Raw genomic sequence first — 527,292 nt, forward strand, 5'->3', positions numbered from 1 at the left:
AGCAGCCCCAGGGGATGCAGCCCAGCCCGGCCTCTGATAGCTGGAGCACTTGAGTAGCTGCCCAGCTGTTGATGTTGGCGGGCAAGTCCCAAGGGCTTTATCTAGTGTAGGACAAGCTTGGGCGGTTAGATGCCACAGGATGGGGACAGACAGACAAACAAACACAGGCCTGAGGGGGGCGAGCGGGCGAGCGGGCGAACGAGTCGACATCGGGGCATTGCGAGGGTCCGGCGCTGTGGTTGGAAAGGAAGGACCTAGGCACACAGGTACACAGGTACAGTACACAGGTACACGGTTACACGGTTACACGGTTACACGGTGACATGTTGTGCTCTGTGGCCTGTGTTGCAACTTGCAAGCACCTGGGCACTTGGGGGCCCGGGGAGGGGACGACGTCGTCACTCTCACGCCAGACTTGCAGGATGGCGCAGGGAGCGAGAATGCCGCGCATGGGAGGCCAGTCCACGGCAGCCAAGGTGCGCATGTCGTCTCGGCCGGGAAACGAGGTGATACCACAGTAGGTACCTGCCAGAGCTGCCAGACCTGCCAGAGCTCGGCCCAGCTCGGCCCAGCTCTGCGCAGCTCTTCAGGCCTACCCCTACACCACACAGCAGGCCTCGCTGGCGCTCTGTACTCTGAGCTGTGATGAGAGGGGGGGGGCTCGCAGGCTCGTTGTGCCTGGCCCCCAGCAACCCAGCAACCCAGCCGGCCATGCGCGATGGACACGGGCAAGACGGGCTCAGCTGGTGCGGGAGGGAGGGAGGGGGGCCTGGAAGTCAGAAAGTTTGTTTCCATGCACCCGCGGGCCTGGGCAGATGCTGATCCGCAGCTGCAGGGATGGGATCTGGACGGAAGGTGCCCCGGCCTTGGGGCCCAGCCTGCAATCAGCACCTGCCACAGGAGCGGGCAGGGGCAGAGATTCGTCATGTTGTTTCTGGTGGTCGGCAAACTGTGCGGCCGGGGATTGGACACGACCTCGGTCTGTTGAATGTTGCGAGTAGACAGACACACGTGGGTGTCGCATTGTTCTCTGGTCCTTTGCGAACCCGCCTCCCCTGCGCGCTTTGGTCTTTATTGTCTTCTAGACTGGCAAGCTGGCTGCTCGCGCGCCAGCCAGGCCGCGGGGCTGCTGGGCTGCTAGGGGCTGCTAGGGGCTGCTAGGGGGCTGCTAGGCCTGCACACCACCTGGGCACGTACTATGTAGTAGTAGGGCTTTGAGACCAGTCGACGCCTCGCTCAGTCTGGGCGGCCAGGCGCGAACAAGACATTGGCCAGACCATGGCGCTTGTCCCTGATTGGGAGTGGCTCTCTGCGCCAGGTACTTTTAATTGCCTGGTGGGCGGGAGTGCTCCGTCAGTCCGTACGGCCCAGCACCCAGCCAGCCCAGCCTGCCAGCCTGCCTGCCAGCCCAGCTTGACACCTGCTAGTACTACTAGTAATAACACCCTTCGTAACGTTACGGTTGCGGCACACCCAGCACTTCAGCCCTCCCAAGACTCGGACCATTGGCCATCTCGGCCAAACCAAGGTTTAACCGCCCGCGCCCGCCTGCTGTTGGGTTTGGGCCTGGCCCCAGACGCCCGGGTCGTGCATTGTATTGATGCGATGCGATGCCATGCCATGCCATGATGCATCGAATGGTGTTGGCACTGCCACCGTTTTCATCCAGAGGGTGCGGTACTAGAACGCGTGCTCGACAGCGGACCTGACGGGCTGCCAGCCTGCCAGCCTGCCACAACAGGCAATGTCTTCTTGTGGTGTACCAAGTAGGCCTGGTGTAGCCCGTGCCGTGGTGGTCTGCTCCAAGCGGCGGTTGGGTGGGGGGGGGTCTGGAACGCTCGGGAGAGTAACCACGCTGCCGGGTCTCGGGTATCCACCAGAGGCCAGCGACAACTTAAAATTCTCCGCAACGAACTCAATTGCCAATCGCATCACCATCATCATCACCATCACCACCACCGCCACCACCACCGCCCGCTGCTGCAGCAGTCAGTCAGTCAGTCAGTCCATCCCGACAACAACGGGATCTTCGGTTCCATAATGCAGTCCGAGGCGACACCACCCTTGAGGACTTGATTAGAGTTCCATCGCGTGGCCTTGTCACACGCCCCAGGCCTGCAACACGGGAGGGAAGCCCTCACCCTGCGTGTCTACGCAAGTGTATCCGTACCACAGTAGATACATTGCACACGGAGTACCGGGGCACGCTTCGTGACCCACCTGCCCGCCCCCCTCGAGATTAACCACCGGCCCTGGGCTTCCTGCTCACTCGACCTCAAGACTCTTGACTCATGCCGTCGACGAGTGTCCCGGCACACTGGCACCGACCACTGACTCGCGCGAGTCGAGATGGCGTGTCTTGGCGTAACCTTGGGACTGTGTTCCGTCCCATGCCCACACCGCCTACGCTGCGGCTCCGCGCTCTTCAGACGCATCGGGACAGGTGTCATAACCTACTGACGAGCTTGACTGACACACGGCGCGCGGCAGTCGGGTGCTGAGAGGTGGCGGCGGTTTTTGATTCTTCCTGATACCGGGGGACTGGGAGCACAGGACCCACAGTTGCAGACGCCGCCCCCCCTCCCCTTGGTGATCACCCCACTCGGACGGGCCAGCGCAGGACGGGGCTGTCCCACACCGTGAATGAGCTGTCAACGGAAACAGCCAGGTTTCAGGGCTGGTTGGCAGCTTGTCACCGCCATGCCGGTGGCAGAGTGTGCTGATTTCTGCCGTGGGCTGAGGAGCCTGGGAGCACAGGATGAGGTGGTCAAGTGGTGTGCTTCGGGCAAGAATACATCAGAGCTGTCGCGTCTCCACTGCCGGCCGGCCATCCCGCCCGCCTGGACAGGAGCCCACTGCCTCTGCGGCCCAGCGGCGGCACGTACCGCTGTGCTGGGCTCAGCCATACCCGACCACCCGGAAGCGACGATCCTTGGCTGTGAGACCCGACGCTCTGGTGACCGCCCGGTCATTGGCCGTCTCTGCGCCGTCAGCACCCAAAACCATAAGGGTGCTGATGAACGGCGGATCCCCCCCCCCCCCGGAGCTGATTTGCCCAGTTGGCAAGAGCAATTGTCCCTTGCCGCCAATCGGTTCCTCGTTGCTCCTGGCGGCCAGTCGCGGTCAAACATCCTGGGCCGCTGAGGAACCCGAATTATCATCTATCTACGGAGTACTACCATCCATGCACGTCCGCTTTCGTTGTCAATCGGCGCCTTGGCCGGCGGCCGACTCCCAAGCAGGCATCTCGCCCGGGCTCACGCTGCCATTGTCTCTGTGTATTTCCGCAAATGTTTCTAAACATTTTATTTCTACTGTGTACAAATGTAGCACATGTCATGACGACCCACAGCAGTCCGACAAATCCGGCGATAATCCGGTGATCAAATGGTTTTAGGCTGAATATGCTAAGCGCTCGGTTCGGCGCTTCTTCACGTTTGAGGTTCGCCTATAGCAGCCGGAGTGACGGACTGCGCGGCCGCAGAATGCGTGCAATTTATTACCGTTATATAAAGAACCACAGAAGCATGCGTCTGATAAGTTAGATGGCCAAACTCAACCTCTGCTCACGGCATTCCAAGATCCACCCTGGCACGAGTTCTGAGCCGCACGGTAAGAGCTGCAACACCTCATCGCTTCAGAGCCCCAAACAGCGATGCATGAGTGAGCAAGAGGCTCTGCAAGGTTCTGCCTTCTAGCAGAGTCCCTTGGTCCTACTCCTGGATTTTACGCCGTACCTACCAAACTGACCGCACTGCTCTGGCACACACGGGGCTTGTGTTGGGAAAAAACCAACTACAGCTGCTAGATAAATGCCACGAAGCTTTTTGCCAAGGCTGGATCAGAACATCCTCGATTGCCGTTTGATCTGCCCCAAGATTTGGAATAACCTCGGGCTGCAGAGAAAACCGCCGTGCTCTCACGCAGACATTTGTGATCTGTGATCGCCACGACGCATTCGATCTCGGCGTTGGATAGCAATCAAGATTTTTATGATCCAGGTGAAACGGGTGCACGAGTCCGTGCAAGCTTGCGACATTGCACAAGCAGACAAGGACTGCTGCTTGTCCGTTGTCCATCGCAGCAATCCGCTTCTGTGACCAGAAAGCCTGTGACCAGATTATTGGGGACGAGATTTGGAGCTCAGGCTGCGGCTTGGCGGTGCAGCATATGACTGCATGGCTCCGGGCCGGCCTACGGAGTACATACGTACCTAAGTAGGTAGATAGATGCTATGGCGCTTGGCATGCAACGGGGACCCTTCCCTTGACACTTTTATTACTGGCTTCTATTCTGACAAGGTGTCCTGCCTCGATGCTCACTGATACGGACCCTGGCATCGGGGATTTTCACATTCAAGCAAGGTACATGGCAGGTGGTCCAGTCCTTTATTGCCCCAGTCCGTCGGAGAGACCCTGAGCAAGCACCCGATGCGTGCCTGGCGTTTTGGTACACCATACGCAACGGCGGAGTATCATGGTCCGGGTATCCGCATTGAGTCTCTGTGCCTTTATGCTTGTTGCAATGGCTCTCGCATTTCACCTCTTTTAGCCCTGTATTATGTGAGTACATTGGCCAGTGATCGGGTTCCGAAGTCAACCAAGCTATGTTTCCAATCTCAACAGGACGGAGGGTCCGGCCACTGGCGTAGACGATGTGCTAGCCAGTCCGGCCGTATTGGTGGTCAGCGGCCAGGGAAAGAAACCAAGAGGCCTCTTTCATGTAGAGATTCAACAAAAACTTGTTCATAAATCTCTACAGGTGGACTTCAGAAAAATGGCGAGGTGGAAACACGACCATGTCGAGTCAGTCGGTCATCGGCTATAAAGTACGATAAGGATTAGCAGCCCGCCCCTTATCTAAGCGGCTACCAACTACAATCTTGGTTTGTGACACTGAGCAGGGGTGACCAGTTGAGCAATCCCGACTTCGACATCAACAACGTCACCGAAAGACTCTCGCGGCATCAAGTTCCTGCGTAGCACCCAAGACACTTATCACGCGTCGTTCCACGTCAAGTCCCCTTCTTCGGCTGTGCAAGACAAGTCTGCGCAGTCTGACCCACCACGACCGAGTCTCCCGAGTGTTCCATGCAAACAGAGTCCACCAAGAGTATAGACCAAGAGCCCTCGAACAGCGCCACCACTTCGCAGAAAACCACCACCCAAGATGGCTTCCGTTCTCCTGAACCAGGCTCTCTCGATGGGGGCTCTCGGTCTGGGCTCGATGGCGTCTCATCTGGCCGCGCGAGCCCAGTCCTGAGGGCGGCCCAGTCTGTCGAGGCTGGCGCAGAAGAAGAGCCTTCATCGGGTACATACGAAAGTCACTACACCCTTCCGGGGGAGCGTGTGGCTGCCTACGAGCATGCTACGGCACCGAGTATTCCAGCAGCATTCAAGGTCATCAAGCGGCCCGCTTCTGCAGCAGAAGGCCCATCTCTTGCAGACTGCCCTAATGGTGTGTGACCAATCTACGCCTGTGGTAATTGACAAGAACCAGCCAGGCTGACTTTCATTCTGCCAGAGATTCTGACTCAAATCCTCTCGCACCTCCACCCGGACTCGCATGGCTCTGTCGCACTCGTTTCGAAACGGTTCTACTCTCTAATTGCTGAGCCGCACGCATGGCGCATGGCGTTTCTCCGCTACTTCCCTGGCCCAGAGGCCATGGGCATCTCAGCTGCCCATCGAGACGCAGACACGGAGGAAGCCAACAGAGTGCGGTCGGAATTCCGGTACTTCACCCGTTTGACGTCTCTGGCTTCGTGGCGGAGTGAATATCTTCTGCGCACCCGGCTCCTGCGCAGTGTCGCCCGCGGCAAGCCCGGAGCCAGGATCGGTGGCGCTGGAGGATCCCTGAGACCCGCTCACTCATCCAAGAAGGCCGGCGCTGTTCTCACCTACAACACAAAGCTACCGTGGATGATCAGCAACATACACGCTGTGTTTGACGACAACAACAAGCGAGGTCCGAAGGTCATTGTTGGCACGAGGGACTTGTGTGTCTCTACCGTCAGTGACCCCTCGAGTGGAAAGGTTGAGAAATGGGGTCTCGATGATCCTTTTGCATTCGCCCAATTGGACGAGCTGTTTCCGAATCTGCAGCCATTCGGCGTCGGGGATGGTCCAGCTGCTGTGTACAATGTAATGGATGTCAGTCAGCCCTACGGAATGGTGGGAGGCGAGGGCTTTCCCGGTGGCCGTCCGTACTTCCGTGCAACCAATGAGCTGCGTGGACGGTATCTCGGCGAGCAGAACAACATCATCGACATGAGCCCCGAAGTCCCCAAGATACCGGAGTTGTTGGAATCCATATGCAGTGTATGGATCGCCAAGTCTTCGGCAGTTCCCTCGATCACTCAGAACATGATCGGGCTGATGACTGGGTCTACGCTAGGCGTGGTCACTGCGTATGCTCTGAATCACGATTTCGCGGGCCCTCAATACAAGGCTGGGGACATGACCGCACGCTGGGTCCTTAGCCCTGGTGTTCCGATTGTTTCCCTCAAGGTCGATGACAGCTTCAACCAAAAGCGTATGTCACTAGGCCGCGTGTGGGCATGCGCCCTCAACGCCCTTGGAGAGTGCTTTGTGTTGACGCAGCCCCCGGTCCCACCGACGGAGGCGAGGCGGAAAAGCTCGAGCACCACGAAATCTTCTTGGACTGCTGGTCGCACCGCCTACTGGGAACTTATCGAGTCTACGCGCCGTAGAGCACGACCAGACGATCTCGACAAGAATGCCGTGCGCGGAGCTTATTCCCCACGCTCTCCGTGTGATGCCATGGCTTTGAGCAAGGACCAGACCATCGCCGAGGCTCGTGAGATCGAGAAATACCTTCGCTACGAGCCGGCTCACTTCCGGAAAGTCTGCGAGGGCTGGGACATGCGGAGGCAACTTGAAGTTGACTTCGCCGAGGAGATCATCCTTACCATCCTCAGCGGACAAGATGAGGAACAGTCGCCCGAGATCATTCGTTGCAGCAGATCCACTTTTGGAACAGCTGACACCTCGAAGGTGAACACCCCGACTGTTCTCACCCCAAACGTCCTGTCTCCCACCCCAGTGAAGTCCATTTTCGGGTCTGGTGCCAACACCCCTGTTCTTGCTTGCTCTCCTGCGCCCGAAAAGCCAGAACCAACCGGTGTGCAAGACGCCAGGGAATGGCAAATAACGAGACTCTCGCTGAAAAAACTCGGCAAGGCCCAGATCACAGCCGTTGCCTTGGACAATTCTATTACTGCGCTATTGGCACCCTTTGAAGATCCTCTCAACACTGACTCTCCGCACTCGAAATCGGGAGCGACCACACCGATATCGAAGCAGACTACCGGGGAGATACCGGGCCGAAGAGCTCGCTTCTTTGGAATAGGCAGTGATTATGGCAAAGTACTCGTCTGGAACGTGCGTGACGGATCATCAGGCGTGGTGGAACCGGTATTCTCGGTCCAAACAGAATCTCCCGAGGTTACGAGCCTGGCTATGTCGGCGCTGTACCTTGTTCACGGAGGAAGCGATGGGCTCGTACAGGCATGGGACCCACTGGCGTCTTCGGTGGAACCCATCCGGACCTTGAATTCACGATCTTCAGGCCGGGCGCCACGGCATATCCTGAATGCCAATCCTGCCTTGCGACATGCCGACTACTCGACCTGTCCCGCCATTTTTCTGGACCCGGACCCGACGGTTCTACGAGGAATCCTGTGCTTTGGGACGTTCGTGCGATACTGGTCTTACAGCTCCACATTTCAGGGTCTAAGCCGCAGACGCCGTCCGCGCCATTCAGACATCCATGGGAAATTATCGAGTCGCCGTCAGGGCGATGCGGTCATGGGTTACATCGCTGCTGAAGAAGCCGAGCTTCGTCGCGAGGAAAGAGATAGCGCGCGAGAGGATGCAAGACTTCGAAAGCGCTTCGGTGTTGGCTTGGGCGATCTGACGGAGGAAGAGGCCATAGAGTATGCACAGATGGTATCTGAGGAGGCTTTCCTGCTCGATGAGCAGCGGCGCACGAGTGCCAGCGATACCGGGTCCGCAGTAGACACTGGTGAGAATGCGTCGTCGTTTGGGAGTCTCGACACGGTTACGCCAGATCCTAGCATGTCTGGGTGGAGTCCACCCAGCGGGATAACTCCAGCTGCCGGGGCGGCTAAAGGTGCATCTGACCTCGACGACGACGACGGCTATGAGCAGCAAATCCAACGAGCTCTTAGACTTTCCCTCATGGAGGATGTGAACGAAGTCGGCCAGTCACCTCGAGCAAGCAGCTCAACGGATTTCGAGTTCGCTGTCAGATTCAAACCCACCAAAGAGAAGCGGTCCACGACAGTTGCGGGCTCAGCAAGTCAGTCCCACAAACCGTCCCAATGGGGGCAACCTTGGAATCAAGCCGGGGGGGACACCTCGTCGCCGATCAATGTGGATGAGGTGGACGATGATCTAGCGCTCGCTATTCGCCTCAGCCTTGAGGAGGAGGAGCACAGGCAGCAGTATCAGAGTTCCGGCCTTGGCATAGAAGAGGATGGCTTTCCTCCACTGGAGACGAGCGGCAAGGGCAAAGGCGTCCTGCGGCATTGATAGAGTCTGGCAAGACACAGGGCGGTAGAGGTGGTGGTGTGTCGCAAATTTGGTTTATTTCACTTCCCCAGGTAGTCCTGGTGTCTAAAGGTTTGAGCAAGGACTCGACGCGCGTGTTATTCTAATTTTGATGTTACCTCTAGCCTTCCGTGCCCTGTGGTCGCGCCGCCCGCACTTGCCATCCGAGCTGCAGTTGTCTCGTGGGGTCCGCCTCAGATCGGACCGTGTGTTGTGCTAGGTTCTGCTGCTTGGCATGCACGTTCCATTGCCGGTCCTGACTTGCTGCCGTTGCATTGGCTCATGGAGACCCGCGAAGTCAATTACCTCGTACTCGTTGATTCCGTAGGCGCGGCTTTTCCGTCCAGTGAACAGGTCAAGACTGCCCCCATTTTCCAGAGTCTTCGCCACAACAAAAAGATATCAAGGACACGGGAGACTTTTCGCCTGAGGTGAGGATAGATGGCCACCAAGCTGCCGACGCCCAGGACTCGGAACGGAGTTGCTGGGAATCGGGATTGGTCCTGCGGTCCACCTTGCCAGATCGACGTCCCATTGCGGTGCGGACCGATCAGTGAACTGTGGAGGTGGCACGTGCTTTCACAGCAGAGATATCGAGATCTGACAGCCGTGGACATCAACCCCTAGACCGTCTTGCTCTACTGCCGGCCGGTATCACCCGTTTCAATTGGTGCTTGTCTGCTCCTCACTCTTCTGATTCTGGCACACCGAGCTATTTCGCCGTGCACCCAACTCTGTTGAAGCAACCACGTCCAACAGTAAACTATGACACCTGAGACGGTGTACGACGGCGAGGCTGTACAATCGAGATTGGTCGTCAATCGAGGCAAAGCTCCATCTCTCCACCGGGACCAGTGTCGCCGCGGCCGGGGAAATGGCTTATTCACTTTCAAAGAAGCCCATAGTGTCACAAGAGGAACTGGGCACGGCCATGTTGGCTCAAGCCAAGACATCACTGTGCATGTTGACCAAGGCCTCTGTCCCATCATTGGTGGATCCTGAGTTTCGCTTAAGACACACCCACGCTAACACCTAAACAAAAGTTGAATGTGCTCCATACCTGGTCGTTTCACTTCATTTCTCCGCGTCATGTTATTCATACCAGATATGCAAAACTATGTACAAGGGCCAGGCCCGGTTCTCGACATTCAGCATCTCGCCAGCCAGCCAGCCACGCCCCTCGTCATGTAGCCGTCCCTGATGCCGACCGACATGTCCAGGCTCGCCTGGCAGTGCATCTCGTTGGGGCAGACGATGAGCTGGGCGTCCGGGCCGGCGGGTCTTGGGGCCTTCCTCTTGGCACCGAGCGAGCCCACGCCGACCTCGCGGGCGCCCATCATCTTGGCCGTGTGGCAGACGTCGTCCCGGTAGACCTCGTCAGCACCGACGACCAGCAGCAGCTTCTGGGCCTTGAAGCCGTCCCAGAAGTCCCTGGGGGCCAGGACGGGGGCGGCCCAGACGTCGGCCTCGGGCTTCCAGCTGGCGGTGATGGCGACGAGGCTGTGCTCGCTCATGAAGTCCCTGCCAGAGTTGGTGCGGAAGCTCTCTGCGGTGGCGAGGTTGGCGGTGCGGGGCGAGATGGCGACGGCGCCCCTGAACTTGTTGCGCGGGGCGGGGGGCAAGGCCAGCGGGGTGATGCCGGGCCTGGGCTGCTGCAGGTGAGCCAGGACGGCGAGGGCCATGTTGCCGCCGGCCGACTCGCCGCCGATGATGATGTCGGCCGGGCTGCGGTACTTCAGGATCAGGCGGAGGGCGGCGACGGCCTGGGCCAGCTGGCCTGGGTACTCGCACTCGGGGACCAGCGTGTACTCGAGCAAGACTGGCGAGGCGCGGGCGATGCGGGCGGAGGAGACGGCGAAGGCGGGCGAGTGCAGCGGCACGATGAAGCCACCGCCGCTGGGAGCTGGTCAGCACTGGGCTTCGGGGCAGCAGGGGCAGCAAAATGACGACACATACTGGAAGTACAGCAGGATGGGGCCGTTCTGGGCCAGCTTGCAGTCGATGAAGTGCAGCATGGCCGGGGGGAAGCCGTCGGTGTCGTCGACCAGGACGGGCTGGTGGGTGAGGTCATTTGCGGCGCAGTAATCGGCGACGGTCTTGCCGGTGGTGTTGGAGACAAAGACCCTGAGCTGCCTGGGCTTGAGCAGGCTGATGGCGGTGCCGAAGCTGGCGGCGGCGTTGCGCCTCAGGGACCTGGCGCACAGGATGCCCTCCCTCCACTGGCGGTACGAGTTGGCGAGGAAGAAGGACAGGATGGTGCCGGCGACGGCGGGGAGGACGCTGAGCAGGCTGGACAGCTCGCCGGCGGTGAGCTTTGGGCGGGTGTGGCTCGACATGGCTTGCCTCGGGAACAAGGACAAGGAGAATATTCAGCCCATCTTTCGCTTGTCGGCTGGGAGGGGGGGGGGAAGGTTGGCAGGCGGGCCTGCTATATAATGCAGGCCCGTCCGATGATGATGCAGCCAGCAGCGAGCACCCACGAGGTTGCCCACGCGGTGGCCTGGCCTTCCTGTTTGGGTAATGCCACAGGTCAAGCTTCCCGGGCCGGACCTGATGAGCCAATCGTAACTGTCGACGGCGACAGTCACGCCCGCCCTATCGGTAGTGCGGGCAGGCGGGCGAGTGTGCTACCATGTACCACAGTAGTACGGGGACGGGCAGACGGGATGCCAAGGCCTGGAGGCACCCTGTGCCGGTGACGGGGGTGGGGCCGGGGGGCCAGGTCCAGAGGCTACCAGACTTGCCAGAGCCCACCCACTCGGCCTCAAGCTTTCCGCCTTGTGGGGCGGGTGCACTGTGGTCGATCCCGACCAGGCCTCACAAGCCTATCGGATCTCGACTCTGCCGGGTGCTACCCACGGTTACCCCCCAAGCCCTCGTCCGATCTGCCCCAGACCCTCTTCGAGAAGACGTGCCTCTGGCTTCTTGCACGCTGACACACGGTTTCACCCTCTCTGCTCTGGCAGGTGTTTTGTGAAACGGGGGTCCTCCCATCGTCTGTGCCCTCGTTTGGCCGCCGCACGCTAGAACTGTCAGCCTTGTCGTCGTCGCGTTTGCGTTTGTCCTGGCTCCGTTCCCTGCCATGGCACAATATCACCGCAGCATCACTCACGTTGCTCTCGCACATGTCTACACATCTGAACAGCCTATCGGCGGCCTTCAGGCGCCCAGGAGCCTCGGTGACAGCTGCCATCACCCGTCCATCCGCCCCCAAACAGAGGGACCGATAGGCTGCTCATCTCCGGGTGGGAAGAGACAAATGACTCTCTGACACTCCGACCGACGATTCAGTTGGCAGCCTGCGCCGCTACATCATGCCTTCCGCATGCTGCACGAGACATGCTGGGTGCACTCTGTCTCATCACACCTCGCCCTCTTTGCACACCCAGACACTTCATGCTGGAGCTTGTGAGCAGGCCAGGGGTCCCACGCCGTCTGAACTTGGCCGCGACTACTATGTAGTACATGTCAAAACGGCCAACGCAATGTCGGAACACCTCCGACCTCAGAGGACAGACACCCCTCCTGCGACAGACGCACAAGGCCACGCACGTTTTGCAGCTGACCCATGGAACCAAGCCAGAGGCGCCGTCGGGTCTCGCAATCATCGCCCGTATTTCGACGCGGTCACAAGTGACGGGTGCCACTTTATGCGTGCCGGCTTTGGGTCCGCGCCAGCCGCTGGCCCATGTTGAGGTCTGGTACACTAACGGATATTACAGTGGCACGATACCAAGTTGGCTGCTGTAGCATTTCGTGACGCTCAAGATCGCCCTCCATGCTGCTGATATGAACCCTTCATTTCCATCTGGTGGTGCGTGTGATCGGCCATACGAACGCATGCAAGTGCGATGTGTGCGATGTGAACATGCCATGCCGGGCACAACCCTCCAACCAGACACACTGCGGTGTAGGCTGCACAGTACTCGGAAACCTCAAAGGACACAGGCAACGGTTGGAAACGGTGGTGTAAGCAGAGGCTCCCTGGGCTCCGGGCTGCGATTGAAGTTGCGTGGTGCCACGGACAGTCGTGGTCACGTCCTGCAAGTGCTCACCAGGCTGTGTAGACGGCCCATGGTCACTCAGACCCTTTCTGCCCACCTTCCATTTAGCTCTGGGGAAGGGGGCCGCACAAAGAGGATCATGTTTTTGAAGTATCTGTGTCGCCCTTTCAGGCAGAAACTACACACTTCCCAAAACTATTGAAGAGGTTGCGACATCATCGCCCAGGCGTGACCAGTATTGGCGCCCTCTGCTTTCTACACTTCCCTGCCAAAGACCCAAGTGTCGGAATCATTGTAAAGGTGGAGAGACTCTCTATGCAGAACAGTGGGACAGGTCTTCGGATTCGCACCCATCAATGTGATAATGACTTGGCCAATTTTCTGAAGTCGTAGAAGAGGGGCAGAGGATAGTTTGTTGACCAGCGTGGGCCCTCGGCCATGTTTCCAACAACCCTATCGCCCACCAACAAGCCGAGCCTTTGGTGCACATCTGGTCGGCATCAGGTGAGCAAGGTGTCGTGGAAGACACGCCGGCAACAAGGCGGTGTTTACAATCCTCCGCCGACCTTTAGGAAGTAGGCTCGAGTCCCAAATCGTCACCCATACCCGCTTCGAGGTCGTCAACTCCTACTGCCCAGCCGCCAGAGGGCGAACGCATCAACCTCAACACCCTACTGCGTCCTGACAAGTACAAGTAGCCACGGGGTAAGCTTCCACGCGTTTGCCACGAAACTACGCCTACATCTGGGTTGCCATCGGGCCGAGTGCTCTAGGACTCCCAGAACGACGCTCTCTGTCACACCCCGCGCCCACTACTGGCGCGGGACATGGGCTTGCATGTCCTGGAGGTATGTGGTTTCGTTCCTAATCCCCATACACATAAAACGTATGTGGCGCCTTCATACAGTGGTAAACGCTCAAGACCCACCGTCCTGGAGGTATGGCAAAGTACTCTCGAGGGTTACCGGGCAGCCAACCCGCCGTCTACGAAAGACTTTTGCAGCCTTCCAGCAATCAGACCGAACTATGTCATGGTCAATAACTCAATTGGGAGAGCGGCAGAGGCGTGCTTCATCGACTACAAGATAATGTTTCCAGCCGCCATGCCCTTGTAAACCCTAGCTAGATACTCAGTCACAGTTTCTAGCCGCGCGAGATCTCTTCACCACTTGTCGCCCGACACTTGTTCACGAGAGACCTGGTGCGAGGTCCAGTGGTTCATGGCAAACCTGGCCCTTCGCATCTATTCGTCTATTCTCCATCTTCGCCACAATCTCACAAAGAGCTCTACTCTTTGCCTCTCAGCTACAAAGAAGTGGGCGAAGTGTCCGCACGGGGGATTCGACGGAAAGTCTGGGCCGGGAACCATCGCAAGAGGAGATGCGAGTTGTTGTCAGGTAGACTCAAGGGGGGCAAGGTTACAGGAGACTCACGGCAGGGCATCTCTTTTACGAAACTATCTGCGCGCGGATCCTAATTCAACTTAACAAATGACAGTTGTTCTGAAGATCAGGCATATTGTCTCGAAGCCGATTCCAAACTCTCAATACTCGAACATGTCCGCTTCCCGCTTCTGATCAGTCCTTCATGTATAACACATGTTCATACCCCAGCTTCCACCATGTGTACCCAGGTAGTCCATCTTCTGGCGTCCTGGGCCCAGACAAAACACGGGCCGAAGCGATAGTTCGTGATGCGTGCATGTTTGGCACGATACAAGCATGTAATGGTCTTCCCTTGAAGATCCTAGAAATCCGCCCCGCTGGAGCGGTTGGCTCAGTGTCCTGAGTTTCGCAGCCAGAGAGGGACCCAGGTGTTGCCATTGCCATTGGCCATCAGAACCCACGAGAGATCCTGACATTGCGCCAGACAGGCAACCGCATCATGATATTGGACAGACTCTCACTTATACTAACCTTGTTTGCCTCGCAGTGCGTATCAATGGAGCGCATACAAGGCGTTGTGTTGGCCGCCTCAATTGTGGACCAGGCCAGACACCCGAAGAGTAAAAATGCTCAGTTTTTCATGGGATCTACGAGATCATTGCCCGCGACATGAGCGCATTGGCCCAAGTCCAGTGACAATTCCAAACAAACTGCCAGCGCACGGGTTTCGCTGGTGTGGACTTGTGTGTATGATCCAGCGATTGTGTTTGGAAGATGAGTGATTCGAGGAGAAAGCTGGACAGGTTCCGCGGGCGAGCATCATGCCAGTGCAGGTTTCCTTATGCTGTAGCCACTCTCTGCGGCAGTGTGGCTTTCCATTACGTCTCTCGGCCCTGCATTGCTGGGCGTCTGGGCCAGTTCCCCACATTTCCGGATCGATATGTACTTAAGTATACATATATATACATTGTACAAAAGATGGTGCGGTGGTACAACCAGAGTGCGATTTGTGTGAGCTCTATGGCCCACGCGCAAACATGCACAGCTTATAGACCTTTTTTTGCAGCTTTGCCATCTAGATTCGGGTGCCTCGAGGTCACTGAAGCATCGGAACCAGCACTATCGGAGAGCAGCTGGGTGACGACGGACCGTCCACGGCAGCCGGAGACGAGGTTCAATCCACTATACAGCAAGGCTGGGCACTTGAGAGCCGTGGGCGAGAGACCCCTGATCCTTGCAAGATCCCACCGCGCACAGCCCTCGCGACGTCCAGGGCTCCACATGCCTCTTGGGCCAATCGCCAATAACCAATCTCCCCCCCCCCAAGAGACGCGCAATAGCCGCGCTCACATGGCCGGCAGAAGACAACAAGTGCCCAGCAAACAACCCTTGGTGGCCGAGGGCGAGGGCAAGATGCAAGAATGAGACGGCCTGCCGATGGATTGAGATGGATCAGGTGCTGACGCGGCTGGGTCGGGCTTGCAGAAGGATGTGTGCTTGAGGAGGCTGTGGGGCCAGCAATCTTGTCGATGATCTGGACTTGCTCCAAGCTTCAATGAAGATCAGATGCTCATTTGCCGAGCAGCGTGAATAATCAGCTTTCGGCACCAAAATGAGTCGCTTACGGCGCCTCATCAGGGCGAAGCAGGAGTGGGAAAGCGGTTGCGAGCGTGGGGACCATCTCCCCGAGGCCGGTCGCCATTACCATCACCATCGTCGTAAAGCATGGCTGATGGCCGCCTCCTTTTTGGTGCTGTGTAGACAATGGTGCGCGACGTGGTGGCCGCCGCGTGGCGGTCGATGGGAGCGAGGTGGCTGGCAAGGGCCCGCCCGGCTGGCCCACAGTCGGTCTCTGGAAGCTTTGACACACCCGTGGTTTGCCGTTGAGACGGGCGACCCGCAAACCGACTGCCGATTTGGGCGGGAGGAAAAGGCGTTGGCAGATGGCCCGTGGCCCCTGGGCCCGTGGGCCGTGGCCCGTGGCAATAGCGCCGAGTCCTGGGGCAGTTGGGGCGGCTGGGCGGTTGGGGTTGGCACTTTCTCAAGGTTCCAACAAGGCGTGACGAGGCAAAAACTTTGACGGCTTGGCCGTTGGCGGGTATCCCTGCGCATGACATGATCTGACCAGCAGCCAGGGGTACGGAGTAATAAACTAGTGCTGCCATCCCAGGCCTGCCAGGTTATCCGATGAACTCATGTGTGGCCGCCGGCGCTGCTTCTGTCATTGTTTCTGGTGGCCCTCAAGGCGTGGAGGAGAATGATGGAGCAGGGGCGGAGGGACGTGTTTCATGCCCTGGGGGTATGCGCGCGCCGTGGGGACTGTTGTATTTGCTGTCTGGGAGCTTGAGGTTTATTGTGATTACATACCTAGGTGGTATATGGCAGAATGCCTCCCGGGGATGCTGCTCCCACCGCCCCTGGCAGCCCTGGCAGCCCTGGCAGCCCATGCAGCCCAGCCCATGCAGCCCTGGTAGCTCTCACCTTATCTTCCTCCTCCTCCACGGCTCATCTCGTTAAGGCCCCGCAAAACCACATGGCTGCTGACGGCAAAGGGCATGCTCGAGTTGCAGCGTCGGTCACTTGGCCACTGCTGCAATCTCTGCTTCGAATCGCCAATTTCTCCCGCTGACACGTCTGCCTCCCTCGTGCCCTCCTGCAACTCCTGCACCACACTATCGACCACCCTAATTTACACGACACCACTGCCACCACACTACCCGTCGCCCCGCTGAGACAAACTCTAAGCTCGGCGCACACCAGGGCCCTGCGCGCGCATCTTGGTAGCGAGGCCCCGCCAGGGATCCCCTGCCCACCTGCCCACCAGACACCCGGCCGGTTGAGCCCAGGTCCAGCCCGCGGTCCGCTCTGTGGGACCAGCATCCCTCCCCCATGGCCCATTTGCTTTTCCGCCCTCCCACTTCGCGACATTTGTACCGTGCTGCGTCCACCGACCAGCGCCTCCCTCTGTCCTTGACACTCCCCGCCCTCGCCGAGGACGTCTCTGCCTGCCTGCCTGTCCGTGCTGCCGGTGGACAACCAAGACGGGGCCCAGCAACCAACCACCACCACAACCACCACAACAACGACGACGACGACGACGACGACGACGACGACGACAACGACGACGACAACGACACCATCATACTGACAAGAGCAACGGCTGGCGCACGACGACCTACCCGCCCGGGCCCCACACCAGCACGAGCACCCCACGGCTGCTGCTGCATGTCCGTCGATTTGTTGCGTTGTTCGAGCAACTCGCAGCCAGTCGTCCCCCAGAGTACCGTCATGATACCCTTGGCATGACCCCGTTTTCCTGACCCACAGCCCGACCAACCTGGAACTTCGGCCGCCCGGTCCTGGAAACCAGAAGAGAAATGATTGCACGCCAGACATTGCGAGTCGGGGTCATCGTTGGCATTTGCATCGGTGCCCTTGGAGTCCTCTGCGTCGCCGCCGTCGTCCTGCGGGCTTGCTGCTGCAGCACACGACCAAACTCGACACAGATGCCGCGCACAGCAACCTCTGAGGACCTGAAGGACGACGCCTTTGAGATGAGGGAGGAGGTTCCCAGGACTCGGATCGGGCGCGTCTTCTCCAGGATCATCTCCAGGCGCCGGAAACCTCGAGGCCAGGATTTCTACGAGCTCTCCAGGGACAGCTCCCACCCGGGGACGGGCTCCGTCAGTCAGCAGTATGCCTCCCACGCGTCGCACGCCGAATTGGACCGTAACGGGCTCACCTCGGCCGGGGGCGCGAGGAATTGGCGCAACCAGAGCACCGACGGGTTGACCGCCTACCAGAGAGCCATCCAGAAGTTGGACAGGGAGGCCATGGGACCGGCGCCACCTCATGCACCGCCAGCAAGGAACTCGTTGCATGGCATCACCCCCGAGGACAGTGGCCACCCGCCACAGGGTCCGTCACCACCCGCATCTGCCCCCTACAACCAGCTCCAGTACAGCTCGCTGCCGTCGATGCCCTCACCAGCAACTACTCGCCTTTCGACCAGGCCCGACCGCCGCTTCGATGTCCCCTCTCCCATTACAATTGCACCCCAACAACTGGCGTCGGCGCCGCTTGTGAACAACTCTTCCAACCCCGACTCAACCTTCATATCCTACTCGCCCTATCAGTATCACACACCTCACACCGTCTCGCCCCTGCCGACCGGTGACGTGGGCCCGGTTTCCAGGCACGGGCCCCCATCCTCACCCTCATCCGAATCCGTTCAGTCGAGCCGAGCCTCGCGGTCTCCGGCGTCACTGTCGTCACTCAGCAGGAACAACTCGGCTGCCAAGCCGATCGAGTCTCGTTCTTTGCCCCCGCCAACCCCGACATACCACCAGAGCCAGAGGGCACCGATCGACACCGAGAACATAGTGTGCCTCGGTCCCATGCCCGACAACATGCAGTTCCCGTCGTCCTCAAATAATCACTTCAGGTCTCAGACGCAGCAGAATCCCCGCTCACCGCCCATGCTGGTCATACCAAACGGACAGCAGCGCAGCCCCCCCGCCTCGCCAAGCAGCCCCCCGAGCCCCGTTACCCAGGACCTGTTCCTGCACGACCAGAGCCCGCTGGCGCCTTACCAGAGCCCCGTCAAGTCCGTCTTCACGCGCGAGCTTTCCCTGCACTCGGACCGCCCGGGGACCGAAAGCTCCTTCCGCGAGGCCGATCGCCGCGGGTCGACCGACAGCCTGGGCAGCAACTTCACCGTCGAGGAGGAGGCGCGCATCCAGGCCCAGATCGTCAAGAACCTGTCCATGCTCGGCCAGGAGCGGGTGGGTGGGGAGGGCGACATTGTGCACGTCCCTCAGCCCTCGCCCAGGAGGTACAGCTGGGAAGATGTGTGATTCTCGGCCTCACCAAGCGCCAGTGAAGCAACTTCCTTGCCCCAAGTTCGGGCACGGCCGGTATTCTCGGCCCGATAACCAGCTTCTTTCTATTATATCAACACACCCATACGACGTTATAATCCCGGTCCTTTTCTAGGCCTGTCAACTTCAACTAATTTCTTTATGTCAACTATATGTATCAATATCTCTCGGCCATTATACCTACTACTACCCCTGGCTGGTGGGAACCTGTTTTTTGATAACCATATTAACGCGTTGGAGTTCGGGATTTTGAGAAGTGGGGGACTCCTTGGGTCTCCCGGGGGCAGAACAGGACAACGAAGGACATCATGTACGGTTATAAGGCAGGAAAAGGCTTCGCGAGGCGTTATGGTTACGGAGATTGGCTTTGGTCTTGTGGGTGGCACGAACGGTGACCATGCAGTGCTGTTGGTTCTCAGGAGACAGACCGGCCCCACTACTGCGAAAGACTTGCAGATCGTCTCGCCCAATAATGCACGGGGCATGAACGAGGATGAAGGGAAACGGAGGAGGAGCCATTGGACAACGTCATTGTAGAGGTAGCCATCAGAGCCCAGTCAATGATATTCGCATCGAAAGAAGCTGCCTCGAACGACTTATTAAGCCCTATCGGACATCACTCCAATACATTCCAGCACCAGCGCTGGTGAGGACAGTTACGGAACTTGCCGACATCTTGCAACGACATGGCTCTTTGTCAACCCAAGAGACGCGGCATCTCACCAGTCTCAACTGCCGGCCGGCCTTTCCACTGCCATTGGCACACTTCAACGTCAATGTTCTAAAGCGAGGTCTGCAGGCATGATACCAAACAATGCCCACTGCCCACTCTACCAGGTCTCCATCCATATTCCGACGGAATAAAGAAATTTCTTCGCCTCCTCGTTGTTCTTCACCTTGCCTCCAATGACCAGAGCATCCTCCAGCGCGCGGCGCACAGAAATCGGCATCCTACCTGAATTTCCACAAACCACGATGATTGGTGACACACCGGACTGGTCGAGCATGGCACATATCTCTTCCGCATATCGCCGGATCTGGTGCTGAATATACATCTTTCCACGGTCGTAGTCGACGCTCTGGACCCACGGTGTATTCTCAGCAGTCATGGGCTCCGCAGCGGACAAACTGTCGGACTCGGGCTTGATTGCACTCCGCTCTGTCTGGGAATAAGGGTCGAGGAAGGCCCTGTCGGTTTCGGCAACAGGGTCGCGCGAAAATGCCGTAAAAACACGCAGGTTGCTGAGTGTTTCCCATTGCCTGCCGTAGTAGTAGTCGACTTCTCTGTTCCGCGCGCCGAAGAACAGCAGCGTTTGCCCTGCTTTCTCGTGAAGCTGACGCTCATGGATGAGACTACGGATCGGGGCAATGCCAGTTCCGGTGCCAATGGCTATGAGCGGTCGCTCAATGTGACGCTTCCCGTGTGGTGGAGGGTGTGGGTTTTTGGTCAACCCCACAGAGAGTTGAGTTCCCGGCTTCAAAGACTTCAGGTACCTGGAACAAAGGCCCTGAATAAGAGATGTCAGCGATGTTACATGGTCAACGATGCCGAAGCTGATCTAGGAATATCTTCACCGCGATGAAACATACCTGTCTAGGCTTGCGTATGATCGTCTTGTACTCAACCATCGCGGCGAGGATTTCAACGTCATGGAATTTGGCCTCCAGAGATTCGTGGGAACTTGGATGATTTGCGATGCTGAAAGCCCTCCCACGTATCAGAGGAAATGTCTCCAGGGCATAATTGATTGGTATCTTGACGCCCGGAAAGTCCCGGAGCACCTCTAGGATTGTGCGACGAGGGCGAGACGTGTAGTCGTAGAATTCCTGGCTGTTCGCCTCGGATGTGAGCTCCAGCAAGCGCTCCTTCTCGCGCTCATCTGTGGTGTGGCGCCGCAGATCTTTGAGGAAGGTACGGTTAGGAATTGCATTGAAATCGATATTGTGAACGAGCAGATCGCGCAATGTGGCGTTCTTCGGTGGATAAAGGTTCCGCGGGCAGCGCAACCCTTGCGGCCTGTGCTTCAAGTTCCTGTCGATCGCAATTGCGCTGTACTGCCAGATTATACGCTGGTCTGCATTGATCTTCCACCCCATCAAATCGATCAACTCTTCCACGTCAGCAGGGAAGTTTTTGGGATAGATGATAAGCGTGTCGCCAGGCATGAGAGCTGGAAGTGAACCATCACTCCAAGCCGTTCTATTGACGCGAATCTCGAGCGCCCGTACGTCCTGCCAGTGGCTTCCAGGTGTCACACGGTTGTTGTACCGCAGCTCGGCTTGGTAAGACTGGGGGAAGGCGACCATCTTTTGCGGGGGCAAGTCCTCGGCGCGACACAGCTTCTCTTCGTTCCCGGTCATCTCAAGACCATACTTCCTTGGGTAGTCTTTTAGGATGTTGTCTTTGTCCGGATTCCAACGCCCGTTGTCGGTGTTGGACTTGTTCCAGAGCAGTTCGCTACGGAAAGCTTCTCCAGAAGTATCGGATCGGCGAATAGCCTCGTCATCACGTTCCTCCCTCTGGCTCTTGGGTTTGTCGACATGGCTGAGGGCGGCATGATTTTCACGATTCGCGTCCCAGCGTTCTTGGTCCGACAAGGAATCCATCTCGGCCAGTTCGATGGGGAACTTTGGTGGAAGAAGTACGTCGTCTGGGATTGGGTTGATGCCCGGGGGGAGTGGGAATTCAGCGGCAAAGCGAGCCTTTAGGTTATCAAACCATGGCAAGTAAATGCTGTCGATCCTGTAATGAGATCAGCATCAAACGCCCAAAGGCAGCAAACAGTCAGTCTAACGCTGTCTGGGTTGAAGTGTTGGGCTTGTGCCTGGGACGACTGCCCCCGAAAGGCCAGATGATGGAAAAAGCAGCAAGAGATGCAGCAGGTATGATACTCACCCGTTGTCGTGCCTTTCGTCTCCTTCTCCAGGGGTGCAAAACTCAACAGCGCCTAGTTGCAGGAGCCGTTTGTGCAGCTTCCTCGCAGCCCAGTTGAACCTTTTGGCCCGTTTGTTAGCTAAGCAAGCCTGAGATACGAGGCAGTGTTGGGCCTCACTTTTGATAGGAACTGTCACCAAGGCCAAAACTGGTAAACCTGACGTGGCTTAGACAGTCCGGTGGTAGCTTCTTGCGCAAAATGCTCTTCCAAAACGTAGAGGCGTTGGCCGGTGTGTCACCCTGTCCAGTTGTCGAGGTGACAAAAATGGCAAGGGGATACTGGGCTAGTTCTTTCTAGATTTGATCTGTCAATGGCCCAGATTCACCCACTTCTATGCGACTCTGCCCTTTTTTTGGGGGGATGATGGAGCTTACCAACGGCACATCATTCATCTCCTCCACCTGAGTCTGAAAGCGCAGCCCCTCTGCTGCTCTACCTATCTCGTGGGCGATCTCCTGACTCTTTCCGGTTTCTGTGCCATACAGGACAAGCAGGGACCTGTTGGCGGTGATTTCCGTGGTTGTGCCATTCGCCCCCTCTCCTGCCTCCATGGCTAACAGCAACCTGAATTACGGATGGCCCCTTCCCAATGACTCTGCTGTGCCTCCTCTCCGGTCGATGGAATTGCTTCTTCTACAACCTGGTCCACGGCTGAAGTGTCCCTTGATCTATGTGTTTCTCCACTTGGGGGTTCAAGGCTTGATAGAGAAACAGGAAGGAGTCAAGTTGAGTGGGACAAGAAATGAGGGCCACTGTAAATGCGAGCGACTGAGATGAGACTTGTTGCAGGGTGCTCAAGCTGATGTCGATGCTCTAGAATTCTAGGAAGGCCCCAGATGAGTAAACCTGGGGACGAAGGACATGTGGCTTGACTCCTGATATATTTGACGACGTCCCTTACGAGGCTGAGTGGCACAAGTATCCCCGCATATGCCTCTCTAGGGAAAGATACATTCTGGGGTGCCAGGTAAAATCTTCAGGGATCCTAGCGAACATATGGTAGCCGATCGTAGACAGTAGCGGCAAAACCACCATGCACCAGACCAGCCGAGGTCGGACGCTGAGTCAACCAAGGTCACTACTCCTACCCCCAACCTTAGCCCTCTAGAACACCAGATTTTGAGAATGCAAAGACAGTGTCTTGAGAGATTTTTGGCTGCTGTAGGAGGGCACAAAGTCCTCGGATCTGAGAAATGCAACGGCCTGAATGCCATGTTCCATTGGTTTTGAAGACTTGAGCAAGGCTGCGACGTCACAGCCGTGACTACATGACCCGGAATCTGGGGGCTACTGGTCCTCGTGCAGGCCCGCAATATAGAACGATGGCTCATGGGACCAGCCTTGAAAATTCGCCCTAGTCTGATTCTAGAGACAAATGGCTGGCCACAAGCTCGACATCATGCTGCGGTTGTCAACGGGGATAATGCCCATTCTCCTGAACCTATCAATCGATATGTAGGAAGAAGTGTCTAGGCATGTATGGAGTATTGAGAGTGTTGTGGCGGTGCACGGCCACCAATGGAGCCAGGCGGGGTGTCGAGAGGGCATCATCAGATGGAGCTGGCAGCCAGCCAGCCGGTCCAGGTGCCCTTGACCGCTTCCCGCCCAGTGCCGGGTCAGGGGGCCTTCTAGAACAAGAGGCGAGGCTGGAAGGCTCCATTTGCCGCCAACGGCACGGAAGCTTTGTGGATGCAATGCCACATAGAGTGGATACCTGTGCATCACTCTGGTTCCATGTTACTGCAGTACAACAGTCATCCAAGAACCATTGTGATTGTTATTGTTGATGGACTTGGGACAATTAAACAAGTGCCAAGTTGATTTGTTGTTGACCAAATACTTGCATGTTCTAGTCATCTTTGCATGTGAATGTGGATGGAGCCTGCCAGCTACAAATGTTGGTGCTCAGTCTACTACAGCCTGAAGACACAGATGCAGATATAGATGCCGAGAAAGGGCATACCAGTTCCTGAGGGAAAGGCTCCTGGCATGGAAAGGACCATGGCAGTGTCATTTTTGGTAGCTGATGAAAGATGGACAATAATCCTAGGGTAGGTGTCTGGGAGGAGGAGCCTGTGACTGGGTTGGTCGAGGTGAATGGCATGGCATGAACTAAACATCAACTGAATGGGAGTTTGCATCTTTGTCTGAATCGTCCCAGCTCTAATCATAGTTGAAGTGGGGTATGGTGCGCTCAGAAAAGAGGTCTTGTACAATCAATCTCTGCGAGCAAACGGTGTAATGGCAAACTGGGTTGACAGCCTCCTGGTTTTATTGGCCTGCCCGTCTGGAACTCCGAAGGGGGCAGCCCTCTTTTCCAGGTGCCTACAATACTTGCCACAGTACGTATTGTAAACCAAACAGCCCACATTGTTGTCGCTGGTGTCACAGCATTTACTGAATAAGCAGCAACCATAAAGCTCTTCGTCCTGTCTGCCTCGGACATCATCTACCAGACACCGGCAATTCCACAATACAATACACCTGCCCGTAGGTAACCTCCTCCCTGGCCCCTGCCTGCCCTTTTCTTGATTCCTTGATAGCCTGGTCTCCAATCGATGGGCCCTCCCCTATAAATTGGCAGGCATCACAAAAGTTGAGCTTTCCATCACACGGGCCAATCAGCTCACAGCTCTGCACAGAAGCACAGCCAGGAGGCAAGCAGAGCAGATTCTTGAGCAGTCAAGCAGGTACGTCGTGCAGGCATTTGATGCGCCACACTTTCCCGCTTTAGTAGTAGACCTGGCTCCTCCCCTCCCTTCTCCCTCACCCCTGCCCGCAACCAGCGCCAGGGGCCGCTGGCACTGCAACTGCAGGCACCTAGGCTGGCAGGCGAGCCCCAAAAAAATTATTTGACCAGCGCGACAACAAAGGGCTCCAAGGCGCAATGTCGACCTCCCTCTTCTTCCCTCCTCCATCTTCACTCCCAACACCAAAGATCGATCACAGCAACGCTCACCCCACCGTCAAGCCTCCCCCCCCACAAGTCATCTAGGGCACTAAGCTACCCTTTTCCTCCCCCTCCTATTGAGAACAGAGTTCAATCCTTTGCACCTGTCAAGTACCCGCACGTCGTCGAGACCCTCGCAACTACTTCTATTTGCCGGTCCACCTCAAGCAACAGCTCAGCTCAGCTTGATCCAGCACATCTCTCCATCCTGACTAACACCACCCAGACCCAACAAAGATCACCCATCCGTCAATCACCCAGATCAACCAGCCAAAATGTCTGCCCCCCAGGAGAACAAGACCGCTGATGCCGCCGTCAACGACGTGACTGCCGCTCTGTCCAACACTGCCATTACTGAGAAGCCAGCCGATGCCAACGCCCCCAGCCCTGCTGAGGGTTGCCGCCTCTACATCGGAAACCTGGCCTACGCGACAACCGAGGAGGGGTTGAAGGAGTTCTTCAAGGGCTACCTTGTGTGAGTCACCAGCCTGTCGTGCCCTCCGAGCCTGGCTGCTGTCATACTGCCGTGGCTAGCTTCGCACAGTGCCACGCTCTTGCCGTCACCTCGACATACCGGGCCTCAAGATTTTTGCATGAGGGTAGCTAACCCGTTTTACCTCCCAGCGAGGGAGTCACCATCCCCAAGAACCCAAGAACCGAGCGCTCTGTCGGCTACGCCTTTGTCGACCTCTCGACTCCTACCGAGGCCGAGCGAGCTATTGCTGAGCTCTCTGGCAAAGAGATCCTGGAACGCAAGGTCTCTGTCCAGCTTGCTCGCAAGCCCGAGGCCAATGCCGAGAAGACGGATGCCAACGGAGAGGGCGAGGGTAACCGCCGCCGCCAGTCCACCCGCGGACGTGGTCGTGGTGCCCGCGCTCGTGGCGGACGGGCCGGCCGAGAGACCAAGGTATGTTTGCTTATCCGTCGGCCCAACGGTTTGCATACAAGGAGAAGCTTACATTCTGTCTTTGCAGGACAAGAAGGAGGAAGGCGCTGAGGGCGACGCTGCGGCCCCCGCCGATGCCGCAGCAGACACTGAGGTTCAACCTTTGCAAGACATCACCAACAAGACCAACAACACTGACCCTGATGGCAAGACTAAGACTCAGGCTGCTCGCCCCGCACGTGAGCGGCGCGAACGTGGCCCCCCGGCCGATGGCATCCCCTCCAAGACCAAGGTCATGGTGGCTAACCTGCCCTACGACCTGACCGAGGAGAAGGTATGAGAGAATCCCGGCTTGAGCTTGGTTTTTATGCGCTGACTCGGATCTTCCTCTGCAGCTCAAGGAGCTCTTCAGCGCCTACCAGCCTTCTTCTGCCAAGATTGCGCTGCGTCCCATCCCTCGCTTCATGATCAAGAAGCTCCAGGCACGCGGTGAGGCCCGCAAGGGTCGCGGCTTCGGTTTCGTGACCCTGGCGTCGGAGGAGCTGCAGCAGAAGGCCGTCAACGAGATGAACGGCAAGGAGATCGAGGGACGAGAGATCGCTGTCAAGGTCGCTATTGACAGCCCCGACAAGACCGACGAGGAGGCCAACGCTCCTACCAACGAGGGCGAGAACGGCACCGAACAGGCTGCTGCCCCAGCGGCTACCCCAGCGGCTGCCCCAGCGGCTGCCCCAGCGGCTGCCCCAGCTGCTGCTTAATCGCAGTACTTGGAACAATACCGGACAGAACCGCCCGACTGGACCATCAACTAAGCAGCAAACACGCACGCGGGCTGTGATTTTGGAACCATCATCTTAGTCTTATCCTGGCGCATCAGCAAGGCAGATGGATTATACTATGATTCAGCGTGCGGACGGATGAATATGGCTAGCTTGGACTTGTGTGAATGGGGCGGGATGGTCTTCGGCGTCCGAGTGGGGGTTGAGATTGTGATATGGGCAGCAGAAGAATCAAGATTGCCTCTTTCGCATGCTTGCGATGCGCAGCTTAATTTCCACGAAGCATCTCATCACCCGTTCACATCTCTGTATTGATACACCATTTCTCTCATATTCTTCACGGTCTGTACATTAGCGGCACCCGGAGAATGGGGTTTATGGGATGGGAAAAGTTCATGCCGGTGAAATTGAATGAATGACCGTTGATGATTCTCCAAAAAAAAAAAAAAAAAGGAAAGAAAGAAAAACATGCTCATGTACTTTCACACAGCATGCCCATTCACGAACATGCTTTGGCATGCAGTGTGGCTGCCAGCCTGGGCTGGTGGGCGAGCGCTGGTGAGATGGATGGCCACTTCTCTGTATTAGTACTGGCTTACAAGGACATGAACGAATAAATCTGAAGGGCAAGTTGATTTCCTCCACGCTATGTACTCGCTTAGGTTTCCGTACCTAGGCACGCAAAAGTGTACTGTGCTATCTACCGTCTGCCGTGTAGACAGACCACAGCCCTGGTTCCCTGTGGATTGTAGCGCTGGCGCTCTAATAAGTCAGCCATCGGTTTGGAGGAAGGCCATTGGCCGCCATCCTGAATTAACCCCACATTACCTGTATCCATCGTCCCCAAAAGGCCCCCATTCACCTCTAATAAATGCTCAGACGAAATCGAAACAGCCGCGACGGAAGTTCGAATGCAGGCGCAGAGGGGCAATCCCAACAGGCACATTTGATCGAATCGTTCCGAAGCCTACGAGCCCCTCCCTGGCTTTCTCCCCTGGGACTTACTTTATCGATCTTTGTTCCCTGTCGAGTCCACTGAAAAGAGCCGCGCGAGCCATACGAGCCACGGGTTTCGTCCACGAAAGTTACTTGGAAATCTAGCGAAGACAGGAGCACCGACAATCGGCCCAACATGGCTTCTAAAGCCATGTGGGAGGTGGACCCAGAAACCCGTTCAAAGGTACGCTGCAGCTGAGAAGGGGATGATAGCAACCTCGTGCCGGCCTGCCGGCCTCGTCGCCTCCGCCTCCTTTCGGGCGTCCTGTTCGCTGACGTGGCTTTGTTCAACAGCTCCTCGCCATCCAAAAAGAGTCCGGAAATTCCCTGTGTTGCGACTGCAATGCGCCCTCTCCGCAATGGGCCTCACCAAAGTTCGGCATCTTCATATGCCTGTCGTGCGCGGGTGTCCACCGCGGACTGGGGGTCCACATCAGCTTCGTCCGATCCATCTCGATGGACGCATTCAAGCAGACAGAGATCGAGCGCATGAGACTGGGTGGGAATGATAATTGGAAGAGCTTCTTTGACAAACACGAGACTACCAAGATGACGGGGATGAGCTGGGACGACGCCACTATTGCCGAGCGGTATAGCGGCGACGTAGGCGAGGAATGGAAAGAGAGGCTGAGCGCCAAGGTGGAGGGAAGGGAGTATGTTCCTGGCGAGCGCAAGCCAGCACCAGCGAAGACCAACACGGGCAGCGCTTCAAGGTCGGCGACACCCCTGAGCGGCACGGCAAACAACAATAGCAGCAGCAGCAGTGGCAGGCCGGAAAGCCCCAGCACGAGCGGTGGCAAGGTCAAGGTGGACGACAAGTACTTTGAAGGCCTCGGGGCTGCCAACGCGGCGAGGCCAGACAACCTGCCACCCAGCCAGGGTGGGAAATACGCCGGGTTTGGAAATACCCCAGCGCCTGCCAGCCAAGAGGAAGGCCTGCCGAGATTCGACGAGCTGCAGAAGGATCCATTGGCGGCGCTGGGTAAGGGCTTCGGCTGGTTCACGTCCACGGTGACAAAGACAGCAACTACAGTGAACAAGGACTTCATACAGCCAACGGCGAAGCAGGTATGCCATCCCTCCTCCAAGGCATGATCTTGTGGTTGCTCCGCACTCTGCCTGCCCATGCTGACGCATTGCACAGGTTGGATCATCAGACTTCGCGGCCCAGGCAAAGGTCTTTGGCGGCCGAATCGGCCAGTCCGTCCAGCAAGGGGCCAGGAGCGCATCTGAAAACTTCAACAGGTTCGTCGAAGGGCCAGAATCAGGCCAGGGAGCCTCGCGCAACGCACCCCTGGATGAGAGCAAGAAGTCGTTCTGGGACGATTTTGCCTCGCTGGCCGACCAGCGCAAGCCGCAGAGCAGCTCGATTGGAACATCTGCGATGGGCAAGGGCAACAGCAGCAGTGCGAGGGCACCTGCTGCTAAGAAGGACGAGTGGGATGACTGGTGATGAGGTCCAGTAATGAGACGAGTGCAAATCACCCAACACCCTTGAGGTATTATTGATTTGAGGCGTCTCCTACAGTTAGCAACCAATTTCCTGTACAATCGAGGGTGTCTTTTTTTTCTTCTTACATGTGGTTCCCCCAACAATTTGGCGAGGTGCTGGGCGACGAGATAAATAAATGTTATACTTCTAGACAATAAATGAACGATGAGAACAGAGACCGAGTGCTATAGTGGAAAGGAAGGACAAGCATGTGACATTGGATTTCGACTGGGTGCGGGTCCGCCGAGGGCCGCTACTAGCCGGGGCAGGTCCGATGCGGCTTTGAAGTTGTCGCTCGGATGCATGACGCTGCCCTCGGCTTCCCCCTCGAACCTTTGCTCTCACCAGGCTCAGCCCCCGTTACCGTCAGTCACAAGCATGTCTGCCCTACGTATACTTGTCCCGGTCAAGCGGGTGATTGACTATGCTGTGAGTCCTGACCTTCAATTGAGTGCGCAACTCGACCCAACCCCGCGCCTCGCGGTCGCAGCATGCCACCGGCACCAAAACCGATGCTGACCTGGCCGATGTCCTCTTCCAGGTCAAACCTCGCGTCAACAAGGCCCAGACGGGTGTCGAAACTGCTGGTGTCAAGCACAGCATGAACCCCTTCGATGAGCTCTCGGTCGAGGAGTCAGTGCGCATACGCGAGAAGAAGTCGGCGCCGGGCGGAGTCGAGGACATCTGCGTCATTAGCGCCGGCCCGCCCAAGGCACAGGACGTGCTGCGGACGGCGATGGCGATGGGCGCTGACCGGGCGATCCACGTGGATGTCAAGGAGGGCGAGGACCTGGAGCCGCTGACCGTGGCGAAGCTGCTCCAGAAGACCGTCGAGGCGGAGAAGAGCAACCTGGTGATCCTGGGCAAGCAGAGCATCGATGACGACGCCAACCAGACGGGCCAGATGCTTGCAGGCCTGCTGGGCTGGCCGCAGGCGACGCAGGCGAGCAACATCACGTTCGGCGAGGGCGACTCGGTCAGCGTGACCAAGGAGGTGGACGGCGGCGTGGAGACGGTCAAGGCGAAACTGCCCATGGTGGTGACGACGGACCTGCGGCTCAACGAGCCCCGGTACGCTAGCCTGCCAAACATCATGAAGGCGAAGAAGAAGAAGCTGGACAAGAAGACGCTGGCAGACTTTGGTATCACCAACGAGCGGAGGCTAAAGGTTCTGAAGGTCATGGGTATGTTGAACCTGCGCCATTGCATGATGCTCACTTGCACGGGACATGCGCTAACAGCAATACAGAGCCTGCTCCGAGGCAGGGCGGTGGAAAGGTCGAGGACGTGGACGGCCTCGTCTCGAAGCTCAAGGAGCTGGGCGCCATCTAATGGTAACATTGTCTACCGAGCAGGCTTTCTGCAAACACGACTTCCGCAGAGAAGACGGAGGACTAGTTGGAGAGCATACTAATATAGACAGACGGTGGCGGCGAATGGAGGCGTGATCGTTTACAATGAGGGTAAAAGTTCACATTTCAGATGCCCTTGTGTGATTTCTACGCACAGGGGTCAGAAGCACTCTCGACGCCCAGGTTTTGTTGGCCGTTTTAAGTGCAGCTTGTGAACTGCGCGCTTGACTTGTGTGTGTCCATTGGTCAGTGCCCGCGAGGTCTCCTCGAAGTAGAGACCCGAGCACGTAGAAATATCGGGCATACGCAGATCTGATAGACCACAGCACCGTGGTCTGAGATGAAGTTTGAAGTTTTGCTGGTCACGTAGGCAATCACCTGTGCGGCCGCCTGGGCCCACATCTTTGATTGATCTCGAGGAAGCACTTCTCGGCGACCACAGGGAACAGACAAACAAACCCACACAAGGCAGACGTTTTGAGCTAATTGGGAGGTATCAGATCTGAAGTGACAGATTCAATTGAAAGTTTCTCGAGGCGTTGGCGCGCCCAAAGGCATCGGCATCCTGGGAAAATACTCAAGATAAGGATAGGGAGAAGATAAGCGGCAGGGGCAAGGTTATGTCCCTTCCGCTAACATGCAGAAAAAAAGAGCTCCCCCCCGCGATCGATATCGGAGGCAGATGGGCCCTCTGTTTAGCCCCACCGTGCTCAGATCCAGGGGAATGACGTGCCCCCAAACTGGCTAGAGCCAGGACAAAAGGCTGAAGGGCCCGGCTCTGCCCAATGGCGTTGGGCAAATTCTGCTTATCCGGACGCGGAACGCCAAAATTATACAGACTTCTGATTCACAGATTATTCATTTGACTGACTCCGACGTCCCTTCTCACCCGTCCCCATCGTCCTCCCACAAAAACCAGACTCAGCGCTCTCGACAGCCAAAACAAAACGTCGCCCAACCGAAAAGCAGACATCCTGGACCCCTCGCACCCACAGCACCGCTGGAACTTTTCTCATATACCCCTCATTGCGTCCCAAACAACAGCCCTTATGAACGGGCGCCCATCGGAGTTCACCTCTCAGGTAAGCCACGCCCGACCTGCACACAGCCCAATCCTGTCCCGCCTGGCCCGCTGCCCATGCCATCACCGGCCTATCGTCTTGTCCTCAACCGCCGCGATGGCCGCCGCCGCCACCGCCGCCGCCGCCGATGCACTCGTCTGGAACCGACCCCAGGGCTTGCCCAAGGCTAACATGACTCTTCCCGCAGGACTATCTCTCAGGTTTGTTGCTCCGCGCTGCCCATGTGTTTGACTCACCGCCCTCTCATGCTGACGCCTCGCCCCCAGACCATCTCTGGAGGTCCCTCCAAGCTTAAGAGGCACCCTATCTAGCCGCTGTGACATTTGCCGTATAACCCCCCTACTACCATGTTCTCTCGCGTTTTCACTGCTGCCTCTAAGTCCTCGGCCACCGGTGCCGCAGGCATGGCGTCTCGCCTCCGGCCAATGGCCACTCAGGCCCGGTACTTGAGCAAGCAGGCCTTTGATGGCAGCAAGGGCAGGGCAATGCCCTCCTCCAGGCCTCGGGCTACTGCTCCTGTGGACAACCTCGATGCCACACTCACTATCCGGGTAGGCAGGCCTTTGCCCACTCGTGTCACCCAGCGCTGTGCTGACTCCCCGAGGTAGGACGGCCCAGTGTTCCACGGACAGGCTTTCGGTGCCAACTCGAACATCTCGGGCGAGGCCGTCTTCACCACCTCCCTGGTCGGCTACCCTGAGTCCATGACCGACCCCTCCTACCGTGGCCAGATCCTGGTCTTCACCCAGCCTCTGATCGGTAACTATGGCGTCCCATCCAACGTCCGGGACGAGTTCAACCTCTTGAAGTACTTCGAGTCCCCCCACATCCAGTGTGCCGGAATCGTCGTGTCCGACGTCGCAAAGAAGTACAGCCACTGGACCGCCGTGGAAAGCCTGGCCGACTGGTGTGCGCGTGAGGGCGTCCCTGCCATCTCTGGTGTTGATACCCGTGCCATCGTCACCTACCTCCGAGAGCAGGGTTCCTCGCTGGCCAGGATCTCCATTGGTGACGAGTACGATGCTGACGAGGACGAGAGTTTCATCGACCCGGCCCAGATCAACCTCGTCAAGAAAGTGAGCACCAAGGCCCCCTTCGTCGTGTCCGCGCCCAACGCCACCTTCCACGTCGCCCTGGTCGACTGCGGCGTCAAGGAGAACATCCTGCGCAGCCTGATCAGCCGGGGAGCAGCCGTGACTGTGCTGCCCTATGATTTCCCCGTCCACAAGGTCGCCGCCGACTTTGACGGCGTCTTCATCTCCAACGGCCCCGGTGACCCTACTCACTGCCAAGACACCATCTACAACCTGGCCCGCCTGATCGAGACCTCCGCCGTGCCTGTCATGGGCATCTGCCTTGGCCACCAGCTGCTGGCCCTGGCAACCGGCGCCCGCACCATCAAGATGAAGTACGGCAACCGCGCCCACAACATCCCCGCACTGGACTTGACCACTGGCCAGTGCCACATCACCAGCCAGAACCACGGTTATGCTGTTGATGCCAGCACCTTGCACCCTGACTTCAAGGAGTACTTTGTCAACCTCAACGACGGGAGCAACGAGGGTATGATGCACAAGACCAGGCCCATCTTCTCGACCCAGTTCCACCCGGAGGCCAAGGGCGGTCCCATGGACAGCTCCTACCTGTTCGACAGGTACCTCCAGGATGTGCACATGTTCAAAAACAGCCAGAATGTCTACAAGGACAACAGGCCTTCGCAGCTCATGCTGGACCTCCTCTCCAAGGAGCGTGTCGGGGTGTAAGTGGGATCCCTGCCCGCGTTGCTTTACATGAACCACCAGAAGTCCCGAGTCGCTAACATGGAGCGATCAAGTGAGCCTACGCCCCTGGCGACTGCCCAGGCCTAGATGTGATGATGGTTCCTGTTTCTTGTTTGAGCGGTTTTCATGACGGAATACGTCTATGGTGGTATTTCTGATTAATGGTATTTTGAGAAAAAAAAAGTGCTTCGGGCTCCCGGTGAAGGAAACCAAGATTGTGCCTTGACATTGGCTGAGTGACGTTTTGAGAGCCTGGGTTATGTCTCCTCGTTTTGCAGTGCGACACGCTATGCATGCTTCCATTGAACCTCCCGTTCCACGTGACAGAACCCTTGCGCACCATGATGGTCGTGTTATGTCGGCTCTCGACTTCCTGTTCGGGTGGGCTTTGTCGGTGTAGTGTAACAGAGATGCCCCCGGGGAGCAAGATGGCGGCGGAGATTCGCGGTTCAAGAACGAGACAATTGGGTTCGTCCTGCTATCACCGGCGGAATGCTGCGCTGAGCTGTTGCCATCTCGAAATGACGAGGCAGGCACAGTATGGAAAGAGAAGAGACCGGCCCATATATACAGAAAGTATGACTGCAACGAGGTAGTTCAACCGGATGAAAGTTGGCTGTTCTTTATATTTGTATCTTGGGTCTTTGTGAATTGGACTGTCAGTGTTAATCAGGTCCGAATATTCCCCACCGGGGTGGCTCTCGGCGGATGCACCATTTCGTTCAAGAGTGGTGGGCCAAGTGACCATGAATAAATACATAGATAGCTACGGACCCAACCAAGTTGGTATCTGTCTGTGGGTTGGTTCAGGTAGAGTCACACACCCTCGGCCGGCCCCGGCAAGGGTGCTCCGTCCGGCCCTATCCATGCATACTTGGGCGGTACAGACATGGACATTTGGACTGTCAGAACCCCCTTCCCCCCCCCCCCAACCAGCCCGAATGCAACGCTCACATCGCACTCAGCAACCCAGGAGAGCCGATGGACTCTACGATGGCAAGTCTGGCGGCGGCGGAGCCCAGGCCGTCTTGTAGACTGGAGCTGATGACGGCCTACGGGCCCGTCTACCGGGAGGTGCTGGGGACGGCGCCACGGGACTGTGAGCCGACCGAGGTGCCCGTCATCGACCTGGCTGGAATCTACGGGGACCTCGAGTCCCGCAAGGCGCTGGCGGCGGTCGTGGGCGAGGCAGCAGAGAAGACGGGCTTCTTCTACATCAAGAACGCGGGGATCCCAGAGGGGGTGATCAATGCGGCGTACGGGCAGGCGCAGAAGCTCTTTGCGGAGCCCGAGGAGGTGAAGCGGGCGGTGTCGACGGCGCACTCGAGGTGGTTCAACGGGTGGACCGAGAAGCACGGGAGCCACCTGTCGCCGTCGGAGACGCGTGACTTCCGGGAGGGGTTCGGGTGGCGGTACGATCCCAAGTACGACCCCGACCCCAAGGACCCGGATGCGGTGCCCGAGGACATCAAGGCGTGGATCAGGGGCGAGGACTTTGTGTGGGAGGGGACCAGCCACCTCCCGGGCTTCAAGAGGGACATGCTGGCGTACTGGCAGGAGTGCCTGAAGCTGGCGCGCAGGATGATCAGGATCTTTGCCCTCGCGCTGGACCTGCCCGAGGGGTACTTTGACGGCATTGTCACGTGACCGGGGGCCGACGGGGTGCTCAACTACTGTAGGTGCCGTCCCTGGATGGCCACCATGTGCCGGGCCCGCTGCTGACGACGGCAGACCCCAAGAACGAGGGCGCGGCCGATGCCCCCGTCGACGTCGGCCTGGGCGCGCACACGGACCTCCAGTCCTTCACCTTCCTCTGGCAGGACTCTGTGGAGGGTCTGCAGGTGCTGACCAAGGAGGGCCAGTGGATCAAGGTGCCGCCCATCCCCAACACCTTCGTCGTCAACATTGGCGACTTCCTGGCCCGGCTGTCCAACGACCGCTTCACGTCGACCGTGCACCGTGTCTACAACCGGGCCCCCGTCGACAGATACTCGATGCCTTTCTTCTTCGGTGAGCACCACTCCTCCGTGTTCCGTTCCGGGGCTTCCCTAGAGCACGTACTTACCACGCCAGCACCAGGCTTCAATTTCAATGAGAAATGCGGCGTGCTCCCGACGTGCACGAGCGAGAGCAACCCCCCGAGATATGAGCCCATCACCTGCGGAGAGGTAAGCCCATGACACAAGTATCTCGTCCACGCTGTCCTCGGCTGACCTTGCTGCCCACCAGTGGTGTCAGTTGAGGTTCGAGAAGGGGAGTAGGACGAAGCGGCCAGCCTGCCAAGGTGTTTAGTTGGCCGTGGCCTCTGGGACATTTTAATATTGTACACATAGGTAGCAGGTTCTATATACATATATTTCTCCCGCAAGGGTGGCTCCAGGGGCGCCGCTCAGCAAGTCGTGCGAGTTTCATATGCAAACAAGCTGGTTTTGGCAGCCAGGGGTGGCCTGGGCACTAGGGGTTGCACCCGGAAGGTACCTAGGTACATCGGTGCCCGGGTAGCTGTGGGCGCATACCTTGATACGCGCAACCCCCAACCGCACAAGCAACCAAGGCCACACACACACACACACACACCATCCATCCCCCCAGGCCCAGGACGATTCAGCCCCATGAGGTAGACCTGTCCACCACACTCAAAAAGACACAACCCAGGACGACATTCTACCTCAGCACACCTTCAACCTCAATCCCAGCCACCTCTGCCTTACCGCAATCGCTTGAAACCTCGCGACCGTCAAGATGGACTTCTCGGACAGCTTGTGAGTTGGACTCGACCCCGTCCGCGCGCCGCCGGCGAGGGAGCTCAGAGCTGCCCAGCTGTTCTGGGGCGAGCTCGACCGCCAGCTAACATGTCACCCTGTGTCACAGCCGCATCGTCAACCTGGTGGTTGCCGTCATCATGATCCTCGGCGGCATCTCCCAGTTCTTCCCGCTCGGCTTGTACGTATCTCTGCCTACCGTCGCGCCTGCTTGGGCCTGATCCCGGCTTCTGCCCGCCCGCCCATCCAGCCATCTAGCCATCCAGCCATCCAGCCATCCGGCCGGCCGGCCAGCTAGTCGTTGCCCTCGCTACGTGGTTTCCCTGGCACTTCCTCCCACGGGCCGGTCACGGTGCTGACCTGCTCACCCTAGCCAATCCATCATCATCGGGTGTTATGTCATGATCTTCGGCGTCGGTAAGCAATCCTCCTCCCCAACCAACTACCGACCTACCTTGCCCCTTTGCGTGCCTTGTCTAACGTCGCCTCCTCCGCACAAAAAGCCACCGGCCTCCTCGAGTTCCAGATCCCACCCCAGGTCTCGCGCTACGCCTCCTTCCTCTTCAGCTTCATCGGCCGCGGCGCCTTCTACATCTTCGTCGGCTCCATCCTGCTCGACGGCCATGTCCTGCGCATAATCGCCGGCTCCATCGTGGGCCTCATCGGCGTCTGCTACGCCGTCCTCGAGTTCATCCCCTCCATCGAGCCACCAGCCAACATGAGGGAGGCTGACGCCGGCTGGGGCGCCGAGCAGGTATAGAGGGCTCCGGTGTGGGGGGGGGGGCGGTCCGGGTATCATCTGCCCGCCCTGAAATGCCAGCTGGAGGGCTCCAGGTTCTTTGCACGCCACCCTCCACTTGCTAAACTATGGGTGGCTTGGTGTTGCCGAGCGCGACGACCTGGGGCAGCGCGGCGCGCCGTCTTCCCCTTGTCTCTTTTCCGGAGGGTCGCGGGTCAGGCTGGTTCGCGAACGCAACTATTGAATATGCGGCTTTCTCGGGCAAGAGCTCAATAACCGAAAGGAGGGCGTATTTTTGTATGATGGTGTGGGACGGGTTTGTCCTCTTTCTTTCCAAAGACGCAGCATTGGGGGGCATTTGGGGGATTGGGAGAATGGGGAGACGTCTCGCACGAGTGTGGTTGGCTTTTTGCTGGTGCTCTTTTCAAATGCATATCTGTACAAGTTTCCACGCGGGCGGTATCGCGCTCGGCGCGCCGCGGCATGAAAATGGTTTGGTGGCGGGAAGGGCGGGCGCACAAGGGCGAGGCATTTGAACATATGACTACGAACTGTAGACCGGGAAAGATATATACTTGGCATTCTAAGCTGTGCCCATCTGTTGCCTCCTAAAGGGCACTGGCAGTACTCCCGCTAGCAACCTCTAAGCTGCTCCAGCGAGTCTAGCGTCTGTCAAGATACCGGTACATGATGTAAGATGCGGTATATAGATTCCCTTGGTGACCTTGAGGTCTTGCCTTGCGTCTTTGCAATAACAATCGCACGCTTTGTCTGTCTTCCGACTCCGTCCAATGCAGAGCGGCCAGAGCCGGTCCGATGCAAAAACACAAAACGCCCGCCCATGACCTGTTGAGCCAACAAGGCCAGCGCAAACAGACCTGGAAAGCCCCGACCGTCCAATTGATACCCTTTTGTGTAGCTACCGTATGCTGTGATGCCGCCCAGGAACGCCGGAAAGGGCACTGATTCCCAGCGCCCGTGCTCGGAGGAAATAGTGCTGACACCCTGTAATAATTGCTCCTCCCCCCTCCCCCTCCGAAAAATGCGCTCCTGAATTCTAGGCGCCGATGACGATTGCTTGCCCTCCTAGTTCGAACGAGTAGTGCCGTACTCTTAGTCGCTGAAATCTCCCTGGATCGACCGCTTCCTGTAATCAATTACCAAACTCCGCAAGCTCTCTCTCCTTTGCTGCGAGGAGCTCTCGCATTCTCTCCGCCTCCCTCTGCAGGGCTGCCCGTTTCTCTGCCTTGGATGGGTCACTCTCGCCACTTCCGCTCCTCGAGTGCAGGTATTGCTGATCCGGCGGGGCTGCCAGGCTTGCGGTCGGGTACATGTTAGGACTCGGGGCTGACGCCGACGTGGCGGCTGGTGATCCCTGATACATTCGCTGTTGTGCCAGCTCCTCGGCGACCCTCATCCTTGGGGACATACTCGGCGCTCTCGGGACGTTGGTCGGGTTCAGTATCGACTTGATTGATGACAGCCGCTTGTTGCTTTCGGATTCGCCCGAGCTGGGATGTCCTGCCTCGCCGAAAGAGCGTTTCCTAGTCGGTGAGAGAAACGATGCGGGAGAAAGTGAGGACTGCCGGCCCGCGCTCCCTGCGAGGGAGGTGATCGGGGCCAACCGGTTGTCGTCGTTGAGGGAGTCCGGGGCCAACTCGCGATGGTGCCGTGGCTGAGAAGATTGGTATTGGGTCAGGTCCCCAGACGGCAAGGGCGGCGACGGTCGGTTCTGCCGGAGGACGCTTTCGGGGACCAGCTGGAGAGCTTCGTGTTCTTCCCGCCGTCGCATGCCGAGGTTGACCGACCCATCAGGGTTCATCGAGCCGCGCGCACTGGACATGTCGGGTGGCGGCGAGCTCGACTCGACCGACTCGACCGGGGCGCTACCCTCATGGCCACCGTCGTGAGGGGCCGGTATAACTCGTTTTCTCCTTTTGATCACCGACTTTTTCATCGTGACAGGCCGATGGACGCCGTGGAGTTTGTAATAGAGACCTTGCAGCACAATCAGCCAACCCATCTCCTTACCTAATGCAACCTCTCAAACTTACCGCATGCATTACAAATCGTGTGGCCTTGCTCATCTCTCCTCCATAGGGGTGTGATGGTGGTTCCACAATTCTGGCAGGCAATGACCACGGTCGTGTTTTGCGCCTGGCTCTGCAAAGCTGCAATATCAATGGCATTCGAGTCATCCGCGACACCGGGCTCTACTTTGCTCGGGGTAGATTGCCGGCCCTGGAGGACGTTCAGACTTGCGCTCTTGGCAACCCGGTTGTTGTATGCCGGGCAGCCGCTGCAGCCTTCCGCGCCTCCCGTGCCATTGCACCGGCCACCGCCAGGGCACGTCCCTTTGGACGTTTGGTCCGCGGCAACATACTTGGCCCCGGCAGCTTGTTGAGCAGCCTGCGGGCTGGCTTCTTTGGGAGATGTCGAGCCCGTCGCCGACTGTGACCCGCTTGGTACTATTGTCGGCGGCCGCTTCAGGTTGGTCGGGCGAGCAGCATTCCTAGCTTTCAGGTACAGACCACATGCATTACAGATGGTAGCCCCTTGAGGCGACCTCCGCCAGAGAGGAGTCCTGCTTGTTCCGCAATTGCTGATAGACAAGGTTAGGATAGCTCGCACGTACCGCAAAGGAAGGTCTTACCTGCAGACTTGACCAGCCTGGGTCTGAACCGGTCCGCAGCTCTGGTTTGGTGAATCCAACATGCCGTCTGGTTGCAGACGCTCATGGGCAGAAGAAGCGGGACTGATGGGATGAGAAGTCGGGGCGTGGGTGATGGATGGGCTCCTGTCAAGATGGCTTGGCTTCAAAGGACTGGGGGACCTGCCGCATTGAATCCCCTCTTCAGGCGGAGGCGATCGAGCCCTGAGATTTGAATTATCGTTCTTGGACGCCACGACGGACCTGTTCGGCAGAGCGGTGCGGAGGGGTGCCGATTCATCCTTGGGAATGCGCCGGGCGGCGGTAGCTGCGTCCTCGCTCAAGGCCATCTTGGTAACGGAGTCAAGAGCAGGCCGTGTTCGCCCTGGGTCGTCAGCTTATGCCGGAATATGACAGTGACGCGTGTGGCGAGATCCCCAGGGTCTGGTGACAATCGTCTGTTCCGGCGTCGCACAGGCACTCGTGCTGCTAAGTTGGTCAGGCTATCATGGGCTCGATCGCTCGTGTAGCATCAAGTTTCGAAGGGTCGAGGCGGCCGTACCAGCACCTGCACCCAAAGCGCCTGCCTGTTGGGTTTGGCGGCGGAGGCGGCTGTGGTTGATGAGGCGTGGTGATGGGCCTGCTGAAGTCGAGCAGGAAGGTGGCCTAGGAGAGTTGGGCGGCGAGCAGGGTGGCAAGACGGGTCACGAGACAGAGCCGAGACGCGGATTGGGCGTAGTCGCGACGGAAACAGAGGGTAAAGCGGCGGGGGATCGATGGCTGATGAGCCCGACCACGAAGGACAACTCTAGCCAGTTTGGATCAAGGCCAAATACGAGCGTCAAGCATCACCCGGTTGGCGAAGGACCGGGTGTGGAGGGAGGGCCTCAAATGACGACGACGAGAGCGAGACAAGACGAAGACAGCCAAGTGGATAGGGATGCTCGGTCGACTAGGTGGGCAATAGGACTGAGCAAGGAGGGGGTGATGTGGCCGGACCGCCCTGGCAGGGGGCAGGAGGGTATAGAAGCTCTCTGGGAGGTGTCTTGCGGTGTCCTGGGTTGACTTTTGGAGTCGGTGGTGGTGGTGATGGCTGTGGTTGCGGTTGCGGCTGCGGTGGTGGTGGTAGAAGTGGAGGAAGAAGTATGTAGGGATACGAGGCAGGCGATTGGTTGGGAGTTGCCGTCCTGGGTCCTCGGGTCCTTGGGCCTTGGGGCACCTGTGGGCGTGTTGCAGAGGATAAGAGGTGGGAAGAGGTATTGGACGATTGTGTGTCATATGGAATGTACGGGGCCACGAGGGAAGCGCATACAAATCATGCCTTAGGACGGACGAACGAGGAGGCTCCCTGGTGCTCCTAGGTTTGACTGGGTACTGTAGCATGCCGGGGATGACAGCCGTTGCAGTAGCCCCGAGGGAGTCAGCCCTCCCTCCGTGTGTGTGCGTGTGTGCCCCCCGGGTGGTGTGGATTGGTTTTCCGTATGGCTCTGCTGGTCTTGTTGGATCCTTGGGCTGAGAGGGGGATGGTGTGGAAAAGAAGGGGATCGAGAAGGGGGTAGGCGAGCAGTACTACAGTACAGTCACGTCACTGCTTGACGGGTTCAGCGTGCTTGTTGCTTTGGGGGGAGGGGGGTGTGTTGTGTTGGTGCTGTTTCCCCCCCTACACTTTCCTGGACGCCGAATCTCCCCAGAGTGAAAATATCCTCTCTGCCAGTGCGATCCTGGGACTTGGACCAAGATTCATCCATCAGTGGCCTGCTCGAACGCTGGCAACTGACTGACAAGCAGATTGACTGACTGGACGGCCGGCTTGGGCTGCATAGGACATTACTCTGCTAACTCCGTGCAGACAGATACTTTGACACATTCCGAACCAATCAGCGGTATTGGATTACTCAGGGAATCGACAACCCATGCGAAGTCTAACTCAGCCTAGCGACCCTGATCCTTACATGGGCGACACTAGCAAGACTACCTACGGAGTACCTAGTAGTGTACAGTACTGGGTTGTAGTACTAGTAGACTCTGGAGTGAAAACCGTACAGCCCGTACCGGCTATCAGCTAGCTATCTTTTCTTTCCCTGGTCTCTCTGTCCTCACCGCAAATTACGGAGTACTCGCATCCATGTACAACAACCACAAGGCAGATCATTGGGACAAGTCCGAGCACCGCCCCCGGGCCCCGGATATCAGATGCACACTGCTGCCCCTGGGCCATTTTTATTATCAGATCCCCCGGAGGATCCCGTGACCGCTGAGTGTCCTGCCAGCCTGCCTCAGGTGCTTGCCCAGGTGGCTTGACGCTGCGGGCAGGGCGAGGCGAGACACCAGCGGCAGTCCAGTATGTACAAAGCGCAGATAATATTAACAGATTGCGCCCCCCACCACAAGTGCCTAGATTGGTCTCGGCTTTTCTGGCAGGCTACCACCCTGATTTACAGAAGGCTGCAGCTGCAGCTGCACACCCCTTGTGCCGTGCTGTACCTCGGCCGCCCCCCATCAGTGTACTGCTGTGTACTCCGTAGGCCTACACGTCATGTGCTAGCGTCGCAGTCCTGTTTAGACTATCCGCCCGACACATTTGTTGATCCTGAACCGCGCTATTATGGATCCCGACCATTGCTGAGGGTGCGGGAACGGGAAGGTCAAGGTGAGAGGAGGGGATAAGAAAAAGCAAAAGCAAAAGTGACACTCCCTCGTTAGTGGGTTTTGTGTGCGCGTACGCCGTCCAGTACTGTGTATCCAATAATTATGCAATCACCGCGGAGTATCCGAACTGCCCGGCGGCCCCCAATGCAAGTCATTCAATCTCCGCCTCCTGAGGGGGGCCCAGGTCGCCAAGTGCCAAGCTTTTTTATCAACGCAGATGGATCCTGATAATCGAATTAGCTCCAAGATCAGTCGAGGCTCTACCCGCTCAGGGGTGCCTGACCGGTGGGGGCCGCGACTTCGGAGACGGTGCCCAGGTCTAAGAGCTGCAACAATGAGGCGACTCGCAATCCATCTTGCCCCTCGGTCTTCTGCAAACACTTCCCTTCCCTCGACCTGCGTGCCTGCTCAATGACACTAGAATCGTTCCACGGACGTCCCATCCAACAGGGCTACAAAATTTGCAGTTGAGTCACGTCGCACCGCCCTTCAACTTTTGGCGCATGGCAGCCTTCACACCGAGAACGTCTGAAAAGAGCAACGCCCTGTCGGATTGGTGATATGCGGCTACTCCTTCTGGAATTATTTTCTGTAGACAGGCCGCGGAACGTACGCTGTACGAATACCATCTCAAAGGCGTGCATATCCGCCAAAATGATGATAACCTGTCCTCGTCCACAGTCCAGCCTATCCGGCCGCCGATGTACCTCAAAACGCCAACCATTGTCAAATGGATATCTTGGCCTCCAAAAACTCCCTGCAGTGGATAACATGCGCGAATACCCCCCCCCCGGCGAAATCTTCGTTGCCCCAACCATAGACTGAGGTTTGATTCAAGGCCTCAGTTCAAAGATCCACGTCCGAATCCTCCACGTCGATGGGAGGGAAATTTGCGCGGTATGTAGAAAGCGCATCTTTGGCCAGGTGAATTGGAATAGCAATGGCCAGGGTGCAATTCAGCCAATCGTTCCTCCTCGACATATCAATGGTCCTCAGAGGGTACGGATTGTTCAATTCATGGGTCGGAATCTCCGTGTCAAGTGCCCATATTTGTACGGTATGCTGGATGATCACGAAAGCGAACACGACCCGCGGGAACTGCTCGATTCCTCGTTGCGCCCAACGATTGCGATATTTCTCCACGCCTTGTCGGCAGAACTGCATTGCCTGCGCGTGGACCGTCTCCGTGAGTTGGTCGTCCCCGACGTCGGCAAATTGAAGGGTCGGAAACTTGATGATCAGAATTGGACTGGAGTAGGCACAGTGTCCCAGTAGCTTCGCATCTCTCTCAATCGATGCGTTGTACCTCAGGATTTCCTTGCCGATCAGGTCGGCAATTTTGTCGCGGAGGTTATCCTTTCTATACGCACAGATGCGAATTTGTAGTTCGAAGAGGTTCCGCAGTGCTCGTGTAACTATCGCTAATGTGTTAGCTCCTTCCAACAGGAGATGGGCAAGTAGAATAACAAACCTCTGAATTGATTCGACTCGGCTCTGATGAGGGTTTTCTTGTCCTTCAGAGGAGAGAAAAGCCCGCTCAGGTAAGGATGGTCAACAAGGTCACACTTCCAGGAGTTGGGAAACAAGGAGTAAAAGCCGCAAAGCGACATGAGCTTGTGGGCGTGTGCGGCCTCCTCCGGCCAGTTCCTAATACCCGCCATCCTGGTCCTCTCCAGCCGATACCAGTCAAGGCTTTCTTTGTCGACATCGTACTCATCCCGTAAGTCCTCCTCAGAGTCGTAGTAGTCGTCGAGGTTGGTGGGAGGATAGACATAATCCGAATCCGAATCATCCTTGTCCCCATTGTCGGGGTCTTGCCCATCTTCCTCGCTGCTTTCACTGCGCCGGGCCCGACTGGTGCCACCACGAAGACTGGGTGAGGCGCTTTCATTGTGCGAACTCTCATCGTCAACCTCTATGCTCTGGATGGGTTCGTCCATGTCGCCAAAATCGCCCTTCGCAGCATGAACTTCCTGCGAGTTGGGTAGGTACTCCTCGAACTCGTCTTCTTCAGCGGACTCCTCCTCAGAATCGGGGGCTACGCCGTAGTCATAGTCGTCCTCGCGAACGCTGAACGAATAAGCAAATGGGTCTTCTTGGTCTTCTTGCTTAATCGCGCGCTCGACTTCAAGTCTAATCTGCTGCTCAGGGCCGTGGTCGTGGTCGTGGTCGTCGTCATCAGTTGAAGGGCTTTTGGGCACACGTGCTGTTGGGCCTGAAGGGACTGGTTCTGAGTTTTTGGTAGGTGATGAAGCGCCTTGACGTCGCACTGCGGGTGACTTGGAGACTCTTCCCGTCCACACCCGATGCAGTCTACTTCCAAAGCTCCTTGCAAGCCGGGCTGAGAAGTTGTATGTGAATGAAGGCATTGTGAGGTAGATGGGAGCAGTTGACAGAGGCCAATGAGAGAAAGAAAGAAGCTCTTTGAGTCTCGAGTGCTGGGGATGAAACGAAAGAAAAACCCCAGCTTGACTGAGGCGACGAGAGTGAAAACGTTGTGTTGTGTCAGACCAGATGAAATGTGGCACGTATTTTCGACAATGGAAACAGCGCTCATTGTACGTCTTCGCCCCCGATTCGTCTCTCCCCTCCCACTTTACACTGGCAGCGACGCTCCTGAAGGCAGCCCAGCAGCATGGCAATGAACGGAAGTGGGAGTGAGGCGTCAGAAGCAGCGGACCGCCCCGAAAGCAGCAGCAACAGTGCTGTGGCAGATAAAGGAGTCGCCGTTTGGGTGTGGTCCAGGAAGTGGGCCGCTTGCGGTAACTGATTTGATGCCGTTGGAGTCGTTCGCAGCGGAACGGCCAGAACGGGCAACTACGGTCCCTACTGTACCTGCGCGCCTGGCTGGCCTGGGAACCAACCCAGGGCAGGAGGTGGAGGACCCACCCTGCAGGGATCAGGGTGCTTGAGTCCCACCTTCCCAGGTAGGCGAGCAGGCACGCAGGCATGTTGGCATTGCGTGGAAGAAACCAGTGCCTGTGCCCTGCAACCTCTTTCCATCCAGGCCCAACTTTGCTGCCGCGGTTCTGACGCGCCAGACTAAACGACATCAGCCTCCTTTCCTTTTTTCACAGTCGCATTCACTCTCAACACCGCGTCTTTACCGCGCTACCCCTCTTGACCACAATCCCAGTCGGAGACTTCGTTGCCAATTGTAATCTCCTCTCCTCTCAGCCCTTTGTCGGGTTCTAACAATGAGCCTGCTTGATCCAATCTAACGCCAAACCTGATCACCATGTCTTCAACTGACTGGGCCACTCTAAAGGTCGTCGACCTGAAAGCAGAGTTGCAAAGCAGAAGTCTATCAACCAAGGGCGTCAAGGCCGAGCTCGTGAAACGATTGACGGAAGCTGACGCTGAGGCTGCCGCCGCCGCCGCCGCCGCCGACCACGAGGCAGTGCTACCTCCTGGGGGAGACATTGCGAAGCCGGCTGATGATGCGCCGCAAGGAGAAGATGCCGTCGTGCAGCACGCCAGCGAGGAGGATCCGCCCGCGATCGAAGACGTCGATGTAAACATGACTGACGACGCCCCCAACACCATTGCGACACGAGCTGGAACCATCACAGAGCCCAAGGTGCAGGAAACCACAACCACTGAACCTGCTCAAATCCAGCCTGATACCAACAATACACCCTTGCCGCCTCCTGAGGCACCTCAAGATACGTCTCTGGATTTGCAGAAACGTAAACGCCGGTCCTCCACACCGCCTCCTTCTACGAAGCGGGCCAAACAGGAGGAAGAACTGCATACTGAGGAACAAGAGGACGTTGTTGATTACGAGACTGGTGATTTATCTGGCAGCCCAGGGAAAAAGCCTCTCAATGGCAATGCAGAAACACATGAATCGCAACAGACGGGCACGGTCGAGGACGCGAGCCATTCCCTCGCAGAGCCCGTAGCCAGTCTCGCACACAACACGACTGGGGCTGGTGGGGAGAAGGCCGCTCCGACCGATGCGACTGCAACAGAGTCTTCCAAGGCACGCCCGGTACCGCAGTCTCCAGCGCAAAACTCAGGGTTGGACGTGAGTGGCGAGGATGCTTTCATGAGGAGAGTAGCCATAGGAAGGCACTCCGAAGCACCTTCGCAGGCGTCGCAACCATCGCACCAACCGCACGAGGACCGACCCGACACGACTCAACAACCAGCCACCGGCTCCGCTGTCACGGACCCTGAGCCTTCAACCCCGTCAGCCCATCCACCAACCTCCGCCCTGTACATTCGGGAGCTGATGAGACCCTTGAGGTCTGAGACCGTCGAGGAGTACATCGTCGACTTGGTAACACCACAAGGCAGCCACCGAGATCCCAGCCTGATCGAGGACTTTTACCTCGATCAAATCCGCACGCATGCGTTCGTCAAATTGGCCTCGGTCTCGGCCGCTCAACGTGTTCGTGCTGCAATGCATGCCCAAGTTTGGCCGAACGAGCGTAATAGGAAGCCTCTCTGGGTAGATTTCATCCCCCCCGACAGCATGAGGGATTGGATTGACCAGGAGGAGTCTGGGGCCAGAGGCAGCTCAAGCCGATGGGAAGTCGTTTACGAACAGGACGGCGACTACGTCGTGGCTGTCCATAGAACAGCTGGGTCAGACAACAAGTCGTTTTCAAAGCCGCCTCCCACTGGCCCAGCTGCCGGCTCCGGGCCTGTATACCCAGGCATCGAAGCCGCGCCTAGAGGTCCCCGCGGTCGTGGTGGCCCGCCCGCTCGGCTAAACAACCCGAACCTGCTTCAAACACAAGCGAACCCTCCACTTTCATACCAACCCCTCAGTGAAGACATTGCACAGCGTCGAGTTGAAAACATGCGTTCCTTCTACTCGTCGATACCATCACAGGACCTTGGCAAGGACTACCATCGCTACACCTTCGAAAACAGTGAATCCTTTGTCGACAGAGGCACAGAGGTTTTCATCGGTATCCGACCTCCTCATCGGGAGAAGGAGCACCAGGAGCGTCTTCGCCTTGAGCGGCTCGGGGTAGCTGGCGCCGGCGGTGGGGCCGACGCCCAGTCCCGCAGAGAGGACTTCCGGCCGGGGCCTCGGCCTCCCGTCTCTGATTTCGACCGGTACTCGAGCGACCGTCGCTTTGGAGGAGACCGCCGGCCTAGAAACCGTGGCTTCCGTGGCGATCGGGGACCTCAACGATATCGGGGAGAAGATCCTTACCGCTACAGACCAGGCTATTGAGACCTCTCACAGAGACTTGGGATGCAATGGTAGATCGCTATGGCCGAGGCGCAGCCTGTATTCATATCTCCCGCATCTAGCGGTCCGGCGTTCATTTGAGCACAACTTGGGGTTAGTGCTGGGAAATAGGTCACCCAGCTCTCCAAGTTCAGGCATCTGGCCAAGATCCACGATCTCGGGGCAATGAGTGGCGGGCAGATTCCCCAAAGATCTCCTTTGCGGAACTCAAATCACAATTTGTCGAGGCCCAAAGCCAGGTATATTAGTCTCGGTTCAAAAGAGCGAGACGACAGACGATTGGAATCACGCGGAGGCACTGTAAAGCAATAGAAACTGTAAAAAGTGACGAGGTAGATACCCTGAAAATGAGATTAAATCGACCGATCCGATGCGCTCTGAACCACTTTTCATTCATCCTTGCATTCCTTACATACCTCATTGCGCGTTGTAGACTATTCCTCGCCCTCGCCGGGGGGTTGCCCCTGCGAAAAGCCTTATCGGCCGCTTATCAGTCCTTCCCCAATGAGCCATTGGGAGGGGCCATTTCAAAAGTTTTGGGAACTGATTTCATGGCTAATGTACTTACCCTCCTGCTGCGGACTCAGTCTTGCAAGGCGACCAAATTAATTTGTTACACATCCTGACATCCAGAATGGCAAAAAAGCGTGCAAGAGATGCAGACGGTCAGTCTGAGACGGCAGCCACCTCAGTAGACAAGATGGACGAGGATGGCAGTTCAGACGACGAGGTAATATTTACACCCACCTGCTTGCTCAATTCATGTGCGCGTCCCACTAACCCAGGCCCTCAGGACTTCAACATCGTTAACGTTGACTTTGAGTGGTTCAACTTCGACCCCGAGATTGACTTCCACGGTGTCAAGCAGCTCCTCCGGCAATTGTTTGACGTCGACTCTCAGCTATTTGACATTTCCGGGCTCGCGGACCTCATACTACAGAACCAGACTATCGGCTCGACTGTCAAGGTCGACGGCAAGGGCAATGACGCATATGCCTTTCTCACAGCCCTCAACCTAAAGGAGCACAAGGACAAGAAGCCTGTGCAAGATCTGGTGGAGTATATATCCGCGAAAGCCAGCCAGTCTGGCAACGAGAACCTGGCCACGTTCGTTCCCAAGGTCCTGGCGGAGAATCACGTCGCGCTCGTGCTGGGAGAGCGTCTCATCAACATGCCCCCCGAGATCTCACCACCAATGTACTCCATGCTTGTCGACGAGGTGGAGGCAGCCGTGGAGGACAAGGAGCCGTACGACTTTACGCACTACCTCGTGGTCTCCAAGACCTACAACGAGGTGCAAAGTATCTTGGACAGCGAGACACAGAAGCGCAAAAAGGCCAAGGAGGAGACGCCGATGTTCCACTTCCACCCAGAGGATGAGGTGTTTGAGAGGCATGCCGTGGCGTATGGGAGTTACCCGCTCACAAAAGACGACGAGAACGTGGCGGACAGCAAGAGGGCCTTCCAGGAGATGGGGGTCAGGAGCATGGGCTACATGGCCTTGATCGAGGCGGCCAAGTTCCCCGAAGCTGTGAAGAAGGTCGCAGAGTACTTGAGTCCACAATGAACAAGATGGTCACGACCGGCTCTAAAACGGAGCATCGACTAGATTTCTTTTTGGATGTCGTGTGACAAATCATTGCTTTTCAAGATGGGATTGCCCCTTGTTGGGCTGCTGCTTTACGCCCCAGGCTCTAACCTCTGCATTAGATACTCCACCTCGACCTCCTTCGTCAACGGTATGACAAAATCCTTGTACATAGCCACGACGGCATCGACGTTGATCTTGCTCTGCTCCACGCCGACGCCCACGGAGGGGTCAGTCCCGTAGGTCTGGGCCTTGAGCTTGAGGCGCTCGAGGACCTGCTTCTCGACGGCGGCGTTGGTTATAGACGCGCCGATGCCCTCGCGGTCGCCCGCCTTGATCATGCGCGTGTAGCCTTCTGGGTCGGACTGGAACTTGGACTCGGCGACGAACTTGCCGAAGTGTATCCTCCGCGAAAGGGCCTGCAGGACGGCGATGTCGCAGGTCGCACTGCTACCATAATTCTCCTGCGACACGCCCCGGTCCCCGCGCCCGAAGTCTGGGCACACGCGCGGCAAGAATTGGTCAATGTAGAAGCGCTTGATCTTGTCGTTGACGTTGACGTCGTTGGGGTGGAGGATCCTGGGGTAGTCGATGGCGGGGAGGATGGGCTTGTTGAGCGACGAGGGGAAGAAAGGGTACTCGTCAGGCGACTCGTAGCGGCGGATGAGGGACTGCAGCTTCTCCTGCTCCACCAAGTACCAGTCCATCAGGGAGAGGTCAGTGTCTGGTATGGGGATGGCACCGGGGATGTAGATGTTGCTGTTTAGTGGGAATTGGACGCGCTCGATGAGGTGGAAAGTGATTGTATCTTCCAGGCGACTGCAGCTCGGCCGTCAGTTCTGGAACACCATTATTTTCAATGATTGCAGCGCTCAATGAAGGGTTTGGTTAGCCTCACATGAGCTGGAAACGTATGCGCGACAGGTCGAGCGCCTTGGAGGCGTCGGAGAGGTCGATGAGGGCATCCATCGCGAGGGTGCCGAGCCGGGCTCAGCAGCAAGAGAACAGTGCTAGTCGGTGGCGGAGGGAGACGAAGACGGGAGTGCTCAGCCTTCGGAAATGAGCCTTTTTGTCCTTCCTTTGGATATTCGAGAGGACGGGCGACTTCTGAGTCTCTGCGCGCCGGGACGGCTTAAATACTCATCGGGGACTCCTCGACGGGACTTTGTCAGGCTCGGTGCGGAAGGTGGACGAGGTTCTGATGAACAGGGGTGTCAGCGATGACTTTTGAGTTCCGTGCCGCATCCGCCGTCTGGACGGAGGGTTGGCGGGTTGGCGGGGTTGTCAGGCCGACTCGCTCCCGTCGAGTGACGCAAGGGTTGCCCGTGAGCCCGCGTCGCGTGCGGGTACTGCATAGTTGTAGTAGGTGCTAGTGTGGCAGCTGCCAGGCGACCTGGCCAATCTCTGCCCGATGCAGCGGCGGGTGGTGTCCCTCGAGCTCCAACACCCTCGCCTCTGGTCTCGCATCTACGCGACCCTATACTCGCGACTCGAACCGACATTTCCAGTTGCTCCCACCCACCGACACTGCCCCGGGCTCAACCGCCTCTTGTCAGACTCAAAAACACTTCTAGAACGCGGCGACTCACCCACCGGAGAGGCTGGCTGCACACAGAAACCTTAGCGGCCGAGCTCCATCCGAGCTCCACTTGTTCCCCATTGTTTGACGCATGGCCAGCACCGGCGACCACAATGCTTTTTATGACGACCATGGTGATTCGTCAATCATCTCGGTGCGCAACCTCTCCCACCTCTACAGGCACTCCATCTGAGGAGCCTCTGCCCGTCCTCTTTGTCCCTGCAGACCGGAGAGGCACGCCCTGCTAACGGCAGAGTTATGAACCCATGCAGACCCGTGGCTTTGAGGCTTTTGGCCGCAAAGTGACGACCACGGCCAGTCAACTGATGGGTCCCCTCTCCGACCCTACGAGCCACCAGCACTACCAGTCCGCCATGGGCGAGGTGACCAAGCAGCTGCGGAGGCCGACCCTGCAGCGGAGTATGTTTTCCAGGGCACGGACAACACCGACCGATCTTGTGCGGTCAAAGCTTTCTACGACAGAGATACAGCAGCGGGCACTCTCATACGTCCCAGACGCCTTGCTCAGGGACATCCCAGAGGATGATAACTCTTACTCGTTGTTCCAGGGTTTCAAGGCCAGCTTCCCGGATTTCACCGAGGATGGGAAGAAGCACAGGAGAAGGGTCTCGAGGGGGCGAAAACTGATCGAGGATACACGGGTCGACCCCAACAGCCCGCAGGCTGTACAAAAGCTGCAGAAGGAAAAGGCTGCCATGCTGCACGAATTCGAGATGCTGGGCGTGCGGAAAAACATGGCAAGCAGCGAGATCCGGGAAATCGACAACAAAATAGCGAATCTAATGGGAATGCGCAAAATTATCCTAGAGAGGCTGGCAGGCTTCGAACAGGACGAGGCGGTGCTGGAACACGACAGTAAGAGTGACAATCGACCCTGCTGCCGTGCGACTTGCTAACACCCGTAAGTTATGGATGTTGAGAACCGTTTAGAGGAGGCTGAAGAGCTGGCCGCAGAAGCCGAATCTGTGGCAGCCCTCACGCCCACCAAAGGCAGCGACGCTGGGGAAGACGATGCGGACTTGGGATTCATGTCACAATCGATATACGAGAAGCTTCCCTCCGCTCATAGCACGCCGACCAAGTCCAAGAAGCCGAGGAGTTTGCGGAGGAAGTCGATGCCGATCCTGCATGAGCATATCGAGCCCGGCACCTCTATCCGCGAGATCCGCGCACACCAGGACCCCGTCACAGCCATGGACTTCGACGCCCCCTTTGGCACAATGGTAACTTCTGCTCTGGACGACACTGTAAGGGTCTGGGACCTGAACGCCGGACGCTGTATTGGAGCCCTTGAGGGCCATACGGCCTCCGTCCGAGCCCTGCAGGTCGAGGACAATATCTGTGCTACGGCATCGATGGATGCTACGATCCGTCTGTGGGACCTCAGCAAAGCCCAATACGACCCTCTTGGCGGCCAGCTCGACCAGGGTGAAGACGAAGACGGCATGGCCTTTGAGAATCCGGAGGACCAGCCGGTAGACCCACCCGAGGGTAGCATGGACGGCTGCGCCCTAACGACATTGCAAGCACACATGGACGAGGTCACTGCTCTCCACTTCAGAGGCAATGTCCTGGTATCTGGCTCAGCTGACAAGACAATTCGACAATGGGACCTCGAGAAGGGGCGATGCGTGCAAACTCTCGACGTGATGTGGGCTGCTGCCCAGGCCTCGGTCACACTGGGCGAATCTTCCTGGAAATCAACAAGTCGCGCCCCTGTACCAAACGCCGACTTTGTTGGTGCACTGCAGGTCTTTGACGCTGCGCTCGCATGCGGAACAGCGGATGGTATGGTCAGGCTTTGGGATCTTCGTAGTGGTCAAGTTCACCGGAGCCTGGTTGGCCACACTGGACCCGTAACATGCCTCCAGTTTGACGATGTCCATCTGGTAACAGGAAGTCTGGACCGGAGTATTCGAGTAAGTCCTCCTTTCGCCCTATAATGTCGCAATGCGGTATCCTTTGGTCTTTTCCGTTGAGTTGGTTTAACACCAAGCTTCGCCACAGATATGGGATCTTCGAACTGGGTCAATTTATGATGCATATGCTTACGACCATCCCGTCACGGCCATGGCGTTTGACAGCCGGAGGATAGTCTCGGCCGCGGGTGAGGACGTGGTCAAGGTATACGACAAGCTGGAGTCCCGCCAGTGGGACTGCGGCGCGGGCGTGAAGGCTGCTGAAGAGGGCAAGGCACCGCCAGCCACGGTTGCACGCGTAGCCCTGCAGGACGGCTACCTGCTCGAGGGTCGCCAGGACGGTATCGTTGGCGTGTGGACTTGCTAGAGATGCGGAACTAGAGTTGTGGAAGAACAGGCGAGATGTAGAGAACGGATGTGCACATGCCCACACACATACCTGCACCTATACAATCGCATCATTGCATTACTAGTAAGCCAAGGGGAAAATGGATGCACCCACGCCCCAAAGGTGTAGGTATATGCTTATATTGACCGGTAGAAGACCAAGCTAGGGTTTCTAACTCTACTTGATGAGGCTACCGGCCAGGTACCTCTGGACGCGGAGCATTTTGCACTACCTACTAAGTAGGTACAGTGATTCAAACAGCGCATGCCAGGCTTCATAGCAATTGTACATTTACATTTCCAGTCTTCAACGCAGGTTGGCTTGTCTCCGTGTAGTTTCTAGGGGCTTGGCTGACGGGCAAAGAATCCAAGCCTGCACACATGACTGCAAGTGGTGCGAGGCAGGCCTGTGATGACCACCACCTGCTCAACAGCGCAAACTGGCTCTTGCTCTTCGGAGGACGGTGTGTCTCGTTGCTGCGACCGTATGGATGCAATCCAGAGAGAGCATAAACACGAGGCTCTCTGGCCAGGCGTCGGCTCAGTATCGAAGCGATTGACTGGAGATCCCGGTTTGGAGTTGAGGCTATCCCCAGTCTTCTCGGCCGCAACGGTCTTAAAGTTACGCCTAAAAAGAAAGTCCGACCAGACCTTGCTCGCTAACCCACCAACATCGAGCATTTGCCATTACAACCTCCTCGTCATCGTGTTCGTATATCTATCGTGCGATCGAGACTGCCGTGCACTTGTTAGCCCCATTCTCGATGGGAGCTCACCGCCCGCCATGCCATCACGATTACTGAGGTCTGCTCGGTCCGTGGCCGCGGTCTCTCACAATACAACGAGTTGACACTTACTACCTAAGTAGCTAAGTACCTAGGTAGGTAGTTGACAGTCGGCAACTTGTTGAGATGATGGGGTCAGAGCCATGGACCGGGAGTCCGCCCGTCCCCCGCGCCAATGCAACTTGAGCAGTGGCCTTTGATGGAGATCCTGACCTGTAGACGTCCTCGAGAGTTTCGGTCAGGGGCTGCCACCCACCTACCCCCGCCCGGGCGCCCGTCGTTCCGGCACGTAGCTTCCTGTCTATCAAATGAACCTAGAAATTCTCATGGCTTCTTCTGTCTAGTTTTCTTGCTGCTTCCTTCTGAGACAAATAAACACTTCTCCGTCCTCCCTCCTGGAACAACCACTCTCACCTCACGCCTACGACTGGTATCCTCACTTTGGTTACCCTAGACGAAACTGCCAATATGTCTGCGCTTCCAATGGCGCCGCCGGCCAAGGGCCCTCTCAGCCGGTATCGCTTGCTGTCGCCGTCGGCATCACTCAGAGTCTCCCCTCTGTGCCTGGGCGCAATGAATTTCGGAACAGCTTGGGAGTCGTATATGGGGGCGTGCGATCAAAAGACTACTGAGAGCATTCTCGATTACTTTTATGAACAGGGCGGGAACTTCATTGACACAGCAAACAACGTAAGCGTCACTCTTCAGCTGTCACGGATCCCCGTCTTTCATGAATGAATGCAAATCTTTGAGTTCCGCAGCAGAACTAACGTCTCCGTCAGTACCAATTTCAACAGTCGGAGCAGTGGATTGGCGAGTGGATGAGGAAGCGTGGAAACAGAGATGAGATGGGTGAGCACATATCCGGGGAGGCAGACGCAATGGGGCTGAGAGGCCTGTGATGATCGATGGCTTACCAACTATGAAATAATTCCAGTGGTCGCCACCAAGTACACGACAAATTCGATGGCTGGTGAACTGGGAGAAGGACGTATTGTGAGTGATGCTACAATCATCTAGTGCCATCACTAGTTGACTGACATGTCTCGAAGATGGCAAATTTCACGGGAAACGGGACCAAGAGCCTACACGTCTCTCTGAAGGCAAGCTTGAAGAACCTGGCCACCGATTATATTGACCTTCTTTACGTCCACTGGTGGGACTTCTCTGTCTCGGTAAGTCGCACTGCTATCATTGTTGTAGCCATCCGAAAAGGGCAACAGATGTATACTTAAGCTGACACTAGACTGCTTTAGATCCCCGAGCTGATGCAGAGCCTCAACCACTTGGTCGTCCAAGGCAAGGTTCTATATCTGGGCGTGTCTGACACACCTGCTTGGGTTGTCTCCAAAGCCAACCAATATGCACGGGACCACGGCCTGAGGCAATTCTGCGTGTACCAGGGCCGCTGGAGCGCAGGGAGCAGAGACTTCGAGAGAGAAATCATCCCAATGTGCAGAGACGAGGGTGTAAGCATTATTCTCAACCTGACTTGGGTTGGACCACAATTAACCGACCGACCACATTGCAGATGGGCTTGGCTCCTTGGGGTGCTCTGGGCGGCGGGGCATTCAAGACCGAGAAACAGAGAAACTCTCAAGAGGGCCGCAAAGTCCAGGCCACCGAGGAGCAGATCAAAGTTTCGGGTGTCCTTGAAAAGATCGCCAACCGCAAGAACACAGCCATCACGAGTGTCGCTCTGGCATATGTCATGCACAAGACGCCATATGTGTTCCCAATCGTCGGTGGCCGAACAATAGACCACCTCAAGGGAAATGTCGAGGCCTTGAAGCTGCACCTGTCTCGTGAGGACATGAAGGAGATCGAGGGTGCCGTGCCGTTTGACCACGGCTTCCCCACCACCTTCTTGTACCAGGGGAAGTCTGTCGACCACCCAGGTGAGGTTTGGCTTCTCGGAATGGGAGGGACCTTCGATTATGTTCCTCTACAGGAGCCCATCACACCGGCTGAGAACTAGATTGTACCAGCCGGTGGGCCCCGAGGTCATCTTCGCTACTTTCGCTAATGGCGTGGGGCGCTTATGACAAATGGCAGCTCAGGAATACTCATCAGTGCCAGAGATATTAAAACCACCAGTGCGCTTGGGGGCCGAGAGACATTCGCTGGGAATATCAGAGTTGCTGGGGGTTGGCACGGATGGCTTGCTGGTGTACTGTTACCGGGGCATTACCGGGGCGTGATGATGAAGTAACTGAGACCTGTAATGCCACGACCTATTACACATCCCACGTCAGTCTTAACATGCTTTTCGATGTTTGACTTTGGAATTAGTGTTTGTCTCTTTGAGGTTGGATATAGGGGGGCAGGAGGTGGCAGGAGGTGGCAGGATAGGAGGCCCGTTCGGTGTTTAACAGGTGAGTGCCTGCCACTGTCCGACTTTGCTGCTAAATGTACTTTCTTCGAGCCATAATCACAGAATTTCCATGGTAGAGTACTGAGCTACCTGCTTAGGTAGGTACAAATGCCTAGACCAGCGCTCTCAACGTCTACATTAGGTTATATTTGTGTATGTGTGTTAGGCAAGTACATTTACATTGGGGACAAGCAGGATATTGGAGGACTTGCCAGTTTAGCTGGAAGGAGCCAAGGCCTTGCCTCCTTCCTTCAAACTTAGGTATCCAGGAAACTGCTCGGGCTCGAGCACCAAATAGACGAGTGCTCTCGCCCATCGACCCGAGATCCCTCATGAACTCCCGTGCTTGATCTATTTCTTTGTCAGCCGGTACTCGCCTTTTGCGATCAGGATCGGCCGTGCCAACATCCCTTCTTTCCAGCTAACATGTGAGCCAATGGATGGCCGTCCCCAGAACAACACGATGTCAAATCGATCCAGACTCAAGGATCAGCCCAAAGCTGCAAAAGCCCCCGAAGTGAGGGTGGCCAGCACCCACAAGACGCACCCGCGTACCTATTCCCGCCATGCCCTCAAAAGACGGCACACCTCTATCCCGGCACAGGAGCGACTCCTCGCCCGTACTGGGAGTCTGAATGTGACAGAGGTAAAGATGGCAGAGCAACGCAGCCCGGCTGGAGCACAGCACCCTCCGCGACCTGGTTCGGACAAAGGTACTGAGAGCGCAAGCTTCTCGACGCCCGCGAATAAGACGGCAAATGACCTCGCTTGGGAGGCGCTCGCCTCATCCTCCCCCGTGTTGACACGACAGGATGATGGCTCCCAAGACAAAGATATTCTTGGCGAGGTCTACACCGTCAAGTGCTCCTCTGGCCAGAAAAGGCCAGGGCACGAGCAGCCCGTCGTCAAGTATGCGTTGAACAACTTAGAATCGAGCCGTCAAGGAAATAGCCGTAAAACTGCAAGCTCAGAAGGTGGTTCTCCGGGGTATGGGAGCCTGGAAGGATCAGACGGCGTCCAAGATGGTGAGAAGCGACGTTCATCGTGAGGCCAAGAGTGCTGCTGATGCCATAATTCGTTGCTAGGGTCTTCCGTTTTCGTTGAAGATACACAGCCTGATGAGATTGCCTTGACATCCTCATCCGAGGGCGAAGGGATCGCCATCCCCGGAATCTCAACTGGGCAGAAGCCAAAAAATAATGGCCGTTTCCTGGTCTTCGACCAATCGCCACCAGAGGGCTTCAAGGTGCTCCACAAGCCTCGGGTGAATCCAGAAGTGGATGAGCCTGGATCCAGGAGAAAGAGGCTGACGGGCGGCTTGGATGGTTTTACTCAACACGAAGCACGTTCCACTTTCATGAGAAAGAGGCGGCGGCTTCAGCACCTTGATGCCAACATTGGGAGCCTGGATATGACTCAAACCAGCATTGCCTCGCAACCACAACCTAAGAACAACTTGGTTCAACAGAATACCAGTCCTGGTGTAAGGATGCGGCCGCGAGCTCAAACAGCTACAGGCCTCTGGCGAAAACCACAGCTTTTCGGCACATCGCAATTCGAAATAGAGCCCGAGGATTCTGTTCCATCCCCTGAGACGAAGATAACGCCAACGAAACGCGACAAACCAGAGCTTGAGAGCTTCGACCCCATCATTATTCCACGGACTGATTCTCCCAGGCCAAAGAAAACTGTCAAGTTGGAATCACCAAGCGATTTCCCTGGCGAGCCGGTCCAGGACTCTAGTCCCTGCATGCGCCTTCACCCGAATCGAATTTTGGATGGGGACGGCAGGAAGGTAGGCTCACTGGCACTGCGTCCCGGCCCGTCTTCCCGAATCAAGTCGAATTTCGTGATCTCAAACACGGCCCTGATGGATGCTGAGGGACAGCCCTGATATGGGATCACATATGCACCCGGGAGAAATCATGCCGGGATCAACCTGTTGAACGACGTACAGCCACAGGCAAACGGAAGGGCTATCGCTGACACTTTTCTTTGTTTTAGCATTGTCAGTCATTTCCATCTGGCTTCATAGGTATCTAGTCTATCTCGGAACACATCAGTAATTTTGCTAGACCTGTCTGAGGAACCATGGAAGGGAGCATGCGGCCCTGAATCAGAGGGTCAGGTCTTACCTCGTTCTGTCTGTGGTATCAGTCTTGGCATCGCCTCCAGATCACTCTGTCGCAATCGTGATGTGATTTTGGACCCTGAAGCTATTGCAGGGCCAGCAGCTATTTCGCTCCCTTCCCCTTCGCCTCCGTCTCGCTCAATTCCCTGATGACCACCTTGGTCTGACCCTGCCCACTGTAGTCCTCCTGCCCCGTCTCGAAACCGGGGCAGACGCCCGCCGCCATGTACTTCCCATTGGAGGAGAAGGCAAGCGATGCCACACTGTTGCCAAAGTTCTGGTACTGCTTCATCCTTCGCTTGGCCTCGGCATCCCACAGCGCCACTGTCCCGTCGCCGCCACCGCTCGCGAAAGTCTTTCCATACACGGGGTGGAACGTGAGGGCATTGACAGGAAATACAACATCCCCTCCGCCTTCCTCCTCAGGAGCCGCCTGACGGTGGCATTTGAATGCATACTTGCGCGCCTGGGACTCTGCCGAGTCCTCGAACCACTCCACGGCCACGCGCCCCTCGATTGAGCTGGTGGCATAGCCGGCGTCGTTGGGCATACACGCCACGGCCCTGGTCAGAAACTTGAGGGACGACTCCCGCTGCTGCCAGGGCTTGATCTCGGGCGCTGACGAGGACGCGAGTTGTTTGGCGATAGTGGGGAGGTCGAAGATGTGCACCAGGCGCGCCGTCATGGCGACGACAACCTTGGTCGGGCTGGAAGACATGGCATGTGGTTTCCCCGGTAGCTGGACGACGGCCGGCGGGCTGTCGGGCGCGGCGGTGTTGTGAATGTGTAGCGTGCTGTCCCACGAGGCGGAGACGAGGAGTTGGTGCTCGGCGGAGAAGACGACGCAGCGCACGGGCTTGGTGTGTTCGCTCATCACGGTTTGGGAGCCAGTCTCAAGGTCAATCCTGAGTTTGACACGTCGTCAGTGCTCGTGGTCGGGTTGTTCAAGGGGTCGTTTCTTCCTACCTCGTTACCCTGTGGTCCACCCCAGCCGTGTAGGCCTCGTTGTCTGTAGCGCCAAAGCACACGTCCATTACGGGCGCGCGGTGCTCAAACTGGCGAACCAGTCTCGCTGTCGGCGCCTCGCCATCCTCGACTTCGTAGAGGTAGACATTCTTGTCCCATGAAGACACGAGCAGCCGAGTTGATGATTCCGGGGCGAAGACGACACGCGACACGGCGTCGTCTGGGGGCTGCGCGACCTCAAATTGTGTTGCTATGAATTGTGTGTCAGTATATGATGGGTTGACCTCGCATTTGGAAATAGTCCATACCTGGCGCCATGGTATGGGCTGTGAGAGTCCTGGGAGAATGACTGTGGGAGATGCTCACTGCAGAAGGAATGCGGTTGTTGTTGCCCTGTCACGACAAGGCGCACTGTAGACAGTGCTGTGGATTGGCAGGGGAGCTAAGCTCATCCCTGCAGCTTTTTTTTGGCGTGCTGCGTCCTGCGTGGGGCAGCTTGCGCTCACCAACGTCACACTCACCTATTGCTTCAGGACGCTTCTCGCACTACGGTAAGATAAGTCAACCGTGCAACATCCTGGGCCACCCGTGATTCAAGATGCCGTTCGCACAGCTTGTCTTGGGCAGCCCAGGCGCTGGGAAGAGTACCTATTGCGACGGCAGTAAGTTGGCCTATCAACAACCTGCAACCCCGTCCCGGCGTCCCGGCGTCCCGGCGTCCTGGCTCCAGACTGACAGACTGCTTCCTTTTCTCAGTGCACCAGTTCATGGGCGCAATAGGCAGACAGTGTTCAGTTGTTAATCTCGACCCTGCGAACGACAAGACAAGTTATCCATGCGCTCTAGACATCCGCGACCTCGTCACGTTGGAGGAGATCATGGGCAACGACAACCTGGGGCCGAACGGCGGGGTTCTCTACGCCCTCGAGGAGCTGGAACATAATTTTGAGTGGCTCGAGGAGGGGCTGAAAGAGTTGGGCGAGGATTATATTCTCTTCGACTGTCCCGGCCAGGTCGAGCTCTACACGCATCACAACTCCTTACGCAACATCTTCTTTAAGCTCCAGAAGATGGGGTTCCGGGTCCGTTGCCGCTGGTTCCCCCCTTATGGCCCTCCAAGGTATGCTGACGGAAGACTAGTTGGTCGTCCTACACCTCTCCGACAGTTTCTGCTTGACCCAGCCTTCACTCTACCTGTCCAACCTCTTGCTCGCGCTCCGAGCCATGCTGCAGATGGATCTGCCACACATCAACGTCCTCACCAAGATCGACAAAGTCTCATCATATGACCCGTTGCCTTTCAATCTCGATTTTTACACCGAAGTGCAAGATCTCTCGTATCTCCTGCCGAGCCTTGAGGAAGAGTCGCCTGCGCTGCGAAGCGAAAAGTTCAAGGCGCTAAACGAAGCGGTCGCAAATCTGGTGGAAAGCTTTGCCTTGGTTCAGTTCGAGGTTCTGGCTATCGAGAACAAGAAGAGTGTGATGCACTTACTGAAAGTAATCGACCGTGCAGGCGGATATGTTTTCGGGGGCGCGGAGGGAGCCAACGACACTGTCTGGCAGGTTGCGATGCGAAACGAACCGTCCATGCTTGATGTCGAGGACATACAAGAGCGATGGGTTGACCAGAAGGATGAGTATGATGCAGCTGAGGCTAAGGTGGAGGAAGAACAGGCCAGGCTCAGAGAAGAGAGCGCGGGCCCGATGGGACAGGCTGGTGTTGATGACCCTGATTTCGACGACATGCCCATGCCGCTTGCTTCAGAGTTAGGCGTCAAGGTTACTCGGAAGAAGAAATGAGGGGCTTCAATCATTCCCTTCAGATTCGCCGGAGTCAGGGTCGAAGTCGTCACCACGGTCGATCATGGCCACATCGGCAGCGGCGTCATTCGCCCCGAATAAGGTGTTGAGCGCGTCAGTTTCCTTCCCAGCCATCTCGTCTTTGGCCGCAAGGATCATCTGTTTCGCTCGCCGAATGGCCTCTTCCTCGACCTTCTTAATCGTGCCGCTGACGCGCACAACTCGAAAAATACAAGGAAGACCGGGGCCCTGCTTGGTCGGCACGTGCTTCATTATGGTAAGAGCCGCCCAGACCAGGCGGTAGTGCTCTCTTGAGCACTGGAGAATGCAGGTTGACGTCGCATTTGAGAGATACTTGACTGTGTGATCAGTCAGCTTGGCTGGTCAGCGCGGAAAGAGGGCGAGAACAGACCTCTAAGGCTGCGCTCAACTGCGCCGGCGCCAAAGTCACCGAAAAGATCTGTGACCTGTGCCTTGATAGCGTATTGGATGGACCGAGCATTGCAGGCGTTGGCGGTAGGCTGGTTGTAAACGAGAATGTCGGGTAAGCCCGTCTTTGCCTGGTTCTGGGCAGCCTCAGGATAGACGATGTCTACAAGAAGATAGCGCTCCTTGATACGAACCATTTTGGCCGTGTCGCACCCTCCCGAACGTGTTGTGGATGACCGGGAAGGGCAGGGGAGTTGTGGAAATAATGTAGTTGAATGCTTCGGTTTGATAGTGCAGGCTTAGGATGGGAATTTGCTGGCCAACCGAGCGACCAGGGCCAGACTGGAGTGGGGCTAATAATAAGCAGAGCTCAGTTGCTTCTACCCCTGTCACTTACAAACGCCACTCCACAGTCCATCTACTCATCATCTGTTGGAGTCTGTCGGATGAGTGCGTGTGTGACAACTCCGCGGGCTGTGTGATCCACGAAACCCCCCCCCCCCTTTCGAATGATTCCAAGTAAAGCATTTATACGAAATATTCAAATTTGTCCAAAAGCCAGCCTGCCGGGACACAAACGCGCTCCATACTAGGAACCGGGCCGTCATGAGCCAAACACTCAAAGCAGCTGTCCTGGTCGTATCGACGACAGCGGCCCAGGATCCCACAACCGATGCCGCCGGAAATGTGCTGCGCTCGGTCTTCGAACAGGATGGAGCCGGTCGTTGGAATATCACCGAGACCAAGATTGTCCCAGACTCCGTGGCCCTGATCCAACGACAGCTCATGCTGTGGGCTGATTCCGCGGATCCGGTCAATTTGATCGTAACTACTGGTGGCACGGGCTTCGCCGTCTCGGACCAAACACCAGAGGTATTTTCCTAGAAGGGGACTCTTTGTATACTCTCGGCCGTTCTATCTGACAATGTGGACAACCAGGCTGTGTCTGCACTCCTCCATAAACAAGCACCTGGCCTTGTACATGGCATGCTCGCTGCTTCGCTGAATGTCACACCTTGTATGGCTTCTCCCGTCTGAATAATATGCCGTAAGCTAACGCTTCGAAAGTTGCCATGATGTCGAGGCCTGTCGCTGGCGTCAGGAACAAAACTCTAGTCATCACTCTCCCTGGGTCACCAAAGGGTGCCAAGGAGAATCTCCAAGCCATCGTCAAACTTTTGCCTCACGCCTGTGTCCAGGCCGCCGGCGCCGACTCTCGGTCTATCCATTCTGGTGGAGTCGAGAAACTGGAAAAAGATGCTGGAGTCGTCTCTGCTTCCAACCGTTCTCACTCACACGCTCATGCTCACGGCCACGGCCATGGCCATGAGCATAACCATAGCCACGGACACGGACACGGCCATGGTGCTCTCGTCAGGCACACTGAGCCCAGTGATAACCCGTTATCAAATGATCCTCGGCTCGGTCCCACAAGAAGGCACAGGGAGTCGCCCTACCCTATGCTGCTGGTCGAGGACGCCTTGGCGCTCATTCAGGAGCACACTCCTGCTCCCGTGGTCACGTCTTGCAAGACTGATACAGCTCTGGTAGGCGCAGTCCTTGCCGAGGACGTCAAAGCCACAGAGAACGTTCCAGCATTCCGTGCCAGTATTGTTGACGGGTACGCTGTCGTGGTCCCCAAGAATGGTAACATGAAAGGTGTTTTCCCGGTGACGGCTGTGTCTCATGCCGCACCGGGCGAGGTGAAGGAACTCAAGGAAGGGCAGATAGCTAGGATCACCACGGGTGCTCCTCTACCGCCCGGCGCAAGTTCTGTCATTATGGTTGAAGACACCGTTTTGAAATCCAAAACGGAAGATGACAAGGAGGAGAAAGAGGTGGAGATTTTAGCAAGTGATGTGAAAGTTGGTGAGAACATCAGAGAGGTTGGGAGTGACGTTAAAGCAGGATCGGTTATCCTTCAAAAAGGTGAACAAGTATCTGCTGTCGGCGGTGAAATCGGCCTTATGGCAGCCGTCGGTGTCTCACAGGTACAGGTATACCGTCGGCCTGTTGTTGGTGTCTTGTCAACTGGAGACGAGATCGTCAACCACGATCGTCCTGGAGCCCTGCGTTTGGGCGAGGTGCGTGATACAAATCGACCTACACTCATATCAGCGGCCAGGGACTGGGGATACCAGGTGATCGACCTGGGAATAGCCAGCGACAAGCCCGGCACCCTAGAAGAGACTCTCCGAGATGGCATGCGACGGGCTGATCTGATCATCACCACCGGTGGGGTTTCCATGGGCGAGCTTGACCTATTGAAGCCAACAATCGAGAGGGCTCTTGGCGGCACCATCCACTTTGGCCGGGTGAATATGAAACCAGGAAAGCCAACAACGTTTGCGACTGTTCCGGTCAAGAGTGAAGGAGGGGAACGCGTGGCGAAGGTCATCTTCTCTCTCCCAGGCAATCCAGCATCCGCGCTGGTCACGTTCCATCTATTCGTTCTTCCGTCTCTCCACGCCATGTCGGGAATGTCACCACCAGGTCTTAGCAAGATCCCTGTGTCACTGGGCCATGATTTCAAACTTGACCCGGCAAGGCCGGAATACCACCGAGCAATAGTGGCTGTTGGAAGAGATGGCACATTGGTAGCGACCAGTACCGGAGGACAACGAAGCTCCAGAGTCGGCAGCCTAAAAGGAGCAAATGCCCTCTTGTGTATGCCAAAGGGTACAGAGCCCATGCAGAAAGGGACAAAGGTGGAGGCACTGCTTATGGGCACCGTTAGGACTGATGAATGAAGCAAAGGCGTTTGTGGGTGAATTGGGCCCAACTCGCTTTGGCGACTGGTGATTCAGAAAAAGATGGTTTGCATCACATCTACAATGACAGTGTCGCATTTTCCAAACACGCTCAATTCCTGGATCTTTGCAACCGTCCCTTGCATTACAACAACCCTCCACGTCTCCATACTGCAGCTCTTGCTGCTACTCCCTCTGCCACGCTCTCCTGCCAAAGCTTTGTCGCGAGCTATCTCGGCATTCTTTTACATCTTGAATCGTGGCAATCACCGTTCTCTGACCTTACTGCCAACCGAGCCAATGTGGTAACCTCATCCACTGCATCGCACGCACTTGTGTGGCTCAAGATGTGTCAATTTCACTATAGGAAATTTGATACTTGCGGTCATCACAGCATAGAGGTTGGTCGTATCTGCAACGAAGCTCTCTGGAGAGCAGGTTTGCGCGGCGTGCTCCAGGTTTGTGTGCCCAGAATTCTGGAGAGATCACTGGAGTGGTCTGGGAGGGACGACCACGAGCCACCGAAGCCAGCCCTGTTCAGAGCCTACGATGGTTTCTGTGATATGTGTGTCATCGAGTCCAAGGTAGGGTTGTCCCAGAAGCTCCGGGCCACTTGTATCGTTGTGATACTGATCGTGTCACCGCTTAGCTGCCATGCACTATATTACATCGAAGCTACTCAGATCACGAACTGGATTACACCCAGCCTTGGAACACGTTTTGCCCGGACGATCTCGCACCATACCTTTGCTTTGGCGGGATCATGACAAAGATTCCTGAGCTCTTGGGCCTCTCCGACCAGTTTAAAAATGCCCGAATCAAGCAAGGCCCGCACATAATCTTTCATAAGAGCTTGGAAAAGCGTACTTGGTCACAGCTTCGCAAGGCCTTGCCCTTCACATTCCCTGGACAGATTGAGAGCGATTGTACACTGGGATTCAGTGAAACCATGGAGAGGTTGAAGATTAATCTGGGAATTACTGAGTATGACAAATATCAGGTTATCCACGCCATACAGCATGGTCCTCACCCCCGTGTGGTTTACAAGTAGGTCCACCTCATACCCATCAGAAAAGGCCTCTGTGACTGAAATGTATTCCCAATCATAGCCGACTCTTCAGACACCGCGGGATGCCCCTCGGCCACTTCAATGCCAGCATCATCAACATTTGTCAACAGGCTGTGTCTGTCATTCGGGAACAAAAGGCCGCAGTTCTCAACGAGTTTCCGGACCAGTCTCCAGCTGCAGATTATTCCGATGAATCTGCCTTGACCACTCTTACGAACACTCCAGTGCTGTCGGATGTGGAACTTTCTGCACCAAAAACACCATCACCAGAGACAGAGGGTTCGGATACTCCAAAAGATGGTGGATCTAGTTCTACTACTCGCATCCCTAGGACGCGAGCGTCTAGACTGGCTGAAACGGCTACAGCTGTCAAGCATACTTTGGCGACTATCGCTCCGTCTCAGGATATCAGACCATCCCTGAAGCTTTCCACCAACGACGGTGCCTCGGCCTTGCAGAAACCCGCAAGAGAAACTTCCCCCTTGCAGCTGGGCAAAATCAAATTAGAGCCAGCAGAGGGAAAATCTGGCCTGGACGGACGAATAGACCCGAAATTGTGCGCTCATGGAGCTGAATACGAACAGCGAAGTATAGCGGAATGTGTGAACAAGGGAAGGCGCATGGCGATTGCTCAGCAGAGTGTTGATGAGTGGTGTATCAGGCCACTAGATCAGGGCTTCATAAGCGGCAACACAAAGGCCGCTGCCCGAGAGAAAGTCGGGCAGGAGGTCGGATTTCTCGAAGCCGATCCACAACAACAGTTGAGAACCTCACCTCAGAACTCCGGTCATGGGAAGCCAGTCGCGGTTCTTATTACCAACCTGGACGAGTGTTCAAGTGGAAACTCCTAGAGGGTCATGGGCCCTCTGAGGCCCAAGAGCGGACGACCTTGAGGCAACAAGGCTGCTTACCCCCCCAGATACTTGGTGCCGAGCCATCTCAAACGGCCCTGCAGCCTCCTATACAGCCGCAACCCACCAGAGCACCAAGATCACCGGCCCAAAACAAGGATGCTGTCGTCATATCCATCGATTGCGATAGTGATGTAACAATGGAGGAACCTGCCCAGAGTTCACCACAACCTGGGATGCGCCACGATCCAGCCACAATCCGTAGGCTACAGGCTTGGGCGCTTGGGTGAAATCTCTGCATTGGTGAAGGCTTTTCGAGGTATCTTCTTTCGCTGCGCAGATAAGGGAGAACTATCCTCGGAATGGCGGTGATCAGGATGCGCCGACGCGGCTGTCTTGGTTCGCCCCCAAGGCAGCTAGATTGAGGCTGTTGTATCTTCGCTTTGTTGATTAACCAAATCTCTCAAGGCTGAACGTCAGCTTGATAGCTAATATGACTTGTAATTCTCAAGTGCAGTCCATCCCTTCGACCAGACACGGGCATGTCATCATCTATCAAGGCTGAGAGGAAATGCATGGATTCTAAGGACCATTGACACCTATCATGGCCCGATTCGGCACTGACAGACACCAACTTGATACCACGATCATCAAGAAGCGATCAAGATGTAAAGACATATTTTCTTCTTCAAAGCTGTTCTCGTCATAGGAAATTGTCAGGGCTCTAGGGACTTGATTACAGCGCTAAGTCGATGCGACATCGCCTTCCGTCTCGAGAGTTTGTAATGTCAGGGGGGAAGAGGGCAAGGGCAGATTGCAAGGGCGAGGACGTCATCCTTGAGTCCCGGTAAAGGAAAAGTGATAGTTTAACATGTGGTTCTCGTTCAATAATACAGGCTTGCTCTAGATAAATAAATCCAATGCCTCCACCCCTTCCATGCTGGTCCCAAACGCCGTGGATGAAGATGATGTGGTTCAAGTCGTCGTCGTTGCGGTTCGAGGTAATCTCGAAGAGTTTTGGTACATAACTCCCTGCTGCAGTGTCCTGCTCTCCTCACACCTCGCCGAAGTCCGTTGCCTTGCTGGAGACAAGCAAGCCGATGATGAGACCGAAGAGGCCCAGAACCGAACTGAAAATCTCGATGACCAGGATTTTAACAAAGAGTGTAGGGTCTGCGGCGTCCGCCAGAGCGGCACCGCTGCCGTTAATGCCCACCGCAACACCACAGACCAGATTGCACACACCGACTGTCAAGCCCGACCAGAACAGAGCGAAGCCGGTGTAGTATGTCTTGGCGTCATACAGCTCCTCGCCCTGGATGCCATTCAGTTTGGCCGAGAAGACAATCGACATGATGACACCATAGATGGCGACGACCTCGCAGAAGATGATGGAGATGAGGTTCTTAGTTCGGATACGGGGAGCGCGGACACCGCCGCCGACAATCGAAGATCCGGTGATGAAGATGCCCCTGGAAAAGGTGAGTGTCTGGGACTACCTCGAGCTCTTGAAGAATATCCGTACCATGCTGCTCCAACTACCGACAGGCCGATACACAGCGAGATGCCCAAGCTTGCCCAGCCTGTTGGGGACACGGACTCGAGAAAGGCGCCGACCTAGATGCGCAGTAGTGTTAGATGATCCTGTTTGACTGGTCTTAATATATTGCCGCTGTGCTGGATTGACCTACGTTGAAGGCCTCGCCGCTGCCAGTAAAGAGCATGTCTGGGCCCCGGTTAGCTGGATCTCGACGAAGTCGAAGGCTGGGCTCGCCGTGAACGTACAAGCTCCCACAATGGCCAGGGCGCCGGTGGCGCCGCCGAGAGAATATGCCGTGCTCATCCTGGGCGATGATGGAGGGCTCCGTCAGAGGGTTGGTGTAAAAGGTTGTTTTGTCTGTAGGGAGCCACAAAGGTTACGCGGAACACAGCTCAAACCGATCAAAGCTCCAGAAGGTCGTCCGTCATCAACAAGGAGCTGGTACGGAGTTACCTATTGCTCATCACGTGGCTGGCCAATCGGCAGGCAAATGCCACCATAGACCCGACCCGCCTTTAGCCGGTTGCGGCTTTGTCATCCCTGCCCGTAGGCTCCCCTGGCCTTACTCCAGCTACTGCCTGGGTATTTATACTCAACCTGTCTCATTCACTGACAACCTCCACTTCCAATCGACCGGCACCACAAGACAAGATGGCGTCCAGCGGCCAGCAATACTACGAGCTTTACCGCCGTAGCAGGTACATTGCGCTGCACCGCACTTTGCTAAATCTACATCGCAAGGGCTAACAGGCATGCGCTCCGCGCTCTTTCTGAACAGCATCGGTGCCACTCTCACAGACACCCTCGATGACCTCATCACGGACACCCGCATCGACCCGCAGCTGGCGATGAAGATTCTGGCCAACTTCGATCGCGCCATCGCGGACGTTCTGCAGGACAAGGTGAAGGCGCGGTTGACATTTAAGGTAGGAACAACCTGCTGGGAAGCAAGTGTGCTCGGCGTCCCCTGGGACCCGAAGGGCAAAGGGAGAACAACTCGCTGTGGTAGGAGGAGACCAATACTGACTCGGGGGCACCTTGCCCATATATAGGGATCGCTTGACACCTACCGATTCTGCGACGAGGTCTGGACCTTTTTGATCAAGAATGTCCAGTTTAAGATGGAGAATGGCGGACAGGCCGTGGTGGCCGACAAGGTCAAGATCGTCAGCTGCAACGCTAAGCGCCCTGGAGAGGGGCAATAGATAAAGCGATGATCAGAGTCATCCCTCAGGTTGTTGTGCCGCCTGCAAGTCCCGATCCTCGCATGGCGTGATAGGCACCAGTGCTGGCGGAACGACACATCTGTGCGGGCTGTTGGGCACCTCGCCCAAGACTCTCTCTTTTTCCTTTCGGCGTTGAGGTTCACGGGTGGCTCCATCAGGCGTTTTGAGACAGGTTTACAAGGGACACAGGGCTGCGAGTCTGAGGACATTCTTTCCCATAGACGCATAACAGTCTGAAGAACGGGGTTTCTCGTCCAGGCTTTGAGCCTCCTGCAGAGTAATTTCGTCTTGACAAACCCATTGCCGGTGTGCTAGTTGTGATGTGTGACAAGAATATGCACTCAGGAAAAGGAGGCAATATGCGCTTGTCCTACATTGTGGCCCTGATGCATGTTTATGAGCCATTCCACGTTGCCCTCGGTTTCTAGGGTCTGGGAGGTCAGGGGGTTGTGCATTCCAGCACGGGCTTCTATTGAACCACCCAGGCAGGCGACCCAGTTACAATTCGACCATATGGCAACCTGAAATGTCGAGACAAGAGTAAAGCCAGATTACCCATCCCACCCCTCTATTCCCATCCTTTTGTCCCTGCGAATACGCAGAAATGATTCGTCAGCGTCGCCCAGCCGGGGAAGAACCAGACCCCTGTTCTGGCACCGGCAGCCCAAGTCATGCGGCCACATCCGGACCTGGCGTCATTGAACCGTCGCGAGAGCCGGGACATCGACCGGGCCGACAGCGTCCTTTGCTCAAGACGAAGACGGCACATGTCGCAGAAGTCGCAGAAGTCGACGCGATGACCTGGGCCCAAAGAAACCACTGGATCGTGCTGGCGGTTGCCAGCGGCGCCTGCGCCGCGTTCAACGGCGTCTTCGCGAAGCTGTACGTCCACGGGCTGGCCCCTAGAGGGGACTTGCTGGGGCACCACTTGTTCGGGGCTGGTTCGGCTGGCTGACTTTAGGCCAGTACAACGGGAGACGCGACCGTAAGCTTGACGCAGCGCGTTTCTGTATTCTTCCACCTCGATTCTATGGAGGGCTTTGTTGAGTACATTGTCCGCGCCGTAAGCTGAGTTGACCCTCACACCTGACCAATGCACCTTGATCCCATTGGACTGCGGAGACCATGGAGCATCTCAAGAGCGCCAGACTAACCATTCATCCTAGGTCTTCTTCGGCCTGAATTTAGTCTTCAACGGAGTAATGTGGGCACTCTTCACACAGGCGCTGTCCCGTGGCAACTCGACGACGCAGGTGTCCATCATGAACACCTCGTCCAACTTCTTTATCACGGCCCTCCTCGGCCTTGTGATCTTCTCAGAATCCTTGCCCCCTCTTTGGTGGATCGGAGCAGCCTTCCTGGTTGCGGGCAACGTCATCATTGGGAGCAAGGACGAGGGCGGGAAGGCGGCAGGAGCGGGAGGGGGCGAGGACATGGCCTCCTCTGTTCAGGATAGCTCTCTCGGGTACGAAGTGGTGCCAGACGCAGATGGGGGCGTGGGCCATTGCTTCAAAGACGAGGACGTCATTCAGCTAGGGGACCTGGATGACTGAATATGACTTTCCCCAAGTTGTAGGCTCGGGGGATGTGGATGAGATGCCCCGCCACTCTGTGACCCTGGCTGTACCTACCTCCCTCCTCAATAGGGCACAATTCAAACCGCTGCGTAGGGTTCGGCCAGTTCTACTTAATTATCCAGCAAAGTTTGAATAAGCCGCAGTATCCGACACATTCCAACTCACCCGCTCTTGATGTAGTGTGGTCCAATTGCTCATTGTTTTCTAGTTGCACCACTCACAACTCGACATATGTTCGTGTCCCGAGGTCTCAAAGGTCACATGTGCACGGTTCCGGACGGAGTGAACTTGAGAAGAGCCCGCCCGCGAGTATAAGGTGACATGTCCAGAGCATCCACAACTCACTTGGCCACAGTCCCGGGTAGGGACATGTTCTTGTCTGCCAGTGCCTTTCTCAAATCAGCGAGGGTGGCCTTGGAGATGGACGATTCCAGGAGGTGCCTTGATGTCCTTGATGTTGTCTCTTTGTTGACAAATGTACCATCCTCTTTGATGTGATCATGAGTAGATAGTATTTAGCCCCTTAGCCTTGTCTGTATATTGCAAGGCTGAGGCCATATATCAAAAACGTTTATCACAATAAGCTGGCACCAGTAGGGCTCCAATATAATACCAGCAAAAAACGCCAATACTAGCACCCTAATAGCGCAAATACCCCGCCGCGCAAGCACGGCACTAGCTATAAAAGAATAAAGGGAAACTAAAAGATCTAAAAGGAAAAAAAAAAAATAATAATTAATAGCCCACTACTACCTAATATACTACTTTTCCCCTACACCTACTTTATACCTATATTACATATACCTATTTACTTTACTTATAACCCTTTATCTTAACAATTTAATTATTTTACCCATTTTAAAAAGTAAACCATTTAAAATACTAGCATAATATTAGTATTACGCCTTATATACTCGTATACTAGTACTATTATGCCCAAGCTATAAAAAACCTATAATCCCTATAAGGGCGGCCAAATTCCTTACTCCTAAATAGCGCAACCCCTTTCTAATCTAACTTTACCCCAGCTTAGCATTAAAAATGCAATATATAATAGCCAACTTATAAGCATATAATTTAAACATAAAAAAAAAAAACTTAACTAATAATTTAAAAATAAAGCTATTTATTAACACCTTTATGCTAAGCAAGCCAAGCTTATACTACTCCTTTATAATAAAGGCAAACCCGCTTTAATCCTTGCCCTAGCGGCCCCTTTTATACTTAAAAACACTACCCCCCCCCATTTTAAAGTATAAGGCAAGCTTAACCTATATAGTATTACTATTACGCCTAAGCTAAGCTACCGCCCTAATAAACTCCCTACCCTTACTTATAGTAAAGAATTTTATATAGCCCTATAAACCTTTTTTTTTAACCTCTACTATTACTTTCACCTATATAAAATTATAAAGTTATAGAAATAAATAAACTATATAATATACTATTTAAAAGGCGCGCCTAAATAAAATTAAATTAGCTTTATTATAAGAAAATAAATATAAGATATAAACCTTCTTACTACCCTCTTTACAAACTTTAAAAAGTTTCTATATAACTAACTTTTTAATTTTACTATATATACTATTATTATATTTACTATATTTATAATAATCTAATAAAAAAATAATAAATCTATTATAAATTTCTTATATTACTACTAAAAAGCTAAAATAAAATTCTTTAATAATCTTATAAAATTATATTATATATATAATATAATTAATAAATTTAAGCTAAGCATTTATATAGCACTTTATATATAGGCGCAACCACCTACTATATAAAAATAAGTAGTTAGCTAAGCCTAGCATATAAAGGTTATAAAAAGAATAATACTAATTGGTAATAATATAATACTATTATAACTTTACCAAACTTTTTAACCCCCTTTTATATATTATATCTATTAATAAGTTGGGCATATCTCTTAATACTATAAAAATATATTTATAGCAATAATAAGCTAATTATATATTTAAAATACCCTTATAGCTGCTCCCATTTAAGCTATTAAAAAAAAAGTAATATTTTTATCCTTTTAACCAGCCCTCTTAATAACTTATTATAACTATTATTAGCAAGAATATTATGCTAATATATATTTTAAATTATGCCAAAATAACTATTATATTTATAAGTTAATAAACCATATTAGTAGTTAATGCCTAAATACCTTTTATTATAACTATAAATAAAAGGGCTATATTGCTGCTTAATGCCCTAAAATCCTTTTAGAAACCAACTAATAACCCTTAGAGTTATAAGTATGCTAAATAACTAATAGTATTATATTAAATAAATAATAATTTTATATTAATATATAGGTTAGAATCAATAATTATATAAAATTCTTCTAAAATATTATTAATTTAAAATTAAAAAAAAACTTTATTAGCTATAATACTATTAATATATATAAGTATTAATATTATTTTAAAAATAAATTGCAATTTATTAATATTAGTAACAATTTAATTCCTTTTATAATAATTATTTTTTTATTTAAATAATAAACTTTTATAGCATTATATATATATAGCACTACTACTTTATTATTATAAATCTATTTAATAAAAATATTATATTTAGCTTTTTTTAATTAAAGGTAGTAAATCTATTTATTTAGTAAAAGTAATAATAATAGCACTTTTCTTTATATAAAAACTAATTTAATATTTATACCTTAAATAAACCGTTTCCACCTAGCACCATTATTATAGCCATTTATTTTTATTTTATTTTTTTAAAAGGCGTAAATAGTAAAAATAAGAACCTCCTAGCTATACCCCTATTATATTTGCTAGTTAAGTATATTAAGTTTAAAAACATTTATTTAAAAAAAGTTATATATACTTTTATTAAATATATACTTATAAATTATAAAATAGAGCTAAAAGAGAATACTTAGCCTTTATAAGAACTATTATATCCCCTTTTAGGTATAAAACTAAAGGTACTTTAAAGCTATATAAATAATATATTTATATAAGGATTTATTAGGCTATTTATTAATTTAGTAAGTATATTTATTATATTTATGCCTAAAAAAGGAGAGAAGCTATACCTTTATATTAATTATTATATACTCAACCAGCTTATATATAAAAACTATATTTTACTACCTTTAATCTTTAAAATTCTAAATTAACTTAAAAATATAAAAATATATACTAAGCTAAATATTAAAAGTATATTATTAGGTTAAAATTTATACAAATAATAAATAAAAATAGCTTTTATATAAAATATAATTATTTTAAGTATATAATAATACTATTTAAACTAACTAATATTCCTATAACATTTTAAGATATATTAACTATACTTTTATAAGGCTTATAAATATATATTATATTATATATTTAAATAATATTTTTATTTTTAATAGTAATAATAAAATATATATAAAAATATATATAATATTTTAAAACACTTATATTAATAGAAATTATATTTAAATTTTAAAAAATATAAATTTAAAATTATTTGGGTTAAGTTTTTTAAATTTATAATTATATTTAATAGCATTATTATAAAGTAAAGTTATATTACTACTATTAAAAAATAGCTGCTATCCTATAATATTTATAAAATTTATATTTTCCTTAAATTTTTAGGCTTTTATTAATAGTTTATTTAGGTATATTTTAAGGTAATTATACTTTTAACTAACCTCCTAAAAGGTAGCGCTATAGGGCCAATTAAGCTTTTACTTTATATAAAAATAGCATTTAAATATTTAAAACTATTTTTTATAATAGCCCCTATTTTATAATACTTTATATTCTTGCTATATATATATTTTAAGATAAATATATTTATTAAAGCTATTAAATTAATTATTTTATAACTTTTTTTTAAAAAAGCCTAATATTTAATTATATTTAAGTTATAAAAGCTAACCTTTATAAAATAATATTATAATATTAGTAATTTAAAATTACTTGCTATTATTAATACTATTATAATTTAGTATTATTATTTATAATATTTATAATATATTATAACTATTTTAACTAATTATTTAAACTTAAAATATTAATATATAAAAAAAAACCTTTTTATAAAATAACTATAATAACTTAACATTTTAATAGCAATAAACTTAGTAATTAAATATAGGTTAGGGAATAAAAATTTAGCAAATAGTTTATTTTATAAGCCTAATTATATTTATAGAAACCAAATAGAAATTAAGCTATAAAAACCTAGTAATTTTATAATATTAAAAAAAATAATAAATTATAGCTATAGCTATTAGAGTATAAACTTATATTTAAAAGAAGGGGGCCTTAAATAATATAAAAAAGTAGTATTAAAGTATAAAGTGCACTTAATAGCTATAGCTACTTAGAATTAAAGTGTATATTTAAATGCCCTTTTATATAAAGTAAGGAAGTAAAGTGTAATAATAATAATAATATAATTTAAGCAACCTATAATAGTATACTTATAATACTTATAGTAAGAAAATATTTTTATATAAAGAGGGGTATAGTATAAAAGGTATAAGCAATATAATAAAGCTAGAAAAATATGGTAACTAAAAAATAAGCTGCTTTATTTTAATAATAAGGTTTATATATTAAACAATTTAAATATATAAATAAAACTATTATATACCTATTATAATAATTAGCTTATAGGACACCTTAATATTAGCAAGTTAATTAAGCTATTTATATATAGCTATTATTAAAACTTCTTTTAAAAAAATATAAAATAATATATTAATATATATATAATTTACTAATATATAAAAGTGCTTAAATATTAACTACTTAGCTTTTTAATGCTGCTATTACTATCCTAATAATTATAAAAGGAGATTTTAATAAACTTTATTATAAGCCTATCTTTATTAATTAACTTATATAATAATAAGCTTTATAATACTATTTTATAATAATAAATTGCTTTATAAAATATATAATTTATATTATAATAATTATATGGCTAATAAGTAGTAGCCTAGTAGATATTTTTATTTTATATATTTTTATTATATTTAAAATACTTTAAGGAATTATATTAAATTAAGGCAGCCTTTTTACTAATTATTTTTAGGCGGGACTTTATACAAACTTAAAGATAAAATAGCGTATAAATATTACCTTTTACTTGTAAATTAATAGTTAAATAAAATAATAAAACTAAAACCTTAAATACTATTTTTATATATATAGGAATATTAAATAAAATAATTGAGTATAATAATTACATTTTGTATAATTTATATATAATAACTTTAAATATTTAATAATTAAAGCTAGCCCTTTATTTATACTATTTGGCTATAATTTAATAGCATTTATTAATGCACCCCTACTATAAGAAACCAATATTCCAAATATAATTAGGGCTAGCAAGGATATTTAGGCCATATATATTTAAATTATATAATATTTATATTATGCTAATACTAAATATGCAAAATAGTATAACTACTAATACCTTAATATAAAATTTGCAAAAAGCAACCTAGTTATAATATTAATAAAGTACTTATAATAAAAGTATAAGAATAGGAAACTTGTAAATAAGTATTTAGGCCCATTTTATATCCTTAAAATAATTAAAAAATATAGCCTTGCTTATAAGCTAAACCTATTTATATAATATTATATTTATAATATTATTTTTATTATTACTTTAAAGCTATTTAAGCCTTATAAAGGTAAAGTACTTATATTATAATTTAATATTAAGGTTAAATAAAATAATATTTTTAAAATAGAAGCTATTTTAGGGCATTAAGGGTTATAATTAGTATAATAATACCTTATTTATTAAAAGGGCTATAGTTATAATAATAATTTATAAAAGCTATATTTTTATATATTAAACAATTTAGTATAAAAATATAAAATAAAAATTAAAAAATAGTTGGAAATATATTAATATGGCATTAAAATTATATATATAATATAATTTATATTTATTTTTTTTACTTATATAAATATTTTATATGCCTATTTACCTAGAGATTTAATATTATTTCTATAATAACTTTATATTATACTTGCAAGAATATAGCGCGCCTATTTACCCATATTTTTTATAAAATTATTGCTCCTTATATACCCCTAGGTTACTTCTTCTTATTATTTTTTTTATCTTCTATTTACTCTTTGCAAAGCACATATAATGCCCGCATTTTATATATAAGCTTTTTAAGCATAATAATATTATAACAAACTAGTAATATAAACTTATTTTTTACAACTACTAAGGCAATAGCAGGTATAATCTACATAGTTATAGCAACTATACTCTTAGCGAGTAAAAGGCAAATTACTTTTATAAGGCGCTTATACTTACTATTTTAAAAAAAGACTTAAAGCGGCTTATATATAATAAAGAAAATTTAATATAGCACGCATATAGCAGATTAGTAACATATAAAAAAAAAAAATTAAAATATACTTATAAGAATATAAATCTAGTTATTATAATTATAATAGGCATAATATTTACTAATATTTAAATAAAATTATATTAGCTACATATATATAATACAAGTATATAATAAAAGTATTATATAAAATATATATTTTATTAGTTTAATAATAATAGTAATAAGTACTATTTTTCTTAAAGTAGCACACATAGTATATATACTATATAAACGCTATATATATAAGGCTAAGCGCTTTTTTAACCTTCTTATAAGGTGGCTAAAAGCATAATATTAACACCTAGTATGCCCAAAAGGACTATAATAAGGGCGTAGTGCAAATAAAGCAAACTTAAATATATTTATTTAAGGGGCAAAACTACTAGAAAAAGTAAAAATAAAGAAAAACTAAGGTACCTATTAATAAAAGCCCAATATAAATATAATTTATATATTATATAAGTATAATATTATAAGGAAATGCAACTTATAATAAAAGTAAAAGTACTAAATATTTAAAAATCTATAAAAGCTATTAATATAAAGTATAAATATTATAAATATACTATATAGAAAATGCTAAAAAGACTAATATTAGTAGTAATTATAATAAATAATTAAAAAAATAAATTAATATAAATGCCCGGCTTAAATAGTATAAATATACTATAATAATAATAAAAGGAGGGACTTACTATTAGGGTTATTACTATTATTTCTACTACTATTACTCTATTATTACTACCATAATATATTAGTATAATTTTTGCAAACTATTATATATAAGGGGGTATTTACCGCTTAATTAGTTATATTAAGGGGGAAGAAAGGAGAAGAAGGAAAAAGGATAAGAGTATAAAAATTTAAATATAAAAGTAAAAAGGTATTTTACTTATATTATAATAATAAAGCTATTTAAAATAATAGGCACCCTTAATAATATAACTTGCTATTTAAAATAATAAAAAGAATAATAATAATAAAATAAAAAAAGAATTCCTTAAAGACTGCAACTACCCTACTTTTCTATAATACCACCACTATATTAGCCCAGCCTTGCCAAAAACCCCTATATTAATAATACCCCTTAATTACTATTATACTACTCTAGGGCATAGCGCGCTATAGCCCGGCCCCTTTACTTCTAACCTAGCCTTAACTATATTATAATAACGCCACAATAATACCACAATACTATACTATTATTACTCCTAAAAATAAAAGTATAAAAAAGAGGGCAGCTTATTAAAAACATTTATTATAATAAGCTGGTATTAATAGGGCTTTAATATAATACTGGTAAAGAATACTAATATTAGCACCCTAATAGCATAAATACCCTACTATATAGGTATAATGCTAACTATAAGAGAATAAAGGAAAACTAAAAGGTTTAAAAAAAAAAAAGAGAGATAATAATTAATAGCCCATTACTACCTAATATACTACTTCTCCTCTACACCTACTCTACGCCTACACTGCATGTACCTATTCACTCTACTTGTAACTCTTCGCCCTAACACTATAAGCACCTATCATATTATAACTATCATTATCAGCATTATATTCTTTCCAAGCGCTGGGTCTTAAGTGCTTACTACTATATGAAGGTGCTATATATGTCCTTAGATGTATACGGAATAGAAGCAAAACCACAGATAGCATTTAGTTGTGGTGAACATTCCATCTCTAAGATTCAGTGTGGTGGCCATAGCCTTTCAGATTAGCTGGTTTCACTTCTATTCCGTATACATCTAAGGACATGTATGGCGCTTTCATACAGTGGTAAATGCTCAAGACCCAGCGCTTAAAAAAACAATGTTAACAGCTATGAGGTTCAAAGCCTTGCCTGTCCCAGGCAAGTTTGTGAAAACACCAACTGCATTCTTCAAGGTGGAAGCAAAGTTGGATATCCTAGAGTCACACATGTGTGTTACTGGCAGCAAACTAGCCACTCACCCAGCCTCTTAGTACCAGTGCTTTACATCTTAGCGTTATGGGCTACCTAGGCTGCATTCAAATAGCTCTCTACCCTAGTTATCATAGTTCAGGTTCTGTATGGTTAAGAGGAGGGGAGGCTATTTCTGACGGTTCAGGGGGTGCATATCTGAATATAGTCTGCAATGCTGTCATAGTTTGTACAAAGACAGCAAGTCTGAGCTGGATCATGCTTGGAAGAGGCACTAGGATCATGAGATGATCTGGGTGATTGCCTGCAGACCTGAGTCCTTGGATATCATTAATCAGGTGCAGTCTGTGGGTGTTGGACACCACTGTGGAGCCATGATGGGTACTTACCTAGGTACTTAAGTAAGTACTTAATAAGTAGGGTAGCAAACTCAAATAACCTGCACCACTTAAGATACAACCCATTCATCAGCAATGGATCTGATCCATGCAGGACTTTAGCAATAAAGTGTGTGAGTGGCACAGATTGAGTGCATGGAAATGCACTCTTATCACAGCATGGAACAAGTCTGGCTTAGGTACCTACTTAAGTATAGGTAGATATCTTCTACCTAAAGCGACAGCATCTACACAGACACTCAAGACACTCACATAGAGTGACCACACATCTGGAAACCTCAACTGGGACAACAATCTCCTGCCTCTTAACCTCCTCAGTACCCACAACTTTGTAAATGACTTCATAAAAGAATTGTCTACAAAGCAGCCTGTTCACAATGACTGACTGCCAGTAAAATGCCATATTGGAGGGAGGTTAGCCATACTGGCTCAGTAATAAGGATGCAGCAGTATCACTGTTTGAAGGCCTGATCTTGCCACAGTGATGATCATGTACAAAGGCACCTAGATATATCACTTGTCATGGCTACCTACCTAGGTAGTGTTCCAATCTGGATCTGTAGGTCTTGGCAGGGCATCTAGACCTGCTAAGAAACCTTATTATTGACGAACCCCATTAGCGTGCAGAGAGCCGCCCACTTATTGATGTGATGGCCCGCTGCTTAGTGCGTACTACTGAGTACACTACTCTGTACACTATAACAAGAGGGTCCATATTGCATTGTCACTGTGGTGATGAGGTACTGTTTTGTCTCGTTCGGTAGTTTCGGTACCAGGTTGCACAAGCGCACCACCATGATGGCACCATTGTGGGCTGGCAGGCTGGGGTCTGTCAGAACGCGGGGCTGCTGATGCATGAGGCACCTGGCTGACTGGGTGATGATCTCGTGCATAAAGCCGTAAACAACACGAGGTGAGGCCATCAAATCATCCACTCTGCCTGCCACTTGCACCACCCCCACATGCGGACAAAGGCAGGGAGGGGGCAAGGGGGGTGGCACCGTGGCAAGTGGTGGCCCGGCAGCCCAGCCGGGCCAGCAGGCCTACTTGGGCTGGCTGGATAACAGGCTTGACAGGCAGACAGGGTGGCAGGCAGCCTGCAAAAGAAACCGCCGCTGGTTATGTACCAGAATCAGGATCCCAGAAGTTATCCACCTGCTTTTTGCTCACAACCACGAGTTCTTGATGATATTTTAACACTATTCGAATCAGAAGCTTACTCTCAAGATATTGATATAATTAAAATCAAGCACATATGATATGGTTGTGGAATAATTGTGGTGCTAACATGAAGGGTTTTGGTAGTACTTAGACTTAGCGGCGGTTTCTTTTGCAGGCTGCCTGGGTGGGCAGGGGCGCCCAGACAGCCAGATGGAGGATTACGCGGACTCTCGTCGCAAGTTTGGCTCGTCAGTTGCTGGTGCCGTGCAGGCCAAACAGCAGCACAGTGTGTCTGATGGTGGATCCCGGTGTGTTACAGCCCGGTGGCTCATGGACCACACTGTCCCCCAGATAGCTGGTTCGGCTGGTCTCGACATGGGAAAGCTTGAATGCTGTTGGACCCGCCGTAACGGGATGTCAGGGCGGCGGCCACTGGCCGGTTGGCTCAGTTTGCCACTAAAACACGCTGGGGGATTGGTCAATCGGCCACTATTCTTAGATGCCTCAGACAGGATCTTCCCAGCCAGCACTCCTCTCGGGACGCACCAAAAGCAGCTCGACAGTGTGACAGCCCAATTCCCGCATTCAGGGCAGCTACTGTGTGGGAGAACGTCCTGGACGTCCTCCCGTCTTCTTCCTCCCTGCTCAGTCTCCTCTCACCCAACCTTGGGATTCTGGCGGGAAACTCGACTCGGTTGTACCCCTCGCTCTTGATAGATCCACACATGTCCTCTTAACTCAAATCGTTTATTGCACTCTACTTCTGTTTCACTCGCTACCAGAAATAACATTTAACTTTGGCTTCCTTTGTTGTCCTGCATTGCATCACTTGATATCAATCAGCACAACCACCGCCCGTCCCCGCCGCCCGCCCCTTGATCTGCACTCCTCTGATCACCCGTTTCCTCATTTGGGACAGCGATCTTCCCTTCTCCGGTTTCGTGATTGCCCCGGCGACGTCAGTCACCCTTTTCCACACCCTTCCACGGATCGCTCTTCATTTCACCCCGGCGGAATTCGTGCGTGTCCTCGACCAAGATTCAGCTCGTTCCTATCCGACATCGTCAACAACAGCCTCCGATCGACCGATAGCGAATCTCCATCTGGTCGCAATATCGTTTGCGTAGCAACTCGGCGAGCTGCGACCGCGTCGCGTCGTCCCAATGGGCAAGAAATGTACTTTCGGCCCTCAGCGTCACCCCACCCCCCCTCCATGGCCCCTTCTTGCTAATCTGTCCTCTTTTGCAGGGCGATACGGGATTGTCCTGGACGCTGGATCCTCGGGCACGCGCCTGCACATCTACAAATGGAAAGATCCCGCAAAGGCTAGGAAAAAGGCCTCGAAACAGGAGCTGGGCAGCCTGCCAAAACTTCACACAGAGAAGAAATGGACCAAGAAGATACATCCCGGCGTGTCGACCTACGGTGAAAATCCCACTGCCGTCGGCCCGGACCACCTCCAGGGCCTTGTAGACCATGCTCTCGACATCATCCCAAAGGACCAGGTGGATGACACTCCGATATTCCTCATGGCAACGGCCGGCATGCGACTACTCCCAAAGGTCCAACAGTCAGCCCTCACACGCGAAGTTTGTTCCTACCTCCGCACCAACACCGACTTCTCGCTTCCCGATTGCGACCTGCACATCCAGGTCATTCCAGGCGAGACAGAGGGTTTATACGGCTGGATAGCAACCAATTACCTGCTGGGGGGCTTCGACCAGCCTGAGGACCACAACCACGGCAAGGGACACAACACGTATGGTTTTCTCGACATGGGTGGCGCCTCGGCACAGATCGCCTTTGCGCCCAACGCGACCGAGGCAGCGAAGCACGCCAGCGACCTGAAGCTCTTGCGCATGCGGACATTGGATGGGGACCGGTCCGAGTACAGGGTATTCACGGCCACTTGGCTTGGTTTCGGCGTGAACCAGGCTCGAGAGAACTACGTCAACAAGCTTGTTGATATGTACGATGCTGATACTTCGGAAGTTCCCGACCCATGCCTCCCCAAGGGACTGCGAACCACAGCCTCCGGGGAACCTGTCGATGACGCCCATTCGACCGGCTTGGTATTATTGGGAACCGGGGACTTCACCAGCTGTTTGAAACACACATTCCCTCTGCTGGGTAAAGACGCTCCATGTGTGGATGAGCCGTGCTTGCTGAATGGTCAACACGTCCCTGCCATTGACTTCGATGTGAATCACTTCGTCGGCGTCTCGGAGTATTGGCATACCACACACGGTGTCTTCGGAAAAGGTGACACTGCGTATGACCTGAAGACATACCAAAGCAAGGTGGAAGACTTCTGCACATTGGACTGGGACACCATCGTGAATACCAAGATTGATGCGCGGAAGAAGAAGGACGATTCCAAAAACGCCCAAGAGGCGTGCTTCAAGGCGTCGTGGCTGATCAACGTCCTGCACGACGGCATTGGCGTTCCTCGCCTGGGTCTTGACCACACGCCCACTGTCAACGCGTCACAGAGCGCACTGGAGCAAGCCAAGGACAAGGGTTTCTTGGATCCTTTCCAGCCCGTGGACAAGATCGATGGAATCGAGGTTAGCTGGACTCTGGGCCCCATGGTCCTGTATGCTGCTGGGCAGATCCCCCCGAGAAGCTCGGATTTCCTACCTGTCGGCTTCGGCAGCAACACGAACGCAGTACCCGACGACTTCAACTACGCCGGCTCGAGCTTTAAGACGGACCACGACGATGACGACGACGATTGGGACGATACCATTGAGGACCTGGTCGACCACGCCAGGCCGAATAAATCATCCAGTTTCCTTCTCTTCATCTTGATCTTGCTATTGATTGGCTACTTCTTCCGAAAGAGGGATCGCAGAATGCGCTTCCTCAACAAGTTCAGCGGGCTGACCGGCCGGTGGAGGAAGCCTGGCAGCCCCAAGAAAAACGCGCGGGGCTTGTCAATTTTGACCAACAAGCTCTTTGGCAGGACCTCTCCCCATTACGAACGTGTCATCGAGGAAGGCGAGGCGAGTCAGTTTGAATTGGGCGACATTGACTCGGACGAGAACGACCACTCCGATAGCAGCGAGGGCTCGAAACTAGGCAGGACCTCAGGGCTGGCCACTCCCAAGCTGACCATGGAGCGATTCGACTCGGGCTCAGCCCTAGATAGAGCCGGATTGGTGGTGCGGACCGAAAGCCGCGAGAGGCTCGTACCGCCTAGCATGTTCAACAACCCAGGCCGGCGGAGCAGGGCTGGCAGCCCTACAAGGCTCAAAAGTCCGTTGATGACGCCGCTGCAAGAAGATTAATGTTTACGAAGCTCAGGAGATACCACTGTTAAGAGACCTGATGTACGGCATAAAGGACCATTACTTTCAGACACTATATGATTTTAATATTTTTGGTGGCGAAGGAGCTGGAGGCATTCTCACCGGAGCAGGCGTTACAGTACCAAGTTCATATGGGATCCTCGTGTCAAGGGTCCGCGGCGGGCGGAAAGGCTTAGACTTACCCAATTATCGCAGGGGCTGGAGTCTCATGGCATAGTATTCCTTGCTCCCACAAATTATCACGGGCTGTGCTTGGTTTCTCTGCACGTCTCGCACCATATCTACATGGCAGTCTGTTCTATTGACTTGCGACCGCCGCCGCGATTGTCAATTCTGGCTATTTTCTACTGTGACTAGCTCCACACTTTGCTGAATGGCATTCTCGCGCCTTGGCTCAATGCGGCGGCAGATTCTGCAGCGGAAAGGATTTGGAAGACCGGAACCAACAAGTGATAGCAGCCAGCTGAGGGGATTTCGAGGGCACCGCATGCCTAGAAGCCTCATCCTGGTCGAGGTCAGGCGATGATGCCCAGCCTCGTACTGAGCGGATTTCTCCCTGATCTGACACCCCGCCTGCCCTAATTCTATCCCTCAGTCTAGACAACCCATGGTATTGCGACGACAGCTAACCACATCAAGCCTTGGCTTCCAGCTGACCACTTGGGGCCTCCTACAATCCCCAATCTAAATGCCCCGTCTGAAATCTGAAATCTGAAATCTGAAATCTGACATTTGACATCGTAGCAGACAGTAGAGGTCCGTCACGGGTCTGACGGGCTTGCTCAGTCTCGTCTTACTGCGTCGACGGATTCCGAGAGGCCTGGCTCTCTCTGACTCAGCCGGCACACAGATCAAGTCCCAGGACCACCTTCCTTCCCACTGGACAACAGACGGGGAAGCGATGTCTCACCGGGAAACGCAGTGTGGAGCAGGCAGGCAGGAAGGCAGGCAGGCAGGTGCAGGCAGCAACCATCGAGTTGCCGGCCGGGAGCGTGATGCATCTTCACATGTGAGGCAGGGGACGGTCTTTTCGTCCGTTCCTGATCGGTCGAGGTGCCAGAGATGGCCTGTCCAGACCACGTCGCCGTACGCCGTCGCTCGCTTCCGTTGACCGACGCGCGCACTCTATCTGCAACCCTGGAGGCGGCTCAGTCGTCCCTCTCGAGGAAGCCCGGGTCGCTCCGCACCCTGCTCTCGAACTTCTTCCACCAGTCCTCAAAGGCCTTCATCGGGACGACCTCGACCTGGCCGGCCTGGCCGGAGAAGCTGGAGAGGAAGTTGAAGGCGTTCTTGATGATACGCTGCGCGAGGACGAGGGTGCTGGGCTGCTGGGCCCTGGCCGCGGCGGCGACGCCGGCGGGGACCAGGGCGAGCGATGTCGACTTGGCGGCCTGCAGCTCTGTGATGCGGCTCGCCACGGAGCCGGCGTCCTCGATGCTGATCCCCAGGACGATCTGGCCGGCCGAGGGGGCGGACAGCGACGACTCGTTGAGCTTGAAGATGGCGGACTCCTTGCCGGGGCCCACGCCGCCCAGAAACTTTGAGTTGGGAACGTCCTGGCCCTGCGAGCGGTCGGGCGGGGTAACGAGGTAGATTGCCGCGGCGGTATTGCTGGGCAGGAGGACGCCGGGCAACAGGAAGATGACGACGTGGCTGAAGGACTTTGGGGTGGTTGATATGCTGTAGATGAAGGATGTCTGCGAAGGGGTCTCGGTTGGCTGAGTAATGACAGGCAGGCCCGCCGGGACGAGGCCGAACAGCGGTTGCGACATTGTTGCGCGTGAGACCGGGTTCTCTGACCGAGCCGGGGGTTATCCCAAGACGTCGTGTGCGTGTGCGTGTGCGTGTGCGTGTTGCTTCTTCTGAACGTGCAGTGTGATGGATCAGCTACAGGGCGGTCACCGAGTAGACGAGGCCAGCTGTGGCTGGGTGCCGTCCCGGAGGCGACTGAGTGTGGCACCCTAAAGGAGGTGATGCTTGACGTCGGTGAGGATGGCGTCAAAGTCTGATTGCAGGAGAGCGGGCGTATGCAGCAGCGGATGCAACCGTTGGAGATGGTCTTGGTGTGCCTGTGTGCCGGGTGGCTTGAACTATAGCCCCTGGGCATGTGCTTCTGCAGAGTCTGCGCCTGTGAATATGCGGCCTGAAGAGCAGCTCGACTCTGATCTCGAATGCGAACTGACTATTGCGACGCCCGTTGGCTGCACGTGGGGTTTATATCCCTTGAACGCAGCCGAGATGATATCACAATTGGATGTGCGACAACCTCGCCGCGTTATACAGTATGGGAATGTTGTGTGTGTGTGGTGGCCGGCGCGAGCTGCGAAGCTGCAGCACTGCTACTGCTACTGCTACCCACGGCCCATCTACACAGTACCACCACAGCTTGCACAGTAACAGCAGAGCTCATGATGGAGGGGTAGGTGGGTGGGCTAAGAAGCTTCACGAACGCTAGACCTTTTCTAGAAGACGCGAGAAGAGGCACGGGCCAATTCCCCAACGGGGGGAACCGAACTCTGGGTCCTGGGCGCCGCTGCTGATCACAACGGCCAGCATCAACGACCAGCCAGAGGCCGAACAACTGCTGCCAAAGCTGCTGCCCCGGCTTGCTGCCCCGGCTGAAGTCGTGACCGACGTGCCTATTTCCAGCCAGGGGTAGCAGCGAGTGGTACAAGCTCCGTCAGCCAGCCCATTGATGCTTTCGGTTTGCTTGGCTTGCACGGGACTTTGTTCATCACGGAACGGCAGCCTGCCCACAGGCCCTCGCCAGCAGAGCGGCCTGCAGTAGGTGGTAGCGAAGAAGCTGTGACACGCACATTTTGAACGACAACAGGTGCGGCGGCCAGGACTCGACGCTTGTTGGGGGCACCCACCGGCGCACAAGATAATGCAGGTTCGACCACCTTGGGCCAGGCCTGCGCACGCCATGCCAGCATGCCTGCCTCTGAGCGCTCGGCATAACACGGGCGGTCAAAGCCAGATGGGACCTCTGCCCTTCCCACCCTCACCACCACCCTCCTCCCTCTCACCGCGCCTGGGCTCTCATCATGTCCACTGAGCCGACACCCAGATGATGACAGGTGCACGGCACCCGTTGTGACCAGGCTCTAGGAAGGGGGGTGGGACGGGGTGGCGAGAGCTGATGGTGCTGCTGCCGTCGCCATTGCCGTCCTGTTGCCGCCGTCACACAGCAAACATCATCACACCCTGCAGGCAGCAAGGCTCGCTTACTCGCAGAGTCGTCCATCCCGCGTTGCCAGCCGCTCCAGCTCCATCCCAACCCCCGGGCATCCTCCCGTCAATGTTGATAGTACCCTCCAGCTGGGTCTGTGTAACCGACGGTGAGAGGGCCGACTCAGCAGCAAGCATCGGAGCCTCAGCGTTCCGGCCGATTCTCGCTTGCCAGAGCGACCCTTGCTCAAACCCACCCTCGGGACCGCCCAAGGACCAGGGCCCCAGGGCCCCGGGCTGCCCAGCTGGGCTGTGTGGGCTCTCACCTCGGATCCTGGCACCCACATGGCAGGACCACAGAGCAGACAGTCACTGACCAGGACCGCAAGCACCACACATCCCGGACAGCCTGATGAATCCCTAGTGTAGCGCCGTCTCCGTTGTGGGTTGGACCGGCAGCACCAGGAAACCACCTGATCTGCTAGCCCGGGCAAATCACCTGGCCGCACCGCAGGCTCGCTGGGCGGGAGAGGGTTGGCCGTTCTTTTGTCCCATGAACATGCGGCCCCTTAATCTGACAGGGACCTTCTCCCGTCCACGGGCAGCCTGGGAGGGAACTGGCGAGGCATATCTACTATGGTTGAGAGGGACCGCCCGTGCCGGGAGATTATGTGAGGCTCGTCTTCTTCTCTCATTCCCTCTGGCCGCCCGCCTTGGCTGCTATAAAGATTATGCCCCTTCCTGACTAGCCCGCTGGCACCTCCTTCTTCTCCAGTCCTTCCTCGTCTGACATTTATATGCAAGAACGCCTCGCTCACCACCAACGAATCTGAATGCAGCCCGGGCCCGATCCGGACCCAGTCGACTATACACCACCAGCCCAGCGGCAGACGGCGTGGCGGCAGTGGCGGCAGCCATGGCACCGAGGCTCACGAGCAAGGACCTGCTGGACAGATGTGACGGGTAAGCCACAATTTCTGGTTGGATGCTGATCGATCGGGATCCCGAGACATGTATGCATTCTTGCCTCGTCCCGTCCTCGGCTCGTCTTCGGGCGGGAGACGGCAGCACCGTGTTGCAGTCCGCCCCCTCCGATGTTGGTGCAACATCGGTAGCAAACAACCGCCGGGGTTCGCCTGACATCTCTCATGCCGCAAGAGTGCGAGAGATCTGTCCCTAGTAGATCGCATCCGTAGTGTTGTCCGCTAGGGATACTGACCGCTCTTGCAGCTTTCCATACATGAATAGCCACCCGGAGAGATATGCGAGGCAGATGGACAAGCTTTACACCCTTGTCTGGCAAGACAGCGAGGGCGTCTTCCCCATTGGCTACATGCTCAAAAGTGTTTTTGACGAGCTCAAACTGGTGCCCCCTGCAGTCCGGGGCGACATGATTTTCGACCCTTTCTCCAAGACGGTCAAAATGTTCCACAAACCCGCCACCGAGAGGAAGCGCACGGAGCTTGCCGCGGCCACGACGCGATACCTGCGCCTCAACAAGACATTCAAAATTTTGAAAGGCTGGAGGGGTGAGCTGTGGCCGGTGTACGGGCGCAGCGGGGAACTCCTCTTCAGCATGGAACGAGCTGCGGTTGCCCTCTTTGGGTACATGCGATACGGAGTGCATCTGATTGCGTACGTCCCTTGTCCGACTGCGCCCTACGGCATCAAGCTATGGGTGCCCAAACGCAGCCAGGCCAAGAGCCAATGGCCCGGCATGTTCGACACCACTGTCGCTGGTGGTCTCACAACAAACGAGGATCCTTTCGAGTGTGTCATTCGCGAGGCTGATGAAGAAGCAAGCCTGCCCGAGCGAATAGTGCGTGAGCGCGCAACGTTGGCAGGGCTCGTCAAGTATATATATGTGAACGACACACGAGTTGGAGGCAGCGAGGGGTACGTCTATCCCGAGTGCCAATGGGTATATGATCTTGAGCTACCTGATGCTATTATCCCTGAGCCGAACGACGGCGAGGTCGAGTCTTTCATGCTCTGCACTGTTGATCAAGTGCAAGAGCAGCTCGCAGCAGGCAGGTGGAAGCCAAACTGCGCTGTCATCATGTTGGATTTCTTCATTCGCATGGGCATCCTAACCCGTGAGAACGAGCCCCAATTCGACAGCATCGAAGCCCGACTGCGTAGACAGTTGCCATTTCCAGGGCCGCACGACTATGAAGAATAACGCCGTTCGACAGCGGGACGCTGGGGGTTAACCAAGGACAGCACCCGCGAGCAGATGAGGAGTGTGTGAACCGACCAAGGACAAGCCGAGCACAGACAAGTACTTGTCGCCTGACAGACCATGGCGGCCCTAAACATGGTGTTTCTCCTTCTCGGGGTATTGGGCCATCGGGCGTGGGGTTTCGTGATCCGGGATTTCAGGACGAGTGCCCTTTCAGATAGACTCTTTTGCGTCAACATTACTAGAATCAATACCCAATATTTGCATCGTCGGCATCCTCTAACGTGGCAAGACGCGGCACGCCGTTTACTTCCTAACGAGAAGGTAGACGTTGTCCACGCGGAGTGGTGTGAGCTTGCTGTCGGGACCCTCCAGGGCCATGAGCAGCCCGCCGAACGAGACGTATGCTTTCCTACAACCACAGCGAGTCAGTCGTGGACCATCGCTTTCTCAAGCGCTCGGGCACATACAGAGTCTTGTCGGCCTTGCCGTCCTCAAACTTGTAGACCTTTCCGTAGCAGACGTAGTTGTAGCCGTCGGCGAGCGTGTGCACCCCAGGCTTCGCAACGTCGCGCCATGTCTTCTCGTCGTCCCTCGAGCCGTCCAGATTCAACGTTGTGGCCAGTGCGACCTCGATGTTCTCAGTGGCAGTGAGGGGGAAAAGCTCGGTGTTGATATCGAGTTCCAGGCTGGTGGCGCGGTCGAGGGAGCTGGCAGTGATGCGTGCTGCTCGGTCGTACTTCTTGTGGTCGACGTTTGTGATCTCGAATTGCTCCTCAAAGAGCAGCGCGTCGCTGGTGGGCTCGGCCATCACGATGGTTGTGCAGAAATATGAACGGCGCGGACCGGAGCAGCAGGGGGATGGAGAAGACCCGAGGTTCAGGCGTCTTGTGTTGGGCGTCGAGAGCCGAGGAGGCAAGAAATGCAGGGCAACCAAAATTTTGGAGGCGCACTCCCAAGCCGCGCTGAAGTCCTGCGACCGCCGTGATAAAATGCGGTGATTTGCAGCAAGCCTGAAAGGCTTCTGCATAGGGCAGGCGGTGACCGCGGACGGTGTATACCTAGGTACCTAATCTAGCAGTACGGAGTACGGAGCACTGGGATGGGCGGCGGCGCCAATGGGAACCTGGGTACTTGGTGTCTACCTACTGCGGTACATAAGGTGCCCGCTTCAGTTGTCTAACTGAGTGCCTGGTATCGAGGTACCTAGGTACCTCTGCGTACGTCGATGCCCTGGATATTATGGAGGGGTACCTTGGTGCCTAGGTAGCTTGGTGCTCTATCAAAAAAAACTGGCGGGGAACGCAGAAGAAGGAACCAGGAAAGTAACCACCTGCCCCGGCGTGTCTTTGCTCGGCGATTCAAAAATGTCATTCCGCAAGAGGAATGCAGTAATATCTGCATCTTCCTCGTCGCCAGCTGTAGCCCAGAGTCGGTCTGGATCACAGCTTTCTCCTGGCTTGCGCCCGTCTCCCCTGGATGGTCGCATCACAACGTCCACGGGAACTGCTTCTCTGGACGGCATTCTCGCTGGCCATGCCGGTCTCCCTCTTGGCTCATCACTTCTCATAGAAGAGCAAGGTACAACTGACTTTTCTGGAAACTTGCTCAAGTATTATGCAGCGGAAGGTCTTGTCCAAGGCCACCAGGTGCATGTGCTGGGCCTTCCCGAAGCTTGGAAATATGAGTTGCCGGCCGTGTCCGCCAAACAGGGAGGCACTTCTGCGAAGCCAACCAGCTCGGCAGATGACAAGATGAAAATTGCCTGGAGGTACGAGAATCTCTCGAGTAGGCATGCTCCCAACACCACTTCGAATGGTAAGTGCAAAATAAAAACACTCATGCCCCTTGCGCTTCTAGAACATTGGAGCAGCTGTCTAACTTTGGTTGTAGATGGAGACGATTCCAAAGCTGTCTTCTGTCACGCCTTTGATCTGACCAAGAGACTGGCCTCAGCTTCCATCCAAGGCACCATATCAACAACACCGGCTTCTGTCCCCCAAAGTCCCTTTTCGGAGGCAAAGGAAAAGCAATCGCCATTCAAAGTCTTTATCCAAACCCTTCAAGGAGAGCTCCAGAATTCTCCGCCGTCGACGATCCACCGCGCTATTGTGCCCAGCCTCCTGTCGCCGACGCTTTACCCCCCTGGCGTCTGCCAGCCTGCTGAGGTACTTCAGTTTATGCACGCACTGAGGGCACTCCTGCGACAGCACGGCGCCAGACTGACTGCCCTCATTACCCTGCCCGTTACGCTGTTTCCCAGAAACAATGGAGTGACGCGTTGGGTGGAGTTGTTGTCTGACGGAGTGCTTGAAATGATACCGCTGCCACCAAAGCTGGGTGCCGCTCCGCCGTCATCCAACAGTGAATCGAAGGTCCAAGAGCAGAGTCAGGGCATACTCAGGGTGCATTGCTTGCCTGTTTTCCACGAAAAAGGCGGTGGTGGCGCTGAGAATCACCACTTTCGAGAGGATCTTTCATTCCATCTGAGTGGCACCAAAGGGCTGGTCATCCAGCCATATGTTCTTCCTCCAATGGAGGAGGAGGATCACAAGGAAAAGTCACCACCCAGTACCGTCAAGGACGGTATCGACTTTTGATCGAGTGACTTCAGTGCCTTGGGGCGTTAGCGTCACCTAACCCTATGATCTAGTCTGCGCACCCACCCCCGGCTTATTTTGAGACTGGGCAAGATTCACACCGCCCACGGGCTCCAGCTTTCTGCCAGCCTGAACATAAAATTGGCAGATTTTCGCAAAACTTCTCATCAAACCTCACCTCAACCCAACAGCACAGGTACGTATGCATTTTCGCCATTATCAAGTCAAACTTCACATGCAACTCGAATGATTAAATCAACATTTTAATCTGTCAATCCCCTGAGATTTTTCAATGCTGATACCACTTGTGTGTCAAAACCTATGACTCTTGTTGTCTCCCAGCACTTTCAGCCCTGCAGCCTACCGATAAGAGCTGAGCTAACATCTACCACATAGAAACACTGGCGCTGATCGTGCCCACTCAAGATGGTAGAGCTAATCCGCATAACCAAAGTGGGTGACCGGTACCACGTCTTCGAGGTCAAGGATGTCGCCTCCCTGCGACGTGACCACTGTATATGCGCTGTCCTGGTTGGCACCACACCGCAGAATCCAACCCAAAACCTCTTCTCGGGACTGCCGCTGGAGCTACTGCCTGAAGAGGCGAAACTGCTGGTGGACAAAGGTGTCGCCCATGTCGTGGACGAGGCCGCCTCTCACCTCGCCCACCTGACATCTATGGATCACACCGCCAAACATGCTTACCTCCAATCCTTGAGGACTCGGCGGCAAAACTTCTCACGGATTCTTGACGAAGAAGATGCTATCAGGAAGGCGGAGGGTGCGAAGATGAGAGGAAAACAGAAGTCTAAGCGGGCCCCCGCTCGGTCCGATAGCCCACCCATCATCGAGGAAGTTGAAATGCCACCGTCTACTCCGCTGGAGCAGAGTGAGAGGGCTTCTGTATCACCGACCCTAACTGCGAGCCATGAGGAGTCGTTTTTCTCGTCTCATCCTCAGCAAAGGAGAGCCAAGGCCACTTCCAGGCCCACTATGGTGGCAGCAGATCGTCACCTGACGGAAACTACAAGTGTTGACATGCTGTCAGACCCCAACGCTTACAGTGTGCCGGTTGAGGCCCCTCGTTCTTACCCCTTGTACAGGCACCTCAATTCGAGAGGCTACTATATTACCCCGGGCATCCGCTTTGGCGCTGATTACAGTGTCTACCCCGGTGATCCCTTCAGGTATCACGCACACTTCATGGCCACAAGCTTCGGATGGGACGAGGAAGTTACTCTGCTGGACCTAGTGAGTGGTGGCCGTTTGGGCACGGGTGTGAAGAAGGGGTTTTTGATAGGTGGCCAAGCCCCGCTGGAAGAGACCGCAGAAGATTCTCGGAACGCGAGTGCCGATCGGGTACGGACGTTCACACTAGAGTGGGCTGCCATGTAAGACTGCACACCGGGATAGAACGTTGCATAGCGAAGGGAAGACCTCTGGATAAACCCAGTTCTACTTATACTTGTCCTCCCTACGTCCGTCAGACATCTGATGTATGAACCTTGCACATGAAAGTGTTCAAGAAAGACGTCCATAATACACAATGTGAAAGCAGTAGTCAACGCCTGCTACGCCAAACGTGCCCTTTGCCCGTCCTCGCTTATTGTGCCCAGTGGGCGATTAGACTGTACCCTTCGTGCCGCGACCTTTCTGGTCAAGGTACATAGATCCGGCTGAAGCTGATGACCTCGCGTCGACAGCAGACGCACTTGTCGAAGTTGTTCATAGCGAGCGCGACCCTGCAGTCGTCACACAGGCTGAGGCATCGACACGGCCACACGATAATAGTCCGTGGCGAGCTATGGCACACCACGCACTGAGGGCCATCGGGCCCCATGCCTGACGCGCCCGTAGCCCACGATCCCGCCGCGGTGGCGGTGGTACCGGCCGGTCCATCGTCCGGAGCTGCCGCAGCTCGACGTTCGAGTAAGATCTGCTCCAGGACCTCCGCTTCCTCCTCTGCTGTCATCTTCTTGATAGTATGCGCGTGCTGGCCGGGGAAGATCACGCGTGAGCGTTGAGACTGCTCGAGCCGCCTGTAGGCCGAGCGCGTCAAGATGCGGTCCGAGCCGAGGTGCGCGGCTAGAGCGCGTGCTTGGTTTCGCTCCTCGGAACTGCGCGGATGAAGAAGGGCAGCGAGGTCGGATGGTTGTATGGGGTTATCAAAGACCGGCGTGCTCTCTCTGGAAGTATACGGCGACCGCTGGGTAGGCGTCCGTTGGCCATCGTCATCCTCCCATTCGTCTTCGTTGTCATCACTTGCTGAGGCTTCGGACTCGGCTGCTGTGATTACGCTAGTGGCATCCCAGTCTGAGTCCTCCTCCTCTGCTGCTGGCTTATAGTCGCCACTCCTGTCTTTGGTTCCCCACCACCCTCCGTACAGCCACCAGAGATACAGCCTATTGTCCATCCATCGCTCCCGCGCACTCTCGTCAGGCCAAGCTCCCTTGTCATTATAAGTCTGTCGAAGCTCTTGTTCCACGTCGACGGTGTCAGCACGATGAATCTCGGCGAGACCGATGGACCCTTCTCCTGCGATAATGGCCTCGTACGGCCGGCTGCTCCTCGAATGCTTCTCCTCTGGTCGGCCGGATTTTGGAAGTCTCGACCAGTTCTTCAGCCAATTTGGGGGGTTTCGGATGCCAACACAAGCGAGGACCTTGCATACTGCCATCGCCCAGGTGGTGAGAACCAGCTTGTTGATGTGCATAATGTAGTCCAGGGCTAGTAGCCAGCGGCCACTACGCTCCGCCGCCCCAACCCCATCGCGCATGCTGCGGCGCTCGCCAGCCCTAGATTTCGAAAGCTTTTGCGCGGCTCTCTCACGAGCATACCCACTGGTAGCCCTGAGCTGCCCATCCTTAACGGGGACCAAGCCTATGACCCCAGTTGAGTCATATCGTGACCCTGGAATACCAGAGCTGATCCAGTTCATTTTCAATTCCTCAATCTCTCGGTATCGCTCATCCTCGAGCCATGTCGTGCGCTTCAGGCCCACATGCCTGTCTTCGTTCAAGTAGACAGCTTCAGACGCCATGGTGATAGCACCAAACCCAGTTCGTAGCAGTGCGGTGTAGAAGTCCATTTCCATCGTGATCCGGAGGTCAGAGAACGAGAGGTTCGCCTGCATGTTGGCGTGCGCCAGTGCAACTCGCTGTTTGAACGTCAAGGGCTGCTCCGCATCCGCATTTGCTGGTGTTGCTAGGGCAGACAACACGAGGGCCACGGAATAGATTGTAAAGCAAATTATTATGCCGACCAAGACCAATACGTGTGGTATGAAACCGATGATACACACAGTGGGGTACCTGAGAAGTCCCTGGCGGGCGGGATCCTCCAAGGAGAACGTGATGGCGCTCCAAACGATGCTTCCCATGAAGCACGATGCCCACAGCCCCGTGCTGATGAGGCGGAATCTTGCCTGCTTGCCAAAGACTCCAAGGACGTGGCTTGTGACGTGGCTCATCGCCGAGAAAAAGGCAATAAGAAGGACCTCAGGAGGGGTGTTGACTCTTTTCATGATCATCGACCGACTTATGGCAATGTTCGCGCCAGCACTCGCCTTGGCAGTGGCATTTGCGGCCCCAGAACTGAATAGACCCCAGCCGAGCTGATTGCTAATTGCAGCGTCGGCCTCGGCAAATGCGAGGGAATGCTCGAAGAGTGTCATACCCGTCTCGGCGGAGACTGGACGTCCTTGGACGGCACACGATATGGTCTCGAGGACTTGACTGAGACAGAAGGTACCGAACAGAGGCCAGAGCCGAGATAAAGAGCCCTTGAGCTCTGGTGACTCCTCGTAACCTGATGGTATCATTTGCACAGCCAAGCACGACTCCTCGTCTGTGGCGCCAAACAGTAACGTGGAGCTCATCCCATGCAGCAACGCGTTCTGTTGTGAGAACATCAGGTCCGAACTCTTGCTTGCGTTCCCCCACCGCAGCTCAGAGAAGTCAGGAGATGTCTGACATTGTATGGACTGCAGTATGCTCCTTGCTTGTATGAGAAACAGAACGATAGGCGCGATTCGCAGAGCCAGGCGGGTGTGCCACTTGAGTCTCAGGCGGCGGCGGGTGGCGGCGAAAATGTGTGTCCTGTTAAGAACGACTGCCATGGCGATGCAGCAGAGGGCCCACTTGCTGGTGGCGTAGCTGAAGACGCTACCTAAGCCCTTTGCGCCCTCCATAGAGAACCGATATACGGAAGCGGTCGGGTCTAGGTCGGCTAGGTTCGAGGGGGCGGCGGAGGCGATGTTGGAGCCGGTGGATATGATGCTGGCGGGGCCGGAGGAGGTGGTGGAAAACATATCGGCGCCGGTGGCGTCGGGGACAACTCGCTGGCCGAAGTCGACGGCGTCAGGGAAGGAAATGTAAGAGCCGAGCTTTCCGAGCTTCATGACCATGCGAGGACCGGCCAGGATCAGATCCTCCAGGGAAGGGGCGTATCTGGAAACGTTGAACGAGGTCCAGGAGGTGAGGTTGTGCCAGATGCTCGCATTGTCGAACGTGGCGGCCGGCTGGTGGTTGGTGAGTGTCTCCACCGTGTGTTCCATCTTGGACTGGTCTGTCGAGATGCTCAACCGCCGAGGTGCTGGCTCTTGGTGGCAGCCCGTTCGGGCCGCGGCCGCTCGGGAGGCACGTGTGACGTGAGGTCAGGTCCGATGGTCGAGTTTGGGCTGGTATCGGGACTAGACAGTTGCGTCAGGAAGAAGAGGGAGGATCAAGTCATCTGAGAGTAGCCAGCCGACGGATACATGATGCGAGGCGGCCCACGGTATCGGTCTGGCAAGCGTGATGCTGATCGTAGCGGAGGGAGTGTGCAGTAGTTAGATAGCTGGACTACCTGTAACCCAGGTAGGTACACTAGAGGGCGGGATGATGGTGCAATGCGACCCGTGTGGGGCAGGCGGGCAGCCCCAAAGGCCGAGAACTCCACAGGGGTAGCTGGGATGCGTGATTGCCAACGTTGTGTCCAAGCCACCACAAGGCTTGCCCATTCTTGTCTACTAACAAATCACGTCCGGACCATGGCTCCGTTCCTGTATATAGACACACCTCCCTGATTTGCAGGATCATAGGTTGAGATTGGTTTACTCCGTACCGGCCCCTGAAGTGAGGGTTATGGCCATACCAGATCCTAAAATCCAACCGGCCAGGTTGAGCAAGTATACCTCCTCAACTACCTAGGTACTTGGGCACCTACAAAGTAGGTAGGTGACCAAGACTTGGAGACTTGACCACCTTCCGCCACATCTCCACAGCTACCACCACCCCTCCCTATTCTACCTTGTCTCTCGTGTCGGATTTCCTGCTTCAACGAAACCTGAGCACAAATCATTCGCTTTTGGGTGACGGCGTAAGGACGTGCGCAAAGACCCAACAAGACAAACCTGTACTTGAGATGCCAGGCCACAGGCTGGTGCGGGAGGCCGCCGAACTTTTTCCGTGGCTCAAGACGGCTATTGCAAGGTCTGCTGCCTGACCGTCAATGGACTGACGTCTCATTGAGCCACTCAAAGCTTCTGTACCGCGGTGAAGACTCTTCTTGTCCTCGGCCTGGTTAGGTATTTGCTGTTGCCCATGTCGTGTTCGGCAATCCCAGGGCCTCTTGTACGTCAGCTATTTTGAGCTGCAGCGTCTTTCAGACAACTGACCAGAACGCGGTTAGCGCTTTGAGAGGCGAGGATGCCCTTTTCAATCATCCCTGTGTAGAGGGTGGCATCTGCTGCAGGCAAATCTCCCTTGAACCACAGGTTTGTGATCTCGCCCCGTTCTGGTAGGTACGCGACACAACATGCTGCGAGCACTTTGTCGTGTTGCGAGGCTAGCGGGTCGACGACCACCTCGGGTTCCGTATCTTTGCCCTCACCGCCGCCCACCAGGGCTGCCACGCCCCCTGCGACGGTATCGACACAATCGATGCCTGCATCAGCCAGGGCTGCCGATGCGACCGTGATGCATCCTGCCAAGACATTCATCGTGTCCCAAGCCTCGTCGTGAGCACCAAGGCTGAGGCTGCGGTCCTGGTCGCCTTCTATGACAGAGATGATAATGTCGACGCCGCTCTTGGGCCAGCGATCTGCGATGATGGCCCCTCGTAGTGCTGTCTCGAGATGAATACTGAGATCCCGCTCGGTTGAGTCTCTCAGATAGCCCCTCCTCTGCTTCGTTGCAAAGGGCGCGTACTTGACATGAGTGGTGAGGATGATGTGTGGTGAGAAGGGCATTGATCTCGGCAGCGCCCTCGGTCCATGTACTGTACAGCTCAGCTTGAGGCCGGAGACTCCGGGCTTTGCTGATGTCTGCACTTCGAGGTATGCAGAGCCCGATGCTGAAGGGGTGACACCAGTCTTGAGGACTTTTAAAATGTCGTTAGCCTCGATCCAGGTAAACGCGGGCAGGAGCACTCACATATGGGCCGGGCCGTATTGACGGGCCTCGTCCTGCCTGCTGGCTTTTCAGACAAGACTGTGCTCTCGTCGCCAGCAAAGACCGGGGTCAAGGTGCTGCCAACGGGACCGTTGATCCGCCGCCTGTCTGCCATTTTGAGACGGATTTGAATCTGATGCGGAGTGAGGTTGAGCAGCAAAGCCTATCCAGTTCCAGGCCCAGACGGAGTTGATTGCAATAGGCTCTGAATGAATGCCTGGGTTTTGGACTACAATGGCCTTCCTGCCTGCCACAAGTTGATTTGCTTGCCCATGGCAGTTTTGCCCCGTCAACTGAGGCTAAAAAAGGGTGGGCCCGAGCTCTGGGTCTCCACACCCCAGTAGCTACAAAATTCTGCCGGAATTGGATCTCACTTTTTTCTGCAACCTTTCGTTCACACAACTTTCCACCAAAACAACCAACAACCACAGCACGGCCGTATGTCCACGGGACGCTACTGCATTGGAAAGGTGTGCGGGAGTCTTCTTGATCTCCTCAGAGCATCCAAACGAGGCCTTATGGTCTGTTAGCCAGCCACGGCGCTGCAGCCAGCAAGTGCTGCGCTGTCGTGACGCGACTGTGCTCTCCTCACTGTTGTTCAGCCCCGGCCTTGTGGTAAGTCTTCATCCTCAAAATTACCCCTCCCTTCAACCATCTGCGAGCTTGGACTTGGTTTGGCGCTGTTGATGAAATTTTAACCACTTGTTCCACGCGAACTCTATGAGCGAGAACAAACATGCATCACCATCTGAAGCACAGCCTCCAGCCTCTTGCTATGATTGATACACATGGCAGACGGGTTTGACTGACAACATCACAGGTCAATTGCTAGTCTTCTTGACACGGGCCTTTCCGCTGCGTGAAATGTAAGCAACCGGACCTTGTTCTTACCCTGCACCTGCTGCGATTTTATGATGAAACATCTTTATTCAGTTCTGCTTCTGAACATACTTGAAGACACAACCTATACCAAAAACAATTTCTGAGCATCACACTCGCAACCATCTCGTACCCGTTGGCTTTTCTGAGTGGCGGTGGGCTAATACGCGATCACAGATGTGCTATAGATCGCCTGAGTGCGCGCGGCAGTCCATGCTGCAAGGCTTGTTGCCTGTCTGAATGGGCCGGTGTCATCGCAGCATTTCCTATGCTGAAGAATGGTAAGTTCAGATCTCTCCTTTGCCTGCGCACATCATCTTTTATGATGACAACAGCTTATCCATTCAACGACTTGTACGAACCGAGCCATCCTCCCACACTAGAGCCGCCTCGTGTGGTGATGACCAGTAGTGGAGTCTTTTCCCTCGGGAATTGTCATTTGGCTTCAGTGCCTGTGATCTCCGTGCTCCGTCTTGGAGCGTGGCAGATTAGGGCCGGCTCGTACGGCTGAGTTTAACGGCTTTCTGAGACGTATGCTTGTGTGCAGGCTCTTTCTGAGCTCTCGCGGCTGGTCGTGCGTCACCGATCTGACATATTGCTAGGTAATCGGAGTGGCCTCCCTAACCTGTGTCGCCGGAATGCGGTTCGAGGTGCTGCTGCAAGGTAAGTGAGTAAGATCCTGCTACAATTCTTCGCGGCTCCCGTGGCAGGCCTTCGTGCCAAGACCGTTTGATCGCGGTCGTCACTCGTGCTGCAAGTTCTCAGCTACAGCGTTACTCCACATGGGCTTTGGCATCAGTCGTATATATGTGTACTGTGAAAAGGCCTCCTGCTGTAGGAAGTAAACGTGTGGGTCACACCTAGGCCTCGGGTGAATTTGTCAAATCTATAGCTGAAATCAAATATACCGTCTCAAGATAAAACTGCTGCAAGGGGTAGCTGGACAGGTGGGTCTCTACAGATTGAACCACAGACGTCCCTTTGCGATGCGCCCCCTAGCCGAGCAGATGGTGACACCTGAAACTGCAGCCTACTGTGTAAATGTACTGCCCCAGCTGCCACGCTACAGGCCTTCTACTTAAAGTACTTAGCCCATTGCGGGCACAAAGTACCTCGGTGTATGCGTACTAAGTACCCTAGGTAGGCACCGTGTAGGTGGCCTTAGCGCCATTACGGGCCGCAACCAACCAACTAAGCGTCGCAACACGCTGATTCATCTCGCATTCACGAGGTCGACGCAGAACACCTTCCTTCTACCCAGGCAGTCTGTGGCTTGTGGCACCCGAACACGAAGTAATCGCCCGTCATCTGTGTCCTTCGGCCATACGATAGACTATGAACCTTTCCACCTGACACCACTGCCCTGCGACTTCCGGGAGATCGCCACGACAGCCAGCCAGCTTGGACGGGCCAGCCTGTCCCTGGACGCCGGCAACGCATCCTCGCGACTGCGCTCGAATCCAACCGCCTTCTTCAACACAACCGCCCTCGAAACACCGACCCAATGCTGCCAACATACTCGTCCTCCGGCTCCAAGGTGGTGCCGAGGCATCATGCCGGTGGGTATGCTGCCAGTAACGGGTATCCAAGGAATAAGGACTTCTCCTTCGACATGTCACCACACCGGTGCGCACCTGTCCCCATCTCGCAGACCTACCGGCTCTATCCGACACCTCAGGCTGACTTTGGCTAACCTGTGCTCTCACGTATTCCAGGTTTCAACCACGAGGGACAACACCAGCAGCCCGGCGGCGGCGACGACTGTTGATACGACTCGGCATAATATTGGCGATTGCGTTCTTGATCGGCGTGTTCGTATGGCCTGGCGGAGGGGTATCATTTGCGTCGCTATTCTCGTTTGGTCTGCTTTCAGGCGGTGAGGATTTCCAACTCGAAACTGTGCGGTATTACGACTTGTCCAACGTTCAGGGGACCGCTCGCGGCTGGGAGCGCGAAGAACGCATCCTCCTGTGCGTGCCACTCCGCGAGGCCGAGAACCATTTGCCAATGTTCTTCTCCCACCTACACAACCTCACATACCCACATCACCTGATAGACCTCGCCTTCCTGGTCTCGGACTCACAAGATCGCACACTCGAAGTGTTGACGGAGAGCCTGGAAGCACTGCAGGCTGAGGAAGACCCTAAAATGCCATATGGCGAAATATCAGTCATTGAGAAGGACTTTGGGCAAAGCGTCAACCAGGACGCGGAAAGCCGGCACGGTTTCGCAGCGCAGGCGAGCAGGAGAAAGCTGATGGCCCAAGCAAGAAACTGGCTTTTGAGTGCGGCTCTACGACCCTACCATTCGTGGGTCTACTGGAGAGACGTCGATGTCGAAACTGCCCCATTTACCATCCTCGAAGATCTGATGCGTCACAACAAAGACGTTATTGTTCCTAGTGAGTTTTGCCCGACCGCAGCTGGTGGAGTCTTTGACACTGACGACCGCATAGATGTTTGGCGGCCGCTTCCAGAGTGGCTCGGCGGAGAGCAGCCGTACGACCTCAACTCATGGCAGGAGTCGGAGACTGCCTTGGCCTTGGCGGATACCCTAGACGAGGACGCCGTCATTGTCGAAGGCTACGCCGAGTATGCGACGTGGCGGCCCCATCTGGCCTACTTGCGAGACCCCTACGGAGATCCAGATATGGAGATGGAGATCGATGGGGTAGGCGGTGTCAGCATTCTGGCCAAGGCTCGTGTGTTCCGATCGGGTGTACACTTTCCGGCCTTCAGCTTTGAGAAGCATGCAGAGACCGAGGGCTTTGGAAAGATGTCCAGGCGAATGGACTACTCTGTCGTCGGTCTGCCGCATTATACTATCTGGCATCTGTATGAACCAAGTGTTGATGATGTTAAGCGCATGGAGGTACGTCTAGCCCAGCCAAAGCTTGGACGCGCAGCCCGAAACCTGACCGCTAACCCGTTTCCCAGGAGATGGAGGCAGAGAAGAAGGCAGCAGAGGAAGAAGAGAGGAAGAAGAAGGAAAAAGAGGCCAGGATCAAGGAGGAGTTCAGCTTCAGTGACGCAAAGGCGCAATGGGAAAAGGATAAGGAGACTATCGCCAAGAACCAGGAAAGACAGGCTGCGGACTCTGCCGAAAAGCCACGGAAGTCCTCGAAGCCTGCCAACAAGGTCGAGAAAGTCCCGCATGGCAGCGACAGATAAGAGACCGTTGCGGAGGGCAGGCTGCAGATAGATGTCTGTCGCACTCGTTCCAACCTGTATTGACTTTTTTCCCCCTCCGCGCCAAGGGGGGCAGGACTGGACGCTCCCTTCCCATGTCCAGGACAGCTTGCTACAAACATTGCGACCGTGGAGAGTGGGAAGCGGGCTGAGTGGAGATAGCCCTGGGCGTTATGACATTGCTTCGGAAGATAAAAGGGAACTTTGATTTTCAATGCTGTAAAGTACCTAGGTAGACGGGAGAGCGCCTAAGGGCACACATGACCAAGGCGTTTTGATGGTACGCGTTACGAAAGGGCTCAGCCTGGGCAACAAACAGGCTCCATGTCAAACAGGAATTCACGGGTATATCTTGACCGCACACTGGTGCTTGCTCAACAACATCTCTGGGCAGCGACGACGCCGTTCCGAGAGAGAAGCTCTTCTTCCATCTGCACGTGCACGTAAAAGAGAAACAGGCCCAACTTGTTACGGCATGGCGGTCAATCTTGAACGTAATTACATTCACTCATTTTATTCATCGCATTCAACTTATATGTGTAGGTACTTGTACACCGTATATGCCCATGGCAGCATGGGGGGGTCGTCAAGGCCAGCTGCCTGCCGGCCGCCAAGCCCCCGAACCTCACCCAGTTACGGAGTACAGTGGTGTCCAGCTAGGTACGGCACCGGTGTACGTACCTGTCCACGGCCGCCCTGCAGAGTAAGCTCCATGTGTCCTAAGAGGCGGCCGGCCAGCTAAAGATCTACCCGTGCCTCTCCCATCGAGCTCACGCGCCGGCTTGTCTGTCGCCTGCTTCCACTTGTCTCCCCCTCTTGCCACTTGTTTCCCGAGGGGAGATGCTTTTCGGTTTCTTTTGGTTTTGAGCGGATACAGCCCTCCTGCCTTTTAGCCCTGCGTCCTCGGCCGGAATCGACCAACGCGTGCAACCCCTCGAGGCGATTTCCCTGGTGCGGTCCACGCTCCACGGTCCACGGCCCGGCAACAAGCACATAGCTTTAATCTGTCCCATTGACTATTCGGCCTGCCTCCGAACCCATCCGTAATCATGAGCCACGATGCGCCCATCCCCCAGATCCTGGAGCCCTCGGTCTCACCCGCGCCGTCCAGACCAACCACCCCCTCGTTCCGTCGGGCGCAACACCACTCCCCTCGCATGCAGTACCGCAGTCGCCCAGTGTCGGTCGCGGTAGACCCAGTCTCCCTCGTCATAGCCGAGTGTATAGCGATTACCTCTGCGATCCAAAAACATGCCCGGTCTCCTCATTCCTCGGTGGCTGCCATCCTGGGTGGTGGCCCCAGTCCCGTGCAGCTGGGGCCTTCGAATTCCGTGTCCTTGGGCAAGTCCAGGGGCAAGAGCTCGGCCGCAAACATCATGGGTGACGGCACGGCCGATCTGGTGCGATGGGGCCTACGTGGGAAGAAGGGGAAGAGCATGCAAGACAATCCGTTGATATCGGGCTTCGGGAGGTTGCGGCATGAGTTGACCGGCGTCCGGGACATACACAACTTCGACGCCTTGACGATGCTGTACCCCTTCTTACAGATCATCCAGACAAAAGGAACTGCTGCTCCAGTCACGATCCTTGCATTGAGGGCGATACGGAAGTTCCTCGCGTACGGCTTCATCTCCCCCGAGTCGCCTCGCTTTGCCGTGGCAATGCAGTCTTTGTCGGCCGCCATCACGCACTGTCAGTTTGACATAAGTGACGCCCCGCAGGAGGAGGTGGTCTTGTTGATGATTCTGCATCTGATGGAGGACATGCTGTCGGGGCCAGGCGGCGATATACTCAGCGACGAAAGTGTATGCGACATGATGGGTCGTGGCCTCACAATCTGCTCGCGGCCGAGATTCTCCGAGGTTTTGAGACAGACGGCAGAGGCCTCCATGGTACGCATGTGCCAGATCATATTCGAAGATCTCAAACACCTCGAGGAAGAGGCTGGGGAGGAGGTAGACGCACTGGACAAGAAGACGAATGGCGATATGGACACGGTGAACATGGACCCTTCGGCAAACGGCACCGATATTCCAGCGATAGCTGCGCCTACTTCCTCACCAGAACCCAACCGTGCAGAGCCCCGGTCTTCTGAGTCTGGAAGTGCGCCGTCGACGGGCACCGGAGAAGCAGACCAGGCCACTCTGGCATCCGAGGCTGGAACAGCGGACTCGCTCGACTTGCGACCGTACTCTTTACCGTCAGTTCGCGAACTGTTCAGAGTTCTGGTCAACTTCCTGGACCCCCATGACCGCAGGCATCCCGATACCATGCGAGTAATGGCGTTGCGGATAATACATGTAGCCCTCGAGGTGGCCGGGCCCTCGATCGCCAAACACCCAGCCCTTGCCTCCATCGCCGAGGACCGCCTCTGCTGCTACTTATTCCAGTTGGTGCGGTCTGACAACATGCTCATCTTACAAGAGTCCCTGCTTGTCACCGGAACGCTGCTATCAACATGTAGGGGGGTCTTGAAGCTGCAGCAGGAAAAGTTTCTGTCCTACTTGGTGGCGTGCCTTCACCTATCTCTTGAGATACCTCGAGAGGTTGGAATCGACCCGTCGCTATATTCTGGCATACCCCAAGCCCCTAAGCTGGTGAAGCCCCCTCCTTCGCAAACGAGTAGTGGCCGTTCAACCCCAGTTCCGATCAAGGACAGGCAGAAGCTGGGATTGGAAGGTGGTGCGCGGAAGCCAGATGCGAGGCAGGCAATGGTGGAAAATATCTGCGTACTTGCCAGGATGCCTACCTTCATGGTAGAGCTGTTCATCAATTATGACTGCGATCCAAATTCGGCAGACTTGTGCGAGGACATGGTTGGGATGCTATCTCGCAACGCACTACCGGATTCCGCCACATGGAGCACAACCAGCGTGCCGCCACTGTGCCTGGATGCATTGTTGAGATTCATCTCGTTCATTGCAGACAGGCTCGACCAACCGGCTCGAACAGAAGGCTTTGTTGACGCAGCAGATCTCAGGGAATCTCGTCGGAAGAAGAAACTGATCATCAAAGGTACAAGCAAGTTCAACGAATCCCCCCGGGGAGGTCTGGCATTTCTAGCAGACAAGGGTATCATCAAATCTGCGACGGAACCGGAGGAGGTTGCTCGGTTTCTGAGGTCAACTACACTCGTGTCGAAGAAGGTTCTGGGAGAGTACCTTTCTAAGAGAGGGAATGAGGCGATCCTCGATGCCTTTATAAACTCTTTTGACTTCGAAAACAAGCGTGTGGATGAAGCACTGAGATCGATGCTCGAGTCGTTCCGACTACCAGGCGAAGCTCCTCTGATTGAGAGGATAGTGACCTCATTCGCAGAGAAGTATTGTGCCAACTCGATCCCCGAGGATGTAGCAGATAAGGATGCTGTCTATGTTCTCACCTACGCCATCATCATGCTCAACACTGACCAACACAATCCCAATCTCAAATCTGCGAATCGCATGACCGTGGAAGACTTTGCACGCAACTTACGTGGCGTGAATGGGGGAAAGAATTTCGCCATCGAGTACTTGCAAGCGATTTTCGACGCCATCAAAACGAATGAGATCGTTTTGCCTGACGAGCATGACAACAAGCATGCGTTTGACTATGCCTGGAGGGAGCTGCTTTTGAAGACGGAAGCAGCAGGCCCTCTGATAATCTGCGACACCAATATCTACGACGCCGATATGTTTGCCGCAACCTGGAAGCCAATCGTTTCTACGCTATCTTACGTCTTCATGTCTGCTACTGACGACACGGTCTTCGCAAGAGTTGTATCAGGCTTCGATGAGTGTGCCCGCATCGCCTCCAAGTACAACGTCACAGAAGCCCTCGATCAGATCATTTACTCGTTGAGTCTTATGACCACTCTGACACACGAGTCAAGCTCGAATACGAGCTTGAACACGGAAGTCCAAGTCGATGAGAAAAAGGTCATGGTCAGTGAACTCGCAGTCAAGATAGGACGCGACTTTAGGACTCAACTTGCATTGCTCGTCCTATTCCGCGTTGTCACGTCTAAGGAGCATATCATCCGGAAAGGCTGGAAAGACGTAAGTGGTGGTCTCGGTGGTGACGGCTTTGAGCTTTTCGCTGACACTATAACTAGATCATCCGAATCTGGCTGAATCTTTTCGCAAACTCACTTGTCGGCTTTCCTAGCGATCGAGAGCGGCTAGCGATAGCACCAATCCCACTGCGAAGTCCGTCGCAAGTAATCGACCGTGCCGCAAAGCAAAATGACACGGGCCTACTTCAAGCCTTCTCGAACTTCCTGCAGAGTTACGCTGCTGATGATCCGCCTGAGCCGTCTGAAGAGGAACTGGACAGCACGCTCAGCACAGTTGAGTGTATCAACCAGTGTCAGATTGGAGACATTTTCTCACATCTTTCGTAAGTCATGGTTCCTGTTTCTAGTCCAGCAGGGTGCTAATGAGGTCAGAAACCTTCCGGACGACAGCCTCGAGGCCTTGGTCGATGCGTTGCTGGACCAAATCCCAGAGGACAGCGGGTCTGGAGTGGTCATCACGGTCAAATCGGACAACGTCCCCCCTCATTCTCCTGCCCTGGCCCAAAAGCCCCGGAACAACGTTTCGTATGATCCTTCGCTTGTCTACATACTGGAACTGAGCACGACCCTCGCTCTTCGGGACGACCACACCGTTCAGTTACTGGGTAAGCGTGTGGTTGATGCATTGCAAGCTATATTACGTGACATCAGCAGTTACCACCCTATCACTGTCTCAAGGACCACTTTCTACTCCTTCAGACTACTTCAGGCCAGCTATGTAAGTTCCTCGAAGTATGAACGAAGTGGAGAGGAAGAGGCTCAACCCGACGTCCAGGAGTATGACTTCATCCGTGCCCCGGTACTCCTCCATACTGTATCGAGCTTCCCTCTGGACAGCCTCAAGAAGACTTCCAAACTGGTTCTTCAAGGACTCAAGCTCTGCGTTGATGAGCAGGGCCCACTGCGAAACGAAACCATGACCTCACCTGACTTTTGGGCCATCTTGCGCAATCTGGCATCCGAAAAGACGTCCGCACCCACAGTATTCGAGATATTGGAGACTGGCGTCAGTCCCTCGTCAACAGCTATCATGGCGGACAACTACGAAGCGGCCATCGGCCTGCTCAATGATTTCGCATCTGCTGCGAGTGTCACTGTGCCTAAAGAATCCAAGATGGACCCCCGGAGACAGCCCCGAAAACCAGCTCGTCCGAGCTCTGCAAAACCAGAGACTCCAAGGTATGTCTTGCAGAACAAGACGTGTCTACGTGTGCTAATAGTTCTCAAGTGAAAACCCTACGGTGCAGCGTGGCATCAAGGCTGTTACCATCATCTACAGCATGACTTCTCGTATTCCGCAGCTTATGAAGCAGTCCCACCTGGAGAATAACGAGGGTGGGTCAATTTTGGATCATTGTGCAGTATTATTTCACTGACAAGTTACCAGCGTGGTCTGCGTACTGGCTGCCTATATTCGAAGCGCTGACAACACAATGCACGAATCCTCGCCGAGAAATCCGCCAACTAGCCTTCAATTCTCTTCAAAGGGCGCTTTTCTCACCGGAATTGACGTCGAGTGACCACCGAGAATGGACAGCAATCTTCGGTGAGGTCTTGTTCCCGCTGATCTTGCGGCTGCTCAAGCCCGAGGTCTTCTCATCGGACCGTGATGGCATGAGCGAGACAAGGGTCCAAGCAGCTTCTTTGCTGTGCAAGGTTTTCTTGCAGTACCTGGTACTGCTCTCGGAGTGGGAAGGAATGTTGGATTTGTGGCTCAAGATCATTGACATAATGGACCGCCTCATGAACAGTGGTCAAGGAGACAGTCTCGTAAGGAGTACCGCTTTGCCCTACTCAGTTTGGTTACACGTACTCACATTTCATTCTTGCAGGAGGAAGCGGTCCCCGAGAACTTGAAGAACGTTCTCTTGTTCATGTCGAGCAACGGGTATCTTGTGCCGCCAAGCCAAGACCCAACGAAAGAGGAGCTGTGGTCTGAATCGTGGAAGCGAATAGACCGATTCTTGCCGGACTTGAGGAAGGACCTCGCTCTGGAGGAGCAGGAGCGACCACAAAGTAAAGGCTCAGCTGAGCCTCCTGCGGCAGACTCAAAGCCGGAGGACGAAAAGTCGGCTGTGGAACTTGAGAAGGTAGACAAGGAGGCATGAAGATACGAAAGGCAATCAGAGCATTAGACATGGGTGACTGGTGCGTACATATTTATAGACCAAGGGAATGATAATACAGACGGCCGGTAATCCAGCAAGGGCCACGCGCGAACATACACCCCCTTCTCAATACTTACTGGCGGCACCTCGTTTCCTTCAGAAAAGCCGTGTTTTGGTCTCTGGACCGTGACGGCTTTCGTATTTGTGGTCCTCTGTTTCCTCGAAATACGCACGGCTTGTAACGCGATCATTGTCGCTCGCGGGCTTGCGTCCCCTTCGTATATGATTCACGAGGTCGATAGAGACTTTGAGTGCCCCTGTTCCCAACGTTGTCTTCTCCCAAAAGAGCAGTCGCCCAAGGAAGTGGGAAGGTGACACGCATAATAGAGTCTGTATGATGCGAATGTGGCCAATTCGGGCACAAATCATGGGCCATCTGCCATATGGCTGAAAAGCTTCACTTGTTCTGGTGGATAAGAAATTCCTAGCCCTAAGTAGTCTATACACGTAGATAAAAGCCAGCATTCTCTCCATCTTCCTAGGGTTGATGCTGACGTTGTATTAATCTGAGGCTCGGTTCCTGAGAGGGGCGCAAGCTGTTACCCTACCCACAGCCATTCTTTGCAGCGGGCTTCTAACAATATTTGAGGTCGACGATGCTAGGTATGCAGACACGATTTGACCCGGTCGTTCTTGACCGATTTATTATATTTATATGATATTAGAAACCCTAGTGGGTGTAGCATTAAGGTGAAGAGATAAGAATAGAAGCACTGTCTCTACCACCCCGGGTTGAGTTTGCGATCGACCTGCAGTCTAGACTGCTCTCTTGGGGCCTGTAACTCGGCGGTATCCTGTTTCAGGGTCGCACGGCTTGAGGAAGATGTGGCTGTAGGGAATGAGGCTATCTGGTACTCTGTGATCGTGTTGGGTGGCGGCGATTCTGCTGCATATGTGGTTGTGAAGTCAAGAGGCATAGATGAGGTGAGAATCCAGTGAGGCTATGGTCATTTCACCATTTGGACAACTCGTGCTCGACGATCATCCAAGCGCGCTGTGAGAGCACCATCTGTGCGAACCAATTGCCCTTCAAATCAGACCCTTGGACCACAACCAAACAACTTGGCTTCATACCCGACCGCGGAGTGCTGCTCTGCCAGGTCGGCCTGCCCGCGTTTTCGTCTCGGTTTCCACTCTTCAGGATCGCCGGGGAAAAGTCCACGGCCTCCCAGTATTTTGCCTTGGCTAAGCTGCTGACCGAAACCATGAAGCTATCCTTGCCGGTGAAGAAGTCTGGCGTCCCCGTCCTCCCCACGGCATCATGGGTTAGATATGCCGCGATTTGTACCTGAGGTAATGTGAGCTGCCGCTTCAGACTTGTCCTCATGAGGTTGACTGCTGTGCCCAATGGCGAGCGTAACAGCGATTCTTCCGTTGTGTTGATCCAGGTATATGCGAGTAGGTTCTGCAGGTAGACAGTGCCAGGACGGAGACCGGGGAGAGGGAAGCCGCGAAGGTCTACGGCCGATGTGATACCGATGGGACGATTTGAGCCTTTCAGAGGTGAGCAGGCCAGTCTGGTTAACCAGGCTGTCAGAAGCTGATTATCGCTCAGGCGTGCCTTGTTCGTGACAGGGTGGTCAGCAGCTTCTTGTCGCAGCCGCTTCATTGTCGAGGCCGGGATGAACACGTTGCGCTGCCTATAATGATTCCGATTGCTGAAACGGTCTGCGATGAATCGCAAAACCCAATACCATTTGTGCCAGCCAGTGAGCCGATCCTCCGCGTGAACGTAGCGCTCTTCGTGTTCTGACGGAGAGCGGCACATTATACTCAATGGGTCCTCGTCCCAGTCTGCCAAGGGAGTCACATCGTCTGTCCGGCCAGCGAGCACCTTGCACCAATTGGTCATTATCTCACGTTTTCCCACACCATCTACCAGACAGTGAGAGTAACTGAGCGTGACGAAGGTGGCGTCAGTGAAGGTGATAACATGCACAGCCAGCGCGGGCCTGTCTGAATATAGCCAGTCGTCCAGAGATTTTGGGGCGTCGGGACCCGCAAGCAAGACGTCAAGTGCTTCGGGCGTGTCTAGCACGCAAGGCCTGTCCTCAGTACCGGGGAGAGTTCCATCTAGCACATGCTCGTGAACACTCGTCGCATGAACCTCGTCAGTGAATTGGACTGCTGGCCGCTTCAGACAGAATTCCTCGGGGATGTGAAGCTCAAGTTGCCCCTCGGTCTGGTTTCATGTGTTAGCCTTTTCTTCGAAGGCGACGTGGTATTACACTGACATTGACACGAAAACGCCCGCCGAGTTTTCTCCAGTTGTGGCCCTTGCTGATCAGATCTTCAAGAGATTTCTGTAGCATGGCCACGTCCAAAGCATGTTCAAAGCGAAACGTCCAGTTCATACACATACTTCGCATCATCAGCGAGTTCTCAAGGGTCGCTAACTTAACCACTGTGTCGGTGACTACCCTCCCCGGCTGCCGGCATTGCTGCCGCTTGCCACTGAAGAGCCACGAGAGGAATGATACCATTGTTTCTGCCGTCCAATGCTGATAAATGCCCAACAGGAGCTACCTAGGTAGCAAATGGAAGAACGCTTGAGGATCTTCGGCTGACTACTATCCCGATTGTCTGCTCTTCACTTTTACTATATATACTATAAGCTATCAAAGCCTCTGGCCTTGCCCATGCCTTGTTTGTTAGGGGATGCTTGAGTTCCTGACTCGCAGTTCCAAATGTACGATAAGCGTGGCAGCTACCTAGGTACCTTCCGACGGCATCTTCCTTGCCGCGGCATAAATTCAGTGCATCTTATGACTGTGTGATGCGGTAGTGAGGCCACGTGCCACACATATATTGTATTCTGTATACAGTATCATTGGTGTTGTGTCTTTTTTTTTTTTTTCTTCCGAACGCTGGGTCTTGACCGGTTACCACTAGATGAAGGCGCCACATACCTAGGTACCCTTTGTATGTATGGGGATTAGAAACAAAAACACCCTGGAGCGTTGCATAACTCGGCATCACCAGCTCAATGCTAAAGGAGACTTAGCTGAGACGTCAGTTGGCAATGGGAAGATTTTTACACCTAATTGGATCAACACCGCACAACCTTGGAACTTCGGCAGATAATCAGCAATGACTACCCTAGGGTAGGTTGCGGAGATTTAGGCATCTTTGGCAGCTTAGAGGATCTCAGTTTCACTGACCGAGACCTCCTTGGAATGAATGAGTGCAAAATCAAATTCTAATTGTGTGACACAGCCTTCTTCGAAGCGCTTCACAGGTTACATCTCTTTTCTACTCCCACATTTGCATAATCTTGAGGCCGAAGAGGAAGTAAAACACTCTCGGGGCTCTCATGTTGACGGTCATATTCAGACTACGATGTGTCCGCTTACCTTATTACGCTGTTCCAACCGTACGGGATGAAATCAGGAGCAAAGTGGGACCACATTCAAATGGAAATACTCTTCACTATTCTAACAGCTTGTAACATCTGCGTTCAAGGTATCCGAAACAATCTCAGCACGTCAGCACTAGAGAGTGGAGCTGGTACCTAGGTAACCCATACACAATGTACTAGCCGTCATGCCTGATAAATTAAATCAATAGCAGGCTTGACTTAATAGCCAGACAAGTACTAATAAATATATAATATAGATAGAATAAAGAGCCTTCCTTTATAAAATAAAAATAAAAAGAGAATAAATATTTATAAAGTAAAAAATAAATAATATAAAATAATAAATACCTTTAATATATTAATATTAATTTATATTATTAATTTATTATAATTAATAAAAATATATAATTATTTTTTATATATTTATTACTTTAAATTTATATTTATATTTATTTTTATTTCTTTTATTATTACTTTAACTTTATAATTAATTATTTTCTTTATTATTGCTTTAACTTTATAATTAATTATTATTTTTTATTATTTAAAATATTTAAATATTAATTTAAAAACTTTTAATTTTTTAAATTTTTTTATTATTAATAAAATCCTTAATATTTAAATTAACTTTTAGAAATTAATTAATAATTCTTTAAACTTATATATAAAGTTTTTAACTATTAATTTAATAATAAAAGTATTATTATTAATAAATTATTTTTATAAATTATTATTTTATAATTAATAATTTACTTATTTTATAAACTTTATAATTAATTATTAATTCTATTTAATAGTCTTTTATTAATTTTTTATTATAAATATTTTTAATTTAAAATTAAAAGTTTTATTATTTTATTTAAATATTAAATTAATTTATTATATAAAAGTTATTATAATTTTTATTTTATTATTTATTTTATTATTTAAATTATTTATTATTAAAACTATTTTTATTTATTATAATTTTATTATAAATTATAAAATTTTATTTTATTTATATTAAATATAATTTTATTATAAAGTCTTTTTTATTATAATAACTTTTAAAGTAAAAGAACTTTTAAAAAAGTTTTTAATTAAAAGGTTATAATTTAATTAATAAAACTTATAAATATTTTTAATAAAAACTTTTAATTTTTATAATTAATAATTTAATTTATATAAAATAAATTATATTAAATATAAATAAAATAAATATAATTTATAAATAAATAATTACTTTATAAAATTTATTCTTTAAGTATTTATATTATAAAAGTTTTATTATTAAAAAAGTTTAAAAATTATTTATAAAATTTAAAATAAAAATTTATTAAATTACTTTTATTTATTAAACTTTTAATAATAATATTTTTAATAAATATTTTTAATAAATATTTTTAATAAATATTTTTAATAAATATTTTTAATAAATATTTTTAAATATAAAATATAAAAATAATTTTTAATTATTTTATTAATAATTTTAATTAAATAAAAATATTTTTATTTTATAATTAAAATAAACTTTAAATTTATAATATATAACTTTTATTAATAAAGTTATATATAAATTAAAGTTATAGATTTTATAAATTTTATATATAATTTATTTAATAATAATTTTTCTTTTATTAATATATTAAATTTAAAATAATTAATAATTATTATTTAATTTAAATTTTTTAAAATATTATTAAGTTATATTATAAATTTTATAATTAATTAAATATTTTATAAATATAAAAATATCTTTTAAATTAAAAACTTTTATAAATAATATAACTTTATTTTTTAATATATTAAATAAATTTAAAATTAAATTCTTTTTTATTAATTTTTTATTTTCTTTTTTATTAATTTTTACTATTATTTATAACTTTTTTACTTTTTTAATATTTAAAGTAATATTTATATTAATATAAAAATATATAATTAATAATATATTTAAAAATTTATATTTAAATATTAATAAAAATAATATTATAATTAATTATATAAACTATTAAATTATTAATTTAATAATAATAAAGAAAATTATAAACTTATTTAAAAATTATTAAAAGTTAAATTTCTTTTATTATTAATAATATTTTAAAATAAAATAAATTCTTCTTAATATAAATTATATAAATACTTTAAAAATATAATATTTTATTATTATTAATTATATATATATAATCTATTAATAAATATTATATAAAATAATTCTCTTAAATTTATATTAATTATCTTTTATATATTAAAAATATTTATAATATTATTATTACTATTAGTTATTTAATAATATTAATATTCTTTTAAATAAGTTTAATATAATTTAAATTAAAGTATAAATACTTACTTTTTTATTAATTTATTAATTAATTTTTATTATATTAAATTTTAATTATATATTTAAATATTAATATTAAAATATTTATTTAAATTTTTAACTTTATTATTAAGGATTTATAATAATATAATTAAATTTTTTATTAAACTTTTATTAATTTTATTTAATTATATTAAGTATTATTAACTTTTAAAATTATAAAATTAATAATTTATATAATTAATTTAAAAACTTATTTATTAATAATCCTTTTATATAATAAATAAATATTAATTAATTATAATTTATTTTAATTATAAAAAATTTATTTATTATAATATTAAGGTATTAACTATTATAATAGTATTATAAATATATATAATTAGAATTAAAATCCTTTTATTATTATATAATTAACTTATTTTATAACTTTATTTAAATTAACTTTAAAATTTTATAAATATTATATTTATTATAAAAGTTTTAAATAATTAAAAATAAAAATATTAAAATTAATTATTTATAATAATAATATTAATATTTTAATGATAATAATCTATTTATTATTATATTATAAAATAAATATAATTAAAGATTAATATTATTATTATAATATTAAAAATTTAATTATAATTATTAATTATATATTTTAATAGTAAATTAATTAATTAAAATAAATTATTAATTAATATTATTAATTATAAATAATTAATAAAGGAATATTATTAAATAAATAAAAGAGTATTAATAAAGTTTATAAATAATAGTAATAAAAGTATTAATAAAGTAATATAAATAATTAAATAAAGTTAAATAAAGTACTTTAATTAGCTAATAGTATTTATTACCCTATATTATTTATTTTTTACCTTATAAATATCTATTCTTAATAAAAAAATAAAATATAAAATAAGGGTTTTTTTATACTATTATAAGCTATTTAATAATGCTACTAGCTACTACTGCCCGAGCCATGTCCTCATCTCGAAGATAAATGTCTGCAAGCCTTCGGAAATCCCGTTTGGTTTTCTCTCGCAGAAGCTTCAATGTTTAATTGGAGCCAATGGTGGGTCTCTGCCATTCGACAATATGTTATGGGGAAGATGCATGACTAGATACAAGATCCGGGGTTTTTCTGGGGCAGGAGATGCGTCCCTTTTCGGAAGGCAGAGATAAGTACTTTGCTGAATTTCCAATTGTCCGAGTCATTCGTCGATACCATTATATACTTATCAGCAACTATGCTTCCGTCCTCGTTCTCGAAGAGCATCCAAGCTGCCGTTCGAATTACCCACCGTCATGGCTTCGAGCCTCCAGATTAATAGACTGCACCCGACTTTCGGTGCCGAGGTTGAGGGCATCGACTTTTCGAAACCGATTAGCGATGAACAGATAATAGAGATCAAAGACACTGTCTCTCAGGTTGGTTCATCTCCCATGTCCAAGCGCGAAGATTGATCCGAGTAAGTGCTAACTGATCCAACTATGACAGTACGGTGTATGTGTGTTTCGGGGCACATCGCTGGATGACGCCAGGCAGGTTGAGCTGGGGCGTAAATTTGGTGAAACCGAACGTCTGAAAGGAATGCCAGCCGAGCAGTCCAGGCTTAAGTCACTTGAATTGACGGACCAGAGCAACCTCGAGGTTGATGGAACCTTGCTTGATCCCATGAGCATGAAGGCACTATCCAACAAGGGGAACGAGCTGTTTCACGTGGACGGTAGCTACAACGTGAGACGAACGAGGTTCTCCATTCTAAGGGCTTACGAGATACCGCCTTTGGAAGCTGGCGGAAATACGGGTAAGAGCTGGGACATGTTCTTGTGTGGCCAAAGCTGCGAGAGAGCGACTAGCATTCGCGCCAAGAGGCACCAATAGCCCTCTGATTGCTACTCCATTCAAAAGCAGACTGTCTGACGAAGGATCTTTAGACTTTGCGGACACGAGGACAGCCTTCTCAGAGCTTGATGCTTCCTGGAAGGATGAGCTGCTAAGTAAAGACTACGTGGTAAGCACCTCATGGATGACTTTGACCCTTTTAAAAACAAACATATCCTTCTTCCCGATTATGCCACAAAGGTTTGATGAGCTGCAGATTTTGAGATAGGGACTACCATACGGTCCTTAAGTCTCTCTTTGCTCTATTCCCATGAGACCTATTCTCTGAGTCTTTGATGGCTAACTCCTAATGCTACAGGCGAGGCACTCTTTCTGGCACAGTCGAAAGACCGCGTCGCCCGAAGCCCTTGCAAAGCTTGAGCCGGATCGGTACCCTTTCTCGAGGCACAAGCTGGTCCAGACACACCAGCCGAGTGGATGCATGAACCTTTATATCCCATCTCACATTCGCAGCATCGAAGGACTGTCTGATGAAGAGTCAGCAGACAAGCTGGCCTTCCTAAGACAGCATGTTACGCAGAGAAAATACATTCTGAGCATCGAATGGCTGAATGTAGGTGACTTAGTCATCTGGGACAATACTTGCACGTTGCACCGGGCCACCGAGCTCAAGGGCGCGTTCAGAAGGGACATGAGACGTTGTGGTGTAAGTGATTCAGTCAACCCACTGTTCAGGGGGCTTGCAGGCAACCACAAGAAGATTAACGATACTGATACTCCCCATACAGATCCTCGACGATGGCCCGGACGCTTTTGGGCTAAACGTACAGGATGATGACTTGAATTTTGCGTTCAACAAAGACGTGATGTTTGATATTGTCAGGTCTTTAACCTCGTGACAGTTTCGGGCTCAGTGTGGGACGTAAGCAGAGGGTGTCCGAAGTGTCGAGACAGAAGGACAGTATACGGGTTCTATAGTAATACAAAGTGGTTGAGATTGCCTTCTGTAGCAACCCTGTTGTCCGAAAGTGAATATCATGACCACTGATTCCCTTTGTACTCAGGGCTCCTTAGATGGGTGAGGGACAAAGTGGGTTGGTCGTTGAGGGGCCGTGCGTGAGTACAGTGTGATTCACAGCGCACACCGTCCTCTCATCACTCCGGCGGCCGAGCTGTCTGTCTGCCGCCTGGCAGAGCTCCGTCTAAACCAGGCCAAGTACCTGAACCCGAGCAGCACTTCTCAAAAAGACCACAGTCAACACCCGCGTGCTCCAGCGGCCAAGGTCTTTCCAAAAACCAAGGATGGCATCAACGGGACCACCGATAACCACGTTCGTGTCATTGCACCCCGACACTGCGTAGGTCGTTGGCACAGCTAACATGTCTCTCTTCTTTCAGCGTCTACGTGCGGAACCTCGAGGAGCGCGTCAAGGTTGAGCCCCTCAAAACCGCCCTCCGCGAGATCTTCTCTGAGTTTGGCAATGTCATTGATATCGTCGCCAAGACCAATCTGAAGGCCAAAGGCCAGGCCTTCATCGTCTTTGACAACCACGACTCGGCCAAACAAGCTGCAGAGGAGGCCGACGGCTTCGACCTGTTCGAGAAGCCCATGCAGGTGGCTCTGGCCAGGTCTAGGAGCGACGCGACAGTGCAAAAGTTCGGAACCGAGGAGGAGTTCGAGCAGCACAAGAGGCGGCGAGCAGCAGAGAAAGGTACGTTGAGCAGACGTTGGACCTCAGATCAGCCATCGCCTCGTTTTGGCAGCTAGGCTAACCCACGTCTACACCACAGACAAAAAGAAGGCACTCGAGGCCGAGCAGCAACGCCTCAAGCGCCCTGCCCCAGGCGGCGAGCAGTCTGGCCGCCCGTCAAAAGCAGCAAGAGGTGCTGGCCTCAAGCCCACCGGCCCCGCCGCCGCCGCGGTCGTTCCCGACGAGTACCTGCCACCAAACAAGATTCTTTTCGTCCAGAATCTTCCCGACGACAGCGATGCTGTCACACTCACAAACCTCTTTGGCCGTTTCGAGGGCTTCCGTGAGGTTCGTATGGTGCCTGGCCGTCGGGGGATAGCGTTCGTCGAGTACGAGAACGAGGCGGGTGCTATCGCTGCCAGGGAGAACTTGGCTGGCACCCAGCTTGGTGGCAAGAACATCAAGGTCACGTACCAGAGGCAGTAAGAAGCACCCGAAAGGCGTTGCACGGGATCGATACCACCGGGAGAAAACATGTGGCTTCATGGGCGTACGGGTGTAAAGCATCATATAACTAATTCGACAACAACTGACTGACGTTGGACCTTTCCCATACCCTGATGCATGATTGTTCGCTTTGCTCTAGAAAATGACGTCTTCATCCTCCTCAGCCCCAAGCACATCCGCTGGCCCAGTATCCTCGTCCCCACCAGCCTTCTCGTGCCCTGCCTGAGCCTCTCTCTTAGCAGCCATTTCGGCGTCCAAGGCGGCATTGTCCCTCTGCTTCTTGTTTGCAACCTTCTTCAGACGGTAGAACTCCTCTCTGTCCAGCTCGTCCAGCTCCGAGTTGATGTCTGCCATCACGATCAGCTGTCGTCCAACGCATTGCACGGTGATGAACTTACATTTGATGGTATTCTCTGTCCTGGGAATGATGACATGCTCGATGGCATTCACTGGAACGGAGTCAGCTCGGCTGTTTTGTGTCGGCCAACAAAGCAAGTACTGACCTCTCCGGTTGACCACCTTGATCACCTCGTCGAGTATCACAAATGCGGTCTGCAGGCTCGCGAGCTCTACCAGCGCCTCAACAGCTCTGGCATATGTCTCTCGGCATCTCTGTACTTGCTGACCACCTTTTCCGAGACCAGTCATGGCAAAGTCATTGATGCCTTCCTCGGTATAGCTCTCGAAGGCTGGTAGCAGCACACCGGAAACGTTCTCTTGCTTTGCCCGCACTCTGAACCGTGCCGACTTGACGGATTCTTGCACCTGGTAGCCGATGTCTCCACCAACGGCGTACGTGACCTCGGCCAGAGAGAAAGAGGCAATCTGCATCACTCGGCCCATCTTCCTCTTGGCCTCATCGATCCGCCTCGTGATTTCTGTTCAGTGTTAGACATTTGTTGGCATCGGGAAGATCGTCAGGTAGGATGGGCCGCAAAGCGCAAAGCGTACCTCGGAAACGCCTGAGAAGCAGAGAGTCAGTGTCAGGTTCCAACGGGCTGACCAGCGGCTATCCACGTACTTGGTGAGAGCTTCGCTCTTGCGCTTGAGCAAGCTGTGGCCCTGCTCAGCCCCCTTGAGCTTGGCCTTCATTAACCCGAGGGATTGGCGAGTCGGGAAGACTGCCTCCCTTTCCTATCACGGGGCGTGAGCAAATCCATGTCCGCTGCAGCACATGCCGCGTTGTTCGAGGCGTCTTACTCCTGCTCCAGACATATTGCCGGCTCGCTAGTGGGACCCTCGACTGACGTGACAGTTATCGGAGCTCGTCAGCTCGGTAGGGACAGCGTTCGTGGTGGTGACGAGAGGCCGCGGCGGAGTGGAATGAATTCGGCCGGCCAGTGCAAGCTGTCGCCGACGTTGGGAGCTGGGGTCTGACCTATTCCTGATGTCGTCAGTCGAGATAGATAGGCCGCAGCAGGAGCGCCCAGGTAGCTAGAGGTGGAGCACGGGCCCGTCTTGTCAGCGGCAGCGGTCGGCTCGGCAGCGCCCGCGTCCCAGCGCATGAACCAAGCTAGCAGCCGCGCGACTGAAAAGAAAAAGCAACACTGTAATCTACGCTCACAACGTCGCTCCCAAACCCACGACAGCACCACCTCCTCACCTCTTCTCGGCTGGGACGCGGTGGCAGTGATGTCCTGACCCGGGAACCAGTCTAACACGCCGTATTGTCCTCGCGCCCCTTGGCTGGTCACGCGGCCGAGATCGTGATGCCCGCCATGCCATCGACGACCGCGCTCGCCAGGAATGGCGTCGCACGCCAGCCTGACATCACACTCGTCTCGGATGACGATTTCGTATACGAGCAGGACATCCAGCGGAACCCTGGGAGCACAAAGCCATGGTTCGCATACCTGGAGTTCAAGTTTCAGCACGGGACCGTTCAGGAGCAAGCGTTTGTCCTGGAGCGCGCGTGCATCCAACTCCCGCGCTCGTACAAGCTGTGGAAATCCTACCTCACTTTGCGGGTCAAACACGTCGCAAAGTTGAACGCTGCTGTCTTCGCCGCCGAATACCGCAAGGTGAACGCGCTGTTTGAGAGGGCTTTGATCCTGCTCAACAAGATGCCCAGGATATGGGAGATGTACCTCAAATTCCTAATGCAGCAGCCTCTCGTTACCCTCACCCGACACGCTTTTGACCGTGCCCTGCGTGCCCTGCCGATTACCCAACACAACAGGATATGGGCACTCTATAGGCCATTTGCGAACTCGGCTGGCGGGATCACGGCCGTCAAGATCTGGAGGCGCTACATGCAGGTCCACCCCGAGGACGCCGAAGACTTTATCGAGCTTCTAGTACAGGAGGGCTTATACACAGAGGCGATTGAAAAGTACATCTTTGTACTCAACAACCCGCGCTTCCACAGCAAACATGGCAAGGGCAACTACGAGCTTTGGAGTGAGATGGTCGACTTGATGGTCGAGCACGCCACGAAGGTCAAGACAGGCCATGAGACAGGCATCGATGTGGAGCGGATCATCCGAAGTGGGATCGAGCGGTTCTCGGATCAGAGGGGGAAGTTGTGGGTTGGACTAGCCACATACTTCATAAGAAAGGGGAGCTTTGAGCGAGCTAGGGACGTCTTTGAGGAGGGCGTTACTACGGTCATGACGGTCCGTGACTTCACCCTCGTGTTCGACTCGTATGCGGAGTTTGAGGAGTCGATAATAGGAGCTCTCATGGAAGTGGCGCAGGGCCGAGCCGAGAAAGGAGTGGCCGACGAGAATGCCGATTTCGACCTCGATATCCGCATGATGCGATTCGAGCACCTGATGGACCGGCGGCCTTTCTTGCTCAACGATGTTCTACTGCGGCAGAATCCAAACAACGTCAACGAATGGGAAAAGCGAGTGGCGCTCTGGGGTGACAACAAGGAACAGGTCGTCCAGACCTACACGGACGCGATTGCGGCGATACAGCCGAAGAAGGCGGTCGGCGCCTTCCACCAGTTGTGGGCAAATTACGCCAAGCTTTACGAGAAAGGGGGTGACCTCCGGAACGCCCGCATTATCATGGAGAAGGCCGTCAAGGTACCTTTCAAGTCCGTGGCTGAGCTGGCCGACATGTGGATCGAGTGGGCGGAGATGGAGCTTCGCAACGAGAATTTCGATGAAGCTGTCAAGATTATGGCGAAAGCAGTACAGGCGCCGAAACGGTCAACCGTCGACTACTTTGACGAGACGCTGTCCCCGCAACAGCGAGTACACAAGAGCTGGAAATTGTGGAGTTTCTACGTTGACTTGGTGGAGAGCGTCAGCTCTCTGGAAGAAACGAAGAAGGTCTACGAGAGGATATTCGAGCTTCGAATCGCAACGCCGCAGACAGTCGTCAATTACGCGAACCTTTTGGAGGAGAACAACTACTACGAAGAGTCATTCAAGATTTTCGAGCGCGGTCTGGACCTCTTCAGCTACCCGGTGGCCTTTGAACTGTGGAACCTGTATCTCACCAAGGCCGTGGACCGTCAGATTGGCATAGAACGACTGCGCGATCTCTTTGAGCAGGCCATCGAAGACTGCCCGCCTAAATTCGCCAAGGTGCTGTATTTGATGTACGGCAACCTGGAAGAGGAAAGGGGCCTGGCACGCCATGCAATGCGGATTTACGAAAGAGCAACGCGAGCGGTATCTGACGAGGACCGTGCAGACATGTTCAACTTCTACATCACCAAGTCCGCATCCAACTTTGGGCTGCCCTCGACAAGACCCATCTACGAACGCGCCATTGCGGCCCTTCCAGACCAAGAGGCGCGCGACATGTGCCTGAAATTCGCAGACATGGAGAAGCGGCTCGGCGAGATCGACAGAGCTCGCGCAATCTATGGTCACGCCTCCCAATTTTGCGACCCTCGCACCAACCCCGAATTCTGGACCAAGTGGGAGCAGTTTGAGGTGCAGCACGGCAACGACGACACGTACAAGGAGATGCGGAGGATCAAGCGTAGTGTCCAGGCGCAGTACAACACGGACGTCAACTTCATCGCCTCTCAAGCCATTGCCCGCCAGGCCCAAGCCCAGGCGCAGGGCGACGGCGAGGCGGATCAGGAGGTTATGGACGCCATGGCGGCATTGGAGAAGCAAGCTCAGGCGCCCGTTGGGTTCGTGGCTGCCACTGACAACCCGCGAGGTGCACCGGAGCCGCAGGGGGTCGCCGCGAACCCGGATGCGATTGACATTGACGATATGGATGATTGATATGTGGCATTATAGACGGACGGCGCTTGCTCTCTCAAGAGCGGTGGGGATCCCCACAAGTGCTGGACTTCCAGTCAGGTAGGCTTGCACAGCACAACAAGCATGCGAGCAGGCTCTAATGGACGGTTCGAATTGATTTCAACATGGGAGCTCTTTGCCACAACTAGGCGCGGACAAGTCTTTCGAGACCCTGCACTCTGCACAGCGTGGCTGTATCAAGAAAGTTCGGCTGATGTGCCTAAAGAATTAACAACTCATGGGAACCCTCCACCCGCCCAGCCCGTCCTGCCATTGCCACAACACAACGCCCTTAGCATTCGCCAACCCAAGCAAAATGATGCACACGCGAGGCGCTCAGCTCAAATGCTGACGAGAAGTGTGCTGCTGCGCCTCACAGTCGTCGGCGGCCCTATTTCTTGGCCGACGGCGCCCAGCCCTTCTCGACAAGCTTGTCGTGATACTTTTCGGCGTAATTCCTGTCCACGTGGCCGTCGCGGGAGGCGGGAGTGCTGTAGATGGAGCCCTTGCGGCGCTGGAAGCGGCTGGGCGGCACCTTTGACGCGTCCCACTCGGCGCTCTGCCGCCTGTCGGTGGGCGATGACGACAGGACGTCGGGGTCTGCGCCGGCGGGTGCAGTGGACGAGGCAAAGGGGTTCTGCAGGCCCGCGAGGCCGGGGGCCTCCTGGGTCGCTGTCTGGTTCTGGTCTAGAGCGCGTGGGTTGCGGGGTATTAGCGCACAGATCTGGACCATGCTGGCTGGTGGAGCTCTCGATAGCTCTTCGTGTGGCCTGTGGGGTAGGGAAATCTGGGGAAGTGTACCGCGGACTTGGGGCGCTTGGGAGGGGGCACCAACCTGTCATGATGTTTGGAATTCTTAGGTGATGATATCAAGTGTGGATTCTGAACGTCTCTGGAGGAACTTGAGAGTCGATCTGGATTGGTTTCTGGAGACTAGAGATCTGAGTTTGGATGAGAGGTCTAGGAACTGGGACGAGTTTGAAAGAGGAGCCAGCAGGACGAGGTGTGTCGAGACGTGCGGGCGAGGCAGTGTCTTTGTACTCGAGCAGCTTCCCAGGATGGACGGGTGCTAGGCTTGATTGCACAAAAGCTTCAAGGAAGGACTAGGGAGAGACACAGGACACAATGGACGGCCAAGCACCTGCCCCCTCCCATTGCGTAGCATGTCGGTAGCACTTTGGTAGCACCTCCTTTGCGGGCGGGCGGTTGCCCACGGCCACGGCCACGGCCACGGAAGCGACGAGTTGACACCAGCACGCAGCAGCCTGACTGCCTGGGTGGGCTACTAGATCGGAACGAGGAGCCAAGACGGGCGATCATGGGCTCTTGGGAGTATCATGGCTGTTTCTTGTCCGCGTCCCTGCCGAATTATCGCAGCCCGCCCGGCCGTCCCAGCTTGTGATTCGCCTCGGCCCCAGGAGGACCCTTGGCCTGTGGTGGTTTGTCGGTTTGTCTGGAGAAGACGCACCAGACTGGCACATCATGCCTGCATGCCTGCGAACAGAGACTAACCACCCCTAGGCGGGCCAGGCCAGCCAGGCCAGCCGGGCCGTGGCAGTTGATTCGACCATACGGACAGCATCGTCACCAGAGGACGGGGCACAGGTATATACGGGGGCGAGACGGCGCGACCTGCACAGCATTAGCTGCCCTACCACGGGCCTACCTGAGTCTGGGTACCTAGGTACCTGGGCACAATTGAAAGAGCCACTGCGCCCCATGCCCCCCCCTCCCCTCGCCCATTACGTCACCGGCTGCCGCCCCGATCTTCGACCACCTCTCCTGCGGGCCTCATATAAAACAATCAATGCCTACCGCGGGCCCAGGTGGTTGGTGACGTGACTGATGCCTCGAGGATGGCCGCCTCCTGGTAGCATCGCCTCCCTGTGGCTGCAGTAGCGCGCGAACACGGAAGGGTGTGTGGATGTTCTGTGCAGAGCCTGAGGAGAGCTTCCTCCGCCGAGCGAGCTGGGCAAGGCGGGCCTCACCCACTCAGGCCAGTCGCCAACCCTCCCAGAAAGCTTACACACACCAAGCCCGCAGGCGGCTGCTTGGCAATGGGCGGCCCTGCCCAGTCTGCCAGTCTGCCACGGCGGGGACGAGGGACGACAACAGCATTGCAACTAGGCAGTGCTCATCTGAAAACTAATCGCCTGACCACCCCCAATCTCTGTCGATGCGAAGCCAGTCTGCCAGTCTGCCAGTCAGGAGCCGGGACCGGGGTAGGATCGGCAGACATGGCCCCCCTGGATTGGTTCGCTCGGCCGGCGCCATGCTAGATCACTTGAACCTTCCGCCCCGGATCGACGCTTCATATCATCGATGCGTAGTCCGCAAACCTCCACCATCTACGGTCCACCCAACGACCCTGCGGCCATTGACAAGCCATGCTCCAGAACAAGACGCCTGCACGCCTGCACGCCAGCACGCCATGATGCTGCCGTGCGATGCGCCTGTGAGTGACCTGACCCATGCCCAGGCTCTCAGGGGACAATGCTGCAGGCTGAGAGTATGACGAGCTGAAAGATGATGCGCGTCAGCCCCGGTCACAGGTCTCGCAAATCGAAGCTAACCTACTTGCCTCCCAGTTCCCCCAGGTGGGAGCGAGGAACCGGCCTCCAGGCCCCCAGGCCTCCAGGGCTCCAATCGATCTGGACTCTGTCCGTAAGTGCGCCGCCCCGCCCGAGCGGGCCTTTGCTAAACGGGCGCCGCCCGTCCCGGCTCCGCATCGGACGTCTCAAAGGTCTAGACCCGGGACGCCGTCGCTGCAAGGGCCCTGACAAAGGACCGGCCCGTCTACTACTTACTACCCAAGTACCCAAGTGTACCCAAGTACTCACATCTAAACCAAGTGGGAACAGGATTTTGGATAAAGGAATGTAAATTACTAGGACGTCAAGTCCCTGAGTTGGATATCTGGCTAGTTACAGAAAGAAAATGATCATCAGGGGCATTGCAGCATTATCAGCATCAGCACCAGTCTCCAGCTCTTTTTTATATACTTTTCTGCCTGTCCCTTCCCTCTAGATCCGCAGAGTCGCTCGCGACCACTGTTCAGATCTCCTCGCCGTCCTCGCGGAGCTGGGCGAGGTCGTCCTCGGGGATGTCGAGCTCCTCGGCGTCTTCCTCCAGGGTGGAGGCGCGCTTGACCATCTTCTTCAGCAGCTGCAGGTCGCGCTTCATGGCCATGGCCAGGTTGCGGCGAGCGGCAGCGGGGGTGTTGGGGGCGGTCGTGTTGGCACCAGCCATCTGGACCGGGACAACACCTCCGAAGGGACCAGCACGAGCTGGGTTCTGGCAACGGACCATGCAGACGTTCTCCTGTCCGGCGACGGTACCGGTGCAGGCGGTGCCAGCAGGGATCTCAGCGTTGAGGGGGAAGTCAGTGGTAGCACCGTCCTTCAGAGAGAGGCAATGTTAGCATCCCGGTTGCGGTGTCTTTGTGTGTACAGTATGTCACTTACCCTGTTGCGGCCAGCCTCACCGGGGACGTTCTGGGTGACCTGGATGTCGGTCCACTGGGCGGCGGTGGCGTCGGTGTTGATCATGCAGGTATAAGGGCCGGCACCGTCACCGTTGACCTGGTGGACGGTCATCTGGATCTCGCCACCGGGGGCGACCTGGGGCAGCATGTCACCGGTCATGGTCATGATGGCCTTGGTACCGGCGTCGATGTCGTTGCTGCCGCCCCCGAGGGTCTCACCGACGGTGTCAGCGGCATCACCCTTAAAGCGGGTGGAGTCCTGCTGGCCGGGATCTCTTCGGGTCGAGTCACGAGGGGTGTTGGGGTCGATACCGAGAGCCATGCCGGAGCCACCGCCGACGGCAGTAGCCTTGATGATGGCACCGTGGCCAGCCACGAGGGGGATGAGGGCGTAGATGATTGCGGACTTCATTATGAATGATTTAACACGGAAATTGCCTGGTCAACAGGATGGAGGAATTAGAAGACTAAAAAAAGAGGTGAAAGAGGCTGGATGATCCGGAGATGACTGGGCTGATTGTGCTTGAGCTGATGATGATGAGGCAGATTGAGATGGCTGAGGGCGAGGAGGACGTCCAATATATAGATTCTTGGGGCGAAGCCGGTTGGCGTCCATGTAGTGCCTTGGAGTCTTGGTCCGCAAAGCTTCTTCGCTCTCAGAAGCCCTCTGGGAGACCCATACCGCGAGTAGTTTCGAAGAATTCATTGATTATCGGACCAAACTGCCAAGGCAAAGGGCGAACTCGTTGGAGGACGAAGTTGCGATGCCACACTATGCTGCTCAGGGGGCTATTCCACCAGGCTGTCACGGCCAGCGCCGACCGGGCCTCATCCCGGTCGACGAGAAGCTGTCACCGGGCGTGGCTGCTGCTGATCACAGCTTAGCGTGTTGCTTGGCCTCCCGAGTGCTGATCGCAGGGAAGGAGGAACCGCCATGGAGTCATGGTAGCCCGTGCTGGGCCTATCGCGCACCGGCGTTGGTGACGCCGTGGTATTCCAGGCGGGCCATGCCCGTGTCAGGCTTCTGGGATTCTTCAGAGTTACGGGTCATGAACATCACCATGGTCGATCACAAACGAATTGAGGATCACGGCGATCACACAAGCTTCGCCATTCTCTTGGCAGCAACGTAGGGGACCTATCGCAACCGTCGCCGGCAGCAGGGCAACATGGAAGACTGCAGCGTGGAAACTGGAGATCCGTCTTGGCTCCGACAATCTGGGAGCGGTGTTCTCGCAGGATGCCGCCCAGGGCGGTATCAACCATCGGTTGAGAAACTTGGCAGCCGGCCTGTGTGGCAGGGAGCATCGGGGGTGACGCCCCATAGAGCATGAGGGCCCCCTGGTGAGGGTCACGTAGTAGCACGGATTGGGAAGGGCTGGCGCTCAGACTTTGGTTCAAGAAACATCTGGGTCTCTTGGCGGGAGCTGGCGCCGCCTCCCCTCTCCGCTTGGCAGGTTTCAAACAACCTGAGTCCAGGGCCGGCCGGGAGTTTTCCCACGGGTGGCCTCACGGGGCCAGGGGGCTGGAGGTCTTGGCTGAGATCTGTAGAGAATGAATAACCGAGAACTAAGACGCCAGACACCCTTGGGCTGCCAAATGCCGAGGAACAGGACAAAGCTTGAGTTTAGGGCTTGAACCGGTTGGGCCATCACTCCAGGACCCCGGCGTGGATCATAAACGCCGGAGCCTCACCTCCCAGCCGCGAGAGGAGTCATTCTGCAGAGCGGGTTGGTGATGGCCTCAACTTGCTGAGGCCCTACTGCCTAACCCCCCTGCTGCATCTGTCTATTTACAACCTGCCAAAAGTCGTCCTTAGTCGGACAATGAGTAGTTCAGCCGTAAATCGACAAGGAAGCCGCAGTGCCACCACCGTCGGCCATGACGCCTCGATGAATAGTCCGATGAATGGGCGGGCGGTTTGATGGATTTGGAATCGCCCTTGATACCCGCTATCCTATATGTCCTGACAACGGGACGGCGAGGGGTCGGCTTGCCGGAGGCGTCGACATGATGAGATTAGGTGCCATAGCCACGATGTCAACCGTGTCACATTATCAGATTGACTCCCAGGGCAGGCCGATGGCCCAATCGCAAGGCGGTGTGAGGGCCGTTTGGTGGTACCGTTGATGAGACGTGCCGAAACGCAGTGCCTTTTTGGGGCCCGGGGGGACATCGGACGAGCAGTGGTGGGGTGCTGGTGATGTCTTGTGAAGTGAGGTGGGTAAAGTGGAGCAAGGGTAGCCAGCATGTTTTGAGCCTCAAGTTCAGCCGGGGTGGGCCCACTAATGTGGAAGCTCTGATTCGTCTGCAACCCCAGGTAGCACTGCGGTCGAGCATCCTCACACGAGCAAGCACCTCCTATGAGCATCAGGCCCTCTCGCACCTGCTCCGTACTCACCTCAATCCCGCTATCACTCCTGCTGTACTTGTCCTGTACTTTCCCTGTACGGGCCCCCCTCCCCCAAAGACGCCTGCAGTTGGCCAGGAGCGCTGGAGTGACTCGGCTCCACGGAGGAAGAGGAAGCACGGGGCCTGAGATCTGTTTGGGCACGCGGCACGCGGCACAGCGCTCTTGTCCGAATGAGTCATTCGTGGTCCTCGACCTCATGGGCCTCGTAAACTGATGACCTATGTTTCGACCAAGCCTTCGCAGCGCAGCCCTGAGCCCGAGGATTCCGTCTCCGCTGCGGCCCCAGATGAAGAGAAAGCTCAGCCCTGACGCCGCCAGAATGATGACAACACTGCAGCTGGACCCCCTGGAGAAGCAGCTCAAGTCCCTCCTGCTCGATGTGGCAGCCCACATTGACAAGACTCAGGCCAAGGAGCACGGCGGTCAAGTCATCCTAAGATGGGCCGGCGGTTGGGTCCGCGACAAGCTTCTCGGCAGACCAAGCCACGATATTGATGTCGCCATCAACAGCATGACGGGCGAGGTCTTTGGCAACGAGCTCCGGCGCTTCTGTCAGTACCCGGAGAATGTGGCAAGGCATAACCTCCAGCCCGAGGACATTGGCCGCCTGCACAAGATTGCCAAAAACCCAGAGAAGTCCAAGCAGTTGGAAACGACAACCGTGAAGCTGTTTGGGCTGGACGTGGACTTTGTCAACCTGCGGACGGAGAAGTACACTGCAGATAGCCGGAACCCACAGGTCGAGTTCGGCACAGCTGAGGAGGATGCGCTGCGCCGGGATGCCACCGTGAATGCGCTCTTCTACAACATCCACACCGGTGAGGTCGAGGACTTCGTTGGCGGCCTGCCCGATATGGAGGCAGGTATCATCAGAACCCCCATGGACCCGTTTCAAACCTTCATGGATGACCCACTCCGGGTGCTCAGACTCGTCCGGTTTGCGAGTCGGCTCCGTTTTAGTATCGCCCCTTCCACCAGGGAGTTCATGGGCAATCCCCGGGTTCTCCAGGCTCTGCGCGCCAAGATCAGCCGCGAGAGGGTAGGAACAGAGGTCGAGAAGATGTTGAAAGGCAAGCCCCCCTGTTATGTCAGCCGCCATTACCAACTCGGATGGCCTGTACGTCTGTCTTCCGGCTAACGTTGCACCAACGCCTAGGAGAGCACCCTCGCGATGCTGTGCGCCTGATCGAAGAGCTTGGCCTGTACCACACCATTTTCACTGACCCGGTGAACCTCGACACGCCTCAGCCAAGCCTGCACGGCTGGAGCGCCGCCTATGAGTTCCTGCATGATTCGCCGTCAAATATTGACTCGGTGTACAAGGTGTTGGTGACATCAGACGAGGCAAGATACTACGCCTGGGTTCTAGCTTGCGTCGCCCCCTTTGCCAGGCTCCCGTGCTCCATCTCGGCTAATCCGAAGAAAAAGCCCCCGGTTGCAACTGTGGCGGCACGTGAGGGTATCAAGGCGCCTACGAGGATGTCGGATCTGATCACGGCGGCGGTCTGCCACCGTGAGGAGATATGCGAGCTCAAGAGCAAGGTTTCCGGTGACGATGCGCCCGGAGTTGGGCGAGACACGCTGGGTATGGCCATAAGACGCTGGGAGGCAAAGGGGACGCACTGGCGACTTCAGGTCCTCTTTGCCGTTCTCTACGATCTGATGGTACAGGCGGCGGATAACGCGCACAAGGGCTCCACGTCGGGGATCGTGGAAGGAGGGTGGAAGAGGTTCATCGACCATCTCGACACGTTGAACCTCATGGATGCCCCATCGATCAAGCCGCTTGTTGACGGCCGCAGGCTCTTGCAAACCCTCGACATCAAGAAGCCGGGCAGATGGATGGCATCTGCGTTAGATATTTGCATGGCCTGGCAGCTCAGGAACCCCGAGCAGGCGGATCCATCCGAGGCGATCGAGGAAGTGCGAAGGCGCAAGGAGGAGCTGGGCATCCCCATCTAGTCTCACCCAAATGATGGGCGACATTTGCAGGCGCACGGATGGGACAAGCACCAAGCCGATATCCTTTAGACTCGTCAAAATTGAGATACCCTCAGACCCTGTGGTTTGAATCCTCGTGCCATAGCTGTGAACTTTTGTTCGGACGTGTCTGGAGTTGCCCCACGCAATTGTGTCCGATGCTGTGGTAGGCTCTTTGGGGGGGAGGGGTGGTCGGGCTCTTAGGGCTGAGAGCCCAAGTTTGCGGGCGGTGGTCCGCCAGACCTGCTGCCAATGAGCACCTGAGGCCCCAGTTTTGCCACCCCAAAGCAAGTGTGACAGCCGCCAACCCCTGGCACTACGGAGAGTCACCACCTACGGCTTGATGCGTTCGCTTTCTGCAAGCCGTTATTGAGGAGGTGAAACGCAACGCCTGTTTTGCGGGCAGACGTTCCCAAGCATGTCGGCCCTCGCCAGTGCTATTGCCGCCATCGACAGCTTGCACAAGATTCCCCCACTGGCAGCCGATGATGAGTGGCGGTCAATAGGTGCTTGTTCGTCCGCCCAACCGATCATTCCATGCACTCTAAACGTGGCCGTCCCGACTAACGTCTCGTCCCATTACCGGTAGCGCTGCCGGGTCATCTCACGTTGGTACGGATCACAGAGGACATACTGGGCTTGAAACAGACGGCAAGTGAAAGGACGAATGCAGACCCGACTGCGTGACTGCGGCTAATCCGAGCCACTCCAGGATGTGCGGACAGGCCTCGTGGCGGCTCTCGCCTTTCTGAAGCACGCGCACAGCACGCCGCAGAAGCCAGAGCACACCGCCTCAGCACAGCAGCTTTGCGAATACATTGGCCGCACGGTCTCACCATGTCCAGGTGCTGGGACTGGACAAGTCTCAGGTACAGTCGGCAATTCCCCATGTGACGCTTTTGGACATGCTCCTCACCAGACTACAGACGACCACTGCCCGGAGTACGAGCAAGTTGCCCACCGAAGCCGTGACCTAGCACCCTATGGACTCAGTATTCTACGCATCTTGCACAGTGACTACTCCATTACCTTCAGCGTGGATACGCTTCTCACTGTCATCTCGTTCACGGCGCCCGGTGTGACAGACCCGTGGACGGCGCAGGAGACGTGCGAGGTCGCACGAGATCTCTTGTCCCAACAGCTTCTGCACAAATGGAACCAGCCTGATCTGGTCCAAACCATATTGAAGGAATACCTTCGCCCTGCCTTCTCCAAGTCACGGCCAAAGGCTGTCACGGCTTCAGGGAGGAAAGCAGAGTTCTCCCAAGAGGAAGACCCCCACCGCGGTCTAGCAGATGACACGAGAGAGGTGAAGCCCTGGAAATACGAGGACCACAGAGCACTCGCAGTATTTCACTGGGTGGTTTTGACTGCAGAAGTGGGTTTGGCTACGAGCCTGGACATCTTTCCCCTTTGGTCGTTTCTGCCAGCTAACAGGGTTGTCATAGTTGGACATCTTGAGCAAACAGTGGCCCCTTTTCATTCCCGTCCTCCTAGCCCTCCTAGATGATGGAACAACAAGAATTCGAAGGCGCGGTCTTCTCATCTTGAACGTTTTCCTGGAGAAGTTTCCGTCAAACATACTGCGCGATACAGGTCTGGCCAGTGTTTTTGGAGACGCAGTGTTCCCTACGCTGCACTTTCTGCCGAGTATCACCCCAGAGGAGGATTCCGTTCTCTTACTGGAAGCGGCATACACAGCCCTGTTGAGCCTGGCGAGGAAGACGGAGTCCAAGACCGGAAAGGTGGAACCACACAGTGCTTCTCCGAAGGGCAAACTGCTTGACAAGCTACTGCGCGACGGCGTGTTTTCGGCATACTTCCACGTCAAGGAACATGTTAGAATTGTGGAAGTTCTGTTGATACAGACGGCCAAGATACTGCATGAGATGCAGATCTACTCCGTAAAGCACCTCAAGGTCAGTAGAGTCATGGCAGCCCCGTCGCCCTTCCAAATGCCAACATGGACGGGACGCTAATTGAGTGGCCAGGACCTTGTTCCAATGCACAGCGAGGTGCTGTCAAATCCCTTCGCCTACCTCGCCCCCGCCACCTTGTCTGCAGCGATTCAGGGCCTGCAGGCTGTCATCGCCAACTGCTGGCCGCGACTATCCACCCCGGCCTACCAGGACGAGCTCATCAAGGCGCTTGTCATCTGCTACATGACGGTGCACGACGAGCGGGATCAATTGGGCGAGCGCTTCGCACAACTAGATGCCGAGCTCATCAAGACTGCTTCTATGCTTACGATCGCTGCAAAGGGCACCGGAGATGGGGTCGTAGAGGACCTGGCGGACAAGGCGGCGCTATTGGTTTCGAAAGAGCCGCTGGTTGCTCGACTTTTTAAATGAATCGGAAGATCTTCGTCATCAATTCCACCACGCTACTTTGACTAGGCCTTTGGCTAGGCCTGGATGAACCTCACTGACTTTATGTTTACGAACATTTCCGATCTTGCCAGTCCCCAACACCAACACAGTGCCAGTTCTCGGTGTGCAAATTCTCTCTCGCTACGGCCAAGGATCTGGAAAAGACTCATGGTAGATAAAGCCAATGCTAAAGTAAGTACTTAGGCAGGCGGCTTGCTTGCAAAAGGAACCCATACGGCAAAACCCGGGACGCCGGCTGTCCGCTCCCTTCTTTCTCGCATAGTCGTGCGCCTGTTTTGCACCCCATTGAAACTTGACAGCGCCCGAGATGCCAGACACCGTTTCTTTCGGTCAATCTTCTGTAGTCGATTCTAGGAAAATGCTTCGGGACAAAATAAGGCTGACGGGTTCACACATGCCTCATTACCACTTCATCGATCCCCCACGCCCTTCCTCCCAAATCCTGGCAATCCTCGTCCGACGAAACCCACTTCTAGTCGATAGGCTGTTGCTTGAACAGCGACTTTCCGCGCAACCACTTTCCATAAGCCTTGTAGCGCTTCTTCTGGGCGTCCTCCTCTTTCACAGTAAGAGGGTCTTCCCCGACCTTGAGGAGTTCAGAGTACATGTGGTAGTAGTCCTCCGCATTGCTCGTGCCTGGGGCGCCTGACGAGGAACCCGGAGGAACGAGGAGAAGGCCGTCACTCTGCCATGCCCCGTTGAGATACTCCTGATACTCACCTTCCACTGCCTCGGCTGGTGTGTCAGCTGAGACGACGAGGGGAAGGTTCTGTGGGTGGCTGATGTAGCGATCGTAGTCCTCTGCTTCCTGGTTGCTGACGGAGGGGTTGAGAGATTCATGCACGACTTTGGTGAATGTCCATTGAGCCTGCCGCGACTTCTCCAGTGGTGTGGGCTTCGTTTTCGGCTGGTTAGGGTCTATTGGCTGCTGGACATTTCCATTGACAATAGGAGTCGAGGGCTCCTTCATAATGCTGTGAGGGCTGCCATTATAAATTGCCTTGTCATGAGCCACAGGTTGTAGCCATCTCTGGAGTGATATACCGCCTTTGTTCGGGCCGTCTCCCTTCCCAGACATGATGGAGGCTGCATCATCGTCGCCGTCGGCCTTGGCAATCTCGTGAGGGTCTAGGATGGTGACGCCTTTCTTGTGTCGCCTCTTGTCATGTGAGTCTCCATCTGCATCAGTGCGGACGCGGAAAGGGCTCAGGTCATAACGACCGTCCTGCGTCGACTTGAATGGGATATACTTGATAGTCGAATTCATCTTGTAAGGGAACATCTTCTGAAACGACGACAAAGTCAAAGGGCGATAGTACTCCAGCCAGTAATCGTCGAAATAGGAAACTGGCAGGTTGGCTTCGGAACCCTTTGGCGGGTGATAGTCGGGGAGCGAGCGCTCCTTCAGATGTTCGGCGGTAAACCACTGGATGTAGCTCCTCTTGCTCGTCACTGACCAAGTCCTCGGACTAGCATGGTGCAGATAGTAGTCCGTGGCCAAGTCCCACAGCATAGGCTGCCCTTGCGCGAAGATGTAGTTGCCCAGAAACAAATTGTACGCCTCTTGCCGCTGTCCATCCATAAAGGAGTTGTTGTAGTACCTCTTGAAGCTCTCGATCATATCCCGTGAGTGGCTCGTCCACTGGTTGATTTTGCGGTATGTTTCCATGGTGTTGACGAGCTGCGAACCGCCATATTGCACCGCAATTGTGTCGCCGTGGTCATGGTACATGTGTGTAAAAAGATTGACGGCGTCAGTGTCATATTCTATAGCAGTGTCGCCCAAGATGCCCAGGGCATGGAGCTGGTGGCCAAGAGCTCGTTTGCCGATCACAAATTGCGCGGCGTTCGTGCGGTCTAAGCAGTCGATGCAGTTTGTTCTAGCCACGCCATTCTGCACTCGCGTCGCATTGATGACCCCATCACCATTTTGGAAGAAGCCAGTCGTCAAGACGACTTCTTCTGCGATATTCTCCAGGGTCTGAATCACGTCCTGGTCTCGGGCCTTGGCGGCACGGGACATGTCCCAGTGGCGTTGGATAATCTTGTGCTTTTCAGGTAGGAACTGATTGAGGTATGTGATTGCCTTGCGGTACTCTTCTAGCAACTTTGACTCGCGTGGAGTCCGCTCTTTTGCCTTGACCAGGTTGAGAACGTATATGGGAGAGCCATAACGTTCGAACAGGTTGTCGAAGTGCAATGCTGCGGCGCTGTAGAAGGGATCGACGAGATTCAGCTCAATTGGCGGTTTCGGCGTGACACCAGTGTTGTCCTGGGTCCAGTACAGCGGGATGGACCCTCGGTGTTGCACGTAGGAAGTGTATTCAGGACTGGCGAAAAGCTTGCCACCAGGGGCATGGAAGGAAGTGGTCAAGGCCTCTGAGACGATCTGTTCTGTTTCAACATCGTTGGCCACGTAGCCGAGATCATTGGCGCCTCGCTTCAGGAAACGAGCGCCTGCAAAGTAGCGAGATCGCCTGGCGATTATGGTGATAAAGGCGGTCCGGCCGTAGATGGATACAGAGGCCTGGTCTACGTAGCCATGGATGATGGGGCGGCACCAATCAAAAGGGTCTTTCAAAGCATCCACGGCGGGACTGAGAAGATGGCTGTTCCAGACGAACATGGTGTTGTGATTATCGTCGACGAAACAAGGCAGCCCGTTGTTGAGGGCGTTTCGCTCCTTGCTTATGTTCTCTTGTAGTGTCCGCGTGACGTCGTAGGAGTAGCTGTAGTAAAAGGACCTCGCGAGATCGAGGTTGTTCAGAATGGAAAGGAATCGGGACTCCTCCGCATTCCGCTGGTCAGTCTTGTACCTGGCTGGCGTGAGGGGGATGAGCTCTGTTCCCTCGATCTGGTAGATGTAATGGCCGCCGACCATGGCCACGATGCTCCGCTTGGTTATCAACAGCATGTAGTAGGGCCCCGTGAACTTGATGAAGCCCAGCAGGCCCCAGGTGGTGCACTTGAGCCTGATGCCGCCGGTGCCCTTGTTCCCATCGTCGATTGTGTCAAGCAGCTGGTTCATCTGCTTCTGAGAGTAGACGATCTTGTCATCGGTGATGCTGAGGTCACTATCGTCAACCGTCCTGTCTATTTTCAAGATGCGGTACCGCTTCTCAGTGACGTCCCCGCCGACGATGTAGTACCTGCTCGCCGTCTCGTACAAACTGAATTTGTGCATCTTGTGCACCAATCTCCTCCTCGGGCGGCCATCCTCGCCGACGTCTTCTGGGCCGGCCGTGCCATCGTCATACTCCTCTTCGGATGCGGTTCCGGCGCCACCTCGACTTGCCGGGTCCGGGCTTGAGGTACGATGGAATGGTTTTGCAATTGTGTGGTCGTCTCCATCGTCGACGTCCTCTGCCGGTGCAACCTGGGAGGCCGACTTTGGGGGCACAGGCGCCGACTCTTCATCAGGATCATTGCGCAACTGAGGGAACAGAGCCTGGTCCCCAGCCTCAACCGGTGGCTCTAGCACAGAGGCAGTTGGGGGGCTGCCGTTCCCAGTCCCCGAACCGGATCCGGTCGCAACAGCTCCGGTTGGGCTGGTGACGGGTATAGAGTCTGGTCTGGCGTCGCCGAATGAGGCATCCATGGCTCTGGACTCGCCCCAGGCGGGCTTGGGTAAGCGGTACCTACTGAAAGACTCTGGACTGCCGGGTCCTGGAGCTCCTCCGGGTGTTTTTTTTAGTACATCAGATCAGGACTGCGGTTCCTATGAGCTGCTGAAATTCAATATCGCGTGCACTTTTGAGGTACTGTATATCCTGCTGGACCTAGGCGAAAGCAACATGTGCTGGGCTTGGGATGATGTAAGAGGGTGCAGGTAGGTAGGTAGGTACGGAGTACCTAGGTACTTAGGTGATAAGACGGGCCCCACCGTGACCCGGGGCAGGGGCTTACCTATCTGGGTATCTAGTACCTAGGTATCTCTTTGGGGGTCTCGGGGTGTGAGCTTGGGGAAGGGGGGGGGTGTAGGAATTTACAGCCAGGTACTCCATGCCCAGATGCCCAGGTCGATGGATCTACTGTGGGTGGAATGTGAACGGCGGCATCAGCTCCAGTTCTGCCGCAACTCCCGGTGCTCGCTTCCTCCAACGTGCACTGCATCTGAGTCTGATTCCAGCAGGCCATCGAGCCCCTAGACCCACGAAATATTCATGAGCCTGCTCCAAGCCAGGCAGGTGCAGTACACTCACCCATTGTCGCCCTGTGCCGCCCGCTCGCCCCGCCCTTAGGGGAATCATCGACGTCCGCGATCCGCCGTCCGCCCAGCCCAGCTCAGCAGCCCACCGCGAAGCCCGATCCCGAGCCCGCGCTCAAGCCTGCTGCAGCCTCGCCCTACGCCGTGCAGGCTGGCCAGGGACGCAGAGCCATCTCCTCTGCTCACACCGACCTTCTCGGCCCTTCGAGAGCCCCGCCGTTGCCTTCATGCAGGACAATGAACATGGTCCCGAACCCATCAGCTCCCCGCCCACGGCCGCATCCTCCATAAGGCTGCCCAAGAGGCAGGGCACCCTCGACAGCATGTCTCTCTCCCAGTCTGAAGCCGGCCCCCCTCAGCGACGATCCCATCCCTCAGCTGCCAGCCTGTACGCCTCGACCCTCACACCACCGGGCTCCAGGTCCATGTCCCCCGTCGGCAGAGGATCCCCCGCCCGACCCTTCTCCAGGGCGAGATCTGGCTCCGTGACCCTGACTCACTCCCTTCTCGATACCGACGCTGCTGCAGAGCCCGGTAATCCGCTGAACCTATTGCTCAAGGCACTCGTCCCCCACATCTCCATATACGCGTCGCCTGATACGGACGGCCTCGCCAGGGAGAAGGGTTTCGACCGTGGTCTTTGGGAGCTCCTCCGGCCATTCGGCGAGCGCGTGCCGGGTAAGGTCACCGTCAGAGACAGCAACGGGTCGAGCAGGTCATGGGATGACTTTTCGGTCCGCTTCACTCGCTTTGGGGAGAATGTCGAGCCACCAGACGGGCTACTGAAGGCCCCCAACGGCCAGGCCACAAACCCGGCGTCTTCGGGGAGACGGGTCGCCGATGTCGAGGACGTCGTGAGCAGGCATCTGAACTATGCGGAGCAGTCTTTCTCGAACCTCATTCAGCCCAGCACGCCAACGACTCATGGCCTGGATATGGATGCGACCTCCCCCTACTATGCACTGTATCTCAGGCGTCTGCTTTCTGGCATACCCTTATCTGCCCACGAGTCTTGGGCACACCCGGTGGCTTGCGTCATCGCAGCGAGCTCACGAGAACCTGCCCCGATCGAGACGTTCCGGAGGCTCTACCACGAATCTACAAATGGTGACAGGAGATTACCGCCTTGGGTGGACGGTGAATACCTGCGCTACTACGTACTTGTGCACGATGAGGAGAACAGCGATATCACCAAGACCATGGCTCTGTTCGACCAGATGAAAAGGAACCTGGGCCTGCACTGCCACCTGCTCAGGATACGGAGCAGTCAGAGCGTCGAGACGGACGACGACAGCATACCCCTGCCCCGTAGCGAATGGATGTCAGCCCAGGAAGAGCTCGCTGACATAGAGAGGAGCGAGGTCCAGGGCGGGCCTGCAGATCTAACAAGGTACATCTATGAGTCTGACGCGACTGCGATAAGGACTTTCATCCGTGAAATGGTAACACAGTCTGTAATACCGACCATGGAGCGCAACATCTCCGTCTGGAACGACCAGGTTGCTTCAAAACGCAAAGGCATCAGTGGGAGGTTTATGACGCTGTCGAAGAGGTGGACAGGCTTCGCCAGCGGGTCAAGGAACTCCACGGGAAGCTCGTCCTCAAGCAACTACGAGGCATCGGGTTACTATAGGCCAGACACGCCTGAGGCTATAATGCGGAAACTGGCCGATTACGCCTTTATGCTGAGGGACTGGAAGCTCTCCATGTCGACGTACGAGCTGCTGCGGTCCGACTTTAGCAACGACAAGGCGTGGAAGTATCACGCCGCGGCTAACGAGATGACGGCCGTCGCGCTATTGATCATGCCGCAGAACATGTCGTCCAAGACGCGGCTGGACAACGTCGTTTCGATGCTCGATCAGGCCTCTTATTCATATAACACGCGGTGCAGCTCACCATACGGCACACTGCGATCCATGGCGCTGGGCCTGGAGCTCCTGCGCATGCGTGGCGGCTCTGCGGTGGACGAGGCAGTCAAGTGGGGTACGCGCATAATGGAGAGCCGCATCACGGGGCAGATCGGCGATGCGCTGTTCAAGGAGCGCATGGCTGTGTGCTGTGCCACGAAGCAGGGAGTGGGCTCCAGGGCATGGGGCAGCTGGCGGAGGAAGTCTGCATTCTGGAGTGTGCTCGGTGCCGAGGCGTGGATCAACCAGGCCAAATTCATACCTGCTCAACGGTGTCTCAACGAGGCAAGGAACATGTACAGCCAGCTGGAGAGTGAGGATGGGATCGGCGGGTGGGCACTGGCGAGCGAACACATGGCGCAACTCCACCTGAAGTTGAAAGAAGGACTGGCGCTAGACGGGCTAGAGGACGCCCCCGCCCAAGAGGCAGATGAGATTGAGCTGCTAGAGGAGGAGGAGCCGGAGCGTTTGAACAAGAACAAGCGCATGTCGAGGCGGCTGAGCCTTGCAAGTCCTCCCGGTGCCGGTGCCGTTCTGGAGACAGCTCCGCTGGCGGACAATAGCGAGGCTGTGAGGAATGAGGCCGACGATGGCTTCAGCTAGGCTGGGCAGGGAGTACAGAGGTAGCAGCAATGCCATCTCACGGCCGTGTATACTGATGATAGATCCGGACTAAAATCTTGCGAGACCAAGGGCGCGGGCTGGGCGTTCAGAGGAATAGAACATGCCATGCCAGGCCAGGCCAGGCCAGTGGGGGAAAAAAGGCTATACCTTGTCCCTTATAGCATTGCTCCTTGTTGTGAACAATTGCACAAAGCTGGCTGCAAGCAAGCTCCAGAAAGTAATGATGAGATGAAAACAGAGTCTCAAGCCTTGCTCCTAGCCAATTTTGCCGCCGCCAGATGCGCGAGGCCGTCCAGGCTGTCGGCCAGCGGGACCCCGTAACGGCGGCAGACGGCCTGCACGTTGCCCCTCTTCCAGTACCCCGGCTCACACCCCACCACGGCCTTGCCGGAGCGGGCGCATAGCCCCAGCTCGAGCAGGCTGATGGGGGCCTGGCTGTCGGCGTGGAAGAAGACGGCGACAGTAGTGGCCCCTTCCTGACGGGAGAGCTCCCAGTCGACCTGGGCGGCGAAGCGCGGGTCCGTGTCGACGTCCTCTTTCCAGGTGGCGTCCCACCTTGGCTGGAAGGGGTCGAAGATGGTGATGTTGACGGCGGTGAGGCGCTGCTTGAGGGCGGTGATGAAGCCTTGCCGCCAGTTGAAGTCTGTAGGCCCGGCGAGGAAGATGGACCGAGTGGGGTAGCGGGGCTGCTGGTCGTGGTCATTGGGCGTGATGACCTGGGCGACGGGAGTGAGGGCCATGATGTGTTACAGCCAGATTGATACCTAGGTAGATAGATGTGTGATTTTGCCTTTCTTACAACGGCTGCTTAATACGGAGTTCAGGTTAACTTCGGGGAGGGGGCGAGAGCGAGAGAGATAGAGAGAGCTCAATGGGCGCAGACCCATTGCAGGCCGTCAGTAACTAAGTACCTAGGTAGGTACCAAGGTACCAAGGTACTTAGGCACTCCCTCCGTAAGTGGTTTGCTGTTGACATGCTGCTCCGTACAGCTCCATTCTTGGTTGCCAGCTGTCTGCAGCACACACCTCCTCGAATAATTCATGAAAGTGTCAGGTAATTCTATGTTGTCTATCTTGTCCCGTCTCTGTATCACACTTATCTCTGATCAGCAACGGAAGCGCTGCCGGAACGGTTGTCACCGGCTGCCACCGCCGTCTCCCAAGCGGCCGGCCCCGACGCAAGCATTGATGGGCCCGTCCGTATAAAGAGGCGGCGTCCGTCCACTGCCCAATTCTTCAACCTTTTCCTCTTGCACCACTTGACCACCACATTCAAGCAAATACACACGCTCATTCTCACACAAGACTGGCCGCTTCCTATTTGCGCCTCTGACGTCTCCCGAAACAATTCCCCAAACGTGCCGTGTTTGACACAGCAAAGACAAGCAGGCCATGTCTCGCATCACTGTTCATCCCCTGGACTTCTCAGAGCGACCACACGCCACCAGACCTCGTCTGGGTGCCGTCGTCTCAAATGTCGATATTGAAAACATGACGGGTAAGATTTGATGTCATTATGAGTGCGAGAACCGCGTGACACGTACCGGTATCTGTATTTGTTATCTGCACAACGAGAATCATACCCGTAATGCCTGCACCAGGGCTAATCGGTAACCTCGTCGGTGAGTATCCCTGTCACACACGCCTCCTCGAGCTTTGGCTGACGATGGGGTGCAGATGCCGACTTTGCTGTCATCCGTGATGCCCTCTTCAACCACCAAGTCCTCGTCTTCAAGAATCAGGGCCACGTCAGCCCCAAGGCTCAGTTTGAGATCACCCGGCGCTTCGACCCCACGGCCACCTCGTACGGTCATGGCAAAACCCTCGACGCCAAGCGATCTATCCTGCACCCTGACCTCAAGACCATCCCTTCCCAACCGCAAGTACAGGTCATCGGAAATGGCTTCGTGTCTGAGTATGAGGGTCTCAAGGACTTCACTTTGCGTCACCCCCACCACAAGACCTTCCATGCAACCTCGATCCCGCCCGAGGACGACCGAGACTACACGCGCTATTACAGGTGGCATATAGACGCATCACTTTATGATTTTGCCCCCCCTATTGTCACCACCCTCCTTGCCGTCAAGGTGCCGGGCGGCCGCCGACAAATCTGCCGGTACGACGACGGGACGGGCGACGAGCTGCATGTTCCGCTAGGCACGACTGCGTTCGTCAGCGGTTACGACATGTTCGACCAGCTGTCTTCCGAGGACCAGGAGTTTGCGCGCACCACCAAGGTCGAATACGCTGCCCACCCCTACATTTGGATGAGCAGTGCCAAGTCGAGACCCACCGGGCTCGGCCTGGTCAGCGAGGACAAGGAGCTGCCCCTGGATCAACTCCCTGAGATCGAGCAGGACAAGATCCAGATCCTGCCAATGTGCTGGCGTAACCCAGTCACCGGGGACTTGGCTCTGCAGGTGCATCCTTCTGCCGTCAGGAGGCTGCACCTGAAGGATGGGACTGTGGTCGATGACCTGGAGCAGGTGAGAGAAATAGTATATCGTCTGCAGAGGCCAGGCATCGCGCCAAACAAGGTGTACGCGCATGACTGGGAGGCTGGGGACTTCGTCCTTTTCCACAACCGAGGACTCCTACACTCTGTTGTTGGGGCATTTGCTGAACACGAGGTCAGGCTATTCCGCCAATGCAATCTAGCAGCCAGCCAGCTGCCTGAAGGCCCGCTACAGGCTGTGCAAGCCGCTTGAGTTACATTGCCGGTAACTCAGACGGTTCTCAAGACCTGTTGATATTTGATTACAGAGATGATCCTTTTATGTAATTTACTCTATCTCTAAGTTCACCAGGGCAGCCGGCAGACTCTTCCCTCCTATGCTTCCATATTCTGGTGAACAAGAAGTCTTAGAAGTTCGTATGTATCAACTAAGTGGTTTCGCTTCTATTCCGTATATGTCTGAGGACATGAATGGCGCCTTCATATGGTATCCTTGAGGATAGTAATTATGAAATCCAACATGGGAAGGTCGCTAACAAGCCATCATAGCAGGCCTGAGACATTACCAAGCACCAGGGGCTTGGGGATACTGAGACGGACCCGTGGAGTGGTACGCCACAGACCCCCCGGCCAAAAGACCACAATTCCAAGTTGCCCCAACTTGGAATCTATCACTTATTAACCCGTACCGTCACAGATACCACTTTACTTACTGTTGACGGTCCGTATGATATCTATACACATAGGTGTGCCCATTAGGTGGGAATGGTTATTACTGCTGTTATAGGACACTTTATGATGCGCTGTTGTCGTGACCCGGTTCTCCGGCTCAAGGAGCTTCTGTGTCTTCTCCGGCGTGATCCTCAGAAGGTCAAGAGCAGCAACCTCGATGCCAGGTCATTTCATCGGGCACACAAGAAGTTGCATCTCGGCAACATTGTGTCTTGTCCCCTGACTGGAATGATCACCAGCATCATCGACTGGGACGTGCGGGCATAGTTCCGGCCCCGTCATAGGCTTCGACCAACCTCGTTGATGCACATAGCTGATTTTGTTTAATCCGTATAAGTCCGAAGACATACACAGGGTCCTCATAAGTAGAATATGAACTACACCAGTTATCTTCCCCTCAAGTGCTATGAGTCAAGCTTTTATGTATAGAATCTTTCCTATAGAATGAAGGTATCCCTCTTGAGAGTTGAGATAGGTGGAGGAGTCTTGGCTTGTCATTAGGTTGCACAGACGCTTCAAGACATGATTCATGGTGTGGCCCTGACTTCGGACTTACAAAGCTGCTGAGTTCTTTGTTGCAACATGAGAGACGAGATCGAGGGGCATTGTCAAAACTGGTCAAGTGGGAGGAGGATGCATTGTCCCTCTAGGACCCTGGTGGCTTAATTACATTTTGAGAAGTAGTGATATGTACATTTCTTCCTGTCATTGACCTAGTCCTCAATAGCTGACAGACTTACAAATTCATCTACAGTAAATTCAAGACTGCACAGGTGCCAACATTGAAGCACGTGGAAACTATCAGATGATGGGACCCTGAGAATACATTCCTGCATCATAGTCGATGATTGCCGTGGCCAGGGGGAATTTCAAGTGAATGTTTACAAACACACCAACTTGCAGCTGCGAGGCAAACAGGCACTTGCTACAATAACACTCGGGGTAAAATTTAGCTGTTACAACACCTCGTCGCAGACACCTGGGCAACCCTGGCTCATGTTGAGCAGTGCCCAAATGTATACTACTACTACTACGGCGCCAAACACACTTGTGAAGGTATCTGTGCTGGAGACACCAGCCTTCAAAGCTTCATTGAATTTATGATATCCAAACCCGATCACAGTCGAATTTCTATGAGGAGTACACGGAGCTGCTGTCAAGGAAGACGAGAACAGCCTCGCTTCCTCTCACCCTTACTAACCCGTCGGAACCAATCTCCTCGATATCAAGCTCCCCAGTCGCATCACCGTTCTTGAAAGACTGCCCCGCCCAAGTGGTCACTTCCGTCTTCCCCTCATCAACATGCGGAGCGGTCATACGCTTGAGCTGGGCCGGGAACTCTAGATCCTGTGTGTACTGCGACAGGTCGACGGTTACAGCAAAGTCCTCAGTCGAGTTCTTGTAAAACGGCTTCATGTTGACCAGTGCAATCTTGTTCAGGGCACCATCCCTGTAAAAGGCATAGGATGAGAAATGGTCCTTGTTGAGACCGGCAGGCGTCTCGAGGGCCGCAACCTGAGCGCCGTCGCCCAGAGCCTCCGTGATAAAAAGCAGGCTGACAAAGCTGGGAAGGGCCCGGGGTTCCCCACGCTTGGAGCTGTTGCGCGGGTAGACGAAGCTGTAGGTCGAGAAGCCGGGGGTTCCGTTCTCGCCGGCGCTGTTGGACTGGTCGTTGCTCTGGAAGACCAGCGTGGCACCCTGGTGGAGGTGCACCGAGGACGCGTTGCGCGCGGCGTAGATGAGCTCCATGTCGACGACCCACAGTGCCTGCGCGAACGTGTCTGAGACGTTGGGGTTTCCAGAGCATGAGATCGAGTTGAACTCGCCGATCACCCATTTTGAGCCGGCCTCCATCGCCGCCTTTGCGGAAGGATAAATCTCCTCATCGGCGTACCGGAGGAGGCCAGTATGGTTGAGGATGTTCGGTATGGTAGCCAGCTTGAGGCGAGCCGGATCACAAGTGCTAAGTTATACTGTTATCTAACCATAATTTTTCAAGTTTTACCTTGGTGTACTGGTGAAGGGACGGTATGCGGCTTCGCCGGCAAACGGGTTATGAACCAGACTACCCACCTGAACTCGTAGCTAATTTTTGGTCAGTTTATGAGATCTGAAAGCTTCAAGCCAAGTACTTGTGTAAAAATGTGGGTTTTGTGGGTGGGGGATCAAGGTGGCGCTTTTCTCTCGGAGGGACTGCACTCTCGACCTCACATGACAGTGTAATACATTTAAATGGTGTTGGGGGTGGTGGTTTCCCACGTTGAGTGTGTATGACTGAGCTCGATATCAACTTACGAGTGGATGGAATACTGAGAAACCTGGTTGTTCGAATTTATGCCAGCGGGGATAATGTCCGCGGGGCGAACATGAAGACCTGTCTGGTCTGTGGTGGCGCTAGAAGCCCACCACCGCTCACTTGGGAAGGCAGACTCGTTCGCGCCCACCGCTTCGTTCACTGCTGCGTCGATTTGCGCTGTCCAGTCCTTCCACTGCGCAACGTACGCGTCGGTGCTGAAGTTCCATCTGGAACTGGGATAGTTTGTTGGCTCGTTCCCGAGCTCGAAATAGGCGATCTTGTCCTTCTGCAACTGCACAGACGCCACAGCCATGCCCCGGGCGATATCGATACTATTATTTCCAAAGTTGAGAGTCGAGACGAACCTGGTCCCCTTGGGGAAGTTATCCCAACTCTGGTCTTGGGCGTGTTAGCCCCTGGCATCCAGATCTAACGAGTTCTGGCGTTCTGGCGTTCATAGGAAAGAAGTTATACACGTACAATATTCAGGGCCGAATGTGGTGCGGTACACGCCACCGGCCGCGTTGGTCGTGCGTACGGGGTCGGCGGCAGAAGCATTGAAGATCATGCTGTCCTGGGTAATCCCACCTGGCCGTATAATAGGCTCCCCGCCGCGCTCCACAAGCCTCGAAAGGAGCTCAAAAGTGAGTCCGTTTGGCTCGGAGGCGTTCCCAAAGAACCTACCATGGGTTAGTCACCTGCTACGGACCCTTAAGTGATGCATTTTTGAGAAGAATGGTACTGACTCCACCCAGAAAGCAGGTTCGAAAGAGAATGATTGGAAGGAAGCAGAATGCGGGATGGACGCGCCTGCGGCCGAAGCAGGTATGTCAACTTGCACCACGCCATCGTTAGATCTCTTGGGAAGCGCAGTGGAGCCGGTGAGGCCTGTCAACAGCAGGATAGCTGTGTCGACGGTGGAGGACCTCATTGTGAATCAGTAACAGCAGCTAGAGTTGCACCAACTGGAACAAACAGCAAAGTAGCACATCACGGGAGCTCATCTAGAAGCCAACCACAGGAGGTGGTCTCATTTCTATATATGCTCATCCACCACCACCCCGGGCGATCATGAGTGGATACGAGCGAGTGCCAAATGCTACCTAGGTACGTTGCAACAGAACATCAACGACTTTGCAGGGGTCAAGACATTTCCTTACGCTGCCGGCAGCGGAAATTTCGACCGAAAGTAGGATAATGCCCTACTAGGCGAGCCAGCATTGTCAAGGTGGAGGCTCGGCTCCACGATCCCCGGATATTCCGCCCACCCTGTGCTGGTTTCTCCGCATTTAGGGACCCAGCCAAGGTCTTTCGGCGACAGTTCCAAGCTGCCTGGCTGCACATAACCAGAACGAGTGGCGAGGACGTGGTTATGAGCTCATGTGCTTTGTGGCTCCTCGGAGTCAACAAGACCGAACGCTTAATACCGCTCTACTACCTACGGAGTACCTAGGTAAGTACCTACTTAAGTAGGTAGGTACCTACCTAGGTAGGTAGCAGGAGCGCGTCTAGAACTTAGGATTAGACTTCCGTAAGACATACTGTATTTTAAGGCACATCTAATTTTTGACACACCCATGATAGAGAATGCAAACTCTAAACAATGAAATTAATCATGTGTTTGTCAAACAAATCCTTTCCTGCTGGCTTGCTGTTTTGGATTCCTAGTCAGCACCCACCCCGTTATCTGAACACGTTATTCCGCTCTAGAAGCCCATCCCAATAGTCCCAGTCAACCGGTCCAGCCGCACCCATATCCCCACTGAGGTTACGGAAGATGCTATCGAACTGCTGGTCCAGAACTGGTTGAAACGTATTCGTGGCCAATCCAGGTGCCATCCCATACAAATAGCCTACATTGTTGTATATATTTCTCGAGTCAACTTGTGTGGCTACACCGGCCAGCTGGTGAAGAGCAGACGCCTCGGATGGCATTGACGTCGCGGTGGTCGAAATGGCCGACGAGATTCCAGTTGGTATGCTCTTCCTGGCCTTCCTGTCCCGAAGCTCTGCGATGATTTCCGGTACTGGGATTGGCTCCAGGTTGTTGTGTGCAATCTTTGCCTCCCGCGCCTCCCATGAATGCAGTGTGAGTTCCCTGACCGCTGCGTACAACTCATTATTGGTATCATCCATGAGCGAAGGTCTGTGCTTATACATTTCAGAAACCAGCTGCCATGACTTGTTGGTCAGTTCTGCAGTGGCATCTTGGTTTCGGGAAGAGATGAGCATAAAGACGAAAGCATCAATCTGGAATGAATTATCGATATGCCACGCGAAGTTGTCGAGGGTTTTTGTCGATTTTCCAAGCACGTCATACTCGACCATCTTGACGCTGACTTTGAAGAGTATGTCTCTTTCGGATTGAGGTATTGATTTTCCCTTATCAGGATACTGAGAAGGGTGGTGAGCCATCAACCTCATCTTGCAGGTGGCCGACCGCACTCCGCCCTCAGCCATGAGATGCAGAGGAATAGCTGGGTCTAGATGTTTTAGATAGTTCTCATCCATGTGGGCTTCGAAGTGATCGATAAGTTGGTCTTTTTCCTGGATGGGAATAGCAGGGTCTTGAAAAGTGCTCCCATGCTGAATCATGAATTCGCCAACTTCGTAACGGCAGAGGCAGACTTCGGCTTCGGTGGTAAGCAGTTGGAGACGGAGTGAGCCTGCACCAGGATTAAGACAGACTTACATGTCATTTCTGTTGGGCCTTTGTGTATTAGTGGCATCTCCTCCATATGCGGGTTTAGGTCGACATCGTTGAGGTTCTCGGGTAGGGGGAAAGCCTGAACGCCGTGAAAGGGAGGGCGTAATCCAATGTGGTGATGACTGCGGCCATCAATCCACATAATCTGCCTCCAAAGACGCCTTCGTAATTGTGACACGTAAACCGAGTCACCGGGAGACTCTGTGGGAGTGTGTGCGGCCAGTCTCAAACCTAATCTTACAGCGACGCCAGCAAGGAGCCAGAAAGTTTGCTCGTCGTAAATTTGGCGGGCAGGGAGCTGTAGAATGGACAGTGAGCATATGGACATGGAAGGGCTTAAAAGAGTATCCTACCAGAAATATGACGAAGGCCTGAAGCGTGACCAGATTCCGTGACTTCATGAACGAAGCTGCTGCAAGAGCCTGCTGGCATGCTGAGAAATAACGGGTGAGTAGAAGAGGTTTTGGCGCACCAAACTGTGCCTGACAGTCTTCCTCCTTCAGAGACATTATTGCAGCTGCATAGATGGCGAACAACAAGGCGACCGAAGGCTTCGGAACGGTATCTAGGTCCTTGCTAGCCTCAATGATGATGGGTTGGACGGATGGCGCATGTATAACTTTGGACATGGGATTCACATTCTGTAAGAAGGCTTGCCATAGCATGAAGGCTTGCATCGGTGGGGGGTGATAGTCCCTTAGATCAACAGCATTTCGAAAGGCGGAAAACAGCAGGGCACTTGGGCTCATGCTGGAGCCAAATTCTGCAGAACTAAGAGCCTCGTCCTCGCTTGAAGATTTGGTGGTCCTCGGGTCTTGGAACTGGTGAGAGCAAGGACTTGGTCAACGAATGATGCGCAAGCAGGGCACAGTAAAATGCTGAAAACGCACCTCATCGTTCAGCCCAGTCCATAGGCTTCTATGGAGGACAAATCAGTAACCATAAGGGCTTCGCGGCGATTGACTTGACCATCATTTGTTGAGAGAAGGGGGGACTCGTACTGGCCAAATGTTGGCACTTGGCGCTGGGAACGTGAGCCCTCAGGGCTGCATGTGCTATCGAGGGACCTTGCAGGTGTTGAGTAGAGCCCACCAGGTCGTTCTGATATTTGGGCCCTCTTCTGGTCGCCGCCTTGGGCATGCTTCCGCCGGCGTTTGTAAGGCTGCCTCACGCCAGGCAGGCATGAGACTCCGGCGCGAACACAACTACTGCAAGGGTTCAGCCGGTCGCAGCGGACCTTGCGTTGTTTACACAATACACATGAGTACTCCTGCTGCCTTCCAGGGCCCTGAGACTGAGGCACAGCAGTAGAAGTCGGGGCCGTATCCGGTGCTGTAGGCGGCGAGGTTGAGGCCATGGTCGAAAACACGACGCGAGCCGGCGTGCAGAGGCGGCGCGGGAAGGTGCTTGGCCTGCATTTAGGGCTGGTATGAGGAGTGATCCATTTCGATATACAACAGTCCAGACGGAGGATGTAGATAGATGGCTCTCGGCCAGCCCAGAAGTATGTCGGGTAAGATGGAAGACAAGTCCGGACGTCGGTCTACAGGTGATGATGGATGCCTGCAACTGAGACCCAGTCCAGGCAGACCCCCGGCCTCGCACTTCTACTTGTGGCACGTAAGTACCTACTTAAGTACTCAGTAAATAGGTAAGTAGGTAAGTACTCATATGTGTACAGCATATCTGTGTTTACTAGTGCCATGCAGACTCACCTCGAATCGTATAATTACGTGTTTTACCATTCCGCCAGGATACAACATGTGGTACAAACACTGCATGATCTGAGATGGAATTCTTTGCTTTCCCCCACGACGTCGTGCGGGATAGTGGGGTTATGGTCAGGGGGCTTGGTGGACTAACTAACTCGTCCCCATCTCCCTCTCCATCTCCTGTCCCTTTGGCTGGCGATCCTTCTTACAAAGTCATGTCCGAACCCAGTCCGGCAGACGAAGGCTCTAAACTAAGGTAGGATCACTCGTGCTGGTCAGAGATGCAATCCATCCTTTGTACTCGGTGCTCTCGAGCCCCGCTGTGGCCAGCCCCGGGCTCCTGATTACCGGCCACGGACTTCTCCCTCGGACCCCGACGGAGCTAACTGCCTGGCTCACATGTGCAATGTCGTCTCATGTGAGAAGACGTTGTACGAACATGCAAGCAAAAGAGCGCGAACACACAAGACAAGCAGTGCGAGCACGCGGAACTTTATGTTACGTCTGCATTCTTTTTCTCCTCCGGACTTGTTAGCCCCGACCTTAACACTCACATCGCCGACATCATGGTGAAGATCCTCTGCCTCCACGGCCAAGGAACAAGCGGCTCCATATTCAAGTCCCAGTCAGGTGAGTCTTCAGCCAGGTGTGCCCCACTGGTTGTCCTCTACCCCTTGCTTATAACGCAGCTAATCAGACCTCCAGCCTCGTTCAGGAACAAGCTGCCCTCTGACTGGGAATGGGACTTCCCGGATGCCCCATACTCGGCCAAGCCACACCCCGGCATCGACATGCTATTTCGTAGCCCAACATATGCGTGGTGGCTAGCTGCACAAGACATTGTAAACGCTGTTCGTGCTGCCCATCTGTCAGTATCGCTTTTCATCTTTTACGGATCCCCGTCTTTCGTGTTTTGGAGTGTTCTAGAATACAACACTTTAGGACCCGTAGCAGGACTAACTTCACCACTAGATGGCTCGATGAGTACATTCAGGAGAACGGTCCGTATGATGGAGTGTGCTGTTTCTCACAGGGATGCTCACTGGTCGGCACTTACCTCCTATACCACGCCAAAGAGAACCCTCACCTGCCCCTTCCTTTTGGATCAGCTGTCTTCATCTGCGGTGGCCTACCGCTGCCAGCATTAGAGGACATGGGTCTTGACGTTCAGGGGGCAAAAGATCTGAATCAGAGAACAGTAGACCAGATGAAGGCCAAAAGCTCCATGCTCTATGATCCCGCGAGTCTACCCAAGGGTCAGGGGCTGTGGGATTATACAGCAGATTTGGAGCATAAGGCAGATGAACTGCCCGATGAAGCAGACTGCTTTGGGCTTGATTTTACATCCTTCCCAAAGGAACTCCGGATAAAATTGCCAACTGTCCACATTGTTGGGGCGAAAGACCCTAGAATGCCGGCTGGCCTGCAACTTGCCTACTTTTGCGACCATAGGAAGATATTTGATCACGGAGGGGGCCACGATATACCGAGGACAACACAGGTATCGATGAGCATCGCGGATTTGATCAAAGGCGTTAACAGGGTGTAGAGTCATTTACTCCAATCGGCGGCTATTAGATGTACAACGTGGCACCTTGATAGACGTGCAGTCAATAGATTTCTGATCGACCTATCGTTCCGCCATGCTCGGACTGTACCTAGGTACGCGCTGTAAGAAACGCGAATTCCAGCTGCCATAAGGACGAAGCGGGCATGCTCTGCTGAGAGCGAATACAGCGCTCATAGGGAGTCGGAAAGCACTTGGGCCGGCGAAGTCGTGGTTGAGTCTCGCAGTGCCCGAGCCAAGGTAGCAACTACATACGGCTTTTCACCTGTTGTCTCCTGTTTCCCTCCTCGGCCCAGTCCCCAAGCTCTGCTGCAGCGCAGATCCAATTTATATGCCCTTGATAGCGGCATCCAACTCATAAAGCAACGGCTTGTCATCCGACGTGGAAGCGAAGACACGTAGCTAGGTTACGAAAGCCTTCTCGTATCGCCCGTAAAAGTCAGGCATCACACCATTGCCAATACCGGCCTTGTTACCCGTGGTGAAAAATCTTCGGTGCACACGTGAATGTTAATCTTCAGCACCCCCTCCGTGCTGACAATTTGGGTTGGTTTATCGAATCCGTGATGCATGATGCGTGAAGAGTTATAGTACGAGATGAGAGAAACCACACCAAGTCGAGGAGGATACCATGCCACATAGCCAACTCCATTTTCCACATCGGCATTCTCGGCTACTTCATAGTGTCTTGCGATATTACCCTCCAATTGTGATGGCACGACTATATGGACTACACTCTGAATTGCAGAACGTTCTACAATTCTGTACCTTTTGGTAGGAACACAGGTGTGGCTATAGTGTAGCGGTTACGTCCCGTGACATAATTACAGAACAAAAGGGCTTGTAATTATATGGTTGCAAGTTCAAACCCAGGTAAGGCTAAGTTCAGGTTATCATATAGTACATATCAATTAGCAACGTTCATACCTCTAAAAGGTATATTACTTCCCCAACCAGAAACCTATAGGTCACCATATCTAGTACGAACTAGTTCATGCTATGGGATACGTTCTGGCAGACGAAGTAGGGGGGGTAATGTAATGGCACGACTATATGGACTACACTCTGAATTGCAGGACGTTCTGCAATTCTGTACCTTTTAGTAGGAACATAGGTATGGCTATAGTGTAGCGGTTACGTCCCGTGACACTAATTAGAGGACTTTATTCAACCTAACCTTACTACCTACACTACACCAACCAAGTGCTTTTTACGCCCTAACCTACAGACCTACCAATCTACGAGGAGGAGACTTAGGAGGAGGTTTAGGTACTTAAGGACTTACTAGAGCGCCCTAAGCGACGATGAGGAAAGTAGTAGTAAATTATTAGGGTAGAAAAATAGGGGCAAGTAGAAGCGATAGGGGTAAGTAGAAGCGATAAGAGTGGTACTTGTGTAGGGTGATAGATGTATAAGTAGTTAATGACTATGTATTGTTGTTTTATATGGTAAATTGGTGGTGTAAATTAAGGTTGGCGCACTGGGGGTATACGTTGCCCTGTACCCTCCGTTTTTTGCCCTGTGAATCTCCGTTCTCTTGTTGAGGAAGATGCTTATATACACTACATAACGTTAACCTGCAGAGGACAGCACCGGCACACGGCTTGAGGAGTCGATCTCGCCTCTTACCCGGACCTGAGGACATATGTTTTATATGTATGGAGATTAGAAACGAAACCACCCAGGGTAGATAGATCCTTCGGAAAATCAAGGAAACTCCGACTTGTAACGAAGGTCAATCATACCCTAGGTACCTAGGTATGCTGTTCAAAATATTCAATAAGTAACACACATCCATTAGCTTGTTTGTTAGTTGATTAAAGAGAGTCTACAATCCATATTCTAGGATCACCGGGTGTCATGTGGTAGGGAAAGTAAAACAAATCTGGAAACTCGGTTATCAGGGGCTCTCGGAGCCATTAACTTGACCGGATACAGGTTAGAAATTTCCTTGACGTATTTTTCATATAAAGCTTTTATGCGAATGCTTCTGATGGTATACTTGAATTTCTATCCAGTTACCGGAAACATGAGCTCGTGGAGCCGACGACGACAAGGAGACTGGCGGAATCCGACGTTCAAATTGTGGTCAAGTTATCGAATTGTTGAGGTTCAAATGGTGGCGGAAACGAGGTTCTCCAAGGTTGTTCGACTCACCTAATCAATTGTTATAAAAAAGCTCAGTCTAGGCTTTCCAGAAGATGTGAAGGGCCAGAAATGCGAACATGAGGCCATGGGTCATGTTTGAGTTCAAGGCCGAAGGGCAAGGACAGGAAGGGCTATTGTTGTCAGGTCATAGGTATTTCTAGGCTCATCTTGGTTTACCAATACTAGGCTTTTTTGTGTATACAATGAGATGCTGGAAGAAGCGCTACTTGTGCTGCCTGAATTTCACAAATCCCTTCCTCGTTGACCCCGTATTTGTTACGCCTCTGATGCTTTGTTACAAAAAAGACAAATGGCCCAGCCCCCAATACTTTGTCTCTGCCCGCTCTCCTTGAGTTCATGATTCATAACACCCTGAGAGGAGGAGAAGAACACACGCCTGGAACGGGCACTGAGAACCGCTAGTTAGAAACCCCAGCTAAGGTCTTCTGACGGTCAATATAAGCACACACCTACGCCTTTGGGACGTGGGTGCATCCATTTCCCCCTTGGCTCACTCCCCTTACCGTTTCTTCCCCCCACCGCCCACCTTGTTCAGCGTAGGGCTCACTACCATATTTCCTACCAAAACCTCAGCACAATGCCGCATGGCCGCATACTTGACACCGCCTCGCTTTTCAGGCTTGAGGACGTGGTCCACGACCGCAGCCCCGAGGGCGGCGCTGGCGATCTTAGTTCCCTTTGTCCTCCAAGGCATCTGCTCAGTTCCTACTTTCATCAGTGCGACGCCTCCGGCCTGGACAGCGACTTTCGCGGCTGCCTCCCACGGGAAAGTATCCCATGGCATCTTGTTGGATTTCTGCTTTCCCCGTCGCTGGCCGTTCTGAGACAGACCCCTGACCGGACGCGGCCGCGCCCTTGCCCGGGTGCGTGATGCGGACTTGTACGACGAGCCTGCCCGCTTCATCTGTGGGCGACGAGCAGCATTCAAGTACGAGGAGCTGGCTCGCGATGGTCTCGGCCGAGGGTGGCTGGCGTGTGATGACGACTTGGAAGGGGCAGCTGCCGACCTGTGTCTCTCAACGTGATCCTCCTCATCTAGATCTCTCGAGTGTGAGTGTGAGTGAGAGGGGGGATGCGAATGTGAGTGACGATGGTGCGAGTGATGGTGATGATGGCGTCCGTTTGAGCCACCATGAGAGCGGGAGTGCGTATGTCCACCTGTCGACGATGAGCCATGTCGAGAGCTGCCATGGCGAGAGTGACTCTTATGGTCTGCCTCGGACTGGCCCCTGGCTGTCCCTGTTCTCTCATCAGACAAGGGGACGTGTGTGTCTAGAGGATCCTCTTCGTCCGACAGGTAGTATTTGTCGCGAGGGTCGTAGTCCGTGTCGGACTCGAACTGGCTGTCGTTGTTGTCGACGCCCTCGGCCTTTCTTTGTCGTGTCATGAGTGAAGTCTCAGAAATGCCTCTCTGTAGTTTTGGGCTATAGCCGCGAGGCCGAGTCGATCTGTGATGACCTGATTCATCTTCGCTTTCGCTGCTAATGTGGCCATGAAGGTAGTCGACGCTCCTCTTGGGATGTCTCGGTGAGGGCATCACGAGGAGAACCACTTTGGAGGGGAGATTTCCAAGAAGGTAGACACTGGAAGTAGTGTCTTTTGCGAAAAGGGGCCGGATGATGAGCCCAAGATATACTCTGCTTGAGATCACCTCGGATGCACTGTGTGGTCAGCAGCGCGCCCTACCCAAGAGCGGCAGGGACCTGTTCTTTTGTAGGAACCATATTCGGTGGGTGGCACCCCACAGATCTGCATCAAGGGTCCCATTAACAGGGTATAAGGGCGCCGCCTGTCACTGGATGGGGTGGGATGCAGGCTGATGCAACGCCCTTTATTAAGAGTGTGTCACCAGAGACCCAGCCGCCAGCCCCGACGCCAGGACGCCTGGACGCCTCGGACCCCCTCAACCGTCCAACGACTGCCAAGAGGCGAACGCCATTACGCCAGCCGGCATTCGTCCACAGTACGGAGTAGTGCGGAGAGGCAGGGAGGTGGGAGGGTGAGCGAGATGCGGCGCATCGGTTGTTGTGGTTGGCTGCTCGACAACTCGAGCACCGTTCGGGCAGCAGGGTTGGACTGCCCACTGATGTCATCCCGCGGCGAGGTTCTCTCACGTTCTTCATCCACGTTGCCATGAACCAACCTCCAGGGACTTGGGCGCACCAACGGCTCTACCCACCGCTGCCTTCTCTCGCGGCCTGCCGGGGGTTCTCAACTTCTGGAGTGACCCTCACGCAGTTGGCCATGGGCTTGACTCGACGAGGTGATGCCGCGCATCGTGCCGGTCAGTAGAGATCGGTCCGGGTTGTCTCTCCCTAAAACCACCATGTCAGAAAATCGGTTGGGTTCTAGACAAGTCGGCGCAGGCTGTGTGGAACATGCCCCTTTTGTTTTGACATCATGTGTCCCACCTCTTCCGGCCTGCGAGCCCCAGCCCACTCCCTTCTTGCAGCTGCAGTGTCGCATTACGTTGCATTGCATTTGGCACCTGTTTGCATGTCTGACTGCCAGACTGCCAGACTGCCTGGCCAAGTTGTTATCCGATTGAAGGAATCAATATCAGACAGCACCCGTACCAGGGATTTAAAGCAGCTCACAGCTAGGGATGGTAAAAAGTTAGGCCCACCTACCCTTCTAAAAGAAATTTAAAAATTTTAAGCCCTCCTATAAAAGAAAGCGAAAACCATACTAAACCTATTTAGATAACCTACTATACCTAAAACAATAGATAGTTAAGTATTCTACCCTACCTACTAATTTTCTTATTAATTACTTACTAATACTTTCTATTAATAAACTTATTAATAGACTTTATTAAATTTTTAATTAATTATTATTAAAATAAATTTATTTTATTATTAAAATAATTAATTCTTTTTTTATTAATTAAAACTTTAAAATAAAGAATTACTTTATTTATTTTAAATAAAATAAAAAGTTTTAAATAACTTATAAATAGTATAATTATAAAATCTACTCTAATATTTATTATAAAAGAATATATTTAAATATAAATTATAACTTATTTTTAACTACCTATAATACCTAAAAATAAGTAAAATTACTCTTTAACTTCTTTTAATTAATAAAAATTTACTTATATAAAAATATTATAAAAATATTTATAAAAACTTATTTTATATTAAAATAACCTTTTAATATATATAAAGATAAGAATAACTTTATAACTTATTATTTATTTAATTTAACTTTTATATTATTTAATTAAAAGTAAGTTATTAACTTTTAATAAAGTTTATAAAAATTATTATTAAAATATATTAAATTAATTAATTATTATAATTTATATAAACCTTATTTTTAATAAATTAAATAATATCTTTTAATAAAACTATTAATCTTTTATAAAGATTTTAAATTAAATAATTTTTATTAAAAACTATTAATATTAATACTATTTTTATTTATTTTTAATTAAATAACCCTTTTCTACCTTTAATTAATTTAATTATTAATAATAATTTTAATAAAATTAATTCAATTTATATTAATATTAATTTTACCTAATAAAATAATAATAAAACTTATAAACTTTATTTTAATTTAATTATATATTAAATATACTTTATAATTTTTATAAATTATAACTATTAATTAAAAATATTATAATTATAATATTTTAATAAATTACTTTTAACTAAATTATTTTTATAATTATATTCTTTTAATATTTAAAAAGTAGTATATTTAACTTTAAAATATAATAACTTAATAATATAAAAGCTATATAGTCTCTTTTAATAGTTATTATTTATTAAAATATTTAATAAATTACTTTATAATTTTTTAATAAATATATATTTCTTTTATAACTTTTATATTAATTTAATTATTTAAATAGAAATATATATTTAAATACTTTATTAACTAATAATTAAAGTTAATTAAAGTATTAATCTTTAAAAATTATTAATATTCTCTTTAATTAACCCTTTTAATAATAAATTAATTATTTATAAATAATCTTTAACCCTATTATAATAATATAAAAATAATTTAAATTTAATAAGTTATATATTTATTAAATAGTTTTATATTAATTAAAAATAAAAATAATAAATATAACTTAAAGTTAATAGATAATAACTTAAAATAAATTAATAAATATTTTTATATACTTTTATACTTATTTTATTAAATAGATTATTAATATATATTAAATTACTTATTTATTTAACTTTAAAAATTTTTCTAATAATACTTTTAATAAATTTAAATAATTATAAATAATAAAATAAATTAAAATATATATACTATATAATTAAATTAAGATTATTATAGTTAACTATATAAAGTTTAAACTATATTAAAGTTTTTATTATAGTTTTAATTTTTATTTTATAGAAATATTATATTTATTAAAAAATAAATAAAATAAGTTATTTTAAATATACCTTTTATTATTTATATTATATAATATTTAATTAATATATTTATTAACTTTATATTAAATAAATAATTATTTTTATAATAAACTTTATATATTTATAATTATATAATTAATTTAATTAAAAATTAATTAATAAGCTTATATTTATTTATATAAACTTTTATATACTTAATTATTTAGTTAATTAAAGAGTTTAAACTATTTAAAAGGAAATCTTTAATTTAAAAATTAATTTTTAAATATTATTTAAATAAAAATAATAAATAAAATTAATTAAAGTAATTAATATTATTAATCTATTTAAAAAATCTAATTAATTTTATAAATAGTTTAATTAAGTATAAAGAATTTATATTATTAACTAAGGGTTTAAGGGTTTAAATAAATTAATTATAAAATATATTAATATAGAGTTAAAGTAATTTATAGCTTAAAATATTAATTTAATAATTTTAAAAGGGTATTAATTATTAATAAACTACTTTTTTTTATATAAAAAACTTATTAGATTAAAGGTACCTATAAAACCTTTTAGACCCACCCAACCTAATAAAATAAAATCTAGCTGGCTAACTGAAATATTTTGAAAATTAAAATTTTAATATCCATCCCTACTCACAGCTTCCTCACAGCTTCCCCACCGCTCTTTCGACGTCAAGCTGCATCTCCTGCCACACGAGCGGCCGCAACTGCAAAGAGGTCAGAACAAACCAGACTCGTATGTCATACACGAGCCATCAACCGACCACCTGAGCATCGTATCCTCACGAAAGCTTGTTGGGGTCAATGAACAGGTCTTAGACTTTGCGTTCCTGAGAGAACAGCGGGGTCCCTCCCTGGTCGTCCAGGTTTGCTAAATCATCTGAACTGCCTAGCTGCGGTAGTGTTAGGCAGGCAGTGTGTGTTGGTAGGCTCGGTCCTCGTCGACTTTCTTGCGCCACCATCCACGTGGCTTTCAGAATCAGTGCAATGTCGCACGCGTGTGGTGATAGACTCGGCAGTCCAGTCAAGCAGGAATCAGCTCCCTACAGCGGCTGGTCCCAGCCGGGTGGCCCATTTCCAGCCCGTGTCCCTGAATCTGGGACAACGGCGAATCCCACCACTCCGCCGGCCAAGCTCGCTACTTATTGAATCTAGTTAGGAATTATTGCATCTGTTCTGTGTGGTTCAATTGTGCTCCGTGGGTCTACCGACCCACTCGGCCCCGGGTGCCCACCCGGCAACTCTGACCTTGACAGTCGTGATCTTATATCCAGGTAAGCATTCGAAACCGTAAACTATGCGGCTCAGTCACTCTTATCGCCATACTCCTCATTGCGGTATCATTTATGCTAGGGCCAAGCTTGATTCCAGGACGTGAGCTAGCCTGGTAGGAGCACGCCAATGCAAGACTGGGCACGGCCATGTCCAGGATCGGGGCGTTGTCGTGGACAGATGTGTACGGAGTGTTCTGTGAAGCTCCCAAAGCCGAATTCAAGCTAGCCCAGCGCCAATATGCAGTGCCTCTGTCAGCAACAGGGCGGGCATCGGAACTAATGCCCTCGCCCTGCCCAATGGGTGAGGCGTGATTTGGAATCCTGATAGTATCACGTATAGCATACCTTTCCAGGAATGGCCGACAGAGCCCAATGGAGTGTTTGTGTCCTAGTGCGAGAAGACAAGTGATGGAAACTTAAAGTCAGACCTCCCATCCACGAGAAGCTATCTCATTGGAATTTCGGAAGCAAGAGTACACGTCCCTGGGTACGACCTGTCTATTGTTTGTGTGGAACAAACATGCCTCTTCCTACCGACGAACACGTCTTGGAGACTAGCCAAGGATTGGTCAATACGCTCCATGATATCTTTGGCCCTCACCCTGGGTACAGACCTGGTATGCAGTATCTGCGCTCCATCTTCCCACCAATCTAGTGCCGGCGAACAGACACTTACGAACACTGCTGTGCCCAGCACATGCGAAGGGAATTCTCCTCAAAGGAACCTTCACCCCAAGCATTGAGGCGGGTAAGCTGTCCGTAGCACCGCACCTCAATCAACCGTCCACACCGGTCGTCGCTCGGTTCTCAAATTGTAAGCGTCCCTGGTCTTACCGCCGAGCTCATCCAAAGCTCACGCAGTCCTGAAATAGCCACTGGGCTGCCCAACATCCCAGATAACTCCTCCAATGCCGACCCTCGAGGCTTCGCGCTCCGGTTCCAACTGGCCACACAGCCCCGGCGGGTGCACACAGATATCATAGCCCACAGCGTGGATGCCTTCCCGGGCTCCAACGGTGACGAGGCACTTTCTTTCTTCAAGGCGCTGAAAGATGGCACAGTCGAATCATTCCTCGCGACGCACCCCAAGGCGCTAGCCTTCGTGCAGGCGCCCAAGCCGGCCCCGGAGAGCTTCGCTAATGAGCAGTTTTTTGGAGTCAATGCCTTCAAACTGATCGACTCGGACGGAAATGAAACATTCGTGCGGTACAGGATCGTGCCGAACGCTGGGGTCAAAACACTGAGCGAGGAGGAATTGAGCGGGAGGGATGAGAATTACTTGTTCGACGAGGTGCCGAAGCTGGTCAAGGCTGGGCCGGTGGTATTCCACTTGACGGCGCAGGTCGCCCAGGAGGGAGACGTTACACACGACGCATGTGTGCACTGGCCCGAGGATAGGAGTGTGGTTGATCTGGGCGTGATTTCCCTTGATGCGCTTGTGGACGGCGACACTGCTGAACAGAAGCATATCATCTTTGATCCTGTTCCAAGGGACATTCCTGGACTCGAGCCATCCGCCGACCCCTTGCTGGAGGTCAGGGCAGGGGTTTACCTGATCAGTGGCCGAGAGCGTCGCGCTGCTTGATTTGGTCATGTGGAGGGAGAGTGTTGTGCGATGGACTTCATCTCATTTATCTCACGGAACCGAGACCCTCCGCAGCTGGTTGGCAAAGCTGTCCTTGTAGTTGATAAACCCAACTAGGGACCTAGGGAGTTTGTAGATAAACAAGTAAACAACCGTTGGCGTTGCCGAGGTGAAACCGATGTGAGAGGGGCCCAGATAACCGATAAGACCTGGGCCCCAAGATCAGCTAGGAGCTTAAGAAATGGACGTCGTTCAGGACGGACCACGCATTCCTCCTTGCAGCCCCAACCTAGACTTTTGTGTTCTGCTTTTCATCTTGTCATCTCTGTCCTGCGACATCGAGCGTTGCACCTGCCTGTATTTCCATCGCCAAGATCAAATAATCACGTTGGACAAACATCCCCCCGAAGGGGCTGGCCACCAGCACGACGTCATCTCGGCTTTCCAGAGCCTGTCGCCATAGTAATCGACTGCCTTCACGCCCCCCCTCTACCTCCCAACCTCCCAAGGCAAGCGTACGTCGCAGAATGTCCGACGCCCTAGATTGGCTCATCGAACACGAGCCGGCTTTCCGCAAGTCAGGAGACCTCACTGCCGTCAGGATGCACCATTTCGAGCTGACCGTCCTGACACAGAGCACGCGTACCGGCCCTCTACTCCGATTTCCGCGGCCTTCGCTCCACCAACCCTGACGGATACAACGCAAACATATCTGCCTGGAGGCGCGGCCTTGCCGGACTCGTGCGCGCTGGCCTAGCGCCCAGCGGATCCGGCTCATCACCGACCCCCGACCACGTTGTTCTCAAGGCCGACGAGTCTTTGCTACGAGCACTAGAAAGCAAGCGATATGGCCGCCCACTGGCTCTCGGTGCCGTCATTAGGGAGGCCACACAAGACAAAGACCTGATACCAATACAAGACTTCTTGAGGGCCAACGAGAGCATATACTACAGACCATGGAGCTCAATACCGTGGAGTGTCGCCTCTTGGGGGTTCAGGCACATGGGTTTCACCGGCGCCTTGATTTTTGGTGGAGATGAGAAACTCCCAGGCGGGCAATTCGTGGTCGTTGCAAACGTGGAGGCAGCCTCGAAGGCGGTGCTCGAACAGACTGCCGGACTGACGTCGCGATTCGAGAGAACGTTTTCGAAAGTCCAGTTCCAGGCAGAATTCAAGGATTCCATACTCAAGGGCCAGCAGTTGTCCGAGACGGATGTGGAGGTCTTGTTGCGCTTCATGTCAAGGGATCAGGGCGTGCTTGTCTATGACGGCAAGACAGTCAAGATTAGGAACCCCGACGACCGGGAATCAGCCATCACAGAAGAGGACGAAACAATTGCGTCCCTCAGGGAGCTGGCGGAGTACCTGAGCCACCAGGCGACAGTGCTGAACAGCAAGATCGAGGAGCTCACTATGACGGCAAAAGAGGCGGTGGCTAAGAAGAACCGCGTCACGGCCATGGCAGCCCTGAAGTCCAAGAAGCGGGCAGAAACGTCCCTACAACAGCGGTACGCCACTCTTAGCCAGATAGAAGAGGTTTCGGCCAAGATCGAGCAGGCGTCGGACAATGTGCAGCTAGTGAAGGTCATGGCTGCCAGCACGGATGTTCTAAAGACACTGAACGCACAGGTGGGAGGTGCGGAGCGAGTGGAGGAGGTCGTGGACCACATGCGTGAACAGATAGGCCAGGCTGACGAGATCAACAACATCATCGGGGAGCAAGGCCCGATTGTCGACGAGGACGAGCTCGACGATGAGCTTGAGGCAATGTTGATGGAGCAGACGGGCAAGGAAGACGAAGTCGAGCGATCAAGGCAGGAGGCCGCAGAGCAAATGGAAGCCGAGAACATTGCGAGGAGACTTGCGGATTTGGATACCCCTCAAGCTATCACGGAGAACAGCCAGGAAGTCGACGGGCTCTCAGGGGAGATGAGTAAAATGTCGCTGAAGAACGAGCCCCAGAACGAGGAGGCGAGCTAATCCGGGCCACAGCGCATCATGAATGTATCATCAATACGTGGAAATCTTGAGCAGGACATCCATTCACACGAGGGATAGGAAAACACGACCACAGAGTGAGTGATCGGCACGGTGCGAAGTACCGCTCTCACACAGTTCAGCAATGTGCCCAGCAAATATTTTGTGCCCGCCCAGTCGTTGCATACCTAGGTAGACTGGCGAAGGCATTTGCGTTCACAAACAACCTGGCTGACTTTTCCATATCAAGTTCTTGCGGGCTGGGCCAAGATACAAGAACAGCCTAGATGGCAGCTTGCCCGGCCAAAGAAAGGGAACGTGGCGGCGTCTTTAAGAGACCGCGGGACCGTTCTAAACACGGGGCGTGGTAAAAGACGCCGCGAGACATCCCCTGGCCAGGACGACTCATCGGATGATGATAGTGTGGCTCCCAATCATTTTGCGCCAACGCATTCCAGCTTGCTTCTGCGGAAGCACAGGTTGCGCATTGAACCGTACCCGAGCCTTGATGGGTGCTGCAACTTCTAGGGGTATCTTTGTTGCCTATTGGGCTTCGCTTCGTCTTGCCTGTGGTTGATCTGTGAGACTCACACGCTTTCGGTCACCTAGAAAGTCCCCGCAGCTAAAACTTCGCATGACCTTGGAAGGTTCATGTCAGATTATTTAGAGGGTTTTGGGGACTCGAAGGGTTTCTACTAGCACTACCGATTCGTGCCAAGGTTTGAGCGCAAGTACAAATGTGTTGCATTGCCGGTTGACTGACGTTGCTATTTCATGAGCTCATCAACATGTAGGCTGGATAGAGGCGGTGATGTGGTCCACTGTCATCCCGGTATCCCAAATCGACCTGAGTGTTGCACGGAGTCTGGAATGTAATGCTCGGAGGAATCGACGACGTCAAGCGTCTCAGTATGGAAGGAATCCTAACGAAAGTGAGCCAAGAGGAAAATGGATGCATCCACTTTCCTCTTGGCTGACTACGAAGCATCTGAATGTGAAGATGCGGCAAGGGCAGAAGAGCGGTCGATGTTTGTGAAATGCGCGCTTTTGAAGACGGTACAAACACCGTCAACACATCGAATGCCCAGCACTTTAAAGCTCTAGCCTTCCTCCACTTCTGCCGTTTTAGCCATTTACAGGAGTGCTTTTACGGATCATCGCCCTTGCGCGTCAACAGCTAGATGCGTTGGTCTGGGAGGGCAACGGTCGATCCTCTGGAAGAGGCCCTGCTAGCCTATCATCGGCCGACCCTCTAGGCGACTGATCTGCTGCTATTTGGCTGGCGGTGATACTGTGTTCCATCGTTGTGTCAGAGTTTCGCATCACATAGCCTTCAGCATGTTGCTGTGAATTGTTCAGGTCATCTGGCCGCTGCTCAGGCACCACATTGCCGGCATCAGATGTATGATCTCGGGCTTCATGGGATGAGTCTTGTGTCGTCCCACCCGCCTTCTGGCGAGACTTGCGGGCATTTGCGATCAGGTCCCTGAACGAGTCGCTGTGTTTCGAGGCCCATCCCTGACCGTCGAATTCCTTGTCTTTGATCTGAGCACCCAGGTTGGCCGAGTGAGAGTTAGAAGGAGCACTGCCGCCTTGCGTACGCTCCCAAGTATCAAGGTCTTGCAGAAGTTCTGATTTGGATTTTGGTCGCGCCGAGTCACAGTTTGCATTCCAAATCGTAACCCATTCCCTGTGCCTCTTCTCGAGTAGATGTCTGGACCCCCAGCTTGAGATTCCACCCTCTTTAAGCCTCTTTCTCAAGGCAGTCTCCTTCACCATAGAGTAATTGAGGGTTGACAATCTCTCTTGCGGTTTAGTCGGAATGTTGGCTGCAGGGCGGGTACTCGGGAACCCCAGGTTGTTTGGCTTGGACTGGCTGGGTTGAGGTCGTGGCTCTCCAGGACAGTCGGTGTCGAGGTGTCGATCAACTTTCTCGGGCTTCATTCTCCATAAGCAGATGGGACAAGCAACCAGGCCATCATCTGATTCTTGCGTCAGCCATAGGCAATCGCCTGCCTTTTTTTGGGGGGGGGGGGGCGCAGAAGCCTACTAGGTATTTCCTCGTCAACCTCGACCTCCTCCAACTCTTGTCCTCCCGTCTCTTGTCGTATTATGGCTGAGGTAGTTTCCGCTGATCTCGCACTGCTTGACCTGGTAGACATCCTGGTTCTTTTCGAATTGTGGCCGCCGTCTTGTGTACCGCCACCTGCTTTCCTCTTGGGAGTCTGTGGTGTTGCATCAACTGAAGAGGTCTGCGCAGAAGGCAGTGGTTGCCGCGCCATACGAAGTATCGTATCTCTGTCCTTGACGAAGTTCTCCACGGCCTCTCTTATTGCCCAATTCCCCCTCAACCTTGATTCCTGGTCTGTGGCGCGGCACAGCGGGCACTTCCCATCGCTGGCGAGCGCTCTTCGTATGCAGAGGGAGCAGAAGGTGTGGCAGCAGGAGGTGATCATTGGGGAATTGTAGAAATCCTTGCAGACGTGGCATCGAAGCGCCTGTTCGAGAGGCATCAGGCTCGCCAGAGGTGTTCCCAACCAGTCGGTCGGGTCGGATATGTCGTAGGCATCGTCTCTCGTGCCAAGACCCGCATTGCGGATGTCCATCCTTGACCACGCACGTTGTATAATTCGTAAATCCGTTGCCTCGGAACGATTGGGGTGCCTGTATCGTAATACCAGCAGCCGAGACCAAAGGGACTTGGAGAGCGCTGTGTGAAGTTGCGCAAAGTCGCAAGCAAAGTCGGCTCTGCAGTGAAGGGGCAGGGCCGCCGCTGGGTCCGCTTTTGGGGGGAGGCGCGACCTGCCGGGAAAGCGTGACAGCGTGAAAGCGCGTTGTAAAGAGCCACCCCCACCCCTGCAGTGTAACGCGTCCAACAGAAAGTGCCCGGCCCCTTCCTGTCTAAACAGAAACTCCAAGTCAAGGCTCTTGCGTTCGCAACACTCGCGTAGACCACCACACCAATGTGTAAACAGCTACGCCTTCGCCATGAACAATCACAAGACTTATCTCGCGGACCAAATCCTCTCAGAGGGTAAGATTGTAAGTGTCTTTGGCTACGGCTTCACCGATGCCGCGCCACTAGCTATAGCTAATGCTTCACCAGGTCACGTATCGGACTTTGAGCAGGGCATTGAAAGTCCATGTCAATATTGCCAAACAGTGAGTCCGGTCGCATACAATCAAGGAGCATATGCTGAGAGATTTTCAGGATGCTCTACGAGTTCCACACTTGGCAGAATGGCAAACGCTCCGGATCAGTCCACGCGACCTACATGCTGTACGGCTTCACGAAGACCGGCCAAACAAACGGCCACTCTCAGCAGGACGGCGACGTGGCAATGACGAGTTCTCAGCCCGAAGTCGACTCCACGGTTGATGGCGGTCCCGTCATCACATTGTCTCTCGTTGCCGAGGAAAGCCTGAAGGGTTGGGCTGAGCTCATTCTTACTATGAACTCGGAATCCTGGCTAACCAGCTTACAGATGTACTTTCACAGTACGAAGGTGTGAATTCCATTCATGTCTATAGTCTGGGACCCCACCCTGTGAAGGTAATATCCATCCGTGTTGCTTGTGATTTGCTCGTAATTAAATATCCCTACAGGATCTTCAATTGCTCGCCGATGTGTCCAAACCCGTCCTTGACCCGTCCGCTGAGGATTCTTCAGCCGACCGCCAACACTCACTTGGGCCTATCCGCAATCCATACGTGTGGCGTAAAGAGCGGCAGGGGACAGTACCTAAACCCAGTGTGGCGGCCTCCAAAGCGCCTGACACCAAGCCAAATGCCTCGAAGCAAGCACCAGCAGCACGAATCAAGGCCAAGGAAGAAGCTGTGACCGAGCAAAAACCCGGCTCCAAGGAATCCACCCCAGTGCCGTCCGGGTCGAAGAAACCACCTCCTGCCATGAAGCGCGGAGCCTCCGGTGGCATCATGCAATCCTTCGCCAAAGCCGCATCCCAGCCCAAGAAAGCGAGCACTCCTCAGCCAACAGCAGCAAGTGCCGCAGACGACTCCCCCATGCAGGAACTTTCTGATGATGGGGAGGACGATACTGTGGTTGAGCCGAAGGTCGAAGACGACACGGCCCACAAGGCCAGGAAAGACCGACAGGAAGCGCTGAAGCGTATGATGGAGGAGGAGAGCGAAGATGACGAGCCTGATGAGGAAGACACGCCGATGGAAGAGCCGGAGGAGAAGACCCCAGAGCCAGAGCCGGTAAAAGAAGAGAGGTCAGAGCCGGCCGAGCATATTTCCAGTTCCAGCAACGGGCGGCGCCGCGGAAAACGGCGTGTGATGAAGAAGAAGACAGTCATGGACGACCAGGGTTACTTGGGTAAGTTACGGACAGTCAGGTGCTCTAGAGATTGGGACGCATATGTTGACACTGGATACAGTCACGGTTCAAGAAGCTGGCTGGGAGTCTTTCTCAGAGGATGAGCCAGCGCCGGCAGCTGCGAAGAAGAAGACCGAGGTTGGCCCACAACCGGCCAAGCCCAAGAAAGCAGCTGCGAAGGGCCAGGGCAATATCATGTCATTCTTCAGCAAGAAATAGGAAAAGTGTGTGGTTTTCCATGGCTGGCAGTTGGCGTTGTTGAAAATGAAGCGATCTCGGCACAAGGGTGGTAATCGAAGTGTTGTAGACACAGACAGAAGATGGGCTATTAGCCTGTCTGGAAACAGAGATAGCAGGCACAACCTCGAAAGTGTCCTGTTTGACCCCATTTTAGTGTACTCCGTACAACCGCACGCTCCGTTGTGTGACCCCTGAAGATTAGACGCTGGACCCCTGAAGGCCGCGACGATCATTGTGGGGTAACAAGCTTCCCGTGCAGGGGCACATCGACTCCGTGGATGGGCATTTGCTTGACCATCCTCGACCTTGCCCAACCTCTTGCCCTCACTTCCGTCGCTGTGGTATTCTGTTCTTCGCAGCCCTCTCCATTACTGAACTTCCTATGCGCCAATGAATGCATCGGGGAATCGCAAGGATCGCTTCCTTTGCTGACGAGCGACCGTAACGCCCTCGTGCTGTTTGGTATCGCAACAAGCACTTTGCTGGCCAAACCTCCCCATACATTTTGCGCCGATTTCAGTCGCCTGGCCCTGTCAGCTATTGCACCTTTCCAAGATGTTCAGCATCCTCCAACATTTTGTCGCGGCCCTCATCATCCTCCAGCCGGATGTATTCGCGCATGGATCGCTTGGTTATGCACAAGAGAAGCCATTAATGGGCGACGCCAATTTTGACTATGCGGAGGCATGTCCAGACTATGCTAAGTACTCTACAAGCCCTCAGTATGCCTGAGCCCTTCCACCGTGGAGCAGACCACTGTCTTACTTTGCGCAGCCCTCCCAATAGCGAGGGACCTCTCCAGCTCCCATTCCAACGACCGCACCCTAAATGTCGAACGTTCCATTCAGAAGCCGTCGAGCAGGTCATCATCGATGTTACCTCACGAATGAAGGATCCTGATCTGGCTCGTCTCTTCGAGAACACCTTCCCTTCGACCACAGATACGACTGTTAAATTCCACACGGACGGGACCAAGAAATTCAAGAGAAAGGAATACGGTCGCAGCGCATTGGAGGACGATGCATGGATGGGACCTCAGTCGTTCATCATCACTGGGGACATCATAGCTGAATGGCTGCGTGACAGTTGCAACCAACTGTCCCCCTACATGCCGCTTGCGAAGAAGGACAAGGGCATATCCAGTCTGATCCTAGGCGCAATCAACACGCAATCCGAGTACGTAATTGAGGCACCATACTGCAACGCGTTTCAACCACCTCCGATTTCTGGTCTCAAGAATACCTACAACGGCCAGGACGACTTTGTACACCCAGTTTATGAGCCTTCGTTCGTCTTCGAATGCAAGTACGAGCTGGACAGTCTAGGCCATTTCCTGACTCTGGCCAATGACTTCTACGAGACTACCGGCTCTCTCGATTTTATGAACACGCGATTTCTGCTGGCCCTGGAGACTGTGCTAGAGGTGTTGGGCCATCAGAGCCAACCCACATTCGACGCTGCCACTGGACAGTATCAGAGGAACACGTACACATTCAAGCGTCAGACCTTTGTTGGGACCGAGACTCTGAATTTAGACGGCGTGGGAAATCCCCTAAACAACGGGACCGGTCTCATCCGCAGCGCTTTCAGGCCGAGCGATGACGCCACAATCCTCGGCTTCTTTATTCCAGCGAATGCCATGATGGCGGTAGAACTGAGGAGAACGGCGAAAGCTCTCAAGGCTGCTGGTGAGGCGCATACTGCGGAAAAGTGTGAGAAGTGGAGCCAGCAAATCACCGACGGTATCTGGGACCACGGCGTGGTCCAACACGCAAAGTTCGGCCGTGTGTTTGCATACGAAGTAGACGGCTATGGCTCTCACATACTGATGGACGATGCAAATTACCCAAGCTTGCTGGCTCTTCCATTGATGGGTTTCGTACCGCCGGATAACGAAGTCTACCAGAACACGCGCAAGATGTTACTCAGCCGAACGTCGAATCCGTACTACCTGGAGGGTCAAGAGTTTCGAGGCATTGGGGGTGAGAAAGTTCTGCACAATGTTGTTGATACCGTGTTTGCTAATACACGCAGGACCACACATTGGACTGCGAAATGCCTGGCCAATGAGCTTATTGATCCAAGCACAGACAACCGACAATGATGCTGAAATCGTGGGGTGCCTCGACTACGTCCTGAAAACTGCCAAGCTTGGACTCATCCATGAGAGTATCGACGTCAACTCGGGATACGCTTATACCAGTGAGATTACCACAAAAACATCGCTCGGGTCTGATTTCAGCTAACGTCGTGTGCTTGTTTAAGGGAGTTGGTTTGCTTGTAAGACCTGCTTATCCATGTCCACCTTCCACGCCTCTACGTACCGCTGACAATCTTCCCTAGGGGCGAATGGTGTTTTCGCCGAGACAATATTAGACCTGGCTAACCGCAAACCGCATCTTATCTTCAAGGACGCTATTCCATTTAATATATGGGAGGACTGAACATGAAGGGGCGGATGGATCCGGAACCCTGTAAATACCTACTACTGTAGCCACAGAGCGACCCCCAGCAGACCTTAGGATACCCTATAAAGAGTCTTGCTTTTTTTTAGTGTGTCTTTTAGTCTTTCCTCGGAAAATCGCAGCCAGCTTCGCTTATCTGGACAGTGCAAGGACGGAAACAAGAACGAGAACAAGAACGACACTGGGCTGACATTCGCTTGCAGAAAACCACACGTCTGAATTCCATCCACCTCAGAAGCAAGAGCATATGAAGGCCCCAGCCTAAGAGGATGGATGTTATAGGTACTGGCCAGCCGGTAAGCCAGAAATTATGGACGGGAGAGTCACTTATTGTGAGTGACCGTGAAAGCTCTGGCTGGAGGTTCCTCGAAGATTTCTGTGCCCCAGATGGAGATGAGTCTGCGCTGAGATCTCGAAGAGGAGTGTGGTTGTTGCGAATGCGAGGAGTCGTCAAATGTTGCCGCTGATGCGGATCGGACGACCACGAGACCCTCCGGGCGGTTGTCCCTTCTGGAGGCGGCCCGGGCGGCCCAGGAGCCCCCCACGGACCATGAATAAGGCGTAAAACGCACGCTGAACGCACTGTTGAGACGTTCAAACCAACGATGAGATGCGGAGGCTTGTTGTACAAGTTGGCCGTGGGACCCGGCAGAAGAGTGGGTCCTCGGGGCCCGGCCCGGCCCTGATAGATCGGCGCGAGAATTAGATTTGGGCATATGTAGTAGGGCTGAGGAATGCCAAATCACGCGCGCACAGAGCAGTGCTTGGGGGTGACGTGATGCTGAGGACCTGGATGTTTGCTTAATTTGCTGAAGAATTACATTTGTTCTTCTTTGATTAACTCCCACCGTTCCTCTCACTTGCACGTAGCACTTGAGTAGTGAAGGCGCATTAGATCTGCGGACATCGCGTTTACCGTAGCCGATCAAGGCTCACGCCGAAAGCCGGACAGAGCGGCCCCTCTCCACATCCTCTATCGCCTTGTTGGACGACTGCCGTCGGCCCCAGCGCCCATCGATCATGTGAATCGGTTACATAAACTTTTAGACATTGGCTCATTCAATGCCTATCTCCCGTAGACCTTTTACATATATCAAAACTTGTGGTTGGCCTCGCGTTTTTCCGAGTGCTCTTCTGGGATATCATCGACATTTCTCTCTCCTCAGCATGACGCCCCCAGAGCCACCTCCCGTTGAGCCCAAGAAGCGCCTCATCAACCTTCTCCGGGGCTGGCCATCGCCCAACGTATTGCCAGCAGAAGCTCTCAAGGCGGCGGCCAAAAAAGTCCTGTCCGATCCAGACATCTTTGTCCCAGGTTCGTAGGATTTCTGGAGGAGTTAGGGGCATTCTTTGGCTCCGTCTCCTGACCCGCTCTCTCCCCCAGGCTGATTTTTGATGAGGTCTCCAATATGGGCCTGATCCCGGCTACCAGCCCCTACGTGAAGAGCTGTCCAGATTTCTGAGCGGGCAATATGGCACCGAGGCGGACGCGGAGAGAATCTGCATCTCAGGCGGCGCTAGTCAATCAATGGCTTGCATACTGCAGTCTTACACTGAGCCGGTATTCACCAAAGCCGTTTGGGCCATCGCACCCTGCTACTACCTGGCCTGTGCAATCTTTGAGGACTCTGGCTTCCGAGGACGGCTGAAGGCAGTTCCCGAAGACGATGAGGGCATCGACCTGGAGTGGCTGGAGCGGGGGCTGGAGAGTTTCAAGGACAAGACCGACCCGGACGAGTGCCCCGTATACAAGACGCCGGAGCTCAGGAAGGTCTACAGGCACGTAATCTACGCCGTCCCTTCTGCCGCCAACCCATCGGGAAAGACGATGACGCTCAGGAGGAGGGAGGCCCTTGTTCGTTTGGCACGCAAGTACGACTGTCTCGTCATTTGCGATGACGTTTATGACTTTCTGCAATGGCCCGTCGCAGACGCCTCCTCGGCCCTCCCGTCAGGGACACAGCCAGCAAAGGTGAAGATACTCCCACGGCTGTCAGACATCGACTTTGCGCTTGGGCCTAGCGCGCACGACCAGTCGCAACCAGACGGAAAGTGGTTCGGCCACGCGATCAGCAATGGTTCTTTCTCAAAGATCGTGGGTCCGGGTATAAGGACGGGTTGGGTCGAAGGGACGCGAGACTTCGCCTTCGGCCTCGCACAGACCGGCTCTACAAAGTCCGGTGGCGCCCCCAGCCAGCTCTCCGCAACCATCGTGTGCGAGATGATGAAGAGCGGCCAGCTGGAGCGGCATATAGACGAGGCGTGCAGGCCCAGCCTCCAAAGGAGGCACGCCCTCATGGTGAAAGCCTTGCACCAGCATCTGGACCAGTTCGGTGTCGAGTTGCTCGACTCGAACCCCACGGACGGCGGTGGCAGAGCCTACGGGGGTTATTTCCTGTGGATCACGTTCCCTGTGGACCGAATGCTCAGTCCATTGCGAAACGAGCTTTGGAGGATGAGAACCTGATAGTGCCCCCGGGTGAGATGTTCCAGGTTAAGGGTGACGAGAACGCGGTGCAGTTCCCTAATAGTGTGCGGCTCTGTTTCGCCTGGGAAGAAGAGTGGGATCTTGTGGATGGAATCGCACGCCTCGGCCGCGCTGTTGAGTCACTGTGGAACGAAGAGGAGCCGGCTTCGCAAGCACGAGCCAGCTCGAGCGGTGGCAAGCTCGACGCCTTCTACTAAATCCCCTCCGCATGGCCCAGCTGTATTTCCAAACTGGCACGTACGCGAGTTGTTTCGAAGAAACCACATGTAGAATGTGAAGGTCCAGCACCAAAAGGCCTCAATTTGCTGGGTTGAGTGGCTCGTGGCAGCATAATTTGCAATTTGCGCTGGCCTCAAGAGGCGAGTGCTGAGTGAATCTGGCGTACCGTTACAACGTGGCTCTGACTTGTTCTTGCGACCTCCTTACCCAAGTCATTGCTCGAAAGGGGTATCTGATTTCATCGCTATGCTGGTTTGAAATTCTACACTTCATATAGGCAACCCATAATTGGACATCACTCGGGTCCTTCACCAGCCCCAGGTTCTATTAGAGGCCGTGAACACAGGCGGCTTCCATTGGATCAGGTCGGGTTTGATCTCTCTCCATAACAGTTTCTTCCTCTTTTCCACTCGTTTGTTGTGTGCCTCCATTTGGCTGTTCGGCACAACAATCTTGTGTTCTCCTTTGTGGTAGACTTGCATCTTGTAAGCCTGTAGCGTGTGCTCGACGTCCTGCGTCGTCATGGCCAGGGCTGAGGAAATCTGTTCGATGCTGCACCTATCGTCTTTGTCGTGGTACTCGAGCAGCATGTCCACAATATTCTCAATCCAGTATTGCCGGTAACTAAGGAGACCCAGATCAGAGAGGGGTTTCTCAGGCGATCCCAGCTTGCCTTCAATCTTAGAAAGCTCGTAGGAAAACTGAATCAACAGTCGGCCATAACCTTTGCGCTGGTATTGGGGCAATGTCAGGATACAGGCGACATTGTAGCCATCCGCGCTCTCTTTTTCCTTTGAGAAATATCCGACAAGGTGGCAGCCCTTGTCCGTCCGCCTCGTCATGACGTAGAAGAGAAAAGGGTCCACGTCGTAGTAAAGGGTTTTGTGGTCGAGAAACATCTTGGACAGAAGACACAGGTTCCTACACCAGGTTCGCTGCCTCCGGCCGTCAATCTCCCAAAAAGAGACCCAGTCGTCCCTGTAAATCTCATTGCCCGGCGGGTGTTGCAGCGTGCACTTGTGACGGTGCCGCTTAAAGCTGGTGTAATTGCCGTAGTAGCTGAGGCAGAATTCGCAGATGTAGATGACGTCCTCCTGAGTGAAAACCTCGGGATATGGCGAGAAATACCAAGGGAAAAGGTCATGTTGGCCGAACTGAACCGTCGAAATGTTTCTAATGCGGGCGATCTCGGTCGGGTTCTGTGTCATGGAACCCGAGGTCCGCAGCTTTTCGATCTCATCCTCCCTACTGAACGAGTCTGGCTTGGGCGTCTCGTCACCATCGATGTCCATGTCCTCTGCGGCTGCGGGTGTAGGTGCGCCATCCTGAATCGGCGTGGCCACCTCCGTGCCGTCGTCCCCAGTGGGCGTGCCCTTCTGCGTCTGCGACTGCGACTGCGACTGTGAATCGACAAAGTCGGTCCATGGGTGCGGCGTCTGGGCTTCCGAGGTGATTGACTGTTCTCTTTTTCCTGGAGGGGGCCTCTTTTGCGTTCTCTTCCCAGGCTGTGCTTTCTTGGACGGTGCTACGGCGCCCTTCTTGGTCTTGCCGTCCTTGGGCTTATCCTTGTCCGGGTTCGGCCACTCGACGTCTTGCTCAAAGTCGATCCTGGAGAGAGGAACCCATTCGTCAAGTCGCTTGTTGAAATTGTCAAAGTTGCAATAGCACTGGCGGCCGCTCTTTGTGTCCTTAATGCCTAGGATCTCTGCGCGCCGAGGCTGGCCGTTTTTCTCCACCATCGCGATGCACCCGACCCTAAAGAATAGCGCTGGTTAGTGGGGTTGAATGTCTGCGCCGGGAGACGGCGACGAGTTCATGTTTGCATACACGAGTGTTTCGGGCGTCGCCTTGCCCTTTTTTCGCGATCCATCGCTTCCGACGACAGGCTCTCCATTAGGAACGCCAGGGCTCATGATGGAATTCGGCAGTGTGGGCTTGCTGTGGTTGATGGTTATGTGTTTGATCGGTCGATCGATTGATTACGAAGTGACGGGCTTTGTGACGCTGAGTTGGTAGCGCTCCTTTTGGCGTCACTACAGTGTTAGTGTTGTCTTGCAGAAGGCCAATGCGGTCGGTAGCAGGTTCCAACAAATTGGGGCGGGAATCAGATAAGCCACTATCGCCTAGCCGACGCCCGAGTCACTTCTTAGGGAAACCGCGCCAGGGTCTCGGCCGGCAAATCTGACCTGCAGGATGCTTTTTCAGTGAGACCTCATTTCTCTAGTTGTCGGTCATCGTCTTTTCCCTGAGAACCAGGGCCATTTACGCCCTTAAGTGCCATTTTTGAACACGGGAACGGCTCAATGAGCGACAATTCATTCCAAGACGTCAGTGAACCGGGTCCAAGCTTGGAAGATGGCGCCTGAACTCTCGTCAAATTGGAAACAATTGCAGGCCAAGATCAAGCAAGAGTCGACCAAGCCTCAAGGCCAGAAGAGGAAGGCCGAAGAGAGCGCCGTATCCCAAGCCGCACAGCAGCCTTTGAAGAGGCTCAAGGGCAGCCCAAAACCAGCTCTGTCAAAGCCGAAGCCACAGCGTCTCAAAAATAGCGCCTCGAAAGCGAGTCAAAAGTCAAATATGGGGGCCTCGCAGTCCCAGCCTGGTCGATCAGCTTCTCTCGCACTTTGGGCCGAAGACCACGACATTTCGCCAGAAGCCGTTTCAGAAGCATACGGTCTCGGCGTCAGGGACAATTCACTGCTCACCGCCTCTGCTGTGCGTCCAAACGAGGGCCTGGCACCCAATTGCGAGGTTGGCAAGTACATTGCCATCGACTGTGAGATGGTTGGGGTTGGAGAGGGAGGCTACGGACACGCACTGGCCAGGGTCAGTATTGTCGATTTCCACGGACGTCAGGTCTACGACTCATATGTTCGACCTCAAGAGCGAGTCGTCGACTGGAGGACAAGAATCAGCGGCATAGCTCCAAAGCACATGGCTGTAGCAAGGGAGTTCGCATATGTGCAGGCTCAAGTGTCACAGCTCCTGCACAAGAGGATCCTCGTGGGCCACGATCTCAAGCACGACCTGGACGTCTTGATGCTTGATCATCCGCGAAAGGACATCCGCGACACGGCCAAGTTCTCCGGATTCAAGAAGTATGGCCACGGTCCAAAGCCAGCACTGCGAGTCCTGGCCAGGGAGATTTTGGGGGTTGAGATCCAGACCGGCCAGCACTCCAGTATCGAAGACGCTCGGGTCGCCATGCTCTTGTTCAGACGATATAAGCCGGCGTTCGATGTAGAGCATGCTAGCCGGTATCCCGACGTTGTTCCAAAGCCAATTGAACCCAAGCCCAAGGCGAAACCCAAAAAGACGAAAAAGAAGCGACGTAACTGATCAGCTCAGCGCAAAATTATATCCATTAGAATATCGACTGTGTCTAGTCTAATACGCGGTACAAAAATCGATACAGCGTAATGCTTCTTGCAGAAGGGTTGAATCGAAGAAGGATGCGGAAACAGGCATCTCGGATCCGGCCGGAATTCCAGACACTGGCAACAACGAAGGGCTCTTCATTTGGGAATGCCCTCCATAAGTTCCATTGCGCCGTCTCGTCCAACAGATATGATGACATCTCCCAAAGTCTTGGCGAGAAACCCGGCTTCACAATACCTGAAGTAGTACTGGTCTCTGTTAGTGGCATCAGGTCAAGTTGGTGTTAAGGTGAGACCCACCTCCCATTTCCTCCTGAACACCGCAACGCCTTCATCCGTCATATCTCCATGTTTTTCTAGAAGAGCAGGTTTAATCTTGGACTCGAAGTTGTTCATAAAACTTTCTCTCCACAGCCTCAAGGTCTTGGCGTAGTGAGCCCCAATGTTATCCACCTTCTCCACAACAAGCGTTCCCTGGGATTCTTTGCTGATGTGGTTTATTAGCTGCGTGATCGAGGGGAGGTAGCCGCCGGGAAAGATGTAATGATTGATAAAGCTGGACAATGGTTAGCACACCTCGCCAGTGCCGTGACTTGAGGTCACGACTCACTCCTCGCTCTTCGAGTACGCCTCATGTCGTCCCTCGGGCATGGTGATGCATTGGAAGACTGCAATTCCACCGTCCTTCTTCAAAAGGCGGTGGATGCAAGCAAAGTAGGTTCCCAAGAACTCCTGCCCAACAGCCTCCAGCATCTCGATCGAGACAATCTTGTCGTAAGGTCGCTGGGGTGCAGGCAACGCTCTATAGTCCATCAGCAGCACCTCTATTCGGTCCGACAAGCCAGCCTTCGCGATTCTGTCCTCTGCCAGCGCCTTTTGTTCTTGTGAGAGCGTGAGACTGGTCACCCGGCAATTTGTCTGTTGCACGGCCTGAATCGCGAAGGAGCCCCAGCCGGTGCCGATTTCCAACACATGGTCCGTCGACTTGATATGCGCCTCGTCAACAAAGACTTGAAGTTTCCTGATCTGCGCCTCTTCCAGTGTCTCGTCGGGCGAGCCGAATTTGTCCCAAATCGGACAAGAATACGTCATATCAGGCGACAGGAAGGCAGCGAACATCTCGTTGCTAATGTCGTAATGGGCTGAGATGTTGAGCAGGGAATTTGACATGGTGTTTGTCCTTCTGGCCAGCGCGGAAGCGTAGCTTGAGAAGGTTGACAGTAAGGTCGTTCCGTTGCCCAACTGCTCTCGGTTCGCCAGGAAGAGCTGCAAGACGCAGGAATATCAGCATGGCATTATCACCATCCAGGGGGATCAGGTGTGATTTTCACCTGGAAAAAGGCCGTCAAGTCAGTGCAGTCCACCTCTCCCAACATGTATGCTTCTGAGAAGCCCATGTCGGCGAACAGGATGAGCCGCATCCAGAAGGCATTCTTCTTGACAACGAGCTCCACCCTAGGGACGCTGACCATGCCGTTTACCACGGCCCTTCCGGGCAGCTTCGAGGAGCCCAGCTTCTCGCCAAAGACATGATTGGTGCCATCGACCTCGTCCACGAGCACCAGGGTTCCGACCTGGATGTTACTGAATACAGAGTGAACTGCCCACTTCGCAGCAGCTAGACTCGGGCCCCAAGTGATGCCTCCGATTGTGCCGCGGGCTGACTCGACCCACTGGCTGGATGGTCGCGTGATGAAGCTGGGTAGCAACGGCATGGTAGGCGGAGAGCCAGGCCGGAACAACTGTCTAGGAAGCCGCGAGGGGGGAATACGAGCTTGGTGTTGCAGGTTGAGCAGTTCAGGAGCTGGCGACGCGGCACATTATCACAAGCAAGAGTGGGTGACGAGCAGAAACGAAGACGTAGGAGGGGTGAGGCCGCGGGTGGGATACTAGGCATGCGACAAAGTCGCATGGGGGCGTAAAGAGGAAAGAGTGCCCACATTATTCTGTCGCAAAGCAGGGGGAGGTACCATCGGCCTCGTTGACCTCATCGCTCCGCTGCGACTGTGCGCGTTGGTAGCAAGCTCTTGCGACAAGGATATGGTCAGTTCCGGCCCAACACGGTACTTCGGCTGTTTCTGCATTCGGCAAGGTGCTGGAAGGTCTCGACCAGATTCCGGCGGGCTTGGAGACTTGAAGCTCGGGAAGGCCAGGGCCGGTAGTCGAATTGCGATGCCAAGCCATGTCGGCGGAGCTGTGTGCCGCGATGCTATGGTGTTTCTCTCGGACCTCACCTTCGGCAGACATGCGATGCGGAGAGCTCGTGCTTCAGAACCAACGTGCCTCTGGGCGGGTCGAGATTGCAAGAGGGTTGCGCAACCGAAATGTGCGCATGTGGGCATACTGCCGCTGTACACTCGGGAGTCTTCGCATCACAGCCCCGGTACCTCTGGTTGCTCTGGTGCCTGGATTCCAGCCGGGTGAGCGAGACATGCCGCAAACCTGACGAGCAGGGATCCCTGCAGCCTCGGGAACTGCATGTGTGCAGTGTGCACGCTCCTTTGCAAGGGATGCGAACCGGACAGAGATGGTGTGGTGGGGCCAGGCTGGGCTACACGATAGCTGTGGATAGTACAGTTCAAGCCCGCGCAAGCCATCCGGGCCATCAGCCTGTCCGCTTGTCAAGACTCTCGCGCATGGGACTGTCTCATCAAGCTCATCGAGGGGCCTGAGGGGCAGGGTGGGCAGGGGGGCAGGGTGCCTCCCGCCTCCCACGACACCGTGCGGGCCGATCGACAATTCCTAAGTAATGTGTAAGACCTGAGCGCGAACGGCGGACAGCAGGCTGCAAGCTGCTCGCCCAGTCAGGAAAGTTCGGCCCAACTTGGGAAATGTTGAGGTAGCCAGCCCTGTCTCTACGGAGGCCGGCCAGCCACCCATGTCACGAGGCTATTGATATAGAAGGAACTTTGACCAAACTGAATTCCAGGATGCCAAGCGAGAGCGTAGCGATAGTGGCCCGGGCACATCGAACAGTTTTGATTGCCGAGTGCGGAGCTGTCAAGCATTGGGAGATCTAGCGAGGATCAGAGCCAAATCCAGGGTCGTATGGTTGCAACGGCGCCGGCCCTGGGGACAATTCGGGGGTCCAGTGCTTGTTGGTCCAGTGCTTTGAGAATCTATGCAGCCAGCGCACACCGCTCCAATATTCACTGCCCAGCCTGCCAGCCTGCCCAGTAGAAGCCGTCGCCAGAGAGGCCGTCAAACTGCACAACATGTACGAGGCTCGCCATCCAGAGTCCACATACAACGAAGGAGCCGCGGGTCCACCTGTTCCTGGGGTGGTTCACGCCGAGTAATAAACATCAAATCCATGACGTCAAGACTTTTGAGCCGCGGGATGCGAGTCTGTCGGGGGCTTTTCCTCGGCCTCGTTGTTGAGCCGGCGGACAGAACAGAATGCGCAAATGTCCGAATGCGCCATCAACGCCGTCCGTTGTGCTTGACACGGTTTTGGACTGTGTGGTGAGACTACCACTACAGTAGATAGACTGACAGACTTGCGAAAGGCCTAGCATGCATCATCATCACCCCCCATCCATGCAAGGGCCAAGAGGCTGCCAAGGGGGGTCCCCGTGGAACCCTGACCTGGCGAGCCGGAGATAAGGGTCGCCTTATCGTGCATGCATCAATTTACGCGTCGGAACACGCCTCAATGGTGACCCGCCCGCGTCCAGCTCCGACTCTACGTGCTAGGACAGCGAAGAAAGGACCTCAAAGTACATTTTGAATATTCGACAAAACGCCTTGCGACATGGAGCAGCCGATGCTTTCAGTCGACCAGCACAAGGGGCCCTCTTGTAGCAAGTCAACGCCCAATGTCCTCCCCTGCCGCATCCAGCACGACGGGCCCGTCAGCGAGGTAGACTCGTACTGGAAACCATCACAGGAGCCAGGTATCTACCATTCAGCAATAGTGGCACACCGCTTCGCTAACTGTGTCCCAGGTGGCAAACGGGTGGCTTACTTCAGAGGCCGGAAGCTGCATGGCAGAGCCCTGCGACTCCCAGAGGGTTACCGGGGCGTCGTGGTCGACAAGACAGAACCTCCAAAGCCTCATGGACCCAGGCCAGACGAGCCTGAGGTTGTCGATTTGGACGCCGAGGATGAGATGTCGCTAGGCGCGCTTGAGACGAGGGCAGAGTTTGACGAGATAGTAATCTGGGGTCACGAATCTGTGGCGGACACAAACTCTGACCCATACGTCAGAGGAGTTGAAGAGTGGATCAAACTAGCAGAGAAGGTAATGTGTTGGGCTTCAAACGCGATGTCACAGCTATATTGACATATTCAGATACATGCCTACGAGGCAAAGGGGCAGTAAACTGTTGTTACCAGGGGAGGTTTGGAGTTTGCCTCCTCATACCTTACCTCACGCTTTGCGTGCTTTCAATGCTCGAGGTTTCTTGTTCTACTACGAAAACGAAATGGGACCGGCGAAACCATGGGGACTCCATCCTGACTTGTTCAGGCACATGTTCCCATTCATTCGTGGGTGGTCAGGTGGAAGACGAAGATGCCTAGGTTGACTGCAAGGTAGATGTTGGTTGGCTGGTTGGCCAAGGCGCGGACTAAAAACAGACTTCCATTTACGGCCTAGCCTTTATGCAGCCACTTTACGATGCCGCGTCCATGACACGCGACGCGACTTCTACGCGTTCCACAATTAATCGGGCAATTGATTGCACATGCGCGCTCCAAACTCTTGCCTGTCTTGACTCTTGACATCTCAGCCTCCTGCCCGCCCGACCCCTCCTTCCACCACTTTGATCTTCACATCACCCTCCTCCCATAGGCAATTGTTATCTCAAGATGGCAACGGCAGCAACAGCGTCCAGCGAGGCTGGCTTTCCCATGTCCGACGGCCCTTCCAGAACCCCAAGACAACGGCGCGGGAACCCGTCGAGTTCTTCACTGGGTGGCCGGCCCCGCGGTCCTCCTTCCGAGAGCAACGGCGCACCCAGTGATGATGAGGGCAACGAGGGTTTTGAAGATGACCAGATCCCCAACAGGCGGCCAGCAGACACACAAAATATCCCAAAGGTCGAGGACAAACTAGGCGTCTTGGTCCAGAAGCACTTCGAGGACTTCATCGAGGGGTATGGCTGCTTTCGAATCCCATCGTGCCTACTCCGATCCGCGCTGACAGGTCAATCATCAGGTTCATAGAAGATCCTACCTCTTCAGGCCCTCCAACATCCAGCGCCATCACCACAGACAAATACTACGTCGCCCAGATTCATGGCATGCGCGCGTACGCACTGTCAACCTTTTATGTCGACTTCAAACATCTTCAAACATGGACTGACGGCACGCTTGCGGACGGTATTGTTGATCAGTACTATCGGTTCTTGCCCTACCTTACCGCCGCTCTGCACAACATGATCGCCAAACACGAGCCGGCCTACTTCCGCGAGCATCGCCAGCCCACTGCGTCTAGCACCATGACCACCTCTGGGGCCAGCAACGTGGGCTCTGGCAGCCAGTCGGGGCCAGGCAGCAAGACCACAAACCAGCAGACAGACAAGGTCTTCTCTATTGCCTTTTACAACCTGCCATTGGTCTCCAGGGTCCGCAGCCTCCGCGCTGGAAATATTGGCCAGCTGCTGTCCATCTCAGGGACCGTGACCAGGACATCCGAGGTGCGACCCGAGCTCTCAGTCGCCACCTTCGTGTGCGAGGCATGCCGTGCCGTCATTCCCAACGTCGAGCAGACTTTCCGCTACACCGAGCCCACCCAGTGCCCCAACGCAACTTGCAACAACCGCCAGGCGTGGCAGCTCGACATCCGCCAGAGCACCTTCATCGATTGGCAAAAGGTCCGAATACAGGAGAACAGCTCCGAGATCCCCACTGGAAGCATGCCTCGGACTATGGATGTCATCCTGCGCGGCGAGATCGTTGACCGGGCCAAGGCCGGCGAGAAGTGCATCTTCACCGGTGCTCTGATCGTTGTGCCAGACGTCAGCCAACTGGGTCTCCCTGGAAACCATGCCCAAGCTTCCCGTGACGATCGCAACAACCCTCGCGGTGGCGATGCCGGCGGCAGTGGTATCAGTGGCTTGAAGGCACTTGGCGTCCGCGATCTGACATACCGCCTTGCGTTCCTCGCCTGCATGGTTGCTCCCGACACCACAAACCTGGGAGGTGGCGTGACAGACATCATTGCTTCCCTGAACTCTTCTAATAACGAGAATGCGCAGCAGGCCCAAGAGGCAGTCCTTGCTTCATTTGGACCGTCAGAGATCGAGGATCTCCGAAAAATGGTGCACAGCGACCACATCTACTCGAGGCTCGTCAACTCCCTTGCACCAATGGTGTACGGCCACGAGGTGGTCAAGAAAGGTCTCCTGCTCCAGCTCATGTCTGGTGTGCACAAGTCCACTGCAGAGGGCATGCAGCTGAGAGGTGACATCAACATCTGCATCGTCGGCGACCCATCCACCTCCAAATCGCAATTTCTGAAGTACGTCTGCTCATTCGCACCACGAGCAGTCTACACTAGCGGAAAGGCGTCTTCGGCTGCCGGTCTGACCGCTGCAGTCGTGAAAGATGAGGAGACGGGCGAGTTCACCATTGAGGCCGGTGCTCTAATGCTTGCTGACAATGGCGTCTGTGCTATCGACGAGTTCGACAAGATGGACATTGCCGATCAGGTTGCTATCCATGAAGCTATGGAACAGCAGACAATATCCATCGCCAAGGCTGGTATTCAAGCCACCCTGAATGCCCGAACGTCAATTCTTGCTGCTGCCAACCCTGTCGGCGGCCGGTACAACCGCAAGACCACCCTGCGCGCCAACATCAACATGTCCGCCCCCATCATGTCCCGTTTTGATCTGTTCTTCGTCATCCTCGACGAGTGCAACGAAAAGGTCGACCGCCACTTGGCTGAGCACATAGTTGGCATCCACCAACTGCGTGACGACGCGGTCGAGCCTGAATTCAGCACAGAGCAGCTCCAGCGATACATTCGATTCGCGCGTACCTTCCGGCCCGAGTTCACCGAAGAATCCAAAGAAGTTCTCGTTGAGCGGTATCGCGAGCTACGTGCCGACGATGCGCAGGGGGGCATGGGAAAGAATAGCTACCGAATCACGGTGCGTCAGCTGGAGAGTATGATCCGGTTGTCCGAGGCCATTGCCAAGGCCAACTGTGTGGAGGAGATCACGCCGGACATGGTAAACGAGGCGTATAATCTCCTCAGGCAGAGCATCATCTCCGTCGAACACGACGACGTCGAGGTCGCTGAGGATGATGAGCAAGTAGAGGACGCCGAGACCCTCCTGCGTGCCGCCTCGGAAGCTGCCGGCGTCCCCGCAGACCAGGATGGCGATGCAGAGATGGGCGAGGAGCACGCGGACGAGGAGATGCCGGAGGCTGGCGGGGGGCTCGCCAGGCCGGAGAGGCGCAAGCAGACGATCTCGTACGACAAGTATATCAGTATGGTCAACATGATCGTCCAGCGCATCGCCGATGACGAAGCTGGAAGTGGGGAGGGCATCGAGGGCGAGGCATTGATTCAGTGGTACTTGGAGGAGAAGGAGGACGACCTCCAGGGCGAGGAGGACTACAGCCGGGAGCACGCGTTGGCAAAGATGGTGCTGAAGAAGATGGTCAAGGTAAGCGAGCGAACCTATGACGTCTGCTTGATTGGAGACTCCCAGCTAACGATCCCACCCCCTGCAGGACAATATTCTCATGGGAATACGCGGCCAAGGCATGACTCCTGCTGCCGACGATGCCGCCGAGGGATCTGCAGCGCCGCAGGCCGAGGCCCGGGGCCAGGACATCGTCTATGTGCTTCACCCGAACTGTGCGCTTGAGGAGATCAGCTAGTAATGTCCTCTATTGCCGTGAGATGTTGGCCAGTTTCTTAGTACTATTCCAGGATGGAGTTTCGGAGTACAGGATCATAAACGACGCTTTACGAGACAAAGTAAATTGGAGGGACGGGCAAGCCATGATTGATAATGTGTATAGTGTATACCGCTCGAGTGTGTATTTAGATGCAATGACTGCGCTATGCACTGATATTGGAAACATAACTTGTCCAGTGACTTCAACTGTCGATAGTTGCCACCCGACTTTTCGCAAGCCGCCTCGCTTGGTAAAAAGCTGACTTTGTGACGACTGTGTATCCGCTCCAGCTGCGCCCCAAACGTTCGTCACTGGCCCTCTGTTGCACCGTAAACTACTACTGTAAGAATTTTACAACATGGTGCTGTGGAAAAAATAAAAAGATTTTTTTTTTAAAAAAAGAAATCCACAACGACACTGACCGCAGACACAGACCTCTTATTCTACCAAAAAATACTACTCCATTCCACAATAATGCAACAGAGCATCACCATAAGAGCACTTTTGAATCAATTGTATTTTGTTCCTGCCTAGTATTGGACCCGTCCTTGAGGAACAATATCAACCAGGGCGCTCTGTGCTGTGGAAGTTGTCTTAAGGTCATTGTACGTTGGAGTGGTCTTGTGTCAATGACCACTTTCCCCTCTGTGTTGCATAAAGCAGTTCGGTATCAACATCTTGATGGAGACCCTAGAATCAGCAACAGGCTGGAGGGCTCTGCCACAATTGGAACTCCCTGTCTCACACGAAAACCAGTTTTCTTTCCCTCACTCATGTCTTCCCGGTCGTTGCTTCACGAGAGATGTCTCGCTCGTTGCGCTCCTCTCATAACAGGGCAATGTCCTCAAGCTGTTACCGATGTGCCCACGTTGGCACATGAGACAATCGATTGTGACCTGTTGCATAAGGCCTAAGACAAGTATTTCGTCGAACGACCCCTTGGTCGGAATAATCGTTCCCCTTTCCCTTTCCAATTAATCTTTTGGACGGTAAGTGACAGGCTTCCGACCCAGCCCCAACCCCCACCCCCCTACACCTTGTACCTTGCGATGTGTGGATTGTGTAAGAACTCATCCAAACCGCCGTCTCGTGGATTCGTCATGTCCATGGCCAGCAACGTCAAAGACCGCTCGCAAGTGCATGTGTAGAAAATGCCAAGAACGATGATGTGGCCTCAAAGACATTATAGAAGTTGTACAAGGACCGGCTCTGGATCAGAACAGTTTTTGGCGCTAGCCGGGAAGCGAAAAAAAAAGAATTCGCCAAGAGTGTCTCGTTCCATTACAGGTCCGTTCTGGATGAAACGAAGAGCGTGACTGACCACCTGAGGTATCTGTCCTCAGACGATCGATCTCAACACATGTGATTGTGCAGTTTATTGGGTTTGGATGGGCGTCGCCGCGGCACGATTCCAGTCTGACCTGCCGCGATATGAACCACGGCCGCCTCGGTTGAAGTTTGAGCCTGAGGACGCACCCTGTTCTGACGAATCCCGGTTTCGGTTGCCGCCACGATATGACGAGGAGTAACGCGAAGCGCGTTGAGGGCGCCGACCTTGAGGGCTGTTCGCGGATGACGCGGCCATTGCAACCATCCTACGTCCTGACATGCTAGGCAGGAGAATGACATAGCTTCTCCCCTCCGGATGGAACAACAGTGGTTCAGCAGTGGTCGTGACTGCTTCTTTGAGCTTCCGATCTTGCCGAGGTGGCGCCTTGGCGGGCTCCCAAGCCGCCTCTGGGACCTGAGTCGGAAGATGGACAGGCGGAAGTGATCCCATCTCCTGCTCCTCAAAGCAATCTTCATCCATTGTCTTGGTGGAAAAAGAGCCATCATCAGCTGTTGAGCTTGGGCCGAAGACCGTCGGCAAGGAGACAGTGGCGGCGGCACGGTGGCTGGGCTGCGACAGACTGGTTCTGCTCGACGAGTCAACGCTCGAGGGGCTGGAGGAGTTGTCTGCCAGAAGATTTTTGATCCGGTCTTGCCAGAAGTTTGGCGTGCTGTGATTGGGACCTGGTCCGGAGGAGCTGAAGGGCCGGGAAGAATGCGGCTGGGTGGTGGATGTAGACCTCGTAGAGCTGGTCTGACCGGGCCGTTGTGACGACGCGGAAGCGGATGGCGCTGCAGGCGGCAGTTTCACAATTGGCCTTGTCGGTGGCAGCGACACGTGGGGGTGTGCCATGTCACCATCAAAAGCTGGATGCCCAGCCATATCAGGAGGTGGGGGCGATGGGGAATGAGACCTGCCGGTGTCTGGGCCGGGAGGTGCTCTCTGGTCCGCGTCCCGGCTCGGGGGGAAGAACCTGGATCGCTGGGACCCAGAAGCCGCAGAACCGGGTTGACCCACAGGCGGAGGCACAAACCGTGCGGCAGAGTCTTGCTGGCTCAATTCACCAGCGCCCGTGGTGCGAGAGGCAGCGTTCTGCGCATTGTTGCCGCGCAAGGTCCATTGCATCGAGTCACGTACTCGATGTCCCTGCTCATCTTCCTTGGTGGAGGTCCATGCCTCATTAATGGGAGCAGCCAGGTCAGAGTAGTCCAATCCTCGAGCTTTCATGTCCTGTTCCAGGTCACGTTGTTGTTTTTGACGTTGCTGTCGACTGTCTTCATCCGACGCCAAGACAGCAGACGACCATTTGTTCCTTCTCTGTGCGGTCTCATCTTGGCCTTGCGACTGCGGTCCGCTCCGTTGTGGAGGTCCGATCGGGCCCGGCTGTGAATGCTGCCCAGGTGCCCTTGACGCCGCGCTTGGTGGAGCAATAGGACCGGGCCCGGGACGGCCACTGCGCATCTGGGGCAACTGCGACTGCTGGGTCGGCACCGCGCTGAAAGTTCCATTTCCAAGAGAGCGGTCATTGGTTGGTGGACCCCACACATTCTTGGATGCCTGACTGCCTGCATTCCACGTGAGTCGTTCCGGGGGATTTTGAGACTGTACACGAGGATTCCAAGGGTGCGCATGTTTGTTTTCTGGCGCAGAGTGCCTCTCGGTAGCTGCAGCAGCCTTGGTCTCAGTCTGGGCGTCCTGGTCAAGGCCATTAGGAAGCGAGTCCTGGCTGGTCTCGGCCGCTTTGTTTGGCAGCGTTGTGGCTTGCTTGCTTTCCCTCGATTCCAAGGTAGATGGAGCTTGGTGTGACGCCTCGTCCGACTGGTCCGCTGCTGCTGTCTCTTTGGGTGCCTCCTTCTTCTCGCTCTTTCTCTCCGGGGCCGGGCCCAATGCCTCCAACTTCTTGCGCAGACGCTCCTGCTTCGCGGCCTCTTCCCTGGCCTCTTCTTCCTGGCGCCTTCTAATTGCTTCCTCCCGGCGTTCTTTCATGAGTTTCTTCTGAAACTCAACGTCGTCAATCACAGGGGCTGCTGGAGGCACTGGCTGCATCTCGCTGGTGCCTGGTACTTGGGGTGCGGCATGTGATATTGCCGGTGATGCGCGGTTCTGCCAGGGTGAAGCACCGGGTTGTCGCGGTCCTCCATGCTGACCAGATGGCGAGAAGTTACGTGGGGACGTAGGATGATCGCTGGTTCCCGTGAAGGAACCGCGACGCGGGTCTAACATTTCTGCAGGAGGCAGGCCCTGCTCGTAAGGACGTACCAACCTCTGGAAGCTGCCACTTCCGCCACTAACGTTGGAAGACCCGCGCCGCCTGCCGTAGCCGCCGCTAGTGTGGGATGTTTGGAACGCGGCCGAGGGTTCCGCTGGACCTTGCGAGTCTCCATGGGATGATCTTTGAAGTAGCGCCGGTTGTCGCGGCTGATATTCAGGTCTTGCTGGCATACCGCGACGGTCGGCGACGGGCTCATACCGACCCGAGTGAGAATTGTAGAGCTCGCGGTGATCCCGTCGGGGCGATCGACTAAAGTCATCGGCGGCGATTTCTCGCGCCGCAGGCTGCGTCACACCTTTTGTGCCGTAGCCTGATCCTGCCGGTGGCCCGCCTCGCTGCGGCTGGTCTGCGGGCACTTCCATGGGGGAAGCCTTTTGAACGGGCGGCAGTGCAGCCCACGGACTCTTTACTGGGGTTGGTGGCGCTGGAGGTTTTGCAACTAGCTGCGGCTTCTCCGGTGCGCCCTTGAGAATCAGGCCCTTGCCCGACGGCAGACTGGGCTTCACCGAGGGAGAGCCCGTTGACGGAGCTGGCGAGCGTGGTTTGTCCAGGGGCTTGTTTTCCCTAGTCACAGGCGCAAGCACAGGTGCGGGTGCGGGGACAGGGGCCGGTGGAGGTGCAGACACAGCTGGAGTCGGCTCAGGTACATTCGCGGCTTCGTCGGCATGGGGGATCGTGGTTTTGGTGCCATCGGTCCACGTGATCGTCTCTGGTGCATCCCATTCATCATCGCTTTCGTCGATGTCGGCCCATGCTGCCTGGCCCTTTGCCACATCAGGTTGTAGTCTGTTAGCTACGTGTATGCCAAGTTTCAACAATTCCTCGTCCGTCATCTTCTTAAGGTCGGGAGTCGGAGGCGCTGTAAGGTCGTGGATGTTAGCTGTTGGAGGGACGGGGTAAAAGAAGCAGTCGGATGCGAGTAGGACAAGCTTACGTCGATTCTTGTTCCATACAGCGTTCCCATCTGGTGCGGGCCGGCCGTTCTGGGCCGATGACTTGGATGCATCACGCAGAGTTCCTGTCGTCTTGGCAACTAATCTCGGCTTGGGCGTAGACGAGGTGCTTGGAGGGCCTGCGGCCGACGAGGCAGTGGACGGCGTCTTCTCTGGGGCCTTGGTCGCAGCGCTACTCGATGCGAGCTTGGCCTGAAAACTCTTGTTGATCGGGACCGACTTGAAGGACGTGGGCTTCTTGACCGATGATGACCTGACATGGCCCTTGTCGTCATGCCTGGACTTGGATGCTTCGGTATCGGATCCCCCACTGACGCTAACCTCGGCGGAATTGACTACCTCATCGACAATGTCGTTGACTAGCTTGTCCACGACGACGTTGGCGGGGGACTCGCCGTTCAACTCGATCTCGGGTGCGGGACGGGCGTCTCGCGAGACTGCGTCAACGTCGTGGCTGGCATCTTCTGTCTGTGACTTGAATGAGCGAGCATCAGCACGACTGCGGAAAGCGAGATGGGGCTCTCGGCGCGGCGCCGCGGCGCGGGGCAGCAAAGGGGAGGGAGTACTTACAGGCTGAGCAGCAGGAGTCGCAGTAGCTTCGACGGACTGAGCTGGCGCGGGTACAGCCGCCATCATCCGACAAATGCGCTGGGAGTGAATTCCTCAAAGGAACAAGGCGCCAGCTGCGTCGTCGAGTCACTTTGGGGCGTGATGCGGTGGTTGTCGCAAAGGCTGGGCTCGAGGGGCCGGGGGCAGCAGACGCGGTTGGGTGGAGGCTGAAGACTGGAGTCGATTGTCGAGTGACGAGGGTGCGCAGGCAGGCTGAGCAGGCTAGTCAGTCGGTCGGTCGGTCGCTCGGTAGGTAGTGTCGACTTGGGGGTGACGCAGAAGAGCACCCACAGGACGGGCGCGGCCTCAAACGCCAACAGGGTCAGGAAAACGGGAGCTGACAGGCTCTGCTCTCAATGAGAGTGCCGATTAACGCACAAAAGAGGTGCTGTGTCTTCTTTTCCCCAGGAGAAAAGGAAAGGTCGCCGGCAAGACGAGGGTGTTGTTGGCTTTTGCGGCTGCTACTTCTGCTGCACTGGTCTCATCAGGAGGAAGGAAGCTAAGCTCATCCGAGGGCGCTAGCCAGATCTGGCCTTGCATCCCAGCTTCTTACTCTTAGCTTACAGTGCCCATCTGCCTCATAGTGTGCTGTGGGGCCTACACCCATTGGCCGCGGGGTTTGGCGAACATCCCAAGGCAACCTGTTCTCAGTGCAGTGCAATTGTGCCTTCAGCCAACCCGGTTGTTATTTATGAACCCCTTTCTGCTGTGCAGTCTGCTGTGCAGTCTGCTGTGCAGGAAACGGGCCAACTCTGGCCTCACCAACAACGAAATCGTGGATCATTACATGCTTACTTGAGCCTTTCAGTAAAGCCCATTGGACAGACATTGAATTCTACATCGAAGAACTGCCAAGAACTGCTAAGAACTGCTGAAGCACGCACCATCGGACTATACGAGCTTGGGCCCGGCCTCGGTGGCTGGGACTGTGAGAGGTTTGAGAGAAGGATATTCATGGGCACGTCCCGGGCACGGGCAAACGTGCAATTAAACAACGGCTGTGTGTGTCGCTCTACAGAGCTCATCTTCATCGCAAATAGAATACCTGGGTCTTCAGAGATTGGACCACGCTAGGAAATTTATTCTGATGATCCACCCTCACTTCGTCTAATTCCGACATCTACACATCAAGTCCCGGGCGCACCTCCTCTCTCTCCTCTCAGCGACAGGGCGCTTTAGTGAGCGTTGTTCTTGTGGTGACCTGGAGAGTTGTATGTCAGTGATTTGGCCATCTCTTGAGATCCCAGACAACACTTACGCAGGTGGAAGTAGTAGTTCTGGGCGTACCCGACGGCGACGAGGAAGACCAGCGCGTGGACGATAGCTGCGCATCCGGGCATTGTCAGCATCAGATTATCCAGATCGTCTATTCGGAGACGTATCCCAGTAATACTTACGCTTGGCCGATGGGTTCTTGCCGAAGTGCTTGGCCTGGTAGCGGCCGAGGAGCCCAGTGGCCTTGACCTCCGGGGCGGGACCCCGGGGCAGCTTCTCGTAGAAGTTGACAACGCGCTTCATCGCAATGGCGTTGGGGTTGGCTCCGATCGCCTGTGAAGCACTCCTAATCAGCCTCAATTCCCCAACCGTGATAATGCGGCAAAGGTATGTCTTTTGTCTCCTGCAGTCGCGGATCCGAGCCGACGCATCCATGTTGGAACAACCCATCACGGGTTGTCGGACATCATCGGCGAGCATTGAGCCCTTCGCCGGCCCTGCTGGCCCCCGGCGCTTTGCCTCTCCAATACCGCAGTCATCGCTATAGTCGTATGGTGATCGAGTATTTCGAACGTACCTTGGGCGAAGCAACCTGTGCACCGTAGCGTTAGCATTCTCCTCTACAAGCAGGAAATCGCGGCGACTCGGTTTACCTTGGGAGGGATGAGCGTCGAGAGCGCTCGGCGTGTAACGTAGCTCATGGTGGCTGTGGGATTCGAATCAACCGTGACTTGAAGGAGGAGGGGAGGGTCAATTGCGCGTTGGCCTGGTCGCTTCAATTGACGTTGTTCTTGCAAGATGCGATTGACGTTCAGCGTTGAACGGTTGAAGCCGGAGGCAGTGCTGCGGACCAAGACCGCGCTGATTTTCGTCCAATCATGACCCGCCAATCCTGCTTAGCTCATCCAACGTCACAACCTCGTTCCTGGACGAAGCTCGACGACTCTCGCCGCAGCACACCACATCAGCAGGAACCCTTCCGGTCACAAATCCGACCTGGCGACGTGGAATCAACCCGACCCGCCCCCCAATGGCTTCACTACGCACACCACAGGCAGCTCGCCTGCTGCGGGCCATGTCCCAGGCCCCACGGATCGCCGCCCGGCGCTTCGAGAGCAGCCAGCAGTCCCCGTCCATCGTCAAGGCAAGGGCACCCGTCTCCGAGCCGGCCCCCCCGGCGCCGTCACAGGGAGGCATTTCCAACCAGCCCGACTATGCCGCTCGCATTGATAATGCCACTTCGTGCGTGAACCTTGCCCAGGCTGTTGCCTCTCTGCCCAAATGAAGGAGGGACATGTTCTGAAGAGAGACGGCCCTGCTGACACTCCGCACAAAAAAATACAGAACGTTCACACCTGTCCCCAAGCGAGTCCTTGATGGATCCGAGGAGACCGATGTCCTCCCCGCGGCCATCACGTCCGGCGCCCCGATGGAGCTGCAGGCCCGTACCGTGCGCATCTACAAGCAGGCCAAGCCCGCCACGCAGTCCGGCGACTGGCAGACAAAGAAGTGGCGGATGGACTGGGACGTGCTGCCTAAGGGCCACAGGTGGGAGAACCCCCTGATGGGCTGGCAGTCCTCGGGCGACTACATGCAGGGCACTCACCTCAACTTCAAGAGCAAGGAGGATGCAGTGCACTTTGCCGAGAAGCAGGGCTACGAGTACTTTGTTCAGGAGCCCAATGAGAGGAAGTTTACGCCAAAGGCCTATGCCAACAATTTCCTCTACTCACCAGGCAAGTTGAAGCACATCAGGACCAAGTAAGGCGGTTTTGGAGTCTGGTGGGAGGCACGGTCGGGCGGGGGAGTTGTACATAATTGGTAAATGAACGTGCCCGAGCAATACGTTTTACAATGAGCAACCAGTGACATGCAGCAATGAATCATCAGCTAGGATTGTTTGTGCTTGTGATACCTGGGTGAAGCAAACCTGCCGCTGCAACGGTTGGCAAGCATGAGAGGTCATCATCCTGCCAGAGCCTAGTGCGTAGACAGTGATGCTACGGGCAATTGACCACAAAGACAAATTGGGATGTTGCTTTCGGGAAAACAAAATCAGATTTCAGTGCAAGATGGTTTTTCCATGTCAAGATCTGGACGAAAGGTCTGCTGTCTTTCGGGCTATCATGATCATACAATTGTACCGCTGGTGAGGCCCACTCCACCTGCCTACGAGTTCATAACGCCAACGCCGAGGGCTTTGCCCTGCTCGCTTCCTAACCTACCAGGACCCTGGAAATCAAAGTGTAACGCCGGACCATTGCCTTTGGTGGTCCCCGTATCAATAAAGCGGTTGCCCAGCCTCAATAATCATAGTGGGCGGCTGAGGACAACTAGTTCGTAACCATAGGCTCAGAGGACCCATTCTCATGGGAGCTGTCTTCGCCGTTCAGACCGAGCTCAATCTTCTCAGGGAGGCTGATGCCAGAACTGCGACCCTTGTCCTCACTCCAGGCACGGACCTTTAGCAGATGCCGAAGGGCTGCCTCGGTTCGCTGCATCTGGCGCTGCATGATGGCCTCGTTGACCATGTCGGAGACCTCTCTACGCAGATTAGGATGCATGATGGCCGCCTGCTCGGGCTTCAAGCTGTCCCGGGGGTAAAGCAAGATAGCCATGGTGTTCTCGAGCGGCTTCAAGAAAGCAGGTTGCCGCGATGCCCTAGGACCGAGCTGGTCGCGCGCAAACTGGATAGCATCCATGACACTCTTGTCACCGTCGCTGCTGTTGCGGATCAACTCCACAAGCTGCAGCCTGAGGAGCGAAAAGTGCAGGTGTGGATCTTGGTCCAGGATCTGAGGCAGGTTAGTGACGGCCGCACAAGAGGAGACTGTCGAACTAAGATACGGGGTGTGGAGGGTGCTCATTAAAAAAGTGGTTGTTTATCATCAACGACCCGAAGGTCATATGCGTGGTGCATGTAAAACTCGTGTTCTAATCATAGTGCTGGGCTCAAGACCGAAGGCTCAAGAGGGAAGACAGTGGGAGAAGTAGACATACGTCTGGGTCTAGGCCATTAAGTGACTCGATGGCGTCCTGGATGTGTCCCTGGTGGATCAGATTCCTGATTTCCTGGCGGGCTCTGATGGCAGGGTCGTCTTGCATGGGCTGCAAATTTGCCTCCTTGGAGAAATTTGCAGCAGCCTGTGGGTATCCCTCCACTGTGAGATAGTCTAGTATCAATGCATTGATATCACTGTCCATCTTGGTCAGCGGCATGCTCACTGCAGTGCGAGAGGAGGGGTTTTGAGGAGACCGGGGGTGGGTGAGTAGTCAGAAATTAATTTTGATATATCTTCTTCCGCATTCTTGTCTAGGAGAGATTCCCATTGATATATGTATAACATCATTCGACCCAGGGCAAAGCGTCTGTACCATGAAAGTGACAGGTGCAGGAGGGCAAGCGGGAAATGACTAACCTTTTCGGCATGGACATGTCCACCACGCGTTGCTCGAAGGCGTGCCGAAACGGCGTGGTAGTAGACGCTGTGGACGTCTGCAGGGCAATCAGGTCAACAATGCCATCCTGCTCAACGCGCCATTGCGCGAACGGTCAGTTCGTACCATGTTGCCAAATCTGTTTCGAAACTCGGCAGCAACCCTCTCCCAAAAGGCCAGGTCATCTGAACCGGGAGGCTGGAACTGGATGGTGGGAGGCCCACTAGAAGACATTCATAGCTTGGTATGACGCGACACCACAGAAGCTCATATGGGTTGATGAGATCCGATGGATGGGCACTGACTGCAGCCTGTCGCTGTCTATGGTTTTGGGGGTGTATGGATGTGCGCGCAGGATGCTGAGCTGGCGATCTTTTGGGATCGGGATGCGGGTGAGAAGGGAAGATGAAGAAATGACGGAAGCTCGTGAGGTTTGGAGGTTTTGGCGCAGAGCCTACTAGTAGTGCAGAAAACTCCGGGATGGCCCACTCGCTGACGGTTTCTGCCCCGTCTTTCCGCCTTGGGGAACTGTGCACCTCTAGGTACCAGGTCCCGTCTGGGCTGCTGGGCTGTGGCTGCGGCTCTAGCAACCTGGCACTGCGTCGCGCAGACGCCAAGTGGGCGAGCCTGTAGGCCCCTGTGCACACCACCCCTTTCGAGTCTGCCGGCCGACCCTTGTACTCGGGCACGCGCGCCGGACAGTGCAACCTCGGGAGTGATAAGCAGCAAATCGTGCCCCCCAAAGCCCTCACGAGAGCCTCACTCTCCTCATCCTATATACACACTTTCAGTCTCTACCCAGAATTTAATTTCATACCTGGCCATACAGACAATATTCGGAGCCTAACCGCACACTGATACATATGTTTCAAGGGAAGAAGGTATCCCTGCAACTGATACTGGGAAAAAATGTGGGCGCCTATCTCTTTTGATAGACTTGGGTGACCATGCTAACTTTTCGTAGTTCACCCGAGGGCACATCCGTCCTGTGTGGCGTTTGGCGGCATTTTGGCCGGGCTTGCTTTCAGAAAGCCTCAAGCTCTCACCATGGACTCTGTGACCTCAGCAAATGCCATCGCCAAGAGGGCTCATTACTCCCCTCCGTGGGCTGATGTGTCCCTGGTCGGCATAGCTGGTAGCTCAGGCTCGGGCAAGTCGACCTTGTCGAGGGCCATCGTCAACAAACTGAACCTGCCATGGGTTGTGATTCTGTCCATGGTGCGTCAGGTCGAGACTGACATGGGGAAGTGCCGTCGCTGATGTGCAATACAGGACTCTTTCTACAAGAGTTTAGACGCCGAGTCGTCCAGAAAGGCATTTCTCAACGAGTATGACTTTGACTCTCCAGATGTCAGTGTCATGCCGTGCCGGTCAGAATTCTCTGAGTGTGGGCTTACCTAGGTCTCCAGGCCATTGATTTTGACAAATTGGTGGAATGCCTTCGCGACCTCAAGGCTGGGTGGGTGTCATCATGCGCCGAAGGCGACCCTCGCGCTGGCCGCCAAGACTTATGATCATCACAGAAAACGAGCCGAAATCCCTATTTATTCGTTTGAGAAACATGCCCGAGTAGACAAGACCACTGCCATCTACTCTCCCCACGTGCTGGTGGTGGAGGGGATTTTCGCCCTTCACGACCCAAGAGTGCTGGAGCTGCTGGATATGAAGGTCAGGAGATCGGCCATACGGCCTGACCAAGCTCGACATGTGCTGACAAACACCCAGATTTACTGCGAGGCCGACGCGGACACCTGTTTGTCGCGAAGAATATTACGCGATGTTGAATGCCGGGGGAGGACTGTGGAGGGTGTGATCAAGCAGTGGTTCATGTGGGTGAAACCAAACTTCGAGAACGTATGCATATACTCCGGGATCCGGCTTCCTGCAACCTAACAAGCTAACTTTTCATTTAGTATGTCGATCCGCAGCGGAAGAATGCGGATGTTATCGTGCCGACGCGGGTTGAGAATACCGTCGCAATCGGTAGGTCAGGGCACGTCCATGGGAAAACACCCAAATTGACAACCTGTGGCAGACATGGTGGTCCAGTCCGTCCAGCAAAAGCTCGTTGAGAAATCCCGGCACCACCGGGCCGCCCTTCACCAGCTCGAAGTCCAAGCCCAGTCTGAGCCCCTTAGCGAAAAGGTGGTAGTACTCAAAGCGACGGCGCAGCTCAAAGGCATGAACACAATCATTAGAGATATTGACACATCGCCCGAGGACTTCATATTCTACTTCGACCGACTGGCTACTCTCATAATTGAGCAGTAAGTACCACAATGGACGCTACTGGGGGGTGTTTCCTCTCTCTCTCCCCCCCTCTCTGACAACGTTCGTAGAGCAATGAACAACGTGCGGTTTGCATCCACGACCGTGGAAACTCCGCAAGGTTACCACTACCGGGGCCTCGCTCCGGAAGGTGAAGTATCAGCAGTCGTGTTGCTGCGAGGTGGCGCGGCTCTGGAAACAGGGCTCAAGCGGGTGATCCCAGATTGCAAGTCCGGGCGGATCCTCATCCAGTCGAGCATACGCACAGGCGAGCCGGAACTGCACTACAGCCAGCTTCCCAGGGATATCAAGACCCACGAGAGTGTTCTCCTGCTCGACGCGCAGATGTCTTCTGGCGGATCGGCGTTGATGGCAGTTCAGGTCCTCGTTGACCACGGAGTGGCTCAAGACAGAATTGTTTTCGCTACGTACTCGGCAGGTCGCATGGGGCTACACCGACTAACGTCCGTTTTCCCCGACATCACGGTCGTTGTCTGCAATATGATTCCCGACATCGAGGACAGATGGGTGGAGAAGAGGTACTTCAGGTGCTAATCGTGGTGGCCGATGGCTACTTCACCAAGAGAGGGAAGGAATATTGCATAGCGAGGTTGGGATATATACATACTTGAATAACTAGCATAGTTTCATTTGGCCTTTGGCAGTGGATCCGGTACCAGAGTGCTTTGTGTGTAGGTGTGACGGCAGTTCTGAGGTAGGCACTGTGTTTGTTGTGCGATGGGACCCTGCCCAACTGTGGGCATTGTGCTACAACGTTTGGATCTTCGATTCATGTCACCCTTCCATGGGGTAGTGGTCTGCAACCCCGACGAGTTCGCGGATCCAAGCTAACGGTAACGAACGGGCTGGCCGGTCTGGTTGGCTCTACTACAGAATTCGTGCGGCCGAGACCAAGGCCGATGGGCGCGAGGGGGCGATGCCTGGTCAAAGCTCTCCGAGGGGGCCGATTGGCCTTGTTCTTGCCTTCCCACAGTCAGGAAATCGCGCATGTTCTGGGCCATCTCGGACTCTCGGCCATGTTGACCTTCGAAAAGACTCGAGCCGAATACTTTCAGTGTAACGTGCAGATGGGTGAAAGTCGAATTAAGCACCACGTGCCGATGACGCCAAGATGAAATGCGCTCGAGCGAAGGGAACTATGACGCAAGATCGTAGACAGGGGCTACCTATACGGAGCAGGTACACAGCAGCTTAGCTCTCCCTGTACCCAAAACAGGTACCCAGGTAGCTTCTCAATTGGCCATGGCCATGCGTTGTCCATTGGAGGTACAGCCTTCCAAGGCGCGAGGCCGACAACAACCTTCCCCTTCTACCACCTTCTAGACATCGCCCTCTCCCGATAATCCTCTTCTCCGTGTCCCGCCGGCATGCTCATGCCCTAACTGTTCTTTGACCCTCTTTCAAGCAGAGACACGCCAACAGGCATACGCCCTCACTCGCAATCCACCTTCGCCTGGTGGTATCTATGCCTTCGCAAGCGTCACTCAGCGCCCTGGCCGCCCGCGCAGGGCGCCAACGAGGCCTCGCAAGTGTCCGAAATTTCCCATCAACAGTTCAGCAGGCACATTTCGGGGCCGTACAAGCCCGTGACCTGAGCAGAAAGTCAAGACCCGGGCCCACTCGATCGGCGCCGCAGCCACCCAGGCCACAAGACCTCCTTCGACGCCAGCCTTTGGCCGCCTTCACGTCCAAGATCGATGCTCGACTGCTGTCCGGGAAGCCCCTCCCACAACGAGAGTCATGGGCCCTCAACTTTGCCTATCGGAGTATGGCCTGGGTTGGTAGTGGGATTGTCTTTGTCGGTCTCATCTTCGGTGCCTTCTTCATCTACGACGCTTCCACCTATAACGAGCACGCCGTTGCTGCCGAGTGCGATGTTTCGCAACTCGCACTAAGTCCTCGGCGGGGCGGCCCCAAGAACCTCCCCATTGCAGATGTCCTCATAGACGACGAGGACACCGAGGAGCATAAGAAGAGGAAGGACAAGCCAAAGCTGGTGATCCTCGGTGGTGGCTGGGGCGGTGTGGCCCTGCTGAAGGAGCTCAACCCGGAGGACTACCACGTTACCGTCATCTCGCCCGCCAATTACTTCCTGTTCACGCCAATGCTGCCGTCGGCGACTGTCGGGACACTCGAGATGAAGTCTCTTGTCGAGCCGATAAGGAGGATACTGGCAAGGGTGAAGGGCCACTTCATCCGTGCCAAGGCCGAAGACGTCGACTTCTCAAGCAGGCTTGTGGAGGTCTCGCAGCTCGACGCCCAAGGCAAGACTGTCAGGTTCTACGTTCCATATGACAAATTGGTTATTGCTGTAGGGTCGCAGACAAATCCCCACGGCGTCAAGGGGCTGGACAACTGCCACTTCCTCAAGGATATAAGAGATGCTCGAGTGATCAGAAACCAGGTCATACAGAATCTTGAATTGGCCTGCCTCCCAACCACCCCAGACGAGGAGCGGAGACGCCTCCTCTCATTCGTGGTCAGCGGCGGTGGTCCGACAGGCGTGGAATTCGCAGCTGAGCTGTATGATCTGCTTAACGAGGATCTGACCAAGCATTTCCCGAAGCTACTGCGCAACGAAATTTCGGTACACCTGATCCAGAGCCGTGGGCACATCCTCAACACCTACGATGAGGCCGTGTCCAAATACGCTGAAGAGCGCTTCAAACGAGACGGGATCAAGGTCCTCACCAACTCCAGAGTGTCCGAGGTGAAGAAGGACAGCATCGTTTTCACACAGAAAGGCGAGGATGGCAAGACAGTCACCAAGGAGCTACCAATGGGCTTCTGCCTGTGGTCCACGGGTGTCTCCCAGACAGACTTCAGCCAGACCCTGGCGAAGAAGCTCGGCAACTACCAGACCAACCGGCACGCACTCGAGACTGACACGCACCTGCGCCTGAACGGCGCGCCCCTGGGCGACGTCTACGCCATCGGTGACTGCTCGACGGTGCAGAATAATGTGGCCGACAACATCGTAACTTTCCTGCGCGGGATGGCCTGGAAGCACGGAAAGGACCCGGAGAGCCTGGACCTGCACTTCACCGAGTGGCGCAAGGTGGCGGCCGAGGTGAAGCGCAAGTTCCCCCAGGCCGTCGGCCATCTGAAGCGGCTGGACCGCCTATTCGCCGAGTTCGACAAGGACCAGAGCGGCACTCTCGATTTTGGCGAGCTGAGGGAGCTGCTCAAGCAGATCGACAGCAAGCTCACCTCGCTGCCCGCGACCGCCCAGCGCGCCAACCAGCAGGGACAGTACCTCGCCTACAAGTTCAACAAGATGGCCCACGCCGCACCCGGGCTAAGAGCGAACGACATTCGTGACGGCGACCTCGACGACGCCGTCTACAAGGCCTTCGAGTACCACCACCTCGGCAGCCTCGCCTATATCGGCAACTCGGCGGTCTTCGACCTCGGTGGCGGGTGGAACCTGAGCGGCGGGCTGTGGGCCGTGTACACCTGGCGCGGCGCCTATTTTGCGCAGTCCGTGAGTTTCAGGACGAGGATGCTCATGATGATGGACTGGACCAAGCGTGGTCTGTTCGGACGAGGTGAGGTGCTCTCCTGTGGTCGATTTGTGGGGCGAGGCTGAGACGCAACATTACTAACCACATCGCACGCAGATCTTATGAGCTACTAGAGATGAGTGCAAAGCGAAGACCAAGACACCCGGAATAGAGGTGGGAGTGGTTTCATCAGAGGCATAGAGAACGGCGTACGGGTGGGCAAGCGAAAAGGGGGCAGGTCCTGTGCTGCGTCTCCGTGAAATATACTTTATAACAAGGACGCCATCGATTTCTAGCGCTACGACTTCTATCTGTCAAAAAAACCGTATATAAGGAATACGAACCGGGTTTGCCACGGCCATTTGCCGAGTTGAGCCAGCCATTTCTCTGCAGCTGAATGAAGGAGACCTTGCATCTACCTAGGTACTGAAGTAGATAGTGGACCAGGCCGACAAAGCCGATCCGAGTCGTGCGAGTAGAACATGTCGCAAAGGTAGACGATATCTCTTAAAACGCGTTTATACTTTTAATGTCGCACTATGTACACTCGACTATTATCGAAATCCATTACGCCTAGCATGCTATTTGTGGATAAATTTCCGGGGAATCGATTTCCATCTTTGATTTTGTTTTGCCCAAATGCAAGTTTAGGATTTTGCCCGCCGGACCTATTTGTAACCTTTCCGCCAAGTCCGTAAAGAGAGAGTGTGTTCCGTGCCTCCAATCTACTCGTCATCCTCTTCCAGCTCGGCAACCTGGTGTAAAGTCAGTCATGCTCTATGGTGTCGATTAGAGGATGGGTGTAAGTTACTCACATCATCGTGGAAGTTCTTGCCATCCGTCGTCGCCTTGATCACACCCTTGCGAATGCAGAAGTCGCCGAATCTCTCACCTTCCTCCCTCTCGAGAGCATACTCCTTCAGAAGGGGCTTCATGATGGCCAAGATCTCATCCTCCTTGATGCTTGACCGATACAGCTTGTTCAGACGCTGGCCATGGTAACCGCCACCCAGGTACATGTTGTACGCGCCATAGGCCTTGCCGACGAAAGCGACCTCAGCCAACCAGGGTCGTGCGCAACCATTGGGGCAACCCGTCATTCTCATGACAATAGAGTCCTGTCGCAGGCCGTTCTCCTCGAGCGTGCTCTCTAGCTTGGAGATAAGCACGGGCAGATACCGTTCCGACTCGGCCATGGCCAGGCCACAGGTCGGGAACGCCACACAGGCGGACGACGAAAGACGCAACCCAGAGAACTTGACGTTGTCGAGCTTGTACTTCTTCATGAGGGCCTTCATGGAATCCAGGTCCTCGTCGGCAACGTTAGACAGAATCAGATGCTGGTTGCCGGTCAAACGGAACTCGCCCTTGTGCAACTTGGCAATCTCGCGGAGGCCGGTCTTCATCTGGAAGTCGGCCGTATCCTCGATTCGTCCGTTCTCGATGAAGAAGGTGAAGTGGTTCAACCCCGTCTCATCCTTCTGCCATCCGAATGTGTCGACGTTGGACTCGAACTTGAATGGCCTGGCGGGTGCAAACTTCTTGCCCCACAGCTCCTCAACCTTGCTCCTGAACACATCGACGCCCATGTCGTCAATGGTGTACTTGAGACGCGCGTGCTTGCGGTTCGTGCGGTCTCCGTGGTCACGTTGCACCAGCATGACCTTCTCGCAGGCGATGTGCACATCCGCGCGTGTAACAAAGCCCAGCATACGTCCTGTTTGCGGGTACGTCTTCTTGTTATTGTGCGTGGCACCCATACCACCGCCGGCCATCAGGTTGAAGCCAAGTAGGTGGCCGTCGTCACCCTTGATAGCAACGAGACCAATGTCATGTGCGTAGACATCAGTGTCATTGTGTGGTGGGACGGCAATGGTGATCTTGAACTTCCGGGGCAGGTATGTGGGCCCGTACAGGGGCTCGAAATCCTGCACCGCATCACCCGCAACCTGCGTCTTCTTGTCATCGTCGTCTGTCAGCCAGATCTCGTGATAGGCGGATGTAGAAGGCAAAAGGTGATCACTAATGCGCTTCGAGCACTCATGGACTTCCTTGTGATACTTTGACTGGGTAGGAAGCGAGCTGCACATCACGTTTCTGTTTACATCACCGCAAGCGGCAATCGTCGTCATGAGAGCCCGGTTGATAGCCTGCATCGCTGGTTTGAGCTTCCCCTTCACAACACCGTGGAATTGGAACGTTTGTCGTGTGGTCAGCTTCATGGTCTCGTTTCCGAGTGTGTTGGCGATGTCGTCCATCTGGACCCACTGCTGCGGCGTGGAGACACCACCTGGCAAGCGACAGCGGATCATGAAAGAGTAAGCAGGCTCCAAGCCTTGGGCTTTCCTTTCGTCTCGGATGTCCCTGTCGTCCTGCATGTAGGTACCATGGAACTTGGTGAGTTGCTGGTCAGCCGCAGAAATGGCAGCGGTTGTGGGGTCGTTCAAGCCCTCGACAATGGTGCCTCGGAGATAGTTGGAAGCCAGCTTGATGTCTTCGTTGGTGAGTGGAGGTGGTTCCTCGGGGAGGCCATCGACATTCGCAACGCCCAAAGCCTGCCAGATAAGTGGCTCCCAGTCATTGTATCCAGTCTGGTACCCGTCAGGATCCTGGTCATCGCCAAGACCGATCTCAGCCAAGCGCTTTGCACCAAAGTCAGACAGCTTCCTGTCTAGGTCCTTTCCAGGCTTGTTGTAATAGATCTTGTCCTCTTTCCTCGGCCAGTAGTGGCTATCACCAAGGGCGAAGACAGAGTAGTTAACAGTGGCCAGGTCCAGCTCGGTGCTGTCCTTGATACCCTGCCAGAAGGCATGGCCGTTCTGTGGGAACTCTCCTTGACCGGCGGTCGAGGTGATGAAGACAATGTTGTCCTCCGTGGGTAGGTCTTCCACTGGATAGTCCTCCATTGCCATGACAGTAGTCTTGAGGCCACGTGCCTTACCTCGGTTCCCAAGTCGCTTAGCGAGAGACTGAGCGTTACCACCGTCTGAGGCGAAAAGAATTGTCAGAGGCGCACCCTGCAGGCCCTCGAGAAGCTTATTATATGCATCCTTGGCATTTCGCTTCTGCTGAGCACGAATCTCGGTACCAAAGTCCTCCGAGAGCACAGGCGCAAACTTGGGCTCCTTAGCCATGAGCTGGGTGAGGTGGTTATCACGGTCCAAGAAGTCCTTTAGCTCCTTCTTGATTCGCTCAGAATCCAGGGAGAAGTTCGGTTCACCCTTGAGCTCGTTCTTCGGGTTCCAACGGTACAGAGGCCAGTAACCAATATCGACGGCCTGTTTCGTCTCCTGAAGCACGGTGAGGGACGAGTCATGCTCGTCGTTGTATGGCAGATATGCCAGAACGATAGATGGCCCATCAAACTTGTCGGCCTCATCCATGGCCTGCAAGACCTGGGTGTAGGAACTGTAGACCGCTGTCGACGCAACGTACGCGTTGCCGAAGTTCATGGCGTACAAGCCAATATCCTTCTTCCTCCGGGCGGCGTCGGTGGCGACTCGCTCGGAGTACGGTGTCGAGTCGATGATGAGCATGTTCACATTCTCGCCAGACGCCAGAACATGGTGCACGCCAGAGTTTCCGAGGTCGTACGACCACGCGTCAGATCCAACAAGCCAGAGAGACTCCCTGCGGAAGAAGCCCTTGTTGGTGAGAAGCTTGCGGGAGAGGGTTGAGTTGTCGGTCTCTAGAGCAGAAACAGCGTCCTCTGCGAACTGGTCTACCTTGGAAGGGTCCTCGACATGTGCAGCCCACTGAGCCAGTGAGCGCTTCGGGGTTTCCGTCAGGAACGTGCCCGAGACTGCGGACTCCTTGACGTCTGCGATAAAGTTTGACCTCTTCTCCTTGCGTGCCAACAAAGAGCCGAATCCATACTCTGGGCTGGCAGATATTGTGGCCGACACTCCGGCATTGTCAGACTTGAGAGAGTTCGCAAGGAATACCCTGGAGCCAAAGAGCTGGTCCAAGATCTTGGTGTAGGCGGTCTCAAGCTTGGGCGTCTCCAGCTCGTAAGGTGAGTTTCCCTCCGGAGCGCGCGCTGAGCCAACGTCCAGGTTCTGAATAGGCTTCTCCGCGATCAGGTTTTGGTAGATTCCGCGCAGGGCCTGTTGGACTGTCTCGTGGTTGATATAGCCTAGGTGGTAGCCAACAATGGTGTCGACGCCTCCCATGCCACTCCTCAGAGAGGTCAGCACGTCGATGAGGATTGGGCCCCATTTGGTCGTCTTCTTGGAGATCTGTTCCAACACGGCAACCTTCTTGACAGACTTGGGCAGGATGTCGATCAGCTTGACTCCAAGCCAAGGCCTATACAGCCGGGGCGTGATGATGGCACAATTTGCGAAACCCTCTGACGGGGGCGCTCTGTCGATCGTATCGCCAAACAAGCCAGCATCCAGGCCGAAAATAAACAGGCAAGTCTCAGCAGTAGGGGACCCAGAGTACTCGAAGACATGGTACTCACGGCCGAGTAGTTTCTTGATTTGGGCCCAAATGAGAGTGACATAGTTGTAGATGTGCTCTGAGGTGACTGCTGGGGGCTGAGCCTCGACGGTGGTTGCCGAAGATACACTTGGTGGGCTGCTGGTCACGCTCTGCTGGCTCGACTTCTCTGATGTGACAGAAGAGATCTTGCCCTCCAACTCGGGCACGGCGAGGCCGTTGGGAGGGGGCGACCTGGGAGAGCTGGCCTCCTGGCCGAGGTCAATGAGGTCTTCGGCCAGGGCGACCCTTCCGTCGTCGGCATATATGCCGGCTCCCGGAATGGTGGAGTTCTGGATCCGCCGCACATAGTCCTGGTTCAGGATCTCACGCAGCACGCTCCGTGTCTCGAAATCGATTGGCTTGTCGTTCTGAGAGGTCGCGGGGCTGAAGAAGTGGACCACACCCTTGCCTGACCGGATGGCGAGGGCGTGGGCGGTCAGAGCCATATCCTGCGCCTCCTGAAGCGACTCGGACTGGAGGAATGACCATCCTGTATTCCTTATCGAGGTGATGGCGGAGTAATCTGGGAATTGGTCTGGGTGGAGAGCCACGTGGATGACGACGGGGTAGCTGGCAAGCTTGTATAAGTGGCCAACCGAGGCGAGGAGGATCCTAGAGCTTGTGGTGACGGAGACCAAGAGGCCGTTCCGTGCCGGCTCGAAGACCGACAGCAAAGGGTCAGCGTTGTGCCTTATGGAGATAACCTGTGGTCATGTCAGTCTGGCAGTCTTGGCTTGGTGGGAGGCGCGGATGTCTCCGAGACCGGAAGGTGGGTGAGACGAACCTCGGGCACACTGTCGACGTTCTTTGCAACCAGGCTCTTGTCTCTCCTGCCATGGTATCTCTTGAGGTGGACCGAGAACTCGGAGTCGACAGCCAGAGACGGCTGTACGCTGACAATTACATCACTGGCCTGATATGCGATTCGCGAGACTGGGGGCAGAGCAGGGTGTTAGCAAGTCTGGGAATCTGCGTCGCACATGATGGTATGCATATATCCGGGCCCCAAACAGGCCAAAACAGCACACAGCCGACACAGCCGTCACCAACTGGGGCGGCTGGGTGTTGTTGGGCAGCGCTCGCCGGGTGTGGCGCGGCGCATGATGTGCTGGGCTGGGTTGGACTGGACGGGCAGGGTGTACAAGAGGTCGCGAGTAGCAAAACATACCGGCCTCTGCAGGCGTCCGACAGCCAGTGGAAACCGGGGTCATGGCCACTTCCTGCTGCATCTTCCTCTGCTGCAGGGGCGACAGGCTGTTGTTCTTGCCGCGGGAGAGGGAGGTGGAGGTGTCGAGCTTGGGAAGCCGGTTGAAGAGGAAGGACATGGCGAAGAGAAGGGCCCGATCAGAGACCGAGCGAGGACGGCGAGGCGGTCTTTATCCAGAGGCTGTCGCCGGAGCGAGGATACAGAAACGGGGCGTGGGTAAAAAAATGTGGATATCTCCCAGTGCGAGTGTTTTTTTTTCCGGGCAGACCAGAGCGAGAGGAGTGAGTGGCCAGTCGTGCAGTCATCACAACATGACGGCACTGGCAGCAGCACGAAGAAGCCGATATTGCCCCGCCAGGATAGCGCAGAGGGACCACTCGGGACTGCTGTGGACCATTGGGGGGACAGGAAAAAAAAAGATTCGAGATTCGAGATTCGCCATTCAAGCCTTTCGGTCGCCGCTCAGAGGCCGGTGTGCTCAGCTTCGTACGAATTGCGTGATCGCCGCTAACATGCTGCGGACTAGCTGACTGGCTGGAACGAGCTGTCTTGGTCCAAAGGGCCCTCTTTGCCTGTGCCAGGTCTGCTTGGTCTGCCTCTCTGGCCGCCCTGGGGCGAGCCGGGCAATGATTCAGCAACCGGCCGACCAAACTGTCGAAACAAACCATCCGGCCAGGAGGGGCAGGGGCCGCACCGGCGTCCCAGCTCCAGAATCTGGGGAGCAGACCCTGTCCGATGGCGCTGTGCCCAATCACCAGCCGGGCATTAACACGGTAAAACGGGCCTCGAGTGCCTCTGGCAGGGCCCTGCATCGCCCTGCAGGGGTGCCCCCCACCGACTCCCGCACGTACCGACGGCCAAGGCAAGGGTGTCGGTAGCTTTATCCGTTCAGTTAGCCGCTCCTGCGTGCCAGTCAACTAACTGCCCAGCGTCCTGGGCCAGCAGGTGGTGCGGCTGCAACAGGCGAGCCACAATGGGAGGGTGGGTGACCTTCCCACCTTCCCACCTTCCCACCTTCCCATCTTCCCACCAGCCCACCTTCCCACCAGCCCACCTTGCATCGGGAATTGACCTCGCCTCGCATTCCTCCAGCAAGTCCCAGCAGTCCCAGCAGTACGGAGTACAAGCTGCACGCACTCTGCAGCAGGCAAGGTCTTGGGTTTTGCTTTCTTGTTGACTTGTCCCCTTCCCACTGCGACCCCCCGGTCCTGGTCCGGGGCGACGGGGTCAGGCGACCAGTTGAGGAGCATTTCATACACAGTATGCACGTCCCCCGCTATGGTATCCCACAGACAACCTCTTGGCTGCGGGCCTGCCGCCAAGGCCCATGAGCAGGCCACAGAAACATGTGGTCAAACCTTCCCTTGTCCTCCCACATGCCCTCCCGTCACCACACAGGATAGTACCAAGAGTACCAAGTCCTTCGAGATCTTTCTGGAGCTCAAGATCCTCCCTTCCTCGTGCCCAGCCTTGTCTTGGGGTGTTGCCAACCCTCCGCCCACCTCGCCACGTCTCTTGTCGAGGGCCACAAGATGCTCGGGCGTCGTCAGGGTGATTGACCCTTTCAGGCGCAGAGCTCTGTTATGAAACCCAGAGGGGAGAGGGGGGTAGTCAGAGTTTACAAGCCAGCGTGGTTCTCAGATACTTCACTCCTGAGGCAGACCGTGCCATACTATAAGAGACGGTTTCATGCGCGCACAGCGGACTTCTGAACAAGCTTCCTGGCTTCTCGACATTCGGGAAGCTGTTTTGGCCGGGCCTGGTGCCAGCCAAAGCTTCTCGCACACCCTGTTGCACCCATTGGACGGCCACTTCGCGCCACGCGCGTGTATTTATGGGGAGCGCTGTATCAGTGCAACAGCCCAGCCTCTCGTGCCCGGCTTGTTGGATCCGATCCAAGCCTGGGCAGACTCGGCGCATTCTAGACCACGCCGTCGGGACGCACATACATCTCCAAGCTGCCCTTCCGCGCACATGCTTGGTGGCTCGCGGAAGAGCTAGAACCTAGAGGTGCCTAGAGTATGCAGCCTGCCACCTGGTCTCGCATCTCGGGGCGCTGCACATCAGTTGACACAAGCTTGGTACCTACTTAATTAAGTAGGTAGCCATGGAGGATGATGCGCTGGCCACCACAGGGCCTGACTGGCCAGCCAAGGCTGGCCATCATGCTCGAGCAAAACCCTTGTCCCATTACCCATTACCCATTGCCTATGGTGTTGTAGTATGTGCTACGAATGATGCAACATGAAGCAGAAACGCCAACCAATGCCCTCGTCCAATGCAAAACACCTCGCCAGTAAACAACGCCCGCAGATGCTTTCAAGCCCGGCACTGTCTACTCGCCGTCGCTCTCTTCAGCAACCAGGGGCGCCTGCTGCTCCGGCGCCCACTCCTGGTCGTCCTTGGCCCCAATCCAGTAGTCCTGGCCGACAAACAACATCGCACGCCCCAGCTTTCCCTGCCAGCCATCGCTGCCGGGCGACCCGGGGGTGAAGGGCAGCAGCGCGAGGCCCTTGCCATCAGACAGCTCCTCCGCGTGCCTCTGCAGGACCTGCCTCGTGAAGCTCATGACCGTGAACATCAGGTACACCCTGAAGAGTGAGAGCCCGACAATGAGCACCATGCTGGCGGCCGTATCGGTGGCCTGCTCCGCGGGGTCGCCTTGGGGGTTGCCGCCGGAACTGAGGTACCACTGCACCGCGAAAGTCGCCGTGTACGCGGTGTTGACGGCCGTGTCGACAATGTAGAGCCAGGCGAGCGACAGGTTCTGGAACGGCGACTGCCTCCGGATGTGAGGGATAAGGAACGCGAGGGTGCCGAGCACGACGACCGAGTACAGGTACATGGAGAGCTGGACCGCGTTGAGGGAGTAGCCGGTCACTATGGCGAGCAGCCCGTACAGGCCCGTCACCTTGTTGATGAGGAGGGCTAACGAAATCATCTCGGTGCCGGTCTGGAGGGACATGAGGCCCAGGAAGGTCTGCGTGCGGTGGCTAGGTGGTTAGCAGGCCGGGTGGGCGGCGGGAGCACGGGGTGGCGACGACGACGGTGCATACCTTTGGCTTGGGCAGCGACAGCCGCCGGCCTCTCGAGGTTGCCATAATGCCTAGTATCGCGAGCTTCTCTGAAGCAGAGGTTGGGGATCTCGGCCGGAGAACTGATCCTGGACGCAAGGACTTGGTGGTCTCTGGCCGGGTTTTGGTGGCCGTCAATGCAAAAGGTAAAAGGTGGCAGATCAGGGTCCGATGTTGTGTAACAGGAAACAGTCCGGATCAAATTGGCCTGGGGCTGGCTGTCTTGGGCGACCACGGCAGCGACGGATGCACCGGACCCTGCAGCGCTGCAGCGTCAGTCCCGGTCCGAGCCACCCACACCCATCTTCCCCCTTGTGGCGCTAGGCCTGGGCAGCTGGGCAGTTACCACAGTACGGAGTATGAGGACATGACCCGCAAGACGTGCCGAGTAGGTCACTGTTCTGTGATGACTCAGCCACCGGGCCCCGGCCGACGGCGAGTCTCATCGTGAGCAAGGCCGCGGGGCCCTGACGAGACAGCCGCCCAGACGGACCTCGCTCGACCTGCTCACGAGACTCGCAAGCCCGTGCTATTGATGCGTCTGCGAGTCGTAAGCCCGTCTGCCAGGTTTATTGCCGCGTTTCCCGCGACACCTGCAGCGGCTCATATAAGCCGCAGACACTACACTGCCGGCCCAGCCTCCCGGACTGTTCATCAGCAAGCGGGTCAGCCACTCCAGAGTCGCAACCAGACCGCAGCCCCCAGGACCATGGCCACCACCACGTCAACGTCGGCCCTCAGCGCCTCCAAGCAGGCCAGCCTGGTCGAGTCGTCCAAGCGCGCCGCGGCGTACGAGGCCGTCAAGGAGCACATCGACCCGACGTACACTCACGTCGGCATCGGCTCCGGCAGCACCGTCGTCTACGTCGTCGAGGCAATCGCCGCCCTGGGCCCCGCCGTCACCTCCCGCATGTCCTTCTTCCCCACCGGGGAGCAGTCCCGCGAGCTCATCCGCGGCGCCGGCCTGAACCTGCAGTACGTCCAGGACCTGCCGGAGGGCAAGCAGCTCGACGTCTGCTTCGACGGCGCCGACGAGGTCGACGAGGACCTCAACCTCATCAAGGGCGGCGGCGCCTGCCTGTTGCAGGAGAAGCTCATCGTCATCAAGGCCAAGAAGTTTGTCTGTGTCGCTGGTGAGTGGGCCAGCCTCGAACCTCCCTCTTGTTGATTCGATGCGGAGCTGACACGACGCCTACGTAGACTTCAGGAAAATGTCGGCCCGGCTGGGGACAAGCTGGAAGAAGGGCATCCCCATTGAGGTCGTCTACCAGGCCACAGGGCACGTGCTGTCAGAGCTCAAGAAGCTGGGCGCAGTCAACCCTGTGCTCCGCTCCGGGCTGCCGGGCAAGGCAGGCTCGATAGTCACTGACAACGGCAACTCGCTTATCGATGCGCCCTTCCCGCCGCTTGCCCTGGCCAAGGACCTCAAGGGTCAGGATGGCGAGAACGGCGTCTGGACCGTTGACGGCCTCGCCGAAAAGCTCATCAAGATCGTAGGTGTGGTTGAGATTGGTCTGTTTGCCGGTGCGAACGGCTTCCAGGTCGAGAGCGGCGCGCAGAAGCCCGTCGCGGCCTACTTTGGAATGGCAGATGGCACAGTGCAGTCTCGGAAGTGAAAGGGGACAGCCGCCCTTGAATGAGAACGCCCATGAGTATTAACGCCGATACACCGCTGGGTTAAATCCCTCCTAAAGCGGGAGTCATCCCGGATGAGAGAATGGCAAGGGCTCAACAGCCGGCTCAAGCGCAAAGCAGCGCAGCATAAAAGTCGCACATCAAATACCAATCTCGCCACCCACAGCCGAGACTTATAGACAAAAAGCTTGTCCGAAGATGAATTAGAATAATATACTAAAAGGTCTTATCGGTCGGGAAAATCATGGGTCGTCATTCATGACCCATTAATCGTTGTTTATTATACAATCGCTCATGCTGGTAGCCCGTGGCCAACGATAATAGGGGCCTGGCTCACTGCTGCTTTCTACAAGATACAGCGCCGGACGCCTCCTCCCGGCACGGTGCCTAGGCCGCTGGTTTTTATAGGTCTCTGAAGTTGCCTTGCTCGTTCAGCAGGCGCAGCCCTCCTGGCTGGTCGGCGAGTTGTTGGTCTTGACGTCAATCACTACCAGAGATGTCAGCACGTCGCAGCTCTCTGTCGCAACATGTAGCCAGGGCCCAAACTTACTCTGGTTGGTGGCCTGCGCGGCGGCGTCGCTACCCTCCATGCCTGGCAGGGCCTGGGCTATCCTCTTGAACAGCGTCTTCACGTTGTGGCCCAGCTTGGCGCTCGTCTCGACGAACATGAGGTTATTCTTCTTGGCTTCCTCCTCACCTTGTTGTGTGGTGACTTCCCGCTTGTCGTTAAGATCAGTCTTGTTGCCGACAAGGACAATGATCACGTCGTTCCCTCGCTCGGCCCGGACGTCATCAATCCACTTCCTCGTGTTCTGGAACGATTTTGCGTCTGTTTTCCTGGCTATCAGCTAGTGATCCCACCCGGTCATTCGCAATGGGTCCTGGTGCCGGCTCACTTGAGATATCGTAGACCACGACGGCGACACTCGAGTCTCGGATGTAGGAGGGAATCAAGGACCTGAATCTCTCCTGGCCAGCCGTGTCCCAGAGCTGCAGCCTTACTGTCCTGTCTTCGAGGTACATCGTCTGGGGTACGTCAGCCTCCGTCACGTCGTGTCTCGCGTCTGCGGATCAGGCTGCAATCACCTTGGAGAGGAAATCGATGCCGATTGTGGCTTGGTACATGTTGTCGAACGAGTCGTACATGAACCGGGTGATGAGGGATGTCTTGCCCACTGTGAGGAGGAGAGATTACAGGGTTAGCATGCGCTTCGCGTGACTTTGGGGATCCTGACGGGGCTTGACGTACCACTCTGTTCGCCCAAGAAGACCAACCTGCAGACGAGTGAATGATCAGCCTCAATTGGCCCAAGGACGGTATAAACCAGTCAAGGGGCAGGAGGGACATACTTGAACTTCTTGAGGGGGTTGTTGTAGGAAGCTCCTGCTTGCGCCATCTTGTTGGGTTTTCCCGCGGGGTCGGCTGGTTGTGCAAGTATCGGGGGCGCGATGGCGTCAGTTGGGTGGCACAGGAGGTAGTCAAGACAATATCTGAGAAGCCGTCTACGCAGTTGGTTGGGCAGGCGGGTATGGATCCGGTATGCCTCGCCGCTTGGAGGTTGGCTTGTATGTGCCGATGAAGATGGAGCAGAATGAATGGAGGGTTGGGTGGTCGGTCGTCTTTGTTCTGGTGCCTGGGCAGCCCGGGCTCTCGGCGGTTCAAATCTTATTCAGAGCTCTTGACAGCTTGCCTTGGCCAAATGCGGGACGCCGGCGGAGGGAAACAAACGGTGTAGAAACGGGGTCCCCTCTCTCTCAACGACCAGTTGTACAATAGATACGGACAAGTGCGCAGTCTATCTTTCTCCACGACATCTGGATCCCCTTTCACCGCGTTGGCCAGCGTCTCGGCGCCCGCGCTGTGGGGCACTACGGCAGCCAGTGATTGGTGACGAAATGCCCGCCGTCATGCAGCTCTGCAGGGCTCTCTGCAAGTCTTGGGCCTGGCCCCAGTCAGCTAGTGGGATGCTTATCGATAGCCTTCCCCATTCTGATTTTTTCAAGTCCCCTACTAGAGCGGCTGGAGAGAGAGAGAAATGGGTCCAGGGTGTCCCTCCTCTCAGCCCGCCAGCCCAGCAATCAATTTGTTCCTCTGGCCTACAACTCAGCACTGTTGCATCAACCGCCCCAGTCCAGATCTCGCCCTCTCACACCTGCACAGGACAAAACCAGCCCCGGCCTGCCCTCCAACGTCCAACTACAAAGATGGCTGTCCTTAGGGGTCGCACGGGAAACCCTGATGCGCCTCAACAGCACACGCAACCCTCGAGAAAGGGCAAGAAGGCATGGAGGAAGAACGTCGACGTGACCGAGGTGAAGAAGGGTCTCGAGGATCTGAACGACGAGATCATCCAAGGTGGTGTTATCGCAGAGAAGGACTCGGCCGACCTCTTCGTCCTCGACACCGGCGGTGATGCCAACAACACCAAGAGGGTTCCCAAGGTCAAGGGCCTCAAGGCCGACGAGATCATCGCCGCGCGGTCCGCAGTCCCGGCCGTACCCAGCAAGAAGAGACCTGCCGATAAGACCACCGATGGAATATTACCTGTCAAGCGCCAGCGCACAAACTACGTCACTCACAAGGAGCTGACCCGCATCAAGAAGGTGGCCGATGGGCACCACGAATCGGCAGTAGACGTGGTAGACGCCGCCTACGACCCTTGGGCCATGGACACGGCCGCTGCCGCGGGCCCTGCTGCCAAGCAGGAGAAGAACGAGTGGATTCCAGAACCGACAAGGGCCAAGCCCCCCTCGACGCTGGCGAAGAAGCCCATATCACTCTCCGCGAGCGGCAAGAACGTGCCCGCCGTGGCCAAGCCGACCGGCGGGTTCAGCTACAACCCCGTCGTCACGGACTACGTCGAACGGCTAGAGCGTGAAGGCGAGAAGGCTGTCGAGGCCGAGCGCAAGCGTCTGGATGAGATCGAGGCAGACCGCCGGCGACAGGAAGCCGCAGCCCGGTCCGCAGCCGAGGCCGAGGCGGCGGAGGCGCGCGCAGAGCTCTCAGAGTGGGATGAAGACTCTGCCTGGGAGGGCATTGAGAGCGACGCCGAGGGTGTGATCACGAAGCGTCCAAAGCGCAAGACCCCAGCCCAGCGCAATAAGGCCAAGAGAAGAAAGCTGGAAGAAGGGCTCAGGAAGCACCAGGCGGCGGCGAAGAGGAAGGAGGAGCAGGCCAAGCACATAAAGGAGATCGCCGAGGCTGTCGAGGAGAAGCAGCGGCAGCTGGCCCTGTCCAAGATCGAGATGAGCGAGGACGAAAGCGAGGGCGATGACATCGAGCTCCGGAGGAGACAGCTGGGCAAGCTGAAGCTGCCCGAGAAGGACCTCGAGCTGGTGCTTCCGGACGAGCTGCAGGATTCGCTCAGACTGCTGAAACCCGAGGGCAACCTGCTCAAGGATCGGTACCGGAGCCTGTTAGTCAGAGGGCGTCTGGAGGCGAGGAGAAAGATTCCGTACCGGAAGCAGGCCAAAGTCAAGTTTACCGAGAAGTGGGGACACAAGGATTTCGACATCTCCAGGCTTTAGGTGCTGCATACAATACACAACCATCTTACTTTCCACTGTATTGTCTCTGACACCACTCGTCAGTTGAAAAAGGTTGACAAGATCACAGACAATTCAGGCTGATTATTATAATGATGCATTGTTTTTATCTAACCTTGAGACAAAACATTTCTTCGTCCCTCCTCTATGTGATTATAGTGGAGCATCAACACTTCGTATAATGTACATAACCTCCTACGGGTATTCCCTATTCCCAGCCCCTATTCCCAGCCACAAGCCCTGGTTGACCATCATGTTCCATCCGACCCATGCCAGAGTCACCGTTCATCCAGTCATCTCTTTCCCTTGGTCAACCGTCGTGATCCAAATGCCTCATGAGGGAAACGCCAACCTGCTTGCGGTACAAAAATAACAACAAGAAACCCATTCAAAGGAACTCCTTTCCAGTAGACATGAATATGAGAGAAACACACTTCGACCACGTGTGGTCAGGTATCCTTTTTGCTGTTTTCACCTCCTCACGCTGCTCCCAACGCTGCTCAGCTTGTCTGAGATCTTGCTGCCCACACCGCCCAGCCACTTCGGAACCTTGAGGCTCATCTTGACGCGGCCCTCCACGATGGTGTTGACGAGGTTGATGAACGCAAATGTGCCGGAGCCAAGAGCACGGAAGGCCGCCAGCGCGGCGACACTCCACAGGAGGAACGCGAGGTACCAGTTCTCGCCGACCTGCTTCTGACCATAGGCCTCGCTGACCGCCATGGCGAGCACGGCGTTGGCGATCATCCACGAGCTGACCATGTACGTCCGAACCGATTTGTAGTAGTCCTCCTGCATCTGCGATTCGCTGGTGGGGGCCTCGGGCACCTCGATGCGGTCGCGCAGGTTCCGCAGCGCCTCATCGTACCCGGAGTCAATGTCCAGCTGCTCTGAGGGCATCTCCAGCTCGACCGTTGAGCCTTTGCCAATGGCGCCTCCAAGGTCTGTCTTCATGACGTTGTCTCCCTTGGTCCCCCATGTCACGTCGTGGGTGTTGCAGAATGCATACACCTGCAGAGTGCAGATGTACGATGGTAGCAGGACGAAGTATTGCACGAAAGAAGTGAACATGTGCCATGGCTCGAGGTAGATAAAAGACATGACGAAGTACAGGCCGATCGTTGACAGAACCGAGAGGATCATGTTGGTCATGATGGTACTATGCATGTCAAACCCGCTGCCCTGCGTGATCTGATACACGACGATGTAAATGGAGGCGAACAGTGTATAGACCATGATGATGCTGAAGATGATGACGGAGGCCAGATACAGTTTCTTGGCTCCCTGGGGCCGGTTGCCGAGCGACAGGATGAACTGAGCAGCGATGAGGAGGACGCAGGCGTAGCGCAGGATGGCGAAAATGTACTTTCCGAGGTTGTGCGGGAATGGGTCGACCTTCTCGTCGCCGATACCGCCCGCGACGAAGTAGAATGTTAAGTAGAAGTTGGCGAGTGAGAAGTATGTGAAGAGGAGCTGGATGAACTGATAAAACGACTCGATGAGCAGTAGTGCCTTGCGCGGAACGGTGTGGTCTGTCGCAAGAAGCTGCTTGAAATGGATAAGGGAGTACACGGCTGCGAAGAAAGCGCCGTTCAACCATCTTCGGCGCTGGGAGATGAACTCCGGTAACGAGTCTAGGAGGATGTCAGTGTGTGCTGTGTCATCAGACAGGGATTGAGTATGGGTATCTGATAGACTTACCAGGCACGTCAGTCTCGCCCGTACAGTTCTTGACGTATTTCAAGACCCATCTCTCTCCGCGTTTGGCCACCAATTCCCAGCACAAAATACGATCTTCAGCCAAATACATGTTGGCAGTGAAAACATCGGCGTGCTGGCCGTGCAAGACTTCGCCCTTGAAATATTGGCTCAGAGGCCCGTGGCCAGTCTCATCGTTCTGGAGCGCATGGTACCGATACGCGCTCAAGGCGCCGGGCAACACTGTAATGTAGCCAAAAACACTCTCCAAAGGCTTGTCCAAGATATTGGACATCTTGTACTCAAAGTTCTGCGACGCGACGAGTGGATTCAAGAGATTAACCCCGTACTTGCCTTTCATTGCCTTAATCTCTCCACAAGCCCCAGCAACGTTGGAGTCGGTATCGAAGGCCTTCCAGAGGTGGTACAGCGAGTTGCTACCAGGCTTTGTTCCGACATCGAGGAGGATGCAGACGTTGGGGTTCAGTGCTTTACCAAAAGCGTTGAAGCACCAACGATGCGAGTTCAGCTTCTTTGCGTTCTTCTCCTTGAGGCAGAAGATCATCTGGCACGGGACAATGCCCTTCTCTGCGCCCTTGAACTTCAGGTCAGAGTCGAGGGAGACCTGAGTTGTGTATTCGTACACGTGTGCTTGCACGGCCTTTTGGTTGACGAAGTTCTTGGCGATTCCGTGCTGATAAACGCCCATGGCGGCCAAGGCGTCCAGTGTTCTTGGGTGGATCTTCTCACGGCCATCCGAGACGATGGCCACGACAATCTTTTGCCAACCATTCTCTCCCCACGTCCTCGACTTGCTGCGACTACAGAAGTGAGCGATGTTCTTCATGACGGCGTGCATCGTCCTCGTGAACCCAATCTCATCCTCGTTGTACATGGTCACGCAGATGAACAGTTCCGTCTCACGGAGGGTTCTTCCAATGTTTTGGCGCAGCTTGTAACCTCTCGATAGGAAGTCGTCAGGGTCGCAGGTCACGGCCGTGTATCGCATATGCGTGAACTCGATCTCGTCCCGGCGGGGCAAGAAACTGTACAGGATAGTTGGGATTTTGCATTCCAACACCAGTTCGCCATTGATGAGCTGGACCTCCTTCTTGGTCATTTGGGGGTCGCGCACTCCTCGTCGCTCCTGTCGGCCCTGTGGTGCGGGCCCATAGTGGTCAACCTTCTCATCGAAAGGGGTCTCTAGCTCGTCGCTCAAGGTGTCCTGGCGAGACAAGTAGGACTCGCGTCTCATGTTGTGATCAGAGGACTCAGGGCCGAAGACGTCGTCGCCATCATGTTCCAATGGGATAGAGACCGTGGCGTCGTCGGCAAAAGCTGAAGTTCGGGCACTTCCGCCGGAGAAGAGTGGTGCTGGGGGCAGAGGCCGTCTGGGGCTTCCACCATACCTTGAGGACGGGGTACCTGGCCGTGGGCTGCCGTTCAGATCCGCCGGCTCGTATTGGGCAGGAGCTGGAGGCATCCTCTCATAGTCAGATGTGCGTGAGGGGCTCCATGCCCGTGGTGGTGGTGAGTCCTCGTCGAAAGGTCGGAAGGGGATATAGGTTGAGTCTGGCGGCGGCATGCTGGGCGGGTCGAGGATGGAGTCGCGATGAGAATGCGTGGAAAAGACTGATGGCTGGTATGATTGACGAGCGTGGTGGCTACTAGATTCATATTCTGGTGAGCTTCTGGTGTCTGCTGTTGGTGAAGGTTGAGGGGTAGTAGAGGGCTCGCTGTGGGACTGCCTCAGCGACTTCCTTCGAGGGGAGAGCCCCTGCGGGATGGCCGGCAACATCGACGCAATCTGGGCCTGCGTGACATGTGCTGGTTTGTTCTTTTTCTGAAGCTTGACGGTAGAGGCTCTTGACAGTAGCTTGCCCTGGTCTGGTCTGCTTGCCACGGGGTCATGCCGCGGTGGTGTTTCCGCGCCTGATGTCGCGGCCGCGAAGTGGACCGTTGAGGCAAGCTGCTTCCTGGACGGGCTTGCGCCTTCCTCCTGCCTCTGAAGCGACGAAACGTGCACTGGAGTCGAAGTTGCGGGCGAAGCAGCCGCAACCTTGACAGCTGGCAAACACAAAGGAGATGGGCGAAGAATAACTGGTGATACGTACGGACGGCCCTCTGACATTGGCTCCTCCATAGATGTGAGGAGTCTCACAGCGGCAGCAGTGCTTCCTTGGCCGAGGGGGACGTCGTCCTGGTCATCGTCGCCGTAGAGACGTCGACCGTAGTCGGGAGGGTGTGAGGGTGAACCTGAACGGTCCATCCTGGCTCTGATAAGTCAAGAAGGCTCTCAAGAATGACCTGACTTGACCGGCGCAAGGTGAATTGAGCACAGAACGAGTGGCTTGAGTGAGAGTAGGCAATAGAGGATGCAGGAATGAGAGTTTTCGAGCTTCGACCCCAGCCACCTGAATGGCGAAACGCAATGCAAATGCGGTGCGATGGGTGAGGAGGAAGCGATTGTGGTAGTGTGCCCAGGCAACCAGGGAATGCTTGGATCCCGCCCTGGTAGTAATGGAGGAGGTTGGCAGTGCAGGTCCCCAATTGGGCTCTCATTGGGAAGAGGCAGGGAAGCAGGCAGTGTCAGGCACGATAACAACATTCGAGTATGCAGGCCTGGCCGGGCCTTGTTGATGCCCGCAGAGGATGTAAGTGGTATCCACAGCAACCGGGCGGGCGCTTTTGGAGGCTGGGGGTGGAGGGGGGCTGGGAGCGCACGTCATAAGCCCACCCTGGCTGCACCTGCTCCAATCGACGGCCCACGCTGCAGGAAAACAGTGGGCTCGCAGCAATCGATAACCCTATACGATGGGCCTGCAGGCATGACACTGACTTCTGCTCCTCGAAAATAGAAAAGCGATGGCTGGGAACGCAGGCAGGAGCCCGATCCAGAAGACGCGATCCCACACGGCCGAGACAAACAATCGCAGCAAGACCCGTACGCGCCTGGGTGCCCGCCCACCTCGATGCACAACACCAGCAGCACTTGCTGGTGGCGGAGATTTCCGTTGATAGATAGACTAGTGTACTGTTAGTCAGGGGACGACAGGAGCAATGTACCCCTCGTCGCCTTGAGACAGTCCAGTACTGTAGTCTACTGTGTGTACTACATACCTCTATAGTAATCTGTATACCCATCTTTTCAGTCGGTCCCCCACCCGGTGTCCACGGTCGACAGGGTGCAGGGATCGAGAGAGCCAGTCCCGAGAGAAGCAGCAGGAAGTGAGAAGGCGCCAAACCCACCTGCGTCTGTATTGCTGTGCAGAGACTGTGTAATTCGGACCAGTCCGCTCGATTTTACCCTCGAGAATCACCTCAGTATTTGTCGACCATATCCAGATCGCGGCATCTATGCGAGCTGCCGGCTCAGCAAAGGCTCCAAAAATATCATGCAGCAACTCTCCAAGGCCGACAATTGAGCGAGACAAGTCCCACTGAGATTCGGTCTACACTGCCAGTGCCCCGTCGTACCTGCAGGGTGGGACTGGACTGATGCTTAAATTCTCCCGACGTTCCAAATCTCGCTCCACCTCCTCGCATCTGTCCTCAGTGGGCCGTCCAGCCGTCCAAATCTCGCCGGCTGCTGAGAGTTGGCCTCGGGCAGACACAGCCACTCCCGCACCGTGTCGGGAACCTCCTCCTTGACGTGGCTGATACAGATGAGAGCTTGCCGGTCCGACAGGCCGAGAACCTTCAAACTGCCGGATTTCGCTTGCTCACTGTCGACCACGAGCTGCCCCTTGGCAGGCGCATACGTCTTTGCCTCTCCGTGGGCAAGGAATAGCATGCACTTGTCTCGTACACCCTCGTCCATTCCGCTGAAGGCCTCATCGAGGACGACAATGTCTGGGTTCTTGATCATCGATCGAATGAACAGCAAAACGCGCTGAGCGCTGAATGATATCTCGCCAAAGACGTAGTCGTTAGCCCACGAGACGTCAGCTGTCTGGCTGGCCACGGTCTTTTTATATGCTGGGTTCAGTTCGGGCTCAAACCACCGCAAGCTCGCATCGACTTTTGCGCTGGCTGCATCATCGAGCTTCGCCTTCATCAGAAAGGTGTCGGCCCAGGCATTTGCTACGACTTGTCGAATCGTCAGTCGTCTCGGGATATGCTGGTGGACCTCTGGGCTGGAATGGCCTATCTGTCGTTGTATGTCCCAGAAGGTCAAAGGCAGCTGCCCGGACCCGGGCTCCGGTAGGCGACCGCGACCGAACAACTTTATCGGCAACGAGTACGTCTGCGGGTGGTCTGAACAAAGCAGGGACACAATCGTCGTCTTTCCAGAGCCGTTGGGACCGAAGACACCCCATCTCTCACCTCGCCGAACCGTCCAGGACAGTCCCTTGATAGATTCACCATTCTCTTCCACTGCCCAGTTGCCGAGAACGATTTTGTCTCCGTATTTCACCTGGCAGCTTTCCATCTCGACCACCGGCTCCCCAAGTTGTTTCGAGGTCTCCTCTCGCATTGGCCGGGGTACTATTGCGCTGGCAAAGGCCTCGCCTTCTTCACCCAGGCCAGAACCCGTGATGCCATTCTCGGTCAGCGTGTGGCCCATATCTCGGAGAGCCTTCACCGGCATCTTCTCATCCTCAACCAGGCCGCCCTTCCGCACACCTCGGATGTACTTGCGCAGGCCCTCGATCACGGTTTCCTTGTCGCCCATCGCACCAACTTGGCAATCACTCCTTAGATATACCAGATGCGTAACCCAGTCCGGTAGAGGGTCCTGCGGCCTCGCGCTCAGAACAAGCCTTGGTGAAGCCTTTGTAGCCATTGACTTCAATAAAGGATTCAACGATGCTACCGTAGGCGGGTCGAGCCCCATCAGCGGCTCATCAAGCAAAAGAACCTCGGGACTGGTGAGTAGTGCCCTGGCGATGCGCGCCCTTCTGCCCTGGCCGTTGGATAGGAATGCCACAGGGAGATCCAAAAGCGGCTGTAGCTTCAGATCCCTCGTAATCCTCTCCAGAAGTTCCGGGCTGATGGCATCCTCGTCATCGGGGAGTGAAAATGGGTTGAGATCGGTATTTCCTATGAGATAGTCCTTGAGCGAGAAGTCTGTGATCTCCCGGCGTGATTCATACCGCGCGGATAGGTATGCAGAAGTAGCTGGGCCTAGCCCTCCGCCAGATTTATCAGTATCGAACCCGACGTATTGAATAGCCTTGCTGGCGGCTCTTAGACGAGGAGGAACCACATCTGTGGCCAGGTAAGGAAATGACCGTGCTGTTGCGGGAATACTCAGGTGCTGGCCTCTCAATATCTGTAGAAATGTAGTCTTCCCAGATAATGATGGACCTAAGACTGCCCAGTGGTGATGTGAGCCTGGATCAGAGGGTAGCTCAAAGGACAATTCTGAGAATAAGGGCGGGTTTGGGTGCGCCACATGAGCATTTGGGTGATGGCGATAGAATGTGCCATTGGCTATTCGCACAATGGGAGGCCGCACCGGTATAGGTCTCATTATGTGAACTGAAGGTGCCTGGATTGCAATTGAGCCATGCAACGGGAGGTATTGACAATTACACCTGAGCCTGCCTTGCAACTATGTGTCCTAGGCGTGAATACTTACTTAGTATGCAGACGGCATTACAAGTAACGGGGATACTTCCCGCGCTGGTACGTACCTTGCCTGCCTGGCTGGCTTAAGTGTCTTGGCCCGTGCACCCCATTACGCGAAGCTGCTCGGCAGCCTGCCCAGCACTGAGCTCCATCAATGGCCGGCAACCCTGAGAAGCGGCCCAGCTTCCCAGCTTCAACTTCCACGACCACGCAGACGACATCGTAACAGAGCCTCTCCATCTTCTCAAACGGAGCATAGACATTGCTGTTCTCCCACCCCACAACCAACTCAGCCTCGCCATTCCTGATCCCCGACAAACCACCACACACCCTCCAAGATGGTAAGCTCAGGCCAGCGGACCAGCCCGCCGGCCAGGCGGCGGCACAGCTCCATCCCACGCACGCTTTGCTGACAAGACGCAACGCCCAACAGTCGATGCGCATCGTCCCCGCCGACGAGCACTCGTCAACCTTCAGCCACATCCGCCCCAGCGAGCACGGCGCGCCCTCGGCGCCAGGGCTGCACGACACGCTCCGCGCGGGCGTGGGCCCGGACCCCTTCACATCCGCCCGGGACTCGACGGCCCCGGCGTCCACGCACCCGCTCGAGTCGCGCCTGAAGCGGTGGGAGTCCACGCAGGAGGCCCTGCGCATGGAGATGCTGCGCAAGACGTACGGCGTCGCCGAGCCCATCCGCCGCGGCATGGAGCTCAAGATTACCCAGCAGGGCGAGTGGCGGCCGATGGCGCTGGGCGGCGGTGGCTCCGCGGGCGTGCACGAGGACATACTGCGCGGCAAGGACACATCCATCACCTGGGAGGACGTGTACACGGGCGAGGAGCAGAGGGCCGCTGTTGGCGTGCACGAGGAGATGGAGAAGAAGCTGAAGATGTGAGCGGGCGCCACGACTGGTGACAGGCGTTGATGTTGAACGACCGGCATACGAGACGGGAGAGGCTCTGTGCAGATACCGGCGAATAGAAACCGCCTAGGCAGGTCTATACATTTACGGTTAGGGCAGGTTGCCGTACCCTCTTCCTATCTGATCAAAGCGAGCGAGGGTGGACAGTCACACGTTTCTAATGACTGATTTCTATCCAAAGCTATGGACAATGTTTGCCTCGCTCATCTTTTGTGTGTTCATGTGGGAGTGCAGTGATGACGACTGCTAAACCTGTGGAAACAGCCGCTGCGATAACAAAAACCAAAACATTACCCGATGTATTGCGCCAACGATTCCCTCCCATCCGAATCCTCTTGATTAGAAAAGACATGAAATAGTCCGAATGCCGTGGCGAACAGATCTGTTTCAACGGTATGATGCCCCATGGGTAAGGAAAATGCAGTTCCGGGGGCGTATAATAACAATGTGTGTTGGGAAAGGGGCCCGTCGCTCACGTCAAGCAAAACCACCCAGCCGCGTTGCCGCCGCATATGCTTTGCATCGGCCTGTACAGCATTCCGCAGCAGACGCCGAGTCTCGCATGCGCACGCTTGAAGCCACCTGCACAGGGCCGCCAATGTGTCTGACAATATTATCCGCCCAGACAGTCAGGACAGTCCGGGCTAAGCTGTTGCGCTTATAATATGACGCAGCAGCCCGAACCTCCCTCGGAATTCCGGCCACCACTGCTGCCACTCTTGCCCTTCCCGGCCTCGTCTTCCTCTAACATTTCGGCCGGTTTGACGGACATGTGGACGACGTTTGGTATCTCGCGACTGAACTGGTATTCTGCAGGGGGAGTGGAACGTCAGCACTGTGTCAAATACCGAAACGGCCTTGGGTTCCAAGGTCTGGGGGGAGAGGCGTACTTTTCAGTTGTTCCTTGTCGTCTAGTAGTTTTCCAAAGTGGATCAAGCGTATGCTGCTGGGGCTAGCTGGCTTGCCCTCCCACTCGTCGCGCCACTCCCGCAGTATGAGCTCCTTCAACTTGTAGACACTAACGCTGAAGGGGTCCTTCTTCCCGTTCTCGGTGACTTCAGGTACCTCCACGTTCCGCTTTGCCAGGTACTTGTCGTCGATTTTATATGGGTGACGTGCGCCGGTAGGAAGCAGCAATGTGATGTTGCACACGGGGCCATCTGCAGGGTTTGAGGGCGAGCCGTCGGGGTCGTCTGCGGCTCCAATACTGAGGGAGTCTGCTCGATCCTGGCGGCTTGATGGTGGCTGCACCTCCTTCTCCTTGCCCTTGACCGATGTGGATGATGCGGCGGCGTCTGCGGGGGCGGGACCGTCATCTTTGGCCGGGACATCAGGCACCGAAGGGTCCATCTTCTTCATCTCGACGGCGCCTTGGGGCTGCTGAAGGGGCTCCTTGGGCTCCGTCGAGCCGCCTTGGCCGCCGGTCATCTGGGGCTGAGGGTCGGCCATCGTGGGATTGATGGTGAAGGGTGATGCCCGAGGCAGAGGGGAGGGATCTGACGGAAAGCGAAAGAAGCAGCCCGGCGCCCAACTAATTCATGTGTGGTGGTTTGACGCTCGGGGGGAACCACGTTGTTGGGACACAATCGAAGTTGGGGGGCGATTTCCGATGAATGGATGTCGTCGGGGTCGGCAGCACGGGGCACCTACGGGGCACCACGGGGGGGGCGTCGAAACAGGGATGGGGACAGCTGCAATAAGCCAGGGTTGCCGTAGGGACGGCTGTTGGAGCAGTGCGAGGCGGGGAGGACCACAGTGGCGGGGAGTAGCGGATGATTGATATGGGTATGGGGTGTATCGTCGGTGACTGAGCGATCAGTGCATGAGTATGTAAAGGGGAGGAATTGGCAGGTATCCGTGGTGTAATTGAGAGTCCAAACCACCAGATTGGCCGGTGTTGGAAATGGTTAGGCTGTTTGATGACAGGATTGGACGTCCGGCAATCGCGCCTGGTGGAGCCCCGGGTCCCTGACGAGGAGAGTACTCCGTACTGTGTGCCAGTGGTATCAATGCCAGTCAGGGTGCGGAGTGCGGGCGCAAACACATGCATCTGGCGGACACCCCCCCCCCCCCCAAGCTGAGAAACGAGCGCAAGAGCGCAGCTTCCCAAGACTCTCCAAGGCCGAAAGACCGGGTCCAAGAGGCCTGTCAGTAACTGGACTTACTACATACATAAAAAAAAGCAACGGCTGCACTGTCCAGACTGTGCAACTTTTGGGGAGGGGAGGGGTGGTGCCGGCGCTTTGGTAGAGGACGTTGTAACTTCCAGGTTGTGACCGATCAAAGCCCACCTGGGAGTGCTAGGCAGATCTGGCAAGAGGGGGTGTGAGCCAAGCTAACCGAGTGCCTAATGCCTACGGAGTACCTACTTAAGTACCTAGGTAAGTACTTGTTAGTGACGGTGCGCATGACCTTGAAGGCTAGCTGCTGTTGCCTTCTGGGTTCGGGGCGCTGAACTAACACGCTAGGTCAGTACTATGTAGGTGGTTGACGGTGCCTCCGTCCCAGGGTTTCCAGCTGGAACAGTGGGTGCAATCCAGACTGGGGTCCTAGTGTTCTAGTCTAGTATGTAGGCTACGGAGTAGCTGTACTGGGGCGCCCGGGATGCCAAGTGGCTCTGCGCGGCTCGTTCCTTCCTCTTCATTACCCCTGGTCTGCGAAGGCTATCTGAGCCAATTCACACACCCTTGGAAGTGAAGTGACATGTGCACAGATTACCTCAGGTACCAGGTAGGCAATCGGCCTGGCTGGCCCCGTGAAGAAACCCACCCGCTCGAGTCAGCATGACGCTCAGCCAGCCATGCCGTACATTTCTACGATGTAGTACTTGTGCTGCCCAATGTGCTTGTTATGGGCCCACGGCCACAGATGTTTCAGGCAGCAAACGGTGGTGAACAAATCGGCAGCTTTGCCATGGATTCGCATCGTCTGGGAGCTGTCTGCTCCAAGTGCTCTGACCCCGTTTGATCTGAATGCACCCCTGAGAACTCGCAATTCGGACCAGGTCACCCTTCCTTGTGTTTTGAAAAGTTTATTGCTTGTACCCTCTGTCATCAATTGCTAAGGATATGCTAGGACGCTGTAAGAGCCCAGCTATTGTCGCCATACAATTGTCCTACGGCGCACTGTTGCGTGTATCTGGGAGAAGACTGCAGTCTGTAGGCGGAGTGGGAGTTAGGACTCGACAATGTGATGTCCATGCCCACTAAAAATCAATATACTAATAAGACATCCGAAGCAGACTAGGTACCTTGGTACCTAGGTATAGTGATTGAAGCCGACCGACCGATGCGACAACAGAGCCTCCAGGGCTCGCAACCACGGGCCGTGTCCAATCAATCCTTCAGTGCCAAGTAGTAGGCCGATCCTGAATCAACAATCCCACGATAGTACCTTTCAGAGGTCTCCCCAGTACGGACTCATCTCCCTTGTCTGTCTCTTGTGTCCCCTGCCTGTAGTTTCTCCTGTGGGTGGGCTTCGAGACTCGAGGTTATAACTGCCTAGACCTTGCTCTAAAATAGAATCTTGGGAACCCTCTGGCGGTGCGGTCGAGTTCCGTCTTGGAACCCTTCTGCTCTTTTCAAGCACAAGCCATACAACGATGATGAGTGCAAGACCCAAAGCACCTCCAATGGGGCCGCCGATCAAAGCACCCAAGTAGTGTCCCGTGTGGCCGATCTCTGGGCCCTGGTCGATATTTGAAGTATTGGTACCGTTGTAGCCGGGAAAAATTATACTTGCTGGTAACGGCGTGTCTGTGTTGCTCATCTCGTCGCTCCTCAAAAAAAAAATCGGCTGCGCTTTGGTACTGAGCCTGAACAAGCGCCCTGAAGCAAAGTGGGCTGGAAGGGACAATCGTTGCGGCTTGCTGACTGCGATACGGTGCTCGAGAAAGAGAAGATCCCGGGGCCAAATTCCTCACTTATGAGATCAGCAGAGGCCGCTCATATGGGCTGATGAACAAATTGGAATTCTTGGAGATACATAAGGTCTAGTCTTAGATTCATGCCCTTCACCAGTGAACGAGATCTATGGCCACAGAAGACCTTGGGGCCTTGTATAGTCTTAGACAGTGCGGATGTAACAAATAGGTTCGCGCAAGTGACCAGTGTCCCGGAACCTACTTGTATTCGTGTGAAGGTGATGAGAGAGAGGATAGTGCGCCAGCGGGTGGTTTAAGCGACATTTGAACGCCCATTGTCCTACAGAGAATGACTGCTGGTACCTAGGTACCTATGGAGTTAGTATTGAGCAGGGACGAGGCACGAACACCTTGCGGTCACATTCATTCTAGTAGACTTCGTCGATATTTCAGGATGCGGAAAGGCGACGGCCATGGGCCTCCTCGACATGTATCAAGACCCTCAAGGGCTAGGACATGATCGCTCTGCGTTTGCCAATACATGTCTGCATGCTACCCGCCCGTTCCTGACACTTGCTGCAAGCCGGCCACGACCGGACGTCAACAAGACGTGTCCGCCGGTTTCTTAGTCCGCCCCGACCAACCTACTCAAAATGGTTCAGAATCTGCACACTCTTCTAGTTGGACCCCAAAATTCATTCTCCAACATTGCAAGTGGCGCCGAGGTCTACACCCACGCACATTGGGAGAAAGGTGCGTGCATCTACGGGGTCCGTGGAAGGCAGCACAAGCCAGAACTTTCTTGCTGTGATCAGAAAACAGTCCACATAGCACTTGGTCTTCCTGTTGGATTCTCAGTCTTCTTGGGACAGGGCTTGTCCATTGAACAAGTTGAGCACAGCGGGGCATGGCAGATTCATAATTCAAGGTAAATTAATGTCCCTCTCTATATACACATTTCTCGAACCCAACGCATTGTAGCGGACACCCATTGCTCGTGATATCCTTGGCGGGCCCTCAAGGCTTTCTTACCTCGCTAGAACATCAACAAATCCCCATTCGAGCCTACTCCCTGTGCAGGTTGGAACACCTGTTGCGGCGCATACTGATTTACCACATACCCGGCCTCGTGCCCGCTGCCACCGCCAAAGGTGTTATCACCGTCCACGTCTTGGATGCGCATGGCTTGCATCTGCTGGCTGCCGATCCCGGCAAAATAGGCGTCTGCGTCGTTGACGGCCTGGGCGAGGTTGCCGTCTCCATTGGGCGCCGCCGCCGCCGCGCGGTCCCTTGGGTCCATGTCCGACGGCTGTCCGCCGTGGCCAAATTGTGACAGTGACTTGTTAGTATCGAAACCAGCCATGGGTCCCGACCCGACAGGGAGGTTGTGCTTTTGAAGAGCGGGTGAGTCTATTAGCCGCCGCGGTCGAGCGTTGCGGAAAACTGTCTGCACAGGCTTCAGGTATACGGTCGCAAGTGTGCCTACGTTGAGGCACATCTCCTCGAGCGTTTGCGGATCGAGGCGCTCAGACTCGGCGGTGACTGGGGGCTTCTCGCCCATGACCACCTGCTTGGCCAGGTTCATGTCGGTGGAGAGGAGACGCCAGTACATGTAAGCCCGCTCGCGGAGATCTGGATTGTCCGTCTCCTCTGTTGCCCATTTCAGGACCTTTGGGACGAGCTCCTGGCCCTTTGTAGGTCTTTGTATGAAGAGCTTGACCGTTGCGGTGAGGAGCGCCAGTTGCACCTCAACGGGCTCCTCTGCGAAGGAGAACAGGAAATCCTCCAGGAGGACGTCGCTGTTCTCGATGCGGCTTGCATACTGCCCGATGACCCAGACCATAGCTGCCTTGGCCTCGGGCTCATCCAGGCTGTCCAGGTGCTCGCACAGAGTCCCAATAATGGACTCGTACTGGTTGGGATACTTCCTAAAGATGTTTCGAATCACCACCGTCGCCTCCTGCACAATGTATGTAATCTTGGTGGCGACCAATTCCAAGAGAAGGTTGATACACCTTCTCGCAGCCGGCTCAATCTTGATGGCGAGCTTGCCGATAGCGCGAACCGCCTTGCGCACGAAGTGAACATCGATTTCCGTGGCGTATTCCCGCAACTCGGTCAAGACCTCGTCGATGTTCTTCTCGGTTGCGAGCATGAATATCAGCTCAAGTTTGGTGACCTTGACGTAGATGGGGTCGTTGTATTTGCAGAAAAACACTCGAATATCGTTTCTCAGGACATCCGGGCGCCTCTGAAGCATAAGTAGCGCGTTTCGCAAGGCGAGATATTGCACCTCCGGGCCCTTGGCTAGCAGCGTCACGAGGGGCGGGGAAAGCTTCCTGCAGAGCGCGGATATTTGTCTCTCGTCGGCGATGTAATTCATGAGATAGAGGATAACTCTTATGCATGTCAAGACCACGGCTGAGTTAGAGTGAGACAGCCTCGGAGCGATGCGCTCAGCAAGTAAGAGCGCTTCTCCTGACTCCTGGGGCACGTATGACATAAGAGCTTCTAATATGTATGTTTGGCCCCATCTGTGGACTCTGTTAGACAAAGACGGCGGAGGGCTAGCCTCATGGAACGCGGGTGGGCTTACTCGGAGCAGTCCGGGAGGATGGCAACCATTTTGGAGGCATTGGAGTAGTCGATAGTAAGCTTAATAGCATCGCTTCTCTCCCAAATGTCCATCAGGCTTGCCAGGGCGCTGGCGACAACCGTGGGATTATCGTCCCTCAATAAACCGTTCAGTCTGTCAATGAGATCGGACCGCTCCACCATGTGTCTGTCGTGGTCGTAGAGTTTTGCGACACAGTACGCGGCAGTCTTGCGTACGTACGGATCCAAGTCCTGCAGCAATCTCTTGACAAGTGGTACTGTAGCCTCGACGTACTCGCGCACGTGGATGTATGACATGGTGCGCAGCGCGAGCGCTCTGACAAGTGGATTGGCGTCTTCCATGTCCTGCGGCGGTGTCAGTCAGCGTGCGACGGTCCTCAAAACGCCACAAAGAATCCCCGGGCCTGTACGCACATGCTCGAGCACGGGTATCGCCTTGACAGCAATCTCTGTCCGCATCCTGGCATAGTTCACGAGGAACAGAAAGCACCTAGAGCGAGGCAAATCAGTATCCGCGCGCTGACCCGACAGGTGCCGGTGTCCCAGGCCTTACATCTTCTTGATCTCAAGGCTCGGTATGTTCATGCAGCCGATGATGTCGGGAAAGAGGGCGACCATGTCGTTGTTGCTCATGGTCATGTTCGCCACGATCTTCTTGAGGGCGACTTTCTTGACCGAGTAGTTCTTGTCCTTCTTGCCGCCGCTGTTCAGCTCGAGGCGTAGCTCAGCCACCTTGCCCTGTTGTCTAATGCGTGAGTTGCTGTACGTGTGATGCGTGGCCGAGGCCGTCGGGGGCAGATATGCCAGGTACATCTTGGACGGGCGGGGGCAGCGCGCTGGGTCATGCTCGCGCGGGCAGGACGGATGGGATGCGCTGGAGGGGTGGGAGGAGAGCGGCAGCAGCGTGAGGAAGCACGGCGGGCACCAAAGGGGGGGAGGGGGTGCAGGCCGGCAGGGCAGGAGGAGGAGGAGGCCGGGGGAGGTGGAGGCGGACACAGGAACAAGCTGATGAGCAGACTCGAGTCCGAGACATGCCAATCACAGCGGTGGTGGAAGCAAGGAGCAGCATGCGAGACGAGAGAGGTCGGTGGTGTGTGTTCAGGAGAGACAGACAGGCGCAAAGGAAGCTTCTGCTTACCCGGGCGAACAGCTTGGAGTCCCCTCCTCCCTGGGCGCTCGCCATGGTGTCGACGGCCGGCCCTCCAACTGTAGACGGTACGGGTCAGGAGGTGTGGCTGCAGGTGGTGGTGATGTCGCGTGGTCGGCGGCGGCCCTGCAACCTGCTGGGCGAGATGGACGGTCGGTGGCTTCTACAACGGGACCAGTCTGCCAGGCCCCCGATGTCAAGATCAAGCGCTGCGATTGGCGACGGCGGCACGCTGATAGCGAAAGTGCAACAAGCCAGTCCGAGAATGGCGAAACCCCTCACTGGCAGGCTGGCTGGTACGGAGTACTCGTCCACCTCCAAGATGCTATCCCGCCCGTGTCTTTCGACTCCTGGCTGGTTTCCCCGGCCGCGCCCGCTACTCTGGGCTGCAGTAGTCCACGCGGGAACACCTGTTGGACCCCTGCGCGTACGATGCGGCGTGATCGGAATGAGCTGGCCGGATCTTGGTTGTCCTCTGGAGTCGAGCCGTGTCTCAAACAGTCTCGCCCATGTGGCTTGTTGGTGACTCTGCAGCTCGGATGGCAACTTATTTGATTCGGGGCCCGTCGCTCGCTCGCTCGTTCGTTGCCGTGGCCGTCTCGTGGGTTCGTTCGTCTTCGGAAGGAAGCTTGTCTGGCCTTGTTCGTGTCAATTCGTCGATCCGGCAGCACCGGGCCTTGAGAAGAAGCATCACAAAGCGACGTCCACCAGGATGGATTGGCAAACCACCTAGGTAATAAGACCGACCCTGTGGACTCGCCGCCCCTGACTGAGGCCCAAGCCTGCGGCTGGTGGGGCCGCCAGGGGTCTTGGGGCAGCTTGACGCACGTCCTCTCCTGGGTACTTACTACATAGTACTCTGTATGGAGGTACTTGTCTGTCAACCTAGGTGCCTAGGCCTGCAGCTCTGTGGAGCTGCCCTTCTTCTAGATTACTGGTAGATCAGATTAGACCAGGCTGACTACCACTACCCAAGATAGCTACCTGCCGCCGCGGACAGCTCTTGATCGTCACAACGTCAACTTTGCTCTCCCACCTGGCGTCGCTCGCTGCCTTTCTCATACCACAACATCGGCCTCAACACCACAGCAGCCTCATCCTCACAGATCAGCGCCAGCCGTCGAACCATGTCGGAACTCAAGTCCCAAGCGAACCCGCCCAGGTGGGTGCAGGACCTCAGCTCGCCGCCTCCGTATAGGTCCAAGGCGAACGGCATTCCGGATCCTCCTGGCTACCCTTCACAAGTGCCCACCTCCAAGGTATGCCGGGCCTTTCCGAGTCAGCGCCTGCTCCCGAGTCCGTGGCTAACAAGGGCAATAGAAGCAGCGCGATGCCTCCAAAGACACCAAGGCCCAGCCGCGAAAGCAAGCCACACCCGAAGAGATGGACACGTTGAAGCTCAAGAAAGCCTGGGAGGTGGCCCTGGCCCCCGTCAAGAACCTGCCCATGACAGCCATCATGATGTACATGACCGGAAACTCGCTGCAGATCTTCAGTATTATGATGGTTTTCATGGCATTCAAGAACCCTATCGCTGGGTTGCTGGGCACCAACCAGGCCTTTGAGAGGTTCGAGACGGACACAAACAAGACCAAGATGCTACAGGTCAAGCTTGCCTATGTTGTCATGCAGCTGGTCGCACTGGCTGTGGGAATATGGAAGGTCAATGCAATGGGCCTATTACCGTGCGTTACCCTCGGCCAACACGCCTGGGCAATCGGCTAACGAGACAAAACAGGACAACACGATCAGATTGGCTGATGTGGGAAGCACAACGGGAACCATTGGAGTCCGCTGCGGTTGCGTTGTAAGCTCTACGGGGATCTCTCGAAACGCAATTGCCCGGGGCTTCTCTTCGGCCGGGCATGCTCTGCTGCAGTGTCTTCAAGATGGGAGCTTGCATGCGAGTCGTGTTGGCTGGGGCCAAAGCAGAGTGGCCCATTTCCCCGATGCCGAAACCTAGCCCGTGACCTCCTCATTCACAACCTGCCAAGCCCGTTGACATGGTCGTACGGACGTGATGGTCTCGATGTTTCATTGCGCCTGCCACCAGGAACAACCCCGTGAAGGAGGAGGCCATTGAACTTTGGGGCCCCTCGCTTCCGTGGTAATCTTGGCGTGCTAGACTGCGTCGATGTCGGTCGCCTCTTTCCAGGAGGGTGGTTTTGTGTCCCGGTGGCTTCACCCCTCTTCGGCTCGCGATAATGCTTGTAGCAGATCTCGGCCAAGGTTCCGGCCACCACCCCAGTACTCCATTCAAAGATTAGACTTCATGCAGAGCCAATCCCCAACAACCGACGTCCACATTGAATGCGTGCGCAGCTCCATCCAAGTCACAGCTTTTTGAGAAAGTGCCAACCTTATCATACTTACCCAACTTTCACATCACCAGGTGTACTACTGCTTCTGAATGCCATGGCAACTGGCCATGGGCGCGAGTATAAAATGGTCAGCCATGGACGGGGGACGATTGACGCACCGCCCCAGATCTCCAAAGAAACTGCTTGTGCGCAACTTCAGATCTCTTTGTGAACATGACGTACCATTGTATGTTCGCCGCGGCTATGCTCGCCGTCGTCAGAGCCCAAGACCGACCTCTACTGTCCACTATCGCAACCGTTCCTGAGCTCTCGTCTTTCTCTGCTGTTGTTCTCGCCAGCGGAGGTAGCCAGCCCAACCCGGCCTTTGAAGAGAGGTTTAATTCTGTGCTTGATGGTAGGAACTATACGGCCCTAGCACCAACCAACGATGTAAGTAGATGCGACTAGCGCTTGTCTTCGTCACGATCAAGAGAGGTGACTGATCCTCGGAAGGCCATCAACAAGATCTCACCGGCTGTGGTGGAGGCCTTGACTGCGGCACCCGCCTACCCCATCTTCGAGTCGATCATCCGCACTCATGTCGCCGAGGGCCTCGTCACCTCGGCCGACGTCGTGAGCGCCTCGCCTTTTGAGGCCATTGAGGGCTTCCCCCTCACAGCCGCAGTCGGCGGCGAGCAAGCCATCCTTGTCAACAACCAAGCGCAGATCGTTGCAGTCGACACGTTCGCATCGAACGGAGTAGTTCATCAGATTGACCAAGTCCTGAACCCTTTCACAGGCTATTTCGGAATCAGCAATGCGACCGCTGCGCCAACGACCTCCGATACGGGTGGAACCGTTGGCGACATACTGCTGAGTGACCAGCGGTTGAGCACCATCCGCGACATCCTGCAGGCGCTGAGCCCAGACTTGATTAATGTCCGTCTCCGCCTTGCAGAGGCAGGCGGCACGCCGCAGATCTTTGCCGTGCCTTCGAACGACGCGTTTGTCGGCCTCCCGGACAACACAGTCGACTCGTCTATCGCGCCGTCCAACCAGCCCTTGTCGTTGCAGCTGTACAGCTTCGGCCTGCTGGGCACAGACGCCAGGTTCGCGGACCTGGACTTCTCGTCCGGCCCGATCAATGTCCCCAGCAGTGTCACGGGCATCAACGTCACAGCGACGCAGGCCGACGGGGGAGCAACGTTTCTGAACAACGCGGCGATACAGGAGCAGGTTTGCGGATCGAACGGGTGCGTCTGGATTGTCGACCGGGTTCTGGACCCCCTCTATCTGGCTTTTGGCCCGTTGAACAGGGACGTCGTCCTCATAGGTCATTAAGGTCGGTGCTTGTGATCGCCGGTCGATGAGCCTTGCGAGCTATGCACACAGACTGGAGACGTAATAGATATCCCAGTGGTTGGTCGGAATGCAAAGACACGTCTCGTTGTCTTAACATGTCTCAACGAGGCACAGCACAGAAAAATATACGCCGAGTACTGTGTTACACGGGACCTCACTGGTGACCAAGAGCGCCTGACGGCGAATTCAAGCTCTGAATGTTACATTATTTGGACGATTAGAACAAGGTTTCAACTTAGGTAAGCCTCGTCACGTTCATGCTCGCGACCCAGGGTTTCCAATACTCCTCAATTCCCTCGGGGAAGTTCCAGCCAGACCAGTTGTAATTCGTCAGACCCCCTATTCAGCGGATCAGTAATTGCTCGAATGGGCAGTTCCCAAGACTTGAACGCAGGGATCTCGTCCAAAAGTGAGTTTTAAATACAACTTACAGGTATCGATGAGCCCTTGGGTGCCAGACCTGATGCGGTAACTGCCTGCAAGACTCCACATCGCCCAGGATACTCCATGCTTCTTGGTGTACTCCTTCAGGCAGGTTTGCAAGGTGACATTGTACATCGAGTTGTCCTGTCCGTGGCCAAACTCGGTCAAGACGACTGGCGCAACCCGCTGGGCCGGAGAACAATCGTTTGTGACGTTGCAGGCGGGAGGGGGGTCGATGCCGAGCGCGTTGAAGCCGTTGCGGTAGAGCCCAGCCTCTATGATCTCACAGGTGCCCGTGTCGACGTCCTCGCTGGAGCTGTAGAGGTGGAGCTCCCAGACCAACTTATCGGCCCAGGGGTAACTATCAAGATCGAAGTAGACGGGATCGCGGCGCTGGGCGTCCCTGATGGCCGTGCACTTATAGCAGGGTGCGGTGAGGATGTTCTTCCTTGTAGTCAAGGCCGATAGATCCTGGTCGTACTGCATTCCGGACCAGGTGATGAGCAGGTCCGGGTTGGTCTCGTGGATGGCGTCGCAGCCGGCGGACATGTTGCCGACGAGGGTCTGCCAGTTGTAGTAGAGGTCTGTGACGTTCCACGATTCGCGCAGCTCGTTCCTCAGCGACATGGAGACGATGTTGGGGTGGCCCTTGGCCCACTCTGCGACGTACGAGAGGCCGCGCAGCCAGTTGCTGGCATTGAAATACAGGTCGTCGAACCAGGCAGTGCCGTCAACGTGGGAGCAGCACCACTGGGCCTTTCCGGTGTGCACGTCCGGGTGGACAAAGATGCCCTTCTCAGCGGCGGCGCTGACGATGTCACTCCAAATCTCAAACCTGGTTGTCTCTCGCGTCCAAGCGGGGTTCTTGGAGACAATCTCGTTTGTGACCCTCGTCCCGTTGATGTAGCCAAGGGCCTGGATCATAGCAACCTCGAGGGGAACGTCCAGGCCGTCGCGGTCGTAGATCTGGTCGACCATCTCTATGGCGTACCCCATGCGCAGAAAGTTGAAGCCGACGCTGGCCACGTCTTCGAGGATCTCGTCGACGGAAGCCCACTCGAGGCCCTCGGGCACCATGGTCTCGCCCGACATGGGCCAGTTTACGCCGGCCCAGGTGATGACCTCGCCGCGGGAGTTGACAATATCTCTGCCCTTGGTGCTAAAGGGCCCGTACGGCCAGGAGGACGAGTTGCCGGCCCTTGGCGAAACATGGCGATCGGCTGTTGCCCACCGCGGCTCGACTGCGGAGCCGGGCAGCTTGATGTGCTGACCCGTGGCTGTCGCCAGCAGGAGCGGCAGCAGCGCTGTCCCTGAGATCCTCATGATGCTGAACCAGGCGATTCAAAGCAGTGTTCTCGGGCTACGCGTGTTTGGGAGGGGGCGGCGCGGTTCGTCCGACAACTGGCGACTGGCGGCCACGACCCAACCCGGCGCGTCCGTCATTGTTATATACGCCCCCCGGTTACGGCTTTCTACATGGCAGGCTGTTACTTCGGCTCGTTGCACTAGTAGGGGACCAGTTGACTTCGCGGACTCAACAGATTGGTGCGGACTTGGGCTCACTGGCGGTGAAGCGCGCGACGGGCTCGGCATCGGGCGAGAGGTCAACCGAAGAAGTGGGTATTTTAGCAGCAATCTGGGGCACATCGCGGGGAAACCCAGGGTAAAAGGGCCAAGCCAGGCGGGCCCTGGGCTGAATTGGCACTCTGGCGCCGGCCTGGTCGGCTGGTCGGTCGGACAGCTCACTGAAGACTGCTCTCATCTCCGACGACCCTTGACGATGCCGTGCCATGACGTCAGCCTCGGGTGTCGCCCGTCTCTGGTGTCCCTACTTAGTCACGCGGCCCGACTCGGCCCGCGCTGGCAGGAACGGGAAACCAACTAACTACCTAAGTACCTAGGTACCTAGGTAGTCTTCACTCATCAACATCGCAGCGTTGAACACACCAAAGGAAACCCGAATTTTTACTGGCTCGAGTTGAATTTGTCTTGGCAGGACTCCCGAGGCTGGGTACATCGACTATGAGGTATCTCCTTACATCGTCATGCTCCTTCAGTCACCGCCATCGACCCGTTACCGGCACGTCAACACGGGCTCGACCCGCGCCCGGTTGATGCAGCGACGGTCAGATCAAGCCTCGGCCGGGGCCGCAGGTGCCTGAGCCGGGGCCTCGGCGGGCGGGGCGGCGGGCGGGGCGGCGGGTGCCTTCATGATGGATCAGCATTTGTGCCTTCAACGACAACTTGGCACACGAGTGCCGCGGGAACCATCATCGACTTACGGGAGCAGCAGGCTGTGCCTGGGCCGGTGCCGCCGGCGTCACGTTGATCCCGTTCTCGCCGCCGACAGATGTGCTACCGTCGGTTCCTTTGGTGATGCCCAGGTTCCCTCCCAGGTTTTGCGTCTGGCCGTCGGCGCCGACCGTGATCCCTGCGTTCTCGCTGAACTGCTCGCTCTCCTTGGTGGCCTTTGCCTCGCCTGCTCCTTCGGCGGGTGCCGCGGCCGCCTCGCCTGCGGCTGGAGCGGCGCCTGCTTCGCCGGCCTGCTTCGCCGCACCTTCTTGTTGTTGAGCGGCTCCTCCGGCTTGCTTGGCGGCCTCTCCTTGCTGCTGCTGCAGGGCAGCCTCTTGCTGTTGTTTGGCGGCCTCTTGTTGTTGCTTGGCGGCCTCTTCTAGCTGCTGCTGCTGTTCTTGTTGCTGTTTAGCGGCCTCCTCGCCTTGCCGAGCAGCACCTTCAGCTGGCGGCGCGGCTGGGGCGGCTGCCGCACAACCGGCAGCTGGAGCAGCGGCGGCCTCGCCGGCCTTGGCAGCTTCGCCCTGGGCGGCCTCTCCGGCCTTAGCAGCTTCACCAGCCTTAGCAGCTTCGCCCTGGGCAGCCTCGCCGGCCTTAGCAGCTTCACCAGCCTTAGCAGCTTCGCCCTGGGCAGCCTCGCCGGCCTTAGCAGCTTCACCAGCCTTAGCAGCTTCGCCCTGGGCAGCTTCGCCGGCCTTGGTAGCTTCGCCGGCCTTAGCAGCTTCACCGGCTTTGGCAGCCTCGCCCTGGGCAGCCTCGCCGGCCTTAGCAGCTTCTCCGGCCTTAGCAGCTTCACCAGCCTTAGCAGCTTCTCCTTGGGCGGCCTCGCCGGCCTTGGCAGCTTCACCAGCCTTAGCAGCCTCGCCGGCCTTTGCGGCCTCGCCGGCCTTAGCAGCTTCACCCTGGGCGGCCTCGCCGGCCTTAGCAGCTTCGCCGGCCTTAGCAGCCTCGCCGGCCTTGGCAGCTTCTCCTTGGGCGGCCTCGCCTGCTTTGGCAGCTTCTCCTGCTTGGCCCTGGCCTTGTCCTTGCCCGGCACCAGTTTGGTTTCTGGCAGCTGCTTGAGCACCGGCGATGAAGTCTGCGAGTGAAGTGCTCTGCCCTTGGCCCTGGCCCTGGCCTGGTTGCGCAGCTGGGTTAGCGTTGCCACCCCCTCCTCCTAACGTCAGGCCGCCGGGAAGAACAAGGGCGTTTCCACCTCCGTTCTGGCCAGCAGCTTGCCCTTGACCCTCAGCAGGTGCAGCCGGAGCCTCGCCAGGAGCAGCGGCAGGGGCCTGTCCCTCGGCGCCAGGAGCAGCGGCAGGGGCCTGTCCCTCGGCGCCAGCAGCAGCAGGGGCCTGTCCCTCAGTTGCCCCAGGCTGCGCAGCGGGTTGTTGAGCAGGCCGTTGTCCACCTCCGCCGACAGTCAGGCCACCTGCACCACCAAGGGTGATTCCTCCGTTTCCGATCGTAATCTGGCGTTCTTTGAGAGCCTTTGAAGCTCGGGCTGCGGACCCCCCCTGTATGATGCTGTCAGTATCAGAGCTTCGAACGGAGTAACGAGATGATCATTTAAATACATACCGTGAAGCCCAGCCCAGCCTCACTAAAGGCCAGGACGGCCAGGAGCGCTGGAAAGCCAAATCTCATCTTAACTGAACCGCACGTGAACAAGGCCGGTCAACGGCGAAGATTAGGAATGAATGTGGAAAGGAAACGAGCACAGCTCAATAATTAATAGATCGAAGGGAACACAGCGCACAATCAACTATGCAGAGAGAACCTCCTTCAAGTCCAGAAGGATTTAGGTTGGTTCACCAGAGGAAGAATGGTCCCTATGTATTTACATTGATGAGCACCATTGCATGTTCGGCTGAACTTCTGCAACCCACTTGGCAGCAGTCGATCTGGAGCGCTCCAAACACCTGGGACGGTTTGGGCCGTCTAGCACGTTTGGAGGCGACATTTCAGACTCCACAAATATTCTATCAAAAGAACAGTAATAAGCATATTTCCTTCGGCCCCACACAACATGTATGCGCACACAGTAGATTGACTCATTGGAGCGCAAGATGGGACGAAGGCAGCGCTATGCCGCCGAGTATCTTGGCGTTGCAGCACACCCATACGACTCCGCTCGCTGGTCTCAGATCTGTGCCGAAAATCCACTTGGCGCAAGGAGAATTGTTTTAGGACCCCAGGCACTTACCCAAGAGCTTAAGACGAATAGTGGGGGCTTGTTAGAGCCGCAAGATATGGTTGACGGCGGGACTGGGGCCTTTCAGGTGAGGCGGACCCTCTTCAACCAAGGAGACATGATGATGATTTCATGATCTGCCACGGCAGGATTCAAGTGTTCAGTGATCCTCCATCGCCGATCTGCCAAGTCTTACTGCTCTGATGCACCACAGCCTCAGAATGGCCCATCGAAATCATTTCATTACCAAAATAGTATGATTGTCGAAACTTGTGGCCGATGGCCGATCAGCAGGGAAGACATCCACCCAAGGATGAGTACCTACTTAAGTAGGTACCCGTGGACTGTGTGTCGAAGCGAAGCAGCAGATGATTACCAGAAGCAGACTAATGTGCAAAGTTCATCAGAACATTCAATACAGATGCAATCATATTACAGTATTCTTGAACCAATAGTCCGCCTCCGGTGTAATTACATACTACTACGGGCTTACCATGCATTTTGAGCGGAAGGCATCTTGAAACCATCTATTCGAGAAGTCTGGACGCCCAGCCTTTCCAGTACCGTCCGAATGCACGTGGTGCGATGACGAGCTGCGCGGTGCGCTTGCACTTTACACAAAGGCTGAGCCTGGTTTCAGGGTCAGCATCAGGTTGTCCTTGACTGCTCAACCCTGTGACTACATTATGTAAAGAGCATTTGATGCTTGTTGAATGATCGATGTGTCTCTGTCTACATGTTGTGCACCCCTCGAATCGTACCTCCGATTTAAGTCCCTCCGATCTAAACACCTAGAAAGGGAACTCATGCAACAGGAGCGCGACTTCTAGGTCCCACACTCTTCAGCCCAGCCAACAGGCCATAATAACCAATCCTCCAGATTGGCATTCCCTACCAGTTATAAGTGCCGTACCGTCACTACTCGTCTGTGAATGGTGAGGCTTGAGATGCTTTCTGACTACTCGCATGTATAATCTCAGCTGACTCATGGGGTCGCTGAAGTTGATGCATTTGTTTGCTAATCTAAAGCCTGCTTAACAGTAGAACAAAGGTCATGCTGCAGGAGAGTCTGGGGTCTACTGGTAGGATTTTTCCTACTGAGATAAGTGGTTTCGATCCTGATCCCCATACATGTATAGTGTACATGGCGCCTTCATACTGTGCGCATGTGGTAAACGCTCAGGATCCAGCGTTTCTCTTGACAAAAAGAATGATGGCAAGAACAGTCAAGAAAGAATACAAGTTGAATCCGAGGGCATGTGGCCTCAGCCTTGAGCCGCACCCTGGATGGCTTGCCCATTCCTGCTGGTGCACCTACATAGTCTAGCAAAAGACCAGCAATAAATGACTGTTTATCTATCGTGAGGAAGTCCTATAACCATACCATCACATACCCCGCTGATAAGACAAGCCTGAGGTTCAGGCTCCAGGTCTTCTGGTCGTCAGCCATCCATGTTCAAAATTGACACTTCAATTATCAATAAAATCTACCTAGGTATTTAAGTCGGTTTCTTTGTGGTCCTCTGAGGGCCTGGCCACGGTCTATATTTCTGCTTAAGATGAATCAATGCCAGGTGTCTCAGACTCATGGGCGTCTTATTAGTGTGGAACCTTAGAACTCTGTGAGCGTCCTAAACTACAGGAGTATCTTGTAAAACTTGCTGTGCCGTACATTGCAAGCCACACACTGCCAAGAGTTCATTTGTGCTTGAACAATTTCGGCCAAAAGTGAGCAGAGAAACAGTAAAATGATGGATTGGCTTGGTGGATCAGAGAAATTTGATAATTATACTGGCTGACTGATCAACTATACTACGGGCACCTGGGGACAGGTTGCCATGCAGAAATGATGGATCACCTGTGCCCACCCTGAACTTCAGCAATCACTGAGTAATTTGTCCTTGTCTCTCATAGGAGGGTTGTCAGAATTCCTAGCTGCTAGGCCCTAGCATAAAAAATTACTTTCCAAGGGCTTCTATTAGAAGCAGCTATTAGTCAGATTGTACAAAAATGAAATGTCACTCATGCTTCACGGCACAGTAGCTTGAAGTTTGCAATAAACTATGTGACTTTCCAAGGTTTATGAGTAGGTCTGCTTAAGGTTGAAGGTAAAGTGAGTATTGAGAATGAGTCAAGTCAGAATCGGAATGGCAATTTGCAGGTGGCACTTGCATAGTGAACCATTGGCATGATGTTGAATTCGAGCAGTGGTGGGCAGATCGGAGGGTGGAATGAGAATTAGTTCCGGATGCGGCCAAGAATGGCAATTGAATTGTACCTAAGTTTTCTCTGGCTTGGAGGGCACACTGTACTTCCAGCGATGACTCACCCGGAGATAAAGAGTTTGTGCTCCAGCACTTTTGAGGCTGCTTTGAAACTCTCTTATTGGTGGATTCAGCTCCACAGTACAATGAGCAGGGGTACAATGTGTTAACACGGAACTAATAACCACAAATGAGGGCATTCACATGTTTCTTTAACACGGCAGCCAAAGCCCTCTTCCCGTTGTTAGCACCAAGCTAACATGTTATATCCCTGACCATTGTACCCAGGCTTCATGGGGGCGGACCGGCCTGACATTTGCAAGCGCGAGATTAGCCGCCAGTAGTCCAAAGAGAGGGCTGTCGTCCGTCTGCTACGGTCCTGGACTTTTGAAAGACCCTGTCGAGCTGCCTTTCAGGGTTGTGGTTATTGGCTGCCGCCCTGCCGTCAGCCTCATAACCCCAGCAAGCACCAACCAAGAAGTAACCCCTTACCCACCCGTTACATTCGGCTGCAATGACGTGCATGAGAATGGAACCGAGGCCTTGGAACCATGGGTCTAGGGACCCGTCTTCAGAGGTCTAGAATATCGCAGTGCACCCATTGCTCCCCGTGCTAGGCAGAAACCTGTCGATGTGCTCGTGCCAGTTGACGTGGACACTTCGTGACTGTCGGCGTCGTGTGAGAGCTCAACCATTTTTAACAATTCCTATCTTTGCTCCAAGCGCCACATTTCCCATTCCCTCGTCTCCATGCACTTCCTCCAGGGACCTAGCCGCCACATGCATCTGCAAATAACAGGCACCAGCACCAAAGGACTCCCTCAAGCCCTGAGACCTACTTTGGTGGCGGAGAGTGGCCATGTTGGGCGTCATTGGCAAAATCTCTTGGCCCACATTTCCTCTCTCTCTTTGTGCCCCCGTTTCAGTCGGAAAAGGTGTTGGTGTGTTGAAACGTTTCATTGGTTGGCCGCGGGTGGGTCGCCCGCGACGAGGGCGCTATTCACAAACCCTCCCGGCCGTCCCTTTAGACACTCTTTAAAGGCCACGGCCGACGAGATCAAAGGAACAGACGAGTATGGGTCCCTCGCTCCATGATAATATTCTAGGGATGGCTACATCGCTGGCGGTGCGTGTCTCTCCTCGGCCATTCCAATTTTTACAACTACCATGATTTTACTACTTCTTTTCAAACTTCTCCTGGCTGCCGCATTTGTCCAGACGCTGCTGATAAAACGATATGAGCCCGATCTGCGGCCACAACTTTCAGAGCGCCAAGATGCGGCGACCCAGAGCCCGACTGGCAGGCTGGTCTTCTGCCATTTCATGATGGGAATTGTCGCAGGCCGCAAGGGCTCGTTCGACTACGACGCGGACATGCGGCAAGGCAAGGAGCTGGGCATTGATGCTTTCGCCCTCAACATTGGGACAGACGAATACACAGGAAAACAGCTTGGTTACGCGTACGAGAGCGCGGCCAGAAACGGCATGAAGCTCTTCATATCTTTCGACTTCCACTATTTCTCACCTACCAACGACGCTGCCAGAGTGGGCCAGATCATCGCAGCTTGGGCCAATGAGCCGGCCCAGCTGAAGGTGGACGGCAAGGCGTTCGCCTCGTCCTTCGTCGGCGACGGCCTAGATGTCTCGGCAGTCAAGGCCGCGGCTGGCATGGACGTGTTCTTTGCCCCCAACTTCACACCAGATAAGGGCACAAATGCAATGAGCATTGAGGGTGCCCTTAACTGGGCAGCCTGGCCCAGCAACGGCGCAAACAAGGCACCTACTCCTGATGCGCGAGTCTCCGTTGTGGCAGGAGATGATAAGTATCACAACTGGTTGGCTGGGGCCAAGAAGTCTTACATAGCCCCTATCTCTCCAGTACGTGTCATGCCCAAAAATAACACAAGAACCCAGCCATCCCCCGTGGAACTGCATACTAACTTCCTCTCTCTACTTCCAGTGGTTCAGCACACATTACGGCGCTGAGGTTTCTTATGGCAAGAACTTTGTATTTCCTTCTGATCTACTTTGGTATGACCGCTGGAATCAGGTTCTGCAGAGGAGCCCCCCATTTGTCGAGATCATCACCTGGAACGACTTTGGAGAATCTCATTACATCGCGCCCTTGTCTTCGCCACATGAAGACGACGGAGCGTCAAAATGGGTAAACGACATGCCGCACGACGGATGGAGGGACCTCGCCAAACCTTTTATAGCCGCATACAAGGCAGGGTCAAAATCAGTCAATGATTATATCAAGGAGGACAAGATCATCTATTGGTATCGACCAACGCCGAGGACGGTGAACTGCGATTCAACCGACAACACAATGAAGCCTGGTAACAACGATAGCGGGAACTACTTCAACGGCAAACCGAACGGCTGGGAAGACATGCAAGACTCGGTATTCCTAGTCAGCTTGCTTAAAGCTCCCGGGTCCATCGAGGTGACATCTGGAAAGAACACCCGGAGATTCGAGGCCCCGGCAGGCGCAAGCTCTTTCAAAATGGACATGGGCGTCGGGCAGCAGAAGTTCTCTCTGACCCGGAACTCGCAGCAGGTCTTTAGTGGAATTTCTCGGAGAGATATCACTGATGCCTGTCCCTGCGGGCTCTATAACTTCAACGCCTATGTTGGCACCTTGCCAGAAGGAAAGTCTGACACCCTTGACGTAGCTGGCCTTGCGTCATTCAGCGTAGGCTTAGCCGTAAAGACCTGTGAGGCAGCTCCGTCGTTGGGTCTGGGCTCCCCGGCCCCAATACCGACCACTCCGGTTGGGGGAGTTGTCGGCGCAAGTCCTACCGGCGCAAGCGGTGCAGGCACATCAGCGATGACTGCGACTATAGTTCAGACGACGGCGGCAAGTCAAACCTCAACAAGTGGAAGTCCCCAGAGTCCAAGCGGTGGTCCCGGTGGGAATTCCGGCGGCAGCCCAGTGGTTGGACCTAGTGGCATGCCCCCCATTGCCGGGAGCAGTGGTAGCCTTATCCCGACACCAGTCTCGCCGTCTCTGACTGGCTCTGCAGCGGCACCAGCCTCAACGGAAGAAGGCCAGAGCTGCAACGGAGGCACGAATGCGCCGGACAAAGATCCCAACATCGGGGGACTCTGCTCCTTCTCCTGCAGCAGGGGTTATTGCCCTCAGGATGTCTGTGTCTGCACTTCGATAGGGGCTCCAGAATTTGCCCCTGACACTTCACCCCCTGGATGCCCGTTGGAGGCGGAGGCGGAGAGTGAGAGTTACAAGGGGCTTTGTAAATTCAGCTGTATGCGTGGTTACTGCCCGACTGGTGCCTGTACTACTGAATGCGGGTGATTTGGACGAGTGGCGGCTATTGATGGCATTGTTTTTCACCACATTTCTTGTCAATTAAGTTAAAATCTTTGCCATTACTGCTGATGGTGGTTTGCGATTTTCTGTAGATACCTGGGTAGGTATAGTATAGATCAATGACCCCCCAAAAGAAAGGATTATTTCACACGTCAACATGCACATTGAAACCTTGTAATCACTTGTGAGTGGCATAGGCATCCAGTCGAGGAGATACTTCACGTTAACGCATTGCTCGCTTCTCTTCGATTACGCAAATAGCTGGTGTGTTATCGACGGGAACGCAAGCCGTTCACCAGTGCTTCATCATCCTCTGCTTTCATGTCCGTGTGTGTTCCTCTAAGCGAGAGTGCTTTAGCATCCACCTTGAAATCTGATTGACAAACGCGGCCTTCCAGCTAGGCTAGTCGCATCCGTGGCAGAAGTCCTGGGCGTGGCAGACGGCCAAACAGGCAAGGAAAGGAAAGATGAAAAAGATTACAAGGGAGGCACAACCACCCTCACACTTGTGGCACCACTCGCAACAGCTAGGGTATCTGTTGTGGAATGTGAGCGGCAAAACTCTAACGATCAAGGGAAGCCACACTTACGGGCTGCAGACCTCAACGTTGGCAAGGCCATTCTCTTTGCCGGGGATGGGCAGGTTGTTATGATTGACGCCGAGAAGGATCAGTTCGTTGATGTCGAGATCGGAGTCTTGGAACTTTTCGTTCTCGAGGGTGCCGTTGAAGCCGTCACCGAACATTGGCTCGAGGCCGTTGAGAGCCGCGGGACTGGGGATCCACAGACCATGAGACTGCAGCTTTTCAATTGCGCCCGGGACGAAGCTAATGTTCAGGTAACTGAAGGCAAGCGCGGCAACTTAACCAAGTCAACAACGGTCCCAAGCCTCAGCTACCAAGAGCAAACAAGCTCCGAGGTCTGTGCTGCGCAAGCAAGAGTTTGCCTGAGGAGGCAACTCACATTTGGGTTCGAGATCCATGGCTGCGACGGCGGTAGCCGTCAAGAAGAGAAACAGTTTGATCTGCATCATTGCGTTGTTTTGTAGTAGTTGGTATGTTGATCGAGACCTTCGGCATTCGTGTAAGGGAGGAAGTGCTTGTGGAGTTCATGTAGGAGAGAAAGGCCAACAGGCAGGGCTGGATGTGCAGTGCGGCAAACCAAAGCACTTGAGCAGGCAAATGAGTGGGGCCCGTCGTTCCTTCCGTCCTTTTTATGTGATTTAAGCGAGAAGTTGCTTCCCAAGTAGGCTTTCCGACGCACCAAAGCAGAGGTGTCCAGCTCCTGTGTCTGAAGAAGACTGTTCGATGTTAGCGACAAGACCACAGAGGACTTTTGCATCTGACACGAAGGGTCTGGCAGCCCTAGGCCATCACCCTGCCCAAGCTAAAACATTATCTTGAATTCAATATTTAATACAGTGATAGAGATCCACCAGTGAATTGGCAGTAAGATTTCTTTTCCCTGAAACGGTGCTGTGCCCTCTGAGCCCCTCCCTGCACCCAGATTGGCCACTTAGGGCATCCATCTCGACCGAGATACAAACACCGTGAGATACAAACACCGCACATTGTACCAATTTCATCCAAATCGGCCCCAATATGCATCAGTCGGAGATTACTGGGGCCACCCAAAAGACCATCGACACGGAAGACGGTGAGGCAGCCCAGTCCTGTCAGGAAGCCATCATCACCTACCAAAACACTGAGCCTCAGACCGCCATGGAGGTCATTCCGCCAGACGACCAAATGATAGACGACCGAGGTACCGATATCGACTCTCTCATTCATTCCTACAGCTGCTTCAAACTGTCATTCATTGTCAAGATGGCATATCTGCAGAACATCAAGGCTCTGAGGCCCGATTTGTCTGCGGAGGACACGAAGCAGGAGGAGCAGTCCTTGGAAGAAACTCGAGCGCAGGCAATAGAGGCGTGGGAGAAGATCCGAAATATTGGTATCTCATACGACGAACAAGGCCTAGACTACTTGAAGTCGTGTGCTCCGCGTTGTAACTCAGCGAGCCACTAGGGAAGAACTCAGGTACCACAAACACATTCCTCCTTCTGTGCGGGCATAATTGCTTACAGGGTATTTTGTAGGACATCAGATACTTCGGCGCAACGCAGACGAGAGTCTATGGAGCATCTGGCTTCCAGCGTTGAATGACATGGAGCGACAGTCCCCGGGATCGACGGAGCCTCGTATAACAACCATGGAAACCCGGGGGCGGGGGCGGGGGTGCGTTCAATGTCAGAGGATCTGAGAAATAGGAGTTCCTAGCTCTGAATTGGTGGTGATGACTTAGTCCGAGACAAACAAGCATAACTGCCTGCCTGATCTTACCCACGGGTTCCTCCAGTTAATGCCGTGGAGTGAGGCAGCATTGACAACTAGGCACTTAAGTACTTGGGCACTATTGACGTAGGGGACGAAATGGAAACGCTGGCTTAGGAAGCCTCATATAGAATATGTGGTAAAATGTTTAACAATCAATGAATAGGCGAAATCCCATCTCACGCTAGTCTTATAATTGTAGCTGTCTTGTGACTGGCGGCATTTAAGCTTGCGGTCCCAGAAGGAAACCGCAAGAAACGACAGCATGTTGTCAGTGCAAAATGTATGACCCAAATAGCCTAATGGGACATAAAGAAACAAGAGTATGACGAGGACTCGTCCTAGTCGCCGCTAGGAGTGGAGATGGATCATGAGAGGCTTTTACTCTTGAGCTCGATGGTGACCATGCCTTTCTGTCAATCAGGAATTAGTCCCACATCGTTGTCCCGGAGTCGAGATCGACGTCAACCAAGGCCTGTACGGCCTCTTACAAAGCGTTTGTGGCACCGTCAGACAGTGACACGCCACATTCGGTGACCAGCTCAATTTCGTCACCTATCGTGTTTGTGAAGCACAGGGCCCGGGCCTCTCGTATTTTGGCAACCTTGGAAGGGAACCAGTCGACCTCTTTCTCCACCAACCCCAAAGAAAAGCAGACCAAGAATCATAAGGGCACCCTTACCATCGGGACTACCAGAGCCACGTAGATTTCCCACCACTGGAGAAGGCCATTGCCTTTGTGTAACGCTCATGATGGGTACCGCCTTATCCACCCAGGACTTCTCCAATTTCAAGCACGATTGCTCGCATACAAGCTTCAGCGCGAATGATACCACGCTTATCGGAATGGACTGCAACAGTGGCGGCAGCACTACTGCCCACCACCAGTCACGCCTCAATCTTGACCTTTGCCTCTCTTATGACGCCCCCAAACTGGTCGCTCACCAAGGGTATACCGACCAACGGGCCAGTTTGAAGTATAAGTGAAAAGAATGCTAACATATTCTGATAGTGGCGGCTACATCTCGACTTCAAATTGCACAGATTGCAACGGTGACAATGTCTATGACTATAGCTGTAACTGTTACGCCTGCGGTGTCTGGACCCTGGCCCATATTGACCTAAGTAGGTTATCTGGCCTCTTGATCTTGCGAGGGAACTTCGAAGCACTTGTTCTAGGAAATGGTGACTAATTATATGGTCCGTCATAGCAACCTTGATCGGAGTCAATGAGACCAACGGCGCGATCTGTTGCAATGCCGGAACCGACGAGGTCCCAGCTGTGCGCTGTGGAGACCTCCAGACATTTTCATGATACAGGAGATACAGGAGTAGGAGATTGCAACTTGGACTTGGCACCTGGATATCTTGGACCCTGGCGCATTGATAAGCACCTGAGGCGCATTTGCCATTCAAGGGGAGATGGTGAACTCGGAAGGAAGGTGAGCGGGCAGTTATCATCAACGTTGGAGCGACGGCCTGTCTTGGTAACCTGGCAGTCCTTTGATGCTGGACTCACCCCAAGATAATAGCAGGACATTAAATGATTCTAGACAAGATCTTGTAGCTGAACATTCGAAGCTGAATCTGGGGTGCCTCATCTAACTACCTAGGTACTTAGGTACCTAGGTACCTAGGTAAGTGTGAGGCCGGCAGGGTTAGGACTGCGACCGCGGCCCCGAACGGCCGCTGCGGTGGAATGAGCTCCGAGGTCGTCAATGCCCGTACTGCTTGGCGGCGAGAAATTTTGCGAGACCCGACCGCGGCCCTGGAACTGGACGTCCTGTCAGGGACCCAGGGCCCCTCCAACGGCGGAGCTCCCCGCCGGAACGTGGTTGTTGCGGGTCTTCGCCTCTGGTGGAAACACGGTCTGACCCTGGTAAACTCAACGTGCAACTTGCAACTTGCGAGAGCTGCCCAGGTGTCAGCTTTCTGCTCATCCTCTTGTCAGCCGTTTGTTCTCATTGTTTGTAGAATTCGTCACAGACTTGTCACGTCCACTCACCTCTCATCCCTCTGAATCTACAGCCCCCTCGTCAAGCCGACATCATGGGCTCTGCTCCTGTATCCGAGCTGCCGGCGCTCAAGACCAACCCCAAGTACATCTTTTTCGTAAGCATCACTTCTCACCTGTAACGGGTCTCGTCTTCCATGTTTTGGATTGTTCTAGAATGCAACACTTGAGGGTCCGTAGCAGGACTGACGATGTCAAAAAACATTCGACCAGACCGACTTCGATGGTACTATCACACTGCAGGACAGCAATGATTTCATGACCGACAACATCGGTTTTGGTGCAGCGCTGCGCAAGAAGGGCAACGAGGATGTGCTCAATGGCAAGCGTGACTTTAGGGACAGCTTCCAGGAGATGATGGACAGCATAACCGCGCCGTACAATCAGTGTATCGACCTTCTGCTGAAGAACATCCAGCTCGACCCAGGGTTCAAGGAGTTCCACGCCTATGCAAAGGCGAACAACATCCCCATTGTTGTCCTCAGCGGCGGGATGACGCCCATCATCAGGGGGCTGTTGGGACACCTCCTCGGTGAGGAGGCCGCCAGCGAGCTTCAGATCGTGAGCAACGACGTGAAGGCCCGGCCGGGCAAGAACATCAACGAGGAGAGAGGATGGGAGATTGTGTTCCACGACGACAGCGGCTTCGGGCACGACAAGTCCCTGGAGATCCGCAAGTACTCGAGCCTGCCCGCGGGCCAGCGACCGTACCTTTTCTACGCCGGCGATGGTGTCTCGGATCTTTCTGCTGCCAAGGAGACTGACCTGATGTTTGTGAAGGCCGGGCGAGGTGAGTCTATCTGCCGAACCAAGTCCCTTGGAATTCAAACTAACTAGGCTGCAGACCTCGTCGTGTATTGCGAGAAGGAAGACGTCCCCCACACCACCTTCACAAGCTTCTCTGACATTTTGGCCGATGTCCAGAACGTTGTTTCCGGAAAGGTCAGCGTCGAGGACACCGCCGGCGGTCGGGCTTAAACTATTGGCCCGCGGGCAGCATGCTTAGATTTTTGCTTTCCTCTATTGTCCACAACGATAGATTAGACTGGGATAAAACATGAGTCCTCCGATAGATGTGTGGTATAAGTCTAGATCTTGCTTTTTGTTTAAAGAGACTACTCATGTCCTTGCTCCAAGGCTGGTGATTGTTCAACTGGATGGGGTGCTGAGGTGCAGGGGCCCAAGACAGCTGCCGCCAGCCGGCCCGCCGGCCAGCCTCAGCCTATCGCTTATCGATTAACCATTTATCGATAAGCCCGCTCAAAAAAATGTTGCGCTCTGCCTGGGTTTCTTCCCGCGAGCGACTGAAGATACCCACCAGTTTCCTCCTCTACACTCCATTAGCTCAAGGCAGTCAGATAAATCATGGCTCCATCTACCACTGCTGTCGCCAAGCAGGGCGATTTCTCCATCGATCCTGACCAGGTACTACACTGAAGATCTAATTCGGCCCGCTGTCCCATCATACTGATCGTCTGTCTCAGGCATTGAAAGCGTCCAAGGCGCTCCTGGCCCACATCAAGAAGACCGCCGTGGAGAGTGCATCCAGCTCCAAGAAAAAGAACCTCCTCGATGCTGCCGATGCCGACGAGAGCCTGTCTGTGGCCGAGACGCCAGTCTGGCTGACCGTCACTACCAAGCGACACATCCACGACTCCAAGGCTCTGAAGCCCAACAAGATCTACCTTCCTCACCCTCTGCATACCGATACCGAGTCGACCATTTGTCTGATAGTGGCTGATCCTCAGCGGCACTACAAGAATGTTGTCGCATCCGAAGACTTCCCCGAGGAGCTCCGGAAGCGTATCACCAGGGTCATCGACTACAAGCACTTGACTGCGAAGGTCAAGCAGTACGAGGCCCAGCGCAAACTGCTGGCCGAGCACGACATCTTCCTCGCGGATGACCGTATTATCAACCGGCTACCAAAGGCGATCAACGTCTTCTACAAGTCGACCACCAAGCGGCCGATCCCAGTTGTCTTCCAGGGCAAGAAGCCCAAGAAACAGGGCAAGCGTGTGAAGAGGGACCCAGACGAAGTCAACTGTCGCTCTGCTTCAGAGGTTGCTGCCGAGATCCAGAAAGCGATTGGTGCTGCCCTTGTAAACCTGTCCCCCTCGACCAATACTGCCGTCAAAGTAGGCTATGCGGGCATGCAACCGAAGGCACTGTCGGAAAACATCATCAAGGTTGCAAATGAGATGGCCACCAAATTTGTGCCCAAGAAGAAGAATGGCATAAAGAGTATGTTTGTCAAGGGGCCTGAGACTGTGGCGCTGCCAATCTGGCAGGATGAGGAGCTCTGGGTGGACGCAGAGACCGACGTCGTCCCTGATGGGTCTGAGCAGGCAAGGGCAATTGAGGCCCGAAAGGAGCAAGCTAATGTTGGGAAGAAGCGAAAGTCAATAGACGGGACCTCGGACGACGAGCCCAAGGCCAAGAAGGCGAAGAAAGCAGCAGTGGCTGACGGCAACGACGACAAACTTGACAAGCATATTGCCGAGCGCAAATCGAAGCTTAGACATGCCAAGAAGAAGGCCACTTCAGCTATGGAAGATTAAGAGCTGTTTGATGATTTCGCTTGCATTTTGAGGAGTCGGGCGTTTGTCGAGTATTATACATTCGCAAAGAAATACCTATGCAGACACAAAATGCATCACTGCCAGTGTGTTTAATGAGGAATTTGAAAACTCGGTCACAGGTCTCCTATGTTTCGTGGCATATAAACTGGAATCACTATTTGATGCAATTCTTTTGCGCTAGTCTTGCCTCGAGTCCCAGCAAGTTGAAAGAAGCGCTGCTATGGCTCCTACAGGGTGGAATTCAGAAACTGAGCAGGCAATAGGAACTGGCCCCCTACTGTGAGGACAAAGCCCACCGAGCAGTGGCGGATTGTCTTGTCCACCAGACATGTTAGTGTCCCGAATCATTTTACCGATACGTCCAGTCTTGGTGGGACACTTACACGGGCTGGCGTGTTCATTAATTGCGACCAATCGCTACCAAGTTCGTACGCACTGATGAGCACCCACTATCGATGTGTAGCGGCTCTCCCTGGTGTTTTGAGCCATTATGGCGCCTCGCATTTCTAGCCTCCTAAAGTGAGTCTCCAAGTCAATCTTGACGAAATTTTGTAAAGTGTGCCATTCGGATTTGCCACCTTGCTCGCACAAAGGCCAGCATGGATAATGACCAGGGGAAGACCCGCTGCCCAGATGTACGCCACCTCCAGAAACAAATATCGTCAGTCAGCTTGGAGGTAAGACTGCGCCAATACCATCCCATGCCCTTCGTCAATGCCCTTCGTCAAGTTCCAGAAGGGTACCTTTGACTGGCCGTGCAGTTGTTTCTCAACTGGCCTCTTCCCTGCCGCCGCGTGAGAATCGAGTTCTCGCGAGAGAGGGCAACGTGCAGGCAAGCTGCCAGCACGTTGGAGACCTCTTCGAACTCCGTCAACCGTTGAAAAGAAAGAATTTCACAGCGAAAACATCTTCAAAACGCCCATGTGATCGAGACAGCATTCAAGGAGCAGCAGAGGACTCCTAAGGAATTGTATGAGCAAGAGAGAGATCGGCCTATACGTTCACCCACGGTTCCTCTTTGGGCAAGGGCTTCCGGGCACCTCATATACAGAAACAGTCGTCAACCAAATTGATGTGTGAATATGCCCCTTGTGATGAGCCCGCTATTCCGGGGGTGCCAGCATTACGGGCGGAACGCCGTGTCCCCGAAGCACGAGAAAGCCTGCGGGAACGAATGGGTGTAAAACAAGCTGGATGATACAGAATTATCTTTGGGGTACGAAGAATGGGAGGATGGCATCGTGCCTGCGTCGATTCCCAGAGGGTCCGCACCGAACGGTTGGTAGCTTGATATGAATGCCTAGACATCTTTGGGTATTTCTATTTCACCGATGAATAACTTGAGCCCCTGATAATCTCTGCCTCAGCTGGTGTGCACTAACTGCCGGTATCTTGATCCCCGGAAAGGTTGCCAACCTCACCAACCTTCGTGCTGCTTGTGGTGTTCTTGTCGCAACGTTGGTGGTGGAAGAACTGTGGGTTTGCTGACCCCGGGAGGTAATTAGTTGTAGGACCGCACGGCTTCCGCGTCTCTGGTATCTCCTCCCGGAAGCCTGTCTCGTTCATTTCATATGCTTTCGACTCCGTCTTCTGTCTCTTGCCAGGCATCTTCAGCGAATTGGCACGCTGGTATTTTGCTCATTTGTTTTGTCTAGGCATCCGTGAATGGTGTGGACGTGATTCCATCAATCACTCTTCTGATCGCCCTCTAGAAGACCCAATCCGAAATTGATTAGGTTTGTCACAGCTGCCTTGGCCTGGCTCAGAATGGCGGCCACCTTTTCCACAGCGGCATCGCTAGCTCCCGCAATGAGACCTAATACAATGCCCGCAAGCAGCGCTAAGGGAATCGCCAGTACAATTCCAAGAATTGCGCCGGTAACAAGGCCTACGCCGATCCCGAGAAGTATGCCTGCCAAAGCCCCGGATGCTGCACCTAATGCGAGGCCGTAGAGGACACGCTTGAAGAACTGAGAGACAGCACCCATCGTCGACGATGTGAGGGTTCCAAAGTATTGTATGTAACTGTTTGAGTGGTAGGGTTGTAAATAATGAATATGAATGAGTGACAAGGGCAGAAGGTGATGAAGTATTATTGACTGGCGCCGTTTCATAGCTGAAGAATGCCTTGATTTTCTACGACATGGAGAAACTCAGCTGCCTTTGACGTCATCGGGATGACTGAACTGTAGTGCTCATTCCCGCGCCTAGTTTACCAGGTTTGTTGTATTTTCAGTATCGAGACGAAAGAACCTGAACGACCGAGAGCGCTCTGGACTTTTGGGACTATTGCTTTGGTTGCGTGTGTATGAAACCATGTCCAATCACTACAGTCTCACTGCGGGCGCCGAAGGATAGGGCAATACCGTTCAAATGTTACCTACCCTAGGTACTTTAAGTACCCAGCCATTCTTTGGCTGCCCGACGGTATCACCACGTCTGCATCATTACTCTGTGGGTGCAAGACTCGACAAGTCCACTCAATTTGTCAGGATTAACAGAACTTGAGCAGGGGCCGAGTGAAGCACCAGTCTCAACCATGTTGTTCAGGCTCTGGCTTCTTCACAGATTCATGGATGCCAGACATCAGAGCGACGACTGCATCGCGCTCTCCGTCACATCAAAGCTGATACCAATGCAGCTGGGAGCTGTAGGTGGATTGCGCCCAGATGTGAGTGGCTTCACCAGTAAAAGGCCAATGTCTACAGTTTTGCAAAGGACAGTGGTAATGCAATTGCCAAATGGCACATTGCACTCCTTCCAAGTTTTGACACCTGGGAAATATAATATTCCCAGCACGGCAATGCCGCTTAATTTAGGCCAGCTTTATCACGCATTCATATTGCGGAATGAGGCTGATAGCGTGGAATAAAGCAGCCATAGGTTAATTCTGCACGTGGCGGAACGTCCAAGATCGATCGTAAGGAGTTCCTATTAGCACAGAATCTGAGTTCCAAGAGGCATTCGGACATGCCCACGTGTCTACCGCATCAAAGCCAAGGTGCGAATGCCCAGGTGTCTCTTTTGCAGAGAGCCAGGGAAAGCCTGCTCTAGACCCCGCCGAATGTTGGGTCCAGGAGTATTCCAAGATAATTCCAAGACGGCAGATGACTTCACAGAGTTGCAAAATAGACTGCGCTTCGTGCTCGTGATTTCTCGCAAGCCGGCCCATGACCAAGTTGTTGAAGGCGGCCCAAAGCTACCTGGGTACTGATCCGTGGATATCAACCTTGGAATTGAGGCGCAGGTGCGCCGCGACGTCCATGGGTGAAGGTTAAATGTCACCCACCAATCACAGTCCAAGTCTGTGTCCGTTGCCATCAAATCCTAGACAATCCAAAAACCTCAGGTGTTCAAAATGAGGAGGGGGCTTGTTCTCGGGCATCTTCCATATACCGAGGCCTAATAAATAGAGATACGACAGGCTTTGCCCCATCTCATGCGTCCCCAGGAATATCCACCCGCATTGCACGAATCATGGCAAAATGATGGGTCCGTTTGACGCTTTTAAGTGGTTCAAATCGCACCACGATGTTTCAATTGGCCGAGTCGAGACCCTGGACTTGCTGTGCTGCAGCACACTTTCCGCGATAGTGAAAGCCGCCGAGCATTGGCCCTCCGCGGGTGTCCGAACTATCAAAACTACTATATCTTGCGGTGCTCGTCCATGCTGGGCAGTGTCTGCGCTGCAGATGTTCGCACGGGACAGGATCACGCCGCACGCACGGAACTTGGACACTATCACCGACACCGGATGCTATGGCTAAACTTTTCCTGTAAGTGAAGTCAATATGAGGGAGGTCTGGGCTGCTACTTGAGATTGATGATCTGAATTCAGAGTCGGCGGCACCGGGCATGTTGGGGGTGCTGTCCTGGATCTACTTTACACGGAGCACCCCCTCTCGACATTCGAGGTGCTCGTTCGCAGTGAGGACAAAGCAAAGAGACTGAAAGCCAAATACCCACGAGTTCATACTGTCATTGGCGATCTCGAAGACTATGCTTTGCTCGAAGCTGGAGCCAAGAAGGCGGAATTGGTTATCAATGCTGCCCCAGACATTACTCATGATGCCGGTATTGCCGCGATCTTGAATGGCCTTGCTAGCAGCGCTCGAGATCGCAAGGGCTATTACATCCACACCAGCGGCGCTTCTTGTATCTATGAAGATCCGGAGCCGGGCAATGAACCTCGAGTTTGGGACGATATCGCGGACATCGACGAGTTGCTGGCGATGCGCCCGGACAAGACTCATGTCGTGACTGATAACGCCGTGCGCGCCGCCAGCTCCAAGGTGAACGTAGCCATTGTATCCCCCCCAGGCGGTATGTTCGCGAAATCATGATGAAAATTGTGAAAATTGCTATGAAGCTGTTTGCTAAGTAACGCCTTTGTTTAGTTGCGGGTGTGAGCCCTTCTATCGAGCACCCCTTTCCTCTGGCAACTGGTGCTTACATTTTCACGACACAAGCATTCGACTCGGGATTTGAGGTAAACCATGGAATCAACCGGATGGCAGAAGTAGACGTGCTCGATCTGGCTCGCGCATACCTCATCCTTGTGAACAATGCTGTGGAGGCTCTTCAAAATGGCACCGACGTCCCACATGAGCCTGCCGGCTTTCCGCTGTGGGGAAGGGAAGCCTACTATTGGGTCGTCGGGCAAATCATCCAGTTCCACGACCGAATGTCTGAGATTGTGCCGTCGCTTCACAAGCTTGGTGTCATAAGCCGACAAGAAATCAAGACAATGTCTCAGCTGGACCTAGTGCGGACCATCGTCTCGGGAGGCAAGGAATATGACCCAGATGCCCCATTACCTCCTGCGGACTCGTGGATGCTTCACCTAGGTGTGGGGCTGAGTTCTCATATGTGCGTACGTTCAAGCCGGATCGAAAAACTCGGCTGGAAACCTGAAAGGCAGTGCGGAGCGAGAGAGTGGGAGTCCATCTTCACTGGGTACCTGAGTCTTCAAAAGGACCGACAGGGGTTGAAATAGAGAGAGCGGATCAAAGGGAAGGTCTAGGAGGCACGCTTGAAAGTATGGCAGTTGGGGCTAGGAAGTCCAGGAAATCAGAATGGCTCGGTTCGATCCCAATGAATTTAGAGTGAAGAAGTTGGAGGATATAGCGCTCTGTTTTTCAGCATTGAAATCCATCCAGTTGATCACAGTCAGCATGCATATGCAGTGTTTGAGGATATCTCTATTAGTAGACATGAAGTTTATGCTGTACCCTGAGCTCCATAGCTGTATGTCACATGATCTCTTCAGATGCGTGGATGATAGATAAGGAGGTTGAGTCAGGCGAATGGGTTCAGCATTATTTGAAGAGGCGAGATGCAGACCATCCAAGTGCTTGACCAACTAGCAGCACTTGAGCAAGGTAAGTGTATGCCCCCCCCCCCCGGAAAAGAAAAAGAGAACCTAACTCGAAGAATTGCAAACAAGCTCCTAGATTTCATTCAAAAACGTGGCAATGATTTTTGCGTTATAAAGTCTGTGAATAGCTCAGATCAAAGTATACTTCAGTAATCAAGCCGTGCAGCGTGCATCTGAGGTAACTCGGGTACTCTCCCGAGCGGGACCGGAAGCACTCCCGACAACGGCCAGGGCGCCCAGTATCCCGTATGTAGCCATGCCGGCCGGCACTTCTTAAGATTCCTAGTGGGAATCTGTCAATCATTCACAGCGGAGCATTTAAAAGGTCTACAGGTGGATTTGTGCTGCTCAGCGGAAGCGCCAGCGTGTTCAGCCGGGCTGTGTTGCTTTGTTGTCCAGCGCAACCCTTCAGGAAGCGTTCCACCGAGCTCAGAAGATCCGACATTGGTCATAATGTTCGAAAATGTGCCTCCAGGTCCACCGGACCCTGTGTTTACCTTGAAGAAACTAGCCGATGGCGACCTGTCACCAAACAAGGTAGATCTTGGTGTTGGTGTCTATCGAAACGATAGTGGTGGCTACCATGAACTAGAAGCTGTCAAACGGGTGAGCTCTGACTGATGACGGTCGGTTGTGTCCTTATAGATTGCAGACAATCTGACAACCGGTGTGCAAAACAATCAGGCAAAAAGAATCCTGGGTGAAATGAACCCGGGCCATGATGTGCGTGTACCCCTTAATCGTGAAGCAACCTCGAGCCGGCTGGACTGACGAACATCTCGCGTTGAACAGTACGAAAGCACTATTGGGAACAAGAACTTCTTGAGGCATGCTGCCGAGCTCATATTCGGAAAGTCTAGCTCGCAAGTGAAGGATGAAAAGGTAATGACCCCCTAAAATATCCGTAGATGTAAGGCATGGACGAGAGTATACAAAGAGAAGCTAACGAGTACTACACGGACTCCACAGGTGGCTACTGTGCAGACCATTTCTGGCACGGGCGCCAACCACTTGGCCGCTCTATTCCTACGACGCTCCCCTGAGTTCTCAGACGCAACTGTTTTTATTGGGACGCCTGCATGGGGCAACTATGAATCAATCTTCAGCCTGGTCGGAATGCGAGTAGCCAAGTACAAGTACTACGATGCCAAGACCGGCGTCGATTTTTCAGGGATGCTGCGAGCCGTTGAGACGGCACCGGCCAGGAGCATATTCATCCTGCAAAGCTGCTGCCACAACCCGACGGGCGCGGACTTGACAAAGGCGCAGTGGGACCAGCTAGCCACGACCTTCAGCAAGCGCGAAGTGCTTCCGTTCTTCGATATTGCGTACCAGGGCCTGGGTGAGGGCCTCGAAGACGACGCCTACGGCATCCGCCGGTTCGTGGAGCTGGGCCTCGAGGTAATGGTGGCACAGTCATTTGCCAAGAACTTTGGCTTGTATGGTGAGCGCTGCGGCGCGCTGCATGTTGTCGGGAAGACGAGGCAGTCTGCGGATAACGTTCGTGATCAATTACGGTCGCTGATCCGCGCTGAGTTCTCATCGTCGCCTGCGTATGGGTCGCGTTTGGTGACCATAGCTTTGGAGAGCAAGGAGCTGGCTCAAATATGGTGGGTCGGCCTGTTTCCAAAACGAACCGCTCTACCAGATATGAATGCTAACCAGTATAATCATTGGTAGGCGCGACGAATTAGATTCTATGAGGGAGAGGCTAGTCTCGGTCAGGCGAGCTCTGTACAATGCAGTGGTCAACGAGTATCGAGTGAGTCCTTTCATATATTTGCACAGGGGCGAAGCCAACATGCTAACAGTTTGTAGGTACCAGGCGACTGGTCAGTGATCACATCAACCCGTGGCTTATTCTGGTACTACTACCTGGGCACCCTCCCTTCCCCCCGAATACATGGCTGACTAAATTTCTAATCAGCTATCTGCCGCTGAATAAAGACCAATGCGTGGCATTACGAGATGAATACCATGTCCACCTGCCAGAATCGACGGGTCGTATCAATGTTGCCGGGCTGAACGGCGGCAACATTGACTATGTTGCCAAGGCAATCAACAACGTGGTGAAGTCGGGAAACGGCCAGTCACACCGCGAGGCACGATTATGAGTCTTGGCCAGAAATTGACTTCAGGAGGTCGTGTTCATGGAAGTTTTTAAGGTAAATCTTGGAGTAATTTTGCAGCCGGTGTTTGGCAAGCCCTTGTTCGGATAGGAGAATGACTCGAGCCTAGGACACTTAAAACAAGACCCAAGCTCGTGTTTATATCCCGGGGGGGGGAAGGAATCATCGAAGTAGCGTGCCTGCAGGCTGGCAAGACGATGACTGCAGAAGGCTTCGAATCCACTTTACAAATGACTTATTGTCAGGACACTCCGACCACTTGGTCCCTTGGTCACTGGGATGTCTGTGGCAGACACGAATATATGCCATCCGTGCATTGATATCCTGGAGCCAGCCACCGCCTCGTTGTGATTGCACATGCGCACAGACTTCGCCGTGACTGGAACGACAATAGCTTGTTGCTCTACCTTCTCACTTGCTTTCGCTGGTGTCCCTTCCCCCACATTTTGAAGCCACGTAGGATTGGATGGTCCAAGGAAAAGCTGACAAAAAGTCTAGATATTCCCATCGTGGTTTAATGTGCCATGTCCTGAGCTTTCGCGAAGGGCCTGGTGACGGCTCGTTCGACGACATGTCAATGTACTTATGAGCTAGTGAAATATCAATTTCCAAGCTTTATGAAGTTTTTCACATATCGTGCACGATGTGACCTTGGATGGCGATTTTCCAAAAAGGTTTCAACCAGTCCCAAACCACTCTCAAGGGCTCGGCAGCATATTCCTCTCTACGGCTTCTTCTTGTGGGGTCCAGCTTGCACATGCTTGATGTAATTCTTGCATGTAAGAAGTGGGAGAGGACCTGACCAAGGAGCCAGCAGATAACATGGTATCTCTGCCGATTCTACCGATATGGACCTCGTGCTCACGAACCGGTGGGGGCAGATACAATGCGTGGCACAGCAAGCTTTCCAGAGCCGCGCCGGGTGATTAGGATTTGTCTCGGATAGGCAAGCTTGAGCAAGAAGCATTCTTCTCAAGTAATAACCATGCACCCCTACCCCTCCCCGTCCCAGTCCCCGCGCAGCCGCAGCCACAGCGGCGAAGCTAGGTTTCGAACCAAGGCCAGAAGAAGCTGAGCTGTTGGGGATCGTGATCACACGTTGGGCCCAGCTCTTGCGGTGGACAAGTCAGACGGCGCGTGACGGGTCTCGAGTAATTGAGGGCCTAGACCTGGCCAGAGATAGTCGCATGAGGCGACCGGGACAGGTGCCGATGGCCACCGGCAGAGCCGACACGCAGGTGCACTGCTGGTATCGCAGGGTGTGGGGCCAAGGATTTATGCAATTAGCCCGCCTTGGTCGGGCTGGCTGGCTGGCTGGCTGGTCTGCACGCCCATGATTCAACATGACAACGCCGACGACGTCCGCACGGAGGCACATGGCTGCATGAACACGCCCACTGCCTGCCCGTCATCGGCGCAAGGGTTGATGCGTTGTCGTCAGGTGGAGGCTTGACGAGTCGCCGTCTCAGACTCTCAGCCAAGGCCAGGCGAGGTGGCTCACTGGTCAGCGAGGCGAGAGAGCAACTCTCCCAGGGCTGCCAGAAGCGGTCCAGCAGGGACGCCCCTACCGTGTAAGTTGCCCACCCACCTCTTCGGTGTTGTGCTGAAAATCTGGGGAAATGCGGGGGAGGCAGGCGGCTGATAACAGGGTCCCAGAGATACGCGCGATACCGCAAGATAGGGGGTCCAACCAAGAACACCGCCTATCTACGGAGTATGGACGGCCCTACGCTAACAGCAGGCTGGCAGCCTCCACAGATAACGCCCCAATCGCTCAGGGCCCGAATGCCCAGGCCCAGCCTCTCTCTGAACTGCCAGAAGAGGCACGGATACCTCGGTCGACAACAACGGGCATTGTCACGTCCAGCGCGGTGATCCCAAAGCCAGTCTGGTCTCACGGAATTCACAAACCTCACGCTCTCCTGAACTGGCCGGAATCTGGAATTTGTTGTGTTTGCTGTTGTTGTTATGGAGACGTCGACTGCGAAAAGGACGGCAAAACGATCATCCAACGCGCAAGTGCCCCTAATCCCCACTCACTTCCCGCCGCCACCAAAAACCAAGGCCTCTCTCATCTAACACGGCATTCACATGATGTAGATGCTCTCGTTGCCGCAAGCAAAAGATCAAGTGCTCGGGGCTGCAGCCTTGTGAGGGGTGCAGGAAACGCAAGGTCCCCTGCAATTTCGACGACAGCGAAACCAAGGTCGTCGTGTCCAGAGCGTACATGCTCCCCCTTCCAGAATGCCAGCCTCTCTCAACCTTGAGCGTACTGAAAGAGGTCTTCCAGGTACCTCCTGGACCTACAACGGAGAAGTGGACGCCTAGAGCTGCACCACCCACCCTCGCCGCCCCCAGCTGAAGGCTGTCTGCCTCCTGCACCACCACCACGTCCCGCCGCCGAGGGCAGCGTGTCGGCCCTGTCAGTATCAGCTCAAGGCGATGATGGCATCTACGAAGATGGTGTGTCGGCCCAGCTTGCTCTCAGACAAGTCCTACCGTCCAACCAGAGACTGACCTCCTCCCTCCCCTGGGGGCCACACAGGCAACTCCCACATCAATATGGACCATGCCGTCCACAGCGGCTCGTCTGAGGACCAGGGGTTGAACCAGGCGGGCATCACAAATGCGCTCGCTGCTTCACCGTCGACCTTCATGTCGACATCAGACGGAAGAACCTGTTTGTCTTGGCCCCTCTTTGACTGCCTTCCCACCCCATCATGTCGACTGACACTGCTTCAAATAGTCTACCTCGGCACAACATCAAACTGGTCCTTCTCCAGCAAACTGTTGCAGATGGTCTACGAGTATCTGCACCAAGCCCCGTTGCCACCCTCTATGGTGCTCTTTGATGGTAGCGCCTACGATCTGGGTTGGAATAACAGGGACGGCTTGTTGGACACCAGCTCCCCATCGGATTCGGTCAAGGACCAACCGTCCATGGCCGTGCCGAGTCTCGACTATTCTGAATATCTCATCAATGCGGTCAAATTCCACTGCGGGCAGATTTTCCACCTCTTTGACGACAACGATTTCCACCAGCGTCTTCATCAATTCTATGCCGAGCCCGACCGCCATGTCGCACGGGAGAACGCCGGTCTGTGGTACATACATTTTCTCCTTATCCTGGCCTTCGGGAAGATATTCGTCATGAAAAAGCCATCGGGAAAACGCCCATGCGGGGCAGAGTTCTTCCTTAAGGCCATGCAGATTCTCCCGCCTCCACACATTCTCCATCACGACCCCGTTGTCGCGACCGAGATGCTTTGCTGCATAGCACTTTATCTACAGTCTGTCGATCACCGTAACGCCGCGCATTTGTTTGTATGTCCTTTCCATGGCCTGTTGACTCGCTTGGTCTCTTTCAAGCTGACATAGGCCTCAGATCGGCCAAGCTATGCGGACCGCTCTTTCCTACGGGATGCACACAGATATGCCAGTTGTCCACCTTGGGGAGCCGCATGTACAAAGGTGTCGAAGGATCTGGTGGACAGTCTACATATTAGATCGCCAAATGACGAGTCTGATGGGCCTGCCACAATCTATCCAAGACGGCGATGTACACTGTCGCCTTCCCGTATATCAAGGCTCTCCCCAGCGGACGGCTTCCCTTGACCTTCATATCAAGCTAGCGCGCTTGATTGCCGAGGTCAACAACAGTGAGAAACTTTTCCCGGTCATCGCACATCCGTGTTCTCTTTCCTTGCCACCATGTTGTGACCCCGGTCGACAGACTGACGTGGCCATTCCCTTGTAGCTGTCTACGGCGCAAATGGCAAGCCCAACAAGAATTTCTTGCTCAGCACCAAGGCGGCCCTGGGGCATATAGCAGTTCTGGCGAGCGAGCTCACCAAGACCCTACCATTGAGACTGGATCAATCTGTCGACGGGGTGTCTAGAATGTCGGCCTCGCTTCATCTTCTTTATCACCAGGTATGAGAACTTGTGGGGGCCCCTTGTTCGCAAATACCCGTTAAGCATCATTGACCGACCTGTCTTCATATGAATAGTGTATCGTGCTGGCAACACGGCCCCTAGTCTTCTGCTGCCTGAAAATAAGGCTTGAATCGCCCGCGGGTTCCAAGCCCTCCACACCAGATCGGTTTGGCACTGTTATTCAAATGTGTTTGGAAGCTGCCCAGCAAATAATCACAATCCTCGAGAGCCTGCAGGCTCAAGGCCTACTCGGTAAGCAGTATCCACGTTGAACCCCCACGACTGCAAGTACAGTCTTTTGCTTACGCAAATTGCAGAGACATTCCTCTCGCTGGACCTCGACCCTCTCTACGTGTCGTCGACAGTCCTCCTCGTCGCAGCAGCTGTCGACAAGGGCCTATTGGTAGACCGTGACTCTTGGGTGCGACGATCACTTGCACTGCTCGAGGACATCGAATCAAGCGGCAACCTGATTGCCAGCTGGCGCAAGTCAGAATTCCAACGACTTGATGAGATGCTGAATGAGATCTCTGATGAAACCCGGATCAAGCCCCCAAGTTCGTCAGTGGGATCTGCTCCCTCCGAGAATCTTGGAGGCACTTCGTTTCAGGGCAACTCATTTCAGTCAGAGCCGGCCAATATTCCTCTGAACAACCCAGGCTATATGCACTTACCACAGCCCGGGCCGTTTGATATGCCTAACACCACCATCGGAGGTGGTGATGACTTATGGGCGGAGCATATATTGGCCATTGCTAGTTCTATCCAGGACGAGGATGTTGAATGGATAGACCGCGCAATAGTGGACAATAGTATATGGTAAAACTAGCTATTGATGCGCTACGCTACTAAAGAATGAGCCATGCCTCGAAGAAAAGTCCACAAGGAGTGTCGGGTGTCACGGCGAGAACCATGCAATCACAGCTTGCTCTCCCTACCAGCCTTCTTGATGTCCGCAAACTCGGTTGTCGTGCCGACCCTCCAGCTCACAGCACTACCCCAGTCCCCTCCTGCCTTTGGCGGCTCCTTCCACCGCCACCGCGCGTTTGTCTGGCCGCTCGGGGAGGCCAACAGCTCAGTGATCCACTTTCCAACTATAGGGAACATCTTAAATCCATGGCCTGAGTCGCCCGACAGCAGGACCACAGAGCTTGAAGAGCCGGGCACGTAGTCGACCACAAAGTCCGAATCAGCGGTGTCGGCAAACCAGCACAGGGACTTCCGGACGAACGGCCTGTCCGCCAGCGCAGGAATCGTCTGACGCAGCAGCTCCCGCAACTTGGCCTCGTCCTCAACGGGCAGGAAGCCCGTGCTGTCGGTGTGCTGCGCAGGCGGCAGCGACACGCCGGTAGCGCGGTCGGTGTTGACGAAGCCTGCGCCCATGGGACACAGCTTCAGCAGGTGAGTGACCGGGTCGGGCTCGAAGAAGAAGCCCAGGTCACGCGCGTAGACGACGGGGATCCCGCGCAGGGACGAGCTCTCCTCGGGCGTTAGCTGGATGTGCGCGACCGACCACGACTTGGCGTGCACAAACTGGCCGGCGCCGGCGACCAGCTTGGATGCCACGGCGCCGGCGGCCACGATGACCAGCGAAGCGGGGTGGAACCGGCCGTCCTTGGTCCGCACGCCCTTGGCCCGCTTCCCGCTCGTGCTGCTGCTGCCGCCGCCGTCGTACACGATCTCCTCCACGGCGCCTGCAGTGCGACCGAGCACGAACTTTACACCCCGCGTCCCCGCTGCCCGGTGCACCGCCCTCAGCGCATCCGCTGAGTGAGTGTAGCCGTCGAAGCGGTTCAGGTAGCCCTTCCAACCCGGCAACGGGCCCTGGAGCTGCCAGGTTGCGTCCTGGATGTCGGTCTTTGAGTCCAGCGGCACCACGAACCGGCGCAGCTCTGGGTGCCTCTCTGCGGCCGCGCGGAACCGGTTCAGCGTGTCAACCGCCTTTTGCCCCGCCTTGCCTGATGCACAGTGCAGGAAGCCGACCCTGTGGAAGTAGGGAGAGAAGAGGGGGGATTTCCAAGCCTCTGAGGCTTCCTTTGTTTCGAACTCTGATTAGCAAGAACGCTTGGTAATTCAATGGGCTTGGCCGGCTGTGGCGTTTTTGAGCCAAGGGCAAGCAAATGTCACTCACCATGGTCAGATCTGTGTACCAGGGGTCCTCATATTCAACACGCATGATCTTGTTAAGATCATTGGCAGCCGAGTACCTTGACGGAACCTCATCGTCCTGCTCGAACACGGTGACGTTGGAGTAACCATTCTGAGACAGATGAAGTGCCGTTGAGAGGCCAAAGGCCCCTGCGCCAACGATGATAATGTGATCTTGTTTCTGTACGCCCATCTTGCTGTTGTTTGCGGTAGTACGAGGTGGCGTCGTGCTTGAGCGGGTGCAGTTATGCGGGCATCCACAAGATGTAAATACTCTCGGTCTGCTAGTCCTGGGCTGTCTGGCCCTTTAAGGAACGGCGGATGAACGTGTAGATGAAAACAAACGCTGAACCTTGCTCCACCAAATCGTGTAATTCACAGCAGGCAAGCGAGGAGCGCGCTGGGCTGATATTCCACTCTCGTCGACCCAAGACGAACTCGTGCCGATTCGTCGTAGATAACAACTCCATTCTCGTCACCATTCATCGTCGTCGACAAGTGTGACCACGGGCCGCCGTCCCGTGCCCGGAGGCCGGTGGTATCCGTCGTATCTGCCCCTCCTTGGCGTCTAGTCTTGCTAGTATCCGCCTCGGGACGGCTTCCGAAATGCGATAAAGCGGGTAAGCGTTACCGGCCCGCGACTACCCACCACCTGGGCAGCCAAAATGCCCACATGAACTCTAATGCAGGATACCACTGATAGGCCTCTGGGGCATTGGGCATGTGATGACCCCCCGTCAGTGCCCAGGTGAGCGGTGCTGGCCATGGACAGCCCTTTCGGCCTCCGTCCTCTTGTGGCAAGCACCAAGAAGCCGCAGCTGGAGTGCGTCTCCAACTGTGATCGTCGTCTTTCACCAGCAGCATGGAACAAGGGCCACACCAGGGCACCTTGGGCGGCCGTGGTGAAACCGACTTCAGCCGTCACCTGGTGGCGGACACAATAGCAGCGGTCACATCGGCAGCCATCATCGCCCCCATCATAACCGCCACGGACAGGTGAGCAACCTTGAGACCAATTTCATCCCAGAAATCCCAGCCCACAGGCTCATGCTTTCGCAGGTCCGTCGTGGAGAGTGTATCAACATCAAGCCCGCTACTCAGGGCTCTGGCCAAGAATCTCCTCTGTCCATTCACCCACCCGCGTCGCTTCTTCGCGACCAAGCCCGTCTTTGTGGTGTGGACCCTTTACGCGGCCACATATCTCACGGCCAACGTCACAGAGACGGTGTGTGAGAAGTACTTCGCGGTCGAGAAGGCCCTGACGGGGACCATCGTCTCCTCGGCCGTGTTCATAGTCAACACGCCCCTCGGCGTTTGGAAAGACGTCCGCTTCTCACAGATCTTCAGCTCGCCCCACGGGCCCCAGGCGGCCAAGATATCACGCGCTGCGGCGCAGACCGGGGCGGGAAGCCACAAGGCCATCTCGCCTCAACCTGCAGCACCGAGGAAGATGCCCACCTCCGCCACGGCGGCATTCCTCGTGCGCGACATCATCACTGTCTTCGGCTCCTTTGCCCTCGCGCCACAGGTCTCGGCCATCATCCCGGACTCACTCGCCCACACAGCCCAGGCCAAGGCCTCCGCGTCCCAGCTGCTCGTCCCCGCGCTGACCCAGGTCGTGGCCACGCCCGTGCACCTTCTTGCACTGGATATTTACGGCCGCCCCGGGCGTCAGGGGTTCGCGGAGCGCGCTCGCAAGACGCGGGAGAAACTTGCCTCAACCACCGTCATGCGTGCATTCCGGCTCGTCCCGGCGTTTGGGTTTGGGGTCATCTTCAATAATCACATGCGCTCCTCTCTTAGAAGCAAGAGTACTCAAGAAGATGGAGCCGGGAAATGATGATCACGAACAATTGGCCAATGCCTGGCTTGGCCAGGGTGCCCAGCAGCCGCTGATGTTGGCTATGAATGGGCTGGGTACAGAAGCATGAAATTTCTTAATTGGAACCAGCAGACAGTTGATTTGATATATGGTTATGTGCTCAGAAGGCGATTGGAAAGGACAAGTAAAAGGGGCTCAAGGTATCCTTGTGGCAGCAGTATGTTGTGGGCACAGGCACACCCATAGATATTAGATTCTCATCAAGACCATGCTACCGATACATAATAACCAGCAAATGGCCTGTTTTATTTTGTCTCGGAATATGCCATTAGCCCTCACGTCGAGGCTGCCTCAGGGTGATTACTTATCTGCTCCACAATTCCTCAGGATGGATGCTACAACGGCATTGCTGACAATGCCGCTAATTGCATATATTTCCACAAACAGCTGCGCGCATAAGGATGAATAGCCTCAGTCCACAGCTCCTCCAAGGATATACCAGCTCAGAGGGATAGCAACATGTCTCGAATCAACACTATACTGATATATCTGCTTAAGTATCTTCGTCATATAGGACATGAATTTTGCTCACATTCCATTGACCCCGGGCAACCAAAGATCCCACACCCACTGTCTCCACACGATTGAAAGTTGCTCCAGAAGTACGCGGCTCGATCTTTTACTTAATCCTTACCTCCTAAGTTCCTGGGTTTAGACCTATCTGTCAATTTTCACTTGAAATTATGTGATCGTCTTTGGCAGATGCCCCGCATACGACAGATAGCATGTGAAGGCCATTAGACTAGTTACTATGTGAAGCGGCAAAACGGTACATCAATTCATACATATGCTACTCATTACTGGGGTACTTGAAGCCAGTCTGCGCAAAGAACTCCTCCTTGATCAAGCGCGGACTGGTGAAGCGCAACAGAACGTTCGAGCTACCGGCCTTGTCGTTGGTGCCACTGGCCCTGCTACCGCCGAAGGATTGCTGGCCAATGAGAGCTGCAGTGGTCTTGCAGTCTGTCAGGTGTGCCTTGTTAGTAAACTGTACCAAGAAGAGACGAGGGACGAGGATTTATGGCGGATCAGTTGACTCACTCAGATACAGGTTACCGGCCGAGTAGCGCAGCGTATCCTCCGCTTCCCTCAGGGCGCGCCTGTCGTTGGCAAACACGGCGCCAGTCAGCGCGAAGCCGCCGCCACTCTTGTCGACCTGCTCCAGGATGGAGCTCCACTTGTCGTCAGGGTACGTGTAGATGGCCAGCACGGGACCGAAGATCTCCTCGTCGAACAGGCGGTGTGTCGGCGAGTCGGCGAGGTAGATTGTGGGCTCGACGTAGTAGCCCACCGAGTCGTCATACTTACCACCGACCAGGAGCTTCAGCGAAGGATCCTTGTTGCTGGCGTCGATGATGCCCTTGATCTTGTCAAATGACCGGCGGTGGATGACAGGGCCCATGAAGGCAGAGGTGTCCTTGTCGGGGCTGCCAATGGTGATCTCCTTCACCTTGGACTCGATGCCTTCGAGGAACTCCTTGGATCTCGATTGTGGAAGGTAGAGACGGGAGGTGGCTGAGCACTTCTGGCCCTGGTACTCAAATGAGCCACGAATTGTGTGATTGACTGCGCTGGAGATGTCGGCTGAGGGGTGGATGAGGGTAAAGTTCTTGCCGCTCGTCTCACCGACAACCCGGGGGAAGTCCCGGTATTGCCTCTTGCCGATGCCCTCGCCGATCTTGGCGTAGATGGAGCGGAAGACGTCAGAGGAGCCGACGAAATTCAGGCCGGAAAATTCCCGGTGAGCAAGCACAGTGGAAGTGATCTCCTCAGCATCACCAGGGACGAACTGGATCACGTCTGGAGGTAGACCAGCCTCCAAGAGGATCTTGTAGACGATGGTACTAGCGTAGATGTTGGACGCCGAGGGCTTCCAGAGCACGACGTTGCCCATCAACGCGGGCCCAGAGATCAAGTTGCCACCGATAGCCGTGAAGTTGAAAGGCGAGACTGCATAGACGAATCCCTCCAGCGGTCGGTAGTCCAGCCGAGACCACATACCATCGCTTCCACGGTCGGGTTGTCTCTCGAGCAGCTCGGCGGCATAGTTGCAGTTTAGTCGGAAGAAGTCGGCAAGCTCAGCGGCGGCATCGACCTCTCCCTGCCAGATGTTCTTGCCCTGGCCGAGCATAGTCGCCGCGATGAGCTCATACCGGTACTTGGTAGTAACAAGCTCGGCGGCTCTCAAGAAGATGGCGGCCCGGTCGACAAAGGCCGTGTTTTCCCATGACTTCTTGGCTTTCAGCGCAGACTCAATGGCATCGGAGACCTGCTGCTTGGTCGCCAACGGGAATTCTGTGAATGTGACGGCATGCTCGCTGGGGAGCGGCTGGCTTTCTGATGCAGACTGTGCTTGCACCTTGCCACTGATGAAGATCTCACTCTTGAGTGGGATTTGAGACTTGAGCCTGGCCACTGTCTCCTCAATCTGCTTGCGCTCTGGGGAGCCTTTCCTGTAATCGGGCTAGACATCCGGGTTAAAACCCATCCTCGGACGTCTTTCACAAGGTGTGAAGGCTTACATTTGGCTCGTTCCGCGCAGCTGGCAACCTGAATGGGACGGTTGCCTTTCCTCGGCTCGCAGCAGCGCCCTGTAGGATGTTGCGGGCTGGAAGTCTTGCCAGCCGGCTTGGTGCTGCTAATCTGTTCATTATGCCGGTCCCGCGTGTGCCACAAGAGAAACCTGAGAATTGGTGATGCTGCTCGTTCGTCTGGACAGGTCGCTACCAAAGCGGCGTTAATGTATAAGTGTGGTTCAATAGGATGGAGATTCCCCTCAAAGGAAGCTATGTCCGTAGGAGGTTTCCTTTAATTCATGCACATGCATATGCGTCACATCCCGTAGTCGGAGGCAGGATCCGGCAGTTTACATCTATCTGCTATCTCGAAAATGGTAGTCCCATGGGAGCACTGAATCAATGAGACGGAGCGAGTGTGCTCCGGCGATGGGGTCCGAGCCGGCCGGTACCCGTTTTGACGAATAATCTATGCATTTATCAAGTCACCTTTATCGGCCGACCCACCAGCAAGTCATGTGTGTCGGGCGAGCTTCCGGTCATGCATCGACACGCTTAGCTCCAGGCACTGCGACGGCCCATCCGATGCACAATGCGCTCCGACCAGCTAGGTTGGAGATAGTCGGTCTTGCCGGCGAGATTTCGGGATGCCTGGGTGCAGTGTCGGTAATAGACGATGGCGGTGTCACGGGCGGAAATGAACACCTACACATGTACAGATGCGTTCTGAGCAGCGAATACCAATGAGCAAATAGCCAATATAACCACAAGAGGCCCGGGTGAATATTTCACTGAGGCGTGAGACGGTGGTCCGGTCTACACTAGAAACACATCCCTGGTCATTCTGCGTGTAAGCCATTGCGCAAGCCATCGCCATCATTGGTCAACAGCAGCAAGCAGCAATCACAACAATGGCTGCAAAGGTTCCTCCCGGAGGTGTCTGGTGTCCCGCCGTCACCTTCTTCGACCCGAATACAGATGAGCTAGACCTGGAATCACAGGCAAAATACTATGCGTACCTGTCCAAGACCGGGCTAGCTGGTCTTGTCATCCTCGGCACCAATGCGGAAGCCTTTCTGCTGACGAGGGAGGAGCGGAAGACGCTCATTGCCACGGCGCGGAGGGCGATTGGTCCTGAATTTCCCATCATGGCTGGTGTCGGGGCACACGCCACAAAACAAGTCATTGAGCACATCGACGATGCAGCAGAAGCAGGAGCCAACTGCGTCCTTCTCCTTCCGCCCGCATACTTTGGCAAAGCGACAACGCCAGCAGTCATCGAGAAATTCTACGCGGACGTGTCCAGGCGCAGCAAGCTGCCCATCGTCATCTACAACTTTCCGGGGGTCTGCAATGGTGTCGACCTTTCATCAGACATCATTACCAGGCTTGCCCAGAAGCACGACAACATCGTCGGGGTTAAGCTCACCTGTGGTTCCGTGGCCAAGATCACCCGCCTCGCGGCTGCTCTCCCGCCTTCAAAATTCGCGACTTTCGGCGGCCAGTCCGACTTCATCATTGGCGGCTTAAGCTCCGGCTCCGTCGGCTGCATCGCTGCGTTCGCGAACGTCTTCCCCAAGACAATTGTCAAGATCTATGATCTCTATCGACAAGGGAAGTACGACGAGGCATTGAAGATCCACCAGACCTGCGCACTCGCCGAGCAGCAGATCAAGGAGGGAATCGGTGCGACCAAGTACGCAGCTGCTATCCGGAGCGCCACTTATGCCGGTATCAAGGACGCAGAGAAGAAATTACAGCCAAGGACACCATACACCCCACTGGCCGAGACAGCCAAGGTGACGATTCGAAAAGGGACAGACGAGTGCGCAAAGATCGAAGAAAGTCTACCACTTGGTGGCTCTGGGCGTTTTGGGCAGATCATGAGTCGACTTTAGCACGGCATCTCGAGTTGTACAGAGCACTTGAAACTTTAATAGTAGAGCAGTAATTTAAAAGACATGATGGAGCGAAATGGTCATTCTGCATTCTAAGTTTCAGCTCTTCGACCCGAGCCATACTAGTTTTGAAAAACTTTTGATTGTCAGACCCCCCGGCTCTGCGCATGTCTAATGCCTGGTGTCATTTACGTGAGGATCCTTGCCCATGAGCCGAGCTATTGTGACAGCCTCACGAAGTCCACGACCAATATGGCCTCGAACACCAGCCTCCTCAAGTACCATCAAACCTCCAATCGTGCATCCCTCAGGGGAGGTACCTTGATCCCGAAGGATGCCCGGGTGAATCCCACTCTGCAAGAGGGTAGCGGTCCCAAGCATCGACTGGACAATGATGTCCGTGGCCTCTTTCCTCGGCACTCCTACAGCAACCGAGGAGTCTATCAAGGCGTCGACAATAACGGCGAAGAATGCCGGCGTAGATCCCCCGACCGCGGTGAAGGCATCCAGCTGGCGCGGGGGCAGCTGAACTGCCTTGCCTATGTGATTGAAAATCGATTCTGTGAGCTCCAGGTACTCCTGAGGCAGGTCCGGATTCGACTCGATTGCAGTTATGGACTGGCCGACAGTAGCCGCGATATTTGGCAATGTGCGCACAACATGGGCCCTCGATTCCCCGGTGGTGGCACCGTTGGGGAGGCAAGCCTCGATGTCCTGTCGAGACCAGCCTGCAACGATGCTTATGAACAACTTGCCCTCAAGGGAGATGCTCTCAAGGCCCGACTTCGTCAGCAGATCGCGGACGTCTGCAGGATCAGCTCCCACCAAGACAACGCCAGAGTCCTTGACTGCGTCTGCATTTTGGTTCCTCGAAATCCTCAGGCGGTCCTCAGAGACCCCGGCGAACTTGTCACGCAGTCGCTTCTCAGACTGCTCACTCCGCACACAGGCGATGAACTTATTGATCTTTAGTGAGCCTCCATCCTTCCCTGAGGCCTCAACCAGGCTTGTCAGGATGGCCGTTCCGAGGTTTCCTATTTGCACCACCCGTTAATACATTTTCAAGCCTGTGCGTCTGCGAGCAGTGCAGTGTGGGGGAAACCTACCGCAACCTAGGACACACAGGGTTGACATATTGGAATCGCGGGATGGAGATGTCAGCCTTGGGTGACGCACTGAACAAATTGTGAGGCCAAGGAGGTGGGCGTGGTGGAGAAACAGAGACGGGACTGATTACGAGTGAGCCTGGACGGGGTATGGCACATCGTCATATGCGCCTTAACGTTGATCACTTTTGACGACGAAGTTGCAAAAGTAGCACAATCCCAGCTCACGACATGCAAAGGCACTAACTAGTGTGCCGCGCTTCCCTTTCGGGTAAAACCTTAAGCTCAAGTGCTGTAAGCTCCTTATCTTGACGGGAAAGCCGGCCTCTCCGGTGCCGCACCGGGACTTCACCCGATGGTGCGACCCACACCCCGCTCTACGGCGGTTGGGTTTCAGACGTGCGTCTCCGATAACGACGTGGTCAAGTGACACGTAGATGAATCGTTGGATAGGGGAAACTCAGATCGTCACAAGCGGCTTGCCTCGGGAGATGCGGTTTGGCTTGTGGTTTGTTCATGGTGATATCATTACGACGCATGCTACGTACAGAAAGACCAGGCTAGCAAGATCACGATCCAAACTTGAGTCTCCTCCATGCCTCGGACTTGAGTGCCGTGTACTCGTCAGTCGTCCGCATGACCGCATCGCGGTTCTCAACCGCCCTCCGCAGCAGATAGGCCACACACTCGCCCATGCTTCCCCACGTAGAGCACTTGAAGACCTCCGGGCCGGAACTTGGCCCGGTCCTCTCAGCAAGCAGCGAGAAGCTCACCTCGTCCGACATCCCGTGCAGTTGGCCGTATCCCACAGGCACGGTGGGGAGGCCCTGCCTCGTCCGTTCCTGGTGCAGCCTGTGTGCTCCGAGGACGCTCTCCCTGTTGTGGCTGGCCAGGAAGAGGTTCACTGAGGGGAAGGGCTTGCCGCCCTCGGCCCCGAACTCGCCAATTTGCTGCTTGATCGCGCCCCTGGCGATGCCGTTGTATGCATCATCGGTGTCCTGTTTGCAGTCGTGGATCAAGGAGCGGTCGTCTGAGAGGATGTAAGCGCCGCGCACAAGCTTGAGGCCCAGAGTGAATCCGTCCTTGTTGGCCGCCTCGAGGTGCTGGGCGAGCACGTCCGGCGTGCGCTTCAGGTAGGCCTGGTAGGTGTTGTAGACGACGGCGGTGCCATCACGGTTGAATTTGCGCATGGCGTCAAGTGTGGCCGCTGCGATGCCCTTCTGGAAGTGTTGTGATTCAGCATCCACGATGACTCTGATTGAGCGTGCCTTGCTCTTGGCGCAGATTTCCTCAAGGGCATCGGTGAATTGTTGTGGCGCGGGTTGACCGGTGGCGAAGGCTTCAGTAACACTGGGACCAGCTCCGCTCAATCTGTTTCGTGGAGTCAGCTACTGACCCCCGGATGTACAAGATAGGCACGGAGGACTCCGAGAGGTATTGGTTGGAGAGAGTATCATATGGGATCGGACTTCGGAGAACACAGTCCAACTTACTTGAGCGCGAGATAATCCCCATCCTCGATCAACTTCATCGTCTCGAGCGTACCACTTCGCCACTCGTCAATGTGCTTGCAGAATACAACATCGGAACCAACAGCACTTTTAGGCTCAGATGCACTTTTCAAGGCTGCCCTATCAGACCGGTGGTCGAAGACCGTCTCACGAGCATATGTAAGAATGACACCGCTGAAGCCGAGGTCTTTGAGATGGCGGACACATTGTCTCGTCTCCCATGCCGTCTCGCCGGCACAGAACTGATTGTAGAACGTTTTCTTGAGTATTGCATGAATCAGAGGATTCTTGTCGACATTGAGCAGGTAGCCTCTTCCGGGCTGTGAGAGGAAAGAAAGTATCTTGAGGCAAGGGATGAGGAATACTTTCTTCGATGAGATCCCCGCTATGAATAGGGACCTTAGCAGATTGCCATTAGGCAAAGCCGCGAGGGGTGATGGGCGAGAAGCGACTGGCGGAGGAGCCGCGAGGACATGAGAGGCAGATCGTAAAGATCCAAAGAAGCGGTTGACCTTTTTCATAGCAGTGTCTCTGTTGATGTCGATGCAAAGGCTCACCTCCTCAGCCAAGTAGATGGATCTGGGGCAGGGTAGATATACTTCATGGCCATCAAGACTTCGGGGACAATATAGGGACAACGAACACAACTTAATCCCTTCTAGCTTGAGTTACGCTTAGTTTCGGATGGGACACGGTGGTAGCCATCCGTCCTGCTCTTACACACCATTGGTCAATGATGCCGATATCGTCAAGCGCCGGGAGCCAGAAGCGATGATAACTGTCACCTGGACACCCTCCGGCAGCACATCACATGCATGAGCCCGCTCACGGCCCAGGTCATGTCCATCTCGCATAAAGGTGATGGCACCGTAGGTATCAGTCCAGCCCCAGCCATGCACGTTGTGCCTATCAACTTACTGGATTCCCCCTCGCCCGCTTGGGCCTATCACGGATGATACCGTTCGGTAGCGATAAGGCTGATTATATAAGTGAACGACGGGAGACCATCCGATCCCAAGACAGCACTAGGGCATAAGGAGGACACCACCACCGGTGCTTGTAGGACGGTCCATCCCGGTCTACCCCAGGTTCCATGGCATTGGATCTGGGGTAGTATTGAGAAGAGATAAGAGATCACAACGAACAGCTGCGGCTCAGCCGATGCACATGTCGGGCTCATTTCCGTCTGCCGGTGGTAATAGATTGGCCGAGCCATGTAGCATTCTAGACTCCAGTATTTAATCCATTCTTTAGTTTCCTGTTACACAATCGTTATTGTCCTGTACCCGCAGTTTCTGTCACTTGATCCCACTTCCTGGACCACCACGTGGCCATCAATTGATGTTTTCCTCGAAGGACAGCTCCGACATTGGAGTGGGTATGGACACCGACAGGAAAAGCGAAGACAAAGGCAAGAGCCTCGTCTTGACTCAAACACACGGAAGCGTGCATGTCGGCCATGTCGTCTCCGATCCAGACCAGCTCAAGCGCCACCTTGGGAATCGGCAGATCCAATTGATTGCAATTGGTGGTTCCATCGGCACAGCAACATTCGTCAGCATCAGCACTGGCCTCGCGGCCGGAGGCCCGGGCAGCCTCTTCCTCGCCTACACTTTCTATTCCTGTCTTATGGGCCTCGTGAACAACTGCATGGCCGAAATGGCCTCGTTCCAGCCCGTGACAGGTGCCTTCATTCGGATGGCTGGCAAATGGGTTGACGAGTCGTTTGGGTTCCTGGCTGGGTGGAATTTCTTCATCTATGAAGCCATCCTGATCCCTTTCGAACTCACCGCCTTGACTCTCGTGTTGTCGTTCTGGCGTGATGATATACCGGTTGCTGCTGTGGTCACGGTCGGCATCGTGCTGTATTTGTCAGTCTGCCCCACAAGTTCAGGTCCTCAGTCAGGGCTGTACTAACTACGAACACCCACAGTACGATTAATGTCTTCGCCGTTGAGTGGTACGGTGAGTGTGAGTTCTGGCTTGCTACTGGCAAGATCGCTTTACTGGCCATGGTCTTCTGCTTTACCTTCGTCACAATGGTTGGAGGCAATCCGAAACACGACGCATACGGCTTCAGATACTGGAACAATCCCGGTGCCTTTGCCGAGCACATTACAACTGGTGACCTGGGCCGCTTTCAGGGCTTCTTGGGTGCCTTGTGGAGCGCCGTTTTCACAATCGTTGGACCTGAATATGTTGCGATGGTGGCTGGTGAGACCAAGCTGCCCCGACGACACCTGAAGGCTGCTTTCAAGACAGCCTACCTCCGCTTCGGGCTCTTCTTCATTGGCAGCGCATTGTGTGTTGGCATTGTGATTGCTTACAACGACGAGACTCTTGTCACGATTCTTTCCGGCGAAGGCCAAGGCGCTGGAACAGCTGCCGCATCCCCCTAGTAAGCATCACTCTTCACCTGTGACGGTTCCCCTTCTTTCATGTTTTTGAAATGTTGTAGAATGCAGCACTTGAGGATCCGTAGCAGGACTAACGTCACCAGTGTGATTGCGATGAACAACCTCGGCATTGGTACTCTGCCTCACATCACGAATGCACTTCTGGTCACAAGTATCTTCTCGGCGGGAAATGCTTATACCTATTGTGGTGCCCGGAGTCTCTATGGATTGGCTCTTGATGGGCATGCGCCAAAGTTCCTGAGGAAATGCACCAAATCTGGTGCGCCCGTCTACGCTCTTGGCTGCACCATGATCTTCCCCTGCCTGGCCTTCCTCAACCTGTCTAGCAGTACTTCGCAGGTTCTCAGCTGGTTTGTGAACCTTGTTACAGGCGCACAGGTCATCAATTACATCATCATTTGTACGACATACCTGTTTTTCTACAGAGCGTGCAAAGTTCAAGGACTCGACCGGTCACGTCTCCCTTACTATGGGAGATTCCAACCATACTGCGGTTTCATTGGTGTGTTTTTCATGACCACCATCGTCTGCGTCTATGGCTACAGCGTGTTTCTCCCCGGCCGCTGGGACGTCAAGTCCTTCTTCACGTACTACGCTATGGTCATTATTGCACCGGTCCTCTTCTTGGGGTGGAAGTTGACGCATCGTACTAAAATGGTCAAGCCTGAAGAGGCTGATCTCATTTGGGTCGCGCCAGCCATCGATGAGTACGAGGCCAACTATGAGGAAGACTCTCCTGGCTTCTGGATCGAAATTGCACAGATCTTCGGGTTATATAGGAAGCCTAAGAACAAAGAGCAAAGCTAGGCGGGTATATATGTTAGTCGCGAGCAGGTACTAGACGGGTAGTAGATAGCATACACGGTGTCCATGTGTTGGTGATTGGTAGGGCCGTGACAAGGCAGTCGATATGTGAGTGTGGTCTCTTTCTTAATCCATACCTACATATGTAGGTTCCTAGGTATATATCCCGAGGCGTACCATCCCTTGATACAGTGGTCACCCCTGGGTTGGTATATAATATACCAAGTTTTGTGATATTCTATGTTTTTTTTTAAATAAGCGCTGGGTCTTGTGGTGGTTGCATTTATAATCCCCATACATATAAAATGTATGCGGTGCCTTCATACAGCGGTAAACACTTTAGTCCCAGCCTTTAAAAAAAAGAATACCTAGGTACATTGCCAATAACAGTATAGGGACAATACAGTACGTCTGTGGGCACGTGGCCTCTCGCTGGTCTTAAGCGTTTCAAATGTTACCACTTTATGAAGGCGCCACGTATTCGGATGTAGATGGAATACAAACGAAACCAGTAATAAGAATTTTCTCTTAGACGTTGTGGGGCACGGTGGTAGTCAGTTCTCCGACAGGAACTGGGAGATTGGAGATCCAAACACCGCTCGCAGATACGGTCAAAGTTTACACCTTGGCGTCCGGGGTTTCTCCCCAAGCATAACTCAGGCGCGGCTTCCTTGTATAGGCTAGCCTCTCCACCGCGCCGTCGGCCAACATCAAGCACCTAATTGTGGATTGGCAACAAGGGTCTGTGTTCTCACCATGAAGCGGGCTATGAGCCCGAGCGGGGGTCTAGAATGGTCTCGACAAGCCTAACAGTGGCGAAGACGGCCGAGCAAATCCAAACAACAAACGCGCTGTGCCTAAATCCCAATAGTCATTCCGTGTTGTCCCGGTCGTTTCTCTGGGCCGGCGCTGGATCCAACTAGTCGCTGGTCTTGTCGCAGTGTTGTCCGCCAAGACTTTAAGATCCAAAGACAAGAGTGTTCTCCTACCTAGGTACACTTGCATTCGCTGCTTAATACTCAGCCCACCTCCTGACCCACCTTCGCTTCTTTTTGGCATTTGAGAGAGCATCACTGCACCGACGTAGTTGGGTACTCTACAGGTCTTGGATTCTGCAGTGAGCCCTCTAGGTAAGTGATGCGGATCTTTACGGCACCACGACGACTTCAGGACCAACGCTCGCCGAGACTTGTTCTTCGACCGGTTGCATTGTGGGGGTGGGGGGACAAGCAATTGTACAAGACTGTTAGTGGCTTGAGAAAGTTCCATCTCCCGTTCTTATCGTGCTTGACAAGCTAAGCATTGAACCAATTTTAGTGAAGCCAGAAGCATGAGGCCTTTTTTTTTAGCGGACTTCTGATCTGGCTGAGCCTCGAACTAGATGTTTCCGAGAGTTTCTCGCCCGTGTTGCAACCCAAGACACCGGGCCGTTGACTTAGTCATAAGTTTGCGAGGCCGCCACAGGCTTGTGATCACTGCCGGCTCTTGGTATGATTGACCCGCGTATCATGGGGTGGGTGGCGCTCCTGGGCGAGGTACATGAGGGTGCGGTCGGATGGATCGTGGTGGTGTCGACAAGTCGCCAAGGGGGCCTTGGCTCTTGGAACACAAATCCTTCCAACAATGTCCCGACTCGTGACGCTTGGTCACAACAGTCTCCAAGAAGGCCAGTCGGACTCGAGGACGCTCGAAGTACGATCTTCTACTGTGTAGTGACGAACTTTTCGTCAATTGTGCTTGCCTTGGTACCTAGGTACCTACTAAGGTGGTCACTTCACAGCTGACAACGGATCTGGGCTGCTCCGCGCTGCCTCATGTAAACAACATTAAGTTTTCCCGGTCAACTTGGCATTCCTGACCGCAACGCTCAATTCAGGCCCCTACCTAGGTGGCCAGTTTGGCTATCTTGTTAGTCAGTTATGGTGTGCAGCAGCTAAGAGCGTTGAGGTATTCTTCCCCAGGCTTTTGAAGGGGCACACCGGAAGCTAAAGGAGAGAATCGGATAGGCTCCCCCTCGAAAGCTCCAGTTCCCCCGGATTCCAAAATCAGCCCTTGCCTCTAGCGCCGTGGCACCACAGGCGAGCCAACAGGTCGGCCCACTTCTCGTCGAATAGACTCAGCTCGGATCGTGGTGAATGGACCCCCTGGAGCTTGGCCTGAGGGGTTCCTGCTCGAGATGTAGAATGCCCAGATTGGCGGGATACATTCATGAATGACACGAACATCATCCTGGTGGCCGACCGCCCGTATCAGGCTGCCGCATGTAGTGAGAGCGTTCTGCAGCTCTATGACTGGGCGGGAATGATATAAAGGTGAAGGGTATTCCTGTTATACTCAAATGTCGCGATCGACAGGCTCCCACATGACCTGGCTTTTCTTTCTATTTTGTCCCACTTCTCCTAGCAGACATGTCCACAACCATGACCAAGAATGATTCGGGCAGCGAGAAGCCTGACATCGTCCACCAGGATGATGCTCTCTTCCACACAGCCAGCGAGGCTGGTCCAGAGAAGCCGATCCCTCGCGTGGCCAAGGTCGATTATTCCGGAGCGTACGAGAAAACTGACCCGAAAGAGATCGCTCTGGTCAAGAAACTCGATCGATGGATTATGCCTATGCTGTGGTGTAAGTTAGATTCTGCTTCTATCGGTCGAGATGACCCATAAATCATTGTACTCAGACTCGCTCAGCAATGTACTGGCTCAATTATCTTGACCGGAACGCCATCGCTCTGGCTCGTCTAAACGACTTGGAGGAAGACCTTAACCTGTCGAGTACCCGTAAGTTGTCGTACCGCTACGGAATACTTCGAGCAAGTTTTGACAATTGCTTGCAGAGTATCAGACATGCGTGAGCATTCTGTTTGTTGGTTACATCCTGGGTCAGATTCCGTCCAACATGTTCATCAACCGAACTCGGCCTAGCCGCTACATGGTAAGTCAAAATCGTTAACGGTTGGGCCGCGGGAGAGCTGACTTTGCTACTAATAAAGGGAATCATGATGATGCTTTGGGCGACGGTCAGCGCGCTTACGGCTCTATCCAAGGATTTTGTCGGCCTTCTTCTTACCCGCTTCTTCCTGGGTGTCACCGAGGCCCCTTACTATCCTGGCGCCGTATATATCCTATCTGTGTTCTATAACCGGAAGGAGATCGCCACACGCATCGCCATTCTCTACACCGGCAACGTCCTTGCCACGGCCTTCGCCGGTCTGATCGCCGCTGGTGTCTTCCATGGCATGGACAATGCCATGGGTCTTGCAGGTTGGCAGTGGCTATTCATCTTGCAGGGCGTTGTGACCTTTGTGATGTTAGTTTACAGGTATTCTGCATCCCGACGTGATCATACTGACATGACTTTGTGCCTAGTGCTCTTGTGGGATATTTCGTGCTTCCGGACTTCCCGCTTACGACGAAATGGCTCACCGAGGAGGAGCGGCAGTTAGCATATAACCGAATGGAATTGGACACTGTTCAGAACAAGGGTGAGACGGGCACTCTGGCCGGTCTCAAACAGGCGGCTCGTGATCCTCTAGTGTGTAAGCATCACTCTTCACCTTTTTATTACGGATCCTCGTCTTTCATGTCTCGGAATGTCCTACAATACAACACTTTAGGGCCCGTAGCAGGACTAACTTGACCACTTAGGGGTTTTTGCATGCATGGCCCACATGCATCTTGCGGCTAACGGGTTCAAAAACTTTGTGAGTTGCTCTGCCCTGGTCTTGAGCGTTTACCACTGTATGCAGGCGCCACATACGTTATATGTATGGGGATTAAAAACGAAACGACTTGCTCCGTACTTTGGGAATATCTGGTTCTGACAAATCTTTGATATTTAGTTCCCTACGGTTGTTGAGACCCTCGGCCTTGGTGAAACAGTTACACTTGTTCTCACATGCCCACCTTACCTGATCGCCGGCGCAATTACGATCCTGCTGTCTTGGTCGTCCGGTCGTTATAACGAGCGCACCTGGCACATTACGGTTTCAAAGTGTGTGGCCATAGTTGGCTTCGTTGCCGCAGCTGCTACAATGAACATGGCAGGCCGTTATGTCGCCATGGTTATCTTCACGATTGGAACTTATGGAGTGAATAGTCTCATCCTAGGCTGGTGTGGTAGTGTCTGTGGACGTGAGTTCCCCAATCTCAGCTGTTCCGAGGTTTCGATACGAATCTTCCCCCGCTTCACGCCCTGGCATCATACATTAATTTCCAATCGAGATTTCGGATGATACTCGCAGTCTTGCCAGCCTCAATCACGTTGTATAAGCATATGCTAAGTTCTTACTACAGAGACCAAGGAGAAGAAGAGCGCGTCCATCGCTATCGTGACGACAATCATGAATGCAAGCTTCATCTGGACTCCGTACCTGTGGCCCAAGAGTGACGGACCTCGATACGCCATTGCCATGGGAGCCAGTGCGGGCTTCAGTTTGGCTACTTTCCTATTGGCATGGCTGGCCAAGTTCATGCTAATGAAAAGGAACAACAAGCTTCGTGCTTCCAACAATGAGACCACGACCTTCTATGTATACTGAAGCACTGAAATTAGTGGAATCATTGAGGAGTGGTTGGAATGAGCCATAAGATCAAGAGGTTGTTCGTTGTCAGCCGAACCTGGAACACCCTCACCACAGAAGTGAGAGGGGTCATAACAGAGACTCATAACGTTGAAGGCTTGGAAAGGATTGATTCATGACTAGGTATTCATAGAGGTGGTCTTTTTTAGTAGTGCATACAGACAATTCTTAGGCCGATGTTGCAAGATCAAGTATTGGGCTTCGGCTGTACGCCAGAATCTCACTGCCCAGGTGGATCAAGATGTCAGAAGTTGCACTTACATGTCATATACTGCCCGGATTATCGACTGCTGGTCTTTTTGCCGCATCATGGATACCTTAAAAGAGCGCCAGGGTCAACCCCTACAATATTACATATGCTCGTGCAGGTTCTAGTAGGCCCTATGCTGGTGGGAGGCTGTTCCTGTAGTGTAAAAGGAAGGATATACCTGAGTCATGCTCGAACAGCTCGGCGCTAGAGCTAAGTTCAGTGCCTACTATAGTAAGTACCGTTATCATCAAACGCACAATCACCAATAAAGCAAGTAGGTGAATTAAGCTTTTTAGTATAGACCTTTTTAAAATATTAGGTCTATATATTAGTGGTAAGAAGGGACTTTTAAGTCTCTCTAAAATTATACTTAATAAAATTTTCCTTTTTATTAAGAGAACGGAAATTCGCGCACCCTCAATCAAAAGGCGCGCACCCATTTGCTGACTAAAAAGTATAGAATACAAGATGACTTCTTCTCGAAGGGCTGGCTGGGGTGAAGGGGGCGAGCCCCGAAGCGCGAAGCATAGCGAAGGGCCGTAAGTAAGGCCGGTAGGCACGACCCGAGTTCCCAAAGAACCAACCCGCCCTGTTTATGGTCCCTTAATTGTGAAGAAGCCTTATATGTTAAAGTTGTAAAGACTTTAAGGTCCTATGCTCTAATTGGTTAAATAGTAGGGAGGGTGCGTGCCTTCCAATTAAGGGTGCGCGAATTTCCGTTCTCTTTATTAAAATACTTCTAGTTATATTTTCTATTTTTTATTATATTTTTAAAAAGTAACTTTAATTATTAAATTAAATATTTATATATTTAAATTTAAATTTTATATATCTTTTTTTTATTAAATAAGTTTATAATTAATATATAAAATTTTTAAGTTATAAAAACTTTAATAAATATCTTTTTTATAATTTTAAAAAATATAAAAAAAATAAATTATATTTTTAAAAACTTAAATTATATTTATTAATTTTATTTATAATATTTTATTATATTTTATACTTTAAAATTTACTTTATTTATTTTAATTAACTTTTTATAAAAAAGTTTTATAAATAATTAAACTAATTTATATAAATTTTATTAATATAAATATATTTCTATTAAAAATAAATTTTATTTTATTTTATTTATTTTATTTAAATATTAAAATATTAAAACTAATATTATTATATATTAAATTTTTATTTATAATAAAATAAATTTAATTAAATAATATATAAATTATAAACTATTTATATTTTTTAATTTTATTATTAAATTAAAAGTAAATAATTAAAGTTTTAAAGAAATAAAATATAATATATATTTTAAAAATTAATTTAATTAAATTTATTATATAAAACTTTTATAATAATTTTATAATTTATATTTATAATATTATTTACTATTAAAAATACTTTTATATTAATATATTAAATTATATTAATTTAAGTTAATATATTAAAAGTTAAAACTATTATAAACTATAAGTTAGTTTTAATATTATTAAGTATTATATATAATATTATTATATAATTTAAACTTTTAAATTAATTAAAATAAATAAAAATAAAAACTATTATTTTTAAAATTTTAATTTAAATAAATATTTATTTATTAATTCTATTATATTATAAGTAAAACTATTTAAAAATAATTATTTAATTTATTATATTATTAAATTAAAAATATTTATATAAAATAATTATATTTTATTATTTAAATTTATAATTTTAATAATTTATAAATAAAAGAAATAATTATTAATAATTAAATTTATAATTATATAAAATAAACTTTTATTTTAAAGAAAAGTTATTAATATTTAAAATAATTAAAATATTTTAAAAAGTTAAAAGATTATAAATTTAATTTAAAGAAAATTAAAATTTATAAAAATTTTAAATTTAAGTTTAAAACTTTTTAAATTTAATTTTTTAAAAAAAAAAATATTAAAAAATTTAAATAAATAAATTAAAAATTAAATAAAATTATAATAATATAATATAATTAAATAAAAATTAATTATAAAATTATAATTATAAATCTTTTAATTTTATATTTAAAAAATTAAATAATATATATTAATATATTTTTTAATATAAAATTAAAAAGCTTATAATTATAATATTATAATTAATTTTTATTTAATTATATTATATTATTATAATTTTATTTAACTTTAATATTATTTAAAAATTTTTAAAAAATATTAATTATTTTATTTTAAAAATTAAACTTTATATTTTTAAATTTAAAATAAAATTTATATAAATTTTTATTATAATTTATTAATTATAATAAAAATAAAATTTATATTTATTAAAAAAAAAAAACTTATTATTAAAATAAATATATAATTTAATTATAAATTTAATTATTATAAATATTATTTAAATTATATATTTCTTTTAAATATAAAGTTAAAAATTTATAATTATAAAATTTTAATTAAGTTTTATTTAATTATTTTATTATATTATAATTTTATTTAATTTTTAATTTTATTTAAGTTGTTTTTAAAATTTTTAATATTTTTTTAAAGTTAAATTTAAAAGCTTTTAAGTTTAAATTTAAAATTTTATAAATTTTAATATTTTTAAATTAAATTTATAATTTTTAAATTTTTAAAAATATATTAATTATTTTAAATATTAATAACTTTTTAAAAATAAAAGTTTATTTTATATAATTATAAATTTAATTATTAATAGTTTTTATAAAATTATTAGAATTATAAACTTAAATAATAAAGTATAATTATTTTATTTAAAGGTTATTTTTAATTTAATAATATAATAAATTAAATAATTATTTTAAATAATTTTATTTATTTTTAAGTTTATTAAATAAATATTTATTTAAGTAAAGTTAAAACTTTTAAAAAATAATAACTTTTATTTTTATTTATTTTAATTAATTTATATTTATATTTAAATTATATAATAATATTATATATAATATTTAATAATATTAAAATTAAATAATTTATAATTTATAATAACTTTAATTTTAATAAATTAATAATATTAATTTAAATAAATATAATTTAATAACTTAATATAAAAATATTTTTAATAATAAATAATATTATAAATAATTAGAAAATTATTATAAAAGTTTTATATAATAAATTTAATTAAATTAATTTTAAAAATATATTATATTTTATTTTTAAAACTTTAATTATTTATTTTAATTTAATAATAAAACTAAAAAATAAAATAATTTATTTAAATTATATATATTAATTATTATTTAAATTAATATTATATTTTAAATAAAATTTAAATTTTAATAATTATTATAAAATATATATTTATTATAAAAGAAAAATAAAAATAAAATAATTATTTTTAATATATTAATTTAAATTAAAATAATATTACTTTTATAAAAAGAAAGGTTTAAATTATAAAAGAAAGTTTAAATTTTAAAAGTATAAATAATTAAATTATATTAAATAATTAAATAATAAATAATTAATAAAGTCTTTAATTATTTATATATATATATATAATATTTAATAAATAATAATATATTTTAAATTTAATAAAAGCTTTATATTAAAACTTTTATTTAATTTTAAATTAAATTTATTTTAAATATAAATTTTATAATTAAATTATATTATATAAAATAAAATATTCTTTTAATATAAAATTAAAATTTATAATTATAATTTTTAATTAATTTTATTTAATTAATTTTTATTATAATTTAATTTAATTTTTAATTTAATTTAAATTTTCTTTTAAACTATATAAATATTTTTATTTTTATAAATATAAATATAAATTAAAAACTTTTAAGTTTAAATTTAAAATTTTATAGATTTTAATTTTTTTAAGTTTATAATTTTTAATTTTTTTAAAAATATATTAATTATTTTAAATATTAATAACTTTTTAAAATAAAATTTACTTTTATATAATTATAAGTTTAATTATTAATAATTATTTTTTATTTATAATAAAGTTATTAAAATTATAAACTTAAATAATAAGTATAATTATTTTATTTAATTATTTTTAATTTATATAATAAATTAAATAATTATTTTTAAATAGTTTTATTTATAATATAATAAAGTTAATAAATAAATATTTATTTATAAAGTAAAATTAAAACTTTAATTAAAAAATAATAACTTTATTTTTATTTATTTTAATTAATTTATTTAAATTATATAATAAAGTTAATACTTATATATAATATTTATTAATATTAAATTAATTTATAATTTATAATAACTTTAATCTTTAATAAATTAATTTATATTAAAATTAATAATATTAATTTTAATTAATATAACTTATATATTAATATAAAAGTATTTTTAATAATAAATAATATTATAAATAATTATAAAGTTATTATATAAAGTTTTATATAATAAATTTAATTAAATTAATTTTTAAAAATATATAAATTAATAATTATTTATATTTTTAATTTTATTATTAAGTTAAAAATAAATAATTAAAGTTTTAAAAATAAAATATAATATATCTTTTAAAAATTAATTTAATTAAGTTTATTATATAAAACTTTTATAATAATTTTATAATTATTTATAATATTATTTATTATTAAAAATACTTTTTATATTAATATATTAAATTATATTTAATTAATTTAAGTTAATATTATTAACTTTAATATAAATTAATTTATTAAAAATTAAAACTATTATAATTATAAACTATTTAATTTAATATTAATAAATATTATATATAAGTATTAAATTTATTATATAACTTAAATAAGTTAGTTAAAATAAGTAAAAATAAAGCTATTATTCTTTTAATTAAAGTTTTAACTTTATTTAAGTAAATATCTATTTATTAGCTTTATTATATTATAAATTAAACTATTTAAAAGTAATTACTTAACCTATTATATAATTTATTAAATTAAAAATAATTAAATAAAGTAATTATACTTTATTATTATATATAATATTTAAGTTTATAATTTTAATAATTTATAAATAAAAAATAATTATTAATAATTAAATTTATAATTATATAAAAATAAACTTTTATTTTAAAAGAATTATTAATATTTAAAATAGTTAATATATTTTAAAAGTTAAAAATTATAAGTTTAATTTAAAGAAAATTAAAATTTATAAAATTTTAAACTTAAATTTAAAGGTTTTAATTTAATATTTATATTTATAAAATAAGAATATTTATATAATTTAAAAGAAAGTTTAAATTAAATTAAAAATTAAATTAAATTATAATAAAAACTAATTAAATAAAATTAATTAAAATTATAATTATAAGTCTTTTAATTTTATATTAAAGAGTTTAAAATATATTATATTTTATTTTTTAAAACTTTAATTATTTACTTTTAATTTAATAATAAAATTAAAAATATAAATAATTTATAAAATAAAATATTTAAATATATATATTTTATAATTATAATTTTATTAAAATTAAATTAAAAACTTTTAAAATTAATATTATTTATTAATTTAAATTTTAAATAAAAATATATATAATTTATAATAAATTTATTTTTATATTTTAAATAATTTAAAAATAAAATAATAAAAAATAAAATATTATATATATAAATTAATATATAACTTTAAAACTTTTAAAAAATATTTATAAATTCTTTTATTTTAATAAATATAAATTTTACTTTTATTAAAATTATATAATTTAAATTATTTATTAATTATAATTACCTTTATTTTATATATATTATTTTAATAATTAATATTTAAATTTATATTATTTAAATATTTTAAATTAAATAAAATTAATTTAAAATATAAAATATAAAACTTATATTAATAAATAATTATTATTATATTAAAATATTATATATATTTTAAATATTCTTTTAAATATAAAATTAAAAACTTATAATTATAATTTTATAATTAATTTTTATTTAATTATATTATATTATTATAATTTTATTTAATTTTATTTAAAAACTTTTAAATTCTTTTAATATTTTTAAAAAATTAAATTTAAAAAATTTTAAACTTAAATTTAAAATTCTTATAAATTTTAATTTTCTTTAAATTAAACTTATAATTTCTTAACTTTTTAAAATTATATTAATTATTTTAAATATTAATAACTTTTTAAAATAAAGATTTATTTTATATAATTATAAATTTAATTATTAATAATTATTTTTTATTTATAAAGTTATTAAAATTATAAATTTAAATAATAAAGTATAATTACTTTATTTAATTATCTTTTAATTTAATTAAATAATTATTTTTAAATAGTTTTATTTAATAAATATTTATTTAAATAAAATTAAAACTTTAAAGAAATAATAATTTTATTATTATTTATTTTAATTAACTTAAAAGCTTAAATTATATAATAATATTATATATAATATTTAATAATATTAAAACTAAATAACTTATAATTTATAATAGTTTTAACTTTTAATAAATTAATAATATTAATTTAAATAAAAAATATAATTTAATATATTAATATAAAAATATTTTTAATAATAAATAATATTATAAATAATTATAAAATTATTATAAAAGTTTTATATAATAAATTTAATTAAATTAATTTTTAAAAATATATTATATTTTATTTTTTAAAACTTTAATTATTTATTTTAATTTAATAATAAAATTTAAAAATATAAATAATTTATAATTTATATTTTATATTTTAAATATAAAATAAAAATAAAAATATATATTATTAAATATTTAATTATATTAAAATAATTATTATTATCTTTTAATTAAATAATTTAATTTTTTATTAATAATTAAATATTATTTATTTTTTAAAAAAAATTAAATTAATTTATATATTTAATATAAACTAATATCCACTTATTTAGTAATTATATCTACTCACCTAGTTTTTTTTAACTACTTACTTAATATAAGAATTTATATATAGGGCCTATATAAAACTATATACCTAACTAGAATTCTTTAAATTTTTAATACTTTTAATATAAACCCCTTCTAGCACCCCTTCTAACACCCCTTCTAGCACCCCTTTTAGCACCCCTTCTAGCACCCCTTCTAGCACCCCTTCTAGTGCCCCTTTACCTTTACCTTCACCTTTACCTTTACCTTCTAAACTATATACATTTAGGTACTAACTAAGCATTTAAATACCAACTAAACGCTAAAAGATTAGAAATTTAGAGTATTAAAGGGCTAGAAAGGGTACTAAAAGGCTAGAAAGAGTATAGTCTTCACCTTTACCTTTTTAACTTCTAGCCTTCTAATATTTAGTTAGTATCTAAATACTTAGTTAGTACCTAAATACATACAGCCTAAAAGGTAAAGGTAAAGGGGCGTTAGAAGGGGTGCTAGAAGGTATACTAGAAGGTATACTAAAAGGGGTTTATATTAAAAGTATTAAAAATTAAAGAAGGAAATTATACTATAAGGTCTCTTAATACTAACTTAAAAGGTACTTATAAATATAAAAGAGTTACTTAAAAAAATTAATATTAAATAAGTAGTTAGTAGGAATTAAGTAAGTAGATATAATTATTAAATAAGTGGATAATAGCTTATTTAATATAATATTATATAAATAATATTATAAAAAAATAAAAAAAATAACTATCTTTAATATATTAATTTAAATTAAGATAGTATTACTATTTATATAAAGGGAAAAGTTTAAAGGGATTGTAAGGGGAAGGTTTAAGTTTTAAAGGGTATAGGTGAATAGGCTATACTAGATGACTAAGCAGGTAGGCAGCCAGTAGGGCCCCCAGTTACCCACATATACACACTCACAAGCAGGGATGGCTAAAGTACCCAGGTATACAGTCAAAGCCATCCACAAATACACGGCATGTCATCCCCTTCCCACAATTAATAACCAACACGTGCATTATAGAAGGACAGTTGGTTTATATCAACAAGGTGTGGTGCAGTGCAATGTAGGGTAGCATGGTGGACACTCTGACACTGTGAGGTGGCTGACGGTACGGAGTCCGTACAGCACACAGGTGTGGTTCGCGCAACCAACATCCAATCCACATGGACCAACATGGCAGCGCTGGTTGCATCCCCACGGCCGAGCCGAGCCCCGTGCCGTCCCGCGTCGGACTACTACATATGTACTTGCTTGTTCTTGTGTTTGAGGTTGGGCCACCCAAGGGCTGTCAAGGCTGGCGCGGTTGTGCGGCTGAAGGGGAGTCGAACTGGTGGCGGTGGCTTTTCTCGGTTTCTCGGAAGCTCCCTTGGGCAATGGGGTCGCCCCTGAAGATGGGCAGCCCAGATCGTCCAGATCGCCCAACGGTTCTTTGCCCTAGTGTAGTGTGCAGGTAGTCCTCTCCGCACGGAAGTGTCCGCCGTTGATGGGGAGGGGGAACCTTGTCTGTCTGTCTGTCTGTCTGTCTCTGTCTGTCTCTGTCTGTCTCTGTCTCTCTTTATATCTCTTCTTTTCCCTTGTCCTCCAGATTTCTGTATACATGTACTCTGTGTATGTATAGTAAGGTACATACCACAGTAGAGTACAGTACAGTGCAGATAGGTCTGCAAGTGTCCCAGCAGGTCGGGATCCTTGCAGCCTTGGTGGCTGTCCCTGCCTGGTGGTTGGTTGTGTGGATTCGGCACTGCATGGCGCCTGCAGGCCCCCAGTGCCGAAGCGAGCCCTGGGCTGACAGTTCTGTGGCCGAACCCCTGAGCTGGGGAGTGTGTGGGGGGTGTTGTGGGGGGAGGGGTGTGGCAGAGAAAAATAGGCTCCACGCGCCGCCAGCGGGAATGCAACATCGGCTGGTGATTTTGGAGGGCAGGGTGGGGCCTGGGCGGAATGGAATGTGCAACGGGCGACTGTGGACCCGGGAGACGACATGACACCAGGGCGCGGTCGCGGCATGAGGCGGATGCTTTCCGACACCTCATGCTGGGGCCACCGCTGGGCCACCGCTGGGCCACTGCTGGGCCACTGCTGGGCCACCGCTGGGCCGTCGGTGGTGGACGTGACTGGTCCTGAACTCTATCGGTGGGGTGTTGGCAATTACTCGCGGACGCCGTCCCCTTTGAATTTCTGTCGGCGGGGCAGTGTCCAAAACCAGCAACGACCGCCCTTTGGCCCCCCGCCGTGGGCCCCCGTTTCTGGCTCGTCTATGGCGGTGATGGGCATCTCGCTGCCCCGGCCGCCAGACTGAACAAATAAGAATCTGCCCGTCACCTTTGCGCCGCCGGGCCAGCCAGGGCCAGCAGAAAGAAGCCTCCTGCATCCCCAGCCGTCAGCCGCCAGCCGTCAGCCGTCAGTCGTCCAACCCAACCCAGCCCAGCCGGGTCAAGCGATCAACCGCCTCCTCCCTCGTCGACGTCAAACAGCCGGGACCGGTGTGTGGTGGTGCGTGCCTGTCAGTCTGTCTGTTGCGTGTGTGTGTGTGTGTGTGTGTGTGTGTGACTGAGTGAGTGTGAGCGTGTGTGTGCCTCGCATCGCAACGATCCAACGCTGCTTGCTGCTGCTGCGAGCACTCGTCCACCCACCACCCACCACCCTCTCGACACCACACCTCGACTGCCGCATCTTGTAGGGCTACCTGCCCACCAGCTCCCCACCAGCTCACCCGGGCCTGCTCTCGTCACACCTCCCTCCAGGCTGCTTTCCTCTCCCCGCCCGCCGCCAGGCTTCAAACATGTCCACAACCTCGGAGCGAGAGCCCTTTGTCGAGGCCCGCTTCCTCGACGACCTGGAGAAGGGCTCCGAACTGCTGAGCGCCCCCTTCAACAAGCACGTCCTGCAGGAGGTCGTCAACGCCTACCGCGACCTCATCGACGACGCCGCCATACAGATACGCAGCACCAGCACCCCCGGCAACCCAATCTCATTCCGCCTCTTCATAGCCACCCGCGCCGACACCCTGCAGATCGCCGAGGCCCAGGGCTGGCTGCATCCCGACGACCCCGTCCCCAACCTCGTGAGGGCCATCCGCACCCAGTGTGACGGCTCCATCGAGCAGCCCGAGTTCACCGCCGACAAGGGCTGCGATGCCATGCTCATGTACCTCAACGGCCTGCGCGACCTCGACTTTATCCTCGCCACCCCCGGCATGCCCGACGCCATCAAGGCCAACAGGCAAAAGTTCCGCGATGCTGACCTCAACCAGCTGGTCGTCACGCACTTCGACTACCCCAAGGAGCTTGTATCCTTCTACTTCCTCGGCCAGGGCCCCCTGTCCAAGGCCCAGCTCGACAAGCTGGTCGCCCTGACCGGCGCTCCACCACCTTCCGACGACGTCTACAACGACATCGTCGGCGTGCTGCTGGACTCGTCATATTACCTCACCGTCTCCATGGACTACCACACCGGCCGCATCGTCAGGATCGAGCTGCACCTGTTCTTCCCCGTCAAGCTGCCCCCGGACATGAGCATCCCCACCGTCGGCCAGCGCCTCGAGACCTTCTGGGACATCCCAACCTACGAATCAGAGGAGATGGATGTGCTTTCCTACTGCTTCGGCGACACCGAAAAGACGGGCGACATCCTGGCATTAAGAGGCTACTGCGGGGGTTTCAGGGAAGTGATGAGGTCCTGGAGCATCATCGGCGCGTGAGTCGTCTTGTCGCCCCCTCGAGAAACAAAAGAAGAAGAAAGGAAAAGAAAAGAAAAGAAAAGGGGCGGCCGAGGCCCGGCAGGACAGGCAGGCAGGCTCCCATCCAAGATTCCCTGGTCATGTCAGAGGAGCCGTTGATATAGCATAGAAGCGATTGATACCCAAAGACCAGCGTACCCTGGTACTTACTGTATTGAACAGTATAGGAAGGATTTCTCGAGATTACCGGTGCCCATCATCTTATCGGGCAGAGGTAATAAAACCGGTACAGATGTATCTTTCGGGAATGGGCGAGTAGGGCCAATGCGCCTCTGGTCTTCAGAAGACGAGCGGACGGGCTGTGATATCTGGGACTGAGTGTATAGCAGGAGCGCCAAATCCCTGGCTAGAGAATTAGGAAACCTAGCTGGACAATCCATATTGTGACCTCTCTGGTGACTTTGGCTCTAAACTCTTGACTCCGATACAGGAAAAGAGCAAGAAAAGGTTGTAAGCACATGTGCAACGGAAGAGCGCGGCGGCGGACGGCAAACACCTGAAAAGGACAGGGTTTTTAGAAGATTTGTGGCCGATGAGGTAATCATGTCATTCCAGACCTCCGAGGATTTGGGGGGGGGGGATAATTACATATGTCCTTAGTATTAAGTACTTAGGTAACTCTCCAAACTCACTAGACGAGGACAATCGCGGTTGACTAGCCGCTTCTACTTAAGTAAGAAAAGCTAGGTGAGGACAGCTTGCAAACACGGGCCATGCGGATGATCTCATATATAGAACGCGGCACAAGGGGAACTCGTACGATCAAACTCGGCATCACATGGGAGCTCGGTTCTAGCCGCGTGAGAAATTAGTATACCAGACTAAGACCGAGACCGCAGCGGGAACACAACGCGCGCCCTTCGGTGTCTGCAGGTTGACTTCGTATCGAGTACCTACTTAAGTAGGAACCCCTCTTTTGGGAATTCCATCACATGTATGATTAAAAGGCCCACGACATGAGCTGCAAGTAGATCACACACAGCACTGCGTCTGAGTGTGAGGATTACCGACTGCTGTACTGTCCCACTCATTGTTTATCCCCCTTCCCTCGGCAGCCACCATGCCCGTGCATAGTATTCCCGAATTTAAAATTGACGCTTGGGGTTTGTTACTTCCCGCAACTTCTGCAACTGTTATGAGGCCTGGCTGATTATCCTTGCATAGTGAGAGACTATGGGGTAAGCTCACTCTACTGTAGACCCAAAAGCGGGACCTGCGAGTGTGGATCCACGGACTCTTTAATAAGTAACTAATACGCCCATTGTGGCAGCCCGGCGCTAAATATCAACTCCAAGGTTGACATGCCACAGATCTCCCCTCTGTGCTTCTTCTGCTCACAACGTCTCAGGATCATATGCCTCAGCTCTCTCCTTGAAAGACTTGCAAGACCTTCATCCAGCCCAGAAAAGTCCGGTCGACCCTAATCTAAAGCTCACATATGGCGACGTCAAGGGCAGTGCGGAGCTCCGCAGGCGGATCGCAGCTCTCCATTCCTCCAGCAATGTCAAGTTGACAGAAGACCACGTCGTTATCACCCCGGGTTCAATCATGGCAAACTACCTCGTCCTTGCCTCGATCTGTGGTCCCGGTGATCACATCATCTGCCAGTTTCCTACATACGGACAGCTGTACCTCCTGCCGAGGCATCAGGGCGTCGATGTGGAACTCTGGACTATGAAAGCCGAAGACGAGTGGGCTCCTGATCCTGAAGCACTACGACGGATGATTAAGCCCAACACCACGGCAATCATCATCAAGTTTGTAAACATGCCGAAAGAGTGATGGGCCATTTATGCTAACAGAAGAAAGCAACCCCAACAACCCCACCGGGTACACCCTTTCCAAGGAATTCTTGGCAAGGATTATTGATGTAGCCCGAGATGCCAACATCACTGTCTTCTCCGATGAGGTGTTCAGCCCCCTTTTCCACGCACCTACCGTCCCTCCGCCTCCCGTGGTCTCCCTCCCCTACGCCAAGAGTGTTTCCACCGGCTCTCTTTCAAAGTCTCATGGCCTTCCCGGCATCAGAATCGGCTGGGCTGTGTCCCAAGACTTGGATCTGATGCAGCGGATCGTCAACCTGCGAGACTACACCACGCTCTCGGTGTCTCAGATCGATGACGGCATCGCGCTCCACGCCCTGAGCCCCGAGGTCCTCCCGAAGCTCATGTCCCGGAACCTCGCTAGCTGTGCGGAGAGCATCGCCAAGGTGGAGGATTTCGTGAGGACACATCGGGACCGGTGCCGCTGGATCAAGCCGCAGGGTGCTGGTACGGTGTTCTTACAGGTTCTCGATGCGAGCGACGGCCAGCCCGTGGACGACGTGCAGCTGTCGAGAAGGCTGGCCGCGGAGAAGAGCGTGTGTGTTGTCCCAGGGGACCGCTGCTTCGGCGAGGACGAGGGTGGCGACTTCAAAGGCTACCTGCGGTTCAGGCTGGGCGATCCCGATGTTTTGGAGAACGGCCTGCGAGCACTGGGAGAATTGCTGTGAAGCCCAACTGTATTTAGAATTCGAAGACGCATGTATGCTCACCTGGGCACATGTCCGTCCGCACATACAATACAATTGGCACCAGGATCAACACAACATTTGAGTCGTTCCATTCGGCACCTTCAAAGTCTCCCGGGACCAATTGGTTATTGGGGCGCATCTATTCCAAGGTTATTATCCAACTACTTAGTAGATCAAGCAACGATGTGACACAAGTACCTACGTATTCGCGCAACGCTGGGGTCTGGTGATCAAACAAGCACACTTTAGAGGAGACTAGCCAACACATCTTGATCTAGTTGGTTTTTTTCTCAGTATTGAAGCCTCAGGACCTCACTCATGTCCTACAGTAGCTCCAACTCTGTCCAACTTTTTTCAATCTACACTAGACCGACAGCCGGCACTCACTACCGTTATCAATCTGACCATGCAGGTCTGCCAAGACCCGCCGAAGCTACCCTGGTATAGCTCAGCTCACGGCTACATATCTCTGGGCCAATACCGTCCCCTTGTCCAACGATAAGCCGTACTGCCGGCTCGCAGTGGCGCAGAAGATAGGCATGCGCGACGAGAGTTGACCGTGTGTTTTGAAATACATTCACTGATTCTCTTCTGGTTTCATTCTCTGCGTTGCAGTGTGCCGGGGGCAGGTTTTGGCTCTCGAGTGACGTCTGCCCGTGCTTCACTTTTACACAGGTACGACTCGCACGCGTGGCACGGACAATGGCCATCTCCAAAATACGACTTCCTCGGCTGGAGAAGCCCAGACTTCATGTCGAGCAGCCCAAGTCATCGTTCGCAGAAGGCAACGCCAGATGGTCAGTCAATGCGGATTTCAAGCCGCTCGTAGCAAATGCCACCGGTACGTGTGCTTATTATGCAAATAGGACAAACAAGGACCTCGACCCGGTACCACCACACGAAAGGAAATGGGGCGTGACAAGCTTCATTGCGTACTGGATCTCAGATGCCTTCAACGCAGCGACATGGCAGTTCGGGGCCAGCGTGATTGCAGTTGGGCTGACATGGCGTGAGAGCATCGCCGTCGTGGCTCTCAGCTTCTTCATCATCTCCATCGTCGTAAGTCGCCCGCGGCCCATGGCTTCTGCCCCCCCCTTTCCATGACTCGACCGCGGTAAGACTCACAGATCCCATCTCAGATTGCCTTCAACGGAGCCACCGGAGTCATCCACCACACACCCTTCCCTGTCATTGCCCGTGCGGCTTGGGGCTTCTGGGGATCCTACGTCGCCATCGTCTCGCGGGCTATCCTGGCAACTTTCTGGTTCGCTATCCAGACCATGAACGGGGCTTTCACGGTCCGTTGCATGATCGGGGCAATCTGGCCCTCCTTCCTGACCCTCCCATCGAACATACCGCCATGGCAGGGGATTGACGATGCCACGCTCGGCTGCTTTGCGATTTTCTGGTTCGCCCGTAAGCATCAGTTTTCACTTCCCATGTTACGGACCCCCGTCTTTCGTGTTTTGGAATGCTCTGGAATACGACGCTTCAGGACCCGTAGCAGGACTAACGCTGCCCTCAGAAATCCCCTTTCTGCTCATGCACCCAAATCAGCTCCGGTGGCTCTTCATGGCCAAGTCAATTATCGTGCCCATTGCCTGGATCGCGATCCTGATCTGGGCCCTCGTCAGCACCCGCGGGTCAGACATTTTCGACCAGCGGGCAACGGTGTCAGGGTCCAGCTACAGCTGGGCTTTCCTGGCCTCCATGAACTCGGTCATCGGGAACTATGCGACACTGTCTGTGAACCAGGCTGATTTCTCGAGGTATAGCCGCGTCTCCGTGAGGTGGCAGTGCATGTATGTGCCCCTCCTACCGGCCTTCTTCACCTTCATCGCCTTTGTGGGTATCGCCTCCGCCTCGGCCGGCGGCGTCCACTACGGCGTGATAGAGTGGGACCCAGTCGCCCTCATCTCGCACTGGAGCAACAGGCCAGCTCGCTTCTTCGCCGCAGCCTCGTTCGCCCTCGCGGCCCTCGGCGTCAACATCTCGGCCAACTCACTCTCGGCCGCGAACGACTTCATGGCCCTCTTCCCGCGCTTTGTGAACCTCCGCCGGGGGCAGCTCCTCTGCGCGGTCCTCTGCTGGGCTCTGGTGCCGTGGAAGATCCTGGCGTCGGCGGGCTCTTTCCTCAATTTCATGTCCGCATACGCCATCTTCCTGGGCCCAATCGCGGCAATCATGCTCTTTGATTTCTGGGTCGTGCACAGGCGAAGGTACGATACTGTGGCGTTGTATGACCCGCATAGCATATATCGGTACAAGGGCGGGGTCAACTGGAGAGCCATTGTGGCTTTTCTCGTTGGTGTCGCGCCAAGTCTTCCTGGATTCATCAACGGCATCAATCCTGCCATCAACGTAGGCCTGGGCGTTCACCCATACCAGATTGGCTGGATGATCGGGTTCGTGGGGACTGCGATTGTTTATACCGGACTATCTCTGCTATTACCTGCAAAGGAGACATTTATAGACAGGGCTGTCAGGCCTGATGAGATATACGCGGCTCAGGCCGAGTACATCAACGCGCAGAGCTCCAGCCCTGGAGATGGAAGCGGGAGCGCTGATCTGAAGGCCGGCGACCCTGAGAAGACTGGTTTACGAAGCAGGTTGGAAAAGTTGCTGTAAATCTTGCAACGTTACTTGAACACAGCCCGTTCGTCAAGAACATTTGAACCAGCCACAACGATGCTGTGTGGAACAACAAAAAGAAATCGCACACATGTTACCCACAAGCAGTTCGTCTTAATTGAAAGTACGCAACGTCCGAAGAAGTATATATGCGCTTTTTTCTTTCGCGCATAGGCTTTGGGCCGTATAAAACGTAAGTGGCTGCGTGGGCACCGGGTAACTCGAGATTTCTCAGATGTTTCCTTGAGGTCTCTCAGTAGCTAAATATTTTCTCAAAGAAAAAATCTCATTATCCAAACCAAAGTATAAGTTGCTTTCACACCGACCAACTTTTCCAGAGATCTCTTTGCTCCAATTCTTCCATAGTCCAAACGTATCCACTGACAACTGCAGACACCCAACCTACCACATCTCATGAGAAGAAAATATGCAATGTGATTGACCCTACTACAATTGTAACTAGGGGCGCACCACAAAGCCATCGTCCCTTGATTAAGAGGGTCACAGTACAATAGCGAATTGGTATGCACTCTTATATTCAACCACCACTCTGTAAATATCTTCATATCTTTATAAAACACTGCATAACGACACAACATAGCGGCTCACTACTTACCTAGCTACATAGGAAAATGGTCACATACAGACACCTCGTACCATATGACACCCGACTGGAATCAACACGGTCTTGTCAAGGTTATATACAAACTGCTGTATCACAAGATTCAGTTTGAAGTTGGATATCTAACTCAAACGCTGTGTATATACCTCTGAGAACGTCATTTTGTCTATTCACCGCTTCCCAAAGTATTGCAGGGACCCGTTCAAGCCTTTCCTTCGGTTAAAGACGACCTCATCTCTCCCTTGATCCGCGTCACCGTACCAGCCCCGCCGTAGACCATGCTGGTGTAAATCATAGCCACGCTGGCACCCGCGTTCAAGACCCTGAGTGCCTGCTCGCCGTTCTTGATGCCGCCGGTGGCAAAGATGACCTTCCGCGGAGCCTGTTTCGAGTCCTGTGCTTTGCTAGACACAGTGCTCTCAAGGGCCTGGGCGGCCGTAGAACCGTCCTGCTCCTCATCGGCCTTTAGTGACTGCGCATCCAGCATCTTACGATACCTTCCGACCAGGTCCAGCGTGCGCTCAAACATGGACGGGCCGGAGAACCCGCCAGTCTCGGTGAGCGCCTGTTGCTCCCTGGAGTTGAGCCTGACGCCCTCTGGGACAAGACCAGACCTCCGCTTGGTGGTGTTTCCCACAATCACGCCGTCCACGTCGCTCATGTACACAGCCTGCACAATGCCGGCCATTTGCGCGCTCTCGTCCTCGTCTGGGGAGACCTTGACCATGACCTTGGGCTTTGTCTTACGGTTCGTCTTCCTTGCCTCCTGGACGACGGCGCTCAGTATCCTCCCCAGGGGCTCCGCAGCCTGCAGGTCCCTTAGCCCGGGGGTGTTGGGGCTGGAAACATTGACGACCAGGATATCCGCGTAGGGGGCCACCCGGTTCACACAGTAGACATAGTCCCTCGCCACGGCGTCAACGTCGCGCTCGTCCGTGTCCTTCTGCTTCGCGACCTGCACGCAGAGGAGCCGCCCGGGGAGCAAGCCGCCCGGGGGGACGTCTGTGCCCTCCCCGTCGAGGACCTGCCGCTCGGTCAGGCCCAGGGACCTGGCAAACTTGCGCACACGGTCTCGCAGCCTCGCGGCCATAGCATCGGCGCCGCGGCTGTTCAGGCCATAGCGATTGACCATGCCCTCGACGGTGGGCACCCTCCACACGCGGGGCTTGGGGTTCCCCTCCTGCGGCTTTGGGGTGCAGCCGCCGACCTCGACGACGCCAGCGCCGAGCTCGAACAGGATGTCGGGGATGTCGGCGTCCTTGTCCAGGCCTGCGGAGATGCCGATCGGGTTCGCGAGGTTGACGCCAAAGACCTGGGTGGCGAGGTCGCTGGGCTCGGGGACGATACCCGGGGCCCGGGTGGGCCGCTCGCGCGGGTGCAGGCCCAGCTCGTAGAGGAGCTTCAGGGCTTTGGTGCCGACGTGGTGTGCTTCCTCGGCGTCGGGGTAGACGAGTCGCAGGAGGGGTGGGACGAGCCATTGTTGGTACGAGGCGCGCGTGTCGGTCGCGTAAAGGTAGAGGAGGTAGGCGGAGGCCAGGAGCGAGGTGGACAGGGCGACTGTGCCAAAACCGATGGCAGAGCGCCTGGGTGGCTCTTTGGGGCCCTCGCGCTGCTGCTGGGAGCTCGAAGAGGAAGCGGTCGAGGACGAGGGGGAGGTTGACGCAGAGCGGAGTGCGGCCTGGTGTAGCGCAAATGCAAATCGAGGTCGGGGAGCTGGCCTGGAGAGGCGCATGGCCGTCAAGGGGGTGCGCAGACCACCGGGTGTCAGTCGAGCCATGGTTGAAGGAGTGGCGCCGGGCGGTGCCAGGGCTCAATGGCTCGCTGGCGTCGAGGGAGCGAGGACTGAAGTAGGAAGGAGGGATGACGTTGAGCTGGCAAGGAGGCTGCCGCAGTCGGGGATTTGAAGAGGCAGCACGCGCCTCGCCTGACATGTGGTTTGCTTACCGTGCGATCTGGGCTGCAACACCGTACGACATGGCGCGGGCACGAGTCAATGCACAGTGCAAGTTGGTCGACAGATTTCTTGGATGCCGGTATCTTGGGCATTTGAACTTGTCTACTTGATCCACGCAAAACCCAAACGCCATCTAGTCTAATGCCTGCTTCTCCATGGTCCTTCTCTTAAATGCACGAGTCTGGACTAAGAGGCCACCGCCTTCATGCCTGACGGCGGTATTCTCCCCCCGGGCCTGGAGATGGCCTCTTCCTCTTCTGCGCGGCGGTTCAGCCATGTAAGATAGGTCTGCCAGCCGACGGCAATGACCCCCGCGAACACACTCCGGTATTCTATGGGAACATATGTAAAGTTGATAGCGGTGACGATGGGCCACAGCTTCACCGAGTTGATGATGGAGGTCGGGACTGTTTTCTGGACGCGCTCCCAGATCTCCACAAGGTTGTCGCCTGCAAGGAAGGCCTGCATCCCAAAGAAGTATGTGTTGAAGATGGGTGTGAATATCGACTGGCTGATGACGATCTTGGTAAGGATGGAGAGGACCCGCGAGGAGTAGTTGAAGTTCCTCGACAGCCACATGAACCTTTGCGCACACGCAGGGTCAGCTGGACTGCTCGGGGGCTGCATTATATACAATGGCAAGGGGGAGGAGAAGGGGCACGGGCACGGGCAGGGGCACGGGCAGGGAGGCGCACCATTCAAAGCTGGGGATGGAGGAGATGCCGCCGATGACCAGCGACCGGCCGGTCCTCTCGGCATCGTATTCGTTGCCGTTGATGCGCTGTGCCGAGAGGTCGGCAAAGAAGTAGATGGTCAGGGACGTGCAGATCTGAGTGACCCAAGGGCGCTTCCTCTGTGCTCGACCATACGCCTGCACGGTGCGGGTCAAGGGCCCGAGCCTCAGCCAGAAGGGGATGTCTGCCGTAGGCACCGTGTTGGGGATTGGTATCTCCTTCTCTGTCGCGTCTACTTCGGGTTTGCTGTGCTTCCATCTTCGCTGCGGTTGCCGCGCCCGGCTGCTGGGCCTGAGAAGGCGCAGTTGCTGGCGCAAAAGGGCGCCATGTTGGAAAGAGTGCATCTCCAACTGGGGTCGCTGCCATGCCCCAATCGAGTCTGTTCAAGTGTGGTTATGTGTTGGGCAACATTGCTTCTGGTGAAAAGGGGGGGGGGGCTTGCTGGAAAAGGGTCAGCGGCCCGCGAACAAAAGAGAAAAGCCGTTCGGACCAGACTTGTGATAGGCACAATGCCGATGCCGCAATCCCGGCCAATGCGGCGCCGACCGGAAAGCCCGCCAGCCCGCCTCGGCCCCACCACCTCAACCTGCAGGGTTCAGATGAGGGTCCACTACGGCTTGTATGTACGGCTATTGATCCTCCCAACGGCCCTACGACAACCAACCACCTGGCCACCCACGCCTCGAGCACTCACTCCCAGGCTGGCATCTTGGCTCGACTCCCGGGTTACAAGTTGAGTCGTGAGAAATGCCTCCTCGCTCCCATTTGCACAATGCGACTCGACGTGACTGGGCCTTTCTGCGAGACACAAGCCGGTAGGGAGTCCAGGTTAGCGTGACCTGACAAGTGTCAAAGGAGCTGGCTGTTGCTCTCACTTGGTCCCCTTTCAATTCGGGTTGTCCCCAACAGTCCTCGAGCCGGGGCTTCGTGTCGCAGCGATGGGCAATCTAGGGTTCTTGACACACTTGCGACTAGGGCTAAAGGGATCGAGGAGATGGCCAAATACTTGAGGTGAGTGTGTGGAACGCATGCCCATATTTGCCATGGATTGTGTCCCGCCGTTCCAAAGGGAGCCAGGAGGAGGAGGAGCCAGGGAGATCTGCCGTCCCAAGGGAGAGGAGGACTGCCCGCGTCAGAATATCACCAGCACCACCGGGCGCCCCCGGAGCAGCAGAGCTCTGGACCTGCGCGAGACTTCTCTTTTTCTGATGCCTCTTTCCTCATGTTGCCTCCCTCATACATGGCCAGGAAGGCCAGGTTCCACAAGGAAGCTGTGGCTCTAGGCATCCTCTGCGGCCTGCTCATCTTGCTTCTTTTCCCAAGGCCACGGCCAGTCCTGCCCCGCCCGCCCACGGAACCGTCCAACAAGCCGCCACACCCAATACAGTTGCTACACCGAGAAGCCCTTCTCGATTTCGAGGCACTGCTGTCTCAGCAGTCACAAACTCCGGACGAGGCTGCCGTGGAGTATGAAGAACGCTATGGGAGGCCGCCGCCGCCAGGTTTCAAGGAATGGGCCAAGTACGCCTTGCGACAGCGATCACCCATCATCGATGACTTCGACCAGATTTTCGAGGACGTGGAGCTGTTTCACGGACATTCCCCCGAGAGGCTGAAGCACCTCATGGAAGAGGCAACCAAGGGCGACAATGAGGCGGCAACCTTGTGCTCTTACACCAAGGCAGATGGGTTTAAGGACTGTGCATACTTCGCCGACGCTATGGACTGGATCTTTGGTGATGCGAGGAAGCTTCTTCCCGACTTGATGATCCCGATCAACACCCTCGACGAGCCATCCGTCCTGCTGGTGAATGACGCAAGCGATGATATGGCCTCTGACTGGCCAAACCTGGCCCGTGAGAACATCGTGGATAAGGTCGCAGAAGCGTGTCAGGTCCGAGGCCAGACCACCGTGGACAGGCTTCTCCTAATCAACAGGGTCGAGACCTTTGGGCTGCCCTTCGTTCAGAGCGTCGACGAGGAAAAGGACCTGTGCCTCCATCCGGAATTCAAGGAGTACCACGGATTCCTGAACTCCCCTACCAGTTTCCGACAACTCCGCACCCCCGTGCCGCTCCTCTCAAGGGCATCGCCATATCCCTTCGCTGACATTCACATGCCATCACCTCACTATGCCTTCCCCCACAATCTTTACGACAAGAGGCTGGACCAGCCGTGGCACAAGAAGAAGAACGCCGTGTTCTGGCATGGGTCCACCACTGGTGGCCACTGGGTAATCTCCCCCCCCCCCCTACTATCCAAATAAAAAACAAAGTAAACTAGACTTGATATTTTATAAAAAGGCTCACAAGTATATAGCATAAGGACACCTCGTGGCGCAAGGGCCACCGCCAGCGGCTTGCGATCCTGGCCAACATGCACGCCAAGGGCCAGAACTACACGTACCTGCAGCTCACCAACGATACAGGCCAGGCGAGCGACCCGTGGCACACATACACCTCGCCCCAGCTGGACCGCAGGCTATACAACGTGCACATCTCGGCGGCGCTGCAGTGCGACGAGGAAGAGTGCGAGCAGCAAGAGCGCTTCTTCCGGGTCGCCGAGCACAGCGACCAGCCGGCGGCCGAGCCGTACCGGTACCGGTTCGCCCTCGACATCGACGGCAACAGCTACAGCGGGCGCTTCCACAAGCACCTCGCGGGCCACACCACCCCGCTCAAGATGAGCATCTTCCGAGAGTGGCACGACGAGCGCCTGGTCCCCTGGCTGCACTACGTTCCGGTCAGCCAGGGCATGGAGGAGCTGCCCGAGCTGATGCGATTCCTGGCCACCACCGACGAGGGCCAGGAGGTCGCGTTCCGCATCGCCGAGGAGGGCAGGAAGTGGTACTACCGCGCCCTCACACCCGTGCACCAGGGGCTGTATCTGTATAGGCTGTTCCTGGAGCTGGCGTGGCTTCTGGACCCAGAGCGAACGGTGGAGTAGGTCATGGGGGAGTAACGTATTCTAGAACGGGAAATCTGGGATCACAATGAAGCGTGTAGTGCTGGAGGCAGATTGAGGTGGCCGCTTTGTAAGAATCCAGGCCGTCCTCGCTCGCCTGAGCGTTCCCAGGCCTTCGAGGTCTTGTGAGGTCTTATTTGGCGCTTGGGTCGAAGTTGTAAGTTGTCGCAACGCAGAAGACTTTCTTCAAATAATAGTTCGGGTCCTTCCCATGGTTCTTGGCTCTGTGATGCTGGTGTACGGAGTAGAGAAGTAGTGAGATCCTGCCAGGATCTGCTGATCCACCCAGGCGCGCAGAAGCGTGGATATACACATTTCACCCCCTGGCAGCATACCTGGGTCCATTTTTCATGTATTTCTTGCCGAAGGATATCAATTTGAAGATAATTAGACGGTCTGTGTGCGGAACGGTGACCAATCTTACTCGAGAGAGCCTACAAGATCTCGAGCGAGTGGGTCGGCCGGTGGCTTACACAAGGCTTGATTGATGTTGGAGCAGCATTTCCGGGCACTGGCTGCCACGGCTTCTTGCATTGATTCTTGACTATAAAAAAAACTCTGGTTTGATTTTAGTTGCTTGTAATCACCGCGGTTTACTGTCTATACAGAAATATTTTGTGCTGCCTCTCTTTGCATCGTGAACGATCATACCCACAACCGAGTTGGTGCGCACGAATTTGGTTGCCAACCGCCGTCGAGAGCCTCAATGTGAGCATGGGGACCGACAATCAAACGCTATGAGACCCGCGGAGCTCCTCGGGTAGAATGAAAAGCGCCGGTGTGGAATAGATGGTGAGGACGCAAGTTCTTGCCGAGTTTTCCTACACGTCTGCGGTCAACGTGAGCGCTTAGGCGCAACACGCGCCTCAAGATGCCGGGATACGCGCGGGTCGCGCATGCGAGCATGACCAGTTCCTGCATACCAGCCACGCATTAGGGCCCTGCAAGCCTGGAGCCCAAGCGCCTTACAGTGTGATCGCCCAAGATGCGCTAGGAATACTGGCCCATGCATGCGCTGAAGTGACGAGGAGGCCGGTCCAGATCGTCGGGATCTAACAACTTTCATCAGCACAGCACCCTGCCATCACCCGCGGCCCCGCCCCCCCGCGAAACAAAAGACATGCCATTGAATAATGAAAGAAAAATTCCAGTTCAATTCCTACGAGTCCAGCCCATTCTCCAACAGGGCCAGGAGGGTAAAATTGTACTCGCGAGGCGCGTGCACCTCGAAATCCCAGATCCTGGCGTCTCGATCGTCAGTGCAGCAAGCGATCATCAGCAAGCACATGCCCGCCGGATTGAGACGAAGGAGCAAGAAAAGTCACACATTATGACGCGGTTGTGCCTCAAGACGGCGACAAACGAGCAGCAAAAGTAAAAAGTCGCTTCCGGAGATGGCCGGCGGGCAAAAGTAGGGTCTCTCTAAGACTCTCTTATGCAATGCAGGGTGCCGAAGACTAATAAGCGGTGGAATGTCGGGAGTGGTTCCTGACACTGATCCCTGCACTGCCGAAGGAGGTGTCGCGCCGCCCAATGCTCACGGGGCTCGCTGGCTCGGTCTGGCAGTCTGGTGTCGGTTGGCCATTTCCCGGGAGCGAACGGATTGGGACTCTGCATTTGTGTAACCATCCGTGCGCCCCTGTTAGCTTCGTCTATTGTTCGTTCGGCCCATGATCCAAGGGTGGCGGGGGACACCTGCCTTGCGCCGAGGTCATCCGAGTGCTTGAGTGAGTGGTGGACTGGACAGGCCGGAGCTTTCCCCGGGCTCATCAGACCTTGGCGGACTGGGAATCAGCCTGATGGAGCGGTGTCGGGCTAGCGCGGCTTCGGGTGCTTTGGGCCCACGCAATAAGGGCATTGACATCGCGATGCTCCCGTGATCAGCTGCGTTCGAGGTCCGAAAGGGCCTGCCTTATTTGTACTGTTAAGCCACCTGATCAAATGTAGAAAACAATATACACACAAACAACAGATTGTGCATTCACCCTATCATCCCCAGCTTTCAGACGGAGCGGAGAGGTCGGGGCTGCCTGTCGCAGGAGGGGGTTTGACGGCAGATCTGCAACCCCTTATTATTAGCACAGTCTCACTGTGTCGGAGCACAAGAAGCCCAGCTCCGGGACAGTCGGCGCGGGCTTGCCTTTCGGCCAGCAGCCCCCTCCCCCTCCCCATCCCCCTCCCCCGCGCGCCTCCAAACCTCACCACTGTGACATATCGTCGAGGCCGATGCTAGCACACGAAGTGGCTCATCGGGCACCGGAAGATGCCACGGCCATGTTGGGCAGGTTTTGTGGTATGCAGCAATGCCAGCGTCGGCCCACTGTCGCCCAGCGGCAAGCCGGCTCTTTCGGCGGGCAGCCGGAAGGGAAGGGAAAGGAGGCGGTCGCGAAAAAAGTGGGCGCGGCGGCGCAGGGCGACGAACAGGCTGACAGGTTGGCCAGAGAGGGAGCGAGTCGCGCGTCGAAGGCGCTCTCACCCGGCGGGCCCACTAGCTTCCGAGGGGCGCCGCTGCAGGCTACAGTGCGGTGCCAGTGCGGTGCCAGAGCCAGTGCGGTGACGTCTCATGGTGTGCTTGTTGGGCCGGTGGGCGAGCAAATCGGAGCAACTGGGGGCATGTGATGTGAGACACTGGGAGAAACGGATCTGTGGCCGGTGTGAAATTTGGAGCGGCACCACGGCTCCGGCGATAACAAGCCTGGTACTGTGACAACTGTGACAACTGTAATAACTGTAGTAACAACCTGGCCTGCTGGGCTGCTGGCCTGACGGGCATGTAACGTGGTTTTCGAGGGTGTGGGCATTGGGATTGGGGACCGGCACGCCACGCGGCATTGCCAGAATGTAGCCTCGGAAGCTGCGAGGGTGGAATTCGGCTGGCTGGGGCCGTGGTCCAAGGCAGAGCCGATGGAGCTGTCAATGTCGCGTGGCTGCGTGGCTGCGTGGCCATGGGCGATGGGCGATGGGCGGGAAGCTGGGACGGGAAGGCCCCGACGAGAGCGAGGCTTGAAAGACTGGCGCTCCTGCTTGGGGGCAGCTGGGCCGACCCGTCGCCAGCCATCGTCATGTCGACTGTCTACCCAAGTACCCAGGTACATAGGTAGGTATCTGCTACATAGTACTAGGTAGACTACACAGCAGGCTCGACCACCGTCGCCTTGTTGCAGCAACCCACCGTGTAACAAGCCTCCTCCAAGGATGCGTGGGAGGCATGCGAGACGAGACCCCGGGGCTGGCCACACCGTGCTTGTGCTTGTGCTGCACCTGCGCCTGCGCCTGCGGTCCGAGGCTGTTCTCGTCTGCATCCCCGGCACTGCCTCCTAGAGACAGAAAGAGCAGTTGCGCCCGCCGGGGTCTAAAAAAAGAGAGGCGGCGGCAGCAGCATGGCCGCACACTGAACGGACGGAAGTGACTGGACGGAAGGGAATGAGACGGTCGTGGCTGTTTCTGTCAGCTCCGTCGTCATAGCCATCGACAAGACGGATGGACGGGCGGGCGGGCGGTTTGCCTGGGCCCTAGGCAGGTATCTAGGTACCTAGGTTCCTCGGTAACCTACCCAGCTCTCTCTCACCTAGGCTGCTGGGTAGGCAGGTACCCAGCCAGTCCTTAACGCTGTACAAATACCTGCCTAGATACTTCAGTACCTATGTACCTGGGTACCTAGGTAGGTATCTATCAAGAACCCGGAGAAAGTACACACGTGGGCCACGTAGTTTGTAGACCAGAGCGTAGACGACAGCGACGCCGATGCACGAGGCAGACCGGGAGACCGGCAGACTGACCACCACAGCAGGCGGAGGGCAGCGATGTGATGTGGAAGCGGACGGGGACGGAGACGGACTGGAATGGCGGGTGGTCCCACAGAAAAAGGAGCAGCCGCCAGTCACAGCCCAGCCCAGGCCGCGCCAACAACCAGGCCTGCGCCCAGGCAGCCCAGGCTGGCAGGCTGGCAGTCAGGTCCCTGCCCCGGTCTCCCGGTGGTCTCGCTGCCTCCCCCAGCCGGGTTGCCGTGCCTGCTGTCCTCGAGAAATGCTTGGAATTGAGACCTGAGCCAGAGAGGGGGGGGGAGGGGGAGAGGGAGAGAGAAGGGGCGCCGTGAGCCGGTGCACAAAGTCGGGCCACAACGAAGCCTCTTTATTCGAGACCCTTTGACCGAGGGGAGTTTGGCCCGCGGCGAGACCAGCTCAACCGCCTTGCCCCCCTCCCCTTCGTTGACCAGATGGGGGGGGGGGAGGAGGGGGGAGGAGGAGGGAGGGAGAGGCTCCAGCGTTCGGTGCTCCGGCCGGGAAATGAGCGCACCCCGACTTGTGGCCCAGCGCCTGCCACCACAGACTGGCACCCACAAGGAAGCTGCTCTCGGGACCACGGACACCGTAGCGCGCTCTGGGCTCCCTGCCACCCCCCATCGAGCCCAGTCAGCCCATCCATGAATTGCCATGAATCTCGGATGCCTGTGGAGTGCCACCCCCGAGAAAGCTGCCGCCTCTTTTTTTTTGTTGCTGTGTCGGCCACCACCTCATGCTCCGTCACCTCCCTCCCTCCCCCCTCGAGCCCCAGGCCTTCTCTTCTCAGCCCATCTGCAGCTCGACCCTCGCATTCCCCCGTCCCGTGCAGTGCAGTCCAGGTCCAGCCCAGGCCAGCCCTGCCCCAGCCCTACCCCTGCCTCTGTGGCCTCTGCCTTCCGTCCTCCCTCCCCTCCCCTCCCCCCATTGACCGACCGCCCCGAAAAAAGCCACCATCTTGTCTCGCCGTTCCGTGCGAGCAAAAATCCTGCCCATTGTCATCCGTCCATCCATCCTCTTCGGCTGCCGTCTTCTTCTCCCTCTTCTCTTCCCTTCTGGACAGCTCTGCTCTCGTCGACTTCCCCCCCTTCTGTCTGCTGCCAGTTTTTGGTCGGCCCATCCCCCCATCTGCGGCCGTCAGGATCCTCGAGTCGCATCCCATCCCGTCGGGCTCAAGCACCCGGACTCTGGCGCCTCTGGTCCCCCGGATCTCCGAACCAGAGCCAGCCTCTTGTCGGCAGCAAACACGCACCACCGCCACCACCACCACCACCACCACCACAAACAGCAACAACAACAACAGCAACATCCATCGCCATAGTTGCAAGAGCCGACGGCTAGCTAGCCTGCCTGCCCCTGCGTCGCCGTCTCCCAGCGAGTGCGCCGCGTCGCGTCACATCGCATCGCATCGCAGCGCATCCCTTCACATCGCCCAAACCGGCCGCCCCCAAAGACCGCCATCCAGCCAGCCAGCCAGCATGTCGGCTGTCCGCGCGACGGCCCTTAGGGCAGGCGGCGCCTGCGTGCGCTGTCGCAAGGGCAAGACCAAATGCGTCTACGAGAACGGGCGGGCGCCGTGCAAGAACTGCTCAAAGGGCATGCACGACTGCTATCTGCCCTCCGAGTCCATGAGCCACGGTGGACACGGCGTCTCCCCTGCACGCGCAGCTCGCGCACGCGAGACTCTGCCCAGCGAGCGAGCCTCCGGACCTGCCACCGCCGACCGCCACGGCTCTGCACTCCCGACCACAGTCGTCTCGCGTAACTCGGCGCCTGCAACCGAAAAGTACGTGTGTCTGCCTATTGAATGTCTTTCCTTGCCTGTGCTTTTTTTTTTTCTCGTCTTCTTTTTCTTTCATTCTTGCCCCAAGGTCACGTTCCCGGGGGGTTGTCATGTCGACGCAACCGGCTCGCATCCCTTGCGTCGCATCCGCCGCCGCCGCCGCCGGCTTCTCTGCCCATGACTGCTTGCGCAAGCTCTGGGCCGTCTGTCTGTCTGGCTGGCTGGCTTGGTTCAGCTCAGCTCAGCTCAGCTCAGCTCGGCTCGGCCCAGGTCGGCCTCGTGGGCTCGTCCAAGGGCTGCAGCTGTCTGGCCGTGGTCAAAGGGATCCGAGATGATGCATCGTATCAAGGTGGACTCCCGCACCCGTCTTCTTCTCCGGCTGGCCGCCCCCCCCCCCCCCAAGCTCAATCTCATTTCCCTGCCTGCACTGCTTCCACCTGCTTCCCCTGCTGCCACTGTGTCCAGGCGAGCTGCCGCCAGTTCCGGCACGCACGCATCCCACCGTCGAACCCACCTACCCCCTCCCCCCCGTCCCCCCGTCCCCCCATTCCTTGGGAGGTCATAGCTCCGACACTTGATGCTCCGGGGCAGTCTTCCACAAGACCACCCTCCCTGGCGCGGGAGTAGCCAGCCTGTGTGCACGGCCCATCTCCACTTTTCCGCACTTTGCCCTGCCGGACAGGGCCCGGTGGCCCATCGGCCGCGGCTAAGGGCCTGGAGCTGTTCAATGTCCACCAGCCCGCCAGCCCGCCAGCCCGCCAGCGGCATCCCCAAAACCACCAGAATACGACCACGTCGTACATCGTGATTGATCCCCACCATCATGCCCACCCGCCCAACAGGCCACGCCGACACTCACTGCCACCGCGTCTTTCACACCCCCCAGCCAATCAATGTCTTTCTTGGGTCGCTGTCCGCGGCCTGCTCTCATCGCGCTGGCAAAAAAACCATGGTACTAATGGCAAACTTCAAACAGGCTTGGCCCGGACATGCTCGAGCAGTGTGAGAGGGTCATCAACAAGGTCCTGCCGGCATGTGTCGCCTTCCACCGCCCGTCATTCATCCAGTCCCTCAGGAACAATGCCGTTGACAGCGTCATGGTCAATGCGCTCTTGTGCACTGCTGCCCGGTACGGACTAACCCTGCCCCTTCGGCCACCCTTCGGCCACCCTTCGGGTCCACTCCGTCTTGCTGACACCAGATATCTTGTGACAGTCACTCGCCGACCCTGATCCAGCGCTTCGGCAGAGGCCAGGGCTCTTCCCAGGCGGCCGAGCACTTCGGCCTCAAGGCCAGCAATTTCATCTGGCTGTCACTCGACCATCCCACCCTGGCGGATATCCAGGCCCTCTGCTTGATGGTCATTCATGAGTGGGGCTCCAGGAGCGCCGTCCGCGCCTACATCTACCTGGGCCAGGCTGCTCGCATGGCCCAGATGTACCGTGTTGTTCACAACAACGGCCATTCGACCGATCCCGACCGCTTCCTCCAGGAGGAGTCTTTCCGTCGGACCCTGTGGCTCATCTACATCCTCGACTGTTTCTTGACAAGCAGCCCTGGACGCTTCCCCGCCCTGTCCGCACTCGACGTCAAGGATGTGGCACTCCCCTGTGAAGATATGAACTTCAACTTTGGAAACCCCGTCTACGTACGAACGCTGGACGGCACTGCGCCCCCCGCCGCCCCCAGCTCCGCCATCATGGCTCCCGTAGGCGAGTTTGGCCACATCGTCCTGGCCACCGAGGCGTGGCGCATGGTCGTGGAGATGATGACCACAACCACACTCGATACCTTCAGCGAGGACCAGTGCCAGATGCTCGAGGTCAAGGTCGCCCAGGTTCGGGCCAACCTGCCTCACCCATTTGCCGACAGGCCGGGCCAGATGGAATTGCACATCACCATGGGCAGTGGCGTGACCTATGCCATGATACACCTCCTTCTTCATTGCGCTGCCATCTTTATCAATCGGCGTCGCATACTGCAGATTGTCACTTCAGAGACTTTCAGCATGGAAGGTTGGCGCATGTCCAGCCAGAGCCAGATGCAATACGTCGAGCGCATCCTGGAATCTTCTCACAGTATCATATCCATGCTCACGGCCCTCGAGAGGGCCACGGAGCCCACGGCGGTGTGCTGCCTGCCCATCTTCATGCTATTCTCGGGCTTTACTGCTGGATCAACCGTAGCGTACCTGGCCCTAAAGGGCCTGTCGCCGCCTCACACACACGACTCCATCCACCTCATGGTGGAAAAGTGCCTCCATCTCATGAAGGATGGTGCCGATTCATGGAATCTGGTCCTGCCATGGCACCGTCACCTGAGCGTCATGAGTCGGGTCCTGAACGAGATTAACATCGGGGACGAGCAGGAGAGGGTGAGCGAGGACGGGCGCATGCAAATTCAGCGATCGCCGTCGGTTAAGGACGAGAGAGTGAGCCGCGCTGATGCACACCACGAGCCAATGGACTACGAACAGCAGTCAGCCTCTGGTGCCTCCCAGTCCGTTCAACAGGACCCACGTGTCTCTTCCCCAGATGTCCCCCAAGCTGCGCCTGCCGCACCCATGGACAGCCGCGACAGCGAGCCTCCAAGACCTCGGCCATCCGGGGTCACCACTATCAACGGGGGCTCTGCTGGAGGCTCCACCCCCGCCGCCCTGGGGTCACCTCCAACAGCTGCGCAGGACGTCAAGCCTGAGTTCAAGCCGGACTCTCCAGTTCCCGCGTCCAACGGGTCCAACGCTGGCGGCTCGGGGTCGGCTCCTCCGCCTGCCAAGGAAAGCAGTGGTTCTGGGGTCGACATGACGCCGGTAGAACTCTGTGCGGCTTTTGAGCGGCAACTGCTCGAGCTGGACGATCTTGCCGCGTTCATGGGAGGCGGAGTGTGAGTTCGTTCCTCGCCGTTCGATCGCGACCTTGATGACCAGAATCTTATTTTTCTGACGGCCGTAGGGCTCCTGCCCCCAAATAAGCGATTCTCTTGATTTCGGCGTTTTCTCCGCGCAAAAGTTACATCTAGGGGCGTGGCCTCGCTTGTAAAGATGCCATAGGGTACTTGTTTCTCATGTTTGGCTGGCGTACATGCTCAAGGCGTTGTCGGGAGGACCTTTTGAACCGGCGAAGACATCTTTTTTTTTTTCTGATCCCCTTCTCTTTTGGTCACGGATAACACGGGTGGTTCAGAGGGGACACGGCCGTTGTACACAGTATTGGGTGCGTTGAAGTCCTTTTTGGTGCGTGTTGTCTGTCGGTGATATGTCGGTGCACCAGGACATCATCCGTCGTCAGCCCCTTGGACCGACATGTTGGGGTGGCCTTGATTTGGAATGGGCTGCGCGATTTGTCATGGGTTGACGAGTAGAGTCCGTTGGGAAGCTCGACTGTCTACAGTCAAGGCGTAGGTTTGGTTGGTTCTGGGCTTTTTTTATTGTCTGAACTTTCCCGTTTCCAATATCTATGTCTGCCTCCCGCAACAGGCTCGCTTGGAGGCAGTAGTATTGTACGAGTATGTTCTACGGGCAAGGCGGACAAGAGCGCAAGATGGTGGGTATCGTGGGCGAATAGTACGTGTACGGTGATGGATTCATGGCTGAGCTCAAATGGGCCGGACCGCGGTCTATTTGCTTTGTCAGGTGACGGGATAGTAATCTGAATGATATCATGGCTACTCGACAGCCTCCTTGCTTATATCCATACCTAGTCATACCATTTGCAGTGAAAGATATCGTGATTCACATGGTGTACAGAGATGTGTGTTCGCGCGCGCTGCGTGATATATCATGACAGCCAAGGCGACTAACCTCTTTGCTGCCAGTGCTCGGACTTGGAGTTGGACACCAACCTGAGAATATGTATGCCGGTATAGGCAGCATCGGTCAGGGTGTTGGACTAATAAGCAACACCATTTCAGATGAGTATAATCTGGACGGCGGCATAGACCAATGAAAAGAGGGGCAAGTGGCGTCAAATACAAGATGAATCACGGTCGGATTGTTTGAGCCTTTGGAGTTGACGTATGTTTGCCAGCTATATTCCTGTCCGAAGCTCAATATTCGTGACAGTGAGGGTAGTCCAGATGTACGTAGTACTTCTGAAAATACCATGGGGTGTGACCCCAATGCTGTTCAACGAGGGTTAAGCAGCATGGCTGACTACTTAAGTATGGCCGACGATTAGGTTTCACCTTCGCCTTTTCTTCATGGGTGCTCAGCCTGGACACCACCAGCCACGCCCAAATCATGTTGTCCTATACAAGATTCGATACAGCTCCGACTGAGAACAGTTCCGCATCCAATGCACTCAGATCACGTCTGATCCTCGACCCCACATGCCCCAAGTGACAGGGAAGAGAAAGAAGAGACCAAGGCCAGCTCAGGCGCTCCGAGGGGGAGGAGCCCAGCCGAAGCGGGTCATGCCTCGCCGAATGCGGCTGTCGACGCCACGGGCCACGGAGCCGAGGGGCAGGCGGCTGTCGATACGCTTGACGGTGCGCTCGACGGGAGGGGTGATGCGCTGGGTGGTGCGCTCGACAGGGGCGGTAAAGTAGCTGATGTTGCGCTCCCAGCGAGGGGCCCAGCGGGCGGTCTGGGTGGCCATGCGCTCCGTGGCGCCCGGCATCAGCATGTAGAGCGGGGCCAGGACGAAGGCGCCTGCACCGGCAAAGGTGTAGAGCTCTGTAGAGCGGGCGGCGGGGATGCGGACGGGCATTTTGTGGGAGAAGGGGGTTGTTTCGACTGGGGCTGATGTGCCTGTGGTTGTGTGCTGGCTTGTCTGGTCTTGCTGGTGGGGTTTCCAGCAATTGTTGTCCTTTTGTTTGGCAGATTGAACTGATGAAACTGTTCTCAGGTGTTAGATGGGATTGGACAGGGCGTTTTGAGTCGGATCTGGAGGCAGTCTTGCGTCTTGTTGGCGATCGGTGATGGAGTGTTCTCTCATAGCATGAATGAAAATGCGGTAGATTCCAGTCTCGTCACTCATGCGGGAGGGGGGCCCAAGTGATGATGATTCTTGATGGCCTCATTTGGACCAGCTGGACAAGAGAGAGATGGGGGGAAGCTCGAAAGGAAGGTGAGGGGAACGAGCTAGAAAAGGAGGGGGGACGGATGGCTTGGAAGGGAAGCCGGACAACGGGAGGGTGAACTTGCCTCGGGGACTCAGTAGGAATAGCCTCTACTTCTTTCTCATCTATACTCTAATAACTCGTATGGTTGCAAGAGACGAACCGCGTAAATTGGGGAAGATTTGTGTGGCGGGAGGAAAAGAGGGTGGTGATGTAGAAAACGAAGGACAGTGGTCTTCTTATTGAGTTCGTAGCCCCCCTGGAAGCTTGGGTGGTCAGGTCAGCTGGACACATCCCAGGCAAGCATCATTCTCCAACAGGACTCATCGCTGGTGCCCGTCCCGTCTCGTCTTTCTCTCTGGTGTCTTTCTCCTCCAACACACAGGCCCTGTGCCCAGCCAGCCAGTCAGCCCTTGTGCCCCAGGTCGACTGCCCAAACGAGCGGGGTCGCGTCGCAGCAACATGCCTGCCCGGTGCCACGTCTGCCCAATCAGGACCAGGCAGGCGACGTCAGGGCCGTGTCGATGCATAGGGGCATCATGCCATCTGGCGCCAGGAGGGTCCTGCCGTGGCCTGACTGCCTGCCAGCCTGCCTGACGCTGTGGCCGGTGCCCTGGAGCTGCTACCCTGGGGCTGGAGGCGTTGTCAGAACGCCAGACACCACCGTTGTTCGTTGAGAATACAGCTCTTGGAGGACCATCTCCAGGGCATCTCCAACACTCCAGGCTGACTGCCCTCCCCCTATAACAAGCAGCAAGACCCTCACGACCCCTTACCCTTCTGGACCGGGGGTCTTACACTACAAGGCGGATTGAGTGGGTCGATTAGCGTCAAGGCTTCCCCGCTTCCCCAGACGGGAGCCACACGCCCTGAGACCCACTCTGACCCACCCGCGCCGCCAAAGAGACTCGCCCCCTGCCCTCTGGCCACTCAGCTTCGCCCTGCTTACCACCGCACCCACTCAGGCCCTCCCTCTTGCTCGACTCGGCCGACTCTTGTCACGATCCAGAACACGGCAGAGGCCATCCAGTATCCACAACCCAAGATCCCCATCCGTCTCACAAAGTGCCGGCGGGAATAAAAGTTTCAAAGATGTGAGAGCCGCAGCCAACTCGTCGTATTTCCTGTCCCGCCATGCCCGCCTCGGAGATTGCGCGGGCGAGAACACGCACCGAGAATATCGAGTCCCATCAGGAAACGTGTGGCACCACACACTCCGCAGCCGAACACATCAGTGTCGGCGGAAAGGCACGTCGGCCAGCCTTCCGACTCTAGACCTGCGTCTGAAAGTGCTCTACTGTGTATTTCAGGCCCAGATGCCGCAAGACGAGGCTCCAGGCTCCAGGCTCTAGGCTCCCGATTCCTCGCCAGTGACCGGGTGGCAGGTCTCTTTGTGGACCTCTCAGCCCAGAAAAGGAGGCTGGTCCATCCACGTCAATTGCTCAGCATGCTCCTCCAGATACACAGATCCTGCCTCGCTGCAATGGGCTGGCTGGTGGGGCTAGGATTATGTTGGCACGGAAGCTGCTCAATTAGAACGGTCGGCCCACATTCCCACCGGGAAATAGTGGGCATGGCGATCAGAGGACATATCCTCATCAAGCCGGCCAGGCCAGCCTTGGGCCCTTCTCAGCGGGCTCACGCTGACTGTCAACGCATCTCAAGGGGCTTGCGGCTCGAGTGATCTTCCTCCGAACAAGACGAGGACTCAGAGCTGCAGCCCTCACGTGTTCTGGGCCAACGCTCGAAGGGGTGAACCCTCGGGCTTTTCCGGCCTGTGAGCCTGTCTGCTGCACAGTCCCTTCGCGAGCTCCTTGCAATGCAAAGACATTGCGACTGGCACGGATTTTCAGACCGGCGACCCATACTCAGCGTCATCGACCTCTAGGCTGAAGATCCCAACGACCTATCTCCTGCTAGGCACTATAGCCCATGGCTCTCCTGTCGAACTTCGTCAGGCCGGTGGCTCGTTGACGGCAGCAGGCCGACATAGGCCCGGCATCGCCAGCTCCGAAGTCTGCAGATTGGCCGGAGGCGGATGCATCGCTTCGTCACCTAGCTCCCCGACCCACGACGCCTTACCAGCTGAAATTTGTGTCATTCCCTTTGTGTCTGAAACTTTTGCGCATACGTGCATACAAATCAACACAGGATAATTGCGGATATATGCCACCAAAAGAGCTGGATGGCTGCGTGGTTCGATTCAAGAAAATCCGGATTTCTTTTTTTTTTTTTGAGATTTCTCAGGCTCAATGCCTATATGCCAAGCCTATCAGTTTTCAAGGATGCTAGCCGCCGACGCGTTCCTGTCAAAAGAGAACCAGCACTCTGGGAATCCATTACTGGTCGTATTGTCTTGCGGTACTGGGTCGCTGGTCTCCGAGGGAACTGTCCCAGAAGAGACTGTCCCACATCAGTGGGCCGGGTAGATTCGGAGGCTCCATGATGAGACAACAATTGTGATAGTGGACAGCTGAATGTCCATGGCCCAATTATTCCTCGCTTTCAAGCGCGAGGAGCAGTCTTTGGTCACATCGACTTCCCTTTTCCTCAGTGAATGGCAACGCCAGAGTGTGTGTGGATTGTCAGGGGTTGAACCTCGCCTCGGACCTGCAGATGGACGGGAGACGCACTCCCGTCGCACCTAATCAGACCACACACGATAAATAGGCTGGCTGTCTACACCAAGTGTCAAATTGCCATTCTGCCCCAGTAACATCATCTTTCCCATTCACGTCTCACAGTGATTAGTATCTCAAACAAGGCTGGACACCTACGACTTGACAGTGCGATGGTCCAGTGCGGATGGGTCCAGTGCGAACGACGTCATGGCATCCAGCACCGCCCCCTTTGGCCGGCTCCACCAGGCCGTATCGGAGCGTCTCAGGCTTTACTGTCAGGAAACTGGTCTGCGCAACGTACATTTCAATCGTGGTCATCACCATTTGCATATTGAATCCAGGATATTTCACAGTCGACATGGACAAATTCGCACAGAAGATCGCCGGGAAGCTTGGGGTCGGTGACCTGCTCCCTCACGGAGGCCAGGGGAGTCGGCACGACGCACAACAACCCGTGTTCCACCCGTCCGGCCGCGGGCGTGTCCTCGACAGAGAGCATGTGCTCCACGCCGACGGCGGCACGTACCCAAGAATGTGCCGCCTGTCTGACGGGTCCATCTTGCTGGGCTTCACGCGCTTCGAGCCCAACCCGGCCGACCCCAAGGTGCAGCTCCGGGTGCTGGCAGTGCATAGGAGTACCGACAATGGCGCCACGTTCCACCCGCACGGCGTAGTCGACCGCTGCGCGCGGGACTGTGACAATATGTTCTTGCTTGAAGTGCCAAATACCGACGGTATCGGGCGGCCCAAGATTTTGGCCGCCTTCCGAAATCACGACTTTGCCCCCGGGGGTGGTCATAGTTGGTACAGGATCACGGTCTGTCAGTCGTAAGTAGCGGTTGACCTTGAATATAACACCCTGGGATATGGAGCAGCACTGACGGCACCCTTAGATTCAACGGCGGCAAGGACTGGACATACCTGTCTCAGGCGGCTGAGAAGCCTACGGCACCAAACGGCCTGTGGGAACCTTTCATGCGTATCGGACGGAGAGGCGAGATCCAGATGACGTTCTCACAGGAGCTTTCCCATATAGATCAGGACACCATGTTCCTTACATCTGAGGACCAGGGGAAGACATGGTCCCAGCCCAGGCCAGTCACGGGAGTTGGGGAGCAGTTGAGGGATGGGAGTAAGTGTTCCCGCCCTGTGATCTTTTTTCCCCATGGCCCATGCACGTCTCCCATGTATTTTTCGACGCCAGACAGCTAACCTGCAAGCGTTTAGTGACTGGTATAGTCCGCACAATGGACCAAGGGCGTGAGGTAAGCGTTATGGTCTTCGAGACGACGAGGCACAACCGCTGCTTCTCGATAGAGTGCGTGCTGTCGTACGACGATGGGTATACGTGGGGCTGGCGACAAGTGGTCTACGAGCCTTCACCGCACGGGCGCCACGCGGGCAGCCCCCAGATCGAGGCGTTCGGGGACGGCTCCATCGCAGTCGTCTTCATGACCGACGAGGACACGCCCGAACGTCAGCGCGCGTGGCCCGGCAGCGCCAAGATCAAGGCCGTTTTCGCAGGCCCACCGGTGAATGGGAGGATCCAATTCCACCAGCCGGCAGAGACCGTACAGCCGCCGAACTCGTTCTGGCCAGGCATCTTCAAGGTGGACGACAACACCCTGATGGGCATCTTCCAACATGGCAGGTCAATAAGAGGGCGGCATCTCGTGTGGCAGACTGCGTAAACGGGCGACATTGTTAGGACCAGGCAGGCGGGGGCTGCTCCCTCTGGCCCGCCGTTGAGCTTGTGTATCACAGCATCGCACTTGAGCGTAGTGCTTCACGATGGTGGCGGGTAATTCTGCAGCGACGGTCGAATTCCATGGTAAACCCTGCATTTATGCAGCGAGGAAGGAGATCAACTGCGAAAACGCCGCGCAGCCACACCGATCAGAGACGAAATTGCGTTTAGGCATGCTAGGGGGGGACGATCCGCAGTCAGTCTCCCGCACCTACATATGTAGGTAGAGACTGCGGTGGACAACATGTGGACATGTTGACAGCGCGAATACGATGATCCAGCCACGAGCAGGCGCTTCTAAGGAGAGAAGACGGATAGAAAGAAAGAAGAAAAAAGACCATCTGTCACAAGTTATCCGTCAAGCTCCTTCCCAGCCGGTGTTCTTTTCTGGCCGCGCATATTTCCCCCATCTACATACTTGTCCATGTACGATCAATTCTAGTACGGGGCACCCTGCCGGAGGTAAGCCCGGCTTTCCTCGCGCGCACGGCACGGAGCTATGTTATAAACCGGTGCCGCTGCGTCCTCCGTCGTTACTCTGCAGGGGCGACACTCCTGCAGCTTGGCGAGGATTTGTGGGCTTCCGGGGCTCTCACCCTTGTTGGAAACAACGTGGTAATTGACATGAGGAGAGCTGGTGCCCCTTGGACAAATGATGACGACTTGCATTCGGGTTACAAAAGCCAAAGCATCCGATACCGCATATCTTTGTGCGGACGGCATTAGCCAAAATACTCACGCTTCGCGTGCACCATGATGCATAACCCACGAGGTATTCCGTGCATTACACGTGTACAGCCCACCGAGGTCGAGCCTTCGCCAGCCTCCGCCGGCCTTCTTCTGGCTCCGAGACCGTACTAACCAACTTAGAGAAGTGATCCAGCCGCGCCGTCTCCCTTGTCTCGTCACAAAAGTCCACAGATCGACAGGACCATTACTGGACTTGCTGGTCATGTTCATAAAAGGCCAACAGAACCTCCAGAGCCTTGGCCGACATGCTTGGTGCCTCTGCGACCACTGCAGTGCAACAACGGGCCGCATCAAACCCTTGCCCGTCAGAGGCGTGGAATGCAGGCAGAGTTTTAGATCGGACATTGTGCCAACGCTCAACGCCCTCGGATCATTTCAAATCACATTGTATACTGACCTTCTCGGCCCCGAGACTTGCGTCGAGGAGGCCGAATCGAGGGAGGCCCTGAGCACTCCACCCGCCCCAAAATCTCACCCGATATCCATGTCGCAACAACGCTACTCACCTCGTGCGTTGAGAGACGGGGCTGAAGATGCAGTCTGCAGAGTCGTACCGGACGTGATAAGCTGCCAGCTCCCACCTCAGTGCCCTCACGCCTACCACGGTTGGCACTCAAGTGCTCCCAGACTCAACCTCTCGAGACTCTCAGAACTCTTCTGCCTGCCACCAAGATGTCTGTGTCCAGCACCCATGATCGCCATACCCCAGGCGATGCTCCATCATCAGTATCAGAGAAGGGCAGTCCCCTTGGCGAAACCCCCACCAATCACAGCGTGGTCTTGAATGAGATTGGCGAGGAGCCCAGACCCCGCCTTCACACCAAGACATTCCTGGCCGTCTTCGCCGTGTTTGCCATATATTTCGCCCAAGTATATTGCCTGGTCGGAGCCGGAGCTGTAAGTGTCACCTCCTGCGCCTCCTGCCGCACGGGACTCCAGGGCCGTCAGTCTGTCTAACAGGCCACGCAGCAAGGCGCGGCGATCGCGGCACAGTTCAATGCTGTGACCCAGTCGTCATGGCTCGCCGGGGCGATGGCCATCTTCACCGTCGTGCTTGGGCCCATAGTCAGCCAGGCTGCCGACTACTGGGGCCGCAAGTGGTTCCTCGTCGGGCTGAGCTTCTCGGGCGCCCTCGGGGCGCTGGTCACGGCCCTCGCCACCAGCATGAACATGCTCATCGCCGGCTGCTGCCTCATCGGGACCGCATTTGGTATGCAGCCGCTGCTGCACGCGGTCGTGTCCGAGGTTCTGCCCCGGGCGTGGAGGGGCTGGGCCCAGTCAATCGTCATGATGTCCAACGCCCTGGGACTCTTTGGCGGCCTAGTCATCGGCGGCGGCCTCAGCCGTGGCGGCGACCCGGACGGCTTCCGCTACTTCTTCTACATCGGCATGGCCCTCTTCCTCGCCACCGGCACCATCTGCATCTTTGCCTACCGCCCACCCCAGAGGGAGCTGCAGAAGCTTCCGTTCGCGGAAAAGATGGCGAGGCTCGACTTTGTCGGCTATGCGCTCCTCGGATCTGGCCTCGTCCTGTTCTGCCTCGGGCTCTCGTACTCCCAGAACCCGTATCCCTGGTCTGACCCGCACGTTTGTGCTCCGTTCGCCATCGGGCTGGCTCTTGCGATCGCCCTGTGCGTGTATGAGTATAAGTTCAAGACGGACGGCATGTTCCATCATGGGCTGTTCGAGAGAAACCGGAACTTTGCCATAAGTCTCCTCTGTATATTCTGTGAGGGGATCGGTTTCTTCGCCGCAAACCAATACTTCGCCTACCAAGTAAGAGCAGTCCCTTCCCTCGCCCTGAACCAGGGTTTTGGCACTAAACCGCAGACAGGTCAATGTCCTATACTCCACAGACACACTGATCGTGGGGCTTAACTTTGGGGTCGTGTTCCTTACGTATATCCCCGCAAGCCTGGCAGTTGGTCTTTACTGCACCAAGACGAAGAAAGTGCGCTGGATCACCGTCCTCGCATTTGTCATCTTCATCGTGTTCTTCGCGTGCATGAGCACAACAAATGCTCATACAAGGAACGAAGTCTGGGGCTTCCCCGTTCTTATGGGAGCCGGGCTGAGCATGACGTTGATCGCGCTGGTTGCGGCTGGACAGCTCTCCGTACCGCCTGACCTAATCGCTGTCGCCAGCGGTATAATGATCTCCATGCGGTCTCTTGGCGGGACGATTGGCATTGCTATCTGTAAGAATGGCGCACACACATCCACACCATTGCTGAGAGGCGCAACTCGTCACGTGGAGAGCTGACTGTGTGCCTTAGACAACGCCGTCTTCATATCCGAGACCAATCACATCCCTAGCAACGTCGCGTCTGCCGCGCTGGAGGCCGGCCTCCCGTCAGGTTCGGTAGACGAGTTCGTCGGCTACATGGTCGCGCACAACGAGACTGGCCTCGCGACCATCTCTGATGCCACAGCCGATATCATCTCCGCTGGTGCCGAGGCCCTTCTGGACACCTACGCCGCGGCGTTCCGACTCGTTTGGCTCACCGCGATTCCCTTTCTGGGCATCGCTGCTATCTGTACGATCATTTTCCCAAAAAGAACCTCGTGTGACAGAACTTGCTGACATCACATGCGTAGCGGCCGTTTTCCTTTTCGATCCTACTGAGGACTTCAACAACCACATTGATGCTCCGGTAGAGGACCGAACCGAACTCTACTCGAAGTGAAGAAAATCCACATCGAGCCCCATATGAATCCTTTAGATAGACTTTGTATTTTGAAAATGTTATGATTCTTTTAAACCAACCCAAACATTCTCACCACTCATCGGCCGCTCATTTGCAGCTATCGCGTATCAAGGGCGAAAAGTCCCCGGATATGAGCTCTGACACATCCATGCATGCCAGTAAGAGTAATCACAGTGGCTGCATGGTCCCAGCTAGCGAGCGGGTACCGAACTGCTTCCAAACCACAAGCCTACCCGTCGTGCCCACTGGCTGCCTCACATCAGTGGCAGCGTGGTACAAAAATGTCAGCCCTTGTGCGGTGTCACCCAGCATGTGAAAATTAGAGGTCAGACAGGAGCTGAAGTCCGGATGAGCTCCATAGTCCAACCAGTTGAGCTCGCTCGACAGTAGGCATGACAGCAGGGGATCGGTCCGCTCCAGATTTTCCTTGGTTCAATGACCATTTCTAGAAGGTCGCCGCTGGAACCCAAGTCCGATACGAGAGAAGATCCACGGGGACTGCATTTGGCGACTTTGCCCGGTTCTACGGCAGCACCGGCCTGCCTGCAGGCACTGGTAGGTATCAGATGTCTCGCTGTTTCAGACCAAGTAAGAGTCCAAAATTTTGTTGATGATACCACCCATACTTCTCGCGTGACACACAACTCTCTTGGGCGGCTGGGAGGACGCCGGATTTCCGGGGTTTTGCTCACCGGCTCCGCTAGCCTCGATGGCCTACAGGAGCGGCTGCATACGATAAGTTATTGGGCCCACTGCGGTGTATGTACGCAGTAATGCCCTGCAGGACCCTTGCAGGTTGGCAGATGTCTGTCGACTGACGAATGCTTTAGCAGAAATGAAGTGGACAACGTCTTTAGCCACTGCTGGTTTCATCCAGCCATGATCTGCACATGCACACGGGAAGAAAACGGACATCGAAGAGAAATCCAAGCAGCTCCTTGCATCTCTCGCACTTTATATCACAAGGTTTGACACTAGACTGCTGGTTGAGACCCTCGACGACTATCCAAAAGCTTGTGACACCATAAGCACCAACAGTAATCGCCACAGAACATGCCATTGGCCATCGCAATTGAGACAACCTGCCTCGGTCAGCAGTGAACTCATTAGCAGCAGCAGGTCATGCATGGTTAGCACGTCCGCGGGCAGTCAGATTTCCCAAAGCACATTCGCTGGACTCATCGCAGTTATGATTGCCAATTTTCCTGTAGCAAATAAACATGTATCATGTTATAGACACGGACTGGCTCCTACGTGGAAAGAAAAAAAAAAGAGTTAGCCGACTTCTCAAATTCAGGCCAGGATGACGTCTCGGGTCTGCCTGTCAAGGCAAGCAGCCCGCTCAAGGTCTCTCAGACGAGACGCTCGATCGATAACATGGACCTCGCAGGGCGCCCCCTCATGTAGATCATGCGGCGGAGAGGTCTTGGGTGAGGACTACTGCATTGTGACAGGCCAATGTAGCGGCAGTTTCGCGGGGAGGCCAAGACCCCGGGGGTTCGTCTGGAAGCAAACCACGAAATGGCAATCCAAGGTTCTGACCACCTCTTGCCGGGTCTGGGACTTGACGGGACGGCCCTTCTGCCTAATAATCGTCGGCCCCCTCCCCCCCTCCCCCCAAGGGGCTGGCACGCAATACCACAGGACCTGCAAGCCGTCCGGCCATGGCGAGACTTTCACCGGAGCGAGGAACTATGTCTTGCCCCTGATGGCCTGTCAAGGGTCGAGCCGAGATCAACCACAGACCACCGTCTTTGGTACCCTGGGGGGCCCTGGTGGCATACATCAGTGTGGGGAGCCGGACTTCCCTTTCCCACCAGGTCAGCACTTGTCTTAGATGAAGTCCTGCGAGATTTGGTTCTCAGCTTGAGGCCGTGCTCTTTGTTGCAAAGTCTTGTTCTCCTTTCCATCTCCACGACATCTTCATTAATCCTGTCCCCGGTCGGAGGGATTGTATATCAAGATGTGGCACGTTGGTACGATGCCGATCGTTGACGAGTGCCATGATCTGGTCGTGAACGCAATATTATGGACGGCTTTGGCTTTCATCGCGGTTGGTCTGCGGTTGTTCACACGAGGATTGATTGTCAAAAGGACAGGATGGGATGACTATCTGATGGCGGCCGCCATGGTGAGTTGTTCATCAACGGTTGTTGTCATTCATGTTTCCCAGTCACCTTCCCCTTTTCTCATTTCAGGAATGACTGAAGTCAGCAAGGTGACCATGATACCTCGTACCGCGTTTCGCTGTCCGAGAATCCCAGGATTACATGCTGACCGTGTCACCAGGTTTGCTCAATAGGATTTCTGGTGGCTGTCATGTATCGTATGTCAAACATTCTGATTCCCCCCCCCCTATTCGGCTCTCAATAGTTGCATCGCTGACGAAGCAACGCTCGGTGAAGAAATCAGATGGGGTCTTGGTCAAGCTGTAAATCCTGCCAATCTTGAGAGCTTCCTAACCGTCAGTGCCAACCGCCCTACAATTCACGCTTGTGGGCCGTGCCTCATGGATATTGACACCATTATCTCAGGCGCTTTTCGTCACTGTGCCCTTCTACAATTGCACGCAGACATTTTATAAACTTTCTCTCACAACACAAGCTGCAAGGCTGTTCACAACGACCACTGCTGCGAGGATCATGAGAGCAGCTATTGTGTGGGTCTGCGCCTGCGGACTAATGTCATTCTGTGCTGCTCTCTTCTACTGTTTCCCGGTGTCAAAGGCGTGGGACGATTCAATACCAGGCTGGTGTGTCAACCGACCTGCGCTGAACTATTCTGTCGCGGGCTTCAACATTCTCAACGACATAATGTTGCTCATCATACCCTTGCCATTCCTTACAAAGCTACAATTGCCTCGGAAGCAGCGAATCATCCTCATTTCGGTCTTTGCTTGTGGCCTGTTGTGAGTCCAGTCATGGTTTACATCACTCTTGGCCGGCCAATAGCTAGCTACTGACTTCATTCTAGCACGACCGTCGTATCCATCGTCAGACTTCGGGCATTGTACCAGAATCTGAATGGACCGTACGAAGAACAGTCAGGTATGTGCAAGCAAGGTCCCGACCGGGCAACGCTCACCTGAGCAGGTCCGTTTGCTTATTAGATAAATAGTTACCAGCGTGCCCATTGCCCTGTGGTCCGTCATTGAAATCAATGTCGCCATCATTTGTGGGTCAGTGCCGTCCTTGAAAGCTTTTGTCTCCCGGGTGATCTTCGGGACCAAGCCCGGGTCGACGCCATCACATGGTGTATACGGCCTGTCTGCGACTCGCAAACAGAGTCAAGTGCTGAGAAGCCAGGCTGAAGAGGACGAGCGGCGTGGCACGAGGTTGGAGATCCAGGTGCAGCAGTCTATTGAGATGAAGGCGTACGTCGACGAAACAGGGTCTGATAAAGATCTCATCCAGGCCGGTACGCAGGGTTATCGGAACGACTCGCGGAACATGACGGTGACTAAGATCAACGCAAACACAAATACAGTATCGGTCTCGGGGAGCTCTTCACCCGTCTGACAGGAAGTGATCTGCAAGAGGGTGGTGGGGATGCGATTGTTGCATGCCCGGACTCGCTTCAAACTTGAAGCACCGGAGCGATGAAGACTCCGAAGACACTAATTAACCGGATGATGACAAAATACATACTGTATACTTGACCTGTGGTTTGTGAGACGCCCTGCTGGTTGCTAATCAAATCCTGGCACGAGTCAGTACTCAGTGTGCTCATAGGTCCTAGCCACCACATGGAGATAATCCATACGGGAGTTAGCATGACAAGATCATTCAATAGCAGCCCCCTCATCTCACATCGTCGTGCAGGAATCAAGCTACATGAGCATTGTCCTAAAGAAGAACAGACATCGGCCAAGATGGATATAAGATTCGTAAAGACTCGGAGTAGTTGAGTTTCTGGAGACTGAAGATCAAGTGTCAATTTGATGGCTACCCTAGGGTACTTTGTACAACCCCTGGATGGAAATCAGTTCCCCAAAGCAAGCTAATAAGTGCGGGATATAATCCATGAAAAGGGTCCTCAGTTGAACTAACATCGGTAGAATGAATTCACTCCTAGAGAGCCGCCGAAAGGACACCAGCATCTTTATATTCACAAGAAAAGGAAATTGACAATTATTTATCTCCTTTTCTGTCGTTTACATAACAGCGCATACGTTGCATGACACGGCGCCCTGGATGTGCCCATAAGAGCAACCTGTGCTCTTCTAGCACAGTTGTAAGTAAGACAAGAATATATATTGTTCGGTGTTGGAAGTGCTCACAAACACGTTGAACTGCGTGTGCCTCAACACCATGAGGAGCGGTCATTTCGGGATGTTATCGGGGAGCATTTCTACTCGGACAACTTCTGCAGCTCTCAACCACACGGAACGTTAGAGAAGCTTGAAGGAACTGGGCCGAGTATTGACGCAGGGGGTTCAAGGGTCACTACTTAGGTACACAGTAGTCGGCTAGCTCATGTGGATTCATTGGCAGCGATAGCCGACAAGGTCGGGTTGGCACACCAGGACACCCCTGGAAGACACGCACGTTTTGCCCCTGCACGGGCCTGTCACGACGAGACGTTGTGTTTGGACTGCACCAACGTGGATCTATGCCACGGGCTGTACGAGTCTGGGGAGTGTCATATCGGTGTCCCCACCGACTAATAAGTAGATATGTAGGCAAGGGGGCCCAGAGGCGGGTCTGGTGGCTAGCTGTGGCGCGGTGGACGGTGTCAGGTGTGGGGCCATATTCGCCAGCGACACCGTCGTCTCTCGACGATATGCTGTTGCCGCCGTGCCTTCTGGTCTGGCTTCGTTTCTATTCCATTATACGCCCGAAGCTTCGTTTAATAGACCATGGCAAAGTCCACCATGTACTCAGGTGGTCTCGGTTCCGTCGAGAAGAGGGGCAAGAGTGTCGCATTCCATGTTTGACTTTGAGCTAAAACCTTGGGAAGTAATTGTTCCCCATAGGGAGCAATCCTGGAACAGGGAGGCAGGCCACTAGTCTAATGAATGTAGTTGGCAGTTGGATGTTTATGAATCCTGTGGCGGCAGTTGGAACTGAGCTTGCTGAGCCACTTCTTAAGGCCTACCACGGATAATATTCCCAGTCGGGAATCTATGGTGACGTTGCTGCAACCTTGGAAGCTGGGTAAAGCTCTGGGGCCTATTGCGGCTGTGTTTCAGCTAGAGATGTGGGTATAGGTCATGAAAAGTGCGCAGTCTTGAGTTGACATACGTCTGAGTTGCTGCATGTGCTGCATTTGAGAGACCGGTTCTCCACCTCAGCCCATGGCAGTAGAGGAGCTCACCGAGAAGACAAGACCATATGATTGCCGGCGACTTGGCTTCCGCTTGAAGTATCTCACAGACCAGATGCGATAAGAAAAGGAGGAATATTGGCGGGACATAATTGCCGTCGTCAAATAAGTCCCCACTCTCGTGCACCAAGCTAGGCTCGGAGAGTTGGTGCAATCTGCATAGCCGGCCCCAGGAGGTGATTGAGTGCTTTGGTGCTCCCTCAGTTCTCCGGGGCTACACATGTGCACATCAAGCAATGGCATGATTTATCACGGGAGACCGGTTCGTTTATGTGTATCCCTTGGGCGGGCATTGGGTCGACCACAAGCGGAAAGGAAGACGCGGGAGATCTGCCGACGTTTTGTGGTAAAATGTGGACTATTGCCATCACACCGGACTAGCGGACGCACCCGCAGCTCGTCAAGTCAGGACCGCCCTAACCAGGTTGTGGAAACCGGGGAGGCAGGCGAAGAAAGCTGCCTCGCTTGGCCTTGGCCCAAGTCCCCTTGGGGAAAGGATGGCCGATGGCGATGGGGTCACGGCTGCAAGGGCCCGTTGACGAGGGAAACAATGGCCTGTTGGTTAAAATTTGATGGAATGCGACCAGTGAGAGCCCTACGGGCCCCAACCTTCTGCCATGTCCTGCCATGCCCTGCCATGCCCTGGATAATCCGTCAGCAAAAGCCGTCTTGGCTCCCCTGCCATGGCAGCCATGGCCCCGTGTTCGGGACTGTCTCGTCGTCTGCAGTGTCGATCCTCCCGGACTGCAGACAGGTTGAGGCAGACAGGGTGGGCCAGCACAAACCCCAGAATGGCTCAACGGGCGCCCCCTCCCCAGCGCCTTGCGGCGTGCAGACAGGACAAGTAAAACAGGCCCGCTCTCCGCGTGGCATTTCGTGGCATTCCGGCATCTTGCCCATCTCTCTTGTCCGCTCCCTCTCCGGTGTTTTGACTTCTCTGTTGCTTGTTTTCCCCCCGTCCATGAGAACCCGGGCTCGCTGAGAGCGGAGCCCACCCGACCAGCCGGGTCACCATGGCACAATTGCCCTCCGGGGCCGAGGGCGTCCTTTCTGGCGTCCTCGTGTGGGCTTTCATCTGTCTACTTGCCAACCTGTTGATGTTATGGCTGCTTGCGCAGGGCAAGGAGAAGGCCAGCTGTAAGCGCTCGCCCGTTTTTGCTCGAGAGCCCCAGCCAGATAAGGCGGCGCTGACTCGTTCCCATGCCCTAAACATTGAACCTCTGCTGACACTGCTCCAGATCTCTTCTTCATAAGCTCCGCGGCACTCATTGCAAACAGCACGAGCATTGCTCAGCTATTCATGCTCATAAAGTCAGAACAGACCGTCTCTACATGCCATCATCTCGTCCCGGACTCCTGTCCTGTCCGAACCAAGCTCGTCCAACAATGGGGGGAGGAGACCACATGACCGAGCAAGAGGGCACTTGAGCTGACTCAGGCTTGTGCATCGCAGTAATTACGAGGACATAATGTGGGACAGGCTTCGATACTTGCAGTACTTGGCCAAGGCGGGCATTCCTGCAATCGTTGCGTTGAATTCCTACGACACAGGCGCGGATAAGGTCCTATCGTCAATGAGTCCGTACATACCTCCGGTCCTTATCCTCACAGCTCTAGATGCTAACCGACTGACGTGGTAGGATGGGCTTGCTTCAACATCGAGGCCGGCCTCGCCTTTTGCTGGAGTTTCAAATTGATGCAGTCCGTCTATGGCCTAGCAGAGTCTCCCTCAATGAGACGTCCGCTTGTCTTGATCAACCGAATTGGCAGTAAGCAGCCTTCTGGATACAGTTTTTACCCCTTCATAGCCTAAATGTCCAAGAATTTAGGGGCTGCAGGTTGTAAAACATCCATGGATGCTACGAGCACCTTGTAGCCTACCTACTCTCGGCCGTGTTGACATGGGCTTGGAAGCTAATCCTTTGGTTCTTTCATGACTAACTCCTCGTGCCGTAGAGCCGGTAGTTATAGTCCTCCCTATCATCCAGGCTGGTCTTCTACAATTGGCCCCCTTGAAGAAGTCTGCTTTTTGGTATTGCTTTACTGCAGATGTTCTTTGTAGGTTCTCAAGCCTTACACTACCAATGACGCTGTTGCTAACTAGGATCTGAAAGACGTGCTCTCATGTCTAGGGGGTCTCTTCATGCTCGGGCTCATTTTCCTGGAGTACATCCAGACACGAATGCTCCTCCGGAAGATCCAAACCTCAGGGGCCAAGTTTGGCAGCCTTCAGCAGAGACCAAGCTCCATACATGATAGATGGTTGGTGGTGAGGGTGACTGTTCCTATGGTTTTCCTCAGTGCCTTCGAGGGGTATAATATCTTTGTCCAGCTGAACTATAACCACATGGACATTTCCGACTCTCTCACCACGGAGCCGGACCTCTCAGCCAGCAAGGCTCAAACCATCATAGCATCATTTATACCGGGATGTGTGGCAGGTCTTTTCCTCCTCATTTGTTTCGGCACAACACGCCAGTTCCGGAGGAAGCTGTACAAGACTTTCGTACCGATAAGGTTCCAGCGAGCCAGATCAGATCAGTCAATGACCTCCTCGAGGGCATCCTACGCGGCAATGGACGACGATCCGGGTGTGTTGTCTCGTCAGAGGAGATTGTCAATGGAGAGGAAGATGGAAATTCAGGTGACTACGGAGGTGGAGATTAAGCTGGAGGTACTTGACAAGCCTGCGCCAGTGGAGTACAGTGCTGATTCACACAACTGGGATGATGTTTCACCAATACTACCCGGTCGGAGTCGGGGCCATGGAGGTGGCATGCTTCATTTATGAGTACAGCAATGATACTAAGTATGAAATTATCAAACTATGAATATTGGTGTATGCCTAGTCTGTGTCCAATGTCGTGAGATGATCATCATTTGTGCGAGCTCAAGCATTGACTCAGTCTGCAGAGGTGGTTCTAAGCTTGAGTTGTTGAACTGACATAAGTGTGCATTCACATACCTTCCAACGATAACTTACTTAGCCACCTGGTCTGAAGACCTCAAAACACCCATTGAGGAACAATGGAGGTGACTCCTTTCCACTATAAGGGTATGATAGAGGAACAAGCCTAGTAACATAGTAGATTATCCACATGAGTGTTGTCTTTAAGATGTTATTCTGTTTGATGTGTGTTGCAAGGCTGAGGCCACAGGCAACTGTTGTATTTTAACTACTATCATTGACACCATATGTTTTTTAAACCCTGGGTCTTGAGCCTTTACCACCATATAAAGACGCTATATACATCCTCGGACATAGGTATGTGGAATAGAAGCAAAACCAGTTTGAGCATAAATCAACAAGAAAGCCTATATAGTAGCGTCATTTGTAATGGCCCAAAGAATTTAACATATCACTAGGACATAATACGTGTCAGTGTTGTAGGCATTACTTTGTGCGACCAGAGCACTATTTTCTTTTTGAATAGGATTGTGACATGTATTGATGAGTAACAAGCTCGGTCGCAAAGCAACTACGGAACCTTGTAAGTTGGAGAATCATTGCATACATCCGAGGAGGCTCCAGACCTCGGCAACTCTTCCCCGCAGTCCAGCCTTGTACAAATTGGCCTGTGGCCACCCACCTATCTTGTACTTGTTGGTCAAATTGAGCAAGCAAATTGGTTCTTTGAAACTTCCTCGAGTCTGCACAATCAAGCTTATTTACAAAACTCATCGGTTGCTTTGAGGCCTTCAATCCCATCATGTCTACGCCTGTTCCATTCTCTGAGCCCCCATGGCTCCTTGGTTTACCCTCCCCAATCTTCAAGGAGACCCATCGCAAATGGCAAGCCAACGTCAGGGCGTTCGTAGACAAGAACCTTGTCAAGGACGCGTTGGAATGGGAAAAAGCCGAAGCAGTCCCGCCCCATGTCTTTGAGACCTTTGCAAGGGCCAACATGCTCATCCCGTGCCTTCCGGCGCCGCTGCCCGTGGCGTGGCTCAAGAGGCTGGGAATCCACGAGTTGTTGGGCGGACTCAAGGTCGAGGACTTTGACTATCTGCACGGGCTCATCTACTTCGACGAGGTGGCCAGATCGGGTATCACTGGCCCGGGCTCGAGCCTGACCACCGGCATGTCCTTTGGCGTGCCACCTATTATCAAGTTCGGCGACCAGCAGCTGCAGGAACGGTTCCTGCCCCAGCTTCTCAGGGGTGAGAAGAGGAGCTGCATTGCCATCACGGAGCCTGATGCTGGCAGCGACGTCGCGGGCATCACGACGACGGCTGTGAAGAGCGCGGATGGCAAGAGTTACATCATCAATGGCAACAAGAAGTGGATCACAAACGGCATTTGGACGGTCAGCAGGCCCTCAACCTTATAAACCGGCTCTATGCCATGTACTATCCGTATTTACTAACTTTTGGGCTCTAGGACTGGGCGAGCATGGCGGTCAGGACAGGTCCTGAAGGCTCAGGAGCCGCGGGCCTCTCCATGTTGGTGGTCCCACTCAAGGGCCAACCCGGCGTGACGATGCGTCACCTCAAAGTGGGCGGTTCAGCAAGCGCGGGGACTACATACATCGAGCTGGACGATGTCAAAGTCCCAGTAGAGAACTTGATCGGCAAGGAGGGAATGGTGAGTTGCGCAGAGCGCTTCTCTATCATTGTGTGACACATCGCGCTGGGCCGAGGAAAACGGCAGCCCAGGCACTGACACTGTTGAGAACACTAGGGAATGAAATACGTCATGACCAACTTCAACCACGAAAGACTCTCCATCGCCGTCGGCGTAACCCGATCGGCCCGAGTGGCCTTGTCTGCGGCGTTCGAGTACGTCCTCAAGCGTGAGGCGTTCAGGCAGCCCCTCATGAACCAGCCGGTAGTCCGGCACCGCCTCGCCAAAGCCGGGGCCCTTCTGGAATCACAATGGGCCTGGGTTGAGCAGTTTGCGTACCAGCTGACTCAGATGCCCAAGGAGGACGGTGACCGGGAGCTGGGCGGCCTCACAGGCCTGCTGAAAGCCCAGGCGGGGCTTGTCCTCATGGAGTGTGCCGACACGGCCATGCTGCTCTTTGGAGGCAACGGGTACACGAGATCCGGACAGGGTGAACTGATTGAAAGTGAGTGCTGTCGTTTTTTTGGTTACCCCGGCTTCCAGAAGGCCATGTGCTGGACTCGGTGCCTTGACATGAAGGTTTCGGACTGACACACTACCCCTACTACAGTGATCTGGCGAGACGTGCCCGCTGCGAGAATTCCCGGTGGTTCTGAGGATGTCTTGTTGGATCTTTCCATACGGCAGTTGGTCAAACTGTACAAGGCCAAGACAAAGGCTTTGGGGAGCAGTAAGCTTTGAGGGCGGGCGTTGCATGCCGAATCGGGGCGAGGAGGAGAACCTCGTACTGTAGTGCTGTACCAGCTTACTGCTCGGCCCGTCCACTTTAGCGGCAAGGAATGGGGGTGTCTCATCAAGCTAGCCAGTAGCCGGTGTATGAAGGTGTATTAGTCCGTTGATCCCGCCTGCCCAGAATATCCCAAACGCCTGCTATGCCGGGACCTGCAAGTATGAAGATGCAAAGAAAGTAACACGAGACAGAATCCTTTGGAGACGAATGCCACAACAGCTCAGATCCAGACTTCATTGTCGGCTCGGTTCACCTCCAGGTGCTTGTAGATGGCGTCGTAGTCCTTGCAGACGTGCTTGGCGTCCCAGCCGTCTGATCCGATGAAGCCCTCTGGAAAGGTGGTCTGCTGGCCCTCGAGCGCCGTGTCGCCGCAGCACATGATGGTCTGGCGCAGGTACTCGAAGCAGTGGGGCAGGTGGCCTTGCATCTGCTCGGGTATCAGACTCGGGTCCGAGATGAGCCCTGAGTAGACCTGGGCAATGTTGTAGAGGCAGTGGAGCTGGTGAGTGACGCTGGTGGTATAGACGGTATTGTCTATGCCCGGGCCCTCGAGCGGACGCGGCGGCAGGTTGTCGTAGCTGGAAGGGTCATGAACCTCGACATAGCCCAGGCCTTTCGGGACGATGCTCAGCCACTTCTGCCTCACCTCCTCGGTGAAGAACTCGGTTCCGTTCTCCGGAACGAACCCGAGGTCAGGGACGAAAGTTTTGATCTGCTGGGAGACTAATAAACACCATGTCAGTCAGCGATGTGGTGATGGTGCCACGGGCCACGGGCCACTCACCCCGAGGCGCGAACCCAGAGATATCACCATTGCCCTCGAAGTGGCCGTGCTTGTCGTTTTGGTAACGACGATCGAGGAGCAGGAAAAGGATCACGAGCAGGAGCAGGGTGTTCAGCACACCCTGGCATGAGAAGACAGCGGCGCGGCCTCGTTGCCATCTGCTCTGCCTCGGGCGGCCAGCTTCACGCAACTCTTCCCAGCTCTTCTCTCCGTGGCCCATCAACGACTCGCCCGCATCAGTGCTTGCGTCGTCTGTCACAGCATCGTGATTGGAGCCACCAATATTGGAGTACTCTGGATGCTTCGCAGTCATTGTGGGCAGCGGCCGGCTTTTCTCTATGTGGCCAAGTCCTGGAAGAGGACGAAGACTAATTCGGGATACACTGGAATATAGGGCGAGAAGGGATGATTCGTCCAAAGAAAAGTTTCTTGGTATGGCGTCGATTGTCTATATGTCAGGACCTCGGATGGCGGCAGGCGGTTTCTAGTGGGAGCTGATGGATGTCTGGCGCAGCACAGCAAAACAACTCATAGATAGTAGTTAGGCAGGAGATGATGCAAGAGATTTTACAGATTTAGACTCAATCTAGAGAACATTTACGACGGATGTCGGGGTCTTTCGTTCTGGTATTTTCTTTTTCTTCTTGGGCACGGGGCTGAAACGCAGAGTGTTTTGTTGGACACTTGGCCGAGCCCGGGCCCGAAACAGACAGGCTGAGATGCTTTGTGAGAAGCTGTCGGCCTGCTGGGCGGCGGTCCATAATCCGACCACGGCCCTCCAGGCAGAGGATCAGAGATGCCATCCGGTCTGAGGTGTGGCTGACCCAGAGCGGCGGATCGGAAGCGAGGCGGGGTGGACCAACGGGCTGGGTAGCCGACCCTCCTGGACCAGAGCAATCAGGCCACCAGCGGGTGGTCTTCGCTAGGAGGCAGGCAGAGAGTGCAGGGCACCAACAACCGAGTCGGGTGCTAGGTGCTGTCATCGCCTGTCCCGAGATTGGCCGACGGGCCTCTGGGGCCCCCCACTCCCACACCCCGAACCCCCCCAGTGCCGTGCCCCCAGCGTGCCCCAGACTCCTGCCGTCACTACGTCAACATGCGCTCTTCTCCCTCCTCCTCTCCGCCTCTGTTCGCCTGTCTAACCTCAGCCATACCCACCCTCCTTGGCCAGTCTGGACGACACATCTACCTGCACCCTGCCTGCCGATGATCGCACTGTGCTCTGCTGTCCCAGGGGAAAACACCACCTGCGTCGCAGCCACGAGCCAGACGAAACACCAGTCGTAGCCCGCTTCCTTCCTCTCCGCGAGCCCTCGACTCAACTCAACCACGCCGCAGGCTGCCCACATCGGACGGCCTGCGCGGAATTCCTCCAACATCCTTCCATCGGCAACCCGCCATGTCTCCCCAGCGGCCCTTCCTCTCCAGCTTCTTCGCCGCCTTCCGCCAACAGCCCCCCTCCTCGATGCCGCAGTCCTCCGCCCAGGCTTCCTCAGCAAACAAGCAGCCAACATCATCCACCACCACAACCTCCTACTCCGTGTCGACCACAGCGCCTTCTACATCACGCGGCATAGCAGCACAGGCCGCCGCCGCCGCCGCCGCCCAGTCACAGTCCGCCGCCGCCCGGGGCGTCACATCCCCCCGCGGCATCCCCATCCCCCAGCAATCTCGACGGCGCGGCAGTGACAGCTCAACCGAGGGCTTCCGCGAGGTCCTCGGTGCCGACAGGATGTACATCGGCGGCAAGACGGCCGCTGGCGAGGAAAAGTACTTCAAGCTGGGCATGGTGAGGAGGGTGCGGAGCGGCGACAGGCTCAGCATTGATCGCCTGAGCTTATGATTCATGGCCGACAAAGAAACGACGAAATACACAAAAGCGCAGGTCCAGAACACGGCCGTACAGTGGCACACAAAAAGGAGATGTCGTCCACATCATGGTGGCTGATTACTGCTGACTGAAGGGGAAAACGTTGCATATCATCGCGGCATTCTGGTTTTCGGAGTACCGGCGTTACGGAACTGGGAGGCAAGGGACTGGAAGGGAATGAGCTTGGATCGGGGAATGACTCATCGCCCGGGACCAACAATGAGTGAACTGCTATTGCAGTTGCCAGGAAGGACGGAATTACAGGACATCTCATGTCCATCAGGCGGTCTCACAGACCACGCCTCTGTTATGACAGAGTGATAGGCAGACACTCATCGTCCGTCCAACAAAAGCATATATGGATTTTCTTTTTATATGTTCTTCTTTGCCTGCCTGACCTGGTTCTACGATCTAGTCGGGATGTGACCGTGAGTTCGGATTCTGGAACAAACATGAGATACTACCGGCTCCCCTTGTAAAGACAAGCGCTCGAGCTCCTTCTCTCCGACCATGGCTGCTCAAGATCGCCGCAAGAGTCCAACAGCGTGACCCAGAGTCAGAAGTGTAAAAGACGACAGGCACGTGAAGTGATGGAGGGACTGCCGGAACTACATGACAGGGCGAGCTCGTCCGTGACGTCCATCATGAGCGTTGGGTTCAAATGGAATCGCAATGAATCGCCGGCCTCCTGGCAGGCTCAAGGTCATGTTATAAATATTTCCCCTCTCAGACTCCTAAACCTTGCGGGAACCTCATATCGATCCCATGCGAAGGCAAGGAAGTGTCCTAAATTTGCCATCCAATACTGAACAGCTAACGCCTCAGGAGCTTAACAACCAAATCTCAACATGAAGCTAACAAACACCCTCCTCACCCTCCTAACCATCGCCCTGGGCACCCTGGCTCAGAACAAATCCATGATACTCAGCCAAACCCTGGAGGCACTCCACCTCACACAAGCTGAGGCGCTCGCGAGGTCCCTGACCTGGTATCATCTGGACGAAGACGACGAGCAAGAGCTGTGCGGCAACACAGATACCCACCCAGAAGGGAAGGATGACATCTTCAAAGCGGACTGCCAAGAGCTTGTGAATTTCATGAAGGCCCGACCGGGCTACTGGAAGGTCAACGGCTACAACTCACAGGGCATTGGTTTCGCTGACCTGGTTACCCGCGGAACCTGTGAATTTACTGTCACTCGTGAGGACGCACTGAACACATATTTCGAGTAAGCCGGCCTTACCCCATCATACAACTTTGCACCTTGCTTTCCTATCATCAGAACAGGACAATGTTAGATGACAGTGATCAGGAAATATCGACGAGAATAGGGTATGCTCAGAGCCTGTTGCCATCCGAAGTAGAAAGCGTCTGTTCACGAGACGAGAGGGCGAATATCACTGCTATGCATTAATTATATACCCTCACGATACCATACACGGCCAAAACCTATATATCTGCTGACGAGCCGGCCAAACCCAGCCCCTGGCAGTCCACTACCACATGAACCTCTGAAGGCGGCCGCCATCGAGCAGCGAGCCATCCTCAGCTTTCCAGTAGTACGGCCTGGTGATAAACATGTACGCCGTGGCCAAGTGTACCACCAGGAACCATGCCGTCTCTACGAAAAGACGTAGGTCGAATCTCTGGCCGGTTGACAGAATGGATTGCACTAGTTGGCCGGGGCCACTACCTTCACCTCTCCTTGATGAAACCAAGGGTAAGTAGGCTGGCCATGCGGGCGCAAGGAGCCGCCAGAATACCCACGGCATGATGAAATACCTCGGTTCCACGAGCGGTGCGGTGATGAGGGAAAGAGCTGTGGCGAGCAGCCAGAGAAGAGCGGTCGAGAGATTTGGGCCTTCGATAGAGAGAGTGGCGTCCGTGGGCGCCGCTTTGAGCTTGACATTTTCCGTGCCCGACACTTTGCCCTCTTTCCCCGGCGGAGGCCGATTGTCCCCGGTAGAAATTGCAGCACTCTGCGTGTTCTGAGATCCCCCAAGCGTTTTCCAACAGATGCTCCAACACAAGACATAAGCCGGGACTAGGCTATAGCGCACCCACCGTCCGCGAAGGATGGTGTAGCGGAACACGTAAAACATGTAGTGTCTGTTGTCCGCAAGTGTGAAGGGGTGGACGATAGTGTTCAAATGCACGATGACCAACGCTCCTAAGGCTAGGGAGGCGTAGCTTGCAATGTTCAAGGGCGTGATGTATCGATTACGCGAGTTCTTTGTCTCAGACCGCGTGTGACTACTTGCCGTTGAGCTGGGGCCAGATTGGGGAGCGAATGGCCACGGCAAGAATGGAAGGAGAAGAGGCGCGGAGAAGAAAGCAAACAGCGGCCAAATGTAGAGCATCTGAGGAACATGGACTGTCGCGACATGATTTGTCTTATCTCCTGCATATCTGTTAGACAGATTCGAGGGGCCGGCTTGTCATCGGGGACGTACCGAGGACAACACTGCCATTCCAGAGCACAAATGCCGCGAAAAGGCCCATCACGGCGACGTGAGCCCATACCTGTCTGACGACCCGGAGTGGATTGCAGACAACTGCGATGGCGATACTGACAACGCAACAGAGCGCATCTACGCAGACAAGATCGTCAGCAAAACAAAACAACCCAAGGAAAACCGGAATCATCAACGCCAAGATGGTTGTGGCAGGCACTGACCATCCAGAGAGGCCTGACTCAACGCAGGGTCATGAATCTCTCCAAGTGAGGATCTCCACACAAAGTATGTGATGTTCGCCATCAAGTCATCCTGTCTTGGTGGCTTGGTCTCGACCATAGGCACAGCTTTTGCAGCCTCGACAGCTTCTAGACCACCCATGAATACGACGACCCAGAAGACATTGGTCTGCCTCATGAATAGAGAAGCAACGCCGAGCAAGATGACGAACAAATCATTCCGCCACGCCTTCCCGTTCGTGCTAACCCGCTCCAAGTGATTTTGAAAGGCAAAGAGGACCGTCAAAGTGGAGAAGACATCGGTGTAGTATAATGCAGAGAAGAAGAACAAGAGCGGAAACAGTCCGATGTTTATGCCTGTGTGGATGGCATGGAAGCTGAGGGAGGAGGGCTGAGGTTGACGTTCCCGCCGCTCAGCAAGCTTCGTCTCGATTAGCCGCCGGCAGTCGGCCGCGGTAAAAGTAAGGACGATTATGGCGACCCAGTTCGTCATGCGCAGGCTGGTTTCGGAGCACGTCCCGTTCATGAACCACAGGGCTCTGTGGATCAGCAAGCTAACAGCATACCTAGAAAGGTGTCAACAAGGCCAGTTTCCGCCCGTGTTGGTGGGAGTGTGTGGCACGTACAGCCCAGGAGGCGTTGTGATTTTGTCATCCCACTCGAGCCATTTTGATTCGCAGTACTTCTGCGCTTGAGGAATGTGGAAGACTTCGTCCTAGCAGACATCAGCGACCAGCTCGCAGAGAGCCTGGACTAGCGGGCGTGCTTACGAGATAGGGCTCTGGGACATTTATGGAGACGGTTGCTTGCCACGCAAGGCCGAGGACAGCAGGTACGACCAGCAGTGCAACCTTGACGGCCGGTCGATCACAGCCGTACCTAGACAGGCGGTTGATGAGGAAGAGGTAGCAACATATAAGGCTGTAGACCGCCGGGCGGATGGCCAGAACCACGAAATTCCGGAGCGCAATCAGGGTGCCCATCTCGTATGGAGCCAGGTAAAGAGTGACGATAGTTGGAAGAGCCTCAAATACGATGCTGTAGGAACGTCGACGCGCGGTTGACTTGAGAGTCAGCGTACTGTGTAAGGACAGCATCGAAGGTGGGCCGTGCATTGACCCGAGCTTTAGCCGCTACTGGACGATGCTGCCCCTGAACCCGAATGGATAGCACGACGACTACGAACACAGCGGACTACCGATTGAGCCATATCTCACTAAGCGGGATGAATATATTGGGGCGCGCTTCAAAAGGGTTCAGTCTTACGGTGACCGGATGAGTCGCCACGAGCTGTTTACGCCTATTGACAGCTCAGTGGCCGGTACCATGAAAGTGTTATGCGTGCTCTGAAGTGGTTGCCGTCACCGAAATCGGGGCCACAATAGACTCAAAGGTTAAGACGAACGTTTGAAAGGGCGCGTCTGTCTTGACTCTATTGCAAATGCTCTTTTTTACACCAGGCCCGCAAGGCCATTTTCTATGACTGCTCCTCCACCCTTCCCACGACCTCTCGCGTTTCCGGATTAGAAGGGCTATATGCTGCCAGTCAGCAAAGGGTCCAGACACATTCCGGGTTGATTTTTTTAGGTCACTTACGTTGTCCTCTGGGGGGATCTCGTTGACGAAGTAGCTGCCAATGAAAGGCACCCTCTATGAGCTTGTCAGTAGGACCACCTGAAGTGATGCTCGAAGTCCTTGCATACCTGGAGAATATCACGCTGTACCCTGGGAATTCCAGAAGCGTAGAAGATGACCGCGAACAGAGCAACACCGCCGAGTCCTGCAGCCTTGGTGCCGCTACACATGTCGTTAGCTCCGAGTGAATGTTGCGACGGATGTTTCCCAGCAAAGCCACAGTCCAATCCTATCATCGGCCAGAGACCTGAAAGTCGACATGCACACGATCTTTGAGTCCGGCCTTGCACTCGGCATCCTCAGGTAGGTCGGCTGAACTCTCTCTGGCTCTGGCTGTGGCTCTGGCTGTGGCTCTGGCTGGGAGAACAAGGGCGCCATCGGCTTACAGTGTAATGGCCTGCTTGCCGGTCACACCTGCAACATGAGGCTGGAATCCGTATCTAATCGCCAGGTTCATCCATTAGCGCCGATCGCCTTCCAAGTGCCGTGATGGGTTCTCGGTATCGGGGGCCTCTCGTGGGGAGGCAGAAAGCGATATCACGCTGCGGACGCATCGGCAGGTCAAACGAGTCAAACGAGGGCGTCTTACTTGGGGCCATAGGGGCTCCTGTACTGAGGGTAGGGGTCTGCCCGGCGGATCTGAGTCTGCATCATCGTGGGTCGTCGTCAGTAAGAGCTGCGGGACACGAGCGGCGGGCTTGACTGCTTCAATGGATGGGCAGGGAGTGGTCTGGTGGCGTGGGACCTACGGGGAACATCTTGTGTGCTGTGTCACGAGGTGTAGAGTGTGTCTGCTCTGCCTTGCCAAGTGTCGTCGACGAGGTTAGAAATGTCGCGACGGCTACTGGATGCCAGTGATGCGCGCGAGTCCTCCAGACCGGGTCAAGCCGGGAATTGGGTTTTTCATGCCTGAGGCGCCAATTCCGAGCCCCTCTAGCGTCATCCCGGTCCCTGGGCCCAAGCTACGGAGCACACCTGCAGTAGCCCGTGCTTGCAGGGGGGTGGGGTCCGGGACGGCAGCTTGCCCGCGGGAACGCGATTTCACTTGTGAGCTCTCCGGCTCTGGCTCAGCTTCTTCCACTCCACCCCACGACAGGCTGCAACCGCACCTGACGAGCTGCCTCGAGTGCAGTTGCATGAACACCGTGTGGGGCATCCGAGGCGCACCTGCAATAATGGACAAGATCGTTGACGTTCGCTTCGAGCGGGTCGAGAAGGCTCTTGCGACGCTCGTCGAGTCCATCACAAAATACAATCCCCAGGCTTCGCAGGCTCTCGAGCTTGCAAATGCCGATAGTGAATTGGGCAGCGGGCTGAAGCAGTGTATGCCATCCATTTCACCCTCCGCCCGCGCCCTCAAGCTTCCTGATGACTGACCCATCGGCTCTCCTCGCAGTGGAATCCCACCAGAACAACTACCGCCGGCTGGAATCACTCAAGGCGTCTTCCTCTGCTCTCGACGCTCAGATCCGCGACACCATACGCACCCTGTGGAACACGCGCAAGGACATCACAAGCACCAGCACAACGGCCGCGCCCGACGGCCCGCAGTACGATGTCAACTACGAGGAGCTGCTCAGCTACGCGCGCAGGATCAGCAAGATGACGCTGCCCCCCGCGAGCATACTGTCCCGCCTCGAAGCCGCCAACGCCGAGAGCGGGCCATCCACCGGTGAAGCTGTCAACACCCCAAACACCACGGCAGCCCCAACGCCCGTCGCGGGCGCCTCAACGCCGAACCCCAACGTCACGTCGAACGGTGCCCCCACGCCAGCGGCCCAGTCGCAGTCCCAGGGCCAGCAGGGCACCCAGACCACAGCCAACTCGGGCGCCACGGCGCTGCCCGAGGAGTGGACGCAGTTCCTCGACCCACTCACGGGCCATGTGTTCCTCCCCTGGGCGACAGAGGACAAGATACGCGTGGGCGCGCTCGCGTCGATTCAGAACCTCGTCGAGGAGGGCATCGACCCCCGCGGCTACGATCCGGCGGAGGAGGAGGCCCGGCGGCAGAGGGAAGAACAGGAGCGCCGAGAGCAGGAGGAAAGAGAGGCAGTGGAGCGGGAGGAGAATCTGCGGAAGATGAGGGAGGAGCAGGCGCGCGTCGCACGGGAGAGGCAGCGGGAGAGGGAGCGCCTGCAGGAAGAGGCGCTGCGGAGGGGGAGCACTGGTGCTGGGGGGCCGTCGCCTGGCGGTGCGGCTGCTTCGAACGAGCCGCAGAAGAAGCAGTTCCAGTTCATGGGTGGTGATCTCGATGACGACGATGATGACTGAGCATCCGGTCTTTGCTAGGTAGCTTGGTCTCGCGGCTAAATCAATCGAATGGGGGCTCAAACTCAGTCCGGTGGTTGAAGAGACCACTGCGAAAGCCAGTCACATGGTCATCTTTGCTTCAGAATCAATATGCCATCCGCTGCTACGACCGATGCCATGTCTACCAAGCTTGAATTGCTATGAAGAAACATATGCGACCTTGACGCCAAGCTATTGTTGTCGTGACCGCACCCCCATGTCAACCGCCCGGGCTCATGGCGCTGTGCCCTCGGGCATGCACTTGCGCATTCCCTCGTAGTGTTGGTACAGTCTAAAAATGCTATACAAATGATACCTTGGCTTTTGGTCAAACAAATGCTGACGAGCAAGGCAAATCTCCGGGGTGCTTAGTCGATCTTGATGGAGGAGTAGATCTTTCGGGTGAACCACCAACTGGAGAAGAAGCCAATCGTGCCTGGAGACTTTCAGTAACATGGAATGAACGAGGGGGAAATACGATTGAACTCACCAGTCAGAATGAAGAAGAGGAATGAGATCAACCCGCTGTATCCAATGTAGAGCATGCTGCCCACGAAGCCACCCAGGCTGAGCTTGGTGACCCAGTATATCATCGCATTCAGGAAGATGTAGCCTGCGCTCGTGCCCGCTGCCAGGAAGGACCTCCATTGCCAGTTGTAATTCTCGGCGCACAGAAGGAAGTAAACCATCAGGACGGTGACGGCGGCGCAAGTGATGATCATCAGTCCGTAGCACAGGAACAGGAAACCAAACATGTAGTAGATCTTGCTGAACCAGATACTACTCATGATAAAGTACAGCTCGACGAAGATGGCGCCGAATGGCAGGATGCCGACGAGGAGCATGCTGGGGATAGGCTTGAGATAGGTAGTAGCCGGAGGGATCTGCCGAGGGATCTGGTTTGTGCGGACTGGGGACTCGATCGGGGCAGATTTGAACCCAAGCCAAGAACCCGTGCAGGAAAGGGGCACTGAAATGATGAACCAGATCAGGACGATGACAAGCATTGTCGTGAACGGCACTGCGCCGGCCGATTGCTTCGCCCAAAGGAGGAGGTTGAGGATGAAGAAAATAGAAAACACTATCCCAGGGACGAGCAGTGGCGTTAGGCCGATGTTGAGCTTCCACTTCTCGCCGTCGAGCGACTTGTACACTCGTGCGGACACATAGCCTCCGACAAAGCCCAGGATGGTGTAAAGCAGTACCAAGATGGTGCCTAGTGATCCGCGGTTCGACGGTGAAAGGAATCCGAGCAGCGCAAAGCATATGGTGAAGCCGGTCATAACGAACAGTTGCGCGCCGTTTCCGAGAAGTACCGAGAGCAGAAGAGGGTGGGATGGTGTGCGGAAAACATCGCCATGGACCAGTTTCCAGCCTGAGTCCTCTTGCACTCCATCCTCGACGACGGATGTGCCGTTCAGGTCGTCCAGGTTGATTGAGTCCAGTCGGTTGTATCTCGCGATGTCCTTGCGCAGGGTGCGTACAAGCACAGACATAACGGTCATAACCAAGAAGACCACGATGATCGCCGAGTTGATAAGCGAGAACCAGTGGATCTTGGGGTCGAAGACGTGCAGATACTTGTCCCACCGAGTGGCCCAAGCAGTGGGTGACTTGATCCAGAAGACGCCATAGGAGAATTTCACGTTGGTCTGGCCGTCAGCAGACAAAACAACTGGCTCGTATGTCTCGGTGGCGCAGTCGGGTTCCTTGTCGCCGTAGTTGAGGGAGTGAGGCTGGACGAGAACACCCACCACCCGCAGCTGGTTGGGGTTGCCGCCAACTTCGTGGTACTCAACAATGATGTCGTAGTGGTTGTTAAAAGCAGGCTTGTTGTTCGAAACCTCGCCCATCAAGAAGCCGGGGCTGTAGAAGTCCGTTTGGGTAAGCTTGTCGGTAATGTCCTGGCCGGCCGGGAGCCCGTCCACCAGCCAATTCAGGCTGTAGCCCAACTCGATCTTCTCGTTGACGAACTTGGCGGCGGCCTGGGTGTATTTGACGTCGCAGAGGGCCTTGCACGTCTCATTGGTCGCCATCTTGAGCTCGAATGGCGACGTCATGATTCGGTCGCCAAACAATATGCTCCCCAAACTCTCGCCCACAGATTGCGGCCCCCCGTCGGGTTGGCAGAACTTGAATATCGGGAGATAGTAGTCGTATGCGACGACCGAATGTAGCATTGTGTCTCCTGGAGGAGCAATCGGCTTTATTGTGTTGACATATAGAGGCACGACATCGCCCTTTTTGTACGTGGTCGGGGCCACGCCTGGCAGGTAGAAGGCAGACGCGACATGTGGGAGGGCGACAAGGGAGAGCAGCGCCGCCGCCGCCGGGGACGACGGGAGGGTCGGCAATTGCATCTCGGGCGTTCTGTATCCTCGATGGTAACGTAGGTCAGTCTTCTGTGCTCGTTGACAGAACAAAGTAGGCAATGCGCCAAGGCGTACGCGAGCTACTTTGGACGTGGAACGTGCCTCTTCGAGTGGGTGGATCTCTCTCAGAATAGCTCGGGGTAAGGGGGCGCAACGCTCAGAGCTGTCTGTCGCCGAGCATGCCAGCGTATTATTAAGTAACGGAAGTTTTTGTTAGACCGGGTAGCTGCGGCGGGCACATATATGATCTGCTTTCGTGGAATGCAGCGATCAGTCAGCGCAGCGTTGATGCAGCTTTGTTGTATCTTCCTTCTCGTGCCGCCAGTTGTCAACTTCTCACCACACATCTGACTGCGAGGCACTGACAGGCGTTTCGATGGACGGCAGGCTGGCAGCTCTAGCGACCCGACCCCTGCCGCTCAGCCTTAGACGGATTAGTCAGGGCCGGGGTGTCTCCCATTGGGAAGGTCTTGGCAGGAGCGTGCTACGCAAGCTAAGAAATCTATCTTATCGCCCAAAAAAAAAAAGTTTGGAGATTTGTTGCTCTCTACCAACAATTCCACACTGCAGCATGGCGGCAGCGACAACCCTTCCCGTCCTCTTGGACTCCTTGACGCATGCCCTCTCTTCAGTTTTTGAAGCAACCTCCAAGATAACCTCGGTCGAAGCGCCCAGAGATGGCATCTCCCTGCTCGATGTCAAAAACGAGCTGCTGCTCTCGTACCTGCAGAACCTGATCTTCCTCATCCTAGTCAAGCTGCGCAAGTCAAGGGAGAGCACTTCGGACGACGATGATAAACATTTCGATGACGGAGAAGTTGTAAGGAAGCTGGTCGAGCTACGCCTCTACCTGGAGAAGGGAGTCCGCCCACTCGAGGAAAAGCTGCGTTACCAGATTGAAAGGCTTCTGCGCGCTGCCGACAATGCAGAGCGCAATGAGAAAGCCGCGCAGGCAGCTGCCGCCTCCAGCTCCGATTCCGAGTCTAGCGATGAGGGTTCCGAAGAGGAGGACCAGAGTGATGCAGACTCTGCACCCGCACCGAGCATGGCTGGCATTCAAGCCCGTCCCCTCTTCGGCGCTATGGCCCGGCGTCCTGCTGCCGACGCAGCCGGAAAGCACGGCAAGGAGAACGACGGCATATACAGGCCTCCAAAAGTCGCCCCTACAGTCATGCCCACTTTCGATAAGCGCGAGAAGAGGGAACGGGGCCCGGTCAAGTCCGCTACCATGGACGAATTTGTCGCCGATGAGCTGTCTACAGCGCCTGTTGCACAACCAAGTATCGGAACGAATATTGCCCAGTTTGGCAGAAGACTCAAGACTGCGTCGGAGCGCAAGGAAGAAGACGAGCGTCGTGAATACGAGGAGCGGAACTTCACCCGGTTGCCCAAGGAGAGCAAGAAGGAGCGGGCCCAGAAGGCTGCGCGCGATGGCCGCAGTGGCCGCATGGACTATGGCGGCGAGGAGTGGCGGGATCTAGGTATGGGTGTCGACCGAATCAACAAGATGACAAATAGGAAGGACGGCGGGCGGGGTACAAAGGCTCTACTGGAGAAGAGTCGCAAGAGAGGTCGTGACACCGTGGATGGCCCCCGAGGCAGTGGAGAAGCAGGCGAGAGTTATCAAAAGCGGCTCAAAGTTCTCGAATCCGGTCGGCGGGACAGAGGGGGGAAGAGGAGATGAGTGGAATCCACACCGTCTTCACCTGCAAAGATGCTTAGGCTGGGCGACACAAGCAGCAGATAACCCACAGGCTCATGGTTGCAATTGCCGACCTTTAGAGCCTTCGATTTATACAAGTGGTGGTCTCTCTCGACTTAGCCGAACTGGGCGCTGGAGAGTTCAACTACAACAGTAGACTAGACGGCGCGCTCGGACCCGACTACGTTCGGCCGACGAGATTTGCCGTCTCTAGGCCGAGGAATAGAGGACTTGGAACACGCACCGAGGACAGCCAGCTGCAGTAGAAGCGGTCGACAGTTCTATTGAAATGCCACATCGTGCCGGCATGCTTGCTTGCTTGCAATGCACAGCGTTTTGCAGCGTTGCATCAGCAGTCGGACTCCCGGACAGCAGGCAGGCAGGTTGGCGCGAGTGATTGAGGCTCCTTTCACATGCCAGAAATGCCCTGGGCCGGTTGCATCAGACATCGTCAAGCCCCACGGCAAATGACGTCGTCTGCTCGGATCGAAATTCCGCGATTGGTAGCGCACCATGCAGCCATGTTAGCTACCTGGGTAACCTAGCATGTCGAGAGCTTAGCTGGCAGCTGTCGTCGTCTACAGAATGGTGCGACAAATAACAGGCCAATGTTAACTGACGTTCAAAGCTGATTGCTACTTGACGATGGCCCGGACCCTCCAGGGCCGTCCGGGGCATAGCAGCCATATAAAACGCTCATGGACGTTGACGAGTTCCAGGCCGGTCGCTCCTCTGTTCCCTCCTGCAGTATTGTGCGTGACCTGGGCTCGGAGTTTTGAAACCCCCTCGAGACCTGAAAATGCCTTCCGAGTCGAGGGTCGAGAACCCTTTATTCCACCCCTTTCTGTTCTGGTTCCAAGTTTTCCAGTATTTGACAGACAAGATTCTGTCCCCGGCGCCTCCGGATAGGAGCAAGCCCCTGCTAAGACCAAAGGTAGCCATTATTGGGGCCGGTATCACTGGTGTTACATCTGCAGCACACTGCGTCGGCCATGGGTTCGATGTCACCATTTTTGAGGCCGGCGGGGAGGACAATCTGGGCGGAATCTGGAGTGTGGGTGACCGATTCCAACTCCCTGCGCGAGTACCACATGTGATAACCCGCTGACGGCTTTCAGAGAGTCAACAACACATCCAGTCTCCAGATACACTCATTAATGTATCGATTTCACCCTTCGGTGCAGTGGGAACGAGGCTACCCCGACCGTCAGCAGATTTTGAGCCAGGTCAAGCAGTTATGGAAGCGCTACAACCTAGACGAGAAGACTGTGTTTAACTTCAAGGCCGAGAAAGTCTACCAAGACGAGAAAGGCCGCTGGGTGGTCAATGACCCCTCTCATGGGAGATTTGACGGTCTTATTGCTGCTGTTGGCACTTGTGGTGATCCCAAGCGTAAGTCGGCCATCAGCACTTCGAAGAGAGTGGCCGCTTGCTGACACTATCTTCCCAGGCCCTCATATCGAAGGCATGGAGAGATACCGCGGGCCAATCTATCATTCCAGTCAGTTGACCGGCAAGAGCGCCAAGGGCAAGACCATGGTGGTTATCGGCGGTGGAGCCAGCGCAGTGGAAGCCCTTGAGTACGCAGCCGACGAAGATGCTGCCAAGGTCTACATTCTTGCCCGATCTGAAAAGTGGATAATTCCACGCAACCCCATCGTCAATATTCTCCTCGCCTTCAACATCTTTGGGCAGGAGACTATTTTCTCATGGATACCCGAGTTGATACTGAAAAAGTTGTTCTACCGCGACCTCCAAGACATTGCGCCCTACAACAAAGGGATATTTATGGACACGCCCATGGTCAACACGGATGTAATGGACAAGATTCGCTCTGGAAAGGCCGAGTGGGTCAGGTGCGACATCGAAGGGTTCGAAGAAGATGGAGTGAGGGTGAACCGTCGGGCAAAGGGCGTACCCCCCGGCGGGCCGGGACGCGAGGACATGATCGAAGCGGACATGATCGTCCTCGCCACGGGCTTCCAGCGCCCTTCCCTGTCGTTCCTCCCAAAGGACAGCTTCGAGGAGCCTTACGGGGCGCCCAACTGGTACCTCCAGACCTTCCCGCCGAATCACCCCTCGATCTCGGCCATCAACTGCACCTACCTGTCCGCGATCGGCACTGTGGGAAACTGGCACATTGGCATCTACACGCGGGTTCTCCTCATGTTCCTCATTGACCCCCTAACCCGCCCGAGCCCGTTCTGGATGGAACGGTGGATCGATATGACCAAGATCCTGAAAGCCCGCAGCCCCACCGGGGCGTTTGACTTCTTCACGTATCTGGAGTTGCTGTGGTGGTTCACGTTCTCTGTGGCTTTTAATCCGTTCAGATGGAAGTGGGCTATATTTGTGTTCTTCGGTATCGGTTTCGCGCTGCCAAAGAGGCTGGTGCAGGTCGAAGATGCCATTAGGAATGGCTTGGGTCGGCCGTCTAGTGAAGAGGTAAATAGGGATCAAGGTGCAAGCATCTGATTGGCGAAACGGTGCTGGGGAAAGGCCAAATTTTGCGCCAAGGAGCATCGAGTTCGTGTGTTGGCGGTCTTGTTCATCTGGGACACGCTTGATGGTGACCTGAAGATTTGGCATGGCTCAAGTTGCCGGTGCCGGGCGGTGGAAATTTGGGCCGTATGTCACAGCATGTCAGCATATGTCATAAGGGTCCAATGGCCTTTGTTTTCATTATTTTGTCTGCAACCTCAGTGGCCCAAATCAAGATCTGGCGCCTGTTGCTGGGGAGAATGTGGATTTTTTGTGCTTCAACCGGGAGTGTTGGTCTTGTGTCTCAGCGACAGGTAGACATCATCTTCACTTCCTCGCCAAACCCCTTCCCCTCAGTCCTCGCACTTGAACGCACGGTATTCGTAGTAGACCGGCAGCGGGCTCTCGAAAGTCCAACCCTCCTGGTAGTGATCGCTGCCGAACCCTAGTGGTGAAGTTAGTCCTGCCACGGGTCCTAAAGTGTTGTATTCTAGAATATTCCAAAACATGAAAGATGCCGTAAAAGGTGAAAAGTGATGCTTACAGAACTCGTCGGTTCCTCCAATAACATCGTGAATAAGCACGTCTCCCGAGTGCGGGTTGCCAGAGCCGTCCTTCCAGCTGATGGTGTACTTCGATTCAGTGAGGACTTCGTTGGTGCTGGCGTAGACGTTGCCTAAATCCCGTGGAGGACAAGGTTAGAAAAGCAGGTACAAAGAGATTGCGGGATTGGAAATGGGCCATTACAGTTCTTGTCAAAGATGTAGACATCGATCTCATGAGTGTCGAAGTTGTCATGGAGTCCAACAGTACAGAACTTGTCCGCCTGGTTGGTGCACCAGAGGAGACCACCTATGGTATCCCGAGTCAGCTGTTGATTCATCCAAGAAGCAAGGGCAGCTTCACAGCAAAACGGCAAGGAGTGGGCCACAAGGTGGTTATGGCCAGTCTCAACACATGTAGGCCATAAAGGATCTCGTTGTAGGATGCCAAAGGGATTTTCTTCTTCTTGAAGTGGAAAAGACTGTGTCGGAAAGCTACTTGCCTCCAACGGGAGGGGGCGCGTCGCCCCTGGTCGCAAGAGGCGAGCCCATGACAGCCATTGCCATGTTGGCAATGATGGCCATCAAGAAGAAGATCAGGTTCTGCATGATGGAAAGCTTGAGAGGGGCTTTTTGCTTCAGAATGACTTGGCTGAGTTTGGCAGTGGGTAGACTGCGCAAAAGTGTGATGTTGGTGTTGAGTGTGGTGAAGCGGTTGCAGTTGGAAGTTGGAAGTTGGAAGTTGGAAGTTGGAAGGCCGAAATATTTGAGACTGGAAGAAAGGAGACTAGCTTATGGAAAGCTGTAATTTTTGAGACTAGAAGAAAAGAGACTGGTTGATGGAAGGCGGCATAACACAAGAGTGAGCAGAGATCGACTTTGGGGGGTGTGATCCACTAAGGTCGTTGACAGACCGGGAATGTTGATAGAAGTGGAAGCCACTCCTTTGGAGACTTGGAAAGCAAGAGCAGCACTCTAGAGTAAAGTGGCAGTGGCAGTCGCAGTCGCAGTCACAGTCACGTTTGGAATGTTTCGAATAATACTGCTTCTACATTCTGATAATCAAGACCTTTCGACGGCCCAAGGTGATCACGTTTTCTTGTCTTTATGAAGTCACGTTACTCTCGTAAGCCTTCCTGGAAACATAATGCATCCCCTGAAGCTAACATTCAAGCACAGTTGGAAACCCTAGCTTGGTCTCCCAATCGGTTATTGGTATCAAATCCTCGCCTTGAGGTTGTGGGTGCATCCATTTTCCTCTTGGCTTGACTAGCACCGCCTGTGTTGCCATCAAGCATGTGTAACTTGCTTCCTGCATTGAGATTCTGCCCAGCTCTGAGGTGGCAGAGTCATGTCATGTCATACGTACGTGGGCAGGTGCGCACATAAACATTTTCAAATACCTGGTGATGACTTCAAACAGGACAGCGGAGTGCGACTGTCATGTTCTAACGCTTCTGGTCCCTTTCACTGCCGCTGGGGATTCGTCATCCCGCCTGTTCCTAGAGAAAATCACACCTCTAAGAGTGTAAGATAGCATAACCAAATAATACCTCATGCTTGGCTTTTGAAGGGAGTTGGGCCTCAATTTGGTCGGTCTGTAATCCTGAGCAAATAACATATCAAGTGCTGCCACTTGCTAGTACCAAGTCCAAGGCCTTACAAACTACGGGGCATGAGTCATAAGTTAGAAGAGATATTCGGAGCTCTTATGCTACTCTAGGGTACTTCATTTCTCTTTATCCTGTTATCGGCTTCATTTCCATTTTGTTTCGGTTTATTTCATTTAATCATTTTTTAAAAAAAGAAAAGAAAGCTGACTGCTAGGTGTTTGAACATTTACCATTGCATGGAGCCACCGCGTACCACTTAAGACGTGTAAGGAATAAGAACGAAACATGAGCATGAGAACGAAACCACCTCAGGCTGCTACCAGTTGACTTCACTCAACAATTTCTACTAGTTGTGTCCCAGTGAGAAGAAACAAGTTTTTCGAAAGAAGGGCCCCGACTGATATCATCGGTCCGTTCAACCTTCTCACCATACGAGTCATCGGGCAGAGACGGTAAAAGTATTGTTTGACATATTTCTCTAAAGCTGCGCTGGGTCTATGTGTTTATGTCTAAATGTGCAGAATTACGGCCTGCCACACATGGCGACGGGGTAAAACATGTTTGAATGTTCTCAACTGTGTCCTCTTCCCGCCCATCAAGTCCAAGAAAGGTTCTTGAGGACCTGCTCCAGCCACCAAACATGCATACGGATGTCGCTGGTTAGTTCAGGATGGAAGCTGGTGCCCATAATGTTGCCCTGCCTGACAGCAACAATGTCATTGAGCTCGCCGCCGTGGACCTCGGTGGTGCTGTCCACCGCGCTGCCCTTGACCTGGTTCTTCCTGTGCGGCAAGACGGCCAGAATCTCAACCTCTGCCCTGTCTGGATTTCCATTACGAACCTTAACTCCGGGCTCCACCGAGTGCACCGTGGCGCCGGGTGCTAGCAGCTGTTCGACAATGGGCGCCCGGATGAAGACTCCGGGAAAGGGGGCGGCGGAATCCGAGCCGGTCAGCAGGTGCGACTGCGCAAGGAACGGCAAATCGACGTCTGCCACGAAGCTCTCGATCTGACGGCCGAAGTGGTTGCGGTGCACCTTGACGTCCAGGCCGCCTATAAGCTCCTGACCACCCTTCTTGGCGGCGTTTGCTGCCTCAGCAAGCAGGATAAGACCTGCGCATGTGCCCCAGGTGGGCTTCTTAGCGGTTCTGGGGCGCCGTCAGTCCGGACCGCGTTCCCAGGACCCAGCGAATGGGAGGGGGAGGGGAGAGGGTGGCTGACGTGGGGGACTCACTTGACGAAATCTCTCAGTGGCTCCAGGAGCCCCGACTGTGCTGCTATGAGAGCGATGGTAGTGCTCTCGCCGCCGGGGATGATGAGGGCATCGCAACGTGCCAGGTCGGCAGTGTTCCTGACCTCAATGAAATCGAACGAGGGCCTCCTGTGATGTGAGGTTGTGCTGGTGAGATGCTGAGCGGACTTGTGGAGGAGTGAGAGGTGCTCGAGGAAGCCTCCCTGGAGGGCCAAGACGCCGACAGTAGCCGCCATTGTGTAGTGGAATCGTCAGTCTGAGGCCGAGCGAGAACCAGTCTTGCCTGCGGTCAGTCAGTACGGCCGGATTAGGGGAAGAGGTTCTTATGGACGGCCCTGAACCTTGGGGGAAAGATTGACGTCTGACGTGTGGGTTGACTCGGCTCGGGCTCCCTCATTCGACGATGACCGCGGCAGATGAGTCGTGACGGGGGCGGCGATGTTATTCTGGTTCGTCGCAAATGAGCATGGATGGATGGATGACCAGATTGGGTGTGACTTGTCGGAGGCCCGGGACGAGCTGCGGCTAGCCAAGTGTTCCTGGGGGGGCCCGGGGGGGGGGGCGTGTGGCCGTGTGGCCGTGTGGTCGTTTGGGTGCTATGTATTATTAGATAGTACATACAGTATTATTATCTATTCCCTCTCTCGTGACTGTTGGAATCCGCGGTCGCTGGCCCAGCCAACATTACCCCTCCCGTGGGCAGATGTGCTCCGCCGTTTTTACGCAGACAAAATTGTCGCTCGGGGCCATTGGCGCCAGTGCCGAAGATCTGAACTCTATATCCAGGGTAGACACGGATCGAAGGTCTTGGGAGCTGTGCGCCGGGCCTGCACCTGGCCCATTCCGTCCCGACATCGGGCGCTGGTGGTTTGGTGGCCATTTGTCAACTGGCAGTCTCTGAGTCATCAGCAGCCATGAAATCAGGTCTGACTGTACTGGAGGCGTTTGGGTTGTTGGCAGCGTCCGTTCACGACAAGCTTGTCTATCAAATATAAAATCATATGCGCCCGTCCGCGTGGGACGTGCCTTGCGAGTGGTTGTCAGCCCGCCAGCCCGCTTCACCTTGCATGCCCACCGACAACTCAGTGCTCCCTGCTGCAACCCACTGAATCGTGCCGACCCTTGTGTTCCCCGAGACTCAATCGTCGACTGGCTGGACGCCCGCCGCCCGCGACTGCCCAAGCTTCAACCACCTGGCACGCTGCTTTCTCGCCGCATGGTGGCGAAAAAAAAAAAGGTTCAGGCGCACTTGAACACAAAGGGTCGCATTCTTGGCACTCTATTCCCTCCCGGTCCATCTTATAACGGCAGGCCCTGCAGCCGAACACTTCTAGAAGATCAGATTACAGTCTACTAGTCATTGTCTCCACACACACTCTCTCTCTCACTCACACTCTCACACATCCTCACACTAACACCCAACCCACGACACCAACCACCTGGCAGTCAAAAAGAACTGCTCCCCTCCTTCTGCAACCACCCGTCCTGCTCCAGAACTCGACCCACAGTCCGTGCCACAGCTTCACACGTCAATTCAGCCCCCTAAGTTGTTATATCTCTGTCACATCCATCATGGCAACCTCCAACGGGTCCTCAAACACCACCGTCAACTTGGCCGCCCCGGCTACCAACGGCAGTACCAATGGCGCTAACAAAAACTCCTTCGCCGTCAAGGCCGGCCTCGCTCAGATGCTCAAGGGTGGAGTCATTATGGACGTCGTGAACGCCCAGCAAGCCCGCATCGCCGAGGAAGCCGGCGCCTGTGCTGTCATGGCCCTCGAGCGTGTCCCCGCTGATATCCGGAAGGACGGCGGTGTTGCACGCATGAGTGACCCAGCAATGATCAAGGAGATCCAAGACGCCGTTACAATCCCAGTCATGGCCAAGGCCCGTATCGGCCACTTCGTCGAGTGCCAGATCCTCGAGGCTCTAGGGTGAGTACCTCCACCGCCCTCTATACTGGGCCCCGTCTCTCACACGTGGGGTTGTTCCATTGTTCCCAAAGTGTATCGCCGGGAGGATCCGTAGCAGGTGACTAACAAAATACCAGTGTGGACTACATTGACGAGTCTGAGGTTCTCACCCCTGCGGATGTCGCCTACCATGTAGAGAAGAACAACTTCAGTGTGCCTTTTGTCTGCGGTTGCCGGAACCTGGGTGAGGCCCTCAGACGTATCACCGAAGGAGCCGCCATGATCCGCACCAAGGGAGAGGCGGGCACTGGAGACGTAGTCGAGGCCGTGAGACACATGCGCCAGGTCAATGCCGACATCGCCCGGGCGCAGGCGGCGCTTGCCAAGGAGGGGGAGCTCGGAATCCGAGCCCTTGCCAGGGAGCTGGGCTGTGACGCCGCGCTCCTCAAGCAGACCGCGGAGCAGGGTCGTCTGCCTGTCGTGAACTTCGCGGCCGGGGGAGTCGCAACGCCTGCGGATGCCGCCCTCATGATGCAGCTCGGGTGCGACGGTGTCTTTGTCGGTAGCGGCATCTTCAAGTCAGGAGACGCTGCGAAGAGGGCCAAGGCCATCGTCAAGGCCACAACTCACTTCAAGGACCCCAAGGTGCTGGCAGAGTGCAGCACTGGTCTCGGGGAGGCCATGGTCGGAATCAACTGTGGCAACATGAGAGCGGACGAGAAGCTGGCCGGCCGAGGATGGTAGTTTCGGCACTTTGCGCAGGTTTGGGCACATGTGCGCACATATTCTGGTTGCTTTCTATCAATTGCTTTACAAGACAGCGGATGTGAAACTGACCCACAGAGGGTGACGGGTGAACATATACATACCTGGGCGGTTTTGCAAGATCTACTTTTTCGGCGTCAAAAAGACACAGCAGCAACTTGTTTCTGTATGACGAGGACTCTTGTAGCTAAGACTATCACTTGAACGAGTTAAAGCTCTGTGACGCTCAACTATAGGCTCGGAAGGAAAAGATTCATCGGCTACGGGATCGTCAGAGTGGCTTTTGCCTCGAGGTCTCGGCTGCCAGCTTCAATATAGAACACATGCGGTTTTGTTCTTGATTCGTAATATACAACCCGAAGTCGTAAGGTCCCTTTACACAGTTTTAAACGCTTCAAGACCTAGCTGGAGCATACTTAAATATCGCCTCCTTCTAGTTGTCAGAACGCATGCACGACAATACGGAAGGGGGAATCAAGGCAAAGTAGAGCACTTTGTGTCTGTGTTTTTATTAGTGGTAGCAAGTTAACGATTGTATGTGGCTGATCTGTACAATAGACTGCCAAGTACTTAAGTAATGCTGTCATCCTAGACAAGAGTAATTTCCAGAATTCGACGCAAAATATTTATCTTCTTGTCCCTGGACCTCTTGGAATTAGAACGCATTAGATCTTCTGATCTACGGGTATGCATGAATAAAAGAAGAAATGGTGACGACCAGTCCGGGCGGGTGTCTAAGGTGAAGCTAAAGTCTCTTTGTTATAAGAAGACCAGACAATTGAATCTATACTCATTGGCCTGGATGACAAGACACAAGCCGGCCAACGGCTGAGATGGCTAGCAGCAATTGATAGGGAGTCGGCTACCTAGTAGTGTCCCCATTCGCACCATTGGCCACGCGGCATCTCAGTTAACCGATTTTTGGTGTTCATATGAATCCCACTTTTGCTAAGCTTTCGGAGTGCTGCCGTGATATCCAATTGGCAGATCGAGCAAGAAGTAAGCAGAGTCGACTGGTCCCAGTGCCTTGCGTATGCAGGTCCAGCATGGCTGGGAGTAAGAGATTCGAAATGCGTCAAATCGTAAGCAGTGGGTCCCAAGTACCGAAAATCGCAGCGGGTTACTTTCTCAAGGCTAGAGCTAGGGATTGCTTTTATACAAACACAGACTTTTGTGGCACGCACAGATCCCCACCACAGTAGCATGGCGTAGTAGGTACTTGACAGCTCCCGCCACCAATCCCCAATCAATGCAATCAATCCATGAGGCGAGGGCAAACTCCTGTCATGTTACAAAGTATGGGTTAAGGCCTCTGTAGACGACATGGCGAAAATTGTTGCCGCTTGCTCTGATGAAAAGACAGGTTGAAAGATCAGAACATCACGTTCGGCCACAGGTTTCACTCGAGTGGTGACTTCGTCTTCCACTGCGAACCTCCCGAGGTCTGGAAAAATGGGCCCATTCAAGATCACTCCGTACATGCGGTCTCCCCATACGAGTGGCGAAACATCAGCCAAATCCAAAGGACTTGTTAATTCAGGACGCAAAGTTGGGAAAGGACTACTGCTGTTCACTTCACCAAAAGCCCATGCGGTCTTGTGAATCTATGGGGGCATGGTTGTCAAGAGCACATGGGATTGCGAGCCTTCATTTTGGAAGGCTTTGAATACCAAATGAAAGCATTCCTCAAGTGCTAGGTACTCATACTCCTAAGGAGAGTAACGCGAGTCGTATTGGTCTAAGCCTCCCTGTACTCCCCACCCCAAAGATGCCAGAGCCAAGAGCGTATTCCAAACATGGGCGTTCAACCTGAAGCTTCCTCCATCATCGTGCTTCTTGATTTCTCCCTGGGTGCCCGTTGTGGATGAAGGTAGGATGTCGAAAGACGCAAGCTGCCAGGGTTTGTTTGATCAAAAACTCCTCGCCAAATGTATGTCCCGTGGCAAGTGCTTGAGACCTGTGAAGACAGACTAGCATGCCCATCAAGCCTCGTGACTGTCTTACTCCTTGTCACTGCTGTCATCGTCATCAGCAAGCTTCCGCTTTTTCGGAGCAGGACCCTGGCGAGCTTTGGTCTTCTCGCCCTTGCCATTCTCAGGAGCGCTGCTGGGACCGGCGGTGCCAGCTGGAGCCTGGCTACCGGACTGGACGACCTTGCCACCTTTGAACTCGAATCCGTACGGACTGATGATGCCGTTGATCTTGCGGGGTCTGCGTGGCGGAGTCAATCCCAGTCAACCAAGAACAGTGCAGCAGATTTCTGGGGAAGAGATATGGGCAAGGAGAAAGTGCGGGGACATGTGATCTGGAGGCCTTTACTTACACGTTCTTGGGGTGGCTCACACCGAGAACTAAAGATCGTTAGCAAAATAAGCTTCTAAAGTTGTTATTTGAGATAAAGAGGGACGTGACGTTCATGGTGGAACGCCTGTTGTTTGGGTAACTTCTCGGTTGAGAGACAAGCAACCCGTGGGAAGACTGCATGTGGTGCTGATGAAGCGCGACACACGCTGCCCTTTGTCAAAGGCCACGGCAGGCACGATTCATTTCAAGTCCACTTACTTGGCGCGAGCTTATGGGTGTCAATCTTGAAGTCATCGCAGTTCATGAGCACATGGCACTGTAAGACGACACCAAGGTCAGCAAATGGTTGTTGAAGGAAGCAAACTGTGTTATGTCAAGCACACGCTCAAGGAGTCGTGCTATGTGCTTCAGGAACAAGTAGATGCTTGGAACACTCACCAGGGCGGCAATAGCTCCATCGCCACCTTCAGCTGAAGAACTTGTGGTCTTCTTGGGAGGCATCCTGAGGTTGGTGTCCTGGATTAAGGGTTGATGTAGGCCGATGTTGGATTATTGAGGATTGAGAGCTGACAAACTCCTGTGGTAGGCTGTGGTGATGGTGTGGTTGAAAGATCCAGATTGTTGACTGAACCAAGGGCAAATACGGATTGATGGGGTAATGGTTCCAATGCTGGTTGCTCCGTTACCATAACGCGTCCAGGTTGACAGCACTTGAGCTCCTGCAACAGGTTTTGTCTGTTCAGACGCACAGTCCAAGCATCGAAAGCCCAACAGAAAGTTTCCAGTCCCCAGGGGTTTTTAATTTTCCATTGCCCTGAACTTCACACTCTATTATCATTCCTGGTCACCAATGTTAACTTGCCATCATGTAGTTCACTGTTTCTGGACTCAATGACGATAAGGTGCTTCTCTTCAGGCCAATATTTGACCTTGACGTATGTGACAACCGCCCGCAATAAAGTCGACTGGTCAGTTACCTAGGTACCTAGGTAGGGTACTTAGTAGCCTTAGAACCGTGTTCACATCCCAACAAGATCTTGTCTGTGGCCATGTCACAACACATAAAAAGCGTGTACCTCGACCTTGATGGTACTTATGTGCTCCAGGTGGTTTCGTTTCTAATCCCCATACATACGCACACGTAAAATGTATGTGGTACCTTCACGCTGTGATGTGTGCTCCAATCTTCAACATCCAACAAGATACAGACAGTGGTCTGCTTCTAGTCAGCGGTAGACCGCCTTAGTTGGCAGCATTAAGTAAGAGCTTCAGTGGGCAATAAGCTGAGTCGAACGCAAATGTAGGCCAGAAAGCCAACCAGAATGCTCGTGTCAAGATAGGACCTGCGGAAATCTCAAAACTCACAGGGAAAGGGTGAGCCAGTGAGACTATCTCAGACACCGATTTGTATGATTCAAAGAATTGAGAACAAAGGCTCAGAGCCCTCTCGTCAGACTCATCAGTGTCTCTTTCGACCAATGGTTTCTAGGGCCAATACAGAATCTGGCGCATGCTGCCAGCTTGGCAAGCTTGGAATGCGAACGTTGAGGCAAACGATTCTAACTCCATCAGGGCACCGCGCTGAGCCTGTGGGCAGTGGGATTTGCCTGAGATAGTCATTTTGTTCATACATTTCTCATCCATCTTCGTCCAAAGACAAATCGGCAACTACAAAAACGCTAGATTCAAGGGTGTCGTTCTTGTGGCCAACATTGAACTATGAGGTATTTAAGTAATGGCGGTGCTTCCAGAACAAGCTTCTGTCAGATAATAATCTGGCTGAAAGCCTGTTGAGGTGTGTTGTGATCAATTGGTTCAACTGGGCATTCGTGATGGCGAGCTCGAGATTCCAGATGTCATCCGCCACGCCGGAAGCCTTGTTATTACCATTAAAGCACGCGTCGTCGGATCCAGATGTCTTCTTTCGGCAGCTTACGAGGGGATGTGCAATGGGATATCTAGCGGGAATTGATAGATAATTGTGGTGATGTGATTTGTGTATTCTCTTCTGATGAGATGATCATGGAGCCATCATCGACCGACTAGGTCTGTTGTGTGTTTAGGGTAGGTGAGGATGTTGACGTGCGAGTGTTTCCGTAAATGCAAGCAGCCGCGGAAGATTTTGGCAGAACGCCTGACCAAGCAAGCTAGCAGGGGAAGCTCCCTGACGGGAAGGGTAGGCGGTCAGCCTTAGATTCAGCTCCAGGTGGCTTTATTCCTAAAATAGCAGGCGGTCAAAAACCGTCCGCACATGCGGCAGAATTTCCCGCTGGGAATATTTAAACTCACGCTGCCCACCTCCCTTCCCGAGCCTTCCTTCCTTTCCTCTTTAGCTCTCTTTGCCTTTTGTACGTGTACCCCTAACATTAGCCCCTACTCATGATCCCAGCATGCTAACGGAATCAAACAACAGGGCTTAGATCAAGTGTAGTATCTGTTCTTTTCAGTTTAATCTCTGAAAGTACTCTACGGAGTACAATCGTGATTATTCTAATTTTTGTCTTTTGGAGGACGGCCCTCTGGGCTTGCCCATGGTCGACCTCCACAGTGTCCTCGGTATCACACTGCCTCCGAGCGACGCGAACCCTCTTTTTCATTGCTGTCTCAAGGCTTGCCTGGGACGTGAGGAAGAAGTCCTTTCCATGCTTGAATCAACCAGGAACCTGCCGTTACGCAGGCCGCTGCCTTGCGTTCCCGCACGTGATGCCACCATTTCACCTGCTCGTCACCCTTTGGTTGACCTGACAGACCGGATTGCTGCCTGGTGCTGTAGCTCAAGTAACACGACAGTCACTCAGACGAAGGTATCGACAGACGGCTTTGATCGACGTTGGATGGCCGTCACTCCGAACGGGCCCAAGCAGATACGTCCATTATCGCTCCCTCCGCTGCACCTGCACACACCCCGGCAAGACCTGCGCCCCGCGAGGATTTGCGTCGAATATCGTCACCCCATCGTCTTGACCTCACCCGAGGGCCGCTCCCGCTCGATCGACACCCTACACACACGAAACAATCATGCCTTCGCTCGTTTGAAAGAACTTGGACCTCAGGACTCAATCCAGCCCACTCACCATCAACTCACCTGCGCACAGCTACAGAACAAGCACAAATGGCCTCGAGGCTTACGATGAACGCATTACGTGAAGGGCCCAGGGTGGGCACATGGAAGCGTAAAATTCAGATCTGCTCATGGTTTCAAGAGCAGCAATGAGTCGGGACCTTGAAGACTTCGGCAGGGGCTATATCCCCTTAAAGACTGGGACTGGCCGTACAGCAATCCTGCAATCCTGCTTTCCTTGAGCAACGACAATCAGCTTGTATGCATGCACTCCGAGGGTCTGACAGTGGACCTAGGTAAACACGACTGGTAGTGAAGGCCCCTGTTGAGATAATCTGGCTTCCGTGTTGTCATGGCCTGAACTCCACTCCTAGATGCAAAACTTGCCACTAAAGGCTGGCCTTCAGCAAGTGATACATGCCTTTCCTGTCGTCCCATGTGAGTGTCTGTACTTGGAAAGACAGTCTTCGGCCATGGTTGCCTTGCTGCTCGTGTGGCATCCCAATACTGCATGTGTCACGATCTGATTTGGGACAAATAATCCATCTAATTATGCGAAAGTACATGGCAGGTTAGGACTGGGCAATTGGGAGAAAACCTTCTTTAGCTTGCTTTCTTGTCTAAGTTCCTAATTCCTCTTAGAGGCTTTGATGTTCCATTCACTGCTCTAGCCAACCTTGCCCAGGTGGAAGTCAAGTGATTCAGCACTGATGGATTCACAACTTGAAACTGAGAGATAAGAGATTAATAATACGGCATCCTGGTACTGACGCGTCTTCTGAACCTGACACGAACGACACCTTCAAAATTTGCACAATCCGTTCAAGTAACTCGATAGCAATAGGGAAGATTCTCGAACATAACCGCCCAACTACCGCTTTCTTCCATCGTCTCGCGACTTATAGTCTGTGAGACTTGACTTTTATCCAAGGCAGATCGACCAAACACAATGTTTGCCGCTGCTATCAGCTGGTGTCGGAGAGTTCTCGGGCACTTCCGACCAGACATCAGCATCAGCGCTACGGGATCGGCACCGGTGCCAAGCAGAAGGTCGGACGTCCGCCCAACGCGCCAGATATAAAGAGCCCGGGGTTTCATTATTACTGTAGTCCCATTAGCGCTTCAGTTCCTCTTGCCTTAAGCCAAAAAAAAAAAAAAAGATTGAGACCAGAAATCCGGGCGACCTACCTGAGGACATACAACTCAACCGCGGCAATGACAGGGCCACCATTCCCGCCTCCGACGGGAGAATACTCAAACCACAAGGCCAACTGCCACTGTGGCGCAGTGAGATTCACCTTTTCCATCTCACCGCCTCTCGACAATTATCCCGTCGTTGAATGCAACTGCTCTGTGTGCCAGCGCAATGGGTATCTACTTGTATACCCAATCAAGGAGAACGTCGATCTTGGTGATGGCGCCGAAGAGGCCATGGGATCTTATTGCTTTGCAAATAAAAGTGTCAAGCACAACTTCTGCAAACAATGCGGCAGCAGTGTCTTCTTTGAAGTCCTGCGCCCACCACCAGACGCGGCGGCCGAGGCAGAGCGGAGAGGGGGGAAGCTACCTACCATCATGGGAGTCAATGTCAGTAGCCAAATATCTTCCGAATTTATGAGCCACAAAGTGTTTCTTAAGAATTTCGAACACTGACGTGAAATTAGCTGAGGATGATAACCGGGCTAGATGTGGAGAAATTAATTATTAAGAAAATCGATGGGGCACGACGCGGGGAGAAATATGCAGTGATCTGAAATCATACAAGCCATTCTCGCTTTGTAATATACCTGGGGATTCATGTACTCAATTCATCCCCTGTCTATGGCGAGGCTGTGGAGGACTCTGAGTCCTGTATTTCGTTCCTGTAATGTAGTGGTGTAAGATCGGACGGACGCTCAATTCCAACCACTAGACTTGCTGAATTCAATGCGTAAGATGGCGGGAACTCCGTTGACTGCTAGCAACAGACCGCTCGGCCAAAAGACCATAATAACCAATTCGTCAAATTGGCTATTCCAGCAGCATTGAGTCTATAAGCCTGTACCATCACATTGTGCTCAAGCGAACGGGAGGCAAAGGTGAAGTTTCAGCATTCTGCTTAAAGGAGCTCTTATAATCGAAGTTTGCCTTGAAAAGATTTCATAACCTTTGGCGAAAATGCAACTCATCACCACCCTGTCAAAATTCTGAGCCTTTTCTTAACAACAATGAAGCTGCCTGTCACAGAGTTTGCTCAGCGAGAAGTTTCATGTGTTGGTCTCATGCTGTTACGTATGTATCTTCGACCATTACAACATGATAGTATCGAAGAGGTGCATTCAGCAAATTGGTGATATTATCGATCATAGAAGGGATGCCTCCCGCAGCAGAAGGTAACCCGGAAGCAGGATGCTGGTCTGGTTGCCTCTTTTACATACCGTGTCAGATCATACTAGAAAAATTCTATGCATTATTTTTCTGGGCCTGAGAAAGTGGCATGCTAATTCCTTTCCTGTGTCTATAGGCGGAGAGTGTTGCTGGTCGTAGACAGCTGAAATAGCATTGTGTTCCTGTGTCTGACAAAGTCTAAATATGTACTGTTGCTAATTATTGGATTTTTCAATAGTTTTCGTAAGAATAAATGCACGAGCGTTATCTTTTCCCCTATCTTGTAATTTTATGACCAGTCCGCAGTTCGCGGACTTGTCCGGAATTCCACCGTCTTTTCGTAGCGCGACGATTTGAGTAGTAATTTGTGGTAGAGCCCGTAGACTTGTCCGTCTGGCCATCATGCTTGGAAACCCGAGATTTCGAGGTAGTCTGTACTCCTCTAGCTCCAATAGGAGGGTGGACCGCCTCCCCTGAGCCTGGTATTGGGCCTTCACCTAAGCGATACACACCAGCGTGTTCTTGTATTGGTCAGTGAAGAACGGTGCGACCAGGTTCGACCGAATCAAGCAGATGCAAATCTCTCGCTCAGGTGACCCTCTGTGATAAATTGTGCTTCGGAGCGCCCCGTCGGCCACCCCGTTCGACGATCGTGCCGAGCCTGCTCTGAGTCCTGTCCACCTGTAGACCTTGACGGACCCAGCCACCCAGGACACAGGAGGTCATCACGTGGCTGTTCCCCTTTTTGGGCACACCAAGCATTGTTGCTGACTCCTTACTTTAATGAGATCGGAGAGCAAATCTGATTACCCGGGGAAGAGTGACAGGGTCCTCCACGGTGAGGCCCCGGGGTCTGTAGCCGCATGGACGGTTATGCTTTGTCCCAGCAAGCTGGGCGAAAGCATGCAAGTATGACTCCGGCTGGGAGTATTCCAGAAGGGTGGATCTAGGCCCTGGAGAGTAGATGTCGTTGGAACCGGGCGGGTGCACGTGTCCGGCATCCGTCGTACTCGGAACAACGGGCGGGCGTGCTCCACGCCGAGGTCGGCTTGGTTTTTCTTATTCGGCGAGCTGACGACTGGCCTCCGGCCCGCGTTGCGGGCGCGCGCCCCTGCTGTGGAAAGCCTGGAGGCATCGTGAAGGCGGCGTAGCGACAAGAAGTTGTGCCACGTGAAGCAAGGGCGGACTAAACGGTGGCTGTCACACCACACCATAAGGCTTGTAGATGCCAATGTCGAGATCACGCCACTTATCCCAGACGGAGGAATTGCGGAAACTTCTCTTGAGAAGCTTCCATGGAGTTGACTAGTTTCATGTAGGCGGCAAGCAATTGGGTGTGAAGTGGCAGAGGCTGGGCGTCTAGGCGAAAGCCCTTGTCCTGCCGTGTTTGGCGATAACTCCTTGGAGCGTGGAGTTTGTGACACAATCCCTTGCTTGGCCCCCTTGACCCAAGACCCGAAGCACAAAGGAAAAAAATTGTGGATAACGATAAGCGAGCATGCAAAGTTCCCAGTGCAATTGCTTGTGCTTGACAAGGCGCTGCAGAGCGGGAACCGGCCTCCCAAGCTGGAAACCCGAAGGCATCAAGAGTAACTGTATCTGTGTGCTCACATGTCTCGCAGACCACGCTCGTGATGTCGAGCAAATTTAGTAAGAACAACCGGCAGCAAGATAGCACTTGAGCCAAGCAACCATTCCCCATTAGGGGGACAAATTGGCCAAGAGGAGACTGGTGGAGCTCCAAGGGCCACAGAACTCAAAAACCACATGCGTCAATCAGTGTGAAAAGATTCCAAGACTGGCGAGGCGGCGGATTTCGGCCATGGCCAAGTTTCCGCGGGTGCATCTTGGATGTATGTGCTTGGCATCATATACGGGCAGTTGATACTTGAGTCAACAGTTGTGCATAAATCCCAAGCAAACAGTCTGGTCTGGGGCAAGTTGGAGTAGCTCCAAGCCACCCGCAGACGAACATATTCAACCTAGCTGCACCCCACCAAGAACAACTAGTGCGCCCAATAATGACCAAAGTCAATATCGAGCGCCGAGGTGATTTGAGTAGACGTGCAAGTGCGGGAGCTGGTCGGAACAAAACTTGCTCGTCGCATGTGGCCAGATGCCAAGCCGTAGGGCAGAGCTGGCAGCGAAGGGGGATTTGAGGATATATTGGTTACACGGTAGTCTACCTAGGTACCTAGCAGGCGGGTGGCAGCGACAGGTCTCGTCAGCACGTGGCGCGGGCTGAAACAGCGTCCAACAGCCTCAGAGTTGTTGCTGACTGACTGTCCTGGCAGGCGAGTCAACAGACCTGGGCAAGTTGGATTGGCCCCACTGCTGGGCGGTTGGGGGTGCTGGGCAGCCTGCGGCCGGCAGCCTGGAGCCTCCTGGGCACGCAAGCCGTGGCCGTCGCTTTCGGATTGATGGCCGTCGCGGGGCAGGTTCGTTTATCAGGCGGCCAAGAGTTGGCAGGCCCCAGAGGGCAGCCCCTGCTGCTGGCCAGGCCAAGCTTGGGTGAGCTTGGGTGAGCTTGGGTGGGATGGGGGATTACACGGCGGCTCAGTCAGTCTCTGCCGGGTTTTAGGGAGCCGCCAGACAGTCTGGGGGAGCTTGGCAGGGGAGCTCCCAGGCCGGCCCCAACGGCCATGCCTGGAGATGCGACGTGTGGTCCGACTAGTGCAGACGGCCCCAGGAAGACCTGCTACTTAGCGCTGCCGTCCCGAGGGGCTACCAGACTTTGGCGACTGCACTCCCTTTGCGAGCGGGCGGCTCGACAAAACACCAAGCCGGCGAAACACGCGATATCCCTATCCCACAGGGAGCTAATATCTACGGAGCACCGTATGTCGACTCGACCCGCAGACACCACGCATGGCAAGAGGTCATCTGAAGTCTGAAACTGTTTGCTTTAGGCGTGGGTTCTATATCCATCCTGAACCTAAAGCAGTGGATCGCCCAGGCCTTGATCTCCGCGAGCTCACCTGCACAGTCGTGCGTGCATCACCCGGGAGCCACTATTCCAATCTGGCGGGTTCATCTGAGCCAGCGGGTGCCCTGCCAGCATGCCTGCCAGCCCAGCCCAGCCCTGCCCTGCCCTGCCCTGCCCTGGACAGACAGCGCCTCTCTCTTTGCTTGGTGTGCGCTGGCGAGGTGGGCGACGTGGGCGACGTGGGCGGAGCAGGGGGAGGAGGAGCCCAGATCTCTCATCCCAATGCCTCCGAGGACCCACGCCAATTCTCCATTCCCCATACTATAGTCTGTCTACCTGCCCCAAACCCCGGTACCGAGTCCCTCGTCCTCACCTCGTGCTGCCAGCCCGCCTGGCCCACCTTGCATGCCCGCCGCCCGCGCTGACTAGGGAATATTACACAGCGAGCTGTTGGTGGCGCTGGGACTTGGCGGCATGGTGATTGTTCCCATATCGGTCAGGCTCGTCGACCATCATCCCCAGCCCCAGCCCCTTGCTACCTGGCATATGCCGTGCCAGCAGCGTCGAGCGCGGCCGACAATCAGCACGACGTCAGCGCCAGCACTTGGCGGCAGCTTGTCATGTACACTAGGAGAACTAGGAGACCCAGGAGATCCAGGAGATCCGTAAACAAAAATGTTTATCTGCTGGATGCGAAATGTGGTCCGATTCCAAGCCGGATACGGTGTCGAGTGACGGTCTCTCATGTGGGCGCCGGGGGCTGCCAAGCACTCAGCCTGTGTCGTCTCCCTCAGGGCCGACTCCCTCCAGGCCTCTCCCCCAGTCTGTTGCAATTGAGCCCTCGGAACCGCCACTCCACAGACACTCCCCAGTACCGAGTCGAGGACCACTTCTCCCATGCCTCCCATGCCTCCCATGCCCTCCCACTCCCTCCCACACACCCACCCCCCTCCCATCTCTCGGCCTCTATAAAGAATAATAAGATTCCCGATCCTCAATGCCAATATGGGCCCATCTCCTTCCTTCATCTCAAGCATCCAACCTGCCGGGAACCGACAGCCAGCCAATCACTCTCACTTACACCGAGTCTCTCTCTTTTAAGCCATTCATGCTTACATCGTGAAAACAACAAAAAAGGATTCCTTGTTGTTGCTACGCCCACTCCCTGTCGCCAAAATATACTGTGTGCCGTCTCGACTTATAACCACTTATTACCTACCCAATGGCTATGCTACGCACTGCGCTTGTTGCGGCCTTTGCCGCAACTGAGGTTGCTGCATCTTGCGCCTATGGCACTCACCTGATGCCTCGTGCCGAGGATGGAAAAGTCCCTATCAATACTTTTGGGTACAGCGGTACTATTGTATGACACGCATCTCATCTGTCCCCGCCGCTCCCCGACCAGGTCTCGGACATATACTAACATGGCTCCGCAAAAAGGGTCCGGCAAGCTGGCACTTGTTGAACACTACTACCAACGGCGCCTGCGCAACTGGGACAAACCAGTCCCCCATCGACATGAGGGCGGGTACCTTTACCGAGGTGGCTGGCTCTGACCTCGCCGTCACCATCCCGGACTTCCCTGCCGGTGCTACCTTCGAGAACCTGGGCACCACCGTCGAGGTTGTTGGCGAGGGCGGCAGCATGACCCTGGCCAGCAGGAACCAGACCTTCGAGTTCCAGCAGTTCCACTTCCACCTGCCGAGTGAGCATCTCGACAATGGTACCAGCATGGCCATGGAGATGCACATGGTCTTCCAAAGCGCCGACGCCCAGATCGCCGTCATGGGTGTCTACCTCGACATCAACAATGCTGCCGCTGCCGCCGTTGCCGCCCCCGCACCAGGTGCGAAGAAGACAAAGCGTCAAGCCGGTAAGAATACCAAGCACACCCAAGCCCGCAGTGAGAAGAGGAGTGGCAAGAAGTGTACTGGTGGGCGCGCGTCATCATCATCACCATCCCAGACCGTTGAAGTGATCGATGTGGATGCTGAACCTCAAGCCAATCCAGCCCAAGTCGCATCCGAGATGATAGAGACCGTCCTCGGGGCCGTCGGTGAGATCTCAAACCCCGGAACCGCCACCAAGACGCCGGCTTTCGCCATGTCCGGCCTCGTTGCCATGCTCTCCGGTACCACCTTCCAGAGGTAAGCACAAGAGAACCAGCCCCGTCGCATCTATTAATAAAAGGTACAAGCACACGTGCTGACGTGAGTCCCCCAGCTACTCCGGGTCCCTGACCACTCCCCCATGCTCCGAGGGCGTCAACTGGTTCGTCGCTACTGAGCCGCTGTCCGTCACCCTCGACACCTACAAGGCTGCCCGCAGCGTCATTGGCCACAATGCCCGCTTTGCTCAGAACGCTCCCGGTGAGGAGAACGTCCTGTCCCTGTCCGCCGCCGGCATGAGCTCCCTGGGCGGTGCTGGTGCTGCAGCCCCTGCTGCGAAACACTGATGTGGTGACGCATTGGCGTTGGACAACAATGAGGCGGGGTTGGTCGGAATAGACGATGACACGATTGTGAGCCTTTGCATATTATTGAGGATAGATACAGCGAGATGGGGCCGATCATCGGGGACGATTGCATCGCTGTTCCATGTAATTGACGTTGACGTTAAGACTACTTGATGTAGATTTCGATTCGGTTGGCTGGATGAATATACAATATTACCAACTACTATTGGAAAAGCTTATCTAGTTTCCTCGGCATGAACACCCGCTTCGCACCCGCCTCGCTTTGTTTCGTCAGGACTTCTCTCGGAGTGCTGGCATTGACATTGGAATTCACTTCGACCCGCGTTGTAACAAGGGATTCCGTTGGAGCCTCTTTTGAAACACACACCGAGCGCTGCACTCTAGTGGCCGGAGACTCTAGCCCCTCTTGAAGTCGGTCCCGGCCCCGTGAACCCACCTCGGAAAGAGAGAGGGAGAGAGACAGATTCACTGGCGTGCTCCACAATTTGTGAGCTTTTGTCTTTCCAAGAAGCACAGAGCCCTGGGAGCTTGGTGACGGAGCTACCGACTACCTACTAGTAGGAGGTATGTTATCTGCGGCCAGGGGTTGGACAATGCTGAATCACGCTGATTGCAGAGACAAATTAGTTATCCAATAGACTAACTAATTTGGAGAGATTGTGAGATTGGTGTGATCGCATCTGAAGTATCGAGATGAATCGCTTCCATCCGAAAGCGGAAACATTGAACTCTACCATCCCATGGTACCCGGCGACGCACCGAACCCGCCCGGAAGGCCATCTTTTTTGGAACCCGAAAACGAGAGGGGTGACAATCTCCCATCGAGCGGTAGGCAGCGCATCAACGATCTGGCACCTGCTGCCAAGAACGTGGACCCAGAAGTCGCCGAGTCAGTGTCCGGACCGCTCACGCCAGCCTCGCCCGCGCTGCAGGCGATGGCCTTGTCCGCCCTGGTGAACCCGCCACCGCACGTGGGCATGAACGGGCGTATGACTCCCCGTACCCTGGGGTATCTTAATTAGCAACAATGCTGACCGAGTCGGTCGCCCGGGACCCCTTCGGGGCGGAGCGGGTTTCGGGGCACCCGAGCAGAGATGCTCGCGTACCCAATCACCTTGGCAGCCCGTCCGAACCGTGGGTGCTTCCGAAACGGTGACGTGCAGTGAGTGGCTAAAAACAGCGTCCTAAGTTGGGTTGCTTTGAAACAGGGCGGGTGCTCCAGCCTGATTTGCGCAATTCATAATAATAATAAGTCTCAGTGAAGATTATCGCGAGAAACTTCATGCGCCAGAAAAGCGTCTCCATCTTCACGCCAATATCGGTCCAAGCCATCGCAAAATTAGCATCGGTGTTCACGCCGGACTAGCAACGACATGTATTAGTGATGGTTAGTCACGTGGAGTATTTGAAATCATAGTCTGGAGATGCAATGAGATAGTCGCGCCTCCCATCACCCCTGGCATCAGCCTGGATGATGCATGTGGAATAATGTCCGTCATTCCGCCCTACAAGCTCGGCCTGGCCACTCTGTACATGGTACTAGAGGTATTTCATTTTGGTCAGAGCTTTGACTGTATCTGCGACAAGACGTGTGTATCTCTGGAACACGGGAACAACATTAAGTGGTGGATGCGGCTCAACTCGGGATGAATTTCATCTGGATCTCATCTCAATTTAATCGGTCAAAAGCTGGGCCCTGCGAGAAGGTATGATGCTATGCTCCACAATTTTGCAGCTCAGGGTGATTAGTCAACAGCACATCAACAAGTACGTTTTTCTTCTTGAGCCTTGGAACCCCAATAAAGCCGGGCAGCCCGGGAAAGAATGGCCCGACGGAACCTCCCGTTATTAGCTTGTAAGTAAGTACTGGTCTTGCACTGACGCTAGAGAAAACTAGAGTCCTGGGTACTTAAGTACTTAAGTACTTGGACTATTCGAAGCCAGTTTGTCTTGTGCCCAGGTGCATATGCTCATACTCGCAGTGTACTAGTCTGTTGGGTCCACCATTGATATATCACCCTTCGTGTTTCTGAGACAGTGGTGCGGACTTGGATCACTTATTGACCGATCTCACCGAGAGAATAAATAAGATGCTCCCCTCCGTACTTTTCCGCGGATACTCCCGAGGTCTACAGGTCGCCAAGTACGGCGAGGTAGATTGATTCTACCACCACTCTCCCGCACGTGAGATGATTCAATCAATGCTGTGCTTCATCCTCGCATGCAGGCTGCTGGAGACTTGGTAAAGCGTGAACCCGTGGCGCCTAAAAAGCAAGAACGGGTCGGCCACCTTCTGACCACGTCTCATCTTGGGCGAGAGACTGATATCCAGCCAGTCTTGGGCAAGGCGACTGACTGCCGGGGGTCCCGCGTGGGTTGACGAGTGCACAGCATGTTGACTGGTTGTGGCGTGTGCCCAGATTCGCTTAACCCGACCAACAGTTTTGGACCCTTGTGCATTTCCAGGCTCCTGGCAGCTGGGCAGGGGCCTCGGTCCAGTCAGCCCCGGATTCTGCCTGCGCAGGCCTCGCAGGCAGGCAGGCCTGGCCGCCAGTGCAGGTTGGCTGGTTGGATGGCTTAGGCAGCAACGGCTGCATTGCATCGGCCACCTCGAGCGGCGCAGTCCGGGTGTGTCTGCAGGCCAACAGCACTGCGCCATCTCCAACTTGCATGCTCGTAAGCCGGTAGACTCGTGACACATACCTAGGGACTGGCCTAGCTGCCTTGCACGAGTGGGTATTGTTGGCCTCAGACGGTCTCAGCCCCAACGTGAATGGATGCCTCAATCAGTGCCTGGAAGTGTACGAAATGCGCCCTCAAGTCCCGGAATGAGGCTCCTGGGTCGACGCCGGCCCGCCGGTACTAATACCTGGGGGCTGCCGTTCCCGTTGCCCCGGATTGAAGGCAAGACAAGGCAATAGATGCACTTTTGCCCTGGACCTGAATCCTTCAAAGTTCCATCACCCAACTATACCTAGGTACTTAGTCTCGCAATGGCGGTTGCTCGAGAATCCGCGCACCAGGGTCCAACAGCCGAGACAACGAGCAAGAGCTCATCCCAACACGCCGGCGTGGATCCTGGACAGGGCCAGTATGCACTGAGCACATCGGTCGAGCTGGTCTGTGAGAATCACAAGAACACCAAGGCTGTTCTTAGGCTATCAGGCAACTTTTGTGTCGAGTACAGCCAGGATGCGGGACTCGTCCAGAGGTAAGTGGCCCATAGCAAGCAGCATCTCAAGGTCACCATGTGTTGACGTTCGGATTCATTAGGGATGCTTTCAAGGCTTGTGAGGCAGCAGGCTGCACTTTGCAAACAACGGATTACGTGCACAACGGCTCAGTTCCCCAACTCAATGCCACCGCCCTGCAGGATGCACTTTTCAAGAGCGCCATCTGGAAGCTCAGCTCAGAGCTTGAGCAGAACAAGATACAACATCACTCTGATTGCTGTTCGACATCCGACCCAAGTCAGACCGCAAGTGACGGCACCGTTGCCACTTTCATTTCGAATGGCAGTTCTACCGATGCTAGTTCGGTAGCGAGTTCGAACAGTGCAGACAACCTAGTCGACACGCCCAAAGATGATGTGTCAGAGACACGAGACAGTGCTGAGGGCGGGAGCCAAGCCATCACCTCGAAGCCAAGCCCGCCAACTCCATCCGGGGACGCAAAGAGCGAGGGCCGAGCCAAAACACCTGCAACGGACTCTCCAGCAGCCGCGGCGCCTAGTGCCCATGACGCCAAACCGGTGGAGCTCGCCATCGAGACGGCACAAAAGGCTGCTAAGTCAGCCGAGAAGCCGGGGCTGGATTTCAGCCGAGTATCGGAATCAGCATCACACCCAAGGGCGAAGGATGAGGCTTCAGCGAGTGGCGTGGCCAAGAAGCTGAGCAAGGATGCCAAGGCTCAACGGGCTGCAGAGCTCAAGAAGAAGAGGGAAGAGAGGAAGAAGGAGCATGAAGCCGAGGTGGAGGACCTAATGGAGGAGATTGCCCACCAACGCGAAGTCCTCCGATCGCGTCGAGACCAGAAGAAGCACAAGCAAAAGCTGCAGGCACTTCAGAAACGACTGGAACGCCTGTGCCAGAAGGAGGTTGACGACGACGAGTACATGACGAGCGATGACGAGGATGCAGATGTAGAGGCGTCACCGGAGACGGAGTGCCCCCCTTCAAAGACAGACGACAAAGCCGCAGGAGGCGAGGATGGTGATTCTGCGAAAAAGGAGCCCGACCCATCGGCGGCTGACGACGACAAGGAAGGCGAGGCCAAGGACACCAACGCCTGGCCTACCGTCAGCTCCAAGGCGAAGCAAGAGTGGGAGGAGAGAAAGAAGTCGAGGGAGGAAGAGAACGTTCACCTTGACGGGATCATGGACTTGATCGGGCTCGAGTCCGTGAAATCGAAGATGCTTGAGATCAAAACACTTGTCGACACTGCCCGTCGCCAGGAAGTTGATCTCACCAAGGAGCGATTCAATACCGTGTTGGTGGGAAATTCCGGAACTGGCAAGACAACTTTGGCCAAGCTTTACGCCAAGTTCCTGTCGTCACTTGAGCTGGCCGACGACTTTTTCGTGACGACTTCAGGCTCGAAACTCGTTTTTGACGGAGTGAATGAGCTGAAGAATGTCATCAGCATGACAGATGATAGAGGCGTCATCCTCATAGACGATGCTCACATCCTTCGTCCTGATATCAGTTGCACTGGACGCAAAGTCATCGATTACCTTGTGACTGAGATGGATAGGCTACAGGGCAGTGTCATTTTCATCTTCACTGGCTCTGGGAAGGAAATGGAAACGTTCATGGCGCACAACCGGAGCCTTCAGAGCCGAGTGCCGTCAATGTTTACAATCAATTTCGAGGACTACCAGGATGCAGAACTGCTGCAGATCCTCGAGAAGCAGCTTCACGACAAGTTCAACGGCAAGATGAAGGTGGACAAGGGCGTTAATGGAGTCTACATGCGCATTGTAGCACGACGCATTGGCAGGTGCCGGGGGCCATCTAGCTTCGGTAATGCCAGGGAGGTCGAGAACACACTGCTAAGGATGCTGTTCAGACAGGCGGCTCGACTTGAAGAGGCCCGCAAAGCGGGTGAGGAGGTTGACGACCTTTTCCTCACCATGGAAGACATTGTCGGCCCACCTCCATCTGTCGCACTTGAGAACAGTAAGGCCTGGAAACACCTGCAAGGCATGGTCGGGCTGAAATCCGTCAAGGAATCCCTCAAGGCAATGGTGCATCGGCTCCAAATAAACTACGACCGTGAGCTCGCCGAGAAGCCCGTTGTCGACTGCCCGTTGAACAGGATCTTCCTCGGAAACCCCGGAACGGGCAAGACCACTGTCGCCAAATATTACGGACAGATCATGGTCGATATTGGACTGTTGACTGACGGCGAAGTTGTTGTGAAAAGCCCAGCAGATTTCATCGGAGAGTACCTCGGCGAGTCTGAGAACATCACCAAGAGGATCCTCGCATCGACAAGAGGCAAAGTGCTCATCATCGATGAGGCATATTCACTCAGTGACAGCAGTGATGAGGCGAATGAGCATTCATCCGGAAATATCTACAAGACCGCTATCATTGACACTCTAGTTGCGAACATCCAGGGTGCCCCCAACGAGTGCATCTTGTTGCTCGGCTACCGCGACAGAATGGAGCGCATGTTCCAGGCTTCAAACCCCGGTCTGACGCGAAGGTTCCCTATGTCATCTGCATTTGAGTTTGACGACTTCACAGACGAGGAGATGCGTGAGATTCTCGATTTGAAGCTCAAAGAACAGAGCTACACAGCATCGGACGATGCTAAGAATGTCGCGATGGAGGTTCTCAGCCGGGCAAGAAACCACCGTAACTTCGGCAATGCTGGGGAGATTGATATCCTCCTAAGCAGAGCTAAAGAGTTGCAGCAAGGGCGGCTCGTCTCTTGCACCGAAGAGTATGACCCGTTCTTGCTAGTGTCTCAAGACTTCGATGCCGACTTTGAGAGACCCAGCAAAGCTGAAACCCGCATCCGAGATCTTTTCAAGGATTTTGTGGCCGCCAATGACCTTGTTGAGAAGCTAGTTGGTTACTCACGCATGGTCCAAAATGCCAAGTCTCTTGAGATGGACCCTCGCTCGCAGATACCTTTCAACTACCTCTTCAGAGGACCCCCAGGTAAGCATCTCGTCCTCCTTTGAAGTAGACCCAGAAGCTCATGACCTGTGCAGGCACTGGCAAGACGACAACAGCTCGAAGAATCGGGCAGGTGTTCTACGATATGGGTCTGTTGGCCACGGACCAAGTTTACGATTGCTCGACGACAGACCTTATTGGCGAGTGGCGCGGGCAGACAGGGCCCAAGACCCAGAAAGTCTTCCAGCGAGCTCTCGGCAAGGTCTTGTTCATTGACGAGGCATACCGGCTAAATGATGACGACCCTTTCGGAAAGGAAGCTCTCATTGAGATGCTGAACCTTCTGACCAAGGAGGAATACAAGAACAAGCTCGTGGTCATTCTTGCCGGATACACCGACGACATAAACAAGCTTCTGCAGGTGAATGCTGGGCTGGGCAGCCGGTTCCCAGAAGTGATCCAGTTCGAGAGCCTGAAGCCAAAGGACTGCGTTCACCTGTTCGTCCAGCGCCTCGAGGAGCAAAAACTGGACATCACCGCGATGAAGCCCGCACCAGTTAAGGCCAAGCTGCAGAGCTCCTTTGAGCGACTATCTGCGCTCCCGGATTGGGGCAATGCCCGAGACGTCGACACACTGGTGAAGGCAGTCTTTGGCAGGATATTAAGGGGCTCCAGCGCAGAGAAGCCCGAGATGGTGGCCAAAGTTAGCGACGTGTCTGAAGAGTTTGACGACATGATCGCGGAGAGAGAGAAACGGAACGGAGGCTCATGCCCCGTGACGCATCTCTACCTGTAGATTGAGAATGTAGGAGAGAATATTGCTTAGAGGAGTTTGGGAGTACTAATAGGGAGTTTTTGGTACATTATGATTGACGCTTCCCAGTAGATATTAATGGGAAATAGTTTGGAAAGATCGGCATGGGTTATAAAGACTATTAACAAGATTGTTGAGTGTATGCAAAAATAAAGCCCTCTGATGTGTCGGCTACTTAAGTGCGCAGCCGCATTTGAACACCACAGACTACCTAGGTACCTAGCAAATAATCCTCTAATAAAGTCCTGAGTTTTCAACTAACATCCTCTTACTAAGAGCCAACTGCTAATTGAGATCCCATATTCTCTTCCTTACCTCCTCCCCATCGCCTCCCCCTAGAGATCCCCAAACTCCCCATCTTCAAATGTTACACCTGTTCACTCAGCAGCCTCTTGCCTCAAGCCACACAGAAAGATCCTACAAAGCTGGACCAACAGATCTATCTCCTACTGGAGACTCATTTGCTAAGTTATTTACTTGGATACCCGCCATGTACGCCCACGGACGTATGTGGTTTCGCTTCTATTCCGTATACGTCCGAGGACATACATGGCGCCTTCATACGGTGGTAAGCACTCAAGACCCAGCGCTTGGAAAGAATACGATGCCGATAACAATAGTTATAATACGATAATACATGGACGTATGCGGAACAAAATCGAAACCAGTTACTTGGGTGCATAAGAGGCAGACCAACTACAGAGATTTCGGAATGACGACTGCAACTTATGGAATTACCTCAATGTTCCTATAGTAATTTTGTGATTGCAGCACCCATTACAAGTGTGGCACGTGTTGAAGTCACGATATGAATGCCTGTAGGCAGAGAGCATCTACATAGATTTTCTTCAGACTGAGTACTGGCCGCGTCGTTCATCGGAAAAATTAGTCCATCAGCCTAGCAAGGCGAATGTGCCGAGATAGAAAGCTTATCACAATATTGCTTTGGCTAACGTCATGGTGGCATGGGCCGAGTGTCAACCCAAAGTATATCTCTTGCCCCTTTCTCTTTGCTGCTACTTAAATACGCCCGGACGTCGACCACGCCATGGATACGTATCCTTCGCCTCCTATGACGTTGAGGTTTTATAAGAGACTGCGAAGGTGACTCTTAAGAACACGGCTCTCATCACCGGCTACTCACTCCCGCATTGCAATGCTGCCAAGCCCTATCCTCCTCAGGCTCATGTTCGTGTGGGAAGATGTAACACTCGGCAAACGCAACGAAACCGGCCTCATAGGATCTGACCGTCGCTCGTTCCCCGAGTGACATCATCAGGAAGCACTGGTGAGTTACGAGTTTCATGCACCTGGACGAGCTGGGGGTGTGGTCACCAGTACTCCACTCCCCCTTGCCGCGCGGTGCAAACTGGCAGGTGGAAGCCACCCTGGAGACTGTATTGATATGAGAACCGGTAGACTCGTACCAAACAACCGCACGCTGTTTGAGAAATATCAACTCATAGTTTTTGTGGATGACGATAATAAGGGACGTACAGGCAAGCTCTCACGCCTTCTGTCTTGTACTCAAGGTCAACAACAAAGTTCCGCTTAGTGCAAGAAGCGATCGCCGGTCCAGACCAGTTGAACTCGGGCGCAAAGGGTGCTTCACAAGGGTCGTTCCACCAACCTCAAAGCCACGTTCATGACGGCAAGATGACCTCAACGCGGGTCGAATGTGCTTTGACAATCTGGAAACAACTCTCATGAATCCAGAATCTACTTTGCCATACCTTGGGTGTCCAAGGTTCCTGACTTCCACGTTTGTCGCAAGGTTTGGGCGGCCGTCATGTCTCCTCATCTGTTGTTGAAAATTGCCCGGGAATGAACCTTAATTCTGATGGCTGCCACCATTTGGGGCTCATGTTGCCTGTCACGGCCACTCCAATTTCTAAATGCGTTGCCGTTCATACTTCTGTAAGGAGCCGGCCGAGTCAGACACTGACTCGCAATGTCAGAGTGAAGTCATCGCTGGGTTGATTAGCTTTCAGGCTACGTCAGAGACAGAAACTTGGAATGAATATGATCTCGTCCGCATCTGCCTCCCTTTAAGTTTCGACCAGGCCTCTGCGAATGTGGTCCTGGTAAAGGGTGGCCGATCACCTCCCCCGCGTGCGTGCGCCGTCTTAATCTCAGTTAGAACGTCGCCCAGAGGAGAAGCCTTCCTATCCGAGTGCACCTCCCGACGATCTACGAGCCCACCCCCCCTTCTCTAGCACACGGAAGATGAAATGATTTGATCCTTCTCTACGATGAGGTCCGAAAGACTGAGCCGCACTGGAGTTATCTTGGAAGCGAAAGTTTATCTCGCCCTCCTTGAGCCCCACTTGAACCTGCGAGAATGCCCACAGTGACGCAACGTAAAACAACCTTGGAATTGTAGTTCCCGAGCCGTTGAGAATGTGAATGCTCATAAATGACCACCCACCCGTTCGGTACTCCTCGATCTGTTCTCCGGAAACTGGTAGAACCACGGCAGAGTACTCCATTATAAACGTGTGGGGTACGTGCCATCCATGGATTGGTTCATTGTATCGATGTTAGCATTATGAATGGATATCTCATCCCTTCTTGGTACAAACAAGAAGCAACACCTCAGTCATCTTTGACTCTGGTCACGTTCCTGTTTGGTTTCAGTTCGGCATGCGCCGTTTTCACGGCCACCACAATCGTTGCCCAAGCATACCGGATCTTGTATCGCTCAAAGCGACTCTTTACGCACCCCTATGTCGTGATGATAACGGCGGTGTGGCTGTCCAGCGTCATCTATTCTCTCATTTCGTACCTCTTCGTTCAGGACAAGATCCCCCCAAGGTACCTGTCGTCCAGCCCGCTTGACAACCCGGTCGACGTCGAAAGTGCGCTCAAGTGCTGACTCCCGAGCCTCCTGCAGTTTCTGGCTTTTCTTCGCCATCCGTGAGTTCATTAGACACATCAAACGATATGGTGTTCGGGGTCCATACTAAATACCAAAATCCGCTCATCTAGTCACCTTGTGGACAATACAGGTTAGTGCTGCAAGCTCTACTCCGCTAACATGGATTTTTAAATTCTGAATGGGTGAAATTAGACTCAATGCCTCATGCATATCATTATCAACCGCATAGCGCTCATAATATACGATGGGCGTAGAGTGGTCCGCCTGAAATGGGCTGTCGCCTTGATTCTCGGACTGGTTAATATTAGCGTATTCATCGTGTGGATGCCTGCACGCCTGCAGATCAGCCCAGCTTGGATCCATTTCAACGAGATATGGGATCGGGTTGAGAAAGGCATATTTGCGCTGATAGACCTCGGCCTCAACCTATATTTTATTTACCTGGTTCGATCAGAGCTTGTCGCTCACGGGTTGACCAAGTACACAGCGCTGTACAAATTCAACTTGGTGATGATTGTCTTTTCGCTATCATTAGATGTAAGCAAGAACAAGCGCAGCAATGTCGGGTTTTAACTGACGATTCTTCAGGTTATACTTATTGGTATCATGTCTCTTCCCGACAGTTTTGTGTAAGCAGTATCTTCGAGCATCTGCAGAGAACGAGCCCCCCGCTTTGCGACATTCCACAAGCGTTGCTCAAGTGTCTAACTGCGCATTTTCCGGCAGTATATACAGTTACATCCAATTCCATCCAATTATTTACACTTTGAAATTGGCGATTGAGAGTGAGTTTTCAAAAATCCCATTGCGCAAGAATGGAGACTAATGATACGTCCTTTTTAGTGAATATGGCCGAACTGATCATCAAAATTGTCAAGAGCACATCTGCGCTTCACGAAAATCATTACGCACCATCGCTCTCAGCACCACCTCGCCCAACCCCCGAAAGCCCTTCCGAAGTTACCGCAGTGGCAAATAGCAGCGATCAATCTGCAGACCAGAGTCCCATTTCAGAGCCGGCATCTGGTGAGATCTTCCGTGTAAGACCAATGCCGTCATCGTTCGACGCCGGTGACGTGGTAAACCAAAAGGCAAGCGTAGCCGGTGGATCAGTACTTGGACAGCTGCTGGAGCCGAGTCGGGGTAATAGACCGAGGCTGATGAGGAATGCCAGCGAGATGACCACCTTGGAAATGACAGTCGGATACTTGAATAGGGCGAGCGTCATATCTGCAGAGAAATCAGCATGCTAGTCTTCACGCATTTAATTCTTGTCAGCGGTGCCATTGTGCACTGCACTGCATTTCATTTCGATGATAGAACGCAGAGACGACTGTGACTCCAAATGTGAAAGAACCAAACCCGCGGAAGTACAATTATGCTTCAAGGGCGGTACACCGCATTCTCCAACGCACTCAATCTTCACAGATACCTAGGTATGCATGTATATCGAAATCTCTGTGAGTATGCTCCAAACATGGCGTGAATAGGGAACCAGAGACTAGAGTGCGAAATGCACGTGCACTTGGAAGATTTGCAATAAGTCTATGTTTAGAACTAGTCTTAATAGCAGTAAGAGTTCATCAGCCTCCGATGAAGCATGCTCTACTCAGGTGTCCACTTTGCGGTCACGGCATCTGTCTCCAATTGCTACAGGACAGCCTGTAACCTTCTATGGGACAGCTCCTTCTCGGATAACCTCCTATAAGAAGCCTCCCGTAGGACAGCCATTAATCTTCCACAGGGCAGCCCTGACCTTCAATAAAACAGCCTGTTATTGAAGGCCTTTCCGAAAGGATGCCCGTTTAGAGAAAGTTTCCTAAGGAAGATATCTAAATAGGTTAAAAAAAGATTTCCTAAATAATAAGCTAGATCTAAGTATGCGGTAGTGGTGTATAGGCTCTTTGATACTATAATATAAAGTTTAAGGATGTGTTAATTTTATCTTAAATGTGTATATAGCTTAAGGCTTAGAACTATTTATATTCTTCGAGTTTCTCTACTAAGTTAGAATATTAGTAATTGCCCTAAAAGGACATGGCAATGTATCTTTAGTATTACTACATGCTAACTTGTTGGGGATGACTAATTAAGCTGATGGGCCTATACTATTACCTTTTTTATAGCTTTTTATAAGCTAGCTTCTTCTTTAAATATATATATATAAATAAGATACCTTTAATAAAATTAACTATAAAAACCTTTATTTAGTTCTTTATTTAATTTCTAAAGCTTTATTCTATTTAAGTATTATATAATATAATAGTTATAACTAGTTAATATTCTTTTTATTTTTAATATAAAGGATTAATCCTATAGTTATTAAAGACTATATATAAACTAAACTATAACTAAAATTTCTTAAATACTTATAAAATTTTTTATAAACTTTTATAAAATAATTTAGTTTAGTTAGCTAGAGGTTTTAATTAAATTATAATAATTAAAACGATTATTAAAAAGTAACTAGCTTACTAAGCGTTAAGTATTACTAGTTTAATAGTCTTAATAAACTTTTAGTTATTAAACTCTCTTTATTAAACCTTTTTTCTTAAATTTAATCTTTTAATATTTTTAATTTATAATAAGATATTTAACTAAAATATTTATTATTTATTAATAGGTAAAGTAAAGAAAAAGTTGTTTAGAGATATTAAAGGATACTTTATTTAAGTTAAACCTTTTAACTTTTTAAATTAAGTAAAGTGTATTTTACTATTCTTATTAGTAGAGTAAAATAATAAGTTTACTTTGAAAGTGATGCCTCTAGTAGCTGTTTACTGTTTATTAACTTTGCTTATAAGAGCCTTTTAAGCTTCTTTAACCCTTTAAGTTAGTTTTTTCTAACTAGCCTTTTAGGTTTAAGTTATAGGTATGTGAGTGTTAAAATATACTTTCTTTTTTAAAATAGTTTTTATAAAGTAAACCTTGCTTTTTACTTTTTAGTTGTTCTAATTAACTTATTAGGAACTATTTTAAATATAGACTTTTAGCTTGAATAAAATATCTCCCTTATAGGAATGGAATTCTACTAAATTTTTAAAGTTAAGTTTATTAAACTATTTCTTTTATATTTAAAATCTAGCTCTCCTTTATAACTAGTATTCTATCTTTAATAAAATGGTTTCTATTATTAAGTAAGGTAAAAACAATATTCCTGATTTTTTTATTTTAATTAAACCTTTTATAAAATTATTCTCTCTTTCCCTTTATACTCTTATTATATTTTAAGTAGGACTATTTAATTTTTACGGCCTTTTTAACCCCCTAACCTCACCTAAGATACTACTTTTAGAATCTATAATCTAGTAGCCTCCCTATATTTAAGTAGATTATTTTTTTAATGTTATTATTATTTATACTATGGAGTAAAGTATTGTTTTTAGGATACTTTAAAAGCTTTATCTAATTATATTTTAATTAGTTTTTTTTATTATTTGTTAAATAATATCTAAGTTTAATAAAAAAACTTATTAGGATAGAGTAATTATTGCTTATTATTTATTTATTAAATTTATAAGTGCTATATCTTCCTTAAAGGTTTATACTATTATGGTAGGATGTTTTTTTATAGGCCTTATTTCTAAATCTCTTATACCTCTTTTAGAGGAATACTATTAACGTTTTTTAATTTAATACTTATTGGAATAATATCTAGTTAAATAGCTATCTCCAAACTATTAATAATAGGAGTGCGGTTTGTCTAATTAGTATTAACTTTATAATCCTCTTCTATACAACTTAGAGACTGAGGTGGAATAGGAATGCTCGTGGTGGTCCTATACTAGTTTTTACTTAAATAACTATAGTAATTAATTAAGCTTAAATTGAATAATTGTGTCTAGTTGTAAAGTAGCCCTACATTTAAAATTAGAGATGTTTAAATTTTCCGGTATAGATATTAATGCTTATATCTTTTATATTAATTATTTCGCTTAAACTTATAGTAAAGATGCTATCCTAATATATCTTTTTATTAGTATTATATTAAAACTAAATTTAAATGGTATCTATTAGTTTATATTTTTAATGAATTGTGAATAAATTAAGTTATTAATAAACCTTTATTTTTAAAAGAATAAACTTTAATAGTGTTTTTAAGTGGATTATAAAGACCTTATAGTTAAAGTAAATAAAATAAGCTATAGTTTTTAGGATAAGAATAAGCTACCTTTTTATAAGTATATTAATAATAAAATCTATTTTTATAATAAGGTTAGAGAGATTAATAAGAATGTTTAAATTTAATATATTTATACTAAACTTAACTTTAAATTATAAGTTGTTATTACTTTATAATCTTAGAGGAATATATTTAAAGATTTTAAGATACTTATTAGTTAAGTTAAATATAATATCTATTTTAAGTAGTGTAAGAATAAAGAGGTTAAAGATATTTAATTTAAATAAATTAAAGAGCTATAAAATTAGATTATTACCCTATATAAGTACTTTAATAATTATTATAATTAAATAAAGTAGTTTAACTAGGCTTTATAGTATAAAGACTAAGATTATTTAACCTTTTCTTTTTATATTTATTATAATAATTAGGTTCTAAATTACTTATATAGCTAGGGCTACCCTTATAGCTCTAGCTATATATATAACCTATTATATAATATCATTTAAAGAAAGATAATTAATAATTCTTTAGCTAATAAGAACGCTTTTAAGTAATTTATAAATTATACTAATTAGTTAGCCTTTAATAAGTTAAATAAATAAAGCTACTTTATATATAATTACTTTTTTAGTAATAAGTAGTAATGGATAAATAGTATACTTTATTCTTTTATTAAGGTCTATATAACTTTAGTTAAAGATAAATTTAAGACTATATTACTAGAGGTTATTAAGGAGATATAGTAATATTATTAGTGTTCCCTTAACTCTTCCTTTTATAAAAGTTTTAAATTAAATTAGGATCCTAAGTTTAAGTGGGAAAACTAAATAAGTAAATCTTAATAGGGATATTTTTACCTAATTAAAAGTCCTTAACCTTATCTATTCTTAACCTTACTAATATTACTAATATTTCTACTAATCTATTAGAAAACGCTCTTTTTAGCTTGCCTTTTAAATAAAATAATAAGAAGCCTAAACCTATTTCTAACTTTAAAACTCTATTAAAAAGAAATAACTTTAATATCTAGATTACCTATAGTAATATTTAAGGACCTCTAATAGATACTATCTTTTTTTATCTATTTAAGTACTTTACTTCCTTTTTTTATTCTTTTTTTAAACTAGATTATTTGTGTATAATAATGTGGTCCTTTATTGGCGACCCCTTTAATAATATACTAAATACTATATTTAAAGCTACTTTAATATCCTAAGAATTATTTATTAAGTATTACTTTAATTTAAAGTAAGAATCCTTTAATAACCTTATTTACTTAGTTGGAGTTAAAGATAATCTAACTATTACCTATTAAGTTAATCTATTTATTAATATTTTAGACTATAAATAATAGTTGTAAATTATTATAAAAATAGTTTATATTATTAATAGCCTTTCTTATAGTCTCTTTTTTAAACTTTCTTTCTTTAAGTAATATTAATTATATATTTAATAGGGGCTTTATATAAGTAATAAGACTATTTTAATTGTAGATACTAGCTAGAAGATCTATATTACCTACTATAGAAACTTTTTTATAAATTAGTAGAGCGTTATTTTAAAAGTTAGTAGAGAGTACTTAGTTCTTTTTAGTAAAGGTTTTAATATATAAGTTTAGTTTTAAAAGCTCTTTATCTAAGCTAAAGGTTATTTTATTAAGTTATAAACTCTTACTAACTTTTATAAATTAACTTATAGATCCTTTATTAATAATATTATAAATAGTGTTGTATATATCCTATTTTTCTTTAATTTTAATAATTATTTTATTATTATTTATAAAAGGTAAGTTCTAAGATATTTTAAAGTACTCTTTATAGCTTTAAACTTAAAAATATTCTTCATTTAATGAGATTAAACTTTAATTGTTATCTTGCTATTAAAGATTTTAGGGGAGGTACCCTTTAAGGAAAATAAAGAGTGAGTATTAGATAGCTATCCCTTTAATATACTTGTATTAAACCTTACCTTTAATATTAACTTAGTTAATATTAACCTTTTATAGGAATTTAAGTATATAAAAAAAGTTTATTAAATTATTCTATAGTATTATTATTTATTTTACTTTAAATTAGGCTATTTTAATAATAGAATTAAAATGGAGATTCCTTTTAAATTAAATGTTAATATTAATAACTTTATTTAATAATTTTATAATCTATTATAGTATAATTAGGAAGTTTTTAATAATATAATTAACAAGTTGGTTAGTATAGGTATTATTAAATTTATTTGCCTAAGTGATAATTATATAGTTGTAGCTCTTACTTTTATAGTTTAATATAATAATAAGCTATATGTTGTAGTGAATTTATGTAAGGTAAATATAAAGTTTGTACTATATGAATATTTTTTACTTCATTAAAATAATATATTTAGTTCTTTTAAAAGTAATTAAGTCTTTATTATTATAAATATCCTTAAAAGTTTTTTTTAATAAGCTATTATTAAAAAGGATTGTTGGAAAATAATATTTATTACCCTTTATTACGGCTTTAAATGAATAGCTATAGCTACTATAAGACTCACTGTTTTTCCCTCTTTTTTTTAATATTAAATAGAATTTTTATTTAATATATACTTATAGTACTTTATATTTATCTATATTAATAATATTATAATCTTCTCTAAATATATTAAGGTCTATTTATAATATCTTAAACTGGCCTTTATTATGCTTAAAAATAGTAGTTGCTCTATATTTTTATTAAAATACTATTTTATTTAAGCTAAACTAAAGGTATTAAGGTATTATATGTTATAATTTAAATTGTTAACTATAGCAGATAAAATAGTAACTATTTATAAGTTTTAAATGTTATTTAATCTTTAAAAACTAAAATAAGGTATAAAGCTTATAGGTTATTATTATAATTTTATTTTAAATTATTTTATTATAGTATCCCCTTTTAATAAGTTAAAGATATTTAACTTTAAAGGAAGTTTATAAGTAAACTTTTAAAAAAATATATATATATAATACTTTACCTTTTTACTTAAGGTTATATATCTAGCTATTAATGCTATATTAAAGTAGATTAAGGAATGGAAAAAGAAGTAGGAGTATTATAATAAGCTATGGTTTTAATTAGTAAAAGTATAAAAGTAATTAAAGTAAGCCTTTATTACTTATATTAATTTAGTCTTCCCTAATTATATAAAGCTCTTTATTTTTTATATTAATACTAGTAGTAAAGGTATTAATATTAGTTTATATTAAATATAGGTAGATAAAAAGAGTAGGTCTATTCTTTTTTTATTTTATATTTTAACTTTAGTTAAGAAAAACTATTTTGCCTTTAAGTTAGAAACTTTAAGATTAGTGTAGGTTTTTAAAAAGTGTTTATATTATTTAAATTATAATAAAATTTATATTATTATTAATTATAAGTTTATTAAATACTTTTTTAAAGTTATTATTTATTTCCTTTAAAATGCTTATTAAATTACTAAATAGTAACTCTTCTTTATAAAATATATTAATAAGATTATTATTATTTATTAGTTTGGTAAATCCTATATTAATGTAGATGCTCTGTCTTAACTATTGTAAATTAAACTATTGTAGCTTATATTAAAACTAGCTGAACTAATAGTGTGGGTATATATGGTTACTTAATATTAGGTTTATATTGTAGTGGAACTATTTGTAGAAATTATAATTAGTTTAAGAATTATTATTACTTTATTAAGTTCTTTTTATTTAAAAGGTTATATTATAGACTAATAGGTTAATATACTCTTTGAAAATATTCTAGTGGTGGAGATTAAAACCTAGAAAGTAGATAATATGGTAGTTATTTAGTTATAAATGTCTGCTATATTTAAGAGAAACCTAGTTTAAGCTCTAGAAAAGGATTATACCTTTTAGTTAATTTACTCTTAATTATTAGTATAATTTAATTATATTATAAATTACATTAAGGGATTAGAGCTCTCTTTATATAATTTTTAAATATATTTAAAGAGTTAACTCTTATATTATATTAATAAAAGAAAGCCCTGGCTGGTGATTCTTATATTTAGGTTATTATAGCTCCTTTAAATAGTATATAATAATTGTGTTTATATTAAAGAAAAATAAACTTTTTGTTTCTTAAAGGATATTACCTTCTTCTTGAATATAACCTAATAAGTATATAAATATATTACTAACTATTCTTTATATAGTGCTTGTAGTTTAAGTTAGTAGCTGCCTTACCTTTAATTTATAACCTTTAAGTAAGCCTTTAAAACACCTCTATTTTTAGGTGCTATAATCGTTAATAATAAAAAGAAGTTTATTATTAAGACTATTATTAACTATAGGTGAATAAAGAAGTTTAAGGAATAAATCTAGTGACTCTATTATAAAGTTAAATGGATGAACTATAATAGTACTATTTAGGAACTTTATAATACCTTTTTTACTAATGTTTTTAAATTAGTTAATAAGTATTATAAGTATTATAGTTTTAAAAAGTTAGTTATTTAAGATCTATAAAAATAGTATGCTTATATTATATTAATAATTAGTTTTATAATTGTGTTAGACTTATACTAGGAGTAGGTGTTAGTAAATTAAATTTATTTTTTAATATATCTTTATTATATAAATTAACTTTTTAGAAGAGCTTTATTTAGTATAACTTAAACTATTATTAGAGCTATTTTACTTTTATTATTAGAGTTATTTTACTTTTATTATTAAAGGGGTAGTTTGTATAGCTTATTAAATGAAATTTTTGTAAGGTATTTACCTAACTACCTACCTCTCTAGGCTACTATTACTTAATTTAAACTTAAACTAACTCTTTATAACCTTTTTTAAAGAAAGAAATAATAATAATTATATTCTTTTTATAACTACTATATTCTTTTAATAACTACTATACTCTCTATATTATAGTACTTTTTATGTATTTTTGTGAATTAATAAGACTATTTTTTATATACTTTTTTTTATTAATTTTTTTCTATTTTATAAAATAGTATATTTTTATAAGTTTATTAGTAATGTTATTTTAAAGGAGTTTATAAATGCCTTTAAGAAGATAACTTTTATTAAAGTTGTAAAAGATATTAAGTAGAAGGTTTAGGTAGTGAAGTAGTTAAACTCTAAGTCTAACTTTATGAAGAAATTTAATTTGGGTGTTTACTCTTAATCTCTCTTTATGAAGAAGATAAGTGTGGGAGCTTATGCCTCTCTCGCTGTGAAGTAGTTGCGTGTCGTAACTCCCCCTCCCGCTCCCTCCCTAACTCCCATCAGATTCTCCCCTACCAGATACGAGTCCACCAAGGGCGCCAATGCCTTACCCTTCTTTTTCGACATAAGCAACATGGGACCCTTTGTTGATAACCGCGCGGCATGATGCAAGTTATATGAAATTGTAAATGCTGTGATCATCGAGCAGCCTTTTGCCGCAAGCCTGTCCACCCCCTCTCACACTTTATCTTCTAAAGCATCATCTCCCAAGATGTGGGAGTATTTGCCTTCGAAGTATGCGATACTTGAGTGGCATTTCACTGTAAACCTGCCCACCCCCTCTCATACTTCTTCTTCTAAAACCTTATCTCCTAAGATTTGGGGCCATGTAACTTTAAAGTATGTGACTATTAAGTAGCAATTTATTATAAACCTATCTAACTCTTTTTATACTTTATCTTTTAAACTCTTATCTTTTAAGATGTGGAAGTTATTATTTTTAAGATTTGTAAAGCTTTAAGTAATGATTTAAGATGGAGAGAACACCGTCTTTTCTATATTTCTTATAGGTTGTATTAATATATAAGAACTAGTCTATGGTTTGGACTAGGTATTCCTTCTAAATTAAGAAGAATAAGGAGATCTTTATTCCTTTTATTTAAAGTTAAAGTCTACTAGTAAGGGTAAGAAGGTAGTTGAACTCTCTAAACTTTATAAATTAGTCTATAAACTCCTTAACTTTCTTAAGGTAAAGATTAATATTTTTAATGACTGGAAACTAGATGGCTTAATTGTAAGTATTATAAAAAAGTAGGATTAAAACTTTAATAAATTTTTTGATAAATTCCTTCTAATTAAGTTAGGTTTTTTAAATTATATTCTAATTTATATTTAGAGTATTTAAAAGAGAATAATATTTAAATTAAAGCTAGAGGATAATAAAATTAAAAACGTTCTAATAGAAAAATAAAAGTTTTAAAAAGAAATTATTAATAGTATATAAAACATCTTTAAAAGAGCTAGTAGTAGTGGATAAGATGCCCTAATAGGTGCTGAAAACTAGGGTAAGTTAGAGATTAATATACTAATTAATAGTAAACCTATTTAACTAGAAATTAACGTACTAACTTATAGTAAATCTATTTAGTTAGAAATTAATATACTAATTAATGGTAAATTTACTTAATTAGAAATTAATGTGTTAGCCGATAATGAACCTGCTTAGCTAGTTGCTAAAGAATCCACTTAGTATCGCTACTCTATATATATTATAGAAGGAGGAGATTTACAAGCGTCTCTAGTAATGCTTATTTAAGGAGATCTACTACAACTTAGTGGAATGCTATATATAATTAGCTACTATTAGAGTAGAGTTTAACTATATAATTATTAGTATAGCTTATATAAATAAATTAAATTTTATATTAGAAGTTAATTATTTTAATATTCTATAGATTAGAGTTAAGTATTTATATATAGATATTATAAATAATAACTATTTTAATAAGTTTAAAAGTCTTTAATTAAATATTTATAAGGTTTATAGTTATATATAGGCCCTAAATGGAGTTATAGTTTTTAATCTTTAAAACTAAGATAGGATTTATATTTGTTGTTATTACTTTTATAATAGTAAGTATTATATTAAACTAGTTTATTTATTCTATGGAGGTACTTACTATATTTATATTTATAGAGTTACTAATAATTTACCTTATATTATTTTAGTTAATAAGATTTAGCTTGCTAACTTTAAAGAGTTTAAATTAAAACTTAAGATGGCTATTAAAAAGGAAATAAATCTAATTAAGGATACTCTTATTAAAGTTAAGTAGGTTATAAACTTAAATATTAAAAATAAAGAATTTTTTAGAGATATAATGGAGCTATTTAAGGAGTTTAATGAGACTCTAATAGATTTATTTGAGGAATTTAAGGAATTTAAGGGATTATACCTTTTATAAGAACTTATTTTTAAGGAAAAGGACGTTTTAAATATTTACCTTTAAGACTTATTAGATAATATTAATATAGAGCTAAATTTAGAGCTTATTATAGCTGTTATAGATATATATTAGGAGGAGGAAAAAGAGAAAGAAAGGGAATTAAATAGAGATAAGGATGAGTTTAAGGATTTCTTTACTAGTATTAAAATACTTTTTAAATATAAATATTATTATAAACTAAAAATAGAAAAGGAAGGAATATAGATAAAGATTAATATTATTTTAAATATTATATTAAATAAGGCTTAAAGTAATAGAAATAAAAAAAAGCTTTTAAAGGATTAGTATTAAGTAGTAAAATAGAATATTAAGAAGGTAAATTAATAGATATTTTTTCTAATAATAAGAATATTATCTTTCTTAAATAGGGGTATATTAAGGATGACTAATTAGGCTAATAGACTTATATTACTACCTTCTCTATAGCTTTCTATAGGCTAGCTTCTTCTTTAGATATATATATATAGATGAGATACCTTTAATAGAATTAACTATAAGAACCTTTATTTGGTTCCTTATTTGATTCCTGAAGCTTCGTTCTATTTGAGTGTTGTATAATAAACTGTGGTGGATTGAAGTAATTAAAAGAGGTCCCTTAAAAGCATTTAAACTCTACCGATCAGCCCATTCCCTGCTTCGTCATACATTACTACAGTTTGTCCGTTATTAATGCAGCGGAGGAAGGATTGGAGATGGCTTACCTTCTTCTGAGGGATAGGAACCGCCTGAAGAGTATGCATAAAGAAACTCCGTCCAGGCGCCAATGTTATCCTGCAAGTGGAGACCTATGGTTGTCGTTGGGTCCTTCCACCCCTCGATTCTGCCGAAAGCTTCGCACATATCTTCGAATGGTGACCACCCGAGCTCTTCAAAACCCTTTGCTGCCGGTATCAACGCCATGCACAAGTGGGATGAAGTCATCTACAACTTTCAGGTCCAAAGACACCTGGAAGTCTCTAAACTCGAATGTGTAGGATCCGTGCCCCATAACATACCTAGGTAAGTACGAGAGCTCTCGGATCAAAGGGGGTTGTCCTGTGCTTGCTAACCAGTCTTGTAAATCTTCGGTGCTGGCAGAGCCGAGAATGGGCATCGTCGTCGACTAAAAAGTTCTTTATGTTTATGCGGTCTTGTTCTTACTCCGTATACATCCCGAAGGTGACGTTCCCTTGACATAGTGGGAAATACTCAGTTGTTATGTAAACTTTCAATGTTCGCCTCGACCCGACCTCTCCTCGGCAGAACCCGTACACAAATTCTGAAACGCTAGCAACAAATGAGGATGTGGCTGAATTCGCGCAGTACAGAAGGTATAGACATGGTCGGTCACATCGATCCAGCAGTGATCTACTGGAAGATATAGATAAAACAGGGTGGAGGACGAGCCGTGGGTGAAAGACATTTGGACCCTTGGGGACGAGACGAGGCCAGTCTCAAGCCAGCAGGAACAAATAAGAGAATTACACGGTCTTCAATGATTTTGTTCGGGTTCTCTGAAGGTAACTTATGATGATATCGTGAGGGATTCTGAGATTACTTCGAGTTGTCCTCCAGATCATCCAAATTTATCGAAGCCCACCATAGGGCAGCCAGCTTCTGAGCCGTGTAGAATGTTCAGACTCGACGGAGCCCTACCTTCGCAGCCGTCTCAACCTCGATTTCAGAGACCAGCGCGAAGTTCAATGCAGGGTACTCGGATGGCGAAAGCTCAAGACCCAAGGGCTCAGACTGTTCGAACTGCCAGATCAACCAGTGTGTTTAGTGGCTGAAGGTGGAATAATCAAACAATATCTCCCAGGTGCCCCGCAGAGAAGAGCAATCTATACAGTTGGTCTTCTCGCAGTCAAAACGATGGGGTTTCTAACAGGAGTACACCCTCTTCCATTGATCTCTCTAGTAGTTGTTGCTGTAACTACCGTGTAGAGATATACAGTCTAGAATAAATATAGGATAACTTTAATTAATTAAACTATTAGCTATATCTTATATTAGTTATATATTTAATATAGAAACTTTAACTAACTTTTAATCTCTTACTTTTAAATAAAAAATAAATCTTTAATTCTTTATTTAAGTATTAATAAAGCTTTATATAATATTAATATAAATATTTCCTATTATAGATTAAAAGTAGTAGTAGCTATATATATTATAACTCTTCCTTAATGTATAGTATGAGTATAAGTATGTTTAATGCCCCCTTTCTAGCTTTATTATACCTTAAATAGGAGGTATCGCTGACTTTAAAAGTTGGCCTGGTGGCAGATTCTGAGAGTACCTAGGGTGGAGCACAACAGTCAAAATTATCCCAGGCATTGTGGGTGTAATGCTCGGAGCTTCAGCCAAATTCCCTTCCTTTTCCTAGCATACAGACGTCATTGAATGGAATGCCCACACACCATCTCATAAGCAATCAAGGACAAGCTTGCAAAAGGAATCTAACCAGATAAGAGACTGAGCTCTGCAGCAGGACTATTATGTCGCAACTCATTCAGCGACAGTTTTTTCTCTCATGGAATATAGTCTGCATACCTAAGTATTACCACCGTATGAAGGCGCCATATATGTCCTTGGACGTATATGGAATAGAAGCGAAACCACATACCTAAGTATCCCTTTTATCCATAGTTAATAGCTAGGTAGCCAATGGTACCCTCAAAGAACACAAGTAGTCCTATAGTGCAAAAGTTATGTACCCCTTGTTGCATCCTTTCCTTATAACACAATGATAGCAGCATCTCTACAACCTTTAAGTGGGCCGCTGCCTCGTATCATTGATGATATTAACTCACCAGGTGCAAGTCAATATACTCACAGCCATTTGCCATGATCCAAGACAAAAGCATTTGGGACAACTTGGGGTATAACATTCTGGAAATTCCTAAATCCGAGAATGACTCTGTAGAAATAGCGTAGCATTGGCAATTTGTGTAGCAAAGGCTTCACGGTCACTGAGCAGTTCCCGGAGGGGGGGTTTGTGATAATTTGCCACGTGAGCGAGCACGCAACAAAGCGAAAGAGAACCCAACGGAGAATCTTTGGCGAGAACATTAGCCCGGATGCCCCTTCTCGGTTTTTCATTGATGCACACATCTCATTATTACCTTGACTACTGTTCACAATGCACGGCTTCGGGACATGGGGATACTCCATGCAAGACCCACATCGGAATCACGAAATTGGTCAGTAGAAACGAGCCGAGACAGAATGCAACTCCAATCAATGCATTTCGTTAACCATGATGAGATATCCCACAAATAGCGTAGACATCACTGTGAACCATGTTTCTCCACCTCTTGGCACCAAACCCCACAAGAAAAGGATACATCTTTCGCTCACCACTGCTGCATCAAGCACACACTGACAAGGTGAGTAGAAGACCGAACGCTCTGCCTCACAAACCGCCTCCACCCATCATTTGCGAGATGTCGACATTTTCCCACTTGATGTCCTGGTTAGGTGAGCCCCTTTGGGGCATATGATGCATTGGCGCCCCCTGGGGAGGGGGAGGCATTTGCATTTGTTGCATTGGCGGGCTCGTTGTTACATACATCGGCTGCTGCTGTATCGACATAGTATACTGTCCATGATGCATCTGGGGGTGTATTTGACCTGATCCCGGCAGTGGCATGTGGCCAGGCATTGTGCCTGGGATTTGTTGGTACTGGCGGGGCGGCGGCGATTGATGGTAAGTATGCTGATGGTGCATGTGAGCATGCGCTTGAGCTTGAGCTTGTGCTTGTGCTTGGGCCTGAGCCTGAGCCTGAGCCTGGGCCTGAGCCTGGGCCTGGGCCTGTGCCTGTGCCTGGGCCTGAGCCTGTGCCTGGGCTTGAGCCTGGGCCTGTTGCGCCGCAACGGCGTACTGAAAGCCCTGCTGCTGTTTCGACTTGAGACTGTCCAAGAGGTCTTCACTAATCGTGTTGAAGCTTTGCATTAAGCTCTGCGCGTCGGTCCACCTCTCGCCATATTTCTGTAGGGTCAACTTGACCCGCTCTAGGCAGCGAATGCTCCTCGTCAAGTTGTCATCGTTGCTGGTCCGTGTGGGAAAGGGCGGCGGTGGCGCCCTTCCCGGCAAAGCCATGGGCATTGGGACAGACGCGCCTGCGAGGATGGAGTCACCGGCGTCTCGCAGGACTGCCATGAACTGGCTTCCCATAAAATAGACCCTCAACGCATCATGGTAAGTGTAGAGCGACGGGTTGGGGTCTGGACTTCCATGCGCGATGCCATAGATGTGGTCAAGATAGGCGATGGCGTACTCAAAAATCAACATCCGCCCGTAGGCGGTCATGACGGGGGCACGGGCGCTTGGTGCTAAGCAATAGACGTAGCTGTACTTCAACTCGAGATCGAAGAGCTCCCGGATGCCAATAGGTAAAGTCTCGGGAAGGGACTCATCCCACTCACGCATGTCCTGACACATCTGCCAGATGAAAGAAGTGACATCTCCATCGTGGCCTTCGATAGGCTGGCTAGGATCGGACTGGATCAAGGTTTGGTACCACTGGGATTGGATGCGGCGTAGTTGGAACAGAAGAATGGCAGGGTCATGCGATTGTGGACCCGTAATTGTGCCGGCGACAGAGGCTATCCGCCCTATGCCAGACATGGCTGGCAGGTCAACTCTGATAGCATCGTCGCTGAAAGAGAAGGCGCGGGCGTGTACCATACTGATGGCCCTGTGGAAACGAGGTGTCAGTGCTCAGCGCCGGAGAATTACATCGACGCTTTGGGCGAAACGTACCTGTCCAGTGCGTACACGCAGTAAAAGGTCCTGCGTCTCATATCGAGCGCCGCCCTGTCGGCTTGGCTCTGACTTGGCGGGTCCTGATGAAAGCCCAGGTCCACGACGGCACGGCACGTGAATCCAATCAAGTGCCAGCTGTCGAAATGCGCTGGGTCCAGCATGGCGTACTGAGTGAAGACTGCAAGGGATTGTATCTGGGTGGCATGGCCAGGCTGAAGAGCTCGATCGGCCAGTTGGAGGGCGTGAGAGGCGAATTCCACGCCGTTCTTGTAGAATTCGTCCTGGGTGCTCCGCGACTGGGCCATGGAACCAGTGGCCAACACCATGTACACAAGCCATTTGCTCGCGCTGTTGACGTGGCGCTCTTGCTGGTACATGTCCTCGAGTGCCGACAGTAGCACCGTGCCGGGGAACAGCGGAAACAGAGGGTAAATATTGTTCATGTAGTACTGAACAACAGTATGAGCAGCTTGCTTGTCTGGCAGATTCGCAGACTGCGGCTCGGGCAAGGGGTCGTTGGTCACAGCCGCCAGGATGAGACGAGCAAAGGTCATGTTGCTGAGAGTGGGCTCAAAGTCGCGGGTTGTGGCATTGATGGACCTTGGTGCGCGTCAGTCGGACGGGTGAGGGGTGAGGGTAGTCGCGACTCTGGGGATGCTTACATGTAGCCGAAGTCGGATATCAAAGAGTTGACATCGGAATTTTCTCGTTTCCGCTCGGCCTTACGGTGGATGGCTGCCCTGATGTTCGCGAGCGAGTCCTTGCGGTCCTGGGGCTGCGCCCTGGACAGCGGCCCATCCTGCTCGTGATTAGCGACCGAGGCCTTCCGCGAGCGAGCATAATTCAGCCGCCGCTCCAGCTTCTCGATGCGCAGCTCGAGCGCGGCCACATAGCTGGACGCGTGTCAGTCAGCCGTTTCTCGGGCGGCACGGCAGCAGGCCAGCAGGGCAGCACCAGGCGATCATACCTCCGCTCCTTGCCACGAGCAAACTGGTCGTTGGCAGCGGAGCACTCGTTCTCGCGGCCAGCCTTCTCGCAGGCGGTGCAAGCAGGAAGCTTGCCATCACACTAGATGATTTCAGCATGGGAGCGCCCAGCGGGAGAGAAATGACCAATCACCTTCACCTTCGCAGCTCGACCTTGAGTGGGCAGCAAGAGTCAGCAATGGAACAAAGGGGCCAAGGATAAGGGCCGGGGGAGGCGCCCTCTCACATCTCGAGCATGCGGATACGGGTCTTGAGACCCGTAACAATGGGTTATCTGAGAAGCTTGACCTAGGCATTCGTTTGGTTGCTCTATCCTCTATCCCAGGGCAGGAGGGCTACTGCTCTGGACCTTGGTCGCAGGATCGGTGGGCGCCGGCAAGAAGACGCCGGGTTTATGTCAAGAGCGTGGTGTTGAGCTGGACAGTGTGCTGGATAGTGTCAGGCGCAAGGAGCGTCGTCACGGTCCAGAGCTTGGCCGTCTGCTGGGCCTGCTGGGCCTGCTCGCGCCTGCCAGGGGGGCTGGACGGGGGTCCTGAGCAGGTGGCCTTCAGAAGCGGGTGAGAGAAGGGGTCGGACCGAGGCACAGGGCGCGAGACCCGAGTCAGAGGCGCTGCGCGGTTGAGATGGAAGCAGTAGGGGCTGTTTTGATCGGGGACGGACGAGCAGGTTTCGTTTGCGACAGACGCAAGGCGGCGACGACAAGACAGCCTTGGGATAGCCAGCGGCCGGGAGTGATGAGAGAGAACCCGACGGCGCGGTGATTTGCCTAACGAGCCCCCCCAGACCGAGTGGGCAAGGTGGGGTGGGGGGCAAGCCACTCACACGGCCATAGTGGTGCACTGGTGTAACTGGTGTGCAGAAGACACCGACCCCACCACGGTGGTATTTCTGCAGGCATTACGGTACCTGGGCGCTCCGTACCGCGGTACGAAGGTACAAGCCCGTCGACGACTAGCCCGCCTGGGCCTGGGTCTTGGGCTGTCAGGGTCGTTTCAATGCGGGTTCCGCTGGTTCTGATGCTTTGTTCTAATCTCTGGCCTGTCTAAGAATAACCAGTCCATCATGTGTACGTCTGTGGTCCGCCTGGGCATGTGAAATGCACATACGGATGGACAATACCGTGCGGCTGAACACTGACAGGGGGAGAGTGTGTGGTGGCCCTGCTGCCCTGGTGGGTGACTCGCCGTCTGAAATCAGACGGGAAACATACAACTTTAGAACGGCAGTTCTTTCCATATAGCCAGCCATCCTGTCCTTACCGGGCTCTGGCAGGCGGGCAGGCGTGCAGGCGTGCGGGCATGACGCCGGGTTAGGACGAAACCGTCCCCAGTAACGAATCGGTGGCGTTTCTTGCACATCCGCGTGTTTGTCGTCACCCACAAGCCGGGCTGTGGCCTGGTCAGCACGTGTCGCGGCTGTCGTTCACGGACGACTTTTGCAATTGCCGCCACCACTGGTGGTGCAGATGCGACACCAAGATCTTGGGCCGTTGAGATTGGATCTTATTGAGATCCCGCCGACAGGGAAGGCATCGCCACCATGCCATGTGCCTTGTCCAGACGGTGCACGACGGGCAGAGTGTCGGTCGGGTCGGTGGCCTGAGCACCGTGACTGACTTGCTGCAGAGATGCTTATTAGCATCCAGCTTCCAGCTTCCAGCTGCAGGCCTTGACAATGAGCAAGATGCAGGCTGAACTCTGTCTGCCGTGGGCCATGTCGGGCACTCGGGCACTCGGGCATGTGACGCAATGGAGGTAGCACATCAGCGCCCGGGCTCCGACAACGAGGAGGCTCCAAGAGAAGGGGGTCGGGAGACTGGCGTCGCGGCGGAGTATCTCAACAGTCTGGCGCAGTTTCGTTGGTCTGTGGTATGGCGATCCTAGACCTTGCGCGACTCAACCCAAGCAGTGGCAGCAGCAGCAGGCTGGGCCGGATGGGCTGGTGGGAGGATGGGATGAGGCGAGGCAGGCTGGCAGGAAGTGTTTCGTTCCTCAGCCGTTCTGTTCTGACAGGCGCCGCCAAGCGACAGGGACGATCTAGTTCACGATTGACATTTTAAACAGGAAAGTCTGGCGGGTACGGAGTAGAGAGTTTCCCGGCCAAGGTCATGTCCCCCATGGCAGGCGACAAGAGGGCTGGGCCCCCTGCCCTGCCAATGTGTCCCCTCTGAGCCTCTTTCTCTCTCTCTCTCTCTCTCTCTCTCTCTCTCCATGGCACCGAATTGACCAGCCAGACAGCCAGGGTACTTGGTAGGCCAGCAGGTGAAATAGAGAATCTTGCAAGTCAGAACAGGGACGGCCGGAGTGCCCGACCTGGACATTTGGGCCAAGATACTACAAAGTACCCTTGCCCTTCTAGAAGATCTTGAATGACAGGCATCGGCAGAGGGCGCAGAGGCGCATAGGTCCACGGGTGTTAGGGAGAAGGCCTGGCAGCCTGGCAGCCAGGGCAGAGACAGCCCCCGCTGGGCTTGAGTCTGCTAGCCTGTTCGGGAGTCGAACCTAGGGACTCCCTCGCTTCTCCCTCGTGCAAAGGTGGGGCGCCGACTCCACCTGGGCTCTGCTCCCCACGTTCCTGCACCTTTGAGTCGACCTGACGTCCTGGCACTTGCTGCCGTATCCCGTTTCCTTGCCGCTGAGAGACCAGAACAAGACAAGTGGGCTGCTGCCCGTACCCAGGTACTGTGTGGTCTGTACTGTGGTGGTATACATATTGGCATGTACTCCGTACTCCGCGTACAGACCCAGCCTGGGCAATACCGTGCTCTACCTAGGTACTCCGTACTGTACACGGTAGATAGTCCAGCCTTATTAACGACCAGTGCAGAAGGACCAGGAGCAGACCAGCGCAGCACACAAGCCTCAACCTCAACCTCCACCCTCATACCCGAATCGCAGCCACCACCGCCGACGCTGCAGAGTGCACAAGCCCACACACTCCCAGCTCGCACGCCATCCCCATCGCCGCCGCCGACGCCGCCACCGCCTTTCCTCCTTTCTGATCGACCGACATTGCATTCGCTTGCGTTCACCTCCCGGCTCGGCCCTCTGCCCCTCTGCCATCATCACCCACGCACGCAAATCCGCAATCCGCAATCCGCAATCCGCACGATATAGCAGGGCATCCGCAAGAGCTGGCACCCTGCCTCGACAACCAGCCTGCTGACCCCACCCGCCGCCCAACTGTCGAACGGGCTCATGCCTCCGGAGCCTCACCGTCCACTGCCCTCCTCCGCGACATAGACACGCAAGCCTCCTGAAGCCCCCGGCTGCTGAGCTTCCCCAGCCTGCGAGCCACACATCGCGCCGCGGCGGACCCAGTCGATCCCCTTCCGGCCCTCGCAGGAGCCGGAAACCTCGCAGATGGATGCCGCAGACGTCTTCCGGCAAGGGCTTGGTTCCGTGATTTCTCGGCCGCCCCAGTACTTCTACAACCCTCCCGGCCCTCCTCGTACTTCCCAGCCGCCCCAGCCTGCTCCCTCCTTGCGCAGACCTCCCACACAGCAGCGGGACGACGAGAGCGACGTCAACTCGCACCGAATCGCACACACCCTCACCGCATGTTGTCGCTGCAGACAGGCACGTACCCCCCTCTTGTTGTCTTCTTGGATTCGTTCCCTTCACTTGTTGCAGCTGCTGTTGCGAGCAGGCCGTGGTTGGCGCCGAGCACCTGCAGGTCCTGGGGTAATTTTCAGGGTCATGGTCCACAAGGCTGACAGGATCTTATCGATATAGCGCAAAACGAGGTGCGACCCAACGCTACCCAGGTGCCTACCCTGCGAACGCTCCGGCTCAGTTTGTGAATACTTCGACACCACGAGGAATAAGAAGATAAACCGCAACTATGTCGTCCACCTTCAACAGAAAGTGCGCCAGTTGGAGGCGGAGCTGTCCCAGTACACTGACGACGACAATGACCACCCCGAAAGCGCAGAAGACATCGTACGGCCAGGCGGCCTTGTCAAACTCAGCGAGTCAGACGAGACGCCACGCTATCTAGGACCTAGCTCCGGAATAGCCATGACAAGGTTGCTGATGGACCAGGCCAAGCGATATACGGACTCTCAGCGCATATCAGAGCTGTTCCCCGACGTTCGTGCGAGGAGGATGGATCGTTTCGACAGGATGCAAAGCATAGTTCACATGGGCGCAAGCGTAAGCGGCCCGTCTGGGATGGCTGCCAGGAAGAAGAATTTCCCCATGGTCAGCGAAATTCCAGCTCAGACACTGCCGGCACGACAAGTGGCAGACAAGCTCGTCGAGGTGTTCAACTCGCGAGGTAAGCACCCCAGCCAGGTCCGTAGGACCACGCGCCCATGCCTCAGGCCATTAACCTTGCGACAGCACAATATTTCACGCCGACACTGCATGAAAAGCAGTTTGAGACGGATCTTCAAGATGTCTACAACGGCAGTAATGACCCATATAAAAACTTCGTAGTGCGCATGGTCTTTGCGATAAGCTTACAGAAGCTCGATATCCAGTACGCCGGACTCGCCGACAGCTACTACGTGGGCGCCATGTCCTACTTTGAGGATGTCGTCCGTCCCAAGGATCTCAAGACGCTCCAATGCTTGGTACTCATTGGCACATACTCGCTTCTCACCCCAACACGGACCGTCGTTTACCACATCATCGGCTTGGCGACAAAGATCTGCCAGCAACTCGGTCTGGCCGACGAGAAAACAATCTCCGCCGGATATTCGATGGGATTGATTGATCCTCTACAAATGGACCTGCGCCGCAGGATGAGCTGGATAGTCACTGGAAACGAACTCGGTCTGGCGCATTCCATGGGTCGGCCCAATGGGTTCGCAAAGGGCGATGACTTCATGGACGTCCAATTCTTCGAGACTGTTGATGACGAGAACATCACGCCGGACGGCATCCTCCCTGGCCAGCCAAGTGAGAAGAAGCTGGTCGCGATCCATTTCTGCAAAATGCGTTTGCGCCAGGCCGAAATTCGGAGATGTCTGTACGAGAAAAAGCGCACAGAGCCGAAAGATGCCGATAGCCCTGTTTTTATCGAAATGGAACGTAAGATCAAGGAATGGATCGATTCGGCCCCGAATGAGCCAGTGTGGTGCAAGCCCTGGTAAGGATTCTTCCTTCTTGTCGGAATGCGTGGGGCCTGTTGATATTGACAGAAAGCACAGGTTTACCGGGCGGTACCACACCATGTTGATAAGTTTGCATCGACCCTCACCCCAGATACCGAGGCCGTCAAGTCGTTCGGCCTCGATATGCTATGACTCCGCAGTCTATATCATCAACCTCTCCAACCAGCAGGTCAAGAAGTCGGCCGTCGACATCACGTGGGTCTTCGTTCTTACCTTGAACATGTCGCTGAACGTTCTATTGTGGGCAATCTCGTACCGCGAGGTCCGTGAAGCTCACCCCAAGGATGACGTGGAAGATATCATCAATGTTGCGCTGGACGTCATCGACCAGTGCTCTGAACGGTGGCCCGGGACCAAGAATGCGTCGCAGCTATACTCTGTTTTTGGCCGTGCCTGCCTCCAAAGTTACGACACGAACGACGACCCATCGGACTCCTCCATAACGAGTGCCTACACGTCTCCGTTACTAGTGGACAACGATTCCCCAGCTACATCCGAGAATTCTGCACCGACCACTGTATCCAACGGCTCAGCTTATGCGCAGAATCAGCAGCGGCCTGTGTTCACGCAGCCCGTGTTTGGTTATACTGTAGAGTCAGCAGAGGACATGAATGTCTTCAATTTCGACTCGAACCCTTTCAGGCAGCCAACATTCCGCTCCAATTCCATCTTCAAAAACCCGTCTAGCGAGCCGACCGAGGGTCGTCGCCCATCATTTGGATACTTCCCGCCTGATTTCAAGCAGCCGTCACCGGGCGAGCCTCCGCATGCTGGTGAGGCCTTGCAGCATCCAGGCGGCGCAGGCCAACCGCCAACCCAAAACCAACTTCCGACGCCGCCCGAATCAATGAACCAGGCCCCAACCACTTTCTCGCCGCCGCCGACTTCGTACTCGGATGCGACTGGAAGTCCCACACCCAAGATGAACTACAGCAGCCCCATGCCGGTCGGCGCAAATCAACAGCAGTCCGTTCCCCCGGCACACATCAAATACGAGCCCGCCCCGGATGACATGGGATTCGAACCACCGTCAACACCCAACGCTCAGCCAACACCACAGCAGACGCCCCAGCAGCCGCCTCATCGCACGCCGACATTTACCGTCCCCCCGCTCCCTCTCCACGTTACTAATGGCCAGAGACAAAATCAGCAACAGCAACAACAACAACAACAACCACAACAACGCCCCTTGCCTCAACAAGCGACACTCGGCGACTGGTTTTCCCCTCCGCCGCCATTCATTTCACCATATGCATTTAACGGGATGAACTCGCCGCACGGGGCCTGGAACGATTCCGCCGCGTCCAATGCCGCGTTCTCCGGGATCATGGGCGGTGGAAGCTACGAGAGCACCAGCCCGACGAGCGTTCCGGGTGGCTTTGGGGGCGGCGGCCACGGCATGCCGCAGGGATTCGGATTCGCTGCGCAGCGACACGGCAGCTTGAGCGCGGACCAGCAGATGGAACTGATGAACATCCTCGAGACGGACGGCGTCGGCGAGATCAACAACTTCTTGGGGATGGACCTGAGCGGTCTTGGCGGCGCTCCAGGGCCCGACGGGCACATCAGGTGGAATTAAGTCAGTAGCATGAGCATACTCTGGGCCGTGGTTGTCTTCTTTTGGGCGGGGGTTATACCGCAACCTTATATCACGTGTACATGCAACCTCATCTTGTCCCCACTTGCGCATATGAAGCAGGATGCCGAGAGGAAGACTGTGTCCTCATATCTGGACGTTTAGGTGTGGGGAAATCTGAAATCTGCATAGCTTATGATGTCTCATTTACACTGAGTATAGTGAAAGAGGGCAAGTCATCGTGATTATATCTACCTCACTGTGCCATTATAGTATCTGTGAAGCAAACGGCCTTTCGCAAGACAGCGATGCGACGGGGAATACACACCGTGTACGATACAGGTCTACGTGTGTCTTTTGACTCTTAGTGGGAATAATAAAGAAGGCGAAAAGGCCGAGTGAGGCATGGCCGCGCAGTCAGAGCTGGCTTGTCAGGTAAGTCCCCATGGGGTATGAGGAAGTCTCGTGACAAGCCTAGCCGGGGCTCAGTTGTTGTCAATCGGCCTGGATCGGTGAGTGGGCTGCAGAACCTGGTTGTCACACCGAGGTTATGGTCAAAAAGGCCGGCTGGACCAAGCAGATCTTTTGAGCTGGGCGCATTGTTCAGGGCAGGGCAGGGCAGAGCAGAGCAGAGCAAGGAGGCAAGCATTGAACTTGCGAGGCGGCACCTGCAACGGCAGTGCGTAACTGCCAGCCATCCCGCCTGGCCAAAGGACCATAGTAAGCACCCTACTATTGGTGATCTCCAGCAGTTCACAAGACCCGTACCGTCATCGCACCCGAGCCTGAGCTTTACAAACATGACTGAGAGGTTCAGAGTGAGTCGGTTGTTTTCAACAATGTCTTGAAATTCTACGCGCATTGTATGTATACAGCCGCGTCTCAAGCAGCAGCGACGGCTGGCTTCTTCTTCTTCTTGGAGTGGCCGCTGCCGCCGGCCCCGGGAGGCGCCTCACGGAGCCAACGCGCCACAGCCGAGGCGCGCTCCGTCAGGATCGGGTACTCACGACCCTCGTCCATCGCCCAGCGGCGGTGGGCCGTGCCGGGCGAAGGGGGCCTTCCGCTGGACGAGGCCGACGAGGGGGCCTTGTCGCTGCCGGTGTCCAGAGGGGCCGGCGAGGCGGGCTTGGGGTCGTTGGCGACAGGGACGATGACGCCGTTGGCTTCGCCGCCGCCGCCGCCTCCGCCGTCCATCCGCTCCGCCCTCAGGTCGTCCTCGGCGCGCTTCCGGTGTGCGCTGATGGCCGCGCGCAGGGTTGCCTCGTCACCGACTCGGTCATCCTCGATGGCGCGCATCAGAGCCTGCTGGTTAATCCTCTCACGGTCCTCATCGCCAATGTCCTTCCTGGCCTCCCCCGCCGCCTCGGGGGCCGGGAGGGCCTTCTGGCCCTGCTGCACCTTTGGGCTGGCGCTGCTGTTCTGAGAGCTCTGCCCGGGATACAGCGGCGCGGCTGCGCACAGGCTCTCCCATGGGACAGCGAGGCCGACCCAGTTGTCGCCCCTACGGAGGACCTCGATCCAGTCTGCGCGGGCTGGGCTCCGGCTCGCCTGAAACATGGGGTAGCCGTCTGCGAGCCTCGCGAGGCGTGCCACCATGTAGGCGTGGCGCTGCAGCTCCTTTGTCGAGGTTTGTACGAGGACGTGGCACAGCAGCAAGGAATGCAGGGTGTCGGTCATGAGCGGGTGATATGTGACCAGCTCCATGGTGGTGCCGACATATGTGGCGTCTGTGCCTGGCGCTGGGCCGGCCAGGGTGATGTCCACAGGAGGGTAGGGTGGGAGGTCCCCCGGAGGCGTTGCCGCGAAGAGCTCGTTCAGCGTGTATACGGTGTGGGCGATTTCACCACTAGGAGAGTCACTGCGCATGTGAGACGGGGCCCGCCTGCCCTTGTTCTTGCCGGCCTTCACCTTCCTGGTGAAATCCTCGGCAATGTCCGTGGGCAGATTCGGAGAGTAGTCAAAGTTGGACAGGTAGGCCATGTAGTCCCGCAACGCCTTCTTGGCATTCGACTTGACCGTCTTCCTGGCCTCGAGCACGCGCCTCTGGGACTCCTTGTCTGCCGGGGTAAGGTCCGGGGGTGGCACGTCCGCGGCGGGCGTTGACGTGCCCGGCCCTGCCCCTTCTGGCACATGCGGCTGGCCTCCGGCGCCGCCTGTCGCGCCTGTCGCGTGTGGTATTGGCAGCAAGGCGTCATTCACGTGCAAACAAGCTATGCTCAGATAAACACCGGCGCGTGCAAACAAGAGTTGTATCTCCAGGCTGCTTGGCTGCTGGTCCTCGTCCAGCCTGACGTCCAGGCGCCGGGCGCCGGGCTCGGCGACTTGGAGGTCCGTCGACTTACCGGGCATGCCGTGGGCCCTGTGGGCGCGGAAGACCTGCAGGGCCTCGGTCAGGTCCCTGGCGGCACCATCGTAGTCCTCCTTGAAGACGCGCACGGTGGCGCGGGTCCGCAGGGGTTCGCCTTGGGATTGTTGTCCTGAAATGACGTGGTTGAGGGTGTCCAGGCTTGTGGACTCGGCCAGCTGGCGGCTGGGGATCTTCTCATGGAAAAAGTGGACGTACTTGGCATCGAGGTTGTTTGGGTCTCTCTTGAGCACCAGGCTGGCGACGTCCTCGAGGGCGGATGCGCTCTGCATGGTGGCCACACTGCATGCTATCTCGTCGAGGCGGTATGCCCTTGCCAGTTTCTGGGTGGCCTGTTCCCGCAGCTTGTGTTTGCGCTCTGGGCTTAGCTTTGGCTGGTTGCCGCCGCCAAAGCCGAGCCCCAGGGCCGCCGCAGGGTGGGAGTTGTTCAGGCTGTTGAGCGACACAACGCCACTTGCGGCGCGCACGGCGAGGTCGGTGGCATCATCGACGAGCCTGCGGATCTTGACCAGGTCGTAGAAGACGGCGGGGTCGATTGGGCGGGGGCGGGGGGTGTTGTAGTTGATGTGGACGAGGGTCTCGAGGATCTCGTGGGGGAGCTGCAGCCATGGCCCGTGGAAGGAGGAGATGTAGCGCCAGTGCCTGGGGGTTTCGGCTGGTCAGCAATTGGCCAAGGGCGCATCGCGAGGCGCATCGCGAGTGTGCTGCGACGGGACGGGCCAGCAAGGGCAAGGGCAACGAGGGCACGACTGACTTGTTGCGACAGATGATCAGGGCAGGCGATGCTGGCGGCTGGGGCAGCGCAGGCGCAAGGGGCCTGGGCCTGGAGCTGGAGCTGGAGCTGGAGCTGGAGCTGGCGACGACGTCTTTCATGTCTTTCTTGAGGGCTGGCGCGGGCCCGTCCTGCAGCGGAACAAGGGGCGCGACGATGGCGCTGCTGGGGCTGGCATTGCCCCCGCCTGGGGTCTCGTTTGTCTGCTTGTTCTTCTTCCTGGCCATTCTCAAGTCAAGTCAGGAACTGGGGGCAGGGCAGGGCAGGGCAGGGCAGGGCGCAGGGCGCAGGGCGCGTCGAGGGTCAGAGGGGAAGAGGGCTTCCTGGGCGCATCTTAGCCAGCTGCAGCAGTAGCAACAGTCGCACCGGCAGCGAGCAGTACCGTGTACGGAGTAGTCTAGTCTACACCAGGGGAAAAAAACGCAGACGCGGTTCGTCCCTGCCGCACGCCGTCGAGGCTTTCGGCATGGCGCATCGCTTATTATCATTAGCGCCCTAGCGACCGGGGCTGGCCCCTTGCCCTCGGGCGGGTTAGTGCTCTAGTTGTCTGGGTACGGAACACTAACAACCTGCATATCAACATCTGGCTGCCGACCTGCGTCCTGCCCGCTCGCATTCTCCTGTCGACTTTGATCACAGCGGTCTGCCAGACTCTGGCACAACGTCGCCCAGCTCCTCGGCGCTGAGACGCCACAGCCATCCTTCAGAGAGTCTCGACGCCGTTCCCCGCGCCCACCAGAGGTCGCCTGTGGGACATGGACATGGGACAGGCGCTAGCCATGGTCTGTCAGGAGGAAGGGAGGATGGGCGGGAACAGTGATCCTCTCCATGCAGGCACCGCACTTCCCCGTCCACAAGCACCTGCTCGGCTCCGCGTCGGTTCCGTTCGTGTAGAGATGCGACGAGGGGGCAAGTAGGCAAGTACGGCATCTTCCAGCATCATGCATTGTGCATGGTGCATGGTGCATGGCCAGCCGCTTGGGTCAGAGCCAGCCTCCTTGCCTCCCAAGCCAGGTGGCGTGGCAGCTTATGCAGTCTTCGGCCCTGCTGCTTGGAGCTGACTCTCTCCACCGACTCCCTCCCCGTGTCTATGGGCTATGGGCTATGGGCTATGGGCTATATAACAATGTTGCTATGCCTCCTCGCGCGCCCGTTGACCCGCCGCGCCCATCACCCCCTCCCTCACCTGTGCTTTCGCCGACTACCCCGTACTCCCTCACGAAATGTCCCCGATCCTCCAGGTCAGAACCCTATCTCCAAGCAGCATTTGCCTGCTTGGACTGGTCACTGTAAGTCCCTGTCGGGAGAAACCTGGGCCTCGGCATGATGCCGTGCTGGCATATGAACCGCTGTTGACAGCCCCGGGCAGGTCACGATATACGTGCTGGCAAGATGCGCGCATCTGCTCTTCTTCCACCCCCTGGCCAAATACCCCGGCCCGAGGCTTGCTGCTGTTACACAGCTTTGGCAGTTGTGCATTTCCTTCACTGGCCGCCAGTGTTTCATCATGACTGACCTCCATCGAAAGTACGGTGTGTGGCCCTTGCACTAGCAGACGCCGCCCCATGCTGACTTGGCTCTTCCTCCCCAGGCGACGTTGTCCGTGTGGGCCCCAACTCGTTGTCTTTTGCGACCCCACAGTCATACCGTGATATATACGGCCATGTCACCCACGGCAAGAAGAGGTTCCTCAAGACAAAATGGTACGAGGCAGACGAGCCACGCATCGTGAGGGTCCGCGACCCCGTCGCCCACGCCGAGCAGAGGAGGACACTCTCGCATGCGTTTAGTGCCCGTGCCCTCCGGGACCAGGAGGATGTCGTCCACCTCTACGTGGATCTCCTCCTCAGGCAGCTCAATGTGCTGGGTGCCGGCGGCAGCATACCTGTGAACGCCACTGAGATTTGGAACTGGCTCACCTTCGATGTCATTGGTGGGCACTCCTTCCTACTCTCACTAGCTTTGCCTTCTAGCGCGGCCTTGAGTCTCTGACCTCCCTCACAGGCGACTTGGCGTTTGGCGAGCCCTTTGGCTGTCTTTCCGCGGCCTCGAGCCACGGGGTCAGCCTGAACTTCGACTATCTGATGTACGGTGCCGCGAAAAGGGCAGCACGAAACCTAGGCCCCATGCTTGGGCCACTGTTCCTGCGCTGTTTCTTCTCAAAACGCACGGCCGAGAACCATTACAAGCACATTCAGATGAGCAGGGACAAGGCCAGGAGGCGTATCGACCGCGGCAGCTTGGGGCGCCACGACTTTTTCGATCATCTCATCAAGAATGGGACCCTGACGGAGAGTGCATTGATGGGAAACGCAGACACATTGATCATTGCCGGGTCAGAGACCACCGCCACGGCCTTGTCGGGTCTTACCTGGTACCTCTTGAAGAACCCATCGTGCCTCGTCCAGCTCACTGACGAGATCCGAGGAGCATTCCGCTCTCTTGGTGACATCACGGGCGACTCTACTGCCGAATTACCATATCTCCATGGCTGTCTGGAGGAGGGGCTTCGGGTGTTCCCTCCCCTCTCCTTTGGCCTGCCTCGCGACTGCCCGGGAGCGGTCATTGACGGCCACTTTGTCCCCGAGGGAACCACAGTGGCCAATGAGAACTACGCTATGGCTTTTGACCCCCGATACTGGCGCGACCCACTGTCTTTCCGGCCGGAGCGCTGGGTGGGCGCAGGCTTCACTGGGGACGACAGGCGGGCCTTCCAACCTTTTTCGTCCGGGCCGCGGGGATGTCTTGGTATCAACCTCGCTTACATGGAAATGCGAGTATCTGTGGCCAAGTTGTTGTGGGCCTTTGATCTCGAGTTGGCTTCAGACATCCCGGATTGGAACTCGGCTTGTAAGAACTACATCCTATGGAAGAAACCAGACCTGAATGTCAAATTTCACCCGCGCGTTGCCATCTGAAGCAAGCTTCGGGCTGGCACTGGACGCTGGAGTGGAATACCTTGACAATTTTGGGAGATGACGGCGTGGATCAAGTAGCGCTGAGAACGGAGTTGGCGTAGAAGGCTCTTCGAAGCCGTATGTTATTATTATTATTATTATTTTGTCGTCTCCACTGAGCCGTGCAATGAATCTACTGGCCCTTCCGGACTAGTCTTTGCAACGCGAGATCCTTGCTGCTGCTCCCACATTGCCATGTGGCAACATTTGATCATGGAGCGATCGGATGCTGTGCGACATAGACTTCCATCCACCAAAGCCCAACAGTCCCGGCCACCCAAACCCCCGCCACTGGTTCATCGTCACGCCCAACGCCATCGACCAAAGTCGGTCACCGACTAGGCAACAACCAGCGGCATGTCCCTCTGCCTGCCACTGACCGTGTTGAAGACGGCGACCTTGTCGCCAGTGATGTCCCCCCTCTCCGCCTGGCGCGCCACTGCAAGGTCAAACAGGGCCAGCTTCTGCGCGTCCAGGAGGCCCTGGATGAGGTGCTGCAGCTGGTCGCGGCTCGACTCGATGATGAACCACTCCGGCCGGGACACCCCGTAGCGCTGCACCTCGCCCGACATCCTGGCACAGTCCCGCGCCAGCTTGTCCCGTAGGTTCTGGCCGTATTGGCGCCACCAGGCCTTGAAGGCGCGGCGGTTCTGCTGGTTGGCACGGCCGACCTCGTCGAGCATTCGTCGGGTGGGGTCGCCTCCAGGCGCCGCGTGTCTGCCCCGTTGGCGTGGGTGCGCGCCGCGTGCGCCAGGACCGTTGGTTGCTGCCGATTGCTGGATCTGCTGGGCTCGATGGAGTCTTTGAAGGTACTGGAGCCTTTGAAGGTTCTGGAGCTCCTGGGGTGTCAGATTGAGGGCCATCGTCGGGGTCTCCTTTGGAAATGAGAATCGGAGGGCTGCGGCAGATCGAACAAGATTTGTAAGTGAACAGAATGCCGTAAGCGACAACAAGTCTGAGAAGGTCTAACTATAGCGAGTACCTCCAGATGTTGGCAAGAGAAGAATTGAATCAGATCGTCGTCGTCAGACTCAAGTCACTCGTTGGTGGTAATGTGAAGGTGTGTGCCTGGGAGAGTTTGTGGGGACTCCAAAGCTCATGGCGGCGCAAAGTTGTTAGATTTTTGCATGGCTGGGGGGCTTCTAAAGCAGTTCCCAGCAGCGTTTTCAAAATAGCCCAATCGCTTTTCGTCCGAGGTCACCTTGACTGCCATGAGTCCAGCTTGCCATTGTGTTACGATCAGAGACGGACTTGCTGTGTACCAATCTTGGAACACTACTGTGCAAAATTCCAATGCTCTAGACTTAGACACAAGCTGAATTGTGGCCTTCAATATGTGAAAAAAGAAGATCTGCAAGAACACATCACAATGCACCTCATCTTCTAAAAGTCGTCCAGCAGCCTGATTTTGCTAGACTGGGGACAAGACTGGGGTCGGCAAGTAAAAGAATCCTGCACACCCCAACCAGGCTTATGGCATTTCTCTTTAGAGAATCAGACACAGTTCAATCGTGAGCCAATCCATAATCTCAAGCAGTAGTAGAGTTCTGAGTCCGTTGGGAGGGAGATGAGCTGGGACACAGAAGCCACACCGGGTGTCAGGTTCAATCAATTGAAATTTTCTCTACAAATTCCGAAAGCTGTCATTTGGCTCACTTATGTGGTTTCGTTTTTAATCCCCATACATATAAAATGTATGTGGCCAGCGTTTGAAGAAATACTTGGCCCACTTATACCAATTACAATTAGTTCATCCAGCCGCAATGGTGGGTGTGTATTGTGTACAAGCAGAATCGTCTCTTTTCATCTGCCCCCATGCACCTCCATACCCTGAGCCCAAGTACTCAGGTAGTTACCATCCCAGGCTGACGAGCCGGTTGCCGCCCAGGGTACGGGCATACGTGCAGAGAAAATATGCAGAACAACTTTCTTGCCGCACTCAAAGCGAACCAGAAGGTGCAGCTCAGCTTCGGCAGCAGTCAAAGCTGTGGGACACAAACAGTGCACGAATCCATAGTGCACTGAGTACTTTGTCGCCACAGAGATTCGCAAGAAAATAAAGACTTGGATGCACGTTATGTAAGTGAGATATTAAATGTCGTCTCCACCGTCCTTTGGTGGTTCATCTCACATCGACCGTGGGCCCGCCAGTGTGTAAACAGGGAGGAATGGTGAAATAGAATGCATCGGACTTGTGAGCGTACTCATGTACGATCCTCGGGCACTCTAGATTCTGAAAGAGGCCACTAGCTAGTGGAACATCGAGGACTACAGAAGTTTGCAACCACCCGGGCAGTGTACTGTGCGTCTACTAAAGGGAGACTACCATAGGGTAGAATTACACATTCATTCACGTCTATAACAGCCATTGCAGCATATGTTCATAAACTTATCCTACATCTAACAAACTTTCATGCGATGCAATGCAACGGCGCAAAACATCCATTTTGACTATTCTCCAGCCATTTTGCACCTGCATGCTCCTTCCAAATCAGATGGTTGTTGGTAACGCTACCACAACAAAATAAATTACTTTTGAGAGCCAACAACGCACAAGCCCGTCTATCGGCGACATACTGTGTATGCTAAAGAACAAAGCCATCGGGCCAGTGCAGTGCTATGGAGACATCGATCAGAACTTGTTGACAAGTTCAAAATTATGAATGATGTTGAGAGGACACACTCTAGCCGAGATTGCGCAGACGCCTACAAAAAAGGCGAGAAACAAATTGCAGGTGTGAGAACCACCAAACTTTCACACAAAGCCGCGATGCAACATGGTTCTTGAAGCTGAGGTCAGAACGCCGAGGCCAACAAGACAGACATTCTCCGAGGCATTTGGGGCCACCTTCCCCAGGTCTCACGCCAGCAGAGGTTTTCTGGTCAGTGATTGAAACAATGTTCTCCCAGCCTATGGGTGCTGAGGTACTATTCGTCATTGTTTCGGATGGATTGACGAAGTCTGATGCCCAGGAAAAGAGGTCACAGCCCACTGAGCCGAAAAGTGGGGCGCAGCCATCTGTAATGATACAAGAGCCGTGATAGCAGTGATGGAACCACTGAGTCTGGCCCAGTCGTCTCGTCAGCCCTTGGTGACGAGACCGTTGGCACGGGTTTCAACGACTGTGAAGCCGTCTGCGTTGCCGGCACCGGCCGCAGCTCGGTCATATGCTGCGTCACTCCTATATGACGTGTAAGCATCCACGGCCAAGAACAGTCGAAAAGTGATGAATAACTCAACGTACCTGTCGCACAATATTTCCAGATCAGTATCGCTGATGATGGTCTTATCACCTGAGAACTTGAACACCTCTCCGTCCTTGAGCAGGAGAGACCGCATGGTCTCCTTGTCCAGACCCTCGTTGGCCTCCTTCTTCTGGCCCATGTTCTTGAAACTACCCTTCCGAATCACAAGCTTCTCGAGACGCCGTTTAGCGTCGGCACTCATGAGAAGATCCTCCTCCACTGTGCCCTTTGTCGCTAGTCGATACACAATGACCGGTCGCTTTTGGCCGATCCGGTGAGCACGATCCTGAGCTTGTAGATCCTGCTGTGGGTTCCAGTCCGAGTCGAAGAGGATGACTGTGTCCGCACTGGCCAAGTTTATGCCTTGGCCTCCTGCGCGTGTAGTCAATATGAACAATTTGCAGTCTGGATTGGTGTTGAATTCCTCAATTTGGGCCTGACGGTCGGGCTGCGAGACGCTGCCACTGATGCGGCAGGTTTTCCAGCCTCGAAGTTCCGCACAGTAATCCCAGAGGATGTCCAGTTGTGTCGAGAACTGGGAAAAGATCAGGACCTTACTGCCTCTCTCGAAAAGCGCAGGCAGAAGGCGGTCCAGAAGTAGCATCTTGCCCGATGAGGTCACAATACTCTCATCGATGTCTTCCGCATTCTCCCAAGGGTTGAAAAAGTTGTGTGGGGAATTGCATGTGAGCCGCAATTGCATCAGGTCGTTTCCGAGCTTTTTTTGCGAGATTTCTTTCTTTGCGGCCTCGAGTGTGAGAGCACGTTCCATCTCTTCTGCAGAGGCTGGCGTACGTATAGCCTCGGACTCGTCGTGTTCAGCATATTCGTTTGCAAGCTTCGCCTCAAACTCGTCATCAGAAAGATCATCATCATCAGACTCATTCAGCTTCAACGAACGCCTAGTGACTTTGCGCTTCCGGCTCCTAGCCGACTGAGCTGGAGTGGAGTTGTCCGTGGGTCGCGCAGTCTTTCGAGTCGATACTTCCAATGTAGGCGGCTCCTTTCGCTTCGTGGCATTGCCATTCGGCTTGGCCGTGTTCTTGGGCGGCCTGCCTCGCTTTGCCGGCTGCCCCATTAACAGCGAGAACGCATTCTTTTCAGAAGAGGGAGGCTTTACAGCAAAGTCATTGCCGGCCTCTCTTTCCGTCTTGACGGCACTCCCTGATGTTGACGAGCTCGGGGTGCCTTTCCTAGAAGCGGCCGGCGTGTTCGTCGTCCCGGTCAGCCTCTCTACCACCTTCTGCTCGAGATAGGCCCTAGTGTCGGCCTTCTTGTCGGTTATAATATTGTACAAGTCTGTTTGCTCTTTCGTCATTGGAGCGTACAGGACGTATTCACGTTTCTTGGGGAGATAGTTGGCGACATCGGCTTTGACTCGACGGAGCAGCAGAGGTTGCAGCACCGTGTGAATCTTCTTCACCAGATCTTGTTTGGTCTCGTCCTGAATGAACTGCTCCGTCCCTTCCTCGTCCTGAAGGTCGCTAAAATCGAACCAGGTCTCGAAAGCTTCCCAGTCAGTAAAAATCTTGGGCATCAGAAAGTGAAGCAACGACCAGAGCTCCTTCAGGTTGTTCTGCAGAGGCGTGCCTGTGATGAGGAAACGAGTCGCACTACGGAACTTGCAGATTTCCTGAAACAGACGAGCCTCGGCGTTCTTCAAACGGTGGCCCTCGTCCTACATTTAATTCAGCGACGGCCTTTAGCGTTGTGAGGACCCTGGCTTACCACAATGATGAACTCCCATTGAATTCTGGAGAGTGAGGAGCTGTCTTTAATGACCATTTCATAACTAGTACAGACCACAGGAAATCGGTCTGTAGGTCTTCCCTTGCTGTCCAAGTTCGGGAAGAGTTTCGTCTTGCGAAGATTATCCCGCTCTTTGGGAGTGCCGTGGTACATGAGGACGGGAATGGAAGGAGCCCATTTCTTGAATTCACAAATCCAGTTCGACAGCGTACTGAGAGGTGCGATGATAATATGAGGGCCGAGGTAGTTTTCCTGCTCACGAAGCAGGGCGATGATGCCGATGGTCTGGATGGTTTTGCCTGTGCGGGTCAGTTTGCGCTTCGTAGAGACTCATGGAAAGCTTACCCAAGCCCATCTCGTCAGCAAGGATGCCGCTCATGCCCTGAAGGCACACCTCAAACATCCAGGTGACTCCTTCTAGTTGGTAGTCACGCATGGTACCTCCAACGAGGCACTTCGGCTGCTTGGCCATTTCGAGTTCGTGTTCTCCGAGTGTTTTGCCATCGAGAGCCGTGCCAACCCGACCCAGAACGTTGGTCTTGCCACGCAGAATATCAGCAAAAGCAGCACTCTGCTTGAGAAGCTTGTCAAGTTCTTTTGCTTTTGCCTCCCGCTCAGCTTGGGTGATAGCTTTTCTCTTCCGTTTCAAAGACGCCTTGCGTTTCCTCTCGGCCTCGAGGTTTCGCTCCAAGGCCTTGGCTTCTTCACGCTGGAATCGCTCGTCGGGGACACTGTCGTCTTTGGCTGCATCACTTGGGGGAGACGATGGCGGCGAGTCATCAGGCTGGGGGGCAGGAGACGTGCTATCGACGGAGGAAGATGTGTCTGCAGCCATCGCGAATAACGAGTACACGCAGCCCAATTGAGGAGCTGAGAGTTTTGGTGGACACAAGAAGCCAAATTTTGAGCGCAAGAGTGACGGAAACGGTAGGTTTGCCACTGGTGAGGGTGGAGTTTGCTTGGTGGTGTCCGGAAGGGGGGGAGGAATGGACAGCGCAAAGGACGATGCAGAATGTAGAGCACCGAATTAATTGTGTTTGATAAGCTGAAAACTAACCAAAAGTTGGAAAAAAAGCACTGAAATCCCGTCTGCAGTGCACCAGTAAGAGTGGGGTCAGCTAATTGAGTCCATCGAAGGGAGGGTGTGCCGGTGTGAGGATGTAAGGTGATGGAGGCCAGGCACGGCAAAGAAAGGAATCAAAATGAATGACATAATGGAATTTCTGCACGCGGCTGCTACACGAAGCCACACCCTGGTCATGACGCGACCTGAACGCGTCAAAGCATGATGTTCTTTAATTGAAGTCGCCCGCTGAGTCATCTCAGACATGGCGCAAGGGGTACCTAGGTACCTAGGCCAAGCTAGGTAGCTTGTAGGGAGGGGCAGCAGCACCTGTGAAAAATCCAGCAGTTGGAGTCGGATTGCTTCTTCGTTCGTAACCCCGCCAGGAAATCCCACTGTCAACAATCCCAAATTCCCTGCCTTCAAAAGCTCGAGGTCTCGCATCCTCGGCAGATTCAGCCAAACTGTACTCTCGCCTATCTCGCCCAGCGCTCCGAAGCGTGTTGATATCCCGCCGATTCTCTTCAAGCACCTCCGTCGCCAAGAGAATCATGGCCGCCATCGCATCCCAGTCATACACCCCGACCGAGGAGGCTGAGATCCAGCAGTGGTTGACCACCTCGGAGCGGCTCAAGTCCGCAAGCGCAGAGTCCTCCTCCATCCTAGAGGCCCTCAACACCCACCTTGCCTCCCGCACCACCCTGCTCGGTACAAAGCCCTCCAAGGCTGACGTCGAGATCTACAATGTCCTCGCCCCCGTCGTCAAGGGCTGGACCCCCGAGCAGCGCACCGGCGAGAAGGGACACCCCAACATCGTGCGCCATGTCGACTTCGTGCAGAACTCGTCCCTGTTCGGCCTCACCGTCCCTGATGCCGACAAGGTCAAGGTCGACGCCGAGGAGATCCTCTACGTGAAGCCGCCTGTCGACGCGAAGGCCGAGAAGGAACGCCTGAAGAAGGAGAAGGCCGCCAAGGCTGCGGCGGAGGCAGGAGGAGAGCAAAAGACTCTTGTCGACCGCACCAAGGAGAAGGCTGCCGAGCTCAAGGATGCTGTCGTCGGCGCCGTTGCGGGTGAGGGCGGCAAGAAGAAGGAGAAGAAGGAGAAGCAGCCCAAACAGCAGAAGCCCCCACCCGCCCCCGCCGCTCCCTTGTCCCCCGCGCTGATTGACCTTCGGGTTGGCCACATCCTCAAGGCGATCAAGCACCCCGAGGCCGACTCCCTCTACGTCTCGACCATCGCCATGGGCGACCCGGCGGGCACACCCGACACGGACGAGTACGAGGGCCAGGTCGTGCGTACCGTGTGCTCAGGTCTGAACGGCCTGGTGCCCCTCGAAGAGATGCAGGGCCGCAAGGTCGTTGTCGTGTGCAACCTGAAGCCAGTCAAGATGCGCGGCATCAAGTCGTCCGCCATGGTGCTCGCCGCGAGCCCCAGACTCAAGGAGGGCGAGGCTGACGACCACAAGGGCCCCGTGGAGCTCGTTAACCCGCCCGCGGATGCCAAGGCCGGCGAGCGCGTCTACTTCGACGGGTGGAAGGGCGACCCTGAGAAGCAGCTGAACCCCAAGAAGAAGGTCTGGGAGACGTTCCAGCCCGGCTTCACCACGACCGATGCCCTCGAGGTCGCTTTTGACGCCGGCGTTGTCGAGCAGCTCGAGGGCAAGACCGGTATTGGCAAGCTGGTCACCGAGGCCGGTGGCGTGTGCAAGGTCAAGAGCTTGCAGGGCGCGACTGTTCGGTAAACGGTCTCGCGTGAAATCTATGGTGCCTCGCAGGTGATAGCGGTGTTTTAGATAGAAGCCAGCCAAAGTATGATACAATAGAAGAGTCGGTCAGCGTTGTAGACCATGGCTGATATACCATCACATCTGTCGGAACCTGTGTTGCTGTTTGAGGACTGAAAGTGTGTGCCTTTAGACTCGCGTGCTCGTGTCCATCTTGCACTTGGACACTCCACACCTCGCCACTCACCCTGAAGAATTTTGTCAAATTTCCAGAGCAGTCTGGTAGGCGTTTGAAACATGTTCTGTGTCTCCCTTCGGTAGGCTACATTATGTTTCATTTTGTCTTGTGCCTTGGTATCATATCATATGGTACAATGTGCAATGGAAGTCTTGCCTCGATGTTCCAGCCTCCGCCTGTCCGTCCGCCTCAACCAGAAACGCCCTGCCGATGCTGGATCTGCCAAAGATCCGTTTAAAGAACGCCGCCCAATGAAGTCCCGCTTTGGAAAGGGTATGTCTCTCCGGAGGTATCTATGCCTGCTGCTCGGATCTCATCATGAAAAGAAGTATGCGCTGTCCTTCAACTTATTGACGTCAAAGTCGCCTTTCTCGGGGATGTCGGGGAATGTGAGCGGGCTCCAAAGTGATATGTACTTCTTCACCTTCTGCGTCCTAGGACGTGCCCCGGTCAACTTCTCCTCAAAGTGTGACACAGTGGTGTAAAACTTCTGGAAGTCAGGCTCAGCAGAGGGAGCGTCAGTCTCAGCCTCTAAGACCGTCTCGCCGTCCATCTCATCAAGATCCGCCTCCTCAGCCAGCTCGTCGGTCTCTTCCGCAGTGGCGCTTTTCGCTTTTGTGGTAGTGGCGGACAGGCTTCCGAGTGTCGTGCCGCCCATATCCTCTTTGACAACGTCCTGCTCCGAAGCGAACTCCTCGTAGATTTTCCCTGGGGTGACCATCTTCTGGCCCTTCTTCTGGTCCGCTACGTTGGGGGAGCTGAGAAGGTCAAGCCTCTGTTTTTCAAGCAGCAACTCGGCTCTCAGAGTGGATGATGTGGTCTTGTTTGTTTTACGCCACTTTAAGATGGCCTTGCCCACCGCCGAGGACGCTTCGACTTGTGCCATGTACAAGCCTCCTTTGTAGCGGACCTCAAATTCGGAGGCCAGGCGCTTGATAACATCCTCGCTGTGGATGCGAATGAAAGCGTCACGAAGGACAGTGTTCATTGTATCGACATCAGCAGCATGCGTCCAGAAGGAGTCGTGCACCGCTGCGAACGTGAGGCCGAGTGCATCACACTCCAGCGCAGACAAGATCATGTGGCTGGCATCAAGAGAGTGAATGAAGTTGGGCGGGAATGCTTGGAGTTGTTTGCGACGGTTCACAGGGTCGAATCGGTCTGGCTTATTAAGCACGAGGGTTTGCATGCAGGTTGTGATTACCGTGCTGCTAGTTTTCCGGTATGGCTGGACAATTGGCATTCGAAGAGGCGTCGTCCATATGATCGTTGATCGCATCATCGAGAGGATGGTTTCGCTCGTGTTTTTGCCTTGGCCTTTTGTGGGTTGCTCAAGCCCTTGCTCTTCAATCTTCTTGAGCTGCTCCGCCGTCAGGGCACGGCACACGCGGCCTCCGATTTCCCCCAGCCAATTCTGGATATCATGAGCTCCTCGGAACATGGTGGATAGAGCCTTGAAGATCTTCGTGGTTACATAACTGGAAAGGAGCGGAGGGTCGATGCCTGACTGTTTTCGCAGTTCGGGGTAGAGAGCGTCGAGCTGCTTCAAGACCTGCTTCTTCGCTCCCGCGAAGGTCACACCGTAGACATTAGTCATCACAGTCTGTTTGACGACCTTGCGCTTGATCTTCCCATGCAACGCCTTTGCCATTGCATTCCCGCGCGCCATGTCCTCGTCGAGCTCTTTGATAACCATGTCGGCCACAGCGCTATACACATCGGCGGGTTTGTCGCCCGGCATCAGGTTGACTTGACGAGCGCCCCACGAGTCACCACCGAGGGCAGCATAATGCTGTAGGCCATTGCAGGTTCCGTCTTGATGTACTGGGAGGGACGAGACGAACTTGGTCGGGTCTGGAGACTCCAGCGCAGCGGTGAGCTCCATGCAGGCCGCGAGACACTGCCAAGGGTCTTCAGCTTCAAGCCACCATCTCTTACCCTTGAGTGGGTTGCGGGCGGAGTCAAAAACGTTGTCGAGGTTCTTCATAGTAAAGGTTTCCCTGTCGTTGAGACTGGCCTTGTCGTAACCGTAGACATTTGATAGATGGACTTTGAGCCACACCAGGCCTCGCTCACCGAGCTCTTTGCCTTTGGAAAACCTGAGAAGACCACGGACGTGATCCGCACCCATGTGGTTCAAATATGGCGGGACGGGGTATGCCCTCCCTCGAAAATCGACGTTGTGAGGGAAGAAGAATTCCTGGTCCCGGTATGCTCTTGCAATTTCAAGTTGGAAGTTCATGAAACAGCGGACGGAGTGATATGACTGCTTGAGGTTTTGGGCAGTCTTGATTTCCTTGATCCAATTGCGCCGCACGAGGGAGTCACTGGATGGCTCGGGCTCCTTGGGGACCGGAATCTGCGGGTGCAGTGGCGGGATATCGGCAAGAGCTTCACCTGAGTTCCACACCTCGAGGAAGACAGCCAACACGGGTCGGTTGATCCGCCATGCTGTTCTTCCCAAAACATCCAGGCCTTTGGCAACCTGGTCCAGGTCACCTTTCGCGATGGCAGCCTCTGCGTACAGTCGTTGATCTTTCTCGCCGGCCTTGAGTCTGACCATAGGTACCGGGGATTCCTGATAGGCACCCTTTTCGAAACCAGTCCAAGGCAACGGCTCAACAACCATTGGCAGGTGTCTTGCCAAGAAATCACCTCGAGGTTCCTCGCGCATCATCTCACTCAACCGGGGATGCGGCATGACTGTGCCAACACGCCTGCCCTTTCTGAATTGTGTGGTATGCACCAGTCCAGGCTGCATTGCCGTTATCGTCTCCTTGGTCTCGGGATGCTCGCGGCTGACAGGCACTCTGAGTACTTCGGCTAGCGAAGAAAGCAGAATCGCCCCGATCTTCGCCTTCATAGATAGCGACCATGGCGCAACAGTAGATGGAAGAATATCGGGAGACGGTCCATCGGTAACAGGCGTCGATAAGTTGTCAGCCTGCACTGGGCCAGCCTCGATGCCTCCCATGGACTCGAGTTGCTTCATCAGTAGTCGATGTGCCTTGGCCTTCCGGGCCTCCTTTTGCTCTTTCTCCACCCGTAACTTGGACTGGATGTCCTCTTCGACAATCTTCGCGATGTGGTTCACCAGGGTGCTCGTCAAAAGACCCTTGTCGGCCCCTGTGAAGGCAAAGGAGCTTATGGTGGTCATAATGGTGACTGCGGCTAGTCGTGCGGGCGTGGACTGCTGGAGAACAGGGCCATACACGCAGCGGTCGAGGTCTTGTACACCGTTCTTGGCCAGCTTCTCTGTTTCCGCTATCGCATCAAACTCCTTCTGGATGCGGCGCTCCAGGTCTTGATGCCATGTCCAGACATGGGCGTTGAGAGCTGGCGCAGTTATAGATGTGGCCAGACCCTTCTGGCACAGCGCATCGTGCTCTTGCCTCCATCGCTCCACAGCCACATCGATGCAGTCGCGCTCCAGCCGTGACTGGAATTCCCGTCTCTCGTGGAAGGGTAGAGTCGATATATCATAGCCGTCTCTCATTTTTTGGAAGATATCGAGCGTGGCCCTGATCGAGTGGAGGCCCATGCCTTTTTGGGGTGTGGGGAGTACGTCTGGCAGGGAGCCTTTGTCCCCTGTGGCCTCGACTGTGTCGCCCGTGTGGAAGGAGGAGTTGGGCGAGATTTCTTCAAGGCTCGGTGAATCATCCTCCGTGTATTGGAATTTGATGTTGTACTCGGGATAGAATCTGGTTATGGTGGCAACGTCGGCGTCGTTCAAAATGCCGTTGCAGTAGAGCACTTTGAGCCCCTGTTCCGGAGTCACCATCTCCATGTACCGCTTGACAAGTCTCTCCAATCTCGACAGACCTTGCGGGTTCTCCGTCGTGGGGGTGGTCAACAGCGATGCCTTCAGCATGTAGGCGACTGTGTCGGGTGTCTGTGGCAGTTGAGCACCGTGGATGTGCAGCTCATACCAGGCATGCAGATCCTCAGCCTTGCCTAGCCCCGGGTTTGACTTGAGGTCTTTCAGCCACGCCTCGAGATATCTGTTGTTCATGTCCATCAGAGCCTCTGGGCTAGCCTGGCCGTTCGCTTCGACACGCGCCAGGACTGCCCCAGCCCTCTCCAGCTTTCCAACTTGCAGGCAGGCGTCGAAGACCGGGAGGGCAGTCTCAAAGTCGCCCGGTATTCCCTTGTTGGTCGTTTTTGGGGCGGGTGGCGGCCGTGTCGGCTCTCGTAGGATTGTGGCCATGGCCGGCTCGAAAGCCCTGAGATCATAGATTCTCTGGGATTCACCTTGGGCGTTCATGGCATCGCCCACGACTGTAGCAAGCCCGCGCTCAGGGGAGTAGGTCGGATGGCTAGCTGAGGACCTTCGCCAGGGCGGCGGGGACGAAGAGCTGGTGGCGACAAGGCGGCTGCTTGCAGGCAGGGCCGTCGCTTGGGTGGCGGGCAGGTGGCATCGCGGTTCGGATATGTTAGACAGTCGTGCTATAGAACGGCCAAGTCGGCAGTTTTGCCTCGCAACGTTTGTTCGGATGAACATTTTCGGGGAAGTAACCAGGGCCAGTGCAGTGGGGGTATACTGGAGGAGGGCCGGGTGTGTCGAGTGCGTCGCGACGATGAGGATTCCGGATGCGTGGGCGTGTGGGCGTGAGTGTGTGCGTGCTGTGATGAACAGGGCGCCAATGGATGGCCGCCTTAGCAAGGCTCGATCAATTCTTCATTTGAAATAGATGGTAAGCTGCAGTCTAAAAAGCAGTCTATGGGGATGGTCTAATAAGTGTAGGTGGGTGCGAGGAAAAAGGCAAAGTGAAGTACACAGGGTAATAGGTCACTGGTGCAGCAGAGATGGAGAAGAAAGTTTTTGTCACTGGTCATGGCGCGGCGGACGCGGATTGGCGATAAGCTTTCTTATCGCTCTTAATGCGGCTACCAGATGATTGGCTGTGCCTGGCGAGCCGAGGAGGCAAACTGCTCCTCCAGCGTCGAGAGAGCAGAGCAACTAGCAACTAGCAACTAGCAACTAGCAACAGAACAGGCTCGAAAGTCCAGCAGCTAAGGACGAGAAGCCGCCTTCAATCCTGTGTCCCTCTTTCTTTCTGATACCGCCCAAGATCTTGCCGTATTTACCTACCTAGGTAGTTCACGTGGCAGCGATGTCCCTGCGACCAATTCTACGGGCATCGGCAGCAGGCTGCTCAGCATGTACGGCGTCCAGACTCGGCCACTCTACTTCACTTTGCAGCCTTGCTGTCAGTGCTGGGGCTCCATCGCCTGCCCACGCCTGGCCCGCCCTGCGACATCAGCAAGCGCTCCGCGCGTCTCTCACCGCCCGAGCGCGATTCTCCTCTCAGAAGGCCGCAGGTGAAATTGAGGCCGACAGTCGGACGCCACAGACACAGAGATCCGGCGATCAAGAAGAGCCTTGGTATCTCCAAGAGGAGGCCCCCAGGCACCCCTCCCTGGTCCAACAAAGTCAATCCTTACCAGAGGTGCCCGGAAATGTCCCCTTGATCCTGCACGACCTGGTGACATACGCCGCCGAGGACATGGGCTTGGATGATCTGAAGCTACTGGACCTGCGGACCTTGGATCCTCCGGCAGCTCTTGGGCCCAATCTCATCATGCTCTTCGGCACTGCCCGCAGTGAGCGCCACTTGCATGTTTCTGGTCGCCATCTATTGTCGTGGCTGCGAAGAAAGGGCATACAAGCCCACGCGGACGGCATCCTGGGTCCTAATGAATTCAAAATCAAAATGCGCCGCAAGCAAAGGAAGGCGAAGCTGCTCGGCACCGCAGCCACGCCCATGGGGCGAGACGATGGTGCCACTACGCGCTGGATCTGCACCAACCTAGGCACGATTTCCTCTGCTTCACACAAGCCAGTCGAGTACGAGACACCGACCGGCTTCGGCACCAAGCAGACCGGGACCACCATCGTGCTCCAGGCATTTACCGAGTCTAAGCGGAAGGAGCTGGACCTCGAGCTGCTTTGGTCCCGTATTTTGGCTCGCAGGGGTGACGACAACCTCATCACGGACGACTTGGAGTACACCGAGGCTGACGCCCATCCAAACGAATTATCTCTGTTCACCGAAGGCGGCTCCCCCAAGGTGTTCGCAACGCCATCCCAACGCCGCTTTTTCTCAACGTCTCCGAGGCAGTCTCACCAGGTAACTGACCCGCCAGCCAGCGACTCAATAACCACCCGTGTTAACTCTGCCTTAGGCCCTGCAGCTTTCATAGCTTCAAAGGTGGCTGAGTTGGAGCGACTGCAGGCACGATTTGCGAGTCTCGACTACGAAGACGCACTCAACGCACTGGAGGACTCCAACGCCGGACAACCTTCAGCATACCTAAGCGCCTGGAAGCAGGCGATCCAGCACCTGCGCCCTGAACATAGCTGGCAATTTCGACTGTGGTTATGTGTGGCTGGTCGCCAATTAGGGGTGCGACGATTTGACCTGCCTCATTTGCGAGAGCTTGTAAATGAGATGGAGCTTCTGGGCATCATATGCCACCGCGGCCACTATTTTGAGATGCTTCAAACCGTGTATTTGGAGCCTGCTGGAAGCATGGTGTCATTGTCAGACCAGTCAAAGCTCGCCCTCGACGTGTTGAATGTTATGTACGAGCGCGGCGAGCCAATCATGACGACGGACATTATCGTGTCGCTCATTGAGTCGCTAGCTCGGACTGAGGCCCAGGGCAAACCAGGCAGCGAGCTCCAAAGGATCCTGGAAAAGTTTTTGCTTCAGGCCGACCTGCCATACATGGGAGAAGATGCAATAATGCGGCTGATGAATGCATATGTTGTTCAAGGGAATTGGGAGCAATTCTGGGAAGTCTGGTGCTTGCCGCCCAGGTTCCAAGAATCACGGTCAAGGCAGCTTTACCTTCACTTGTGGGGGACCATGGCCTCGACAAACCATCAGAAACGATGTCAAGAAGCCATTCGAAGGTGTTTCCACGAGATGTTGAATGAGGATCCTCCTGTCAACCCTGTCGCTGAGGTCAAAGAAGCCCTGGAGGCTTGCCTCACGATTGCCGACCCACAGGCAGAGGGCATCGCCAAAAACCTTGTGATCAAAGATCGCAAGGCGAGAATGCTGTCGATGCACGAATTTGTCATGATATACCGGTTGTTGAACCCAAATTGGGTTACACAGCAGGCCTAGAGAGTGCTTTGAATACCTTTGGTTCAATTCAAAATTCGTCGAAACGGGTGTCCATGATGTAATTGAGATACTGTCAAATACTATCGCAAATACCCCGATGTATGCAAAAGCTGTTCCTATCATTACCTAGGTAACCGTGCTACATCTCTCCGACAAGTTTTGCATGAGTATAGCACCAAATCCACTGTAACAAGAGAACATTGCACCCGTGATATCATAAAAGCAGTCATAAATCAAAATCCACCAACTGGTCTGGTCTCATTCAGGTTAACCAAAGCCCAAACTCACCACACTAGTAGTCAAAACAGAAAATACAAACATGACGAGTCTTCGTACAAGCACAATAGGCATCAATGATCTCTAGGATGTTGGGGGCCTCAGTGGACTTTGAGCGGCGTGATTGCTCGGGTTGGACTTGGCGTAAACTACAGGGTCTAGGACACATTGCTACAACATATACTTCAGAGTAAGTCTGCATCATAAGGGCATAAATTTCAAGCTTAGAATTAGATTTTATAACACTAAGTGGTTTCACTTCTATTCCGTATTTATCTAAGAACATAGATAGTGCCTTCATACAGTAGTTTATAATACTTAATATAAGGAGTATAAGGTTTTATTTATAATAAGGTTAAAAGGGTACTTCTACCCTAATAGTAATAAAGGCCCTATTATAACTCACACTCTATTAAAGAATAAGAAAATATAACTACTTTTACTATAAATATTAAGAAAAATAAGTTAATTCTAATAAACTTATAATAATAAAATAATAATTAAATTAATAAAAGAGAGATATTATTTTAAACTTAAAATAAAAGATTTTAATTAATTAATAACGTAATATTATATATATTTATATTAATAAAATATAAGGAAAAATCTTATATAAAGTAATAATTAGTATTTTATATAAATTTATTATATCTTTAATATTTTTAAAATAAATATGTAAATTAAAAGTATTAATTAATATTTATTTAATAAGAATAGGTTTATTTTAACTATTCTTAAAATTTCAGCATGAACTCTAGCTTTTAAGAGATGTAGGAATTCCACAACTCGAATATTTCAGCTACTCTATACCTACCTAGTTAAGCTCTTGTTTATATTAGTAAGGCTCTGTTGTTCTGTATCGGTCTTCGTTTCAGGTGGAGCAATAGCGTTGCGTTCTGCTTAACCTTTTGGGACATGATGTATGCCTACAATGTGGGGCAACCTCCTGGAGTATAAATTGATGAGGTGGGTTGTTCTAATGCTCATTGAGCACGGTTCTGGCGGTCATGCTCGGTATTTCTACGCTACCCTCGGGGTCCGTGGTGAGTATATCCCATTCCCGCCAGGTGGACCTGATATCCTTGGGGTACATAATCCCAAGAGACAAGAAATGCAAATTAGGTAATGTTGCACAAAGGGACTTCCTTATACGGAATGTCCGCACGTGGAGGGCAGGGTAAATCGAACGACCCGACCAGCATCATGACTCTTGTCAAGGCTGTCCTCACCCACCTTAGAGGATCCGAGAGCTCGAAGGAAGCCTAATCCGAATCGATCGGCGCAGATAAATCACACCGTCAACTTTATTAAGAATAAAGTGTTAAGCTTGTGTCGAGCTCAATCTTGGACATGAGTCCATGAGGTGTGCAGGGCTGACGATTAAGCTACTATGAAGACCTATTCTCCTCGTGGTGAATTTCTCACAACGAAGGATGGGCTCTACCGGACTGGGTATTCCGTTAGAGCTCCACCTTGCAGTTCACTTTAGTACACAGTACAAGTCCCATTGCAGGCGCGGGCGCAAAATTGGGGCGGTTGGACAACGTTTGTTCCGCTCCTACTCCCCTGAATCTCGTTTCTGCGCGTTTGTGGCCCGTCGGATGTCGGACTATGGATTTGGACCCGTTCATGGCAGATACCTCAGCCCGGTGCATGCTCGTGATGAATGAGGCGGCGCCCTGGTGACCTCGGAAGTCGGGTATGGAAGCGCCCTTACCTCTGTGTAGACTCCATTCCAGAGAGGTTCGGTTTAATTATTCCATGGGCTGCCAATATTACCCATTATTACGTACTGAGCCGGACTCTTCGGTCTTTGAGAGCATCCTCTCAGTCCGCTCTTTCATAACTGACCTCGGCCGCTCTTTAATTGAGCAGTACTTGGAAGTTGTCCAGATGGCTTTCGCATGGAACAGTCGAACGCACGCGGGCACTGCCATACCGACTGCCACAATATCAGCACCGTGAAAACATGCAACTTCACGCCGCGTATCCCCTACTACGAAACGAACACAGTATTTACCGATCCGCCTCCAATAGATTGAGGGTCCTCACGCCACGATATGCTGGCTCAAAGATACGTGGCCATTGTGGCCCTGTTTAGTCTCGGCCACACCAAGCCCACAGCCAAGGTGCTACAGTACGATGATGTTATTGTTGCTGATAGGGATGGCTCAATCGTGGTGATGAAGGATTACGAATATGAGCTTCAGGAGGCACGCGAGACGTTGCATCGCCGAAAGGCCGACCTTGCCCATGTCTCGCCTCGAAGAGAGACGCATACAAACCAAAGACGGTGTGACGAGACTATAGAATACCAGGTGCTGTCGGTAAGTGGACATCTCATCAAAACTTGCTGCACCTCTGGCTGGCAGCTGGCCAGACAACTTTGAAGGCTGCCTGGCGTATCATTCCGTCTGATGTATTCAGCCATGATTATCCAGTCTGAATTCCTATACTCTTTTTGATACCATTGACTCATGACTGATACGGGGCCTACGAAAGGATACGAATTTTAACGACTGGGATGTTGCAATGTCACCCGTCATTGGCAACATCGGCTCGACCGAGGCTTCCGTGGCTGTGACCAAAGGATACTCCGTGGCCAACAGTGCCTACGTACGTGAACCGAAGCTCTGCTCCGATATTGTGAAATAATTTTCTTGTCTAGCAGATAGTGGGCTAACAACAGATTTAGGGGAATAACGCGATCTCGCGATCCTTCCTCGAGAAGTTGCTGGGCGTCGACATGCCGGGGAAAGGGACTTGGACCTGGACAACAAGTGATGAACAGAAGTTCACTTTTCAAGTTCCCCAGGGCCAGTATGGACTTGTCATCAGTAATCCGTACGTCCGCCGAGTCACTGGGAACTACATTTCTGGCTGCGTCGACTCGCCCAGCTTTGAGCCATGGCAGACCACGACGCATTCGACGCAGGAATACACGAATATGCAGTGGGTGAAAGGACCTATCAGACTTTGTAATAGCACCTCCTACCCAGTTCCGTACTGTGTCGGATCGGGAACACACAAATAGAACATTACCAATCAAGGAGGTCAAAAGCGACGTGAGCCCTTCTGCAAGACTCGCACCGTGGACTCCCAGGCCTGCACTGAGCAAGCCAAGTCGGCAACAAAGCCCCGCATGGCCACTACATAGTCTTCCAGACCTGAGTCAGTCTGACGTCCACGGCCTGTCGATTCACAAATATCTGCGACAGTTCTGACAGCTCAAGAGACAATTGAACCACCGGTCCTCTCAACTGCACTGCGCTTGAAAACATTGAAGGACCAGCAAATCCCGTAGACCTTGGAAACCTGCAATACCTATTACTGGGATTTTCGAATCACTAGTATTTCAATGTTTCGAAGCATCTCTGCACTCTTTCGGCCCTCCCCGATGCGGCGGTCCAATGCTGTGCGGCCGAGCCAAGCGGTTGCTTATTCACTTGTAGTGCACATGTGCACGGTTGGGCAGCGAATGGTCACTAAACTCCGGGCCGCCAGTGTGCAGTCGCACGGAGATTACTGATGGCCAGGCCGCTAGCTTGGATCCCGCCCGCAGCGGCCGCCGGCCGTTCTCTGGTGAGACGTTGGTCCCCGAATAGGACGCTATCCTAGGCCAGCTTGACCTCAGCGTCATCCTGTTAGAGCTCCATCTAAGCGGAACCCACTCCGCACTCCACGGCTCGATACGGCCGCATCGCACTTTACGGAGTACTCCGTACAGCGGCGTTCGTATCATGGCCCGTAGGAGCTGCATTTCGCCGGCGTCATTCACTCTGGTGACCTGTTGGATATTTATGTATATAAATATATATATAAGAGCAAAAGACATCTGTAGACAATGATTGACCACGAACAGACACAACCTCAAAGGACCCAGCAGCTATACCTAGCCCGAGCGCCTCCAGTTGATTCTTCCGAGTCCCTATCCATGTCAACAATGATTGCACCGTCACTTTCTAGTATGGCGCCCCCAAGCGACAACAACTTGAAAGGCTATGCCCTCCCATCTGACGCGGTCTGGCTCATTACCGGCTGTTCTTCCGGTCTCGGCCTGTCCCTGGCCCAGCTCATTGCCTCCCACCCGACGCACCGCCTCGTGGCCACTGCTCGCAACCCATCCCGGCTCGAAGACGCCCTCCCTTCACATTCCCGTGTGCTGGTTGTCCCGCTGGATGTGACCTCGCCCGCATCTATCACTTCGGCTCTTGACACAGTCCTCAAGCACCCAGGCTTCGGACGGATAGATGTCTTAAGTTAGTCTCAAAGAGCCACGTTTCTCCATCCCTGCCGCTTCCTTTTTATTCTCAGCATTGATATTTTCTGAAATGACCCTCCCCTAACGAGGCTGCCAGTAAACAACGCCGGTCACGGATTGATGGGTGACACCGAATCATCTCTGCCCTATTCGCCAATGGTACCCAACTCCTCAGATGAAGAGCACTCCAAAGCACGTGGCGTGGTTGAAACAGACTTTTGGGGGACAGCCATGATGACTCTTCACGCGATGCGTATCATGCGCGAGAACAATTCCAGGACTGGTAAGCAAGGTGGTATGGTAATACAGATCACTTCTATGGGCGGCTACATGGCCTTCCCCGGTAACGCCTGTAAGCAGCTTCTCGATACAATCCTTACCCCTTCAAGAACAAACATATCTCATCCATGGGTCCTCATCCTATACAATAAAGACTTCAAGGGCTACATGCTCGAAGACTGGCTATATCTATATTGCGGCCTTCTCCTCGCAATGCTTTATTGGCATTAAGCTACTCTTCGAATTCCTTGACCGCTGACTCTTAGAGCTGTAGACTACCACGGTGCGAAGTTTGCCGTCGAGGGATTTACCGAGAGTGTTAGGAGAGAGGTCAGGCCAGAGTGGAACAGTAAGGCCATTTCCTTTTCCATACTGTCTACCTAGGTAGTGATGAGTGTATGACGCATATAGCAATCACTAACAACAGCGATAGTCCACTTCACAATAGCGGAGCCGGGTGGCATTGACACAAATTACGCAACATCTAGTGTAAGTACTTGGCTTCTGGATATTGCCAGCCGCAGCCTCTTCGACATGTAAACATCCAATTCCTGGCTTGTAACCCAAGGACTTGCCAGGCTCTTGTGTTAACACATGAGTTTGTCACGGGCGTGGCCCCGTCACTATTCCATACAAAACCTCGGCGTCGGTGCTCTGCTGACTGAATTCGCATGCTGCAGATGGCTACTCTGGCCAAGCATCCAGCCTACGATGCTGAAGATAGTCCTGCGCGAATGCTAGCAGCCTATGTGGACAATCCTGAAGCCCGCAAGTCTTGGTCGCGGCCTGACGCTATGGCTAACGCCATCTATGAGATGGTAGCGCAGGGCAAGCCAGTCCCGGTGAGATTTCCGCTGGGCGCCGTAGCTTGGGAGGTTTTAAGGGCAAAAGCCGAGGGTACAATAGAGGAGTTTGACCAAAACAGGTCACTGAGTGTGGGTGTTGATGGCACTGAACAGCCCAACGAAGTGGAGAAAGTAAGCAATTTGTACTGAGCAAGGAATTTGCCTTGTCAGTAGCAGCGTCATGTGTTAAAACCGTCCTGAAGCTAGGTATTGCAGCTAGAAAGCAATAGAGAAAAACAACGATGGTAAAAATGTTGCAACCTTCTGTCCGTCCGATAAGTAGATGCCAACCTCAAACACAGTACAGAAACCACCTGGGCACCGTCCATTCCCTGTCATGCAGTCACTAGACGTTGTGACGCAGTTTTAAATCCTATCAGAATACCGTGAGGCTGCAGGAAGAACATTCAACAACGCTCTCTGTCACGCAGGGCTTCACCTGGGAGCATGACACCCCAACCCCGGCGGCTAAGCTGCTTCGCCTTGGACCTCGTGGGCCCCATTGCTCTCGGCTGGTGGGCCTGATTTCTTGGGGGCAGGCTCGTCGATGTTCGGGGTTATTTGATCGAACTCCATCGCCTTGACAAATTTATAGAATGCAGCCGCGAGCAACGCGCCAAGGATCGGGCCGACCCCTAGTGGTGAAGTTAGTCCTGCTACGGGTCCTAAAGTGTTGTATTCTAGAACATTCCAAAACATGAAAGACGGGGATCCGTAAAAGGTGAAAAGTGATACTGACAGTAGACCCAGTGGTAGCCGGGAAACCCCCCCCTCGTTACAACCTCGGGACCGAACGACCGCGCGGGATTCAGGCTGCCACCGGTATACCGGACGCCCCTGTGGTTCACATCAGCGGTAAGTTGAGGAACAAAGGCACGGTTTACGCACATCAGTTCACAATTGAACAGAGCCAGTCCAATACCGACAGGAGCGACAGCAGTCGATCGATGCTTTTCAATTGCAAGCATGAAAACGACAAAGACCAGCCCTGCGGTCAAGAATGCCTCGAGGAAAAGGCCCCGGACGATAGAGGTGTCGTCAGCGAGACCAGTCGTAGCAGCGATACCGTCGCCAGGTAGAAGACCAACGACCAGAGCGGAGGCAGCAATACTACCAAGAAGCTGGGCGACAATGACCAAGGCCAGACGGAGAAGACCGAGACCACCGGTGGCGAACATGGCAATGGCAACGGCAGGGTTGAACATGCCACCCTCGATGCGAAAGAATGCCCTGAAGGAGGAGGTCAGTCCCAGCCCCCATCTTTGACGACTGGACACACTCCATGTGTTCGATCGATGGGCGGCCGTTCAAATGTTCGATCACAGCATGCGGCGGACTATCCTTCCGTTGAAGACAGAGGATGCTGCCCCGGGCCGGGGCCGAGATTGTGCGGGGTGGCTTACCAGACGTTGACAGCCAGTGAGATACCAAAAGCCAGGGAGATGTAGAGCAGTCTGGCGATATCCACTACTCCGCCCAGGGCCGAAGGGGAGGTGTTGACAGCATGGGTGGCACCCAGCGCGAACTAGACAAAGTCAACTCGACGCCCAGCGTGGATCAGGCAAGCCAGACCAGCAAGGCAAGAAAGTCTCACCAGAAGGAAGAGAAAAGTCCCGACAAACTCGCTGGTGGCGGCTGCAATGTGAGCTTTGACGGGGGCTGGGAAACGCCGACCAAGAGGCTGAGAGATCAGGGCCTCTCCATTAGACTCGGGGCCAGGGCCAGAGACTCTCTGCCAAGGACGAGGAGGCATTGTGACGGGGTGGCTGGCCGGAAGAGGTATGAACTGAATCGTTGCGCTGGTGGCTCAGACGCGAAGGATGGGATGGGGCGGTCCCGGCACAGCGACTGATGCTGACAGGATGCCAGTGGCTGGAGAAATCGAGTTGAGATCGTCTTGGTGCCGTCCACAAGACAAGAGGGATCAGATAGTAGAGGAGATGGCAGGGCGCTGACTGGTGCGTGCTGGAGAGGACCGGGTTGGAAGAGGAGAGAAGTCTTTTTGGGGGTGAAGAAGAGGTTGGCTAGACGGCCTCAGGAGTATGGATGGCCCTTTCTGCGGGCTATCTGGTGTTATGACGGCCTTTGGACAACACCCTGGGAGGAAGGTACGAACTGGGACAGAGACTACGGGCATGCGAGGAGGCAGAAGGTGGGAGACACGACATTGATTTGACTCAACCAGCAACCAGCAAGTGCAGGAGCAAGGGCAGATTCTGGCGAGGCAGGAACCGTACACTACCGCCACGAATCAACCAAAGAAAGGAGACGGAAGCAAACCACACCTGCAGACGCCGCGAGCACCCTCTCGTCCTCCTTACTGTTTCCTCTGCCTTTCCACATGAGGCCTGCCCGGCCCTCACCGCCTGGACGTGTGCGTCCCATTGGCAACCACCCAGGTTCACCAACACCAAGTTGTGCACGTGCACGTGGGCGTGGTGGTGCTCACTGAGCATCGCGAGACAGGCCGACGGCATGTTGCCAGCTCAAAGCCCGAAACGGTCCGTCGAGATCAAGGGGACACCTTTCTAGGATCCACAAGCCCGGGCTTTGATCTGACACTAACAACTGCGACGAGTAGATGCGTGCTTGGCCAGGCTAGACATGTAAGCAACGCGTCGGGGCCACAACCGCGACGGGATGCATCACCTGATAATGGTACCTAAGTAGCTACTTCCAGGATTGGCGTCCCCTGTCGTCCTTACACAGCGCCTACGTATTCGGAAGGCGCCGAGACTTGGACATCTTCCTCGACCAGGAGCCAGCGATGGCGCCGCCGCCGGCTCAGAGCTTTGTGGCCGAGGGTATGATCGGCTTCGTCCTCGCCCGGCCGTCAAGCTACAGGTGCGAGCTCTCCAGAGCTCCTTCCATACTGGCCCAAATGTGGGTAAGGATGACCGTTGTGCCCGAGCACAGAAAGGCCCGTCTAGTACGTTGGGATTGCCATTGGCCGTTTGAGGACATCATCTCAGCATGTCCACAGAACGGCTCCAACGATGCACAGTTTCTCGAAACAGGCCCGCCTTGGCCTGGCCTTGGAGGCTAGCCCCCGGGGGTTTACAATGTCTCGTTGCACCATCAGTATCCCTCTTTCCGATCGCCAATCATGGGTGTGTCGGCGGGATCGCGGCGGACAGCCCTCGATCCCGTGCAGATGAGCTCTGCGGCCAGAAACCTTTTCGATCGTGGCTTGCATCCGATGACTCTACTGTCTGTGTCGAGGAGCGTTGGCTATCACCGGATGGCTGGCCTGTTCCGCCGGAGAAAATGGCCCTTGGGTGCGACGCGATGTTGTCCCTATCAGCGACTCCTTCAGCGGCTGCCAGTCTGCGAGGCACTTGCCCGCCGCACGAGCAACCTCAATCCGATGCAGGTTCCCGCCTATGGGGTCCCGCTGCTCGGGCTTGTACTCCTGCCATTTTTTTGCCGATCCCGGGGTACTCTGGGCCCTCATGCAATGATCTGCAAGCCGTATTTAGTGACAGTGCCGTTTGAGAGCCCATTACCTGCAGTCTCGCAGGGCATCGTGTTCTGCAGACAGCCCACATCGATGTCCATCAACCCGACATGTTCCTCTCGAGCACAAACCTTCAATGCTTGAATGGAGCAGAACAAGCGGGGATGCCGAGTAGGGCGTGAAACCAATGTCTCGCTTAAGAGGAGATGATGTCCCGGGATAGCGGCGGCAGGCCCATTCGATGGTGAATGCGTTGGCGACTGCTAGTCTCAGAGAACAGCCATGAGCAGCGGCCAGCACCAAGTTTCGTAATGCTTTGCCGCCGTTCGCTGCTCGGCGACTTGTCTCGTGGGACCCGAGATTGGGCCCAAACACATTGGCCGCATACCCAGAATCGAGGCTCACAAGAGATGACGACGAAGCACATGTGGAGCTATCGACCAAGGCCTGGGCAAGGTCGTTGTGCACCTTGGAACGATCCCGCCACTTGCCGAGCCTCCTCGCCCCACAGGGCTCGAGAGCATCGTTGTAAGCTTGCCAATGATGTTGGAGCGTAGACAGGCAGGCAAACACTTGTTGCCTTGTCCGACCACGACTCTCGGGGGGGGGGGGGTGGACTGGACAATGGGCACCCCACAGCAAGGGAGCCAGACCTCACCAGGGCTAGCTGAGAACCCCGGGAACCGAGCAGAGAGCGCTGAGTCGAAACAAGAAAGGGGCGGTGCCAATGAACGGGGTTCAACGAGGCTATGTTGACTGAGAGGTCGTCAGATGGCCGTCTGCCATTGGGCCGACGTTGGATAGGTACATGTTCTGTTTTGAGCCGCTGACGACGTTTGAGCTCGGCGGGCTGCAGGGTCTGGTTGTTAGAGGAATCAAGACCCCTGCTATTTGGCTCGGAAACAACGCTGCGTCATTCTAGGCCAATGAAGCTTGCCCTCCCCAGGCTGGTGAGCCGAGGACCCTGATCGTGGCCAAGTTGTGCCTGACCTTACCCTCTCGACTTCCGGTGCAAACCCCACAATGACCATCAACCAGCTCCCAATACGACTCGCTTGTCGCCACGCTGGGCTCGAGGCAATTCCTCCTTGCCCGGATGCTTGGCTGGAGGCCAGGAGGAACAAGGCAGCACCCCTGGGATAACGTCTTTGAGTCGGGGGCAGAACCGCTCCCAGAAACGAGCCGGCAGTGTCGTCCCGCCAGGCCCAAGGGATGTGGATACCGACTGAGGCGCTCTCGCCAATGTCATTCGAGTTGCCGCGCGCATACCCTGCTGTCCCCTAACGCGGAGAAGAGGAGGCCATGATGTGTCCAGACCAGGGCAGGGGAACCAACCGTACGACGTGGTGTCCGGACCTGCTTCCCATTCGAACATGCAGTCGGGTGGACATGAAGTCATGTCGGGATGATATATCGGGGCCTCAAGTGAGCCCCTCAAGATATAAAGGTAGCGGTCGAGACCGCGTAGTAGCTAACCCACCAAGCATCACTGCATCATCACCACAACCTTGGAACTGTCAAGCAGCTCACACCGCCGCCAGCTCTCAACAAACATCCTTCGCGCCTAGATACTTCCATCGCCTACTGTCTCTATCTGCCAGTAGGAAAAACTCTCAGTCTTCAGACCCCACCCAAAATGGATTCCTTTTACGACATGAAAAACAACAACACCGCCTACAGCAGCGAGTCTAAGCTCAACACCAGCTCCAACCCGGGCTCCAAGCACGATGCGTCCAACATGAACCAGGCCAGCTCAAACCGCAACCCTCGCCGCAGGGCAAGCAAGTCCTCCTATTATTTTGGCCACCGCGCCAAGCAGTCCTCGGGCAGCAGCTTCTCCTCCTCTTCTGACAAGAGCGAGTACAACTGGCCTTTTCCTGGCGAAGACGGCCCCACCGGCTCCAGTCAGGCCAGCGTTTTTGCACCCCCGGCCAGCGAGAGCACCCCGTCACAACAGATGATTCTGAGAGAGATTGGGGCAGCACTGACGCTGTGAATGCCCTGCACACAGTGATCATTGCTTCCCATCCGACCACCACCGCCCTGCGCCGCCTGCAACAGTCTGGACCAAGATCGCAACCTGGATGAGGAATGATGTTGTCGCCGTGGCTTGTGGAACTCGCGGCGAGATGCAATTGATGCTCCATATTTTCTTTATGCTTGTTGGGAGTGCCGTGACAGGCCCCAAGATTGTCTGATGTATTTTTTAGCGAAGCGTTCAGTTACCCTGCAGTTACTCAATCCCAACTTCGAGGCTGGTTTACCTCTGCTTATGTTGACCGTGAAGTCTTGGCCATGCCACTAAAGAGACGGCGAAAACGTGTATGAATGTCATTTTTTTTCTCTTTCTGGTAGCTAGCCGCTAGCTAGCGATTGTTGAGCACATTTTTCTTTACCCTCATTGAGAGGGTTGTCCGTGACCATGGGCTGGTCTCGCGGGTGTCGCAGCGCGCAACAGCGCCTGCGCACTTGCTATTGCAGCACAGCTCTCTAAGACTTCAGCCCGACTAGAGAGCCACAGACTGCTGTCCCTCTTGAACCAACCTGCAGGCTGTTACCCAATCCCATCCATTCGTACAAAATATACACATGCCCTCGCTATCATGCCAAAGGCCATTCCGCTACGGCAACAGCCACCCTCCGCGGCACAAAACAAAACGCTACTTGGGCGTGATTAGGTAAGTGCCTGGACTCATTTGTGCTCGTGATCCAGCGCTCGCTCTGAGGAGGCTGAGAATGCCTCCGAACATGGCAGGTATTGGATGGATGCTTAATTCACGTTGGTATTGGCACCGTGCTCCTAACAAAGATAGGAGCTGCCTGGGAGAAACGGCCACAAGGCTGCCATACCAGCTTGCGAGCGTCAGATTTGGTGGGGCTCAGAAGACCGTCGAGACCGAGCTGCAACTCTTTCCCGTATGTCCTGGACTTCTTGGTGGTTGCCAAGCTCGCGTGTGGATTGGGTTTTCGCGACTCAATCACTCTTTCTTATCCACATTGGCAGCCTTGGGCTCCGAGGTGGTCGCCTGCGCCTTGTCGGCGTTGTTCTTGTCTCCCGCATCCTTGGTCGCCGATGATGTCGCCGCCTTCTGACCCGCGCGGTACTTCTCGATCTTCTCCCACACGTACCCAAAGCTCTTCCTCACGCCGCCAGTCAGCAGGCCTTTCAAGCTCTGAGTGGTGCTGGGCCACCCGATCGTCTGCTTGATGACGCGCCGGACGTTTGTCCTAAGCTCCGCGGGGTCATCCTGCGCGATCCTCGTCTCGAAACCGCCGCCCGAGGTGCCGCCCAAGCCACCGCCCAGCCGCTTCTTGGTTGACGACGACGCGTCAGCCGCCATCATCTCGTCGAATTCGAGCTGAGGGATCGCAAACTTCTTCTGGTACTGGAAGTAAAGCCGCGAGCGGAACGCCTTGGGAAGCCTGCGGACCATGTTGCCGCGCTTGATTGGGTCCATGTCCTGCTGCAGCTTCAGGTTCGCATCCTCGTCCCACTCCCAGTGGGGCTCGGTGCAGCGCTGGTCGTCAAACTCCACGTTGGACAGGTTCTCGATCAGGGGGGTGTAAAGGCGCCGGAAGTTCGGCAAGTTGTTGCCGACGATGTTGCTGACTTTCTGCGGGTTTTCCGTAGGTAGGGTCATACGTGGGTCTCCGAGGTAGCTGATGCCCGCGATGGTGTTGTACAACTCCAGCTCCGTGAAGCGATCCGGGAGCAGCAGGAGTGCGGTGCGCAGCGCGGAGAGGAGGTTGATCTGGTTGGCGAGGCGCACCCGCGCGTCGTCTCGGAGGATCTTGACGGGCTTGTGCAGCCGGCCGGCCAGGTACAGCGTATCCCACTCGGTCAGATCATGACACAGGGCATCGATGTTGACCACGCCGTACTTGATGAGGATGCCGTTGACCACGACGTGCGTGTTGAAGTACACGCCGGCGCCCATCTTGTCCTGCACGTACGACACGGCACCAGAGCCCAGGCTGGCCAGCCCGCTGTAGTGGTCCCGGTGCTGGTTGATGTTCAGGCTATGCCAGTGCTGGGTGAAGGTCACGCCGAAGATGAAATCGATCATCTTGGGGGTGCCATCCTGGGCCTTCTGTACAGCAGGCGGCGCCTTGGGATGCACGCGCGCAATTTCCTCGGGCGAGGCAACACGGCCGTCAGGCTTGCTCTGTGGGAAGACGCCGGAGCCGTACGCGAAGCAGTAGCGGACAGGCGCGCGGAACTGCCAGGGGATCTGGCGCAAGGCCTCCTTGAACTCTGCGTTGATGACGATGTGCTGGTTGACGCCGAAGTTCTTGTGGGGAAGCTCCTTGAAGTTCTTGATATTCCAGTTGGGGTTGGCCTCCCAGTCCTCCTCCAAGTCATTGAACGGCGATTTGGCAGAAGAGGTGGCGCCGCTGGACCTGTGGACATTGGTCCTGACGCCATCATTACTGCCGTCCTCTATGGCATCCAAGAGAGACTTGGACTCGCCCTCGCCCTCGCCCTCGCCCTCGCTCTTGTTCTTGTTCTGGTTCTGGCGCTCTCCGAAGTAGCTGCTCGCAGTAAAGGAACGGTGGGCGGCAGAAATGGCTTGGAGTCGGCGGTAGGGGTGCTGTTGGGCTGTCGGAGGGAGCACCGGGCGCGCCGATGTGCTGCGCATCTACAGAAGAGCAGCAACGGTCAGCTTGCGCTCAATTGCAACCACCATGGGCGCAGGAGGGCTATGACGCCTGATGGCGGACGGCCCGGATGCTCATAGAGCTTACCAGAAGTCGCAGCGTCGCCATTGCTGCCGCCTTTTGGGGATTGCCAGGGGGGGAGTGAACGAGAGAAATGGGTGTGTGCCGGCCCAAGGAGCACAAGGTGTTGAGAAGGGAAGGTTGTGTAGCAGCCAATGCCGCCAGAGGTCACCTCGAGGATCTTTCCATGCCTCGGGTGGGATGAAATTGAGCGTCTGGAGGGAAGCTTACAGATTTCCCTTCTAGAACTTGCCGGGGTGAGCTATAAGCTTTCGGTAGCACGGCTGGAGTTAAGGGCAGTACCCCCGATCCTCGTCACTGCGTCACTGCGTGGGTCTGCCGGATGTTCTAAGGCGGGCCCTCAGCAGAGGCGACATCCCAATCTCCTCATGGAGACCTGTCCAGACCTAATAGAGTTGAGGGGGACAAAACAGCCCGAATGAACTGACAGACTGATAATAAGCCATGTGGAACAGGAATTGGTTTACATCTGCGCAGGCTTGCCGAGACCTGCACCCCATCAACAAGGCCTCCCAGGGACCAGTGGGTCAGGACGAGATCTAACAGAGACCAGAGGTCAGAGGCACAACTTGGAATGGAAGCCAAGTACCTCAGTACGTAGTCAAGTAGTTGTGAACTCAGCAGGTGATTCTTCTGTCTTGCAATCCGGGTTGGACATACTTCATTGAGCCGGCCCAAGTATTTGAAAGGCTGTCACATCAACTGCAGGGAACAGAGTCCTTTCGGATGAGCAGGACTGACTCAATACCACTTGATCAGGGAGGCCAGAGACTGGCCAGCACATCTCTTCACTCCCTTGTAGAAGTTTGAGAGCTTGAGAGCAGACAGCATGCTGCTGTTAACGCAGATGCTGGGATCAGAAGCCAGCCTCAATGGAATGCACCAGAGGACGCCTTGGACTGGGGCACCACGATAGTGAGTGCTCACAGTAGGTTTGGAGCTCTGGGCCCCACGCACCTATTGACCTACATTGTACGTCCTACCTACTTAGACCCTAGGGTAGGTCGCTACTTAAGTACCTAGGCTGCAGCTAGGCAGGTCACTTACTAGGTACCCCTGTGCCTGCTCTCCAGCCCAGCCAGCCCAGCCAGCCCAGTGCCCAGCCAACTGGAGCGCGAGCAAGTCCCTAGCGCCTGGACATTGGTTGCGCACGTCAACAAACATACAGACTGGTTGCATAGGACTCCCTTGATTCCGTTTCTTCCTCTGGACGGTGACCACATGCGGCCATGATACCTCGCACTCCACAGGGTCCTGGCAGTGACCACGCTCCATCTGGCCCTGGATCACGGCGAGGGTCTGGGTCGAGCAACAGCAACAGTTTTCGACTGTCCACCTCCAGCCTGCCCAGGCCACATACCTCCCTTCGAGAATCCAGGGTAATTAGTCCCGCTCCCGTCATGTTGTGTCCTACGCTACCAGCGCCGTCGATCATGCTGACTCTCCCTTTGTCCAATCTCAGCTGAATGCTATACGCGGCAGTAGCAACCAGCCGTCCTACAACCTCGTCGCTCAACAAGGCAAAGAGCACCCCCAGTCGCAATCGCGCTCCAGGTCCATGTCCCAGCCGCGACAGTCACCCACCTCCCCCACATTTCCACGCGCCGCCTCGCACGAATCTTCTAAGGAAAACGTCGCGCCTGCGGATGCAGACGAGTATGAGGCCCAGAGGCGCCAGATAGAACAGCTGAAAGCTGACCTCGGCACCCTTCGCTACACCATCACCACCGCCGAAGCCGACCAGGAGATCACCCGCGTCCGACAGGAGAATGAGCTTCGAAAGGCAAGGGCACTGGCCGATGCCGAGTTCAAGAAGAAGCAAGCGGCAGAGACTGAAGCGCACGCCGCTCTGAGGCATGTCGAACGTCTACAACAAGAACTGCAGGAGATCCGCGAATCCCAGCATGGCCAGCAGGCGGAGACGGAGAAGCGCGCAAAGGCGGCTGAGGAAGAGGCCAGGCTTCTGAGGGAGCAGATTGAGGATCTCCATGCTGCCAGAGATGAAGAGTCCCGGTTACAAGAGAGAAAGGTCGCAGATTTACAAACCCAGATCCAGACAGCGAGTAACCAAATCGCGAAATTGGAGCAGGATGCCCAAGCAAGGGAAGATGCCCTGCGAAGTTCTCAAGAGCAGCTGGCGGGCAAGGATGGTTCTATCGAGCAGCTGGAGACTGAGGTCTTACGGCTCAAGGCTCATACCGGCGATGCAGACACCATGGCGATCATACGGAGAGAACTGTCTGAGCAGGTCCAGCACATCCGCCACCTCGAGGCGACAAACGAAAAGCAACTGGCCGAGCTCAAGCGCCTCCGACAGAACCACAAGGCCGTGGAGATCGTAGAGGAGGAAAAGGCCTCCCTTTTGAGAAAGCTAGACGCGGCTGAGGAGATGAGGGCCGAGCTTGGCGAGGAGCGGAGACAGAGAGAACGTTTGGAGGCTGAGCGTCTGGCCTGGGCTGCGTATCTAGATCATGAGGGCCAGGCTGAGTTCGACTCGCCTGAGGCAATGGCTCGAGCGCTGGTGCAGGAACGCTTCAACTCGGCGTCGCTCCTGGAGAAACTCGGCTCGATACAGCCGCAGGTCGCGGAGAGAGACGCCCTCATCAAAGATCTCGAGGATGAGAAAGCCAGCCTGGCCACCCAGCTTGAGCATCTTAAATCGAATCCAGTCAATGCCACATCGGACAAGGCACGCCAAAGATTTGATCGCCAACGCGTCCTGGCCGAGAAGGAGGTCGAGTTCCTGCGGGCGCAGCTCAAGTCGTACGACAACGAGGACATGACGCTCCAGCCCGAAGCTTACGACGAGTCGAAAGGCAAACGGATCCAGGAGCTCGAGTCCCTGGTTGATAAGTACAAGGCCGAAGTGAACAGTCTTGAATCCGAGCTTCGATCGGCCGAATCATCCGGCAGCAGTCAAGGGGCGGCGGCAGGCGTGAAGAGGCCATTTCCCACCGATGACACCGCCGGGTCCCACCAGCACCACGAACAACTGGGCCAGCTTGCGCGTAAGAACCGCAAACTTCAGGACGACTTCACATCGCTCGAAACAAAGCACAAAGTCCTCCAGAAGGAGCTCTCTGTCGCGCAGGAGCAGCTTGCGGCTGCCAAGCAGTCCAGCAATGTGCGCATCCTGCAGATGCGCTCCAACCCGACCGACGACTACCAAGCCGCCAAGCAGGCCACCATCAACGAGCTGCGCAACGAGAACGCGGAGCTCCGTCTCCTCGTGCACGACGGCGATGCGAGCAAGTTCCCCGTGGTGCCGGTGTCGACGCTCATCGCCCTGCAGCGGGACCTGCAGGCCGCGCGGGACGAGACGGCATCGGCACGGAAAAAGTGCCAGCGCCTCAAGGAGGTCTGGACGGACAAGTCGGCCGAGTTCAAGGAGGCCGTCTTCCAGCTGCTCGGGTGGCACGTCACCTTCATCCCCAGCAACAAGATGCGCCTCGAGAGCGTCTACTACCCGAGCGAGACGGACGAGCACGAGCGCTCCATCGTCTTTGACGGCGAGCGCGGGTCCATGAAGGTCGGCGGCGGGCCCCGGAGCGCCTTTGCCCTCAAGATCTCCGACACGCGCAAGTACTGGGTCACGGAGAAAAACTGCATACCGGGCTTCCTGGCCGCCTTGACGCTGGAGCTGTACGATGAGGCCGTCAGGGAAGGGGTTGAGAAGTAGGCATCTGGTTCCGGTGGTGCGGGCATAGCTATCCTGTTGCTTTTGGAGCATATTGTAGTATACATTGGTACTTCTCTTGCATCGCGGTCCCGGTGGTTTTTCTGGCCGGTTATTAATCAAACGTCTTGTGAGAAACAATAACAAGCAGAGCATTTGCACTTGACTAGGCTCTTGAGTGTACAGTTTACAAAGTAGATTGATTGATATACCAAACACAATTACGTGTCAGAAAAGGTACGAAGAGGTGGTATATAGCGTCACGTCTCTTATCAAAGACCCGTCCACGCCAGAAACATCGTTCAGACCGCGCAAATGCAGTAGTCTCTCTTTCCGCCCCGAGGACTTTGCCCCCGGCCGTCGCCTGCAGTATGCGAATCGCGACTATTATCGTCGAAAGCCAATATGCTCGCCCTATCAGCACGTCACGTGCACATTGCTTTTTACCTTTTAATTTTCGCCCAGACCGCCCCTGCTTATTTCGCCTCGTACTTCCCGCTCACGATCTTCCTCGCAGTCGGCACCAGCTGCCAGCTAACTTTCGAGTCCTTCGTCCTCGGGCTCACAGCTGCGCTCTCGTCTGCGAACGGGTCATCCTCGCTGTCGCTCTTCTCGTCCTCGGCCGTCGCCTTCCCCTTTCCTTTGTCCTCCCTCTTCCGGCTTAGCGAGATGCCGCCGGGTCGACTGCCATCATCCTCTTCCTCCTCCCAAGCGGTGCCGGAGCTGATGTACTCCCACCTGGCCTCGATGTTGCCAGCTTTGGGCTCCGCGTTCTCTGCACCGATGATCCGGCAGACAATCTTCTGCCAGTCCGCACCTGGCTGGAGAGTAACGTCTCCCAGCCGCCAATAAACCAGATGCTTGTCCTTAAGGTGCGTGCCTGCGGGTTTCGTCTGGACGCCGCTGGCGCGCGCATTCGTATAGGTGGCCATAATGGTGAAGCCTTTAAGCACCACCGGTTTTTCAGCATTTGGCGTGAAGTCGGGATTAAGCTTGTATTGTAGCAATAAACCGAGCTTGTCTCCAGTCGGTTTCCAGGCCGGGTTGATCAGAAGAGGACAGTGACTCGCGAGGTGGGAAGAGGTGGGATCTTCGGCGTGAACACGGTACGTGAATCCTGGTGTAGCAATTTTGTTGGGGATATGCGACAAGTCGAGGGTGAATTCGTCCGGCGACGGTGTACTGGACACGAAGATTCGGTTGGGGCCAATAGCTTCCAGACTAGGGAAGTTATTGATACGTATCGCTTCGCGTGCTGTTTCAAGTTCATCAGTACCACCATGCTGCTGTCGAGAACGTGGGGCGACCTACCATCGGAGATCGTGCCGTCTCCGTTGTATGCAAATGCGATCTCCCCATTGATCCGGACTGACTTCAAGACGCCGCCCTCGAAGGACGCAGACACCGTCTCAACGATACTGGAATTCAAGCCCGGGGCCGTCAGCTCCGGGTGTTTGCCGTGTGCCATCCCCCCTAGGCTAGTCGCACTCCTGACTGACTGCGTGTCGCTGGTCCCGGTCACGCTGGCCTCACTGGCCAGCGTGTGTATAGCTGATGGTCGCGAGCTCATGCTACTACCTGCGCCCTGCAATGCGGGAGATGGTGGTAGGTTTTGCGTCGGTTCGCCCGGCGAGAGGGACGCAGCGGCTTCCGGCCCGGGCAATGTAGGAGGCGAGGGCATATACATTGTGTTTCGCACATCTCGCCGGCCGCGCACGGTGCCTGACCTGCGCGCAGGCATCTGCATCGTGCTGAGGGTGTTTGCAACACTCAGCTGAGCTGCCTTGGTCTCGTCGGGGTCCTCCTCGGCGATCGGGCTGTTCTGTATGTTGAGCTTGAAGAGCTGCTCGTGCTCCTCTCCTGCCTCATCTGCCGCATCCCTCTGCGCCTGGGAAATAGGGTCATTTGCTGCTGTCGGTATCGTGAACCCCTCCTCGTCCTTGGCGGGTTCGCCTTCCTTGTTGAAGTGCGATGGGGGTGGGCCTGGCGGTGGCGGCGCATCGAAGATTTCCTCGGCAGTCATCCCGTTGAGGCCAGTGGGCAGGGTCCGTGCCGGTGCATTCTGTTCCGAAGCTTCGCCGTGTGTCCCATTAGTAGCCGCTGCCTCTTCGGTAGCCTCGGGCTTGGGCAGCCTGGGGGTATCAGGTGCTTCTGTCAAGGCATCAAGCCTACCAGTCGAGATAGCAAGGTTGCTCGCAGAGGTGTGTGGCGACAGGCGGCCGTGGCTGCTGGATGCTCGATTGAAAGGGCCGGCATTCTTGCCTGGAGAAAGTTGACCAAAGCCTCCATGGACGCTCTGCCTTCGTCGGCCAAGCATTGTCCCAATCCGGCTCCGTAGCTTGTTTTCTGCGCTCTTTGTCAGTCACGTCCTGATGCTTAGGGACCCGGCACGGCAAATACGAACCGGACTTGTCGGCCCCAGGTGTCGAATGGTCACTCCGATCGTCATCATTGAAGGACGTTGCGGTCTGCGGCGGAGCAAGACTAGAGTCTGCAGTCGAGGGGGGCTGCACGTTGCCAACGGAAGATTGCCTTGTCGCTGTCGGCGTCCGGTCTATGGAGCCAGATCCTGTCCTCCTTTCGAACTTTACTCGGCCGCCGGTTGCCCTATTTGCGAAGTTTTCAACCTCCTTCGATGTGTCGGCCTCGAGAATCGTAGTGAGGGCGTCGTTGGCTGTAGCCCGTAGCCTGTCGGCCTGGTCGACCTCGTGCGTCTGGAGCTGTGTGAGGACGTCTCGGAGATGGTTGCACCGCTGCTCGTCGAGGGCCTGCAATGTTTCGAGGATGAAGGGCGCCTGCGACTCCCACTGTCCTGTGGCCGATTCGAGTCTCGCGGTTGCCTGGTCGACCTTGAGGGCGCTGGCCTTGCCGCCCTTCCTGGTCAGCTTGTCTGCCTTCTCCCTGGCGTCTTCTAGCTCCTTTGCGATGGCAGACAGATTCGCGAACATGGTCGTCATGTTCTGGAACTCCTTGCGGTTCTGGAATTGGCGCAGGTCCTGCTCGACATCCTTCTCGATTCGTTGGGCGAACAGGTGGTGCGAGGCGGCGATGGCGTCGGTAGAGTGGAGGATCTTGTCCCAGGAAGGCTGGAAGATGCTGCAGAGGGGTAGAGACGCATTGTTAGGAAGGCCGACCCGAGGACACATTCGGACTCAGACTCACCCCAGGTCGGACGAGGCGTTGGGAACCTTGAAGAGTAACAGCTTCTTGAGCCCAGCAACATATTGGTCCTCGAGCCGCCGGCGTTCCTATGATGCGGTGGGTCAGCACCCTGGGCCGACTCGCGTGGCCAGCACCTCGGAAGGCTGGGTGGTCGGGTTGTGGTCCGTCATACCTGGAGCCAGTCTGCTATCTCGGTGTTGACCTTTCCAATGCGCTTCAGGCGATCGTTGACGACTTGCACGGCCTGTCCAGGTTGCAAGTTTGCCTAGGCGGAGGAGGGGGAATCAGTTAGCAAGCTGGCGTTGTGCTGGTGCTGGTGCTGGTGCTGCTGCCGCTGTTGGGTGGCACCGGCCAGCACGAGGTGGGCGAGCCGGCGCATCGGTACAGGTGCGCGGGTGTGCTTACCAGCATTGCTGGGTATTCGGATCTCTGAAGGTCATCCATGGTTGGATATGGAGGACTCGTTTGGGCGCAAACACTGTGCGATCTAGATGGGCGCGAGCAGGCGAGTCATCAGGTAGCAATTGGTCCGCGGGCTCTTTGGTTCGGCAGGTCGGGGGGTTCAGGAGGCCCGGGACCTCGCTGCTGTCGGTCTTCGGTGGGGGGTGGGCGACAAGACAGCGGTTGGGACTGGCAGACGGGGGAGGCGAGGGCAGGGGCGAGGGCAAAGGCGAGGGGCGACGACTATGTACAGAAGGAGGTGTGTCTCGCGATGTCGGAATGCGGACCAAGATCACTGGGACCGCATGTGAAGTGTCCAGCTCCAGGTTGGTATGGGGTATGGGGATGGTGGTTTTCTTAGTTCGCTGGGAGTGGCTGGCCGGGACTGGGCTGGCTGGGCGGGCCGATACGATGTTGCAATGACATGATCTGCCCTCTTGGGGGGGGGTTAAAGCCCTGGATACCTAAGTACCTAGGTTGGTAGGTTGGTAGGTTGGTAGATTGGTAGATTGGTACTGTGTACTGTATGCTAGGTCATTAATCTACCTGTATGATGGAGCAGAGCAGGGGGGGGACGCAGATGAAGAAACGCTCGAATGTCCAGCGGAGATGCGAAGGAATGGGCGCAATTCCGTTCAATTCGACTCGATCCAATTCAGTCCAGTCCGACCCAGCCCGGCACGCCGGCGCGGAGCTCATCAATTCGTGGTAAATTTGGCCTGCCTGTTCATCTTGCTCGCCTGCCCCCAAGGACCGGGGGTGCCTCGTGCCTCGTGCCGCGGCCCGCACAGTCGCAAATAACTTCGAACTTACTTTGCTTGAGTAGTACCTCATCGCAGCTTGGGGTTGGTTGGGCTTGGGGCCGTCTGGCCTGCGCAGTTAGGGAAATGATGCATGTTGATGTCACCAGGGTAATGCTGCGGGCGTCGGGGGGGGGAGGGTGCCTAGGCTTCTCCACCCCTGACCCAACAAAGGGTTCGGGTCTGTTGAAGGAGTACGGATACCGCCCCCAAGGTGCTGGTCACCCGTTTTAGGACAAGAGTTTTGGAGTTTAAACACTACATATATGAAGTAGGTCCATTAGATATTATACTCAGGTGACAATCTAACACACACAATAGTCAAAGCCCAATTGTGGTGATTTTCTTGCCCCGTGCACTCCCACAAGCAGGGGGGACCGGGGAGGATGCAGCAAGCAAGCAGACCCACGCCTCCGCCACAAGAGCTCGAGCTCGCCCGAGCTTCGTCAACGGCTGGCTGAGACTGACACGGCCTTCGTGTCTCAACCAGGATCCGCTTATTACACACGAGTTCCGTCGGTGTCGGTGTCAGTGTCATTATGCCTGCCTCCCAGGACTGGCGAGGCTCTCTGACTGCCTCGCAGCGATATGACAACATCCAGAAAATGTCCGTGAGCCTGGTCCTCTCTACCAGCACCCTGGAACCTCACGGCCTCTGTCGCTGACCCTTCTTGACTAGTCAGACCATATTGTCCAACCACAAGGTTGCAGTAGCCAGTTCTGCATTCACATTGGAAAACGATGCCTACAAGTCTTCTTCTTCAAGAGCAAGTACTAGCTAGGTCTTGCCCCCGGAAATGAGCAGCGCTGACGCATCTCTAGGCCGAATATGACGCTGCTTGCAACAGTCCGCTCACTGCAGGGGATCAAGAGCCACCACAGCAAGCTTCAGAATCCCCCGGTGCTGCTTCCAGTGCCTCCAGTCACCGTGACGACGATGCAGGCGAAGAGGGTGGCCAGAGGATAGGCCCGTACCTGAATTGTCAGTACGTCGCCAGCGGCGTCACTGCCGAGGTATACCGGTACAAAAACCGCGCCCTCAAGGTCATCACCGAGACACACGGCGTCGAGCCCCACAACCCCAGTCGCGAAGCAAAGATCCTCGCCCAGCTGAAGAGGCCATGCATCCCCCTCCTCGAGACCTTCCGTGACCACGAGGACCGCTTCACTCTCGTCTTCCCCTTCATGCCCCTGACACTGTCCACCCTCCTCGAGCGTGGGCCCCCCACCAATGCACAGGTGAGAACGATATTCATGGACGTATTCCGCGCTCTGGCAGATATACACAAGGAGGGCATCGTCCATCGCGACGTGAAGCCGCAGGCTATCCTCCTCGAGTCACCAGATGGCCCGGCCTACCTGTCCGACTTCGGCACCGCATGGCACCCGGAGCTGTCTGCCGCTACCGAACCCGCTTCCGCCAAGATCCTCGATATTGGCACCGGACCATACCGCGCACCCGAGGTCCTCTTTGGGGACAAGTCGTACGGGCCGCCGGTGGACTTGTGGGCTGCAGGCTGTATGCTCGCGGAATGCGTGCGAACCCCGCCCAAGCCCCTGTTCGAGTCGCGCGCAGCGCATGAAGATGGGAACCAGTTGGGGCTCATACTAAGCATCTTCAAGACCATTGGTACGCCTACGAGGGAGACTTGGCCTGAGGCTGCCAGTTATAGGACGCCACCTTTTGACATTTACCGAGTGTTTGAGGGGCAGTCGTGGGAGGGCATTCTAACCGGCGTAGAGGCGGGTTTGAGAGATATGATCGCATCGCTGGTGAGATATGACTCGAAGAGGATGACGGCAGATCAGGTAAGAACCAAGACCCGGCAATGCGCTTGTTTCTTTGAAGAGACTCGCTGACCTTAGTTGCAGGCATTGAATTGTCTGGGCTTCAAAGAAGACTCATTTGTGTGATTTGTGAGCTGTGAGGGACGGTCGGGACAATGCATTGATCCTCAAGGGCCTCATTCATCAGAGACAAAGCGCGAGGAACAAATACTTTGTGGTCTTCCGCTCAGACATCACCAGGACTAGCCACTTGATCAGATACTCGCTGAAAGAAGCTGCACATAAAATGGTCGCTCAGGCTTGCTCTCGTATGGACGAATGAAGTCTGTTGATCAACCCGATCCTCTTGTCTGGACATTTGATTTACTCTGTTGTGCCCCGAGTTAGAAACCCTAGCTCGGCTCATCGATCAATACAAGTCAAATCCACTTTGAGGTTGGGGGTGCATCCATTTTCCTCTTGTCTCACTCCCCGTCGTGTCACGAGCCCCATCCGTGTTCCATTTTCCCTCCATGGCGGATTCTTCTGCTGCCAAAAACACGCAGTCTAACACGGGGCCACCAATCAGCGACCTTCACTGTGGGATGGGTGAAGGGTGCCAACACGAAGTTAACCCTTGGAGCAACGCTGATCCGGAAATACAAAAGTTCTCGACAGCAGCCCTCGAGGCTTTACAAGAGCATTCTGCGGGTAAAAGCACGGAGCCTTTCGCCCATATGCACGAATTTGCGACGAAGGAAATTGCTTGCCGAAAGCTAAACTCCAGTCCTGCAATTCCAAATGGTAGCACAAGTTCAAGGCAGACTGCGGAGGTCCTCTTCGATGTTGATGACTTCGGGCCTCCTAACACGCCTCTTGAAGAAACCACGTCAGAGGCTGCATGGGGGCGTCCAGAGAGCGAAATTCGCGATGACATTGCGAAGATGAGCCTTGCATGGGTGAGTGCAACGCGAGAAACCACAAGGCTACGTCGCACTAACAGCACAAGACCGACATCGGTCAAACACAGGGGTGTAAACGAGGTGGCTGATGTGGTAGACGTCGAAAGTGAAATGGAACCCTCCCCAATAAGCTTCGGAGATGTCGAGGAGCTGGAGTTCGAGATGGGAATCTACATGTAGGCATGTTCTCATTTCATTACTACTATCTGAGCTGTAGAGGTTCTGAGACGCACAACTAAGTCAGCGCACCGGTCTGCGCACATCCCCACCAACGCACATTATTTCTTAACTATATAATATATTATTATTAATTCTATATAACTTTTAAAATTCTAAGTTAAATATATATTATAAGTATACTTAATATTTATATAATAATATAGTTTTTATTATCTAAATAATATTATTTATAATAATAAATTAAAATATATAAAATTTATATTTTTATTAATAAATAAATCTATTTAAATATTAAAAATAAATAAGTTATTTTATTTAAATCTTTATTTTTTATTTATATATATAATAGCTTTTCATAATAAAAGAATAAGTAAGTATTTTTGAAAGAATTATTTAAAGTTAGAAATTTCTATTTTTAAAGTTTCCTACTAAATATAAGAAATATTTTTAAAACTTTAAGTTATTATAAAAATATAGTTTTTAATACTATTTATAATTTATTATATATAAAAAATCTATTAAAATTATTAAAATTAAAATTAAAAGAGTTTCTATTTTTAGAAAATTAATAGAATTAATTATTAAAGATTTTAAAAAGTGGAGTAAATTCCCTCACTCTTTTACTCCACTTTTCTTAAATCTTTAATAATTAATTCTAATAAATCTCTATAAATAGAAACTTTTAAAATATATATAAATATTATAATAATATATATTTTTATAATAAAACTTATATTATTATTTAATTAAATTAAATTTAAAATTAAATTTTAATATCTTAACTAATTTCTATATTAATTATTAGTTATTTAGTTAAGAAGGAAAATATTAAACTTTAATTATTTATTTCTAACTTATAGTAATATTTATTAAAAATTTAAATTTTTATTTACTATAAATAAAAAATCTAGTTTTTAATAGTATTAAATTTATTTATATAGTATTTTTATAAAATTAAATAAAGTCTAGTAAAAATCAACCTTTTTAGTGGGAAATATATGTGCGTTGGTGGGGATGTGCGCAGACCGGTGCGCTGACTTATCTTCAAGAAATCAAACAATAACAATGGGCTTTTTTTTATAGGAATCTCTGCAAGACAAGTAGTTTTGTTTCTAATCTCTATACATGTGGTTTCGTTTTTAATCCCCATACATATAAAAAAATCTCTATACATATAAAAGACATATAGCACCTTCATACAGTGGTGCACACTCAAGACCCAGTGCTTTTAAAAAGAATTCAGTGCTAATAATAGTGTAGAGAACACAGTATGTGGGTACGTGGCTACCGCACAGAAATGGCCGAGAGGCATCACTCCCAGTGAGACAAGATCCAGAATCAGGAATGCTATTTGTTTTTTCTGTATAATCTATTAACAACTACACAAAGTTGCTCTCGGCCCAATGTTGTCAGTCAACATTTAGTACTGGTGATTAGGATAAAACTATTCAATGTCTTCTAAGCCACATGTGCAATGGTCCGAGAGGTTTTTTGCTAATTCACTATAATCTACTAGCATTCTAGCTTCTTACCTAGGTATTTAAGATAGCAGTGATTGCTTCGGATAGGGAGTATAGCGTTAGCTAACTTGGCAAGGGCCTTCTTTGGTGGTGATGGGTGAAGCTTTTGGCTAGGGTTTCCTTCAAAGGATTCATTTAAATACCTACCTAGGAGACTATCTTAAGTCTAGCCATATGACTGGTTTCGCTTCTAATCCGCGCACGTCTGGGGACATACATGGCGCCTTCATACGGTGGTAAACGATTAAGACCCAGCATTTTTTTTTTTAAAAAAAAAAAAGATACCGTGTCTATAAATATAGTTAAAATACGATCGGTGTCACCATATGACTGCTTCGCCGTCTATTGACGATTCTACCCTAGGTTAGTCAACGGTGCCGTTAGGAGGCGTGCTTCCTGCCAACTTTAGAACGAGCTTGAAGGTAGCCTTGTCGGTACGGCATGAGGCCAAGGCTACGTGGTGAGACGGCTTACCTACTGACTGCTGGCGCAATAGACCGCTCGGCCAAAAGACCATAATAACCAATTCGACAATTGGTTACCTCTAGCAGTCTACAAGCCCGTACCGTCACACGTGGCCAGGCAGAATCACGTCCCCCCTCCCCCCCCTTTTTTTTTAGAAAAAAAAGATAAAAAAGGAAAAGCGCTAGATCTTTGAATGTTTACTATAGTAAATCCCTAAAGTAAGCCTATATAATAGAAGGTCTCTCACATTTTAATGGTGCCTAGGAATAAATCTGTATTTACTTATAGGGATTACTACCCTCATACCGATGCAGCCGTATATCTCCACACGTGAGTACCTAGTGAGTTCTCTGCGTAAACACAAAGGTAACTGACCTACTCCGGGACTTCCAAGGTTGCATGTGCTCGGCCAGAGATGCTTGGCAGAAGACATCGGACGGCCGGCTCAAGGGTCAAGCTCCTTGCCCAGCCAAGCCACCTCACACCAAGAGCTTTCATCTGTAAAGTCTGTTTTGGCCTGATGATAGAGTGCACCCCGTCAACAAATGTCATTTGTAGCATGCTTTTAATTCGGGTAATCTCAGCTACCCTATGACCAGATGATCCCATGTGTGTGTCGGATTAATGCAGCAACAGGCTTTATTGGCAAAGGTAAGAGTCTATACTATTGTATTATAACTATTGTTATCGACATTGTATTCTTTCCAAGCGCTGGGTCTTGAGTGCTTACCACCGTATGAAGGCGCCATGTATGTCCTTGGATGTATACGGAATAGAAGCGAAACCACGTAAGAGTCTATACACTTTATTGTCAAGATAGTGAGATGCAGCCTCTCCGGCTGGCACTCACGACCTATGGCCCGATGTGTATCAATCGTATGCGTTGGACACAGGGGGGTAGCTGTGCGGGTCCGTCTTCACGCGGTAGCTTTCGGCAAAACCCTTAATAAAGAGGCACGCAGCCCTTTCGGACGCAGCGGGACCATCATAAGATCACACGACTCAGGGACCTCGGGAACAAATGAATACAATGCTGTCGGGTGATGACCGCTGTAAAGCTTAATGTTTGTTCTCGGATATTCCAAGGTTCTGCCGTCACACGCGCGGCGCCTGCGGAAGACGTGGGAACTTGGTAAGGAGATTGGCAGCGGATATATATTACCTAGGTACATAGCCGTGACTCGCACCTGGCAGTTCATCCTGATAATGCCCACCCACGCTCGTCACTCTCCTCCAGATTCACCATGAGATTGACTAACATTGTCTTTCTTTGTGCCGCCTCGGCCGGAGCTGGCGCTTTTGCGCAAGCAGACGAGGTCGATGTGCTCATTGTAGGGGGAGGTGCCACGGGGGCTTATGCAGCTGTCCGAATCCGTGAGGACTTTAACAAGACTGTCTTGGTCGTCGAGAAGACAAATCGAATGGTCAGTATATTCTTTGTCGCCTGGGCGGCTCCCATCCCTCCGAGGCGCTTCAATATTGATAACTGACGAGATACGAAAAGGGCGGCCACGTTCACACATACTCTTCGGGCAATGATCGCCCGGTCAACTATGGCGTTCAAGCATACCTGAATCGTCAGACAACTGCAGACTTCTTCAAGCGTTTCGATATGGACCTTATCAACCCTGACCTAACTGACTATATCGAACTCTTGTTGTTAACTAAGAACGTTGACTTTGAATCTGGAACTTCAGTTGATGTTGACTATGGCCCAGTCGACCCGCTTGGAATACCAATTGCGTTTCTTAGGTACCTGGCGCTGGCCATTGAGTACCAGCCGTGGTTCGAGAATGGGTATTTCAAGACTGGCGATGTCCCTGGGGATCTACTATTACCCTTCGGCGAATTTCTAGAGAAGCACGACCTTGGAGCTTCCCTTGGCATTCTTCGAAATCTACTCTGGCTCTCCGACGCGCTCAACACTCCCACATGGTTTGTTATGTCCGTTGCCGGCAAACCACAGATTGCTGCCTTCGGTCTCGGGATCACCGGCCCGTCGTTTAAGTGGCCGGAGACGTACTCATCGGAAACACTGTTCGACCGAGTCCTCACCTTTCTAGGTGACGATGTCCTGCTGCAATCTACCATTGCCTCAAGCCAACGCACTGATGGTGGTGTTATTGCCACGATCCAAACACCTACCGGGCAAAGGACGGTGCAAGCCAAGAGAATTCTATTTGCCGCAACCCCGTCTCCTGATAATACCGCACCTTGGGACCTGGACGAAAACGAGACAACGCTCTTCAACAAATTCTCGTGGGAGACACTCTATGTCGGCGTCGTAAACGGCACGGGTCTCCCTACAGACGTCACCGGAATCCGCAACTCCCCTGACAACTCCTCAGCTTTCTACCTTCCCGAAGGCTCTTTCTGCGACGCCTTTGACCGCCAGGGAGACCGCGACCTCTGGAGCACACGAATCATCGGAGAAGCTGGGCTCTCAGCCAAGGACGCTGAGACACTCATCATACAGTCGCTCACCAACATCGACCAGGCAGGCACATACGACATTGCAACACCAGCGGTGGTGGCTTTCGCTAATCATGGCTCCACGGTGCCCAAGGTATCCCCCGAGGAGCTCTCAGCGGGCTTCTTCAACAAGTTGTATGCTCTGCAGGGACAACGCAGCACATATTGGACCGGCCTTGCTTGGGCGCCTGATTATACTCCCATTCTTTGTAAGCATCACTTTTCACCTTTTACGAATTCCCGTCTTTCATGTTTTGGAATGTTCTAGAATACAACACTTTAGGACCCGTAGCAGGACTAACTTCACCACCAGGGGACTTTACGGAGAAGCTGCTCCCTCAAATTGTTGACGGTCTTTGAGCTCTGGCGACCTTTCTTTCCATAGGGCTAATGACTAGGGGCATCCCTTTGGGGAGAATGACGGGATCTTCTAAGCATTTGGAGTCGAAAATCGGTTGCATTTCCATCATCTACCACATAATTGTGATTGAACAGTCTATGTTCATTTAGCGACCACCAGCCCGGGGTACAATGGCATCAAGTAGATAGCTGGTTCATCCTTATTCTTTACACATCCGAGGCCATACATGGCATCTTTATATGGAATCAAGTATATAAACTACCTAGGTACCTAGGCTAGCAAATCTTCTAATCAAGGCCAGTAAAAAGGGTTTATTGCTCAATATTGCTGGTTTCCCTCTTAGCACTACGCACGCATGCACGACTGGTATCGATCTGCGATTCTTCCACAGTCGCACTTGATGTATTCAAATGAGATCTAACTACTTCAGTATTCAATAGCCATCGTTCTACTAGCGGTGTCAGGGCGTTATGCCATTGGCTGCCCAACCGTAGGAAGAGATCCTCGTTCAAGGTCGGGCGCTGGCTGCTTCTCGGACTGTTAGCCAAATCTGTTGACAGATAAATGGACCTCACTTGACCCATTCACTGGATAGAATATTGAAGAAAATGCATTCAAGGCTGTTGTCCAGCAAGCTACTTATTGTTCATCACTGACTTGGCAACCTGTAAACCGCGGCCGCATTGCAAATGTGTACAAATTTGATCACGACGAATCTATGAGAAGCAGTAGAACAGTCTGGGACGTTTAATCGATTTGACGATCCGTTTGTCTGAGCTATCAGCCTTCCGGCGTCTATAAAATTTCCAATTATGCAGTCCCTGCTATGAGACAACTTTTGCCGGCACTTGAGCATCTCGACCTAATTTGCCCCGGGTATGCCTGCCAGGATTTCCTTGACCACGGCCTTGAGTTCCGCCTCGGAGAGTTCATGTACACCAAGCAGGGAATTGTCATTGTTCGCAAAGTGAGCCCCAGTGACATTTGAGAATGCCGCCCGGAAGATGAGGCTGACGAACACCCAGGCCTCGAAAATGCCCTTGGATAGCGCCTCATTGGACTTTTTCACGACGTCCTCGGTGCTACCCTCCACAACCGTCCATGTCTTGCCGGGTGTGTTTTCCTTGGCGATTTCGACCAGCCTCTTGAGAGACACAGCGGCTTCTTGCACGAAAACGGTGCGGTTTGCCGTTTCATCCGGGTGCTTGAGGACACCGACGACAGCCTGACCCACAGCAGCCAAACGAGTGACCGAGATGAGGTTCTCGCCACCGTCCCAGAGCGTAGCCTTACCTTCTACAGGGTCGAGTAAAAACTTGTTCTCCAGGCCCCAGTCGAGGAAGGCGTTGTTGCTCACGCTTGTCCAAGTCAGCTTTGTCTCCCTGGAAAGCCTGACTAGCTCGTCACGGAGCTCGATCTTGTCCTTGAAGACGGCGAGCTTGCGGACCTCTGGGTTGTCAAGGTTGCTACCGAAGTCGGAGGGGATGAAGCGCTTGACGCCGCTGTCTGCGGAAGCCTGGGCGAGTGCCTTCTGTGCTTGTGCTGTTCCCGGCTGGGAGCCCAGCGCGGAGACGACAGCGTCGTGGCCCTTGAGGGCGGCGACGAGGGAGTCGGGTGAAGCGAAGTCGACAACGGTCTCCGTTGCTGTTGGTGGAAGTGTGGGGATCTTGCCCGCGCTGCGAGCTAGGACGGTCACTTCGAAGCCCGCCTTGACGAGCGCGTCGAAAAGAGGCTTGCCAAGTGCGCCATTGGCCTGTTGTGTATATTAGTGCTCATGGTCTTGTAGACGAGTACGGTTGGGTAGGGGCAGACTTACACCAGCAATTGCGACCTTCTTGATGGTAGTCATGATATGCGGATTCTTTGGTGTGAAGCTGGGAAAAGTCGGATATATCTATGTTTCGATAGTCCTTGCTGAGTCTGATATATTAGAGGGCTAGGTGAAAGATGCAATGGTCCACACATCCTGGCTCAACAAGATTCGGGCGGCCTGCGTCTCTTTTATCACCGCTCAACACAGGCCCGGGAGGGGTTCATCCAGAAACATATCTGGTGAGAGTCATTGATTAATAGCGCCGGCCCCTCATCACAGACCAAGACGTGCGACGAGCGCGGGCCATTAGCAAGCCCCCGCCGACTGTGCTAACACGATGACTTCGACAAATTGAACCATCGAGGCTGTTTATAAAGCACTCTTCCCGGCTAGGGAGGCGCGCGCCCCGATTTATAAGCCCGGGGCGCCATCCTTAGGGGCGCCAAGGCCCCACAGACTCCCCGTCGACGCCTCACTGGCTGGTGTAAATCCGATTCCACCTTGTCCTACTTTGCCTTTGTGTGGTCAAGACCTTTCAACGTCACGTAACTTGGCCGCCATTGGGTCGAAAGGCTGGTGATACACAACGCGACCGCCATACGACCCCTCGATCCTGCAACCGCAGCGCCTGCTCCTGCTCCTGCGGATCCATCTTACGGATCCAACATGGCACATGGTTGATCCGCATTGCATCAAATGTCCCATCCCACCTGTCCACCACACGACATACCAACCTGCATCACATCAGCAGGAGTAAATTATGTGGGCAAAAAGCAAGGGGACAGTGAAAAACCCTCAGCAGGCAGCAGGCAGCAGGCAGCGATGTTCCGCCGGCCGCGAGCGACCCGGCCCTTTACCAATCTGTCTCTCACGAGCTTGACTGAGGGAGACCAGAAGGGATCCGATATTCGCTTGTGGATCTGGCCGCATGTACTGCCTTGGAGATGTTCTGCGGCTGTACCCTTGCTGGGAAGACCACATGTGCAGTCGGTAATCACCCAGTTGATGTCTAACGCATCAGGCTCGACGTGCGATCGCATCAGTAACGTCACTCAAAGAAACGGGACCCAATTTACAAGGCAACCCTCGAAGATATACTCCAAAGGGGCTCGGATACGACAATGATCAAGAAACATAAACAGTCAAGGTAACATATTATTGGCGACAACATTTTACTTGCACTTTGTGAAATTGGGCCAGATTTTCCATGGGTGGAAAGCAACACTTTCTTCAGAAGCACAGAAAATAACAATTGGGCGCTTCATCGAGCGTGGAATACAGGTTTCTGACAGGTTGGGGTGTTGTCAGGAGCAGCCGCTCAAAACTTCTAGTAAAGTTGGAGCGTGCTGGAACTACTACATTGTACAATCTACTAGTCACAGACATTAGAGCTAAGAGACATGTACCTTGGGCCAGAGTTTTTCACGTGAGGATATCTTGAGGATCCAACTTTCCAGGCCATCATGACCTCCATTGGCCTTGATTCCACATATAACAAACCATGCTTCTACGACTTGAATATAAGCTAAGCCTGTATTTAAGTTGAGCCAAATGGTTGACTTGTTCCGTGAAGTGATGATTTGAAAGACGAGTGTTGCACAGTACAGCCCCCTAAGGTAAGATCCGAGCTATGTCGGTGCAAGAGATATTGATACCCACGTAGACCGAGCAACTCATCAACTCAATGGTCTGAAGCCGCCTTGCAGTGAAAGGAGTTATTTAAAATACATGGGCCGTCAAGCTCCATCTTGGTCCTGCACAGCAGTGTGATAAGACAGAACCATATTATAAGGTGCTCACTTCAGTACGAAGCCAAGTGTCTTTAAGCTAGTGCTCTCAAGGAATATCCGAGTCAGTAGGTACCTACTTAGGTACCTAGGTACCTAGGTAGCCAGTTGAGCAGTGCTGACCGTACCTAGGTAGGCGATCCATGGTTATGGGGCGGACCAGCCTATGGACGTTGCACTGGCCGAAATATCACACGATAGTCGTCATCTTTTACACCACCGCAAGAGAGAAACTTGCACCGGCCTTTGCTACCCACCGGCGTAGCGCACCTCATGGCCACGAATCAAAATTTTGTATCTTGTCAATTCTGACATGCCTACGATAGGTACGGAAGGCTAAACAAATGCACAGCTAAGAACGCCAAAACCCATCCTAAACTAACCCGCTACAGCGGAAACCCGAAAAGCAGCCAAAACGACCCAAGAAGCCAATAACAATCCCGTCTTCAAAGCTCGTCCTCAATCACGACATCCCGGGAAAAGGTCTTCTTATAAGGCCCATAAAACTCCCTGAATGTGCTGTTAAGCAGCTCAGCCTCGAGCTGCATGTGCTCACCGGGGGCGACGCGGAACTTCAGCCCGCCGTTGCGGTCGAGCTCCTTGAGGCCGATCCAGTCCTCCTCGTATATTCGGCGGGCGCGGAGCGGTATGATCTCGGAACCGTTCACCTCGGAGAACCAACTGGTCTCCTTAGGGATGACGGTCTTGTCCTCCTCGAACATGTAGAGGACGAGGTTCTCGAGCCTCGCCAGGTTCCTCTTGTAGGCCAGGTCCTTCTCGCGGCCCTCGTTGTTGATGTCGGCCAGGAAGTTGGAGTTCTCGAGGTAGCTCTGGTAGTCGGCCTCGCTGCCGGTGGGCCGGTAGTACTGAGCGGGGACGAGGTTGTGCTGGACGTACGACGACCAGACGTTGCCCCTCAGCAGGGCCATGGCGCCCTTGCACAGGAAGTTGGTGGGCGAGCACTCGTTGAACTCGGTGATGCCATTGTGCTGGCTGCCGAAGGTGACGAGCGAGCGGACGGGGGGGAAGTTGCACCGCTCGACAAAGGCACGCAGGAATTGGCCACCCTGCGAGAACCCTAGGGCTGAGGTGATGTTAGTCCTGCTACGGGCCATAGAGTGTTGCATCCTAGAACATCTGAAAACACGGAGGGCGGGGATCCGTAAGAGGCGAAGAGTGGTGCTTACCGTCAACGGCGGGCGCGGTGGAGATGATGGGGTCGGCGGCCAGGTCGCTGCAGAGCTTATCGACCTGGTCGTTCAGGTTGCCAAAGAAGGTGGCTCGCTGGTCGGCGTTGGCGTCGGAGCCCTGCTTGACGAAGTAGACAAGCGTGCCAGGGTTGACCTCCTCGGCGAGGGCAGCGACCTCCTGCAGGCCCTTGTTTCCGTACGAGTCGCCCAGGCCGTGCCAGACGATCAGTGGCAACGGGGTGTCGTCGTCGTCGTCATCATGGTCGTTGTCGGCCGCTGTTGCCAGGGGTCGCTGGAAGCTGGGCAGAGCAACGGAATGGGCGACCAGCGCCCCAAGGGTCAATAAGTATCTTGAAAGCATTGTTGCGGGCGCAGCCTAAGGGGTGGTACCAGGGCTGGATTTGCTGTTGTGGTAAGCAGTGTGATCAACTTTCGAGATGGAGAAAGGAAGCAGCTGGATCGATCGCCTAATAAGCGTAGTGCTCCCGTCCCGAGTACAGTACCAGGCACCTGGGCCGGTCGTCATGGGCCAACCAGGCAGACAGGGGCCTCCCAGGGCGAGGCAGGCACTCAAGCGCTCTCGCCCACACAGCTGCCGCGTGGGCCGGGGTGTGGACTTTAGTTGTGGGCCGTCAGATCGCCCACCTAATTCAGTTAGGTGCTTGGCCCACCCACCCACACCTTTGGCACTGCAGATGTACCTGGGCAAGCTTGGTACAGCGGACCTGGCCCCGGGAGAAGCGCTGACCTAATCCGCAGGGGCAGAGCTCGGCACGGTTCAGCAGGAGCTCCATCTTTCTTGCTGGCAAAGCTTTTCACCCAAGACCTTTCATCTTTTCCCTCGCAGCCATTTGCCCTTCTTGACCCGAGGGAAGCTGTGCCGCCTATCTAATAAACGGGTTGTCTGGAGACGCCATATAGTGTGCGGCGGCATTGTCTCGAGGCATGTACGTCGCAGCTACTACTACCTAGGTCCTGCCTACTTGAGCTCGCGGGGGACGCATCGGACTTTTGGGCCCCTCGTGCAATCTCATCAGGTGAGCTCCCTCCACACAGCCAATACACACGCCCACCCTGGCATTGAAGGCGTACATGATGAATGCATTACCCCAATAATATGTTTCAAGACGGGATTGAGGGCTCATTACCCTATGAAACCGATGCTAGAGTCTGAGATCACGCCTCTTCAATACTGTCTCGCGTCACCGTTGGAGGATGGAGAGCCTTGCTAATTGCCTTTTCACTCACAGGTACCACATGTGGTTGGGTGATCTGGGTGATCTGGGTGATCTCGTGGACCTAAGTACTTAGTTGTCTCTGCTCAAGAAATTTGCACCCGACAGATGAGACGGATCCTGAGACTGCTTGCACAAAGGACGTTCCGGTCAAAATACCACAGTTCCAAGTTGCACACAGCCGGATTCTCGCAGTCACAAACCCGTGTTTACACCTAACTATACAAGTACGGTCCCCAGGATAATCTCTGAAAGGAAAACCTCCTATAGAATAACATTTTATTTTATAAGATTTTTTTTAAAAAAGGTTAATTTATTAATAACTAAAAAAGTATTTTTATACTATATAATAATCTCTTTACCTTCTTTCTTTCTTTAATAAAAGAAAGCGAACTAATAATTAATAAATTATATTAGTTATTATATAGTTAAAATATTCTTATATTCTTTATTCCCTAAATAACAACACTAGATCGTCAACTTGCCTGTGAGCGGCAAGTCCCTGCTGCTCGATCCCACGTACAGCAGGTAGTCACCCTTCTGCAAATGCCACTTCTGTGCCGTAACGTCCCACGTGCTCAGGTCTCGCCTGGTCAAGGAGAACTCGACAGTTGCGCTTTGCCCAGCCTCCAGCACTGGCTTCTCGAATCCGCGCAGCTGCTTGACCGGACCACCCGCGATCCCCACGTATAGCTGTGCGATTTCAGCACCCGTGCTGTTACCAGAGTTCGTTACCGTCGCGGACACGGTAGCAACCACGTCCCACAGGTCAACCTGGCCACCCTCAAGCACCTCGCCTGTGGGATACTCGTCGGTGCTGACGCTGGAAGATATCGCGGAGGTGAGATCGCTGTACTCGAAACTAGTGTAGCTCAAGCCGAAGCCGAACTCGTACCGGGGCGTAATATTCTTCGCGTCGAAGGCGCGGTAGTCGATGTATACCCCCTCGGAGAAATCGCTCTGAGGGAACAACGCGTAGATGCCGTCTGGCTCTGTTGCGTTTTGAAGGCCCGCGTAGTCGCTCTCGTTCCGCGGGACACTGTAGGGAAGCTTGCCGCTGAAGTTCTCGTCACCGTACAGCAGCGAAACGAGCGCCTTGCCGCTGTCCTGGCCGGGTACGTGGGCAAAGACCAAGGCTGACACGTTCGGATGATCAATAAACCGATCAACAAGACGAACTCCTGAATTCTGGAAGATCACAACTAGTGACAACGTCAGTCCTGCTACGTATCCTAAATTGTTGTGTTCTAGAACATTCCAAAACATAAAGGACGGGGATCCGTCACAGGTGAAAAGTGATACTTACTCGTGTTGCTACAATTGGCTGCCACGTTGAGGATGATGCTGTCCGTGTCTATTTCAAATTAGCCGTTAGAAATCAATGGATCGTGTATACTCATTTTCCGGCTTTGGGACAATCCCGTCGGAATGACGACCCAGCTCAGCTTGGAAAGCAGAAGAATCGCTCAAGCTCACTTACAGTCGTCCCTCAGACTCGGCCTGTCTGAGCCCTCTGTAGCGAAGACGTTGACGTCGACAATGCATGCATCCGAGGTAGCATCCACGTAGGGATTGGTACTGTGGAAGTCCCATTGTAGCGCAGTGAGATCTTCCTGCGCTCGTTCCGTGAGCGCTTGGAACGGAGAGGAGATCCACGGTGGTTGACTTGCCCCCGAGCCTCCACCAGAAATGATTGTACCGTTCCGCGCGATTCCTGACGTGTCGCCGAATACAAAGCTGCCTGTACCGTTGTAATCTAGGCCGTATGCCAGAGGGTATGAGCCTGAGTTGAAGCCGAAACTTCCGACGCTGTATTTGTCTGGGGTCTTGGCAGAGTAGCCGAACACAGAGATGAGTTCAGGGGACTTGAGTGGCAAAGCTCCCTCGTTCTTCAGGAGAACGTGGCCTTCGAGCGCGCCCTGGTAGAGCGTATCCTTGAAAGAGGCGTTCCATCCGATCACTCTTGTGTGCGGTTGAGACAGGTCCTCGGGGATGCCAGATCCCGGCACCGGAAGATCGCTCGAGTCCTGTCCCATCTGATACCATGCTGCAATAATTCGTGTGGCCATGTCGTCTAATCTGACCTCGGGTACTGAGCCGTTGTTCACTGCCTCAACCAGATTGGCCCCCCAGTACGTCGCACCGCTGGGCATTACCATGTCAAGGCCCGCGAGCGCCGACGCAACCCCAGAGTGCTGCCCAAACCAGTCCGACACGACAAAACCCTGGAAGCCGAGCTCCGTCTTGAGCAGGCCGTTCTGGGTGTAGCTGTTGTCGCAAGCCCAACTGTTGTTCACCTTGTTACATATAGTCAGCTAGGATCTGTTACTGTCAAAATATAGGGTGATAGCCTTAAGTAAGAACCCAACATTGAAATACAGTAAGAAAAGTAGTTAAATTAGGATTCTCACTTTATTATAGGAGCTCATCAGCGCGGCACTCCCGGCCTTCACTGCATCTTGGAACGGCCTTCAAGAGACAAGTCAGCTGAAATGCTGCGGGCTATGTAAAGATAAAGCTTCCCTACCAGAGGTACAATTCGTGGATGGTTTTATCGTCAATGTTGGACGAGACAGAGGAGACGTTCCCGTCAGGGTTGCGGTTCGTCTCCTGCTCATTGCCGATGAAATGCTGTTGCTCTTGTCAGCCTGTAAACACAGCACCTAGCCTAGGCTGGTGCAGCAGACTTACCTTGACGCTTGTGATCACCCCTGCGGACTGCACTCCCACTATAGTCTCGTATGTGAGTTGTCCTGTGAGGTATGGGTCGTTGGAAAATCCCTCCCAGTTGCGGCCGCCAGACGCGATACGTCCGAGGGGGCCAACGACAGGGCCAAGGAGAACGTTTGAACCTTTCTTGTAGAATTCTTGGCCCATCCCCAAAGCGCGCCGGTGGGCGAGTTCTCGATTCCATGATGCGCCAACAGACCAGCCCGCTGCCCAGGCGGAGACGTAGTCTGCGCTGCGCAAGCCGTTGCCCGCATCTGAGAGACATAGCCCAGGGAAGTTGAGGCGCGGAATAGGTGAAATGAAACCCGAGCAGCCTGTTGATGAGGTGATACCACCGGTCAAGTTGACCTGTATGTAGTATACGCAAGGTCAGCCTTCTGATTTTGTAGGGGTTTCGAAGGCTGTGCGGTCTAAATTTGTTGTGCGAAGCACACCTTTTCTTCAAGTGTGAGCTGGCCAACGAAGGCTCTCGCTTTGGTGTAAGAGTCGCCCCAGTCGCCCCTACCGGTGCCATTGGGACTCGGGTATACTGGTGGAGACTGGCCATAGAAAACAACATCATCTGTGATGATGTCCTGGGCATTTGTTACTTCTCCCCAAGCGAGAAGGCCAATGAGGCCGTATAGCAGAGAGCTTTTCATGCTTGGAGAGAGAATTTGGCACAGATCGAGGGGTTTCGCGGAGCTGCGGCGCAAGACATCACGTTGAGGATTCACTCGCGTCGGGTGGAACCGAGTTTTTATTGCTGATCTGTGCAGCGCTCACATCAAGGTCTCCAGTCCACTTTCCGGCTGCTCCTCACCCCGTGGGACACGGAACATCCGGTATGACGATGAAGACTCGGGTCAACTCGCGCTGGGTTCACCCATCCCGTGAGGGGTTAAGCCGCGGGCATCCTACTCGACCGGGTGCCTGGAGATTATTGGACAGTTTATACTGTGAGGCAATCGGCCCTTCTGGTTTTCAAGAGGGGCCGTGTCCCATCGCGGTGACGAGATCCGGCACCATCGGTGAGGAGACGCCTGGTGGCTAATGGAACGGTGAAGTTGGTGCTTGCTGCATCGGGAAAAGGGCGTGAAGTACCCCAGAGAAGATTGCAGATGCATGTCACATCCATGCGAGTGAGTACAAGCTTGGTTCCGAGGCGGTGGTTGTGGTCTGGGGTATTCTGCGGGGAAACCTGGGGCATAACACTGTCGAAATGGGACGAACTTGTGATATTGACGTCTGTCTTCCCTGCATGTCCACAGCTAGCACGACGTTGTTAGTTGGGGAAACGGTAAAACTCCGGAAATATATCTCCTCTTATGAGTCTCCCCTGGCTGCGGTGGTAATATAGCTAATAAGTCGACGTGACGAAAAGCGCATTTGAGTCAAGGCCTGAAGGTCGAGTGTCTTTCATATTGGCAGGATCTTGTGGCCAACAAGTGAAGTCCCGGAGACAGAAGTATGACCCCTACCCCGAGAAGGGTACCTGATCGCGACTCAGCTCTGCAACCTGGCAGGGAGGTGAATTTAGGAGACAGACGCCCAATGTCTCCGTCTAGATCAGTGTGAGTGAGCCAAGAGGAAAATGGATGCACCCACACCTCGAGGCGTGGTTTTCTGACACTTATTGGCAGACCAAGCTCGGGTTTCCAACTGGTGTGCCGAGAATCTGCCGGGTGCCGCTCAACTAGTCTTGAACTGACGTCGCGAATTGTCCTCAGCATAAGTAGTACCATCTGAAGCTTAACTGAAAAGCGCTGCAGCCGCACTGGGAGATTGGAAATTTTTGTGTGCCAGAAACAGGGGCCAATTCTGAACATGAATGGTTCCATACCTCGGCCTTATCCCGTGCCGTGACCGCTCATCGCCCGCTCAGTAGTAGCCGCCCTTACGACCACCTTTATGCCGGTCATGGCGATTGCGAGGGTAAGGACCCCAATTATCATGATGGTTGTTGCGGTGCCCTTGATGCCGGCCCCTATCCCGCCCATGGTTATTGCGAGGGTCAGGCTCCGGAATCTTCTCCTCCACCTCGATTTCGTATTCCTCGTATTCGTCCTTGAGGTGTTCGTCATTGGTCTCCCTCTCCTTTCGAGCCTCCTCCGCGTCGTAGACGAAGCGCATTGCTTGCGGCTCCTGGGCTGGCCTTGATCGCTTGTTTCCAGACCACGATCCAGTGGTTGCGGGTGACGTGGCGGACCCAGGCGTGATGGGATACTTGACCTTCTCGTCGTCCTCACACCTGTGACACCACACGGCAGCCCGGCGAACAGAGCTCTCGCTGTTCTCTACTTCCTGGTTCAACTTGATCTTGATGTCGATGAATTTGGACAGCTCGAATCTCATGCCGACTTTGGTGTGCTTGGCGAATTGTGTATACATATCCAGTAGGTCGAGCATGACCTCGACGATACTTTCCCTGGTGGTGTGATACCTTCTCAGGTCCAGAGACTGCACCGCGACCGCGTCGAGCCCCTTCAGCATCACCGTCAATTCGATGCAGGCCAGAACCATGGTGAATGTGGAGGCTTTGATCGGGGCAAAGGTCTTGTACATGTCCACGGACAGGTCGTAAGCCATGGCGAGGATTTCGCGGCCCTCCTCTGCGTCGTACGTATGGCGGACCATCTTGACCAGGACCTTCTGGGGGTATCGCACTCGAAAATCGAAACCGATTGTCTCCAGAATGTGGCGCTCGAGTCCGATGATGATTTTGTGGGGGTTCTCAAACATCTGTCGTGGTGGTCAGCACGTGTGCGCAGAGCCCGTCGCGTTTCCTTGACCGGGCCGACGGCGAGCCTACCTTGTCATCCTGTGTGGTCGGTTGCGTTGGATTCTTAATGTTGTAAGCGGCGCACAGGATCTCGCGGGACTTCTTGATGGTGTCTTCGACCTTGCAGGCCATGAAGAGCGAGGCTAGGGAGGCATCCTGATAATTGTACTCGGCGTCTCGATGACAGAGGCGGAACAGGTGGTAGTAAGTGCAAGCGGTAGTAAAGGTCTTGACGGGCCTGCGTCGTAGGTCAGAGCTGGCGACAGAGGGCCGGAGTCTGTGGCGGGATGGAGCAGTGGGCGGGACCTACAAACGCAAGGCCTGACGGACGGACTCGATCAGCTGAACACCTTGTATCCTATAACTGTCTTCCCTGGCCGGGTCACATCCGTACTCCTTCTGCAGCCGCCGTATGTCCTGCTCGAATGTGTATTGGTTCGAGACATTCAGATTGCCCGGGTTTGGTCCGCGGGGCGGGATGGGCTCGTCGGCGGCGGGGGGCGGCGGGCTGGGTCTCGGTTGTGTTGTCGATGATCTGGGCCCCGTCGGCGCCATCTTGATAACTTGGAGCCAATGGTGTGGTTATTGCAGCAACATGGGCGCCGGGCGGGCGGTGCTTCATGCCCAGGGGCAGCGTGAGAAGAATACTCTGTACACTGCTGGCGGCGAGTGGAGGCGCAGGACCGTCAGTCGCGGCACACACACCTTCGACCTAGGGATTTCCGAAGTCTCGAGAGCAGGGCCTGGTGTGTAGACTGAGCGGCAGACGAGCGTGCTTGAGGTTTTGGCGACGTCGTGACCAACAAGACTGTCTCTGGCTTGGGGTTCGTTGATTCCGGCAGAGAGACTAGCGCGACTCTTCACATGCGAGAAAGCAGTTGAGCCGGCAGGCCGGGCAGGCAACTCTGAACATTTGAGGTGAGCGGGTCCAGCAAGCTCGAGCCTCGAGGCCTTGTGGAATGCACAGGGTCCACTGGTCGATTCCCGTTTGACATCACTGGGGTCCGAGACAATGTAGTGTAGTGTACTATGACAATGGCGGAATGGTCAAGGGCCATGAATCAGCTACCGGCAGCGGCAGCAGCAGTAGGGGCAGGAGGGGGGAAGCTCGGCTGCAAGCGTCCTCCTCCACGGTGGGAGGGCAAGAGGGGTCTACCGGCCGGTGCTGTGTGCATGTACCTAGGTACTCCGTACTGCAACCCGGCTGACCGAGGGCCCCTCTTGGTGCAGCAGCCAGGCAGGTGCCAGGCCGCCAGAGGCCGCGCCACGGCAGGACCGGAGGCTTGAACGCTGACGGGCGTACTGACGTAGCTGACGGAGCAATTTGCAAACTCCAGCCCGCCAAGCAACCAAGACGAGAGAGCAGCCCAGCACTGCTGATCCATCCGTACATGCAAAACTCCACCCCGTCCGAGCGAGCGCTCCATCCAGCCTGCACTACATCGCCATACTTCTGATTTCAGCATTGCGCCCGCGCTCTTCTTCTGCACAACAACAACAACCAACAACGACAACAACGACAACAACCGTTGCTCGCCCAGCACATAGCAACTCGCAACTCGCAGCACGCCCCGCCCCACCAGACATGGTCGCCTGTTGAGCAGCTATCGCGCACGCCTCTCCTTCTCCACCACAAACCCTCCGCAACGTCGCCTGCGAGCGCAACGCACTCCACGCCCGCCACGCCCGCCGCCCTCGTGGGATCCCCAGACGCCGCCACAGAAACGACTCCCCACCCTTCCGCCTCGTCCCTTTTTCACAATGGGAAACGGACGTAGGGGCGTCAAGTTTGCCCATAGGAAAGGCAATGGCAGCGTCGACGGCCGCCGCGCCAGCTTCAGCGAGCACAGCGAGGCCAGCCAGGAGGGCTCCCCAAAGACCAGGTCCTCGCCCCACATGGACCAGATCGCCGAGGTATGCTCCTGCCTCGTCGCCAGCCAGCCAGCCAGCCAGCCAGCCAGCCAGCCAGCCAGGTCATGGCGCACAGTCGCGCCGCCCCTCGTCGCCAGATGCTGACCATCCTTGATCCGCAGAAAGACGCCGCCCCACCACCGCAGAACGACTACGAGAAGAAGAAGCAGAACTTCATAACAAGAACAATATGGACTCTGCTCATGATCGGTGGCTTCTTCGCCGCCCTCTTCATGGGCCACATATACGTCATTCTCGTCATCACAGTCATCCAGATCATCTCCTTCAAGGAGGTCATCGCCATCGCGAGCGTCCCCTCCCGAGCCCGCCAACTCCGCTCCACAAAGAGCTTGAACTGGTATTGGCTTGCCACCACCATGTACTTCCTCTACGGAGAGAGCGTCATCTACTACTTCAAGCATGTTGTCCTTGTGGACAAGGTACTCCTACCTCTGGCCACCCACCACCGTTTCATCAGTTTCATGCTCTACATTATTGGTAAGTTACGATCCTTCACCAACTTGTAATGCCGGCTGTCTCCCATGCTGACTCTCATTCTTCAAGGCTTCGTGTTCTTTGTGGGCTCCCTCAAGGGTGGCCAGCTCAAATTCCAGTTCACCCAGTTCGCCTGGACACACATGGCGCTCCTCATCATTGTCGTTGAGGCTCACTTTATCATGAACAATGTATTGGAGGGCCTGGTCTGGTTCTTCCTGCCTGCCGCCCTGGTCATAACCAATGACATCTTCGCCTACATCTGCGGCATCACCTTCGGCCGCACTCAGCTCATCAAGCTGTCCCCCAAGAAGACCGTCGAAGGTTTTGTGGGCGCCTGGGTCTTTACTGTCATTTTCGGCTACGCCCTGACAAACCTGATGATGCGCAGCGGCTACTTCACATGCCCTGTCAATGTATGCCGCCCTCTATGCCGTGCCATTCTTCTAACCTCACGAGGCAGCTCAAGCTGACAGCACGCAGGACTTTGGCGCCAACGTTTTCACCGGTCTGCAATGCCAGCCCAACCCTGTGTTCCTCCCCTACAAGTACGAACTCCCCCAACTATTTTTCCTCCCGGAAAACACGCAGTTCAGCGTGACCATGGAGCCGATGCAGATACACACCATGATCTTTGCAACATTTGCATCTCTGATTGCCCCGTTCGGCGGCTTCTTTGCCTCTGGGCTGAAGCGCACCTTCAAAATCAAGGACTTTGGCCACTCCATTCCCGGTCACGGGGGTATGACAGACCGCATGGACTGTCAGTTCATCATGGGCTTCTTCACCTTCATGTACTATCACTCCTTCATCGCCACGCACAAGGTCGGGCTCGGCGGTGTCTTGGAGACTGCTATCACGGGCTTGACTGTGGATGAGCAGATTGAGCTTGTTCGGAATATGGCCAGATATCTCGGCAATCAGGGCGCCCTGGGAGATGACGTGAGTACAAATTGCTATCTCAAGCCTCAAACATGGACCCTCGCTAATTTTGTCTCAGGTTCTATCATGTCTAGACCTGGCCCTGCCCAACAAGAGGTGAGGGAAAAGAAATGCATTAGTGTGGGGAAGCGGAAAGAAATTTTGACTTTGGCGGCATCTTTTCTCCCAAGAAACAATTACAATTGGGCATTGTTATGGACATTGGGGAACATTTGTGATGATGAGTCCTGGGTGTGCTTATTATCAAGGCAGTACAATCGAGTAGTCCTGGGTATAATCGCGGGCGGAAGGGCTTGCAGGTCAGGATTAGATCTGCTCTACTCTCTTAGTTGTTACATACCCAAGCGTTAATCAACTGCCTCCGAGGGGGTGACTGTTTTCTGAAGATGGGTTCGCGACACCTACTGTCATTGATACCGCATTTGTGTCATTGTGAGGGATATGCCTAGTTATTGCTGTTGTTCTTGTGCTATTCCTTCGATAACTATACCGGCTCAGTATTATGATGACCTCACCAAACTTGAGAACTTTCTCCGACGCCACAGACCAGATTATATTCACCTTGGATACCTGGATGGTAGAGCCGGGTTTCTGCCTCGATAGATGTGTCCGTTGCGCTTCTCATGAGTTGCCTGGTGGTCAGCACTTTAATACTTACTTGGGTAGCTTATATACACAGGTAAATTGTGTTGTCTTCAGTGTTGGGCATGCCGTACTTATTGGACTTCGCCACTCCGGGTCTTCCGATCTCAACAATACGATGCACACGACAAGCCCTACGGACATGAAGACCACTTGGGCACAAGACAATGGAGCCGACTGTTTTTCTCAAAAGGGTGATGTTCGTCCGAGCACTTTATACACATTCGGAAGAACCCAACCCCAAGGATCATAATCTGATACTTGATGGATAAGTCATTTCTGTAGGCCGCTTCCATATGCACTGCCAGGGATGACTGTTACATAAATTTAGAGACGGGACAGCTGCAATGATGCTGCTTTCTGCAAGAGGACTTCAGGAGTATCTAGACGTGGGTTCCTAGGTACATCTATTGCATCTCGAGGACGTTCAGCCCAGCGGCCACTACTTCAAACAAATGGTCAGATTACAGCTTTTCTACCTCATGGATATCAAAAATTGAGTAACATGGCTGTGAGTAGATAATTCTGCACAGTCATCTTGTGCCTTTGTGGCAATAGGACGACGTGAGGATTGTCTCTTGTGGGTCGCCACCATCTCTTTATCACTATAGTATTTACTATAGCACTCCCTTAGGGGTTTTTAAATATAGTCTCTAAACTATCCCTTCTACTTTAAAATAGTACTTTAGATAGTCTTTAATATCTTAAAACTATTCTTTTATTAATACTTTTTAATAATAGCTATAAGGTATATTAATATTTTTCTTTAAGATTAGATTTTCTTTAAAACTAAAGGATTCTTTAAAGACTTTCCCTTTTCTTTAAGACCTTCCCTTTCTTTTTAAAACCTTTATTTAAAGCTTTAAAATATAAGGGGAAGGAACCTAATTAAGGCTATTTAGATAGGTAAAGTAAGTAGAGAGTTAGTTAGGAGTTTTTTTTAAAAGGGAAGATTATTAAAGGAATAGGAAGAGAATTCTCTTTTAATTAATTTTTATATTAAGATAAAAGCTTAATATTAAGGAATTTAAAGATTAGGTTTTTAAAAACCTTATTTCTTACTTTAAAACCTTTTTTTATTTAGAAACTATTATAGAAGGAAGGAACTATTAATAGTTATAGTTATTACTAGATTATAATAGAGTGGAGATAATTTTTAAAAACCCCTAGGGGTGCGGTATAGTAGTTACCTTTATCTTACTACATAAAATAATATAGTAGGACTTAGAAAGTCTTAACCCCCTCCCTCTTTTACCACATACCCTTAAGATAACTACCTAACTTTAATTAAGTATAACTTTATAAAGAAATTAATTAAAAATAATTAACTTATATTAAATTAATTATTAAAGTCTTCTCTTTAATATTTTATATAACTTCCCTTATATTTATAAACTATATTTAACCTATACTCTAATAACTAAATAATATTATTAATTTTATCTTAATTTATTACCTACTACACTTCCTTTACACATTAATTAAAATAAACTATATTAACCCTATTTTAAATTAATTTCTATAATTTAAAATACTATTTATTTAACTCTACTTTAAATAGCTTCTAAATATTTTTAATTAAATTTAAATTAAATAACTATAAAATTAATCTATTAAAAGATTCTATTATTTAATATAAAAGTTTATACTACTTCTATAATATAAATTTAAGTATTATTTTACTAAAAATCCTATATACTATTATAATAAAAAAGAAGACCCTTTTATAAACCCTTTAAATATAAGTTTATAATATATTTATTTTATTTAACTTTTAAATCCTTTTATCACTATTAGATTATTTTAACTATTAATTTAAATAATACCTTATATTATTATAAAGATTATAAACTTTATATTAACCTTTAAATTAACTTTCTACCTATAATATTATTATTTAAAAACCTTAAACTTATTTTAAAGGTTTAAAAATAATTTTAAATATTATATTTATTAAAAAATTACTTATAAGGAGTATATTATAAATAAATAATATATAAATATTAATATTTAAAGGTAAACTTTAAATATTAACTATAATAAACACTTAATATTATAATATTATAATTTAAGTTAATAATAATAAAGCTTCTTATTTTCTTTTAATAAAGGTATCTAATATATAACTATTTAATAATTAATATAAATAAACTTTAAAGTAATATAAATAATATTATCTAATATATTAATCCCTAATAAATCTTAAATCTTATTATATAATAAACAATCCTCTTTAAGGACTAATAACTTTAACTAATAAATAAAATAATTATTAAAATACTTTAAACAACCACTATAAAGTTTAGTAATTAGTCTTCCTTTAATCTACTACTCCTTTCTTTTCCATTTAATTATAATTAAAAAGATATTAATTTTATAAGAAATTTAAGTAGAACCTTTACCCTTAACTAACACACTTAATATTACACCTATATACTTTAAATAAAATTTATAAAAAAACTTATAGTTTAAAGTTATTTCTTTAAAAAATAAGTATTTATAAAAAGATATAGTTATTATAGGAAAGAAGTTTAAAGTTATAAATAGAATTTATATAAAATATATTTTATTTTATAAAGATATAAAGAGGCCAAGACTTTTTGCACCCCACTATACTTAAGTATACTTCAGTATAGAAGGGTGTGCTCTAAAGAGTAGAGCAGAGAGCTAAAGATAGACGGAGTGTGCCGGTGATGGAGGGTGGGATATAATGTTTGCTAGTTGCCGCATCCTTGTCAAGTTTGCGTGTTCTAATGGTTATGATTTGTCGTTCACAAGATGTGAATAAGTTCTATTGTTCCACATAATAGCCCGACAAGGTTCCCGGTTCGATCCCGGGCGCAAATACAATTTCTATTTTTGCCCGCTTCTTTTGATCCGGTCGTGCACAACAAGGTCTGGGGCTCTGCTCTATTTTGCTCTCTGCGTCTTCTTATAGCTGTTGGCACCTGGGTGTCAGCAGATGACGAACTTGGAATTTCAAGTGCATTGGTCAACATTGGCCACATGCATGTATGTCGCCCCTGCTCTGCTGTGGCCCTCAGTCGGCGCGACCGGCTTGTGGGTTGAGTAAACAACACACATGCAAGTTACAGTGTTTTGTTGTAGCCGGGCGCTTGCTTCTCAATAATTCATGGAATGCAACCACTTGCGCCTGGGTTCTGGCCGTGCCGTTCTGCCGAACTACTTCCGCGCAGGCAACCCTGTGTCACTGATAACTGTCATTGGGACACATTGATTAGTTGTTAGTCTCTTCTGCTAGACTAGGTGATTTTAGGTTGAAGGATTCTGAAGGGGCCCACCATTTTGTCGTCCGCATAAACGAAAATCTTACGACGTGCCGGGGGCTCCCCAGCAAAACCACTCTGTCATAACGCCGGATCAGTACGGCCTGTCGCCTCCAACAGGCTCCATAGAGTATTGTCCGAGTTTCCACGGCCAAGAAAGCCAAGACGGCCAAGACGGCCAAGGAATGAGAGCTGCTTCTAGTGTATTGTATGCCATTCGCAGCGAGGTCGATTGAGAGTACGAGCCGTATCTGATGTATTGCACGATACGTCACGAAGGTCACTCCCGGTATCGCTGGGTCTGCTTTCACATCATGGTAGCCTGGACGGCTGGGCCTCGTTCCCCTGCCGTGGCACACTCGAATCCTTTGCCCCCCTTTTTTAAATAGCGCTCAGCTCCAGTGCTGCCTCGACAGCCACGTTGACGCGAGTCTCGATTTGGCCATGATGAAATGAGTCGGGACGCCAGACGCCAGCACATTGTGCACTTCGCCCGGACGAAAGCAGGGTTTGTTCAAGCATTCTTCCCGGATGGAGATCCTGTCCAATCATTGCCTCGCAGGAATATCTGGAAGAGGAATCAAGCTAGGCACAAGTCGTAGCTCATAGTGAGACGGTACATCCAAACGCTTGGGGCCAGCTCGGAAGGGTATTAAATCCCTTCTATCCCTCACGGTTTCAATGGACTCGTTCGCTCATTTATTACCTCTACTGCTTCTCATTGTTGCTCCCTGAAGTCTGCCTACTCCGAGCCCCACAAAGATGTACTCCCAGTTTGTCATCGCGGCCCTAGCAGCCACTGCCTCTGCCTCTACCAACCTCTTTCCTGGGCATGTGGCTATCCGGCGTGATCTCCTGATCGCTCGCCAGACCACTGACTCTGGTGCAGCCCCCACGGGCACATCGGGCGACCTTTCCGATAGCGAATGCCAAGCATCTCTCATCTCAATCGCAACTGAGCTTCCCACCCCCAGCGATGACCTTCTGGAGTGGGAGCAGTCCCAGCTAGAGGCCGGCACGGATCCCTGCTCTATCACCTCGGTCCCGGCCACGCTCAGCAGCCAGTACTCCAGCTATACCGACGCGGTGTTGTCGTGGTACTCGGAAAGCAGCTCCGAGCTGATCGCAGCCATCTCGGCCTGCCCTCAATACGCCGGCGCGGTGTCCGAGGCCGATGTCTGCACCAAAGTGACCATGACCAGTGGGTCTGTCGAGCCGTCCGCTACCCATGCCACAGGGAGTGACAGCAGCGAGCCCTCTGCGACGGGCTCGGCTGCGACGGGCCACTCCACCGGTACTGCTACCGAGTCTACTGGTACTGCTTCTGGCTCGGCCTCACAGTCGACCGAGACCACGGCCGGCGCGCCACTTCGGGAGGCCGGGATTATTGGAGCCGTCCTGGCCGGTGTTCTCGGCGTGGCTGTTGTCCTGTGATTTCATCCAGCGAATCCAGAACTTTAGAATGCAAGGCTTCAGGGGCTTGGAATGACAAGGGTAATTCATGGCTTGACTAGATTGTAACAGATTGACAATCGATATTGAAGAATGTTTGGAGGTGTCCCGAGGTCACCACAGATACCAGATACGCAAATAAATCTCGACATTGCAGGCACTTGAAGCAAATGCAAGCAAAATTCCTCGGCACGCGATGATGTCAAACTTGCGGCGTGGCGTTGAGGCTCTAGGATGTCTTTGCGTGCTCACGTGAACCATGCATGCCATGTGCAATCAATGTTAGTGCTGACAGACATAGTAGGAATACGCCAAGCCACAAACATACGAACACACTTTTATATTTGTCCTAGTTCCCGGCTCTAATAAGGCGACCAATACGGTCCTGATGTCCCCGGTGCTCTACAGCAGAGCTAAGGGATCCTCCTTCGTTTCTATGTGCAGCCATCAGAGACGTGATTTGACGTATACGCATGGCCATGCGAGCGTGGCTCCACGTCTCGGCATCTGAATCCTCTATCTGACCCAAGGTGTCGCCTGCGGCAGCGTTGCCAATGGGGCACTGCATTTATCCGCCTTGGCCGCGATCGCCTCCGTGCTATTCGAGCTGACACAGTCTACACCGACATCACCCTTGATGTTGTCACAAATGATGACTGCCGGACTGGCCGTGCCGCTGCTGCAAGGCGAAGTCACGGTAAAGTTCTTGAACGCTATGTTCTCGCAGATGGCGTTGGGGTTGGAACTGCAAGTCAAGGATGCCACAACGCGCCCGTATTTGCCGGAAGTTGTCCCAGAGAAGTTCTCGAAAAGAACGTTACTGACATTGACTTGTGAAGGATACGCCGCACATGTCGTAGCGTTGATCTGTTTTGTGGTTCCTACTCAGCAATGTGACCCGAGACAAAGCGGAAACAAGCAGAGAAACACTCACGTTGAAGTAACATGAATCCAGGAACGCGGCGTACTCATTGTTTGCGTTCCAGAAGTCTAAGTACGATGTCAGTACCGCTACACACGAGTTTAAAAGTATTGCATTCCGAAACATTCCGAAACATGAAAGCTGAGAAACAAGAACAGAGCAAGGATGAGCAATGATGCTTACTGCGGAAAGTCACGTTGTTGATGTAGCCGTAGCCAACATTAGGTCCAGCCCAAGACTTGAGACGCGCCGAGTGCTGGCCATTGAGCATCCAGACATTCTCAATAACCACGTCCTCAATGATTGACTTTTCTCCCGCGTACTGGTTAACGTATTAGTTAACATATTTGGCTCATGCCCAAAATTTCAAGGTGGGGATCCTTTACCTGGCCAATAGACCCCATTGATTGACCGTGGGTGCCATTACAGTACATTGTGTTTACGTGGACGTCTGAGGCGTTGGACTTGGGGCTGAAGCAATCATCTGCAGAGCACGGAGTTAGCTATCAGGGGTAGGGCTAAGGGGATGCTTCCTCAGGAGAGCGAGCTGTAGGCAGAGGCTGCTTACCTCCGATATTCACCCATGTCCGCTCGACCGTTACATGCTCGACGTTGAGGGAGTCGAAGAAGTCGGTGTTCTTCGGTAGAGCGCTGGCATTGTTCGACTCGGCAGTAATAACCACGTCCCGGTATGTTACTCCTGATGCTTTTCTCAGTATGTCAGCCAGATGCCTTCAACTCCCGCCCGTCCTGGTTTCGCGTGACCAGCAACGCGACATGCTACATGCTAGATACACAGGTAACTTACAGGTCACAACAAAGTTTGTCCAACACGGACTGTCTTTCATATGAATCCCTTCGATGGAAATATCTGTTGCATTCTGTGCGTAGAAGAGAACGGGGCGTAAATACGTGTTGCCTGGGTCAAGAATCTCCAGCCCGGCAAACTCACTACCTTCTCGTTAGCAAAGGTTCAGGCAGCCTTCCCGTAATTTGTCTGGCCCGAGGGGATGGCTTCAAGAGACCCTCGTGATGGGGACAAGAAACTGAGAGTTGGAACTTGGAATGGGTGCTTACTTCCACCACCGCTGTCCATTCCCGTTCAGAGTACCGTCACCATATATTTTAATGTTCTTGCCGCCCCACTTCCAGAACATGATTGTATTTTGAAAGGGATGGGTATAGGCGACGCTTTGCTGTAATGGTGACGTTAGTCCTGCTACGGGTCCTCAAGTATTGTATTCTGGAATGTCCCAAAACATGAAAACCGGGGATCCGCCAAAGGTGAAAAGGGATGCTTACCCAGTAGGGAGTGTCGTCGGTGAACTTGATCTCGCCGTCAAGATGAACTTGAACATCATTGAGAAATGTCAGATCGAGCGGCTGGCCGATGATGAAAGTCTCGTTGGCTGGGAGGTAGACGGTGCCTCCATGATTAGCGCGCTGGAGGGCCTTTTTGAACTCCGAACTGACGTCGTCTGTATCGTTCCGGCTGGGGCGGACTTTCACGATGCGCCTCTTTCCGTGGCCGGAAGAGTTTGGTGGCTTGTAAGGATGCTTCTCACGAAACTCCTCAATCGACCGGGGGACACCCGCGGGCAGGGCGATATTGCTGGCTGCCGCAAGCACCGCGGCGGAGAGGACGGCGGTCACAGTGGTAAACTTCATTTTGCCAGTGTCGTTTGAAGCTCAAGAGAAATATTGTCTCCTGATTGTCACCGGATAGCCACCCAGCAAGGACAAACACGGAAGATAGCGGTCCAAATTGTCGGGTCAGCGGCCATCTTTTGTACTTGGCAGATACAATAATAAGCACATGGGTCCTGGGCGGGAGTAGATCAGCCAGGAACGTTTGTCACATCGGGGGGGACCCACGTTGCCAATGTAACACCCGCCTACAAACAAGACTGCGAGAGCAGCATCGGGGGCTGTTCCGTAGATCTTCAGGGTTACTCTTACAGAGACCTTGCAGGTGAGCCCACAAAGTTTTAGCGGCGGGAATTTGACGAGGCAAGATCCCGCCTATCAAGTCGTTTACAGGCCACATCACCCCCTTCCATGGTTCCCCTCAACCCCGACAGTCACCTTGTTCAAGCGGATGTTCACCACTCTTCTTGTGCAGTAGCTGGCAAAGTAAAGCCGTCATTTTGGAAATCTAGGAAATTGCTGTCATGATGGGCTGGATCATCCCCATTATCCGTCTTGGCTGGACGCCTCGTTTCCTAATGGCTGCAGGAAACAAGTGCAATTCTCGGTTGCCATTGATGGAAAATGTGCAGAGTTGTTTCTCCGGCTCTACCAGATCGTGGGATAACCAAGGGTCCCCCACAAAAGGAACCCTGTTCCATGTTCCACTGCCCCAATGTTAAGCTTTCCCCGCAATCTCTTGTCAACCTTGGAAGACCGGGGTGCAGCGCTAGAGCTGGGAGGGCGGCAGCCGTGCGGGGAGAAGGAGGAAGATGAGAGCCAAGACTCCGCAGTCTAATTGATACTCTGTCTCCACCTGGGTACCCAGGTACCCAGGCACTTAGCAGCCATGCGAAATTAGAATAGGGACTAGACCACTGTCCGTAATCATAATCTCTCCAAAAGGGAAACAAAAGATATTACACATGTGGGCAGGTGGGCCATTGTGACAAAATTGGCTGAGAGGAGGTTCATAAGACGACGGTGATACACCTTTGACGTTTCGAGTTGTTCACTGCCCAAAACCTGCTGGACTTCAGGAGGCAACACGGAGCCTCCTACTATTGCATGTACTCCATACAACTTCTGTGTACTTACCTAAGGAAGTATCAACTGAAATAAGGAATGGTGGCCACCGCCTACCCTAGGGTAGCCAACGTCATAGCGAAGATTGCACACGCGTCTCGACGAAGACCCGGAAAATATATCAAGCCTTTCATGAACCTTCACGCTGGCACCTTTGTGAGAAGTCCACATTCTCTCTAACGCTTTGCCCCCCTCCCGGACTTTGGGCATGCAGCTTTAGGATGCAACTGAGTCTTTGGACCTTTGGATACAAGGTATATCACAATCGACACCCAAAAAAAAAGCTTAGGTAAGCCTTTCTTTTGAAACTTAAAGTCATTTCTCCTCCTAGTAAAACAAACATGTTTCGTTTGTCGTTAGCAAGCAATGACGTTGTGAACCCGCAACCCTTTGCACTAGCACTTTGGTACACTTCCAAGCCCCTTATTAGCAGGGACTTGATGCTTACATGGGGGCTTTTAGGGCTTAGTTCAGCCTCATCAAACGCGACATGCCCCTGAAAATTTGCTGTCAATAGCCCTTATCTCGACTAAGAGAACTAGCATGAATATAAGAAACTATGTGTATGAATATGAAGGGTATGTTCTTAAGAAAGCATTTGCAACAGTATCAGTAAGTAGCAAATGCTCAAGGTGCAAGCAACTTAGAGATAACGGGTAGTTGATAGGTCTAGGCATGCTCGCAGACTTATCTACCCTGGTAGTATCAAAGGCTTTATGATAGGTATCGCCTCAGCAGCTGATCTAGTTTTGAAATATGTGGCAAGCCTCAATTGGGATGTAGCTGTAGATATATTGGCGAAAAGCGCCGTTGCTGAGCGATTAAGTTCTTCGGGTGTAACCGCACGGCCTGAGAGAACAGTCGTCTAAGTGTGCAGGCGCGCTCATTTGATGATGAGAGTCTATAGCCCAATGGCAACCTAAGAACTTGAAATGTTGAGCAGGTATGACAGAAACTTGAACGTCTATCATAACAAAGTCAACAAAGATATGGGGTTTAGTTTGCATTTTGGCCTATGCTCAACGCAACATTTGCTAGAAATGGTCTCTCTTTTCCTTTTTTCTTTCTTTGTTTTTCTTTCCACAGGACACTTCTGCTGGAGCAGGAACATACCTAGGTATGTATCCATCACGTCATAAAATGTCCGATTGTGAATTATAGAATCATAATAGAGTATCCAGTGTTGTGTATTCACAGATTGCTATCCTAGAACCCACATGGTCACAATGTTTATGTATGTGTCTTTGGTATCATGAATTGCCAACATCCCAACCCTTTTTATCACCATCATGAAAGAGCTAGTGAACGAATTAAAATAGAGATGAGCTTAATCATCAGCTTCAAAGAAGCTCCCTTGAAGGCTCGCCCTGTTGTTCAAAAAGGTAAGATCAACCCTGCAGCCCATGGTCCTCCCATCAAGCTTTCGGATGGTCTCTTCAAACATCCACCACACTGCAGCCAGCCCGGCGGCCACCAGCACCTGCACCACGGAGACGCCGATGCCGGTGCTCTTGAGCCCAGCGGCCGAGGAGCGACCTACAATGGCGGAAGGGATAGCCATGGCGAAAATCCCGCCTGACAGAGTCCGCCAGACAGCAAGGCCGACCTCCATATCGGAGACGCTGCGGAGGGAGATGGCCAGGTTGGGCGAAGTGAACTGGGCAGAACGCTTCAGTAGAGGCTTTGCCGGCGCGTCGAGGATGTAGGCCCCGGCGGCAAGGAGGCCGAGGAGGAAGCTGATGGCCGAGAAGCGGAGAGAAGAAGCATTATTATTAGAAATGTAGAGGCCGAAGCCCAGGATGCCGATAAAAGACAGCAAGGAACCAGCACCGAGAACGTAGATGTGAGTTGATCGGGTCTTGAAGGCCACCATTGTCTGGGACCACGACGGCCACAGTGCGAACACGGCCACGGCGGTGGTGGAGAGGACGAGCGGGAATGTGAGGAGGGGCCCGATGGTGGCAGGGAGAAGTGACGCGGGCGCGGGTGCAAACAGGCCCGAAAGAGAAGCGGAGAAGCCCCAGAGCAAGGAGTACGGGAGGAAAGAGGCCAGAAACGCTAGGACGGTCGTGGGGGCGACCATTGCACGAGGCGCCTGGAGGAGCACATCGGCACTGATGATGCCCTCTGACGGCCCGCGGTAGGAGACCGGTTTGGCGACGGTCTTGATGTAACGAAGCACGGTTTCTTTGGTAAATCTTCTCCTTGCCCATGGCGGGAACCTGGTCGTCGCGCCGGTGGACCAACCCGTCGTGGGCGTCTTGATCAAAGAATTTGTGCGGTCGAACATGGTTTCGGGGGCAGCAAGAACGAGCAAGGGGATCGAGACCACTTGAAAGACTGCAAGAATCTCGAACTGCAAGCTGAAGCCTGCCCGGTTCTGTGAGGTCACCCCTCCGATGAGGGGAGGACCCCAGACTGACGCAACAGATACGATACGGTGGGTAGCTAGTTTGGCAGAGCGTTCGTGTTCCTGTGAAGGTCTTGTTAGCAACGGTCAGGGGAAGGACTGAGGCTCAGGAGGTCTTACGAAGTAGGTGTCGATGATGGAGCCGACCACCAACGTGTCGAAAGGGCCCCATCCAAAACCCTGGAGAATCCTAGCTGCCATGAACTGCCCGTAACTTGTTGTCACCCTGGTGTTCCACACCAACCCGATAAAAATCAATACCATGGACGCGAGGAAAACTGGTCTTCTGCCCCAGATCCTGGCTGCAACCGAGCCTGCCAGACCCGTGATTGCTGAGAGCATAAGCGGCACTCCTGTGAGGGCCGCCACAGCCGTGTAGGAGGTTGAGTATTGCTGTGCCAATTGCTCGTTCACGCTGACGAGTGCGGTTTTCATGACATTGCAGATAACCACAGTTGCCAGCAGAGCATACAGATTGAGCTCTTTCTTAAAGTTGGACCAGCTCTATGTGGTGTTAGCGTGAGGCATATGTTGGACAGGAGCGGTTCGACCTTACCAGAGGGTCCTCAGGGTCGTCACTGGGCTGTGGAATCAACTCGGTGGTGGCATACTTGCCGCGTCCGTACTTGATACGATTGCCCTTGCCTGTGGTTGAAGTGCTGTATGTGGTATATGAAGTTTTGAGTTGGGACCGGTTTGACCTCGATGTGGATGGCCTGCTCGAGTCGACGATGACAACCCTGTCTGTGGTGAGCGGCCCATCTCGGGTCAACGACGACAGACGTAGTGAGGATGGCCTTGAGGGTCTTGCCGGCTTGGCCGGGGCTGGGATAGTTATTTGGTCTGGCGGTGACATGCCAAGTGGGTGGGGCGTAGACATGGTCTCTCTCGGCGTCTTCTCTCTGGGTTTGGTCTCATTCAGCCTCGTTGGTGGGAAAATGTTGAGTGTTGAAGCAGTAATCCCAATCGGTATGGCCGCAGAGGTTGCTGAGGTCCACCTCGCCAGATCACTGCTGTCAAGGCTCTCCTGTTGGCTGTCGTCTTCGGTCTCGACGTCGGATTTCCCCTGGCTTGCGCCAGCACTGCCCGCCTGGTCCTCGGCATCCTCGACCTTTCGCTTGATATAAATACTGTCTTTTGCGGGCACTGGCGGTGGAGGTCCATAGGCTGATTCGCGGGGTAATACTGCGGACTCGGCGAAAGATTCTGCTGCTGACTCTCTCGTCGTATCTGGCTTTGGCCTGGGTGCCGTGCTGTCCCTGTTGAACAGGCCCAGCTTCACATCGGCGTTGGCCAGGTACGACAGGTCCCGCAAGTCGTCCCCATCATGAGCCATGTTGAGTGATGGCGAAAGGCACCAAAGAGAGGGCGTATGTGTTTGTGAGGGGGATGTCTCGAAATTACAATATTAAACAAAAAGATGTGCCGCCAGCAGCAATCACGTCGACGGCCCGGCCAACGGATCAAGGAGAAGCAATGGGACTCAGAAGGAGAGGCATATGGGGTGAAGGAAAGTGAAAGGTAGCAGCGAAGCAACGGTATGTTCGGCTGGGTGACACCGGAAGGCAGCAGAGTGAGTACCTAGTCAAGTACGGAGTAGCTACCCAGGTGGGTACTTAGGTAGGTGGGTAAGCAGTGGGTGGAGGAAGACGGCCGACCTCTTCAGGCAGAATGACCCAGAGTGAAACGGGCATTGACGCAGCAGGTGCGGATGGGAGCGCGTGGGTGGTCATGGCGTTGGTGTTATAGAAATATTGCGGGTCGGGCGGAGGAGGAGGCTGCTGGGAGGAGGGAGGGCATGCAGGAATGGCGTCGTCCGGCGCACCCTGGTCGATTGCCTCTCTCCCTCTCCAGTGTGCATTGCATTGGTTTGGTTTGAATAGTTCATGTAGGCTTAAGGCCGTGCCCTCTGGCCAGAAGGCGGCGGGACAGAGATAGGCTGAAGGAGACGGGACGAGATGAGATGAGACCTGGCGCCACAGAGCCGGCTAGCAGGCCAGCTCGAATGTGCCCCGGTGTGGTGGGCCAAGCGAGGCTGGAGCTGGCTTGAGTGCCTGGGTGCGAGGCGACGTGGGCGACGTGTGGATTAGACTCAGGCAAGCAACCTTGTCGCGAACGGAACGGGAACGTGAACGTGGCAGACGAGCTGGTGGAGGCGGTTGTCCAGAGGGCCGGGACAGGGAGAAGGGCCGGAGCCCGGGTAGATGGGCAGGCGGGGTGACGTCTTGAGAAACACGGGTGGAGGAGTCGATCTTGTCGGTCCTGTCAGTCCTGTCACTTTTTTTTCGCTCTTGTCAGGCCCGCCAGCCTGCCAGCCCAGGTCAGACATCAGATCTCAGACATCGGACATCGGACATCAGACAAGGGAGACTAGACCCTGCCGTACCTGCCCGCCTGCCTGCCTGCCTGCCAGCCCTGCCTGCCCATCACTTTGCTGCTGCGTCGGGGAGGGCAGGAGGGGTGGAGGGGTGGGGCGGGGGCTACCACTGTAGTGTATTGACCCCTGCCTCGTGAGCAAGCCCCTTGTTCCCGACTTGCCGACTCATGGGCCACTCAGGCACGCAGGCACGCAGGCACACAGGCACACTGGCACACTGGCACACTGGGTTGCAGGTGACAGAGCTCGGGCCTCACATGCGGCTGAAACAAGCTTGACGTGGGACTAGTCGTCGCGGTGAGGGGTTGATCAACGGCCACCCGTGGCACCTAGTCTACACTACTTACCGTGTGCTGGATACAGTACTCGGTACACAGACAGGCATTGAACTTGGACGGGTGTCGTCCTGGCTGGTCACTGCCGAGTGTCCCATGGCTGTCGCCCATGCTGCCATGGTCGGTTCGTTGACGGAATAGTTGTCTGCTGAGCCCACCAGATCGGCAGAGACCAAAACGAAAGACGGGCAGGGTTTCCTGTGACAGCTCCTGCTGTCTTCTGACACAGGGCCCAGAGCTTCAGTGGTGTGGGGCTGACATGCTCGGTAGGGCGCCCGAGGTGACAGGACATCAAAGCCGGTACCCCGGTACATATGTGCCCCAAGCACGAACCACGAACCACAAACCACGGAGTGGAGTTTCTCTCGTCTTGACCCTGCAGTTCCCGAGTGCCCGCACCCTCCAAAACTCGCACACCACAGCATTCCCATCAGCATTCCCATCAGTATTCCCATCAGATAGATATCACGAGCCACGCCACTTGTTCGCCACTGCCGTCGTCTGTGTGCCGGCTTCTACTCTGCCAGTCTGCCAGTCTGCCAGTCTGCCGGTGTGCGTATGATGCGGTTCCCTGCTCGGTGTCGGGACGATCAACTGCACTGCACCGCTTATTACTGCGTGTTATCGCGATGCACCCTCACCGAGGAACAGAGGCATTGCCTAGCCTTCCTGGGCCCAGCACGGCTTGGCTAAGGCCGAAACTCCCGTGCTCAATGGGGCCAGGGCCACGCCCCTCCATGCTGGCCGCACATCTCCAGGCACGCTTGCTCGGCCCAGTCCTGCCGGTCTCTCTTTTGCTACCCGGTCGGGAATCGCCAGCACCCAGCTGCGTCGTCGTCGTCGTCGCTCTCGCGAGATGAGTGGCTGTGCCCAGGGTTGCGAAATGTCAGCAGGTGCGGGGCCAAGCTCACTGGCCCGTCACCTATTTCTCGTCGTCCGAACACCTCGACCTCAACCTCGACCTCGACCGCCCACGACACCACCCGCACCTGTGACACTCAGACCCTCTAGTCACCGCACCATCCCATCTGTTTGCATACCCTCAGACTCTCCCACGGAACGCCGCTATCATGCAACGCACAACGGCTCCGTCTTGCAATCTCACCCAACGCCACTGCAAACAAGCCCGTTTCCGTCTGGTTGATGTGCTGCCCGCTGCCCGTCGCGATTGGCCCACCAGGCCCCTTGCGTCTGCATCTGCTTCCTCTTCTGCATCTGCTCTGCATCTGCTCTGCACCTATCTGCACCTGCATCTGGATCACATCTGTTCCGGCTCGGGCCCCGACTGACGCTCCAGTCTGGTCCGATCCTCGTCCTTTGCGCAACCTATCCGTCACCTGTAGACCACCTGGGCACGTAGCCGTGAACGGACCTACTTCAGGCCAAGACTAGCACTATATGGGACGGTTTGGTAGCAGTCGGCTAGTAGCACTACTCCTAACCTGGCTGCCTGGCAAGTCCTTAAACCTAGCCAACTAGCCCACTCATCACTAATTAAAGTCATTCATACTGCGTCGCCTTTTCTGGATTCGCTACCACCCCTTAGCTAACTTAGGACGCCTAGTTTGGCTCGTATATCTTTAGCTGCCGCTGGCATAGCGCTACCTGCCTACCTGTCAACCAAAATATCCATTGTGATCGACAAATGTGCGTGTAACCATTGGCGCGGTGTCTACACCTATAGTTGCGCACCATAAGGGCAATGCCAAGTGAGAACGCCCAGAACAAACGAGTTCGACTTGTGTGTTGAAGAAACAGAGTGAACCCCTCACGGCTCCCTCCCTTTTCTCCTTATAAACAAACTCGGTCGAGCGTTTGCGCGGCAGGACCCGTCACAGAGCAAAGAGGCCTTTCGGCATACCCAACCGCGACAGAATGGGCTCTAGCTTGGCCTTTGTAACGGCGATCATACTATCACGCCTCATTATACATAAACCACACTAACAGGATGTGCACAAAACACCTAGATTCCTCGTGACCAATGGGTCTGGTGTGTGAGGTCGCCACTAGCCGAAGAGATCGTCGCCTCTAATGCAGCAAGCAAACGTCAAACCGACCTGACGGCTGGAGGGCTGGAGGGCTGCCCCCTAAACCGACACATATATACCGCCCAAATATGAACCAAACAAGTCCCCCACCCCGGAAGCACACCTCGGTCAGCCAAAGACGGTGGGGCCCTTGTTGCGGGCGGTGTGATGGTGTCCGACTATTTGGAAGACAATGTATAGTTCCCGGGTGATAATGCACATTGTGGCCGAAGACGACCACACTAATGCCGGCCCCATTTCCCCTTCCTGCGCGGACAAGGCTCCTCAAACCACAGAACCAGGCTCGCCAACAGGTGACCGAAGCAGCCAAGCGGGCATGCAGGCGGCCCGGAAGCTCATGCCAGGGGAAAAAGCCAAAAAGGCAGTCTCGCGTGGGTCCAAATGCTGTGCTGCCATCGATCATTCCGGCCCCCTCAAGTGTTCTCGTCCTCTCGTTGCTAGGCATGGCCCGTTATCCCGGGGACGTGCACACACCGAGCCCGACGAACGGGTCGAGCTGTCAGATGCGATTTGGTTTCGGCCCACAGAGAAACATGTGCGCGGCGATCCTCAGTCGCTCGGACGCATCACAGTTCCACTTGACTGCACAATCTCATCTTCAGTGTTCCCAGGGTTTGTATTAGTGCGCGCTAGACTTGATTTAGACCGATCGCTTGCGATCGGTCGGGCAACAAACAGTACATTACGGTTTTGTATGAGTTTGTAAAAATATTTAAAGACATGTGTGCGGAGAAGCGGGTTGTGCGGGAAAGAAAATCTTCGGAATTCCACCCGTGGACTGTTCAAGCTGGTCGCATCCATAGATCCCCACGCGACGATCCAACGGACACACACAAAAGCTTAGCCGCTAGTCCAAGTGAATCTTGATCTTGATCTTGATCACACAACTCAGGTGGTTTCAGTGAGGCGGGGGCATTGGGGATATCGCTGTCGCATCCCAGCAGAATGCGATGCTTTCAAGTAGATTGTAATACGTACAAGCTGGGTCAGACAACTGTTGTGCGGGCTCAGTCTCCCGATCCTCGGCCACCCATTACCAAGACACGATTGAAACCCAGCCCAGGTTGACATGTCGGATCTCAATGGTCAGAAGGACGATTTGTCAAACCTCGGCCAGCTAACCCCCACCTCCCGGGCCTGCATGCTCCTCCAGGGTAACAGAGTCAGAGCTTGGCCCCTGTGTTCTGCCCAGCCCTGAAGTCTCGCTCCCTCTACTGCCAAAAGGGTACCTCTGCACAAGATCCATGTATGATCACATACCTGCTGTGCAAAATTGAGTCCCTGACTCAGGCGGCCACTTTTGTCGGCTATGGACAACATTTTTCTTCCATATGCACAGTCGGCTGTTACTCACACAGATAGTCCTCATCTGAGTTGTCTTGCTTGATAGGTGTGGGGACTGAGGAAACTTGTGATACACACTATGCGATTGTTCCCTGGGCAGTTAAAGCGATATTAGGCCCTACCTCTGTAGCTACCTACTTATCTACTTACATGTGTAGGTACCTAGCTCGTTATGGAGGTAATTAGGACAGTTCTATTAACATTTGAAAGCAATGAAGTCTAAGTGTAGCCTTTTTTTAAGCCTCTCTTATAAATCACAACAAGTATCTCATACTTTAATAAGGATTTATAACTACAAGGCACAATATATCTTTCAAGATAAATATAATACAGACCCAGTTATATACACAATGTATTAGGGAGAAATAGGAAGTAAGAATTAAAAGGGAATTCCACCTAAATTTCAACTTCTTATAAGTCTCACTGCGCTAAATGCTGTAGGATTCTAAAGCCTGTGAAAGGAAAGGATGACCTGGTTGAACACAAAACAGCAAGTGCTCAAGTGCTACTTCATGAGAGCGGTGGGATAAGATAGACCTAGGTACTAAGTAGAACCATCATGAATCCATTGTACATGTCTGCAGTTATCTTTGGCCTTCAGGTGTCCCAAACACTGATCCGCACTTTCAAAGGTCCATTATATGCTTCTCCACAATTAGGAAACATTACTCAAATAAGCTAAACCTATGAGGACACGCATGCTGTCGACTGCTCCATGTGCCCTGTAAGTAAGTACAGGCCAACTAGTCCCAGACTTGACCTCGGGGGCAGCTTTAGGCACCTGGTCAGGATACGCCGACATAAATACCTGCCGTGTGTAGTTGGCAACAACCAAATTCGGTCCTGGGAGCACATCGATGCGAAATTCAACGTTGTAAGCCTTGCCTGTGAGAGCACTGAATGCTTCCCCGTTTTGGACGAGTCGCGCAATTTTGCCAGGCACAGGATATTTCACCCACATACCATCAACTTCAAACTTTGGAATCGGCATACTATGCAACAAAACACACAGACCTAATTGTTGTACTTGGATGGGATGACAAGCAACCCATGACTGGTCCCGTTCACGGGTTGAGCCACAGAAAAGGATGTACCCGCACACGCTGTACTTGTCTGACCCTCGTTTACCTAGCGTCTTGATTCCAGCAGGTCCCAAGCGGCTGGACCTGATTATGGTCTCGAGACCCGCAAAGATTCGTGGGCGTATTTGAATAACACTTTGGAATTTATAATCTTCGCAAGTCTATCGTGCTAAAAGGGTATCTCGCAGCAGCACTCTAAGCTGTATCTAGCACTGCTCCAAGTCTATCTAACATGTTACCTAGGTAGGTACCTAGGTAGCAAGTGCGGTGATGTCTACTGAATTTGCGCCCCTTTCCCCTCCTTTACCCCTCTAAAAAGGCCAAAAGTACCAATGAAAACAAATACGCGAATTCCTGTCTCCGGATCCTGCAGCATTTTCATTTTCATAAATGGGTTGATATGTTTCTGTAGGTACGATTCCGTGCCCCTGAACTCATACGGGTAGACTTAGGGCACGATGCTTGTATGACACCCAGAAGGTCGAAACATGTTGACTTGGGGACGCTCATGAACACTAACCCTATCTCGGCTGGTGTTCGGTTCCGCAGCACAACAGTCTCCCGTGCGAGAAAAGCCGTTGCAGCAGTACCGGCCCCGAAATAGAGTTTGCTCGGTGGTCTGCGAGGGGTCGGGAATGCGCCCATAGATCCTGCGAGGAACCCCGGTCAACTCAATCTAATCTTGGCCCTGCCGCATGGTGTCAAGTTCTCGGCTTTCGCCTGAGAATTGTGGCCTGTCTTCGTTTCGGCTTTTCGGACGAGAATGAGGATGTCCGCTTCTCGTCTCTTGGCGCGATGAAGCCTCGGATGGCCGTGAGAATTCCGTAGTGGTGTCGGATGCCGTCCTAAAACGAGGACTCTGCTCTGACGGGGGAGCAAAGGCTCGGGACCTCGTTATGACTCGCTCATGGGATAATGATTTTGTCTCGATAGCGGTTGGATATGGCGATCAGACACCACCAACCCAGACTGACGGGGCGGACCCGCCCCAAAGTTGGCGGTCGTATGTGTTTGCGGGTGGCATCCAGAAGAACATCTGTTCACCCTTGCAGGGAACTTTGCTGCCGGTTTCGCGGACAAACCCGAGATCTGGAAAAGAATGTGAGCAATCTTCATCATACAAATGCAAATGTTGTTGTCCACTTTGTTGTCGTGGCTTAAAGTCGGGTCTGTAGGCGCGAAGGCGGCATCATCCTTGTGGTGTCGTCGACGTCGTTCCCCTCAAGCTGGACTGCAGCACAGGTCTGTGCGTATTTGACGGAGGTGAGGTGCCCCGAACATCACGCGAGGAGACTTGCCCCGAACTCCACGCATGTCTGTTCTTGGTCCCGACCGTCCTGCCAAAACCGCACAGCCATGGACCTCTCCCGGGATTTGATTGTCCTAGATGGATGCAATGACGATTGCTTTACCTGTATTGTGGATTTCCTGATCCTCTGCCTTCTCGACCTTGAGAAGCAGCTGGCCCGTGCGGACCAAAATCTCCTGGTATTCCAGTTCGTATGACACGGGGAGATCCTCATCTTCCTCTTCCTGGGTCCATATCGCCGGCCCGGCTCTCGCTCCAAGGTTCTCGCGAATCTTGAAACGCAGCCCGACGTTCTTTTGGCGGTCGGTCCACAGGATCTGGTCTTGCTCCTTCAACTCGCCCTTGTGGCACTGCCGCAACCACCGCCTGAAGACGCGCACCACACCGTCATTGATGTTGACGTGGGAGAGGTACAAGCCTCTCCTGGACGATGTCTTGACCATGCTTGTGACTGTGCACAGCTGGCTAAACATCTCGCCATCGTCCAGGTCAACCGTCACCGTTGCAGTGTCGTCACCCTCGACGGCACCGCCACCTACGCTCGGATACCTCGACCTTGACCTGCTGTTTCCCCCCTGCAAGACGGGCCTGAAGCGCGAGTACAGTCGACCAAACTGGCCGAAGCTCATCTGGTTTTCCTCCTCGTAGCCGCTGAGGCCGTCTGTGCCGAGGTAATTACATTGCAGGGTGGGTGTTGAGATCTTTGCGGAGGGGTGGTAGCACTCGAGGATGAGTTCATGCTCGGGCAGGAAGGCTGCGTTGGTCAGGCGGGTGTGGATCAGGCGGATTGCAAGGTCGTGGAAACGGCGGTTCACACGGGCGAGCGGAAGGAGCTCGATGGTAGTCAAGGGACTGAGGATTTGCATGAGGATCTCGGGTTGGGTTGTTAGCTGTGCTTGCTGTAGAAGGGGCAGGGGTCAGCGCATGGGCAGGCTCACCTCGCTGGGGAGGTCATCGATGTTCATGGGGATGCAAGCCATATTGGGCAACTCCATTGTGATGGTGGTTCTTGTGTGGTGACGAGGCGGTAAGGCCGGCTTGGCGGACAGAGCTTGGTAGTATTGTTGACGAAGAGTCTGAGTATGGTATAGCAGGCTCTCCGGGGGCAAGATTTGAGGCTGGGGGCTCTGTTGATATTTGAATAGACAGGACAGGTGAGGCGCGAGTCCGCAAGGCGGGACGGCTCGCCTGGTCGATGGCTCGATGGCTTGACGGGGCTCTTCCGAGTCCAAGGTGGCCCTGGGCGGGCCCGATCAGGCTGGGAAACGGCAGGGTGGCCCGAGCTCGGGCTTCGGTGCGCTGGGCGCTGAAGAGTACTGGATGAAGGTATCGAGAGGGCTGGCTAGGGGGTGGTTGTACGAAAATGGATACGGGTGTGGTGGTGCGATTAGAGTGGTGGGCAGACAATGTCGTATGGTATGGGACGGTCAGGCTGTGCTGATAACCGTCGGATGTACCCAGGCAGGTAGCCTGTTAACATGAGTGGGTGTCGAAGGGGCGGAGTGGTGATAGGCTGAGACCAGGCGAGCAGGTCCGCCACGGGAAACGTGCATGACAATCATGGTCGAGACTCGACAAACGGACGAGGTAAAGTGGATCTCGCGGCGCGAGGTCGCGCGTCCAGGCCCGCGGGAGGGGCTCCCCTGGCAGCTTGGGGTTGAAACGGGTCGCCTTCAGCCCTACAGGTGGGCCTCGCTCGGGTATTCTCGACAAAGAGCTTCGGGCAGAAGGCTGGATGGACATGCTGGCACGGGCTGGATGGCACCATCGAATCTGCTTTTCCTCCTGCGCCTGCCTGTGTCCTACTCACAGCGACTCTCCTCTGCAGAACTGGCCCGGACAACGGCGTTCTGCTCCGAGCCTCCGACTCGACTCAGCTCTGTCACCGCGCTCCACTGCGGCCCGCCAACCAAGCTTGGCTGCCAGGCTAGTGGGGTGAATGGACTGCTGCACGTCGAGTAGTGTAGAGGGGGTTTCACACATGCTTTGATCGTCGCAGCGCAGACAACTTTTTCTTTTCTTTTCTCTTTTCTTTCACATGTGGGAAGGCAACGCGAGGTGCCACGACTCGCACCGTATCGCGTTTCGTCGTCTCGCTGTTTTCCCTGAGGTCGACAGATGCCGAGTCAGCCCACAATTCGGGTAAGACCGGGCCTCAGACCAAGGGGCGTAGTGCCCGGATTGCATGCAGCCTGTACTATGTAGTAGATGACGACGTCAAGTCATGACGATCAAGATTCAGTCAGATTGCCTGCCACTGTGATCTCCAGCCAAACAAATACACATGGACTGGACCTTTGGCGGTCACTGGCGGCATCCTTCCTGGCAGCCTGGTTTACGCAACGCACATCCCGTGCACGGTTATCTCCGACTACCTGGCAGTGGTGATTTGGTCCAACATGGGACCAACAGCAACGTACCTAGGCACCACACACATACATGCACACGCACACTGTATCTTGCATTGTAACTGCCGCAGGGCACCTGCATCAACCAACGGCCGTGCAACTAGGACCGCCCTCGTCACCACGGTCATGGCAACAATACACGCACACCTTGTACCTGAGTCAGCACTGCTCTGTCGCCATCCCAAGTCAATCATGGTCGAGGCACTCCTCAATGGCCCCACTCATGCAACATCTTCTGTATGGACCCTACTCATCACAAACTGGATACATGTGCCAGCTGCAGCCGTGTTTTCGACATTGTACGGGCTGGTATCAAGGCACTCCAGCACAAGTGTCCTGCTTTCCACCCTGCCCGAGTCCTATCTTTTGCTTGCACAATATTGCGAATGCGTGCCATCGCCGGTGATTGAATCACAGGTCTGCCGTCTTCCCATCACTGGGTAAATGAAGTACTCTCGCCGCTCATTTCTAGCTCTTAGGGACTCGGAGTCTTTCGGTTCTCGTCCTTCTCTTCCGGGCCGCTGAAGCAGGCTCGCACAAGGTTACTATTCTGTGAGAGGACCTGGCCGACCTTTCAGAGGTAACGCACTGAACACTAAGGCCCGTCTTGTGATGTGATCTTGCAACCTCGGTACTTTCCTGAAGTCTGGTGCTGGGGCATTCGTTCCAAGTCAGGAGGCAATCAAGGAGCAGATGCCCAGGTGCTGTATCTTGCTCTTCAGTTGTAAGTTAAGCTCGAACTAGTAATATATCTACTTGTCATAGCCCTTCTTTTGGTGCTCTGCTCTCAATTTGCGTGGTAATTAGTGTGGAATTCGGCCACTGATACGACGACCCGTCACCTCGAGATCATACAATGAATACCTTGATGGCACCGTAGAATTAGTTCAGGGCTCTCATGAACACCTTTGATGATTTGACTGCCAGTCCCTTCGTTGGTCAGGGTCAAAAGGACTGTCACGCATTCACAACGATTCAAATCTGATACTGTTTCTGAAAAAGTGAAGCATCCCCCACCAATTCTCCAGTGACTTGGATTTCCCCTTCATAGCCACAAAGTCGGCCTCTCCAAACGGGACCTCAAACGAGTTGAACCATCTTTCTGGACCAAACAGAGCATAGCTGCAAGCACATTCAATGTTTATCTGTTTGGAAGGGAGCTCTGCAGCTACCTGGTAGGGTATGGCATACGCTTGTCAGCCCCGAGCCTGTCCAGACCAACATTGGACTCGTGCCCCCACACCCTGGACCCAAAGGACCTTTCTGTTGCCTTAGCTGCTTCCTTCATTCCTAGGTATCCAGAGTCCAATTTCGCCCAGCGCCACAAATATTGCACCTCCTGCCCACTGTCAATATTGTTCGCCACATTGACAACGAAAGTCCGAAGGGGCAGTCCTTCAGAACAACATGTCTGGCCTTCACCTTTTCTTAGGCATCTTGGCCTACTTGATGCTCACGTGCGCCTCACCCCTTGGCGACTCCTCTCACTTCTTTGCCGACTCTTTTGGCCCAAAAAACATCTCAAATTCCCGCACCGTGGTCACCGACAACACGGCAGCTGACTTTCTGACCCTGCTATCTGCGCAATTTGACGTCAAGAACCCCAATCCTGCTGACAAGGGCTACGTTCGGGATGATTCTGACGGTAAGTACCTAAGAGAACATTTGATCTTATGTTCATTTCGTGGTGGAGAAGTGTCCACCAAGCCTCTTTTGTAGCTAGGTTACCCAATAACTACAGCTGCTGCACACCTGCCATACGCTTCACTGGCATTGGCGAGAGAAATAGGCTTCTAACATTGCACTAGGCCAGGGAACAACGATCTTTGTGCTCGACAGCGGCTTCAATCTCGAGAGGTATCCTGATGAGCAGTGCTTAGATCAGCGGAGAATCGACACGTTTGTGCTTGACCAAAACATTCGTACCGGCGGACCACTCACCCAAGAGGAAATAAACAATGGCGACTACTTTCCACCATCGGACAGCAGTGAGTAACCCCTCACCTACAACTTCTCAGACCCTGACACCTGGGGATCGCCTATAGTGGACGACATTGCCGATTTGTACGGGGATAGACTGTTCCACGGCCACGGAACCCCAATTGCCATTGTGGCTGCCGGCTGTAAGACTGGCGTTGCGCGCAAGGCCAACCTATATCTTGTTAAGATGAGCGAATTGATTATGAACGCGGGAGTTCCAAGAACGGGATTGAATAACCCCGAGAACATGCTGTACGCCTTTCACCACGTCCTCGCGGTGCTCAGTGGCCACCGGGGCCTTTCTATCCCCAAGGGCAAAGCTGTGGTTCTAGTATCCCTCTCCGTTGAGCTCAGAGATTTCTTGATGCAGAGGTACACGGCACAGGAGTACAGGACGATAGAGACCTCCTACAAGATGGTCCTGGATGCTCTGGACCGTCAGGGTGCCACTATCATCATGGCAGCAGGTAATGGCGGCAACGAACCCGTACCTTCATTCGTCGACGACTCTTTCCCTCAGCACCTGGCAACGCAGGACAGCCCATACATCATTGTCGGGTCCACAAACAACAAGGGCCAGCTCTCGAGTTTTACCTCACCTGGCCGAGGAAACGTAAGCAGCTTCCGCATATCACTTTTACCGCTTTCAAGGACAAGCATGCCCCATTTCTATCTTATAGTTACTACCTACCTAAGTACAAAGACAACGCGGATGGCAGGGTTTAGAGAGAAACTATAGCCAACTCAGGGCCCGCTCCTCGCTATTTTCACATGAAGCTACTCTCTGGTTCTTTGATGGCTAAACAGTGGTTCTGCAGACGCCTGTTACGGTCTACGCCCAAGGTGAGGACGTCACTAGCTACGACCTCGTTCATGGAACCACGCCGTGGTTGAGAAGAGGCACCAGTTTCTCGGCGCCAATTGTGGTGAGTGCTCTGGGTCCGAATGGCCTTTTCCTTTTCGTGATCCCGCCGGCTAACATGAACAGGCTGGCCTGGCCGCTTATACTCTCGGCCTGCCTTCAAACTCCCGTCTCTGTCCGTACACGGAGAATCCGGCGCCTGGTCAAGATTCAGTTGGGGCATGCATCAAGAGGCATCTGATCAGGACTGCTTTCCAGCGAGTTGAATCCAACGACCTTCTTGCACAGGATCCAGCACAGTACCATTACGACGTCCCTAAGCGGGTTCTCGTTGTATCCAACGGCGCCAGCGAGCCCACAGGAGAGGGAGGTGGAGACAATGGAGGCGATCCTACGCCCTGCTGTAAGCATTACTTTTCACCTTTTACGGATCCCCGTCTTTCATGTTTTGGAATGTTCTAGAACACAACACTTGAGGACCCGTAGCAGGACTAACTTCACCACTAGGGGATCCGGTGACGAGGCCCCAGTGCAAGATAGCAAACATCACTAAGATGTAGTCCGGGAAGGAACCAGCTGGGAGGGCAGGTGCCCTAGGGTACTCACTCGTTCAGGAGTCAGCTCGGTATTATTAGTGGCTGATTCCTTATCTAGACCGGATAGCAACGACTCGGCACCATTCATTCTTCTTGATGTAGCATTCAAACAGGCCACGAAGCAGTGACCATCGTAGTGGAAATGCTTGTGCCCTGGGTGACTCTGTTTTTTTTTCTCGCCCTGCCAAGACTTTGATCTCTTCACAAACACTTCCAAACGACTCACTAGACCTCCATCAGTCTTCATTTAGTTCTTCGAAGAAGAAAACCAGTCTCGGAATGCTTCTGACAAGAACAAGAGTTTCTGTCATTTCAGTTAGCTAATCTTTAACGAGGAGGAAACGTGCTTAACATACCTAGGTACACTGCACTGTCAGGATAGAATTTTGGGCCGAGCGGAATCAAGTCTTGGCAGGTCACTTCTAGGCAAAGGCAACCGAAGGTCTGGACCACGGGTAGTGAGTGAGCTGGGTGGAAATGCTCAAACATGAATTGTTCCAAGGCGTTGTACTAAAAGGTACCTAGGTACGTTTGGGGGGACTCGGATGCCAAGTGTCAACACCCGCGGCTAACATTTGCACGTTGACCTCCTTGGTTACCGAATGCCCGGTCGCCTCGACTTGCGACATGATCCACATCAACACAGAACAAAACAAAACTGTTCTCAGAATCAATCGAAACTGATATTTGCATGATGGCCTGTGGTTCTGGGTGCTGCGCTCCCCCAGAGGCCACGTCCACACCGCCGCCACCACGGCAACAACCCCGCAACGCACGCGCCGACTCCACGGGCGAAGAATCGCCTGACCAAGCTGACGGTTGCTGCGGCGCTGAGAATGGCAGGGTCTCTGAGGACTCCCGCGACGAGGTATGCTGTGTTGGCGAGGGTTCTGGTTCGCCCCAGTCGGCGCCAGCAGTGGTTGCAGCCACCTGCAAGGACGCCTGCTGCGCCTCGGATGAGGAGCAGCCCAGAGAGGCTACTGGGGCTGGACCGACAGACACCTGCGGCGGCGGTTGCTGCTCGGGAGACGGGCCCTCGAGGAATGCCAAGTCCAAGGCTGCTGCCACTTGCGAGGATGCCTGCTGTGCCGGCGACGACGCCGTGGACATGGCCAAGTCTGACTGTGGGCCTTCGTCCAAGGATGGTTGCTGCGACGACACGAAGCCCGAGCCTGAGGACCCCAAGAATCCAAGCTGCTGTAAGGGGAAGTCTAGCCCATGTTGCGATACATCCTGCCTGGACCGCCTTGCTGCTCGCGAGTGCATGGGTCAGTCTGTAGATCCGTCCTCGGATGGCGCCTGCGACAAAGGGCGGGACGGCAGGCCATGTGGCCAGCACAGCCAATCGACTCGCCAGAAGTATGCGGCCAAGCTAGAGGCTCTCGGGTGCCTCTGTCGGGCCCTGCTTGCGATGGGCCAGGATTCATGCTGCCCTCCGCCCAAGAGGTCGTCCCTCGAGCGAAGGCGCTGCTCTGAGCGGTCACCGTCGGCCACCCGCAGGTCCGTCGACTCGTGCTGCGCTACCGGCGCTGCCACAGCGAGCTCCCTCACCATGCGACCCAGGGCCAAGGGCAAGCCGTGCGCTCAGGACGCAGGCAAGAAGCCTCCAAAGGACGACTGCGCGGGCGGTGACTGCTGTGCCACAATCACGACAACCACTCGTCTTTCAGTTGATAGCAGACGCACCAAGCAGCGCAAGCATGGCAACGAACAGCCCGTTGACCTCGAGACTGGACTTTCGGGCAAAGAGCATGTGATACTGAGCATCTCTGGCATGACCTGTACTGGGTGCGAGACGAAGCTCAAGCGCACTCTCGCAAGCCTCGACTCGGTCAAGAACCTCAAGACAAGCCTCGTTCTCTCCAGAGCCGAATTCGACCTGGACCCAGGCACTGGTTCTGTAGCAGACGTCGTGAAACACCTCGAGAGAACCACCGAATTCAAATGTGAGCAGGTCACCAACAAGGGCACTACCGTCGATATCATAACCCCCAGTGACTCACTCATATTTGTCAATGAGAGTTGGCCACTGGGGGTTACTGATGCCACTGTCGTCAGCCAAAATGTCATGAATGTCGCCTTCGACGCCAAGATCGTAGGAGCTCGAGACCTTCTAGAGAAGGGATGGGACGCCCCGATGAAGCTTGCACCTCCCCGGGGGGACCAAAGCCTGGCCGCCAGCAGCAGACATGTCCGGAATGTCGGGTTGAGCACCCTCCTCTCCGCCACCCTCACTATCCCTGTGCTGGTACTCGCGTGGGCTCCTCTGCCAGAGAGACAGCTTGCCTACGGGTCTGCGTCCCTTGCACTCGCGACGCTGGTCCAGGTTGTGATTGCCGGGCCGTTTTATCCAAAGGCCCTCAAGGCACTCATATTCTCCAAGGTCATTGAGATGGATCTGCTCATCGTCTTGAGCACCTCTGCTGCCTACATCTTCTCAGTCGTGTCTTTTGGCCACCTCGCCGCTGGCCGGCCACTACCAACTGGCGAGTTCTTCGAGACCAGCACTCTCTTGGTGACTCTCATCATGGTAGGGAGGTATCTGGCAGCTCTGGCCCGCCAAAAGGCGGTCGAGTCCATCTCCATCCGGTCCCTACAGGCACCTACAGCTATTCTGGTCGGACATGAGGAGCGCGAGGTGGACGTCAGGCTTCTCCAGTATGGAGACACCTTCAAGGTTTTGCCTGATTCTAAGATCCCCACGGACGGCACAGTAATTTCTGGGTCTTCCGAAGTCGATGAGTCGATGGTTACTGGCGAATCGAGGCCCGTCGAGAAATACAACAAATCCGCTGTCATCGCTGGGTCGATCAACGGGGCAGGCACCCTGATCGTGAGGCTGAACCGACTGCCAGGCGACAATACCATCAGTGCCATTGCGAACATGGTCGATCAAGCCAAGCTTTCCAAGCCCAAGATCCAAGAAATCGCCGACCGTGTCGCCTCCTACTTCGTCCCTGTGATCATCACTCTCACCATAATAGTGTTCTGCATCTGGATTGCAGTTGGTATTTCAGTACAGGGCAGGTCTGGATCTGACGCTGTGATCCAGGCTGTGACATACGCAATCACAGTCCTCATCGTCTCTTGCCCTTGTGCCATCAGCTTGGCAGTTCCCATGGTCATTGTTATCTCGAGTGGCGTGACTGCTGAGAGAGGTGTGATCATCAAGTCTGCCCATCCACTAGAAGTCGCCTATAAGGCCTCTCATGTGGTCTTGGATAAGACCGGGACGCTTACGCAAGGGCAGCTCACAGTCGCACGCGAATTATGGTTGGGAGACCAGACAGAACTTGCTAAGTCGAAGTCATTGCTACTGAACCTACTGCTCAGCAACAAGCATCCCGTGTCTGCGGCCGTCGCTGCACGGCTCCAATCGACAGGCGTCATTCCCACAGACAAGACACTGGATGCAACCACATTGACTGGGAAAGGCGTTGAGGCTACCACATCCTCAGGCTCCGTGCTCCGTGCCGGCAACTCTCGTTGGCTCTCCCTCAGCCAGGACTCTCGGGTCCAATCCGTCCTCTTGCAAGGCCACACAACCTTCTGCTTCACGGTAGACGATTCGCTGGTGGCAGTCTTCGGCCTGCAGGACTCACTCCGGATGGACTCCGTGGAAACTGTCGAACAGCTGCACAAACGGGGGGTTGCGGTCCATGTCATCTCTGGTGATGACGATGCCGCTGTGCATTTAGTGACGAGCCAACTGAGCATTCCGGACGACCGCGTCCGGTCTCGTTGCACCCCCGCCGATAAACAAGCTTATATTCAAGACCTCCTCTCGGAAATGCCTCGCGGCAAGTCATCTTCCACCGTCATATTCTGCGGCGACGGTACCAACGACGCCATCGCCCTGGCTCAGGCGACCGTTGGCGTGCACATGAACAACTCGAGTGCTACCGATGTGGCTAAGTTTGCGGCTGACGTGGTTTTGATGCGGCCTAGCTTGGCTGGGATTCTCACCCTGATCAATGCCAGCGAGAAGTCCATGGGCAGAATCGCATTCAATTTTGGCTGGAGCTTTGTCTACAACATTTTTGCGATCTTGCTGGGCGGCGGGGCCTTCTCTGCTCTTCACAACGCCAGGATCCCGCCCGAGTTTGCCGGACTTGGCGAGCTGGTCAGTGTTGTGCCTGTAATCGCTGCCGCCATGCTACTTAGGTGGGAAAAGATCTAGGGCAGACTGTTTGTCATCCGGCGTTCCGGTGCTTCAACACGTGTACTTTGCGACTGACGCATTCAACATGCGCCGATGATGTGTGTGCCTTCCCGGGTCAAGGGCAAGATGCGGGGCGAGCTTGGATCATGTCTGGTTTATGGCAGCTACCAGTTTGCTTCGTGGATGTGAAGTCTTGGGCCGAGGGCGGCAAATTTCCTTTCTATGTCGCCCAATCTGTTTCAGTAATTCGCGCTAGTTTCCCCGAAGAACATACCAAGAAGCAATATAACGCGGCTCCTTGGGAAAGATGAGAACTTCAACATCCTGTGATTGAGCAAGGTCATGTGCGGCTTTAGCATCTCTGGTCCCTCTGAGGTCGGATTTTGTGGCCCTGGTTTGACTTCATCACTCTATTTTCATTTGACTACAACACCGAGTACCCGATTCCATCATCTATATCTTCTTTTACCTCGGTGTTGGAAAGAGATGCCGTCTCCAACCATACACAACAAGAACAAGTTCAGGCAGCAACCTTGGTCAACCTCACGTAACACTTCTTCGGCCCATGCACCACCCCATCAACAGCGGCATATGTTGAAAGCTCATCAGGGCATTTTTGAAACTCAAATGTCCACAGGAATACCGTCAACAGCAGCCTCAACTCCAGGTATGCCAAACGCCGCCCATAGCAGCCTCTTAGACCTAATCCGAAACCATTAATCGGACCTGCTTGGCTGTTGAATACAACCTGGGTTCCGTTGTCGTCGGTGGCGAGCCAACGCTCGGGCTTGAAGGCGCCGATGTCCTCCGCCGCCCAGACGCCGACCTTGCTGACCTTGTTGTCCCGCGCTTGCGGGCTCCTCAGCGAGTCGTCGATGTCGAAGGCTGGCTCGAGGAATGAGGGACCGGTGTTGAGAAAGAAGACATGTGTGCCCTTAGGGACGAAGTGGCCCAGGAGGGTCGTGTCCTGGACAGCGTCCCTATCAATGACGGGAACCGTATTACCGACGCGCAAGATCTCCTCCATGGTGGCCTCGAGGTACGGTATTGAGGCCCTGGTGATCTCGGCGACGGATGGGAGCCGGCCCTCAGCCTTCGCCTCGGGGAAAGCTGCCTGCAGGTCGTTCCGGACGCGCTGCTGGACGCTCGGGTGGTCTGCGAGGAACTTGACACCCCAGCAGAGGGTCGTACTTGTTGTGTCGTGGCCTGCGACGATGAAGCCCAACGTTTCAACTACCATGTCTGGAAGTTGGCAAGAATTGGTTAGCAAGACTTCAGCCAAGAAATGTCGCCGGTTCTGGGGTTGTCGGGGTTTGAATCTCACGGAGGGCATTACTTACCAAAAGAGTGAGGGTCCGGTTGTCTCCCTTCCTTCTCAGCTAGACGAGCCTCGCGATCGACCATATGGTCCAGCGCGGACCGAATCCACGAGTCGCTATCGCCTTGGGCGTTTTTCTTCCAAGATTGGACTGACTTCTCGAGCTCTTCGTGAATAGCACCATAAGTGTCGTTCTGTGCTTTCATGTACGAGGGCTCCCGCTTGATGAACCACCATTTCAGGCGCATGCTCGCGGCTGCCCTCACACGCTCGACAGTTGCAGTCAGGTAGAGTATCTGCAGTACTAGTAGTTAGTCATCAAAGCACACAAAAAGCAGCTTTTATGGGAATATAGCAAGAAGCAGGCCACAAGGTGGTTATGTCCTGTGTTAAACCCTGTAGCCTGTCAAGTCTTTGTTCTGCAGGCTCAAGGTGGAGTATGTTTGTCCTCGAAGAGACATTGACTGTGTCCAGAAGATGCTTACGTTTGAAATGGCCTGTCCTAACTTTGCCGTCGGGAGCTCGAGCGGTTGGTCAGGGCTGCTGTTGGGAAACCTGCTGCGATCCAGGCTCTGAATCAATTCGGTCTGGCTCGCAGTGGCGCTCTCCTTGAAACCTTCCCCAAACGCGAAGGCCATGACAGCATCCAGAGCCGCGTGGAAGATATCCCCCGAAGCCGAAAAGGGCCGCCCGTCAGCCAGGTTGGCTTTCAGTTCCCATAGTTTCAGGATGTTCAGACTGCTGGCATAAATTGCAGGTGCGGCAACACCGTTCAAAAAGCCTGGCGACATGAGGTCTTGCAACAGCTTTCTTCGAGCTTTCCATTCGGGCCCGGTCTTCTTCGTGATATGGTGGTCCGCACCGGCCCCGTCGAACAATTCACCAACGAATCTGGACCGGTCGAATTCCTTGCCCCGGTGCAGGAGGATATCTTGGGCCTCTTTGAAGTCGCAGACCACCAGGGTAGGCTTGCCGAACGGCTCCATGAACAACTGTGTAATTGGAGAATTGTGTCTTTTACTCTGTTTGCGAATATAGTCGGCGAAGTCTCCGGTTTTGGAAACTTCCTTGACAAGATTGGGAATATCGCCGAAGAGGTTCTTTGCGGCGGCTTTGTTATATGGGATATTAGGAAGTGGCCTTGGAAGCAGCCATTGGTAGAGCCCGTATAGAAGAGTAACCAACACGGCAATAATGATGATAGTCGCCATTGTGTATGAGGGCCAGTTCGTGGTGTTGGCCTACTGGCTTCAGTGTCGAGAGAGACCAGTTGACCCGATGGTTGGAAAGCACCTGTGCAGTGTTCACATGAAAATAAGGCACCTAGATTTAGACTGCTGTGGCTGGCGGCGGCTTGGGTTGATATAGGCGAGGGCTGCTTTGGGCTGACTGCTGTTCAGCTTCCATGCCGCGTTCTCGAAAAGAACTTTTCACCGTCCATGGATTCATACTTAAATGGTCGAGGCGTAGGCGCTGTAGGGTTCAAGGATCCACCACACACGACTTCTTCGTTTATTTTCCAACGGGGTGGTTCAGAAAAACCCGTTGGTGGAGCTGTGGGCCTGTGATATAAATGAGTGAATCCTGGGGTTCTGGAAGGCTACATTGAGAAACGCGGAGAGCCCCCCTTTTCTCGCTCAGATATCAAACTCGGCACAACGACCCACGCCACCAGCCAGAACTGACTCGGCCCACATGAACAAAACCTGAGGACGATCGGCTCAATTTAATGCTCCGATCCCGACTCAAGCCCACTGTCGCAGCTCCCACAAACGGACCATTAGTAGTAAATCCTTCGAAACGGATGGAGCACTCGGAGCTGAGGGGCCTTCTATTTGGGTCTTACTTTCCACATAATGCATACCCAAACTTTTTGACGGCTCTTCACTTCAGGCCCGAGCTGGAGTGCACCCCAAGAGGATTATCGTGGCCTCCTAGCTCGCAGCTCGAGGCCAGCGCCACCTCCATGATGGTCCCATCAGCTACCAGTTCTTCAATGGGCAGTTCAGCCGGGGATTCCTGTATTTCCTTCCGGCCTTCATTGCGAAATACATGCTGACATAAACGGAAGACACCGAAAATTGATGCCTAGTAGAAAACACTGTGAAGTTTTGCGAGCCATGAATGTGTGATAGTACGGCGTACTGGTGCTTATGTATTGCTAGGAGTGGCTAATCCTTCGGGTTTGTTATTCTGGTCTTTTGGCCGGGCGGTACTATATTCTCTTTCCACTGGAATTAGCACTATTTTTTTTTTTTTTAAAAAAAAAAAAAACGCTGAGTTTTAAGTGTTTACCACTAGAGAACGGAAATTCACACACCTAGAATCGGAAGGTATACACCCTCCCTACTATTCAGCCAATCAGAGCACAGAACCTTAAAGTCCTTACAACTTCAACAAATAAGTGTTCTTCACGATTTTAGAGGCCACAAACAGGGCGGGTTGGTCCTCTAGGAACTCAGATCGTACCTACCGGCCCTACTCACGACCCTCCACTATACTTCGCGCTCCAGGGCTCGCCCCCTTCACCCCAGCCGGCCCTTTCGTGGAAGAAGTCTATATAGAGTACTTCTTAGTCAGCAGATAGGTACGCACCTTCCAATTAAGGGTGCGCAAATTTCCGTTCTCTACTACTATACCTAGGTATTAAGGCACCATAGGTATTTTATATATATGAGGATTAATAAAAACGAAACCACTTAGCCGGGTGGGCACAGCGAGGAACTACTAGTAGCAGTTAAGCCACCTATTATAAAGTAGTTTTAATTCTAATTAAACATTAAGTCTTAAGTATTTACTATTATATAAAGGCACTATATATATTATATATATATAAAATTTAAATTAAAATTACTTTTTATATAAATAAAGTTTATATATTATTTTTAAATAGTTTTTTTTAATTCTTTTATATATATAATATATAAAATATTAAATAAAATATTATATTATATTTTTAAAAGTTTTAATTATTTATATTTAATTTAATTATAAATTTAAAAATATAAATAATTTTATTTTAATATTTATTAATATAATTTATTTATATATTATAATATTAAAAATATAAATATTAATTATTATATAAAATATTATATATATATATTAAATATATATATAATAAACTTATATATATTTTAAATATATATAAAATAAAAGTAAAACTATATATATAATAAAATAATATATAATATTTTATATAATAATAAATATTTAAAATTTAATATATAAGATTATAATATATATAATAATAATAAAATAATAATATATAGATTATTTATATTTTTAATTCTATTATTAAATTAAAAGTAAATAGTTAAAGTTTTAAAAATAAAATATAATATATTTTTAAAGATTAACTTAATTAAGTTTAATATATAAAACTTTTATAATAATTTTATAATTTATATTTATAATACTATCTATTATTAAAAGATATATTTTTATATTAATATATTAAATTATATTTAATTAGTTTAAATTAATACTATTAACTTTAATATAAATTAATCCGTTAAAAATTAAAGTTATTATAAACTATAAGCTACCTAATTTAATACTAGTAAGTACTATATATAAGTATTAAATTTATTATATAACTTAAGCCTTTTAAATTAGTTGAAATAGGCGAAAATAAAGCTAGTATTCCTCTAACTAAGGATATATATAGGTTCTAACTCTACTTTATAAGTAAATACCTATCTAGCGAACCTAAGAGATAAGTAAAACTACTTAAAAGCAGTTACTTAACTAAACTAAAAGATAACTTTTAAATAAGGTAACTATACTCTATTACTATATATAGTATCTAGATTTATAGTTTTAATAGCTTTATTAAAAAAGGAATAACTATTATTAATTAAGTTTATAATTATATAAAATAAACTTTTATTTTAAAGAAAAGTTATTAATATTTAAAATAGTTAATATATTTTTAAAGATATTAAAGAATTATAAATTTAATTTAAAAGAAATTAAGATTTATAAGAATCTTAAATTTAAGTTTAAAGGTTTTAATTTAATATTTATATTTATAAAAATAAAAGTATTTATATAATTTAAAAGGTTTAAATTAAGTTAAATTAAATTATAATAAAAGAAACTAATTAAATAAAAATTAATTAAAAATTATAATTATAAGGTTTTAATTTTATATTAAAAGGAAATAATAATATATAAATATATAATTAAATTTTATATTATATTTATAAAATTAAAACTTTATTTATTTTTATATAATATATTAAATTATAAAAGTAATTATAAAATAATTAATAATTTTAATATAAATAAATTTAAAAATAAATATTAAATAATTATTAATTTTATATTTTAAAGAATTTAATAAATATTTTTTAAATATTTCTTTTTAAAAATTTAAATTTTTAAAGAAAATTAAATTTATAATTTTTAATATTTTTAAAAATGAATTAATTATTTTAAATATTAATAGTTTTTAAAATAAAATTTATTTTATATAATTAAAGATTTAATTATTAATAATTATTTTTATTTATAAGTTATTAAAATTATAAATTTAAAATAATATTATATATAATAATAAAATAAAATTACTTTATTTAATTATTTTTAATTTAATAAATTATATAATAAATTATATAATAATTTTTAAATAATTTTATTTATAAAGTTAATAAATAAATATTTTTAAATTAAAACTTTTAAAAATATTAATTTTATTTTTATTTATTTTAATTAAGTTATAATAACTTTAATTTTTAATATATTAATTTAAATAAATATAATTTAATATATTTATATAAAAGATATATTTTAATAATAAATAATATTATAAATATAATAAATTATAAAGTTATTATAAAAGTTTATATAATAAATTTAATTAAATTAATATTTAAAAATATATTATATTTTATTTTTGAATAGTTTTATTATTTATTTTAATTTAATAATAAAATTAAAAAATATAAATAATTAATAATTAATTTTAAAATTAAAATAATAATAAATAAATAAATAAATAAAATTATAATATAATTAAAATTATATTAAATAAAATATTAATATATTTTAAATATTATATTATATAATAATAATTTATTATATTATAATATATTTAAATATAACTTTTAATTAATTAATTTAAATTATTTTAATAAATTAAAATAATTTTATTTATAAAAAGTTTATAATTTAAAAAACTTTTTAAATAATTTATAATTAAAATAGTTTTATTAATAAATATTATTAAATAGAATAAAACCCTTTAAACTATAGAATCTATATATATAAGAAGGAGGTATCGTATATATTAAATATTTATATCCTGTATATGTAGTTTAAATGTATTATACTGTATTAGAATAAGAAATTTGAAAATCCAAGGATGTAAATTAACACAAGCTCAAAAGCTGACTAGAAGTGGTCCGGGAATACTACTTAATTCCTTGATCTAGAGCTTCTCGGCCGCTCCATTGAGCCCATTGTCAGCGCAGACATGCGTGGACTTTGCCAATCCACCGTCGGAGATGTAAGATCTGGATCTTCTTTTCGAGATGATGCCCTCAATTGTTCAGGTATTCTTGGCGATTCCGTAGCGGCGGCTTGCTTTCAGGATGTCAGCAATACTTAGGCAGAGATCAGCCTGGGCAGATGTGCGATCTTACATCAACAGGTAGGGGGCTCAAGGGCTGGGTAGTACCAAACGCAACAAAATCTGTTGTTTTGGTAATGCCCGTCTGTGATGACACGGCACTGAGTCTTGGTATCAAGTGGTCCTTGGGGAATACTGTGTCACTTGCTGCTATTGTTATATTCGTTAAGCTGGTGCTGATGTCCGGCCGGAAGCGGGGTGCGCGTTTGGACCCTGAGCCTTCCGATCGGATATAAGTCCTCTTTCCGCGATTCCGCTCACGCCAGCGGAGATTGGCCGGAGCCTCTGATGAAAGGCCGGCCTTGTAGCGGATGAGTTGCCAAAGTGGTCGTAAAGTTGCAATCGAAGCCGCCGCAATTCCAATACCAGGCTCGACGGTACTCCAAATCGCGACATCGGTCGTCGACCATAAAAAGTCATCGCTGTCGATGAGGTGGTGCACTTTTGTTCGTTGAGGTTAGCCAGCAGATAATGCACGAAGAAATCCCACGAACAAGCCTCACAGGACTTGATTGCCAGTACTCTGCCAGCAGGGTATCATGAAGAGAGGTTCAGTTTTATGTCTTATACTTACAGTAGAAGATTCGCACGACAGTTGCCGTGCTGCCAATAGCCGCAAAGCCGAGGATAAGCATCACCAACATTTTCGATTTGAATGGCAAATTTAGCGACCAAACAATAAAAATCGGGAGTAAACCGAAAGCCCAGTCTGCGAGACAGTTGATTGCCGCTGCGGTGTAGGTCATTATAAGAACAACGCGGTTGTTCCAACACTTCCCAGGGGTACGAGGATTGTCATTCCAGAAAGTTGGAATTGGTCGACACTGGAACATGACCATGAACAAGTATGTTGATCCGAAAAGCACTGTTCCGAGCATCAAGATTCGGAGGATATAGACATGCATGCGCTCGATGGTAATACGGAGGAGCAGGAAGCCGACACTGATTTTCAGGAGACATGTCGAGACAATATAAAGAAGCTCGCATATGTACCAGTACTTGGGTCGAACCATGTCAGCGATGACGTGGATATTAATACGAGGGAAGCGATGCTTGTTACTCACCTTCAACGCCGTAGCTCTGCCTTCAGTCGATATTTCGGCTGCGTGTCGACCTGTTCCATACTTCCAAGCTACCATTTGCGAGGCGAGATACGCGGTGAAGATGGCCTGTTATATTGTAAGCCTTTCCCATCATCTTAGCGGAGTGGGACGAACGACTCGCGTACCATAAGCAACAGCAGAAACTTGTCATCTATACCGAACGAGTGTATCACCCGCCAGCGACAGTAAATTCGCAGGGAAACCGTGACCCAACATAATATAAAGAACAAGATGGCCGTAGCCAGCACCTCACCACTTCGATCGTCCATTGGGAGAGCGGTCACCGTGACCCAAGGGGCCTATAGCATTGGGATCGAATTGCTCAAGTGATTGAGAAATACCCTCGAGTGGTGAAGGGGAATCCGAGAGACCGGCCAACAGCTGTTGGCCCGAACTACTGGGCCCTGGACTGCGGAGCGTTTAATAACAACTTGTTAGCGGTGGTCGGGTCTCCACAGAGTCATCGGCCCGTCCCAAGTACTTAAGTAGGATGTTTGACACTAGGCTAGTTGTTAGAAGCCCTAGCTAAGGCAGTTACTTGAGCGTATAAACACCAAACCATGCTCAGAGGGTGTTAATACATACATTTCCCTCGAGCTTAGTCTAGTCGATCATTTTCACGGGAGAGCATCGAGCATGGACAAGTCCCTAGAGGTCCACGGGTTGCTTCGTTTCTAATCCACATACATAGAAGTGCTAGCAACCCCCTTCGGCTACCTAGGTACTGTACGAGCCACAGGTCATCATCCACCTTGGGCCGCGCCCGTGCGTGAACTAGGCGTACCGCGAGTCCAGCCTTGGCCTCAAATGGTAAGGCTGCTGCTCGGGAATGTCTTCGGCTGACGGTTGGAATCAATGATATGACGCGCTGTCCGACAAATCGCCTTCGAAGACACCTAAAATTGCACCTCGGAACTTCCAACCGGCCGTCTCTTGGAAAACGTGCGCCAAGAACGCCGTCGAAATTGCCAGAAGGGGCCGAGCGCTTCACGGAGGCGCCGTAAACGCCTCCGGCAGAGACCATTTCCGAACCGTGGTGCACGAGCGAGCCGCAAAGCACGTGGAAAAGACACCTTGGGCACATTGTATTTTCTTTTGCCCGGTCGTGAGCCGGTCGCCGACGGTACCAATGTGCCTGGTCTGACAATTCCCAATGGCACATGTGCAGGTCGCCGAATTGTTGCCAACTTGGACCGAGCCGGTTCATGTTCCCAAGCCTTGTCTCCGAATCATTGGATAGGTATAAGACTTGCCGAAAATCAACACTGGCACAGCCCTCTACTTGGACGCAGTGTGGCGAGTTTTCCGGGTTCACAGCTTCTCAGTCCTGTCAACCCCTGTCGCGGTTGGATACCAAACTTGATCACACCCAGCATGTTGCCGTGTCCCTTATTTGCAGACGATGCTGCTGGCATAGAAGAGAGCCCTGAAATGCTTGAATCATCACATGCGATACTGCTTGTCCTAAGCCTGGCACCAGTTGACAGTAAGAGACCCCTCTCGCCACCCTGGCTAGTCGGGTTCGGAAGCATCCGCGGCTTTGCATGGCATTTCTTGAGGTCAAACCCAAAGATTAGCTTGTGTTTCAGGGACTCTTCGTTGTCATCTTGTCTTCCCCTCCCGCCGGAATAGTTTAGTGGGTACACAGCACTTGCTCGGAGCAGTGACTTTTAAGCTGTCCAACTGGTCTGAACCCTCGCACAATTTGTAATTTTATAGAGCCAGACCGTGTGGTGGGATGCAGACGATGTCAGGGAAACTTGCCCTACGGCGTAATTGGCCGGTGCCTGAGTTTAGCCCGAAGTGTGAAAGAGCGCATTGTAAGAACTCGATACTTGAGGCGGGGTCTCTGGGAAACCATACCAAAAGCTCGTGTATTGGAATAGAATATTGAGGCCACTGCACGTGGCTTAGTACTCAAGTACCTAGTCTGGGCACAGTCTGTCTGCTGCCGTGGCCCACACAGCTTCCGAATCATCCGAGGCTTCCCAGGGTTCTTAAGGTTATATTACCTCACGAGTACATACCAACTTAAGTACACAGGTCCCCAAGGAGCGGCCCTAGCAAACCTCGTCCTCCTTCCTCCCTTGACATTTGCAGTTGATATTAGTACATTAGTACCAAGGTGGACTAAACCCAGACACATCTTGGCACCTCCGTCATGATTACTAGTGGGGAGGGGTGGTCCCATGACAAGAGCCCGCTGAGAGCCAAGGCCAAGAGTGCGGAGAAAATCAGGATGGCATGAATAATGCACGTTACCTACTTCGAGGTAGGTGGCAACCAAGACCGCATTTGCATGTAGAATTGCGAGTCTCTGCTGCAGGAGTCAGAAGCCCGGGGCGGGAAAAGAATGCAGTGAGCTGAGTGAGCTGTCAGGGGACAGGAATCAGAGTCGGTTCGGTCGGTGTGGAATCGCTGAGAAGAGCGTGGTCCGACAGGTGTCTCGTATCCCAAAGCCCGTCGGCCGGCCCACTTGTTGGTTGATCCCATGGGTTTCTGGGGTAGCACCTTCGGTCTGGGCCGAGTCATTCCCACCTTAAAATGCCAAATGGAGCCTGGGTTGGATCGAATCCTGCTGAGTGGGAGAAAGTGGCAGTGCATCCTGAGCCCTGGGGACCTCGGGAGGCTGCGAGCAGCCGTCGACATCCGGTGGCTTTATTACTGTGTACATGGCTGTGTACATGGAGTGGAAGAACACAGTCAGCAAAACCTTGGAGAATGGCCAAGATCGGTAAATGTGGATACATTAATTCACCGGTGCCTGTGTCTCACTCGCTCGTCTTCTTCCCTCGTCCAACCCACAGCAGCTGGAGGAAGACACTTGAGTGAGTGGCCTCCCTCCCTCAAGTGCTCGGTCCTGATTCCAGTCGTTCGCGTGGGCCCTGGGCACAGCAACAGAATGAAGCATCGCCCACCATGATGTCAATTTTTCTCATGCTGGCATCGGCCAGTCTCGCCCTCGCAGCCCTCGATGTCGACCTCACGTCAACAGGTTCGTCCACGCCAACTGATGTGCGCCGCTGTATCCGTCGTCACTCAAGTGCTGACATGTCGTCTGCAGACTCAATCAGGTCCGCCGCCAAACAAGTCGCCACCAACCTCATGTCCTACTACCGAGGTGACCAGCCCGGCCAGGTCCCTGGCATTCTCCCGGGCCCACCTCCAGACGGCGACTACTACTGGTGGCAGGGTGGTGCCTTATGGGGCGCCATGATCGACTACTGGTTCGTGACAGGCGACACGGAATGGAACGATGCGGTAGAGCAGGGCCTCGTCTTCCAGTCCGAGTACAGCTACATGCCCAGGAACTGGTCCATCTCGCTGGGAAACGACGACCAAGGGTTTTGGGGGATGAGTGCGATGCTCGCAGCCGAGATGAACTTCCAAAATCCGCCGCCCGAGTCGCCCCAGTGGCTGGCACTTGCCCAAGCCGTCTTTAACACCCAGGCAGCACCCGACCGACATGATGAATACTGCAACGGTGGTCTGCGCTGGCAGATTCCTCCATCCAATCGTGGCTATGATTACAAGAACAGCATCGCGAACGGCATCTTCTTCAACCTCGTAAGCAATCTTTTGCGCGCAATCATTCATCCTTACCCTACCCCTTTTTCGGCCTGATCGAGCACCGCGACAGCTTCATGCACTGAGCGATGGCGTGTGGGGCAGGCACGAAGCAGCTCTCATATTTTTTTTTCTTGGCTCTTTGGCGGCTGACTCCATGTCCTGCAGGGCGCACGGCTTGCCCGATACACGAACAATGAAACATATGCAAATTGGGCGATAGAAACGTGGGACTGGATGCAAGGTGTAGGATTCATGGACGAGTCCTACAACATCTTCGACGGAGCACACGTTCAATATAACTGCACAAATATCGATAGGGCGCAATTCTCGTATAATGCTGCCGTTTTGCTGCAAGGCGCGGCATTCATGTACGATCATGTAAGCTGGGCACTGCACATGTGCCACATGTGCACCTCAAAACAACTGATGGGCGCGTAGCTGACCAACTTCCCCAGACGGACGGTTCGGATCTCTGGCGCGGCCGCGTCCAAGGCCTGGTCAATCAGACTATCAACATCTTTTTTGCGGATGGCCCGGCCATCGAGCGGTCATGTGAGCTCCCGGAGAGGATCAGCTGTACGACCGATATGAGAAGCTTCAAGGGATACCTGCACAGGTGGATGGCGAGCACCGCGCAGCTGGCGCCCTTCGTGCACGACCAGATCATGGACGCGTTGCGGAACAGCACCGCAGCCGCCATAAACTCGTGCACGGACGGGGTAGACAACGGGCACGGCGTCACGACGGCGACATGTGGGTTTCGCTGGACGACGGGCGACTTTGACGGGGACATGGGCGTCGGCGAGCAAATGAACGTGCTGGGGGCACTGACCAGCCTCCTATTTGACCTCCAAAGGAACGATCTTGGTGGGCCAGTGACCAACTCGACCGGTGGCACGAGCGTGGGCGACCCCAACGCGGGCGAGGAGCCCGACTACATGAAGCCCCATCCTCCACCTGAGGCAGGGGACAAGGCCGGTGCTGCAATCATCACAGTTTTGCTGCTTTCTTCCATGTTGGGTATGTTGACCTGGATGAACTCGAACCGTTTTGGAGGATGATCGAACGTGCAGGTGTCTTTACCCGGAGGCGACCTCGAGGGTTGGGAGATCATGTCCCCTGCTTGCTCATGCAATCTTCTTATGGAAGCTACCGACAAGATTACTCCTCAAAAATAGACACGAGGGTTTATTGCTTCATACTAGTAGAACCGTCTGAGCTGAGAACTTCGGTGAAAGCACTACGCTGGAGATCCACCCCCCCCCCCCCCGATTTCCGTCCAGGGAGTTACCTAGCCAATGGAGGTCGAGATGATATGAGCTCCGGTTGTGCGTGCTACCAGGACTGAATTGTGTTACTCCTTATAACTTTCCCTGTGTCCTGGTCTCTCTTTCCCTGGACAACATCCCGCACGAATTGCCCACCAACGTGAGGTTCTAAAGCCCCCATCTTGAGCAATTGCTCCTTCCCGACGCCGCCAAGCCCCGTCGCCAGGAAACCGGGGCTGATAGCCCAGATCTTGACTCCATCGTTTCGAAGGAGTCTAACCCACTCTCTCATTAACATGTTAAGCCCTGCCTTGGTGGATCGATAGCTAGTGATGGGGTTGAGTTCCTTCGCCTTGGGCCACCCCTGATCCGGCGACGCGTTGATACGGCCCAGCATGTGCGCCAGTGGCCCCCAGTTCTCAGGCTGTGTCTCAGCTATGGACGATGTCCCTGATGTCACAAACATCAACCTCGGGTCCGAGGATTTTAAAAGGAGCGGGACGGCGAGGGTGGTCAGCACTTGCGTCCCGCTCACGTTGGTGTCCCAGCTGGCGTTGAAGGCCTCGCGGATTGACATCTTGCCGTCACGAATATGGCCGTCGAAGCCGGCGCCCGCGTTGTTTACGAGGGCGTCAATGCGCCCGTACTTGTCGGCGAGGCTCGTGACGGCAGCCTCGAGGGACTCGTCCGATGCCAGGTCCACTTGCAGCCTGCTCAGGGTTGATGGGGAGCTGGTCACCTCCGTCTTCAAAGTTGCAATGGCCTCGTCACCTTTGGCGACGCTGCGTGTCCCGATGACCAGCTCGTAGGGCACGTCTGTGGCGTACAGAGCCTTAATTACCTCGTAGCCTAGTCCAGTATTGGCTTCACGCATCAATGTGTTAGTCATATCATCCACTGACATATTAACAGGGACCACGAGCCATACCTCCAGTCACGAGAATTACCTTTTTGTCGGACGACATCTTGCCTCGGTGATGCTGGTGTGCCTGCTACCGTCACAGTGGTCCGATGCCTATGTATTGTGATTTGTTGCTTGCTAGTGCCGTGCACGCAGAGGGGTTATGGAGGAGAAACATGGACGACTTATATATGCGCTCCGCCTTGATGATGCACTCGCGCTAAGATGCATCTTAACCCCGATAGTGCGAGACAATGTTGGAGTAAGCCAGAGAAGCTCTCTTGAGCGACTAAGTCCGAGGGGCGAGGTGTCGCGGCAAGGCGTGGAACTAAATCTATGGCGCGGCGGGGAACTTGCGATTCATTGATTTCAAAATTTGGGAACAAGGACGACACAAGAGAAGGTGTTCACGCCGAGGGCGTCTCGGCGAGTTTGGTATATATAAATGCGAAGCTTATTACAAATGAATGCTAAAGATTCTGCTGCGCATTGGATTGGACTAACCGGCATTTCTTTTTGACTCGTTGACAAGATGGCTCAGAATAGACTGATGCATTACTAGTAGCACTTGAGCTTGATACGGGCGTCAAGCCATTATTCATATTGCCTTTCACCATCTTGATCCATGAGAGTTAGAAACCCTAGCTAAGATCTGAAGCATCAAACCTACGCCTTAAGGACGTGGGTGCATCCATTTTCCTCTTGGCTTAATATGAGGCTCCAGTGGCATGGTTTCACATCGTCAGATTCTGATTGTTGTGCGGAATGTTCGCATATAAAACAGGGTCAACATGAAACTCGACACAGATGTATCACATGACTTGGGGTTCGAACGACGTTTCGATGTCCAAGCAAGAAAGCACCGCTTCCATGAGAGGCATCAATTGATGTCATCTTGTGTACATAGGTAGATGGTGCTGGGGCTCCAATGTTCGAAGCTCGACTCGGCTGGCCGCACATACCTAGGTATGTGCCCAACGGAGTTCTCGCCGTGCTTTCCCTCATCCTTGATCATCTGGTGAGTCGACTAGGTTTGCTCCCATCGAGGTCTCTTAGCTCTTATCGGTTGTCCAATGTTAGCCCGTCGCCCCCAGTTCGACCTTGGGGTTTGGATCATATTACTCAGTTCATGTTAACAGTATAGCTAGACGGACTGCCTACCTACCTACCTACCCAGGTAGGTAGGAAGATAAAAAAGTAACTGGCTTGATGTAATGCTCGGGATGTTTGGTGGTCATGGCCTTCTAAGGTTGCTGCGACGCATGGTGAGGTCGAGAGGCATTCTTCAGCGGCATTGTGCCAATTTCCACTGAGTTCCCACCCAGGTGGGAACTATTTTCGGATAGCTTGGGAAGCGTTCTCGGTTCTTGGTGGCGTCAATATCGCAGCAAGTGAATAACCAAGAAACACTTGGCTCAGTCGAAGACTTGGTGAAACTAATGAGGCCGGAACCGTCTCCATCAAAACCCACTCTAAGTCGAGCTCCAGCTTCAAGTGTGGTCAAGTCCGAGTCCAATGATGTTGCAATCGTGACCGTGGGGAAAATCGCGGTGTTTTGAACCCTTGTCCATATACACCTAAGGGCAAACAAACACTTAAAGTTAGCTTCCAAGGTTACTCATAAATGCCGACCGCTGGCAGAGGGCATCGGTTTAAGCTCCCCAAGGGTCCTCGTGAGAGGCACCCAGGGCACTTGAGTTGCCGGTGTCGAATTGGTCGCTGCCATCACGCCCTTTATGCTCAGGAACTGCTGGAAATCTACAGTGACAACGTCGGCTTGTAGCCCGAAAGCTAGAAGTCATAGAGAAACACGATTGCGAACATTTTCCGCCACAAGTCGATGCTTCCCGGGTGAGCATAGATACGGAGTAACAACTTCCTATGTAACGTGAGAGGGGCTCGAGACGGTTGCCTACAGGAGGACCAACAATAACATCACATGCCAAGAAGTTGATGTGTGATCTAATTTTCCGATAATTGGGACGGAGCATTTGGATATGGGGAATGAAGGCTTGAGATTGCTGGTGATTGTTCAGATGGAACCCCCACCGTGGATTTAGCTGACTCGATGGCCAAGTCCATCTTCACCTAGGACTCCCAGAGAACTATCTACAAGCGCGCAATCAACACACAGCAGAGGGGATGTTTTTACAAACTGGTTCCGAAACATATTCCTGCTCCGTCCTGGTTCGTTCTCCTTCTCAAATCCTGATGAATCGAAGATACCTAGCGAGTGGCTCGGCTCGTTAATCAGCCGGAGCGACCTCGGGAGTTAGAAACACTAGCTAGGCCCTGAAGTCATAGGGATAATAAACGACAAGCCATGCTCAGAGCACCTGAGGGTGCGGGTGCATCCATTTGCCTCTAGCTTAGTGAGCGTCGCAATGTTTGCAGATCAAGTATTTGCAGTGCCCACCCCCACAAGAATCTGAGGGGCACGCGCTAGTCAACTCGCACAATTACGCTTCGACTAGTGCAGCCCGCAGTTGCGGTCCATGGGAAGCTGTACAATGCACTTGCCTGACAACCTGAGTGCCTCGCTATACTACATGCTCGCATTGTGTTTTGTGCCTTCGGATGCTGCAGCATCCAGCCCCCCGAGGTTCGGTGACCAATTGACCAGCCAGGCATGCTGGGCATTCCACTATTATCCCATATGCACGAACTGATCAAGCACTGGCCCCTGGACTAACTGTCGATCAGTGGCTCCCCTACCAGGCCTACCTCGAGGCAACAGACACGACAGCACGATTGCTCCTGCCCTTCGATGGGGTGATCAGGGGCCCGGCAAGGGGGCGGCACCTGAGCTACTGCCGCTTTTGTCGCGAGCCCCCTACCATCAATCGATGCCATCTCCCTGGTCGATCAAGAGAGATGAAGGACGGCCCAGAATGGAAACATCACATCACATAATCCCACTCTTCTCTGCACCTGGGCACTACACCACCTGCAGATCAGTGCATCTGTGCACATCCTAGAGCATCTGCATCCCGCCTCTTGAACCCGGCACTGGCACTGGCAGACTGGCAGACTGGCTGCATGAGGGTCCATTTGTGGGGAAACAAGCATATCTTTGCCTCTGCTTGTCCCGCACAGGCGGCTCGGCGGCTCGACGACCTTCACCGGGCCCTCTCGACTGCCCCTGAGATACAGATCGGCAGCCCTCGCTGCCAATCCTCCTATTATGCATGCTCGCCAGCACAGCCATCCACGCCCTCCAGGGCCATCACGGCCCTTTTGCATCTGACATCTCTCCTCGGCGGGGCTCCTCAAAATTTGGATCTCCTGGCCTGGTGGATCGTGGAATCCGCGAGCATCGCTGCAGCTGCCCCCCCAGACCCGTCATTTCTCCATACGAGAGCTGCCAGACAGACAGCTCGCCGCCGACTTGATTCAAATACCTGCCGTGCATCGCACGGAAATGGCACCATGTTTCCCTCCTTCTTCTCCAGGCTCTCACCTCCAAAGCCAGTCCCTCTTTTCGTGCTCTGAGTTGTTTTGTGTTGAATCTTGTTTCGGGTGGTATTCCTTCGTTCAGTATTGCCCTAACTTCATCCACTGCATATTTGCAGCAGTCGTTCCTTAATCCCATACAGCACAAAACAACAACAAAAAAAAAAAAAAAAAACCATGCAGCTTGCTCAGTACGGGGCCCTCCTCGGGCTCCTGGGTTGTGCCGTTGCCAACCCGGTAAGGCCCGGCAGCGTCGTCGTTCGGTCGCCCGAGAACGAGGCCCGCGGTCTGCTCACCTCCCTACTCGGCGGCGAGTCCTCTTACGAGAGCACCTCGGAGACTTCCTACTCGGAGTCTCACCACTCGGAGTCCTCCTCCTCCTCCTCCTCTTCGTCTGAGGAGTCCTCGGGCGGCCTGCTGTCCTCTGTGACATCTTCCTCGTCCGAGTCTCACTCGTCTTCCTCGAGCTCCTCTCACTCCTGTAGCTACGACATTTCCAGGTCGTGGGAGAATACCATTCTCTACGCTGGGTAAGTTTGCTCACCACTGCTTGGCACATAACCTTTTTTCTTTTTGGAATCAATCGCTGTTCCGCCGTACTGACAGGGATTCTTGCAGTGTTGCTGCTCAGAAGACCGCCGAGACCGATGCCATCCAGCTTGGTCTCGCTTTGACCGAGGGAGCCTTCGCTGGGTCCATCGACCTCGCTGTCGAGGCTGACTTCCTCCTCAACCCTATCGTCAAGGTTGACCTCGGTGGCGTCCAGACCTACCTCAAGGTTGCCCTTGACGCCACCGCTGGTGTCTCCGAGTCCGTCGAGCTGATGTCCGACCTCTCGCTTGAGCTTGCCGTCCCTGGCCTGGCTGAGATCGGCATCGACGCCGGCTTCGCCTTGGACCTGATCTTCTCCGTCTCGGCTGCCATCGACATTGAGTCGACCTTCAACGTATTCTTCCCCGAGGGCTCCTTCATCGAGGTCAACATCTTCAACAAGGAGATCGTCAAGCAGGAGATCACCGGACTCGTCGTCGAGTCCGTTCCCCTGAGCATTGGCGCTGAGATCGACCTCTCCGAGGACATCCAGCTCGACCTGGTCCTCCGTCTGCGTACCGGCCTTGCCATCTCCTCCGAGCTCGACATCGTTGGTCTTGAACTTGGCGCGGGGGCTGAAGTTGCTATCTGGCTCGACATCTTCAAGTACACTACCACATACCGTCAGGGCTCTTCCGGCAGCGAGTGCTCAGCTGCCGAGGTTTTTGCCCTGACCGCCGGTGTTGCTGTCGAGCTCGACGTTGAGGTTGGCGAGCTTGAGCTTGGCCTTGCCCCCTCGGTTATTATCACCCTTGCGTCTTCCACGGCCACAACCTCTACTGTCACTATCGGTGAGGGTTCTCAGTCACAATGGGGCTGGCGACAATCAGCCAACAGTGGAAATGGCAACGGGATCCAGTCCGGCGCTGCTGGTAACGGCACGCAGATCGGTGGCTCTGGTTCCGGCTCTTCAGGTTCCGGCTCGGGATCGGGCTCCGACGCTTCTTCTCCCGAGGGTTCTTCGCCCAAGTCTGGCTCTGACAACAGCTCTCCTCAGGCCGGAAACAACGGACAGGGCGCCGGAAGCGGTTCTCCCACCACGACCGTCTCTCTCACCGGATCAGGGGCTCAGGGCATGACCACCAGCACTGTGACGTCGACCAACACCTACACAATCACCTCGTGTGCTGCCTCGGTCACCAACTGCCCCAACTCTTACACCCAGCAGATCGTCACCTCCGTGGTCGTCTCATACACCACCGTCTGCCCTGTCACTGCTACCCAGACTGGCGGAAACAGTGTTACTGCCATCACCGGCGGACCGTCGCCCTCGTCTCCTGCTGGCGAGAGCGCTGGCAGCGTCACATCTGTTGTGGCTACGACCCCAGCCGGACCCGTCACTGTCCCCACCCCGCAGAGCCCCGTCAGCCTGACCCCTTACGCGACTCCTTCCACCTCCACGGAGACGATCCCCGAGACCGTCCCCACCCCAGCGCCCACCGTCATCGTGACGGAGGCTACCACTGTATGTCCCGTGACTGCTACAGCTGGCGTCGGTGGCCACAAGCCCTCCGGAACTGGTGTGTTTGTCACAGCTACCGGCGTCAAGTCTACTGTTACTGCTCCCGTGTGGCCGTCCGGCGTTGCCCAGCCTTCCGGCGGCTGGAACCGCCCCTCCAACGGCACCATCCCTCGTCCTTCCGGGCCCGCCGGCAATAACCCAACCCCTGCGGTGACCGGTGGGAACGGCGCCACTCCTTCCGCCTCCGGGAGCCAGCCCTCTGTCACCGCTGTCCAGGCTTCTGGTGCAGGCAAGGTCTCCTTCGGTGTCCTGGCTGCCATTGCGCCTCTGTTCTTTGCTCTTATGTAAGGGCTTGAGTAGAGAGGTAGAATCAAAGTGGATACACCCCTTGGCATTGATGGATGTGTGAGCAGTATGAGGTTGTCATGTTGGTGTGGATACCACATGATGTGATTTAGCGAGGCGCTGCTGGCCTTCCTTTGTATATATACTTAAGTATCTATTAATGTCTTTTGTCGACCTAAATGTGCCTTGCTCATATTGCAACGTGGAACTTTACGTGTTGCCCAAAATTTACCCTAGTAAGAGGCTCACCTGGGCAGCCTAGCTACTTACCGTACCTGTGCTTCTTGGCACCCCATAAGGCTTGCACAGGTACGCAACAGTTGCTTTGTTTTTGAGATCGGATACTCGCACCTGCTAAAACGGAGGGTACACCCGTACTAGCAAACTTGAAGATCAAAGTACATACAAAAGAGCTAACGTCCACTCACCCAGCAATTATATCCACTCACCTAGTTCCCGCCGACCGCTTACCCAATACTAATTTTTTTAAGTAACTCCCTTATATTTATAAGTACCTTTTAAGTTAGCACTAAGAGACCCTATAGTATGATTTCCTTCTCCAATTTTTAATACTTTTAGTATAAGCCCCTTCTAGCACCCCTTCTAGTATACCTTTTAGTATACTTTCTAGTACCCCTTTACCTTCACCTTTACCTTTACCTTTACCATTTAATTTATATATATTTAGGTATTAACTAAGTATTTAAATACTAACTAAACGCTAAAAGGCTAGAAGCTAAAAAGGTAAAGGTAAAGACTATATTCTTTCTAGCCTTCTAGTACCCCTTCTAACCCTCTAATACTCTAGACTTCTAGCCTTCTAGCATTTAGTTAGTATCTAAACACTTAGTTAATACCTAAATACATATAGGCTAAAAGGCTTAAAAGGCGTACTAAAAGGCATACTAAAAGGTGTATTAAAAGGTATATTAGAAGGGGCTTATACTAAAAGTATTAAAATTTTAAAGAATTTTAATTAAATATATAGTTTTATATAGACCTTATATATAAATTCTTATATTAAATAAATAGTTAAAAAAAATTAGGTAAGTAAATATAATTGCTAGGTGAGTAGATATTAGCTTTAAAGTACATACCTATTTAAGTAAGTAGTTTAGCACTAAACTATATATAATTATCCTATAGAATATTTTCCTATAAAAGTTAATTTTATAAAAGATTATCTTATATAGTTTTACTTTTATTTTATATATATTTAAAGATATATTTAGTACTTTTATTTTAAAGGTTATAAAATAAAATTTTAATAAATATAATAATATAAATTAAATAATAATAATAAAATATATAAAAATAATATAAACTTTAAATATATTTAATTTAATATAAATTATTAAATTTAATTTAATAAATAATTTTAAAATTTAATTTAATTTAATTATATTTTATATTAAAATAAATAAATAATATTTTTAATTTTTATATAATTATTTTATTTAAAATAATTTATTTATTTATTATATATATTTTAATTATTATTTAATATATAATTATTATATATATTTAAATATTATTAAATATTTATAAATTTTATTATATAAAACTTTTATAATAATTTTATAATAATTTATAATATTATTTATTATTAAATAATACTCTTTTATATTAATATATTAAATAATATTTAATTAATTTAAATTAATATTATTAATTTTAATATAAATTAATTTATTAAAAATTAAAATTATTATAAATTATAAGTTAATTTAATATTAATAAATATTATGTATAAATATTAAAATTTATTATATAATTTAAATAAATTAATTAAAATATATAAAATAAAGTTATTATTTCAATTTAATTAAAGTTTTAATTTTATTTATATAAATATTAATTTAATAAATTTATAAACTAAATATTATTTAAATTTATTATTTAAATATTAAATATAAAAATAAAATTATTATAAAAACTTTATATAATAAATTATTCTTTAAATATAAAATTAAAAGATTTATAAAATAATTATATAATTTATTTATATAAACTATTTATATTTTTTAATTTTATTATTAAACTAAAAGTAAATGGTTAAGGTTTTAAAAGAATAAAATATAATATATTTTTAAAAATTAACTTAATTAAGTTTATTATATAAAACTTTTATAATAACTTTATAATTTATTATATTTATAATACTATTTATTATTAAAAGATACCTTTCTATATTAATATATTAAGTTATACTTAATTAGTTTAAGTTAATATTATTAACCTTAATATAAATTAATTTATTAAAGGTTAAAACTATTATAGACTATAGGCTACCTAATTTTAATACTATTAAATAATATATATAAGGTTACTATATAACTAAGGCCTTTTAAGTTAGTTAAAATAGGCGAAGATAAAGCTATTATTCCCTTAAAGGTTTTAGCTCTACTTTATAAATAAATATTTATCTAATAACTTTATAAGTAAAACTATTTAAAAGTAGTTACTTAACTTACTATACTATTAAATTAAAAGATAATTAAATAAGGTAACTATACTTTATTATTATATATAGTATTTAAATTTATAATTCTAATAGTTTTATTATAAATAAAAAGAAATAACTATTAATAATTAAGTTTATAATTATATAAAAGTAAACCTTTATTTTAAAGAAAAGTTATTAGTATTTAAAATAGTATATATATTTTTAAAAACTAAAAGATTATAAACTTAATTTAAACTATATTAAGATTTATAAGAATTTTAAATTTAAGATTAAATAATATAAAGCTTTAACTTCTTTAAAGATATTAAAATTTAAAAGTTTAAAAGAAGTTTAAATAAAATTAAAAATTAGATAAGGTTATAATAATATAATATAATTAGATAAAAATTAATTATAAAATTATAATTATAGATCTTTTAACTTTATATTTAAAAGAATAATTTATTTATATAAGTTTAATTTTAAATATATTTAAAGTTTTAAAAGTTTTAAATTTAAATTTAAAAGATTTAATTAAAACTTTATAAATATAAAATATAAAGTATTTAAATTATTTTAAAATAATTAAATAAATAAATATTTTAATTTAATAATTAAAAATAAAATAAATTATAATATAATAAAAGTTTTAAATAATTTAAATAATATATATAAAACTTATTATTATATTATAACTATTATTATTAATATTATATTTTTTCTAAGTACTAAGTTTTAAATACTTACTACTATATAAAAGCGTTATATATATCCTTAAATATATATAGAATAGAAGTAAAACTATATATAGTGTTATAAATTATATTTCCTATTAATCCTAGTTCTTTCTATAACTAATATTAGTAGTTCCCTTCCTTAAACACCTATATTTTATCATGAACAGCAGTAAACATCTGAAATATTCGATCTAAGTCCTGTATTACTAATTCCTAACATCCTATAAACATTGGGAATAGTAAGGGTTTGAAATAGTACAAGTATACGGTGCTGCGCAGACTGTGGGACCAGTCCAACCAAGACCACCACACTGGCCCCAGTGTGCCGCGACGTTGGTCCCCGTGGCTGAGGCGGACGAGGCTGTGGTGGTAGCTGTGGAGGTTGGCACAGGTGTCCCCGCGGCCGCTGCCAGCAACTTCTGCACATTGTCGTACGCCGGCTTCGTGGTTAGATTGGACCAATACAGGCAGGCATCACCCTGCCCCGAGAACGTGCCAGGTACCCCTAAGGTGTGCATTAGTCACATCTGCGTCAAAGGCCAGAGTGATGTTTGGTGGGGGAGGGGGGGGAGGAGTCTTGGAACATAATAGCCAGGATTCCATAGAAAGAAACGAGGGCCTGTAATACTCACAACTGTATTTGTCTGTGAAGTCCCAAACTGTTATTCCGACACACTTGCTGACAGCAAGACAGGCGCTTACAACAGAGCCATAATCAGTTGCTTGCTGCGCGAGGCCCGATGCCGTCGAGGGAAGGCTCGAAAACCTAACGTCAACCTCTGTATATGCTACCTCGAGGCCGAGGGCGACATAGGTGTTGAGCTGGCTCGCGAGAGAGGATGCGCTGGGGGTGGAGCCCACGATGAAGTGGCCCTGCAAGCCCACTCCGTCTATTTTTGCTCCCGCGGCCTGGATGACCTTGATCAAGTTGACAGCGGCCGTGGCTTTCGCTCCGGAGGATTCAATGTTGTAGTCATTGTCTGTTCAACAGGAATTAGCATCGGACTAAATGGTAGTACTAGGGCCAAGGCCGGGTGAGCTGGGCGAACACCCTTCAGATTATCTTAGGCCGCAGTAAGGATACCACATGGGCCTTTCAAGGAGCATGTAATCCAGAATGAACTTCAGAAGGAACTGACAATAGAGCTTTGCAGCCGGGTCGGAAGCGGCAGCAGCAGCAAAGGCTACCGGGAAATACGAAGTTCCCATCGTGTTGTAAAATACGCTGGCCCTCCAGGTACCGTCATCGTTAAGGGCCTCGTTCACAACATCCCAGGCATAGCATTTGCCCTTATAGTGGCTCACCTCACTGGAGATGTGGGCTTGGATGACGGCTGTGAGAGTGCTGTTTGTCCAGGTGCCGGAAGAGACCCAGCTCGGCAGCTGATTGTGCCAGACTAACGTGTGGCACCGCAGTATTTGCCCGTTCGAGGCCGCAAAACTCGTGACGACATCTCCCTGCGTGTAGCTGTAGGAGTTTTGGGTTGGTTCTGTGTCTGTATACGTGTTAGGAAGTTACTTGACAAAGTTGATGCCGGGAAACGTGAGCACCGACATTGCCACTTTTGAGTGTTGCCTGTCGTTATCTGGCCGAACTCGTTCTTGTTCGACCTAGAAAATCAACAAATGTTTTAGAGTAGATACTCTCGAATCTTGGTAGTCAGTTCAAAGACCTTACAAGATAGCGACATAAGCAGAGTCAGATAACTCGGGGTTATCAGTTGCTGAGCCAAAATATAACTTGCCAGCAGCTTGTGCCAGCTGGTTCAGGTTTGCTTGCACTGCCGGTATGGCCAAGAGCACGGCCGCAATCGAAGCTTGCAAATACATCATGGATATTGATACAGTCAGTCGCGAGGGATCTCTGCTAGAGTATCAAATCTTCAAGCTTGTCTCGGACGACAGGATCTAGTAGTTATACATAGGCGCGGTAGGTAGAGCCCGAGCCATTGTCCCGTGGACTCATTTACCCCACTGCGACGGTGGCATATTTTCGGAGAAGCAATCGTGAGTTCCGGACCCTGAAGGTTCTATACCTGATTCTGTCCGGAAATGAGCAATGGCCTCGTCAGCCATTGGTAAGGAGGTGTCCAGAATTGGGGTTGCAGATACCACACCAGTTTCTCCACCAACCAAGCCCGCTGTGGAACGGAACTTCTACGTCCATGGGGGATCGTGTAGGCAGCTGACTCCCGGCATGGAAGCCGTGTCTTCCATCGGACGAGCCATTACGCGACGCAAAAACAGGCCGGATTGACGGGTGGCTTGTGAAATCCTCCGGTTAATAAAGAAATAACAAGCGCTTAAAAACTAGGAACTGCTCTGCTCGCGGGGCTAACTATGGCACCCGCGGGATGCGGCAGTTGCGCAACTGATAAACTTTCAACATTTATTACATTAGGCGAGTAGCTTTATGGGTCCTCATGCTTTTCTCACTTCAAAGAACATCTGAGCGTAATCTGTCGAAGGCCGCACCGATGTGCAGTGTTTACTATGACTTCCCCTGCTGCTCTCTTGGACTAGACTATAGGCGCATAGAACTTCAATCGCGAATCAGGGTCGTAAGCTGTCTTGATGTTTCTGAGTTTCTCAAGCCTCCATGCATCATGTCCATAAAGCTCCTGGAGTGTCTCATAGCCATTTGCGTAGTTCACGTATGCAAAGAGCTTGCCGTCTTGCCGACCGGCTACCGCAATCGAGCGCAGCGCCTCGCCGCCCTGCCTCGCAATCTCGTCGTTTTCTGGGGTGCTGTTGGTGTAAATTAGGCAGGGAGCTATGAGATAGCCATTGGAGCGATCTGGGTAGGCCGTGGACTCATCCGGCACGTCCTTCACGGCACTGTATCCGTAGTTCTCGAATATGTAAAACGAGTTGCTGAGGAAAGGATTCGAAGAGACCAAGTCACCGAATTTGACAAGAAGTTCCTTCTGAGTGGTGATATTATAGACCTCCAGGTTCGCAGGAAATCGCTGCACGGTAAGTTGTCCTTCAAGGCAGGCAGCATCCTGTTTGCTGAAGCGCATATGTTTTGAGAATTGGGGATATTGCGTGTCCACCACTGTTGAGTTCATTGGGCCGATCGCGCGATATAACTCGACATACTTTTCGGCCTCATCTGGAGTACCCTCCGAGAAAAGCAGTACCTCGATCACTGGGTTGTCGGGGTCCATGTCAGGCAAGCTCCGATATTCGATAAAGCTGATAACCCCGATAGGTTGGTAGCCCTCGGCAATTTTGTTTGTAACGGCAAAAATCTCCTCAACTTTGTCTGCGGTGAAGTATAGATCGGCGAAGATCCATGTGTTGGAGGGAGGCACGTCGTGGATTTTATACTCAACCTCTGTCACGATGCCGAAATTGTGTCCTGCGCCTCGAAGCGCCCAGAAAAGGTCCGCGTTCGTCTCATCGCTAGCTACCACAATAGTGCCATTGCCGAGGGCAACTCTCGCCGAGGCGAGGTTATCAAGAGCAAGACCATAGCGACCCTGAAGAAATCCGTGTCCACCTCCGAGCATCGGCCCAGCAAGCGACGTGCATTCGCATGAGCCGGTAGCTTCATATGTCATCGTATTGTCAGCAAATGATGAGGCCGTCTTGAAGAAGAAACGCACTTGTCCATTTTCCCTTATCCCAAAGAGCACTTGTCACCTCTCCTGAGAGCATGCCCCCGCCGATGCTGGCCGTCTCGCCATCGGCGCTGATAACAAGGCTATCAAGATGAGCCATGTTGACTTGAACTCCAGCCTTTAACTTGCCAAGCGATCGGATACCTCCATGGCGACCGGAGACTGCCAGCCAAGGCAGTTCGTACTTGTTTGACACTTTGATCTGGGGTTGAAAATAATTAGCTGGTCGTGCTCGTAGCTTTATGTGAGTATGAATATTACCGTGTTGCTGACGTCCTCCTCCGTGTAGACCGACACGGTTGCCTGGAAATCTGGAGCTGCCCAGGCAGTCCACCTTGCAGTCAAATCGTCGAATCCATCAGAGCCAACCACGGTAATTGATGCTCCTGGGGAGAGTTTCGGTCCCAGCTCGTCGATGAAAGCATTAATATCAGATCCTGGACCCGCAATTCTCTTTGTAGAATGCTGAAGGTGAGCTTGAAGGGGGCCGCGTCTAATGTTCCTCATGTGGTTTGCGCCACTGTTCTCAGCTTCATGACCATAGATGGTGATGGCAAAACATGCCAGGATCAACAAGCCCTTCATGAGTATCCGTTGCTTGAGATTCCTATTAGTACGAAGTCTGCTTAGAGAATGACGCCGAGATAAGTGGTACTCACAGTCATTCCGAGCTTAGAGGAATTTAAAACTTTAAATAGTCCTTATTCTCAGTCAACCCGTGAATGCTGCTTCGTGCATTATGCAAGTTGAGTAACTGTGGGAAATGCGATTTTTTTTTGGTGTAAGGGTCCTTGGGAACCTTCTGAAACATATTATCCGACTTTCATTCAGTATGACTGCCGGCGCGGGGTTAATATGCTGCAGCAGGGCGGAGACTAACCGATGTAAATGCAACCATAGAATCAGCACTAGGGCTGATAGTGAGCATTGCCAAGCTGTGTTCAGTGGCAAAAGAGGGTTGATTACAGCCGTAGTTTGTAGAACCATTCTGCCGGAACCAGGCCATGTAAGCTGACACAAAGCAGCAGCATCGAATTTGTCGGCATCATCGACTTTTCTGTTCACAGGGGATTTCCCAATTCCGGCATTTTCCCAGGTCTTGGTGAGACCCCGGGAGTTGTCTCAAACTGAGGAGTACCCTAGACTCTAGCAACTTCTGTATTTACAACGGCAAGCATTGGACTATCTAGTTACTGAGCCATGACATGGAACACAGCCGGTTTATATAACTATGTGTACAAGAATCGAATTTGGCATCAAAATTCGTCAAGAATCCGGGGTGCCAATTAGTCATCTAAAGCTGCCTTTGACAGGTTGTCCTCGAAGCTCCCGTCCTAGTATATCATTAGCAGACTGCACGAGACAAGGACTGTGTGGAGTAGGACGAGGAGCTGTAGGAGTGCCCATTGACAGACTATGACTTTGGCAATAGGGGCTGTTCGGGGGGGGGGGGGGATTCGGGGCATAAAGAGCCAGTCACGAGCGCAGAAGGACTTCAATGTTGGGAAAACATCGTGAAAAGGCAAGACGAACCCTGAATGGTGGGGTGGCTTTGCCGAAGTCGGTGTCTTGCAGAGCCTTCTTTGCAGCCTCTGGCATTGCATCCCAGTCCGAGACGGGATATGTGTTGCCCACCGTCTCGGTGAACTGTAGCTCGTGGTTCGTCGGGAACGTCGCAAAGTATTCCACGGTCGGGCTGTCGCCGCCAGGAACAGCCCCTTGGGTTATCTTGTAATCGCCATGGCCGGACGCCGCACCGCCGAGCACCGTCGTGGTGTCGTTACTCAGCCATATGACTATGTTCTCGAAGTCGTGCCTGTGCGATCCAGGTGAAATGTCGTCGATTGTCTGATCCTTGGGCATGCTTATCGGTGATGTTAGCCCTGTCACGGATGCTGAATTGTTGCAACCTAGAGTATTCTATAACATGAAATACGGGGATCCGTAACAGGTGAAAAGTGACAGTATAGTACTTACTACCACGAGTACATGATGGCCACGCCGGTATTGGTTGTTGTTGCCCTTGCGTAGGTTTGGCCTTTAGTGGTATCCTCGCAGCCGCCCGTCTGGCTCCCACTTGGTTTCAGACCACCACTATGTCATAGTTAGTAGTAATTCATACGGTCCACGGATCACGAAGTATGGCCACTTGCTTGGTGTTGCCGGAGTCATCCACGGCAGTGTAGGGCTGGCAACCAGACGCAATGTGGAGGCGGGGGTTGAACTTTTCGATTGCGGCGCCGAGAGGGCCGTCCTGGACTCGTGTTGGGATTGGATTGAGCGAATCATGGTCTACCTCTTCTCGACGACCAAGCGCTTGTGTCGTTGGGGCACACAGAGCTGTGCCTGCAAGGGCGAGTGATGAAATAGTTTGGAACAACATATCGAACTTGATGGGATGACACTGCGTGCAGCCTGGCTAATTAAAGAAGTCGATAGCACTGCGTCGATCAAACTGGACCAAAGTAATGGAAATTGTGAAAAATGAAACAGAGGATCCCGGCCTCAAGTTGTAGTTGAAAAAGGTCTTGACTACACAAGTGCCACGAGAAGTTTCACGCGGCGCTGCTCGAGCTTTTATTCTCGGAAGAAGACTCGAAGTCTTGACATCTGCCCTGATGGGTGCCGGGGCCAACAAGTCATTGCCCCCATCCACCTGGGCAATGGCGCGCGAGAATCACGTGGAGGCCATTCTCAGAAAGATGAGAATGGATACTTGCGGATGGTTGCACCAGAGCTGGGACCCGCGCGCGCTCATGGCACTTGAGTATCATGAAGCGGTGGGTTCGGCCCCAACAGGCGCCTTACGCCACTGCAGGTACCGAGTAAAGCACATGCATACCTAGGAACTCCGTACAGACAGACATGGGCAAGGTGGCGACGGTCATTGGCCTGCTCAATATCTGCCAGGGGTACATACCCAAGTAGGTTTGCAGCGGGCCCGACTGACCGGTAGCGATGGGGGTTCGTCCGTGTTGCCCGCGGCGCAGGGCCAAGGGAGCCAACATATCAGCCTCGAAGGAGTGTATGGAGTAGATGACGAGTCAGGCGGGTTAAGCTTAACTCACTTGGTAGACGATCTACTCCCTGCCAGTGGAATGAGTGCTGACATTGTCCGACTTACCGACGACATCCATACCTACTGTGGATAGGTACAGTCAGTCAGTCAGTACTGGCCGCCCCACATTTGCCTGTTCAGGTGGCTCAGGCGGTGCCTTCTGAAACACTTCAAATGGGGCAGAACATGGCCCTTATTAGAAAGATCGTCCCAAAGTGCGAGTCAAGACCTGGAGACGCTGGTGAGATGATCGGAGCATTTGCCATCTCTCGAAACATTCGGGCTCCTCAACTCTCCCGTCCGCCACGGCAAGCTTGACGTGCTGCGACTCTCGGGGTTGTAAATTGACAACTGCCCCGTCCGTGACAATGCTGCCGAGCCACTGCATGGGTTTATTTTCAGTTTGTGGAGGTACTGCCATGTCGAAACCCCATTCCAGCGCTTCCTTTCGTCACTGATGGCGGAGCTACTCCGTACACCGAGCCCCCTTGAAGCCGTCTAAGAAAAGACACGAGGTGACTGGCAGGTGTGCCGTCCTTGATGCAACTGGTATCATGAAGCTTTCCCGGGGGTAGATCTCAAAATGAATTCTGATTCAACACCCGAACTACAACGATTGCACGGTTTCATCAGAGGGATGCTGGGATTATTTTCGGTGTCTACAGTCTGAGGGAGAGACTTATTTCATTTGCCAATGAGACGACGGTATAGTCTGGTCTATCTCCTACTTATCAAGTCCCGCATAGAACTAAGCTCCTCCATTAACAGTGTCTGCCCTTCCTACCAACATACTTCCATACCGTACTTTAGTATATATATAAGAGGGTCACTATAAGAACCTAAGGCTTTTAAATTATTTCCTTACTTTAAAACTTTTTTTTATTATTTAAAATTATTATTAAAGTATTTATTTTAATTTAATAATTAAAATAATATAAATAATTAAAATTTAAATAAAATATTTAAAATTTTAAATAAATTTTAAATATTAAAAGTAATTATAAAAATAATTTAATTTAAAAATAAATTTATTTAAAAATTATTTTTAAATAACTTTTCTTAAAAATTTTAAAATAAATATTTTATTTAAATATATTAATTAATTAAAAATAATTATTAATAATTAAATTTATAATTATATAAAAATAGATTTTACTTTAAAAAAGTTATTATTTTTAAAATAATTAATATACTTTTAAAAATTAAAATATTATAAACTTAAATTAAATTTAAATTAAAACTTTTAAATTTAAATTTAAAATTTTATAAATTTTAATTTTTTTAATTTAGTTTCTAATATTTTAATTTTTTAAAAATATATTAATTATTTTAAATAATAATAACTTTTTTAAAATAAAAATCTATTTTATATAATTATAAATTTAATTATTAATAGTTATTTTTTATTTATAATTTATTAAAATTATAAATTTAAATAATAAAATATAATTATTTTATTTAATTATTTTTAATTTAATAATATAATAATTTAAATAATTATTTTAAATAATATTTATAAAATTAATAATTTTTAATTTATTAAATATATTAATTAATTTAACTAATATATAAAAGTAATAATAATAATATAAATTAATAATAATTAAAATATCTACTTAATTAAATAGTAAAGTATTTAATTAAGTTAATTAAACTTTATTAATTAAATATAATAGTTTATATATATATATATAAACTTACTAACTTTATAATAACTAATTTATTATAGTTTATTATTTTTATATTAATAACTTTTAATTTTCTAAAATTAAAATCCTTTATTTTTCTTTCTAACTAATTAAAAGTTTTATTTATTAATAAAGTAGTTTCTAATTAAATTACTCTAATTACTTAAAATTATTATTAAATATATAATTATAATTTACTTAATTTAAACATTATGAAAACACTTTAAATTAATATTTTATAAATTATTTAAATTACTTAAATTTAAATTACTTTTATAAATAAAATTAAGTTTAAATTATTAATTACTTACTAAGTTATTATTAAGTAATACTAATTATTAATCTAATTAATTAACCTTTTAATAGTTTCTTCTTCTTATAATAAATATAGTTCCTCTTTATTAAATATACTACTACTTTATTTATATAAATTATTACTTACTTTATTAGTCCTTTATCTTACTTAAAGGTTTTATCTTCTATTTAGTTAAGGGTTTTATCTTAATAATATAGGTAAGAGTACTATTAGTGTATACCTATAGTAGTTATAAATAACTTTATTATAAGAGACTTAGAGTTATAGTAGCTATACCGTTAAAGTATCTTCTACTTATAGTTATAAAAGAAAGAGAGAGAGAGAGAGATTAAAAGAAAGTATATGAAAGTTATTTATTTAATTAATTATTTAAATAATATAAAGATAGGTAAATAGGTTAATTAATAAGTAGTTAAATAAGTTAATTAGTAAATAGTATTTTAATAATTATTAATAATAGCTTTAAATATAGATTATATAAATAGATATCTTTCTTTTAAAGGACTTTACTAATAATTCA

The 527,292-nt window shown here is 52.0% G+C and overlaps 157 protein-coding genes across 157 annotated transcripts; 88 read left to right on the forward strand and 69 right to left on the reverse strand.

The window, feature by feature from the left end:
- Positions 1-4,895: 4,895 nt before the first annotated feature.
- Positions 4,896-13,276, forward strand: KVR01_003277 (uncharacterized protein). Its single transcript, XM_044791764.1, has 2 exons — positions 4,896-5,457; positions 5,524-13,276. Exons 1-2 carry the CDS (start codon positions 5,091-5,093, stop codon positions 8,574-8,576), a joined length of 3,420 nt encoding a protein of 1,139 aa, XP_044648292.1. The 5' UTR covers positions 4,896-5,090; the 3' UTR covers positions 8,577-13,276.
- KVR01_002382 (uncharacterized protein) lies at positions 8,697-13,276 on the reverse strand. Its single transcript, XM_044784739.1, has 2 exons — positions 10,551-13,276; positions 8,697-10,490 (listed from the first exon to the last, which is right to left on the reverse strand). Exons 1-2 carry the CDS (start codon positions 10,928-10,930, stop codon positions 9,743-9,745), a joined length of 1,128 nt encoding a protein of 375 aa, XP_044647397.1. The 5' UTR covers positions 10,931-13,276; the 3' UTR covers positions 8,697-9,742.
- Positions 13,277-16,513: 3,237 nt separating this feature from the next.
- KVR01_002113 (NAPDH-dependent diflavin reductase) lies at positions 16,514-22,724 on the reverse strand. Its single transcript, XM_044782183.1, has 5 exons — positions 22,174-22,724; positions 21,917-22,092; positions 21,760-21,858; positions 20,454-21,606; positions 16,514-20,371 (listed from the first exon to the last, which is right to left on the reverse strand). The coding sequence occupies exons 1-5, from the start codon at positions 22,348-22,350 to the stop codon at positions 19,694-19,696; spliced, it is 2,283 nt and encodes a 760-aa protein (XP_044647128.1). The 5' UTR covers positions 22,351-22,724; the 3' UTR covers positions 16,514-19,693.
- On the forward strand, positions 17,490-18,839 carry KVR01_003423 (uncharacterized protein; the record flags this gene model as incomplete). The annotated part of the gene is made up of 1 exon (XM_044791575.1): positions 17,490-18,839. The coding sequence occupies one exon, from the start codon at positions 17,490-17,492 to the stop codon at positions 18,837-18,839; it is 1,350 nt and encodes a 449-aa protein (XP_044648438.1).
- Positions 22,725-24,304: 1,580 nt separating the features above from the next.
- KVR01_002077 (uncharacterized protein) lies at positions 24,305-27,058 on the forward strand. Its single transcript, XM_044794490.1, has 5 exons — positions 24,305-24,489; positions 24,976-25,224; positions 25,374-25,656; positions 25,724-25,969; positions 26,031-27,058. The coding sequence occupies exons 2-5, from the start codon at positions 25,025-25,027 to the stop codon at positions 26,391-26,393; spliced, it is 1,092 nt and encodes a 363-aa protein (XP_044647092.1). The 5' UTR covers positions 24,305-24,489; positions 24,976-25,024; the 3' UTR covers positions 26,394-27,058.
- A 23-nt stretch (positions 27,059-27,081) lies between these two features.
- KVR01_003678 (uncharacterized protein) lies at positions 27,082-29,076 on the forward strand. The gene is made up of 3 exons (XM_044788469.1): positions 27,082-27,594; positions 27,705-28,478; positions 28,555-29,076. The coding sequence occupies exons 1-3, from the start codon at positions 27,547-27,549 to the stop codon at positions 28,861-28,863; spliced, it is 1,131 nt and encodes a 376-aa protein (XP_044648693.1). The 5' UTR covers positions 27,082-27,546; the 3' UTR covers positions 28,864-29,076.
- A 204-nt stretch (positions 29,077-29,280) lies between these two features.
- Positions 29,281-30,234, forward strand: KVR01_003017 (uncharacterized protein; the record flags this gene model as incomplete). Its single annotated transcript, XM_044791746.1, has 3 exons — positions 29,281-29,331; positions 29,444-30,086; positions 30,152-30,234. The coding sequence occupies 3 exons, from the start codon at positions 29,281-29,283 to the stop codon at positions 30,232-30,234; spliced, it is 777 nt and encodes a 258-aa protein (XP_044648032.1).
- A 1,449-nt stretch (positions 30,235-31,683) lies between these two features.
- KVR01_003593 (carbamoyl-phosphate synthase (glutamine-hydrolyzing) CPA1) lies at positions 31,684-33,204 on the forward strand (the record flags this gene model as incomplete). The annotated part of the gene is made up of 3 exons (XM_044788062.1): positions 31,684-31,887; positions 31,945-33,095; positions 33,171-33,204. 3 exons carry the CDS (start codon positions 31,684-31,686, stop codon positions 33,202-33,204), a joined length of 1,389 nt encoding a protein of 462 aa, XP_044648608.1.
- Positions 33,205-34,110: 906 nt separating this feature from the next.
- On the forward strand, positions 34,111-35,378 carry KVR01_002427 (uncharacterized protein; the record flags this gene model as incomplete). The annotated part of the gene is made up of 4 exons (XM_044781542.1): positions 34,111-34,755; positions 34,857-35,144; positions 35,214-35,289; positions 35,347-35,378. The coding sequence occupies 4 exons, from the start codon at positions 34,111-34,113 to the stop codon at positions 35,376-35,378; spliced, it is 1,041 nt and encodes a 346-aa protein (XP_044647442.1).
- A 481-nt stretch (positions 35,379-35,859) lies between these two features.
- Positions 35,860-36,639, forward strand: KVR01_002593 (uncharacterized protein; the record flags this gene model as incomplete). Its single annotated transcript, XM_044787139.1, has 4 exons — positions 35,860-35,879; positions 35,989-36,060; positions 36,253-36,296; positions 36,383-36,639. The coding sequence occupies 4 exons, from the start codon at positions 35,860-35,862 to the stop codon at positions 36,637-36,639; spliced, it is 393 nt and encodes a 130-aa protein (XP_044647608.1).
- A 1,132-nt stretch (positions 36,640-37,771) lies between these two features.
- On the reverse strand, positions 37,772-39,618 carry KVR01_003049 (uncharacterized protein; the record flags this gene model as incomplete). Its single annotated transcript, XM_044788263.1, has 3 exons — positions 37,772-38,616; positions 38,673-39,220; positions 39,272-39,618. 3 exons carry the CDS (start codon positions 39,616-39,618, stop codon positions 37,772-37,774), a joined length of 1,740 nt encoding a protein of 579 aa, XP_044648064.1.
- Positions 39,619-42,306: 2,688 nt separating this feature from the next.
- Positions 42,307-44,701, reverse strand: KVR01_003674 (uncharacterized protein). The gene is made up of 2 exons (XM_044787945.1): positions 43,389-44,701; positions 42,307-43,332 (listed from the first exon to the last, which is right to left on the reverse strand). The coding sequence occupies exons 1-2, from the start codon at positions 44,284-44,286 to the stop codon at positions 42,764-42,766; spliced, it is 1,467 nt and encodes a 488-aa protein (XP_044648689.1). The 5' UTR covers positions 44,287-44,701; the 3' UTR covers positions 42,307-42,763.
- Positions 44,702-44,859: 158 nt separating this feature from the next.
- Positions 44,860-47,495, forward strand: KVR01_003639 (uncharacterized protein). Its single transcript, XM_044788104.1, has one exon. It carries the CDS (start codon positions 45,156-45,158, stop codon positions 47,109-47,111), a length of 1,956 nt encoding a protein of 651 aa, XP_044648654.1. The 5' UTR covers positions 44,860-45,155; the 3' UTR covers positions 47,112-47,495.
- A 268-nt stretch (positions 47,496-47,763) lies between these two features.
- Positions 47,764-48,696, forward strand: KVR01_003252 (protein-transporting protein BCP1; the record flags this gene model as incomplete). Its single annotated transcript, XM_044789833.1, has 2 exons — positions 47,764-47,859; positions 47,923-48,696. The coding sequence occupies 2 exons, from the start codon at positions 47,764-47,766 to the stop codon at positions 48,694-48,696; spliced, it is 870 nt and encodes a 289-aa protein (XP_044648267.1).
- A 113-nt stretch (positions 48,697-48,809) lies between these two features.
- KVR01_002803 (chorismate mutase ARO7) lies at positions 48,810-49,686 on the reverse strand (the record flags this gene model as incomplete). Its single annotated transcript, XM_044791368.1, has 2 exons — positions 48,810-49,536; positions 49,616-49,686. 2 exons carry the CDS (start codon positions 49,684-49,686, stop codon positions 48,810-48,812), a joined length of 798 nt encoding a protein of 265 aa, XP_044647818.1.
- A 701-nt stretch (positions 49,687-50,387) lies between these two features.
- KVR01_002349 (uncharacterized protein) lies at positions 50,388-52,603 on the forward strand (the record flags this gene model as incomplete). Its single annotated transcript, XM_044783120.1, has 4 exons — positions 50,388-50,450; positions 50,569-51,172; positions 51,224-52,236; positions 52,325-52,603. 4 exons carry the CDS (start codon positions 50,388-50,390, stop codon positions 52,601-52,603), a joined length of 1,959 nt encoding a protein of 652 aa, XP_044647364.1.
- Positions 52,604-53,876: 1,273 nt separating this feature from the next.
- On the forward strand, positions 53,877-55,386 carry KVR01_003850 (uncharacterized protein; the record flags this gene model as incomplete). The annotated part of the gene is made up of 6 exons (XM_044791478.1): positions 53,877-54,098; positions 54,191-54,260; positions 54,346-54,404; positions 54,461-54,583; positions 54,665-54,877; positions 54,940-55,386. 6 exons carry the CDS (start codon positions 53,877-53,879, stop codon positions 55,384-55,386), a joined length of 1,134 nt encoding a protein of 377 aa, XP_044648865.1.
- An 859-nt stretch (positions 55,387-56,245) lies between these two features.
- On the forward strand, positions 56,246-57,676 carry KVR01_003788 (uncharacterized protein; the record flags this gene model as incomplete). Its single annotated transcript, XM_044788052.1, has 2 exons — positions 56,246-56,807; positions 56,868-57,676. 2 exons carry the CDS (start codon positions 56,246-56,248, stop codon positions 57,674-57,676), a joined length of 1,371 nt encoding a protein of 456 aa, XP_044648803.1.
- Positions 57,232-59,289, reverse strand: KVR01_003456 (uncharacterized protein). Its single transcript, XM_044788991.1, has 4 exons — positions 59,188-59,289; positions 58,880-59,129; positions 57,918-58,818; positions 57,232-57,826 (listed from the first exon to the last, which is right to left on the reverse strand). Exons 1-3 carry the CDS (start codon positions 59,195-59,197, stop codon positions 58,017-58,019), a joined length of 1,062 nt encoding a protein of 353 aa, XP_044648471.1. The 5' UTR covers positions 59,198-59,289; the 3' UTR covers positions 57,232-57,826; positions 57,918-58,016.
- A 188-nt stretch (positions 59,290-59,477) lies between these two features.
- On the forward strand, positions 59,478-60,679 carry KVR01_003649 (uncharacterized protein; the record flags this gene model as incomplete). Its single annotated transcript, XM_044789403.1, has 3 exons — positions 59,478-59,541; positions 59,636-59,961; positions 60,020-60,679. 3 exons carry the CDS (start codon positions 59,478-59,480, stop codon positions 60,677-60,679), a joined length of 1,050 nt encoding a protein of 349 aa, XP_044648664.1.
- On the reverse strand, positions 59,636-61,456 carry KVR01_003592 (uncharacterized protein). The gene is made up of 2 exons (XM_044791228.1): positions 61,092-61,456; positions 59,636-61,038 (listed from the first exon to the last, which is right to left on the reverse strand). The coding sequence occupies exons 1-2, from the start codon at positions 61,303-61,305 to the stop codon at positions 60,686-60,688; spliced, it is 567 nt and encodes a 188-aa protein (XP_044648607.1). The 5' UTR covers positions 61,306-61,456; the 3' UTR covers positions 59,636-60,685.
- Positions 61,457-61,714: 258 nt separating this feature from the next.
- Positions 61,715-63,858, forward strand: KVR01_003979 (uncharacterized protein; the record flags this gene model as incomplete). Its single annotated transcript, XM_044792282.1, has 3 exons — positions 61,715-61,981; positions 62,048-62,126; positions 62,177-63,858. 3 exons carry the CDS (start codon positions 61,715-61,717, stop codon positions 63,856-63,858), a joined length of 2,028 nt encoding a protein of 675 aa, XP_044648994.1.
- A 763-nt stretch (positions 63,859-64,621) lies between these two features.
- Positions 64,622-65,778, forward strand: KVR01_002486 (uncharacterized protein; the record flags this gene model as incomplete). The annotated part of the gene is made up of 2 exons (XM_044793745.1): positions 64,622-64,905; positions 64,968-65,778. 2 exons carry the CDS (start codon positions 64,622-64,624, stop codon positions 65,776-65,778), a joined length of 1,095 nt encoding a protein of 364 aa, XP_044647501.1.
- Positions 65,779-66,447: 669 nt separating this feature from the next.
- KVR01_003716 (H(+)-transporting V0 sector ATPase subunit c'') lies at positions 66,448-67,832 on the reverse strand. The gene is made up of 4 exons (XM_044794715.1): positions 67,564-67,832; positions 67,470-67,504; positions 67,304-67,395; positions 66,448-67,250 (listed from the first exon to the last, which is right to left on the reverse strand). The coding sequence occupies exons 1-4, from the start codon at positions 67,619-67,621 to the stop codon at positions 66,833-66,835; spliced, it is 603 nt and encodes a 200-aa protein (XP_044648731.1). The 5' UTR covers positions 67,622-67,832; the 3' UTR covers positions 66,448-66,832.
- A 47-nt stretch (positions 67,833-67,879) lies between these two features.
- On the forward strand, positions 67,880-68,954 carry KVR01_003918 (transcription initiation factor IIA subunit gamma). Its single transcript, XM_044792559.1, has 3 exons — positions 67,880-68,016; positions 68,097-68,244; positions 68,371-68,954. The coding sequence occupies exons 1-3, from the start codon at positions 67,970-67,972 to the stop codon at positions 68,521-68,523; spliced, it is 348 nt and encodes a 115-aa protein (XP_044648933.1). The 5' UTR covers positions 67,880-67,969; the 3' UTR covers positions 68,524-68,954.
- A 93-nt stretch (positions 68,955-69,047) lies between these two features.
- On the forward strand, positions 69,048-70,272 carry KVR01_002644 (uncharacterized protein). The gene is made up of 3 exons (XM_044783980.1): positions 69,048-69,426; positions 69,511-69,607; positions 69,711-70,272. The coding sequence occupies exons 1-3, from the start codon at positions 69,149-69,151 to the stop codon at positions 70,095-70,097; spliced, it is 762 nt and encodes a 253-aa protein (XP_044647659.1). The 5' UTR covers positions 69,048-69,148; the 3' UTR covers positions 70,098-70,272.
- Positions 70,273-80,528: 10,256 nt separating this feature from the next.
- On the forward strand, positions 80,529-85,452 carry KVR01_002633 (apyrase). Its single transcript, XM_044789320.1, has 2 exons — positions 80,529-81,165; positions 81,238-85,452. Exons 1-2 carry the CDS (start codon positions 81,153-81,155, stop codon positions 83,277-83,279), a joined length of 2,055 nt encoding a protein of 684 aa, XP_044647648.1. The 5' UTR covers positions 80,529-81,152; the 3' UTR covers positions 83,280-85,452.
- Positions 84,449-85,072, reverse strand: KVR01_003162 (uncharacterized protein; the record flags this gene model as incomplete). Its single annotated transcript, XM_044785625.1, has 1 exon — positions 84,449-85,072. The coding sequence occupies one exon, from the start codon at positions 85,070-85,072 to the stop codon at positions 84,449-84,451; it is 624 nt and encodes a 207-aa protein (XP_044648177.1).
- A 1,935-nt stretch (positions 85,453-87,387) lies between the features above and the next one.
- Positions 87,388-88,653, forward strand: KVR01_003855 (uncharacterized protein; the record flags this gene model as incomplete). The annotated part of the gene is made up of 2 exons (XM_044793290.1): positions 87,388-87,434; positions 87,702-88,653. 2 exons carry the CDS (start codon positions 87,388-87,390, stop codon positions 88,651-88,653), a joined length of 999 nt encoding a protein of 332 aa, XP_044648870.1.
- A 306-nt stretch (positions 88,654-88,959) lies between these two features.
- On the reverse strand, positions 88,960-89,464 carry KVR01_003996 (DNA-directed RNA polymerase core subunit RPB8; the record flags this gene model as incomplete). The annotated part of the gene is made up of 2 exons (XM_044791088.1): positions 88,960-89,065; positions 89,124-89,464. The coding sequence occupies 2 exons, from the start codon at positions 89,462-89,464 to the stop codon at positions 88,960-88,962; spliced, it is 447 nt and encodes a 148-aa protein (XP_044649011.1).
- A 556-nt stretch (positions 89,465-90,020) lies between these two features.
- Positions 90,021-91,253, forward strand: KVR01_003634 (Elongator subunit ELP4; the record flags this gene model as incomplete). Its single annotated transcript, XM_044792638.1, has 2 exons — positions 90,021-90,471; positions 90,547-91,253. 2 exons carry the CDS (start codon positions 90,021-90,023, stop codon positions 91,251-91,253), a joined length of 1,158 nt encoding a protein of 385 aa, XP_044648649.1.
- A 426-nt stretch (positions 91,254-91,679) lies between these two features.
- On the forward strand, positions 91,680-92,648 carry KVR01_002072 (tRNA splicing endonuclease subunit SEN34; the record flags this gene model as incomplete). The annotated part of the gene is made up of 1 exon (XM_044787992.1): positions 91,680-92,648. The coding sequence occupies one exon, from the start codon at positions 91,680-91,682 to the stop codon at positions 92,646-92,648; it is 969 nt and encodes a 322-aa protein (XP_044647087.1).
- A 262-nt stretch (positions 92,649-92,910) lies between these two features.
- On the reverse strand, positions 92,911-95,808 carry KVR01_003291 (uncharacterized protein; the record flags this gene model as incomplete). The annotated part of the gene is made up of 1 exon (XM_044793995.1): positions 92,911-95,808. One exon carries the CDS (start codon positions 95,806-95,808, stop codon positions 92,911-92,913), a length of 2,898 nt encoding a protein of 965 aa, XP_044648306.1.
- Positions 95,809-96,318: 510 nt separating this feature from the next.
- On the reverse strand, positions 96,319-97,941 carry KVR01_002410 (uncharacterized protein). The gene is made up of 3 exons (XM_044784636.1): positions 97,667-97,941; positions 96,910-97,613; positions 96,319-96,860 (listed from the first exon to the last, which is right to left on the reverse strand). The coding sequence occupies exons 1-3, from the start codon at positions 97,797-97,799 to the stop codon at positions 96,816-96,818; spliced, it is 882 nt and encodes a 293-aa protein (XP_044647425.1). The 5' UTR covers positions 97,800-97,941; the 3' UTR covers positions 96,319-96,815.
- A 1,679-nt stretch (positions 97,942-99,620) lies between these two features.
- On the forward strand, positions 99,621-102,323 carry KVR01_003504 (uncharacterized protein). The gene is made up of 4 exons (XM_044783933.1): positions 99,621-100,189; positions 100,279-100,964; positions 101,019-101,434; positions 101,500-102,323. The coding sequence occupies exons 1-4, from the start codon at positions 100,068-100,070 to the stop codon at positions 101,731-101,733; spliced, it is 1,458 nt and encodes a 485-aa protein (XP_044648519.1). The 5' UTR covers positions 99,621-100,067; the 3' UTR covers positions 101,734-102,323.
- Positions 102,324-102,449: 126 nt separating this feature from the next.
- KVR01_002432 (uncharacterized protein) lies at positions 102,450-108,046 on the forward strand. The gene is made up of 6 exons (XM_044794215.1): positions 102,450-105,788; positions 105,845-106,128; positions 106,178-106,984; positions 107,034-107,140; positions 107,193-107,575; positions 107,638-108,046. The coding sequence occupies exons 1-6, from the start codon at positions 102,801-102,803 to the stop codon at positions 107,911-107,913; spliced, it is 4,845 nt and encodes a 1,614-aa protein (XP_044647447.1). The 5' UTR covers positions 102,450-102,800; the 3' UTR covers positions 107,914-108,046.
- Positions 108,047-108,925: 879 nt separating this feature from the next.
- KVR01_003862 (uncharacterized protein) lies at positions 108,926-110,456 on the reverse strand (the record flags this gene model as incomplete). The annotated part of the gene is made up of 2 exons (XM_044788738.1): positions 108,926-110,155; positions 110,208-110,456. The coding sequence occupies 2 exons, from the start codon at positions 110,454-110,456 to the stop codon at positions 108,926-108,928; spliced, it is 1,479 nt and encodes a 492-aa protein (XP_044648877.1).
- A 4,470-nt stretch (positions 110,457-114,926) lies between these two features.
- On the forward strand, positions 114,927-117,644 carry KVR01_002706 (uncharacterized protein; the record flags this gene model as incomplete). Its single annotated transcript, XM_044791576.1, has 7 exons — positions 114,927-115,049; positions 115,120-115,429; positions 115,560-115,636; positions 115,826-116,173; positions 116,256-116,350; positions 116,866-117,179; positions 117,259-117,644. The coding sequence occupies 7 exons, from the start codon at positions 114,927-114,929 to the stop codon at positions 117,642-117,644; spliced, it is 1,653 nt and encodes a 550-aa protein (XP_044647721.1).
- Positions 117,645-119,201: 1,557 nt separating this feature from the next.
- KVR01_003346 (uncharacterized protein) lies at positions 119,202-123,517 on the reverse strand. Its single transcript, XM_044794065.1, has 2 exons — positions 122,715-123,517; positions 119,202-122,566 (listed from the first exon to the last, which is right to left on the reverse strand). Exons 1-2 carry the CDS (start codon positions 122,719-122,721, stop codon positions 122,271-122,273), a joined length of 303 nt encoding a protein of 100 aa, XP_044648361.1. The 5' UTR covers positions 122,722-123,517; the 3' UTR covers positions 119,202-122,270.
- KVR01_002290 (mRNA splicing protein SYF1) lies at positions 119,375-121,861 on the forward strand (the record flags this gene model as incomplete). Its single annotated transcript, XM_044789473.1, has 1 exon — positions 119,375-121,861. One exon carries the CDS (start codon positions 119,375-119,377, stop codon positions 121,859-121,861), a length of 2,487 nt encoding a protein of 828 aa, XP_044647305.1.
- An 81-nt stretch (positions 123,518-123,598) lies between the features above and the next one.
- Positions 123,599-124,762, forward strand: KVR01_002793 (uncharacterized protein; the record flags this gene model as incomplete). Its single annotated transcript, XM_044785168.1, has 4 exons — positions 123,599-123,705; positions 124,064-124,334; positions 124,468-124,543; positions 124,623-124,762. 4 exons carry the CDS (start codon positions 123,599-123,601, stop codon positions 124,760-124,762), a joined length of 594 nt encoding a protein of 197 aa, XP_044647808.1.
- A 171-nt stretch (positions 124,763-124,933) lies between these two features.
- KVR01_003723 (uncharacterized protein) lies at positions 124,934-125,775 on the reverse strand (the record flags this gene model as incomplete). Its single annotated transcript, XM_044784429.1, has 2 exons — positions 124,934-125,278; positions 125,344-125,775. 2 exons carry the CDS (start codon positions 125,773-125,775, stop codon positions 124,934-124,936), a joined length of 777 nt encoding a protein of 258 aa, XP_044648738.1.
- A 2,221-nt stretch (positions 125,776-127,996) lies between these two features.
- On the forward strand, positions 127,997-129,738 carry KVR01_003587 (uncharacterized protein; the record flags this gene model as incomplete). Its single annotated transcript, XM_044792073.1, has 2 exons — positions 127,997-128,846; positions 128,933-129,738. 2 exons carry the CDS (start codon positions 127,997-127,999, stop codon positions 129,736-129,738), a joined length of 1,656 nt encoding a protein of 551 aa, XP_044648602.1.
- Positions 129,739-130,174: 436 nt separating this feature from the next.
- KVR01_003631 (uncharacterized protein) lies at positions 130,175-132,107 on the forward strand (the record flags this gene model as incomplete). Its single annotated transcript, XM_044782044.1, has 6 exons — positions 130,175-130,268; positions 130,346-130,407; positions 130,469-130,625; positions 130,683-131,134; positions 131,205-131,675; positions 131,748-132,107. 6 exons carry the CDS (start codon positions 130,175-130,177, stop codon positions 132,105-132,107), a joined length of 1,596 nt encoding a protein of 531 aa, XP_044648646.1.
- A 511-nt stretch (positions 132,108-132,618) lies between these two features.
- KVR01_002429 (phosphatidylinositol-3,5-bisphosphate 5-phosphatase) lies at positions 132,619-135,744 on the reverse strand (the record flags this gene model as incomplete). Its single annotated transcript, XM_044783685.1, has 1 exon — positions 132,619-135,744. One exon carries the CDS (start codon positions 135,742-135,744, stop codon positions 132,619-132,621), a length of 3,126 nt encoding a protein of 1,041 aa, XP_044647444.1.
- Positions 135,745-136,580: 836 nt separating this feature from the next.
- Positions 136,581-138,866, forward strand: KVR01_002386 (uncharacterized protein; the record flags this gene model as incomplete). Its single annotated transcript, XM_044790113.1, has 1 exon — positions 136,581-138,866. The coding sequence occupies one exon, from the start codon at positions 136,581-136,583 to the stop codon at positions 138,864-138,866; it is 2,286 nt and encodes a 761-aa protein (XP_044647401.1).
- A 263-nt stretch (positions 138,867-139,129) lies between these two features.
- Positions 139,130-139,627, reverse strand: KVR01_003319 (uncharacterized protein; the record flags this gene model as incomplete). Its single annotated transcript, XM_044792423.1, has 1 exon — positions 139,130-139,627. One exon carries the CDS (start codon positions 139,625-139,627, stop codon positions 139,130-139,132), a length of 498 nt encoding a protein of 165 aa, XP_044648334.1.
- A 302-nt stretch (positions 139,628-139,929) lies between these two features.
- On the forward strand, positions 139,930-141,885 carry KVR01_003511 (uncharacterized protein). Its single transcript, XM_044793595.1, has 2 exons — positions 139,930-140,509; positions 140,565-141,885. Exons 1-2 carry the CDS (start codon positions 140,476-140,478, stop codon positions 141,593-141,595), a joined length of 1,065 nt encoding a protein of 354 aa, XP_044648526.1. The 5' UTR covers positions 139,930-140,475; the 3' UTR covers positions 141,596-141,885.
- A 4,075-nt stretch (positions 141,886-145,960) lies between these two features.
- KVR01_002842 (uncharacterized protein) lies at positions 145,961-148,555 on the reverse strand. Its single transcript, XM_044785524.1, has 5 exons — positions 148,079-148,555; positions 147,968-147,995; positions 147,431-147,898; positions 147,063-147,375; positions 145,961-146,997 (listed from the first exon to the last, which is right to left on the reverse strand). The coding sequence occupies exons 1-5, from the start codon at positions 148,432-148,434 to the stop codon at positions 146,054-146,056; spliced, it is 2,109 nt and encodes a 702-aa protein (XP_044647857.1). The 5' UTR covers positions 148,435-148,555; the 3' UTR covers positions 145,961-146,053.
- Positions 148,556-148,885: 330 nt separating this feature from the next.
- KVR01_002796 (uncharacterized protein) lies at positions 148,886-150,338 on the forward strand (the record flags this gene model as incomplete). The annotated part of the gene is made up of 3 exons (XM_044788574.1): positions 148,886-149,419; positions 149,495-149,657; positions 149,762-150,338. Exons 1-3 carry the CDS (start codon positions 149,356-149,358, stop codon positions 150,336-150,338), a joined length of 804 nt encoding a protein of 267 aa, XP_044647811.1. The 5' UTR covers positions 148,886-149,355.
- A 2,300-nt stretch (positions 150,339-152,638) lies between these two features.
- Positions 152,639-155,054, reverse strand: KVR01_002757 (uncharacterized protein). Its single transcript, XM_044791233.1, has 2 exons — positions 154,908-155,054; positions 152,639-154,840 (listed from the first exon to the last, which is right to left on the reverse strand). The coding sequence occupies exon 2, from the start codon at positions 154,060-154,062 to the stop codon at positions 153,025-153,027; it is 1,038 nt and encodes a 345-aa protein (XP_044647772.1). The 5' UTR covers positions 154,063-154,840; positions 154,908-155,054; the 3' UTR covers positions 152,639-153,024.
- A 3,658-nt stretch (positions 155,055-158,712) lies between these two features.
- Positions 158,713-159,777, forward strand: KVR01_003171 (uncharacterized protein; the record flags this gene model as incomplete). Its single annotated transcript, XM_044788933.1, has 3 exons — positions 158,713-158,809; positions 158,887-159,006; positions 159,065-159,777. The coding sequence occupies 3 exons, from the start codon at positions 158,713-158,715 to the stop codon at positions 159,775-159,777; spliced, it is 930 nt and encodes a 309-aa protein (XP_044648186.1).
- Positions 159,778-160,304: 527 nt separating this feature from the next.
- KVR01_002816 (uncharacterized protein) lies at positions 160,305-161,779 on the forward strand (the record flags this gene model as incomplete). Its single annotated transcript, XM_044781815.1, has 3 exons — positions 160,305-160,354; positions 160,413-161,717; positions 161,770-161,779. 3 exons carry the CDS (start codon positions 160,305-160,307, stop codon positions 161,777-161,779), a joined length of 1,365 nt encoding a protein of 454 aa, XP_044647831.1.
- Positions 161,780-162,924: 1,145 nt separating this feature from the next.
- On the reverse strand, positions 162,925-164,360 carry KVR01_003915 (E3 ubiquitin-protein ligase RAD18; the record flags this gene model as incomplete). The annotated part of the gene is made up of 2 exons (XM_044785225.1): positions 162,925-163,736; positions 163,805-164,360. 2 exons carry the CDS (start codon positions 164,358-164,360, stop codon positions 162,925-162,927), a joined length of 1,368 nt encoding a protein of 455 aa, XP_044648930.1.
- A 382-nt stretch (positions 164,361-164,742) lies between these two features.
- On the forward strand, positions 164,743-166,312 carry KVR01_003701 (uncharacterized protein; the record flags this gene model as incomplete). Its single annotated transcript, XM_044794436.1, has 6 exons — positions 164,743-164,796; positions 164,861-164,916; positions 164,966-165,183; positions 165,240-165,307; positions 165,361-166,093; positions 166,155-166,312. The coding sequence occupies 6 exons, from the start codon at positions 164,743-164,745 to the stop codon at positions 166,310-166,312; spliced, it is 1,287 nt and encodes a 428-aa protein (XP_044648716.1).
- Positions 166,313-169,678: 3,366 nt separating this feature from the next.
- KVR01_003883 (2-aminoadipate transaminase) lies at positions 169,679-171,702 on the forward strand. The gene is made up of 2 exons (XM_044783079.1): positions 169,679-170,113; positions 170,199-171,702. The coding sequence occupies exons 1-2, from the start codon at positions 169,861-169,863 to the stop codon at positions 171,263-171,265; spliced, it is 1,320 nt and encodes a 439-aa protein (XP_044648898.1). The 5' UTR covers positions 169,679-169,860; the 3' UTR covers positions 171,266-171,702.
- Positions 171,703-171,720: 18 nt separating this feature from the next.
- Positions 171,721-173,539, reverse strand: KVR01_003295 (NuA4 histone acetyltransferase complex catalytic subunit ESA1). The gene is made up of 2 exons (XM_044788158.1): positions 173,333-173,539; positions 171,721-173,260 (listed from the first exon to the last, which is right to left on the reverse strand). The coding sequence occupies exons 1-2, from the start codon at positions 173,416-173,418 to the stop codon at positions 171,814-171,816; spliced, it is 1,533 nt and encodes a 510-aa protein (XP_044648310.1). The 5' UTR covers positions 173,419-173,539; the 3' UTR covers positions 171,721-171,813.
- A 140-nt stretch (positions 173,540-173,679) lies between these two features.
- KVR01_002887 (uncharacterized protein) lies at positions 173,680-177,770 on the reverse strand. The gene is made up of 3 exons (XM_044791564.1): positions 176,214-177,770; positions 175,493-176,148; positions 173,680-175,438 (listed from the first exon to the last, which is right to left on the reverse strand). The coding sequence occupies exons 1-3, from the start codon at positions 176,595-176,597 to the stop codon at positions 175,156-175,158; spliced, it is 1,323 nt and encodes a 440-aa protein (XP_044647902.1). The 5' UTR covers positions 176,598-177,770; the 3' UTR covers positions 173,680-175,155.
- On the forward strand, positions 173,861-174,844 carry KVR01_003279 (uncharacterized protein; the record flags this gene model as incomplete). The annotated part of the gene is made up of 1 exon (XM_044793809.1): positions 173,861-174,844. One exon carries the CDS (start codon positions 173,861-173,863, stop codon positions 174,842-174,844), a length of 984 nt encoding a protein of 327 aa, XP_044648294.1.
- A 16-nt stretch (positions 177,771-177,786) lies between the features above and the next one.
- KVR01_003287 (MCM DNA helicase complex subunit MCM6) lies at positions 177,787-182,925 on the forward strand. The gene is made up of 5 exons (XM_044789756.1): positions 177,787-178,778; positions 178,830-179,125; positions 179,177-179,981; positions 180,044-182,504; positions 182,572-182,925. Exons 3-5 carry the CDS (start codon positions 179,695-179,697, stop codon positions 182,719-182,721), a joined length of 2,898 nt encoding a protein of 965 aa, XP_044648302.1. The 5' UTR covers positions 177,787-178,778; positions 178,830-179,125; positions 179,177-179,694; the 3' UTR covers positions 182,722-182,925.
- Positions 182,926-183,006: 81 nt separating this feature from the next.
- On the reverse strand, positions 183,007-188,344 carry KVR01_003920 (uncharacterized protein). The gene is made up of 3 exons (XM_044794783.1): positions 187,868-188,344; positions 187,279-187,771; positions 183,007-187,203 (listed from the first exon to the last, which is right to left on the reverse strand). The coding sequence occupies exons 1-3, from the start codon at positions 187,931-187,933 to the stop codon at positions 184,118-184,120; spliced, it is 3,645 nt and encodes a 1,214-aa protein (XP_044648935.1). The 5' UTR covers positions 187,934-188,344; the 3' UTR covers positions 183,007-184,117.
- A 1,807-nt stretch (positions 188,345-190,151) lies between these two features.
- On the forward strand, positions 190,152-190,886 carry KVR01_002683 (uncharacterized protein; the record flags this gene model as incomplete). Its single annotated transcript, XM_044793307.1, has 2 exons — positions 190,152-190,363; positions 190,466-190,886. The coding sequence occupies 2 exons, from the start codon at positions 190,152-190,154 to the stop codon at positions 190,884-190,886; spliced, it is 633 nt and encodes a 210-aa protein (XP_044647698.1).
- Positions 190,887-191,454: 568 nt separating this feature from the next.
- KVR01_002102 (uncharacterized protein) lies at positions 191,455-192,793 on the reverse strand (the record flags this gene model as incomplete). Its single annotated transcript, XM_044783065.1, has 4 exons — positions 191,455-191,916; positions 192,122-192,317; positions 192,541-192,617; positions 192,686-192,793. 4 exons carry the CDS (start codon positions 192,791-192,793, stop codon positions 191,455-191,457), a joined length of 843 nt encoding a protein of 280 aa, XP_044647117.1.
- A 380-nt stretch (positions 192,794-193,173) lies between these two features.
- Positions 193,174-195,894, forward strand: KVR01_003820 (uncharacterized protein). The gene is made up of 9 exons (XM_044784092.1): positions 193,174-193,470; positions 193,524-193,777; positions 193,832-193,909; positions 193,969-194,018; positions 194,083-194,227; positions 194,285-194,413; positions 194,473-194,542; positions 194,595-194,826; positions 194,899-195,894. The coding sequence occupies exons 2-9, from the start codon at positions 193,607-193,609 to the stop codon at positions 195,380-195,382; spliced, it is 1,359 nt and encodes a 452-aa protein (XP_044648835.1). The 5' UTR covers positions 193,174-193,470; positions 193,524-193,606; the 3' UTR covers positions 195,383-195,894.
- Positions 195,895-196,616: 722 nt separating this feature from the next.
- KVR01_002423 (uncharacterized protein) lies at positions 196,617-198,485 on the forward strand (the record flags this gene model as incomplete). The annotated part of the gene is made up of 2 exons (XM_044786758.1): positions 196,617-198,396; positions 198,469-198,485. 2 exons carry the CDS (start codon positions 196,617-196,619, stop codon positions 198,483-198,485), a joined length of 1,797 nt encoding a protein of 598 aa, XP_044647438.1.
- A 591-nt stretch (positions 198,486-199,076) lies between these two features.
- On the reverse strand, positions 199,077-204,161 carry KVR01_002163 (sulfite reductase (NADPH) subunit beta; the record flags this gene model as incomplete). Its single annotated transcript, XM_044791211.1, has 4 exons — positions 199,077-199,106; positions 199,167-203,540; positions 203,621-203,769; positions 204,005-204,161. 4 exons carry the CDS (start codon positions 204,159-204,161, stop codon positions 199,077-199,079), a joined length of 4,710 nt encoding a protein of 1,569 aa, XP_044647178.1.
- A 2,217-nt stretch (positions 204,162-206,378) lies between these two features.
- KVR01_003656 (uncharacterized protein) lies at positions 206,379-207,144 on the reverse strand (the record flags this gene model as incomplete). Its single annotated transcript, XM_044792783.1, has 2 exons — positions 206,379-207,023; positions 207,100-207,144. The coding sequence occupies 2 exons, from the start codon at positions 207,142-207,144 to the stop codon at positions 206,379-206,381; spliced, it is 690 nt and encodes a 229-aa protein (XP_044648671.1).
- Positions 207,145-207,826: 682 nt separating this feature from the next.
- KVR01_002181 (ribose-5-phosphate isomerase RKI1) lies at positions 207,827-208,733 on the forward strand (the record flags this gene model as incomplete). The annotated part of the gene is made up of 2 exons (XM_044790147.1): positions 207,827-208,250; positions 208,318-208,733. 2 exons carry the CDS (start codon positions 207,827-207,829, stop codon positions 208,731-208,733), a joined length of 840 nt encoding a protein of 279 aa, XP_044647196.1.
- A 450-nt stretch (positions 208,734-209,183) lies between these two features.
- Positions 209,184-210,149, reverse strand: KVR01_003218 (Rab family GTPase YPT6; the record flags this gene model as incomplete). Its single annotated transcript, XM_044783018.1, has 6 exons — positions 209,184-209,239; positions 209,303-209,581; positions 209,649-209,778; positions 209,839-209,927; positions 210,002-210,027; positions 210,103-210,149. The coding sequence occupies 6 exons, from the start codon at positions 210,147-210,149 to the stop codon at positions 209,184-209,186; spliced, it is 627 nt and encodes a 208-aa protein (XP_044648233.1).
- A 641-nt stretch (positions 210,150-210,790) lies between these two features.
- Positions 210,791-216,606, reverse strand: KVR01_002831 (uncharacterized protein). The gene is made up of 3 exons (XM_044783582.1): positions 216,111-216,606; positions 214,000-215,663; positions 210,791-213,932 (listed from the first exon to the last, which is right to left on the reverse strand). Exons 1-3 carry the CDS (start codon positions 216,263-216,265, stop codon positions 212,770-212,772), a joined length of 2,982 nt encoding a protein of 993 aa, XP_044647846.1. The 5' UTR covers positions 216,266-216,606; the 3' UTR covers positions 210,791-212,769.
- Positions 210,958-212,280, forward strand: KVR01_002770 (uncharacterized protein; the record flags this gene model as incomplete). The annotated part of the gene is made up of 1 exon (XM_044792757.1): positions 210,958-212,280. One exon carries the CDS (start codon positions 210,958-210,960, stop codon positions 212,278-212,280), a length of 1,323 nt encoding a protein of 440 aa, XP_044647785.1.
- An 892-nt stretch (positions 216,607-217,498) lies between the features above and the next one.
- Positions 217,499-219,810, reverse strand: KVR01_002919 (uncharacterized protein; the record flags this gene model as incomplete). The annotated part of the gene is made up of 4 exons (XM_044781852.1): positions 217,499-218,116; positions 218,486-218,679; positions 218,908-219,185; positions 219,632-219,810. The coding sequence occupies 4 exons, from the start codon at positions 219,808-219,810 to the stop codon at positions 217,499-217,501; spliced, it is 1,269 nt and encodes a 422-aa protein (XP_044647934.1).
- Positions 219,811-219,908: 98 nt separating this feature from the next.
- Positions 219,909-220,465, forward strand: KVR01_002750 (uncharacterized protein; the record flags this gene model as incomplete). Its single annotated transcript, XM_044789090.1, has 2 exons — positions 219,909-219,911; positions 220,004-220,465. The coding sequence occupies 2 exons, from the start codon at positions 219,909-219,911 to the stop codon at positions 220,463-220,465; spliced, it is 465 nt and encodes a 154-aa protein (XP_044647765.1).
- Positions 220,466-221,150: 685 nt separating this feature from the next.
- On the reverse strand, positions 221,151-221,941 carry KVR01_003035 (uncharacterized protein; the record flags this gene model as incomplete). The annotated part of the gene is made up of 2 exons (XM_044787940.1): positions 221,151-221,302; positions 221,383-221,941. The coding sequence occupies 2 exons, from the start codon at positions 221,939-221,941 to the stop codon at positions 221,151-221,153; spliced, it is 711 nt and encodes a 236-aa protein (XP_044648050.1).
- Positions 221,942-225,390: 3,449 nt separating this feature from the next.
- Positions 225,391-228,153, reverse strand: KVR01_003383 (uncharacterized protein; the record flags this gene model as incomplete). Its single annotated transcript, XM_044783883.1, has 5 exons — positions 225,391-226,888; positions 226,951-227,315; positions 227,385-227,460; positions 227,524-227,708; positions 228,109-228,153. The coding sequence occupies 5 exons, from the start codon at positions 228,151-228,153 to the stop codon at positions 225,391-225,393; spliced, it is 2,169 nt and encodes a 722-aa protein (XP_044648398.1).
- A 1,091-nt stretch (positions 228,154-229,244) lies between these two features.
- KVR01_002403 (chaperone EMC4) lies at positions 229,245-229,928 on the forward strand (the record flags this gene model as incomplete). Its single annotated transcript, XM_044790074.1, has 3 exons — positions 229,245-229,376; positions 229,438-229,802; positions 229,856-229,928. The coding sequence occupies 3 exons, from the start codon at positions 229,245-229,247 to the stop codon at positions 229,926-229,928; spliced, it is 570 nt and encodes a 189-aa protein (XP_044647418.1).
- A 723-nt stretch (positions 229,929-230,651) lies between these two features.
- KVR01_002041 (uncharacterized protein) lies at positions 230,652-231,758 on the forward strand (the record flags this gene model as incomplete). Its single annotated transcript, XM_044791862.1, has 2 exons — positions 230,652-230,867; positions 230,931-231,758. The coding sequence occupies 2 exons, from the start codon at positions 230,652-230,654 to the stop codon at positions 231,756-231,758; spliced, it is 1,044 nt and encodes a 347-aa protein (XP_044647056.1).
- A 256-nt stretch (positions 231,759-232,014) lies between these two features.
- Positions 232,015-233,525, reverse strand: KVR01_003984 (uncharacterized protein; the record flags this gene model as incomplete). The annotated part of the gene is made up of 2 exons (XM_044782775.1): positions 232,015-232,118; positions 232,211-233,525. The coding sequence occupies 2 exons, from the start codon at positions 233,523-233,525 to the stop codon at positions 232,015-232,017; spliced, it is 1,419 nt and encodes a 472-aa protein (XP_044648999.1).
- An 808-nt stretch (positions 233,526-234,333) lies between these two features.
- Positions 234,334-236,120, reverse strand: KVR01_002397 (uncharacterized protein; the record flags this gene model as incomplete). Its single annotated transcript, XM_044792711.1, has 3 exons — positions 234,334-234,408; positions 234,485-235,990; positions 236,055-236,120. 3 exons carry the CDS (start codon positions 236,118-236,120, stop codon positions 234,334-234,336), a joined length of 1,647 nt encoding a protein of 548 aa, XP_044647412.1.
- A 6,728-nt stretch (positions 236,121-242,848) lies between these two features.
- On the reverse strand, positions 242,849-243,292 carry KVR01_002286 (uncharacterized protein; the record flags this gene model as incomplete). The annotated part of the gene is made up of 2 exons (XM_044788509.1): positions 242,849-243,123; positions 243,226-243,292. The coding sequence occupies 2 exons, from the start codon at positions 243,290-243,292 to the stop codon at positions 242,849-242,851; spliced, it is 342 nt and encodes a 113-aa protein (XP_044647301.1).
- A 571-nt stretch (positions 243,293-243,863) lies between these two features.
- Positions 243,864-244,292, forward strand: KVR01_002079 (uncharacterized protein; the record flags this gene model as incomplete). Its single annotated transcript, XM_044786167.1, has 2 exons — positions 243,864-244,218; positions 244,282-244,292. The coding sequence occupies 2 exons, from the start codon at positions 243,864-243,866 to the stop codon at positions 244,290-244,292; spliced, it is 366 nt and encodes a 121-aa protein (XP_044647094.1).
- Positions 244,293-246,647: 2,355 nt separating this feature from the next.
- KVR01_002931 (uncharacterized protein) lies at positions 246,648-249,173 on the forward strand (the record flags this gene model as incomplete). The annotated part of the gene is made up of 4 exons (XM_044783433.1): positions 246,648-246,710; positions 246,826-247,402; positions 247,457-247,554; positions 248,097-249,173. 4 exons carry the CDS (start codon positions 246,648-246,650, stop codon positions 249,171-249,173), a joined length of 1,815 nt encoding a protein of 604 aa, XP_044647946.1.
- A 1,706-nt stretch (positions 249,174-250,879) lies between these two features.
- Positions 250,880-251,182, reverse strand: KVR01_003131 (uncharacterized protein; the record flags this gene model as incomplete). The annotated part of the gene is made up of 1 exon (XM_044782510.1): positions 250,880-251,182. One exon carries the CDS (start codon positions 251,180-251,182, stop codon positions 250,880-250,882), a length of 303 nt encoding a protein of 100 aa, XP_044648146.1.
- Positions 251,183-252,953: 1,771 nt separating this feature from the next.
- Positions 252,954-254,190, forward strand: KVR01_003630 (uncharacterized protein; the record flags this gene model as incomplete). Its single annotated transcript, XM_044781745.1, has 3 exons — positions 252,954-252,970; positions 253,033-253,517; positions 253,592-254,190. 3 exons carry the CDS (start codon positions 252,954-252,956, stop codon positions 254,188-254,190), a joined length of 1,101 nt encoding a protein of 366 aa, XP_044648645.1.
- An 834-nt stretch (positions 254,191-255,024) lies between these two features.
- KVR01_002844 (uncharacterized protein) lies at positions 255,025-256,685 on the forward strand (the record flags this gene model as incomplete). Its single annotated transcript, XM_044792482.1, has 4 exons — positions 255,025-255,177; positions 255,364-255,453; positions 255,541-256,181; positions 256,499-256,685. 4 exons carry the CDS (start codon positions 255,025-255,027, stop codon positions 256,683-256,685), a joined length of 1,071 nt encoding a protein of 356 aa, XP_044647859.1.
- Positions 256,686-258,525: 1,840 nt separating this feature from the next.
- On the forward strand, positions 258,526-261,459 carry KVR01_003758 (uncharacterized protein; the record flags this gene model as incomplete). The annotated part of the gene is made up of 9 exons (XM_044792929.1): positions 258,526-258,715; positions 258,801-258,927; positions 258,995-259,163; positions 259,246-259,380; positions 259,447-260,024; positions 260,086-260,359; positions 260,458-260,633; positions 260,711-260,888; positions 260,954-261,459. Exons 1-9 carry the CDS (start codon positions 258,669-258,671, stop codon positions 261,457-261,459), a joined length of 2,190 nt encoding a protein of 729 aa, XP_044648773.1. The 5' UTR covers positions 258,526-258,668.
- KVR01_002745 (uncharacterized protein) lies at positions 261,456-263,300 on the reverse strand. The gene is made up of 2 exons (XM_044788989.1): positions 262,768-263,300; positions 261,456-262,670 (listed from the first exon to the last, which is right to left on the reverse strand). Exons 1-2 carry the CDS (start codon positions 262,975-262,977, stop codon positions 261,555-261,557), a joined length of 1,326 nt encoding a protein of 441 aa, XP_044647760.1. The 5' UTR covers positions 262,978-263,300; the 3' UTR covers positions 261,456-261,554.
- Positions 263,301-263,484: 184 nt separating this feature from the next.
- On the forward strand, positions 263,485-264,891 carry KVR01_003462 (uncharacterized protein). Its single transcript, XM_044786391.1, has 2 exons — positions 263,485-263,780; positions 263,844-264,891. Exons 1-2 carry the CDS (start codon positions 263,647-263,649, stop codon positions 264,622-264,624), a joined length of 915 nt encoding a protein of 304 aa, XP_044648477.1. The 5' UTR covers positions 263,485-263,646; the 3' UTR covers positions 264,625-264,891.
- A 565-nt stretch (positions 264,892-265,456) lies between these two features.
- On the reverse strand, positions 265,457-267,317 carry KVR01_002767 (uncharacterized protein; the record flags this gene model as incomplete). Its single annotated transcript, XM_044783019.1, has 3 exons — positions 265,457-265,629; positions 265,708-267,130; positions 267,189-267,317. The coding sequence occupies 3 exons, from the start codon at positions 267,315-267,317 to the stop codon at positions 265,457-265,459; spliced, it is 1,725 nt and encodes a 574-aa protein (XP_044647782.1).
- A 776-nt stretch (positions 267,318-268,093) lies between these two features.
- On the forward strand, positions 268,094-269,112 carry KVR01_002870 (uncharacterized protein; the record flags this gene model as incomplete). Its single annotated transcript, XM_044783742.1, has 1 exon — positions 268,094-269,112. The coding sequence occupies one exon, from the start codon at positions 268,094-268,096 to the stop codon at positions 269,078-269,080; it is 987 nt and encodes a 328-aa protein (XP_044647885.1). The 3' UTR covers positions 269,081-269,112.
- A 139-nt stretch (positions 269,113-269,251) lies between these two features.
- Positions 269,252-270,366, reverse strand: KVR01_002635 (uncharacterized protein; the record flags this gene model as incomplete). The annotated part of the gene is made up of 2 exons (XM_044793993.1): positions 270,187-270,366; positions 269,252-270,114 (listed from the first exon to the last, which is right to left on the reverse strand). The coding sequence occupies exons 1-2, from the start codon at positions 270,212-270,214 to the stop codon at positions 269,252-269,254; spliced, it is 891 nt and encodes a 296-aa protein (XP_044647650.1). The 5' UTR covers positions 270,215-270,366.
- Positions 270,367-270,755: 389 nt separating this feature from the next.
- KVR01_003914 (uncharacterized protein) lies at positions 270,756-272,218 on the reverse strand (the record flags this gene model as incomplete). Its single annotated transcript, XM_044788338.1, has 2 exons — positions 270,756-271,557; positions 271,680-272,218. 2 exons carry the CDS (start codon positions 272,216-272,218, stop codon positions 270,756-270,758), a joined length of 1,341 nt encoding a protein of 446 aa, XP_044648929.1.
- Positions 272,219-273,077: 859 nt separating this feature from the next.
- KVR01_002237 (uncharacterized protein) lies at positions 273,078-274,921 on the forward strand (the record flags this gene model as incomplete). The annotated part of the gene is made up of 3 exons (XM_044783761.1): positions 273,078-273,568; positions 273,631-274,095; positions 274,198-274,921. The coding sequence occupies 3 exons, from the start codon at positions 273,078-273,080 to the stop codon at positions 274,919-274,921; spliced, it is 1,680 nt and encodes a 559-aa protein (XP_044647252.1).
- Positions 274,922-277,326: 2,405 nt separating this feature from the next.
- On the forward strand, positions 277,327-279,458 carry KVR01_003018 (uncharacterized protein; the record flags this gene model as incomplete). The annotated part of the gene is made up of 8 exons (XM_044782859.1): positions 277,327-277,543; positions 277,609-277,698; positions 277,755-277,852; positions 277,911-278,227; positions 278,287-278,456; positions 278,566-278,621; positions 278,760-279,051; positions 279,214-279,458. The coding sequence occupies 8 exons, from the start codon at positions 277,327-277,329 to the stop codon at positions 279,456-279,458; spliced, it is 1,485 nt and encodes a 494-aa protein (XP_044648033.1).
- Positions 279,459-287,619: 8,161 nt separating this feature from the next.
- KVR01_003590 (uncharacterized protein) lies at positions 287,620-291,017 on the forward strand. The gene has a single exon (XM_044787996.1). It carries the CDS (start codon positions 289,379-289,381, stop codon positions 290,294-290,296), a length of 918 nt encoding a protein of 305 aa, XP_044648605.1. The 5' UTR covers positions 287,620-289,378; the 3' UTR covers positions 290,297-291,017.
- A 2,341-nt stretch (positions 291,018-293,358) lies between these two features.
- Positions 293,359-295,567, forward strand: KVR01_003344 (uncharacterized protein). Its single transcript, XM_044784964.1, has 4 exons — positions 293,359-293,644; positions 293,714-293,906; positions 293,987-294,263; positions 294,373-295,567. Exons 1-4 carry the CDS (start codon positions 293,550-293,552, stop codon positions 295,473-295,475), a joined length of 1,668 nt encoding a protein of 555 aa, XP_044648359.1. The 5' UTR covers positions 293,359-293,549; the 3' UTR covers positions 295,476-295,567.
- A 438-nt stretch (positions 295,568-296,005) lies between these two features.
- KVR01_002345 (uncharacterized protein) lies at positions 296,006-297,979 on the reverse strand. Its single transcript, XM_044788816.1, has one exon. The coding sequence runs from the start codon at positions 297,875-297,877 to the stop codon at positions 296,303-296,305; it is 1,575 nt and encodes a 524-aa protein (XP_044647360.1). The 5' UTR covers positions 297,878-297,979; the 3' UTR covers positions 296,006-296,302.
- Positions 297,980-298,119: 140 nt separating this feature from the next.
- Positions 298,120-299,240, reverse strand: KVR01_003924 (uncharacterized protein). The gene is made up of 2 exons (XM_044794514.1): positions 298,750-299,240; positions 298,120-298,637 (listed from the first exon to the last, which is right to left on the reverse strand). Exons 1-2 carry the CDS (start codon positions 299,130-299,132, stop codon positions 298,241-298,243), a joined length of 780 nt encoding a protein of 259 aa, XP_044648939.1. The 5' UTR covers positions 299,133-299,240; the 3' UTR covers positions 298,120-298,240.
- A 201-nt stretch (positions 299,241-299,441) lies between these two features.
- KVR01_003588 (uncharacterized protein) lies at positions 299,442-301,937 on the forward strand. The gene is made up of 2 exons (XM_044791214.1): positions 299,442-301,021; positions 301,108-301,937. The coding sequence occupies exons 1-2, from the start codon at positions 300,011-300,013 to the stop codon at positions 301,732-301,734; spliced, it is 1,638 nt and encodes a 545-aa protein (XP_044648603.1). The 5' UTR covers positions 299,442-300,010; the 3' UTR covers positions 301,735-301,937.
- A 4,020-nt stretch (positions 301,938-305,957) lies between these two features.
- On the forward strand, positions 305,958-311,245 carry KVR01_002971 (uncharacterized protein). The gene is made up of 4 exons (XM_044783205.1): positions 305,958-307,317; positions 308,291-308,443; positions 308,530-310,197; positions 310,266-311,245. Exons 1-4 carry the CDS (start codon positions 305,969-305,971, stop codon positions 310,282-310,284), a joined length of 3,189 nt encoding a protein of 1,062 aa, XP_044647986.1. The 5' UTR covers positions 305,958-305,968; the 3' UTR covers positions 310,285-311,245.
- KVR01_002539 (uncharacterized protein) lies at positions 310,993-313,851 on the reverse strand. The gene is made up of 2 exons (XM_044783184.1): positions 312,458-313,851; positions 310,993-312,148 (listed from the first exon to the last, which is right to left on the reverse strand). The coding sequence occupies exon 2, from the start codon at positions 312,018-312,020 to the stop codon at positions 311,685-311,687; it is 336 nt and encodes a 111-aa protein (XP_044647554.1). The 5' UTR covers positions 312,021-312,148; positions 312,458-313,851; the 3' UTR covers positions 310,993-311,684.
- Positions 313,852-315,177: 1,326 nt separating this feature from the next.
- On the forward strand, positions 315,178-316,684 carry KVR01_003556 (uncharacterized protein; the record flags this gene model as incomplete). Its single annotated transcript, XM_044791035.1, has 3 exons — positions 315,178-315,821; positions 315,887-316,125; positions 316,221-316,684. The coding sequence occupies 3 exons, from the start codon at positions 315,178-315,180 to the stop codon at positions 316,682-316,684; spliced, it is 1,347 nt and encodes a 448-aa protein (XP_044648571.1).
- Positions 316,685-318,162: 1,478 nt separating this feature from the next.
- KVR01_002897 (uncharacterized protein) lies at positions 318,163-320,177 on the forward strand (the record flags this gene model as incomplete). Its single annotated transcript, XM_044782506.1, has 5 exons — positions 318,163-318,387; positions 318,460-319,266; positions 319,325-319,688; positions 319,767-320,027; positions 320,089-320,177. The coding sequence occupies 5 exons, from the start codon at positions 318,163-318,165 to the stop codon at positions 320,175-320,177; spliced, it is 1,746 nt and encodes a 581-aa protein (XP_044647912.1).
- Positions 320,178-321,755: 1,578 nt separating this feature from the next.
- On the forward strand, positions 321,756-323,993 carry KVR01_003539 (uncharacterized protein). Its single transcript, XM_044786015.1, has 6 exons — positions 321,756-322,416; positions 322,488-322,524; positions 322,604-322,662; positions 322,733-323,106; positions 323,172-323,245; positions 323,316-323,993. Exons 1-6 carry the CDS (start codon positions 322,162-322,164, stop codon positions 323,714-323,716), a joined length of 1,200 nt encoding a protein of 399 aa, XP_044648554.1. The 5' UTR covers positions 321,756-322,161; the 3' UTR covers positions 323,717-323,993.
- A 2,036-nt stretch (positions 323,994-326,029) lies between these two features.
- Positions 326,030-328,365, forward strand: KVR01_002147 (uncharacterized protein). Its single transcript, XM_044784896.1, has 6 exons — positions 326,030-326,660; positions 326,762-326,834; positions 326,977-327,101; positions 327,164-327,292; positions 327,480-327,581; positions 327,638-328,365. The coding sequence occupies exons 1-6, from the start codon at positions 326,537-326,539 to the stop codon at positions 328,312-328,314; spliced, it is 1,230 nt and encodes a 409-aa protein (XP_044647162.1). The 5' UTR covers positions 326,030-326,536; the 3' UTR covers positions 328,315-328,365.
- A 733-nt stretch (positions 328,366-329,098) lies between these two features.
- On the forward strand, positions 329,099-332,295 carry KVR01_003843 (uncharacterized protein). Its single transcript, XM_044782529.1, has 4 exons — positions 329,099-329,830; positions 329,905-330,108; positions 330,205-330,592; positions 330,698-332,295. The coding sequence occupies exons 1-4, from the start codon at positions 329,234-329,236 to the stop codon at positions 330,826-330,828; spliced, it is 1,320 nt and encodes a 439-aa protein (XP_044648858.1). The 5' UTR covers positions 329,099-329,233; the 3' UTR covers positions 330,829-332,295.
- On the reverse strand, positions 331,098-331,974 carry KVR01_002214 (uncharacterized protein; the record flags this gene model as incomplete). The annotated part of the gene is made up of 2 exons (XM_044793798.1): positions 331,098-331,600; positions 331,662-331,974. The coding sequence occupies 2 exons, from the start codon at positions 331,972-331,974 to the stop codon at positions 331,098-331,100; spliced, it is 816 nt and encodes a 271-aa protein (XP_044647229.1).
- Positions 332,296-334,389: 2,094 nt separating the features above from the next.
- KVR01_003969 (dolichyl-P-Glc:Glc(2)Man(9)GlcNAc(2)-PP-dolichol alpha-1,2- glucosyltransferase) lies at positions 334,390-337,306 on the reverse strand. The gene is made up of 5 exons (XM_044788517.1): positions 336,997-337,306; positions 336,853-336,941; positions 336,209-336,792; positions 335,985-336,122; positions 334,390-335,932 (listed from the first exon to the last, which is right to left on the reverse strand). The coding sequence occupies exons 1-5, from the start codon at positions 337,207-337,209 to the stop codon at positions 335,028-335,030; spliced, it is 1,929 nt and encodes a 642-aa protein (XP_044648984.1). The 5' UTR covers positions 337,210-337,306; the 3' UTR covers positions 334,390-335,027.
- Positions 337,307-337,749: 443 nt separating this feature from the next.
- On the reverse strand, positions 337,750-338,619 carry KVR01_002827 (uncharacterized protein; the record flags this gene model as incomplete). Its single annotated transcript, XM_044792251.1, has 6 exons — positions 337,750-337,758; positions 337,823-337,876; positions 337,930-338,023; positions 338,248-338,301; positions 338,451-338,506; positions 338,611-338,619. The coding sequence occupies 6 exons, from the start codon at positions 338,617-338,619 to the stop codon at positions 337,750-337,752; spliced, it is 276 nt and encodes a 91-aa protein (XP_044647842.1).
- A 417-nt stretch (positions 338,620-339,036) lies between these two features.
- Positions 339,037-340,132, forward strand: KVR01_002680 (uncharacterized protein; the record flags this gene model as incomplete). Its single annotated transcript, XM_044790640.1, has 2 exons — positions 339,037-339,184; positions 339,258-340,132. 2 exons carry the CDS (start codon positions 339,037-339,039, stop codon positions 340,130-340,132), a joined length of 1,023 nt encoding a protein of 340 aa, XP_044647695.1.
- Positions 340,133-340,518: 386 nt separating this feature from the next.
- Positions 340,519-342,880, reverse strand: KVR01_003728 (uncharacterized protein; the record flags this gene model as incomplete). Its single annotated transcript, XM_044791719.1, has 3 exons — positions 342,598-342,880; positions 340,641-342,520; positions 340,519-340,586 (listed from the first exon to the last, which is right to left on the reverse strand). Exons 2-3 carry the CDS (start codon positions 342,508-342,510, stop codon positions 340,519-340,521), a joined length of 1,938 nt encoding a protein of 645 aa, XP_044648743.1. The 5' UTR covers positions 342,511-342,520; positions 342,598-342,880.
- A 213-nt stretch (positions 342,881-343,093) lies between these two features.
- Positions 343,094-344,206, forward strand: KVR01_002610 (uncharacterized protein; the record flags this gene model as incomplete). The annotated part of the gene is made up of 1 exon (XM_044789261.1): positions 343,094-344,206. One exon carries the CDS (start codon positions 343,094-343,096, stop codon positions 344,204-344,206), a length of 1,113 nt encoding a protein of 370 aa, XP_044647625.1.
- An 817-nt stretch (positions 344,207-345,023) lies between these two features.
- KVR01_002000 (uncharacterized protein) lies at positions 345,024-346,699 on the forward strand (the record flags this gene model as incomplete). The annotated part of the gene is made up of 3 exons (XM_044791713.1): positions 345,024-345,278; positions 345,343-345,616; positions 345,675-346,699. 3 exons carry the CDS (start codon positions 345,024-345,026, stop codon positions 346,697-346,699), a joined length of 1,554 nt encoding a protein of 517 aa, XP_044647015.1.
- A 359-nt stretch (positions 346,700-347,058) lies between these two features.
- Positions 347,059-347,856, reverse strand: KVR01_003960 (uncharacterized protein; the record flags this gene model as incomplete). The annotated part of the gene is made up of 3 exons (XM_044794731.1): positions 347,059-347,381; positions 347,453-347,576; positions 347,758-347,856. 3 exons carry the CDS (start codon positions 347,854-347,856, stop codon positions 347,059-347,061), a joined length of 546 nt encoding a protein of 181 aa, XP_044648975.1.
- A 1,452-nt stretch (positions 347,857-349,308) lies between these two features.
- On the reverse strand, positions 349,309-351,043 carry KVR01_002913 (uncharacterized protein). Its single transcript, XM_044781262.1, has 4 exons — positions 350,734-351,043; positions 350,454-350,558; positions 350,095-350,395; positions 349,309-350,008 (listed from the first exon to the last, which is right to left on the reverse strand). The coding sequence occupies exons 3-4, from the start codon at positions 350,346-350,348 to the stop codon at positions 349,456-349,458; spliced, it is 807 nt and encodes a 268-aa protein (XP_044647928.1). The 5' UTR covers positions 350,349-350,395; positions 350,454-350,558; positions 350,734-351,043; the 3' UTR covers positions 349,309-349,455.
- A 63-nt stretch (positions 351,044-351,106) lies between these two features.
- Positions 351,107-353,131, forward strand: KVR01_002355 (uncharacterized protein). The gene is made up of 2 exons (XM_044781805.1): positions 351,107-352,046; positions 352,163-353,131. The coding sequence occupies exons 1-2, from the start codon at positions 351,685-351,687 to the stop codon at positions 352,767-352,769; spliced, it is 969 nt and encodes a 322-aa protein (XP_044647370.1). The 5' UTR covers positions 351,107-351,684; the 3' UTR covers positions 352,770-353,131.
- A 1,659-nt stretch (positions 353,132-354,790) lies between these two features.
- KVR01_003251 (uncharacterized protein) lies at positions 354,791-355,595 on the reverse strand (the record flags this gene model as incomplete). The annotated part of the gene is made up of 4 exons (XM_044789374.1): positions 354,791-355,001; positions 355,114-355,141; positions 355,353-355,410; positions 355,533-355,595. The coding sequence occupies 4 exons, from the start codon at positions 355,593-355,595 to the stop codon at positions 354,791-354,793; spliced, it is 360 nt and encodes a 119-aa protein (XP_044648266.1).
- Positions 355,596-359,370: 3,775 nt separating this feature from the next.
- Positions 359,371-359,909, forward strand: KVR01_003143 (uncharacterized protein; the record flags this gene model as incomplete). The annotated part of the gene is made up of 2 exons (XM_044792647.1): positions 359,371-359,742; positions 359,820-359,909. The coding sequence occupies 2 exons, from the start codon at positions 359,371-359,373 to the stop codon at positions 359,907-359,909; spliced, it is 462 nt and encodes a 153-aa protein (XP_044648158.1).
- A 3,330-nt stretch (positions 359,910-363,239) lies between these two features.
- KVR01_003752 (uncharacterized protein) lies at positions 363,240-366,126 on the forward strand. The gene is made up of 3 exons (XM_044789895.1): positions 363,240-364,811; positions 364,889-365,595; positions 365,672-366,126. Exons 1-3 carry the CDS (start codon positions 364,671-364,673, stop codon positions 365,901-365,903), a joined length of 1,080 nt encoding a protein of 359 aa, XP_044648767.1. The 5' UTR covers positions 363,240-364,670; the 3' UTR covers positions 365,904-366,126.
- A 2,410-nt stretch (positions 366,127-368,536) lies between these two features.
- Positions 368,537-373,127, forward strand: KVR01_003435 (uncharacterized protein). Its single transcript, XM_044792616.1, has 3 exons — positions 368,537-369,135; positions 369,198-372,094; positions 372,148-373,127. The coding sequence occupies exons 1-3, from the start codon at positions 368,918-368,920 to the stop codon at positions 372,846-372,848; spliced, it is 3,816 nt and encodes a 1,271-aa protein (XP_044648450.1). The 5' UTR covers positions 368,537-368,917; the 3' UTR covers positions 372,849-373,127.
- A 2,287-nt stretch (positions 373,128-375,414) lies between these two features.
- On the forward strand, positions 375,415-376,997 carry KVR01_003508 (uncharacterized protein; the record flags this gene model as incomplete). Its single annotated transcript, XM_044793240.1, has 6 exons — positions 375,415-375,680; positions 375,760-375,814; positions 375,937-376,281; positions 376,333-376,373; positions 376,471-376,529; positions 376,588-376,997. The coding sequence occupies 6 exons, from the start codon at positions 375,415-375,417 to the stop codon at positions 376,995-376,997; spliced, it is 1,176 nt and encodes a 391-aa protein (XP_044648523.1).
- A 13,168-nt stretch (positions 376,998-390,165) lies between these two features.
- Positions 390,166-393,610, reverse strand: KVR01_002958 (uncharacterized protein). The gene is made up of 6 exons (XM_044785434.1): positions 393,021-393,610; positions 392,928-392,947; positions 392,776-392,876; positions 392,471-392,701; positions 391,806-392,408; positions 390,166-391,740 (listed from the first exon to the last, which is right to left on the reverse strand). The coding sequence occupies exons 1-6, from the start codon at positions 393,088-393,090 to the stop codon at positions 390,456-390,458; spliced, it is 2,310 nt and encodes a 769-aa protein (XP_044647973.1). The 5' UTR covers positions 393,091-393,610; the 3' UTR covers positions 390,166-390,455.
- Positions 393,611-395,426: 1,816 nt separating this feature from the next.
- KVR01_002296 (uncharacterized protein) lies at positions 395,427-400,312 on the forward strand. Its single transcript, XM_044783157.1, has 4 exons — positions 395,427-396,372; positions 396,529-397,072; positions 397,138-397,888; positions 397,950-400,312. The coding sequence occupies exons 1-4, from the start codon at positions 396,157-396,159 to the stop codon at positions 399,490-399,492; spliced, it is 3,054 nt and encodes a 1,017-aa protein (XP_044647311.1). The 5' UTR covers positions 395,427-396,156; the 3' UTR covers positions 399,493-400,312.
- Positions 400,313-400,316: 4 nt separating this feature from the next.
- KVR01_003509 (uncharacterized protein) lies at positions 400,317-403,012 on the reverse strand. The gene is made up of 2 exons (XM_044795072.1): positions 402,609-403,012; positions 400,317-402,496 (listed from the first exon to the last, which is right to left on the reverse strand). Exons 1-2 carry the CDS (start codon positions 402,851-402,853, stop codon positions 400,372-400,374), a joined length of 2,370 nt encoding a protein of 789 aa, XP_044648524.1. The 5' UTR covers positions 402,854-403,012; the 3' UTR covers positions 400,317-400,371.
- An 837-nt stretch (positions 403,013-403,849) lies between these two features.
- KVR01_003890 (uncharacterized protein) lies at positions 403,850-405,544 on the forward strand (the record flags this gene model as incomplete). Its single annotated transcript, XM_044781914.1, has 5 exons — positions 403,850-403,915; positions 403,996-404,158; positions 404,218-404,559; positions 404,631-405,028; positions 405,128-405,544. The coding sequence occupies 5 exons, from the start codon at positions 403,850-403,852 to the stop codon at positions 405,542-405,544; spliced, it is 1,386 nt and encodes a 461-aa protein (XP_044648905.1).
- A 377-nt stretch (positions 405,545-405,921) lies between these two features.
- On the reverse strand, positions 405,922-406,654 carry KVR01_002184 (uncharacterized protein; the record flags this gene model as incomplete). The annotated part of the gene is made up of 1 exon (XM_044786082.1): positions 405,922-406,654. Exon 1 carries the CDS (start codon positions 406,444-406,446, stop codon positions 405,922-405,924), a length of 525 nt encoding a protein of 174 aa, XP_044647199.1. The 5' UTR covers positions 406,447-406,654.
- Positions 406,655-408,039: 1,385 nt separating this feature from the next.
- On the reverse strand, positions 408,040-411,754 carry KVR01_002188 (uncharacterized protein). Its single transcript, XM_044782596.1, has 4 exons — positions 410,924-411,754; positions 410,558-410,877; positions 408,829-410,507; positions 408,040-408,765 (listed from the first exon to the last, which is right to left on the reverse strand). The coding sequence occupies exons 1-4, from the start codon at positions 411,411-411,413 to the stop codon at positions 408,666-408,668; spliced, it is 2,589 nt and encodes an 862-aa protein (XP_044647203.1). The 5' UTR covers positions 411,414-411,754; the 3' UTR covers positions 408,040-408,665.
- A 438-nt stretch (positions 411,755-412,192) lies between these two features.
- Positions 412,193-413,383, forward strand: KVR01_003738 (uncharacterized protein; the record flags this gene model as incomplete). The annotated part of the gene is made up of 1 exon (XM_044783768.1): positions 412,193-413,383. The coding sequence occupies one exon, from the start codon at positions 412,193-412,195 to the stop codon at positions 413,381-413,383; it is 1,191 nt and encodes a 396-aa protein (XP_044648753.1).
- A 536-nt stretch (positions 413,384-413,919) lies between these two features.
- On the reverse strand, positions 413,920-418,104 carry KVR01_002066 (DNA-directed RNA polymerase; the record flags this gene model as incomplete). The annotated part of the gene is made up of 1 exon (XM_044786036.1): positions 413,920-418,104. The coding sequence occupies one exon, from the start codon at positions 418,102-418,104 to the stop codon at positions 413,920-413,922; it is 4,185 nt and encodes a 1,394-aa protein (XP_044647081.1).
- A 613-nt stretch (positions 418,105-418,717) lies between these two features.
- On the forward strand, positions 418,718-420,739 carry KVR01_002297 (uncharacterized protein; the record flags this gene model as incomplete). Its single annotated transcript, XM_044793276.1, has 1 exon — positions 418,718-420,739. One exon carries the CDS (start codon positions 418,718-418,720, stop codon positions 420,737-420,739), a length of 2,022 nt encoding a protein of 673 aa, XP_044647312.1.
- Positions 420,740-423,075: 2,336 nt separating this feature from the next.
- KVR01_002081 (uncharacterized protein) lies at positions 423,076-424,239 on the forward strand (the record flags this gene model as incomplete). The annotated part of the gene is made up of 2 exons (XM_044785667.1): positions 423,076-423,342; positions 424,192-424,239. 2 exons carry the CDS (start codon positions 423,076-423,078, stop codon positions 424,237-424,239), a joined length of 315 nt encoding a protein of 104 aa, XP_044647096.1.
- Positions 424,240-425,396: 1,157 nt separating this feature from the next.
- KVR01_002986 (uncharacterized protein) lies at positions 425,397-426,550 on the forward strand (the record flags this gene model as incomplete). The annotated part of the gene is made up of 3 exons (XM_044793671.1): positions 425,397-425,628; positions 425,830-425,904; positions 426,261-426,550. 3 exons carry the CDS (start codon positions 425,397-425,399, stop codon positions 426,548-426,550), a joined length of 597 nt encoding a protein of 198 aa, XP_044648001.1.
- A 318-nt stretch (positions 426,551-426,868) lies between these two features.
- KVR01_002316 (uncharacterized protein) lies at positions 426,869-428,153 on the reverse strand (the record flags this gene model as incomplete). The annotated part of the gene is made up of 5 exons (XM_044789604.1): positions 426,869-427,035; positions 427,140-427,237; positions 427,289-427,630; positions 427,804-427,925; positions 427,995-428,153. 5 exons carry the CDS (start codon positions 428,151-428,153, stop codon positions 426,869-426,871), a joined length of 888 nt encoding a protein of 295 aa, XP_044647331.1.
- A 2,645-nt stretch (positions 428,154-430,798) lies between these two features.
- Positions 430,799-435,497, reverse strand: KVR01_002132 (uncharacterized protein). Its single transcript, XM_044787407.1, has 2 exons — positions 434,604-435,497; positions 430,799-434,497 (listed from the first exon to the last, which is right to left on the reverse strand). The coding sequence occupies exons 1-2, from the start codon at positions 434,622-434,624 to the stop codon at positions 432,836-432,838; spliced, it is 1,683 nt and encodes a 560-aa protein (XP_044647147.1). The 5' UTR covers positions 434,625-435,497; the 3' UTR covers positions 430,799-432,835.
- Positions 431,494-431,853, forward strand: KVR01_002070 (uncharacterized protein; the record flags this gene model as incomplete). Its single annotated transcript, XM_044781931.1, has 1 exon — positions 431,494-431,853. The coding sequence occupies one exon, from the start codon at positions 431,494-431,496 to the stop codon at positions 431,851-431,853; it is 360 nt and encodes a 119-aa protein (XP_044647085.1).
- Positions 435,498-435,744: 247 nt separating the features above from the next.
- KVR01_002619 (uncharacterized protein) lies at positions 435,745-438,439 on the forward strand. Its single transcript, XM_044789108.1, has 2 exons — positions 435,745-435,976; positions 436,060-438,439. The coding sequence occupies exons 1-2, from the start codon at positions 435,827-435,829 to the stop codon at positions 438,274-438,276; spliced, it is 2,367 nt and encodes a 788-aa protein (XP_044647634.1). The 5' UTR covers positions 435,745-435,826; the 3' UTR covers positions 438,277-438,439.
- Positions 438,440-438,454: 15 nt separating this feature from the next.
- On the reverse strand, positions 438,455-442,705 carry KVR01_003853 (uncharacterized protein). The gene is made up of 6 exons (XM_044790891.1): positions 441,841-442,705; positions 441,608-441,700; positions 441,436-441,521; positions 440,678-441,369; positions 439,585-440,619; positions 438,455-439,528 (listed from the first exon to the last, which is right to left on the reverse strand). The coding sequence occupies exons 1-6, from the start codon at positions 441,877-441,879 to the stop codon at positions 438,750-438,752; spliced, it is 2,724 nt and encodes a 907-aa protein (XP_044648868.1). The 5' UTR covers positions 441,880-442,705; the 3' UTR covers positions 438,455-438,749.
- A 246-nt stretch (positions 442,706-442,951) lies between these two features.
- Positions 442,952-444,899, forward strand: KVR01_002910 (uncharacterized protein). Its single transcript, XM_044784252.1, has 4 exons — positions 442,952-443,283; positions 443,356-443,443; positions 443,499-444,485; positions 444,549-444,899. Exons 1-4 carry the CDS (start codon positions 443,216-443,218, stop codon positions 444,588-444,590), a joined length of 1,185 nt encoding a protein of 394 aa, XP_044647925.1. The 5' UTR covers positions 442,952-443,215; the 3' UTR covers positions 444,591-444,899.
- Positions 444,900-448,814: 3,915 nt separating this feature from the next.
- Positions 448,815-450,310, forward strand: KVR01_002440 (uncharacterized protein; the record flags this gene model as incomplete). The annotated part of the gene is made up of 2 exons (XM_044783831.1): positions 448,815-448,994; positions 449,075-450,310. 2 exons carry the CDS (start codon positions 448,815-448,817, stop codon positions 450,308-450,310), a joined length of 1,416 nt encoding a protein of 471 aa, XP_044647455.1.
- A 934-nt stretch (positions 450,311-451,244) lies between these two features.
- Positions 451,245-452,564, reverse strand: KVR01_002458 (uncharacterized protein). Its single transcript, XM_044794829.1, has 2 exons — positions 452,220-452,564; positions 451,245-452,156 (listed from the first exon to the last, which is right to left on the reverse strand). The coding sequence occupies exons 1-2, from the start codon at positions 452,250-452,252 to the stop codon at positions 451,266-451,268; spliced, it is 924 nt and encodes a 307-aa protein (XP_044647473.1). The 5' UTR covers positions 452,253-452,564; the 3' UTR covers positions 451,245-451,265.
- A 1,729-nt stretch (positions 452,565-454,293) lies between these two features.
- On the reverse strand, positions 454,294-455,698 carry KVR01_003349 (uncharacterized protein). Its single transcript, XM_044794397.1, has 2 exons — positions 455,191-455,698; positions 454,294-455,087 (listed from the first exon to the last, which is right to left on the reverse strand). The coding sequence occupies exons 1-2, from the start codon at positions 455,552-455,554 to the stop codon at positions 454,450-454,452; spliced, it is 1,002 nt and encodes a 333-aa protein (XP_044648364.1). The 5' UTR covers positions 455,555-455,698; the 3' UTR covers positions 454,294-454,449.
- Positions 455,699-456,896: 1,198 nt separating this feature from the next.
- KVR01_002175 (uncharacterized protein) lies at positions 456,897-459,799 on the reverse strand (the record flags this gene model as incomplete). Its single annotated transcript, XM_044781273.1, has 6 exons — positions 456,897-457,651; positions 457,909-458,725; positions 458,840-458,897; positions 458,956-459,059; positions 459,120-459,506; positions 459,593-459,799. 6 exons carry the CDS (start codon positions 459,797-459,799, stop codon positions 456,897-456,899), a joined length of 2,328 nt encoding a protein of 775 aa, XP_044647190.1.
- Positions 459,800-461,018: 1,219 nt separating this feature from the next.
- On the reverse strand, positions 461,019-462,474 carry KVR01_002564 (uncharacterized protein; the record flags this gene model as incomplete). The annotated part of the gene is made up of 3 exons (XM_044792510.1): positions 461,019-461,879; positions 461,950-462,157; positions 462,230-462,474. The coding sequence occupies 3 exons, from the start codon at positions 462,472-462,474 to the stop codon at positions 461,019-461,021; spliced, it is 1,314 nt and encodes a 437-aa protein (XP_044647579.1).
- Positions 462,475-463,258: 784 nt separating this feature from the next.
- KVR01_002392 (phosphatidate cytidylyltransferase) lies at positions 463,259-465,652 on the forward strand. Its single transcript, XM_044787329.1, has 5 exons — positions 463,259-463,833; positions 463,953-464,328; positions 464,395-464,741; positions 464,809-465,267; positions 465,326-465,652. The coding sequence occupies exons 1-5, from the start codon at positions 463,681-463,683 to the stop codon at positions 465,365-465,367; spliced, it is 1,377 nt and encodes a 458-aa protein (XP_044647407.1). The 5' UTR covers positions 463,259-463,680; the 3' UTR covers positions 465,368-465,652.
- A 4,214-nt stretch (positions 465,653-469,866) lies between these two features.
- On the forward strand, positions 469,867-470,836 carry KVR01_002962 (uncharacterized protein). The gene has a single exon (XM_044787849.1). The coding sequence runs from the start codon at positions 469,959-469,961 to the stop codon at positions 470,628-470,630; it is 672 nt and encodes a 223-aa protein (XP_044647977.1). The 5' UTR covers positions 469,867-469,958; the 3' UTR covers positions 470,631-470,836.
- Positions 470,837-471,164: 328 nt separating this feature from the next.
- On the reverse strand, positions 471,165-473,238 carry KVR01_003442 (uncharacterized protein; the record flags this gene model as incomplete). Its single annotated transcript, XM_044784796.1, has 8 exons — positions 471,165-471,515; positions 471,583-471,638; positions 471,754-471,892; positions 471,957-472,054; positions 472,139-472,276; positions 472,379-472,521; positions 472,648-472,766; positions 472,873-473,238. 8 exons carry the CDS (start codon positions 473,236-473,238, stop codon positions 471,165-471,167), a joined length of 1,410 nt encoding a protein of 469 aa, XP_044648457.1.
- Positions 473,239-475,534: 2,296 nt separating this feature from the next.
- KVR01_002057 (uncharacterized protein) lies at positions 475,535-479,009 on the reverse strand. The gene is made up of 3 exons (XM_044794349.1): positions 477,309-479,009; positions 476,873-477,256; positions 475,535-476,815 (listed from the first exon to the last, which is right to left on the reverse strand). The coding sequence occupies exons 1-3, from the start codon at positions 478,086-478,088 to the stop codon at positions 475,670-475,672; spliced, it is 2,310 nt and encodes a 769-aa protein (XP_044647072.1). The 5' UTR covers positions 478,089-479,009; the 3' UTR covers positions 475,535-475,669.
- A 5,878-nt stretch (positions 479,010-484,887) lies between these two features.
- KVR01_002678 (uncharacterized protein) lies at positions 484,888-486,242 on the reverse strand (the record flags this gene model as incomplete). The annotated part of the gene is made up of 3 exons (XM_044787265.1): positions 484,888-485,027; positions 485,351-486,119; positions 486,186-486,242. 3 exons carry the CDS (start codon positions 486,240-486,242, stop codon positions 484,888-484,890), a joined length of 966 nt encoding a protein of 321 aa, XP_044647693.1.
- A 478-nt stretch (positions 486,243-486,720) lies between these two features.
- KVR01_002772 (uncharacterized protein) lies at positions 486,721-487,214 on the reverse strand (the record flags this gene model as incomplete). Its single annotated transcript, XM_044791886.1, has 1 exon — positions 486,721-487,214. The coding sequence occupies exon 1, from the start codon at positions 486,988-486,990 to the stop codon at positions 486,721-486,723; it is 270 nt and encodes an 89-aa protein (XP_044647787.1). The 5' UTR covers positions 486,991-487,214.
- A 1,848-nt stretch (positions 487,215-489,062) lies between these two features.
- Positions 489,063-490,374, forward strand: KVR01_002590 (uncharacterized protein; the record flags this gene model as incomplete). The annotated part of the gene is made up of 3 exons (XM_044789454.1): positions 489,063-489,300; positions 489,464-489,643; positions 489,701-490,374. The coding sequence occupies 3 exons, from the start codon at positions 489,063-489,065 to the stop codon at positions 490,372-490,374; spliced, it is 1,092 nt and encodes a 363-aa protein (XP_044647605.1).
- A 1,325-nt stretch (positions 490,375-491,699) lies between these two features.
- On the forward strand, positions 491,700-495,558 carry KVR01_002977 (cation-transporting P-type ATPase PCA1). The gene has a single exon (XM_044782956.1). The coding sequence runs from the start codon at positions 491,785-491,787 to the stop codon at positions 495,271-495,273; it is 3,489 nt and encodes a 1,162-aa protein (XP_044647992.1). The 5' UTR covers positions 491,700-491,784; the 3' UTR covers positions 495,274-495,558.
- Positions 495,559-506,024: 10,466 nt separating this feature from the next.
- On the forward strand, positions 506,025-508,080 carry KVR01_003405 (uncharacterized protein). Its single transcript, XM_044794012.1, has 4 exons — positions 506,025-506,306; positions 506,376-506,878; positions 507,047-507,259; positions 507,337-508,080. The coding sequence occupies exons 1-4, from the start codon at positions 506,231-506,233 to the stop codon at positions 507,940-507,942; spliced, it is 1,398 nt and encodes a 465-aa protein (XP_044648420.1). The 5' UTR covers positions 506,025-506,230; the 3' UTR covers positions 507,943-508,080.
- Positions 508,081-508,216: 136 nt separating this feature from the next.
- KVR01_002936 (uncharacterized protein) lies at positions 508,217-509,301 on the reverse strand (the record flags this gene model as incomplete). Its single annotated transcript, XM_044782560.1, has 2 exons — positions 509,078-509,301; positions 508,217-509,013 (listed from the first exon to the last, which is right to left on the reverse strand). The coding sequence occupies exons 1-2, from the start codon at positions 509,112-509,114 to the stop codon at positions 508,217-508,219; spliced, it is 834 nt and encodes a 277-aa protein (XP_044647951.1). The 5' UTR covers positions 509,115-509,301.
- A 2,838-nt stretch (positions 509,302-512,139) lies between these two features.
- Positions 512,140-515,078, forward strand: KVR01_003735 (uncharacterized protein). The gene is made up of 2 exons (XM_044782569.1): positions 512,140-513,033; positions 513,122-515,078. Exons 1-2 carry the CDS (start codon positions 512,681-512,683, stop codon positions 514,902-514,904), a joined length of 2,136 nt encoding a protein of 711 aa, XP_044648750.1. The 5' UTR covers positions 512,140-512,680; the 3' UTR covers positions 514,905-515,078.
- A 3,227-nt stretch (positions 515,079-518,305) lies between these two features.
- On the reverse strand, positions 518,306-519,914 carry KVR01_002376 (uncharacterized protein; the record flags this gene model as incomplete). Its single annotated transcript, XM_044786241.1, has 6 exons — positions 518,306-518,395; positions 518,474-518,589; positions 518,717-519,064; positions 519,224-519,580; positions 519,640-519,695; positions 519,763-519,914. The coding sequence occupies 6 exons, from the start codon at positions 519,912-519,914 to the stop codon at positions 518,306-518,308; spliced, it is 1,119 nt and encodes a 372-aa protein (XP_044647391.1).
- Positions 519,915-520,603: 689 nt separating this feature from the next.
- Positions 520,604-522,481, reverse strand: KVR01_003432 (uncharacterized protein; the record flags this gene model as incomplete). The annotated part of the gene is made up of 5 exons (XM_044791711.1): positions 522,370-522,481; positions 521,972-522,307; positions 521,696-521,894; positions 520,924-521,637; positions 520,604-520,881 (listed from the first exon to the last, which is right to left on the reverse strand). Exons 1-5 carry the CDS (start codon positions 522,373-522,375, stop codon positions 520,604-520,606), a joined length of 1,533 nt encoding a protein of 510 aa, XP_044648447.1. The 5' UTR covers positions 522,376-522,481.
- A 515-nt stretch (positions 522,482-522,996) lies between these two features.
- On the reverse strand, positions 522,997-524,093 carry KVR01_002062 (uncharacterized protein; the record flags this gene model as incomplete). Its single annotated transcript, XM_044786764.1, has 4 exons — positions 522,997-523,044; positions 523,244-523,574; positions 523,691-523,804; positions 524,047-524,093. The coding sequence occupies 4 exons, from the start codon at positions 524,091-524,093 to the stop codon at positions 522,997-522,999; spliced, it is 540 nt and encodes a 179-aa protein (XP_044647077.1).
- Between the last annotated feature and the right edge of the window lie 3,199 nt (positions 524,094-527,292).

The sequence above is a fragment of the Diaporthe batatas genome, assembly GCF_019321695.1.
Source record: "Diaporthe batatas strain CRI 302-4 chromosome Unknown Contig00003, whole genome shotgun sequence".
NCBI classification, from domain to species: Eukaryota; Fungi; Ascomycota; class Sordariomycetes; order Diaporthales; family Diaporthaceae; genus Diaporthe; species Diaporthe batatas.

Coding starts and splice junctions, on each gene's coding strand:
- KVR01_003277 (XM_044791764.1), top strand. CDS start 5,091: ATGCAAACAGAGTCCACCAAGAGTATAGACCAAGAGCCCTCGAACAGC. Junction 5,458..5,523: donor TCTTGCAGACTGCCCTAATG/GTGTGTGACCAA, acceptor TCATTCTGCCAG/AGATTCTGACTCAAATCCTC.
- KVR01_002382 (XM_044784739.1), bottom strand. CDS start 10,930: ATGTCGAGCCACACCCGCCCAAAGCTCACCGCCGGCGAGCTGTCCAGC. Junction 10,491..10,550: donor CCCATCCTGCTGTACTTCCA/GTATGTGTCGTC, acceptor ACCAGCTCCCAG/CGGCGGTGGCTTCATCGTGC.
- KVR01_002113 (XM_044782183.1), bottom strand. CDS start 22,350: ATGGAGGCAGGAGAGGGGGCGAATGGCACAACCACGGAAATCACCGCC. Junction 21,607..21,759: donor GACGAAAGGCACGACAACGG/GTGAGTATCATA, acceptor ATCTCATTACAG/GATCGACAGCATTTACTTGC. Junction 20,372..20,453: donor TCATACGCAAGCCTAGACAG/GTATGTTTCATC, acceptor TCTCTTATTCAG/GGCCTTTGTTCCAGGTACCT.
- KVR01_002077 (XM_044794490.1), top strand. CDS start 25,025: ATGTCTGCCCCCCAGGAGAACAAGACCGCTGATGCCGCCGTCAACGAC. Junction 25,657..25,723: donor GGGCCGGCCGAGAGACCAAG/GTATGTTTGCTT, acceptor CTGTCTTTGCAG/GACAAGAAGGAGGAAGGCGC. Junction 25,970..26,030: donor ACGACCTGACCGAGGAGAAG/GTATGAGAGAAT, acceptor CTTCCTCTGCAG/CTCAAGGAGCTCTTCAGCGC.
- KVR01_003678 (XM_044788469.1), top strand. CDS start 27,547: ATGGCTTCTAAAGCCATGTGGGAGGTGGACCCAGAAACCCGTTCAAAG. Junction 27,595..27,704: donor ACCCAGAAACCCGTTCAAAG/GTACGCTGCAGC, acceptor TTTGTTCAACAG/CTCCTCGCCATCCAAAAAGA. Junction 28,479..28,554: donor TACAGCCAACGGCGAAGCAG/GTATGCCATCCC, acceptor CGCATTGCACAG/GTTGGATCATCAGACTTCGC.
- KVR01_003674 (XM_044787945.1), bottom strand. CDS start 44,286: ATGCCTTCATTCACATACAACTTCTCAGCCCGGCTTGCAAGGAGCTTT. Junction 43,333..43,388: donor CGAGTCGAATCAATTCAGAG/GTTTGTTATTCT, acceptor CATTAGCGATAG/TTACACGAGCACTGCGGAAC.
- KVR01_003639 (XM_044788104.1), top strand. CDS start 45,156: ATGTCTTCAACTGACTGGGCCACTCTAAAGGTCGTCGACCTGAAAGCA.
- KVR01_003456 (XM_044788991.1), bottom strand. Junction 58,819..58,879: donor GTGGACCACAGGGTAACGAG/GTAGGAAGAAAC, acceptor TGTCAAACTCAG/GATTGACCTTGAGACTGGCT.
- KVR01_003592 (XM_044791228.1), bottom strand. CDS start 61,305: ATGGTTCGTATCAAGGAGCGCTATCTTCTTGTAGACATCGTCTATCCT. Junction 61,039..61,091: donor AGTTGAGCGCAGCCTTAGAG/GTCTGTTCTCGC, acceptor CTGATCACACAG/TCAAGTATCTCTCAAATGCG.
- KVR01_003716 (XM_044794715.1), bottom strand. CDS start 67,621: ATGAGCACGGCATATTCTCTCGGCGGCGCCACCGGCGCCCTGGCCATT. Junction 67,505..67,563: donor CCTGGCCATTGTGGGAGCTT/GTACGTTCACGG, acceptor ACCGGGGCCCAG/ACATGCTCTTTACTGGCAGC. Junction 67,251..67,303: donor TCGGTAGTTGGAGCAGCATG/GTACGGATATTC, acceptor CACCTTTTCCAG/GGGCATCTTCATCACCGGAT.
- KVR01_003918 (XM_044792559.1), top strand. CDS start 67,970: ATGGCGTCCAGCGGCCAGCAATACTACGAGCTTTACCGCCGTAGCAG. Junction 68,017..68,096: donor GAGCTTTACCGCCGTAGCAG/GTACATTGCGCT, acceptor CTTTCTGAACAG/CATCGGTGCCACTCTCACAG. Junction 68,245..68,370: donor AGGCGCGGTTGACATTTAAG/GTAGGAACAACC, acceptor GCCCATATATAG/GGATCGCTTGACACCTACCG.
- KVR01_002644 (XM_044783980.1), top strand. CDS start 69,149: ATGATTCGTCAGCGTCGCCCAGCCGGGGAAGAACCAGACCCCTGTTCT. Junction 69,427..69,510: donor AACGGCGTCTTCGCGAAGCT/GTACGTCCACGG, acceptor ACTTTAGGCCAG/TACAACGGGAGACGCGACCG. Junction 69,608..69,710: donor TTGAGTACATTGTCCGCGCC/GTAAGCTGAGTT, acceptor CATTCATCCTAG/GTCTTCTTCGGCCTGAATTT.
- KVR01_002410 (XM_044784636.1), bottom strand. CDS start 97,799: ATGGCAGACAGGCGGCGGATCAACGGTCCCGTTGGCAGCACCTTGACC. Junction 97,614..97,666: donor CAATACGGCCCGGCCCATAT/GTGAGTGCTCCT, acceptor ACATTTTAAAAG/TCCTCAAGACTGGTGTCACC. Junction 96,861..96,909: donor AAAGCGCTAACCGCGTTCTG/GTCAGTTGTCTG, acceptor GACGTACAAGAG/GCCCTGGGATTGCCGAACAC.
- KVR01_003504 (XM_044783933.1), top strand. CDS start 100,068: ATGCTGCCAACATACTCGTCCTCCGGCTCCAAGGTGGTGCCGAGGCAT. Junction 100,190..100,278: donor TTCGACATGTCACCACACCG/GTGCGCACCTGT, acceptor CACGTATTCCAG/GTTTCAACCACGAGGGACAA. Junction 100,965..101,018: donor CAAAGACGTTATTGTTCCTA/GTGAGTTTTGCC, acceptor ACGACCGCATAG/ATGTTTGGCGGCCGCTTCCA.
- KVR01_002432 (XM_044794215.1), top strand. CDS start 102,801: ATGAGCCACGATGCGCCCATCCCCCAGATCCTGGAGCCCTCGGTCTCA. Junction 105,789..105,844: donor TCCGGAAAGGCTGGAAAGAC/GTAAGTGGTGGT, acceptor CACTATAACTAG/ATCATCCGAATCTGGCTGAA. Junction 107,576..107,637: donor GTGGTCAAGGAGACAGTCTC/GTAAGGAGTACC, acceptor TCATTCTTGCAG/GAGGAAGCGGTCCCCGAGAA.
- KVR01_003511 (XM_044793595.1), top strand. CDS start 140,476: ATGCCTGCACCAGGGCTAATCGGTAACCTCGTCG. Junction 140,510..140,564: donor GCTAATCGGTAACCTCGTCG/GTGAGTATCCCT, acceptor GATGGGGTGCAG/ATGCCGACTTTGCTGTCATC.
- KVR01_002842 (XM_044785524.1), bottom strand. CDS start 148,434: ATGGCCTCAACCTCGCCGCCTACAGCACCGGATACGGCCCCGACTTCT. Junction 147,996..148,078: donor CAAGTGCCAACATTTGGCCA/GTACGAGTCCCC, acceptor TGTCCTCCATAG/AAGCCTATGGACTGGGCTGA. Junction 147,376..147,430: donor AGGCCTTCGTCATATTTCTG/GTAGGATACTCT, acceptor TCCATTCTACAG/CTCCCTGCCCGCCAAATTTA.
- KVR01_002757 (XM_044791233.1), bottom strand. CDS start 154,062: ATGCCCTCACCGAGACATCCCAAGAGGAGCGTCGACTACCTTCATGGC.
- KVR01_003883 (XM_044783079.1), top strand. CDS start 169,861: ATGCCTATCTCCCGTAGACCTTTTACATATATCAAAACTTGTGGTTGG. Junction 170,114..170,198: donor TCCAGACATCTTTGTCCCAG/GTTCGTAGGATT, acceptor ATTTTTGATGAG/GTCTCCAATATGGGCCTGAT.
- KVR01_003295 (XM_044788158.1), bottom strand. CDS start 173,418: ATGAGCCCTGGCGTTCCTAATGGAGAGCCTGTCGTCGGAAGCGATGGA. Junction 173,261..173,332: donor GCGACGCCCGAAACACTCGT/GTATGCAAACAT, acceptor GCTATTCTTTAG/GGTCGGGTGCATCGCGATGG.
- KVR01_002887 (XM_044791564.1), bottom strand. CDS start 176,597: ATGCCGTTGCTACCCAGCTTCATCACGCGACCATCCAGCCAGTGGGTC. Junction 176,149..176,213: donor ACTTGACGGCCTTTTTCCAG/GTGAAAATCACA, acceptor TGCGTCTTGCAG/CTCTTCCTGGCGAACCGAGA. Junction 175,439..175,492: donor GCGTACTCGAAGAGCGAGGA/GTGAGTCGTGAC, acceptor ACCATTGTCCAG/CTTTATCAATCATTACATCT.
- KVR01_003287 (XM_044789756.1), top strand. CDS start 179,695: ATGGCAACGGCAGCAACAGCGTCCAGCGAGGCTGGCTTTCCCATGTCC. Junction 179,982..180,043: donor TTCGAGGACTTCATCGAGGG/GTATGGCTGCTT, acceptor GTCAATCATCAG/GTTCATAGAAGATCCTACCT. Junction 182,505..182,571: donor TGCTGAAGAAGATGGTCAAG/GTAAGCGAGCGA, acceptor CACCCCCTGCAG/GACAATATTCTCATGGGAAT.
- KVR01_003920 (XM_044794783.1), bottom strand. CDS start 187,933: ATGATGGCGGCTGTACCCGCGCCAGCTCAGTCCGTCGAAGCTACTGCG. Junction 187,772..187,867: donor CGACTCCTGCTGCTCAGCCT/GTAAGTACTCCC, acceptor CGCTCATTCAAG/TCACAGACAGAAGATGCCAG. Junction 187,204..187,278: donor TGTATGGAACAAGAATCGAC/GTAAGCTTGTCC, acceptor ACGACCTTACAG/CGCCTCCGACTCCCGACCTT.
- KVR01_003820 (XM_044784092.1), top strand. CDS start 193,607: ATGGACTCTGTGACCTCAGCAAATGCCATCGCCAAGAGGGCTCATTAC. Junction 193,778..193,831: donor GGGTTGTGATTCTGTCCATG/GTGCGTCAGGTC, acceptor TGTGCAATACAG/GACTCTTTCTACAAGAGTTT. Junction 193,910..193,968: donor ATGACTTTGACTCTCCAGAT/GTCAGTGTCATG, acceptor CTAGGTCTCCAG/GCCATTGATTTTGACAAATT.
- KVR01_002831 (XM_044783582.1), bottom strand. CDS start 216,265: ATGGACCGTTCAGGTTCACCCTCACACCCTCCCGACTACGGTCGACGT. Junction 215,664..216,110: donor CCAATGTCAGAGGGCCGTCC/GTACGTATCACC, acceptor ATATGAATCTAG/TAGCCACCACGCTCGTCAAT. Junction 213,933..213,999: donor GGGCGAGACTGACGTGCCTG/GTAAGTCTATCA, acceptor ACATCCTCCTAG/ACTCGTTACCGGAGTTCATC.
- KVR01_002745 (XM_044788989.1), bottom strand. CDS start 262,977: ATGGGCGTACAGAAACAAGATCACATTATCATCGTTGGCGCAGGGGCC. Junction 262,671..262,767: donor GGTACACAGATCTGACCATG/GTGAGTGACATT, acceptor TTCGAAACAAAG/GAAGCCTCAGAGGCTTGGAA.
- KVR01_003462 (XM_044786391.1), top strand. CDS start 263,647: ATGGAACAAGGGCCACACCAGGGCACCTTGGGCGGCCGTGGTGAAACC. Junction 263,781..263,843: donor ATCATAACCGCCACGGACAG/GTGAGCAACCTT, acceptor ATGCTTTCGCAG/GTCCGTCGTGGAGAGTGTAT.
- KVR01_003590 (XM_044787996.1), top strand. CDS start 289,379: ATGTCCACAACCTCGGAGCGAGAGCCCTTTGTCGAGGCCCGCTTCCTC.
- KVR01_003344 (XM_044784964.1), top strand. CDS start 293,550: ATGGCCATCTCCAAAATACGACTTCCTCGGCTGGAGAAGCCCAGACTT. Junction 293,645..293,713: donor GCAGAAGGCAACGCCAGATG/GTCAGTCAATGC, acceptor TTATGCAAATAG/GACAAACAAGGACCTCGACC. Junction 294,264..294,372: donor TGCGATTTTCTGGTTCGCCC/GTAAGCATCAGT, acceptor CGCTGCCCTCAG/AAATCCCCTTTCTGCTCATG.
- KVR01_002345 (XM_044788816.1), bottom strand. CDS start 297,877: ATGGCTCGACTGACACCCGGTGGTCTGCGCACCCCCTTGACGGCCATG.
- KVR01_003924 (XM_044794514.1), bottom strand. CDS start 299,132: ATGCACTCTTTCCAACATGGCGCCCTTTTGCGCCAGCAACTGCGCCTT. Junction 298,638..298,749: donor TCCATCCCCAGCTTTGAATG/GTGCGCCTCCCT, acceptor GTGTGCGCAAAG/GTTCATGTGGCTGTCGAGGA.
- KVR01_003588 (XM_044791214.1), top strand. CDS start 300,011: ATGTTGCCTCCCTCATACATGGCCAGGAAGGCCAGGTTCCACAAGGAA. Junction 301,022..301,107: donor CCACCACTGGTGGCCACTGG/GTAATCTCCCCC, acceptor ACAAGTATATAG/CATAAGGACACCTCGTGGCG.
- KVR01_002971 (XM_044783205.1), top strand. CDS start 305,969: ATGGGGGGGGGGGAGGAGGGGGGAGGAGGAGGGAGGGAGAGGCTCCAG. Junction 307,318..308,290: donor TCGGCGCCTGCAACCGAAAA/GTACGTGTGTCT, acceptor AACTTCAAACAG/GCTTGGCCCGGACATGCTCG. Junction 308,444..308,529: donor CTCTTGTGCACTGCTGCCCG/GTACGGACTAAC, acceptor ATCTTGTGACAG/TCACTCGCCGACCCTGATCC.
- KVR01_002539 (XM_044783184.1), bottom strand. CDS start 312,020: ATGCCCGTCCGCATCCCCGCCGCCCGCTCTACAGAGCTCTACACCTTT.
- KVR01_003539 (XM_044786015.1), top strand. CDS start 322,162: ATGTGGCACGTTGGTACGATGCCGATCGTTGACGAGTGCCATGATCTG. Junction 322,525..322,603: donor TCTGGTGGCTGTCATGTATC/GTATGTCAAACA, acceptor CGCTCGGTGAAG/AAATCAGATGGGGTCTTGGT. Junction 322,663..322,732: donor ATCTTGAGAGCTTCCTAACC/GTCAGTGCCAAC, acceptor CCATTATCTCAG/GCGCTTTTCGTCACTGTGCC.
- KVR01_002147 (XM_044784896.1), top strand. CDS start 326,537: ATGGCACAATTGCCCTCCGGGGCCGAGGGCGTCCTTTCTGGCGTCCTC. Junction 326,835..326,976: donor CAGCTATTCATGCTCATAAA/GTCAGAACAGAC, acceptor TGTGCATCGCAG/TAATTACGAGGACATAATGT. Junction 327,102..327,163: donor TAAGGTCCTATCGTCAATGA/GTCCGTACATAC, acceptor CTGACGTGGTAG/GATGGGCTTGCTTCAACATC.
- KVR01_003843 (XM_044782529.1), top strand. CDS start 329,234: ATGTCTACGCCTGTTCCATTCTCTGAGCCCCCATGGCTCCTTGGTTTA. Junction 329,831..329,904: donor TCACAAACGGCATTTGGACG/GTCAGCAGGCCC, acceptor TTTGGGCTCTAG/GACTGGGCGAGCATGGCGGT. Junction 330,109..330,204: donor TGATCGGCAAGGAGGGAATG/GTGAGTTGCGCA, acceptor TGAGAACACTAG/GGAATGAAATACGTCATGAC.
- KVR01_003969 (XM_044788517.1), bottom strand. CDS start 337,209: ATGGGCACCCTGATTGCGCTCCGGAATTTCGTGGTTCTGGCCATCCGC. Junction 336,942..336,996: donor ATGTCCCAGAGCCCTATCTC/GTAAGCACGCCC, acceptor GATGTCTGCTAG/GACGAAGTCTTCCACATTCC. Junction 335,933..335,984: donor GAATGGCAGTGTTGTCCTCG/GTACGTCCCCGA, acceptor ACAGATATGCAG/GAGATAAGACAAATCATGTC.
- KVR01_002913 (XM_044781262.1), bottom strand. CDS start 350,348: ATGGCGGCTACTGTCGGCGTCTTGGCCCTCCAGGGAGGCTTCCTCGAG. Junction 350,009..350,094: donor CCACTGAGAGATTTCGTCAA/GTGAGTCCCCCA, acceptor ACGGCGCCCCAG/AACCGCTAAGAAGCCCACCT.
- KVR01_002355 (XM_044781805.1), top strand. CDS start 351,685: ATGGCAACCTCCAACGGGTCCTCAAACACCACCGTCAACTTGGCCGCC. Junction 352,047..352,162: donor CAGATCCTCGAGGCTCTAGG/GTGAGTACCTCC, acceptor ACAAAATACCAG/TGTGGACTACATTGACGAGT.
- KVR01_003752 (XM_044789895.1), top strand. CDS start 364,671: ATGGCTATGCTACGCACTGCGCTTGTTGCGGCCTTTGCCGCAACTGAG. Junction 364,812..364,888: donor TTGGGTACAGCGGTACTATT/GTATGACACGCA, acceptor CTCCGCAAAAAG/GGTCCGGCAAGCTGGCACTT. Junction 365,596..365,671: donor TCCGGTACCACCTTCCAGAG/GTAAGCACAAGA, acceptor TGAGTCCCCCAG/CTACTCCGGGTCCCTGACCA.
- KVR01_003435 (XM_044792616.1), top strand. CDS start 368,918: ATGGCGGTTGCTCGAGAATCCGCGCACCAGGGTCCAACAGCCGAGACA. Junction 369,136..369,197: donor GATGCGGGACTCGTCCAGAG/GTAAGTGGCCCA, acceptor CGGATTCATTAG/GGATGCTTTCAAGGCTTGTG. Junction 372,095..372,147: donor CCTCTTCAGAGGACCCCCAG/GTAAGCATCTCG, acceptor TGACCTGTGCAG/GCACTGGCAAGACGACAACA.
- KVR01_002958 (XM_044785434.1), bottom strand. CDS start 393,090: ATGCCTAGGTCAAGCTTCTCAGATAACCCATTGTTACGGGTCTCAAGA. Junction 392,948..393,020: donor CGTATCCGCATGCTCGAGAT/GTGAGAGGGCGC, acceptor TGCCCACTCAAG/GTCGAGCTGCGAAGGTGAAG. Junction 392,877..392,927: donor GTCGAGCTGCGAAGGTGAAG/GTGATTGGTCAT, acceptor GAAATCATCTAG/TGTGATGGCAAGCTTCCTGC.
- KVR01_002296 (XM_044783157.1), top strand. CDS start 396,157: ATGGATGCCGCAGACGTCTTCCGGCAAGGGCTTGGTTCCGTGATTTCT. Junction 397,073..397,137: donor CGAGGTGTTCAACTCGCGAG/GTAAGCACCCCA, acceptor ACCTTGCGACAG/CACAATATTTCACGCCGACA. Junction 397,889..397,949: donor CCAGTGTGGTGCAAGCCCTG/GTAAGGATTCTT, acceptor CAGAAAGCACAG/GTTTACCGGGCGGTACCACA.
- KVR01_003509 (XM_044795072.1), bottom strand. CDS start 402,853: ATGGCCAGGAAGAAGAACAAGCAGACAAACGAGACCCCAGGCGGGGGC. Junction 402,497..402,608: donor CTGATCATCTGTCGCAACAA/GTCAGTCGTGCC, acceptor CGAAACCCCCAG/GCACTGGCGCTACATCTCCT.
- KVR01_002188 (XM_044782596.1), bottom strand. CDS start 411,413: ATGGCTGCAGACACATCTTCCTCCGTCGATAGCACGTCTCCTGCCCCC. Junction 410,508..410,557: donor AATGGGAGTTCATCATTGTG/GTAAGCCAGGGT, acceptor AATTAAATGTAG/GACGAGGGCCACCGTTTGAA. Junction 408,766..408,828: donor CTGGAAATATTGTGCGACAG/GTACGTTGAGTT, acceptor CACGTCATATAG/GAGTGACGCAGCATATGACC.
- KVR01_002132 (XM_044787407.1), bottom strand. CDS start 434,624: ATGGCGACGCTGCGACTTCTG. Junction 434,498..434,603: donor TGGCGACGCTGCGACTTCTG/GTAAGCTCTATG, acceptor GCTCTTCTGTAG/ATGCGCAGCACATCGGCGCG.
- KVR01_002619 (XM_044789108.1), top strand. CDS start 435,827: ATGATACCTCGCACTCCACAGGGTCCTGGCAGTGACCACGCTCCATCT. Junction 435,977..436,059: donor CCTCCCTTCGAGAATCCAGG/GTAATTAGTCCC, acceptor GTCCAATCTCAG/CTGAATGCTATACGCGGCAG.
- KVR01_003853 (XM_044790891.1), bottom strand. CDS start 441,879: ATGGATGACCTTCAGAGATCCGAATACCCAGCAATGCTG. Junction 441,522..441,607: donor AGATAGCAGACTGGCTCCAG/GTATGACGGACC, acceptor ACCGCATCATAG/GAACGCCGGCGGCTCGAGGA. Junction 440,620..440,677: donor ACCTGGGGCCGACAAGTCCG/GTTCGTATTTGC, acceptor CAAAGAGCGCAG/AAAACAAGCTACGGAGCCGG.
- KVR01_002910 (XM_044784252.1), top strand. CDS start 443,216: ATGCCTGCCTCCCAGGACTGGCGAGGCTCTCTGACTGCCTCGCAGCGA. Junction 443,284..443,355: donor TATGACAACATCCAGAAAAT/GTCCGTGAGCCT, acceptor CTTCTTGACTAG/TCAGACCATATTGTCCAACC. Junction 443,444..443,498: donor ACAAGTCTTCTTCTTCAAGA/GCAAGTACTAGC, acceptor ACGCATCTCTAG/GCCGAATATGACGCTGCTTG.
- KVR01_002458 (XM_044794829.1), bottom strand. CDS start 452,252: ATGACTACCATCAAGAAGGTCGCAATTGCTGGT. Junction 452,157..452,219: donor AGAAGGTCGCAATTGCTGGT/GTAAGTCTGCCC, acceptor TATACACAACAG/GCCAATGGCGCACTTGGCAA.
- KVR01_003349 (XM_044794397.1), bottom strand. CDS start 455,554: ATGCTTTCAAGATACTTATTGACCCTTGGGGCGCTGGTCGCCCATTCC. Junction 455,088..455,190: donor CACCGCGCCCGCCGTTGACG/GTAAGCACCACT, acceptor ACATCACCTCAG/CCCTAGGGTTCTCGCAGGGT.
- KVR01_002392 (XM_044787329.1), top strand. CDS start 463,681: ATGGGAAACGGACGTAGGGGCGTCAAGTTTGCCCATAGGAAAGGCAAT. Junction 463,834..463,952: donor ACATGGACCAGATCGCCGAG/GTATGCTCCTGC, acceptor CTTGATCCGCAG/AAAGACGCCGCCCCACCACC. Junction 464,329..464,394: donor TTTCATGCTCTACATTATTG/GTAAGTTACGAT, acceptor TCATTCTTCAAG/GCTTCGTGTTCTTTGTGGGC.
- KVR01_002962 (XM_044787849.1), top strand. CDS start 469,959: ATGTACTCCCAGTTTGTCATCGCGGCCCTAGCAGCCACTGCCTCTGCC.
- KVR01_002057 (XM_044794349.1), bottom strand. CDS start 478,088: ATGGCTCATGATGGGGACGACTTGCGGGACCTGTCGTACCTGGCCAAC. Junction 477,257..477,308: donor ACGACCCTGAGGACCCTCTG/GTAAGGTCGAAC, acceptor AACACCACATAG/AGCTGGTCCAACTTTAAGAA. Junction 476,816..476,872: donor CCATCATCGACACCTACTTC/GTAAGACCTCCT, acceptor AGACCTTCACAG/GAACACGAACGCTCTGCCAA.
- KVR01_002977 (XM_044782956.1), top strand. CDS start 491,785: ATGATGGCCTGTGGTTCTGGGTGCTGCGCTCCCCCAGAGGCCACGTCC.
- KVR01_003405 (XM_044794012.1), top strand. CDS start 506,231: ATGATGTCAATTTTTCTCATGCTGGCATCGGCCAGTCTCGCCCTCGCA. Junction 506,307..506,375: donor TGTCGACCTCACGTCAACAG/GTTCGTCCACGC, acceptor TGTCGTCTGCAG/ACTCAATCAGGTCCGCCGCC. Junction 507,260..507,336: donor CGGCATTCATGTACGATCAT/GTAAGCTGGGCA, acceptor CAACTTCCCCAG/ACGGACGGTTCGGATCTCTG.
- KVR01_003735 (XM_044782569.1), top strand. CDS start 512,681: ATGCAGCTTGCTCAGTACGGGGCCCTCCTCGGGCTCCTGGGTTGTGCC. Junction 513,034..513,121: donor AATACCATTCTCTACGCTGG/GTAAGTTTGCTC, acceptor GGATTCTTGCAG/TGTTGCTGCTCAGAAGACCG.